We start from the raw sequence: 576,716 nt of genomic DNA on the forward strand, positions 1-576,716 counted from the left end.
TCGGTTTAGCCAGTCTGTCTGCTTCCTGAACTGGGCTCCAGTTAGTCAAATACGAACTCTAAGACTATGTGCCATATTTCTAGAGAGAAGAGCGGCATCACCCCAGGAGGGATGAATACCATCTCTTTTCAACAGGTCAGGTCTGCCACCCAAATTTTTTTCCAATTATCTATAAAGCCTATGTTATTTTGCTGGCACCACTTAGACATCCAGCCATTGAGTGAGCCAATGTCTGCTATGAATCTCATCGCCACGGTAAGCAGGGAGCGGACCAGAGCATATTACAGTGTCTGACATCGTACTCGCAAGTTCACACACCTCTTTAACATTATTTTTAGTGATTTCCGACTGGCGAAGTCGAACATCATTAGTGCCGACGTGGATAACAACGACGGGGGGTATTTGTAGGAGAACAGTAACTTTCTGTGCATGAATTATTTGGACCTGAATAAAATAAACTTCTTGATAAAAACGTTTTTTGTTTCAAACACTTCAGTGTCAGGGACAATTAAGCACTGTTTTTAGAATGATGTGTCATGCGCAAGATGCAGCCAGGGTTGCCAGGTTCACCGTCCAATTGCTACTCAAAATTAGCCCAATGGCATTTCGAGAGGGGTCCCCCCCAGTTAAGATTGTGTTCTGGGGGGTAAAATACACAGTTTTTGGCAAGGTTCCCCTGATAAAATTCGCATTGCAGGGGCTAAATATTACACTATTTGGGTCGCTTCAACCCGCAGACTTGAAAAACTACCTGCAGCAACAGTGTTAATGTAGTCCAAGTATACAGAAAAACCGCAGACTTGGCAACACTGGACACAGCAAAAGACGCAAGGTGGGAGTCAAACATGTCTGTCTCGAAAGTTTACATATAGAAAACAAACAGAAAAGAAGCATGGCTGTCACAAATAAAGTGAAAATTAAATTCAAAGTATTGATTGCGGAATTAAATCCAAGATATGGTGCAAAAAATGAATCTGTATAGGTATTTGTTTTTAAAAATGCTTCAAGAGTGCTGTTTTTTCCTGAATATCAGCAGCACGTTGGCAAATGTAGGGGAGAGTGGGGACAATTAATTCCTAAATCAGGGCCATTCCTTTTGCAAAAAATACTTTTCAAGGTAAAAACGTTATTGTGTAGCTATTTTGTCAATATTTTATAGCAAATTTTTTATCATGGCTGTCAGTGTAGGGACAGCTGCAACATGGTGTCCATTATCGCAATTGATGTAAAAGCTTGCCATAGCCAAAGACTTAAGATATTCAAAGACAGTGCACTCTTAATGAATGAGAGAAAGTGTAACACGCAATATGGCGGAATAGTCCTGACTTCTCAATAAAAGAGCCATTAGCCAATACTTGCAAGTCAGTGCAAAGTGTGTGATATTTGATCTTTGTAACTAACTTTGATCTGTTTGATATATATTTTTACTGTTTGTACATTCAAGCTAACAACCGTGTCTTTAAAACAGTGTTGCACTGTATACATTACCTTTTATGTTTAGCTGTTTATATCAATGGTATTTATTAATTGTAAAAGGTATCAATTTCTTAGTATTCTAAAGTTGTAAATAACTTAATGAGTATGTGCGTGGAACAAGTCCAGGCAGAACACCGCCGTTAAACATAATTTTAGTCAGTTTGTTTTGACATTTATTGTTACCATTTATTCTTATGCTAACCTGCATTTTCTGTGTGTTTTAGTTTTATTTTTTTTATTTTTTTATTTTTTTAAAGAAAAACCACACACATATACACCCACAAATTAGCTTAACACATGTACAGACAACTATTGGTGGTAACTGAGTGTTGTAGTGACATAGACGGGTTACTCCCAAATAGCAAACAAGCCTCTTCCCAGACACCCTGCAGGTGTCGGACCTAACGTGTCAAGAATGTGCTATCAACAGCCAACTCATCTTTTCACACACATAAGCTACATCACATACACATATAGACACAAACACATACAGGTACACAAATTATTACTTACCCTACATTTGATTTTGTCTATTTAAGTATACATTGTATATAATCATATGTAGCCTACACATTACTGCAGTGTGGGTGGGTAGCTAACAGATGTGGCTTTAATGTATCAAAATTTTGGCTTTGCAATACTGATAAACTGAAGAAAATGCAAAAAGTGTTGCAAGCATCTTCACTTTCACCAAATATTGATTTCCTACAACAGTTCAATGAACAAGTTGTTAGGTGACTTACATTTAAGACACAATATTGTCAGTATTGGCTGTTTTTGCTCTATTTTGCCAACAAAAATAGTTCCAATCAGGCATTGCGCGTCTCCAAGCAAGAGTTTCATTACTAAATCAATCCACATTTTAAACTGAATTTAGCATCATTCGCATCATTAGGTGGATTTAGTATCAGTTCATTTTAGCTGAGGACCTGAGTGGCGAAAATTAAAATTTTTGTTTTCGGTCGAGATTGTAACAATAGTTCTGGTTAAAGAAATAAAATGCATTTATAAATAGGCCTAAACTATAAAGAGTAAAATATGATGGGCTATAACATTGTTAAATATAATAGGATAATGAATTAACTGTCGCACTGCATACAATGTGAATAACTGTGAAAATGAAAGCGTTATAATTAGTAACATGTTTTTACTCAATTGTGATCACGTTAAATACAAATTTAATCGTATTAAATATTTTATGACCTACCTAAAAATACGTACCGATTTATGATGTACATAGTTGATAGATTACACTCTCAATAGGCTACTTTTAGCCTTACTCTGGAGCTGATTCACCTTCCGCCTATGGAATGGCTCCTAGCCAAACTGCATAATTGATCAGGAAGATCCCTCTAGAAATGATCATTTTCAGAAAGGATGGTGCATTGTCATGTGCCGTAAAGAAAGCCTATACCAGGCAGCAGGTGAATTAACAGGGTTACCAGAGGGAGGAAGTAACATATAAACCCCTCCTTACTGCTAAACACAGGTTACATAAATGAAACTGGTTACGATACTCAACACACCCCATCAGCAGAGTCTTAACGTGCACATTACTAGGTCTAAAAATCCAAGCTTTGACACCACGCCAGTATGTTGAGGAGGCTGTGAAATACACCTTCAGGGATCCTTCCATAGTAAGTCAGACTACTAAGAAAAAGGTTTTATGAATAAATCATGTCAGTTTCAAATGATGTCACAGGACATGACTTAAATATATGCACGTTTTAAAAGACCTGCAAATCATACTATTTTTAAGTGCTGTAGCCACTTTTTATAGGAATTAAATGTATTATATATTCTACTATATAAAGCTACATAATCCATTCAATATATAAAGTAGTTTGTTTTGTATTATGCATATATGAACAGCATCCATTTACTCTTATTTTGTTGTTTAATTTCTTGATGCAAATTAAATAAAATGTAGAAACTAAAGAATGAGTGTAGTTTCACTTAAAGTGGTTGTCCGACAAAATATGTAAATGCTGTCCTCATTTACTCAGCCTCTTGTTATTCCAAACCTGTGTGACTTTCTTTATTCAGTGGGAAAAAAAAGAAGGTATTCTGAAGAATGCAGGTAACCAAACAGTTTTAGGTTCTGTTGACTTCCGTAGTACTTTCTGTCCCAGGGGCGTTTCCTCTGAGGAGGCAAGGGAGGCAGTGTCTCCTCTCCTCAAAATTGGATGAGAAAATAATCGATATTACAAAAATAAAACAGCGCAAATATGACTAAATATAAATTAAAAGTCTAAAAGTCACTCGTTTTTATAAAATAACACTGTCCAACAGCCAGGGCCGCATTAAGACTGCACTGGGCCCCGGGGCTATGACTTACTGCAGGGCCCCCCATCACAATAATGATATATATATATCTATATATATCTATATAGTTATATATATATGGGATAAAAATCCTATTTAAAGCTTTAACTACAGTATATGTGAATGTGACCCTTAGACCACAAAACCAGTCTTAAGTCGCTTAAGTCGGTATATTTGTAGCAATAGCCAAAAATACATTGTATGGGTCAAAATTATAAAAAAAAAAAAAAACATTTATGCCAAAAATCATTAGGATATTAAGTAAAGATCATGTTCCATGAAGATATTTTGTAAATTTCTTACCGTAAATGTATAAAAACTTCATTTTTGATTAGTAATATGCATTGCTAAGAACTTCATTTGGACAACTTTAAAGGCGATTTTCTCAATATTTTGATTTCTTTTGCACCCTCAGATTCCAGATTTTCAAATAGTTGTATCTCGGCCAAATATTGTTCGATCCTAACAAACCATACATCAATTTCAGATGATGTATAAATCTCAATTTTGAAAAATTGACACTTAAGAGTAGTTTTGTGGTCCAGGGTCACATATATTCTTGATGCACTGAAATTTGATAATTTTTGTTATCAATTTCAATATCACAATTGATAATACTAGTCTAAGTAAACATAAGCTTACTAAAGACAAGTAAACAGTCACAAATTAGGCTACAACAGAACAAAGATCATAAGAAATCGACCTACTTGAAATACTTAAAGCACTGAATAATATTATGATGTATTAAAAAAAATGTACAAATAGACTGAATGGTGTCCACTGTATTCAATATACATTCAATCTTATTTATTTTACAAAAGTGATTCAGTCAAGGACAGTGAGAGATTTTCTTTCTGATGTTTGATTTACATTATTGACACAAATGGCAACAGCAGCTATATTAGGCACACTACACATGCTTTATCTTTAAATGTTAACGTTCATTTAAGACACAAATAACTGTGTTTACGAGGATCCTCGCAAAGACGAGAATTTTTGACACACAGCGGTGTATTTGAACGTTTAAGCACAACAAGGAGCGAAAAGTTTATTCAGTCGCAATACGAGCAGATGCGCGCCGCGCGAAATCAGACCGAAATGTTCATTAACAGTTTAAACCATTTGCTTTAATACCTGCTTAAAACGTGTTTAAATGATAAGTTTAGCCTAAATCTTGACGCGCAAAAAGATTGATTATCTCCCAACCCTTAAATGAATAGCCTATATAGAGTTTGTTCAAACACAAAACCAATATACTGTACATTCAGTTAATAATCAAACTAACCTAAAATCTGTGTGGACGATGACGATGACGCTTATTGTTTTTTTTGTTTTGTTTTTTCTGCTCTGCGCAGAATAAAAAGTGGACAGCTGTGCGCGGTCCACTCGCTGTTCCAACAACTTCCACTCCATCATTAGCTTTAGTAAAATAACCCAATAGCTGGGGATTTTACTGACTAACTTGTGGGTTTTTTTCTGTTCTTCGTATTTGGAGTTTTTCATTTTTTGAGCCCCACTCTCTCAGAATTGCTGACATTTTTACTTATCGAATATTGTCCTTTGCGCGACCATTTCCATATTACTCCAGAACGCAGTGAAGAGTGGCGGTGAATGGAGAAATACTGGGCAGCGACCACCTGATAGATATGTGCACATATCGTTCAAAAAAGTCAAATATAGAATAAATGCATTTGATTGCCCAGCCAACATTTGTGTGTGGGGCCCATGTGGGTTTTACATGGGCTGAAGAAGTGGGCCCAAAATGGGATTGTCCGTGGGTTCCATAATGGCCCAATGCCAATTGCCCACATGGATTTCATGTGGGATTGTACTTGCCAACAGGTGGGCCCCAACTGGGCAACATGCGCAAGACCCATCTTGGCCCCAGCTTTATTTTTTATGTGGGTACTACAAGGTTACTACATGGGCTGAAATATGGGTTGTAAGTGGGTTTGTCCACTGGTTCCATGTTGGCCCCATGCAACTTATCCATGTGGGTTTTATGCAGGATTTCACTGGGTTTTAGGTGGGGCCCAACTAGGGATCATATGCAAAACCTATCTGGGTGTTAGGGTGGGCCCAACAAGACAATATGCTTAAAATTTCAAATTTATTGAAACTACCCATCATATTATGCTATATTCTGATACCTAATTGTTATAATTAATGTAACTGTTAAAGTTAACACACATTTTGAACCTGTATTTGAACCAGTGTTTACTGAAAGCTTTGAACATTTGCAAAAGAAAAAAAAAAAAAAAAAACTGGGGACAGTTAGAAGCAGCAGCAACTATACATTTTTCAGTACTGCTTACACTGCAGACAGACATTTGTGCATTCTAGACACCCTCAGTCCTCCTCTGTCTCTTGTACCAATTTTGAGAGTTCCCCCTCAGCTTCTTGCCGGTTGACCTTTGACATCAGTGCAGTCTTCTAAAGAGCCTCTGCAAAACAAATGTTTATTTTATTTTTTTAGATATACAGCTATACAAGATAACATTAAATTAGCACTTTTGTGCTTAGCTGAATCATGGTTATACTAAAATGATTTAAAAAAAAAAAGAAAGGACATTTGAGGATGCTGCCCTCCCCTACAGTAAGGAAAACAACAGAGTAAAAACCAAAGTGTTTATGCCATTCAACTTTTTTAGGATGTGTTTAGTAAATGTGAAATATTATGCTACTTACCATAAACATAACAAATGGTTAAAATATCATATGAAATAACTTATACAAAGGATAAGAAAAAACTTCAATTGGAATGGTCAATGTATTGGAATATCACTGGAAGGGCAAATTACTAGAGAATTACTGTTTATTTATTCAGACAATTCTGATTTCAATTTGTAATCATAAAATCAGCTTATAATGTATGCATATGCATTTTAGATATTTTTCTGTTAGGTAGTTTCTCATGTTCAGATTCTCTGACATGGACGGAATAGATCAACAAAATAATGCATAATAAAGTTTTTTTTTTTTTTTTTTGTGAGGCACCATTGACCTCCACAGTATGAAAAAAATAATATGAAGTCCATGGTACCCCACAACTGTTTTCAAAATATCTTTTGTGTTGAGCAGAATAATGAAATTCATACAGGTTTGGAGCAACTTGAGGGTGATTAAATGATGACATAAGTTAGAGCTGCATGATTCTGGATGCATAGAGAATTCCAATTTTTTTAGTTTCAGACATCACGATTCTGAACAGACAACTAAAAATAAAATGTAATTTACTAGAAGTTCTGACAAAATGTTAATGGCTGCAGTCTATTTAAAATGTTTAATCTTGAATGAATAATAAAAAAAAAAATTAAAAAAATGGTCTGAATGATTAAATCAGTGTTTCCAAACCTTTTTTCTGCCACAGCAGTTTTGATATGTAAAAAATCAAATATTTCTGGAGAAACCTGAAAATGTGCATCTGCCCCCATCCAACCTGACAGAGCTTGAGAGGTGAGAAGATGAGAAGGATGGCAGATAATTGCCAAATGCTGATGAGCAAAGCTTGTCGCATCAAACAAAAAACACTTGAGACTGTAAAGGTTCTTCAGCTAAATATTTAGTTAATATACTTTAGTCAGTTTTTTATTTTTAATACATTTACGAAGTTGTGACAATTCTGTATTTGCTTTGTCAGTATGGTGTATGGAGTGTAGATTGATGTGGAAAAAAGTAATTTAAAGCAGTTTAACATAAGGCAGCAGCATAACAAAATGTGAATTTCTTTTCCACAAGGCACTGTATATGTGTCCCCATATATTTCTAATATATGATAATATTTGTAGAGAAACATAACACTTTTAATCCAGAATCATAATTATACATTGTATTAAAGGGATATTTCATTCAAAAATGAAAATTCTGTCATCGTTCACTCACCCTTATGTTGTTCCAAACGTTGGTAACTAGACAGTTAATGGGCCCCATTGATTTCCACAGTACATTTTTTTTTCCTACTACTGTATGGAAGTCAATGGCTACTATGGTTATCAACATTCTTCAAAATATCTTTTGTCTTCAACAGAAGAAAGAACTTCATACAGGTTTGAAAAAACATAAGGGTGCTGAAGGGTAAATGATGGTAGAACTTTCATTTTGGGGTGAACTGTCCCTTTAAGGAAACATCTCACATTTCACAAAAGGTCTGTGAATCCATACCAGAAGTGGAAGTGCAGTGTAGCAAATAAAGGACAATCCTCCTCCAAATGGCCAGTAATGAAGCTGTGGTCACAGGGGCTGGCGATGAGGTTGCTAGCGGGCGTTCTCACTACTGGTTGCCTTCACAGCGAATCGGGTTTCTTGCCGCTAAATAAAAACATTTGGGAGGCAAAAGACTAAATATAATATAAATATAAATTAAATCCGTACATACAAACAAATATGAATGAGAAGCAGAGCCTACTTTTTTCCATTGTGTATGTTTATCTATGGCTGAGAGGAGAACGGTCACATGAGCTCTACCGTCTTCTTTCCTATTGGCTATTGCTCCCGAAAGTCGCTCTTCATTTGCATAAAGTTGAATGATTCTGAACTTTGTTGCGTCGCTGGACACACCCCATCCAGTTGCCAACGGCCTCTGTCGCCGGAAATCGCCAGCTCTCCATTGAAATGAATGGGATCGTGTTGCTTTGTCGTTGCGTGTCGCTTGTAGTGTGAACAGGGCTTCAGCTGGATCCTTGGTGAATCTGGAGTAGGATGGGGCTGACTAATCTTTAAAAAGAACGATTTTTTATTTTTATTTTTTTAACCATTCCTTTAAACAATCTTAAAATGTAATTAAATTGTACTGCCATTTGCCATTATGCACCATTTAGACAACATAAATTGTCAGCTTTGAAACTGTTAGTAATGATTGAAAATTTAAAAATAAACCTAATGCATGACAATCTCAGAAAAATGTGAATCCCCAAAAGAAAGACAGAGGATTCACAAAAATGGACCCTTTCCATAGATATCATAGCAAGGTAAACACAACTGTAGCTTAAACAAAAAGCCAATTTGCACACTACAATCAAACCTACCTTCAAATAATTTTCCCTGCAGCTGCATTTATCCTGATAAGACACATCTGAAGGTTGTGATGTTCCCCAGTGAATGAAATAAAGGACTGATGATTGTGACAAGTTCTATTTCTCTTTCTTTGTGCCACCTCAGAGGAAGAAAGACAACAGGAGGAAAAAAAAAGTTACTCACATTTTCTATCAACAGTAGGGAAATGTCTTACAAATGTACTTATAATGATTAGAATCATACTTAATACTACAGATATTAATCCCAATGTGAGGTCTAGAAACGGTTAAAACTGAATAACATCTTACTGTAGTCTCTGTGTTGGGTGCCTGTTTTCCCTGAAAAACGTGTGCTTGATTTAAAATGTAAACCAATATCTTATCATTAGCCGTTATCAGTATTTGAAGAGGTGTAAAGAAAAAAAAATTACTCAGAAACGGTCATCGACACAACATATATAACATTTCTCAACTATCCTATAGATTCCAGTGTTTCTGAGTGTAAATTGTTTTCTCATTCACTTTACTTATTCCGATGTTCCTTTACTTCTCACGAGTTTGAGTTTTAAACTAATTTAGCTGACATTAATACTAGAGGTCGACCGATTCATCGGTTTTGCCGATTAATCGGCACCTATAGTTGATTGCCGCAACTATCGGTTATCGGCAAAAATCCATGCCGATAGTTTTCCGATTGCAACCGTTGCTGGAGTGGCTGAGAAGGGTCCGCTGGCATTATACAGTACGAGAGCGGCCTCTAGAGGCGGAAATCACTGACAGCACATGTTGTTTATTTTGACACGTGACACTGCGCACTGCACAGAGCGGGAAACTCTAGACTCGCATTTAAATACAGCCGACAGAAAATCCTGCCGCGGAACAGAGGAACTATGGAACTATTCACATAGTTTTCTATTAAATTACATTATATTTGTCCCAAATTGTTGTGAATGTACATAATGACTTCACCCTAGGCTATAAATTATGTATTGTGCATTTTTCAGCAAAACGTTTGTCTTTCTGTGGCTCTAATAAAGTCTGAATGCTTCATATAGAGAGCTGTAGTACAGATCGCGCGTTCTCTTTGCTTGCTCTGTTTTTTTAAACACCGAATTTCAAACTCATTTATGCCACATTGTTCATTCTTGAAGCAAACTTATGTCCGTTTGGTGATTTAAATAAATTGTTTTAGACCGCCACTTGATTTGAATGCAAAGCGCCTGGTGTGTGTGTGTGTGTGTGTGTGTGTGTGTGTGTGAGATACCTCTGAGTTCTCCTAGACCAGTGGTTCTCACTTCCAGTCCTGGGGGCCCCCTGCTCTGCACATTTTGCATATCTCCCTCACTTAACACACCTGATTGAGATCATCAGCTCGTTAGGAGAGAGATCCATGAACTGAACTAACGAGCTGATGATCTCGATCAGGTGTGTTAAGTAAGGGAGACATGCAAAATGTGCAGAGCAGGGGGCCCCCAGGACTGGAATTGAGAACCACTGTCCTAGACGCAGTGCTGCGCTTTTGCGCGGTGACTTTTTGGGGGATAATTATCAAGTGTTAAAAATAGAAGCAAGTAAAGTGTGTGAGTACACATACAATAACCATATGTATGTAATTTTAATGCTATGGCCTTGTGTAGATATTTAAAGATGGCCATCTTTAAGCATGACTGTTGAAATTAAATGGTAACACTTAATAATAAGAGTCCATTCGTAGCATTAATGAAAACTGTAGAAGTATTGTTCCTTGTTAGAGTGTGTTCATTTCAACATTCACTATTAGCTACTAATAGGCTACATTTTTAAATTTTAAAGTTTCTTCTTTTAACATTAGCAAACTATGAAATAACTTTAATGATCAATATAGTAAATAATATTAATATTTCTATTCATTTACAAAGTATGGTTCAGTACTGTTACGGTTTTTTTTTTTTTTTAAATAGTAAAGCACTAACTTTCTTTCAGTATCCATTTGGAAAACTATCGGGTGATTAATCGGTATCGGCCAGTGTGGTCCAACCTAGCTATCGGTATTGGTAAAATCCACTATCGGTCGACCTCTAATTAATACAAACACACAGCAAACTCAGACGCTGCATTGAAATACATAACTTACTAGCCAGCGCTAATCGCAGTTATAGACTCACTTTGATTTCTTCTCACTCACATAAATTATGGACACAAAACATAACTTTACTATGGTTTGACTGAAAAATGTTTTGTTACCTGATATCGCCATGTTTGCAGAACCACATCCAATCTGCCCCTTCCTCTCTGTTCACACTCCAGCTTCTGTTCTCCATTGACATGCCACAACTCAAATTAATTTAAAGGTGCAGTATGTAGGATTAACACCGAGTGGTTGAACTAGGTATTGCAGTCCAAATTCAAAATATTGGAGACCGTTTTTTTCACCCGGCCCCTCCTCCTCAGATTTGAGGCACACGCAGGTTGCCAGATTAACGACACCAACAGGAAGGAGCTCACATGACGATGAATAAATTAAATACGCTGTGTTTTCCACCAACTGGCAACCCGCGGTGCCGAAATACAATTGGGTAAACTGGCAGTGGGCGGGTTTCACAAACCATAATAAACACAGAGATTCCAGGCCGGAATGCACATTTTCAAAGGAGAATAACTGACTGTAGCATTGTTTTTCAGATAAACAAGTATGTTAACTTAGCATGTTTCTTATATATCTGCAAACATATTATGGTATTTTTATGTTTTAGTAGAGTCAAAATCCTGCATACAGCACCTTTAAAATAAGACTTTAACAGGCACATAACCGGAACTGACCGAGTAATCTTGCAGTCAAACACATCACCAAATTGACGTATTTTCAAATTTACTAGTAAGGCGGCGTGCATTTGGCCAGTTTCATGGATGACAGTCAGATTAACCAATCATGATGAAAGCAACCAGGTGAAACAGCCAATTGCAATTGTTTCAGAGTGGTAACGAAAGTAAAGAGTTTTTTTTTTTTTTTATTATAATTAAAGAAACATGTGCATTGTTTTATTTTTTAGGCTGTATTATTTGATAAATTGGTCAAATAGTGTTCTGATGACAGTGTATGAATAAAAGTTCAATAATGCATGGTAAACTGTAGGCACACACAAAATTGTAAATCCACACAAAATCTCACTGCTCTTTTGAGATTAAAACTTCATCCATTATAATTATTGTTACTAATGATAATAATTAAATTTGTACATTTACATTTGGATTTTTGAAGAGGTGTTTTGATCAAAATATCATAAAATGCTAATAAATAAAATATTAATGATCATTATAATTCAAGGCAGATATTTCTTGTTAATGACATGACATTGATTCAACAGATATTTTAATTGTCTTTTTTTTTTTGGTAATGATTTGTTTTTGTTAAAATCATTTTTCAATGATTTGGCAATAAACTTTATATCAACATTGTGTCAACGTTAAAACAGCAACTGACATTATTTCAATCATATTTCAACTTTGAAGGTCGGTCATGTGCCGACTAGACTGAAAAGAAAAGTCTGTACTGTTGGTCCAAAAAGAAAACTCAACACAAAACACAATATGCTATCTGAATGAAAGGGCACTTTATTCTGAACTCCTGTATCATGCTGCAAATACAATTTCTGGATTTACATTGGATTTTCCCATCAGAAACATGAATTTCCATTCTATCTTTCTTCGCTTGGGCTATTTCATTATCTGTTACTAACCAACTGACCATAAAATTCTGGAGTACTTCTGTGGAATCAGGCAGCTGTTGCTAGGGGTTTGAGTTCTGCATCTCAAAGCCACTATAATCCCATTATTTTGATAGATAATTAGCCTTCTGTAACCCGTTCATCATATTGCACAATGACCATTTTCTGGATATTTTGAACCATTTAGATTTTGAAATAAATATATGGAGATAAGCATGTGCTTTGCAGGCCATTGCTGATGGCACACTGGGTTTAGTTTAATTTGTATATTCCAGGGCTCTTCAACTCCTGACTCGATCATGAACTCTTCCAACAATCCTAAATGTACTGTTGAGTTTAGTTCTGTCTCTAACCAAACACACCAAACAAGCTAATCACAGTGTTCAAAATTATTTGTGAATTAGAGACAGGTGTGTTCGTTGAAATTAAAGTATGCCCTCCAGGACTGGAGTTGCCTTTTCACCTTATGTAGCCCCGTCCCTTTTTAGTGCTGTGTTTGCCATCTTCTGTGATCAGACAGATTTATAAATGAACCGCTTGTTTTAAAATCTTCCTGGGATTTTGGGGGGGTTGAAGTGGACCCCGGGTCATGCTCCCTCTTAAGGTTTATTTATTTGTTTGTTTGCTTAAATGTTTATTTTTGTAAAATGGTCTTTTGTGCTATCCACCACACATGCAAAGTTGGTTGATCGCGTAACTGCAATAAAGTAATAGGCTAGTTAACAATTACTTGTTTACATAGGATAGGCCTATATAATGTATTTTATATTATTTATTTAGGCACTTTTACATTTAGACACTTAGGCTATAGTTTGACAGAATGTTCTAATTCAGCACGCCATGGGAAGTCAATCTAACTTAACATTTTCTTATATTGATATTGTTTATTTCTTACTCTTTAACAGTTCATCAGGCTCTTAATGATTTAATCTATGCCATCATTGGAATATCTGAAGGCCAGGTTTTTTTTTTCCATCACTCATCATTAGAGCCCATTGGCTCTCGATTCTGACTTGTACTTGCTCTTATGAAAAAGTACCATAGTACTTAACTGTAGCATGGTTATGTCACGAATTTGGTCTGCACTTCCGTTCATTCACCACCAGAGGTCACTCGCTCACCACATGGACTTTCACACCACACATCACAATGGACTCCATTTCCCATCATTCATTGCACTGATTGCACACACAGCTGTAGGCACTGATCACACAGCATCACTAATCACACACACTATTTAAACCCTGGACTTTGTTTCCCTCCTGGCCGAGTATTGTATGTGTTTACCGCTCCCCTAGCCGTAGCAACTCTACAGAGCCCTCGTCAGTATCCTAGTCTTGCATTACCTGTTCTCCTGTGTTTATTTCTACCCGTGTTTCCTGGATTAACCCTTTCTGTGCCATTCTGTGTTTCTGTTCAGTTCCTGTATTGTCCTGCGTTTTTCACTCCCCTAGTGTTAGCTGCGATACGGACCTTTTGTTGTTTTCTAGTCTATGTTCCCAGTATTTACCCCTGTCTCCCTGTTCGGACTCTGCTTATTCCCTTGGATTATAGCTTGTGTACCTGGATTATCTCTCTGCCTTGCCCAGTGGATACTGTTCGCTGATCGTCGACCTTCGCTTGCCCTAGGATTACTCTTTGTCTTGTCCCTGCCATTGCTCGACCCTGCCTGTATTTATGACCACGTCTGTAAATAAAAGCTTGCACTTGGATCCGCACGTCTCACGTCTCGTCAGCCCGTTACAGGATTTAATAAGGCTAGCCTATTAATCATTACCAGGCCAATAATTACATTTTTATTCATCTATATTGCATTTATTATTAGAAACAACAGCCTTTAGAAACAATAGCTGCAACATGCCACAGTTGTAATATAAATCTACAGATTATCTATTATAAATTCTACAAGTTAGACAAAATTTACCACAATAAATAAGCCTACAGTAAAATGTGATAAATTATAGTAAAGGTGGTCATGAGTAGTTTAAAAATAATTTAATATTATGTTAGTGCTGGTGCAAGATTATTTTTTCTCCTCTTTTCATCAGTCTTTTTAGTTTGTGCCTTTTTTTAGATAACGTTTGACTTTCTCCATAGCATTTTAAAGTGGCAGTTTCTCAATAGAATTCAAATAGATCGCATATTTTACCATCAGTTTCACTATAGGAATGGCTCGCGCAAACCTTCTCACACTTCTCGAGCGCACTGGTGAACGCTCACAGAGTATAGGGTGATTCGCCCACAGCTCGTACACAATTAAAAGAACTGCACTTCAGCCATGTTGTGCTGATAAGCGCTCCATTCAGTTCGTACGTGAGGTTAGCGCTTATAAAAACGCAGAAGGCGCGATTCAAATTATTAATAAGTAGCCTGATTCTAGGTTTCCATTAACCGTGGAATAAATATTGGGGGGGAGGGGGGAGGGGGGGGGGTTGTACTTGCTAGTTGTAATTATTGGGGGTTACGTCCCCTCATCCCCCCAACAAACTACGCCCCTGTACTGACACAAAGTTCAAATGATTTGCAACCATCACTTTGTCGCTTTGTCCACAACACTACATTAATGTTGCCTTTGTAGAGGGTTTATAAAGGGGATTGTCAATGATTAATAAATCATTTACAAATGTATTTTAAATTGTTTTTGAGTAGTTATAACAGCATGAATAAGAATGGTGACTTTAACAGAAAATAGGGGCGGGGTGAGCAGCAGCTCATTAGCATTTAAAGTGACATGCACCGAAGCGGGTCACTGTGAACAGATCTGTTTTTGACAAGATAAAAAGGGAGTTGTCTTACCCTACCATTGAGAAAGTTCAACCAAAGTATGTTATAGACTTTTCATGAAGACCCTAAAGAATCATACTGTACCAACTTGTGAAAAATGGGCATCCAATGTCCCCTTTAATATATCACAAACAAGAATGTACATACAGTTATACATCCTGTAACACACACACACACAAAAAATTATATATATATATATATATATATATATTAAAACTATGTATTAATTATATTCATTTTAAAAGTAATTTACTTCCTTAAAATAGGTTTTTAAAAAACTATACATGAATGTGAATAAACATTAATAAAATGTTTAATAAACAATTCAAAACAAACAAAAAACAAGAAGTGAAAACACAAAGCATCAAGAAACTGAACACCAGCTAACAGCTAGGGAATAATAATAATAATAATAAAAATAATAATTAGTTAAATTTATATAGCACTTTTCTGAGTACTCAATGCTTTACATAGAAGTGGGGAATCTCCTCAACCACCACCAGTGTGCAGCATCCACCTGGATGATGCGACGGCAGCCATATTGCGCCAGAACGCCCACCACACACCAGCATATTGGTGGAGAGGAAACAGAGTAATGAAGCCAATCAGTGTATGGGGATGATTAAGAGGCCATGATGGTCAGAGGCCAATGGGCAATAGGATTTTTAATGACCACAGAGTCAGGACCTCGGTTTAACGTCTCATTCAACGTACGGATAAGACATAAGTTGGTTGGTAAGAATAAGACCCAACCAACACCAACAGAAACACAAAGATAATTATTTAAGAGATAATGAGGGAAACAAGGAACACCTGGAGAATATCAAGGAACTAATAAACAATGAAACTACAACTGACTACAAGACTAGAAAACATGAAAGACCAAAACGTCAGCATAAAAGACAGACACAGGGAACGTGGCAATAAAGATCAGCAGTAAAAATCTAGGATGAAATTTCAGTGAAATTGTGTTTATTAAAACTAACAACATTATTTAATCTGAATTTTGATCTGAATTTATTTGTTTGTTTACTCAGAACATACGTACAAGTGCCATCTACAATCAAAGCAAATAAGGACAAGGTGAATAACACAAACCTTCTCATGAAATCAACCAATCAGTCATATAACAGATGTTAATTTGTTTTGATTTGCATGGCTTACTGATATTACCTGATTGAAATCTTGATAGAGTAGACTCAAAACATGATATTATAAATGCATGTTTTATAAATGTCCTGTTGTATTTTTGTCATTGTTTTTAGGTGATGATCCTCCACCCAGAATTCATAAGATACGTCTATGATAATTGGGCAGAAGGGCATGGCAGATATCCATCCACTGGTTTCTTAACACTGATATTTGCTCTTCACATCTGTGATGAGGTAAAACTCCTGTTCTGAGTTGTGGCGTTGCATTGCCGTCATTGTTGAGGGAGTGTCAGGCTTTACAGGGATTCAAAGGAATCAGAATAGAGCCCCAGGATGACAGCAAATATTTGATTGTGGGTTTCAGCATGAATAAGAGTCCATACTGTTTACACAAAAAGAAAAGGCCTTTCAGGAAAGTGTTAGCATATCCTAAATCTTTCAGCAATACCATCCTCAATATTGCTCAATGAAAGAAAAGAATAGATAAATAAATTTAATTTAATATTATTTTTGGAGGAATCATTTTTTCTCACTTTTTTTTTTAAAGAGGGCTTTTATTTTTGCATGTTTTCTCAACTAATAATAGTTTTTTATCTTGAATAAGATTTTCTTCACAATGATAAATAAACTAATAATGCATGGATAACTCTTTCTCTTACAGGTGAATGTATTTGGGTTTGGAGCTACGAGTGATGGAAACTGGCATCATTATTTTGATAAAACATTGACTTCATATGAGATCGGCATTCATGGTGGAAAATTTGAAAATGAAACAATTAATCAATTAATCGGCTCCTGGATTATAGAGGAGGGAGTGTCAGGCTTTACAGGGATTCAAAGGAATCAGAATAGAGCCCCAGGATGACAGGAAATATTTGATTGTGGGTTTCAGCATGAATAAGAGTCCATACTGTTTACACAAAAAGAAAAGGCCTTTCAGGAAAGTGTTAGCATATCCTAAATCTTTCAGCAATACCATCCTCAATATTGCTTAATGAAAGAAAAGAATAAATAAATAAATTCATAGACTGAATTTAATATTATTTTTGGAGGAATCATTTTTTCTCACTTTTTTTTTTTAAAGAGGGCTTTTATTTTTGCATGTTTTCACAACTAATAATAGTTTTTTATCTTGAATAAGATTTTCTTCACAATGATAAATAAATTAATAATGCATGGATAACTCTTTCTCTTACAGGTGAATGCATTTGGGTTTGGAGCTACGAGTGATGGTAACTGGCATCATTATTTTGATAAAACATTGATTTCATATGAGATCGGCATTCATGGTGGAAAATTTGAAAATGAAACAATTAATCAGCTCCAACAGGAAAACAAAATTTTGATTCACAAGGGTTGGAAATGAAACAGAAACACTGCCTAGTACTGCACAGTATTGCATTGCATTGCAATATCAAATTCTGAATTTTGCAGATTTGTGCAGCAAAGACTTTCAGTTGAGATTCCTAAAGAGATCAACTTTAGTGAATTTTCATTTGAGCTCCACTTGCGGCACCAAATGAAATTATGCCATGGATATATATTTTATTTAATTTAAATGTGAAACTAAAAATTAATTGCCACTTCATATGATAATTATATGAACGTACTATATGAATGATAAACAACTATTTTTAATATAAATATAATAAATAAGTAGCCACGAAAGTCAGGCAATTTTGTCTCTAAAATTATTTGACTGTAAACTGCTTTAATTTGGAGCAATAGATACGGGGGAGTGGCTTCATTGCATCAGATATATGTCACTTTGCTCACAGCTGATTGGTTCAGTTTGGGTTTGTGATCTCTAAACCAAATAAAACCTGCTCTGGAGCAGGGTAGCCGTGTAGTATAAGTTACCATGGTGGCGAAACCCGCTCCAGGGCAGAGACAAAAGTGTAATCCACAAAACAGGCAATGGTCAGGGCAGGCAGCATACAATCACAAAAAAAAAAAACAAGGTAACAGTCCAGGGTCAAAAACCTAAGGAAGGAAACTAGGAACATGGAAAGAAACATGGAAACTAGGAATAAAGCTACAAATATTCAATCCTCCTGACAGGAAATGCGAGGAGTCCATGATTGGTTCCTAGGTAGAGGGTTATGAGAAATGGAGTCCGGGGAAAGCAGTAATCCATTTTTAGATTTTCGATACTGTACAAGAGTCACACTTGACAATGGTTAGTGTATGTTTCCACTGTATGGAAAAGAACAGACTGGAGGTCATGTCGTTTTTGAACAGAATGTGAACGATCCCAAAAAGAAGCATTTCAAGTATGCAAAAGTCCAAAAGCAATTCAACGGTAATTCCTTCAACTGTATCACATGCCGGTTACAGTAAGGTTTCTTGCCTCTATCATAGCACATTCACATTCTAAGTAAGTTGCAATGCATTGAAATGAATTTCTTGTTTATGCCAAGCAGAATTTGTTTTGCAACATTTTTATGCAATCATTTTTTAAGTGCTTTATAACTTTACCATTTTACACAGGCTCAGGCAAGACAACATCATGTAGATCATGAGAGACACAAGAGGTAAATCCTGAAGGTTTTTATGCATTCATATACTGACTAGTGCCTACATCCATCATATTGTTTGTTTGGTGGATTTCTTTACTACAATAACTTAGTTTCTTAATCCTTTATTAGGTTGTGTTCCAGTCATTTTGACCAGGAGAGGACTTTCTTTTTCCTGAAAATGCTAGTTAATGTGTAGCACGGCCACATAAGAGGGAGAGATTTATAATGCTGTTGACGATATGTTAATTTGATTATTGATGTGTCACAGCTGTTATCCTGGTCCCTTTGTTTGTATTGCCCGGTCGAGTGTTGTGTCCTCTGTTTTCTTCTCGCGAGAGTTCGCTCGCGACGTGAAAGGGGAATCCCGTGACGTCATCTGATTCCACACTTCCGATAAAAGAAGCCGGTTGAGGGTCGTCCGAGAGTGACGTTCTTCGTGCTCAATTGGAAATACAGCGATCGATCGCCTATTCAACTTCCCGCTGTTTGGGACTGTGACACAGAGTTTTACCTTGTGGAAATAACCGGTTCGGTGGGATTATTTTGCCTTGGACTTCGTCACAGAACAGCGCTGTTCCTTAACGTGCAAAGTATCACGGTGAGACCGAAACATACACACACACACACACCTCCATTGGACTTTTATGGACGTTTACACCCATGCATATTTGTACATATGTATATATTTTGTCTTGCTTCTTCTTGTAAAATACACTCCGGGTTGGCATTTATTCTTTTGTTTGTTGTCTCATCTTACCTACATTCCGTTGACTACAGTAGTTAAAGAGAGAGCCGGATAGTTTTATTTGTGTAGCCTGCCTTATTGCGGCAGAGCGTTACAAATGTTAGTGTGTTGTACTGATTTTGCTCACAACAACATCCCCAAAAATGATTTTTTCCAATGTCCAACTGTCCTGAGTGCATTCACAACAGCCGGCGCGTGATGGTGTAAACAATGAGTGACGTATATGCACGACAGATCGCTTCCGCGCATGCCTCTACTATGCCAGAACAAGTTGAAGCGTCACACACCGGCTGTTGTGAACGCGCTCAGGACAGTTGGACATTGCGTTGGATCAGAGGTAAAAAAATTATATAAATACTGTTCAGTTTCTTGCACAGACCGATCGTTTCATGTCTTAAGACCTCAGTGTCTCTTCATGAGCCTCTGGGTTTAATTTGGTTTTGTCTGTGTATTTTTTTTTTTTAACTCTCAAAGCTGTGGGTTGCATTGACTGCCATTATATGACTGACAGACTGCAACGGTTTGAGTTAAAAATCTTCATTTGTGTTCTACTGAAGAAACAAAGTCACCTATCTTGGATGCCCTGGGGGTAAGCAGATAAACATCAGATTTTCATTTTTGGGTGAACTATCCCTTTAAGTCCAGAGAGTATTTTAGGCAAGTAGCAAATGGGAGTCATATCATAAAATGTTTTTAATGCGATTAAATTTGTATTTAATGTGATGAAAACATCATAATCTCACTCATATCTCCAAAACAGTCCACAGCGATTTGACAATATTCAAGTCGGGTGATTTGTCTGGCCAGGGCAGATGTTGAAATTCATCTTGGAGCTAAAAACTGACTTTTATTTTGCCTGGTTGTTGTGAAGGTCTTACAGTTTTACTTTCAGTTTCAATGTGTATTTGACAGTTTTTTCAAACAGTGAAAAGCTTGTGACTGAGTAGCACTGGAGATGAAGTTCATGAGATTCAGACGCTAAAAACACCACCAGAGGTAGTTTTCATATTTTATCTATTTTCCATTCATGGGTCATTTTTTACCTCAAACAACAGTGTTTCGAAACTTTTTCGAATCATCACTCCTAAAAAAAACTCTGGCCAACCCACTGGCACCCCCTTTCGCCAAGCCCATGTTGACTATTCATGCTTAACATAGAATGATACTTAAGCCAAGCTCTACACATATTATCCAACATGGATATTTTACATCAAAATTCACAAGCAACGAATTTTGATTAAAAGACATGATTCTTGAAGCATGTTCTATATAATCAACTGTGATTTTTAACTGTATTAAGGCCTTCCCTGCACTATATTATGCACTATGTACTCAACCATGTAGTGTATGAATTTTATAAGGTTATTTAGTCAGTTTAGTTAATAATCAGAATCTGATAGCCCCTCCCCCTTCGCAACATAATTAAAGCTGTGACAGTTGAGTGCATGAAGTGTCCCACACACTTATTGCCTCAGATTTTAAATTGTCGATTTTATCATGAAATTTAAACAATAAATCTTGTTTTTCCGCTCTTTAATAATAGGCTATAAGGCATGTGAACTGCTCATCTCTTCTTTTTTACTTGCCTGTTATGTACAACACGAAATAAACATGAATTAACATCGGAAGGTATGTTGAAAGAAACAGTACAGCTTGCTGAAATAAATCATGTCTCATCCATTAATCAGTGTTTCAACCGCGGAAAGACGTCATTAAAACAGCTTGTAAATAATGTAACGAAAAGCTATTCAACGACTGTAAACTCCATAGTCAACTATGAATCATTCTAGAGAGGAAATTTTTTTTTTTTAAATGTGCATGAGATTAGGCCTACATATTCATTATATTTTTACTTGAGTGTATTTACTTACCTCATATATTGAAGACATCATTGCAGGTTATGTCATTAAAAATGTGTTATATTTCACCAAGAAATTAAGTAGAAACAATTTCATTATTTTTGTGATCAACTTGAAAAGTACCTGCTGATGCAGTGTTACAGATATGACAGTTATAGGTTGATTGCAGTTTCATTTTAAACCTCTTGTAAGGAGTTATGTATGCTCAATGGATGACTTTGAAAGGGATAAGACAATGAGCCAAGTTTTTAGAAGTTAAGATTAGATTAGACCACACCCTCTCCCAGTCGACTGATAAATCAAATCTGTTAATTCATGATTCCAGACAGATTTAATAGAAAGAGACTTTGCAGTGTGATCATTAAGTTTACTATATATTAAAGAAACAGATGGCCAACCAAAGGGTGGTGCGATCCAATCCCATATAGGATGAGAGGAAATAGGGGATGCCCAGGGAATTCCACAGGCCTTGAGAGGAGAACGTAACTGAAAAAAGACAAAATATGATGATCCTGGTAAACAAAATTTAAAGAAATTTAAATTTGCAGAATTTAAAACCGCATTAAAATCACCACCCATCACTAAAGGACAATCCATCTGCTCAAGTAATATATTGGAAATATTTGTGAAAAACGCACTGTCTGCCTCATTCGTGCAGTAAATGGAGACCAGTGCTAACCTGTCATTCTACCTTCATCATCATTCCCGGTTAGCCTGGTAATACCAAACTCTGCTACTTCGCTTTGCTTCGTAGACAGAGTCTGGAAGGGCATAATTGACAAGCGTTTACTTTCTCGTGGGCGGGCGCTTGTCTGAAGTTTAAAATCATTGGTGTACCCGTAAGCCAATCACATAACGTTTGGTTATGACGCATGTTATTCGCCAGCTCAGCCACCTTGAACTTCCGCTGTAAACACAGGTATGCGGCGAAAACAAAACCATCGAGCGAAATACCGGAGTGAAGATGGCTGTGAACAACTTTTGCAGATTATGTGAAGTAAATCAACGCATACACAATTATCGCCTTGCCGGACTTTGGCCTCTCCAGTTTTTCGCTGACGATCGGTAACAGTTGATAAATTAACCTTTTCCCAAAACCTGTTGGGAGTAGAGCGACAACATCACCTCCATTCAAAATGTGAACCAAACACTCTTCTTGTTCGGGCTTCAGTTGGCAAATGCCGGGAATATTCTCCAAAACAGAGCGAATAGCATCCCGTGTCTTCATGTCCGCTGTCATTTTAGATTTCCCTCACCTAAACTACAATCTTAAATTCGGTGCTTGGCGTCTACGTCACGGCTTTCAGCCCGCCCTCTGTTCGCTGGTTGGCCCGGCTGCTGCGGAGCCGGAGATAAACTGGGAGATGGTTTGATATATCAGACTGAGTACAGAAGCTAAATAAAATTGAGCGGAAGTACGAAGTCTGACGTAGTCAGGCTAATTCCCGGTATGTTCAATAGTTAAATTAGTTTTATTAGGGGCACAAGAGAAGGTTGCCAGTTTGTAATACTATTTTTGAAAATGTGCCACATCGCATTGTTTTAACTGAGACTCTTGTATCAGGGCACAGGAAATCAATTTATGGTGCAAATATTCTAATATCCGGGTACGCTTAATAGGAAAATTTAGGCCATTCAAATTCAATAAGATATTCAGAAGATGCATTTAGTGCTCAAAATGCCAAGATTCTGTCTAATTGAAGAGAAACAAAAGCAATGCCATACTGCTAGTGACATGTAAACATTAGTATGTATCCTGGATACCAGTCCACCTAGATGGATAGTCCTTTTAAAAGAAAAGCAGAATAAATAAAAGTATTGATGTCTGTTGAAGGGCATAGAAAAAAAGCAAAAACAAGGAACGACAAACAACTGTGTATAAAAACCTAAGCAGACCGCACATTACTGAGAGTGTAGGTCTGCATAAACAACAGAAACAAATTGTCACAAACAGAGACGGAAACCAGAGGTGAGTGAAATGACAAGAAGGTTTATTAACAGGATGGGAGCAGATCGTGGAGAGAGAGTAGTTGGTGAGTATCTTGGTGATAGAAGGTGTTCGGTGAGCCTTAGCTGTCAGCTGATCGGAGTTTCTATTTCAGGGTCGATGTCGAGCAGGAACCAGGTGTCTGGAAATTCTGTCACGGAGATTCGTAGGAGGATTTGGGGAGAAGGGCTGTGGATCAGGTAAGTATAAACACAGGCAAGTACGAGAGGAGTCAGGTTACTGTTCGGGTGGTGAACCGTAGACCGGACGATGAGTGTCAGAGAGAGTGAGTACTTATGGGAGTGCTGATGAGGGATTGCAGGTGCGGGTGATTGCTGCTGACGGCGGTGACTGTGACTCTCTGACACAAATGTTGTTGTGTGACCAGTCCACTTCAACGCAAGACATGTCCCCAAAGGCCCACTGAGCCAACAGCGTAGTGATTGAACCTGCTCTCCATCAGCCCGAAATAAAAATAAATAAAATAAATCATTATTATTTACCAATTAGCGGACGAACGTACAGGGCAGGGGCAAGATTCCAAAAATAAAATAAAAAAGTGTCCATGGCCACCTTGTTATTGTCCACTTCAGGGCAGTTAGGATCACCACAGACCTCATCGTTAATTTTCCCTCGTTGAGCTGAGAGGATGGAGATGGTAGCCGGCGCCTTTCTGCTGCTTTGTAGCGCTGCAGAATACGTCTTCAGTGACAGTTAAGTAACAAAATCCTCCGCCTTTTGAGGAGAGTCGAACATCACCTGCTCACCTTTGTGCCGTAGTTTAATTACGGCCGGATAGGTGAGGAAGGGCTGGAGACCAAGTGCTGTCATCTTCTTCAAGACTGGATTAAAGCTTTTTTCGGTGAGTTGCTCCAGCTGATTTCTTAAGTTTGTGACTGTCCTCCTATCCTCACGTGCAGCTGCTTGAACGGAATCGACACGGTCACGTGTCTGTTTCTCTGCGATGGCTAGCTTTTCAACTTCTGCTTTTAGCTCTTTTACAGAATCTTTGGTCGTTTGTATATCCAAATGTAGATCATGGAGTGCTGGGCTCAGTACAGAGTCTATCGTGTCTCATACAGTCGAAGCCACTGTAGCAAATTAGCTTAAAAGGGAATTGTATATAAATAATTACAATTAATTATATCAGCTGACAGTAATGACTGTAGCAGAATTAAATTGCCATCAACTGATCTGTTCGTCCAGCGACCATTCAGTGTAAGTTCATATCTACTCTAAGAAAGGATATTTTCTTGGCCACAGAAAACACTTTCCTAAGTATTAATACATTAGAGCATGTAGTAAGGATCAAAATCGTAAAGAGACATTAATTTGCACGGCAGAACCAGAAACTCATGTAATTTGTGCACACAACTTTTATTAACTAAACGCTAACACAGATAACTAATCTAAACAAACATACATACACTCACGCGTATATACAAAAGGGGAGCTAAAGTGGATGAATGAAGCCATTAGAGAAGACAGAATGCAGTTATGGAAAGAGTCAGTTAACCACCTGAGTAAAACCATCAGCACCGTTTATAACGGGTTTATAGCTTATACTAAACCTCTGTTTAGTTTAGTTAGATGTACCATACTTGCATTCCTTGGCTGTTGGCGAGTGTCTGGAATGCAGTCTCAGATGAAAGTCTTAATGGTTTCAAGGTTTTGGACTCCCGATCACGTTCTTCCGGCTTGAAGAGTGATGAATTCCAAAGATGTTCTGAGATAGAAATGTTCTTTCCAGGTAGAAAGTTCTAAGAAAGAGATCTGCTGAGGTCCGAGGAGCTTTGGTTGAATGGAAAGTCAAGGCCGCAAGGCCTGGCACAAAACTTGAGGGTCCAGAAAAGTTCTAACTCACATCCTTCTAGGATCTAACAGAACCGCAGACTGAGATATGGTGGAGCCCAGCGGGCACGCCGGTACCGGCTCAGGCTCTCCACACGGGCAGCAATCCAGAGATTTAGCAGAAGACCTTTTGCAGAAGAGAGAGAGCGGAACTGTGCGTGAGCCCTTTAAGGTCTGCGAAGAGTCACCTCTCAGGATGGGCTTGACCAATGAGAAAGGCTGAATTTCCAAGCGGGAGTTTGGAAATACTGGGGGGATTTATGACCCTTTATTAAAGATTCTTAGGACACTAATATGTTGCATAGGTATCAACATGTAATATTCATTCTCAATTAGATCATCCGAAGACGAATTGATAGAGACCAGACATGGTATGAGTTAAAGTGATATTAACAAGTGATCTATCATAAGCATGCATAAAACAGTATACAATAACATAATATAACATAACAGTATACATAGCACAAAAACATAAAACAACAGTAATAATATACACAATGACTTGAATGATATGTGTGGTTTTTCTATGAATTAATTAGAGAAGAGTCCATTTTTATAGCATAATGTCTTTCCTATAGGAAAAAGTTAGTAAGAGTTGCTCTGCTTGCATTCCTTTGATCAATAAAACTAGTGTTATCTGATGGGTTGCCATGGAACCGGGGGCCTGAAGTCATTGACAGACCTACTGGCACCGAGTATGTGTATTGGGTGAGGGGTCGGTGACTATTTGTTAATCTAATAACTAATTGATTTGTTAAATCAAATGCAAAATTGTGTGTCTGATTGGTCCAAATGCTACACCACTACCGAATCGAGAGTATTCTCTCTGGAGATGGTGGAATCGTTGAATTTTTTTTTAATTTATTGGCGATTGTCCATTCTCTCTTTTCCGGCTTTCCTTGACTGCTGGGGCACTCATAGTGATCTAAATAAAGAGTGGTTCAAAATTTACTGACAGAGAGCAGAGCAAAGGACTATGCGTGCATTGACGCCGAAGGGTCACGTCATCTTCCAAAACAATTTCATTATTAAAAGGTTGAAAACTTTTAATAAAGGCAAAAATGCCATTTAATCTGCATATCAACCCGACAAATTATATTAATGGAAGTAGCCTAATTTTTGTGAGTTAGCCTAGATAAAGTAGAAATAGATCATTACAGGTTTGTTTTTTTCTTCTCTGGTGAATGCTTTAGTGCGCCACCCTAGGATTTTTACTGTTCCCCTCTAGCCATCACATTAACAATTTCCTGGAGGCACCTCGGTTTAAAAGTTTAATTTAAACTTGAGGGCCGTGTTTTTAGAATGATGTGTTATGCATGAGACACTGCAAAAATTGCACGTGCAATGGTCAAACACATTCACGTACTTAAGAAAAACTGATTCTGTGTGAACTGGCCCTAACTCAACTGCGTAGCTGATCATGAAGATCCCTCTAGAAATTAACAGGAATTTAGAGAATTATGATGCATTGTCATGTGCCGTAATTAAAACCCCTAAAGCCAGGCAGCAGGTGGATTAACCAGTGTTACCAGAGGGAAGGAGTCACATATAAACCCCTCCTTACTGCTAAACCATAAATAACACATAGTTTGCGTTATTCCCATCCATATAGGCAAGGCAAGTTTATTTATATAGCACATTTCATACACAGTGGTAATTCAAAGTGCTTTACATAAAAGGAAGTGAAATAGTCATTAAAAATAATAATAATCACAACAATAAAAACAAAGTGATTTTAAAAAGAATTTAAAACATTTAAGAATAGAAAATGATTATACAGGTGCTGGTCATATAATTAGAATATCATCAAAAAGTTGATTTATTTCACTAATTCCATTCAAAAAGTGAAACTTGTATATTATATTCATTCATTACACACAGACTGATATATTTCAAATGTTTATTTCTTTTAATTTTGATGATTATAACTGACAACTAAGGAAAATCCCAAATTCAGTATATCAGAAAATTAGAATATTACTTAAGACCAATACAAAGAAAGGATTTTTAGAAATCTTGGCCAACTGAAAAGTATGAACATGAAAAGTATGAGCATGTACAGCACTCAATACTTAGTTGGGGCTCCTTTTGCCTGAATTACTGCAGCAATGCGGCGTGGCATGGAGTCGATCAGTCTGTGGCACTGCTCAGGTGTTATGAGAGCCCAGGTTGCTCTGATAGTGGCCTTCAGCTCTTCTGCATTGTTGGGTCTGGCATATCGCATCTTCCTCTTCACAATACCCCATAGATTTTCTATGGGGTTAAGGTCAGGCGACTTTGCTGGCCAATTAAGAACAGGGATACCATGGTCCTTAAAACAGATACTGGTTGCTTTGGCACTGTGTGCAGGTGCCAAGTCCTGTTGGAAAATGAAATCTGCATTTCCATAAAGTTGGTCAGCAGCAGGAAGCATGAAGTGCTCTAAAACTTCCTGGTATACGGCTGCATTGACCTTGGACCTCAGAAAACACAGTGGACCAACACCAGTAGATGACATGGCACCCCAAACCATCACTGACTGTGGAAACTTTACACTGGACCTCAAGCAACGTGGATTGTGTGCCTCTCCTCTCTTCCTCCAGACTCTGGGACCCTGAATTCCAAAGGAAATGCAAAATTTCCTTTCATCAGAGAACATAACTTTGGACCACTCAGCAGCAGTCCAGTCCTTTTTGTCTTTAGCCCAGGCGAGACGCTTCTGACGCTGTCTGTTGTTCAAGAGTGGCTTGACACAAGGAATGCGACAGCTGAAACCCATGTCTTGCATACGTCTGTGCGTAGTGGTTCTTGAAGCACTGACTCCAGCTGCAGTCCACTCTTTGTGAATCTCCCCCACATTTTTGAATGGCTTTTGTTTCACAATCCTCTCCAGGGAGGAGACACTTTTTTTCTACCACATCTTTTCCTTCCCTTCGCCTCTCTATTAATGTGCTTGGACACAGAGCTCTGCGAACAGCCTCTTTTGCAATGACCTTTTGTGTCTTGCTCTCCTTGTGCAACGTGTCAATGGTCGTCTTTTGGACAACTGTCAAGTCAGCAGTCTTCCCCATGATTGTGTAGCCTACAGAACTAGACTGAGAGACCATTTAAAGGCCTTTGCAGGTGTTTTGAGTTAATTAGCTGATTAGAGTGTGGCACCAGGTGTCCAATATTGAACCTTTTCACAATATTCAAATTTTCTGAAATACTGAATTTGGGATTTTCCTTAGTTGTCAGTTATAATCATCTAAATTAAAAGAAATAAACATTTGAAATATATCAGTCTGTGTGTAATGAATGAATATAATATACAAGTTTCACTTTTTTGAATGGAATTGGTGAAATAAATCAACTTTCTGATGATATTCTAATTATATGACCAGCATAGTTCGGACGTAGCACAGTGCTCATTCAACAAATGCACAGCTAAACAGATGAGTTTTTAGTCTGGATTTAAATGTGGCACATCTGATCTCTTCTGGAAGCTGGTTCCAACTGCGGGCAGCATAATAGCTAAAAGCGGACTCCCCTTGTTTTGTGTGAACCCTTGGTATTTCTAACTGACTCGATCCTAATGATCTGAGTGGTCTGTTAGGTTTATGTTCAGTGAGCATACCTCCAATGTATTTAAGTCCTAGGCCATTGAGAGATTTATAAAAGAGTAAAATAACTTAAATCAATCCTAAATGTGACTGGAAGCCAGTGTAAGGACCTGAGGACTGGTGTGATATGCTCAAATTTTCTGGTTCTAGTCAGAATCCTGGCAGCAGCGTTCTGGATGAGCTGCAGCTGTCTAATGGTCTTCTTTGGAAGGCCGGTGAGGAGACCATTACAATAATCCACCCTGCTGGTGATAAAGGCATGAACAAGTTTCTCCAAGTCTTGACTGGAAACAAAACATCTAATTCTTGCAATGTTTTTGAGATGATAGTATGCTGATTTAGTTACTGCTTTGACATGACTACTAAAACTCTGTCTCCAGAAACACCAAGATTTTTTACTTGGTTTTTAGTTGATTGACCCCTAGAGTCAAGGTATGCATTCACCTTGAGAACTTCATCTTTGTTTCCAAATGCAATGACTTCAGTTTTCTCGTTGTTTAACTGAAGAAAGTTCTGGCACATCCAACAGTTTATTTCATTAATGCATTGGCAGAGGGAGTCAATGGGGCTATAGTCATTTGGAGATAAGGCTAGGTAAATCTGGGTATCATCAGCATAGCTGTGATAGGCAATTTGGTTCTTTCTCATTATTTGACTTAGTGGGAGCATATACAGGCTAAACAAGAGTGGTGCAAGAATTGAGCCTTGTGGGACTCCGCATGTCATGGACTTCCACTTAGACTTATGCTCTCCTATACTCACATAATAACCTCTCCCTTCTAAGTATGACCTGAACCATTTGAGTACCATCCCAGAAAGCCCGACCCAGTTTTCCAGTCTCTCTAGAAGTATGTTATGATCAACAGTGTCAAACGCAGCACTAAGATCTAGTAGTACCAGCACTGATATTTTGCCAGAATCAGAATTGAAGCGAATATCATTTATTATCTTAATAAGCGCGGTCTCTGTGCTATGATGTGCTTGGAAACCAGATTGAAAATTGTCCAGGTATCCATTTGAGTTTAAGCAGTTGTTCAGCTGATTTAAAACTACCTTTTCAATAATCTTACCAATGAAAGGAAGATTTGATATTGGTCTATAGTTGTTCAACATTGTGTTATCAAGATTGCGCTTTTTCAGAAGGGGCTTAACAACTGCAGTTTTCAGGGAGTTTGGAAAAGTCCCAGTAAGAAGTGAGGCGTTCACCACTTTGGGGGTTTGTCAGTCTCTCCACAGTAGCAAAAAGAGTGCGAGAGTTGTTTAAGTTACTGTTTATAAGGTTTGAGAAGAAGGTCTGTCTAGCTGTGGCTAGTTCCACATTGAAAGCATGAAGGCTGTCTTTATAGATGCTATAGTGAATTTCAAGTTTTGTCTTCTGCCACATCCGCTCAGCTTTTCTGCATTGTCTTTTCATACTCTGAAGTTACTGCTGTTGATTTTCTCCATGGTGATTTTTGTCTGCCATTCTGCCATATACACCATCAGCAAAGCCCCATATACATTATTAGATCTTTGACAAGAGACCCACTGCTTTGACACAGCACAAGTATGTTGAGGATTCCATAGTAGGTCAGTTTCTATAGGCTGCTAAGGAAAAGTTTTAGCCTATGAGTAAATTTGTTTGATTATTTACTTGTAATCTCACAATATCTAAATCATTAAGTACTCACATTCTACAACACCCATTTCCTTAAAAAAAAAAAAAAAAGTATCAGTACAATGGTACACTTGTATAGGTGTTTTGATAAATATAGTGCTCGTTTTTTTTAGTGCTGTGGCCATTTTTATTAGATTATTTTAATTTTTTTTTTTTTTAAACAATTAATTTAATATATAAAATACTTTTGAATTGGGGATATATGAACAGCATCTGTTTACCTTTATTGTAATTTCTTGATAAAAAGTGAAGAACGGCCCTGCAATTAGTTTTGCTTAAAGGGAAAATCACCTAATAACGAAACTTGTCAACATTTACTCACCTCATGTCTTTCCAAACCTGTGTGGCTTTCTTTCTTGTGTGGAACACAAAAGATGATATTTTCACAATTGCTGGTAACCAATCAGTGTGACGTAAAACTGTTACCAACATTCTTCAAATTGTCTTCTTTTGTTTTCCACAGAAGAAAGTCTTATACAGTTGAGGTCAAAAGTTTATATACACCTTGCAGAATCTGCAAAATGTTAATTATTTTACCAAAATAAGCGGGATCATACAAAATGCATGTTATTTTTTATTTAGTACTGACCTGAATAAGATATGTCACAAAAAAAAAAAAAACTTATTTACATATAGTCCACAAGAGAAAATAATAGTTGAATTTATAAAAATGTTCAAAGTTATGATGCTGCAGAAGGAAAAACGATGCATTAAGAGCCAGGGGTGTAAACTTTTGAATGGCATGAAGATGTGTGCTCTTTTTTTTTTTTTTTTTTTTTTGCCTAAATATCATTTTTATTTAGCACTGCCCTCCAGAAGCTACAGAATATATATGTTTCCCAGAAGACAAAATAAATTTACCCTGATCTTCTTAATGCATTGTTTTTCCTTCTGGAGCATCAGTGAGTGTTTAAACGTTCTGTAATAGTTGCATATTGAGTCCCTCAGTTGTCCTCAGTGTGAAAAGATTAATCTCAAAATCATACAGTCATTGTTGGAAAGGGTTCAACACAAATATGCTGAAAAACCACAGGATGTGTGGGACCTGAAGGATTTTTCTGAAGAACAGCAGGCAGTTTAACTGCTCAGGACAAACAAGGGATTCATGAACAACTATCACTGAACAAACAAAAACCACTGTGGATCATTCAGGTAAGAACACTATTAAGAATCAAGTACATATAAACTTTTGAGCGGGGTCATTTTTATAAATTCAACTGTTATTTTCTCTTGTGGACTATATGTAAATGTACTTTATGTGAAATATCTTATTCAAGTCAGTACTAAATAAAAAAATAACATGCATTTTGTATGATCCTCTATTTCGGTAAAATAATTAACATTTTGCAGATTCTGCAAGTTGTATGTAAACTTTTGACATCAACTGTAGGTTTGGAACAACATGACGGGAGTAAATGATCAGAAATTGCATTTATGGGTGGACTGTCCCTTTAAGCAATGAGATGCTATTTTGTGAATGTTCACAATGTGTTTATATACAGTATAAGGTCCATATATATTTGGACACTGACACAATTTTCATAATTTTGGCAGAATTAAATATAAAACAATCAAGATGAAATTGAAATGCAGACTTTAAGCTTTAATTCAAGGGGTTAAACAAAAATATAACATGCTCAATCGGGTCGAGATTAGGCGATTGACTCAGCCATTGCAGAATATTCCACTTTTTTACCTTCAAAAACTCCTGGGTTGCTTTTGCTGTATGTTTTGGATCATTTCCACTTGTACTATGAAGCGCCGCCCAATCAACTTTGCTGCATTTGACTGGATCTGGGCAGAGAGTGTATCCCTATACACTTCAGAATTATTCCGGCTGCTTGTGTCTTCTGTCACGTCATCACTAAACACCAGTAATCCAGTGCCACTGGAAGCCATGCATGCTCATGCCAGCATATTGCTCCACCATGAGTACGTTTACATGGACAACGATATTTTGATTTTAACGCGATAAAGACAATACTCTGATTAAGAATCTACCATGTAAACAGATTTTTAATTGCCTTAATCCAGCTAAAGTCATACTCAAAGCACAAGTCGAATAAAGACATGTGGAGTATTTCTATTTTAGTCACATTATTGAAGTGCAGTATAGACATATACACCTTAATCACATTATTACTGTTGTGTAGGACTTTTCGCCGCATTTTGCGATAGGATACACACATGGCAGTGGTCAACCCTTTGATGGCAAACAAAAGAGCATGGCTTCAACAACATCGTTGTCTGTTTGCACGTATAGCATGACAAATAATTAACTGCACTTGAAGCTCTCAGTAAATTAAAAATAAAACACCCAAAACTGTATATGGCATCATAACAAAGATTAACTGTTTATACGTATGTAAACCTAGTTTATCTATACGTTTATGTTTATATAATATTCAACTGACGTCCCCTCCAGAATTTCACGTATAAACATATAGATCTATGTACTATAACATGTAAAACAGGAGCATGAAAGGAGTATTCAAAAAGCAACTTGTGTAAACACCTTAATCATAATATTGTCTGCTGATCTGACAGTTGTCCAGAAGACAATCATTGACACCCTTCACAAGGAGGGTAAGCCACAAACATTCATTGCCAAAGAAGCTGGCTGTTCACAGAGTGCTGTATCCAAGCATGTTAACAGAAAGTTGAGTGGAAGGAAAAAAGTGTGGAAGAAAAGATGCACAACTAACCGAGAGAACCGCAGCCTTATGAGGATTGTCAAGCAAAATCCATTCAAGAATTTGGGTGAACTTCACAAGGAATGGACTGAGGCTGGGGTCACGGCATCAAGAGCCACCACACACAGACGTGTCAAGGAATTTGGCTACAGTTGTCGTATTCCTCTTGTTAAGCCACTCCTGAACCACATACAACATCAGAGGTGTCTTACCTGGGCTAAGGAGAAGAAGAACTGGACTGTTGCCCAGTGGTCCAAAGTCCTCTTTTCAGATGAGGGCAAGTTTTGTATTTCATTTGGAAACCAAGGTCCTAGAGTCTGGAGGAAGGGTGGAGAAGCTCATAGCCCAAGTTGCTTGAAGTCCAGTGTTAAGTTTCCACAGTCTGTGATGATTTGGGGTGCAATGTCATCTGCTGGTGTTGGTCCATTGTGTTTTTTGAAAACCAAAGTCACTGCACCCGTTTACCAAGAAATTTTGGAGCACTTCATGCTTCCTTCTGCTGACCAGCTTTTTAAAGATGCTGATTTCATTTTCCAGCAGGATTTGGCACCTGCCCACACTGCCAAAAGCACCAAAAGTTGGTTAAATGACCATGGTGTTGGTGTGCTTGACTGGCCTGCAAACTCACCAGACCTGAACACCATAGAGAATCTATGGGGGGGGTATTGTCAAGAGGAAAATGAGAAACAAGAGGCCAAAAAATGCAGATGAGCTGAAGGCCACTGTCAAAGAAACCTGGGCTTCCATACCACCTCAGCAGGGCCACAAACTGATCACCTCCATGCCACGCCGAATTGAGGCAGTAATTAAAGCAAAAGGAGCTCCTACCAAGTATTGAGTACATATACAGTAAATGAACATACTTTCCAGAAGGCCAACAATTCACTAAAAAAAAAAAGTTTTATTGGTCTCATGAAGAATTCTAATTTTGTTGAGATAGTGAATTGGTGGGTTTTTGTTAAATGTGAGCCAAAAATCATCACAATTAAAAGAACCAAAGACTTAAACTACTTCAGTCTGTGTGCACTGAATTTATTTAATACACGAGTTTCACAATTTGAGTTGAATTACTGAAATAAATGAACTTTTCCACGACATTCTAATTTATTGAGATGCACCTGTGTGTGTGTGTGTGTGTGTGTGTGTATGTATATGTGTGTATATATATATATATATATATATATATATATATATATATATATATATAAAAATGATATCTCGATATTGTACATTTTTACGATATCTCGATATGTTTGCATTAATAGTTATGCCGGTGAACATCTTAAATTCAGTCATACAGAAAATGAAAGTTAAAAAAAACTGACAGTTTTCTAACGCTGCATTAACAACATTCAATTCTCTCAGAGACGACGAGACAAATCTACTTCAGCATGATTTTTATATAAATATGATAAAAATGTACAGATTTCAGGCATACAATTAAAAGAATTATAATGTTAAACCAGATGTTAAATGCCAATTGAATAATATCACACAGGAGCTACAATCAAACGCCGGTAACTACACAGAGGTGGTGCATCAGCTGTTTCCTCTCTTCCCTGATAAAGAGCACTACTCAGACGCCGGTCCAGATCGCTGCAGAACCTGTGCTGTGGTGGGAAACTCTGGGAACCTGCTGGGATCCAATTATGGGCCTCTCATAGATTTCCATGACTTTGTCATCAGGTAGTAAATGACATTATATAGTCCTGTATTTAGTTGCTTGTAAGGTTGTCTTTCACTTTTTAAATTAACGAGAGTTTAGAGAATAATGAAGCATCAGTATTGATGGAATGGATATGTTGTGCATTTATCGACTGAGGCTGAGGTCAAATGTTGATGTTGATGAGTCATGAGATCACATTAGATCAGCTGATTCCAGATTCGTGATTTCAAAAGATGCCTTAAAGTCTTTTCATTAGAATATCATGCACACCTCTATCTCTTGAGTGTTTTTCTCTTAGAATAAATAAAGGCCCGACAGAAGGTTATGAGAAGGATGTGGGGTCAAAGACGACTCACCGGATTGTGTATCCTGAGAGCACCGTGGACTTGGACTCCATCTGGTGCTTCTTCCCGTTAAGATTCTGGACATTCAGTGGCTCATCAGTGCCTTCATCACTAAAAACATCACACAGTAAGAATTAAACATACATTTGTGAACGATGCACTGTTAAATACGTTTTTGGTCTGCTCTTTTTTTTTTTTTTTTTTTTTTTTTTTTAACATGAAACATTTTAAATTCTTGTTTTGTATAATGGACTCAAGAAAACCTTTTTTTATTATTTTAAATATAACTAAAGAACCTTGGACAGAGTTAATATATTGTTAATGTAATGTAGTTAATGAGTAATGAGTTAATGTATCTGCCAGTTGCAACCTCCATGAAATAACTTTTAGAGCTGCTATGGAAATAACAACAAATCAGCAGATTTATCCATAAATTGTCAAATAAACAAAAGGTTTTAATAAATGAAACTTAGTTTTATGTGGTCATATTTGACTCACATATTGTTAAACAACTATGGTTGTGTTTAAGTAATGGAAAATACATCAAAGTAAGTTAGTGTGTAAATGCTGGGAATTGATATGATGTGCCTCATTTGTTTGTGACGTGCCTCATTTGTAAGTTACTTTGAATAAAATAACAGCTAAATGTAAATGTGTTCTATGTCAGTTATACTAAATAAAGAGTGTTGTGTTTCAAGGTTAAAAAAAAAAACACAGTCGGCAAAAACATTTTGGCTTAGAGCCAATATACACACACTTTGAAGGAAGGATAACATTTTTCTGAAATGATTACGCAACTTTTTGTGTTCACACAGCTTTTGTCTGTTGATATCTTATTCTGTTACAGAACATACACAAAAGTGCCATCTACAATCAAAGCAAATAAGGACAAGGTGAACAACACAAACTTTCACATGAAATTAAGCAATCAATAAGTCAGTCAAACAACAAATGTTAATTTGTTTTGATTTGCATGGTTTACTAATATTACCTGGTTGAAATCTTGATATTGTAGAAACAAGATAAAACATGTCAAAAACATGATATTAGAAATGCATGTTTCATAAATGTCCTGATTTATGTCTGTCATTGTTTTTAGGTGATGGTCCTCCACCCAAAATTCATAAGATATGTCTATGATAACTGGGAAGAAGGGCATGGCAGATATCCATCCACTGGTTTCTTAACCCTTGTGCATTGTTCAAATTCACTACCCTTTCGTTATGTTCGGGATGAAAACATCCACTAAATTAAACTGCTGTAAAATTGTATCAGATAAATATTTTTGTTTAATTTTTTTTGCATAAAACTGTTAATCAACCTTAGTCCTGATTAAAACTACTAAATCTTTTTTTTAAAAATCCAGGATTTTTACTCTTTAATGGCCAAGTTCATAAATGATGTCACTGATTTGGGGGGGGAAAAAACACAAAATGACTTATTTTCAATATAAAAAGTGATTGTGGACTGGGTTTGTTTTAACATTTTATCACAGTCTTGGACATGTGAAAGATTAGTAACAACATTGGCTTTGATGCATTGTTAGTTTTTGTGCAGAATCAGATTTTAATTTTTTCTCCCTCATTTACGGTTCGTTGCCCCATTGACTTCCATTATAACGACATTTTTTGATTGCAAAGCCATGACACCATATAATCATGCATTCTTGATTGTTGGTGGTTTTCCCTGTTGGGAAGTGGTAAAATGTGTCATTTTTACTGTTGATCACCAGGTAGCACCATTAACCCTTTAGATAGGCCTGTGCAAAAAAAAAAAAGCTTAGTTTCTGGCTTGTATATGGAGTATAACAGTCCAAAGATCGGGAGTGGGAGGAACCGCGGGAGTCTCCTTTGTGACACCCAAAATGACAGCAAATATTTGATTTTCAGACTAGTCAAGTTTCCATCCAGTTTTTGCTCTGTTTTGTTATCGACAAAGAGAATGTGTTAAAAAAAAAAAAAGACTTTGCGAAATTTGTTTTTTAGGGATTACGTCATCACGCACACCATTTTATCGGTATGCGTGATGACTTCATCCCTAAAAAACAAATTGTCGCATAAGTTTTGGTGTGTCGCAAAAAAAAATTGCCCTTGAGCTGTTTCCATACATAATTTATCCTATTGCGTAAATTATAGGCTATAGGCTAGTAGCCTGTTCGTCATCCATTTGAAACAAAACAGCCTATTATTAAATTGTTCAGGCCTACATAAAATTATTTTTATTAACAAGTGTCATGAGTTTTCTTTGTACTTTGTTATAGACTATTAGACAGATAGGCTACTTAAGCAATAATCATAAACAGGTGCAGCTGTATTATTATTCTGATTAACGTTTATAGGAAATGGGAATGTTTTTATTTCTCCTAATTTCTCCGGTCGTTAAGCCATACCGTTAACCGACAGGATTATGTTAAATTACAATTAAATTAAATTTGATAGGTGGCTGTGACCCATTAAACAGGGCTCCCACGGGTCCTTGAAATCCTTGAAAGTTTGTGAATCTGATTAAAAATTTTCAAGGCCCTGGAAAGTTTTTGAAAATAAACAAACATGGATACAGGTCCTTGAAAATTCCATATTATTCCCTCCGGTCCGCTAATGCGTTATTTCACCAACACTTTGTGCATACTAGCTTGCTTGATTTACGTTGCACATTTATGCATTACGTTAAGTGTTTCCCACGTGAGGTACTTTGTGTTGTTCATTGCCACACGCACACAAAACTACTAAGATGGTACCTCAACGTTTCACAGACACACCGTGAAACATTGCAAAAATAGGCTGAAGCCGCTGAAATGTGATGACTGGAAAGTGCAAATTTCAAGATATTTGGCTCACCAAAGAAGATTACAAAGAATGGCTTGCCAGAGATCCAAAGGATGTAATGTTGAATTGCTTTGCTTGTTAAGATAATGTAAAGCCATGAGGCAAGAAAAACTTAAAAGCATATTCATACATCTTAAAACTTCTGGTTACATGAGCCTAAGCTCTTTTCAATAAAATCCATGCAAAAGTTAATATCAGATCATTTTAGAATACAGTATAGTATGTACCAAATATTATTCAATTTTATGTAAAACAGAAATACGACAAATATCAGATTTCTGTCATATGGCCAAAAATAAATGCAAAAAAAAAATAATAATTGCCTTTTTGCGTAGTTGTGTTTGACACATGAAAACTGTAACAATGTATCTTACAAGGTGATGCGATGTAACCTTTGCTCTCACTTGAAATGTGTCCCCACATTAAGTCCTTGAATTTGAGGGTATTGGACCTGGAAAGTCCTTGAAAGGTCCTTGAATTTGAAGTTAACCAAGGTGTGGGAACCCTGAATAAAAATACCTAAATTTGTTTTCCAGGGATTCATTTTATACACGCAAAAAGCAGCATAAACAACATGAACATAAAGATTCACATGCACACACCTGCAGCACTTCTGCAAACAGAGAAAAACGTAAGCTATTTTATATAAAAGAAATAGGCCCATATGCAAAATATATTTTTCTAAATAATTAATGAATTAACAAAACGAAAGAAAAAAAACTGTGCAACAATTAGCAGCCTATATGCAGAATTTCGGTTCATTTTTGCGACGCGCTCTTGAGAAAGCGGCATCCTGTTTGTTTCCTTTATTTCACAAAAGCACGTTTAGTTTTTATTGTGAATGTACACAAATAAAATAAATATTTTGAACAGTTTTGAATAATGTCTTACTCTTATGACCACAAATGAAGGAGTAGGCTATTGTAAGTTGTTTCCACTTTTATAAGGAAAAAAAAAAAAAATCAAGTGATCGTCCCGGCGCCTCACGAGCACAGTTAAGTATACTCGACAACGCAGCCTGTTCATTGTCATAATAAAATATCAATAAGCCAAACATATTGAAAAATCATGCTATTTTATTTCCCCTCACTCCACAACAAATCCTTTAAATTTAATGGTAGAAAGAACTCCGAACAAAACAAGAATAAAAATATAAGAAACTAACAAGCCAAAATGAATTAATTTAAACTTTTGTACTTCGCGTTCCAATATCCATGTAAAACAAAATGCATTTGGCATAATATCACGGGGGTATATATGGTGGTCAAGCTGAAAGGCATGGACTACAGGCTATTTAAACTGAACAGTGCACTGTAAAAAAAAAAAAAATAATGTAAACGTACTAAAGGAACATCAAATTAAGATTGAGATGTTTGAGAAGTAACTCGTCTTTTTCTTACCATGTATAAAATTATTTCAGATGCAACTGAATAATATGAATATGGTTTAATGTGCTTTTGAACTGGGAGGTGCTTTAATGTGATGAACACAGACGCTGCCTATAGGCTAATTCTGTCATATGACACCACATTAATTTGCGTTAAAGCCCCTTTTCTAGACAAAAAGAGTTTCCAAAGAAATGTTTGCGACATTTGAAGTATCGATATGGAATTTATGCGCTAAAGTTAAACGGAAAAAGATTGTGTCGACACATGAGAAATTTAATCGATAATTGGCATTTCCATCGGCTATATCGTAAATATTTCAAAGCGCTAAATAGCTTGTCGCAAAAAAAAAATCCCTAGATGGAAACCTGGTTAGTGTTATCATGAATAAGGGTCCAGACAAAAACAAAAAGGAATTTCAGGAAAGTGTTAGCATTAAAACGTCTCGGGTTACTCACGTAACCCTTGTTCTCTGAATAGGGAACGAGACGCTGCGTAGCTAAGATGCTTTGGGAACGCCCTCTGGGTGTGCCGATTGTATGAAGCCCTTATAGAATCAGGCTGATGGCACGGATGCTGTCCTTGACGTTCTTACGTCGCCATCCTTATACTGGCGAACGCGCCATCTGCTCCTCAGATTTCTCTGCCGAAAAGGCCTCTGTCGGCAGCGTGAGGAGCTTGGCAGAAAACGCAGCGTCTCGTTCCCTATTCAGAGAACAAGGGTTAGGTGAGTAACCCGAGACTTTCTCTTTCATAGGTTCACTCAACGCTGTGTAGCTAAGATGCTTTGGGAACGATATACCATTTATTGATATACCAATAAATGCTTCGATGCGACAATGCAGTGACCGTTACGAAGGGAAGAACCTGATAATGGTACGCTTTGCCCTCAAAGCAAACCTCAGGAACTACCTTGTTCGATTACCAGAGCCTGCTCGGGACCCACAGTGTGGGAGAAACCCTGATGAAAGTGTCGACGAAGCGCCAAACTGCTTCTACGGTGCGCAGGACCCATGGAGACACATCTGGTAGTTTCCACGTTGCCAATGGTCTGCTAAGGGAACCAGTCTCCCGAAACTGGTCTCTGGTGTGCTTAGAGCTGCTAGCTCGGTGCCATGGAGCGGAGGACCAGCAGGGGATAGCCGAACCAGCTGCTCTAGAGACTCCCAAAAGAGTGGCGAGCCTCTCAGTTCCGCTACGTTTCCGGGTGGGAGAGACTGAGAGAAGCACTTGCTAGAGGCGAGAGCAATATAAAAGCATGCCAAACGTTGAGTTTAGATGACTGGGATTCGCGGGGTTTGTGGAGCCAATCAATAGAGAGCTTCCCTGAGGTGCGTGCCAGCACATCTATAAGCTCTGAGTAGGCCGTGGAAGCCATCGCTTCCTGCTCGCTAGGCAGGAGAGCGTCGGCTGAAGCAGGCCCGAAATCCTCGGAGTCGGACGCCGTGGTATACAAAGATTTTTCTAGCCCGGAAGAAATCGTTTAGTGTGCCTCCGGGCTAGAGAATAACAATCATATGAGAAGTCAACCCGCGAATCCACGCACGCTGGCTCGGGCGAGAAAGGGCGAGGCCCGTCTGCTCACTCTCCATCGCTCAACTCCATCGCTCAACATCCCAGGCTGCGGATTCACGGAGGGCCTAGGCCGCTTCCGCAGCGCGACGGGGAAAGACGGACAACTTGAACAGAATATACATTTAGAAGCACCGTAAACCGCATCGCACGTGAGAAAAGCCCAAACATAATAGTTAACACGCTTACCGTGGGGGTCGTCGCTCTGAAGCGAGAACACGGCGGCTGGCGGTGACGAGAATCCATTCACTCCACCACGAGGAGAACAATGTCCCACTATTGCAGTCGCCGAAGTGCAAATGAAGAAGCTCAGTGAAACAATCCGAATATCGGGCCAGAAAAACCGCAACAGAAGGGCTGATATGGCCACTTCGTGAAGGCAGAGAAATCTGAGGAGCAGATGGCCAATGAATTGGCGTGATCCTATAAGGGCTTCAGACAATCGGCACACCCAGAGGGCGTTCCCAAAACGTCTTAGCTACGCAGCGTTGAGTGAACCTATGAAAGAGAACTAGAGGAGCTGAACTGTAGCATAGTGTTTGTACTTAACTTACATGTTTGCCGGTGTTTTTAGTTCATCAGCGCTGTTTTCATAACGTAGAGGGAGAGAGAGCGCGCGCGCATGCATATGGTTGCCAGGTTGGGAAGATTACGTAAACATCGGGGAAGAAAATGTATCGATTTCAGAGAAAACCTCTGATTGGCGGATCAAACTTTTGAAATCTGGAAACAGCAACCATGAAAGCTTGTGGAGGCTTGTTCCCAAAGCAAGTTAAAGCAAATGCAAATTAAAACAACAATAAATAATACAAATTATTAAATAACCAGCAGGCAAATAATCGCAGACGATCATGCTTAATAAATCGAGAGTAGAAATTTTGATTACGATTAAAATACGATTTGTCATGCAGCCTTAGTGACAATAAATGATTATGAGAAATACCTTTAAGTTAGTAAACTTTTTATTACAAAAAAAAAAAAAAAAAATTATGTCACAGATATCATTAATGCATTCTTATGTCTGTCTTACAGGTGAATATATTTGGGTTTGGGGCTACAAGTGATGGAATCTGGCATCATTTTGAAAAAATCTTGACTTTATATGAGATCAGTGTTCATGCTGGAAGATTTGAAAATGATACAATCAATCGGCTCCAACAGGAAAACAAGATTCTGATGCACAAGGGTTGGACATGAAGCAGAAATACTACCTTAGAACTGTGCAATATTGCATTGCATTATTGAATACTGAATTTTGCTGCTGATTCGTGCAGCAAAGACTTTCCTCTCAAGACATCAACTTTTCTGTGTTTAATTTGAGCTTCTTTAGCAGCACTAAATGTAACTATGTCATTGGCTGCTTCATCTTTTTTAATGGATTTTTTAAATGGATTTGGTTTGGCCTACATGTTATTGACATAATGGTAGTAAATTATTAATCATTCAATTGCTGTTTATCTTTTAATTTTTTCTTCTAAAAAGCTTACTAATAGTTTGGAAAGTCTTTCAGTTTTGTGAAATTCCAGTCGGGTACAGTACAAACACGGTGCTGGTTTACAGTCATGCTTGCGAATGTTGTGATTATATTTGTACATTTCCTTCAAGGAAAAGTTTACCTAAACGTAAAGATTCTGTGATTATTTAATTGACCCTTCGCAGGGAGTTTGATTGACAGGTGATCTGACCAATCATAACGCCAAATCTGACATTTTTGTACGACAAATGAAACAAGAGAGTAGATTAACGCCGGTAGACTTGAACTTGAAAAATGGTGTGTACTGACCTCTTTCCACATTGAAACAAGATACCATCTAAATGTTCATTCATGTTTATGTCATGCTGTAATTAGTAGAGAGGAAGAGATGATCGGTTTACGTGCTGCTTTAACTGAGGCGCTACAGCGATCTGTCACAACACATTAAAGAGCCACAAAATGCTATTTATTGTTTGAATTCCATAGAAAATGACAAAATTTGAAAGCTGAGTTAGACATAGCAACAGTAACGAAGTGGGGCAGGTTTTTGCGAAGGGTCAGTCGTCTACAGGTTCATCACAACACTGGAGTTGTTTTGACACAATTCGGGCGACACAAGTTCGAATGCCGGCATGTGATCCTTTCCTGATTTTCTCTGTTACACTTTGTTTCTTATCTTCAAATATCCAATAAAGACAAAAACGCCATAAATAATTACATACATACATAAAGCAAGCAGGGGCATTTCATCAGTACTAAGGCACAACCTTACACTGCTTCATCGCCGACAAATGATAGACATTGGGATGTTTTGTTTCCTACAATGGAATGGATTCTATGTAAATATCCATTTCATTAGTGCTTTATTGGTTTTCGGGTCTTATAAAATAACGTTACTATATTATGGTGTGAGAAACTACAGCAAATGAGTGAGTGAACTGTCCAAATAAATGAGGGATTAAATCAAAAGAGTCATTCACGAATCTGGCATCACTAGTTCTTATTCCAAACCACTCATGAAAAACACTCTGAGCATTACTGCTAAAATATAATCAGAGAAAATGGTTCCCAGGTCAGTATACAGTAAAATTCTAAGGTACAAAGAAAAATGGCTGCAGAAGTTTTTCAATATTGAGTCACACTGCTGCTTTTTAATATCTTTTTTTAATTTTTTTTTATTGTGATTTGGACACTCTTTTCACACTTTCCATTGTGTGAAAGGAGCCGATTCTTGATTCTGGACATTCTTGAAAACATGTCCTTTTTGATTCACAGTCACAAGGTCATGTAGATTTTGAACAGAATGTTTGTTTAGGGATGATGAATTATCCCTTTTTATAACAAGCACTCTGGTTGAGAAGACAAATAGAAGCATTTCAATGTAAAAGTCCCAAAAACAATTGAACTGTAAATTCATACTGTATGTAGCGGTTGTTCCTCTGCGTTGTGTTATTTTGATGTTAATAATAAAAGATTTTCCACACAAATCTGGTTGTGCCAAAGGTGATTTAATTGCAGCGCCTTCTCTCTCTCCTCTCTGTATGGTAAAACACACAAACAGACAAGCACTGTTATCTGCCGCTTAACCGCTAACCCATCTCTCACTCGTGACGCACACACCAGGACGCCATTTCACGCAATATACTATTCACCCATTAACAGCACTCAAACAAACTTCATTTAACCGATTGAAAACTCAAAACTAATAGTCAAATATAACATCACATGGAATACTTTTTCGCAGTTGATCATTTAGACATGAAATGAACACCTATAAAACAGTTTAACATCAGATGAATGGAGCTCATGAAATCGTACCTCTCCTCTCTAGTGGCATTGCAGGAACATCTTTTCCTGTTTATGCTGAGCAACATTTTTATTATGCAGAGCAACATTTTTATGAAGCTAGGAATTGAAAAAAAAAAAATAATAGTTTTTTTGTAAGTGCTCTAAAACTTTACCATTTAACACAGGCTCGGGCCAGACAATGTCATCACACAAAAGACGTTTTAAATGAGCATGTAAGAAAACAGTCTACTTATGCTTTTTTCAAAAGCATTGCATGGTTCTCTTGACCTGCTTGTCTCGTGCAGGATCAGACATACAGCATCAAATAAACATCTGAACCCTTGTGTACATTAAACTGTAATATGAGGCATGTGCTTTTGTTATTGGGTGTAAAATTGCTGGAAAGAATAAGTCAATGCTTGTTTTATAAGGTGAACAATGTGCTGTTCAGGCTAACTGGGTTGTGATATTGTCCCATTTACTCTCCCCTCAGCCAACGAAATGCATTGACATGCAGAACATATAAATTGTATGTCAATGTCTTTGGAAAAAGATAGGTTTTTGTTCTTTGCAATCAGAATAAGTGTCAGTACGAGGCTCATATGAATCCAGCTTGACTACATTCTTTTGCCCTTAACAAACTAATTTAACATCACGACCCATTTGATCTTGTAAACATCCGAGGCATTACTGAAAATTCCTGTAAATCTTTGGCAGTCCATAAATTCAACAGGCTGACTATAGGGGTGTGCGATATGCGATATTAACGAAAAACGTTAATACAGTTGATTTAATAGGAATCAATCTATATAGTGTTTTATTTTTATATTTGTTGATTCAATTTCTCGAATGCTTCTGCTAAATACACCTATTGTACCTGAAAATAAAACACTGTTTTATTTGTATAGTACGTGTATTTGTAATGTATATCTTTGTTCTCATTTTTTAATAACAAAGATAAAATAATGACAAAGATTTTTATCTTCGCCCACTTTGGCCTAAATATCCGCTATTCTTTTTTTATATTTTTGTTACCTTGAAAGGTTTTGTCTTTATAATAGGGAAATTAGTTTGGCTGTAATGCTCAGACAACTTGCAAAATAGTAAAACCAACATGACAAAGAATCGTGATAAAATCGTGATTTTTCTTAAAAATATCGTGATATTAAATTTTTGCCATATCGCCCACCCCTAGGCTGACATAATACTGCATTCAAAAGTTTTGTTACATCAGAAAGAAGTCTCTTATGCTCATCAAGGCAGTGTTTATTTAAATGGCTAAAATAACTGTTTTAGTATATTTAAAAAAAAAAGTTCCTGTGACGCAAAGCTGAATTTTCAGCATCAATAATTACTCCAGCCTTCAGTCACATGATCCTTCAGAAATCATTCTTATACGCTGATTTGCTGCCCTTGTATTATTACTTCATTTTTTTCTTACACAAACAGCTTTTGGCTTCACAAGACATTAACTGATGGACTGGAGTGGTGTGAATTACTTGTGGATTATTGTCATGTTTTTATCAGCTGTTTGGACTTCCCACTGATGACTCATCCATTGATGAGCAAGTGATGGATGCTAAATTTCTCCAAATCTGTTTAAGATGAAGAAACAAAAACTAATCTACATTTTGGATGGCTTGAGGGTGAGTACATGTTTAGCAAATGTTTATTTTTGGGTGAACTCCTTTAAAGAGGCTCTTTTGTGAGGAGGACAAGAAATTGCAAGAAATATGCAAGAAAGAAAGTGATTTAGGCCTACTTATAGTGGAAGTGAAGCAGCCAGTCAAGTTTGCATTATTTAGTAAAGTGATTTCCACTTTAATTTAAAAAAAAAAGTATAACAAACTAGATTAATGTAACCATTTTAAAGAAAAAGGGATGTTTTGTTATAGTTTTGGAGCATGGGCGCCGCCATCTTGCAGTACCACCGCGTGAGACGTCACGGGGTTGGTTCGCTCCATTGGCCAGTTAAGTAATATAAGCTTTTCATTATTTTTTTGAACATATAAGGCCGTTTCTTCAACTAGGGGCATTTTTAGCCTTGTGAAGTTGAATTAAAAAAAAACTTGTTCAAAAGTCACGTAACAGACTCATAAGTTTAAATAATTTGTCTAGTTTTAAGGTCTGTAAGAGGACAAACTTAGATTACAAGAGAAATTGTTAATATTTTACATTTTTCCGATCTGCAATGAACAAATGTCATTTCCACCACATCCCAATATACAGTTGTTATTTAAAAAAAGAAAAACTTATGCCACTCAAGAATCGTCTAAGATCATTTTTCTAACTAGTTTTACCAGTTTTTCCACAATGTACAATAATTATACATTTGTCAATGAGATAAATTAACTGCCCTAAGGACCAAATGCTGAAATGTACACCTGTCACACTCTGAAATTTAATATTGGTTTGGGTAAGAGCTTATTAGAAAATAAATAACTTGAATTTTTATATTAAGTAGAGCATGAGCTCATAAACTGTGGATACATTTTTAATGTGTGATGAGAACTTTTTAAATATATTTAAAAAATGTGTGGTGATGGAAATAACAGGGTGGTGGTAGAAATTACAATGAATTAACGTGAATGTAGAGAAACAGCAGAGATATTTATTAGAAAAAGTCTTAAACTCATCACACTCATTAAACTCAATTCACAAAGTCATTAAACATATGAATTGTACTTTGTAACCATAAATGTAATTTCCACCACAGAGGCAGTGTGGTGGAAATGACATTTCTGTAGTTTTTTGTGAAAAAATGGAAGATAGCTTCACTGATTAGCTTTGAATTAATACTTAGCATTTCATGTATGCAAAATACTCTTATTTAACTTAAAATGTTTAGCTTTTTAAAAACACCCTTGAAGGTACAGCATGCTTGAAAATGACGAATAAATATATTAACTGATCAAGCAATACTTACCTTGATTTTTCTTCCATTTGTTGTTGATGAAAATTTTAATTCCCTCCATGTCCAACATGTGCTCTGATGTCACTGAACATTTCCATAGAAACCACCTAAACAATCTTTCACACAAACTTTTTAAAGGGACATTACAGTGTTGTGGTGGAAATGACACCAATACTGTGCGACAGCTATATTTTGTATAAAAAGCAGAGGTGGGTAGTAACGAGTTACATTTACTTCGTTACATTTACTTGAGTACATTTTTTGGGTAACTAATACTTTTAGAGTATATTTAAAAATGGGTACTTTTACTCTTACTCAAGTACATTTTTAGTGAAAAAACGGTACTTTTACTTCGTTACTGTGGGCGACGCTCCTCTCGTTATTTTATCTTAATGCAATACAAGTTAAAAATCCTTCAATTTATTCCAAACGCCCCGTCTACTTTTTTTCTGGGCAATGAGCGATGCCCGTTCGCGAATGATTCATTATTTTGAGTCAATAGAGCTTGGCAACCGACGTCACTGCGCAGTGCATTCTGGGACGTAAACAAGAGGGCGCCGCCATATTGTGAGGCCACATCGGGCGAGACTTAAAACGAAAAACAATGTTGAAAAGTCGATTAAAAGAACGAAATGTACTATACAGAGACAAACTTCTACCGGACGCAAGAAAACGGTACCTGGAAAAGATGGCCAACCACCCGCACCTATATTTTTGCCTGATTTAGATATAACGGCACCCGATCGTCACATTCAGGGTTCATATACGGTCATGAAAAACCTGGAAAAGTCATGGAATTTTAAAACCGCAATTTCCAGGCCTGGAAAGTTTTGGAAAAATAAATAAACCCAGAAAGTTTTGGAAAAGTCATGTTTCACAATTCTATGTACAGTAGAATTATGTTTAATCAGGTCCTCAATTTCGGTCTGGGATTGCGCATATATTCCCGCACCTTTCGACTTTAAAATGAGGGAAATTCCTGCAAAACATTTATTCAGTATAGCGTGTAGGTTAGATGAGTAAATAAATTCACACAAGTCATTTGAAAACAGCGTGAGTGATTCAGCTGAACCTCATCGTCTCTCTTTGACCTTCTCTTCACATCTGCTGCACGCTGCGATACAAGACTTTAGCTCGCCTTTCGGTACAGCTGACAGAATTGTCAGTTGCCTAATCGGTCATTGTTGCATCGTCACAGAAATGTATTATTTGCACGACTTTTTAAGTCTTTCGGTACTCGTGCGCTCCAGAGGCGCTTTTCTGTGCGCTGCAGTCGCATCCAAAGCACGCGCTGAGAACAAACAAACACAGCTTGTTGCGCTTAAGTGGCCAAATACACACCAAATAACGTCAAAATGGTCGTCCTGACGAGTATCCTCATAAGCATTGTCGGGTTTGTCTTAAGTTGCGAACGCATATATGTATAAGTATTGGATCCGTGAAACAGGTCTTGTGACAGCAGCCTAATAAAGCTGTGCCGTCTGTCATTAATGTTAATCAAACAACAAAAGACAGAAGAAATCCCTCACTGCTCTTGACTAAATAATGTTTTGTGGAATAACTTTAATATGTTGATTTACAGTTTATTCAATTTCTGTATCCTATTTAAAACATTCATATTACAACTTCCTCGGCGCGTCGCGCAACAAGTGGCCTCACAAAATGGCGATTTTTCCCATCAGCCACCGCGGCGCTAGAGCAGTGACGTCACGCCCCCATCCCCTATACTGTTCGAAGGCTTGATCAAACCAGTTGGCAAACCAGTGAATCGGTTCGCGAATCAGTTTGAATGATTCGTTCAGTTCCCTGCCGCACGCGCTGAGTCGTCTGAAGCGGTTCTCACTCAGAGTTGTAATATCAAGAGCCTTGAAGACGTGGCTTTGGATCTACAGTCAGTTGAAAGCAAAGGCTATGGTTTGCTAGCTATGAAGACCTTTATTAGACGAACATCGCGTGTGCTGTCGGTTCCACAGGTATAGATTCGATTACAATACACGATACCACTATGACATTACCAGTTCGTTGTACATGTACCTTACACATTAAATACAACATATAATTTATTCATTAAATAAGCTGGCACAGAGTATGAAATAAACACCCGCCAAACCCGTGTTAGTTCCAGGAGGAATGCCTTGCCTAGACACAATTAATATTGATATTTTCACAATATTTACGCTTGCAGAAATAAAGGCTACATTTGTTTACATTTTGCAGAACAGACGGAAGAAGTGCATTTGTTTCGTTATGTTCAGATGTTCTGTAGCAGTCATGTGAGGAGTTTTCACTCTTCTCCGTGTCAGAGGTTATATACATATATACATTTATTATACATAATTAATATACTTTAAAATTATTTAATTTAATTCAGTGATGCAAATCAGAATTGTTATCAGCTGTTACTCCAGTTTTCAGAGTCATATGATCCTTCAGAAATTATTCAAATATATTGATTTATTACCAGTTGTTGAAAAAAACAGCATATGGTGGTTAGGTATGTTTTGAAGCTGGGATGCTGGTTTATGCTGGTCCTTTGCTGGTTTAAGATGGTCCTTTGCTGGTCACGTGCTGGTCTTAAGCTGGTCGGACCAGCACATGACCAGCATAAACCAGCAAAGGACCAGCTCAAACCAGCATCCCATGCTTCAAAACATACCTTACCATATGCTGTTTTTTTCAAAAGAGAACAGTTTTGCTGCTTAATATTTTTTGGAACCTGTGACATTTTGTTCAGGATTCTTTTATGAATAGAAAGCTAAAAAAGAACAGCATTGATAATAAATCAGGCTGATAAAAATTCTGATTTGCATCACTGAGAAAAAAAAAAAAAAAAAGCATTAAAAGTATTTTAAACTGTGTTTTAAGCAGTGTGTGTATGTATATATTTGTGTGTGTATATATATATATGTATGTATATATACATTTTATCTAAATATCTATATATCTAAATAAAAATAGACTATATTCAGTATATGATCCAAAGTAACTAGTAACTAACTACTTGAGTAGTTTTTTTTATCCGATACTTTTTTACTCTTACTCAAGTAACTATTCAGACTATTACTTTTACTTTTACTTGAGTAAATATTTCTTAAAGTACTTTTACTTTTACTTGAGTACAGTTTTTGGGTACTCTACCCACCTCTGATAAAAAGTAATATTGATAGTGGTCTCACATTAAATACTATGATGTATTTTAATTATTTTACTAGTGCTTAATTCAGGTACATTAATAGTTACCAGATAAGTCATATTTTTAAACTGTATTTTCATTGTTGAAGTTTAAAAGTCTGGGTGTGCGACAGGGAGAAAACAGTGATTTTGACACCTATAAGGAGGTTGAAAAGTATGAAAAAAATCATAATAGAAATTTGACAAAGAAAGAGGAATTTGTCAAATGTATTTTAAAAAATATGACCAAAGAACATAAAAGTGCTCATAGTCTAAGAATCACCCATAAATGTTATTTTAACACATCAATATTTTGGTTTTCACCATAATTTGGATGAATAATCTTCAAAAAATATCTATATCAATATCACATATAGGACCTATCACAAGGTTTTGATCATTATATCGCAAACATTGTTTTCATAGCGTGAAGCGCAACGTGATGTAAACAAACAATGCGGCATACTGTATAGTTCACGTGGCAACTACACCGAGTGCGGACCTGCCGCACTTTCAGCCGAGATCGGCCCATAGAGAAAAAGCTGTCTGTCAGCCAGAAGTGTTTTGTGGAGTCGGCGCGGCTCTGGCACATTATCTTCTCACCGATGCTGAGACTCAGCCGACAGTGCTGTATTTTAGCCGGAATCGGCCCAAGTGTGCTTGCTATCTGGGTTTGCTATTTGAGAGATTTAAAGGTAAATAGGCTTATACTGATTCCCACATTACAAACATTAATGATCGATTGCCTCCCTAAAAATGGCATGATGACACTAATCAAAGCGTTCAGCTATGTTTGACTGAGGTAATATTTGATTATTCAAACATCCTTGAGACATCATTCTCAGACAATGTGTCATATCTACACACAATCAAAGAACAAAAAGATGTCTGTTGCATATGTCATAACAATGAACTCTTCCAAGAAACAACAATGCAGGATCCGGGTACAGAATGTTTCATGATGAGGCAACAGCTAAGTCAAGAACAATCCTGTTATTATGTTTATTTAAGAACCTCATTTTCAGAAATACATACTTTCAGGTATATTTTCTCTACACTCACTCTCTCGCACAGTTACACTTAAATGTCATGGATGTTTATTTACTGAGTGATCCACTATTTTGATGAGGGGGGGTCGCAATGACAATTTTCACCTGAGATTTGGAGCCAACTTAGAAGGGTGTAAAATGATGTCAGAAATGGCAGGATCATTATGTTATTTTTACTCAGAGATCGGTAGGTCTGTTAATAAAATCTGTTGATTTTAGGAGTCTTTGTTGCATTATATGCCAATGGTGACCATTCAAAAACAGTAAAAGGCACTTTTCACTTTTTTTTTTTTCTAAAGTTTGTATATCTCTAACTCAAAAAGTATTAAAGATATCTTAATGCCCTTTTAGTGGGTCTTAACAAACTTTCCTTTTGGCATCTTCATTTTTAAGGCCCTATATGGCTGTCAAGTGTCAACTAAGCAAAGGCTGTTAGACTAATAAATCAACTTCAAAACCACCCTGGTGAAGATTTAGCATGAAAATATAACAAACCTGTGATGAAACTTGGACCAGCATAAAAAATGAATACTTCTGTGGACAAGTTGTGTTCGTAAAACAACCTGTTTTACATACTTAAACAGCAGATGATTGACATGATATTATAAACCACTACAGAATGCTCCCTGAATGATTGGGTTTAATCTTTCCATCTTATAAACTGAATTTAATCTGCCAAATTTTGGAAATTTTATCAACCGTAATTGTATCTGCCAAATCACCTTTAAAATCAAATGACTTTGTAAATATTTATTTTAGAGGAACAGGAACTTTCTGAACATCAATTATTTGCACCTGAATAATAAACTTGTTTATGAAAACTGTTAGTTGCCTTTCTTTAGGCAACATTAAGGAAACAAACAATTCTGGGACACAAAAACAAGATTTTCACTCAAGATAGACTGAAACTTGAGATAGTGGATCAACTTCCTTGTTTTATAATTACTGGCTTTTGAAAAGAGTGATATAATTTAATCCTGTTTTTAAAATAAAAACAATGTTGTTGTTGTTTTGAGTTGTCTAATGCTGATGAATGTGGATGTATTGGCGCATTGTCAGTGTTAACCAAATTCATCTTGCTGCTCCAACTGTCCAGATTCATGGCATCATCTTTTTTGCATTTTAACATTGGTGTCTGCGATTAAAGTTTTAGCCATTTCAGCTCTTTAATAGATGTTGGCTTTGTGAGGTTCTTTGAGGTCGGTTTTTGTGGAAACAGACTCCTCAAGGTGAATATTGAGGCCCAGACTCGTCATAAGGACCACCATGAGAATCATTAAGAATCATGCTAAGGTTACTCTAACCGCCACAACACAATGCAGTGCAAATTTCAAGATAGCTGAGGAAATACAGATTCTTTTCCACTATTAATACACTACATTGTGCTCTTATTTTTCCAACACTCTTAAAAATAAAGGTGCTTTAAAAGGTTCTTCACAGCGATGCCATAGAATAATCATTTTTGGTTCCACAAAGAACCATTCAGTCAAAGGTTCTTTAAAGAACCATCTCTTTCTTACCTTTTTATAATCTGAATAACCTGAATACTGCAAACTCTCATTTATTTTGCATTATGGATTATGCATTGTCTTGTGCCCTAATGAAACCATGAGATCCAGGCAGCAGATGAAGTAACTGGAGTTATCAGAGGGAGGGAGTAACATATAAACCCCTCCTTACTGCTTATGCATAAATAACGCTCAGGTTACAGTACTCAGTACACACCTTCAGCAGTCATAAACAATGCCAGGTCTAACAAACAAGCTTCGACACGGTACCAATATGTTGATGAGTCTGTGACATACATCTACAAGGATTCTTCCAAAGTAAGTCAGTATAGGCTACTGAGGAGTTTTATTAGGAAACTGGTTTTATGTGTGGTTTCAAAGAGTCTCATAGGACCTAAATGTATGCACGATCAATGACACTTCATTCCTAAGTATCAATACCATGGTACACTTTTATAGATGGGTGCTTTTATAGATGAGTTGTATCCGCGTTTATTATTTGTATTATTCTATTCTACTATACAGAGCTATATAATCAATTTAATATCTAAAATAGTTTGTTTTGAATTGGGGATATATGAACAGCATCCGTTTAACAACTTCTTTTGTTAAATGTCTTGATACAAACTGAATAAAATGTAGAAAGTTAAGAATGACACTGCAATTGGCCTAGTTTTGCTTAAAAAGGATAGTCCACCCCAAAATTAAGGTTTTGTCATCGTTTACTCACCTCGTGTTTTTATAAACCTGCGTGACTTTTTTTGAAGATTACTGGTAACCAAAGAGTTTCAGGTCACACTCACTTTCATAATATTTTTGTCCATACTATGGAAGTCAGTGGGACCTCAATAAACCAAACAGTTAGCAAATATCACCTTCAAAACTAAACTAACTTTAACTGCTGTGCCATTCTTCAGTTTCTACATTTTATATAGTTTACATAAATGGATGGACTATCCCTTTAAGCAAGGAGATAGGGGGCCTCATTTATAAAATGTTGCGCAGAAACCGTCCTAAATTTGATCTTACGATCGTTTCTCAGAAAATGCGTACGTCCGATTCATAGAATGAACGTACGAACAGAAAACTATGGGATTAGATTTCGGTCACATTTCTGCGCGCACAAGATCACATTGGCGTGCTCCGCCAATAAAAAGTGCGTACGTCTGCTCGACCCTGACGTGACGCTAAGTGATACACATTGACGTGACGTGACGCGCAGTGATACACATTGCATTCATAGCTGTAACTATATGTTTCTTCAGCATCTCCATATAAACCACTCTCTCTCACTCTCTTTCCCTCTATAGATCTAGTATATTTCTGTTTGAAGTGACTAAAATTTCAAACATCACTGATGTAAAGATGGTGGTTTTACTACGGAAACTTCGATGCTACATGACCGCACTCCTGAGCTCCATTATCATCGTGTTACTTCTGTACTTTCAAAACTCGGTGTTGGTTTTCACCGACGATTCTTACGGTTTCATCTCCAAGAAAGTGCAGTGTGCTTGCAGTATCTGTGTGACCGACCGAGGAAATAGTCACTGGTTTAGTGAGCGATACGATAACAAAGTACCACTTCTTCTTAACAGCACCAACAGTGTATTAAGAGCAAATGTCTCCAGGTGGTGGAAGGTAAGAAACATTGCTGCAAAATTAATATACAGCCCTTACTTGGTTTTGTGGCTTTGTTGTGCTCACCAAGGCTGTATTTATTTGATCCAAAATACAGTAAAAACAATATTGGTAAATGCTATTACAATTTTAAGAAGTTGTTTTCGATTGTAATAAATTTTAAAAAATGTATTTATTCCTGTGGTGCAAAGCTTAATTTTCATCATTCTCTGTTGCAAAATTAAAATAAATTGAAAGTGATGTTACTGATTGATCTACGCACCCAAAACTGAAGTTGAACGCAGTGATTTTTATTTTTTTGTAAGCATCATTACTCCTGTCTTCAGTGTCATATGATCCTTCAAAAATCATTCTAATATGCTGATTTGCTGCTCAAGAAACATTTATTATTACTAGTATTATCAGTATTGAAAACAGTTGTGCTGCTTAATTTTTTTGTGGAAACGGTAACACATTTTTTCAGGATTCTTCGATGAATAGAAAGTTCAAAAGACAACATTTAGAAGAGAAATCATTTATAGCATTATAAATGTTTTTCTGTCACTTTTGATCAATTAAATGCATGATTACTTAATTTTCTTTTAAAAAACTAAATCTTACTGACTCTAAATCTTTATTTTTAATATTTGAATGTTTACTAATTGTACTTATTCATGAACATTTGAATATGTTACCATTTCTTATATAAATATGACTGGTATTTATGGGTAGATGATTAACAAAAAAAACTATTCTAATTTGATGTTTAATCCCAACTAGAAAGATGTGGCTGGAGAAAACAAGCATGTGCAATTTGACTTTTCACTAAAAAACCTCATAGTTACGGAGACCTTATGACAACTACCTTAAGACCTTATGACAACTTATAATCATAAGGCACTGTAAACACCTTGAAATAGTACACTTCTATTAGTATTATATTATACTTAATTCTGATGCTAACTAATTGAATAATATCACACAGGAGCTACAATCAAACGCCGGTAACTACACAGAGGTGGTGCATCAGCTGTTTCCTCTCTTCCCTGATAAAGAGCACTACTCAGACGCCGGTCCAGATCGCTGCAGAACCTGTGCTGTGGTGGGAAACTCTGGGAACCTGCTGGGATCCAATTATGGGCCTCTCATAGATTTCCATGACTTTGTCATCAGGTAGTAAATGACATTATATAGTCCTGTATTTAGTTGCTTGTAAGGTTGTCTTTCACTTTTTAAATTAACGAGAGTTTAGAGAATAATGAAGCATCAGTATTGATGGAATGGATATGTTGTGCGTTTATCGACTGAGGCTGAGGTCAAATGTCTTGAGTCATGAGATCACATTAGATCAGCAGATTCCAGATGTGGGAAAGATCTTAAAACTATTTTTCAAAAGATGCCTTAAAAGCTTTTCATTAAAATATAATTTATACCTCAAACTGTTTTTCTCTTAGAATAAATAAAGGCCTGACAGAAGGTTATGAGAAGGACGTGGGGTCAAAGACGACTCACCGGATTGTGTATCCTGAGAGCGCCGTGGACTTGGACAACTCCACCCATCTGGTGCTTCTTCCCATTAAGATTCTGGACATTCAGTGGCTCATCAGTGCCTTCACCACTAAAAACATCACACAGTAAGTATTAAACATACATGACTGTAAACTAGCTGATATAATTATATATTATTAGATTTATATATTATTTATATACATTTCAGAATCCTCAAAATAAGCAAAAAGTATAGGCTACATATTTTATAGATAAATGTGACAGATGCAGGCTAAAATAGTTTAATAAAGAAACCAAAACATACAAAACACTAAGAATTAGGGGTGTAACGGTACACGTACTGAACCGAAATGGTTCACATGGTAAATTCCAAATGGAAGTGATCATCCCTATCCCCTTGGTGTGGGTACTTTGGAGTGAACAGGGCACGTGCATGCCATTATGCAGTCATTTGGAATGCACTTGGCAAAGGGAGAGACTTAATTTCCTCATTATCTTCAGCTGGGAGATAATGGCATAGCATAAATGTCTTTTTACCCTGTGTTCCATTCAGAAAGGCTCATCCCTATGCCCTAATATACCCTTCAAAGGGTTTACCCTCCGGAGTGAGAGCTTTGAAGGGTTGAAGGGCGTAGGGGACCAAACAACTGTTTCTTGAAGTGCCCTTCTGCGTCATCATGGAAAGAATCTGCTCAAAGGATCATGGGAGCCTGAAATGTCCATCAGTTGTACCCTTCGAAATCCTTCATTCCGAAGGGCCCTTTCAAGTGGCTAATTTTGAGCACTTCGGTTTGGAACGGCCATGATTGTTTTCATTCCGAAGTGCCCTTCGGCGGGCGATATATCCCGTTTGGAATGCACCGTTAGTGTTGTTAGCATAACTGTTGCAAATGAACATATATTTTATATTTTTAAACGTTTTTAAAAAATTTTAGCTATATAGTATATAAAATATTAATTATTTTATAATAACTAATATGTATAAAACTTTTTTTTTTTTTTACATTTACAGGGTTTAAACATAGTTGACACATCCGAGCTAATACAAATTGCCCAGGTGGCCATTTGTTTGAATTCTCTACAAAATACACATTAACATACATTATACCAAATACATCATTACAGAGAGAGAGAAAAATATAAATAAATAAATAAAATAAAATTACATCACCGTTGGGTTGTTATTCAGTCCTTCCACGCCAGGTTCCGTATTCCCAACGTTAATAGAAGTCTCTCTCCAGCCCCAAGATAGGTAAAGAAGGGGTCCCATACTTTATAGAATTTAAAAGGTTTGTCTTTTAATACTTGTTTTGAATCAGTGATTTGGGAAGCATATCAAACTGCCAAAGTCATGTGATTTCAGTAAACGAGGCTTTGTTACTTCATAACTGTTTCCAAAATTTCAGTGGTTTGTCACTGGGGCCGATGATCTCTGTAAACCCCATGGACCACTGTCTGTATGGTTTTTTACCTGATCTCAGATAAGTTTTATGAATTTTTAGACATTTTTAATTACAATTACCTATTGGTAAAGCTTGCGGAACTGCCAAAATATCAATACTGAAGCACTTCCTTGACTTCCTTGTTAAAGATGTGTTTGGTTTGCTCTATTTCAGGATGAACCCAGAACATCCTAAGCTCAAACCTTTAATACAGTTACAGTTTACTTCCCTAAATGTAAATGAAGTTGACTTAGAGCCAGTTCAAAGGAACATTATGTGCCTTCACCTTTAAAAACATCACTCAATAATAATTAAAAACACAGCTCTTGTTTGTTGATATCTCTGTTACATATTCTGTTACAGAACTTACAGAAAAGTGCCATCTACAATTAAAGCAAATAAGGACAAGGTGATAAACTTCCTCATGAAATCAGCCAATCAATCAATTAACAAATGTTGATTTGTTTTCATTTGTATGGTTTACTAATATTATCTGATTGAAATCTTGATATTGTAGACTCAAAACATGATATTAGAAATGCATGTTTCATAAATGTCCTGTTTTATTTCTGTCATTGTTTTTAGGTGATGATCCTCCACCCAGAATTCATAAGATACGTCTATGATAATTGGGCAGAAGGGCATGGCAGATATCCATCCACTGGTTTCTTAACACTGATATTTGCTCTTCACATCTGTGATGAGGTAAAACTCCCGTTCCGTGTCTCAAACTGTGTGGCCTGGCATTGCTGTCATTATTGAGTGTGCCTATATATATATATATATATATATATATATATATATATATATATGGGCCTATATTATTATTCTTTCTCTTGCTCTCTCTCTACTATATGTGGTATAATAAGCTTTTCTTTGCAATGTCACAAATTATTAATGCATTGATAACTCTTTCTCTTACAGGTGAATGTATTTGGGTTTGGAGCTACGAGTGGTGGAATCTGGCATCATTATTTTGAAAAAATCTTGACTTCATATGAGACCGGTGTTCATGCTGGAAAATTTGAAAATGAAATAATCAATCGGCTCCAACAGGAAAACAAGATTCTGATGCACAAAGGTTGGACATGAAGTAGAAACACTAGTACTGCACAATATTGCATTGCAATATTGAATATTGAATTTTTCAGATGTACAGCAAAGACTTTTATTTGAGATCATCGAGATATCAACTTTTATTAAGTCTTTCATTTCAACTACTCAAGAGGCACCAAATGAAATAATGCCATAGGCTGCTTAATTTTTTTCTTTTGTTGAGCCTGTCAGGATGTTCAAACACCACAGAGTCACAGTGTTTATACTTTTCTGGCAAATCAATCCATGACAATTTTCACAAGAGTAAATGGCATTGCGTTTATGGATTTGATTACATGTTATTCACTTAAAATAAATTATTTATTGATTCTCCCTAATTCTTTTTTCTCTCTCTTTTTTTTACTTGTCCTAAATGTGAAATGACTACAAAATGTACAAATGTTTCAGAGAAAAAAATGTCTTGGATCATTTACAGGAAAAAATAAACATGGAGTGAAGATATGCTGCACATATGGCAAGTGTATAGACAAACTGCACGTGGCACAAATTAGTCACCATGACTATGCCATACTGTCTTAAAAACACTATCATTGTAAAATAAAAAAAATAAAAAATCATAAAGAAACGGTCAAATGACTGCCAGCTAAAGCTACCAAACAAAAACCCTAAAATTACAATAAAATACCTTAATTGAAATAAAGTGCAAAAACAATTTTACAGAAATTTTCATTAAAGGTTTTACAGGGAAAAAAAACTTTTGACAGATTTTTCCTTGTTTCAATTATGATATTTTACTTTAATTTTACAGTTTTTGTTTGGCAACTGTAGCTGCCAGTCATTCTACCATTTTTTTACAGGACTTTTTTTACAGTGTAAAACCCTTATTTTACAGATTTTTCCTGGATTATTACAATGAAAGCACTAAATGTTCTAGAGAAACACTGTTATTTTACCAATCATTACAATCAAAAACCTTCAATAAAGTGTCAAAGCATGCTCAAGATGGAAAATTCAGTTTTATTTAGAAGACAAAATACAAAGTCTGTACAAATGCCATATGAAATTAAAATTTTACATTTTAGTTTTTTAGTTTTTTTTTTAAGAAATACAGCACAATTACATTTAAAATACAGTACTGGTGAAGAACATAGAACAGTTCCATAAAAATGTTGAATTAAATATATTCAACTTAAAGGACAAGTTCACTTCCAGAATAAATATTCCCTGATAATTTACTCACCCCCATGTAATCCAAGACATTCATGTCTTTCTTTTTTCTGTCAAAAAGAAATTAAGGTTTTTGAGGAAAACATTCCAGTTGACTCCCACTGAAGTCCACTATATGGAGAAAAATCCTGGAATGTTTTCCTCAAAAACCTTAATTTCTTTTCAACAGAAAAATGAAAGACATGAACATCTTGGATGACATGGGGGTGAATAAATTATCAGCAAAAATGCTGTAAACTTCACTGGTTATCCTAAAATGAATTGTATTACAAATTATACTACAACTGGAAAATACTAAATTGATAAACTGTTCGGCGTGATGATGTTGAATGTCTCCGACAGTGCGTGTAGTCCCATTTAGCAACTTGTTAGCAACCGTCTTTTTTAAGAAACGTAACAGCTTAAAAAACACGAGTGGGGTGTAACTGGTGTGTTTTATTTTGTAAAATAAAATGTGAAAGTAAATAGGGAATCTTATTTCACTATTTACAGGGTATCTGCAGAATTTTTAAAAAATAAATTTAAGGCAATTTATGACCCATTTTAAGAGCTGCACAAGTAAAATGAACACAGAATGAGCGGGGTTGGACAATGTCTATGGTAACATACAGTACTGAGCCATAAAATGACATGATTTACAGTTCAGACACAGGTTTTCACAAAAACAAAAATCTCATAAAAGAGCATTTCATGCTATAGACCATTTTTATGAAAAGAGATAAATCAAGCATATAAATTATGTTAATTTAAAACGTATAGACCATTTCAAGGACGTAAACAATAACAAAGGCGTTGGAACTCTCAATGCGCATGTCTGGCCCTGAAGCATTTCCGGTAGCGCCACTTTTAAATCTCAGATCTGTCAAAACAAGCGCGTAATATTTAAGTTATTTAATAAATAATTAAATAAACGGTGATTGGAATACCCTAAATATTTCTGAGGCGCAAACCTACAAAGAGCATTAAAAGTAGTCTTCCGGACAGCTCAAAGCGGCTCTGACTGATGCTGCCTGTGCGTGTATGCGAGAGATGACGGTAAATGTATCGCAGTCTGGATGCTTACAATTAACTGCATAGCGGAAAGTCTGGGATCATTTGTTCGTACAATGGATGACATCAGTCTTATGTTTGGTTAAACTGAATCTAGACAAACAGTGTCACTTACGTACTTATCATTGTTTGTCGCCAAGATGTCCGGGGAGCTGATTAGTTGACATTTCACTTGCATTGCTGGGTCAGTCTGTATATCTATGTAAATATTCTTCTCCATATTTATTTGTATAGCGCTTTTCACAATACATATAGTTTCACTGCAGTTTTACAGAGCATGCATGTATATTACAACGCTATATGAATGCTAATAATAAACTAATCACTACATGCCATTATTACTGATTTTATTTGTTTTAAAGTGTGTGCTTAGTTTGGTTGAGTTTGTTGCTGTGGAACAGTGCGAGAAAGAATTTGAATGCTCTATCAGCCATGTTGTCACAAATAAGATGAATGCAATTTAGTGCTGGCTACCGTGTTTTGCACACACCTTTATTAGTTTTTTTAAAAGATAAAAGTATAGCCTACATGCAGATTAATAAATGCACACACACTAAATACAGTATATATGTGGGTATACATGTTTTTATGCACATTTACTGTAAACACATACACATACAGTAGTACTGGTTAAAAGTGTGGGCACTATTACTATTTTTAATGTTTTTCCGAATCAGAATGAGCTTTTATTGCCAGGTATGTTTACACATACGAGGAATTTGTTTTTTTTTTGTGACAGAAGCTACCACATTGCAACAGAATGACAGCGACAGGAAAAAAAACAATAGAACAAGTAAATAAGGAATTACAATATACAAACTGACAATTGCATGTACAGGTATATAACAATAGACAGTTACATGTATAGGTATATTATGTGCAATTGAAATGTAGACTAAATATGTGTTTTAGATAAATAAGTGTATAAATAATGTGTGTTCCACAATTATTGTCAGGTGTTCATGAGATTGATGGCCTGAGGGAAGAAACTGTTCCTGTGCTGGCTGTTCTGGTGCTCAGAGCTCTGTAGCGTCGACCAGACGAGAAAAACAAAACAGACTTTTTGAAAGAAGTCTCCAATGCTCATCAAGCCTGCATTTAATTGATCAAAAATACAGACAAAAAGAGTCATATTTTGAAATAGTATTACAATTTAAAATAATGGTTTTCTATTTTAATGTGCTTTAAAATATAATTGATTTCTGTGATCAAATCTGAATTTACAGCATAATTACTCCAGTTATCAATGTCACATGATCCTTCAGAAATCATTCTAATATGCTTATTATCGGTGTTGGAAACAATTGTGCTGCTTAATATTTTTTATAACCTGTGATAATTTTAGGATTCTTTGAAGAATAAAAGAACAGCATTTATTTAAAATATAAATATTTTGTAACAACATGCTACTACTGTTCAAAAGTTTGGGGTCAGTATTTTTTTTTTTTTTTTTAAAGAATATTAATACATGTATTCAGCAAGGATTTTAAATTGATTTAAAAAGTGATAGTAAGGACACACTGTTAGGAAAGATTTCTATATTTTGAAAATCCCTGCCAGGATTCAATCAATCAATTCTGTATAAAGCATCACAGGTTCCAGAAAAATATTAAGCAGCACAATTTTTTCCAACACTAACAATAACCAAATATCAAATCTGCACATAAGAATGATCTCTGAAGGATCATGTGACAAGACGAGTAAAGGCTGATGAAAATTCAATATAGGAGACAATATTTCCTTGCCTGAATGGAAATGTTCGCTGTATATCCTGGAGCTGCTAGCTGCTATTCTGCTTCTCGCTTCACTGCTGCAATCCAGGCGCGTTTCTCGGAAATCTAACCCTTTAATTTCTGATTATTTATAAATGAATGTTAGTTCCAGCCCAGAGAGAGCACCCAACCACTGAGCAACAAGGATCTCAATTTTAATTTTGACAATTTAAACAGCAGGATTAAATAAATTATTGCAATCCTAATGTGTATCAAGCGCCTGCCGCCATTGTTTTGAATGCGCTCGAACATTAACCGGAAACGTCCGAGGACCAAAGACGTCACTTCCTCAAACAGCCGAATAGCCGTTGAAATGGTCTATAAATATTACCGTCTTCATTGTTTATATTTTTAGAAGGCACATTAACTTCTTTCTCGTTTACAACTCTGTGTTTGCTGCGTAAAAACATGAGTTGATATTTGCATTGATCTGACCATAAACAGCAAGAAAGGCTATTTGGAAATGCAAATTCATTCTCTGCCACGAGGTGGCGCTTTAGGAGCGCTGAAATATTGCTGTTTCCCCGGAAACGCTGTACACAAAGCAGCTCCGCGCTCATAAACGCTGCTTTATCAGGAATTATAGGTATATTGAGCGACAGCAAATAGCCTTGCAACTATGGGGGAAAAAAATTACCTATTAAGATTACAGTTAACTTAATTAAAATAACTTAATTAAAGATTACAAATATGTCTTTTTGTTTATTTTTATTTGTAGGCTGTTACATTTAATTAATTGATCAAATGGTGATTTCACATTATGCTTACAACCAGGGTTAGATGCATATGTGCTGTTCACTGTTCACCACCTGTCGTTCCCTCTGATTTTAGGGTTTAGTTAGGTTTAGGGCCAGAGGGACTATGTTTTCAGACAGGATCAATAAAATATGCTGATTTAGGAACAGGTCTTACTTGGCGAAATCGTGGCAGTTGTGTGTGTGTGTGTGTGTGTGTGTACTGGTTTTTGTGGTTTACGGGGACAAAATTTGTATAATGACATGGGTATGACAGAGGTATTACAATTTGAAGGTGGTTTATGAGGACACTGCCTATGTCCCCGTAATTCAAAAGGCTTAAAAAAACATACTAAATGGTGTTTTTTTTTTAATCTAAAAATGCACAAAGTTTCCTGTAAGGGGTAGGTTTAGGTGTAGGGTTGGTGTAGGGCAATAGCACATACAGTTTGTACAGTATAAAAACCATTACACCTATGGAGAGTCCCCACAAGGATAGCAAACCAGACGTGTGTGTGTGTGTGTGTGTGTGTGCTTTGGCTACTTTGGCTACTTGTGCGGTTATACATGACCAATAAGAACCCTTTTGTATTTTAACAAATCCATGATCTTTCCTTTAGAAGCACCATTTGTAGCTACTTTACGGTATTTTCTGTATTTCGCCCTTCAGTGTTACACAGCCTGTTATTTAATCCTCTGTCCACCATAACACTTATTTAAAAATACTGCCATAATTGCATGCAAGTCACAGAATTTGTCTACATACTTTTATTTAATAGCATATATATTGCAAGCTATTGACTGCAGTAGGACTTTGTAGCAATTGTGATATGAGACAAGTAAACTGAAAATGAACTTCTCACCATAGAAAGTGACAATCTGTTTTTTAGTTATTCAAAAGTAAAGACAATGTATAGGTTGGCCTAAGAGTGATGTTCCATCATGAACAGTGTGGTCCTTCTAACATAGCAAGCGATCTTGGCCCAAATGTGGCCTCAAGCTGGCACTGCTGGCCTCCTGTTGGCAATGGCATGTACCCTTTCAGCTAGAGCTGGGCCATGTGTGGCAATGATGGAATAACATATTGCAATAAACATATTACAGAAACTTGAATGAAGTGTATCGTTTAAATTTAATCTTTGAAATGGCAAATCAAAACAGAATGAAACATATAATTTCAAAATTAAGCAAAAAATAAATTTAATTATATTATATATATATATTATTCTCAATACAAATATCTAATCTCAGAATCTTTAAATGTAGAGAGAGAGAGAGAGATCATTTAACTCAAGATCATAAAAGTATTTAATTTTTATTCAAATCTTCGGTATCCATGTGATGCTTTGTGTGAGGAACAGATCCAAATTCAAACCGTTCATAAGTGATATGTATCTCCTTCCTCTGTAGCTATAGTAACAGATTCAAAATTTGCTCTCCACCGACTGCGCTGATCAAAAGCATGATGGGAAACGACTGACTGACGACACAGCTTAATGCTCATTGGTTCAGACAACTGTGATGCTGCGTTCTCTTCTCAAATGTTTTATTTTTTAAATCTGATTTCATGCGATTATGTATCTAAATTATGCATGAATATTTCCAAACACCATGACAGTGCGATCTCTGGGTAAGATATGTGATTGTTGCCATATTTGAATAAAAATCTAAAATACATGTTTCTATTGAAGTAGAAATGGATGACAAATACGCATTTCGTATGGAATTAAATGTGCTTGCCGTCTAGTCTTGAATAGGAGCGCTTCACAATGATGAACCGAAACTCAACGAACTGAGTCACAAATATGATAAATATATCTATAGAAAGCTTTAAATTACTACTTTAAAACGAAATAATTCAAATCGAAAACAAAAACTCTTTCATTATGTAATCCGTAAAGATGCATTTCTCTCTAAAGGCACGTACAATGAGGAGATGGCGAGTCATTTTTCATCACCGTCTAAAATATAAAAATAAGGAAAAGCCTACAACAACAACAACAAAATTTACCAAAACAATATTATATATATATATAGTCTACATGGAAAAAAACTGTTAATGTAATTAATTGGTTCTCTAAAAACTACAAAAAATGTATTATTAAAGCCAGTATTTTTTTTAACAATGTTGTTTCCACAAATATCACACACACACACACACACACACACACACGTGCAGTTCCCCCTTCAATACCCCCCAGTTGGAATGACACCATATAAATGTAAAAACTATGAGAATTTATTTGAATTTATTATTGAAAGTTTGACATCAACAAATGCATAAAAAAACACTTTAGAACCTCTAAGAACTCCCAGGACCTCAGGTTTATCCTAAAAGAGGACAGAAAAAAGGAAAGAGAGATAAAGAGGGGACACATATAGACACATAGTTAGTCAGATCTCAGTGAACTCAATGGTAAATGGTTAATTTGGAGCATATACCTTAAGAAGAATTTCTTTGTTGTAGGACCTGCTCTCTTCTTCCATGCCTTCTGTTTATAAACTTCTCAGTTTCTCCATCCAGCACACTGCAGTATTTGCAGAAAAATAAATAAATATATGTTTATAAAAAATATATATCAGAATCAGAAAGAGCTTTTATTGCCAAGTATGCTTGCACATACAAACAATTTGTTTTAGTGTCAAAAGCTTCCAGTTCACAGAGACAACAACGAACACACAGACAATAAAAATAAGATGAGAATAAAAAGGCATTTAACTGTTCTGTAGATTGCCTGGGAAAGAAACTGTTCACACACTGTGTGTGTGTGTGTGTCAGTCTGGTATGTGGCACAAGTTTGCCTATTTAAACATGAAGCTGGTTTTCCTAACTTAGCATAAAGACCAGGTAGGAAGAAAAAGTAATCACAAAAATATTAGAAGAAATATAACAGGAACATTATTACACTATTCACATAATATGTTGTGTAATTAAGTAATTAAAATTCACTAACAAACTACAAAATACATAACTTTTAAAACAGATCAGATAATGCAAGCCTGTTAAATAAATAAATAAATAACTGCTGCATGACATATATTTAATGAACCTAAATAAAAAAAAATTGAGAAAATGTTTGACAGTCAGCTTAAAAAATATATACTTACAAAGCCAAAGACTGTTCTGTGCTGTGCTGAGCTGTGCTGTGGTGTGGAGGCTTTGGGGTGCAGCAGCTACTGACACACAAACAAAGGGGAGAAAAGAAAAAGCCTCACTCAATATCAGATAATGTTTGTACAAACAGAACATGGCAAATCAAAGATGCAGGATGACTGCTTGACTGATGACTTACAACAATCGGATGACAATCTGAAAAAAGAAAGAAATAAAGAATAAATATTTTTATTATTGAAAATAATTATAATTTTACTTGAATATGACTTATTTCTTCCCTGGTGTATACACATGCATAATGTTTTACTTTTATTGTAATTATTTGTTATTAAAAAGCAGAAATGTTATTATTTTTACTATTATTATCTCATAAGGATAGGCTACATTGGCTTGTGTGAGTCTTCTGTCTCTCGCTCGCTCTACCACACACGCTGAGAGAGAGAGAGAGCGCGCGTTCAGTCAAGTCAAGTCACCTTTATTTATATAGCGCTTTTACAATACAGATTGTGTCAAAGCACTTAACAGTATCAAATTAGAGGATAGAGTGTCAGTAATGTATAATGATAAGATTAAACACTCAATTTTCAATTTTCAGTTAAAGGCATTTCATTATTGAATTCAGAGAGGTGTCAAATGTCTAGCTCAGTTTAGTTTAAATAGTATCTGTGCAATCAAATCGGCGATAATCGCTAGAAATTAAGTGTCCCTAACTGAGCAAGCCAGAGGCGAGTCAGTGTCGCGTGCTCTCACTCAGACAAATCTGTGAGACAACACTGCTTAAATGTGAAAATATTAATTGTAAATGGCCTTGACCGACGTCACACAGAACGGCATTAACGGTAATTAACGGAGCTGAAGAGCGGGCCGTAAAAAATAAAGACGGAACGGCTCGTTTGAACAGTGAACAGTAGGCTTATGGTACATTTAAATGACAGGCCGTCGATTTTATACTTATGTACACAAAAAATACTTTACCTGGTGAAAGCTCTCCCGTCAGGCGATGTCCACTCAGAGTCCGGCTGTGCGCGTGATGTGACGACCGCAGCTTATATAACCTCCGGTTCTTTTCGCGGGCTTTTTTTTGTTTTTGTTTTAAATAATCTAAGATGTAGGCTACATTTAAATCATTACCTCATGTTATATTTTTCCTGGCAAAAAAAAATTAAATTAAATAAAATGAAATAAATTACACACACACACACACACACGCATGTTTGTTTTTGTGAAAAGTGGGGACATCCCATAGGCGTAATGGTTTTTATACTGTACAAACTGTATGTGCTATTGTCCTACACCAACCCTACACCTAAACCTACCCCTTACAGGAAACTTTCTGCTATTTCAGATTTTCAATACACTCCATTCTGTGTGTTTTATAAGCGTTTTGAAAAGTGGGGACATGGGGTAATGTCCTGAAAAGTCACCTTCTCCTTGTAATACCTGTCATACCCTTGTCATTATACACATCTATGTCCTGATTTGTCACAAAAATGCAGTAGCCCCTCACTGCAGAACAAAGGTGCATGCATACACACACACACACACACACACACACACACATATATATATATATATATATATTGTTACAGTTATTAATAATACAGTTTCACTCACTGATTTCAGAAGATGGCAGCAGAGAATCACTTATTGGCTCATTCTACCCACTAGCCTAAGTTTTGCTGTGGTACTTTTATTTGGACATAATAAAATCGCTATTATAACATCTGAAATCATATTTTGTAAAAGTTTACCACTTGTTACTGAGGTATCAGTTTTTGCAATCACACACAGTCAGAAAGTGTCAATTTAGATTAAGGGAACATTTTTAAATTATAAGCAAAGTCCATTTGAGGTCAGCCTAAAAATTAATAGAAATATTAATTAAAATAATAATAAAATTGAATAAATAACTTTGACAGGCAAAAGGTTTACAACTCTAAAGTATTTTGTTTAAAAATATATATTTTTGTAATTTTATAATTCAGCCTAATTGATTGATTGTGTGTGTAAAGGTTTAATTTTTTTTAATTTTTAATTGTGGGGACCAAATATTCAGATAAGGAGCAAATAAGGAGTAAAACCTGAATTTTTGACATTTTAGGACTGAGACTTCTGGCCCACAGTCGGGCTGAATGTGGCTAAATGTGCCGTTTCTCAACCAGAATCGGGCCAGATCCACAGATCCAAAACCTAGCCAAATCTGGCAACCATTACTGGGCCAGGCCGTACCTGGCTCAATTCTGGCAAGCCGCTGCCAGCACACAGCCGAGTGAGCCGACACTCAGCCGCATTCGGCCTGATTCCGCTGGCTACCTGGGATGCTGGTGACCAGCATCACCAGCAAGACCAGGCTGGTAGACCAGCATCACCAGCAAGACCAGTAGACCAGCATCACCAGCAAAACGATGCTGGTAGACCAGCATCACCAGCAAGACCAGTAGACCAGCATCACCAGCAAGACCATGCTGGTAGACCAGCATCACCAGCAAGACCATGCTGGTAGACCAGCATCACCAGCAAGACCATGCTGGTAGACCAGCATCACCAGCAAGACCAGTAGACCAGCACCAAACCAGCATATACCAGCATAGACCAGCACCAAACCAGCATAGACCAGCATAAACCAGCATGGGAATTACGCTGGTCTATGCTGGTTTTTCCAGCAGGGTATAGATACTATAATGTACTATAAAAAAACATACCGTGTTCGTACTGTTATTTTGTTGTTGTTCTCAACAGTCTTTCGTGGGCTCATTTTGTTGACTGTCGCTATAGAAACAGATAATCCCCAGTTGGAGGACGTGAACAGCCCCGAGTTGAACGTCACGTGTTATCATCTCGGAATTACGGTAATTACGATATGGCGTGAACGCAGCATAAGTCTATGGCACTCGACGAATCCTCGATATCAAGAACACATCCGGGAACTTTCATGCGTCCTCTGTACTTGCTTTCTTGAGAATTGGAACTGAACTTCGACGGTTGATGTTGACGTAGAACGAGAACACTTTAGCTGCGTCCCAAATGACACACTATACACTTATACACTATGTACTTATGCACTATGCACTCAACCCTGTAGTGTATGAATTATATAAGGTTATTTTGTCATTAATAATCGGAGTCTGATAGCCCCGCCCCCTTCGCGACGTAATTAAAGCTGCGACAGTTCAGTGCATGAAGTGTCCAACATTCCACACTTCATTTTTTCGGGTATTTAAAGTGCACTTTTTCTTTTTGGAATTTTCAGTGTGAACGCACTACTTGCACTATTTATACTACAAAACGTCATAAATAGTGCATAAGTATGCGATTTGGGACGCAGCTAAGGACGCAAGATTGCTGAAGAACGCATATCGAGAAACAGCCTTAAATTAGGCCCTGCTCCTGGCGCTAAACTATTCAGTCAGAGGACCGCGACTGCAACGCATGGTCATTTGGACTACTGTAAATTCTTGTGATTACACGTGTCTGTCTGTTACATTTCTCATATAACGTTAGACTGTACTTTATACACTCACTGATTTTTTTTCTTTATAAAAATAAAACATTTTTAATGCAAAGATTAAATGATTTGTGGATTTTAAGGCTGATTTTCTATTCTATATAAAATTACAGAGTTTGAATGTAAAAATACACCTAAATATAAAACCAATAAGATTTACTTTAAAATTACAAAAAAAGAACATTAAATTGATAGAATGGACATAAACATGTAATATAATGAACTACGTACATTTTTTAATTGCAGATAATTTTTTGTAATTTTACGTAAATTGTACATAATTTAAGAAAACTTAAAAAAAATACTGTATAAATAAAATATTTAAAATGAGAATTACTGTTGTTTATCATTAATGGAATAATACTTAAAATAGCAGTCAAGTTGTTAATTTACAGATATTGTTTGTAATTTTACAGAGTTTTGAACATAATTTAAAATAACACAAAAATACTGTAAAATAATACAGTAATTGTCCTGTAGGCCTATAAAAAGAAAAAAAATACTGTAATTTGTCTTTAATGATATAGTACCTAAAATAACAGTCAAGTTGTTAATTTACAGATATTGTTTGTAATTATACTAAGTTTTGAATGTAATTTGAAATAACAGAAAACTACAGTAAAAAATTTAGTTATTTTCTGTAAAATTATTTATTTATTTTTTTTACAGTGTATGGTATTCCTGCTTGCGAATGTTGTGATTACATCTGTACATTTCCTTCAATGCTAAATTTGAAACAAAGATTCTGTGATTATGTAATCGTCTACAGGTTCACCACAAAACGCTTCGGTTGATTTGAGTTCGAATCCCGACACGTGACCCTCCCGCTTTTCTCTCTTAAATATGAAAAGCAGGGGCGTTTCTAGCCATTCGTTGGTACTGAGGCGCAACTGTACACTGCTGAGCTGCTTTACTGTGACAAATGATAGGCATTGGTTTTGTTTAAGATCCACTTCATTAGTGCTCCATTTGTTTTCGGTCTTATAAGATATCTTGTTACTATTTCGGTGTGAGAAACTACTACAAACGAGTGAGTGAACTGTCCCAATAAATCAAACTGAATCGCGAACACTGTCAGATCTTTGTGCAAATCAGTTTTAAAAAGAGTTACTCATTCACGAATCTGGCATAACTAGTTGTTATTCCAAACTGCCACTGAAAAACACACTGAGCATTACTGCTGAAATATTATCGGAGAAAATGGTTCCCAGGTCAGTATACAGTAACATTCATTACCCGAACAAACCAAAAATGGCTGCAAAAGATTTTCAATATTAGTCTGCTTTTATGTTGCATTTTTGAGGGGAATTTGGACACTCTGCGTTTGCATTCTATGAAAAAGAGCCGATTGGATTCTTAAAACCATTTCCTTTTTTGATTCACAGTCACTAGATCATATAGATTTTGAACAGAATGTTTGTTTAGGGATGATGAATTATCCCTTTTTATAACAAGCGTTAAGAAGACAAATAGAAGCATTTCATGTAAACGTCCCAAAAGCAATTGAACTGTAAATATTTTCACATTTCTTGCCTCCAGCACAACTATAGGCCTATTTCACATGCCAAAGAAGCCCTTTCCCGTCTATGCTGAGCAGCATTTTTTATAAAGCTGGGAATTAAAAAGTGCTTTAGAACTTTACCATTTAACACAGGCTCAGGTCAGACTATGTCATGTTAAACTTCACACAAAATACCTTTTATTTGAGCATGTAACAGAGCATTCAATGTACAGATGTACTTTATTCTTTCTAAGACATTGCACTGCTTGACTCATGCACGTAGCCTACATTGTGTGCACTAAACTGTAATAGGAGATGTGCATTTGTAACTGGGTGTAAAATTGCTAGAAAGAATGGGCCAGTACTTGTTTTATAAGGTAAACAATGTGCTATTCAAGGTTGCTGGGTTGTGATACTATTATCCCATAATATATCCCGCAGCCTTTACAAGTAATTCGCGTGCAATGTATCTGGTTGCCATGGCAGCCTCAGGCGCTTGCTGCTGCTCTAATTATAGTAAAACCGCCTTTAATTGTACACGGATTGTGACTTTGTACGTTACTACAGAAATGCTAAAATGCAGACCAGCATCCCCCTATTGGTACTATTGTACCATTTGTAGCTCAGCCAAGGAAATGCAATGGCATGAAGAACATGTGAATTTTATGTCAGTGTCATTGGAAAAATATGCTTATTTTGTTAATCGTGAACAGAATGAGTGCCAGTAAAGGGCTCATACTTAAGCTTGACTACATTCTTTTGGCCTTAAAAACTATTTGACGTCAATTATTTGATTGCCAAACAGATCCAAAGACATCATGGAAAATTCCTGTAAACCTTTGGCAATCCCTAAACGCAACAGACCGACAAAATACAGCATTTTTGTTTTTTTTATAAATGTGTTAGTGATAAGTCTCTTATGCTCAACAAAATACAATAAACGCAATAATATTGTTAAATATTCCAACAATTTAAAACTACTTTTTTTTTCTATTTGAATATATTTCAAAATGGGATTTAGTCCTGTGATGGCAAGGCTGCATTTTTGTTCTATTCCTGCACTATTATTTCATTTGTTTTCATGTTTATCGGTATGAGGGCATTAAACACTAACAAATATGTTCTCGTATTTTCCTGCATCACACCACATTTTAGTTTCCATCATCGAATGCATCATCTTACTCATGATCTCGGTTTATCATACCAGCACAAAAATAGATTCAGACAATGACAGTGACAGTTCATCTGTTTACTTCTGTGTTCCAGGTCCAACTAGTTCATTATCATAAAAAATTCCCAAGGTGCGGTTCCTTTGCTTAGCCTGACTACGTCATACTTCGTACTTGGTATTACCAGGCTATCCTTTGCTTGCACGAGCCAGCAAATTTTTTATGAGTTGAAAAGAGATTTGGGAATTGACTTCCAAATCTCTCGAGCTTTTACTGCCCTCTTCTGGAGAAGCAAAGCACTAGAGGTAAATCGTGAAGCTTTTCATGCATTCATACACCTCCTACATCCATCACATTGTTTGTAGGGTGGATTTATTTAGTACAATAATTAATATTCTTAACTGAATAATATATTAATTAGTGAGTATGTTCATAAATATTTGCCATTTCAATTACCAACTCTGAAGATCAATTCAAAAACTATTTTATTGTCTCTGAACCTCCACGTCATCCCGGTTAAAAAGGGATGCCCAAACAATAACAGAAAAGTTCACACAGCTCTTAATAATATATAGTTATATATTTATTCATACTGCCATATCCATTTATATTGGTTAATTGTAAAAAAAAAAAAAAAAGTCTTTGTGAAGGTTTCAATCCCCAAGGACCAAAATCAATCAGAGTTCATGTCCACGTAACCCTGATCACTCATTTTACTGTCTCAAACTGTGACCCCCAGATTGTAAATGTGTCAAATTTGTAAAATCAGACTCCACAACTTATACACACTCATTGATAACAAGTGCACAGGTAACTATGTTGATTGAGAGGGTGCCCTCAATGTGTTTGTTTGTGTGTGTGTGTGTCATATATATATATATATATATATATATATATATATATATGAGAATGTGAGAGAGATAGAAAGAAAAACAGACTTAAACAGAAAAACAGAGCTTATTAGGCATCAACGATGAGGTAAAAAATCAAATAAAACAGCCAAAAGCAGGAACAAGGGACAGACATTTTTTTGAACATAACATGAGCAAACTGCATTGATGATTACTATTTAGGGTATTGTTGGCTATAAAGAAATGATGTCAGTGTTTTGAGGCCTTTCCAGTACGTGAGCTAGTTAAGTTAAACAAGTCAACTCGAGATGTCTGTGACACTAATGTTTAAAAATGACAATACTTGTATTATGGAGTTTATACAAGCACATGAGTCATACTGTGTCTTAGTGCAACTGTTTGGGATTCATTCTCTCACTAACTGCAATATTAATAAAGGACAAATGTGAGGAAGGGACACTGGAGAAAATCAGTGTTACACTAGCATTATAGTGACAGGAAGAAAAATAGAGCATCGTGGCACAGTCCTAAACTTTGTTGGGAGTGTGATAAGATCATGTTTTTAGTAACAATTGAACTATTTCTTCAGTTCACAAGCTTCCCAAGAGGAATTCCACAAAGCATGACACCTAGTCATGTGTAAACGGCGTGTACAAGACGTCAGTGATGGATGAAAGTGATAGTCCACCCAAAAATTAAAACTGTGTAATCATTCACTCCTCAAGTTTTTTCAAACCATTTTTTCTTCTCTTAAACTCAAAAGAAGATCCTTTGAAGAATACAGGTAACTGAACAGTTGATAGCCACTGACTACAGTTGTATTTTTGTACAATGGCTACCAGCTCCTTGGTTACCAACATTCTTCAAAATTATCATCTTCTTTTGTGTTCAACAGAAGAAATAAAGAAACTCAGGTGTGAAACAACTTGAGCGTAAGTAAAGGAAGACAATTTTTTGGGTGGACTATCACTTTCACCTTAAAAAAACATTTAAGAAACAACATTTCAAAGTCACATTTCACCCTAAACTCAAAAGCAATTTGTAGTGACGTTTTCATAATGTTTCCTTAATTGTATGGAAAACAATGTCACAATGCAGAAATCTTATTTGTCTTAAAATAAGCTTCATTTCTTTATGGACAACATAAAATCGTACTTTTTGATATTCCGTGACTATTAGACCAGACCAGAATGACCAGAACCGTTGGATTGGAGGAAGTGGCCTTATTTCCCCAGGATGACTCAGGTTTTTAATGTAAATACTTCCTGAACTGGATGACTGAAAGTTTTAGCGTGCCTGAAGAAAGCACAAGAATCTGTTCAACAGCAGTATGTAACAGCTTTTTCGTGCAGTTAGGCTGCAATTTGTCTCTGTATAGATTGTTATTTTATGTAAAGAAGATTGCACCTTTGTGTAGCTCTGAGAGCATTTTGTTGATCAACGATTGTCTTAAACCTGTTAAAGTTGCTTGCAAATGAACTCCACTGAAAGTCGCGTGTGATAACTTACATATGCACACAATATGAAGAATCTCAGGTGCCACAAAAATGATTGAAGGGATAGTTCACCAAAAACTGTACAATCCTGGTAGCCAAATAGTTGACGTTAGCCATTGACTTCCATAGTATGGAGAAAGAAATAAAAAACACTGGAAGTCAATGGCTGCCGTCAACTTGAAGGACATCATTTTCATTTTTGGGTGAACTGTCACTTTAAGTTGCAGTAAATCACAGAATTGTGTCACAAAACACACGGCTGAAAATGATCACGCCAATGTAAAAAAAAAAAAAAACACTGGTCTGGACAAACATATCTCTGATTGCAAACAGAACATCACCAAAAAAAAAAAAAGAAAAAAGACAAAGCACCTGATGACACCTACAAGTCTCATACAATCACAACATACAGAAAACCTGCTTCAAAACACGGCTTTTTATTGCATATATGACTGATCTGCTGAAATACTTTCCTCTAAAGTGTGTGACAGAAACAAAATGTGTTAAACTACAGCTGGCGTTCAGTGCATTAATCCCAGCTGCAGTGCTCTCTGTCTAAAGTGTACGAGTGTGAGTACTTTTTGAAGAAACTGAATGTAAATTAACGTAAAAGTGGCTTAATGTAATTGCAGTTTTCATCAAGTGACATTATCTGAAACATTTAATGCTTTTATGCCACAAAACGGCATACAGGCCACCACGTCACCTCCAGCTCATCCATATACTTCCATAAAGCCCTACTGAAATATTCTACATATATAGCAACTCATTTCAATATGGACGTTTTCTAATGCTTACCTACAGAAACTCATGAAAAGAAAAACAGACACTAACCTTTCCACAAGTGGACTCACAGGGACACCGACTCAAAACAGAGGCTAAACTGAAAAGACCACAGTCATGACGAAAACAAGTACAAACAAACAAAACATTTTAAAACAAACGCCTTTGATTGTTTTCATAACTGGAGTACATCTGCGCACAAATCTGGATGTTTGTGTACTTTACAAGCCAGCGGATGATTCACGAGCGCATTGATTGTAAAGTACATGCTTACGGTTGATTATTTGCTCGCTTTGTTTTTGTGGATGAAGAACAATCAGCAGAGACTTGAAAACAAACAGACCTAAAACCATCAGGCCTCATTCATGAAACACAAGAACAAATTCATTTCTGTGTAAAAAAAAACATTCCTTCAAACATTTCAGTTTACTTAAAACTGTTTTTTTTTTTCCAGCTATGAAGACTTATATTTCATCGGCAAGTTTAAAATGTTCTTTACAACTTTATTATCCTGCATTCACTTTTGTTTCACTTTTAAAATGTCTATATACATTTATAGATATTTCCTTATTTTAATTAATCTAAAATTATGAAAATCCATCATCAAGACATTTTTTAGTTTTAACTACATCGATAGTTTTAATGTAGTTAAAACTAATTATGATATAAACATAAACCACTTCGATGTTTGCCATTTATCTGAGTTGCCTGAGACGACGTATGAGACATAAACAAATAAAAGTCATATTTTATACTAAAGCTAAATGTTTGTGTGAAGATTGTTTTAAGTTCATTTCAGTTGTAAGTTTTTTTCTAAAGCCTAATAAAGTTTAAAAATGATGGCTTTCATTTATGCAGTAATGTTTAATGGCTACAATTATTCAATTCATCCTTAGAAATTGTGAAAAAATAATTTAATACAGCACCAATACAATATTGGTATCACTGATATAGAGTAAAAAGAAGCCATTAAACAAATATTTAAAGTATCTTTATGTTGCATTAATGTGGAGATTCAGTGTAAAAATATGCATTACAATATAAAAATACCAAATTTTAGTGTTTTACTAATATGTGAATTTTTAATGTGGTTATTATATATTACGTGAACATGTATACATATATATATATATATATATATATACACACACACAGAAGTGCTAGTTAAATATCAGTTGAACAGGGTTTTTCTTTTTTTTTGTGGCATCAAGCTGTAATTTTGTCAAATTGTCATTTTTCTGAATCACATCATTTTCACCATATTTCAAAGTATGTTTTTGGTATTCATTATTACATTTTGTATTCAAATTAATTTAAATCAATTTTTGAAAATGTGAAAAAAAGAAGTGTGTTTTAAAGACTACAAGGCCCAAAGTCCCCATTGGTGAACTTATGGATTTATGAGAGAAATTCATTCTGCTTGTTTCATGAATGAAGCCCACTGCCGTTCTCTCCATGATCACGAATGACAGATTTTCACACACACGAGATGCATGAGATGTTGTAATCTCATGCATGACACACACTCATCAGCTCGATACAGTTCCGGTTTTCCCTCTCGCCTTATTTACTTACAGCCTAAATTTTTAACCTCACATCTGCCCCTGCATCTGAAACTCTGGCCCCTTCCGAAGAGATTATCAGGTAAAGACTGATAAAAATTTAAAAAAGAGACTCGGAAGACAATCATGCTTCGAAAACATTCAGTCTCTGCTCTAAGTTTAACAAAGCCACTGAGAGCAACACAGACAGGGAGAAAGAGAGAATCTGTTTGTGTATGAATGAGAGAGATGTGTCTGAATGTGTGTTCAAAGCTGGGTTCCTCAGGGGCTCACAGGTTACTGTGTGTTATAGAGGAGGCATGAATCCATGAGCTGGTTACCGTGTGATCGTCTCCTGTTTACCATGATCTCCAATCAAATTGAGGTGGTCCATCCAAAAACAAGGAACACCACGATGACGTTTTGTCACCACTGTTCTCTTCTCCAAATAGTTTCTGATGAACAAAGTAGCACATTCCCCAATTCGTCCACTTTAATTACCATAAAAGTCTTGTATAAAGCCATTGAATGGACTGTAGTGTTGATTAAAGCTCATGACTGGGTGTCGGGTTCATCTCTCTGCCGCTCCCATCCGATCTGACCAGGGATCCACCAGCATGTGCTCTAGGTAGATCAGAGGGTGAGAGGTCAAGATGCACAGTCCGTTTTACATCATAGAAGGATACAGCAGCGACAGAATCTCTGGCGGCTTCCGCCCACCGATGGAGGCGGAGTCACTGGTGCAAAGTAGGCGTGAACTTTAATGTTGGGCAAGTGAGTCTACAGAGGATGCAAGAAAAAAGGAAAACGATTCAAAAATTGTGGATGTACACCTGGCAGGAAGCTCACCAACATATGACAACTTCCCGCCCTCCAAGACTGCTTATTTATGAAAAATAATGAATGCTAAAATGTTAAAACTCAATGTTACCATAAATAAACGTCAACAGATGCAGCAATTCTGCATGGTGGCAAAAACAACCAAAGTTTAAACTGACATGTTAGATTATATCTATCCATTTTGAGATTGTGAGTGCAGGTTGAGGACTGTGCTGTGTTAGCACCCTCGTGTCAAAATCAGTGCTGCTATTCTTACAAGTATTTTGTTATCCGAAATAAAGCTGAAATCAAATAAAAGTAGAAATATTAGATGAACGACTTAAAAATTTGAAATTAAAATATGCTAAAGTACTAAAATGACTAAAACAGAAAAAAAAGTTCATTTGAAATGTTTTTTTTTTTTTTAATAATAAAAACAGCAAAAGCACATAAATTACTGAAAATAAGACTAAAATTACATTTAAAGAAGACAAAAATGTAAATAAAACGCCTCTAAGACTAGCTTGCTCTATTCTTTTTCTAAAAACAAAAAAACAAAACCTTGCTACGTGTACTGCATTAAGCTAACTGAGACTCGTTATAGCACTTGCATATCATTGCTCTTTTGTTGATTTTGATTGCTTCCATTGTCCTCATTTGTAAGTCGCTTTGGATAAAAGTGTCTGCTAAATGACTAAATGTAAGTGTAGAAAATGTGCAATAGTTCAAATAATCCTACAATTTACTTTACAAAAAAAAAAAAAAAAAATGATTCTAGGTTGACTCAGATTTAAATTTACGTAAATACTAAGGTCAATTATTTGAAAATTCACTCACTTCTCCAGTTACATTTATATTTGCACCATTTATTATGAACTAAACCAAAATCACAGTGAATAGATCCCGATTTGCATGATGCATCACCCACTTTAGTCAAATATTTACACTCGTGAACCCATTTCTTGGGACCATACTGAGCACTGCAGCCAATCTCATGGCAATTTGTAAATTTTCATACATATTTTATGAGTTGCACAATTCGTATGAATTTGTACGAATGACCTACACCTAACCCCACCCCTAAACCTACCCGTCAGTGGGGTGTAGACAAATCGTACGAGTGAGGTCGTACGAATTCGTACAAATTAGCCTCCTCTTAAAATAAGTACGAATTGGTTGTGAGATAGCGTTGGCACTGCAAATCAATCCCAAATGGTTTTATTTTTAGTAAAATCCACAAGGTTAGAAACAATAATACATTGCGGTTCCCCACTGAGCACAAGCAAAAGCAGGGCTTACCCTCAAGCGCTTGATGCCGGCGCGGGTGATCTGTTGACAGTCGTACAGCTCGATGCGGTCCAGGCTGTGACAGGTTTTCAGATGTTCTAAAGACGCGTCTGTAATGAGCGGGCAGTTGTCGAGCTCGATCACCTCCAGTCGGTCGTGAGCGCAGGGTCCGCTGCCCAGCTGCCTGATGCCATCATCAGTGATAAGCTCACAGTGAGACAAACTCTGCAACACGCCAGAGAACCAAACACATAAACTAGTCCATAACACTCAAGAAATGTCACAATCATATATAGGAATATTCGTGGAGAAAAGCCCTGGAGACAGATGAGTGTATCAAAATGTGGTCATTTTCTCTCGTTTTATTTTTTAAATAACTGATCACACTAAATTAAAGCATTAAATTGACAGCACTAATCAAAATCGTGATGAAATAGAAGTAGTGACAGATCTTTTCTTCTGTATTGTGATAATATAAAATGACAAAACATATGCACAAATTAACTAAGATCTATAACACGCATTTAGAAAACAGAATTTTCATGCTGACTTTAAAACATGCAGTGTCACTTTTGTGGTTTAATCCTCACCAGAACCTGGAGTCGAGGGCAGTGTATAGAAAGCTGGATGAGCGTTCCATCTGTAATCTTTAGAGAAAGATGTAAAATTATATTAAAGAGAGTGAGAAAATAAAGCCGTGAGTTTTTAATGTGATAATTACATTGTTGTATGTTTGCATCGATTTCTGTCCAAAATAACAAAATAATTTGAATAATAATATTAACATATATTATATTTTTCAAAATATATAGTTATAAATAAAATACAAAACGGGAAATAATATTAAGAACTTTAAAAGCATATTTTATGATCTAGGTGGTACTCAACATATGAAAGCCTGTTTTTGCCATGGAATAAAAAGAATTTAAAAGAAAAAAAGGTAATTGCGACTTCATCTATAAATTCTGACTTTTTTCTTGCAAAAAGTCAGTGTATGTATCCAAATTCTGATTTATAACTTGCAATTCTATGTTTTTACAGTATCTCTCAATTCTTACTAGTGCTGTCAAACGATCAATCGCATCCAAAATAAACGTTTTTGTTTACATAATATATGTGTGTACTGTGTATATGTATTATGTATATATAAATACACACACACGTATATATTTCAGAATTCAGAAAAAAATTATGTTTATATATGAAATATATTTATTTATAATATAAATTATATGAATATAAATATAGCCATGTAAATATTTTCAATATATACTGTATGTGTGTGTATTTATATCAAGTCAAGTCAAGTCAAGTTGAGCTTTATTGTCATTCCGCTACATGCGGGGGCATACAGTGGAACGAAATGTCGTGCCTCACAGGACCACGGTGCTACATAAATACAGGAATACAGCAGTGAAGTAAAACAATATAAACCTATACACAACTATCCTACTGATAGATTTGACTATAAATATGCTATATATGAAAGAATTTTTTACCTATACATAAACTAAAAAATACAAACAATACAAACTATACGAGTGCTTCAGATAAATACTGTACATGTGCGAAGAGAAACATTGTGAGTCAGCAGCTGGCTGGGGAATAGTGCAGGATGATTTGTAGTGCATGAGCATGTAAACATATGTATATTACTGAGTCTGAGTCTATATACATAATAAATATACACAGAACACACACATATATTATACAAACTTTTATTTTGTATGCGATTAATCGCTTGTCAGCACTAATTCTTACTTTTATCCTCAAGAATTGTGAGACAAAAAGTCACAATTTTCATGTTTTATTCCATGGTGGAAACAAGATTCCACATCTAGTAGTATTAAATAAAAACACAATCATCATAAAAACTAAAATTTTAATTTAAAAGATACATTCAGGCTTACAATTTAAAACCTTTTCAAACATTTATAAGGTCTTTGTTTTTATGATTTGGAAAATATTACTCAAAGAATGAGTTGTTTGTATGAATTAGTTTTTTATTTTATATTTTATTGTATTTAACTAATCAAAGTTAATAAACAAATAATTATTATAAAAATATTAAATTCCTTTTTTTATATAAAAAAATAATCCATACTTTTCAAGTTCCATTAAAATTTCACCCATTTCAAATTTTCCTAGATTTATTTCAGAATTATCAACAGCAAAAGTGACTAATCACTTCAATGGGCAACAAAAATACTTTATAGAGCGTTTTATCAAATTGAATGTTCTTACTGTAGAATTAATAACATTTAATACTGTATGTAACAATATTTTAATATTATTATGCGTTACTCTCTTAATGCCAACCCATTGTGACTCACCTGTACACACTCTTCTAAATCCATCTTTTCTAATTCATGACAATTCTGTAAAAAATGAAAGAGTGAGAGAAAAGAAGAGGAAACAACAAGCTGGATTTGTGTTGTTAGAAGCTCAGCGCAGACAGAGGTTTGAGCTGTGCAGTGTGTTTGTGGGATTGTTTACTCACCCGTGCTAGTGAGGTGAAGCCTACATCTGTAAGCTGAGAGCAGCGAGCCACCTCTAATATTCTACACAGACATGGACAACAATGATGCATCGTTTAAAAGAGGAGAAAAACTGGGTTATGGTGGATTGCAGCTGATGTGTGGGTTACACACCTGAGGCGAGGGCAGTTTTGGCCCAAGGCGTTGAGAATAGCGTCTGTGATGTTTGCACAGCCTGACACACATAAAGACTGCAGCCGATGGCACCCGCGACAGATGGTTATGAGACCTTCATCTGTGATCTGCTGCTTGATTCACACACAGAGACAGAGCTGCATGAGGAACCCATCCGCAGGACATATTCACACCCGACCCCTGTACGACTGAATGTGTGCGACTTACTGAACACGTCTGTAAATTGAGTGTGACCAGCTCTGGACAGTGTGCTCCAATATGCTGAAGTGCTTCATCATCCAACTATGAAGAGAGAAAACATAAGAGAGAGACAGATAATGAATGGATTTAAAGGGACGGTTAACCCCCCCAAAAGATTATTTACCCTCATGTTGTTTTAAGACCATTTATTTTTATGCAGAGTTTTTGCAGAAGCAGTGACAACAATTACCATAAAATTAAACATATTTGAAGTCTTCTGAAACTATATGATAGCATACAGACAATGTTTATGGTGTCTTTTGTTGTCACTATGCAAAATCCCATATAACAACACATGAACCACGTTTTTAGGTTATCTGACAAATAATTTTTTACACTTTGTACTAACTTTGTGATCCATTCATTTCATTTGTGTAATAATGTAAATTAGCTTTTTATATATTTCTGTATGTTTTATTTTAAGTTTTAGAAATTTTGTCATGTGCTTCTGTCATTTTATGACAATATTTCTGTATAAATTTTAAATATATTCAAATATCTTTTTTTTATTTTTTATTTATATATTACAGTTTTTCGCCAGTTTTTGTTTTTCGTAAATTTCTGCTTTATTTTACAGTTTATTTCATTTGTGTTTCAATCAATGCTATACATGTGGGTCAGGAATATAAAATGTATTAATATTCTGACCTAGCTTTTAGTTAGTTTTTATGGTTTCAGTTTTAATTTCGTTTTCTAAATGTCTACTTTTCTAGTTTTTTCAGCAGTATTTCAATTACCTAAAAATTTAATGAATGAATGAAAAATATTTTTATAGTTTTAGTTACAGTTCACAATACCATTGTGAAAAAGTGCCAGTAATTCATTTAAATAATTATTTTTAATTTCAGTTAGTCATTTTATTACTTCTACTTAATTTCAGTTAGATGCCAAGGTAATATTACTAATTTTCATTTACGTTTTTAAAAAGTTTTAATCTAATAATTAAAATTTTCCAGCTCTATTTCAGTCACCAAAAATGATTTTTAATAGTTTAGTTGAACAGCACTGTGGGGGAAGTGCTAGTGGCACATACTGCACATTTAAATATTTTTCAAAAGCAATTAGAAAGCTATAAGTGTGTTAAAATAACATTGAGAAGGTGGAAGAACAGCCAAGAGGGCTGTTGTGAAAGCACAGAATTACCTGTGTGCAGCCCTTGAGAAACAGGCCTTTGAGTCCTGGACAACATCTCACAAGTGCCTGTATGCCGTCTCTGGTCACCTGATCACACCACGAGATGTTCAGCTGCTCTAGCAACGGACAGCCCTCGCTAAAATGACACAGATAGAGTCATTTAGCCCTAGAGAAGCGTTTTGCATAACCAGCAAGTGTGTGCATCTGCGAACGCTGACCTCAGAGCTTTGAGGGACAGGTTTGTGATTGAGGTGCAGGAGGCAAGATCCAAGTGCTTCAGTTTGGGACAAAATTTACTCAAGCTGTTACAGGTACTGCAAAAAGAAAGAAAGTAGTTCAACATAGATCAACAAACATTTCCACACACGTCGCATCTTTTACTCACCTGTCAGTGATCTTGGTGCAGCCATTGAGGCTGAGCAGCTCTATATTTCTGCAGTTCTGGGCAAACGTTCTGCAAGAGACAAAAACTCATTTTATATTGAACATTAAACAAAGCTTGAATTTCCTTTCAGGTCGCAATAATGTCTTGAGTATAAATGTAACGTCTTTCAGATTGGAAAGCAGACAACATTACTAAAGTGAACATTAAAGCTACAGTCTACTTTCTTGTCAGGCCTATTTACAAAGTGACAAAGTAAACTGAAGTGTTTTGCTCTAAAACTATTAACGAAAGGTTTGCATACATGAAAGATGGCAAATCTTAAATGTACTTAAATGCAAAGGTACAATAAGCAAATTCAGCTGTTTTTTATCTTGCTAAACCAGAAGTCAAAATTATTGACAGGCAGAAAGTATTTCTGATTGGTGTTGACAAAATGATTCACCTATTTCAATGATATCTGTCAGGCAGTAAGATATTTATCACTGAAAACATTTTAAATACATAATACAAGCCCAAATATTGAACCGATCAAATGTACCATGTTCAAAAGTTTGGGGTGAGTAAGATTTTTCTTTTCTTTTTTTTTGAAAGAAGTCTCAAAACATTGTGGAAACAATATTGTGATATTGCAAAATATTATTGCTATTTAAAATAATTGTCTTATATTCGACTATATTTTAAAATTTAATTTATTTCTGTCATTGTAAAGCTGAATTTTCAGCATTATTACTCCAGTCTTCAGTCTCACATGAGCCACCAGAAATAATTTTAATATGCTGATGAAAAAAAAAATTATTATCATCAATGTTGAATACAGCTTTTGGGGAAAGCGTGACGCATTTTTCACAATGCTTTGATGATTAGAAAGTCCAAAAAGCATTTATTTCAAATAGAATCATTATAACTGTCTTCACTGTCATTTTTTAAAACAATTTAATGCAACATTTGCTCTTAATCTGGAGTCTGGACCGTCCACATTTTGTGGACTGCACTTGGGGGGCAGTCGTGGCCTAATGGTTAGAGAGTCGGACTTTGGTAACCCGAAGGTTGCGTGCTCGAGTGTCAGGTCCGGCAGGGATTGTAGGTGGGGGGAGTGAATGTGTGAATACCACGACTGAGGTGAGACCCTTGAGCAAGGCACCAAACCCCCAACTGCTCCAGGTGTGGTTACGGTGTGAGTGTGTGTGTGTGTGTGTGTGTGTGTGTGTGTGTTTGTTCATTACTCACTGCTGTGTGTGTGCACTTGGATGGGTTAAATGCAGAGCAGAAATTCCAAGTATGGGACACCATATTTGGCCACACGTCACGTCCTTTCCATTTTTGAATAAAAGTATTACTTTCTTTAAAAAAAAAAGTACTGACCCCAAACCTTTGAACAGCAGTGTAAATTGCTTTGGATAAACCTTCTGTCAAATGCATACATGTAAATGTAAAAAAAGTCTTAATTTTTTGTGCCCCCATCTGCAAATGGTTCTTCAAGAATGAATACTTTCATCTTTATGCAGTCATAGAGAGGCATTGATCCGCTCTCTCTTTCCCACCTGAGAGCGCTGTCTCCAACTCCCAGACATCCTCTAAGACTTAACTTCCTTAGGAAGCCTCCACACCGTTTTGAGATGTTCTCCACCACACGGCCCTGTAAATAAAGAGATTTTTTATGATTTTTAGCCACTTTTGTATTAAATAATGCCTGAAATTCCTTGTATTTTAATAGTTAGAACTAAATGTAGACTGTCCAGGCTCCAGATTAAGAGCAACTTCTGTCCACTTACCTCAATGTCTCTCTGGAAGTCAAAGAGGTCAATGCGCTGCCAGTTACTGCCATCCAGAGCTAACACGTTCCATGACTGAGAAAATCATGGCAAGAGATGAAATGAGAAACAGAAACTCAATAATCCACTACAGATACATATACACTAAAGATATTATTCTAGAAGAGCTCCTTTAATTTCTCTCCATAGATAGCCATTCAAAGATGGCAGTATATCTAGACAAAGTATCATTGCAAGCAACATGTAATCCAATAAAAATGTTACTATGTTATAGTAGATGTTTTGACAGTGCCCATTTAAGAGGCTCTTAAAAGCGTGAAATGAGCAAATGTCAAAAAGACACTTAATGTGCCACAAAACACCAGTTTAAACTATAAAGTCTCTAGAAAAAACACACACTTACTCGTGAGACTTGTGCACAGCGGCAAAGTGTGACTACATCCAAAAATGAGAAAATTCTGCAGAAAAACATCAGAGCTATTAGCAAACATCATTAACAAAAAGCTGTGATAGGAGAGTCATTAAAGTCTTCATTATTTCTGTTTGTTCGAAAACAAGTCTATGCTCTAAAAACAGCAAAGACAAGGAGAGATGATTGAGATTATTAACAAGACAACATTATTAAAATAAGGAAATGAAGCAGGAAGAGAGAGAAGTGTTGAATGGGTTTCACACCAACCGTAACAACAGTTCCTTCGGCAGCTTCTTGTTGATAACAGCCTCGTCATTACTGGAGAACATCTGAGGAGACAGAAAGACATGCATTTATAAAACTGTGTGACTCGTGAGTTCAAAGGTCAACAACAGGGTTATACAGTTTACACACTTTCAACAATACAACAAGAAGCCAATACTTCTGTGTGACCACAATGTTGAAGTGTCTTTTATATTCTCGGGTGTGAAGTCATTTTATAACAAGGCTCTTTAAAGCATTATGTAGACATCAAATTAAGTTAGGTTTGTTTTATGCATCAAAGAATAAAATAATGAAAAGAGTGCATCAAATCTATTTTACTGAAATAACTTTCAAGTTACACAAATGTCAGTTACTGCTTCCTAAAATGTGCAGCAATGGATTAATGTCGTCTAATTAGCTTTCATTTTTATATTTTCGGTTCATAATCAAATCATCACCTGCTCAGCAGTGGATCCTCTGCAGTGAATGGGTGCTGTCAGAATGAGAGTCCAAAAAGCTGACACAAACAACACAATTCATATGACTCCAGTTCATTAATTAACATCTTGTGACACAAAAAGCTGCATGTTTGTAAGAAAAATATTCATAATTTTTATCAGCTGTTTGGACTGGCATTCTGACGGCACCCATTCACTGCAGAGGATCCACTGGAGAGTAAGTGATGCAATGCTAAATTTCTCCAAATCTGTTCTGATGAAGAACAACTCATCTCTTCATCTTGGATAGCCTTAAAGGGGCAAGTAATTTTTTTTTTTTTTTAATTTTGGAGTAACTACTCCTTTAAACTAGACATAGTATTTCAAGGTAAGGATCCTTTTTTTTTTTTTTTTTTTTTTTTTTAAAGGGGAGAAAAGAAATTCAATCCCAAGTTCCGTTTTTTGCAAATGGAATTTTGCCCTACAGGTTTGACTTTGTGCCAAATATACTACATGAAAATAACACCAGAGGCCTTATCTTGCTCCCATCAAACCACAAAACCTTTTTTCCAAGTGGTAACAAGAGATACAGATTGTCCTGCTGAATAATTCAGACCGGACCGGATGTTCCCTTTTTTAAGAAGTGACTACCTCACATCCAAGAATAGTGGAGCGCACATAAATTGTTTCTGTGTGCACTGGCCAGTCTATTGTTACAATACAAAAACACTGATTTCTTTTTATAAGCCCATCTTGATCTGAACAAGAATTGGATCCCAGCAGTCTGTTGAGGCCTCTTTGTCAAAATTCACTAATTAACAGGAAATTTATTACAGATAATGACAAGACTGAACAAGATCGTTGGAATCACTTTCAGAATGAAGAACGAATAAAACATTGACAGCTAATCAGAATCCATCTGACACATCTGATCAAGCATTTAAAGCAGCAACAGGAGACATAACTGCAGTTTGTGCTTATAATAAACAGAACATTACCGTACATTGGTGTAGACACTAATATAGTTACTGTCATCTTTACGGTTCGTTTTGGTGTGAACGGGTCTTTAGTCATATTTTTACAGCTTCACAACTACAGAGACTTTTCACTTTCATTGTAATGGGAAAAACTGCTTAGACAAAATCTCCTCTAGTGTTCCACAGATGAAAAAAAAGTCATTACAGGTTTGGAATGACGTGAGGGGGAGTAAATGATGACTGAACTTTCATTTTTGGGTGAACAGGCCCTTTAAAGCATTGGCTCAGCTGAGAATAACAAACAAACAATATGTGAGATAGCTTACATCTATTCTTTATTATGAACTTGCACATTTGTGTTGTTCCTCTTTCTTTTCACCCAGCCATGCTGAATGGGGCGACTTTCCATCTGTTTGTTTGTTTAAGAATGAGCCATGTGACATCTGACTGCAAACTGTTACAAACCAGGAATGATTGATCACTTGTTTCCAGCTCATCTGAACCACTGTATAACGCCAGATGACTTTTCTCATGACCAGATCCTTTTATATCTAAATGTCTCCTGTAATTGTTTTTACATGGATGAATCACACAAAGACGAGTAAAGTTCATACTTTACAATCCAAAAATTTAATATTTTTGTTACCGTTTTAGTAATTTTGAGCATCATTTTTAGTAGTTTTTGGGGTTTTTACTTATTTTAGTACATTAAGTTAAACTATTTTTTTTATTATTTTTTCTTTTTTAAGTATATTCTCAGCAAGCATTATGTAACTTAAACCTGTTTGAATGTTTTCTGATTATCTTTGCCTTTGCACTCATTTCACTATACAGTTAACTGCTACTGACTACAGTTTTACTGAATTACATTTCTTGTTATCTCATCTGTTATATTAGCTAACTTCATGACAAAAAGTGACTCACTTCCTTTTACATGTAATGCAACAGTTTCTAGCTCTGATTGGCCTGGATATCTTAGTCAGCTATACCTTCTGTTGACCCATAAACAACCCCATTTCCTGCGTGGCACCGTAATAAAATTGCTGTGTGATATATCCCTATTTTCAGGCAAAATTGTAACAATCAAGCAACTGAGCATAAGATGACCTGTCAGTCATTTGTATATATAACTCTCACGCTGCTGTCACCAAAACAATGTCCAGATAATCACTCAGATCCTAAAAAAAGAAACGGGCCTAAGCCGGTAACAATGCAGTGCTTCTTAAATACTGATTACATTCATGCCTTTGCAATAGAAATACTGCAACTAGGCCTTGTATCTTAACAAAAACGAACCTAGTAATCATAAAATGTCCTGGTTATTATTGTAAAGTCATAATGAACTATTATGATTATGGGAGGTCCTTCAAATGTTAATGAGAATGTTTCAGAATACCCATGTTGTTTTTAATGGCATCTGTGTCTAGTATAAGTTATCAATAATGCATGAACTTTATCACAAATAAATGTATTATAATTACGGAATGTTTATTTAATAATTCCCATTCTTTTATACTTGCTGCAATGTCACTTTCACATCAGCCATGCTGAAATTGTTATCAGAAATAAACATTAAAATGGCATACAAAGAGGACAGTTAGTCGAGGTAAAAATATTGGTGATTTGTTAGTAATGTCACACCCTGAAAGGTTAAAATGGCTTTTAAAGTTGTGTCTACAGTGTATAGAGAGTTAAATACGTGTGGTAATGTGGTGGACACTGGACACCATGGTAAATTTTGGTTAGGATAGGATTATATTCAAATATATTACAGGGTAGATCAACACTGGGGCATTACATAACAAAATAATCTTTAGTAACTGCCTACAGTGTATTCACTTTGACACTGCATGTCTACATCTGATCTTTAAGAGCAACTACAGACATAAACCCCCGATAATAAAGCATAGCATCAATGCCATGTACCTCAACATTACGGCTGTGTGTCAAACCTAGTAAGCCGCCTACCTAGACAGCATCACAGGCGGCCAAAACTACAGCACGCTGCTGATATGCCTCGAAAACGCAGTCTAAGTAGTCAGCTCACTAAGTTTTGAGACACACCCGATATAAACACAGTTATAACTTGTTTAAACACGGCTGATCGTGCGTCTTCGAGGGAAACAACAAACTAAATGTTTGCGTAAACAGGCCCAACTGTCCTATGTAGTAAAGAGTTGTGATGCGCTTGTGTTTTTACTAGTAAAGGCCCGTGTATATATCCAGCTTTTGTTTTGGCCGGCTGTTTTTCCCCACTTCAGCCTGTGGGCCTACCACCATTATCCGTCTCCTATAATCTCAGCTAACCAGTTTAATTTACAAAAGCCATCGAAGCGTAGATCGCAACCTACTGTTGCTTCATGTAAACAACAGAGAAATATTAAAGCACCTTTTGTGGCTCGTTAAGCTTGGAACAATGGTTGTGTTTATACAATCCGACACAAAGTAGACTTGACAAGAAACAAAATATATCGACTTAAAAGAGACATAACACTGTATTTGATGTTGCCTTTGGTCAACATACATTACTGAATGTGTTGTACAGACTGACAAGTGATCAGAAGAGCAGAACTCATATGTATGATTGCGGAAGCTCGGCCTCTTCTACTGCAACAACACTTATAATCCTCCATTATTTAAGCCGTTTAGGAGTAAAAACGCAAGATTGTTTACATCGACATGTCAATCTGCAAATAAACAGTGGCTACTCGCCTCAAAGCGACTCCGAGAGACGCCGTTCACCTCCTTACCCATCCCGAACACTATAAAGTCGGTAAACCGGAGAGGAAAAGCGCGTCCGGTTATTAAAAGGTGGCAGATGTGTCGGTGCCGCTGGTTTCCGTCGAGATCATGCCGTGTTTTCGCTTAATTTCATCGCGTTTGTTTATAGCGAAGATGCAGAAGAGCCCCAGTGGTTGAAGTATGAACAAATCAAGCTTATCTCCTGTTGTGTTGCGGCTCACCCCCTCCCCTTTACCGTGACTAGATCTCAGACAGTTTCCCATCTGAAAACTACACCTTACAGTCAATATTGTTCATAAATATTGTTTTATCTGTCCATACGCATTTGTCAGACTGAATTCATTTGCAATACTTTAATTAAAGCTATGCGTGATGTGGTAGTAAGCGCAGTAAAAGTATAAAGTTATTGTCTGTGGATAACGTTCAACGTCTTAAAGGTCGAATTTAAGTCATTTATGATCAAAGATTACCAATTTTGTAGTTGTCATATTACCAAGCTCGAAATATTATCCATTTTATAAAAAATAAAAAAATGTGAGCATCATTTCAGAATTCATTGTATTATTTATAGTTTGACACTGAAAGTTTGTTTGTTTGGCGTGCTGAGGATCTTAAAACATTTCTATGGGTCAATGTGTGCAGAGTACTTGTGAAAAGTGCAATATTTTGTCCTATTGTAGTATGGAAAGTGTAAAGACTGCAGTTCATTTGTTTTCGTGTTATTGTTATGCTCGTTTCCGGGTTTGATTTGTTAGCCCCGCCTCTGGCGGTCGTAGCCAATAAAAACGCAAAGATGGTCTTCGTCATTTGACGTAATCGTGGTGGAAACACGAGGCAGCGTTTTCCCAAACAAACGACACAGTATGGTTCAGCAAACGGTTACAAACATCAAATTAATGTCATGATATCAGAGACACTAAGTTAAGAAAATCCAAAATATTTTTATTACTATTATATTCGCACTAATACATTTCCGCTCTTTACAATGTATTTATGTGCAGAACTGTATATTAGTCAAATGGAATGCTTTAGTAAACTGAAATCTTGCACATCTTCTTGATTTCAGACACGAATGTTAGAGAACCACCTCCTAAATGTATACAACTAAATATTAAAACCACTAAGGCACCAATCTAAAATATGTCTGAACTTCTAATAATCGTAAAATACTGCCAATATAGACTATATATATAGGTGATATAAATAATAATGAAAGCACCTTTTGATTATCCCTAGAACCGAAGTGCAGTAATATATATATATATATATATATATATATATATATATATGAAGAGTTCAGATGCAAAAGCCTCCAAGTGCCATCTGAAATCTTCTTCTAAAATTAGCATTTTTATCAGGCTCCTATATTTATGTTCAGTTATTTTATTTTAATTGCATAGAAAAGGACCTATACATTGCCATTAGAGTAAAATTACTGAACCTATGCATAGGAGCCTGAAAAAAATGCTAATTTTAGATGAAAATTTCAGATGGCACTTAGAGGCTTTTGCATCTGAACTCTTAATATATATATATATATATATAATCTATATGTGTGTGTGTGTGTGTGTGTGTGTGTGTGTAGAGAGAGAGAAAGAGATTATAAAAAATCCTCTTATCAATACAGAATGAATATTAAAACTTGAAGTCTGAAATCTTTTGTGTAAAAAAAAAAAAGCTATAATCAAAATATACCAAATATACAAATGATTACCATATGTGATGTAATAGAAAACTATTCAGTTCATGGTGGCCTTTATGGCGTTTTAATTTACAAAATAAACATGGAACATATAAACTGAACAGAATACGGGGTGAAAAAAAAGCATGATGCACATACAAATCAATACAAAAATAATTACTTTCTCTGTTTCAGTACTTTGTTTCTGTAATGTTGTAACAAAGGATTTCGCTTTATAAATGCAACAGCTGTTAAAAGACTTTTCAGGCTACTGTAAATACTAAATCTCACTATAACATCAGCTGTGAAAACCCTGGCTGCGCTAGAGACTGGGAACACGTTCTGACGTCATCTACGCGCGACGTCAACATATGAAAATACCGAGCTCTTCGGAAAATACACGGATATATCTACATCAAATTAATCAACTATAAAACCGCAACTGCAAATCCGGCATACATTCACCGCTGACGAATGCTTACGAAGGTGAAATTATACTGTATTAAATTTTGTTATTGCACAAGGCTAAGACAACTATAGTTTTTGCATAATCATTTATTAAACAACAGATGATGTAAATAATGTATAGTTTTTCGGTCCATTGTTATACTATTCATGGAAATTCATTATGTTGTTGTTATAATTTAAAGGACGCATTAAATATCGACGAGTGTAAAACTGAAATAAACATTTAAAGGCTTCTTGCTTGTAGGTTGATATCACAGGTTTGCTTAGAAATGATGTAACTAACGTTTAACACGCTAAAGAAGAGTCTGTAACTTTACATCTGCTAGGCTACAATAAAATAATAAAATCGCTAATTAATTCGTGTTTTGTCTTATATATTATTAAAATTATTAATGAATCGAAAATTGTATAATGAACATTTAAACCAAAGGAATTAACATGCAAGTTAAGTTCAGCTCAAGTGAAGCGCGACTGAAGGCGGAATACAGTTGCTTGCTTTTGATTGGCTGTCGCCTAGTTACCATGGAGATTGACAGCGATCTTGTTCTACAGAAGCAACGTAAACAAGCGATTTAATAATTTTTTATGTTTCCAGTTTGGTTTTCACTACTTTCATACAAAATATTAAAGTGTTTCTGTGAAAATCCGTTATCCAAGAGGAAACCGAGCGAAAAGGTGCAGGCTGTGGCATTTCCTTTTCCGTGGGACGGGCTAAAACCGCGCGTGCGCAGAGGAGGCTGCGCATAATTTTGGCTGTAATGGATGAAGTGAATTCTCTCTGAATTCAGGGCCGTGGAGGGTTTTATATCCACGAACATCGCCCAATTTCTGGGTCTGGTTTCTTCCCAGAGCCGCTTAAGTAAACTGGAATCAATTTTAACACATAAATATGTGATCATTTCCGATGAATATGAAACTACAGAGAGTTTACACTGAACATTAAAGCGAATATGTGAACAAGAAGCAAGCGGGTCAAGTTTTATTTTCAGTTATGTGGGACAATATCCCTACACAGCGAGCTTTACTGCTTCAAAGCTCAGAAACCGTGTGCAAGGAGAGCTAAACGTCTGTTTAGGCTTTGATATCGAACAAGGATAAACAATCTAAAACAAGGACAGCCTGTATTTTTCTTCTTTCTTTTTGTCTTTTCGAGGGACGCTAGCTTAGCTAAAGCTAGCCGAGAGGCGCGAGCGCAATGCGCTGCTTAAAGCACCCTGGAAACGACCAGTGATGCCATCGTGAAGGACAATATCGTTAAAAAAAAATCTTTATTTTTGTTTTTGGCTTTATACTCTTGGATATATTTCGACGCGATTCGGAGAAGACACGGGACCGGGGATGACTTGTGGATAACCTCTGCGCGTCAAATAGCGTGCGCATCTTTGTTTTGCTTCACTCCGACTCTTCCGTCTGGCAAGATTTCACACTTTTACCCAACACTGAGCGATTTGTGCTGTTCATGTGCTGTCTTGACCACTTAGGTCCGCGTCTTCGGAGGACAGAGGTATGCCTGGATCAGACCGCCTGCATGGGACCAAGAGGAAGGCTGAACCGCTCTACCATCAGCAGCAGCAGGCGGCCGGCGGGGAAGGCCAGCCTTTGCACGCGGGCTCCGTTAGGCATCCCACCAAGACGGCGAGCTCGTCCACTTCTTCCAAGCACAAGCGAAACAAGTCCAAACACGAGGCCGAAACCGGCGCCGCGTGCGCTGCCGCCGCGCCTCCAGCAGTGGGCGCCATCAAGCCTCTGGTGGAGTACGACGACATCAGCTCTGACTCGGACACGTTCCTGGACTCCCCCGCAACCGGAAAACCGGCTGAGAGCAGGGACGCAGAACGCTTAGACCGCTCGGACTACGGTGAAGCGGGGGAGGGGGTTGCGAAAGAGAACAGGACTCATAAACACAAGCGCTCCCGGAAGAAGTCCAAAGACCCGCATCGGGTCAGGGAGTCTGCGGAGCAGGCAGAGGAGGAGGGCGGCGGCGGCGGCAAGAAGAACAGTAAAGACCGGGACAGAGCGTGCAAAGAGAGCCGCAAGAAAGCTAAGGAGAAGTCTAGCTCAGCTGCGTGCCTTGCATCCACATCCAGACGCTCAGGTGAGTCAGGTAGCAAAAGGCCCGGCGACTCACTCTCATCAGGTGCAGTGCAGTCCGCTGTCAGTCTGGGTAGCAGCGCCTCCTCCGCCTCCTCCTCCATCAGTAAGGAAAGTGGCCGCTCATCAAAATCTCGCAAAGACAAGCGGAGGAGCGAGGAGTATGAGGAGGACCGGAGCCATCGGAAAACCGCCAAGAGCCACAAGTCGAGCCCTAAAGGGAAGGGTCAGTCCAGGAGAACCGGAGCGGACAGTCCTTCCGCTGCGGAACTCGAGAACAGCTACTCCTCCAAGCGCAGGGCTGCGAGCCCCAGTCCGTACAGGGAGCCTCCCAGGCGGAGCAGACAGAGGTCCGAGAGCCCTTATCGGAGGAGGAGGTCTTCAAGCCCCGAGAAGGATGGAAGTCCGTATGTGAGCAGAAAACACTCACCTGGCAGTCCTTACGGCAACCGACGCTCATCCAGCACCAGTCCGGTGTCCAGGTGAGAAAGCACACAAACACCCAGATCAGACAGTCCATGTGCATCATATAGTCAATCCAGAGGTTTTTGGACACGTAGGAAGGTTATTGCATTGGAAATGTCAAACCCAGTGACAGTGTAATCGGTAACGGATTACAAGTTACCCTATCTAAAATGTAACCATTTCAATTACTTGATTAATGTAACTGATTGCATTTGATTAACCTTACAGTATTACTGTCACTTTCGCAATCCTTCATCACTTGAATTAAGGTTACAATAATTTAATTTTAAAGCACAGCCGCCACAAAAATAGACTTTAGCACCTCTTTTTACTTTGAGATCATTCTGAGGTTGAATACAGATTTTAAACCATAACAAGAAACTGTTTAATAGCTATGATACTGTTTTTGAAATCAAATCTTTGCGTATCTATGACAGGAAACACTGGCATCTAGCAACGCTCTGAAAAAAAAAAACAGTTAATCCTAAAAAAATAAAGCATATACATGAACCCAAATAGGAAATAAATCGAATAAGCATGTGTCTTATTCCATGTCCTAAACTCCTGAAACATTGGTGTCTTATATTTTAGAGCAGTCAATGCAATTTATTGATTTAGTGATGCTTATTTCATAAGAGAGGATGAATTTGCAGGCTAGATTTCATGCATCACCTAAATTTAATTTTTAAAATAAGGTCTAGCATTTGTTTGCCATAACTGCAAAAGCAATGAAATTAATCCGCTTTAAATGGGACCTCAGTGTCCAGATTATAAAAGTGTTTAGTAACATTATGCACATCATATTGTTTCAAGTAATAGGCTGACAGGTAAGTTGGTTAAGTCATTATAGACTGTTTACATTGTGCTAAATGATTTTCATTTCATAATTTTTTTTTTTCCTTTAAAGTTATATTTAATTTTTAATTTATTTATTTTATTTATTTATTTATTTATTTTTATTTATTTTTTTAACCGAACAGTGTTTTAATATACCAGTGTTGTATTTGGGTTAGTTTTAACTTAATATGATTTATCTATGTTAGGTGGAAATCATACTATCCATCAGTGTTTATTATACAAATTATCATTTTAAGCATTGCACAAATTTCTATTCTTTATTGAAATGACTTGTTTTTTGTTACAATATTACAATTAAATATTTATCGTAGAAGATTGACGCATTTTACCTGTTTAAAAAAAAAGTTTGGACCTGCTTATTATCAGCATACTAATAATTCATAGATAATGCTTTAAATTGCTGATAAGTAAGAGGGGTTTAATATTTAAGTTGAGCCAACTTAAAATTTTAAGGCAACCAACTTCAGCAGATTTTTGAGTTTGCTCAAATTTTTTTTGTGGGAGATTCTCAAATTTTTGTTGTATAAACTTAAAACGACAAGTTGAGAAAACTCAAAAATCTGCTGAAGCTGGTTGCCTTAATTTTAAATTGGCTCAACTTTTCTTCTTTTTTTTTTTTTTTACAGTGTAGCATGATACTCAGTCCTAATTGATTTTATTTGAACAAAAGTCTGTTTGAAAAGTGCATTAGACAGTCACATGTCTTTAAAAAAATTATAAAAATGTTACTGAGCAAATGACGAGTAACAGTGTTTTAGTGCACATGTTTCTCACACTTTGGACTTTGAACCCTGCCACCGCGAGCTCGTGCAGCGCAGTTTGAGTACATGCAATTCGTGCGTGTATTAGTAAACATAACCTTCTGCAGTTTATTTACTAATCGTTTGAGGCCATTTCGCGATTTCAATCATCATAGTAACCATCAACAACCACACCTTCCTCTTCTCATTGGAGAAATGAGATGCAGCGCTAAACAGTCTCTCGCTGTCGGTGCTTCGTCCTTGTAATGATTTTTGCGTCTTTCTCTAACAGGTTTAAATACATTCACACTGCAGACACATTTGCTGCATTAGTGCACGCCTCTATTTGATCGCGTCATGTCATTGTTCGGTACAATTTATTTGGTCTTTTCGCTTATACAATTTCGGTTGCTGAACATTCGGTGCATCCCTAGAATATATATAGTTTTTCTTTTTAAGGATTGAAAGAAAATAGTTTTTTGATGTTAAGGCATTTGACTGCGCACATATGAACAACCCTAGCTTGTTTAGATACTCAAACATTTTATCTGTTCTTATTGGTTTTTCTGTCAAAGAATTACATTGTTTGCAAAATTACTTCGGACACTGCAGTGGTCGTGTAGGCATGGGCCGGTATGAGATTCTGACGGTATGATAACCTTAGATTAAAAAATTTCACGGTATCACGGTATTGCAATTACAGCTCTAAAATGTTATTTTTAAATGTCTGGGTAAAAAACAACAATGTTTTTTTTTCCACTGAACACAATATATTTTATTTTTAAGAAACGCATACAACATTTTGGAACAGTAAACATGTCAGGCTAAATAATTAAAATAAATAATTAAATACTTGTTAATTAAATTAAGTGCAGTCATTTAAGTGAGCCTAAACCTGCAGCTCAACAATAATCAGAACATAAATAAATTATTTTCTGTAAAATAAAAATCCTTCTAACTGGAAAGGGAAAAAAATAAAAATGCAGTCACTTAACCTAAACCTACAGCTCAATAATCTAAAACAAATCAAAACATAATTTCTATTTAAAAAATGCAGTCATTAAACCTGCAGCTCAACAAGGTTTTTGGAGATATGCTCACTTTCTACACATTCATTTTTCAGTCCAAGTTATGAGCGGTGAGGTACAAAGATACACATAAGGAGAGCGCGCGAGTGTGTGTCTCACACACTCACACTCACTCACACACACACACACACGGTCTCTCTCCGTATAACACTCAAACAGTGGCAAAGACACCTGAGAGCCAGCAGTTTGTTTGTTTTTTAAATGACGTGATTTTGAACAGATGTAAACAATGGCGGGAGGCTTAAAATTGTAGACGTGATACCAGCTAAATTTAATTGTACTAAATCGCAGAAACGTAGTACTTTAGTCTGCTATTCCCCGCTCTGTGAAGTAACTTGAGGGAAGAAACTAGTTGACGTTAGCTAGTTAATTAGCCATGTTGTCTGCCTCGGTAGCAAGACAAATAGTATTTATTTCAACACTGAAACAACCGGCGAATGGATCTCTGTCTTGATCGAGGGTGAAAGAGGGAGAAATGAAGACGAGACAGATATATCGTTTATGTACGACCTGGAAGTATTTATTTAGCGATCGGCGGCAAAACGTCATCTGTATGGAACATCGTTGTGTACGGAACATTAGTCTACGTTACCCGAAAAATTCCCATACGGCAGACTTCGTCTTTTTCGACGGGAGAAAAAGTTCCAGGGATTCACCTCCTTCGGCCATCATCCTACACACAGGTTACTCTCACTGACCGCTATCCAGAGGAGGAGGGGTCGTGTGACTCATTACGCTCTTCACTGCTCACAACTGAGGGAGTCTTGCACTTTCCGTCTTTGACGACACGTAAAAAATTGCGCATACCGCAGGAACGGTATAACGGAAATTTTTAGTGGTTTTGATTTTCCAAACCACGGTATACCTTGAAACCGGTTATCGTCCCATGCCTAGTTGTGATATGATCTCACACTCTGGAGAATCTTTTTAAAAACATAAACAAAAGATAATGTATCCAAATGTAGAAACATACAATCTACTCCAACACTGCAGTCTTAAATTTATGTTCTTTTAATTCAGGTACAAGGTCACGCTGTGATGTATCAATCTTCTATTTGTCACACGGCTTCACATAATACAAATTCACAGGTTAGAGTTCACCAAACTTGACCTTCGGAACATAGCGAAATGTGAAACTTCTTCACATGAGCTTATGTTTTGCTCTCCCGTAATAGAACGAAAAGTTTGACATGAACGGCACTTAAAACCCCGCTTTTGCAAGGTCACGTTCATCTGCCCCCATTTTTCAGTGCAACACCAGCATCTCAAAATCTGATCAACAGCCAATGCATAAAACTGTCTCGCTCTACATTTTTTATTTTGTGTGTTGCAATGCACGTCACAATATGCAAGAAAAGATCTGATGCTACTTAAGTTTCATTGTGACTTTAAGGATACCCTTTGTGATTCGATTGATGTTTTAAACAGGATGTTTACATTTATTTAGTTAAGTTGAGCAGGTTCACATGACTGATTTTAAAACATTTCTATTTTTTGTTTCTCCTCCCCAGGCCTTCTCTGCGTTCCCGGAGCCGCTCTCCTCACTACTCCTCCTCTCGCCGCTCCTCTTCCCATTCTCGCACTAAGAAACATTCTTTATATTCCGGAGGAGCCAGTGGAGGCTCCTCCCACAGCAGTCGACCAGGCAGCCGCTCCCCTTCATCTTCACGCTTGCCGATCACCTCCAGCCTGGGGGCGGAGCTGACGCGAAGAAAGAAGGAACGTCAGGCGGCGGCCGCCGCCAAAAACTCCCCCTCCCTCCGCCCCAACACGTCCAACGTCACAAATGCACCGGCAAAAAACGCTGAGACGCCGCCACTAGACACAGCCCCACCCCCTGAGCCTCAGAGACCACCCTCGCCACCTCCGAACACTGATCCGGCAGAGGAGCCCGCTGCGGTTCCTCCACCACCTCTCCCACTATCCAGTCCACCTCCGCTGCCTTTCACATCTCCTCCGCCTCTCCCTGCGAACTCTCCTCCCCCTCCTCTTCCTCTCTCATCCCCTCCACCTCTTCCTCTAAACAGCCCTCCGCCTGCTCCTCTACCCTCAGCACCTGCTACACCTGTTTCTTCTCGCACAAAAAGCCCCAAACAGAAATCTACACAAAGTCCCGCACACACGATTAAGACTTCCACACTTCCGCCACTTCCCCTTCCGCCGGTTCTTCTGGGAGACTGCAGAGACAGGTGAGTCTTGATCAGAGACATCTTGAAATCTTGAAGCATTCTTTACAGAAGTATGTGAACACAGACTCAAATATTTGGCCGATGTACAGGTGCATCTCAATAAATTAGAATGTTGTGGAAAAGTTCATTTATTTCAGTAATTCAACTCAAATTGTGAAACTCGTGTATTAAATAAATTCAGTGCACACAGACTGAAGTAGTTTAAGTCTTTGGTTCTTTTAATTGTGATGATTTTGGCTCACATTTAACAAAAACCCACCAATTCACTATCTCAACAAATTAGAATACTTCATAAGACCAATAAAAAAAAAACATTTTTAGTGAATTGTTGGCCTTCTGGAAAGTATGTTCATTTACTGTATATGCACTCAATACTTGGTAGGAGCTCCTTTTGCTTTAATTACTGCCTCAATTCGGCGTGGCATGGAGGTGATCAGTTTGTGGCACTGCTGAGGTGGTATGGAAGCCCAGGTTTCTTTGACAGTGATCTTCAGCTCATCTGCATTTTTTGGTCTCTTGTTTCTCATTTTCCTCTTGACAATACCCCATAGATTCTCTATGGGGTTCAGGTCTGGTGAGTTTGCTGGCCAGTCAAGCACACCAACACCATGGTCATTTAACCAACTTTTGGTGCTTTTGGCAGTGTGGGCAGGTGCCAAATCCTGCTGGAAAATGAAATCAGCATCTTTAAAAAGCTGGTCAGCAGAAGGAAGCATGAAGTGCTCCAAAATTTCTTGGTAAACGGGTGCAGTGACTTTGGTTTTCAAAAAACAAAATGGACCAACACCAGAAGATGACATTGCACCCCAAATCATCACAGACTGTGGAAACTTAACACTGGACTTCAAGCAACTTGGGCTATGAGCTTCTCCACCCTTCCTCCAGACTCTAGGACCTTGGTTTCCAAATGAAATACAAAACTTGCTCTCATCTGAAAAGAGGACTTTGGACCACTGGGCAACAGTCCAGTTCTTCTTCTCCTGAGCCCAGGTAAGACACCTCTGATGTTGTCTGTGGTTCAGGAGTGGCTTAACAAGAAGAATACAACAACTGTAGCCAAATTCCTTGACACGTCTGTGTGTGGTGGCTCTTGATGCCGTGACCCCAGCCTCAGTCCAATCTTTGTGAAGTTCACCCAAATTCTTGAATCGATTTTGCTTGACAATCCTAATAAGGCTGCGGTTCTCTCAGTTGTGCAACTTTTTCCCTCCACTCAACTTTCTTTTAGCATGCTTGGATACAGCACTCTGTGAACAGCCAGCTTCTTTGGCAATGAATGTTTGTGGCTTACCCTCCTTGTGAAGGGTGTCAATGATTGTCTTCTGGACAACTGTCAGATCAGCAGTCTTCCCCATGATTATGTAGCCTAGTGAACCAAACTGAGAGACCATTTTGAAGGCTCAGGAAACCTTTGCAGGTGATTTGAGTTGATTAGCTGATTGGCATGTCACCATATTCTAATTTGTTGAGATAGTGAATTGGTGGGTTTTTGTTAAATGTGAGCCAAAATCATCACAATTGAAGGAACCAAAGACTTAAACTACTTCAGTCTGTGTGCATTGAATTTATTTAATACGAGTTTCACAATTTGAGTTGAATTACTGAAATAAATGAACTTTTCCACAACATTCTAATTTATTGAGCTGCACCTGTATTGCAAATATACAGTCTGCTCTTGCATTGCTCTGGTGATAGATTTGATAACGTTTGTCATTAAACTGGATGCCATTGTTTGGATAGGTAGCTGTAAACATGCTTTTTAATGTTGGCATTAAATGAAAAGTCACCCTACCTTTTTACTAAATGCATTTTATAGATCTTATTGTGATTTAATTTATTATGTGTTTCATTTTAATACAAAGTTAAAAGAGATCTGCACTCGTCCAGATTCAGCCATAAAGGATGAATTATTTCATTTATTGCTCAGAGGTCGCAAAAATTGTGCAAAATGTGATTTTACCTCTGAGCAATAAATGAAATAAGACTTTTTGGCTGAATCTGGACGAGTGCGGATCTTTCATCTTTGTATTATTGTATATTTTTTGGATCTACGCACCATATGTTATTTGCTTACTGGATTTTTGGACGAGTGTTTGGCGCTACAACCTTTTCTATTAGTGGATTGTGTTTCATTTTTAAAAATTTGTTTTGACTTTGTAATGCTTCAGCTCAATCTTCTGGTGAAATAATAGACTTCTCCTAGGTTATGTATGCCAGGCTTCTCCAGTCATTTAGTGCACTTAAACTCTTATTTAACTCTTATTTAGGGTTATTTTTATTAACTAATGCTGATACTTTTAAAAACACATTTTTAATATTTTAAATAATGCTGCAATAAAGAAAACGTGAAAGTTAGTTAGAAATGCATTGGCAACTAATTGAAATAAAGCATTAAAACATTCAAATTAGCTGGCAGTAAAAACTAAAACTGAAATAAAAAATAAATTGTACCTAAATAGTAGTTATAAATAAATATTTTTTAATAAAAATAATAAACATTTCATTAAAAGGAAAAATGCACAAAACAATTATTAAAAATAACTAGAAGTCTGAATTTAAAAGATAAATAAAAGCTTAAATTCAAAAAAAGCTAAATTCAAAATATTAAAGTTATAATAGTATATAAATAATACTGAAATAACTCGACTTTAACCAACTTGCTCATTCTCTTCAAACTGACCTAGCTTGACCTAAAAGAAATGAGTTTATGCTGAAGTCCCTTGTGGAAGCACTGATTATGCAACTGTACTTGTGTTGCACTTTGTTGTCTGATATTTCGAAATGCAATGATGCAGAAAATCAAGCTTGGCTCAGCTTGATGCGTTTGCATTCACATTCTTGCATTCAGTAAGTTTTGGGCCTGAGACTTTGATCACACATCCGGTGCTATTTTGCCATGCTTTTCAGGTTTAATGTAACACGGAATACTAAGTGTCATAATTATTTTTCAATGGGGTAAATGTATTTTATCATTATTATTATTAGACTTTTTTCCTGTGTTTTACTTAGTGAATTTGAGTTACCTTAATTAATGACACTTGCTTCTGATATCTGTTATCTAATGCAGAAACATTCATGTTTTTTTAAATACTGTACAGTGGCTCAAGTACACTTAAGATATAGTATACTTGTTCATTTTCTCCAGTTGTACATGTTGGCTCTTGGTCACATGATCAAATTGTATATGCTTGACCATTTACATATTTATCCTAGATGCATGTGGGCATGTTTGGGCTGTAGAGAGTGTAAACTGAGAATAAGCTGTTATTTCCTGGCGGTGTCTGTTTGCACTAAATGCAAATAGCTTTGTTGACAAAAGCTGTTGTCAGTAACTACACCCAGCATTACACGGACTATTCACTGTTAGTGTGCATGGCTTATTTCTTCTGTTTACATTTTGTGTGAATTCCATGTAACAGCATTTGCATTTTGTTTTTTTAACCACAAGCTATTTATTGCTGTTTATGAGTGTGCAAACTGTATGCAACTTTATTTATACTTAGTGTAAATAGCAACTACTTGGTGTTACTTTCTTTACTTTAAATATTCACTGCTGTAATTTCCCTGCCAAAAACCTTACATGGTGGAACGTGCAACTGAGTAGCCAGAAAATGTGAGTAGTGCTTATCCATGCAGAATGCACCACCATGAATTTGGCTTTTCCACAATTTCCCTTGTCTCTATATATTAGTGTCTAGATTTGTTCAAATTCTTAATGCTTGTATGAGTTGTAAGTACATTTTTACATCATATGCATGTCCGTTACATGATGCGTTGCAGTCTAAGAGACCCGATTTTGGTCACATCATGTTGAGGCAAAATTTGTAGTTATAATAAAGAAACGTCCAGCTCACTAGATGAAAAAATTCTGACGTTTACTGCTTAGTGTTATTCCACATTTTGTTCCACATTCATATCTTATGTTGTTTGTTTTTTTTCCCCTTTCAGTCCAAAGAAGAGCAGTCTTTCCCAGAAGTCGTCACGGAAGGACAGGGAGAAGGAGAAAGAAAAGGAAAAAGAAATCAGGACACGCCTGCTCAGTGAGTTGCCCCTCCCTCCAGTACTTCCTGGAGGAGACTCCTCCCCTCCACAGTCCCCCGCTCGAGAATCCCCACTGCTTCTGCAACCAACCTTCAAGAAGAGACCAAAGTAAGTGCCACTGTTCCGCATTCAGGGCATTTCTCAAGATGATTGAGTGAAATTAACATTCAGCTACACTAATGGTCAACCGTTTGGGTTTGGGAGGATTACATGTCTCATATGTGACCCTGGACCACAAATCAGTCTTAAGTCGCTGGGCTATATTTGTAGCAATAGCCAAAAATACATTGTATGGGTCAAAAGGAATGATTTTTCATTTATGCCAAAAATCATTAGGACATTAGGTTAAGATCATGTTCAATGAAGATATTTTGTAAATTTTCTACTGTAAATATATCAACTTAATTTTTATTAGTAATATGCATTGCTAAGAACTTCATTTGGACAACTTTAAAGGCCAATTTCTCAATACTTTGATTTTTTTGCACCCTCAGATTCCAGATTTTCAAATAGTTTGAAACATTTCAAGTGATGTATAAATCTCAATTTCGAAAAATTGACCCTTATGACTGGTTTTGTGGTCCAGGGTCACATATATGCTTACCAAGGTTGCATTTATTTGATCAAAAAACAGTAAAAAAAATTCTAATATTGTGAAATATTATTGCATTTCAAAATATCCTCTTTCGAAAATGTTTTAAAACGTACAGGGTAGGGCTGCAAAATAAATCGAAATGAAATCGAAATCGCGGTTAGACAGAAACTGCGATTTGTCTTGAGTATCTTTCAGTGAAGCACGGTTCTATGATCAGTAGTAAATCTCCATCCGAATGGCCAGAGGGTGCTCTCGCGCGGAAACTCCAAATACGCCCCGCAGAGGAAACCCAGGACATGCCTATCGCTGCAGCTGAATAGACAGAAGATTTAAAGGGGTCGTATGATGCGATTTTCAAGTTTTCCTTTCTCTTTGGAGTGTTACAAGCTGTTTGTGCATAGATGAGATCCCTGAAGTTGCAAAGACTAAAGTCTCAAAACCAAAGAGATATTCTTTATAAAAGTTAAGACTCTGCCACGCCCCCCTAAAACGGCTCATTCAAACACGCCCCCACATGTCTACGTCAAGATGTGGAAATATTTGCATAATGCAGCCCAAATGTTCACACAAAGAAAGAAGGCGTGGTTTCAGTAACCGCAGTAGTGTTGATGCAGCTGTGTCAGGGACACGCTGTGTGCTTCTGTGCGAAAGCAAAAGCACTTTATTTGGTCTTCCGAAAGTAGATGCATTTAGGAATCATTAAGATTACTTACAACAGAACAGCAACGCATTTTATGGATGACCGTTTCGTGAACCTAGGAGAGGAGGTCATTCTGACTTTGCTATAACAATCTGGCACTTCTGAATCAGCGAATGCAAGTATGTTTTGTTATTAGTTTAAGTATTTGCTATTGACTTTATAAATGCAGAATTTTGCGCGTTGTGTGTGTGTGACAGAGAGAGAGTCGCAGCGTCGTGTGTGTGTGTGCTCGCGTGTGTGAGAGAAGGAGACATGGTCACACAACCGTGGCTTGTGTGCAAACACATACGAGCTTCATCACTGTGTCTGTCACGCGACTCTGTTCCCCTCTCGGGCTTGAACTGATGATAAAACTAAGGACATTATTAACTGCCTTTACTATAATTTTGAAAGCTAAAGCTCGCGATTATGGAAAGGGGCGTTACATTTCCAACGCGGCTTGTAGTGTTCGGCCAATCACAATGCACTGTGCCAGTTGGCCAATCAGAGCAGACTGTGCTTGTCAGAAGGAGGGACTATGTAGAAAACGAAGCATTTAAGAGAGGCTGTGCATAGAGGACCTACAATAGTATACACTTATTTGAAAAATAATGTGTTTTTTGAACAATGAAACATGTCAACATATTCTGTTACACCAAACACACAAAATAATGATCTTTAAAAAAGCATCATATGACCCCTTTAACTGCTTTCATTGATTCAACGTGACTAATAAACACATGACTATGGCAATATATGATTTATCTGAGTTATTATAATTTTCATTATAATAAAGTATATCTATAATGCAATGCTAATCGACACAGCCTTTATCACTGCTTAGAATACTATGAAATGTGTTGTGTGCCTTATTCTGTGTACAAAGCCACATCATCTCACAGAAGGATTTATTACTCGGCTGACGTTTGGAGTAAAAACGTTATTAAATGTGGTATTTTCATGTGCTTTCAGATGGAGCAGCATTTACTACACAGAGCCGTAGTTAAGCTACGCAAACAGCTGTCATTATCGCGAACGATTTCTTCGATTTCATAATCATATGATCATATCGTCTGCGATTGTTTTGTTTTTTTTGCATAGCTTGTCAGTGAACTACGACTCTGTGTAGTAAATGCTGCTCCATCTGAAAGCAGGTGATGGAGATTTACTACTAATCACAGAACCGGTTTTACTGACGAGATGCACGTGACTATCGCATTCGATTAATCGTGCAGCCCTAGTACAGGGTTTTAATTAGACGTTCTGTAAATTGAGGCGAGGACTGGGTTTTGGAACCGCTGTGTTAAATTCATGAAGTAATGGCATTACATGTTGCATGCATTGCTAAAAATTAATATGGTCCTCAGTATTTTTGTTTTTCCAATTCAAGTATCTAAACATTTTTAAATCAAGATACATTGACTTATGAAGGAAAATGAAGATAAGGAGTCATGTTTTCTGAGAAGCTGAGCAAAATTGAGTTTATGATTAAAACAAGAACAGATCTGTCAGTTGAATTTAGTCGATTTTCTTGACTCCATTCATTGGCAGATATTTGTTCTCTTTTTAATCCTAAACTCCCTTCATTTTGATCAATTTGTCAAAACGGGACATTTTGCGTTTCCAGTAAATTTGACATTTGCGCTGAAAAACAAGACACAAACACTGAGGAAGTGCATTATTTTTTGGCTGTGTGATCAGAAGGGTACAGTGACAGTTATTTCCATATTTTAGTAGTTGTGAGCAGAGCTATTCAAGCCTTAAGCTTTTGTTTTGTGAGATGAATTAAAGCAATTGCATTTTAAAACAGAGGGGGAAAAAGAGATTGTATGTATTTTAAAACATTGAAGTGTTACTAATACAACACATTGTGCTCTTAGACATATTTATATTTAGAGAACATACTTTTGATCAAATTAATGTGTCCTTGCAGAATAAGAGTATTAAGGTCTCTTTTGAACCCAATATTTGAATGGCATTGTATGTTTTTTTATTGTTGAGAGAAATCCTTATCACTGAAATGCTTCATTAGGTTCTGGAAAATGGCAGAATGAGAGAAAGTGACTTGAAAAATGGCAAAGGTTTTTCTCAAGTGTCTGTCAAATGTGTGCAGGATTTGCTGTCCTCGATATGGAGAGAGGAAACAGACTCAAACTGACTGGGGCAAGCGCTGTGTGGACAAGTTTGACATCATCGGCATCATTGGAGAAGGAACCTACGGTCAGGTGTACAAGGCAAAGGACAAAGACACAGGTGTGTTGTTTAAAGGGGATGAAGACTAGTGTGTGGAAATGTTATAATGTGTTCCAAAATGTTTATGTGTTCCCCAGGGCTCTAGACTGCGACCATTTTTTGAGAATGTGCGAGTAAAAATTTGACATGGTCGCACGTGTGTGAGTGCATGGTCTGCACAGCTCCAAAGCGTCTGCTTCATACAGCGCGCGCTGCAGAGCTGGGGCACATTGTAGCAGGAGTCAGATTTCACTGATTACGAGAAGAGAGGCGCTTTCAGCACGAGCACTTCAGGTGTAGAGCCTGGTTTATACTCGCCGCGTCAGCACGAGCACGAAGGTGCACGCCACGGATGGAGCGCAACGGAGGGTTTGGTTTTCAAGCTAAAGTAAAAGGCCAATTCTTAAACCAGAGATGGAGAACATGTTGGTATTCTTGTAGAAAAAAAAAACATGCAAGTCCTGTCAGCGACAGACAGTTTAGTTTTACTTTTCTTTTTGTTTTCGTTTTGAAAAGCTTATCTTTGCTGTTTACCTCAAGCTACTCTATGGAGGCTTTCCTTAATTTTTTAAATATTATTATTTATTTGATTCCTCAGTGTTTGCTAAACATTCTGTAATTTATTAGTCTGTATATAATACAGCATGTGATGTATCCTATGCCATGCCTCGTCTTATTCGTTTTTGTTAATAAATGTTATGCAGGCTAGTTTGATTGCCGACTGTTTTATTGTTGTTGTGCTTTTTCATCTTAGTGAAAGGTGTACAGATGTAAGCAAAACAGACAATTATCTTTTCTTGTAAAACGTGACACCAAAAATTTGAAAGTGAAAGCGCATGAAAAAAGGAATTCCTGTTCACAAAATTTAAATCACAAATAATACTGATGAAAAAGAATGGGTTGAATGTTGAACACTTTCGTTACCATATAACTATAAAGTATGATAAAAGTTCATCAGCATGCATTGATTAATCAAATGTTGAAAAAAAAAAAAATTGTGCTCGTGCGACCAACTGAGAAAGTTAGTCGCAAAAGTGCGACCAGTGGGAAGAATGAGTCTAGAGCCCTGTTCCCTAAAATAGAAATCAAATTTTAACATTATTAATGCCTTTACTTGTACTTTTGGTCAATTAAACGCTTCCTTGCTGAATAAAAGGATTAATTCCTTTTAAAAAAAAAATAAAAAATCTTACCCCAAACATTTGAAAGGTAGGTTGTTTGCTTTGCTTTAAATGCAGAATTGTTTGCTCTTAATTAGAAAAGCTGTGCTTAGCTGATAATTTTCAGTAATTGCACCGCTATTTTTGCCATTGCAAAATCCATGTTTTTGAGAAGAGAAGACATGTTGACAGCCTTCTGTTATGTTTTGGTGTCTAAAGGAGAGCTGGTGGCATTGAAGAAGGTGAGATTGGATAACGAAAAGGAGGGTTTCCCCATCACTGCCATCAGAGAGATCAAGATCCTCAGACAACTCAACCATCGCAGCGTCGTCAACATGAAAGAAATCGTCACTGATAAACAAGACGCACTTGACTTCAAAAAGGATAAAGGTTTGTTTAAATGCATTTGCATGTGTATATTTCTTTTTGTATTTAACGTGCAGTTTTTCAGTGGTGAACACATTCTCCTCTTAGAGATTAGTTTTAGATTTTCCTGAAACGCTTCATTTTCTGCCTGCACACGCTCATTTTCTAGGCCTACCTCTGTGTATTAACCTGTATGTGTTTTTGTGCATTAGGTGCATTTTACCTGGTGTTTGAGTACATGGACCATGACCTGATGGGGCTGCTGGAATCAGGACTGGTGTCTTTCTCCCATGAGCATGTGCAGAGCTTCATGCGTCAGCTGATGGAGGGATTAGATTATTGCCACAAGAAGAACTTTCTTCACCGAGACATCAAATGCTCCAATATCCTGCTAAATAACAGGTACCAGTTTGTGTTTTGAAATATTGCATGAAGTTGGTCTCTTATTAGTGTCATACAAATTTACATGTTGTGTTCAGCTACACTGACGTTAAATTTTATTTAAGAAATTAATCATTTTATTTGGCAAGGATGCATAAAATTGATCAAAATTTAAAGTAGACATTTATAATGTTACGGAAAATATTTCAAATAAATGCTGCTCTTTTGAACTTTCTGTTCATCAAAGTATCCTGGAAAAAAATGATCATGGTTTCCACAAAAATATTAATCAGTAACCCTTTTTAACAGTGATAAGAAATGTTTCAAGCAGCAAATCAGCATACTAGAATGATTTCTGAAGGATCATGTGACACTGAAGTAATGATGCTGAAAATTCATCTTTGCATCACAGGAATAAATTACATTTTAAAATATATTAAAATAGAAAACCAGTATTTTAAATTCTAATAATATTTCACAATATTGCTGTTTTCTGTATTATTCAAATAAATGCAGTCTTAGTGAGGATAAGATACTTCTTTCAAAAACAGTAAAAAATCTAAGCAGCTGTAGATTTTGAATAGTAGCATGCATATGATTTTTGCATTAATTTTACATTCTTAACTAACATTGTGCAAATAAATGCTGGGGCAGAGTATCAATACATTTTTCATACTACTTTTTTTTGTTGTTGTTGTTTTTTACAGTGACGTTATGTACTGGCATTTAACCAATACTTGCAAATACCTGCATCTTGCTTTAAAATGATCAAATGTGGCCCTGTTTACAAAATAGTATTATGCAAGATTTAGGGCTTTTGCAAATTGTTCCATTCGCCTTATTGCTTTTTTTTGTTTGTTTTTTTTACAGTGGTCAGATCAAACTTGCCGATTTCGGTTTGGCTCGTCTTTATAACTCTGAGGAAAGGTAAGTAAATGTTAGGCTTTCTCGATCTTTCTGTAGTTTGTGCCAAACAAGAATTTAGTTCGAACTATGGGGCGCAAAAATTGACACCCTTCAGCATTAAAGTTTCTATAGATTTACATGTAATTTCAGAAACAGTAAACATGATTGGTATTGAGCTGTGGTGTGTAACACTAACTTGATGGTCATACCCAGTCGGCCGTACACTAATAAGGTGATCACGCTGTGGTACCGCCCACCTGAGCTGCTACTGGGAGAGGAGAGATACTCACCTGCTATTGATGTCTGGAGTTGTGGGTAAGACATCCTGACTGTTTCCCATCTACATTTACACCTCAGCTGCTGTTCATGTAATAATGTCGTTTGTGTTTCTTTTTGCTGTTGTGTAAAGGTGTATTTTGGGAGAACTCTTCACTAAGAAACCAATTTTCCAGGCCAACCAAGAGCTTCTACAGCTTGAGCTGATCAGGTACGTTGCTCACAGTCTCTGAATGCACATGTGTTGCTGCTCTAATGCTGAAGGAGGGGAAAGGACTTTATGAAACGGTGTTACACTCCAACTGTTTTGTATTTTGTTTTGGTCAGTCGTTTGTGCGGTAGTCCGTGTCCTGCTGCTTGGCCAGATGTAATTAAGCTGCCGTACTTTAATACCATGAGACCCAAGAAACAGTACAGACGACGCTTGCGGGAGGAATTCTCTTTGTAAGTTCAACCTGATTTTTCATCCATCATTCTCTGATAGAATTTAATCTTTGTTGAAAGAAGTCTCTCACTCTGAGACTGCATTTATTTAATCACAAATACAGTAATAATAGTAATATTGTGAAATTTAAAATGACTCTTTTCTATTTGAATATATTTGAAAATGTATTTCATTCCTGTGATGCAAAGCTGAATTTTCAGCATCATTACTCCAGTCTTCAGTGTCACATGATCCTTCAGAAATCATTCTAATATGCTGATTTGCTGCTCAAGAAACATTTCTTATCGGTATTGAAATAGTTGTGCTGATTAATATTTTTATGGAAACATGATCAGGATGGTTTGATGAATAGAAAGTATGAAAGAACAGCATTTATTTAAATTTTAAATCTTTTGTAACATTTATGAATGTCTTTTCTGTCACTTTTGATATTTAATGCATCTTTCCTGAGCAAACTTATTAAATATATATATTTTTAAATTACCCCTAACTTTTGCACTGTAAAATAAAAAATACAAATAAAAAAGATTGTTTTGCCATAGTTATGCTCCTGAATGTTAATGATGCAGTGCAAGTCACTTTGGATAAAGGCATCTGCCAAATGCATAAATGTATTTTATCTTTTTAGTCACAATATTTTTACACAGTACTTCCTTTATAATCACAATGTCTGTCAATAGTCTGCCCACCTCTGCTCTTGACCTGCTGGACCACATGTTGACGCTGGACCCCTCGAAACGCTGCACGGCTGAACAGGCCCTCGCGAGCCAGTTTCTGTGTGATGTGGAGCCCAACAAGATGCCGCCACCTGAGTCAGTGCACACACAAACACATTTTATGTGATTTAAATCGTATTTTATGGTGTTAATTAGGGGTGGGAATCACCAGAGGCCCCACGATACGATATTATCATGATACTTATGTCACAATACAATATTATTGCGATTTTAAATATATTGTGATATTCTGCGATATATATTGCTATTTATTACCTTTTTCCAACTTCAAATTATGTCCCCAAAAGAAAACTTTAGTAACATCTAGCTGTTTGTTGCGGCATTTGAAAGTAAATTACTGTTAAATTTAAAATAAAACAGTCTTACATCCGATTTAAATGAAGAAGGGCCTTCCTGATAACTTTTCACAATGCCACCATCTTTATTTTACTAACTTACTGCATGCTGAATGTGAGCCAGCTGACCTCGTCAGAAAAAAAACTCAACACCACCATCTAGTGGACTGTAAAGAAATAGATTTTATTATTCTACCAAATAGTATAATAAAACATCGATACTTGGCGTCTGTGTATCAATACAGTATTGCTGTGGAAAATATCGCGATACTATGCTGTATCGTTTTTTTATTTATTTTTATTTTTTCCCACCCCTAGTGTTAATGAAACTACGTTTGTGGAATGAGTGGTAAAGTCACACCACAATTTGTAATTTAGTTTTAAATGCAGCTGCAATTAAATGTTGTTAGGCTATTTAATGAAATTTAACTCCGTATGAATGACTAGCTGATTATACGGCAGTTTATAGTTTTAAATACACATTCGTATTATTTTTTTGTAATTATGTGGCCTTTCTTTTTAGTTTGCCTCATTGGCAAGACTGTCATGAGCTCTGGAGCAAGAAGCGGCGGCGGCAGAGGCAAAGCGGAGTGCCTGAGGATTTCCCTGTAGCCAAAGTTCCCCGAAAGGAACCCGCAGGACCTTCAGGAGGGGAGAACAGCCGCCCGCCGCCGAGTCCCCCACCCCCACCACCCTCATCTGCCCATCCCGCACCGGCAAACATCACAGCCAGTGAGCTGGAAGGTGGGCCATGACTTGACAGGAACGCTTGGGTTCAAAATCATAGGCGGGTAGTTAGAGGAACTAAACTATTCAGGTAGCCAGATCTTCAGAAGCGGGGCAGGGTGAGCGTTGATTTAAACTGGTCATACAAAAAAAATTAAGTGTTTTCTAAAACGGATTGGACCTTTGGACCTAATAGAGGAGCTCGCCCTTATCTGTGCCTTTTAAACTGGCTGGATGTATAATGAAGTACTGTTGAATGTAACTTTTCCGCTTACGGAGTTAGAAATCCATCTTATAGCAATGCTGCATAAATTTAAATAAGTCCTGCCACCTTATCTCTGTAAAAGTAAGTAATTTTAACATTGTATTTATTTAAATTTTATTCCATATTTTATACTTTTCATGAATTTTTTAATGTCTTTTTTTAACATTTACATAATGTTCACTGATCTATCAATATTTCTTGAACCAGAATAGTCGATGGATTTTACATGATAAATTTCCACCCATTTTGGTACTTTACTTTTGGAGTTTATACAGATGACCTGTTACGATTGGCTAAATCCCTCGCCTCTGAAAGAAGTGATAATGATTGCATTTTTACTGTGGCCGTCAGTATTTCTTTTTCAAAACTGAGATTACACATTTCCGGAGTCATTAGCATGGTAAATCTAATAAAGTTTTTGTTTGAATTATTATTATTATTATTTTTTTAATTAGCATGTATTTATAACACCAACTACCTTGGCATTAAATTACAGAAAACTGGTGACTAGCAATCTCTCTCTTCCTCTTTTGGAAGCCCCTATTGTGGATTTTTTTTTCTTGTACTACTTGGGCAAATGAGAACCGAAAGTATATTTGTTGTAGTTTCAGTCAACAATATAGAAGTTTACCCAACTGTGACGACTTCCGCTTCTGAAAAGCCTGTAGATGTGAAAAGGGTCCATTGTTACAGGTTCAGTACCCTCTTCTGGTGTTTTGGAATGATGCTATCCCTCCAGCTTCCTCATTGTTTTAAATCTGTGTAGGCCGAGTGTTTGAATGCTGCATTATGTAAACTGAAAATGGCAATCAAATGTAACCGTTTCTATGCACAGGTTTGGGAGCCGCGACGGAACAGTTGAACCAGACCGAGCTGGCGGTGCTGCTGAACCTGCTGCAGGGCCAGACAGACAATCTAACCATCCCGCGGATGGCGGAGTATCTCCGCAGCTCGTCCTCTGAAGCCTCCACGTCCGTGCTCTCCAGAACGCCCGCCGCCCCCTCCACCCCTGAACCGGATGCCGCGCAGCAGCTTGAACTGCTTAGTCAGCTCTCCACCTTAATCCAGTCCTCTAGCGTCCCGCAGCCGGCAGAGATCCCGCAGGAAGACCAGACCGGCCTTCTCGCGCTCCTGCTGGAGCAGCTGATAAAGGCCCCGGCGCCGGGGGCAGAGCGGGCAGACGAGAGCAACGGACTCCGGCCAGACGAGGGCGCTGCACGAGGCGGCTCCGCTTCTGTCATGGGCGGCGATCGCGAGGGCAAGTGTTAGTTACGTCTATGGGGGGCGGGGCCTGAGTTGTCGAATGCTGTGATTGGCCACAGCTAAACAGGTTACACCGCAGGCTCGTAATGTGGGACCCACCCGCATCAGAGAAACCATACGCTTTTCTTGCAGAGATGTCACTCTTTTTTTGTTGTTGTTGTTGTTTTCTTCCTAAAACCTTAAAGAGGGGGAAACGTTTAATTAGTTGAAAGACTGCAGGCTAACAAATAGAGAAATAAATTGTCATGTTTATTTGAAAATCCAGATGTTTATTTTCTGCTTTTCGTGAACTTCCTTTGAGTTTTACAGTCTTGCAGTATTTAGTTTTTATTTTCATAGGAACAAAATCCACAGAGCCCCGTCTGCTCGCACACTGCGTCGGTGCCCAGCGGACTTTTTGTGTGCAGAAATCTGCTCACAGACAGGACGAGGGAGCTCTTCATCTATTGGCACGCACTGCAAGTCCTTGAAAGATGGTTACAGTGTTTGCGTTAAATTGTCACTCTTTTAAATCCAGATTAAACAGTCCTAATAAAGAGCCATTTTGGACACATCTTTATTTATGTGTCTCTCTTCTAGTACACTCAGAAAACAACACTTGACTGGAGTAAGCTAGGTAACATTTCCAACCGCTGTCTTGGATGCATAATTTAGTTCTTTCTTACTGAATTGGTTTAGCATAGTTGGGTGACTCTTAAAATCCTGTCAAGAATATGCAGAGATCATATTTCGCTCTGACATTGAACATTTTTTATTTTGCATTTGTAGTAGTACTATTAGTACCATGAATTTTTGGTGCCCTTATCTTCATGAAAATTAAGGGCATTCACTTCATTTTCATTATTGTAATGAGAAAATTAGTACTTGTTACTGAAATGCTATATATATATATATATATATATATATATATATATATATATATATATATATATATATATATATATATATATATATATTAGCATTACTACTAAAATTGTGTATATTAGTCATAATTAAAAAATATGTAATTTTTCATTATTGTAATGCATAATATATATATTTTATATCTGCATTACAGTAGTAAAATTAATATAATTCATATATATTTCATTATTGTAATGTAAAATATTAAAATGATATAGCATTACAGTATCAAGAATTAATTTATAAAAAATGTAATTAAAATTATAATGTATTTTTATACAGCATGGTAGCCTAAAGTTTGTTCATTTAAAAAAATAAAAATACAGAATTTAAGACAGAATGTGCATCATTGGGAAAAATCTAAGGAAATTCCAAAAAAAAAATAATAATACAAAAATAACATCTACACTCTTTATGGATATGAGAGGTGGAAAATGTGCTTAATTTAATTTATTTAGATCTAAATTCAATTTATTTGAATTTATTATGTGGATGTCAAATAAAATAAATCTCGAAAAAATAGTCTTCATGCAAATTAATGCATTTCTTTCTGTTGATTTTTGGAGTGAAATATGACGAGCATTTTCTTGACATTTTATAAGATGCATCCATTCATTTGTAAATGGTACTGGTTCTCATCCAAGAGATGCTCTATAGCTTTAGCTGGTGTAATCCAGCTTAATGAAGTCTAATTAAGATCAGCTGACCTTGTCCTGCCGACTGATACCCTCCAGCTCATTTTTGTTCCAGCTCACACGCTTTTGTTTTCACTCTCAGTTCCTCAGTGGTCTATTTCATTTCTCTCTCTGCTCTCTTTTCACATGGTCTTTGGGGTTTAATCTGTGAATACAGGAATACACACTGTAATAAAGCCTTATTGTGAGACGAGTGTCAAATAAATTATAGCTATACTGTATATTTTGTCCTCACACCTATCAATATTTTCTTTGATGGAAAAGGGCTATTGTTTGTTTTTTGACTTTTGTTTTGTGTTCAATCTCACCATCAATTTGTTGCGTTGATGAAAGTCTCCAAACTAGAACACATCTAATCTGGTATAGTTTATTGTATAGTAATAATAGTCAGACTAATATTAAACCAACTACGGATACAACATAAACTGCACACACAAAAGCTAAAGTTTAAATAAAATACATTTCAGTAGTTTCTGTAAAAACAATTTTGCATGAGCTAATTCACTCCCACAAACCCTAAAAAAATGTTTTTACATATGCATCTAGAAAATCTAATGTCATGCATCTACAGTTTTAAATTTGGTTAAGTCAATGTCGTATTGGAGCACAGAGGTCCAAAGTCTAGAGTAAACTTTTTAGTTTATGAATGAGTTTGCTGAGATTAGCTGTACACAATCAGATTTAAAGTGAACTATAATTTAATTCTATGTATTTTTCCCCAGTATTTAAATCTGGATGTGCCACGGCCATTGCTCAATTGTTTGACATAAATACTTTTTTTTTTTTTTTTTTTTACCCATCGAATAGCCTTTTCTTAAAATCATAAATATATATCGTTGACCCATTTATTTTTAAAATTAACAACTTGGATGTTTAAAAACAAAAAAAGCTTCACCTTCAGCTATATATTTTATTCCTAAATGACAGAAGCTAAGGCTAAAATTGAAACAAAATCAAAAGCTTTTGCTTTGTTTGATCAGCATCTTATTTAACATTTTAAATGTGTGCAAATCTGGTAAGACATCACAAAAATGGTTTCATAAAATATTAATGAATTTTAAAAATTCATACAAAATGTACATTTAAAAATGTAGATGTTCATGAGGAAAAACATGCAATCTGTACACTCAAATTGAGGATGAAATACAGCACTGCAAATGATGTTGCACTGTTCCTGAATGCTTCTATTATTGCAAATGTTTTTATTATTATTATTACTGATGCTGCTGCTACTATTATTATAATTATCGCCATATAGCGATCTTTAAATACGCAAGTTAAAAATATTTATATATTATTATTATCATCATTATTTGGAAAAATTATCTAGCATTTGTACATTTGATAAAATAAAAATAAAAAAACATAAGTGACTCCAGCCAATCCCTGTAGGTCAGTGTAAGTTTTTTTTTTAATTTATTTAAAGTAGTGTAGGCGTTTTATCCCACACTTCCTGCAGAACTGTCTAAATGATGAATAATTTGGTCAAGTGGTCATGGATTCAGTTTTTTTTATTTTATTTATTTATTTTTTTTGTTAAAGTCTTTTAGCCATGCAGACGTGGGTGCTTGATTTTGGCGCATCATGTTTTAACTAAGCATGTATCTTAACTGTGATTCAGCTAGAGGTCATTGAAAGATGACTATTTTCTGATCCAGATCAAAACTTGATTTTGAATAAATCATAAAAGACTTACTAATAGAGAAAATTACATCAATTTATTAACTTGTTTATAAACACACACTTGAGACCGACGTCACGCTCCCTATATATATATGTATTAGGCTTGGCAATAAATAAAAACAACTGAAGCATTAGAATTATCATCCGGTGAAGAGTCACGTTACATAAATCTTGCATAGAAATTAAGTCATATAAATCTAGACTCTGTCTTTTTTCCTGCCAGTTGCTGCGTTAGCAAAACTCCCAAACTATTGGAGTGTCATTTGACCACTCTAACAAATTACTGTTGTTTTTATTATTTACCTTTAATATTACTCTTACTCATTATATACCTTTTTAACTAATTATGAAAATTATCATTTTATGGAAAGAGTTAAGTGTAAACTCCATAAATTAGAACATAAATACTTTTAAAATATTTTCAAAGATATATTTAAATGTTAATGTTATACATTTAACAGAATTATTTAAAATGTGCTAAGAGCAAATAAAGCTGATATTTGCTTGTAAGTGAAGAATAATCACTTCAAAGCAGATTCATCATTTGTGCATTAACAATACGCCAGAATTTTAATTCAATTTAGATTTAATTGTAATTTTTATTCTAGTTACGCCAAAATCATTATTTGTTCATCATTCCAAAAAAAAAAAAAAAGAACAATTAACAGCATAATAGTAGTAATAAGCTTTAGTTATTTATTGCTTAATAATCCATTTGTGTGACTTGGCTTATTCATTATTTCAAGTTAAATGCATTTAACATTGTTTTTGTAGTACGAAACCAAAATCTGAAGTTTTACCTACTTATTCTTGGTTTATGAAAAATAAATATAAATTTGAGTTTTTATGACTTATTAGGGTTTACAGTAGTAATATTATGCATTGTTTAATTGTTGTTATATTTATTTGTTGCTATAGCTCATATATGGAATTCTTGGATCATAATATTTGATGTCTAAAGTTTTTTTTTTTTTTTTTCCTGGCAGATTCTGCATTAGTAAATCCAGAGGCAACAGGGTCAAAGTCTGCAAAACACGCTCAAGACATTACATCAGATGTAGCGACAACCCTACTCCAGCTCATCTCCCAGCAAGCCTCCGAGAGCAGACGTCCCGCTGCAGACCTGTGCCCCGGCCGGGGACCCTCCTCTCCCCCGAGCACCACCCCACCGCCCACAAACGCTGCTCCGGAAACTCAGTTCACCCAGGACCAAGACCTGCGGTACACCCTGGGAGGAGCCGCCGGCCCTTCCTGAACGGTTCTCTGAACTTGATCTTTTCGTTTGTTGTCATTTTCTACTTAATGTGCTTTAGCCGTTAAACTTACGTTTACTATATATTAATATATTTCTTTCTTCCGTTAAAGGAAAAAGTGAATGTTAAAGGAACTGTTCTTGAATGCGAATGGATGATGTTCATCCCTCCCAGCGATGTACAGCGTTATTTGGAGAGCATCTTTTCCCGCGTCTCCAACTGCAATGGTCTGTGAGTTTTAGCCATGTGCGATTTCTTTGAGGGCTGCATAAATGTCTAAATCAAGCTACTTTCTGTAGTGCTGTTATGTGTAAAGCAAGAGACTCGATCCGGCTTGTGCTACTTCATCCTTTCTGATTCCGTACAAAGGCATGAGGAAATCTTGAAGTCATTTGCAGTACTTGAGTGAGGCCTTTGTTTTCACAGATTCATATTAGCTTGTGCGTAAGATGTGTTCTTATTTTGATTTTTGGTGGGGGGGGGATGTATGTCCTCATCCAAATGTTGATTTCAGGACCACAAGGTTTAGCAAAGTTCATTTAAATGGAAAGCATCTTCAGAAAGACACTAAACTGACTTGAATTTTAGCGCCAGATTTGCCAGTTTTGATTTGACTCCGCCAAGTGTACATGTTGTAAACTGATAATAAATGAAAAATGTGGCTGAGTAAAATGTGTCTGCTACGTTTTATGCAAACACATGCATGTCCATTTTATCATACACACTTATATGCATACTTGGAACATTTTATAGTGCTGCATTACATAGGATTTCTGAAGTGCATGCAAAATATGCTGCCAGGGTTTTGTAGATGATTGCCATGACATTGCTATGCAGCTGTTTTGAGTATGTTGCTATGTGGTTAATAGGGGGTTGAGTGGTTGTTCAGCGCCAAGTGCAAAAAAAAAAAAAAAAAAGCCAAATCCCTTGAAAATGTAGTAACACACCTCTACAAGATGCATGGTTTGAAGCAGCGTGAAAGAAGAGAAGAAAAGTTTAAGGCAGGTGAGATTTGCTTTTATTTAGCCATTTTTAAATACTTTTAATGGTTATAAAAGTAACTAAAATCTACTTAACTAAAGTTAAATGACTCAAAGTAATATAAGTAAATCTACCCTGATTACTGTTGAGTATTATAACAAAGTAATAATAATAGTGCTGCCAAGCGATTAATCGCGATCCAAAATAAGTTTTTGTTTACATAATGTGTGTACGGTGTATATTTATTATGTAAATCTAAATACACACACGTGCATGTATTTAAGAAAAATATGTTGCGTTTATATATTAAATATATTTATATAAAATTATATGAATATACATGTAAATATTTTCAAAACTTACTGTTTGTATGTGTATTTATATATACATAAATATACACTGTACACATGTATTACGTAAACAAAAACTTTTATTTTGGATGCGATTAAATCATTTGACAGCACTAAAAAATAATAATAACAATACAACATTCATGCCTTGAAGTTTAATATGTAGGAGTTTTTTTTTTTTCCTGTTCTTTCCGGCAGTTTCTCATAGATGCCAAATGGAGATTTAGGACACTGGCATTGAGTGCTGCTAACAGCACGGCTCAAATCGGGGGATTTGGGAAGGTCGAGACGTGCACTTGTCAGATTTCATCTGTGAGCAAATGCTGCATTAATATGTGAATGAGAAACTTTGTGTGTTCAACCATCTGCAGAATGCGGTATTAAAAAAACAAGCTAGCCGGCCTGAGTGGTTCACAGCTGCTGACATGGTCATTAGATATTAAATTCTTTGGTTTGTTTCCAGTGGAATTCATGACTTGGAAAAATGTGAGTAGAAGAGCAAGGACCATTTGTTGCACTTTTTTGATATTTACTTCAGTTACATGAAAATGCTTTGAAATGTATTTAGTCAATTAAATTTGTACCTTAATTGAGCCAGGTATAGTAACACTGCTGTTCAAAATTAGGACTGTTTTAATATTTTTGAAAGAGATTATTTATACTCACCAAGGCAGCATTTATTTGATCCAAATTCAGTAAAAACAGAAATGATTGAAGTTTAAAATAACAGTTTTCTATTTTAACTTATTTTAAAATGCTATTTATTCCTGTGATGCAAAGCTGAATTTTCAGCATCATTACTCCAGTCTTCAGTGTCACATGATCCTTCAGAAATCGCTCTGTGCTGATTTCCTGCTCAAGAAACCTTTTTTTCCCCCCCAAAAGAACAGCAGTTACTAGAAATTGTAATCTTTTGTAAAAATGTATTTTACCCTCTTTTGACCAATTTATTGTGCCCTTTAACCACTAAATATTTACATAGTTTCACAATTCTAGTATATGCGGTATAGGATATGCTTTTTATTTTAGTGAGAATGTAAAAGCTGCTATTAATGTTTAACTGTTTGTTTAATGCATAGACACAGTTCATATCCAGTCCCTGAGATACTGTGATAAAATCCTGGCTGAACTGTAGCAGTGACCCAAGTTTCACTCGTTTCCTTTAGTCTCAAATAAGAGATCAGAAGCAGGTCTGAAGTTACTGACGACAGTTTGATTAAAGCCATTTTTAGCCACTGTTTTTGGTGTTCAGCTAAATTTCAGCTCTCACGTGAAAACTCGTGCTGAAATAGACCATACGGGCAAAGTGGAAACCTTCTGATTTATTTGATGTTTGAGAGCTTAAATAATGTTTATTAGTTTATCTCAAACTAAATATTAGGAGTAAACGTGACCTGGATGTTTTTTCAGTGCAATTTACCCACTCAACCTCTTTTTACAGGTCACATTTGATTTGCTTTCTAAAATGTTTTGGTGTTTTCATTATTTCCTGTTAACCTCATGTTTTATCCACTAGGTGTCACTAGTAAGTCATTGTGTTGAGAAAGGAACTTATCATTAAAAGGGTTATTTATTTTATTATTATTTTTGAAAGAAAGACTTCAGAGATGTCTGCAGTCTCACAATTTTGTTTAAGACCGTTCACAACTTTTTAAACCAGTTACATAAAAACATAGCCTAGATTGGTCTAAACTGATACTGAACAGTCTGATTACCGTTTGGTTAACTGCTAGTTAGTTCTTAAGGCTCAGTCTCAACATAATGGCTATATTTATGCAGCTGCCCCAGGTGTGCATTTGCATCACAAAATCAATCAAGTGTTGCTTAATGACCACTGTTGTTTTAGTATTTAATTTATAATGGTATTTATTAAATTTTTAACCAGCTTTTAATTTTATATTTTCAGGTTTCATTTTTAATGTACGTTTTAGCAATTGTATGCTCTTTTGTCATTTTGTCATTAGCTTTTTTCAAAATTTCTTGATATTTATCTTTTAGAAATGTTACAATTTCTATTTTACTACTCAACCTTATTTCAGTAAGATGCCTAAGCAACATTTCTGATTTTCTAAGACTTTTATTTAATATTTAGAATTTTAAATGCTTTATTTCAATTAACAACAACAACAACAAAAACTATTTTTATTAGTTTGTTTACAATAACAACATTAAATATTTCCTGATTTTTGTCTGCTAAATGTTTTAAACTTGTTTGAAAACCATCATTCATACTCACAACGTGCCAAACATTATTTAAAATGTGTTTTGGATGCATTTTATACATATGGTTGTCAAAAAGGTATGTAGAAACTTAAGTCACTTTTAAAATATCTATTAGAAAATATCTGATTGATATTGTGTTAAACATAATCCAAGTTATCATCTTTTGTGTTACACAGAATACAGAGAAAGCAAGTCATACAATGTTAGGGTGACATGAGGGTGAGAAAATAAAGGATTTAAATTTTTGGTGAACTATCCCTTTAAGTCAGAGCCACTGTATTTGGACAAGTTATTGATGCTGTACTAAGTATCAAATCAGTGTCACTCCTGATTATTTTCAACATCAATAGTCATTTAGAATGTGTAAAACTGAAGTATGCATTGAAATTGGTTGCTGACATGAATTATTGCCCTCTCTTTATATTTCTCTCGCTCTCTATTAATCTCCTATTCACAAATAGAGGCCAAAAGAGGCTCAGCCAGCTGGATGAGATTATCTTTTTTTTCTGATTAGAAATCAACGTCAGCACACCCCCCTAAAACACGCCAGTGTACCATCCTCTCTCTGAGCTCCACCCCTCTCCGTCCTCCCGGCTAATATAAGGACGCCCATACCGACTCCAAACACTGTGAGAGGGAGAAAACCAGAGGTCACACTGATAAGAGAAAGGAAAAAAGAAGCCACCGGCGAATCTGAGAGGCTCAACAAAGAGACAAATCAGAGAAGAGTCAAGGAGAGAAGGAGACTGAAGAAAGCTGCCTGGAGGACGCCACGTGTGTGTGTGTGTGAGTGTGAGTGTGTGTATGTGTGTGTGTGTGTGTGCACGCATATGTATGTTGAGACAGGCATAGGTAGATTCCAGAGATATTTGTGAGACTGACAGAGGACGAAAGCACATCATGGATCCCTCGAGTCCCTCAGAGGGCCCTGTGGAACCCAAAGAAAGGAGGAAAATCCAGTTCGCCGTCCCGCCAACAGAACCGACTCAGCTGGACCCTCGGCAGGTTGAGATGGTAGGACTTTCGTGCACACACACACACACACACACACACATGCTGACTGGTGGCAATGACCCTTTTGAGCCCTGAGCTACTTTATCCAGGTGAAGCAGTTTAAAGTCACTTTGGAGGGTTAGTGTGCATGATGGAGACTTGAAAATCTCTTGAACTTGTCAAGAACATGTCTGGGTCATATTTCAAGCCAAAATCAGATTTGCTTAAAACAGATGAGGCTTATTTTTAGTTCTTTTAAAAAAATTCCATTGTGACATTATTTTCATTAATTTCATGACTTTAATGCAAAATAAAAATTGAATTTTAATTACTCCAGTGTAAAAGAAATTGATATATTTTCATTTCTATTGTACTTTAGGCTATTTTATTTTTTTAAGTAAAAAAAAAGTAAACTTTTTAAAAATGTCATTTTTAAAAAGAAATGTAAATAAAAGATTTTTAAAAATCTGTTACATGAATGTATAACTTATGTATGCTATTCTATGTATGATGTTTTATTTAAAATTTATAAATTAACCTCCGGTTTCACAAACCAGGCTTAAGCCTAGTCCCAGACTAAAATGTAAATCTGAGCTGTTTCATCTGAAAGAAACTTCCACTGATTGTTCTTAAAATATATCAATGCCTTAATTTTGTCTCAAGATGGACACCAGTAATGTTTTTTTTTTTTTTCTAAGGCACGTCTAAAAAAAAAATTACTTAAATGTCCTGATTGAACTGTGGCCTAATCCTGGCTTAGTCTAAACTCTGTCTATGAAACCAGGCCCAAATTTTTAAAAAGAAAATTAAAAATAAGTTCTGTTACAATAAAAATGGAATCAAATGAAAGTAATGGAAAATACAAAAAATTATATAACTTTCTATTTATGCTATTTTAATAAAAAATGTATTAAAAATGTAAAAAAAAAAAAAAAAGTTACAAAAAAAAAAGTACCATAAAATTAAAAAAAATGCATTAAAAAATAAAATTAAATGTATTTTACAGAAATGAGAATCTAATGACAATAAAAGGACATTCTGGGAGAAATATGCTTATTTATCATTAAAGTAATGCCCAAATGCAAAACAATCTTAATGGTCCGAAAAATAGGCTTCATATTCTTTATGTAAACTATAATTTTTCTTTTAATTTTGGAGTCAAATGTGACCTGGAGTTATGTTTACCCTACACACTCACTGAGCACGCTCATAAAATGCGAAGTTTTAAGGCTATAAATCTGTCCTGGAAATGGTAAACGGTGTGTGACCTGGACTGGGGTGAGTTGATGTTCTGGATACCAGGTCGTGATTTTATTGCCTCTGCATGCTGTGGCTAAATTGCACCATGTTCATGTGCAGGTTTCTAAGTCTGCTATTGATTTTGGCCTTCACTTGCGTTGCACATACATTTTTGAGATAAAGAGGTGTACGGATGACTGTGAATTTCTTTTTTTTTCTGGATCTCTGAGAGTGCAGATGCAAGACTCTATGTGTGTGTGTGTCATCCTGGACCAGTTCCCTGTCCTGTTGGTGTTGTAATTTTAGTCTTAACAAAGTGGGTCGGGGAGCTGTTCTGTACTGCTCTGTTGCAGAGATAGGCCAGCGAATCATCCTCGCGAGACATAAGTTAAAAGAGGTGCGAGGAAGAGGAGGCCTGATGCGTCTGCGCCTATAGCAGTTCACATAAACATCTGTAAACACATTTATTTGGTAAAGGTATTATTCATACAAAAATGAATAAATGCTGCGTGCATTAGTTACTCACCAAATTGACTTTTTAATGGAACACCAAAAGAGAAGATTCGAAAAATGTCTCCACTCCAAACAGTCTGTATGTTCTGTATGGGGAAGTATGTGTGTTGATCGTGCCCTTTAAGCCTCTTCTTGAGATGAAGCATGTGTTGTGCTTGTTAGTGCCAGATTTCATGAATGGATGGGTTGCGCTGGGTTCTAGTGCTGGCAGAGCAGAGGGTGTGACATGAACGAAACCTGATGATCATCTTCTCTAGCCTGATTTAAAATGATCCAAAGCGCATCTTCAGCTTCAATGAAAGGAAGTACATCTGATCATTTTGTCTTAAATTTAAATCTAAGGTTGTTTCCAACATCATTTGATGATGTGAACATCAGCTTCTCCTTCCTTAATCGTGTTTTGCGGCACATGGAAACAGTCCAGCAGCGTCTGTGGAACAGCTTGAGCTGAATGAGTTTTTTCTGGCTCTCTGGTTTCTAACCGAATTTTCTGGCCACGTTTCAAAATTACACTGGCAGCTAAGTAGTTAATCAGATATATCCATATATCATCAAGGAAGCATTGCATTCATCAAAATTGACAGTAAAGAAATTTATACTGTTACAACAGATTTCTATTTCAAATAAATGCTGTTTTCTATTCACTGTATTCTGAAGAGTTTATCACGCTTTCTACAAAAATATAGTTTTAAACATTGATAATGATAAAATGAAATGTTTCTTGAGCAGCAAATCAGCATATTAAAATGATTTCTGAAGGATCATGTGACTCTGAAGACTGGAGTAATGATGCTGAAAATTCAGCTTTGCATCACAGGAATAAGTTACATTTTAAAATATATTCCAATAAAAAAAAAAACAATTTTATATTGTAATAATATTCCACAATAGTATTGTTTTTACTGTATTTGTGATCTATTAGACTCGTGATTAATGCTTAAAACAAGAAATTTAAATTCTATAAATTCAAGACATTCTTTGACAAGTTTTCAAGTGATTTTATCTAAAGATTGGGTAACACTTTACAACAAGGTTCCATTTGTTAATATTAGCAACTACATTAATTAACATTAACTACAGTATCAATGAAAAATACATTTAAAGCACCTTAATGTTGATTCCAACGAACGTTAACAAAGATTAATAAATACTGTAACACATGTATAGCTCATTATTAGTTAATGCATTAAATATTAACAAATGGAACTTTATTATAAAGTGTTACCAAAGACTGTAATAAGGATTTTAACTAGAAAATGCAAAGAAAATGACTTTTTGCAGTGCAGATGAAACCTGAGTGTCATGCGTCAGTATGTGGACACCACAAAGGACTTGGACAGGGTTGCGTGCCACTTCTTAACTTCATATATTAACAGAAATCAGGGTTGCTACTTCACCGTCCTACTTTTTATAATTGCCTTCAAACCTTCAGCTACTTTTGTAACAAGGACCTCTAAAGAACAGAGATCACTGAACACATTAGGATGTGAACTAGTAACCCGCTTCATTTCTTTATAAACACCCATCATTACATTCACCTTTATCTTATTTAGGATACACACTAGATGAAGTACAGCTGACGCTGAACCAAACTATGGATTCTATATATACGGCAGCACAGTTTAACTTTAGCTGTCCCAAAGGGGATAAAACACCCAGGGAACTTCATCAGCCTAGATCTGAATTTCATTATGAGGCTGAAATGAATGTGTTACACAAATTTATGAAAAAAAAATGTTTGGATAAATGGAAAAATGAACACCTAGTTTAGAGTAACATTAGTATAAAAATGGATATTGTGCCCTAGTCTACTTCTAATTGAACGATGCCATAAGGACCACTACTGTTTTTACTGTTGTTGTTTGTTTTTTTTGTTTGTTTTTTTTGCTGTAGTCAAGACTTTAAGGTTTGTCTACTTTAAGTGAATGAAGTAAAAAGTGTGAAAACTAGACCTGGTCTCCCCCATCATAAGCAATATGAAATACAGTACAACATTTGAAATACAAGAACGCATTTTGGTTTTAGGAAAACTTTGAAAGGTTTTGATCCAATTCAAAGGTTAACTATGACTGTTCAAAAATGAGTTTGTGTCTCAAGTTATAGTCATCTGGGCCAAAATACACTTGATAACATTTTATGTGCATCACACAGTGAAAAAAAGCAAGACAATGCACTTCATTATAGCAACTATGAGTTTAAGTAAACAGGAAAAAACAATGGTGTACAGGACAAAACATGAAGAGTGATGCTCATGAGTGGTTTATATAAGAGAGTGATTTAGTGTAGATACACAATCTGCATGACAAACACTACTCTAGGAAACATCTAATACAAATACAAACAAATATAAATGTAAACCGGTATTTTACTGAACTCCTTTAAACTACAGTATACTACCATACATCAAGGTTTTGTAAGAAACCTTCTTACGCATTCCAAGGCTGCATTTATTTATAGTAAAAACGGTAATATTGCGAAATATTATTGCAATTTTAAATAACTGTTTTACAATGTAATTTATTCCTGTGATGCAAAGCTGAATTTTCAGCATCATTACTCCAGTTTTCAGTGTTGCATGATCCTTCAGAAATCATTCTAATATGCTGATTTGCTGCTATATATAAGCCAGTGATTCTAAAAAAGAATGACCACAAGATTATGGTTTCTCATGTGATTAATCTCTCCAAAGGTAAATGTCACTATATTATTGTGCTCTCTAATCCTGGGGGACTATAGATTGTTATCAGAGCTGTCAGACATTCATCTGATTGTGAGAGTATTTATACTGGCCTAACCTAAAGGACACTTAGGGGTTTACTGATTACTGTCTCTTTACCTATGACCTAAAAATGCACAGGGTCATCACAAAAGCCACTAGACTAAACAGCTCCTGCGCTTATAGAATAGAAGGACAGCGAAGTATTGATCAACTTGAGGAATGTTCTGGGTTCAATACAACTGAAGCTCTATTGAGTTACACACCGCCACTTATTTCATTTTTAGACAGTTTGAAGCACTGATGCATTTCTTTGGCCACGTATACACACTGTAAGTTTCAGGAGTGAGTCCCGTAAATTATCGTTTCATGTATGTACAGAACAGCAGTCACTCCCGCATCTGTAACTATAGCAACATTTTGCCATTTTTCGGGAGTGAAGAAGAATTTAGCCGTTTGGTATCTGCCATTTTTTGGCTAAACGTGCTGTGTTTTGTTTTGTTCGGGAGGCTGCTTTAGAGAGTGCTGTCTTGCAGTGTTGCCATGTCCTCATATTCACAAGTGCTTTTAGGCATGTTGTTTGGTCTTAGCTCTTTATGGCGTTGTCACTCCCGTATTTTAGTGAATTGTTGTGTGTACTGAACAAGATTGAGTAAAAGGTGAACTGACAACCGAATTTAGCTGCAGTGACCTTTTATTTGTTGGTTTTGGGTTAGTCTGTGAGATCTGTCTGTCATGGTGTAGTGTGGTGGTTGCCATGAGTTTGTTGGTTTGGTTTGCTTTCTATCAGCAGTGAACTTTCAGCCCTTGACCTCAGGTCACTCAAGGGGGATTGTCCATATAAAAGTGGCATGCAAGTTGCCTTGGATAAAAGCACCTGCAAATTGAGCAAACATTTTATTTTATTTTTTATTTTATTTTATAATAGATCAGATGTAGATTTTTTGTTTTGTTGTATAATAGACTGCAGTTTTTTAATCAGTCAGTATTATAATAAACTGGATGAAGGTTATATTTAATTTTATAATAGATTAGATGTAGATTATTTTAATTTATAGTAGACAGGATGTAGACTAAATGTAGATTTTATTTTATTTTTTGAATAATAATAATCATAATTTACAATAGAACAGATGCAGATTTTTTATTTTATAATAGACAATGTAGATTTTTTTGTTTTATATTCCATAATAGATTGGACATAGATTTGATTTGATATTAATATGAATATAGATTTAATTTGTTTTTATAACAGACTGGATGTAGATTTTTATTTTAAACAAGGTTTTTAATTATACATTATAATATAAGCATAACAATTTCAGTGAAAATTTTACATGCATTTGAATTTTAAAAATATGAATTCGTCTTAGTATTTGGTGTTTCATTTTGCATTATTGAGAGCAGCACATGAACAAAACTTAATGCTCGTGTTCTCCAGCTTTGAGAATGATTCAAGGAGCATATAAGTGACTTAAAAATAGTGCCGAAATATAAATATTTTTTATCCATTGTATAACTCTTCAGTTACTTTCAGATTTTAACTATATTTTAAATGTCAGATTTCCAATGTGGCCTCAGACTCTAAATATAGCTTGAAACTAAAAGCAAAGGGGCACATAATATATTACATAAGGCGACGGTGCCTGCTTGTATTATAAAGAGGTGATGACAGTGCCAGAGATTGAGATTATATAATTTGAGCAGTGTGAAACTGTCATTGAACTCTCACAATGGTCAAGCTACGCTCTACAGCCAGTGACTGGAAATCTGCTGAAGCGTTGCAGAGAAATACGGCCTTCTGGGACACGAGTGAAAAACACTGCGTAAAAAGTTGCTAGACTCTGGATTTTAGAGTTAATCCACTATCTACACACACACAGACTCATTGACGTCACAAGGTGACCTTTGGTGCCGTTTGTGTTTGTGGGTAAACACAAATGAGCAAAGACTCTGATTTTATTCTCTAAGTCTATCCACAGGGACAGACACCATCAGATTCACTGCTCAATTCATGCTGAAGTGTGTATGTGTTGAGGATGTGTATGTCCAGCTTCATTTAGCTGAGCCCTACAAAAACATATCCTACTCTGGTGATACCGTGGTACTTTGCTATATAAACTGCATTCCATAGTATTAAATGATTACTATATTCATATACAATGTTATATGATACTCCAGGGTAAAGAATAAGCAATAGTATCATGCCATCTGCATGTCTAAAAAGTACCAAGATAACATTTTAGCATGTTTTTTGTTTTGTTATTGAAGAACAAGGAAAAGTTGGACTTGAGAGTAATTTAACTAAAAATATTTGCTTGGTGATATAAATAATAATTATATACAGGGCTCGAAGTGAGGCGACTGGCCAATCAGAACTTGGTACTGTAACAAGCTGTGCACAAGCGGAAGCAATTTCGTAATTTTTGCGCAAAATGGTTCAAGTGCAACTTTTGAAGTTCTTTTAAAAGAAGAATACAGTTAGAATGCCTTTATAATTTCAGCAATGAAACACAAAATACCCATGAATGAGTTTTTACATTTTTATATTCATTACATAAGCAATGCACTTTTTTGTATATCAGCACGTGCGCGAGGCCGCAAGCACAAATGTGCTATTAGTTTTATACAACAGTGCATAGCAACAAGGTGTTTCATTCCATGATTGAATCAGTTTTTGAACGAATCGAGTGAGCCAGTGATTCAACGGTTCATTCAGATGGTCTTACTACTTTGGTTTCTATTGAATCAGCTGTTTTGAACGAATCATTTGACATGAATGATTCAGTAAGTCATTAAAACAGGGACTTGCTGCCACCTACTGGCGGTTTTATTGTCCTATTTATAAATATGACGACAAAACCGCCAGTAGGTGGCAATCCATGACAGACCTAAACCAGCCAAAGTGCCGGTACAAAAACACATTCAGCAAAATATTAATTATCAATATTGACCGAAATTCCTCTATTTCAGGCCCCAGATGGAAAAAAACAACAACGTATAAATAATAGTTAATTTAATAAGGTTTCATTAAATAGAAACCTTTTTAAAAATGAGACCAATTTTGTAATCATTGTGTAAAATTAGCCACAAGAAACCCCACCACATCATCCCCCCCTGAATTTTTTTTTACAATTCGACCACTGATTATATACATTACAGTAAATTGAGCCACATATTACTGTATGTATTGAATAAAGTGTATAGGGTATATATAAAAGTCAACATTGTCTATATATAATTTATATTTATTAAAATGTATTTTATTATATATTATTCAAATAAATGTCACTCAGTTTACTGTAATTATAATGTACATCTCTGAGCAGCTAGGTTGTTACTTGCAATTTGTTTCTTAAAATGTCTCTAAACCATGAGCGTTTCTAGACTGCAATGCGAAAAATGTTGTAACTGTTTGTGTAAAAGTAAAACACAAATATTTAACAGAACCTGAGGGAAAGAAGGACTCAAAATATCATAATGGCAAATCCATCTGGAACACAGGACTTTCTGCTTGCGTAGAAAACGCTGTTAACCTGTCATCATCACAACTGTTTTGTTAATGAATTTAACATGTCTGCACCATGTGTAAAGAGAGTTACCAAAAACAGGAAAGATTTTGAGTGCTCTAGTTATTTTATGTGTACAAAGATGTGGCCGATATTTGTCTTTTCCTCTGTATAATTATGTCATTTGTGTACATAACGTGAGGTGTGACTTGAGTCAGAGCATAAGAACTTTATTGTTTTTTAGGATAAAATGACTTTCTCAACCACAAAAAGCAGTTTGGTCTGCCAGACAAAACATCAAGTGTTTAAAGAACTATATAAACTGGATGTTTGTACTTTCCTTAAGTAAATGTAAGTGGTGTTTCTGCCATGATGCTAGGGTGCTATGGATAATTGCAAAGATGTTACTGTGTAGTTGCAAAGGTTTTTTTGTTTTTTTTTAATTTTGCTGTATGTTTGCTAGGATGTTCTTCTGAGTGTGTTTTAATGTGTTAATTTATTGCTAGGGTATTCTAAGTGGTTTGAATGTGTTATGCAGTTACTGGGGTGTTCTAAGTAGTTTTAATGTGTTAAGTGATTGCTAGGGTGTTCCGAGTGATTCTAATGAGTGGTTATGTGGTTGCTAGGTGTTGTAAGTGGTTTTAGTGAAAATGAAAGTGAAGTGGCCAAGTATGGTAACCCATACTCGGAATTAGTGCTCTGCATTTATCCCATCCAAAGTGCACACACACAGCAGTGAACAAACACACACTGTGAACACACACCCGGAGCAGTGGGAAGCCATTTTTGCTGCGGCGCCCGGGGAGCAGCTAGGGGTTTGGTGCCTTGCTCAAGGGCACCTCAGTCGTGGTATTGAGAGTGGAGAGAGCGCTGGTTATTCACCCCCACAATCCCTGCCGGACCTGAGACTCGAACGTGTTACGAGTCCGACTCTCTAACCATTAAGCCACGACTTTCCTTAATGTGTTGTTATGGGGTTACTAAGGTTTTCCAAGTGGCTTCTATATGTTATGCAGTTTCTAGGGTGTTCTAAATGCTTTTAATGTGTTATGCGGTCGCTAGGGTGTTCTAAGTGGTTTTAATGTGTGACGTGGTTGCTAGGGTGTTCTGAGTGATTCTAATGTGTGGTTATGTGGTTTCTAGGGTGTTTTAAGTGGTTTTAATGTGTTGATATGTGGTTGCTAAGGTGTTCTAAGTGGTTTTAATATTTTATGCAGTTGCTAGGGCGTTCTAAGTGGTTTTAATGTGTTGTGTGGTTGCTGGGGTGTTCTGAGTGGTTCTAATGTGTTCTTATGTGGTTGCTAGGGTGTTCTGATTGGGTTCTAATGTGTTGTTATGCTAAGTGGTTTCAATCTATTGCTGTGTGGTTTCTAGGGTGCTCAGAGTGGTTCTAGCATGTTGCTCAACTTTGTGCCAGTTTGATTTTTAGTGTCACTGTGGTTTCTAAGGGTTTTCTAAGTGGTTTCAGCATGTTGCTTTGTGATTGTTAGTGCACCGCTTACTGTGACCTTATTCTATGCATCACACTGACACATTAAACTTCTGATCATTACAGGTCATTGTAGAGAACAAAATCATGAATATGTAGTTTACTTGCATCGCATCGGATAAAACTTTGGCAAAACCAGTGATCATTTCCTCCTCCAAAGTGCTGGTTTTATCAACCCCAAGACCTTATAAATATGACCTTGTCTCCAGGCAAACTGATACTCTTGGAATTTGTGTAAAGTCAGTCGGCCTGACTAGAGTTTAGTTTGTAATATGCATCAGACGGTCAGTGAACAGACAGACTGTGTTGTCTGAGACGGCAGGAAATATTGAATAGTGCAGGAACACATGCATGCCAGTTTTGATTTGAGAGCATAATACTCACACAGCCAATTAGGTCAAATGCTAATGCACATCCAAGAGTGAAAAAGGCTGGAGATGGAAAAGTTTGCGAATTTCACAACCTTTTTTTCAGTGTGAGTTGGGAAGACAATGTATTATGTCAGTTGGCAATTATGTGTATACATGGCATATGAAATAGAAAATCGGGAAAAGAGTGTTCTTTTCTTTAGGCTGCATGGAGTTCTGAGAAGAAACTATCTGGATTTCTGCATGATTGGCTTCAAAAAATGTGCTCTGAAACTCATCAAAGTTAGTTGTAACAAACGACACACAAGCCATTTGACTATGTTTCTATTTCACCCCTACAATGTGGCACCGTCACTGAACAAATGTTCATTTTGAGAATCTCCACATTGTGGAGGAGGATTTGCCACAGAACACTTTGTTTCCTCCAGAGCACTGTGAACTCTGCTCCAGTGCTGCTGAAGAACATCCAGGTGGCCTTGTGGGACATTTAAAAGGGTGACAATTATTTCTTGTCCTTTATTTGGAGAGCTTGATGGTTGGTAACATTCAGAAGTTTACTCTTATTGACTGTTTTTCATTATGTAGACCCAATAACATGCATAAAGCACAAAAAAGCCAGTACAACTTGTTTGAGATCGCATTCATGTGTTTTAGAGGAGGCGTGGCTTTGGAGAGTGATTTGCAGGGAGGGTGGGATCTTATGCTTTTAAAGCTAGCTTACTTATGTTATATGTTTGGTCCATGGAATTCCGTATTTGGCACACGTAAATATTATCCCATTCTTTACTTGCATAATAATAATAAAAATGTATGTTTCTCTGTAATAAAACAATCTTTAAAATAACATGAAGAACCTTGGAATCTTTCCATTCCGCATTCCGGTTCTATATAGTGTAAAAAGATTCTTTAGATTGTTAAAATGTTTTTTACACTAAAAAAAAAAAATCTTTTAAGAACTGTTCACTGAAAGGTTCTTTGGGGAACCCAAAATAGTTCTTCTATGGCATCACACTTTTAGGAACCTAATGTTTAAGAGTGTTAATGTCAAGAACTACTTTTGATCTCTATATTCTTGATAGAGCCTTGCATGTTAAAAATAACCAATTAATAACTTTTATTTTTTAGGGTAAAGTTTGTAGACACTGATGTAACAAAAACAGACAAGTTTTTCCTTTGTGCTTTTGAAAAGTTTTGTGTACAAACACGGATCCATGAAAACGACTAAAAAAGCTGTATTATGCATGCCAGGCCAGTAGTTGGCAATGTCACTTTGTAAACAAACACTACATGCCTGTGCACATGCACACATATGCCTATAAACCAGGGGTAGGCAACGTCGCTCCTGGGCTGCATCCGAAAACTTAGGCAGCTGCTTCGCTGCCTTATGAGGCAATGACATTGCAGGCAGCGTTTATGCATGAAGGCACCTCACGAAACTGATTTCAGACAGGCTTCTGAGGCAGCGTAACGGTTTAACAATCTACAACAAAATAGAACAAGTTTTGGTGATAACTAAACGAATATTTAATTACTATAATACTCATTTCTCGCTAGAAATAACATCAAAAGTGCAAAAAGTTAATCAGAAATATACATTTACACACAAACTAACCACCAAACACAACTTCCAGCCGCCATCTTTATTTTTTAGCTCAACCATCTCGGAATGGAACGCACAGGATTGTGGGATATCAAAGGCAGCGAAGGATACATCCATCTATGCTGCCTTCAAAAATCAAGTCTGAGATGAAGGTATCTCAGGAGACAGGAAGTGAAGCTAACTTTGGATTCAGACGTGCCTTGATGCCTTCCTACATTGGAATGCGTCCTCCGAAGGCAGCATTTTTCAGTTTTCGGATGCAGCCATGGAGTGCCGATGTCCTGGAAAAAAAAAACCCTGAGAAAAACCTCACCTGCCTGTAGCCCTAGTAATTATGAAGACCTTGATTAGCTTGTTCAGGTGTGTTTGATTAGGGTTGGAGCTAAACTACAGGACAGCGGCACTCCCAGTTAGCTGGATTTGATGGTTGGTGTTTTCACTTGATCTTTAATTGTTTGGTTCTTCGAAGCTCATCCCGGACTTGCTGTCATAGCAACAGGTCCGTAAGCTTAAACCTGCTTGGGAGCAGGTTTATTTCATTTAAACAAGATTAGATCGCAGATATTATGGGAGTGGCTTGATGGAGCGCAGGAGATGCAGATAACTTGATCTTGAGCCTTAAGAAACTTTAATTAATGCCGTCACGTAACATTAAAATTAAATGAATTGCTAATTGCAACATTTCTTTGGCTGCGTCCGATGCATCCGACACATTTTCTCACTGACACGCCCCCAATACAGAAACTCGGGGCTTAAAGAAAATTTTGAGTTTCCCACTTGTAATAACGACTTTGTGGTGGCGTTCATGTGCGTTCAACTTGTAAATATGATCTATCCGATATAACTTGAAGGCAGCATTAGGCCCACCCCAAATGCTCTCATTGGTTGAGACCAAGCGGCAACCTCCCGCTCCCTCTCTTGAAACCAACATGGAAGTGACTAAAACTGCAATTCATCGTCTGGCCGCTGGAGGCTGGCTCCAAAAGGGAGTCAGTCCCATAGACTCAATGTTAAAATACCCAACTTTACAGCAGAAAAAAAACATGTTTGCAGCCTGGTACAAAAAATTATTTTAGTCAATATAGGTAATTTTGCCCTTCATGACAACTGTGAGGGGGTGAATTTTTTTAGAACTCATCCGTTTAAATTATATCAAGCCTTAAAGTTCTGCATAATTAAGGGCGTGGCCACTTGAGTGACAGGTGGATTGCCGTTGCTGTCACCACTGTCGCGCTTGGCGGGCGTGGTTTCAGTAACCGGCTCCACCCACATCCCGCCTTTTTGCCCATTTTCGATTATGTGTGAGTGACGCGCTGCCAAGATGGCGACGGCCATCTCCGCCCACTTTGAGCTTCAAAAATGCTCTTTAGAAACCTACGGGTGACGTCACGGACACTACGTCCATTTTTTTACAGTCTGTAGCCCTATTCGGACGGGACTAGTTTTCTAAACTACGTTTGAGTTTCGATTCTTATCACTTGACGTCTGCGATTTTCATGTACCAATTCGGACGGGACTAACATCTCTGTGTTTATTACAGAGGTGGGAGGGGCTGTTTTGTACATCTGGGCGTTTCAGAGGTCACGCGCTCTGTATGCGTGCATTGCGTGTCATTCGGATTGATTACCATTAGTATAACAGTTTTACTACAAATACCATGGTGAAGTATAGCAAAACCATGTTAATGTGTGGTTGCTTTAGTTTTACTTTAGTTATTTAATTGTAGTAAACCCGCGTTTAATTTTCATAAAGGTGCATATGTAATTAAAACATTATGTAATTGAGTGCAGAAATGAACGCAAGTAATTTTACCTGACGCAGATATTACAATAGCCAGTCTGAATGGTTTATGTGATCTGACTCTTGATTTTATTATTGTTTTTAATTTATTTACTTATTTTTTTCCTTGCTGGGAGGCAAATATATCAAACATGAGCGCGGTAAGAGCGTCTACGGTAATTAACGTTGGCCAAAACACACAAGGAAACGCGTTATGAAAAAAAAACTCACCGGCAATCACAGACATCGCATTCGGACGGGATTAGTTTTCTCAGAGGATCACTGAGTTTGCTGAAAAACAGTAGGTAATTTGCTCTGGAATTATTACAGAGGTTCTGTGAGAAAAACACAGACATGGCAGATTCGGACGGGATTAAAATCACCAAGTACGTCTGTGAAACAGAAATTTCTCTAACGACCCCCTGTAAAACTAGTCCCGTCCGAATAGGGCTTATGGTTGAGACGCGTGATGCCGCCAATGCCAAGCCAGGACTGATCAACATCCCACCCCTCCTGTGACCCATGGTTTGTCTGTATGTGAATTCAGAGCCAGTGAGTTGGATTTTCATAATAAAAAAAAAAAAAGTGTTAATTTGCGATAAAATAATTGTCGGCATTAATCAATTAATATATAAACGCGTTAACTTGCCCAGCCCTAATAAAAATGTTTTCAGTTTTTAGTTGAAAATGGTGTTGTGTAAAACCCCCCACAGAGTTTAGCTCTAACCTTGATCAAACTTACCCTGTAACATTCTAATAATCCAGAAGGCCTTGATTAGCTTGTTCAGGTGTGATTGATTAGGGTTGGAGCTAAGCTCTGCATGGCTGGAGTTGAGAACTGCTGTGTTAAAGGAAGCCTTGTGTAATCCTTCAAGGCTTTTATTGTTCTACTTCAAGGATCCTCTGAAATCTAATCAGGTGCTCTTTTGCGAAAGACATTCTCTTTTGATCAGTGCTCTTCACTTGGGTTTAGTTTGGGATCGAACTTATTGACTGGTAACCTCATTTTCAAATAAGTTTGACAATTGATTTGTGAAATTGCATTTATCTGTAATTATCAATTGTAATTAAAACTGAAAAAATACTTTATTGTCCCTGGAGGGAAATTTGTCTTGGACCCCACTGTGAAGGTCTCACAAACTATTCTCCTATTCTCTTTTAGTGAACTTTCAGTTAAGAATTGAGCAGTTTCAGTCAGGATTTTGCCATGATGTGGGTTTGTTTACATGGCAGAGTTCCTAGAAGACTAGGAGATTAGTTGAGGAAGAGCTATTTTCTTGAGATCATTAGTCAGTCAGTTCTCTGTGTACTTTTGAGCTTCGTTGTGCTCTAAAGTCACGTTTTCCATTTGTGTCCTTGTGCATTTGGTATTTGGCAGATTTGTATGAATGTTTTGTTTTTTGTTTTTTGTTCAGGTACTGTTGGGTAGAGGAAATCGAAAGGGTTTGAGTGGAGGGAGGCTTCAGATACAGTTCTCTCATTCACATTTTTTGGCCAAGCTGTCACACGTGCAATGACATATATTCAAAATGTCCTCATTAAAGTCAACATCTAGAACAGGGTTTTCCAAATGGGGATGTTGCAGGGGGTTTGTGATAGACTGTGGGAGAAATTAATTGCAATTAAATACAAATGTAACAAATGTAAAGTAAACAAATACAGAATGGTTGATTTAAATGTAATAAGACAAATAACAAACCTATATCACAAGCTAATATGCAAAGATGTTGTGAAATGTATTATGATGTTGCAGGAGGACTGACCCTGTAATAATTTTACTGTTAATCACTGTGAGTAAAAATGTCCTGGCTCCCTCATTCATACTTGTGCAAAATGTGATGATTTTCTTTAATTTTTTTTCCCATTAACAATTCTCAACTGCTTGTCTTACAGATTCGACGACGAAGACCCACACCTGCCACTTTGTTCAAAGTAGCAGACCAAACATCTCCTGAGGATGACATCTCCACCCATCAGGTACCACAGTGTGACCTTAGTTCTGGAGGTTAAACTGCATTCATAATACATTCGCATGGAAAAGATGAATGAATGAACAATGTTGAATTTATGTATAGCTTTATGTTGTGTATATCCCTAACAATAAACATACTGTGGCCTAGTGATTATACAGTGATGATGATAATATGTGACCCTGGACCACAAAACCAGTCTTAAGTGTAAATTTTTTCGAAATTGAGATTCATGCATCACCTGAAAGCTGAATAAATAAGCTTTGCATTGACGTATGTGTTGTTAGGATCGGACCATATTTGGCCGAGATACAACTATTTGAAAATCTGGAATCTGAGGGTGCAAAAAAATCAAAATATTGAGAAAATCGACTTTTAAAGTTGTCCAAATGAATTCTTAGCGATGCATATTACTAATCAAAAACGACGTTTTGATATATTTACAGTAGTAAATGTACAAAATATCTTCATGGAATATGATCTTTACTTAATATACTAATGATTTTTGGCATAAAAGAAAAATCAATAATTTTGACCCATACAGTGTATTTTTGGCTATTGCTACAAATATACCCCAGCGACTTAAGACTGGTTTTGTGGTCCAGGGTCACATATAGATTATATACATATACTGTTGTATCTCTGTGATACATGATAAATAATACCATTGCATTAATATATGAAAAAAAGCATTTTTTCATAATAATTTCAAGATTTGTTTTTGCTGTTGTTTATCCATTTTTTTCATCTATTTACCAGAAAATTTTAAATATTCCTTACTTGAAGTAATATAAACATTAAATAAAATAAATATAAAATTTAAAAAAAAAATTTTTTTCATTTATTTTGTTCAATTACTAAATTACCAAAAAAAACTAAATAAACTACAAACTTAAATAAAAACTATATAGACATAAAAATCACAAAAACACACAACAAAATTACTAAAACTCTAAAATAAAATGAAAATGAAAACAGAAAAAAGGAATAAAATAGTACATCAATGGTACTAAAACTATTATAAAATTAAAAATTATTATAATTAAGCTGAACATTAAGGAATTAAGGAATATGAATTCATTGTACAAGTATTATATGTAATCATTATTTTAATTTATATAATAATAATTTATGATTTTGCATAATATTTTACCTATATACTTTATTAGTACATTATGATATTTGATATTATACGTCTGATTTTAAGGATTTTTTTACCTCTGTATAATAAAAATAATTGTGTAGGGTTGACATTTGATGTCCGATGTAAAATCAATTGAGGTGTGTGTAATATCATACGTCCATTTAACGTATATGCTATCTTCAGTGGGTTGTAGGAGAAAATGGTGTCCTCAAACCAAAACGAATCAACCCAAATATCTACCAGCCACCATCATTAAAAGGTAAAAGCCTGTAGTTTTGCCTGCAATGTGTGATCTGTACCCACTGTATTGTGTATATTCCTTTGGTATACATATTGTTTCTGAAGACTTTCCTGCACTGTGCCGGCCCTGGGCTTAAAAGCTCTCCCAAGCTGCAAGTCTGTTTTTCCCATTTTACCATGCGTGTGTGTAAGATTAGAGATGGTGACAGCTGTGATGGGTGTGAGTCTGTGCTGCTCTGGATCATCCTGGATTACAGCAGATAGCATACAGCTGCAAACACACACAGTTTTAGAGGACAGACGTCCATCAGAAACATTCACCATCAGACCAATGCACTACAAAGACTGTGGCCCACTGAGGACAATCTAGATTACTAGATTATGTCAACATAATGGTGCTGTTGGTTTCATCTTTGGCTCCGTTCAGATCTATTTTCATTGATGGAGCAAAAATAAACAATAACTGGCCGTATTTTGTCTAAATTGTAACTTAACTTATTGTTTATAAAAATTCCATTTGATATCAAGGTGATATTGAGTTTGACAGCACCTACTGCTTTTCTAATATTGCTTAATTGTCTCAATTAGAGGTCGACCGATTCAGCAGTTTTGCCGATTAATCGGCACCTATAGTTGATTGCCACAACTATCGGTTATCGGCAAAAATCCATGCCGATAGTTTTCCGGTTTGCAACCGTTGCTGGAGTGGCTGAGAAGGGTCCGCTGGCATTATACAGTGCGAGAGCGGCCTCTAGAGGCGGAAATCACTGACAGCACGTGTTGTTTATTTTGACACGTGACACTGCGCACTGCACAGAGCGGGAAACTCTAGACTCTCATTTAAATACAGCCGACAGAAAAGCCTGCCGCGGAACAGAGCGCCATTCACATAGTAATGATATAACAAATTATATTTGTCCCAAATCGTTGTGAATGTACATAATGACTTCACCCTAGGTTATAAATTATGTATTGTGCATTTTTCAGCAAAATGTTTGTCTTTCTGTGGCTCTAATAAAGTCTGTATGCTTCATGTAGAGAGCTGTAATACAGATTGCGCGTTCTCTTTCCGCTTGCTCTGTTTTTTTTTTTTAAACACCGAACTTCAAACTCATTCATGCCACAATGTTCGTTCTTGAAGCAAACTTATGTCCGTTTGGTGATTTAAATAAGTTATTTAATCACGTTATAGCGTCTGGTGTGTGTGTGTGTGTAATACCTCTGAGTTCTCCTAGACACAGCGCTGCGCTTTTGCCCGGTGTGTGACTAACTTTTTTTTTTTTTTTTGATTAGATAATTATCAAGTGTTAAAAAATAGAAGCAAATAAAGTGTGTGAGTACACATACAATATCCATATGTATGTAATTTTAATGCTATGGCCTTGTGTAGATATTTAAACATGGCCATCTTTAAGCATGACTGTTGAAATTAAATGGTAACACTTAACAATAAGAGTCAATTCATAGCATTAATGAAAACTGTAGAAGTATTGTTCCTTGTTAGAGTGTGTTCATTTCAACATTCACTATTAGCTACTAATAGGCTAAATTTTACATTTTTAAAGTTTCTTCTTTTAACATTAGCAAACTATGAAATAACTTTAATGATCAATATAGTAAATAATATTAATATATTTATTCATTTACAAAGTATGGTTCAGTACACTTTTTTTTAAATAGTAAAGCACTAGCTCTCTTTCAGTATCCATTTTGAAAACTATCAGTTGATTAATCGGTATCGGCCAGTGTGGTCCAACCTAGCTATCGGTAAAATCCACTATCGGTCGACCTCTAGTCTCAATTGATCCATTATTCTCTATGAGAAACTGTAGAAGCTTGTTTTCACCACAGGATAAAAATAAAAGGTAATTGTTAATTATTTCATATTAACTCACAATTCTGAGGGGGGAAAAAATCAGAATTGAGATATGTGTCACAATTTCATGAAAAAAACAGAATTGTGAGAGAAAAATAGCAATTACATTTTCATTTTTTATTCCATCATGAGAAAAAAGAATTGTAAGATGTAAACTCTTGAGAAAGAATTGCGAGAAAGTAATCCAGAATTCTGACTTTATATCTTGCAGTTCTGAGTTTCTATACTGGAATTCTGCATTGTGGGACAAAAAGTCAAAATTACCTTTATTATTATTATTTTTTATTCTATGGCAGAAACCAAAGGGGGAAAAAAAAAATGGACAATGACAAATTTGTTTTATTAGTAATGCGTGAAATTAAAAGAAGGGAAAATAGCTATGCATTACTGTGATATTGTCTCTGAATGTGTGTTTTGTCTGTTTTGTGAACTGCCTATTTGTGAAAAGACAGGTGGTTTTCCCTGTCCATACATGTCCCGTCATTGTAGTGGAAATAAACCCCATTCTGGTTGGCACAGCGCAGAAGTCTTGCTAAAACGTAAACAGACCCATCCCTCTTTACCTGTGTTTGTGTATGTTCCTGTGTTGTCCCTTGTGGTTTGATGATCCCTGATTTGTGAATCCCCCTGAGTGTGTGTTTGTGGTCGTGTGTTTATAGCCGTGCAGCAGATGGCTGAAGCTCACATGCAGAAAATAGGTGTGTATCCTCATGTAGAGGAGGAAGGGGAGGAGCCTATTCACAGAGGGGGGGAGGAGATTTCCTCATCCTGCACACCTGGTAATCTTAATGTCACATCACAGATGAACCCTCCACATATACATGTTACGTTGTCAGTATTATATTTTGTTTTTTTATCATTTAATTTGAAATGGTTACTGCTGAATGTTCACATCAGCCTTGCAAAAACAATAGTAAGAGAAACTTATGTCAGATTAATATTACTAAATACTTTCTACTATTATAACTATTAGTGTTAAAGGGGTAAATGTAAAGAAAAGTCAAAAGTTAAGTTGTAATGTTTATTTCAATATTTCTATTGCATTATGCAAATATAATAAATATATTTAATTTCAGAAGTTAATGGCGATTAATAAAATAAATTAATAATTGTTTTATTTTTTATTACATTTCTATTGAATGATGCTTTAAACGGCAACAAAACAACAATGCCAAATAATGTGAACTGTTACTGTTACAGTATTCTGTTAATTATATCAGTAAGTGATAAAGACGCAGATAACAGTTTTCAGTAACACTTTATTTTAAGGGGTCCTTTTTACATGTTACATGTACTTACTATTATAATAACAATGAATTATGCATAATTACATGCAAGTAACCTTAAACCAAACCCTAACCCTAACCATATAGTAAGTGCATAGTTAATGTTACTCAGTATTTAAATGTATAATTGCACTGTAACAAGAACACCTAAAATTAAAGTGTTACCTAGTTTTGTAGGTAATATTGTAGGCACACATTTAGACTCAATTATCACTGTTTTTATGCAGTTTGAGGTGGACTTTGGGTTATTGGGTTTTTAAAGACTTGTTTTTAGTGGGAAATCTTAAGTTACTTATTTTTTAACATTTCACAAATGTGATCTTGGGTTCAGAGTACAGTCTTTTATTGTGTATCTCTGGGGTTTTTTCCACTAAATTTTAGTGCAAATTTCTGCTTTTTAATAAAATTTAATAAATAAAAAAAAAAGTATTTTATTTAACATTGTTTTCTTATGTTGTGCTACTCTCTCTACATATTGTATTTGCATGTAGCATTCAACCAAAAACAGTTAAATATGAGATTATCTGTTGATTCCATATTTTATTTAATAAATACTCATTTTAAAGATTCACAGGAGCAAAGGGGCATGGCAGAGCACCAGCCCGGCATGAGAAAGGCAGGAGCCACAGCACCAACCGATGAAGAGGAGGAGGAGGAGGGGGAGGAGGAAGTAGAAGCAGACAATATGGCAGATGATGAGTGCAGGAATGTGGACTGATAAAGTTTGAGGAACTTTAGAGATTTTTTCATAATGCAGAACCTTGTTTGGAGATAAGAATTATTGTTTATTGATTACTGGCTGTCAATAATTCTATCACTTGATAAAAACGGCTGTCTATTTGTATTCAGAGACAAAAAGAGACTTAGAAAACTCTGAAAGACTGAAATTTTGGAGTGGTCAAACAATCTCAAACAATTCATTCACCCCTACATTGCCATGAAATAGAAATGCATAAGGTTAGTAGTTATCTAATATCATCCCTGCGTTTCATACATTCGAACAAAAAGGTAAAGTACAAATGTTTAGTTCTATGAGCAGCGCAGTATGAATGTGAAGTGTTGAGAAATGTGTTAGTGTTCATATCATGTCATGTTTTGTGTGTGTGTGTGTGTGTGTGTGTGTGTGTGTGTGTTTGAGTAACAGTATGTTTTGTGATCGGTGCGTTTCTTTGGGCCTACACTGCCATCTGGAGTACAGAGAATTGTTATACTGAATCCCATGAAATCATTTGCCAAAAACAATAATCCCAGAGCACATGGAAAGGCTCAATATCTAAGTATTTAGCAGCATTATTATTTGTTAAACCATTGCCAACATCCTGGCAGTTGGATCACACTTCAAACTACAGTTAATTTAGCAGAAACAAAAAAAGAATGTTTATAATTACAAATATAATTATATTTGCATATTTATAAATATAAAAATAAATGACTAATTTCTAAAAATGATCTAAAATAAATTCTAAATTCACCATTGGTAAATGTGGCAAAAACGTTTCAAATACAAAGATTTGAAGAGTACTTTAAAAAAACAAACAAAAAAAAACAGCTGATAAAGACTGCAGTTATATAAGTATTCCAATAAAGGCTGTTTTGTTTTTACATGGAGTGGACCATATTAAGATCACAAATACTATTTTGCTTTATCGCACTGTTTTGGAAGACTTTTGCCTCATGCAACTAATCGTGGCTGACTGTGAATAACACATTCCTACAATGTTGTCTTTGTGATTCATTTGTGGTTTGTCAATAACATCGTGATCAAAGCTGCTATAAAAATCATATTTGCATAAAGAATAGAATTCACATCTCTTCATATGACTGTATTTGGTTACAGATAACAAAAAACTCCAAATTCAGTGCCTCGGGGTGAACGTTCAGTGCACATGTAAATCAGGAACACGTAAATAATTTCAGTCGATTACTGTAGTTAACAACTTGCATTAATATTAGCTGGGTAACTTATTACTTATCTTAGTTTTTAAGTTTCTTCCTTAGCAAAATCTTTTAAGGGAAAAATGTTGAACTATTTTTAAAAATGATCGATAATGATTTAAAATGAGAAGCCAACAGCCAAGTGTTGCTTTTTTAAGAAATTGTATTGCTTTATATTGAAAATAATCATATTTGTATGCATATATTCCTCCAAAGCTCATGCAGGTACATGTTGTTGATTTTGGTTAACGTACAATAGAAAATCTGAGAAAATGTACCCAATTAGTATCGCTATCCAAAGGAACTATGGAAATGTTTTAGGTTAAAGTCTCTGTATCAATAAATATATTTGCACTGAATTAAAGTGTTAAAGAATATCTTCTTTTTCATGTTTTTGCATCATAATAAGGCAAACTCCATTACATAGTCTTCAAATATCACTGCCATTTGAACAAAATTGGACATGTTTGACCTCGGTTTGAAGTGCTATTGCTTTACATTTGGAAAAAGTATGATTTTTATACTCTGACCAATAAAAATGTTCATCAACAAGGCATATTTTCAGTTTAATGCCGCCAAGATGAGCATGTGTGGGCAGTTTTGGCAAAAACATCCAGTTTCTGTTATAAACAGATGGCGGCACAGTGGTTCTCTATCCCATATCTTGAACGTCTCTGCCTTTGATGCTTCAAAATCTGGGCTGAAACTGATCTGGCTTGGATTCCCATAAGACGTGGTCCAAATTTTAGTCAAAAATTTAATTTCTCAGATTCTCTGCCGACAGCTTCTGCTTTAACTATCACACCATTAGGAGGTTCCAGGATTAGGAAACTTCCCTTGCATCAGATCCCTGTGTTTGGCATTGTGGCTAACAGATACGTGGGGCGGCACAAGCGAGATGTGAGGCTGTGACCTACTTCACACAATATAGTGATCAGTGTTTTATGGTGAGTTATGGGAACGTGGCAGATGGAGGAAATGAAACCCAGGATTTATGCCCTGATGTTGCAGTTGCTGTAGTATCACTGATAGTGGGAAATTCTAAAACTAGATTAGACTATTAACATAGGCCCTATCTAAGAAGAACTACAGAGTTTATGGTGGACAATGACATGATGTTAGTTATGGTGGGAAAGGCCATCCATTCGCTATAAATCAATCAGAATTGAGAGACTTAAAGTACAAATGTCATCCACTTTTTGGACTTACCCAATAAAATTTCTCATTTTTTATATACGATTTATTAATAATGTGTTTATTCAGTCATTCTTGAGACATGGGACAAAACATATCCAGCAATTGTAACTGCTATTAGGTTTAAAAATAAAAATATTTTCAATTGTAAATGTTATGGGGATTAATAATAGAATGTATTTAACACAATTGTCCCCTTCAATTTAATTTTATAATTATTATGTGAAATCTATGACGCTTATTGTCTTCTCACTACATCTAAAACAGTGTGTCCACAGAGAAGGGTTCAATAATTCATATGCTATAAAAATGTTTTTTTAATTATGAAAAAGACCTTGTTTTATGATAAGCAACACTTAATAATATCTTATATCAAAGCAAGGTTGTTTTTCAGTGACACATGCATGTTTCATAAGGTTTCAAAGTTGTGTACTTAAATACTTAAATGTGACTCTTGAATAAAAGCTTTATGAACAATAACATACTGTTCGTTGTGTTTGTATTAAAACAGTAATTGATTGATTTAGTGTATTTGATAGTTAAAAAGACTACAAATTCAGGTTTTCATCACCACCATCAGATGTGTCAACTCCATCAGATCTGTCACCTCCGTCAGATGAATATTTTGATAATATTTCATTATGATATTTTATATTTGCTGTGGAATTGTTGGTCACATGTGAAATTGTAATCTATCTGCTAACATGAGAATGTGTTTTGAAATGTTAAAAGCATCTTGAATGCAGTTAAATATAGTTGAAATTATATTACACAGTCAAGGTAAAAAGCACATTTTGTTAAAAAAAGAGAAACGTTGGGAGGTTGTATCAAAGCATAGCTCAGTAGCTTAGTACATACAGTATCTCACAGAAGTGAGTACACCCCTCACATTTTTGTAAATATTTTATATCTTTTCATGTGACAACACTGAAGAAATGACACTTTGCTACAATGTAAAGTAGTGAGTGTACAGCTTGTATAACAGTGTAAATTTGCTGCCCCCTCAAAATAACTCAACACACAGCCATTAATGTCTAAACCGCTGGCCACAAAAGTGAGTACACCCCTAAGTGAAAATGTCCAAATTGGGCCCAAAGTGTCAATATTTTATGTGGCCACCATTATTTTCCAGCACTGCCTTAACCCTCTTGGGCATGGAGTTCACCAGAGCTTCACAGGTTGTTCCACTCCTCCATGACGACATCACGGAGCTGGTGGATGTTAGAGACCTTGCGCTCCTCCACCTTCCTTTTGAGGATGCCCCACAGATGCTCAATAGGGTTTAGGTCTGGAGACATGCTTGGCCAGTCCATCACCTTTACCCTCAGCTTCTTTAGCAAGGCAGTGGTCGTCTTGGAGGTGTGTTTGGGATCATGTTGGAATACTGCCCTGCGGCCCAGTTTCCGAAGGGAGGGGATCATGCTCTGCTTCAGTATGTCACAGTACATGTTGGCATTCATGGTTCCCTCAATGAACTGTAGCTCCCCAGTGCCGGCAGCACTCATGCAGCCCCAGACCATGACACTCCCACCACCATGCTTGACTGTAGGCAAGACACACTTGTCTTTGTACTCCTCACCTGATTGCTGCCACACACGCTTGACACCATCTGAACCAAATAAGTTTATCTTGGTCTCATCAGACCACAGGACATGGTTCCAGTAATCCATGTCCTTAATCTGCTTGTCTTCAGCAAACTGTTTACAGGCTTTCTTGTGCATCATCTTTAGAAGAGGCTTCCTTCTGGGACGACATCCATGCAGACCAATTTGATGCAGTGTGCGGCGTATGGTCTGAGCACTGACAGGCTGACCCCCCACCCCTTCAACCTCTGCAGCAATGCTGGCAGCACTCATACGTCTATTTCCCAAACACAACCTCTGGATATGACGCTGAGCACGTGCACTCAATTTCTTTGGTCGACCATGGCAAGGCCTGTTCTGAGTGGAACCTGTCCTGTTAAACCGCTGTATGGTCTTGGCCACCGTGCTGCAGCTCTGGTTCAGGGTCTTGGCAATCTTCTTATAGCCTACGCCATCTTTATGTAGAGCAACAATTCTTTTTTTCAGATCCTCAGAGAGTTCTTTGCCATGAGGTGCCATGTTGAACTTCCAGTGACCAGTATGAGAGAGTGAGAGAGATAACACCAAATTTAACACACCTGCTCCCCATTCACACCTGAGACCTTGTAACACTAACGAGTCACATGACACTGGGGAGAGAAAATGGCTAATTGGGCCCAATTTGGACATTTTCACTTAGGGGTATACTCAGGGTTTAAATTGGGCTGGGGCCATCCGGGGCTGAGCCCCAGCACATAGACTCCAGGGCTCGACATTAACGCTTCATTAACGCCAAACAATTAACATGATTAAAACATCACTAACCAAAAATACCTATGTAAACACCAAAACGCAAGTATTATTCTGATTTTATTACATTTAGAGTAAGTGGCAAATAGTGGATATATTTACTGTATATAATGCATCTATTGACAGTATAAGGTTGCGAGGTTCACGCAGCCTCTCGAGGAGAAATCAAAACACTAAGAAACTCCGCACACTGATGTAGAAATTCAAAATAAAAAGTTTTTATATTTAAAATTAGTTAGTTAGGCAACATCACTCAACGTTTTCACCATTACGACTGTTTAATAGTTCTATAAACAGTTCAATGAGCAAATACAATAATATTAGGTCACTTACATTTTTGGCGGAACCACAGTGCATCTCAAAGCAACCATCCGATTCATTGCTGAATGATTCAGTGTTTTGAACGGATCGATTGAGTCAAAGTTTCATTAGCCCATGCATAAACATCTGATGAATCTTTCGTTTGAACGAATCTTTTGAATGAACGACTCAATGACTCACTCATTAAACGCTCACTACTGGCGTTTTAATTTCGTTGAAAAGTATAATTTCCACCATTTCTTGTTTGTATATTAATTTTTTTTTTTTAAAGAATCTCATAGTTTAATGTAGTTGTATTTTTCAGTGTAAATTATTTAATTTAATAACGTATAGATAATAACAATCACATTATTATAATTGAATTTATAGATCAAATGAATTTGAAATGAAAGTTAATGAGATTAGTGGGAATATGCCCTCTATAAAGGTAATAAAAAAAATTTAAATGTCCTTAGATAAAATATAAAAAATATAAATGGCCTATGTCACAGCTGATAGAAAACCGATGAGAATATTGCATTACAAATCATATTTGCAAAAAAACAAAAACACACACACACACATAATACATATATATTTCCATATATATATGTGTGTGTGTGTGTGTGTGTGTGTGTGCTCCATAACATAGAAGGCCCACCCCCCGCCTCCCCCCATAACAAATCCCAATTTAACCCCTGGGTGTACTCACTTTTGTGGCCAGCGGTTTAGACATTAATGGCTGTGTTGAGTTATTTTGAGAGGGCAGCAAATTTACACTGTTATACAAGCTGTACACTCACTACTTTACATTGTAGCAAAGTGTCATTTCTTCAGTGTTGTCACATGAAAAGATATAATAACATATTTACAAAAATGTGAGGGGTGTACTCACTTCTGTGAGATACTGTATAAGATACATAAATGTAGTTTCATTTGTCTGAGTACAAAGTTTTATTTTTTCAATTTTGCACCCTGCTTTGTCCCACTTGAAAGAATGACTTGTTACATTCTTTACAAACATCAACCAAAATACCAGTGTTATTATCTAGAGCCTAACTAAACGTAGAACTATGGTCATTCGATATTAGTCAGTCCTAAGGATTTTCACACTGGTTTAAGGTGTTATATTAAGCTATTCAGATTTCTGATATATACTGTATTGCGTGATGCATTTTAGGGTCATTTCGGCGTTTCACACTTCAGCCACGCGCGCTTAGAGCGTCGATCAGCTGGCGGATGTGACGTTTTCCCGCATCCGCTTGTTATCACGGAAGAGCAGCAGGCTGCTAGTGAGAATGATGCGCTGATTCTGGTGAGTTTCGGCTTCGCTTTGACTCTCTCGGCTGATTTTTGATTAACAGCGGGTTATGTGCTTTTAAATGACTTGTAAACGTCTTTTACCAGCTGTCAACTAACCGAGAGTGCGTGTTTAAGTTTAGAGCTACAAGCTTGTTTATGCTCCGATTTACGTGCTAACTAGACAAATAAGTGTGAATGTACTCATGAATATTCATTAGGTCTCTTCTAAATATACACATAAGTATGTGTTTATGAAGGGTTGTCTATTAGGGACTGAGGCCGTTTTTAGCGTCAAATATATATTTAAAGCTTGTTTGTCACAGGTAGAGGAACTGCATTCATGTTGACAGTGCAGAATTGATTATAAGATGCCTTTGCTTCCCCAGCATTTATTCTCTGGTCTATTTATGTCACATGATTATATTCATTAATTATTTGGACAAATAGATAAGAGAGGGTTAACAAACCTGAAAGCCTAGTATTAAAGTTTAAAAGGTCTCTGTGTCTAATCACCTTATCTCCTGTCCTAATGGCAATTTCTTCATAAGAATGACAGAGAGATTAAGCTAGATTTAATGCACTTAAATGATTTTTAGAGTTGTCATGTCAGCATATTCACTTGCTGAAACTATGACAGTTCATAAACACAAATTAGATGGAAAATGTAGTGATTCATTGTCACAGCATTCTACCGCCCCCCCCAAGATTATCACAAATTCAACCTAGTTAATGCAAACGTGGTGACACTGACTACATAAATCAACAATTTTAGTGCATCGCAGAAAATGTAATGTTTACATTCACAACACGTTTATGATCATCAAATGCAGATTACATATTATATGTACATATACAGTATACGTATACAATCAGATATGCAACATAGGGAATGTTTTTGTTAAGACACGACTTTAGACCGGTTTTAAAAGCGGTCAAAGGCTGCTTGATTAGATCTTGTTCACTGTGCTTTCAGTCTTTGTGTAATTGCAGTATCTCATTGCATAAGAGCCAGATAAAGCATGTATGTTTGTTTGACTGTTTAATTGTCTTTCCGTCTCTGGTTTAGGGGATGTGCTCCAGCTGCATTAGTTATGCCGAGCGGCGTGGACTACAGCGAATTGGGGGGAAGTCTTCCAGCCATTGCTTCTTTGAATGCCTCGTATTCCCAGGCGTCTCTCTCCCTTCCCTCCACTTACTACGCCCCGCTGCCCCCGGGAGAGAGGAAAGCCTTCTCAGACGTACGCCGAACGTTCTGCCTCTTCGTTACGTTTGACCTCCTCTTCATCACTCTGCTCTGGATCATTGAATTAAATGTGAGTTTTTATTTTGTCTCCTTGCCCAATGCTAATCATTTTTCTCTGTTGTTCAGTTTGTACTTCCTTTTTAACTTCGCCCGTAGTCGCGTGGGGTGAATTTTACAGTTGATTGTACGTGCCTGTTTCACTTCCTCTGATGAAAATAGAGGCGTGCGAAATTTGCATATTAAATATATTTTGAACTTTTATAATTTTAGCATTTTTAATAATAAAATAATAAACAATAAAAAAGATAATGCAGATGTTCAGATAAATATGTAAATAAATATTTCTGTATATTTAACTGCACATACACGTGTAACAAACATATGGTTAAAAACATTTAATACCCAAAATATTTATATAGTTTAATACAAATTAAAGACTCTTTATAGAATTTTGTAGCCTATTTATGGAAAATAGTAATACAAATTTGTGTACATAATAAAATTATATATTATACTGCATCAAAAAGAAAATGTGAATATTCATATAAATGTGCAAATATATATATTTTAATACATTTTATATAAGTAAATGCACGCATACACATATTTTTATTTACAAATATAAATGGTTAAAATATATTTATGCAGTTTTGTAGCCTATTTATGGAATTAATAATAATATAAATATGTACATAAACCTCTTTTTGTAATTTAATATGCGTCTTTAGCATGTGACATTTATAACGGTACATTTATGTGCATTTTAAGGTTTTTTAATGAAATATTGTAGGAAAGGATGCTTGGTTTGACTTTCTCTCTGTCTCTCTCAGATCAGTAAGAGTATATGGACCAGTCTTGAGAATGAGGTTGTTCACTACAACTTCAAGTCATCTTTCTTTGATATCTTTGTAAGTATCATAAAGCGAAAGCCTTGTTACTTATTGATAATAAAAGATGGTACATTTTTATAAGTGACTTCACGACTCTATTGTTTTGATAAGTCTCTTATGCTATTCAGTCATGAACACGCAAACACGCGCTTAACTGTATAAAATATTAACCATTAAACCATTCCAGTTTTGGGATTTTATTTTTTGTTTGATAAAGCATTAGTCTGTTTATTTAAAGCTTATAGAGCATGAGGTGTGAGAAATTGCGATTCACACAGTTTCTGTCTCACTACTGTCACCCACTTTAGCATGTGACATCAATAGATGTAGTCGTCCCCTACAGCATTTCTTGTACAAGCAAGTTTTGGGTGGATTTGGGGTATTAAAAAGGCCTCGTTATTTATTGAAGCTGCTGTCATACCTGCAAAAACAGTGATGCCATGATCCTAGAAACATGTCGAAACTCTTATATTTACTAAGAATCAGCACTGAACAGTCATTGTTAAATCTTCAGTTATTACTTTATAAGCAATAATCTCTCTCTTTTTCTCCTTTGCTTGTTCCCGCTCAGCTTTTAGCTGTGTTCAGGTTTCTGTGTTTGCAGCTTGGTTATGCTGCGTTTCGACTGAGGCATTGGTGGGTCATTGCGGTAAGAAAGACCTCACCCTATATAAATCTCAATATTTGCATTTTCTGTAAACATTATAGAAAATAATAATATTACTGTATATATTTTTCTTTTAATATCGGTGGTGAAATATGACTTTTAAAGGCTTGGATATAATCATTGGCTTTTATTTTCTCCATTCTCAGATCACTACTCTGGTGACCAGCGCCTTCCTCATCGCCAAAGTTATCTGGTCAGATGTAAGATAGTTCATGTTTTGTCTTTAAATTAATTTAAGTGAAGTCACATAGTGTTTGTCTCATCTGTTTTATTATATTGTTGTGATAACAGAAATGGGTGTAGGACGTCATAGTTCCCTCTTGTTTTTCTCAGTTGTTTAGTCAGAATGCTTTTGGTTACGTTCTTCCCATCACCTCGTTTGTGGTGGCATGGTTAGAAACCTGGTTCCTGGATTTCAAAGTTCTCACACAGGAAGCAGAAGATGAGAGAGGTGAGAGAGCTTTTTACAAGAAGAAAATTCAGGGCTGTATTGAACTGACACAAATCAGTAATAACAGCATTTGTTCATAGGGCATGTTTTGTAGATGATTGTAGCTCAAAGTGCTTCATAAACAAATTAGTCATAAAACCATCCTCTAAAGCTAAAATATTACATTATTTGTCAGTAACATACTTCTCAAAATAAATGTTCAGACATGCAGTTTGTTAATGTTTATGGGATTTATAACTTGAAAATAGCAGAAGCTTGATGGTAGGTTATATATTTTCTGTTTAGTTTTTTGTTGTTGTTTTTTCCCCCTGAAGGTGACTTATAATATTAATCTTTTTTTGTTGTTTTTTGTTTTTACCAAAAACTGTCTGAAATGTTTTTTTTTGTAGTTGTTTTTTTCATGACATTTTCCCAGTCTCTCAAAGGCTGTTAGGATTACGCAGTTTGAAGTAGAAGTTTTTTGCATCTGTATCTTCAAGAAATGTAAATTAAGAAATTATGATTGAAATTATGGTTAAAAATTTATGATTGGCTGACCTTTTTTTTTCATGTGAGATTAGTAAAAACATCCGAGATGTATGATAATACTAAACTTTATTGTTCTATGCAAATGTAGATCATATGTTAATAAGTTTATGGTTGTGAGCGAGTCTGTTTGGCTTTTTAGTTTCAAACAATGTTTTGGGTGGACTGGGAAACTTTGCATTGTGAACATCTGAGTATGTCTGCAATAGTACAAGCTCAAAAAGAGGAAGAAAAATCCCTTTTTGTCATTTTAATATTGTTGTGGTCATGTGAAGTCACATTACTTAAAGCTGTGGGAAGGGAAACATGCTCTGCTTTTTTCTAGAGATGCTCACTCAGACTGTTACTGACATTTGGGAAAGTCCTCGCACTACAATGATGATCTGTCACTTTCTCATCTCCTGCAGTGTATCTGGCAGCAGTTAATGCTGCATGTGAGCCGGCCCCTCTGATCTGTCCTAGACCCGTGTCTGACGGACAGTTTTACTCCCCGCCGGAGTCCCTGGCAGGTAACACCATTCACTTTCTTTCCAATGCAACTCATTGTATGTTTTTGCTTTATTTCCCGCCTAATGTTTGTGTTTGTCCTGTAGGTTCGGATGAAGACCTTGATGAAGAGGGTCTAGGCAGGAAAGAACTCACAGAACAAGTAATCATATGCTTATTTTCTTTCTTTTCATTATGTTTGGATGGAAGAAATGTTTGAAAATGACAATTTCTGTGTGTCCAAAAGTAATAAGAACCATTTATTTCATAAAAAGCACAGCAGATCATTTTGTCCAATCACTTGTTTTTAAGGACAAGCAGTTTATACGACAGGGACGGGAGGCCATGGCTGTGGTGGAACAGATACTGACACAAGAGGAAAACTGGAAGTTTGAGAAGACTAATGTGTGTAGACCTCCATGCTTGCAGTCTTTATTTGTTTCTGGTTGTGTTATTGGTTTAATATGATGCGTTTCAATTCTTAGGAGATGGGCGATGCAGTATATACTCTTGAAATCCCGTTCCATGGAAAAACGTTTATTTTAAAGGTATGTTCCCTCTGTATAATGAGTCTTTTTGTGTCTTTATGTTTGTATATATACAGAATCAGTCACTGACCTGTGTTTTGGGTGTTTTAGGCACTCTTGCAGTGCACCGCAGAGCTGGTGTATCAGGAGGTCATTTTGCAGCCGGAGAAGATGGTGCAGTGGAACAGAACAGTGTCTGTTTGTCAGGTACACATATACTCACAGACACCTCCTCCAGTAATGACAGCTGAAACACATGTGGGAGTGAGTCATGTGTTAATAGTTAAGACACGTGCACTTCAAAATGTACAAAAAATAATAATATCATCCCTTCATCTTTACTACTAGTTTTAACATGAAATAAACATGAATTAACATCTCGTGTAATCGCTCAATCAGTGTTTCGAGCGTCATTAAACAGCTTGTAAACAAAATGTACCGTAGCATTTAATTTACCTCAGGCAAGTCATCAGTGCCCACAGCGCGTTATTTGCTAGGGAAATGAAGTCTAGAGAAGATCATTTCACTAAATATTAGACTAATATGCTTATTGTAATGTTATTAGACTAACATTATATTTTACTTTAGCTGTTAGTGATGTCTCAATTATTTAATGTATGTTTAAACAAGTTATGACCGCCACTGTGTAAATTTATATTTCAACAACAAATAGAAATTGTATAATATAGAAGTTAATTTAAAAACTGCATTATGTGCAGTTTATTAATATTTGAATACGAATGTTTAATTTGAGTGTTGACTATTATAGTTAAAAATAAATGGCAATTGAATTTAAGTTTGGGCTCTGTTGTTAATTGTAACCTTATAATAATGTAATAGGTCTCTCTATAGTTTAGAGCAGAAGCTGAGGTAGATTTATATACCTAAGAAATTTTTAATTGTATTTGAATTTATGCTGTACCGTAACCATAACGAACCGTGGCGTAAAAACCGAGGTACATACCGTTACACCCCAGTCCTAAGTGTCACATAATCCTTCAGAAATCATTATAATATGCTGATTTGCTGGTCAATGTTGAAAAACATTTTGCTACTTAATATTTTTGTGGAAACAGTCACAGTTTTGTCAGGATTCTTAAGTTAAAAAGAACAGCATTTATTTAACAAAATATTGTTTTATAACAATATAAATGTCTATTACTGTCACTTTTGATCATCCTTCCTAAAAAAAAAAAGTATTCATTTCTTTCAAAACAAAATTTTCACTCCAAATGGTTGTGTATATTTATATTTACTTCGATTTACCTTTTATGATGGATGCTTATGTTTTTCCAATCAAATAATCATTTGTTAGTCACTGGATGTTATTGCATAATGGAGAACTAAATGTATATGTTAAATAGGTCACCTTTTGTTTTGACCTGGCACACAACAGGTGTGCTTTGACAGGGTGATATTTATGCCGATGGCCCAAATTTGAATCCATTCCTATTGTTGGCAAAAATAAAACACTACGAAGCTGCAAAAATAAAATGGGTGTTTTTGTGGGATGGTTTTGAGCCTTTAATCATTAAAAAAGCCTTGAAGAAGCTGTTTCTAAGTGTCCTGCATACACTGTCATTACAGTTAATGTTCTCTCTGTGTTTTTTTTATTTTTATTTTTTTTATCTGTCTACAGATTTTACAGAGAGTGGATGACAACACAATGGTGTCATATGATGTTTCTGCAGGAGCCGCTGGAGGTGTCGTGTCTCCCAGGTGAGAGAGTGCTTACGAGTTCTTGCTTAAGTCTGTTTAACATGTTAAAACAGAGCGTATTTGTTAATTTTTAGCTGTTTTGTTTGGCTGTACTAATTATTGAGAAGTCAAAGAGTTCAAACTGTTTTTTTATGTTCTTGATCTTCAGGGACTTTGTGAACGTTCGTCGGGTGGAGCGTAGGCGAGACTGCTACATCTCTGCAGGAATGGCCACCAATCACAGCAGTAAACCCCCTCACAGTCGCTACGTCAGGTCTGCTTGAATGCAAAGCATTTTGCTTCGTCAGCCAATAAAAATTGAGAACTTAAAGCTGTAATCTGAACTCTCTCTCTCTCTCTCTCTCTCTCAGAGGGGAAAATGGTCCTGGTGGATTTGTGGTTTTGAAATCTAGCAGTAATCCTTCAGTTTGCACCTTCATCTGGGTCCTCAATACAGACCTTAAGGTAAGAGCTGCAGTTACTGCCAGTTTGTACATTTCAGCCATTTAAACACATTCAAATAATTAGTGTTTTTAATTAGGTGTTTTTAAATGGAAGTATTTTTGGAATATTTGGAATTAGAGATTTGAAAAACCTTAACGTTATATCATTAAGTAACTTCATTGTAAAGTCATCCTGCACCATTTGTGTTACAGACATGAATGATACCTCACATTATGCAGTTCTTTGAGATGTGTGCTATAACATTTTGAAGCTTTCAGATTTATGATTTTTGTCTGACGGATGTTAAAATTGGCAATGATTAAAATTACGTTGAACCATATCTAGAAATTTGGGGCTTGGCTCTATTGATTTGGACCAGTTAATAAAAAAAAAAGAATAAACAAAAAAACAAAGATAATTGTGACTTTTTCTCTCAGAAGTCTTTTTTTGCTCTGGATTGCAAGATATAAACACAATTGCAAGTTAAAAAGTCTGAATTGTAAAAAAAAATTTTTCACTTTCTTCTTGCAATTTCGAGTTTCTCTCAATTCTGACTTTTTCTTGCAATTGAGTTTTATCCAGCATTTCTGACTTGTGAAATATAAACTTGCAATTTGTGAGATACAATGTCTAAATTCTGCTATTTTCTTACAGTTGTAAATTTATATCATGCAATTCCAACTTTGTAACTCAGAATTATGAGATGTAAACTCGCAATTGCATGGAAAATAATTTAGAATTGTAAGATACCTTTTTTTATTCAGTGGCAGAAACAAGCTTCCATAGAAAACAGAGAATGGGGTTGTGGCAAAAAACGTAGCATGAAGTAACTTCATTGTGGCAAAACTTCAATACCCATAATTGTACTGGGCTCGATCAGACTATCTGTGAGTGGGAATACAAAAATGCAGAAATACGACCTGTAGTTTTCACAAAAGCCTTGGAGCTGTCAAGTGTATGCCAGATGACGCGTTTTACATCGTTAATAATAGATGGTATTTTGGAGCAGGTAACGCAGAAAAATTCACATTGTTCTTTTACTACTGATATTAACAAAACAAATCTGCTTGAAAATCTGCAAATTTACCAAAACACCCTAGCAACATTCTAAAAAACGGACTACCTTTGCAACCATAGAGCAGTAATTTGTGTGCAGACTGCTCATTTTCAAAATATGTAATGAAATGATAATTACATTTTTTAATATAAATATTAGGGCTGTCAATTGATTTAAAATTTTTAATCTAATTAATCGCAAATTATATTTGGCTGTGAAAATACCCCCAAAAGATTATTTAAAGCTATTTTTGTGTTAAATGAGAAAGTATTAAGTAGACATTACAAATAGTAGTTTTAGAAAGAAATGTTTTATTTGATTCAACATAAAATTTATTCACAAACTTTTAGGCAACAACGGCCTAACATAAATGGAACATAAAAGAAGATCATTTGAGAAACACAGGGGGGGTTTTTTCGTTCATGCAATGAAAGTCACTAGTAACCAAAACAGCTTTGTTACCAACCATCTTCAGAGAACCTTTTTTTATGTTCCAAAGAAAGTAAGTCATTCAGGTTTGAGTAAATGATATACATTTTGTTTGTTCATATATATATATATATATATATATATATATATATATATATATAAAATAAATTATATACAACATAATTTTAAAAAATTTGTGTGAACTATCCCTTTAAAGTTTTTTCCTTTTATTAAAGTAAAACTGCCAGCAGGTGGCGGTAATTCGTTCGATCTGTTCAAAAGGCTGATTCATTCAGGAATAAAGTAAATAGCTCTCTTTATGAATGGGCCTTTGAATAATTGATTCACACAATTCGTTCAAAACATGGATTTATTCAGAAACTAAACACCACTGTTTCGCTTGGAGATGCACAACAATTCTGCTGTGGCTTTAAATTATAGGTAATATTTTTGTTGGCAAAACTGAGCAAAAACAGGCAATATTGTGTTTAAAATATAACACAGTATTAATTTTTTATTTACTGAACTGTTGTATAAAATCATATTTGCACTCGTGCTATTCGGGACAAACAGCACTCGTGTGATAGGTATTGCTCTCGCTGCTCGTGTTATATCGCTTATCGTGAGACAAAAACTCATTCAGAAGCTTCTTTTTTTTTTTTTGCCCAAATAGCTTGAATAACTGCATTAACTGCATACCTGCTTTTATGGAGTTGCCCTGCATCATATTTGTCAACAGTCAACTGTATATGAAATGTAAGATGACATACCGGTCTGGGGGCGGGGCCAGTGCGTTAACTGCATTAAAATATTTTAATCGCGTTATTTTTTTCATAACTAATTAAGTTAACGTGTTAAACGGACAACCCTAATAAATATATTTTGTATAATATATAAATATATTTCATTTATTTATTTCTTAATTTTCTTCATACAGGGGCGCCTCCCACGTTACCTCATCCACCAATCACTGGCCGCCACCATGTTCGAGTTCATGTCTCATCTCAGGCAGCGTATAAACGAAGTTCACGTCTCCTACCGGTGATCTCTGGCTTTGACTCTTTATCCAGCCACAGTTTACATCATGGTAACTTCAAATTACACTGTGCCATATTCAAACCACAGCTGCCATGAGGAGATACAGCATTCTGTTCGACTGGCGGGAGGTTGTTACGGCTGTCTGCATCTACGAAACTTTGACTGAACGTTTGGCTGCACTTTACACTGAAGTTAAAGTTTATATATGTACTACTGCAGCACATGGACATGAGATCATAACTCATACTGTCAAACCACACAAGAGCTGGAAACATGAACAGGAAGTTATCAGAGAGCAGCTTGTGGTGTGTAGGAAATCAGGGGATATGGATTAGGCCTAAAACCACTGTTGCCCCCCTAGTGAATAGGACTGAAGTCTAGGACGGTTTCTATATTCTGAGCCAAATACGATGTGGTTTCTCATTCTGCTTTTACTTATGCCTTAAACGAACATGCACACACATTCATACTAATTATAATTATTGTTTTAGTTCTTATTATGGTTTGCAATTGACTCTTGTGGCCATTCATCTGCAGCATAGATCAGCGTCCTGCCATGTGTATGATCATTTGTCTAATAATGTAAACGGTTAAGAATTTGATTGCATAGTTACTTCTTAAATCAGCATAACCGGTTAACTAGGACCCAGACTATCTGTATAAAAGATGATGCAACAAAAAAGCAAACATTTGCGCTTGGTTTTATTCTGTAAAAACTGGTTCAAAGCAGCTCAAAATCCATCTGAACTGAACCTTGTGTTGAAATGCGTGCATTTTTTTTCTCTTCTTTCTGTATTGCATGTCAGTTTGTTTTCTCACAGAGCATTACTGTCAAAAGTTTTTTGTTATACACTCATGTTTACCACATTCATACAGGGCATAGCAATTTATAAACGGGAAACTAAGGCATAGTCACCGGTTGTTTGATTAGTATTCTCTCTAATAGAAATGTGAATGTGTCTTACATTAGTTGCCTTGAAGCAAGCAAAATACTTATTGGTTTTAACAGAGAGGAAAGACACTTTTACAGGGTATTTGACTTCCTTTTAAGGGACGACACGTTGAAGTTAGTTTATCAGTGGTATCGTGAATGATGTTGAGATTTTTTTTTTTTTAAACAGTCTTGTTCTGTACTTTGTTTTGCAGCCTTCTTGGCTTGTACTTGTGTGCCTTTGTTACAGTTTCCCTCACTGAAATCACTAGTTGTTGTCTAATTATTTAGATTTATTTTGTATCTGAACACTTTTTTGGCCTCTATGGACTGTAACCACATTTGTTTGTGCAGAGCCTTTTGCAGTTCACGTCACTCATGATTCAGGTTCTGTGTGAATGATATTTTTATACTGATTTACAGTAATATGAGGCTATAAAGAATTTTGTCATGTTACTCAAAAAATCATGATTTGTTTTTAAATGAACATTTAATAAAACTAACAAACAGTTTATACTGGATGTGTGTTTCCTGTTTCAGATTTATAGTTAATTAAACAACGACACCCAAAAGTGAATAAACACTTTTGAAAGTCTGAAATGTCAATAAAATATATTACATGAATATTTTGTATTTGGCAAAAAAACAAAACAAAGTCAAGCATTTTTAATAGAATCAGATAAATCAGAAAATATATTTATATTGCTGTAAGTGTCAGGGGGAAAACACACACACACATACATTTTTATATATATATATATATATATATATTAGGGCTGTCAATCGATTACATTTTTTAATCGCATGATTGTCATGAGTTAACCCGTGATTAATCGCAACTTAATTGCACATTTTTATTTGTTCTAAATGTACCTTAAATGAATACTTTTCAAGTTTTTAATACTCTAATCAACATGGGCATGGACCAATATGGATGCTTTATGCAAATGTATGTTTATTATTATTGAAACCATAGTCAGCATAGAGCATGAAGACTAGACATGTTTCATAGGTCATAGAAGTTTTTCAAAGAACTTGTTAATGTCTATTAGACACATGAAAAAAGCAATTCCAGGTTCCCATTACTTCTCTTTCTTTCAAAATGTACATTTATTATTAGATTTGTTTGCCTCTCTGTGCCCACATACTTTATTTTGATGCAGCTAAATTCTCAATAAAACTGTTTTCATTGGTGTATTTTACTGTTTCTGTTGTCAGACAACAGAATGGATATGAAATAGTGACCATTCTGGCTACATAACCAGCTCTCCTTTCCAAGATGTTAATCTGCACAAAAATCCTGATAATCGAGCCGTCGTCTGATGAAATCAAATACACATAAGATAATGATAATAGCTGTGCTGTGATTTCGGCTATAATTGCATGCAAAATTAGAGAAGCAACATAATATCTGTGTTTAACTGAAAGCGCTGCTCCTCTCGACTCCGCCGCTCGCTGAACAGAGCAGACGCACAGAGAGAGAGAGGTGTGTGCGCGCGCTGAGACGGCAAGACCTCGCGCTCGCGCAGCAGTACCGGCGATTCTCAGAAACAAAATAAGGTTTGGGCAAATCCTAAAGATTTGTCGCTAGGCCTTTTTTTGAAGGGGTGGGGGACGCTAAAGGGGTCTGCAAAGTCGCATGGCAACACTGTGCATCTCTATTTCTCCAACTACGGGCTAGGCCACGGGTCATACAGAAAATGCGCGCTGCATTAATCGCGCGTTAAAAAAATTAGTGCCGTTCAAATTAATTTGCGTTAATGCGTTAACTTTGACAGCACTAATATATATATATATATATATATATATATATATATATATACACACACACACACACACACACACACACATAATTTAACTTTAACCCATGGTATGAACTGAAATGACAACTAGAAAGAACTGGTTTTTTATAGTGAAACATATCTGGTTTTATATAAAACCTAAAAATACAAATTTAAATATTTTGCTTAAACATTATCTTTAGTTGATATAAATTAGTTTGGAATTTTATCTAATGCAATGACATTCAGACATTAAAAAGTGTAGCTTTGTGTCTAAATACCGTTTTGTTATAGATATCTATAATAATGTAGTAAACGTATTTGCTCTTTTCCCCCTTCTCTTTCTTTAAAAACATCCTGACATAATCACAAGGATTATTTGTATTATGTTTCTTAAGTGAAAAGCCTCTGGCAGAGTACATTTTGCCCAGCCCGCCATGTGATGGGACACAGCCTATGAGACTCTCACATGAGTATCACACATCAAACACTTCTCTAGTCCCCTCTTTCTTTCTCATATAAATTCAGATGCTTGGAATTTTGTTGGTTCATATATTAATGTTCGGTTACATTATCAGTGATCTTTGAACACATTTGCAGGTTTTCTTTCAAACAAACTGATCAAACCAAAATTTGGTTTGTTACTCCTTAAGGAGTGTAAAATTAAATTACACTTATGCAAAGCAAAATGCATAAGTGTCTGTTTAGTTGTTCAGACAGAAATTCCTAGTCTTTTTATGATACTTGACAGCTGTCAAAAAAGAGGTAATGGAAAAAAAGCGAAAAAAATCTGTGCATTTAGTATTTGTCTTGTATTTCAGGAGACATCATTCTGACAAATATTTACACTACCTCTGGATTTCACTTAAATTATATATAAAAATCTAAAATATTAATATTAGATGGAAAAACCTAAATGAAAAAAATTACAAATGTAATAATGATTACAAATGAAATTATTAACTGGAAATATTTAAAAGCTAAAATTAAAAAGAAAGAAATTAAAGCAAAACATTAATAAACATAACTAATACAAAATGCACACATAAATGTATATAAGTAATATTGTATATAATAATAATACTGAAAATATACAAATAAATGCTAAATCAAAATATGAAAAATAGCTGCAGCAATTTTAATAAATAATATTAAAATAACACTGACCTGCTGTTTTATGCTTCTCAAATCTGGTATTTATTGGTTTGATTATTTTGCCAGTGAGCAAATGAGGTTTTCCATGAAATGAGAGCAGGAGGTTTAGGATTATTGGTTTTCATAATAATATGAAGCAACAGTGTTATGTAACCACTCTTTTTACTTCAAACCTGCTTCATTTTCACTATGTAAAATCGCATGAAGTTCTGGATACGCAATACGAAACCGAACTGTTGAACACATTCAGAGGTAAAAGCACATTTGTGTTTTGGGGCTGTAGGATGAGTGGCTTTATTTAGAGGTCTGTGATGGCCTCAGGTTACGCGGCTCAGACTCATGACTAAACTGTGATGTTATTCATTCCAGAGAGAGGCTGAAATGTGTTAGTCGCTCTCTGGGACCCAAAAGATGCTTCACTTCTGAATACGAAAAACTGCGTTTAGACCTGAATTGATGGATTCAGCATTTCACCAGAAGTTTCTGGGGTAAGTTACAACAAAGCAATACATTACACGATTTTCTTCTGAAAGTAGTACCTGGAGAACCACATATGACTGTGACAGCTTGAACAAAGGCGAAAAGAAGAGTTTTTGATTGTTTTATATTCATCTTCTTCAGAAATCTCACCTTTAGTCTCTTGGAGAGGCAGATGTGCTTTTTAAAAGTCGTCTTGTGAACTTTTTTTCTCCATCTTCTAGTCTTGTATTTTGAGGATGGGTGCCACCTTCAAGAAGTTCTGTATACGATTCTGCTGTTGCTGCTGCTGTCAGGATGAGGAGGAGGAGGATGAAAAGAGACCTTTACTTAGGTATTACTTAGTCTTTTAAATCATGTCTGACTGTTGATGGTTTGTGTTTCTGCTTTCTTACATTTTTTTTTTTTTTTTTACTGGAAATCTTAGCAGATTACTTTGGTTCAAACTGAGCTACAAGCATAAACTTACATAGGCTACTACAAATTTCAACAGCTAACTCTTCAACTCTGTTAGCATTAACATGTGGAAATATAGTAGGCCTACTTCATAAATATTTAATTAAGTACTCACAGTCCAACGTACTTCCGCTTTACCAATATTTTCGCTGCCTGACAGAAAAAAACATAGGCTAACGTTAAGTCATTTCTTTTAAAAAACAAAAAACAAAAAAAGAAACGGTCTCCCCGCAAATTACAGGGTAATACCAAACACACTAATTCAGATATTTACACTGTTTTCGTGGCTGTTTCAAGGCTCGACGTCCTCATAAGGTGACAGTATTTTTACATTTTGTTTGTGTTTGTGTCAGTCACGACACGTTGGAATATTTCGACCGCGAGGCGAAAAAAAGGCGGGACCAAGAGACCAACCTGTGGAGTGAACCTGGAGACCCCTCCCACTCCGAGAGGGACGACGACCGCACGCTCTACAACCTGCTGCAGTGCAGAGCCCAAACCCAGCGAGGCTCTCAGGTGTGACCTGCACACAACATTTGCCTTTAAACACAGATGCGATGCTCTAATGTCGTATGTTTGTTTGTTTATTTATTTGTTTATTTCACTTTTATTATGTTTTTCTCCAAATGGGTTCATATGTACACCGAAAACAAAAAAACAATTAAGGTAAGTGGTCGCAAACAATTTATTTTAGCTACATTTAATAAAAAAATAATAATAATAATGTATTTTAATTGCTAAAATAAATTGATTGCAACCACTTACCTTAAAAAAATTGAGTAAATTCAATGAATCGTTTTTTTTTCAGTGTAGATAGATAGATAGATAGATAGATAGATAGCAATCTATGAAATATAAACCTTAATCCTGTTATTTGTCACATTTGTCTTATTACAGAAACAATAAGTGACGCAAAAATGACAAAAGCCCACAATTATTGATTATACAATTAATTAATTAATTAATTAATTATTATTAAAAATAATAATAATTATTATTATTATTATTATTACTATTATTATCTTCATTTTTAATTAATTACAGTTGGGTTCAAATGCAACTAAACAAGGAAAGATTAAGCGCAAAAAAAAAAGCTTGCATATATTTCAGAATTTTTTTTTATATATATATTAAATATATTTATTTATAATATAAATTATATAAATATAGACATGTAAATATTTTTTAAATTCATACTGTGTGTGTTTGTGTGTGTATTTATGATTTATGTACACATGTATGTATGTATAAACAGAAAAAAATATAGAAATAAACATAAGAAAGGTTGCATTAAAAAACTTGAATCCTCATATTTTTGTCATTTTCCGATATTAAAACCTATCCCAGTTGAGTAGAACTAAAGTAAGGTATTTGTAGGTATGAGCGCATTAGTTTTGATGGCTCAGTTGAGTCCTGTCGTGTCTTCTGTCCTGCAGGGCTACCGGCGTTTGAGCATCGACATCGAGGCCATGAGAGACATGAGGAGAGAGGTGCGAGATAAATGGAAGATGATCCTGGAGAATCTGGGTGAGAGATTATGTGTCAGAGATGATGTTCCAGTGATCCAGGGACAGTCTGTCATTGAGATGCTGGGTTTCTTCTCTCAGGATTCATGGCTGAAGCCGAATCTCTGCTGACTGTGTCTGCCACCGCATCATATGACCGCATGAGAAACACAGCGGTCGCCCGCAGCCTGCTACAGACCCTCCACACCGAGACGTCCCTATTCAACAGCAAAGAGCCTCCACCCGAGAGATACCTCTTCATCCTGGTGAGCGTCTCGAACTACAAGTATGAACAATCCATAACTGTCTAGAGCAGAAGTAAATGTGAAACTACAAATGTGTACTGCTCCATCAGTGCAGTTCATTGCTATTTAAAGTGAGGTGGTTTGGGCATAGTTTTGATATTGTATTATTTAATTTCATTTAATATAAAAAAAGAATTTTAATATTCTTATTAGATAAATATAATTTATTTATTATTAATATTAAATATAAATATATTTATAAATATAAATCAAATATCATATTAAATGTAAATGTTTAATATTTAAAATAAACTACCAATGCACAACTTTCAGAAAACACAAAAAAATATATTTTTAAAAAACTAATAATTTTTTATTTTATATATATATATGTGTGTGTGTGTGTATGTATATGTATATATATATATAAATTCAAATGTGTTCTTGAAATAAATGTTAACTGAAATATAATCAAATTTAAAAACTAAAAATAATTTCAGTTAGTTGCCAAGGCAACTTTTTTTTATTTTTCAGTTTAACTTGAATTAATATAACTAAAACTAACATCGAAATGCAAATAAAAACTATTTAGACATTAAAAAAACAATAAAAATGACAAAACATGACACAATTAGAAAAATTTTAACTACAGTTAAACTCAAAGTGGTAAATATAAAAAATAAAACCGATTTAAAATGTTGAAAACTGATAATGTCTCAGTGATTCTAAAATAACACTGGTGTGCACATTTAATATAATGATGAATTAAACATTTAAACAATTAGGTCGGCAGTGAGAAGATTTAATAAAAGATGTGTATATATTTTTATACAAAATGTATATATAATATCTCATCTAAAAGATTATGCTCAAGATAGACTTCTCCTTCCTCGATTTGACCTCTAATATTTATGTCTGGCTCAGGACCGGCTGATTTATCTGGACGCTGCAGAGGATTTTGTTGCCAAAGCTCGTCGCTTCTACCCTCCTAAAGATTATGATGATGATGATGAAGAGGAAAACACCTGTCTAATAAATCTTCCTCTGCTGCTGTCCCGCATGAATCAGAACATCTCTGGAGGAGAGGATGAGGATGAGGATGATGAGGGCGAGACCACTGGTCCAGAGTGACTCGGAGATGTTTTCAGAATCAGTTTGAGGGGTTTTGGAGGTACATGGATTTGGACTGATGTTATCTTCGGTCAAGGTGGATAGGGATGGTGAAGATTAAATGGAACAGATTTAAACCATTTATTAGTCAAATGCTTTTTTGAAGAAGAGGAGACTATCATTAAAATAGCTGCAGATCTCACGTTACTATGAATTATAAGATCAGGAGGAGATTCAGGATTACGGAGACATGCTGATATTGAAAGTGTAAGATGGTGAAGTGAATTTGAATAAATAGAAATGAAACTTTCTTTTGAAGTTTGTGTCAGTGTGCTCTTTACTTAATGCGGATGCATCAAACTGCTGAAACTAGTAATTTAACAAAATCCTTTGTTATCAGCTCTCCTATGCAGTTTGTGGTTTCTTCATCAGAACAGATTGAGAGAAATTTAGCATTACACTCCCTAATGGATCCTCAGCAGTGAATGGGTGCCGTCAGGATGAGAGTCCAAACAGCTGATAAAACATCACAGTAATCCACACGACTCCAGTCCATCAATTAACAGCTGGTGAAGTGAAAAGCTGTGTGTTTGTAAGAAACAAATCAACATTAAGTTATTTTAACTTTAAATTGTCACTTTCAGCTAAAATATGACTCCTCTATCCAAAATATTGAATCAGGAGAGAAACATGCACAGATCAAACACTGTTGTTTGGACTCTCATTCTGACGGCACCCATTCACTGCTGAGGATCCATTGGTGAGCAAGTGATGTAACGCTACATTACACAAATCTGTTCTGATGAAGAAACAAACCCATCTACAATAATACTACAACATGAATAAAAGGAACAGAAACCTTTTTATTGAACAGTTTTATTGAGGTCCCAAAAACCATCATCAACAATATTATGTAAACAATATTAATTAGGAAAATAAAAAACAACAGCTCAAATATCCACAGCCCCCAGGTTTGAGCGGACAGTACGAGGGGTGTGTATTCAAGCTAAGACGAGATATCATGTGCAATCAGGAATGTAGACATGGTGTGCGGCGCTCTGTGGACTGGCGTCTGCTGCAGGCTACTGCTGGACCTGGCAACGTGAACACAGACAAAACCAGTTATTAACAGAGCAATGATATGCGACAACTCGAAGGAAAAACTGCAGCATGAGGCTTTATTCAATATTCAGTCTTTTCATGACTGAAATACAGCAAGTGCCTAAAACACTGACAATGTCAAAGTCTTTTTTACCATTTTATTTCTGTACTTGTTACCGTCTATAATTTATGTATGGATAGATGTGACATTGAGCTCAATTTAGATGTCACATAACTTTTTTGTTACATGGGGGAAAGACTACATCCTGTGGTTTCGGTCAATAAAATGCATGGCCTCAGGTTTTACTTCGAAAACACACCCTAATTCAGAGCATGTCAAGTTAGAAATTGAATGATTTCTCTGAAAACATTACTGGTGACTCTTTTACAGACTTAATATGTAACGGATCTACAACTAACTGAACTTAAAAATAAAAATGTTAATGTTTTTTTTTTCCATTACTGCTGTGGCTTTTTATTTTCACTTAGTCTTTCCTCATTTAGTTGTGTTTATGCCATTTGCCATCTTTAAAAATAAAATTCTATAAATATAAATATTACATGTAAACAAATTATACATGAAATATTACTTCTATATTTGTTTAACTTCAATATATTTATAAAACACCTTTTGGAAAAAAAAAACATTTCCTCATTTAGTTGGATTTAAAAATTCCACTTGTCGGGATGAATAATTGAAAATAAATATTTATATATTCATATACTAAAATTATACAAATATATACATTTAATAAAATACTATACGTTTTACTCTAATACTTTCTAAAACTGTTATAAAACACTTTTGCTTGTGTATACAATTCAAAACTTACATTAATTTTTTAAATAGAATATACAGTGAGGAAAATAAGTATTTGAACACCCTGCTATTTTGCAAGTTCTCCCACTTAGAAATCATGGAGGGGTCTGAAATTGTCATCGAGGTGCATGTCCACTGTGAGAGACATAATCTAAAAAAAATCCAGAAATCACAATGTATGATTTTTAACTATTTATTTGTATGATACAGCTGCAAATAAGTATTTGAACACCTGAGAAAATCAATGTTAATATTTGGTACAGTAGCCTTTGTTTGCAATTACAGAGGTCAAACGTTTCCTGTAGTTTTTCACCAGGTTTGCACACACTGCAGGAGGGATTTTGGCCCACTCCTCCACACAGATCTTCTCTAGATCAGTCAGGTTTCTGGCCTGTCGCTGAGAAACACGGAGTTTGAGCTCCTCCAAAGATTCTCTATTGGGTTTAGGTCTGGAGACTGGCTAGGCCACGCCAGAACCTTGATATGCTTCTTACAGAGCCACTCCTTGGTTATCCTGGCTGTGTGCTTCGGGTCATTGTCATGTTGGAAGACCCAGCCTCGACCCATCTTCAATGCTCTAACTGAGGGAAGGAGGTTGTTCCCCAAAATCTCGCAATACATGGCCCCGGTCATCCTCTCCTTAATACAGTGCAGTCGCCCTGTCCCATGTGCAGAAAAACACCCCAAAGCATGATGCTACCACCCCATGCTTCACAGTAGGGATGGTGTTCTTGGGATGGTACTCATCATTCTTCTTCCTCCAAACACGTTTAGTGGAATTATGACCAAAAGTTCTATTTTGGTCTGATCTGACCACATGACTTTCTCCCATGACTCCTCTGGATCATCCAAATGGTCATTGGCAAACTTAAGTCGGGCCTGGACATGTGCTGGTTTAAGCAGGGGAACCTTCCGTGCCATGCATGATTTCAAACCATGACGTCTTAGTGTATTACCAACAGTAACCTTGGAAACGGTGGTCCCAGCTCTTTTCAGGTCATTGACCAGCTCCTCCCGTGTAGTTCTGGGCTGATTTCTCACCTTTCTTAGGATCATTGAGACCCCACGAGGTGAGATCTTGCATGGAGCCCCAGTCCGAGGGAGATTGACAGTCATGTTTAGCTTCTTCCATTTTCTAATGATTGCTCCAACAGTGGACCTTTTTTCACCAAGCTGCTTGGCAATTTCCCCGTAGCCCTTTCCAGCCTTGTGGAGGTGTACAATTTTGTCTCTAGTGTCTTTGGACAGCTCTTTGGTCTTGGCCATGTTAGTAGTTGGATTCTTACTGATTGTATGGGGTGGACAGGTGTCTTTATGCAGCTAACGACCTCAAACAGGTGCATCTAATTTAGGATAATAAATGTAGTGGAGGTGGACATTTTAAAGGCAGACTAACAGGTCTTTGAGGGTCAGAATTCTAGCTGATAGACAGGTGTTCAAATACTTATTTGAAGCTGTATCATACAAATAAATAGTTAAAAAATCATACATTGTGATTTCTGGATTTTTTTTTTTAGATTATGTCTCTCACAGTGGACATGCACCTACGATGACAATTTCAGACCCCTCCATGATTTCTAAGTGGGAGAACTTGCAAAATAGCAGGGTGTTCAAATACTTATTTTCCTCACTGTATTTTAGTAAAAATCCTAATTGCTGTCTGCTATCTTAAAAGAAATATGAATATTAAAAACACAAATAAATAAATAAAAAATTCCAAAAGTGTGTTAATTTTATATTAAATTAAAAAGGTAAACTTTTTTTTTTTTTTACTTTAATATATTTTTATATATTCACCTTAAAGATGACATCTGTACCCATCTCCATCCATCCAACTCTACACACACACACACACACCCCTTAAAGATAACATATAAATCTAATGCATAATTCAGCTTGCAAACAGGCACAATTTTCAAAATACAACTATAGACTTTGAAAATCTGATAGAGTCCAAGCTAAATTCCCAGCAGTACAGGTAGGTGATTGTGTACCTGCTGAGACTGTATGTCTGGTCCTCTGCTGGCCAAACGGCTGAGAATGTTTCTTTCAGACATCTGCAGCCTCACGGCGACAGGAGGTATCCTGGCGATGGTGGCCGGGAGTCGAGTGACATCTGCTTTCATGTCACTGAGCAACTCTTCTAGCTGTTTCAGTACTGTCAGAAACACACACAAGAAATCAGTAAGCGTCAGCTTCTTGATGAGTCAGAAGTTGAAAATTAAAACGAGGTCAGATGACGCACCTTTATGTAGGACGGCGTTGGCAGGTTTGTTTCCGGACATGGATTCCTTGCTCAAGTGCTGGTGGGACTCGGCCAGACACTCCACTTCACTGAAGCGTGTGTTGAGAGCCATGGAGGGGTGAGAAGGGTCTTCAGTCATGTTCAGATACGCAGCTCTGCGCAGCTGTTCTTCAATCACCAGAGCCTGCTCAAGCAGCTACAGGAGACAAACAAAAACGGTCTTACTAACTCCAATGTCTTCACTTACGTAGAAGAAAAATTCAATTCTTTTCATTATACCTTGAATCTCCTGGCCAGAAACTTGTTCTTGATCTCCAGGAAATTTCCTCTGTTGATCTCTCCCTTGAAGGGCTCGTTAAGAATGGCGAATCTGATGTCATTCTGAATATCTTGCCAACGAGCGTAACCGTGTCTGAGACAGTGAGTTGAGGAAGATCTCGTGCTCCGCTCGTCATTGAACGCATCTGAAAGACACTCACATCTGTACTTGCACGCTGAAAGCTGGCTTTTTTAAGGATACTGTATGATGCCAGCAAGTAGCCAGTAGTCGTGGCGACGATGCCAGATCTCATTGGTCTTCTTGGTGACTGTAGCGGCTCGTTCCTCATTCTGCCACAGGGAGTGTAATTCTGTGAAAAAATACAAATAAGATGTAGTACAAATGCTCAAACTTATGGCATGTTGGCAAGTAATTATGTTAAGACTGATATAATTTTGCCTTTTTAGCATTTAATAATAATATTTAAAAGTAAAATACAAATTTTTGTTGTTCAGTGAATCATAAATGAAGAGTTAAAATAAATAGTTAAAATAATAAAATAGTTACAATATTTAAAATAGTTACAATAAATACATAAAATCAAATTAATAATATAAATACATTATAGTTAATTAATAGGTAATTTACTAATTAATGGCCAATACAACACTAATAGCTAATGTGAATAGTTAAAATAGATTTAAAAAAATTAAATAAAAGTTAAAGTAGTTCAAATAATACAATTAAAATAAAAGTTAAAATAGTTTAAAAATAGTTTAAAAAACAAACAGATTAAATGAAATTAAAATAGTTCAAATAAATGTATATAACTTTTAAACAAAATGCAGTTCAAAGTGCTTTTCACAGTAGAAACATCTAGAAAACATTAGGAAGGTAAAAGCATAATTATTTTAAAAACAGAGAAAATGAATGGGGAAAAGAAAACAATGACTTACAATATATTAAATCAAAAGCTGCATCTTTAAAAACTAGTCAGCTAATCAAGGTTCCAAGTTTTTGGGTCATAATGTCTAAAACATCTTTACCTAATTTTAAATCTAGTACAAAACCTGAGAAGAATTTCTAAAATAGACCGTCTGAACAGGAGATCTTACCAGTAAATCCTCCATCTGCGATGTTGAACATGAACCGTGTTTTGGCTTTCTTCCTCTCTTCGGTTGCTGCTCCTGCTGCGCTTTCTTTGGCACTCTCTCCGTTCTGCAGTTTCCCCGCTTCCTCCGTCTTACCAGATTCCTTCTCTTCCTTCTGACCTGGAGCGAAATGAACAACAAAGTTAGTAAAGTGTGTAGGTGAGATCCACAAATTACATTATCATTCCAGATCCAGTCAGGTGGTACAAACCTTTCTTCTCATCTGTAACAGGGGTAGTGTCCATCTTTTCAGGTTCATCGTCCTTCTTTTCTCCTGAAAAAAAAAAAAAAGCATATGAACAAATTAGCAACTGTATGTTCAGACAAAGTACATTTTTGATCCCATTCAACCCTGAAAACCCATATTATCAAGGTCAAATGGGTTGGAAATGCCATTTTTGTTCACCTTTGGTGTCTGAAGTTTCCTTCTCAGCCTCAGATCCTTTGGGCTTGCTGTCGATGGTCTTCTCATCAGCGTCTCCAGACTTCACTTTCTCTTCCTCTTTCTCATCTTGCTTCCCATCAGCTTTGTCTCCCTCTGAAGAGGATTCAGGCGTTTTGTCCTTCTCCTTCTCCTCTTTGTCTTTGCTTTTGTCTTCAGAAGCAGAAGAAGCTTCGTCATCTTCATCAGGAATGGCAATGACCTTTTGATAAGAAGAAACAGAATTAGCTTATTAACAATCAAACATAACAGTCTTTCTGTGTCATGGAAATCTCTATTTCAATTCTTCTGTTCAATCCGTCGAGGTCAGACGTGAGTAAAAACATGAACACACAGGAGAGGCTGCTTTTTAGTATAAATCGAAATCAAAGTTGTAATTCCAATTGAAACAGACGGTTTTTTAATATCTAATACTGCTTGTTTTAAAGCAATCGATTTGACTGGAGTGCTGAAATTGCGAGCTGCTGCAATCACCTTCATCGCTATGATCAGATGCTTTCTTATCTGCTGTTTTCTCACCACTGTCATATTTGTTGAGTGTTTATTTCATTGGTGAAATTAAAGCGTGCAGCACGTTTATATTCATCGAACCATCACTCAGCAGTGTAAGCGGAGTCAGGTTGTTACACTAACAGTAATCGCTGCTTTATATATTAATCCCCAAGCAAAGAACAAAATAACTTAACCATGAGTGTGTCAGGCTTTAAACAGATCCAGACAGTTTGTTTGTACTCACTTCATTGTCTTTATTCTCACTTGCGTCCTTCTCACCGTCTCCATTTTTCACCTTTTCTTTATCGCCATCTTTTCCACTATCTTTTCCACTATCTTCTGCTTTGGAAACACCATCTGTTGAACAAATAATCAAAGGATTAATATTAACAGCAAGCTTATATTAACAGCAATCTGAGAGGTTGTGGCATATGCGGTACCTGGAGCAGGTGTGTTGGGCTGAGTGTCCGCTGGAGTGCCAGTAGAGGGCGTTTTGCTGGGGGAATCAGGCTGACTGCCGATGGTGGATGCTGTTTTATTTTCGTTCAGCTCCATCATCCAGGGCATTGACCACTGACCGTTCACATGCTCGAACTCTTGTACCTGAAAAAGGAAGACAATTAGACATCTACACAAAATGGATTTTGCTATTTGTGCATCTTGCAAATTTCATATGATCTGTTTGTAAACTCCTTGGCTTTTGTACTGCATGTTAACTACAATACATCACTCATTTACCTTCTTTCTGATCAACGACATCACACCAATACGAGTAAGGACGTGTTGCCGTGACAGTCCCTCCCGGGGAACGCCATCGGCAAAGCTTTCAGCACCATCTGCACCAGGCTCACACAAGTGCCGCATAAAGAGTGAGACGTAAGCCCTGAGACAAAGCAGACATTGACAATACCATTAGAACCAGTTCACAGATCTAAGACACCCAGAGTATGAATATTTAGCTAGGATTTTATGTATTTATTTTTCTAGGAGCCTTTTGCTTATAGATAAATGTCTCCAAACAACAAAAAATGGAGTTAATGTGATTAACCTGACCGCAACATAAAAAATACATATATTCCACTAAATGGAAATATATAGTCATATACACTACTGTTTAAAGATTTTGTTAATGTTTTTGAAAGAAGTCTCATGCTTTATGCCATTTTATGCCATTACTCCAGACTTCGGTTTGATTAATTTAATGCATCTTTGCTGAAAAGCATTAATTTATTTTTCCAAAAAAAAAAAAAAAAAAACACTTTTGAACCGTAGTGCAAATTTGTATGTTAAACATTTTAATTACGAAGAAAACACAAGAGTTTAAACCTGTAACTATGACTTCTTGCAATCTTTTAAATAAACTCATGCTCACAGTTTTCCGTTTCCTGTGAAATATTTTTAATCTGGTCACAACCTTAAAATACTTACAAAACACCCTCAAAAATAAAGTTAGGCCAAGAACCGATGACATCTTGCACAGTTTGTAACTAACACAAATCATATATTTTTTCCCCATTTATATAATATTCGTAACCTAGTTGTAAACTTAAACAAAAAACACTAAATGAGCTCAAACTTACTTGAACTCCTTCTCTGATTTGCCACGCAAGTCTCTGACCAGCCACTGGGTTGTGAAGGCGTCCTGAGGCGGCATTCCATAACGCATCACTGCATTCAGGAAGGCCTTCCTCTGACGAGCATTGAAACCCAACACCTGCCAAATCCAAAGAGTTTTAGCATGTTAAACTCAAAACACATGAGTTAAAAAAAAAAAACAAATCCCAGGTATCCTTCACTCACCTCAATGTTGCCGCTCACTCTGGCCAGCAGGGGGGGCAGGGGTTTGTCTTTGTCGTTTCGGAGGCCTTTCCTGTTGGGTCGCCGTGAATTGGCTGCAAGTAAACAGTGGAAAAATTGGGCTCAGAAAAGGGGTTTAAACGTTTAAAAAAAAAAAAAAAATCCTGTATTTGATCATTGTCATGCTGGTCTCACCTTCTGTTCGTTCGTCAAAGTCCTCGTCTCCTTCCTCTGAAGCAACAGAGTAATCTGATTGGCCATCAGACTGATCATCCTGCCAGTCTGTAATGAAACAAGAAACATGATTAACATTTAAACTTAAAAGCACTTTCAACGGCTGTTTATATCAACCTGGACAAAACGCTTCAAGTGTGGTTTATTAGCTCATCTCTCACCTCTGTCCTCCTGAGAGCCGTCGTTGTAGTTGACCTGTTTGCGGATTCGCTTGCCCTTGCCCAGATTACGAGCCAAATCCTCCTGCTGCTGCTCGTAATGGTGTCGGAGCAGTTTCTCCCAGTAATCTGGATCTACACTTTCCTCCTGCTTGATGATCTCCCTCTGAACTTCCTCTTCCTGAGGGAGGAGACAGGAAACAGTGAAAAAGAGCAAGAGATGGTAAAAATTACATTAAACCATCAAGCTTTTATTTTGGAAGAAAACAGCAGGAGACCTTAAAGTTTCTCTTGTGTTGTAAACACAAGGTTTATGTGAGACCCTGGACGACAAAACCAGTCTCAAGTGTCAATTCTCCTGGGATTTGTATGTCATCTGAAAGCTGAATAAATAAGCTTTCCATTGATGTATGGTTTGTTAGGATCAGACAATATTTGGTCGAGATACAACTATTTGAAAATCTGGAATCTGAGGGTGCAAAAAAATCTAAATATTGAGAAAATCGCTTTTAAAGTTGTCCAAATGAAGTCCTTAGCAATGCATATTACTAATCAAAAATTAAGTTAAGTTTTGATACATTTACGGTAAGAAATTTACAAAATGTCTTCATGGAACATGATCTTTACTTAATATCCTAATGATTTTTGGCATAAAAGAAAAATGGATAATTTTGACCCATAAAATGTATTTTTGGCTATTGCTACAAATATACCCCAGCGACTTAAGACTGGTTTTGTGGTCCAGGGTCACATATGTGCTTCTCATTACACATTTCTGAAGATGGTTGGAAGATATTGCATTCCCAAAAAGCACGTTATAAGCAACACTAAGCCATATCACGATTTTGCTTTAATTGCTGATTAATCGTGCAATCCTCGTGCCAGCTGTTATCCAACATGTCCAGCAGCCCCCAGTGCTCTGACACTCACCGCTTCCTCCTCATCCTTGACCACATACTGAGCCACTTTGAAGGAGCTGAGATACTCGTTCATGCTCTGGAGCTCGGTGTCATCTGTGGCGTCCTGGTTACGATCCAGCAGCCGGTCGATGGCTTTGTCATCATAGTGAATCACGCTGCTGTCCTCTTCTTTATTCTCTCCTTAACAGACAAACACAACCAGTTTCAACATCAGTTCTTTAGGTGAGAAACTGTATTGGTATAAAGTAAAGAAGTTTGTAACTCCAGCCACACCTTCTCCATCGTCTTTGAAGAGCTCCTCTGTCCCAAATTTGAGAATGTCATCAAGCTCCTGTTTGGACATCGAACCGGTCTTTGAGCCCAATCCAGGACGCACAACCAAGTGAGTCAACATCATCTTCTTCTTGGCCACCTTGAGATTAAATATAAACCAGTCAGTTTAGATTCAAAAGACAGTGTTGGCAAAAAATATTTAAATAAATATTGTAGTGTACCTGAGTAATTCTCTCTTCTACAGAGGCTTTGGTTACAAAGCGGTAGATCATAACTTTCTTGTTTTGACCAATCCTGTGAGCTCTGCTAAAGGCCTACAAGAGAAAACACCAACCACTAGTGTGGATGAATTTACCAAGTCAGATCTTATTATACGATTTTTTGCTGATGCCTGATCTCACCTGAATGTCATTGTGAGGGTTCCAGTCAGAGTCGTAGATGACGACGGTGTCTGCGGTTGCCAGATTGATACCCAGACCACCGGCTCTGGTCGACAGCAGGAAAACAAACTGGGGAGCACCAGGGGCTGTAGCAGGAAAAATCCAATTCATTATGACACTTAGAAATGGAGTTTATACAAAGCAAGAGAGAACAAATGTACAAGCCACATCAGTTACATAGCATAGCTCTGGTCTCACCATTAAAGCGGTCAATGGCTTCCTGTCTCATGCCTCCCGTGATGCCTCCATCAATGCGCTCATATTTGTAGCCCTCGTTCTCCAGAAAGTCTTCCAGCAGGTCCAACATTTTGGTCATCTAGAGAAGAGGCACAAAACCTGTCAAACTCCTGCTGTGCATTAGAAATAGCCATTTTTGAAAAACAAAAAATACAGTAAAAACAATAATGTGAAATATTATTACAATTACAATTATTTTCTATTGAAATATATTTCAGAATGTAATTTATTCTTGTGATGCAAAGCTGAATTTTCAGCATCATTAATCCAGTCTTCAGTGTCACGTGGTCCTTCAGAAATCATTCTAATATGCTGATTTATTATCAGCGTTGAAACTGTTGTGCTACTTGTGTTACTTTTTTCTTTGATTAATAAAAAGTTCAAAAGAACAGCATTTATTCAAAATAGAAATCTAACAATATAAGTCTTTACTATCAATTGTATCCATTTAACACATCCTTGCTGAATAAAGTTTCTTTAACTTTCTTTATTCTTTAAAAAAGAAAGAAAAAAAAATTCTGACCCCAAACTTTTGAATAGTGTTTATTCAAAATAGAGATTGTGTTATAATATACACTGTTCTTTTTAACTTTTTATTTATCAAAAATATCACAGGTCCCAAAAAATAAAATAAATCAGCATATTAGAATGATTTCTGAAGGATCATGTGACACTGAAGACTGGAGTAATGATGCTGAAAATTCAGCTTTGCTTCACAGGAATTAATTCTATTTTAAAGTATATTAAAATAGAAAACATTTATTTTAAATTGCAATAATATTCCACAATATTTTGTGAAATAATATTTAGTATTTTTTTTATACAGCCTTGATGAGCATAAGAAACTTCATTTAAAAAAAAAAAAAAAAACACTTTACTGATCCCAAACTTTTGAATGGTAATGTAAAAAATGTTTTCTCAGGTAACCTAAAATCTACATCATTTAGTTACATCAAGGGTCAAATCAAATATAGCACATTAAAGTTAAGTTACACACTTGTTTGTGTGTGTGCTGTACAGGGTATATTCAGGTGCCGAAATATCCACTCAATAGAGAAAAGTTTCGCTCAGCAAGAAAAAAAAATTAGAGGGAACACTGCTGATATGGTGTTCAAAAAACATTTCTTATCACTGTTGACAGGATTGATATTTATTTTTTGGGGGAAAAAAAGGCTTTGCCTCAGAGATAAGAGGTCAAGCAAGCAAGTAAATATATAAATGCTCGTTTACCTGAGAGAAAATGAGCACTCTGTGTCCGCCCTCCTTGAGTTTCCGCAGCATCTTCTGCAGTAGCAGCAGTTTGCCAGAAGATTTAGTCAAGTTGCTGCCTTCGTACATCCCAGTGGGCATCTTGGCAGCTTCCTGTTTCACACAGCCAATCAAACGACATCTCGATCTTTTCAATTTCATCAATATGCAATTTACTCAAACATCACATAATATGACACGTTGTTGGTCTGATATTAACTCTTTCCCTGCCATTGACGAGATATCTCGTTCTAGGTGTATTATGGTAAGGAAAGCCCTAGTGCACGTCCTGAATGAGTTACGAGACTTCTGGGTCTTTAGGGTGCAAATAGAAGACGATCGGCATAAATGGAAGGATCAGAGAAAATGTAGATCATATATAGATCATATAGCCTATGTAGATCATGTTTTGACCATTTTGAATCTGATCGGGACGAAGTAGTCAGTGAGAGATGCATTTACAGACACAGAAACATCAGTCGTTGCAACCGATTTGTCGATATGAAGAGGGGTGTGTGTGTGTGTGTGTGTGTGTGTGGGCGCGATCTATCTATCTGTATGCAAGTAAATATGTATGCATGTGCGTGCGTGCACAGTATATGTATGCATATGTATGTATGTAGCCTGTGTGTGTGTATAATCATATGTATGTATATGTTTGTGTGTGTGTCTGTTTGTTCTGTTTATTGAATGCAATTTAAATTATTCATATAATTATTTACAGGTGAAAGAATATGACATCTGAATGCATTTTGCTTGAAAATGCACTACTTTGATAAAAATGCATTTTTCTCAGTTTTTTGTCCAAAATGTTGTATTTTTGATGGAACCCATCTGCATTCAAATGGTGATAAAACATGAACACATGAAGATAGAATAAAAAAAGTTTCTTTTTGTTTAAAAGCAGAGGCTTGGTTCTTTATTTTGTTATATAATATGTTCTTATATTCATAGCAGAAAATATTCTGAGGGCCGTCAAATTTAGGTGAAAATCATCAAAAATGCTGGTGGTGGCTGGCAACTTTTTTTAAAAACGCTGGCAGGGAAAGAGTTAAAGGCACAGAAAAAGAGGACCGTACCATAGCAGCAACGGGGAAGAGATATGGATGATTACAGCACTTCTTGAGGTCCATAACGACGTTCAGCAGAGAAACCTGGTTTCCTCCACCCCGAGTGTTCAGAGCCTCAAAATTGCGGGTCAGGATGAATTTGTAATATTTCCTGGATTCACAGATGAAAGATTTAGAAACTCTGGCTCCTGTAACGTACTTCTCAGTCCATTCCTCATCACATACTCACTTCTGCATGGGGCTGAGCTCAACTCGGACGATGAGCTCTGTTTTGGAAGGCATGTGCTTGAACACGTCAGCTTTGAGTCTCCTGAGCATGTGTGGTCCCAGCATGTCATGAAGCTTTTTGATCTGGTCCTCCTTGGCAATGTCAGCAAACTCCTCCAAGAAACCCTCAAGATTACTGCAGAATGAGAGAGAAAGACGGTCTCATTTATGTCTGCAGATACCCAGGGGGCCACCAGATGGTGCTAAAGGGATCCATTTGAAATGTTTTTCAGGAACAGGATTTTTTTTCTTCCATAAAACTATATGCAGATTTTCAAGTATTCATTTATGCTTCCTTACAACTTACAAATATTCATAAATAGTTGCATGCTTCTATGAATGGAGTTTTCTATTGCCACGGTTGTTTTTCCTCACTGGTTGTTTGACAATTTATGTAAAGCTTTCCTGTAGCTCAAATAGTAGAGCATGGCGCTAGCAACGCCAAGATCATGGGTTCGATTCCCAGGGAAAGCAAGAGCTGATAAAATGTAAAAACTGTAACTTGAATGCAATGTAAGTCGCTTTGGATAAAAGCGTCTGCCAAATGCATAAATGTAAATGTAAATGTAAAGCAGGTTTGTAACATTTGTGAAGCTCTATACAAACAAATTCACATCGAAAAGATTTCTATTACATTATTTGCAAAAATTATTTGTAAAAAAAATACAAATTAATACTACTACTACTACTAATAAATATTTATAAACAAATTTCATCCAGATTAAAATTTTTTAAAACAAATTTGTATTTGTTGTTTAAAATAAGTGCACTGTGAGATTCATTTAACTCATTTTAATTTAGTAATTTTATATAGGTCTTTCGAAGACATGAAAAATAATAATAATAAAAAATAATAATTAAGGGGTGTAACAGTACACGTATTTCGGTTCGCACGCATGTGTATGAATACAATTATATATATACACAAATATATATTTTATATATATATATATATATATATATATATATATATATATATATTTTTTTTTTCCCAGGAAATTCAAACAATAAATGGCGTTTTGACAGTCTTTGTGGCATGACAGATCGCTGTATAAACGCCTTTGAGAGCCTTTTCTGAAACGTGCTGGTATAAACCCAACACAAGCATTGACTCAAGCGGCAGCGATCAGCTCCGGTTCCCGGTCTGAGCCAGGAATAAACATGACTTAACATCTCATGCCTCATGTAATTGCTCAATCAGTGTTTCAAGCGTGGAAAGACATCAACAAAACAGCGTGGTAATAAAATGTCACGTAGCATTTAATAGAGGTCGACCGATTCATCGGTTTTGCCGATTAATCGGCACCTATAGTTGATTGCCACAACTATCGGTTATCGGCAAAAATCCATGCCGATAGTTTTCCGGTTTGCAACCGTTGCTGGAGTGGCTGAGAAGGGTCCGCTGGCATTATACAGTGCGAGAGTGGCCTCTAGAGGCGGAAATCACTGACAGCACGTGTTATTTATTTTGACGCGCTGCACAGAGCGGGAAACTCCAGATGCGCATTTAAATACAGCCGACAGAAAAGCCTGCCGCGGAACAGAGCGCCATTCACATAGTTTTCTATTAAATTACATTATATTTGTCCCAAATCGTTGTGAATGTATATAATAACTTCACCCTAGGCTATAAATTATGTATTGTGCATTTTTCAGCAAAACGTTTGTCTTTCTGTGGCTCTAATAAAGTCGGTATGCTTCATATAGAGAGCTGTAATAGATTGCGCGTTCTCTTTCCACTTGCTCTGTTTTTTTAAACACCGAACTTCAAACTCATTTATGCCACATTGTTCATTCTTGAAGCAAACTTATGTCCGTTTGGTGATTTAAATAAATTGTTTTAGACCGCCACTTGATCTGAACGCAAAGCGTCTGGTGTGTGTGTGTGTGTGTGATACCTCTGAGTTCTCCTAGACGCAGCGCTGCGCGACTAACTTTTTTTTTTTTTGATTAGATAATTATCAAGTGTTAAAAAATAGAAGCAAATAAAGTGTGTGAGTACACATACAATATCCATATGCATGTAATTTTAATGCTATGGCCTTGTGTAGATATTTAAACATGGCCATCTTTAAGCATGACTGTTGAAATTAAATGGTAACACTTAACAAAAAAAGTCCATTCGTAGCATTAATGAAAACTGTAGAAGTATTGTTCCTTGTTAGTGTTTTCATTTCAACATTCACTATTAGCTACTAATAGGCTATATTTTTACATTTTAAAGTTTCTTCTTTTAACATTAGCAAATTATGAAATAACTTAAATGATCAATATAGTAAATAATATTAATATTTTTATTCATTTACAAAGTATGGTTCAGTACTGTTGCTGCTTTTTTTTTTTTTTTAAATAGTAAAGCACTAGCTCTCTTTCAGTATCCATTTTGAAAACTATCGGTTGATTAATCGGTATCGGCCAGTGTGGTCCAACCTAGCTATCGGTATCGGTAAAATCCACTATCGGTCGACCTCTAGCATTTAATTTATCTCAGCAAGTCATCAGTGTCCACAGCTCCTTAGTTCATCATCGAAATTAAGTCTAGAGAGGAGCATTTTGCGAAAAATTACACCATATACTCATTATATTTCACGAAACCTGTTAGTCTTAATTATTTAATGTATGTTTAAATTAATCTGTTATGAAACATGCTATGACAGCCAATGTGTAATTGAATATATTTTAACAAATAACCTAGAAATTTTATTATTTATAAGTTAATTTAAAAACTGCATTTTGTGCAATTTACATGTTTGCATACAATTTTTTTTTTTTTTTTAAGTTGAGTGTTGATCATCTATTTAAAAATAAATAGTAATTAAATTTAAGTTTGGGTTAAGTTGTTAGGCCTAGTTGTAACCTTATAATGTAAAAGGGCTCCCTATAGTTAAGCATAAGCTGAGGTAGATTTATCACTAAGAAAATTTAAACTATAACTGAATATATTTAAAGAAAGAGCAACTTGATCAGTAAAACACTGTTTATTTATATAAAAAAAAAAAAAAAAAAAAAAAAAAAAGTCTAGTTTTCCCCCCTGCTGTACCGAAATCATACCGAACCATGACATTAAATCCGAGGTATGTACCGAACCGTCATATTTGTGCACCGTTACACCCCTAATATATATCTAAAATAAATATGAAAATTACAATAAATGATTATAACATGATTATAATAAATGAATTATACGTGTTATAATATGATTGTTATTTATATATTTAATTTCTTTATTTATGCAATACCATCACATAATATTAAACAGTATTTCAAGACAGCATGATCTTTAGATTTGAAATGAATCAGAAACGCACCTGAATCTCTCTGGTGTGAGGAAGTTGAGCAGATGGAAAAGCTCTTCTAAGTTGTTCTGTAGAGGAGTTCCAGTCAACAATAACTTATGCTGCAGCGGGTAGTTGTTCAGCACCCTGAAAAACTAAAAACACCACAGCAAAGCATTACAACCTCAAACCACCACAAAAATGTACCAATCAGTAATTTTAACTACATCATTATTGCATAATCTATGCTGATCTCACCTTTGACTGATTATTCTTCAGTCTGTGGGCCTCGTCAACTACCAAACAAGCCCAGTCGATGGAGCCCAGAACAGCCGTGTCAATAGTAATCAACTCATAGGAGGTCAACAGCACATGGAACTTCACGGAGGCTTCTTTCTGCACGACCATGAGGAAACGATCACTCATATATACATACATATGACTCAAGAGACTTAAAATTCTTCAAATGGAAAGAGTAGTTTTCCAACTCACTTACCTTCATCTTTGAGGGTTTCTTGCCACCGCGGATGGCGTTGTTCTCAAAGGAGAACTCGTTTTCTCTGATGACAGCCCTGCTGTCTTTGTCTCCGACGTATGTGACGACGTACATATCCGGGGCCCACATTTCAAACTCTCGCTCCCAGTTAATGATGGTGGACAGGGGGGCACTCACCAGGAATGGACCCTTCGAATGACCCTGGAGAACGAAGACACCAGCATTTTAAAACTGAAAAGAGACAATATTCTTTACAAAAGTAGTAACATAACATTCAATGGTTTGGCAACATTAAATTTTAACATGACATTTCTACACTTACAATACGTAACATACATAACATACAGCATTGTCTAAAAACAATCTTACCATTCCCAAAGTTTTAAATGGTAGTTTTTTTTAAAGCAAGCAAGGATGCATTAAACTGACCAAAATGGTCAGTAATGTTACAATAAGTGCTGTTCTTTTGAACTTTCTAATCATCAAAAGAAACCTGAACAAAGTAGAGGTGTCCCCGACTAAGGATTTTCATAGTTGAATCGCAATTTTCGAATCATGCGATAGTCGACTGATAGTCAAATCATATATTTGGGGGCGGGGCAAAATACATTACCAAGAGTCAAGTCAGACGTTCGACAGTCATAAATACACAGGGAAAATGTGTAACAGACGCCTCGCAGATACAAACGGGGTAAATAATGTTTTATGTTTTGATTAAAAGATAGTTAACATTAAACGTCAGCGAAACCCTTAAGAATTCACAAAATTTTTTTTTTTACAATAGTGCTCTCATTATAACGTTATGTATATGACCGTAGTTATAAAGTTCTGCATTTCTGTTTTGAGTTGCGCGCGCTGAAGATGACCAGTAGAATTAAGCATATGATAGCAGGTTTTAAATCAATGGGATTTAACTCATTTATCTCACATAGAATATGCTTCGTTATTTATATAACATAACGTTAATATTACAACTTATAGGCTATCTGCACAAAATGCCCCGAATGCACATGAACGCTTCTGCGCGGCTCTGAATGAACTCCTTTTGTGGACGCGTTCTTCACGCAATAACATGCAGAAACACAACTAAACACTAAAATAAAAAAATTAATTAAAAAAAATTACAGCGTTTTATTATAATAGTGTTCTCATTATAATTCTATGTATATGACAGTGCCAGTCATAGTTATTAATATTCTGCATTGTTGTTCTGCTGGCACCGTGCGCTGAAGAGATAATCACCGTATGTATAGTAGGCTACTACAATGAAGCGCTTTACTGCAGCGTAACAACCAAATGCATCTTATACGAGATAAATAATATATACACGACATAAATAAACCGACTGAAACATTTTGAAATCACTTGTACCCTTCAGAGGTAAATCTTCTCTGCCTGTGTCAATCTGAGTCTTGTTAAAGATTTAAATCCCTGCCGCCATGCTCCTCTGTTGGTGACGGATTAGAAAGCGAAACTTTAATCTATAGGGGAAGTTGGATTTATTCACACACGTTAAAATATTTATTTAAAGCTTCTTTCTTTTAACATTCTTATTTACAGCATTATCATAATAGGCTGTATATTAACTTATTGGGAGAAAACCGGTAGTTCGATGTGAAATCAGACACTGAGCACCCCAAAATGGCATGATCGTAACACCCTGCGAATATTCAACTGTGAGATTGGGAGTCGAATCACGAAGTTATCATGGTTTTTCACAAAAATATTAAACTGTTTTCAACACTGAGCATAAGAAATTTTTTTTGGAGCACCAAATATTAGAGTGATTTCTGAAGGATCATGTGACTGAAATAAGTTTGCCATCACAGGAATTTCTTTTTTTTTTTTTTTTTAATAATATTGTCACAATACTACTCTTTTTACAGAATTTTAGAAAATAAATGAAGCCTTTGTAAGCATTAGACTTTTTTCTTTATCTTGTTGATCCCTAAAGCCCCATTCACACTACAAGCAACACACATCGACAAAGCGACACGATCCCATTCATTTCTCATCCATTCAAAAGTCGCTGCTAGTGTGAATGGGGCTTAAGTTTTGAGCAGTAGTATAGTTATCCTTGGATTACAAGGATTAATAAAGCATAACCTATTTTAATTATTTGTTCTATTCATCACATAAAAAGCCAATAATGTCTTCTCATAACATTCTCATTCCAATAATGTCTTCTCTAGATTCTCATACCAAATAAAAGCACAAACCTCTTTATACAGTGAATAAAGGAAAACAGCAGTCTGCACGGTCTTTCCCAGACCCATCTCGTCTGCCAGGATGGTGTCGGTTCCCTGAGCCCAAGAGAAGCGGAGCCAGTTGAGCCCCTCCAGCTGGTACGGATGCAGCGTCCCACCCGTAGCATCCAGATACTCTGGTTGACGGTCAAATTTAATAGTGGGCTACAGGAGGATAAGAAATGGGTTTTAGCCATCGATGAGCAAGTGAATGGGGCAGCAGGGTCAAAAAGGTGCTGCAAGTAGTGTAGGATCAAAATAATAAAGCTCACTTACATCCACCACAGGGTTCTCAGGAGGTCGGTCCAGTTTCCGCATCTTTCCTTTGAGCTTCATCTTCTTTCCTGGTTTACCTTCATCACCCATCATCAACTCCCTTTAAGAGGGGGAAAAAAGATGAATCTGATGAGCATGTGTTTTCTTGCATACCAAACTGTGTTATTTAAATTTTTTGCATTCGAAAGCTAAAATAAAAAACTAGTATTAGACAAAAACACTTCCTAATTTATCAAGTTTAAGCTGAAGCATTAAAACTACTAACTGGAAATATTTTTAAATCTTAATTTTTTTTAAATTGAACTAAAACTAAAATAAAACAAAACAAATAGTAATACTTTAATTACATAATACATAAAATATTATGGAAACTGTAATAAACTAAAAATTAAAAGAAAAATTATAAATACATTTATTTAAAAATATTGATATAAACTTTAATAGCATAAAAAAAAAATTTTAACCAAAATAGTATCAAAGAGAAAAATTCAAAAAATGAAAACTGAAAATAGATTTTTAAAAATCCAATGCAAAATATTAATATAAATTATAATACTACATCAATAATAAATAAACTAAAACAAAAATAAATTAAACCTAAATAGCAATATTTTAAAAATGAAGTTACAAAAGCACATAAAATTACTAGAATTAAAAGGAAAACTAAAAATATGAATAAAGAAAAATCCACGTTTAAAAGTATAATATTATATAAATAATACTAAAATAACATTGTCAGGAATGACATAAAACATTTAAATAAAAAGCTTATATTAAAGAGTTCCATTATGTTACTTCACACTATTTTGGAAGTTAAATACTCTGCAAATGCTATTTTGCGTCTTTAACAGTAGTGTCCGTGCTCATGTATACCTGTGGTTCCAGTACTGCAGTTTGTAGGCGTCAAACTCTGGTATATCCATATCCTCTGCCTCCCAGGTGGCCTGATCGTAAGTTAAATCCCTCCACTTGATGAGGTAGTGACAGTTATTCTTCTTATCAACACTGAAAAGAAAAAAAACACAAGAGGTACGACGTGAGCAAAGCCATGAAACTGATCCAAAGTGATTCAATCCAAAGTTCTGGAAGCTCATCTCACCTATGGTTCAGGACACGGTGAATTATCATCCACTCCATCTTGATGCCGAAGCGGTAGTACTTCTCCTCCATCTTAGCATAGGTGGGATCTTTTTTCTTCCTCTTGTCGCTCTTCTCCTCCTCTCCATCGCCACCGAAGTCTATGGGTGGGGGTTCGTCCATGTCATTCTTGCGCTGATAGTTTCTGAACATCACCTGACAGTGCATCTCCAGCTAGAGAGAGCGAGAGAAGGTGCGGGCCAAGATTAGGACCAAGCAAACTAACTGAGTGTGAATTCAGCCTGAATATGGATTCAAAATGGCATTTTAAGACCAAAATAAGAACCAGAACAGGTACCTGCAGCTCAGAAACCCAGGAGCAGTGCCAGTAGGACATATTCTGCCATTTAACGAAGAACTCCCTCTCAGGGCGACCAGCCAATGGTTTGGGGTCAGGAGCATTAGCTGGGAGGCCACTGGGCCGCGGCACAGGGGTCGGGGGAGGAGGTTCACTCCAGCGCCAGGTCAGAATCTTCTGCACCTTACCTTTCATAGTAGGACACTGGAGGGAAAAAATGAGGTGTAAATTATTTCACGATACGCAAAGAGAAGTTTCAATGTGGAAACACTCAAACCTGTATTTCTTGTATACGGCTAATTAAATATATAGGCTACCTACCCAATTAAGTCTAAATATATTAAAAAGTGGACTGAAAAGAATAATACCCATACATTACTAATATCAATACGCATATTTCTTAAGCATGTTTATTTAAATGATCAATCAAAGCTAGGTTATTTGTACATTTGAATCCCAATTATTAATAAACAACATTTATATGAATTCTAAATTATATTATCAATGTCTAAATAATTAAAAAGTAGTTTCTTGCATATTAGAGTAGGGTTGGGTATCGTTTGTTTTTTTGTGCCAAATCGATACTTTTAAAACTGTACCGGTGCCTAAACGGTGCCTGAACCGATACTTAAAAATAAGAAAAAATTAAGAAAAATTACCAATTAATAATTGGATTGGCCATTAGCACTAAACACATGATGTCTTTTTTATTCATACTGGATGCCAGAGGGCGCCCTCGCACAAAAAATCCACATATCCAGTCACAGAAGTAGCGGAACTCATGAAGCTCCAGGAAATCCCCAATATGGACAAATGTGGATGTAACTGAGTAAACAAGATATAAACGTTTTGAATGATAAAACAAATACAATAAACACTCGACTACGACAATATATAGTTTATCTGTGTTATTCAAGCCATCTCTGGTATTTTCATAATAATTAAGTATATTTATAATCCATTGCCAATCGATGTATTAGTAGCCTATGGAACATATTTTCTGCCTCATTCTGTGACAAGAAGCTAAAGGAAGCAGATCACAAAAGGAAGCATTTAACTTTTATTGTGGACTAAAAAGGTTATAACGTTCTCTTTTGTTGGACAACAGGTTTAAAAATGTGAATACAAGAGAATTTTAGCTTTAGGCGTTTTAATTTAAGAATGTTTAGCTTAGCTAATTGGGCTACCTGCTGCCGTCAGAGCGAGTGTAATTTCTGCATTCACGCGCTCCTCGGATGCTCTCATTTCCAGAGTTGTGCTTTTAAGTCGGAATGTGAAAACAACACGCTCGCGTTACTACAAAGATTTGTTGGACTTGTATTAGAGCTTTCCAACTTCAGTTCACGTGCATTTTCTCAGTCGGGAAATTATTTTTCACATGAGGTGCCGGTGATGATGCTTCTTACGTTCGTTTTGGAGAAACAAAGGACAAATATTTCAATCGCTCACTCAGGCATGGCACTGAAATTCTGATTCGGTTCTAGTACATACCGGTTACATAGGTACAACGGCCATATTGGTACCAGGTTTCGGTACCCAACCCTATATTAGAGTCCCAATTACATTTACTTTTACTACTTATATTTGAATATTATTTATTATGATAGATTTGCATTTACAGTATCTTTGCCAAGTAGGCTATTTGTACATGCCATTTAAGTCTCAAATACATTTTTTTTTTAATTTATATAGTAATTATATTTACTATGCAGGTATATCATTTAAAATACATAAAAAGTATTAATTATGTTTATATATTGATGTTATTTACGTTTAAGTTAAGTTATAGGCTTTGTACACTATCCCAATTACATTTACACTTAAATATTATATTTATTTATTATGCATGTATATTATATAAAATATACAAATATTATATTTAGGAGATTTATATATTAAGTCACATTACGTTTATATGAATTATACTACAATTCAAAAGTACACTATTTGTACTGAATAAAACTATTTTGTAAATAAAACTTGGATTTATAATTATATTTTGTTTTGGTAGTACATTTATATTAATTTACAGTTATCTAAAAATATTATAGTACTACGCATATTATATAAAATATATTAATGGTATTACACTTATATATTACACAAAAGCAGGCAATTTGTATGCTATTTGAGTCTCCGACATGCGTTTTGCTGTAGTAACATTAATGATAAATCAATTAATAGATCAGTCGATTATGAAATTTCTGGAAAATTGAGATAGGCACATGTGACCCTTGACCTTTAAACATATTTACAATTTGTAACCCGGCTGACTCACAGTGCAGCGAGGGCAGATCCACTCTCCGTTGGGAATCTCGGGCAGCGGTGGGTTAAGGCAGTGGATGTGGTACGACGAGGGGCAGGAGTCACAGCACAGCAGCTCTCCGCCGTCCTTGCACACCCTGCAGAACTCCATGTGATGGTCGTCCTCCTCCGCCTCTCCTACCACCTCGTTATCCTCCTCGCCGTCTGACACCTCCTCACGAGCCTCCCACTGGATGCCCATCTTCTCCTGAAAGAGGAAGAGATGATGCTGAGCAAAGTGGCACATCAGGGCTTGACATACAGCTCTTTGGACAAAACTAAACATTTTATGGAAGCAGCTGCCACAGTTTTAGACTGAACTCATGTGGAGATTCAGAGTTGGTTCACTCACACAGTGTGGGCAGCTCCAGGTGCCCTCCGGTGCTTTCTCCATATCAGGGTCCAAGCAGACCATGTGATAAGCTCGCGGACAGGTGTCACAGAGAATGATCTCTCCTCCCTGCTGACAGACCTCACAGTAATCCTGATGATCCGTCTCATATCCATCACCATCATCATCACCTAGTAGAGAAAGAGAGAGAGATTACATCAACGACTGATAGTAAGACCCTGTGCTTTCTGTGATGTTTCTTTGGACGGAAATGCGGAATCCAGTTATAAAAATTGAATTAACAGTATAACACGTCATACCACTTCCAAGACATTGTAACAGAAATAAATATTACTACTGTACAGTTCTTTCTTAAAGTAATAATAAAATTAAAACTTTAAGGAATAACACCTTTTTTCTTCCATGTTTTAGTTTTAACAGTAAACATCTGGCATTCAGCATTGTTTGGCAAAAAATGTTACATTTTCATTTATGCAAAAAAAAAAAAAAAAAACATTGAATTGTTAATGTTTTAAGCCTTTATTTGATTCCTACTGTTTATCATAATAAATTTATATTAAATCATAAATAAAGAAAACAGGCACAACACAATTTCAAAAAAAAAAAAATTAAAAATTCATAAATGATTAAACTGTTAAAATTGCATGAATTCAATAGATCATATATATTTTTGATTAGTAAAAAAAATATTTAGATGGAAAAAAAGGATTTCATAGGGCTCTATATCAGTAATGTTGCCTCAAATGCATTTTTATTTTTAGGGCAGGATCTCTAATTTCACAAACACTTCACTGTAGGCTTTCCAAATCAGTTCTCTCATGAATGCAACAAAAAACAGAAAATCTTTGGTCTCTTCAGTTGCTCTCTGAAGGGGTTATGATGCAGACAAGGCCTTTCCTTGGCCTGATTAAGCCTATTAGTTATTCACAAGCATGGATAGAGAGAGAACACAAGATCCTCGCCTTTTTTAGTCTTCTTTTTGGCCTTCTTTTTAGTGCTGCTGCGACTACTGCGGCTATTTGATCCATTTGAAACGGACACACTGTTCATACTGCCATCATCAAAGTCACTGTCCACGTCAACATCGTCCTCTTCACTCTGAAAAAAAGAATTTGAAATAAAAAGGAGATCGAAGCTGAGAGAAATACACTGTGAGCCAGAAAACGACCAGAAAATTACTCGGATGTCATTAGCAAGACGCTATGTTTAAAATTAGAGCAGAGCAAAGAAAAAAAACAAAACAACATCGCTCATGGAAAAAGGTTAAAGGATAAGTGCAAAGGCAAGCTGGAGAAAAGAAAAAATATATATATAAATAAATAAATAATAATAAAAAAAAAAAAAGTAGAACTGAGGTTCTTACAGATGAGCGTTTCCTCTTGCTGTTGAAGCCTCCGAGTTTGATCTTCAGAGGAGCAACCTTTTTGGTCTTCACCTTCTTCTCTTGAGGTTTGGGAGCAGGTTTGGACTTCTTGCGTGCATTGGGACCTGAAATGCACAGGAATTAGCATTTCTTTCAACGCAGAACGCAAACAATGAGTGGCTAAGAACTCCTACATCACAAACCCTGTTAGCATGTAAAATCACCTATAAAGTATCTTGTTTATTGGATTTCTGAAGGATCATGTGACACTGAAGACTGGAGTAATGATGCTGAAAATTTAAAAAATTTAAAAATTACAGGGGGAAAAAATGTTTATAAAATCACATTTTAAAACATTCAAATAGAATACAGCCATTTAAATTTTAATAATATTCCAAATGATTACTGTATTTTTGATCAAATAAAATACAGCATTGGTGAGCAATAACATTTCTTCCAAAAACATAAAACCTCAAATGAGTGCATAAGATTTTGATTTTGTATTGTACTACCTCTGTGTTTAATGCATTTATCCACTTAATACGAGTACCTAATTTTTTTCTTTTTCTTTTTAGTAGCCTAGGATAAATATGCTTATTTTACCAAAATGTTGGGATCTGTAAGTTTTTTTTTTCCCTCAATTTACACATGTCTTAAATTTGCATTCACATACTTTGAAAACCTCAATTTCATACATTTTTATATGAGGTTCAGGTTTTCTGCACCAAAACTAATCAGCAGTCCATGTTTGCTTCCCTTTTTTGCACATGAAATGAGCAACAGCGGTTTGCTGTTGGGTCGAATAAGTGCCCCATTTTTAAATAATAGCTTAACCATTATAATGTGACAAGATCACAATTTAAAAACAATCTGCGGTGAAATGAGCTTCACAGCACAATGAAGTTGATGCAAAAGATCAAGGAAACCATGATTCCTCAACACAGCGAAAAACAACTGCTGGATGTCCAAAATAATACTGTTCAAACAAACGTCAAAACTGGGGAAAACAGCTGCTACAGCAGACAATCGCGCACTCACACGGAGAAAAAACAATCAGAAAAACACAAACTAAAAGAATTGAAACAAGTTTGCACCCACCCTTGCCCTCTTTCGTCTTGGCCTTGCGTACGGGAGCTGCTGGTGTGGGCTCGGCACTGATTTGGGCTCCGGTTGCAGCGGCTGGGGTTTCTGCCACCGTTTCAACAGTTACAGTGGCACTAGCGGCCGCCAGGGCTGTAGTGGCAGCAGCCGAGCCCCGCAGAGGGTTGTTAGTGCTGAACTCCCTCCACTTTGCTCCCAGAACCATCATCATTTTGGAAACAGCGATTTTGGGGTTTTTGGCAGCGATCAGAGGCCTGTGAGATTGAGGAAGGACATAATGGTTACAATTTAGGGGGAGATCCATTTAAATTGATGATTTTATTGCCATCATTCTTATGTTGGTTTAAAGCCAACAACATATTCCAGACCTGCATGTATTAACATCATGCAGCACTCCAAACAAGTCGCCTTTACTTATATAGTGCTTTATTCAATACAGATCGTTTCTTCATAGCACACTTCTGCAAACGTCTTAAAATATGAGTCAAAGCAGCTCTAAAAAAAGACAATAGTGTCTTTATTCAGCTCAAGGTTATTGCTGATTCAGTTCAGTAACTGTGTAAAAGTTCATAACTTATGAAACATTCAGCTTAAAAAGCAGCTCTACATAACATAATTGTGTGATTTTTCAGCTCAAGCTCAAGTTTTGTTCTCATCTGATAGTGTCAGTACAGTCAAATCAGTAATATAGTTCACCCAAATGGTAGCCGTTGACTTCCATAGTATTTTTACATAGTCAATGGCTACCGTCAACTGTTTGGTTACCAGCATTCTTTAAAAGATCTTCTTTTGTTCTCAACAGAAAAAAAGACACTCGTACAGGTTTGGAACAACTTGAGGGCGAGTGCATAATGACAATTTTTATTTTTCAGTGAACTATACCTTTAAGTGTCTTTTAAAACTCCAGCTAAGCAAGCCAAAGGTGACAGGGGAGAGGAGCCCAAACTTCAGTAACAGCATTGGAGAAAAACTACTACAGCAACAGTTAGACACGCATCTAACATACTTTTGTCAGAGTAGACACCAAGTTATCTATGATTATGCTGAGCAAATATTGCAAGTTACGAGATACCACTTCTAATATGTCCACAAATGGAAAAAGCAGCAGTTAAAATCAGCATGAAACATTGAAATCATGCTTTGTGATGCATATCCGATTGAAACAGCTTCTCGAACGAGAAAAAAAAAAAGTCAGAACTTAATTTTGGTTCATTGGGATCGTTTTTGTTTGCTATTGCTGCGATTTCACGTGAGTGACAGCTTACTGTCCCACCATCACACACGTCATTAGAAAAGACGTCTAATTTGTTTAAAGATTATGAGGGCACATGGACTTTAATAAAAGTCAACTCATTTATAATAAACACATTCCATAAAAAATAAGTAATTTAATGGTGACTTTACTACAAAAACGTTCAATGATTGTTCTCATATTGGTAATGTGGGTAATGCGCTCATACCTGACGAACTGGCTGAAGGCTTTGTAGTTGGTCAGAGTCCTATAGTCTTCCTCAGTGAAGACATGATCGATGTCCTCCATACCCCAGGTATCCAAAAGCTGAGAGGAACTTTTTGGCTCCTTGAAATCAGTTCAGAAAAACACGTCTTATAGAACTGAGCGATTCGATTTATATTTACTTTGTCATGCAGTTAATTTAGCTTCCATATGAACTCACAGCATCGTCATCATCCTCGTCTTCCTCTTCCTCAGGTTCTCTCCGTTTTGAAGCGGCTGAGTTTCTGTCGGGACCAGAGCTGCTTCTTTTCTTGTCCTTTGTGGTGCCGGCTCTTTTCTTCTTTTTCCTGCCAGGTGTGTAGTCACTACCCTCGCTTTCTGAACGGTCTTCTTCACCATCGTCCAGATCAGGGCCTTCCACTGGCTCTGGAGAACTGATGCCGATATCCTGGAGAACACACAGGACGTATGTTTGATCAGTCTTGGATGCCGGTAAAATCACTAGTCCACTGTCCAAAACAAGATCTTAGGATAAGGTTTATATTAATGTACTATACTATTCACAGGTCTAACTTAGTAAGATTATTAAAGCATTTAATTAATCAAAAGTGACATTAAAGACATTTATAATATTACAAAGCTTTTTTTATTTTACATAAATGCTATTCATTTGAATTTTTTTTTTTTCATATCTACAAAAATATCAAAGCAACACAACTGTTTTCAGCATTGATCATGATAAGAAGCATCAAATCCGCATATTAGAGTGATTTCTAAAGGATCGTATGACACTGAAAATTGGAATAATTTAGCTTTGCCATCACAGGAATAAATTACATTTTAAAATATAAAGCTGTTTTTAGTAAATTGTAATAATGTTTAAAATATAAATTATTATTTTTTTTTTATTAAATTTTCTTCTGGAAACAGTAGTAAAAAACAAAGCAACTGTGCAAATTTACAACCCACCCCCTGGTAGACTTTAAAAATAATAATAATTTTTACAAAAATTTTAGAAAAGATGACAACATTAAAGGCAAAATATAAATGTCTTTACTGTGTTTCATATCATATAAATGTAGCCATGGTGAGCATAAAAGACTTACTAACTCCTAGTGTATCACCATTTGTTAACACTTTTTGCCTTCTTTTAAAACAATTCTGAAGGGTGACAAGTTCATTTTTAAATATACAAATATCTAATGTAAATAAACATTAACATATAGCCATAAAATCAGCACGCTTATCTATAAAATCATTTGCAAAATGTTTAATTAAACTAGTTTTAAACGTATTCCTGCAGGAAATATCAACAACCCAAAAAACCCAAAACATAATATAAAAATAGAGGAAATAAATCAGTCTGTTATTAGATGATTTATTGCATATTTTTATTTGAAGAATATATTCAAAATGCAGCGTAGTAATCATTTTAGGCTTCCTGCATTACTCTGCATTAACTATTATTGTCCATTATGACAATAGTATCACTGTCTCTGTTCTCAAGCAAGCAGAAGTCCCTTTTAAGTCCTTTTAACAACCACTTATGACGATACAAAAACCAGTTTGCAATCTTTACATTAAATGACTCAGCTTGTATTATAAGATTAAAACCTGACTATTTTATATTGTGTTCAATATTTTTTTTAAATAAAGGGATCACTTGACCAGTTAGTCAAGAATCAGATTTTGCAGCACAAATAAAATGTTGAAATTTGGATAGTAGCCTACATGGCTGTGTTACGACAAAAGCACTTTGTCTTTTGAACACAACAACTGCAGATATTATTAATGAAGCAGTCGGATCTGTATTCAGTGGCTAAAAAAATAATGAAATTATGTACCTTTGATATTAACAGTCATTAGGACATGTTATCTCATTTGCGGTGCCAGCTAAATTGCTCTGTTTCTCATTAACACTGTGGGGGAGGTTTCTAATCCATAACATAAGGACAGTGAATACTGCATTCTCCAAGGATATCACACAAACAATATCCACACACACTCACAGAAAAGGCCATTACCTCTCTCCGGGAGCGATTCCTCTTGCTGCCTTTGCTCTCGCGGCTTTTTTTGGCTTTCTTCTTCTTTTTCACCTTCGGGGCATCATTTTCTGACAACTCCTCATCCAGGTCATCCTCGTCTGCGGAAAACAAACAGACAAATCATTTAATAAATTTTAATTTATTCATATTTAATTTTAATTATTTAAAGTGTAATTATTTTTTCCCTTGATTAATTATACTTTCCCAGTCATTCGGATAAGAATTATTCTATAAAAATAACGTTTACACACATTGCACTGAGAAATACCCACTTCAAGTTTGATTTAAACTCAAACTTTAAATCTGCATATTTATTTGAAGATTTAGTCCAAATTCAATATGAAATTTCCACTGATTTTCCTCATTTTCATATCTGGAAATGACTATTTTTAAAAGTAAAATAGGAGTTAAAAATAAAACAAGTCACGAGAATGTGAACCCTGCAATTAGAAAAAGAGCTGCTCAGAATAATCCAATCAATTCATCAATGCAGTGCTTTGACATTTACATTTAATCTAATAACAAGACAGCAATAGATCAGTCATCTACAAATCTATTTTAGTCATTTGATCTGGGCTGGTTAAAAATCATCCTGTGCACTATACAGTGAGAAGAGATGTCAATTACTATCTCACTGTGATACAGGAAGTATTAAATGACCGAAGGAAAAAAAAAAAAGTATTATAGTATTATAATCAGAAACAATATTTAGTTTTGGTAACAGAATTGCCAACATTGAATTTAAGGACATGTAATTTTGTGTCACTTCTAACAGTTGCTTGTGGCACTGATTTTACTATGTCTGTCTGGGGAAGTGACACTGCACTGTTGTTGTTGTTGTTGTTATTATTATTCTTCTGTCAGTCCTTGACTAAATTTTCCCATGGATGACAGTAATCTGATAAGATCTTAATGGACTTGCCTCAGATTTCATTATGAAAAACAATATACTGGCTTTTCTCCAGGTACCACAGTAAATTAATATAGAAGCCTCTTTGAGTTGACTAACTGCTCCATAGATACTAAATTAAGCACATATGAAAAAATAATTTCCTTCCTAAAGTGGTTAAAATTAATCTTACTAATCATGTAAGACAGAAAGTAAGGTACAAATAAGAAAATACACCGAGTATTTTGCTCCATTCAACTCTGAATGCCCGGGCAAAGCCCCCCTTTAACCATTTCCCTAAAAAAACTGGCGTCACATCCGATTCCTGCACATGCTGAAGTGCAAAATCAAAATATTAAACGTAAAAACCAACGTTTATAGTTATTTCACACGCAAAATAGCATTTTTTTAGCTTGGACGCTACAGGCCGACAGCGCGCGAACAGCCAGAGCGCGAGGACACAGAAAACCTCACGCGTCAAACTCGCACGCGACTGTTACCGGTAGGCCGCTAAGCACCGATGCCGGTACAACAACAACATTACACATCTAATGTTACTATAAAACCATCAGCAATGTTCAATAAGCTCCCAAATTAGCTTACATTTACGTTTTGTGCCATGTTTGGCTAATATAAAGACATATTATTTGAGTATGACGGTAAATAATAGTAGGTAGGTCGACGGTTAGCCGCGTAAAAAACCGGCAAAACAAAGCGCTGACTGAAAACCTGTCAAGGGGGTGATAAAATGCAAAGGTATCCAAATATGTAAGGTGAATTACTCATTAAAACGACAATTTTGGTTTACTATGCTTCATAAGAAATGTAACATCTAGAATTTACCGCGCTTGTTGTTTCGTTAGCCGACTAGCCAATGCTTTGTCGAATAAATGAAGTTTCGCACCAATAAAGTCCAACTGAGAACATAAAATACGTCGTAAATAATCCGTTCGAACTTTTCGTGTATCTGCATTTCATCCACAAACACAGTAAACAACATCAAAACCGACTAATCCAGTGGAGTTGACCCGCATCAGTAAACGTAAATATTTTACCTTGCATCATAGACCGATGTTCAAATTCGTCTCTGTCGTCCTCACTGCCGGACATATTGTTGATTCCACCAGCTAGAGAGGATTGTGAATACTTGTATGCCGATTTTCGCCTCCTCTGGTGCCTTCCTGAAGCCGGGGGAGACAGAAAATAAAAGAACAATACAAACGGAAGTTAATAGTCACGGTAGCATGCTGATCATAGTGGTCACTCCATGGCAAGAAAAAAATCAGAAAAGCGTGCAAATATATCTAATAATGGTGAACAAATATCATTTGGTTTAATGCAACTGAAAACAAAGCATGCTTAAACTTTTAAAATACGCGGTTGAAACAAGTTATGGAGATTTAATAGGCAAATGGGGCATGATATGAGTGAGGCATTAGCTAAGCAGGCTAGGGATGCTAACCTGCAAAGTCTTCATAACTTTTAAGATTCCTTTCATTTTACATGCATTAAAAGATGTCATAAATAATATGATTTTATAAAAACATAAGTACAATAAATGTAATACAATCTTAGAAAGTGTACTCACACAACTTGACCTGTTCCCTTTTTTCAAACAAACAGCTAATTCAATCTAAGATGTCCCCACGTTGTATTGGCTCCTTTTCATCAACACTTAAAAACAATTTGTAATATCCCTGTTTATAATGAATATGTAGTGAAAGTGTATCCAGGTTATGTTTTTCTCAGCTGTAGGATGCACACAACGTCGCAGTTTCTCCTTCTGCCACTTACACCCTTTGCATAGACACAAAGAGATCAGGGGCCAGACATCCCATAATAATCTCCCTCCCCATATTCACACATACACATACATACAGACATTCACCCTTCCCCCCACCGCATAGTTACCTTGCAACATACAGACCATAATAAGCCCCCCCCAACAACCAAAGACAGACCCTCTCTTCCCCATTCCACCGTGCCCTTAGCAACAGTTGCCATAGAGACAGCCACCCCCTCCCACCCCAGTTAACATCCCATAATAATAAACATAGTCACTGACATCCCACAATAACCATAACTCCGAAAAAAGAATGAACGGGAACTGAGCCGGAAGAGAGAGAGAGAGGGGAAAAAAGTCGATTAGCAACTCCTCGCCAGCCTGCTTCCTTATTACAGTTCTGTATTTACAGTAGACATTTGTGAGTGTATAAAACGCCATATATGATCCAAACTTAAAGTTAGTGCTCCTCAGGCCAATGGCATTTTAGCTTGCAACTGTTCTGTCCGCATGCAACCAACTTTGGTTTGGGGTCCAAAAATGAGCCCAAATGGCATATAATACACTTAAAAATAAAGGTTCTTCATTGGCACTGATGGTTCAATGAAGAATCTTTAGCATCCATGGAAACTTTCCATTAAATAAAAGGTTCTTTATAGTGGAAAAAGGTTCTTTAGATTTTTAAAATGTTCTTTACACCAAGAAAGAAAAAAAAAGTGGTTCTTTTAAGAACTCTTCACTGAAACGTTCTTTAGGCAACCAAAAATGGTTCTTCTATGGCATCACTGCTAAAACCCAGTTTTGGAACCTTTATTTTTCAGAGTGCAGATCTGGTTTTGAATTTTTAGTTTCAAGGCCACGTTCAAAGACGGTCTACCTCTCAAGTTCAAATCTCACATTGATAGTGCTGCTATATAAGTGTTTAAAATTGAATTGGCACCATTAGATTGAGGCCTTCAGAAGTTATAGATGGGACTTTGGGGCCCCGTTTGTCCTCTTCATATTGTCACCATAGCTAACATTTTGCCATTTTCACCCCATAATCATCCACCTAGATTTCTTTGCATGCAGAGAAGTAAAATGACAAACACTGACGGCTCTTGATGCACATCCATCACAATGCAGCACATATGTATGCACACATGTACATATATAGAAACAAATGTAATTTGTTGGGTGGGGGGATGGGGAGAGGTAGGCACCATATAGCATAATTACATATCAAAGAAATATAGAGGTGGTCGTCATGACAACCCACTCAGGCGCACCCCTCCTCCACACTCCAAAGCACCAAATATCCAGTAATAATGTCTCAGCCAAAAGAAAACACAGACCATAATATTCTTCCTGTGCTGGCAGTTGTCATGGCAATATGCAAGAAAGAGGTGTTTCTGTGTTTGTGTGTGTGTGTGTGTGTGTGTGTGTGTGTGTCTGTCTTTTGGGGTGGTGGGGGGTGTAAGGGAGGGGTTTCAGATTACCATGCATGCTAAAATGAATACCATAATACTCCTTTTACGCTCTCTCTGCTAGTTCCCTCCTCCCCCCACACCCGCACCGAACCAAACGTGACTCCATAACTGGGTGAAAGAGCCACATATGGACACCATCAGAGATGGCTGCTGATAAACTCTTAAGGGACATTGGATTGGACCAAAAAACGAAAGCAATTAGGCCGTGATTTCAATGACTTTGCTTGTGCAAATATAGTAGGCTTAGTACATTAAAAGCATTTAGTACATTAAAAGCATTTGTTTTAAGGGTTCTTACTCAATTCAGAAAAAGAATGTTGCAGTCTTTCTGTTTCATGAGGTAGAAATGCAAATATCATTCTCTCACATGTGAATCTTCTACCACAAAGCCAGATAAAAAATTAAAAAACACCTAAATGTAAAGAGACAAAAATGAACAGTCCCGAATGTGATATTCCCTCTTTCCTCCCCTTCAATCCAGCCTCCACCCTCCCTCCCTAATGGCCCAGACATCCCATAATATGCCTGACAACTAGCACCCCCCCACCTCCTTTAATCTCAGCCTGAACCCAATACTAAATCATGCAAAACTGCATAAACTGGTTTCTGCACCCTTGCATTAGCAACTGCAGCTTCATATTTGCGAAACTGCCTAGACGTTATCCTTCAGTAGGCTGGTTAATTGTTTTTGCACACCGTACAGATATTTACACACAATGTTCATTGTAAACATGAGGAAAAGGGAAGTAATTGGTCAAGGCTTCCATTATGAACATTATGAGTATGACACATTCGATATACATTACCATATAATGGCTGTGTCATTTCCATATCCTCATATTTCCCACCCCCATCATATTCCAAAGCATTGCAATTGATTAATTTTATCACATGGACCTATTGTACTTCTGTAAGTAAACAATGGATGTTAATTATAATGCATTAGCTTCAGGGCCCACGCTGCAACACACTATGAAATACAACACACTGTAAGTAGTTTAGACATGTAAAAAAAAAAATCAAATTAAAAAATAAATAAATAATGATGCATGAGATGCATGGGGCACTACAAGAGATAATGAGTAATTTTCCCAACCTGCAACCGTTACCAATGGAAACATTTGAAATCAGGTCAAATGCATGCTCTTTATTAATTCATAATGCTTTAGGCGCACTGGGTTTGTCTTATTTATTTGTAGATCATATGGAAATATATATAGGCTATATTCTCATATGGAATGAATTCAGATCACAAACTGAATAGTTAAATAGAAGATCAAAAATTGTTTTTCCAGTACGTGTCATGCTATTTTGTACTTGGGATCAGAAACTTGCACACTGTAAAAATATGATCAATGAGTCGAGTCAGCATATGTTTTTCTATTAGTTCAGATTAATTTAACCAATTTCAACTTCATTTTTAAAGTTATACAAGATTTAACTTGATTTTTGTAAGGTCAGTTTAATACAAGTCAGCAGCTGAACTCAAGTTTTTAAGTTGAAGTATAGGTGGAAATTTTTAGACCTTCCACATACACTGTAGTCACTATATTTTTGCTACATGTACTATAGTTTGTAGACCTTTCTGTTCTCAAAGCTTTCTGATCTAGTGTCTGGAGTGGTAGTGTAGACAGAGTCTGTACTATAAAAACATAATGTCTCTTCAGTAACTGACTCGTGGCATCTCCTCTCTTCCAGATGTGCTTGTGAGATATGTGCTATTTTTAACCAACCAACATAACGCAATGGTAAGGTTATGATTGCAATCTCTAGCACAGCAGTCTAAGAATGGTCCATGCAGGGTGTTTATTCACATCCATAATCCAACTACAGTAAAACTGCCTGGAGAAAAAAACCCATCATAAATCCTGTATGTAAACCCAAAAATTAATAACACAAGAATTTTTATGGGAAGACTAAGAAACACTAAAACATTTAAACAATTACTAAAGAGACTGTCTGAAACATTAAGTGTGTATTTACTAGTTGTGTGTTTGACTATACTAATTTAGGGTAAAAGTAATCATGACAATCAGGAATGTGTTGATGGTGACCTCTAGTGGTTGACTGTGCAAATCTGGCACAGAGATATTGCTCCTCCTAGTGACCAGGAATGATATACACAACCTGCAGACCCAGAGTCATGTCCAAATACTTGATTATTGTATTTTTAATACACAAACATCTCGAATATTTGTATTGTTTTAATGGCTGGTTTAATTTCAGTAAGACTTGAAATACATTCAGTTTCAGCATGTTACAAGGTAATAGTGATTTGAGCTATTTGAATCCATTAAAACTACCTTATATTGTTTAATATATGTTTACACTACTGTTAAAAAATGTTTTAAGTTAAATTAAATTAATACTTTTATACAGAAAAGAGCATTAAAGTGAGCAAAAGTGGCAGTAAACACATGTATACTATTACAAAAGATTTCTTATTCAAATAAATGCTGTTCTTTTGAATTTTCTGTTAATCAAAGCATCCTAAAAGAAAATATATATTACAGTTTACAAACATATTAAGCAGCACAACTGTTTTCAAGATTGACAATAATAAGAAATGTTTCTTGAGCATTGAATCGGCATATTAAATGATTTCTGAAGGATCACGTGACACTGAAGACTTTGACACTGAAGTGTTTCTATGTGTGCTTTAGGTAGAACTTGTATTATTGATTTAAATGTGATTCCACAGAATGTTATATTGATAGAATAGCAGTAATGTTGAGACGTCAACAGTGGCAAGATTTCTTATTCCGAGATGCATACTGCTGTATTTTTTTTGAAGTACAAATAGACAACTCTGTGAAAGAAATGCAAAATAATTTATGACAGTCCTGTGACTCTACAGTGACCTGTCTGCTGAAGTGAATTTGACACATGCTGGAAAGCCATGACTCAACAGAATATGTACCACAGATTTGTTTATTCAGCCAGGTTCTGATGTCAACACAATGAAAAGATCTTTCTTTTAAGAGTGGCATTTATTGGGACAAAGGCTGCGTTTACACTGCAAGTCTTAATGCACAGTTCCGATCTTTTGACCATATCCGATTTTTTGGCCCGTCTGTTTACATTCACTTAAAAGACTGGTATCCGATATGTGTTTACATTAATTCCCGCTCAAAAGTATTGTCTGCAGTGATGGCTTTACTATACACATGGTAGACCCTCGGGTTTTAAATGGCCGTGCTCTTAAAATTATTAATATAATTCACGTCGAATGGCCATTATAATTTGGACAACGGCTGTCATGGATGTTTTGCAGCACAAAATCTGACTGAACGGATGAAGACCGGAAAATAACGGTCATTTTAATTTGTTAGACTCGTTAACGGTAGAATTCTTTAGTGAAATAAAGATTATATTTATTGAAATGAATTCGAATGAATTAACGAGGGATAGAACGAGAACGAACGCATGCACCCATGTTGATTGTGAAGCATTGCAAACAAGCTTGTCGGTTTAATTACAAAAACCGCAAAGTTATCACCTCATTGCTCAGAAATATAATGTAGCTTTTAGCTGTTGTATTTTGTATTTTAGCTGTTGTACGGGGCAGGGGTTGAAAACCAGCTCCTGAATGTGCAATTTCTAAAGTTTCCATCTCAATAAAATGCGAGCGCATACCTACAGCAAGCCTGCATTACAACGCCATTAAAAATATTTATGAGCAAACGTGTCGCCCTCGCATTGGGAGTTCTGTGGAGAATCGGATATGTGTGTTTAGACGTAGGTCGGATGTGTATCCGATTAAAATCCACATTTGGAAGTGGCTGAAACCGGGTGCGAAAAAATCGGATCTCGCGCGGGTTTTTGTGTTTACACGTGTGCAACAAATTCCGATCTGTGTCAGATGTGAGCGAAAGATCGGATTTTTTTGCGCCAGTGTAAACGCAGCCAAAGAGACACTGGTGTTCTTATTTATCCTTGAATGCTTGGGCAGGGTAAACTGTGTGCTTGATTCAACATGCTAAAGATCACATTTCAGGTCAGGGATTTCTGACTTTGTTCAAGCCTTAAACTCTACTGCCATAACAATTTTTTTTCACTCTTTTACACTCTCAGACAAAAAAGGCACAAAAGCTGTCGCTGAGGTGGTACCTTTTTAAAACATTTGTACACATTTGTATTTTATTTAACCATAAAGGGTGCATGTTGGTACCTTAAAGGTACATTTTAGTGCCTGAAGTGTACAAATACTTAAATGGTACATATTAGTACCTTTTGCAAGGGTACCAGTGTCAGCCTTTGTACCTTTTTTTCTGAGAGTGAATCCACTTCAAAGAGAAATTTAGCATCTCATCACTTGTTCACCAATCAATGGATCCTCAATGGGTGCCGACAGAATGAGAGTCCAAACAGCTGATACAAGCATCACAATAATTTGCAAGTAATCCACACCACTCCAGTCCAGTCCATCAATTAACATCTTTGAAACTGTGTATTTGTAAACAAATCCATACAATGTCTTTAACTAAAGATCACTGCGTCTTGCTAAATATCCCCATTGTCCCCACTGCTTTCTTCAAACATCTTAGTCTGAGTGTAAATATATATTTAACAAATTTAGATTTTAGGGTAAACTTTTCACTTTATTTGTTATTGGAATTTATGGTCTGTAATGTATTTAAATGATCTTCAATTGAACTTCATTGATAGATTGTAGGAGAAATAAAAAGGTTTACTTAAGGAAGCTGCTCAAATGTAAACCTCCTAATTGTACTTGCAGTGATTATTTAAACATGAACATTTACTGTTGGTCTGTAAATTTTTAAATCCAAATTTTAATGTCCTGATGGTGTTTCTACTTTTTTCTCTTGAGAATTTAGCAACTAACAGATAAATAAGCAGTTGTAGCCAAATCTGGCCCAGACACATTTACACAGATAAGTTACATTAAAAAAAATTAAATCTTTTATTTATTTATTTTTTAAATTTATTTCTTGTTAGTGAAACCATCTCGGCTAAGGACTTTGTCGATCAAGGAAGAAACATTACTGCTATTCTCTAATAACATTAACCAGATTTTAAAAAGCATGAAAAACATTAATCGCATTCATAACACTGAAGCACCACAATGTAATGTAATTGCGACGGCATGGCCAAGAGGTTTGTGCAGCCTGTTATTTTCAAAATAATACCCTCTTCATCTCAGTATGAATGTTTGTATAGTGTCAAGATCTGTGTGACCCAATTCCCTGAAAAATAATCTTATTAAAATAAACAGTGTAATCACAGATTATCTTTCACTCACCTTTATGTGTCAGTCTAATAAACAGTCTAAATGTTCACACTCACACACATACACAAAACACTACATAGCTACATCAATATAATCTATTTTCTGTAGACCCTTGACTATGTTCTTATTCTGTTCATAAATATACAATGAATTTGTTAAAGTAAAACGTATCGTCATTTAGACAGTTTTAAACACAATAAACATAAGAAGCGTATATTAAGAAAGTGAATAAATTGATATAAAAATCATTGTAATTTTGTACTAAATAAAAATAAAATAATTTTGCTGTCAGGCTGACTTTATAACGTTATTGTTTTGCAATTTAAAAAAAAACTTTTGTATGCAAGTGAAAATATTTATATTTTTCATTCTTTTGCAATCGAATGTAACATTTTTCATTACAAATTATATTTTTGGCATGACAATTAACAAATTTAAATCAACATAAATTTGAGAATACTTTAAATAGGCTATTATAGGCTATTAATTTGACATCATAACTTGTCTTGATTTTATATTTTTCTTAAATTCCTTACTTTATTTGTTGCAGGTTCGATTTGTAATCACTTTTCCCTATTTTAATATTTATCATAAGCTTTGCATTCCCTAGTAACATTGGAGGGTTTTATTCTTGCTTCTTTCTACCCAGTTCCTCCATCTATTTTTACCAGCAGTCACGGAGGAACATTGCAGCACCCTGTGTTTGTTGTCTCCCCTCCTCTTCCTGGGTCTCTTGTTCCCGCTTATTAATCAGTCGCCTTGACCTACTCATCCTCCTCTTTCTCTCCTCCTCTCCTCTCTAATTCTCAGCATCTTCCTCTGACTCATCTTTTCATCCCCTCCCCCTTCTGTTTCTCCTCTCATCTCGCTCTCATTCTGGTTTCCACCCACCCTTGCTCTGTTTTGCCTCTCTCTTCCGCAGCTCGACACTTCCAGGCTTGCCTAACGCAAGGCTACACGCACTGACGGCAGGTAATCATCGCACGAAAGCCTTTATTCTTCCTTTTGCACCTTTGCATCATTAATGCATCTGATGGGTTGGATATAGGTTAACATATGTTATTCTGTTTGGACATGATTTTGTGAATGTTGCATTAATTTATGAGCAATTATTTATTATTATGTCAGGACATAGCTGTTTTTAGAGCACGTCTCTGCGGACAGACAGTTGCATGTGGAGTCACTCCTTATATTGGGATGCTGGATGTGAATTTGGGTGGCAGTGTTTTCTGGTGCTCGCTGGTGAAGGGTCGGGCAGATGGATCCCGCACTATGTGTCTGCTTTACTGTTTCTATATAGGCTAGGTGTGTTATCAGTATGTGTCCAATCTGTTCTCATTGGAAGATCGTTTATTTTACTGAATTGAATCTTATTTTGTGCAAGTCCTTTCGTTAATTTGAACGGAGCTCAGTTAAAATGTTAGATTTAAAAAACAAGCTTTTTAAAATTATTACAGTGAAGTCATTGATGCAGTAAATTATGAGAGACGCTAGCGATTAGTTCACCTCGAGAGTTCCGAGTCGTATATTTGTCACGTGACAAACGCAAAAAGAACGAATCGCTAGTGAACGAGCCATCGCTGACGTTAGTTCTCATTACAATCCGTGCGACCATTCGCTTCGATGCTCTAGAAAGCTCTTCTTTTCGCCAAAGGGATGTTAAATTATTTATCTTTTTCTTGCCCCATCACGCCACTTTTCTGCGCTATCCACCCCACCCCACCCCTCCGCAGATCGCCCCCTCCCCTCTGTATATCTGCTGACAGCACGGTTGCTGCAGTATCACACTGGCACGGCGCAAATTAGCAGCGACCGGATTCAGATGCACGATCAGGAGCTGCTCGGACCGTGGCACCTGCGGGCATACATGCAGTGTTGTAGTTACAAATAAAGCCCCTCCTCCTCCCCCGGTTTAAACGCTGGTGGTCGGTGCTACGAGACGCGCATTCCATTAGCAAGGTGACACGTGCGCCCATGTCGGCCGTGGCATATTTAGAATGCAATTTGCATGTTGTGGGTTTTCATTGGCTGCCAGCGTGGCATCTCGCTGTCGATGCTTGAACTGTATCTCGCATTGGAACTAAATGTTCCAGAAAAACGGTTCCATTTTCCAAGCCATCGGATTGATTGGCATTCATGATGTGTTTGGAAAGACATTGAGGGTTAAGTCAAAATGGATGCTCTTTAGGCTACTTAATGTACGTTCCTGGAATTATTCTGAATGATTTATCAGTGCATGTTATTCTAAATGTTAATTTTTAAACAAGATTGAATAATAGCCTAAATATATAACCAAATAGCTATTTGTATTGTTTTAACAAAATCGCATTCTTGTACAGAACATACACACTATTCATGATCCCATCCATTCCTTTTTCAATATTTTCATTTTGGCGTTTTTTATTTTATTTTAATTCTTTTACTTTATTAGCATAGGACAGTGTAGAAGTCACAGGAAGTGAAATGAGAGACAGAGGGGGTGGGATTGGGAAAGGTCCCCGAGCTGGGATTTTAACTTGGACGCCTGTAGCACAACTGCGCTTATATGTCGGTGCTCTGCCCATAAGGCTACCGACTAAAAAAACATAAAGATTTGGACCTCTCGGAGGTCCAAATGCATGTTTGTCAACTCTTTGCGGCACCAAGTGCAACCTGACTAATTGTGTGGACTAAATGACACAAAACACGGTATTTCATGCTAAAATGCAGTTACGCTAATGCATTTTGTACACAGAAAGCCAAACCCTGCTGGATTTCGACAACAGAAATGTAGTCAGCACTTTATTTTATGCACCAAACACTAAACTCAAAACTGATTTTGTGCACAAAAATTCACAAAAGCTTCATTTTGTGTACTCGTGGATAACAAAAAACACCACTGGTGAACAAATTGCACTCAGCATGTGCCCAAAATACTAATTCTGTGAGTGGTTTTCTGGATCACAGAATACATATTGTCTATTAAAAACCCTAGTTCTTCACTTAAATTTATGCATTTTGCATTTGAGCAGCATTTCGAATGTAACAAGAGATTTATTGCAGGTGAAGGTAGAACAAAACCGTGTTTGTTCTGACATGCTGGAGGACTCGCTCACTTTTAGATGTTTGTTTTACTCATGCAAGGTCAATTAAAGGATGCTATGGACACACAGTTTCGAAACGTCCTGTCCAGTTAGAGTCAGCAGAGGTTTAGCTCATCCCCTCTCTCTTGTTTTCTCTCTGTGTTTAAGGATGTCCATTGTGAGCATCGTTGCCAGGGAAATCCTGGACTCTCGGGGAAACCCTACAGTGGAGGTGGACCTGAGGACTGATAAAGGTGAATCAGTAGAGTCTCTCTACAACAAGGGATGTGCAGAAAATTCCTGAATTTTAAAACCAAAAAAATATGTGTTATCTACAAATTAAATTAAATATTTCATATTTCCTCAGAACATTATTAAAAGCATCTATAAATGCAAAATACAGTCAATAATAGATCTAATAAAACTAACAATATCAAAATATATCCAAATACAAGTTACTTGTAAAAGACAAATGTAAAAGTTAAATTGTAAATTCAGATCTATCAGTATTATATGGATGCATTATGTATTATTCACTGCTGTAAATAAATGACAGATTTGAAGTGTCAGTGTTTTTTTAGGTCTGTTCAGGGCTGCTGTGCCCAGCGGAGCATCGACAGGCATCTATGAGGCTCTGGAACTCAGAGATGGAGACAAGAGCCGTTACAAGGGCAAAGGTGAGCGATCACAGATGCTCCATCATTCATAACATTAGCAGCATTAACAATCACTACAACATTAGATCAATTAAAACTAAATAGATCATCTTTTTGAAGCCTTCTGCAATAATTTTGTTTATTTTATCTTCAATTTTACCTGCCGTGACCTGTTTTCTTGCTTTTCTTGTGTTTTAAGGTGTACTGAAGGCTGTTGGTCACATTAATGACACTCTTGGACCAGCCCTCATCGCATCTGTAAGTGCAAAGAGAATGGTGTTTAATGAACCTTTGTTTTTATAACAAATAACCAAAGAATCCGTTTTCAACCAGCACAAGAAGGGGTATAAACTACTGCAATCTGTGCATATTTGCTTATTTCTGGAAAAGGTCTGAATTGTGGAGACATTAAAGCATTAATTGCAGTATATGCGATTCAAAGGGAAAAAAAACCAAAAACATTTTTTTAAATCATCTAATAATTTGCATCTCATATTCAAAATATACTTGTTTTAATGGGAGCACAGCTAATTTAGTTATTTAATGCATTTTCACTATGAGTTACATTATTTTACAAGCTCCTATGCTTTTTTTTTCATTCCATGCAGTTCTTTTCTCCAGATATTTGTCACCACTTTCCCAATAGTTTTAAATCTGTTTTTTTTTTTTTTTTTTACAGTTTAATTCTAAGCAATTGTTAATTTAATTATTTGTTATTTGTTTGTTTGTTTGTTTTACAGATCAGATTCCGATCAGATGGGATCAGAATCAGATCCCACCCCTGCACTTTCCTTAGTCATTCTTCTTTTCATTTTTTTATACTCGTTTACTTATAACAGGAGATTTTAAAACAGGTCCCACTGCTACCAATCTACCAAAGGCAGAGACACAATTATCTCCTATTATCCAGGTCTTGATTTTCATTCTGATCTACACATTCCATTCTTTCGTTTTCATGTATTTTTTTAAGTTACAGATACTCCCATGTCTACAGTGCAAAAGCTAAAAACTCAAATATTGCAATTTGTTTATTTGATGATGATTTGATGTTAACAAGGTTAATTTCACAGCAGCAGGGCTAATGATTAAACAACATTTTCATTAAGCATCAATCACTGTATTTTATTAACCTTGAGAGATTTATCTTCATGATGTGAACTTTAGGAGATCAGTGTGGTGGAACAGGAGAAACTGGACAACATGATGATCGAAATGGACGGCACAGAGAACAAATGTAAGTATGATGTTCTTTATTATGTGGAACACAAAAGGAGATGTTCAGCCGCATGTTCAGCACTGAAAATGCGTATACAATGACTTAGAAGGACAAAAAAGCAGCACACAGTTTGTCCATACACCTTATTTGCTATATTCCAAGTCTTCTGATGCCATAACCAAATTGTAACTTACTTATTGGAAATCATACCCTCCACTGTAGCTTATATTAAAACATGCTGTGTACAAGTGTGTTGTGCCAGATTTGTTGTCAGTGATGCCAAACGCTTTGTAGGAACTGTGACCTGCCAAGTAAATGATGAGTCTTATATTATAAATTATAATAAAAAAGTTACATTAAAAGAACTGTTTTCTATTAGAATATATTTTAAAATGTAATTTATTCCTGTAATGTCTCACCTGATGCTTAAGAAACGCTCAAGAAACGTTTGTTATTATTATCTTGAAAACAGCTTAATATGTTTGTGGAAATTGTGATGCTTTTTTTTCAGTATTCTTTTAAGAAAAGTTTAAAAGAACAGTTTTTGTTTGAAATAGAAATCTTTTGTTATATTATAAATTACTTAACTGTCACCTTTAATCAATTTAATGCATCCTTGTTGAATACAAGTATTAATTAATTATTATTATTTATTTTTTTTAAGTTTACTGATCTCAGATATTTGAATGGTAGTTTAGTTTAAAATACTAGACTATACTAAAATTAGTGCTGGGCAACGATTAATCGCAATTAATCGCATCCAAAATAAAAGTTTTTGTGTGCATAATATACAGTATGTGTGTGTACTGTGTATATTTATTATGTACAACCCAAATTCTGGAAATGTTGGGACGTTTTTTAAATTTGAATAAAATGAAAACTAAAAGAATATTATAATATTACAATATTTTATTCACAATAAAACATAGATAACATAACAAATGTTTAAACTGAGAAATTTTTACAATTTTATGCACAAAATGAGCTCATTTCAAATTTGATGCCTGCTACAGCTCTCAAAATAGTTGGGACGGGGGCATGTTTACTATGGTGTAGCATCTCCTCTTCTTTTCAAAACAGTCCCATTCTTGCCTGATACAGGTTTCCAGCTGCTGAAGAGTTCGTGGTCGTCTTTGACGTATTTTTGTTTAATGTTTAATGATGCGCCAAATGTTCTCTATAGGTGAAAGATCTGGACTGCAGGCTGGCCAATTCAGCACCCGACTCTTCTACTACGAAGCCATGCTGTTGTAATAGCTGCAGTATGTGGTTTTGCATTGTCCTGCTGAAATGCACAAGGCCTTCCCTGAAATAGATGTCATCTGGAGGGGAACATATGTTGCTCTAAAACCTTTTATATTCCTTTCAACATTCATAGTGCCTTCCAAAACATGCAAGCTGCCCATACCGTATGCACCCCCATACCATCAGGGATGCTGGCTTTTGAACTGAATGCTGATGACACGCTGGAAGATCTCCCTCCTCTTTAGCCCGGAGGACATGGCGTCCGTGATTTCCAACAAGAATGTCATTTTAATTTGTCATATCGTTCACAAATGGCTTCCTTTTTGCATGATAGAGCTTTAGTTGGCATCTGCAGATGACACGGCAGATTGTGTTTGCAGACAGTGGTTTCTGGAAGTATTCCTGGGCCCATTTAGTAATGTCAATGACAGAATCATGCCGATGAGTGATGCAGTGTCGTCTGAGGGCCCGAAGACCATGGGCATCCAACAAAGGTCTTTGGCCTTGTCCCTTACACACAGAGATTTCTCCAGTTTCTCTGAATCTTTTGATGATGTTATGCACTGTAGATGATGAGATTTGCAAAGCCTTTGCAATTTGACGTTGAGGAACATTGTTTTTAAAGTATTCCACACTTTTTACGCACTCTTTCACAGATTGGAGAGCCTCTGCCCATCTTTACTTCTGAGAGACTCTGCCTCTCTAAGACATCCCTTTTATAGCTGATCATGTTACAGACCTGATGTCAATTAACTTAATTAGTTGCTAGAAGTTCTCCCAGCTGAATCTTTTCAAAATTTCTTGCTTTTTCAGCCCTTTGTTGCCCCCGTGCCAACTTTTTTGAGACCTGTAGCAGGCATCAAATTTGAAATGAGCTCATTTAGTGGATAAAAGTGTAAAATTTCACATTTGTTATGTTCTCTATGTTCTATTGTGGATAAAATATTGGCTCATGTGATTTGAAAGTCTTTTAGTTATCATTTTATTCAAGTTTAAAAAAGCGTCCAACATTTCAGGAATTCGGGTTGTATATATAAATACACACACATGCATGTATATATTTAAGAAAAATATGTTGTTTATATATTAAATATATTTATATATAATACAAATTATATGAATATAAATATTTTCAAAATATATACTATATATGTGTTTCTTTACATATACATAATAAATATACACAGCACACACATATATTATATAAACAAAAACGTTTATTTTGGATGCGATTAATCGTGATTAACCGTTGCCCAGCACTAACTAAAATACCTTTTTTAAAAACAAAAAACGATTAATCACGAAATCATTAATCATTTCAGTACTTGTTCCAAAACTGTTACAAAATGTACATTGTTTATGGAAAAATATATTTCTTATACAATGAAACTAGCATATAAATCACATAAAAATGAGATAATTATTAAATACAATCTTCATTTTAAATCTGTTCATCATGTCTACAGCTCAGTTTGGAGCTAATGCCATCTTGGGAGTGTCTCTGGCCATCTGCAAGGCCGGTGCGGCAGAAAAAGGCGTCCCTCTGTATCGTCATATTGCTGATCTGGCAGGAAACACAGAACTAGTGCTGCCAGTTCCTGTAAGAAAACTCATTACTCAACTGCTTGACTTCAGTTCGCAACATCATAATTCACATCTGTAGCTATTTTCTCTTGATTATCTATGGAAATAGACTGACTAAGCACATCTTCTCTATCCATTCGTCAGGCCTTTAATGTCATCAACGGAGGCTCCCACGCTGGAAACAAGCTGGCCATGCAGGAATTCATGGTGCTTCCTGTGGGGGCGGAGTCATTCCGTGATGCCCTGCGTGTCGGAGCCGAGCTCTACCAGACGCTCAAGGGTGTCATCAAGGAGAAGTACGGCCAAGACGCCACCAACGTCGGTGACGAGGGAGGATTCGCTCCAAACATCCTGGAGAACAGTGAAGGTGAATCAGTGAATCGCCTTGTCTGAGCATGTGATCCAATTTCATCATAATGAATTTATCCATTACTGGCTTCTCTATCACGCCTCCACAGCACTTGAGTTGATAAAGACGGCCATAGACAAGGCCGGGTTCACAGATAAAGTCGTGATTGGGATGGATGTAGCCGCCTCTGAGTTCTACCGTGACGGCAAGTACGACCTCGACTTCAAGTCTCCTCCAAACCCAGACAGACACATCACCAGCGATGAGCTGTTAGAGATCTACCAGACGTTTGTCAACGATTATCCAGGTAAACTGGAAATGAAATAAGACATAAAGGAATTTTAAAGTTTAAATGTTAATATAGTAAGGTTTTGAGGCTTTGAGCTTTATTTTAAGGAATTTACATTGTAAATTCAATACTAAATAATGTTTTTTTTTTTCATTTACTTTGCTTGTTTTTAGAGTAATGCACCTACATTGAAAGTCTAGGGACAATTGTCATTATTGAAATTAATTTAATTATTATTATTAAAATACAATTAATTATCACACCCTTCACTAACACTTCAAAATGAAACTAGTTAACATGAGAATAGGAATATAACTATTTATCAACCTTATCTTTGCAAAGTTACATCCAACCTTTCATGATCGTGTCAAACTAGTAAATATGATAACTTTCACTTGATATACATTACTGTTCTAAAGTTTTTATTTCAGGGTTTTTAAAAGAAAAAAGTCTCTTCTGCTAACCAAAGCTGCATTTAACTGATCAAAAACACAGTAAAAATAGTAATATTGTGAAATATGATTACAATTTAAAATATCTGTTTTCTATTTTAATATATTTTAAAATGTAATTTATTTCTGTGACTCAAAGCTGAATTTTCAGCATCATTACTCCAGTCTTCAGTGTCACATGATCCTTCAGAAATCATTCTAATATGCTGATTTGCTGTATAAGAAACCATGCATTTTTGCATGCAACTATTTTGTAACATTATAATTATTTTTGCTGTCACCTTTGATCAGTATAATGCCTCCGTTGCTTCTCTATCTTAAATCGCTAGTGGTGTCTATTGAGGACCCGTTTGATCAGGATGACTGGGCCGCTTGGACTAACATGACGGGCTCCATGGGGATCCAGATTGTGGGCGACGACCTGACTGTGACGAACCCAAAGAGGATAGAGAAGGCTGCGGAAGACCGCGCATGCAACTGTCTGCTCCTGAAGGTCAACCAGATCGGCACGGTCACAGAGGCCATCCAGGCGTGAGTCAATCTGTAGATCATGCCCCATAAACCTTAGTTTAGTGCCAGCGTTTCCAGCTCCCAATCTTCTCATTTTGAACTGTGTATCCCTCAGATGTAAGCTCGCTCAGGCCAACGGATGGGGCGTGATGGTCAGCCATCGCTCAGGAGAGACAGAAGACACTTTCATCGCTGATCTAGTGGTGGGACTCTGCACTGGACAGGTACACACACACAGTGTTAATTGTTAATGTTAATATTAATGTTAATCAAATCAAACTGTAACTCTTTCTCTCTCTTGTCTTTCAGATAAAGACAGGAGCTCCATGTAGATCTGAGCGTCTCGCAAAATACAACCAACTTATGAGGCAAGAGAGCATTCAGTCTTACTATTTTTGAGTAATCCAGTAAAAAATGATTTCATACCCCAAAACAATGTCCAAATAATTATCACATACTTTTTGCCTTTTTTTAAATAGGCTGTTACTAAAATTTTAAAAGTGTTAGTTTTTGCTTTCAACTCAGATTTGTAAAGCACAGTGTTATTTTAGTATCATAGAGATATTATTATAGATTTTATTAATGGTTTTATTTTTAAATGATATATTTTTAATTAATTTTTGTTAAAGTTTCAATCTTTTTTTTTTTAGTTAATTTTTTTAGCTTTTAATTTATTACATTTAATTTAATTTAATTGAACAGTAATTAAATGTTATTATACAAAGTACAGTTTTTAACGGTTTTAGTTTTAGATAACTATAATAAACCTGTAAAGCCACAACTGTTGACTTTTTTTTTTTTTTTTTAAAGTTACTGCTAGAGTACTGTTCATACTTATTTTTAGGTATCTAACAGTAAGTATTGAACCCCTTGCTCAACTTGTTTGCTTTTTCATCCTCTATACAATTGGATGATAAAGAAGGCTAAATAAATCCCATAGACTTCCATTGAATGAAGGCAATTTTCTTTAGAAAATATAAAAATGTTTGATTGTGCATCAGCAAGTACAAATGAATATGACTCAACTGACTGAAAAAGTCCCAGTCTCAAAAATAGCGTTGGCCACGTAAGAAACCAATAATTACTCTGATTAACATTGTTGATTACAGTCTTCTAGCTGTTTCTCTGTCACCTCCTGTTCCCATATAATTAATCCATGTCCATCTCTGCCAATCTGTCTGTTTTTTTCCTGCCTCACAGGATTGAAGAAGAACTGGGCGATCAGGCTCGATTCGCCGGGCACAATTTCAGAAACCCTAGCGCTCTGTGATACTGACATCACCACACCGAAATCACACAAAAAAACAACTGACAAACAGAGTATGTACTGCACTGAACCGACTGACTGCCCTTGACCTCCCCTCAAATCATTCAAAATGCATTAAAACAGCACTATTTGCACTGATATACAAAAGATGACTTACTCAGACACTCAAAGTATATATTTAAACTGGACTGTGGACAGGCTTTGATAGACCAAATATTATGCACAGTGGCTCCTGGACCGACCAACATTATGCACAAGTGATACTGAATTACTTGACGGGCAAAACATGTGCACAGGGTGGACATGCATGCATGCGTATGATATAGAAAATGGACCTTGAGTTTAACAAGGCAAAGACTCTTAAAAAGAAGGATTTAACTCAGATGGAATAAAAGTAGAGATTTATTTTAATCAGGTGTAATCTTTAAAATTAAGCTTCAGTTTAGATGTCAAATGTATGTACATAAAAAATAAAAAAAAACACTGTCCATGCTAAAGAAACCAAAAGTAATTTTTATGGTTCATTGCATGAGAACTAGGCAAAAATACATAGATTTTGGAAAAAGGAGAGTAGAAAAATCAAATAGTTACCTGACTATTTATGCAGCAGTGGGATTTTCAATAGGAAAATCACGCTGAAATGAGTGACATTGACAGTCTAAAAGACAGTTTACGAAGTCATTTGCCCAGGGCATTAGATGCTTTTTATCAAACAATACTCTCTTTCTCAGATGCTGTTTTTTGTGTCCATCTCTGACCCAAAAGCATGCTGAGGAAAAAGAGCCTTTTAAAACAAACTGTTATTCATTCAAATCAACAAATAAAATAAAATAGGGTGAAAAAACATAAAAAGAAAAAGAAAAGTGTGTTTTACTCATTTTAGCATATGAAGCATTTAAAATAATGTGTAGAATATATTTATTTCCACAAAGTTCATAAGTTTCTGTATATCTTTGTCATTGATTTGGAAGGTCTAAAATATGTCCTGAGTATGTTATGATATTGTTGTCTTATGGCTCCCTACATAAATCAACACAGCAAAAAATGAATAAATAAAGAGAATGAAATCTAAAGGATCGAACATAAAGTTCACATATCACTTCTAATAATAATAATTATATTCAAGAACCCCATAATCTTCATAAATCTACCGGATTTTCTCATGCAATGACTCTTAAAATGTACTTTCACATTTTCTTTTACCCTGGATCTCCATCCTAAAGGGGAAGTGGAAGTTTTTTTGCATTGAATAAAACAATCTGTAAGTGAGCCATCTGTTGGCACATTTCTGGCTCAACCAATGGCGTGTGTTTGGGGCGGGGCTACCATTGTCCAAATATATATAAGAGACTGACAGCTGTAGGAATGAGACACTTCACTTCTGCTTTAAGATGAATGATTAAATCCAGTAGTGAAAGAAAGAGAGACATAATCACAATGACAGATCTGATTCAAGAACTGGACCGACAGACACGCTTACATGAATAGAGACCAAACACATTCACTCACTCTCTCACTCACATTTGTGTAGCAAAGTCTCACCCTCAACGCACATGATTCCTTATTCTCCCCCTCTATGGACTTGCAGTCTGTGTTTCTTCCTTTCTCGTCGTTTTATCTGTCTCCTCTCCCCCTTCCCCTTCTTGTGGTTATGACTTGGCTTGTTCCCCCATACCTGAAATCTTTTTCCTCCCTGATGACTTATCTTTTCATCATTTTGTGAGATTATTGTGGTGAAAGAAGGAAAAGAAAGCAAGATGGAGAGAAGAAGAAAAAAAAAAAAAAAGACTGACAAGCCTGTCAGTGAATAATGTTATGGAATATTAAAGCTGTCATTACTTTCGTCAACCTCGAGTCCCTAAGTGTGTTTTCTTCTCATCATTAAAAGCAGAGGAGGACGTTTAAATGGCTTTTCACCATTTAGACTCTCAATTATAGAACAGGATAGTGTTTTAATGGGTTTTTAAAATTGTATTTCTTGTCATCTACATTAGAAAACTCAGTCAATGAATTCAGCTCAATTAAAAAAAAAAAGGAGTTTTTAAAAGAAATGACGACTTTTATTCAGCAAGGATGCATTAAATGTATTAAAAGTGTCAGTTAAGACATGTTCAAAAGATTTTTATTTTTAATTTTTGAACTTTCTATTCATGCACAGCAAAATGATTTTCAACTTTGATAAGAAATGTTTCTTGAACAGCAAATCAGCATCATAGAAAGATTTCTGAAGGATCATGTGACACTGAAGACTGGAGTGATGCTGAAAATCAGCTTTGATCACAGAAATTACATTTTAAAATATATTCAAACAGAAAGGTTATTTGAAATTGTACTATTTCACAATTACTGTTTTTGCTTTAATCAGATACGTAAATGCATCTTAATGATATTTCAAATTAACTGTAAAAACATGAAAATTATGCAAAAAATATTGAAAAATATTTTACACCATTTAACCTTTAGTTTCTGTATGCACAGCATTTAACGTCACTGATTAAATAAGAAGAAAAAATAAAAAAAAGGCCAAGAGAAAACACTACAAGAAGACAGGACAAATAACGCTTTTAATTTTCTACCGAGGTAGTCATTTCTACAGAGGATAAAGTGCTCATTAAGTCACTACAGACTCAGTTAAGCATTCAACGCTGGTCTTGTAAGTTAATCGATGTGGAGAATACAGTATGTTAGATTTCAAGTAGTGTGCTCTAGAAGTGCATAGACAACACAGCAGTTAACTCGAGTGCAGCAGCAATAACAAACTAACATGCCCAAGCTCTCTTCTATTACTTTAAGTTGATGTTAATATTCCAGTCCAATAACCCACTCCGACTGTTTAACAAGAAGGTGAGCAAAAGCAACACAACCACAAATGCACTTTCAGACCTGCTGGAATGACAACAAGAAGCTGGTCTACACTGATTGGGCAGTGCGGCAGTTTTGGACCATCAAAATGGCCGGGCATCTCTATGAGCGGGCATTTATGATGTCAACAAACTCTGGCTTCAGGGAAGCACCTCCAACCAGGAAGCCATCAACGTCAAGCTGGGCTGCCAGCTCTTTGCAGTTTCCTCCAGTAACAGAGCCTGTGAAATGAGGAGAGGAGAGAAGAACATAACTGCCGAGTTACCAAGAGAGCAAACTAAGAGTAATTGTATTTGTTAAATTGTTATCAAGTAAAAAGGCATCAGCATTGAGTCAATAAAGATACGTGTCCATTAAATTACATGTTACAAAGCAAGATTATGGATAGAGGACTAGTATTTTAGCTAGAAGCAATGGTTTATTACAAACACACAGCTTTTCGCTTCACAAGACATTAACTGATGGACTGGATTCATGTGGATTACTGTGATGTTTTTATCAGCTGTTTGGACTCTCATTGGCACCCATTCACTGCAGAGGATCCATTGGTGAGCAAGTGACAAAGTATAGTTCTTGTCAAAGTATAGAGCACATCTTCTATTTGCATATATTTCTTAACGACTTAAAAGTAAATGCTGTGTAAAATAAGAGTTTAAATAGCAACTCCAGTCATTTAAACAGTAGAGCATGGTGCTAGCAACGAAAAGGTCATGGTTCGATTCCCAGTTAATGCATGAAATGATAAAATGTATGCTCTGAATGCAGTTTAAGTTGCTTTGGATACAATTTTTGGAATCTTGTTTGCTTTCATTAAATTGCATCATGCATGGACATTCTACCAAATTTCTTTTGTGTTCCACAGACAAAGGAAGGTCAATGGGATGTGGCGTGACATGAACTGAGCAAATGACAGAATATTCATTTTTGGGTGAACTATATCTTTAAGGCCACTCAGAATTGAACACACAGGATGCTCTGAACACTGCAGACTCACCTCCGTAGATGATACGCACAGAGTCGGCTACTGCATCCGACAAATTCGCTCTCAGCCATCCTCTCAGCTTCTCATGCACCTCCTGAGCCTGCAGCACACAAATAACAGGACGACTTCATTTAAAATAGTTTGGTGTTTGTGCACCACTTTACTCTTAAAAGCAAAAATAAACATTTCAAAAGGAGGTTTTTCCAAAGCAAAGATTCATTTAAGGTTCCCCAAAGAACCATTCAAGTGACAGTTCTTTAAAAAAAAAAAAAATTTTTTTTTTATTTATATATTCCTAGTGTAAAACATTATAATGATCTGAAAAATCGCTTTCCACTACAAAAAGAACTTCTGTGAGGTCAATGCCAATTGGGACCATCAATGCCAATAAAGACCCTTTATTTTTAAGAGCAACACCATATAAAGTACATGATCATAAAATGACTTAATATACAAAATGATTAATAAATATGAAATGAGAGCAATCAAAGATGATAATGGAGATGAAACGTGAGATGATAGTATGAATACAGATTTACCTGATCAGGAGTGGCGGTTTTACCAGTGCCAATGGCCCAGACTGGTTCATACGCTAAAACCACACGAGTCCAGTCCTTCACATTGTCTATAAAATACAGAAATTGATCAAGGCTTTAAGTGTTTCACATGCATGAACAGGGTCCTAGAACAAAAAAAAAATTAACTGTTTGAAAAACATTTCATATAAACCATCAAAATAAATCTGCCAAACCGTAGCATATTTGTGACCCTAAACCAGTCATAAGGGTCAATATTTTGAAATTGAGATTTATACATCACCTGAAAGCTGAATTAATAAGTTTTCCATTGATGTATGGTTTACATACATCACAATATTTGGCTGAGATACAATTATTTGAAAATCTGGAATCTGAGGGTGCAAAAAAAATCTAAATATTGAGAAAATCGCCTTTAAAGTTATCCAAATTAAGTTCTTAGCTATGCATATTACTAACCAAAAATTCAGTTTTAATATATTCACGGCTGGAAATTTACAAAATATCTTAATGGAACATGATCTTTACTTAATATACTAATGATTTTTGTCATAAAACAAAAAAATTATCATTTTGACCCATACACTGTATTTTTGGCTATTGCTAGAAATATACCCATGCGACTTATGACTGGTTTTGTGCTCCAGGGTCACATTTGTTGACAATCCACAATGTTAAAATCACATATTTGATATCAGATTTGTGTTTTCAAATTACCTGCAATGACTTTAGTCTGTTCAAACACCACGTCATCAGTGGTTCCAGCTTCTCTCTCCTCTAGTTTCTCCCCAATGCAGGCGATCACACCCAAATCGCTCTCTAGGCAATGGGCCACCTTCTGGCCAATCAGCTGCAAAGGACATCACAGTCAATCAGAGTGAAACAGAGCTGAATGCAGAATAGCACAGATAGGCATCAATACGAGGCCTGAATTTCATTATACAGAAAAGCAAAGACATAAAAGGGTTTGGATTCCTATTAAAATACCTCATCGCTCTCGCCAAACACGTGACGCCTCTCAGAATGGCCCAGAATCACCCAGTCGATGCCGCAGTCTTTAATCATCGCTGGGCTAAAGCGGAGTAGAAAAGCAGAGAACGTGAAATATGGTTTTGGAGTTTGACAGTGATAAATGGTTGTTCATAAAAACTATAAAAGATACCAATGAGCACACATACCTGATCTCCCCGGTGAAGGCTCCTTTGGGTACCTTATAGCAGTTCTGGGCGGCCACACCGATCCTCTGGTCCAGCTTAGACCTCACGTAATCGAGATAGATGGACGGTGCTCCACACACCACCTCTAAACAATGAAGACAAAACCACTGTTATGATGATATATAATTATGAAAGCCAGCATGACCACTTTTGAATGAATCCATCAGTCATCATTTACTCACCCTCATGCCATAGTTTTTGTGTGAAATATGTCTTTTTTATTATTATTATTGTTGTTATTTTTTACTACCTCTGAATTTGTTAGATATTTTTCTCAAGGTAGAATGGAAATAAATCACGAAAGCCTGTTTCTGCCACGGAATAAAATAAATCAACTTGCAATTCTGTGTTTATATCTTGCAATTCCAACTTTTGTTTTTTTCCATTGAACTTAGCAACTTCCTATCTTGCACTTTTTAATCTCAACTTTTTCTTCTCGCCATTGTGAATTTATAGCAAAGTCTAAAAGAAACTGGAAATCAGATATAAACTGAATTGTCAACTGCAAGAAAACTGTCAGAATTGTGAGAAAAGAAAAAAAAGCAGCCATTACCTTTTTTTTGGGGCTTCCATAGCAAATTATTTGGCAAACATTTTTTATGCATATGGGACAAATGTACTGTAGGACCAAAAATTTTAAATAATTTGTGTGTGTGTGTTAAATGTTATTATTATTGATGATCTCTGAATCGATTAGATATTTTCCCAAGTTAGAATGGGAGCAAATAATTTGGCTAACAAATATTTTATGCATATGGGCCAAAAATTGGGATTGGGCAAATATCATTTAGCTAACAATTATTTAGCTAAAAACTAGTTATATTTTTTATGCTTATGGGACAAATATCGGATGTATGGAACAAGACAAATACAGAGTCTATAGGACCACAAATTTAAATTAATTATAAAGCTTTCTACAGCAGGCCTACACAGAAATATCAGTATTTCTCATGAAAAATAATATCAAATATCACTTGGCTACTTATTTAGCTAGTAAGTTTTGTAATTGTTTTAGGCATGTGTGACATATATGGGACAGGACAAATATAGCATTTTTAGGACCAAAAATGATAAATTAATAATGAAGCTTTCTACATAGCAGGCCTATGAAAAATGTCTGTGACATGCAATAATATAAGAAAATCAACTGTATAACAAAATAAACTAGTTTTATATTTAAGATTTTAAGTTATTTTTATGCAAAAGCAGTTCAAACATGCAAGTCATGTATGTCCACACGAGCCTCCATATCAATTAAAAGTGTCACGTGACATAATATAGTGTTTCTAAACAACTCTGTCGATTAGCTATATATACAAAATACATCGAACTAATCTGTGAAATTGAAAAATGAAATACTTTCTACTTAATATTCTTTCAGGTAAACGACGTAACATCAAATGAACGCCATGGACCTGTTTCATCGTGGAGACTGGCCGTGTTCAAGGTCATTATGAGCTCGCCCAAACTCTCTTTATCGCCGTTCATTTTCCAGTTTCCTCCGACGAAGAAATTTCTTGAGGACATTTTTGCGAGACAAACCGATCGAACCAAACACAACGACTGCAGTATAAATTAATCGCCCCGTTAGACAACTTACGAATACTACTATGGAGAAGGCTTGGTTGTTAATATTCAGGAGCGCTTTGGCGTTGGAAGCACAGTTGCCAACTCTCGCGAGACAAATAAGCAGCCACAGCTTCAAAAGCAGGCCCAATATGTTTTTTTTAATGATTTATTATCATCAATATTATTTATTATCAATTATTTATTACCAATAAATGAGCCTGCAACATATTAAACTGAAACCACTCTTTTATCTGAAAAGCAAAAACAGAAGCTATTTTACAAAAATTTGCAAACTGCAACAAAAGTGGGAACAAAACTCGTCTCCAATCAACTGTGAGCAGAATAGGATTGGAGAGATGGAAAAGGAGAAAAGCACAAGAGCTTCAAAGGGGAGCTGTAATATTTATAGCCTAAAATATATAGGGGTCATTCTTTGGAAATGTCCATTTTTCTGTTCCTAGCCTTTACAGAAATATTACACCTGAAAAAACACACTTTTTTTAAAAAAATGTATTTTAAAATGAAACAATGTGTTATTTGAACAATTACACCTTCTTGAGCCATCAATGTGGCAAAATTTGTTTTTAATTAATTATAAAGAATTCCGAGCACCACAAAACTGCTCGTCCCCACAGCCATGTACAGCGGGAAAGTGCTTTATTTTGATTTAAAATAAAATAATGTATACATAACTATCAAATAAATGACATAAAAAAACAAAATGCCAAATAAATATTATAGAAAAAATATATAAAAATATTATATTAAATTATAATATATATTATATTAAAAATGAAATATTATATTATAGAATATTATTATTTTTTAAATAAAAAAAATAATTTAAAAAATCATTAAGCTCTCATTTATTTGTATTCATGAAGTCAAAAGGTAATCTAATAATGTGGTCTAAGTTTAAATGTTAAAAAAAAGAAATACATTTTAAGACATCTTGCCATACCAGGCTATTCGAACCACATGTATTTACTCTTAGTATTAGGATATGACTACTTGTTTTTTATTACAGCCCGTGATAATTAATGCATCTCAAAAACATTGTAAAAATTAGGCTAAAAGAAAGTCATCCCACTCCTCTCGCTTGGTTTACAGCGTCACGCGCCTTCTTTTTGAATGTCATATTTCTCCAATGAGGGGGCGGGACATTTCGCAAATTACGCTACAGCACTTATATTATTGCACTGGTTAACTCTTAACTGCGAGCAGAGAGTGTCAATCAATGTATTGGAGAATATAAAAACATAAAACGAAGCTGCAGATTTCCCTAACAAACAACCATATTTTTTTTAAATAAACCCAAAAAACCGCAACCCGCGACCAGGGATTTTTTCACGCAACTTTACAAAAAAAAGAAGCTCAAAGTCGCGTATAATAAGAGGACTTGGCAACTGTGCTTGTTTGTTAATATTCAGGAGGAAGCGCTTTGGCATTGGAAGATTGCAAGGAACGTCAGGATGTTCTAATTAATATTCATGAGGTAAGGCCTCTTCATAAAAGCAACGTCAAGCACTCAGCTTTCGCTAGGAAATAAACTCCATTGAACGTAAGCTTATTTCATAACAAGAATTAATTTTCATGAGCTAAACGTTAGGAATACTGAGCAGTCAAATTTCCTGAAATCTGTAGCTGCATAGAAAGACTCAATTTACAATGAGGCCCAAAAGTGTGAGAAATGGAATGAAATTGCTTCTATTTGGCATTTACAAAACAAATTACATTATTTATGTTATCCAGCATGATTTGAGAATGTTCCACAGAACATTTTGTACTTCAACTGTAGCAAGTAATCTGACCTTTTATACAAAGGAGTTAACATGGTCAGAGGCATTTGCAGAATGTCCTTTATTTATTTATTTGTTTACATTTTTAATGACAATTTAAAGTGAACAGCTTTCCCTAGATATGAAGTCAAGTCCATATAATTATTTTTAATATTAAATAATTAATTATTTACCATGTAAGGAGGTTTCTAGGCGTTGTGAATGCTGTTGTGCTCCACGAGTGCCTATATTATGATGATTATATTATAAGCTGTTGTTCAGTGCAGTTCATTTTGTAATGCACTTTTTACAAAGCATATTGTTGTGAAACCTTTTTTTTTTTTTTTTTGTCATATATTAAGTCCACTTTCTCATTTCACAGCCAAAGCAGAGCCATCAGAACCACAGACTTCATCAAGAATAGGAACTTTAGTCAATTACTTGTCTGCTGACGTTTCTCTGGGAAAAGCTCTATTGAAAGTGGATTAGAGTGAGTCTCACGTCCTCCTTCTTTCTCAAGGTGACTGAGACTGGAAGAGGTGATAATATACTTAAAGGAATTAGGTTTACAATGTGACTTCACAACAGAACTAAAAGCCTCTGATTTAAGAGACTTGTTTAGTAAATTACCATGAACATAAATTCTGACCTGGATGACTAAACAGTCATAGACACTTCGCCTGGGCTGACATTTTATAGCAATATAGCTTCAAGCTTCTTGGTTTCTTCCTATTATAAATGTATTCCTCTGTAAAAATGTCGAAAAGCACAGTTTTGTGACCTAATTTGCATTTCAGACAATAGATTTCTTTTCCAATAATATTTCTTTCTCTCGTAAATTCATTGTTAAAAAAAGTAATAGTTCGAAGATCAACATCGTTTCAAATTATATTATTTCAAATGCCCTACAATTATAAAGCACACAACTTAACAGACACACACAGCACACATTACAATATAGTTTAATGCAGAACACTATGTTTATTAGAAAGGTATTCAAATAACCACTGCAATATTTAAGAGGAACTGTCTTGTATGTAAAAGTCCTACAAAAAGAAGTAAATACAGACATTTAATCTTTAAGCATAACATGTCATTTTGAGGGCTTTAGGAAGTTTGATAGAAATCAATTAAAATACATCTGCATGCCAGCATCATCAAAAAGCCATAATATCAGATCTCAGACAGTCAGTGTGGTTGCTGAGAAAAGTCACTGTACAATTTCTTCTGCATTCTATCGTCATTTCTAATAAATAAAAATATTAATCCAAACTTTCGTCTAATGATAAGCATTTTTAATGGACAAAAATATGTAATACTGTATTTTAAATTCTTAAATGATTATTCATTTTCCTCATTTATGCTGTCAAAATCACTATAATTTCAAGTCAAAGTATCGTTGTCATGAGATTGTCATGTTATGATAACATTAATGCAATCCTTTGTTAGTTGCAACTTACATTTTTACAATTAAATATTGCATATTATATATTCTAATGAAATCCAGTCTTCCAGAAATCCCACACATACAGGTGGACCTTGTGTGTTTGTTTATGTGTGTGTGAGATTCTTTGTTGCTCAGAAATCGATAATTTCTCATCCTCTCTCTCAACCTTTCTTTCTCATACTCCTCCTTCTCAATCTTATTCTCATCTCATCTTCTTTCAGGGGCCAACTCAGTTCCAAATCTTCAAGAAGCTGTCCCATGAGCCAGTGCAAACACACATGCCATCTGGTGGTACTCCAGTGCAGCTCACCCTGTTGTCATGGCCAGACAACACACCTACAGGAGAGGAAGGAAGGAAGTGAGTGAGTGAGAATATGAATTTAACAGGACTTTGCTCTTCATGCACATTTATTTAATTTGTAATGAAATAGAAGCACAGGCTGATCTTTTGTATTGTGACGAACAGCTGAGTGTAGTGGCATATCGAAAAAGAAAAAAGGATTCAATGCATGCATTGTTGATTAGATGTTGATGAATGGAAGCTCACAGAGTTTAAACAAACCAAAATGATCCAGTGATTAATTTTTATTTATCCTCTGCAGTGAATGGGTGCCGTCAGAATGAGAGTCCAAACAGTTCATAAAAACCTCATCAAAAGTAATCCACATGACTCCAGTCCATCAGTTAACATTTTGTGAAGTGATTGTAAGAAACATTTACATTTTAGTCATTTAGCAGACGCTTTTATCCAAAGCGACTTACAAATGAGGACAATGGAAGCAATCAAAATCAACAAAAGAGCAATGATATGCAAGCGCTACAACGAGTCTCAGTTAGCTTAATCAAACAAAGAGAAACGAGAAACGAGTTTGTTTGCCATCATTAAGGCATTTTAACTTCAAATGTTGCTTCTGACCAAAATAATCCATAATAACACTTCCACCGGTGAAAAAGTTCATCTCCTGTTGTCCTCTCACATCAAAATCCACACACACATTTTGGCCTATTCAAACTATTTTGGACTGGTTTTTCTTTGTAAATGGTGCTTGATCTGTGCATATTTCTCTCCTGATTCAGACGAGAAGACGTTTTCACTGGAGAAAGCAATATTATGGCAAGAGGACTCGTATTTTAGCAAATGTTAGAAGTTAAAATTACCTTATGATGGCTTTTTTTTATTATAAATGCATAGATTTTCACTTCACAAGATGTTAATTGATTGAGTGGAGTGGTGTGGATTATTGTGATGTTTTTATCAGCTGTTTGGACTCTCATTCTGATGGCACTCATTCACTGCAGAGGATCCATTGGTGAGCAAGTGATGTAATGCTACATTTCTCCAAATCCGTTTTGATAAAAATATATATCTTGGATGGCCTGAGGTTGAGTACATTTTCAGCAAATTTTCATTTTTGAATACTGTTCCTGTAAGTAAAAGACTTAAGGTCATTGCACACTGAGTCCCAAATTTTCGCACGTTAAAAAATAAATACGACCTCACGTTGTGTCAATCACGTTTACACACTGCCTCCGAAACTTTCGTCCATCATAAAAAAATTCGGATCAGGTTCGATTTTCTGCGTTTTCGCATCCGTAGCATGCATTTTGATAGGACAGGATGAGGAATACAAAAAAAACGGAAAAACGCATGCAAAAATTTCGGATTCAGTGTGCAATGGCCTTTACTCGACTAACACCAACGCAGTATCACATCCCTGCTAGAAATGTGTTTTAATACTCAGAAATTGGCTACATAGTAAATAGCTGCGAAGACGGCTGTTGAGTGATGGACTTTGTTCCTTCCTCCTTAATCAGCGTTAATAAATTACTCCTTTCTTTCAACTCACCCACTTTCTCGCCCTTTAGCGAGTCCCAAATATTGCAGTTGAAGTCATCGTAGCCAGCAAAGATGAGGCGGCCAGACAAGGATAGAGCCAGTGATGTTACACCGCTGTTCAGGGCGGCATCCTGGTAACAGATCACTTCTTGATCTGCACGAAGATCATACATTTTGCATGCGCAGTCATCAGAGCCGGTGATAATTGCATTGCCACTAGGGAAGAACTGAAGAAAGAGGAAGTTTGGTGAATCCGTTTCCATTTATGTGCTTTGCTCCTAAATTAAATTGGAAAGACTCAAGTCTTTGAAATTGTTAGAAGGTTGGCTTCATTAATGAGGAAGCCAAAATATTTTCTGAACTCTTCTGAATTGTCCCGGTACTGCATCAAACATTTCATGCTTAACTCACTGAAATGGCGTTGATGTCACTCGTGTGACCCTGGAAGGTTTGCTTGCACTGGCCATCCCTGATGTCCCACAGCTTGGCCAGAGAGTCGCAAGCACCAGAAACAAAGGAGTTCATGTCCGGGGACAGAGACAGACACATGCAGTCGCCAACATGGTTCAGGAAAACCGTCTTCTGCTTTCCAGTCTCCAAATCCCACAATGCACTGGAAGAAAAATGGGAGAGAGATGAACAAAACTCTAACAAGTATGTGAGTGGTGCTTTCTGATTGGTTTCTATAGGTGGGTGCATGTCCCTAGATGTTGCTGGGGGCCCTTAATGTATGTTTATGGGATTTTTTTTATTTTTGGTTTTATCCTGTACCAGGCTGCAAGTAACTTACTATAGAGTCAAATCAAAACTCTCCTCAACAAGCTGCATAGCATTGTGAAAAAACTTTAACCTTACCTATGAGCAAAAGTGGTGGTGCTTGATAAATCTATAGCCTAACTAGACTCTCTATGAGAATGGCACCATTTAACTAGCATTTTGAAGATATGTTTATCAATCGGCTGGCTAAATGAAAGTTGCAGTGCATTGCACTGCCTACTGCTTTTTAAAAATAGAAAGTGAAATAGTAGGCATTATTATATGCATGTTTTGGCAAATATAGCATGCAAACTATATACTTGATGAATAGTATGGTGTATTGATTTTAGCTTTCAATTTCTAGCTGCTACAATTTCGTGATTCAGTTCTGATAGAAGGGATAGTTCAAAATTTTGTACAATGTAATTGCAGTTACAATGAAGACAAAAAAAAAAACAAATGTCAAATTTCAAGAAATGTCAAGTCTTGAAAATGACCATAAAAGTGCTATATTCCTAGTGTTTTGTGATTGCACAATAGGTGCTGTGACTGTGCTGAACAATGAGTTGAACTGAAGAACTGAATCAGTCTGATCAGTCAGCTAAATCATACATAACTAACATACATTCTGTCATGAATGTGCCAAGAAGAGTTGAGACGACAGCCAACTTGAGTCCTCACGTTATGCTACTGTGTGACGTCAGAAGGCTTGGAATAACATTACATAGCGTCATATGGATGACTTTTATTTTACTTTCATGGTGCTTTTTTGTTGCCGTAATTGTATTATATATAATATATATATATGTAAATTGTGTTCAATAACACCCATTAATGAAATGTTATATTTAGGTGAACTATCCCTTTAAATGTAAAAGCTACATGCACAAACCATGTGGTATCACCAGAGGCAGTTAGAATCTCCGTGTCACTGAGGAAGCGTGTACAGGACAAGTAACCTTTGAAAAATAGATAACATAACCGACACTTACTTACAAGTAACATACAAGAAAGTAAAGATTCTTGACTGACTTATGTACTTATATACCTGTGTGAGCATCCAATTCTTTCACTGTCTTGATTACGGGTGTCTTTAAGTTGTAGACAGTACACATGTTGTCGAGACCACCGCTGGCCACAAGGTTTCCAGAAGGAGCATATGCACAGGTCATCACCCATGAGGACTTGAGGGGAACAGCATTGACCTAAAGAAAGAGGAAAATGTTATAATTTTTCCTTGATGATATTCTGATTTAAAGTTAAAGGTAGTGTCATTTTTGCATTATAAATGTAATCAATTCAAAGATGTTTCAGATATATTCAAATATAGGATATTTAAAAATGGCAACATTTATTTTTTAAGATGAGAACAGAAGAGTAGGCAACAGCTGTATAGTGCAAAATATTAATAGATACCCAACTGACTTATAATATAACTTAAACATAGTCCCAATATTTATATACAATTCCCATATTATTCGAGTCAGTCACACTTACCTTATTTCCAGAGTGAGAATCCCAGATGAGAAGTTTGCCATCCTGTGATGCACTGACCATTAGCCTAAAGACACCAATGAAAGAAAGAGCAAAGAAAGGCTGGTAAGACAACAGGATGTACCATTTCAAATATGTCACCCCTTATTGAATTTTTTAAGTTTTGAAATCTCTCAAACATACTGATTTCATGTACACAGAACTTTAGAGACAACTGCCGTGAGTGCATTTATTGCATATTTTGTTGTTTGGTTTGTAAAAGTTGGGATAGCAGCCTTGAAAACATGTGTAAGCTTTTTCTTTTTAGACTGTAACAAAACTTTAACTAATGAATTTTTATAAACGCTTTTAATTTCTAATGGATTCCAAAAATATATAAATGCTATTCGTTTTTGCTGTCAATGCAGTTTCTTGAATACGGTGAGGCTTAAGTCTGTTCCAGGTCACTGACCCTGATAATTGATCTAACTAAGAATTAGCTAATTCAAGGTGACCACAAGGTGCAGTTGACTTCCATGTGAGAGCTATTAACCTGCTTGAGCAGATCAAGTGTCATCAAAGGGCAACAGAAAAACCATTATAATTCCCTTTCTATAATTTTTTATTTCTTTAAATTACTTTTGGTTGCCAAATATTTCAGTCCAGTATAATCCAGCATACCTAATGATTTGATTTGATTTGACCCATACTGGTGTTCTCACCTGTTGTCTGTACTCCAGTGCATGGCATAGATTTTGGCCAAATGGCCTTTGAGGGTCTTCCTGGTCTTGAGTTGGACCCGAGGGGCCGGAGCAACCCCAGAAGCGGCAGAGGCCATGTCTGTGTCATTTGCTGCTTTACGAGCCGCCTAGTGGGGGAACAAATATGCTATATTAGCATTTTGTTAATGGCTGTGAACAGCTGGAGATTAATTTGCATTTGATGTTCTTCATCAAGAACTTTACAGCGTTCTCACCTCGATCTGTGTCTTCAGGGTTTCAGCCTCCTTTTTCATCTGCTCCATTTCACCCATGGCTGCTGTTGATTGGGGTTCTTACCAACACAAGCTGAAATCAATCAGAAATTAAAAATAAAAATGAAATCAAAATAAAATATTCTGCTTGAAAATGAACTTATATGTAATCAATAAATATAAATAAAATGACTAAGATTGAACTAAGCCTTGGTTGTGACTATTACAGCCAGTGTTGCCAAGTCCATGGTTTTCCTGCAAAAATTGTGCTACTTTTACACTGTTGCTGCAGGTTGTTTTTATTTTTTTTCAGTCCCCAACCCCCCAGAGATGTGGAATACCCTTGAATTTCGAAATAAAAGAAAAAAAAGAAAAGAAAAAAAAAGTACAATTGGACTGTTTTTGGGTAGCAATTGAAGTGGTTTTGTTTCAGAGACCTGGCAACCCTGGCAACCCCAGCATCAGAAATGTGGAAGCGATTTAATAATATTGAAGACTTATGATTTGATGTAGTATTGGCAAATATTGAAACTTGACTTTGATTTGACGCAAAACCTCTTACTGGACAACAGTTACATCTAAACTTTGCATGTAATATTTCAAAAAGCAAGTTCTTCATACCTGCTAGGTAGACAGTAACACTGAATACAGAATTGCATGCAAAAAATCAACTGTCAACAACAACATTGTCTGTCATTTGGGTTCAGCATGAGCTCAGTAATGCCAGCTAGCAAATGCTAATAATACTGTGAATCCGTTATTTAAAATTCAAACTCTACATTTCAAATCATTCAAAAACAGCACCAAACTACTAAATCAATCCTTCAGTCCTATTCCAGCTGTTCCTTTATATTAGAAAGTAAAATATATGTACAATTTATGAAACAAGGCAAACTGTAAAATAAGACATGTGGAACTGAAATCAATCTAACTTTCCCCCTAAACATGGTAAAGACTTGGTAATCTGTAATTGAATATTTAATCAAATGCCTGAGATCTGTAATCTACTTAAAGTAAAATATTTCAAATATTTTGCAACTTGCTATAAAAATATTTGTTGCTAGTCTACTGCCATATGAATTTGCCTCTCTGTGGGAGGCCAGAGGAGATGATGAGGAATTATCAGCCTTGTCATGTGACAGAGATCCTAACGAACTTAACTGAGGGTTCTGAGATCTGAGATCTGCAAAAATTTGCTTTGTGCTGTTGATGGTCAAATTCTATGTTATAATAATAGTTAGAAAATTACTCTGTGTGTTCAGCTGTTGTTTTATTGATGTCGAGGAGGGCTAGAAGAAAGTTCTAAGCCCCTGCAGGAGCTGTCGGAGGGGGCTTATCAAATCTCCTGTCATCCGATTACCGACTGCTCTTTACTACGGGATCAGGTGGGACCTGGGGTGAGGAGATCAAAGACAAAACATAAGGAAAATTGGAAGAAAAGATTTATGTCTTGGGGATGCCAGCTGTGATCTTCCATATGTATGTGATGGATTGTAGCCGGTACAAGATGAAATGAGACCTGATGAATCTCAAAACTTCTCAATTCTGTTTGATTACGTGCTTAAGAGTAGCTTTAGGTTAATCCTGCAAAGAGCCAAACGTGCAAACTTTGCAAGTTGCAACATTATGATCTGTTCAGAAACAATAAACAACACTGAAATTATTGGAGTACAAGAAAATATTTCTGTCTTTCTACCAGTGTTATTTCAGTATCATTTAGATACTATTATAGTTTTTGTTAATATTTTAAATTAGATTTTTTTTTTAAATATATTTTCTACTTTCAATTAATTTTTATTTCAATTTTAGTTATTTTTGCATATCAAGTTAAATGAAATAAAAATGAGAAATGTTGCCTTGTTTACTAGCTGAAATAATATAAAATACTTGTTTGGTTTTTTTTGTTGTTATTTCAGGTAACGAAAATGTTTTTTTATGGTTTTAGTTAAATATTATAACCCTGTTTCCTATTTCAAAATTTCACGTTAAATTTTATTTAATGCATTACTTGCAGTTTCTTTGAAATTATTTGTAAAATTTACTATCAATTTGAGAAAGAATTGTTTCTACACAGTTTTCCAGTGTACAGGAATGCATTACTATTACAGCTAAAAAATGTTACTACAACCACAAATTCCTCTTGATATTGCTTGATGCATTTTTTGATGGTCGAAATACCAAAATTAACATCCCAGTGTCATTTTAAGCATTATTAAAGTTGCAGATTAACCATTTGTGATACTGTGTTCCAGGAACTATTTCCAGGAAAGTGCATAATACATTTTAAAAAGCTATGTTTTAAGGATATAACGTATCGTAATGCACAAGGTTTGCATTGGTTCGCTGTTTGCAGTGCATTGCATCACTGCACAATTTTTCTAATGTAAACTAATCAATGACCAAACTAACAACAAACTCACCTTTCTACCCAAAAAATGCTTATTTTCGTCTCTATTACTCCAAAGTCTCTTTCTCTGAACCAGTCTCTATTTTGCTTAGTCCACAAGACAGCTCGTCAATCGTCTCTCTCTCTGTGCCTCCCACAGGTTCCCCCAACAGACTGGATGCAACTTACCTGTGGAAAAACTCTCTCTTTCTCTTCCCCGTCTGCGAGAGAGGAACAGATGAGGATTGGAGGGGATGAAGGAGATCAGGGATGAAAGGATAAGCCCAAAGATGGGCACAGAAAGGGTGAGGCAGAGAGAAAGAGAGAGGGAAAGGGGAGGGCGGGGAACAGGTAAACCGATTGGAATGGAAAATCAGGTTGGGGTTGAAAGACATGGCAAGAGTAAGCGCAGAAAGCAGAGGACAGGGGAAGTGATGGACAGGGTGTGGTGTGAACAAAAACATGGTCGATTCCTGAAGAACATCGTATCTTGAAGTTTTAAGCATTGGTACTAACAACCATTTTGGAGTACTATGGGTATTTAAAGCATTTCACGCTTGTTTTATCACATTTGAGTGATGTTAACACTTGACGTGTCGTCATTGGTCATTGTTTGTTTTGGTGAATGCTTGATAGGTGGGGGCCAGTTCTTTAGCTTTGGGGTTGAGGGGTTTGAATTGGTTTGTCAGAGCTAATGAGTTGAGCTTGTCTAATCAGGTCCTAAGTAGATATCCGGGGAATCGGCAATCCCTTTAAGGAATTAGAGCAGGTGAATCCGTGGAGCAGACGTCACGGGTGACACAAAGAGCAACGGTGGAATGAAAGTGAGGAAATTGATGAAAGTTATGACGATAAGGCAGAGATAATCAAATATAATTTTAGTTATGGAAACTGTGCCAAATGAACCTTGTATAAGTATAGCACTGACGACTTCTGTGAGATTTAAACCTATAGTATACTGAATTACAGTTTGCAACAACAAATATTGACAATCAAACCCTATCCTGGACCATTTTCTAAAGAGCTAATGGATCTAATTTACAAGTTAAACATGCCAAGAAAGGTTTATCTTCTCAATCTGTGTTGTAGGTAACTCCCAGTCTATGGCACCGGGGCCATTTACCCTTAAAATCCTTCTAACAGGTTGATGCGAGTTCATTTGAGGCAATGTTAAATCATACCATATATATGACAAAGAAAAAAAAAACTGTGTTTGATAGTGTGGGAATAACTAGTAGGATTTGCACTCAGGGTTTGAGATTACAACAATTAAATCATGGCACATAAGTCATCCTGCAACGTTTGGTGCAGGCAGTAAAATAAACCTCAAATTATGCAGTCCCTTTTATGTCTGAGGGATGGATTTTTATTAAAACAGATTTAAATGTTATTTTGTCATATGAAGGTTACATTAAAACTCTCTTGGAAATGTTTGACCACATTTTCATTTATTTATTTTCAAATTACTTTAATGTATAGGTTTTATTATTAAACCTTGTCCCAAATTTTCAATCTTTGGTATGAAAATCCATTTTTAAAATATGAATAATTATTTTTTTTAAGTCTAAGTATATTTTATGCGTAGTTTTATGGTTATGATTATAACGTTATGAGTAAAAATGTGTGAAAATATTATTTAATTCTGTGTATTTAGCATGCTAAATGCTAGCTAAAATTAGCTTCAGTAAGCAAGCTATTTTACTCCAAAAATATTTAAAATGTCATTTCCACCACTGGATTTTATCAAGCACAATATGTGGAAATTATATTTATTCATAAATAGATGTATACAATAAACAGTGAGGGTGTGAAAAGTGTCTTTAGGTAAAGACACACCCATAAATAAAATGATGTAAACTGAATGGCCTCGTAACCGTAACTGCAGCTTGATTGAGGCCACTTGAGAAAGATTTACCAGCTTTAATTAGTGACCTTCCTGTGCTAATTAGCCGACAGGTATGACCTCATGACGCTCCTGGAAACTGTGTCAGGGATTGCTGGTGAATAAAACAAATGCACCTCAGGGAGCTGCTTTATCTCTTCAGAATAGCGCTGGTTAGTAATGCAGTGCACTTTTTTTGATTTACAGTACATTTATTATAGTTCACGCAGAGGAACCTGACATTATAATGAATCATTTTCGTGAAACACCCCCTCTGGGATTTAAGCTGCCAACCTTTAAATTACTGGATCTTTAACCGCTAGGTCACACCACCCACAAAAGGTCTCCTGTGACTGTTTCATTGTAGGCTGCATCAATAATAAAGATGAGTCAGAAAACAGGAAGTAGGTGGAGAACATAGAGAACAATCTTCAACTTAATAACACTGCAGTACTTCTTGTCAATGAAATGTGCTGTGAATTTACCATTGCTGCTTAATTTATCTGCATAATTACCATCACTCTAGGAAATTTATGATACAGCAACATGCACAGAAAAAAACTAAAGAAATTTAATATTGTTATACCTATACAATTGCATTACATGCTATGTACCAGAAGGTAACTCATAGCTTTTGTGATCGGCCAGATAATAAAGTATATGTTTTTTTATTCCCTGCTCGAGGGACTGGTGTTCACAAGCTGTTAGCATGGATGTAATGGGCAGAGAGACCTCTGCTGGAGAACGGAGGAACCTTCAGACATTGACATGACAGCATTTGTTTTCATTCAGACATTTTGTTCACTTTGGCATTAATATGCATTCGGTACAGCATTTTGTCCTGAACTTCTATAGATAGAGTGGATTGAGTGTTTTCTGTGGCTGTGGAGGAATCTTTGTCTCAAGAAAATGTTTTTTGAATGATTTTGATCCCAGCAGGACTCTCTTATGGTCGACCTCACGACTATCATATTACCTTGCAATGTTTTATATAAATATATAAATTATAACTTGTAATACATTCTGTATCATTTTAATCATAATAATTAAAATTGTGGTGAAACAGTTGCATCAATAATAAAGATGAGTCAGAAAACAGGAAGTAGGTGGAGAACATAGAGAACAATCTTCAACTTAATAACACTGCAGTATGCCATTCTCACGAATCCAGTTCATGGTCTTCCGTCCACTTACCATCCGAGGTCGCTCTTCCATCCTATTAACTTGCGCACCACACAGACTGTTGCACGTCACACTGGACTACAGTTCCCATCATCCATTGCATTGACATAGCTGAATCATATACTGTAAAAAAGATGGACGACGCGTCTCCGCTTCCTTCCACTATAGAAAAGTGAAGCGAATGCATCTCAGTATGGCCGCTGCCATCTTGAGTAATGACGTCATTTGGAGCCCGAGTCTGCGCAGTAGAGTCGTGAGGTGGAGCCGCGGAATCAAACTCCCGCCCAAACTCCCGCAGACCCAATCAACCATAATGACACGCCCCGTTTTTATAGCATCAAATTACTAGCTAAAATGAAACGTATAACAAAAACGAACAATTGAACATATATCAGTGTGATAACAACTACCTTAAATGACCAAAACCATATTTCGGAAAATTGAATTGGAAGTGTAATTTATTTTTTTATTTTGACTGAAGTCCCATTCGTTTACATGGAGAGAGCGGGGTTTATTACCTGTACTGCAGCCAGCCACCAGGGGGCGATCAAAGAGCCTGCAGCTTCACTTTTAAGGACGAATGAGACACACCCGAGCTGAATGCACTGATCACACAGCTGTCACTAATCACACGCTCACCTGAGAGCTATTACACACTCTATATAACACCTACTCAGTTCCTGTTCAGATCGCCCAGTATTGTCTAGCGTTTAGCACTTCCTAGTGTTAGCTACTTTACCAAGCCATCCCGTGTTTATTTTCTGTTTAGTCTCTAGTATTGTTATGCGTTTATCACTCTCCAAGTGATAGCTGCTTTACGGAGCCATTCCCCTGTCTTAGTTTCTAGGTCTAGTCTTTGTCTAGTCTCGTTGTGTTTCCTGATTTCCTAGGTCCTGATTCTTGCCCACGTATTTTGGATTAACCCTTTGCTTGCTGTTTCGGACTGTGTTTGCTCCTCGCCTGGACTTTTGCTCACGTTTACGGATTCCCCCTCTTGTCTAGCCCTCTGGATTACATTTGCTGTCGTTCAACCCTGCCTGTGTTTTGACCATGTTTCATAATAAAAGCTTGCACATGGATCCGCACGTCTCGCGTCTTGTCTACTCTGTTACAGAATACTCGGCCACACGAGGATCCAGCAGCTTTTCTAAAGGACCCTGGCCATGTATGGACCCATTCGATCAGCTGCTTGACCTGCGATAAGGGAGTTTGTCCATTGAGGAGTATGTCACTCAATTTTGTGAGTTATCTGTTAAGGTACCTTTTTGATGAGGTCATATTAAATTTCATTTTTACATTTTCCGTTTCGGACTGAGTGAGCCCATAAAGTCATGGTTACCTGAGGGGAAGTTTAATTGTAGTTTAAAGGACTTTGTGGACTATGCTTTGCTGTGTGCTGGCTCTTTGTTTACAGCGGGAGTCGTGGACGAGGGATGCAACACCGCGTCTGTGACTAAAATGGCTGACGCACCAGAGTGCACTCACAAAATGGCAGGCACAACAACGCACCGTCATTTCTCAGCTGATCTTCATGAATCAAGTCAAGTCACAGCTGCAATTTCTGAGTCAAGTCAAGTCACTGTTGATCGTCATTTACATTTACATTTATGCATTTAGCAGACGCTTTGACTTACAGTGCATTCAGGCTATACATTTTTTTGTATCAGTATGTGTGTTCCCTGGGAATTGAACCCACGACCTTTTGCGCTGCTAACGCAATGCTCTACCACTGAGCCACAGAAACACTGTATCAAGTCTGAATCATGAATCAAGTCAAGTCACAGTTGATCTTCAAGAGTCTTGTCACGTCACCGCTGATCATCCGGAGTCTCGTCACCCTGTCTGTTGCACCCCGGATATTCAAGGTCAGTCCTTCGATATTCCAGTCTGGTTTCCAGTGTGAAGGATGCACCACTGGTGTCTGCACGTGCAGCTGGTATCCCCAAACCCACTCACTCTAGCCCTTCTGTTCCTGAACTAATTCTCCTGTCTGAAGCCCTTCCCATGATGGGGATCGCTTTGTGTTGTATTTGGGCTGCATACACCACCACAGAACTTCCCGAGGTGGCGACGTCCACTGTGATGTCTCCAGAGGTGGCGGCTGATGCTGCAGAACCTCTTGGGGTAGTGACGCTCGCTGCTGTGTTCTCCGAAGTTATGGCACTTGCTGCAGCTTCTCCAGAGGTGGTGGTACTTGCTGCAGAACCTCCCAAAGTGGCGGTGCTCGCTTCAGTTCCTTGTATGGTGGTGGTGCCCAGCAATGTACTCTCAGCCTGTCATGTTGCGGTCAAAGAGACTGTTACTGCTGTAGAACCTCCAGAGGTGGCGGCAAACGCTGCAGAACCTCCGGAGGTGTCAGTGGTATCCACTCACGAACCCTCGTCCTGTCACGGCTATGGAGGCCGTCTGTGAACCCTCGTCCTGTCCTGTCACGGCTGTGGAGGCCACCTATGAACCCTCGTTTTGTCCTGTCATGACTATGAGGGCCACCTGTGAACTCTCTGTCTGTCCTGTCACAGCTATGGAGGCCGTCAGTGAACTCTTGCCTTGCTCTGAACCAGCCAATGAGGCCATCTCCGAACTCTCGTCTTGCTCTGAATCAGGCTTGGAAGCTGATTGTGATCTGTCTGTCTGTCTAGATGCTGATTTTGAACTCTCTGTCTTACCCCTTTCTGTCAATCTATCTGATCAGGAACTGTCAGTCTGTCCAGGATCAACCTATGAATCAGTTTTTGAATTGTCTGTCTGTCCCATTTTCCCCAATGAGTCTAATTTTGAACTGTCTGTTTGTCCAGTTACTGTCAGAGGACCCGATTCTAAACAGTCTGTCTATCCAGCTTCAATCCCTGAACTGGCTGCCAATCCAGTACCTGTCAATGCATCCAATTGTGAACTGTCTGTTGGTTTGAATTCCGCAGTCAAATCTGCTTATGAACTGTTTTCCTGTCCAGTTTCAGTCAGTGAGTCAAATTTTGAACTGCTTGTCTGTCCAGTTTTGATCAGGGACTTCCTCCCAAAGCGGCGGTGCTCACTTCAGTTCCTTGTATGGTGGTGGCGCCCAGCAATGTACTCTCAGCCTGTCGTGTTGCGGTCAAAGAGACTGTTACTGCTGCAGAACCTCCAGAGGTGTCAGTGGTATCCACTCACGAACCCTCGTCCTGTCACTGCTATGGAGGCCGTCTGTGAACTCTTTGCCTGTCCTGTCACGGCTATGGAGGCCGCCTATGAACCCTCCCCCCTGTTCCGTCTCCGCTCCACCACCCTCCTGTATTGTACTATCTGGGGAGCGTCTGGGGGTTCCCTCTGTCACAAATCCGGTTCATGGTCTTCCGTCCACTCGCCATCGGAGGTCGCCCTTCCATCATATTGACTCTCGCACCACACAGACTGTTGCACGTCACACTGGACTACAGTTCCCATCATCCATTGCACTGACACAGCTGAATGCACTGATCACACAGCTGTCACTAATCACACGCTCACCTGAGAGCTATTACACACACTATATAACACCTACTCAGTTCCTGTTCAGATCGCCCAGTATTGTCTAGCATTTAGCGTTAGCTACTTTACCAAGCCATCCCATGTTTATTTTCTGTTTAGTCTCTAGTATTGTTAGGTGTTTATCGCTCTCCAAGTGATTAGCTGCTTTACGGAGCCATTTCCCTGTCTTAGTTTCTAGTTCTAGTCTTTGTCTAGTCTCGTTGTGTTTCCTGATTTCCTAGTTCCTGATTCTTGCCCACGTATTTTGGATTAACCCTTTGCTTGCTGTTTTGGACTGTGTTTGCTCTTCGCCTGGACTTTTGCTCACGTTTACGGATTCCCCCTCTTGTCTAGCCCTCTGGATTACATTTGCTGTCGTTCGACCCTGCCTGTGTTTTGACCATGTTTCATAATAAAAGCTTGCACATAGATGTGCACGTCTCACGTCTCTTCTGCCCTGTTACAGCCATATTTTAGAGCAACAGTAAATGTGAATTGAAATATCAGTTTTAAATCATACACTGACTTGTAATAAGGCTAAATTCTATTCTGGTTGAATGTAAAGGTATTATAGAATGTGCAAAAGTGCAATAAACGGTTTTTCACTTCAAACCAGTGTGACATAATTACAATAATACATTAAACAATATGGTAAGACACACCAGTTTGCAATATCAAGCAGCAGGCCCAATCACAAACAAAACAGTCACGATACCACACCATGTTTTTAGCATCAAATAATTAGTTAAAATCAGAAAAAGGAACACTTGAACCTATATAAGCATAAGAAGAACTACCTAAAATGATGGAAACTATCTTCATGAGGAAGAAATAAAAATTTAAATGTAACTAGATTTTTTTTTTTTGGCTCATGTTCCATTTGTTTAGATGGAGAGGTTGCGTTTTATGACCTATACTGCAACCATCCCCTAGGGGGCGATTTAAATGTTTTGGATTCACTTTTCAGGATGGAACGGAACATTTACAGGACAATGATGTATTAAAAACAGAAAATCTTTTTCCTTTGCATTTTTGAAAAGTTTAACATACAGATGACAACGTTGTCAAAACTATCCCCATTCACACGGCTCAGCGAATATGGCTAAAACGCTATATGCATGCCAGGCCAGTAGGTGGCAATGTCACTTTGTAAAGAAATACTACGCACTTGTGCACATATCTATAGACTGAACATGTAATATGTATGCGCATGACGTCACAAAAACTTAATGCACTGCATACAGAAGATATTTTGAAGAATGTTGGTAACCAAACAGTTGGTGGCAGGCATTGACTTCCATAGTATTTCTTCCATACTAGGGAAGTCAATGGCTGTTGTCAACTGTTTGGTTACCAACATTCTTCAAAATATCTTCTTTTGTTCAACAGAAGAAAGAAACACACAGGTTTGGCTCAACTCAAGATGATGACAGAAAATCCATTTTTGGGTGAACTATCCCTTTGCAATAATTACTCAAAATGTGTTTATACTTATAAATTTAACAGATATATATATTCCTGCAAATATGAAGTTATTATATGTAGGACTCACAATATAAATTGATATAACACTGCTGGTATATGGTACAAATAAATAATTCTGACAATGTTTGAAAGTTTCAAAATTTGAACACATTTTAGCATAGATATTCCAAATCAATAATGGAAAACTGATAAAAAGTGCTTCAACTAGCAAAATACTAGGCACAACATGGACCAGTCATTATCAAGCAAGTAGCGACAAGTAAAGGCATTATCCTCCAGAAATAAAAGACAGAAGAGGGCAGCTGATCATACATTATACTGATAAAACAGTATATCACTAAACAATTCAGTCTGCGCATTGTGAAAGGTGCAGAATCCCTCTTATCTGCATGTCTTCAACTCAAAACCATTTCAGTGTGGACTGAATTTCAACTGCAGCCATAAATAAAAGTACTGCCTCTAGTCCCTGTACAACACAGGCAAAACCAAACAAACAGAAAATCACTTTTCCAAATGCACCTTTATTTAAAACCAAGACATGTCAGCACTTCGATAGCCCCCGTGTTGTGTTCCAGTCATTTTGATGCAGATAAGATCCCCCCCCCCCGGAATAAAAAAAATGGTAGTTAATGGTTAGTGTTGTACTAAAATGTTATAAAAGTTTTTGTACTTTTTAAATAATTCTTGTACAACCCCAATCATGGCCGGTCATTTTTGACAGGGAACAGGAACAATTAAGATTTTCAGCACAGTACAAGGGCTAGATGTATGTTCAAATATAATGTCAAATATAATGGTTTATTTTGGTTCATATTTAAGGTATTGTTATAACAGTGTTACTCACAAATGCTAAAATGTTTGTTTTCCTAAATTGGAATGGGTCTAATCTTGTGAAAATATTATGACTTGCCACAGATGGAGCTCATAATTAATTATATCCAGAAAAGGCTGTGGGATACATGCAACTGCAGAACTTTGATTATGTGCCATGTAATGGTTTCTGGTTATGTAATCATTGTACATTTGGTCTGCTGTAAAACTAAACAAGCTGCAGATATGCACATTTGTTATGATATGTCATACCAAATGCTAGTGTGTATTATTACTATTTTTTTAATTCAGTGGTGCAGTGGTGCATAATGAAACACTGATGGTATCAGATGCCAGTTGATATATGAGAATATTTTGATCTAAAGTGCTCCTGCTTTATGTAAATTCAATGTAACAAATCAAATGGTTTTGGCCACTAAATACTGTAATTAAAAATATATCAATCAATAACCTTTAAAACGTGACAATTGAAACTGTATGTAAGCTGGTGTGGTTTTATTGCAAAACAGCAGCTATAGCAAAAATATTGTTCAGGACAAAATTCACAGAGGTACTTTAAAGGGTTACTCCACCCCAAAATGAAAATTTTGTCATTAAACATTTACCCCCATGTCGTTCTAAACCCGTAAAAGCCGCAAGGCTTGTGACTGTCCCGTTGACTGCCAAACAATTAACACTGTCAAGGCCCAGAAAAGTATGAAAGACATTGTCAAAATAGTCCATCTGTCATCAGTGGTTCAACTGTAATTTTATGAAGCTACGAGAATACGTTTTGTACGCAAAGAAAACAAAAATAACGACTTTATTCAATAATTTGTCTCCTCCGTGTCAGCGTAGCTCCATTTTGGAGAATATCCGCTGGACGCAAACTGTGTACACTGTTCTGTGTCAGCTGCGCCACACAGATACGCTGTTTTCATTCAAATCAAAGCGTAAATAAATGTAGAAAATTTGTGTATGCTGTTTGCTTCCAGCGGATATTCTCCAATATGGCACTACGGTGACGCGGAGGAGTCGCAGAGGAGACGAATTGTTGGACAATTTTGACGATGTCTTTCATACTTTTCTGGGCCTTGGCAGTGTTAATTGTTTGGCAGTCAATGGGACAGTCACAAGCCTCCCGGCTTTCATCCAAAATATCTTAAATTGTGTTCCGAAGACGAACAAAGCTTTTACGGGTTTGGAACGACATGGGGGTTTAATGATAAAATTTTAATTCTGGGGTGGAGTAACCCTTCAAGAGGTTTTAATTATGTGTGTACAATACCCCTAAATGAGAAGAAACAAGTATTTATGTAATTAAAGGGATAGTTCACCCAAAAATGTACATTCTGTCATGATTTACTCACCCTCATATAGTTGCAAAGATGTTTTATTTTCTTTCTTCTGAGGATAAAAAAAAAGATATTTCGAAGAATGTTAGTAACCAAACAGTTGACGGTACCCATTGACTTCCATATGGAAAAAAAAAAAAAATAGAATAAAAGTCAGCAGCTACCATCAACTGTTGCATTACTGCCATTCTTCAAAATATCTTCTTTTATTTTCTTTAATTCATATAGGTTTCAAACAACTTGAGAGTAAACGATGACAAAATTTTCATTGTTGGGTGAACTATCCCTTTAACTTTTAGCTGAAACCTTTTAATTACTGAAATAATACATTTATCCATACGGTATTCCAATGTAATACCATAGAAAAACATGGTAGTACCATGGTACGTTTTGGTTGGTGGCATTTCCAGTGAATGGACAAAAAGTTGCAGACACTGTCTATTGTCTACCCAAATACTGGAAACACTTAACGCAAACATCTGCTTTGTGATTTTAGTGAAAAATTAGGTCCACGGTGCAACGGACAAGGTTTACTTCCAACGCAAACACACGGAGAATGAGCGCAGAGTGACGCGGTGAAGCACGTCCACAGCTCTCCATCCCCATTCAGCCCGCAGCAGGAAGTGTGCTGAATACACCGAGAAAAAGACGGTGGAGCCGCCCGCTGAAGAAAAAAAAAAAGAGTTAAAAAATAATAATGGCGAGCGACTGAACATGCCATTTATCCTCTGCGCAATCAAAAAGAGCATAAACCCCCATCTTTGATCATTGTGCACGTCTGTAAGTCGGGTAAGTGGTTGCAGCTTGAAGGTGTTTGTTTAATTGCACACAATGGCCACATTCATTGAATCAGAGCTCGCGAGCCTCCGGATCTTTGTGTCGCTAGGCAGCTAGCCGACTAGCACTGACCTTACTGCTAAGCAGAAACCATTTCACACTATATGCCGGGCGTGTATCGATTCAGACAAATTTATTTTGGTATTATTTATCCCTACGACTATTTTACGAGATAAAAATGGCTTATTTTGTTTGCTAGACTGTTTTGTTTTGCTCTCGTTTTCTGCGCTAGTATCGTGAGGGGAGGCTAGCGCGTTAGCTGCGGGGGGGTTTGTTCTGTCAGACAGACCGACACATTAAAATAATCGATGCGATCGCATACGAGACCTGGATTTTTTTCGCGCATTGGAACTCTCACACGGGGTAGACAAAAAATGAGCGCGAATATTCCGTCCAAAGCATTTGCCGCTTCGAAAATTATAGTTTTTTCTCCCCTCACACTCGATCTGGCTGCTATAGCCCACCAGCTAATATTTGCACACAGCGACTCGCATCCTGTGAAAAACATACGGGTCGGGATGTAAATTTTGGTATCCCTCACAACGACGTACACAAGTATTTGACTTGAGAAATGATCATATATCAAGCCCAACTGGATGCACGATATTTTTTTGTTTTGGTTCAGGACATTCTGCGTCTAATTTGGTGAGTCTGGGGTGGGAAAATGACACGGAATGTCGGGTATCTGCATCTGCTTTTGTCCGGATAAAAAGCGGGTGTGGGAGCGTCAGGCCAAGGTCATAGGGAGGTGTTAATCGCTTACATTTGATATAAAAACAGGTTTTGTTCCAATTGACGAAAATGATTGTTATTATTAGAGGTCCACAGACGTGTTGGGCCCACCCGTTTGTTTCTTTGTGAGCTGCGCATTGGGAAATAACAAAATATAATGCATAACAGCATATTTCAACTGTAACAATGTTTTGGGGGGGGTCAGTTTGTATATTTAGATTTAGGGGGAAAAAAAATAGCCAAGTTGCTAGAAATTATTATTTGTGTTTTTGTGAGCCCATGTGTTTTATCACCATTTACTAGTTTTTAAGAGATCTAAATGTCTATAGGCTTCCTAAGGTTATCAGGGACTTTAAAATTGTGTCTGGAAAAAAAATAAAATCTTAAATATCAAGGAAATTGCTATAGTGAATATATATATATGTTTTCTGGTTGGAATATAATACAATGTAGCCTAATAATACGATCAAAATGTTTCAGCTTCATAACATGATGTAATAATGTTTTGGGCGCTCATTTTACAGATTTAGATTAAAGGGAAAATAAAAGCCAAGTTACAAGTGTTTTTATATGCTTAGGTGTTTTACCTTTCACGCAGCGTCTATGTTTTAGTCTTTACCTTTGGTTTTCAAAATAGAGCGTACTTTCTACAGATTGCATGGCCATTAGTGAATAGCACTTTCCAGGTCCAAAAAAAAACCATGGAAATTTCTATAGTAAATTAATTTTCAAGTTACGTTCTGCTCATTTGGGTATTTCTTTTGTGTCGAGTAAAATTTCTTGCATGTCATTGTGATGTTTGATTTACAAAGCTTTTCTTTTGAACCTTTTTGACACAAAATTGTCTGAATGATTCATTTTTTATTTTTTTTTAATAATCCTTATCGCAGATGACTGGAAATGTTATAGAAAAGTCTTGGTCAAAATTACTGGAGTTTATGAAGTTTATCCGTGGTCATGCATTGTAAAGCATGACTTAGATTTAAACACAATACATTTATTTCACTAACAAAAAACAATATACATTACCATGTTTTCTGATATGTTATGTGATCCAAGTACGTATATCAGACATGTCTTAAATCATTAATTACCATGATATGACCATCTGATACCATAACTATACCATGATTTTTTAATATTCTTTCACTGCAACATTTTCTAGTTCTGCTTGTGAGCAAACATTCTGGACGTAGTCTATTTGTATATTATTGCATTCATTTACTTCTGTAAATCTGGACCCATCTGGCATTTTGCAGTATGGATCTTGACAGCGTTGATGAGCTAAAGCATCCAGATGGTCTTGAGTCAGAGACCACTGGTCAGGTTATATACCCTAAGGGTATGCGATCTTAACTCAGATCACAGATGCTGTGAGACTAGATTCATTCCACATACAGCAGACTGTGCTATGCATGAGTGATGATCACATCATAAACACTTCACATAATCTGTATTGCAACTTGTAGCCCGGAATGTACTTGCAAATATAAGAAACAGTGAAACTACATTATCTTTGTAAATTTGTAAACTAGGCTAAATGGAACTTACATAAGCCTTTAAGCATTATTTTTCATAGTATGTTTCATTGTTCACTTGATATTTTAAATAAATAATTACAGTAATATATGCTTTGGTACCAGACTTACATGATTATCATGAATATATTTAATTACTGTTATAATTAGTAGCTTGAATGTGATTATATGAAATATTAATTTCAAATGACATGAGATACCCATGTAAGATGCATACAGCACATTTTGTGAAGCAACTTGGTGACCTACAAATACAGGCTGATTCAGAGCTACGATGAAATTATGTTTATATGACCCATGCAGAGTAATTTGATGCATTATAAACTAAATTTTTCTTCAAACCTTGTTGCAGCTCTAAACAAGACTGTTCTTGCCTTACTGGCCTCTCTTTTACTGCCAAATCACTTCACATTGAAAGGTTTTGATATCAGTCACATTGTCTGAACATTGGGTTATTGTTGAGGTGGCTCTATTGAAGTTATTGTACTGACAGCGAAATAATGCCATACAACAGGCTTGAGAGAGGCAGGAAAATAATCCAGCTGAGCTTTCTAGTGTTTCAGTTTTCTGATGGCTATTGTGTGGTAAAAGAGCACTGTTTATTTCATTCCAGTTGTGTGGTAAGATGAATTGTTCCCCAGTGGGGACTAATCAAAGTGAATTTGTGGTCATGCATTTTATTTAGTTCTCTTAAAGTAAGCTCCTCTTGAATAATGCTGTACTTTACATATTATCATGTGTAGAAAATTTGTGTCACTTATTTAGTACTGTCGCCAGACACACTGAACCTTTTTATTGAGCTCCCAGCTGCAAAGATTTGGATCAGGCTGGTTCTGTATTTATATTGGAGCACAAGTTGCCAAAGTAACCAAGTTTCACTTGCTTTAGTGATGCCCATGGCAGTGAGTTAATTTGAGGAAGTGATTTTATATGCAGTACTGGCACTTAGTGACCCCTGAAAGCAACAGAAAATCAGAATCATGCACGTGTTTTGAAGAGCACATCTGATTGATTTAACAATGGTTGAAAATGAAGACTAGTAACTGTCAGTATTAAAATTGGGTTCATCGGTTCAGAAAAATATTAAATGTGGAAATGAAATAAAATCTTGGTCAGTCTTAATTTTGGATCTGGTGTGCTGCCAAAACCTCATCACATATTGTGGCTTTAAATTAAAAAGATTCCCTCATAGATCAACTGCCATGCCATATAATTCATCAAAGAGTACATTGTCTGTAGTTATGAATCTGAGCATGAATTTGGTATTGGAGTTTCTTATTTTGGCAGACTAGCTAAAGAAGTGCCGGGGGATGACAAGGTAATGTAACCTCGGTTGATTGTAGGAGTTTGTATACCTTACCGCTGTATTTAGTTGTATCAGGGTGCAGATAGCAACCTACACCGTTTGCATTCTCATTCGTAGTCATTGTGTTGCATCGCTGCAAATTTGCGTTAAGTTAATTCTGCTAAGTTTTGTTGCATTGCACAAGTAGTCTTATATCGACAGCTCGTATTGACAGTGCATGACTTCTGGTTGCTTGTTGTTGCAAATTGCTCACTTAAGCTGTCAAAATAGCTCCAAAGATATTCAATCTACATTGAAATTCTTTGTCAAATGTGGAACAGCTCAATGGTTAGACAGCCATTAGTGAGTATCTGTTAATCAATTTTGCCTATAGATATTTTGACCTAAACTTTGCTCATTGATGTTTTTAGTCTTGCATAAAATACTTGAATGATCAACATTTCTACTGGGTTGAAGAAGGAAGAGATGAACATTCCAAAATGTGGAAAAATTTATTCTGCTTCAGTTCAGTTCCTCCAGAAAGGATTTTCTAGTGTTATTTGGATGACTATGTTTTTAGTGACTGCATTTCTCGAAGGTCCCAAGGCTGCAATAGCTCCAAATCACCATGCAGTTGCTTGATATATTTAGAGTACATTCTGCAAAAAGTTGTCTTGATCATCTAGGTGGTCACTACATATTCTTTTATCATTTTAGGCCTTGTCCATATGTATTGCAGATAATCTCTAATTTACTTACCCTTGGTAAAGCGTTGCTTATGCTGTTTTTTTTGTGCCTGTGTAAACAAAGACAGCAGAGTTATCAGCCGTGCTGTGTACAGTTGACGTCAACATGCAGTTACACAAAGCTTTCTCATTTTTAGCTGCTTTGAACCTGTGCATCAGTCATATGACTAAGCTAACATCACATAATGTGGCCACATGTATATCACAGTGAATGGTTTTTGTCAAAGGTTCTTGATTACTCTTTTTTTATTTTTTTTTGAAGGGGGGGGGGGGGGGGGTCTTGATTACTTTTAATGAACAGCTTTAAGAACCTGTTTTGCTTGCTACACATGTGAGGAAGTTTCAAACTAGCATTTAGATTTATAACTGTTTCTGTCATATTAATATGGTGAATATAGATACATTAAGTTAAATTAATTTTGTTTCTTTTTGTATTTTCTCAGCTTTCCTCTGATGCCCCACAACTGTCCAGACCCTCTCTGAACTGCTGTGATCGAGTGGAATTGAAAGGCTGATTGGAGAGAATATCTGTCACCCAGGTAAAATGGCTGATACTACAGAAGCAGAGAGCTGAACATCACACATTGCCCCCTTTTCTTCTTTGTTCGAGGATCATTTTATGTGGACATTTCCCCCTTCCATTTCAATTTTCTCATCATGGCTATGCATGATATGAATCGTGCCAAGGGTTTCCCTTGCAAAGAATGCGACATCATTTGCCCAAGTACACCTAGCCTACTGGAGCACATGAAAGCACACTATCATCAAGAAGAGAATGGCAGATTTGAATGTGAGCAGTGTGGACGCATTTTTAAGCATGCCAGTAGCTTGGCTTCTCACAAAAAAACTCATGAGATGGGCTCCTTCCAGTGCCCGGTCTGCACCAGAACGTTGCCCAATGCAGTGGCGCTCAAAAACCACCTCCGCATCCACACCCTGTCTCCAAGTGCCCAAGCTGAAGAGGAGAACGATGACAATGTTGATGAAGAAAGGGATTATAATCTAGCACAAGATCTGTCTGATGCAGCTTTCAGGAGTCACATTAACAACAGTGGAATGATGCCTGGCCATGACCACGACAAACAAAAATCTCCAGGATCTGAAGATGCCTGGGACAGACCATTCAAATGTGACCAATGTGACAGGACATATCGTCATCATGGCAGCTTGGTAAACCATAAGAAGTCTCATCAAGAGGGCACGTATAAGTGCAATGTCTGTTACAAACAGTTCAATAATCTTGCAGCTCTCAGTGCTCACGAACGCACTCATTCAAAATTTAAGCCCCTTGGAATGTCCATGGGAGCCCTTGTGCCTGAAGCACCATCTGACCCTCGTTCCCTTGGCCCCCAGAATGATGACATGGCACCCAGCTTTTGTCATCTTTGTCAAGTTGCTTTGCCTAATAAGAATGACTTTCAAGAGCACCTTTTGTTACATAATGCTGCATCATCTTCGTTGGGGCTAACACGTAGTTTCCCAGGGATAGTGCCTCATAATCTTAGTTCTGTTCGCTCCCCAGCAGTGAATCCTTATACACCTGCTCTAGGTGACCCTCTTCCACTGCCTCCATTACCCGACAAGCGTTATGACCCCATGCTAGGCCCTCCTGTTAATAATCCCATATATACCTGTGCATATTGTGGAGCGGGACATCCTGACTTGGAGAGTCTCAAAATTCATTATCTTACCCATGACCCTCACACCACAACACATGCCCAAGATGGCCCTGCTATTTTAAATTCTGATGGACTGGCTTCAAACTCTCAACCATCAATATCATCATCCAATGGTGAGACAAGGTCACAGGTGCAGTCTGCAGCCATTGATGATGCCGAACGCCGATTTAAGTGCCAAGAGTGCGGGAAAAGCTATCGACATGCTGGGAGTCTAGTTAATCATAAACGCTCCCATCAAACTGGTCATTATCAGTGCACTGTTTGCTGTAAGCAGTATCCACACTTAGCAGCACTTCATAGCCACCTCCGTAGTCACAAAACCCGGACCAATTCACAATCGATGGGTACAGAGGGAGATTGGCTTTCCTCTGAGCCACTGACAGGGCTAGACTCTCAACAAGGCTTTGTACATTCTCAGGATCAGGAGAGTGGTGCAACAACGCCAATTTCACTGCCCGGTAATCTTAGTGATGCAGCACACTTTGTCCCAGACAGTTCCCATAACAGTGGCCTGGATTCACTGGAATTCCATGACCGATTCGACGGCTCTCTTGCCCAAAGCAATTCTGGTCACTCACCTCTTCCACAAAACCATCGTCAAGCAGAAAGTGTCAACCAAGGCGGTATGACCAATGGTTACATGGGTAACATAAGCTTCCATAGTCCTGGTGGTGCCTCCCTGCCAGCAGGCAGTGCCAACCTCAAAGAAAGTGCTCGCCAGAGACGTAGTCATGACCCGATGCAGTTTGGAGGTACTCAAGACAACTCCCAGGGCAACAGTAAAAGAATGGATAACAAAGACGATGATGACGATGGAGAGGTTTATCAGTGCACAATCTGTGGAAACCATTACGCCAGCCTGAGGGCACTTCGTAGCCACTTACGAAGCCATGGGGTTAACCATGGGGCAGGACCCTCCTCTGCCCTCTCTCCAATAGGTGAGCAAGAGTGGAGGAGGCGACACGAGGGTAGTACAAGCAGTCTTTTGATCTGTAGCACATGTGGCCAGAGCTTCAGCAGAAAGCAGGACTTGCTTAACCACGAGCTAGTCCACGGACATCCCCGGCCAGATGGATCTACACAGGGCTTGGGTGGCACTAGCTCTAATTCTAATGGCAAAATGGATGGAAGGAACCACATTTGCGTTGACTGTGGCATGTTCTTTGCAGATCGCCATCAGCTGATCACTCACCTGTGTCCAGGCAAGGCGAGAGCGGGGGCATTGAACAAGGGTATGAATGGAGCTAAAGGGATGACGGGTGGTGCTGGTACCAGTGGCAGCGGGGGCCCTGTAGACCCTCGGCAGTTGCCAGACTCTGATGATCGGCCCCACAGGTGCGACCAGTGTGGAAGGAGTTACAGACACCCCTGCTCCCTGCTCAACCATAAGAAATCTCACAAGACTGGGGTCTTCCGCTGCCTTGTCTGCCAAAAACGATACTACAACCTACTGGCTCTCAAGAACCACCAGAGGACTCATTTTGACTTAAAGAGGTTAGCCAGCATTGCATGTGCCCTATTATACTCTAACTGTTTAGTTCTCTTTGCATACTTTGAATGCTTATGTATTATCATGAGTTCCCCACTCATGTGATTACCCAGGTCATCACTGAATAAATAGATTTTAATGAAATTTTGAGTGTCAAGGCAGTGTGCACTGGTGATGTTTTTCCCATTAGAGAAGGCGAGGGCAACAAACATAACTCATACTGATATACACACATACACGCAGTTGAGTCTGAATTTCATAACGTCTGTACCCCATTTGAGCATTGTGTAGTCATCTTTGTATTTGTAAGGGGACCTTCCCTTTTTTCTGTTTTTTTTCTTTTTTAGAAGAGCATTTTAACACTGCTTTCTTATCTGTTTGTTTTTGTGTGTTTTGTCTCTTCGCAGGCACAAGTGTGAGGAGTGTGGGAAAGCCTTCAAGATTCAGAAGCAGTTGATAAATCATCTACGGCTACACGAAGAGCACAGAGCAAAGACTGGAGATCGAGATCAACGGGTTCAAAGCATGTCTCATCCCAATGGTGCCCGCTATGAGGGAGGCCCATCACAGCTCCAAGCTATGAGGATGGGTGACCCCAAAATTCAGAATCCTCCTGTGAACACCAATTATGGTCAACCTCAAGGTTTCAAGAAACCGTATGCGGGGGCTAGGGCCCAGCAAGTTGATGACGGCAGCGGTCGCCGCCCCTTTGCTTGCGATCAGTGTGGACGTACTTATCGTCATGCTGGCAGTCTGGCCAATCATAAGAACCTACACAAGATTGGTGAATACCACTGCAACGTGTGCAACTCCACTTATCCAAATCGACTGGCAATGAAGAACCACCTCCGAATGCATTTCGCTCTTAAGAAATATTCCTGCACCGAATGCGGTAGGGGCTTCAGGAACCAGAGGCAGCTTGAAACACATACCAGCAACCAGCTCTGCAAAGATCTTCCTGGTCCCCTTCCTGGTCCCAGCATGCAGGCGGCTCCTCCTCCAACTGAATATGAATGCGATGGGTGCTCTCAAGTCTTTACTACAACCACAGATCTGGCCTCGCATAACTGCAGTGCCCAGCTTCCTTCTTCCTCTGCCTCCCTCAACAGCTCTAATATGAGCATGGAGACAGGTGACCTGGGGTCTCCAGAGCGTGAAGAACGCCCTTTTACCTGTGATCTTTGTGGCTGCTCTTACAAGCATGCTAGCAGTCTGCTGAACCACAAAAATACACACAAAATTGGCAACTTCAACTGCTCATATTGTGACAAGCCGTACACCAACTATATGGCCCTGCGCAATCACATGCGTATCCACACGCAGAAGAAGCGACATATCTGCTCAACCTGTGGCAAGGCTTTCCGACTGGCCCGCTTCCTTCGGAATCACCAGAGAGTCCATGAGGAGGGCCACACCCGTTTCGGCTGCCCCACCTGCGGGAAGAGCTTCCAGGGTCGTTCTGGGCTGGCCAGGCACCGCTGCGGGGACAACCAGGTAGGCAAGGAGGGCGTGAGGAAGGCCACTTCAAGCACAAGAGAGGGAGAGGAATACCGGTTCACGTGAGTTTACGTCTGTTGTTCGTGATTTTTGAAGTGAACTAGTAAAGATCACAGGTTTCTACATGTCTATTACAGGTATATGATCTCCAATCCGGCTTCCTTGGGACCATACGCGTGCCGGAATTCGGATTTTTCTGAAGTTTGGACAGTATGATTAGTGGAGACCAGATAAGTTACCCCCCTTTGCTTTCAGTTAGCAATATGCACTAGATTGTAAGGATGTCTTGATATAATGGCTAAATTTTGATGTACTTACTAGGTAGATGTGTGTGTATTGTACCAAATCATTGATTCCCTCCTTATTTATTGATCTGATTGATAATATTCTACAATGTATGGTGTAGTTTACTGTTGTTACCATTCGAACATTCAGTTGCCATAAGTACTCATACTGACCATCTTAGATCAGCTGTTGTGGTTCCAGTCATAAATACTGATCTGGGCCCAACAGTATTTAGCATGGGACTTAGACCCATTTATTAAATGCATGTTTGCTAAATAATATAAATATAGCTTTTGTTGCTTTTAAGGTGAATCTTAAAACTCTGCTCCATTTTCTGTCAAGACAATATAAATGTCAAGCCGAAAACCGTTTTAGAAATTTGCCAACATACTAACTCTAACACACTACTTCCATATTAACATATTACATGATGAGAACAAACATTCATAAATTCACAGAAAGAAAAAACAAAACACGCTGCTTCACTACATGTGCTTAGTGCTTGGAAAACAAGTTCACACTTGTTTTCCATGTTTTATTCTGACCAGAATTTAGGTGAAATCCCAAAACCTTATTTGCTGTACAATTATGTTATTTTAAAATAGACTTCCTGTGTGTACTCTTTCTATACATGGTAACATTTTCCATTTTTACCTGTTGAATCTTTTAGTATAAGTACTATGAAACAAACAGCGATTTGCAGTACATTTTTCTCATGACTTGGTTTGTCCTGTAGACTGTGACAAAATTGTACATCTACAGTTCATATATTACCACCATAAATTATATGGAATATTATACCACTACCTTTATTTTAACACCAAACACAATTGGTGGATACTTTCAGTTAAAATTCATATTCAGTTTATTCACTGCCTTAATAGGCAATGTTATTCAAGTTATCCTCTCCAAGCTGGGCCAGTTTTTTTGAGTTTTGGCAGCTGGATTCAAGATCATATACCTGTATTTGTGTATCCGTCAATGCAGTTATCATAGAAGTCAGATACATGTTGTCAGGCTACTTTCAGACTAATCTAGGTTACTAACTATTGAGGGGTTAAAAGGACAATGAGCAGGGGAGATTTACTTTTCCTCTCCTCTGTCTTCACAGATGTGACCAGTGTGGCCGTTCTTACCGGCATGCCAGCTCACTCCTTAATCACAAAAACACCCACACTGTCGGCATCTACCATTGCGCTGTGTGCCTCAAGACCTATTCCAACCTACTCGCACTCAAGAACCATCGTCGCATCCATTCTGAAACTCGACGGCACCGCTGTCCAGAATGCGGCAAGGCTTTCCGTGTCTCCTCCCAACTACAAAACCACCGCCGTGTGCACCAAAAAGAGCGGGAGTTTGCCTGCACTCTGTGCCAGCGGAGCTTCCCTACCCAGATTAGCTTCCGGCTCCACTTGGAAATGCAACATGGCCGCGCCCCAAAAACATCGCAACAGCCTGGGGTTTCGTCCAGTGGCTCAGCTGTGGGTTGGGGCTCTGGGCTTGACCTTACGCTGATGCAGGCCCAGGGACTGGATCCTAATGGGCTCCCAAAGCTTAACCCATCACACCATGGCCCCAGTGGCAGCAGCTCATCTGGGCATCAACAACAACAGCAACAACAGCAGCAGAGTCGCAGTGAGGCGGGGTGTAAGTCGCATGTCTGTGATCAGTGCGGCCGCGGTTACCGTCACGCCAGCTCACTTCTGAATCACAAGAACAGCCACAAGATGGGCACCTATTTCTGTAACTCCTGTCAGAAGGAGTTCTCCAACCTGATGGCACTCAAAAACCACAGACGCATCCACACAGAACCCAAGCGTTACCAGTGCCCGGACTGCGGTAAGGCCTTCCGGGTCTCCACCCAGCTCATCTGCCACCGCCGCATCCACACCAAGGAGAAACCTTTCTCATGTCAGCAGTGTGATAAGCGCTTCTCCAGCAAATCCAACTTAAGACATCATCAGAAGGTCCACTGGAACAGCTCGGCACCTTCTTCGAGTCTGAACATGGGCAGCAACTTCTTGGGTATGCCGTCTGGGCCCTTTTTATAGTGGTGAGAACTGGGGAAGCAGGACTTGGGGTTTGTTTCGGAGATTCATGCCAAGGCTTTTGGAGGTGCCAAAACCCCCATTCCTTTTATTCTCACTCATCTCTAGCGCTTGAGGTGTGGCTGTGAGGCTTTTGTTGAACGGGTTGTTGTTTAGGTTAAGAGAACTGTCCCTGCATGTACCCTGAAACATTGGATTAAACAATAGATTTGTTACATCGCGTAATGACTGTTAGTTTTAGGTCATAGTGACATTTTCCCCACCCTTTCTCTCATCCTAAACACCACAGGTGACCTTACTTGCATTTTCATAGTTCCCTTTGGGGGTGGGGGACATTGAGGGCCACTGCCTTCATTTCTGATACCAGCCTTTCGAAGAAGTGCAAACTAGCTGGCGTCTTGTTTTAATTCTTGAAAACGGATTGCTTTCGGATGAGACATTTCCCATATATATTGTGTATTAAATAGCACATTTCCCACCTTGGTACTGTTAGATCAGTATTGTTTTTGTGATGTCACAATGGGCAGGTTAAATTATAGTGACTTTAGGTCCAAAATGGACACGTATCCCCATGGTCAGGGTAACTGCCACAAGAAACACGCATTGGAAAACCATACATTTCATGCCATGCCCAGCTTTGATTGAGAGTCTCGAAAGGATTCTCAATTTTCAATCCTAGACAATACAAAGAAAACGCGTTGTCTGTCCGATGAATTCCGAGACGTGTCGAGCAACTTGTATGTTTAACAAGTAGAAGTAACTATGTTTAACAGTGTATAGAGCGTATTTGAAACGTCTTCAGTTATTGGAGGCAACACACTTGTGTTGTGTAGGACTGTCAAAAGTTTTTTTTTTTTTTTGTATTCCTCCCCCTTTCTGTTGATGTTCTAACTTTTCTAACTTGTGTGATCCTTGCAGCACGAAGATGAGCTTCAAACCTGGTTATTCAGCAGATGACAGCATTGCGCTTATTGGGTTCATTTCTTAGTGGCATCATTCATTCGTTCCCCTTTAATTTTATGATGTTGCTCAGAACCCATATTTTAAAACTGCAACTAACTTGCTAGTGTATAGAAACGATAGGTTGTGCTATGAAAAAAAAAATGGGAGAAAAGCAAAAGGGGGAAAATGTATATTGATAGGCTTGTAATGGCATTTGGTTTTACCTTGTATTGTATTGTACCTCTGACTGTATTATTTACAGGAAAACTTTTATAAAAGATCACTGTAGTATGCATTTTATTTATATTAACACTTGTAACTGAAAACGCTAGTTTTAGAGCTCCCAGTTTTAGGATTTCTTGTTTCGACCCCTCCATTCTCCAGAGGCTATCGGACACGGAGTCAGGAATGGCAGGACTCCTAAAGAACACTTGTTATAGTGACTGTAATCTCCTCTTTCGTTGCCATTCTTTGTTATGCTTTTAAACGAACATTTCTGTCCCTTGTGCAATAAACAGGGAACTGTAATAATGCGTGTTTTGATTGCAGTACAATGAGTGTAAACATATCACTGTATTATTATATTGCCTTTCTCACGTGATGTCGTGACTGTCTCTCCCACGCTCATGTCAAGTTTGGATGTGCCTGTTTCACTCTTTAAGCTCACACGTTAAGGAATGATTTTGTGATCATTACAATCAGCAAGGCAATCTTATTTTAACTCCTCAGTTACACCATGTTAACCCATGTATTTATTTGTTTTGGCTGTCTTTTTTTTTCTTTTTCTTTTTTATTTAATTGCATTTTACTATTGAGCTTGTTTGCAACCTATATTACCTGGGAGCACTGGTGCTAAGTCAATGTATTTTGAGTGAAAATGAAGTTGTATGTGCTATGATCAAAGCACGGGAAGATTATATATTTATGTACCTATACCCTTGCAAATTTTACACGATTGGATAGTTAAAAAATAGTTCTTCCCAGGTGCACAGTTGCTACTTTGACAAGGATTGATTCCAAATATAAGTGATAAAAGTTTTAATTTTTTTTCTTCCTTGTTTATATATAAATAAGCTATATATATATATATATATAAACATACATATATATTGTTTATATATATATGCACACACACATACATATATATGTGACTGTATACTTTTTTTAAACTACATTTTGATAATTCATTTCCTAACAGAACATGTTTGAATTATAACCTCAATGCTCTCAAATAATAAAAATAAATAGCTGGAAAATTAATGTAACATTCACTCTAAATTTATGTGTGAAAGTTTGCCACTCATGGTTGGTGTTCTGAAAGAGTCACCATTCACCATCTGGTTTCAATGTCATGGTGTCCTTGGTAAAGTCTGTTTATTATGAATGTTTCCATTCATGGATTTTAGGATGTTTAGTGCAGCTGACAGCTGGGGTAAGCAGTTTGTTTACTGTGGTCAGTAAGATCTTAACTGAGTAATCAAATAAGAACACAATGAATTCCTTACCGTAACTTGTCTTGTACAGTTAAAGTCACATTCTTTACCTTACCCTGTTCCTTGTTCAGACTGATCACTAAGATGATCTCTCATATAGTCTAGGTATTGTTCTTGAAACTTTTGATAAATACATTATTATATAATAAGTAATTTATATGCACGATAATATTTATGCAATACTTATTTTACTGATAAACTAAATTCTTAGTGGCTAAATTTTTTCAACAAGTTATAGTCTTTTTTTTACATTTAGCAGATTTATTTTTGTTTTTATTGGGCCTTTTCCCCTATTTTTAGGATAGTGGAGATTAGACACGAAAGTAGGGATGAGGGGGAATGTAATTGGGACACGTCCTATGTCCTTGTGAGCAGACAGCTCTTGCTTGTCCTTGAACGTGTGCACAGCAGTTGTTTTATATAAATAGTACAATAGAGTATGGCTCTATTTTTAGCTGTGAATCAGTCCAAAATCAGAACCAGAGCAGATCAAATCAAAGGTAACACAAAGACTTTAATTAAATAACAAAATAGGGCGGATAAACGTATCACAGACCATTTAGTAAGTAACTCGATAAATGGAACAATCAGCAGGTGTGGCTATAGTTTATGAGCAATGAGGCGACAGCGACCACTACAGGCGCGCTAAGGTATTGCCGCGCGTGACAGCGAGAAGAAAAGCGCGCCATTCTACCTCATCAGTTATCGAGCAGCAGATCACAAAACTCGCATATCGCAAAGGTAACTATTATAAAACTGTATGTTATGTGTTTATACAAAAATACCGTGGTCGTATTAGGCAATTTGCCATTTGAGAAATGTAAGCATAATATTCATCCTAAAAGGAATAACGTTAGTTCACTCCAGATTTAAATTTATGTCGTTATTTACTCACCCTCATGTCGTTTCAAACCTGTGAGCCGTTTTTTGAGGAATCTTCACTCATTTCTTCCCATATAAGGACAGCTCATTGTGACAACGACGGTCAAACTCCTGAATGACCAAGAGCACCATAAAAGTTTAATAAAAGTACTCAATATGATTCAAATACTGTATCCCAAAAATATTAAGTGTAAGGAACCGACTAAAATGAAACTGATATACTTATTTTCCTTCAAATCGAAAGCGCGCGTTGACGTAATTGACGCCAAAACGACATTGGGTGAGGTGAATGTTACCGTTGAATATCTGATGTCTTTTCTCCACACCTTATCAAATGGCTTCAGAAGACGTGAAATATAACATATGAGTCACACTTACCTTGATAAAGCTTGATGATGACAACTCATGATTGTGGAATACTAAGAATTGTAAAATGCAATGTGTGTGTATATGTGTGTAAATTCATCTGATTTTCAGGGGCTGCTGGACGAAGAATTGTGTTTGAATGACTTAAAGGTTGATTGGAGGTCCCGGAGTGTCCACTAGATGGTGAAAGATCCTTTAGGTAAGTTTTCGCCTTCAGACAGTCTTGTCTGTTTGGACAATACCCTGAAACCAGTCAAGCTATTTAGCAGCCTAGACATGTTTCATTCATTTAATTTCAAAGCAGCGCTTCAGTGGCTTGATAGCAAGAGAATGCAATATTTGCAGCTTCTTAATTCAATTTCAGATGAGGCATTTCTACGCGAGTTTCATTCGGGTCCAGTGCATGCAATTTTATTGACAACTTACACCTGTTTTGAGGCTGTGAAGTCCATGTTTTAGGTTCAAAATACATGCTTGAAAAGTGTTTCTAAAGGGTGTGGCGTGAAAATGGCATGCATCATCCGGGATTTTAAAACATTTTTTTTTTTTTTTTTTTACACCTATAGAAATTACATGCATAATTAATGTCTTGTCTGAATTGAGAGTAGTATATCTAAACCTTGGCATAAAAGATTAACATGCGAAGCTTGTAGCTCAAACAGCATGCAGTGGCTGAATTATTTTTAAATTAAAATTTACAGCCTGTTGCTTAGCAACTGGAAAACCAGCCCTTCATACCTGCCAAGTTTGGCAAGTTTTCACTGCAATGACTAAATTAATTAATTTAGAGTAATGATAAGCACTTGTTGGTCTTTCGCAGCTCCCAGGGCATCTTCTGCTGCAATCAATAACAACGTAATTGAGCAAAACCCCATTATCTTTCTAAATAACTTTATCTACTTTGCACACAGGGGTCTGGGGTGAATGTGGCTGGCTTAATAGTTAATTGAAAGTGTGTTCAACGCTTTACAGTGGATGAAACATCTTTAGCACCGTTCGTTTGGAATTAGTGTGCTAAATGACATTGAGTGAGAATTTCCAGGAGCACATCTTATTTCATGAACTGATTCAGATGGGACTTCTGTCATTTTTGTTGTTATAAATCGACATTCACACGATTCACAAATTACAATATATTATGCATATAATTAAGGGAAGAAATTAAGGTGAGGATCAAACCTGATGCTGCTACCGCAGTGGCCGTCCAGGATCAAACCTTTTTATTGATTTAATTTAGTTTTTATGTCAGATGGAAAGCCAGCAGGCAGTACTTGAAACTCCAACTGTTTATATTTCACCTAGAAAGTTGGCAAAAACATCTAAATCCATAATGACGGTGCACCAGGCAGTGCAGTGTGAAAATTAGCTTGAAAAACACTGTCAGTATATATGCTTGATGAATATACTGTACAAGCCTTCTTTTCACGTTATTGGCGTCCTCCACACCACCCATGATTTGAGAAAAGAGTAAAAGTAGGGAAGACAACAACAGCGGTTGTACACTGGACAATCTTTTTTCTTTATTTTTTGTTTCAGTTCATAATATCTGTTTGTTGGGGTTTTTCTTTTTTCATTTTTCATTTCAACTTAAAATTTTGACACACTTATAAAAGACAGCATCTGCATAGAGTTCTCATCTTAAAGATCCATGGAGAAAAGAGGGAGAGAGAGAGAGAGAGAGAGAGAGTTTGTGAGAGAAGGGAGGAAGATAGCAAGGGTTTTAGGGGAGGAGAGGGATACTGGTACGCCACACTAACCAAACAGAACAGCAAACAGTATTACAAGAGAGAGGGAGGAGAGAGGGACAGTTATGTTGTTTGTTTGTATCTTTTTCTTTTTTTTTTTTTTTTTACAATACAGTACACACATACACACACAGAAAATAAAAGACAGAAGTTGCAATTCCAGTCAAAGTTGCAGGAATCGATTTAATTTCTTCCTTCCCATCCTTGGTGCCCATCTCATTGTGGTTTCTGCCCTGAAAGGACTTTCAACTTAGATCCTAGTAGGGCGAGAAGACCTTTGGCAACACGTAAAACGACGGCTGGAACCACGGTTAGTGGCTGTTGTTTCCCTCAACTCCCAAAATAATATTGAAGTCAGCATTCTTCAGTGCTTTCAAATGCATGTGTGAGAAAGCCCTTTTCTTTGTATTGCACAGATGAGTGTTTTTCTGTTTGCTTTGAGCATTATTGTTTTCCTACTGTACTTTTAAAGAAAACTTCTAAATCCCAAGAGCTGCGCTCTTCGTATAAGAGCAGAGCTCATCCCGCGTTACCTTTAACTAGAGCATTTGAGTTTCAGCCATGCTGTAGGTTTTCTAACCGACACTGATTATGAAAGTGTTCAAACACGTACCACGAAACGCACAAAAATGCCACTAATTGTTCTAAATTTGCCATTGCCAATGTGGTGGACCTCTGCAAAGAAACGCATTCAAGGTGCCTGGAAGCTACAGATGGTGTGCATTTGACCTGTAGACCTATCGATGGTGTACATGGAGGGAAGCACTTTTTTCCCTCAGAGTTGAACCAGTAATGGCTCTCTGAGGAAACACAACGTATTGTATTGAATCTGATGGTAAAGCATTGTTCCTTTTCTTCGTTATAGAGCACCCTTGACATCACTGAAAGCATCGGATGCTGCTTTAAGACAAGCGAGCAAGCGGTCGGCAGCAAATCGCTGCGACCAGGGCGAAGAACAAGAAAATCAATCAACCTCACAACTTTGACAGGAACTATTTTAGTAGTTTTATACATGGACATGCAAGTCATTTTTTCTCTCTTTGAAATATTTACAATAATTACAAGACAAAGATTCAGTTCAGATTGACAAAATCGCGAGCATTCAATAGTACTACTAATATAACACAACTTCTCGGGATTCTTTAAATCATCGTAGTTATATAATTCATCACATTTGATAATGGTATAATTCAATTATGTCATCCTTATCTAGTCATCTTCCCGTTCTAATTAGAATAGTGTTTTCATCACATCATTACAGGCCATTCTCTGTAATTGATGATCATTTTGCTGAAATCACAGTTTGAGCACCATCTCCACAAACCGTTTCCTCGTTCTAAATCTAACACTGAAACAAGAATACTGGTATAAAGTTTAATGGGAATATACATCAAAGGAATGACACAAAAGGGGATGAAATTAAGGAGGATCATGGCTGGGGCTGTTGAGAAAAATCACGATCGCAGGTCTTGGGCGCTCGTTAGCCTTGGACCGAGAAGTCATATCAGTTAACGTAAAAGTCTTTGAGAGCTGCTAAAGCACATGTGGAAACTAAGTGAGCGTTATAATCTACAAAGCAGTCTACATAGCAGCAGACGGCTTCGTCGATCACGGCGGAAGTGTTCAAGCTTTGTTGTGTCGCCTTTCCCTCGCCATGCGGATTGGGCTTAAGGGTTTTTTATTCACCTGCAGTGATGAGGCACTCAACAACCCCAACCAAAAAGACTATTATGCAGTTAAGCTCTAAAAGGTACATTGTTTTTGTTTTTTTTATATATAGTAGTTTGTAATTTTCACTCATTTACAAAATGCCTTCTCAATGTGCTGTGTTATGCCAGTGCTGTCTGGTCATATCAGTGTCTGTGTGACAAACATCCAAAAACAGTGTTGAAAAATGAAAATAAGACAACTGAGAAAACTTTCATCCAGATCTGTGCCCATGTCAGTATACAGTTGTTTTTTTTTTATTTTATTTTTTTTTATTTCATTTTCTTTTAACCAGAGCTGATCTAATGTCTACGTCTAATGTATTGCCAGCACAGAGGAAGCAATGCAAGTGAGTTGAACAAGGGGAAAATGGTAACATAAACAGCATCATTGAGGGGAGCAAGAAAAAAACAACATACAGTACACAAAACATTTGAACATCATTGGGGGATATTTGTTTTGTACGTAGCTGTTTTTGGAGAAAGTGCTTTAAAACGAACAAGCTTGTGTAGTATACATTATACATATTGTTCAGAATGAATAGAAACAAATAAATAAACCTTTATATCCAGAACCTTGTCGCTGAAAGCGGTGGAATTGAAAACAGTCAATGTATACACAAGATAGTTCACAAGATTTACGGGCAGGGTGGACTACACAATACAGTCGACTGTAACATTGTGCTCTGTACTCGCATAATGCTTTGGCTTTTTAGTCTTATTACTTTTCTTAACATTTGAATGAAGTCGGCACAGAACTGGAGCGCTAGAGCTGCATACCATAGACCTGCAGACCAAAGAAGCCCCTTGCGCCCGAGGCCGGTGCGACCGAGGAGGGCTCCAACAGCAGACGAGCACACACGCACACGCACAACCACACACACACACAAATGCTCATGCTCACATATACAGCAACGTGTACGTAAAAAAGGAAAAAATGCCGAAGGGACAGGGCACGCATACATGGCCTTTTGAGTTGCACAATTCGACACCGCAGCACACGACTCACAATAAAGAATAGTCTTACGAAAGAATTCACATATCATCACCAGTTAAGCACAACAATCAAGTTCGGGAAAACATCAGGGGGAAGGGAAAATGAACAAGGTGCGCAAAAATGATTCGTACCCAGAGTGTTTCCAGAGGGCGAGGAGGGGGGGAAATACGTCGTTTTAAACTACGGACGTGGTTTAGGAACAAAATACCCGACAACAAACAAATTTTTGTATTCATGTGCACATCCACAGGGAACACATTCATGGGGACCACTGTAAAACTCCAGCATCGTCAGGGTCATGATGAAATAGGCAGCAGAACTATTAAATGAAGTCAATCCCCCCATCCAACCCTTAGAGAGTCATAATAAATAATCATAAATTAAAAAACAAACAACAAAACAGAAAACGGTACAACCCAAAAAATGTGGCGGCATAAGACATTGTTTTCTTTGATTGTAAAGTGCACACATGATCGAGAGCCATGCAAACTAACAAAGCGAAAGTTGCATGCGTTAACAAATAAGGGCCTTCCAGCTATATCGTCTACTAAAAAACAACACCGACATACATATTTACCTCATTTTACCATACATGTAAGTGATTCGACACTAAATACACAGAAGTTTCAAAGAAAACATGCTGGACGGTACTGGAATGATTAAAGCAAAATAGTCCCGGCCCTCTGCCTCAGGCTTTGTAAAAAGTGTACAGTATTTATCCCCAAAATCATTCCTGTTCCCTACTACTTTGCTTTGGGTAGGTAAAGGGGTGGCGGAACGGGGTGGGGGGGCTCCTGTTATATATTCTATGATAATCAGTACATGGAAAATGAAGTCCATATCGAGAAAAGGAGAGCACTTTCAGAGTTGGTACATGTCATGAACGTCATGAACACGAGGGTAAGGGCGTTCTAAGAGTGCAACGAGTCTGAATCAAGCCAAGAGGGATTCTTCATCAAAAAAAAAAAAAAAAACAGAGCTAAAGTTTGGTTTTAAATTTTAGCCCTTGAATTTAAAACAAGCAGTACATAATTAACCAATCTGGCACTTTCTGTCCGCAAAGAAATGGATGCAACGAATTCATGATGCAGCTGTTTGATTTGGGTTTCTGAGAAAAAAAAAATCTTTGGACAAAATCGAAGCGTCCTATTCTAAGCTAGAGTTATCATAACAAGATGCCATCTCTCTGGGCGCTCAGAGCTAAATTTAAGTTATTTCATATAAAGTCTGTGTAAATGTCTTTCTATTTAGTCGCTGCATAATAAGAGTCCTGACAAGCCGTACAAGTTTCTTCAATTGAACTGAAGAATGCATCTACAGGTAAATATTTCATCAGATAGCTCATCTTCACTGCACCAACTCCCATTGTTTCAGATATGTAGAATTTAACAATAAGGATCTAAGAGTGTCTATCACGTCCCCGTAGTTAATTTTATTACTCTCTCTTCATAAACTAGCACCAAGGTGAAACGTCAAGCAAACTCCCAAAACGATCCTTCAAAACCAAAACGGTCCTGTTCAAGCCCATCCTTTGTATTATAATGTAAAATATATGTTTATATTTATGAAACAAGGCAAATAAAAAAGCGCAAAACTAACGTAAAATAAGGAAAATTCATTTCAGCAGACCTAACTACCCTCCAAAAGATAACATTTAGGCTAGGCGTTGCTTCAAGTATTAACATTTCTCAAAATGTTCCTTAGAAGAAACCTTCTTTCAGAATCTTTTCATGAATTAATTCAAAAAGCAGGGGCAAATCACTATCAAAACTGCATAGTTCAACAGTTTGCGCAATGCCACCCTATCGATCCCAGTGTAGCTTTCGAAACGTGTTAAAATGAAATGTCCATTCCTCCGCTGCCTACAGCAAATGAAGTAAAAACGAAATCGTCTTCATGTACAAGCTTGGTGATATCACTTCCTCTCACAATTCGAAATGTGTGCTTCTTAGTTCTTTTATTCTTTGTTTGTTTACGGTTGCCCACAGTAAATGTATTAAGACAGAAATTCGACTATGAGGTTGACGGTGCTTTTAAACTAGAGCACTCCATCGGTAATGAGCTAATAATGTAACGATGAGAGATTTCATCGGAATGCAAGCAACCACTCGGAACGTTAGGCCATTGAAATCGGACTACAACTACTATCTATAACATCTATGCAGTCAGTTGGTTAGTATTTGTAATGCTAGTATGGTTTGCCAAACACCATGTTCTGCCGGAACGGAAAACAATTTAGCAGTTGCTGGCACTGTCCTGGAGGCCCCCCCAAAAATGAAAGCAACGCTAAAAAAATAAAATAAAAACAAAAAATTGATGTTTATTCCTTTACAGGTAGTAACCCATGTGCTGCTTTATGTTCAATACATTTACATGTACAGTTTGTAAATATTATGTTGTATTTGAACCCACTTTTGTATATATTTAAATCAGCTAGTACGTAACATCTCCTTTATTTATTTATTTTTTTGATTGTTTGATTTTTGAATATTTGATTTTTACCCTACCCAACCCCCGTTTTATGACAGTTTCCTTATCTCGTGTTTAAGTGGATAAAACACTCAGCTTTCCAAGTGTTTGTCTCTCTTCATGTCGTTTAGAAGCCCAGGGTTCCTCCGATACTGGACGCCAAAACCACTCCCAAAATTACACAGCAGATGATGATCATGATCTTCTTCTGCAGATGGCGAAAAAGGGGAAGAAAGAAAGATGTGTAAACAAATGAAACCACAATTCATTTGGCTCATCTAGCTACTCTGTTGTGATAGTCAGCTAATCTAAGTAGCACCACCTCATCTTAACCACACTTTAAATCATTAAATGAAGCCATTAACAATTAAACCATTACCAAAGTAAATCATTAAATTAATTAAAAGTTAATTAAATTATTGATGAAAGGACCCGCTCTGAGCTGTAGCCCCTTTGAATACTAAATGTGTTCAAACATTAACTACATTTGAGAAGGTGGTGATTAGATATTGCGTAACTGTAAAGGCTAAATACAGTACTAACATCATACTGAACTCTGGAATCTCCAAAAGAAACTGAGCATGTACTGAAGGTCATGGAGGGAAGCTGCAAATATTATATTGTGCCAAGAGACTTGTGCCAAACTAAATTAACTCAATGGAAATGCTTGGTTGGGCATGCAGACAGAAAACCACATTAGTTTGAAGCAAGGAAACATCTACTTAAGTTTTTTCTGGTGACCATCTGACTGACATGTAAAGGGATCAAGCAATGTTTTTGTTTTGTTTTTATTTGGGGCAAATTACAGGTCATACCAACACAGTTATTGTTGAAAAAAAAAGTAGTAACTACTCACAAAATAGTCATCGTTTTCAAACTTGGAACATGGACTTTACAATACATATAGAGTAGACCATTAACACTACTCCTAACATATGCTTTTAACTTTGCTGACAAATTAAATACCATAATGGTACTCCTGGATGCAGCCATAGCTTGACAAAAATATTCATTTTCAATCATTATTGACATTTATTGGCAATCAATTATTATTTTTTTAATCCTCACAGTTCAGAATTGTGAGACATAAACTCTGAATTGTATTTCTGGAAAGAATTCTGAGAAAAAAAGTTAGAATTGCAAGAGATTAATTTATAATTCTGAGGGGGAAAAAAAACAGAATTACAAGATTTGAACTCAGAATTGTGAGGAAAAAAGTTAGAATTCTTAGAAACAACTTCTTAGATATAAACTCAACTACAAAGAAAAGTACCAATTTTGAAAGAAAAGGTCACAATTGCCTGTTTTAGTTTTTACTCCATGGCGTGAAGGGGCTTCCATAATTAACAATTCCAATCTATTAACACTTGACAATAAGACTTCATTTGTTAAAATTTGTTATTAACACTAGATAAAATGATTTAGCCTACCTATTAAGTTTCACCAGCAGTTCACTATTAGCAAATATCTATGGGGCCGGTAAGAATCTAACCACCCCATTTCTGCAGTTTGACTCATCAGAAAGCTCAGAAGTAGTGGCATAACACCAAGAGTCTGCAGTCTTTAGACCACCACTGCAATGGCCGTTAGCCAGCAAAACTGCAGCAAAAAATCTAGGAGCAGACGGCATCTGTTGAAGAACCAATGAGTGCCAAAGGAGCAATATAGTGTTTCTGTGGATGGTTTAAATGGTTTAGGAATAATTTTAAAATGCTCTTCTATTACTAGTTTTTGTGCATGACAGCTTATGTGACTGCATTCTCTAGAAAGGCACTGAGAGCATGAGTCATTGTACACAAAGGGCATAATACTTAAAGACATCAGGTGTAACAGCTGACGGTGTTTTACCTTGCGTGCCTGACTCTGGTATTTGACAGCCTTCTTGGTGTCAGAAACTGCTCTCTCTACATAGTCCACAGAGTGTTCCACGTTATACTCAATTCTGTCAATCATCTCTCCCTGTGAATGACAAAAAAAGGCACTTCAAACAAACGATCACTGTATGCAATGCACAAATCACATAAAGACTGTTTCCTGTTAGACATACTTCTGCGTGTCTTGAGTAAGTGTTGCAAGTTAAGATCGCTTAAATTCTTTGTGCTTCATGCAGCCTGATTTCAAAACCCACAAGCAGTGATGCTCGAGTGTCCTTAACCCCAGATTGATCCACAGGGACTGTGTTGTGTAAATAATTTCACCTGTCCTTGGTCGTGGAGGAAGAAATAAATTGCTATGTGTGAATTACATTTGAAAGTCAGCATCACTTTGCAGCGCAGTGCACTTCAAGGACGCGTCTAGGTTTTGTCTAGCCAGTGTTCACATTCAGAATTTAAAAAATGGAATGTACTTTTTTTTTTGAGCCTGACAGATAAGGCCTTTATGAATAGTATGGAAATGAACTGCATGAATTTTCAAATGCAACATGCAGGCAGTTCAGTTCTATTTTTAACTAGAACTAAAACGTTTTTATTAAAATTAGTTTTTAGTAATTGAAATAAAACTTTTAAATAAAAAAAAAACTAATAAAATGACAGAAAAGGCAAAAAAATCTACTTTCCACTTTTTTTTTTATATTCCACTGAAAAAAAATGTTTTCAGTAACTGAAGTAAAGAAAAAAATAAATAGAAAAATTTGATAAAACTCATTGCCAACATTTGAAATAAGTTTGTGTGGATAATCTGAAGTACTAAAACTGAAATAAAGATGGAAGATAAGGAAAAATAAATAAAAAAAACTGATAAAAATGAGAAAAGCACAAAATTACTAAAGTTAAAAAAATGAAAAAATATTTTTTAGGAAAATATTAAATTAAAAATATTAATAAATACTATAGTGATATAAACAATACTAAAAACACTGCACACAGTCACATATGGGTCAGTAAATAATGACAATTTTTATTTTGGGTGGAGTATTTTAATTTTTCTGGTATTGGCCATGATAATGTGAATATAAAAAGAAAATCTCAAATCAACCCTCATTTGTATGCCTCTTTAACAGCCTTGTGGAAGGGACTTTTGTGAAGTGATAACATTGCTGTGGTGAAAGGTGTAATTTTCTGTGTAGTACCTGACTCTCCACCAGCATGGCCATGTCCACAAACATGTCGTGCAGCTCACGGATGCTGTTCTCCAACTTAATGATCTCAGTGTGTCGAGTCTCAATCTCATTTAGTGCCTGCTTGGTCATCTGGGAGTCCATTTTGATCTGTTACATGGAAAATACAAGAAACCATGGCAGGAGGTCAAGAGCAAGTTACTATTATTAAACATACATTTGTTCAGAATTCCTAAAATGGCAAATTTACACTGCAAAGTTGGCACAGAAGTGCTTATGCAGTGGCATTTAGGTGTCTATACACAGACTGTATTATAGAGGTTTTCACGGGTCCACTTGGATCCGAAAACCCGAGACCCGAGCGGGTTCGGGTCCAAAGCTTCTACGAGCGCCTTGGATACAGGTCGGGTTCGGTATTAGCAGCCTCGGGTCTCGGGTAATTAAAATAAATGTGCTTTTCCCAAATGGACCTGAATTCTTTTAAACTTTCCCAGATGCGTAGCCTACTTGTGCGTTCATGTTAAGTTAATTTTTAAGAAAAGCATGTAAAAAAGGAACATACAGTACGTTTGCAACCTCAGAAATCCATCTTATAGATATGAGATCCATCAGGAAATCCACTCACTTCATTACGTTGCGTGGTAATGCAAGCCTTTTCTTTTTTGTGTGCAGAAGCCCTTCACCGGAGATGAGGTAAATAACATTGCAGACAAAACTAGCAAATCCATGATTTTTAAATTTTTTATAAAACTATCACGTTTATATTTCAAATCCACTGGTTACAATTGAAAGCCAAACGCAGAAATAACATGCATCCATCAGGCAGGCAAAAATATAAATCAATAGGATAATAAGTAAATAAACTGAATGAAAGTAATGGAGCAGCGGCCAAATCAGTCAGCAGGACCGCAGGCAGTCAATGACGTTTACGTTCAGGTCCAGTTGGTTTAGACTCGGGTCTAATTTTCTTTTTTTTTTTAAATATTTATGCACGTTGGGTTCGGGTAAGAAGTGATTCAGGTCGATTTGGGTGGGGTACGGATTTTAGGACCCGAGAAGACCTCAGAGGTGCCACAAATGCATTTACACAGCAATTCCAACAGTATGCCTGATACTAGGGGCTGAGGTGGGTCTGAGCAGGCTAGCTTTGATGCAGCATTGCGTCTTTACACTGAATTTTGAGCAATCGAGGTGTAAAGATGCCTGAAGACTCGAGGCTAGGTTGTAAGGAAATATTTGAATATGCTTCACATGGAAACCTAATGGCACTTTTGATGCGGACATCTGCACTCTTAAAAATAAAGGTACGTAAAGTGGGTTTTTGCAGAGATTGCATATAGGAGAACAATTTTTATTTCCCCAAAGAACCTTTCAGTCAACAGTTTTAAAAAGAACCATTTGTTCTTGGTGTGAAGAACAATTTAATGATCTAAAGAACCTTTTGTGGAATGGAAAGGTTCTGTGTATATTAAAAGGCGCTTTCGGACCAGAGGAAGCTTTCCATAGTTCCTAGAAATATTGGCGGAAGTTTCCACTTTTTGGCGTGTTCCCACTGCAGGAACTAGGAATGTATTTAGTACTAGGAACTCCATTTTGGGGAACTACTTCAGAGTAGGGTCTAAAACAGTTCTATAGGAACTATCAGTGATGCAGTGTACGCTGATTGGCCAAATGCATACAAAACACCTTCTACCTGGCATTCTTAAAAAGCTATGTAAACATATTTACTCCACGAGCATGGAAAACAGCGATAACGGCATTTACCTGTTGTCTGCAGCGTTGCGTTCTTTTCTCAGCCTCGATGATAACACTACAAGTTGTCATAGGAGATTTAGTCAGATTATTGTGCTCTTTCAGTCGCGTAAATTGCGCGTTTACATTGCATCTCCATTATCACGAAACCCACAACAAACATCAAAAACCGCCCCGAATGCGGCGTCCTCCATTCACTGGTTGTTGACGTTTGTAAATGCTGCCAATAAAGACGTCACTATCCGCTGCTTCAGAGTTCCTGCTGCTGTTGCAAATGCAACCAGGAAAATGGCCCGATGGAGAAATCGGTTCTTGGAACCACCCTGCTGGCTAGTTCCTCTAAAAAATGCCGGGTTAAATACAACCCAGCACTGGGTAAAATATGGACAAACCCTGCTATTGGGTTGTTTTGACCCAGTGGTTGGGTTACTACCCAGACAGTTGAGGTAAACATTTAACCCAACTGCTGGGTCAAAACAACCCAATAGCAGGGTTTGTCCATATTTTACGCAGCGCTGGGTTGTTTTTAACCCAGCATTTTTTAAGTTCCTAGAACTACGTGGTGCGAAAGCGTCTAATGTTCTAAAATGCAACCATGAAGAACTGATAAAGAACCGTTTATTTTTTAATAGTGTGCGAAGTCCACAAGGCAGTAGTGGCTGTAGAAATCACACATTGTAAAGGATCAGTGACTGTTAAACTTACATCATCAGTGAAGATAGCAAGCTTCCCGCTCTCCAACATGTCTTCCAGCTCCTCATTGGTAGTTGTTCTGCCAGCTGATTAACGATATTTGAAGAACATGATATCAGTATGTGGTGTACCAGGTCATTTTGATGAGCATTGGAACTGGTAATATGTTTACTGATAAAATGTATATCTTGAATGCACTATAACTTAACTTGTGTTTAAAAAGTAAATACATGTTCCAGTAATGTGGAGGCTGTTTCTCAGCTTGTGTTTGTGCGCGTGGGTTGCATGCGTGTCAGAACTCACTAATTTCCAGTTGTCTCTGAATGCGGTCCTTGCAGCGGTCCCTGTATTTGGACTGCGTGGTGTTGTACTCCGTCATCACCTCCACAAACTTGCGTGACAGCGTGGAATGCTGTGGGATGGAGGTAGACAAGTGGAGGCGTCAGGGATGTGGAAATGTAACTGCACATCGCGACGTGAATGCGCTCGCTGACAGTAGGATAATGTATCGAGGGCCAAGTGTGATCCTCGGAAAATCGGGCCTTGCTTTTGCTGCAGTTTGAGAGATTACCGAGCTTGTTTTGTTTCTGGACAGCAGGTGGCGCTGAGGAGGGTGTTTGACAGAGCTGCTCAGTGGGAGGGCAGAGGTCACAGGAAGTGTGCCTGGCTCTGAACACCCTGAAGGTCAGATCTGCTGCTATTTTGCTGAATTTGGCTTGCTGATATAACTAGTTTACATAACATAAAAACTTTTACAGTTTTGAATATTTCTTGAGCACTTCCTATTCCCATATTAAAGACACATTGACACAACGCATGTTTTGAATTTCATTTAAAAATTTTTTTTAATTTTTATTAATTAATTAATTAAATATTTCTTTCATTCTTATTACTTTATCATATTATTTTGATTGCTTAATATTAAACATTCTATTTATATATAATATTGCTTTTTTATATTTAATCTTTTTCTTTTTATTTTGCAATTTATTATTAATATGTATATATGCTAGAATAAATCGCATCGGAATTTTAAAATATGTAATAAATCAATATAATTTATAAATGGTAATGTGTATACACACACACATTTAATAATTATATATAAATATAATATATAATATTATGTAAATAATACAAATGTAAAGGTTAGGGTTATATATTTGTATGTTTTAATATTTAAAATTTATTATGGTGGTAATGTACATTTTTGAATTGTGAAATTAATTAAATTCTTTACTAATGGAAGATGCTTTAACTTGATTAATTTTTTTTCTGTATAATTTTAACTTGATGGACACAATACACAAATTACGTTATTATCATCATATTATAACCTATGAATGATGAATTTAGTCTCACAAAAAAGATGTTAAAGTAGGACTAATATTATAAAACTGATCATTAATTGAATATTGAATTTAATCATGCAAAAGTTGTAATGTTGCTTGACAAAGAAAAACTAAACTGACAAATAAATCAGTTCATCCTTGTCAAGTTCCTTAACTTGTTAGGGATATGTTGTAGTCTGTATTTTTCACGTGACTTTAATTTGACTGAATAGACTATTGATTATTGTTAGAAGAATAACAATACACAGGTGTTTTTAATTACTTTCATACCTGTGTCTTGCGGATCCGCAAATCTGCAGATGATCTGTTCAACCCCTCCTCTTGCTCGATGCTTTGTTCGATTGCTGCAGAATAGAGAAATAAACTGAATGTAATGAATTGTTCTAGTAAAATGCGCTAAAGCCATAGCTTCCTATAGATTGACATTTCAAATAGCAGCTGTCTCGCTATGGTTACCTGGCTACAACAGTTACTGAGGTGGCACAGCAACTACAACACAATCAAATCCACCCATGACACTAAAGTAATTGGCGGACCGAGCTGTTACAATGGAAGTGCATACACACTAGGTGTCAGACAAAGTGGTCCCAGAGTAATAACAGGTCCCTTAATCTCAGAAGAACAATAGATCTCAATGTCCACTTCAGAAGACAATGGAATTCACACTCCATTCAGTTCTAATAGAGCCCGGCACACCATGTGTCACTGGCTACATCAGCGAGAATGTGGATGAAGGTGCTATCATAAGGACCATCACTGTTGGTTACTTGCATGTAGAAATGGAAAAAAAGCAAAACAAATCCCATTTATTTATTAATTTGTTTGTTTATTGCATATTAGATGTATATTAATAATTATTATTACATACATAACAAATATAAATATAATAACAATCATTCATAAAGTAATAGTAATAAAACTGTATAAAAATAATTTCTTACAAAAACTGTATAACCCTAACCCCTCACCCTATATATATATATATATATATAATATATATATATATATATATATATATATATATATATATATATATATATATATATATATATATATATATATATATATATATATATATATATATATATATTATTATTTATGTAACAAAAGTATTTATGTAATAAGTGTATAAAATGCATTTATTATAAAAATAAAAATATACAACCCTAACCCCTTACCCTATATGTAATAAATGTCAAATATATAAATATAATATATAATATTATATCTAAATTTAATTTTATGGAAATAATAACAAATAAAATTAAACAATTAATAAAAAATATTTATAAAATAATACATTTATAGAGACGTATAAAATAATGTATTATAAAAACAAATGTATAACCCTAACCCCTTACCCTATATTTAATACATTTATTATAATTAATATAAATATATTATATTATTATATTATAACAAATCAAATTAACCAAGTACACAATGAATAACAAACAAATAACAAAGTATATAATAAAATAAAACATATTTATAAAAATAACATTTATTAAAAGTGAGTAAAATTGATTTATTATAAAAAATATAAATAAATATATAACCCTAATCCCTCACTCTATATATTATTTATATATGTATTTGTAAAAAAAAAAAGAAAATACATGTATAGAATAGTCAATAATAAAGGGTTTGTGTTGCTATCAGCCAATCAGCGTTGTCATAATATAATTTTCCTGCGGTTTCTGAAGAGATTAGTGACATGGCATTTACAGCTCAGGTGACTGGCTCTAAAAAAAGCTAGCAGAGTATAAGTCATACTTCTGATTGATCAACTGTCAGTGAGATGAATGAGAATGCTGACTGATAGCGCTCTCAAGTTATTAGGCACTGGAGTAATAAAAACTATTTTTTAATAGGACACTCATATTATCATTGTATTAATTACTGAAAAATGTTATCTTGTGCTTTGGGTGGAGTGCAACTTTTTGTCTTTTCCTGAGCAACTTCAGAAGGAAAGTACTTCAAAAGAGATTAATCAAAACCCCTACTTGTTAAGAATTTTCTGAACGCCCTTGGCCTCAGGTGGCTGCCTTCAGAATCAAAGATCGGGTCTAAATTAGCCTTGCCTACGTGATGATGAAGGTTTTGGTAACTTTAGAAGACTAAGCTTAATGCGTCCTTGCAAATAGACCTGAACTTTTCTAATTTTCTCACGCTAAATTCAGAGAGTCGAAGAACACTGTAAGAATTTTCACCATCTCAAACTGATCTCAGATCTGTTTCATTGTCTATATATATATAGAGAGAGAGAGCAGGCAATTAGTCCTTAATGTACGTGTGACTGTCAAAATAAACATAAACATCCACTACTTTGACTACTTCTGTTCAAAACAATTATACAAGACTTTAAAAGTTGTAATAAAGTTAACATTTCTGGTTTTATACCTTTTAATTTAGAGCGCACTTTATTGGCTGTCTTCTTAATGTCAGCTGTGAGGTCCTCCAACTCCTGCTTGGTCTCTGCAGAACAAAAACAAAAGGAAATACAAAAGAGAAGGTGTTTAAATGCATATCATTTTGAGTTTTCAAAGTTAAAAAGCACTGCTTGCATTATATATAAGGTACAACGTCATGTGACGAGATTGATAGATAGATAGATTGATTAGATAGAAATCCACATTTTTACACTAGAGAACATGACAAAAATGCAGATGCACTACATTTGAGCTTTTAGGACTTTAGCCTCTGAGCAGATCTCAGGTCACATGTGACCCTGGACCACAGAACCAGTCTTAAGTCGCTGGGGTATATTTGTAGCAATAGCCAAAAATACACTGTATGGGTCAAAATTATACATTTTTCTTTTATGCCAAAAATCATTAGGATATTAAGTAAAGATCATGTTCCATGAAGATATTTTGTAAATTTCTTAACAGAAATATATCAAAACTTCATTTTTGATTAGTAATATGCATTGCTAAGAACTTCATTTGGACAACTTTAAAGGCGATTTTCTCCATTTTTGTTTTTGCACCCTCAGATTCCAGATTTTCAAATAGTTGTATCTCGGCCAAATATTGTACTATCATAACAAACCATACATCAATCAAAAGCTTATTTATTCACAATTGACTGGTTTTGTGGTCCAGGGTCACACATAATGTTGTTGCTCTTTTAAAGAGGAAAGCGAGGCGTCTGTGGTAAAGTGCTGGATGTGTGTACAGACTGCAGGCTGCAGTCATATGTTGATTGATAGTTACTGCAGTGCCATTCACTCCCTGGACACCACCTCAGCCTTTTCAACTCCCACCTACACACTCTCCTCTCCTCTGACTAATCCAATCCCTCGCTGCTTTCTCTCATGACAGTCTGATGACCATGACATTTCTTCCACTTCGAGTGTTAATGCCAGTATCACTTCATCTCCAGGGAGTATTTGTGCATTTATTATGCACTTACAAATTCATGCTGAAATATTTGCTGTATTATATGTGCACATTGACTGTCAGAGATTTTAGTTTCAAATTTAGTTTTTAAATATGTACTGCATTTCATCCATTGAACTATGTGTTATGCATTACATATATACATATACACAACATATCTTCACAAAATAGGCTTTAGTAAGCCAGGTTGAGGGATTTAGACAAGCCCCATGCTTCAAATCTCTCGGCGCCTCCTTCTGGCCATCAATATTGTGACTCCTGCTGATCACTTTCAGAGGGATGGACGGTGGGTGGCGGGTGGGAGAAGAGTGATAAATTATACGTCTATACATTGTGAACAGTAATTAATCACTTTGATTGTCATTTCATAGTATATACGGTCAATTCCTCAATTAGGGGAACATTTCTGTCCCCATGGATGATTGCTTTTTTTAGCTTTTAAAGGATACATCGTAATAAGCTTTAAACTTATTAATTGTGTGTCCTTAATTACTTTTTCCTCATGTTTAGGACTGCCGAAAGGTTACATTTGCCAGAATTTCTCTATTTTCCTCTTTCATTATCTGATCATTAGCTTTTGGCTACTGGGATTTATTTTGAACCAAAGGAACATGTTAAATGGACCAAATTGATAAATGTATATATTTGTGTATGAAAAATGTATGTGTTTGTATAAATGTATGTATTTATATATAACAAAATGATTTTGAAACTCTGCATAGAAAGCATTTTTTTTTATTTTAGAGAATTATGAACTTTCAAACTAAAAATAAAATTAATTTAAAGTAAATAATAAATCATTTTAAAAGCGATTGATAGATATTTATCAAATTAAATGAGAAATATTGGTAAATGTGTGTATGTGTGTGTGTGTATATATACACATATACATATATATATATATATATGTATGTGTGTATGTATATGTATGTATGTATATATTTGTATATGAGGCCTTTTCAAGTTTTTAATCTGCATGGAAATAATATTTCTTATTTCAGAGAAATACAAACTTTCAAAGTAAAGAAATTATTATAATTAATTAAAATTCTTTAAGTACGTGACTAACAAAATGGTATCGAAAAGCACTTAAAAAGCAATGCTGTCGTGTAAAACAAATGATCTGTTTAGTCACTGGTGTCTGTTAAAGTGCTGTAGTCAGGGTGTGGCCGGTTCTCCTGTCCATCGATTCAACAAAAGTGTAATGTATCTCCTGTCACTGAGTTTGCATCATAATATTTGCACACCGCTACACTATTGTTGTGCTTACAGACAGCTAAATGCGGTCCTGCTCTTTCCTGCTCTATGAAAACAAGCCATCATCTCAGCTTTTTCTTTTTTCCCTTTTGCTCATGTGGTCGAGAGATCGATTTGACAGACGAGGATGTTTCTTGTCACACCCACTGTTTAACATGACATCTAACCAGCACTTTAATAGCTCTTGAATGTGATTTTATTTGTATCGGTTTAGCAGTTGCCACACATTTGCTGAAGCAGACCTGTTGCAGAAACATATGCGGTTTAGTATTTCTACAAAATTAAAGAAAATCTACAAAATCTACCTGGATATAAAAGATTTTTCACAGAATTCCGCTTTTTTATTTCTCAAAATTACCTTAGAAAATATTAAAAGATTCTGTCTAGACCTACTACTGACTATAAATTTATAATATTTTATCAGCTAATGTTTATTTAATGTGAATGTACTAGAGATTTATTATAGATAAAAGAACTGCATGAACCTGAAATTCTGTGCAGCATATGGTGTTTGTTGATGTCTACTAAAGATTATGTAATTTCTGCAGGGTTATTTGTTATTTTTGGCTTCCACCTACTGCAAAATACATTCAGCACAACATTCTAACAAATAAATACTTTTATGTTTGCTTCAGAAAATCAAACAGACCGCAAAAACTTCTCAATCCCCAGGATTGGAAGTATAGAAATGCTAACCGTCAAATGTATCCCCCCTCAGCTAAGTGAACTACGCACAGCTCGTTTTTACCTGCTAACATCACTCACCTGCAGGGCAACGTGGTAAGGGCGCTGTGCTATAATTCTGATGGCTAATTTAGTCATTTAAGCTGATTGGGTGAAATGCATTAATGAACTAGGACAAAGAGGTAACCATTAGTCACCCGTGGAGCCAACAGAGGTTACGATTTCTGCTCAAGGTCACATCTGCAACTGAAAAAAAAGGGATTTTGATTCTTTTAGCAACCTGGCTTTTTCACAAACGATGCACAGTGTTAAGCTTTGTACAGTAGCACTTAGACAAGAACGTAAAAAAAGACTAGGGTGACCTCAGTAAAGGGATAATATTAAATGCTTTAGTTGTGCGCCAGTGGTATCTTAATGGAGAACTTGGGCTGCTAACATAGATGTTGTGGATTAGCTCCGAGAAGTGCTGACCCAGAAATGTTACTGAGATCACAATAACACTGGATCACTTGAGGGCGAGGGGGATGGTATTGCAGTCTTGGTTAAGGATCTAAGCAGCAAACACAAAAGTTAGCTTGATCCCAAGTAGGGGTGACCCATGAACTTGCCAGCAACTGAGATTATATTCCTGTCACTGTATTCAAAGTAAGACATTTCGGATAAAAGGCATCAGCTAAACGAAAAATGACAGTGCCATGTCTGTCTTTGCCTTTTTGTATGTATTCCTGTGACTGAATTCAAAGCTTTCTGCAGTAAAAAAGAGAAAATCGTCCCTGGCAATAAACCTTGAATGCTTCAATACATGTTATGCAGTATGTACTGTACTGTATGTATAACATTACAAGCACAATAAATAACAAAAAATACACACAACACTACATACACTGGAACTGAAGGAGAATACAAGGAGAACAATGTTAGACATTTAAAGCCATAAATGACAATTTCATCTTATATATTTACTCCCATGTCGTTTAGCCGTGTGTAATTTTTTTGATAAAATGCTGCTGAAATGAGTTATATCAACTTAAAATTTGTTGAGACAACTTAAATATCTAACTTAAGTTCATTTTAGTTTAAGTCAAGCAAGGCTTACTTTAAGTTGAAACAACACATTATTACTTATTTTAATAATTTGAAGTTGTGAAACTAATCCCAGCATTTTTTCTTGGACGACATGAGGGTGAGTAAATAATAAGGACATTTTCATTTTGGGTGCACTGTTACTTTACGAATGACTTTATTTAATATGTTCTCCATCTCTCCTCGGGTTTGTGGTTCACGCTGACACAGATATCGAGACTGACACTCAACTTCCACAGGTTCCCTTCATCCTTCATGCAGCATGGTGAAAACAGACAGGGAGGAAAGCAAAAGAAAGAGAACAGAAAAAAAACAACAGAAAATAATGTTCTTATGCATGCATGCAACAACTTAACAGAAACAAGGAAAGCATGCAAAGTGAATCACATGCAGTCAAATGTATGAAACTGAATCAAAACGGTCAGACACAACGAGACGTGATTTATTAAAGATTCATCTATAGCAGCTGAGTCATTCGTAGGCTGTGGATTTCTTGAACTAAGCCAGGCAGCTCAGAGGGCACACTTGGTTCAATAAGTCGTATGAACAGCGTTTATGGCAAAATGTCCTTTATGACACAAAAAGGAATTGCAAAAATAATGACTTTGCATTTAGTTTAGCCACAGATGCGTTTCAGCAAAAACAGCCATGAATAACCTTAACATTTGTCAATTTGTCAATTCTAAACATTTGTCAATTTAGAAGCAATATTTGAGTACCTATACAAGTAACAGATTGAACGGGTGCATTTCTTCATTAAATACCATTGTAACTTGACTGATTTGACAGTCGACTTGCTGCACATGCACACTCACTAAAGAGCTGCTCTGTCAGAATGACCTCACACATTAGTCACAGACAATACTGGAATGACTCGGACACTCATAGACATTTGCCGTAACTGAAGACTGTTGCTGGGGAAAGATGAGGTGAGCAGGATTTTTTAGAAGAAACAGCCTCTATAGATGCAGTGTGGGCTGGTGCACTATGAGGTGTGTGGGCTGGGTCTAACAAACACTTAAAGCGATGTGGTGGCAGTGCCTCTTTTGTAGAGTGGGTGGCGCAAATGTAAGGTATTGGAGAAAGGCTTCAATAGGCTCACCAATGAGCTCATATATCTTGCCACACAACTGCAGTGAAGTCACGGAGCTGGTGCTTTCCAAATGCGATAAATACTTTATAGATTTTGCAATCCTCGCAATTTTCCTGCATCGTGACAGTATGCATGTATAACTTGCTCATTCTTTAGGGGTTGTACATGTTTTAATGTAAATAGTTGACCCAAAAAATGAAACCTCAACCTCAGGTTATCCAAGATGAAGATGCGTTTGTTTATTCATCAAAACAGATTTGGAGAGATTTAGCATTGCATCACTTGTTCACCAATGGATCCTCTGCAGTGAATGGGTGCCGTCAGAATGAGAGTCCAAACAGCTGATAAAAACATCACAATAATCCACACCACTCCAGTCCATCAGTTAATGTCTTGTGAAGTAAAAAGCTGTGTGTTTGTAAAAAAACAAATCCAAAAGTATGAGTCCTCTATCCATGATAACATTTTCTCCAGTAAAAACGTTGTCTCGTCTGAATCAGGGGAGAAATATGCATAGATCAAGCACCGTCTAAAAGCAAAAACAGTTCTAAACACTTTTTTGGTGGATTTTTTAAAGTTAAAATGCATTGATGGATTCGTTTCTTACAAACACAGTTTTTTGCTTTCACAAGACATTAACTGATGGACTATGGCGTTATTTTACTGCCAAATGTCGAGAGAGCATTATTGTAGCAGCGAAAGCACATAAATATAATGCGCAAATCTCTCTGCTCGCACGCGGATTTCCTTTGCTCTTGCACAAAACCAAACGCGTGCACTCGGTACGCTGCTCTCGCCCAGAGACGGTGCGTGCACTTAAAACATGTCTCTCCTCTCACTCACACTGTGCCCTGTGCACTCGCAAATCTCTCTGTGCTCATGAGCTAGATATTCATTCTTTTCGTACCTGAATTAAACGTTGTCAAAAGTTATCAACCAATCAGATTTCAAATTTGTAATCTGTAATTTCTTTACAATTTAATACTACTTGGTCATAATAATCAAATATTAGAAGTCAATCGGGTGCATGGATGATTTGAAATTAATCTAGTTTAACAGTTTGGTCAAACCTCTCTGAACGATTTATCTAAACTCAAACAAAAAAAGCATATGATTCTTAAAGTTCTTGTGGTCATATATGTATTGTGTACTTGGATATATATATATATATATATATATATATATGGATATATATATATATATATCCTGATTTAAGACAGAACTTAGACAAGGGTCAGATGCAGTATTCCCTAAACCGATACTTATTTGGAGACCAAATATAAAGACTAAAGACTTCATATAAAAGAAGAGTGTCATGACATATGTCAGATACCTCAACTGAATTTAAAATCATTGCAACAAATTCTCAGTTGGTATGATGCCAATAATAACAATTAATAAGTAACAATTCCAATCAAATCAACATCAACTGCAAAACAGATGTAAATGATGCAAGATATGTTCACAATAAATGTTCTGATAGCATCGCTGTTTGGACATTTATTGGGAGTTTTTATTTTTTTATTTGATTTTTTTTATTATCTAGTGTTTGTTTTCAGTTCTGATTTTAGTTAGATTTTTTTTTTTTTCATGAAAACCCACTTCATATTAGCTACACATTCAATGACACTCTCCTCTAAAACAGTGAATATACAGTTATATGACATTTACATGGAATTACATTGTCTGTAAATGCATTAAACGCATAGAATATAATATAGTGTATGACAAATATGAGAAATTCATTATAGTGTTAAATTTGGTCTCCAAATCTTAAGTATTGGTTTAGGGAATAGTGCATCTAACCCTTATCTAAATAGTTATATATATATATATATATATATATATATATATATATATATATCAATCCAAGTACACAATACATATATGACCACAAGAACTTTAAGAATCATATGCTTTTTTGTTTGATTTTAGATAAATCGTTCAGAGAGGTTTGACCAAACTGTTAATTTCAAATAATCCAAGCACCCGATTGATTTCTAATATTTGATTATTATGACTAAGTAGTATTAGATTTAAATCTTTGAAATCTGATTGGTTGATAACTTTTGACAACGTTTAATTCAGGTGCGAAAATAATTAATATCTAGCGCATGAGCATAGAGAAATTTGCGAGTGCACACGCCACTGTTTGAGCGCGCACACGCACACAATGAGTGAGAGGAGAGACATGTTTTAAATGCGCGCACTGTCTCTGAGCGAGAGCAACGTGTATCTGAGCGAGCGGAGAGATTCGCGCTCGCGCATTATATTTATGTGCTTTCGCGCTACAATAATGCGCTCTTGACATTTGGCAGTAAAATAACGCCATAATGGACTGGAGTGATGTGGATTACGCATGGATTATTGTGATGTTTTATCAGCTGTTTGGTGTCTCATTCTGACGGCACCCATTCACTGCAAAGGATCCATTGTTGAGCAAGTGATGTAATGATAAATTTCTCCAAATCTGTTTTAAGAAACAAGCTCATCTACATCTTTGATGGTCTGAGCGTGAGTGTATTTTCAGCAAATGTTCATTTTTGGGTGAACTATTTCTTTAAAAGCATAGTTTACTGAAAAATAAAAATTGTTCATTTACTCACCTTCTGCACATAAAATAGTCCATATGACTTTGAATTTATTCATTTATTCAACTTAGGTTTTCCCCATGGAAAGATTTTAAATACAGCACACAAGTTTTTATGTTTGTTTGTTTTTTAAATACAGCTCACAAGTATTTTTATGTTACGTTTATGTAAAGAAGGTGAGTAAATTATTCATCTTTGAGTGAACTATCCCTTTAAGGGCGAGCAGTACAGTAGACAAGGCAAATATATCCAGTGCATCACTGTTAATGTTGGAAGACGTGGGTGGAGGTGATTGCTAATGTAAAAATTTGTCATCTTTCCCTGAGATAAAGATATGCATTCACAAACATGTGTCCACGTGGTGTATTTCTGTGTGCGAATGGATGGATATGGGGGAGGTAAAACATGTCTAATTTGCACTTTTTTTTTTTTTTAATTGCATGCCTGACCGTCTCACTGATGAGGAGTCACATACAGTACATCAGTGTCCTTAAAAGGAACTACCTTCTAGGCAGAATGTTCATTTTTAATAGATGCAGTGTATACACTGAGATGGTATTTTCGATAGAACTGTGTGCTGATGGGTGGAACTCACTTTCATCAGGGTTGGGTGCTGCTAGGATGGCACTGTGCTGCTTCTTGACCTGTTCTACATCCTCTGACAGCTTTTCAATACAGCCACGGATCTCCTCCACCTGTCAGGAGAACATGCGTTAAATAATGCGTCAATACAGGGACATTTGCAAATCTAAATGACTTATCTAATTGCATATTTTCATGCTCCGTGATAAGACAATAATTTAAGCAGCTTAAATAATGTAGAACGATTTAATATATTAGTATTTATTTATTAAAATTCAACTATATAAATTCATAAACTATAAAATATTTTATCATTTTAATAATACTTCTGTATCCTATATTACAGATCCCATATTATATCTTGTTGCATGAAATGTTAGCTGTAGTAACTAATTTGATTTTAATGTTAATTTTTAGTAAGCATGCAGAAACTAAACTGCATTACAGTATGAACTGCATAAAAATCAGCAAGTATCATGCTGGTATGGAAACCATGCACTGATTATTTTTAAGAAGAGCTTTCTTATATTTTATTTCTTAGCTTTAAATATTTAGAATCTACTTGGATTTACTTCAACTGTTTTCATTACAAATTATATTACAGTTTGAGTATGTAAAGCCTGGAATACACATCTTTTGTACAGGTTTTTGCCAGAATTTGCAGTCTAGATGAGCCAACGCTAGTTGCTAAAAAGTCAGAGCCAGTCTGCATTCAGAGTTAACAGATTTCACAGAAAATCACACAGCGTTTGATGGGCACAGACTTTGATTTTTAGCTTCAGACTATGAGTACATCCAGTCAGAGTATATCAAACATTTAATATTTTGAGAACACATGTTTTCAAAGCTTATGTTTCTGTGTGAATTTGTTGTGTTCGGTTCGACTTGAAAGTCTGGTATTGTGTGATCTCAGTCGTTTAGTATATGATGCCCAGTTTTTTTCTCTTACAAAGTTGACAAGTATATGATGCCTAGTGTTTTAAAATCTGTTCAAATTTCAAAAGTCATTTAGTGTGTTCCATACTTAAGTTGAATTGGAAAATTGACAGCAGCACTCAAGTTAGGGGTGTGCGATATTGGAAAAAAAAGAATGATATCTCGATATTTTTTGGGATTTTTTTCGATAACGTTAATTAGACGATATTTTGCTGAGTGTGTTATTGTGCTGATATCTGACTACCGTGGACAGCTGCAGTTTTTGATATTCTTCATAGTCCGTGTGGTCAGTTCACATCAGTGATAGAAATTAATCTTTTCATATAAGTTTAAATTCATTTGTACCTTTATGGGCAATTTTACCTTTAATAAAGCCATTTTTTCTAAAAGTGTGCATCTTTTGAATAAAATTGTTACATTTAATCAGTCAATTAGAATAATAAGACATTTAGGCTGTTACCAAACAAATGAAACCAGTATCAACAAAATTAATCTTTGCAGAAGTTGCATCTGAAGTGGCATTTAGATGTATTTACACACTGTTTAATGCAGCTCAGAGGGACATGGAGTGCTTTAACCTGCAGTTACAAATGCATAAAGTTTTGATATTTTAAACATAAAACATTGAATATTGATATTTGACATTATTTTAAAATGAAAAGATACTTTAAATGTGAAATTAAAACCACCAGCAGGTGGCAGCAAGTCACTGTTAACAAGTGAGTCATTGCAACTGAACCAAATCATTTAAGCGGTTGATTCATTCAGGAACGAAACAACATGGTCATGTTGCTCAGAGATGGAAAAACAGTGCTGTAGCTGTTTGGAATTATTTTTTGTTGGCGAAATGAAGCTAAAACAGGCAATATGGTGTCAAAAACATAAGTCTCTTAATATTAACTTATTGTTTATTGAACTGTTGTATAAAATCAATATCACATTTGTAATCATGCTTATTTTTGAAGAAGAAAACGGCACTCTTCATGTGATTTTAACCATGTGAAATTATATATATACGCTTTTTCTGCCCCATATCTTGAATTTTGTGATCATTCTTAATGCATTTTATTAGACTGAATCATGCAGTGAAAGAACACACTAAATGCGCACGCGCCCTAGTCTAGACTTCATCACGTAATGTAAGCATGTACTCCGTAGGTGTTCTATTTGGTTTTTGCAAAATACTTGATAATGTCAAATTGCACATCGTTAAAACAACAATTACGATATTATCGCTGACGATATATATCGCACACCCCTAACTCAAGTTGATATGAACAAAACCTGATGAGCAAATCAAATCAACTACATCTGCATAAATAGTAACTGAATATGATGATATTTTCCTCAAGATAAAGTTTACCTGTTCAAAAAATTCATCCATAAAGTGGTCTCGGTCGACATGAACGACTTCCTCATCATCGTCACTGTCCTTAGCCTGTGACAAAAACAAACACACCACTTAAATGTCTTGATAAGCTCAATGCAAGAAAAAAAAATCCTTCAAGTAGATGGGAAATTTGTTTTTTATAATGTTGGATGAGCACAGAGAGAGATAATAAAATCACAAATCTTCCACACCATACCTATACAGTAAAAAGGAAAATATTATGCGAATGCATATATTATCATAAAATAATTTACATTTACATGAATTTGTTTAGCTGATGCTTTTATCCAAATGCGACTTATGAGGAATACAACAACATAAATGATTCATCTTAAATAGACAGTAATATGAGACATACAAAATTGCTCAAAAAACATCAGTATCAATCATTCTTTGTTGCTGTTTTTGGTGGCATTACTCAATATATATCACCCAAGAACACGGTAATAATTGCCCAAAAACACTTGATATCAATACGCCATGCTGCTCCTCAGCAATTGGGCTTTAAAAGAGCAACCGTATTCAATGCATCCAGACAGCTTCTCCATTTCTCATATAGAATGAAGTAGGGCAGCCTAATAAACTAATGCAAATCACATGTTTTCAGATGAGCACACGGTGTCACATTTAAAAGATGGTTTGATTGTGTTCACATATTGGTATGAGAATTGGGGATTGCTGGAGGGCCATCTCAGATTAGTTGTATGGCCAATCCACGCTGAGCAGAATAGGATGTTCTCCTGTGTGTGTAGTCATAAAAACCATCCCGCCTCCCAACCTCTGTACCCTTTCTGGGAACTAATAGCTCTTCATTTCAAGCAAACTGCTTCCCATCCAATGAAATGGCTATTTCCAGAGAGAAAACATATATTATAGAGACAGTCAGGAGACTGAGATTGAATCTTGCTTACTGGAAGACTGATTAATATTCAGCAGTAATGTTGTAGTACTCAAGGCCGGTCTTGATCTTGAGGAGACTCGAGGAGATTTTTTGAAGGTCTTGTTCTTGTCTCGGTCTCCACTGCATTTGTCTTGTCTCAGTCTCCGACTAAGAGGACTAGGGATTTTATTGGTCAAGACCACAACTGCGGTTCCTAAATTGGTGGCGCCTTGTCTGATTTATTTGTTGATTTATCAATTTGAATGAATGTAAAACATCCTGCTTCAATGCAATCAATAACTTGTTTCTAACATAATTTCTTTTGATACTGTTGTGCTGGGTCAGAAATGAGTGGGGAATTCAGTGGGGGATAAATATATCAAATAAATAAATACAAATCCCACGGTACTCTGAAGCACCTTTTCGGTACTCTGAAGAACATTTTCAATTTTTTTTTCAGTAATTAAACTGCCTTTTTATCAGACACTTGCACTTAACATTATATGAAAATCAAGCTCAAATGGAATTAACAAGGTTTTTAACCAGCGAATGAAGGAGATCTGTGTTTTGTCTGTCTTTAGAACGGCTGTATCTGAGTGCATCGCATTACGCTTTCATCAACTTAACGTTACAGGTCATAACATTTATTGTAGCTATATGGGCGCTTAGTTTTTCCTTGTTGTTTAATACACTTGGCCAAAATCTCATGATATGAAGCGCTATATGCACAGGATATTTAAAACGTACAAATGTATATTGGCTACAACTACACGGCAAATGTAACTCTTCTCACTCTTCAAACACACAAAAACTTTGTCTTTAATTAGCCAGACATAACTTATTTATTTACCCTTGTATTCTGAATGGAGGCGGGGTGAAGTTACGAGGTTACCCTGATAGCTTGAGGATCCAATGAAGTTACGAAATTTTACTGACAAGCTCTTTTGATTGCTTTTCATTGGTTAAATATTTGTGAAACCCTCAAACAGACATAAGGAAGACCAATAGCACTGATTTAAAATGATAATAACTAAATATTATAGAGATATGAAGTTTGGATAATTTTAGGGTATAGTGACTGCCATACGGAAACGCCGCCCCTGGGGGAATTGTCAAAAATTTCATGAAAATTATTACAAATACTAAAAAAATACAAAGGACGAAAAAAGTGCTTATATGAGACTTTTTATATGACATTTATATTTATTTATATTTATATAAGGGAAGTACATTTGAGAAGTTTTTGCTATTTCAGCAATGGCCCGACCGGATGTGATGTATTCCAATCAAAACTTTAAGTGCAAAGTAAAAACAGTGATGATATTTGTCTAAAGTCATTCACATGCAAAATCACCTGCTTTGTCTGTAAAATGGACAACTATGAATAAACCAGAGAGCACATGAAAAACACAAGGCATCTAAAATATAATGCAGTTGAGTGTGATTAAGTAATTGGAGTTATTGAAAGACATCAATAATGACTGTTTTGAAACAGGTTTCCCAAATGCTTGCTTTTCATAGAACAAATGTTTATGACAAACACAAGACAGTTTTACGAGAGTTGTGGGAGTTCTCTGCCAATGCGACATTTTCAGATCCGATTTGTTTCGATTTGTCACACATTCCAATAAAAACTACAAGTGCAACATAAAAACGCCAATGATATTTGTCTAACGTCATCTTTAGCACCTGCTATTTCTGTAAAGTGGACAAATATAAATAAAGAAGTCAAAAATAATTATTTATTCTGTTTAACACTGTAGCCTTAGACATTATATGTTCCTTCCAAAAGTAATGTACGTAATAGAAGACGTACTGAGTATGTACTACATTTGAATTTGAACTTAGTTTGCAACCATTAAGAGTACGCTTTATATAGTGTGCAAATGGGTAGTATGCATGAAATTCAGCTATACTACATCTGCCAAGTTATTACTGTCACGCGACCTACCATCGCTTCACTGCCATTCATAAATCCTCTCCTGTGGCCTCATGGGATTGTAAAGTGTCCACTGAATCCACACTTAAGAATCCTGAAGAAAGTACTAGGTCACTCAAGAACTTTTCGACTACTGTTTTTTTTTTTTTTAATACTACGAATTAGGACATAATAAGCTTTTGGCGTATTGTTTTTTGCATACTATATAATAGGGAAGTAATTGATTTCGGATGCAGCGACTATGTTCAATAGTGGGTAAATGCTTGTGTTGAGACACAAACGTAAACACAACATTTTCACGAACAAGTTCCTTATGACTGCCAACTGGGGGCATATTGTGACAGTCATATTTAAAAAGACGTCTTAAAGGTGGCTTAAATTTAATTAGCTTTAAATATGCGATGTGGTTTGCATGATATGTAAATGCTAGAAAAAGCATAAAAAGCTCTTTAGGGTTACTTTTGTTTTAAACTAAAACTACAGTAGAAGTAGAAACTAAAATATTATTGCTATAGCGTCAACATAAACTGGTTTCCAAAAAAATCGGGGGGGAAAAATGGTATAATAATCTAAAATATTTAAATGTTTTATTTTATATGAACTGGGAGAAAAAAAATAAAATGAGGTGGGTGGGTGGGCAAGATGGTTATTTCGTACTCTGCCATTGACTCGGTTGACATCAATTTACAAGAATATATGTAGGTGATTGATAACTGTTTATTTCTTGAGCTGAATGTTTTTAATATTAGATATTTCTACAGCAGTGCTGTGCTAGACATAACTGTCTGCCAGCCGAGTGATGGATGCTTCAGCCTGCCTATCTGCAACTAACGTCATTTAATTCATGCAGAGGCTATTTTCACTCTCCCGTCATCAGATAATGGCAATAAAGTCCCTTCCCCCATGAGCAAAGGTGAAATGTCCCATGCTTTTAGCTTACTGACAATTGCTTATTGATTCAACATTTTAGCTACCCGTTTCTGTTTTAGCCCCCCGATTCTATGCATTTCCCCATGACAAGAGGATTGCATGTCAAAGCACAATGAAATAGTAGCAGAAAGCAGACGGTGTGTTGTCTCATCAGCCGTGCTAATGTTTACTCTCCTGCTTCTCTCCTTATCTGGCCGCTCCTTTCCCGGGCCCTGCCCTCCCTGCCCCCTCAGCATCTGGTTTCACGGGGAGTGGCTTTGCCGCTGGTCCCCTGCGCTCTATGTCTACGGTTCCGCAGTATCAGTCGCTAATGACCTTCACAAAAAAAATTTCTATAGCAACAGATTTCAGGAAGGAGCAGAGGCCTGGTGGATTTCTGAGTTTAAGTGCCGAATTGTAGCACTGAAGCCTCCTACCAGTGTGGTTAGTGTGTGGGTGATGATGGAGGATTCTGCAAATGTTGGTGCCTTTTTTTTTTTTTTGTGTCTACAAAGCTGGAGAGCACAGATAAAGTCTGGGGGAAGAGTTTGGAGACAATAAATCTCCTACGATGTTAGACAAGGGTCACAGTGGGACAGCAATAAACAATTCATATCTGCTTTCATCTCTTTTGCTGTTGAGTGACAAGAAGGGATTCTCTGCTCGAACAAGGGGAGACATTTTAGAGAATTGTTTTTTAAATATATTTGGTGCTTCCTTAAAATATGTCAGCCTGGAAATGACTACAAAAGAATGGAGATTTATATTGGCTTTTAATTAAATAGCTCAGGATTCATTTGCTATGAAGATTATGGATGCCATTGTTAGTCATCGAACAACTGACTACTCAGTTTTTTGAGGTTTTTCCAGATTTTATATATAACACGCACACGCACACACACACACTCTCCATGTACAAACTGTATTTTCGATCACCCTACACCAACCTACCCCTTCCAGAAGACCTTGTACACTTTTATATTTTCAAAAAACTTCATTCTGTATGATTTATATGCTTGTTTTCTCATGGGGATATTGCCACACACATATATAAATATATCAGTAAGATTTTTCAAAAAATGTTAAAAAGAAATCTCACTAAGGCTAATCTCACTATGCTCACTAAGGCTGAATTTATAAAAAATATTAAAGTAAAAAAATGCATTCCTAAAAAAATACACTAAAAACAATAAAAATAGGAAATATTGTTACAATTTAAAATACTGTTTCCTATTTTAATGTATTTTAATTACATTTTTATTTGTAATTTAATTTATTCAGTGATACAAAACTGAATTTTTAGCATCATTACTCCAGTCTTCAGTGTCACGTGATCCTTCAGAAATCATTCCAACATGCTGATTTACTGCATATTTATTATTATTACTAATGCTGAAAACAGTTATGCTGCTTAATATTTTGTGGAAACTGTGATGCATTTTTCAGGATTCTTTTATGAATAGGAAGTTCAAAAGAACAACATCTACTTGAAATCTTTTGTAACATTATGGGCGAATTCCAAACAGCTTTTTTGCGCCCTTGAAGGGCACTTCGGGAAGGGGACGCCATTTGTAGGGACGTTCCAAACGAAAGTGAGCAACTGATTCCCTTCACGAAGGGCCCTTCCAGAAGTCCGTTAGCGAAGGGAACATGACATGGTGACTTCACGGAAGTGATTTCCGTTTGTGATCATGTGATCTTCACTTAGGAGATCTTGCGATGCATTTTGAAGTTGGGGTTTATTTTGACTTTACATACAAACGTAAGTAGAATAAGCTAATTAAATTTTTCTTTATTTTTATGTAATACAAAATATTTTCGTCAGTGATAAAAATATGATTTATGACTGTATTGTTAGCAAGTTTAATTCAAAAAAGTTTAATAGTAAATAAGACACAGACAATATTTGAATAAAATAATAACAATAAGAAGAAATATTTATTTGCAACAATTGTTGGAGTGCTGAATGCTGCACGCACGCGCAGCGTTGTAAAGGTAACATTTTGTCCGTCGTGCCCTTCACCAAAGGAGTTCCAAACGCTTATACGAGACAGTAATGCCCTACACCCTTTAAAGAAAACACTTTAAGGGTTCTGCCCTTCGAAGGGAGTAGGGCATAGGGATGCTCACTTCTGTTTGGAATTCGTCCTATATCTTTACTGTCACTTTTTATCAATTTAATGCCTCCTTACTAGGGCTGTCGCGATAACTGCAATATCGCAATACCGTGCTATTGACGAGCATAACCGAAGAGGAATGCAACAACCGCAGCAACCGTGATATTTGCATGTTTTCTTTTTTCGTAAGGTTATGCCCTTCTCGTTTTACACTTCGTGCATGTGTACTGAATATTAAATAAGTTAGTAATGATAACATAATGTGTACCATGCTGATTTGTACAAAGGCTCAGTAGATTTGCACTTAATAAGCCTAAACAGACTGCGAATGAGAGAGAGGTCGATTGATCGCGTGCGATTACCTGCATCTGTCCTTCAGGCTGAGTCATGTATATTTGTGAATACAGGTTGTCATGTCCAAGGAAAGCGAAATCTCTGTTTGAGCATCGACGCTCTGCTGGTCAGCTGAGCCTTTAAAAGTGGCACTCAAACAGCGTGTTTCATTACATCTCTCTTTGAATGAATCAGCGTTTTTTAATGTGTAGTTGAATGAACGGTTTAAAGACTCACACAAAGACAGTCCCTTGACGCCACCTTGTGGCATAACAATGAAACTGCACTGACTGACAGCCCCTTTAGAACACGCAAGTGAAATATCAACCGAAAAAGTCTCGTCAGTCAGATTCGAGGATCAGCACTAACTGTTATATAACAATAGCCTAACGATTTTATTGTCAGGTTTATGTTCTTTTATGTGGACCGTTAATTTTGTCGTTCTCTTCTGTTTACTTCACTTCCTGTTTCAATGCGATTTAGTTTTGGTTTCTGAATTCCTTACATCGTAACACATACACAGATATTATATATGGCGATAATACCGCATACCGCACTTTTGAGCCACTCAAAATTACCGCAAGGGAAATCCCTTCACCTCACCAGACCTACTCCTTACTGAACATAATTTCTTTTAAAAAATCTTACTAATCCCAAACTTTTACTGTGCGTCCACACCAGACGCGACTTGCGCGAATAAATCGTGCTATTTGCGCGTAGTTGGACGCTTGAACATTTTGATTTTACTCGCTTCATTCGCGCGTGAAATTCACTTCACAACAGACGCGAATTCGCGTCAAGGAGGGGCTTCTGCCAGGCGGCTCCAGTCTCATTACACAACACTGGTCCAATCACAAATAACAATTTTTTACTATACTATTGTGAATGTATTTGCAATAGGATACAATTAGAATGAATGTACAAATGTTTGCCGTAAGTAGTCTATTCTAGTCTTAACATAGAAATAATATTTTTATGTAACAAATAGGCTATAAATTATGATTTACTATGTTGTGCACAAAGTAACACACCAAGCAAGATCCTTTTTATTCCTGTTTCTATAAAAGTACGAAGATGTATCGTACAGCTCCGGGTATCCACATACAGTGACGATGATTTTGTCATCCACTGTTGTTTCGGATTTCTGCCTCCCTCGCTAAGTACGTCGTAATCACGTCACTACTAGAGCAAGCTCCTGATTGGTTAACGCGGCGCGAATTTTCGCCAAAGTTCAGATTTTTCAACTCTCGCAAATCAAACGCTCAATTCGCGTGAAACGCATCATTCGTGCCGCTGGATATCTATTCGCGTCTTTGCATTGACTTAACATGTAAATCACTCGCGCTTAACGCTTCATTCGCGTCTGGGGTGAACACACCTTTAGAGGTCTGCAAGCCGGTCGGAGTCCATTCGGGCCAGGCTCAGGCCATTTAAAAAAAAAAAAAATGTTTTATACAGATCGGGCTCGGGTCGGACTCGGCTCATTTAGCTTCTCTCCTTTTATTGTCCCCATATACGCGCAGAGCACACATGGCTACTGTATGAAATACTGACTATATTATAAATATTATACAACCCCCACACAATACGCAATGCATATACGCACGCATTAGCATTCAGGTGACCATGCAGAGCATCAGGTTGGAGCGTGGGGAGTTACTAAAAGTTCCCAATGCTTTGCGAAAAGCTGCATTTTGGATCATACATGCATTTGATGATGATCCTGACTCGCCATCTCCTCATTGGATGCGCCTTTAGAGAGAAATGCATCTTTATGGATTTTATAATGAAAGTTTTTGTTCGATTCAAATTATTTTGTTTTAAAGTAGTAATTCAAAGCTTTCTATAGATACTATATTTATCAAGTCAGTGAGGCAAGTATTCGCTGTGTTTCGGTTTTTCTGCTCAAAACCTGCTTTTTTCCCCCTTTATTTTATAAAAGCACATTTTGTTGATATTGTGAGTGCACACAAATAAAAGTAGACCCTTTACAGTTCCGAACAATGTAGCCTATAACTCTTACTTTTATGAACAAAAATGATAAATTTTGAAATGTTTCCAATGCAAGTGATCGCTCTGGCACGTCCTGTAAAGCGCGCTTCAGCTTCCACTCTCCGCACAAATGACGGGTTAAGCGTTAAAACTAACATTGTGGAGCTGTTTTATAACTATAGATTTAATTTTAGACAAGTTGAGAAGGCTAAATTGATCAAACAGGCTATGATCAACTCACTGTCTGCAGCTGGCCGCTTGGTCTTTAAAAAAAAAAATTTTTTACATTTAACAAATAAAAAATGCTCCCAATGTTTTTCTAAACTAACTTAATAAAATAACGAAACAAAATACAATCACTTTGCCATTTCATACAAAACTGAACTATTTTAATAGCTGAAACAGTAGTATAAGCTGTTTTGGGAGAAGGGAAAAAAAAAAGACTGGCTCGGGTCTGACTCGGGCCGAGAATTCTTCTAAGCTGTGGGACACGGGCCAGGCCGGGCTAGTTCCTAGATTTTAGGCCCGTGCAGGGCTCTACAAACTTTTGAATTAATGTAAGTTTATATTCTGATATTTTCAGCAGTATTGCTATAGTTAGCGTGCTGACAGCATGCTGTTGCATTTGGCCATTGTGTTGCATCTCATGCTGTTTTTTGGGCGTTTCACAAGCTGGTGTGTCACCCTAAAATAGTTCAGTTTTTAAAAACACATCTTTCTATGAAATGCATTCTGCTAGCTATTTTTGCACACGAGGAAGAGATTAATATCAAGGACATGTGAACCCATTACCAGCTTTTCATGGCTGAATATTTTGAAATTTATCCTGTTTATCTGTAGCAACCTAAACGGCATTCAAATTATTCACTTTATCAGTTGCTTTGCAGGAATGCTAGATGGGAACCGTGAAAATGAAGGGCAGATCAAGTCAATCCATGCAGGGAGACACTTTCCTCAAAATCCACAAAACAAATGTCCTTTATGGTTCAAGTCAAGGTAGGTGTAGGACGTATTTCCTTCTCTGCAATCCAAATATAGATTTGTACTATTATATATAGTTATGCAAAAAAGCTTGATAGTCATCTTTTTCATATTATACATTGGCTTCTTGTCTTTTTAAAAAAGAGCACCACTGTATGCTCGGGGATATGTCACATCTACTCACTGCCAGCCTTATGACAGATTCTCTGCAAAACTACAGCATAAGCAACCCAAGGTCATTATAGTCTATTTGGGTGCATGGCAAACATCTGAGATTGGTTTTAAGTAAGGGATATTATACAATAAGAGGGTCATTATCGCAAAATAAACCCCGACGGGGTGATCAGGATCTGGGCTTGTACCACCCTGAGAGAGTTTGTTTTGCGATAATGACCGTCTGAATGTACATTACCCCGCTTGTTACACGGCTACTTAACAAAGAAATAAATACATGGACTTGAAATGTTTATTTGAGGTTAAATTATTTTAATTAGTCCTATACTTGCACAGGCCACAGAGAGAGAAAACACAAGCACAGCTGTGAGGAGAAACTACATACTTGCAATACATGACGGTTTTATTTTGGTATTTTCAAAGACCTTGTAACTGTAACAAACACAATAAATCAAGATTGTGAGTGACCTGAAACACTTATTCATAATGTCTAATACTACTAGTATGTAGATTACCATGAACTGTGTAGGCTCACCAATATGCAAAATTATTTACGTAGCAAAGACTGAATAAAAAAGTAGCAAGTCTGTAAATGCATAACCTACAGCAAGGCATCTTAAATGCAATTTGACCTGTCCTCCTGTCTAAATTGACTAGATTCTACCAATTAAAAGAGGTATTTGTGCTCTAAATCCCATATTTTTGCAATTTCCATAGCATGGACAAGAAAAGATATTGGAAGCTTCTTCTCCTTTTAAAAGTTAATAAACCTATTTTTATCCTAACTATGCATAATTATATAGTTTAGCATGTTTTTCCCTCTGCTGTCACCAATCCTGTCAGACAGCCCACCAGTTAAGAACCTCTTCACAAAATATTACAGCAAAAGATACTAAGGAACACCTCAACTATCAGCATACATTTTAATATGCATATGTTGAAAATAGGAACCTGCACTGGTTTGGGATGCAAACTAAGAATGAGCGCATTGTATGATGATCAGCATGTGCACCAGCCAACATATAAAAACATGCTCCAACATCATCTATCTATCACTAGAGAGAAGTGGCTAATTACGTGCTGATGTTTCAGCATATGGAGACATAGTATGCAGAGATAATGCTGTACATGAGTCATTTTGAATAGTACAGCCATGTCTAAAGACATTTGTTGAGTCAAGCCCAAACTGCTAACCAGTTGATTTGACCTAATTGGAAATGAAACCATTGTGCTAATGTTTTGACCGCTTTCTCGACCTGTGTTTTAACACTTATATTTATGCATTTGCAGATGCTTTTAACTAAAGGAAGTCACATTTCAGGCAAGGTACATTTTATCACTTCATGCATTCACTGAGAATTGAATCCTTGAGCTCAGGGCTACTAGTCCCATGCGCTACTGTTTGAGCTACTTGTTAAATAAATATATCTTCTTAAAGCAAATTTTGAACTACACTAGAATATAGATGACTTTAAAGCCAACAGACATTTACTTCATGAGCCAAAAATGACATTTCTTTCATCAGTTACTCACCCTCATTTTGTTCCAAACCTTCAGCTGAACACAAAAGAAGATATTTTGAAGAGTTTCTGGTAGCCATTGTCTTCTATAGCAGGAAAAATTACTATGGAAGTCAATGGCTACCGATAAGTGTTTGGTTGCCCACATTCTTTAAAATATCTTCTTTTGTGTTCAACAGAAGTAAGAAACTTACACAGGTTTGGAACGACATGAGGGTGAGTTTTCGGAATTTTCGGATGTACTGCCCCTTTAAAGCAGAGCTTTTATTTTGATTTCATAGGGCTTATAAGATGGAGAGAGAAAAAACACGCAAGGGAACATGGAGAAACATCGGAGTTGATTATCAATGAACACAAACTGATAAAGTTATGAAGTTTAGATTCTTACAGGTTAACCAGCATAGCTATGTCGTTTTGCTTTAATAATACATTAAAAAATATTATTTAATTTTAATTATACTGGTCTTCCCACCAAGCTTCTTAACTTTTACCAACAAGGATCTCATTGTCAAGTTACAAACAAGACAAGCATGCAGTGGGAAAAAGCATCCAAAACGCAACATAAGCTGGTAGAAATACATTTTCACTAACTGTGTCTGTGCATTTTGTAGGACTTTTATTACTATGATTTCTGAATCAGATTGTGAGAAATCCCAGCGGCACCCTGTTGCCCTATTTCACCAGGAACCTCAGGAGGTAGTTAGATCAGGTAATTGACTCACCTATATAGAAAGTCTGAGATGAACAACTTACATTTATGCATTTGGCAGATGCTTTTATTCAAAGTGACTTACATTACATTCAGGGTTCATTCCCTTCTCGGGAAACAAACCCATGATTTGACCGTTTGAGCTACAGTCGCAAAGAGTATATGAATCCAGATCCTACCCTGATATTTACCTTTAAATTATTCAGAGCCTCCCTTTTATGCTGTCAAGATAAAATGAAATTTGTTGACTTTGTTGTCACTGCTGGTTACCATCTAACTGAGCTGATTCTGCAAGACTGGGTGTATCACATGAGATTTAGCCACCCTGAATTTATATCCCACCGGGTGTAAAATTACCAAAAATGAAATCAATATAGAGAAATATTCATGTTTTCCGACTTGCTGGTGTTAATGGTATATTTTGCCAACCAGCTGTACCATAACTAGACAGGAAGCCATTTTGTTTTAGCCGTTTTATTGGCGGTGTTAAGGACTGGTGGGTGGTGTGCAGCAGAGAGGACGTGACATTGTCCCTGCAATAAAACTGTCCTCACAATACACTCCAGGCGCAGTCGTACCCACGCAGTGATTGGAATACAAACACACATACAAACATGATTTAGCCATTTATGTATTTAGCTGTACATGCATGCACTGCTTTAATACGTCACCAAGTATCTTAAAATTACTCTACTGCTGATATTGCTGTTTAATAAATAATATAAAAGCTTCAGCAATGACACAAAACCTTCAAACTCCTAAAAACGCGAGGTTGTGAGGTTCTTCTTAAATATGTGGTATCTGCTATAGTTAATTGAAACAAAAAAGTACTTTTTAGATGTGCATGAAATATGCCTCTTGCAATTATTTTTATTTTAAGTAATAATAAATAAGCAGCAAATCAGCATATTAGAATGATTTCCGAAGGATCATGTGACACTGAAGGCTGGAGTAATGATGCTGAAAATAAATTATATTTTAAAATGTATTATTTTATTTTTTATTTAATTGTAAAAATTCCGACAGATAAATTTCCCACATTCATAATTTTCAAGAACTCACTGAATTGCTCAAGTGGACATATATTATAAAGAGATGACAAGATTCAATTAGCATGATTGTTGCTGCTGAATCATGTGCCATGAAAGCAATACTATTCCTAGCAAAGTGATCATTTATGCAAAACATGGTTTGTTTTATATTTGATATAGCTAATGATATTATCACATTAAATTGATCATTTTATGAAATTCTAGCTTAAATATGGCTAAAAATAATTACCAGATTACATTTTGCATCATGTCATGTTCTTAAATATGTATGTAATGTAAAATAATAATAATAATAAAATATTACTTTTTAAAATGTGCAAGAAATGTGCCTCGTGATTTATTTTTATTTTATTTAAAAACATTCTGACAGATAAATTTCCCACATTCATAAGATGCATGCATTTAGCATCATGTCATGTTCTTAAAAATGTGGTATCAAATGTGGCTATAGGTCATTGATAATAACAATAATTGTAATAAACGTCAGGCTGGAAATACTTTTTAAAATGTGCATGAATGTGCATCTTGTAATTGTTTTTGTATTTATTTTTAAAAGATTCTGACAGATAAATTTCCCACATTCATACGTTTCAAGAACGCACTGAATTGCTCAAGTGGTGCTTTCCTTGGAATGAATGTGTGTCAGTTTCAGTTTTTTCATACTTTGATTTATTTACCCACACTGCAATTGGAAAAAAAGCCCTTGGCAGGGATGGAGCAATAGTGAGTATGCTTAGGATGCGAAAGCGAGCGTGTACGAGTGTGCATCAGGGAGAATCAAGAGGAATAAGTGTGCAGCTGTAGGGGGAGGGTCAGGAAAGTGCAATCAGAGGGGGATGGGGAGAGAGACAGACCTCCACAGGGAAAGAGGGAGCGCTGGGGGAGGGGAGGCCGGAATGATGCCGAATAAGTTGTCACCGGTAAAGGACGTTTAAAAAAAGTATCCCCTTCCAAGCAGGTGACGGGGACCTTCGCCAGTAGATACGAGCGGCTCTCGGAAATGCGCATCCGAATCTGTGTCAGGTTTTCTCGGGATAATGCGGTGTAAAATCAGGTGCGGGGGTAATGCAGAAATGTCATAATCTTGCTTCCCTGCCGTTGGCCCATCTGCGCTGAGGATGGCCACTGGCCACAGGCATCAGAAGTCCTTACAGCATTAGACAGTAACCTCCTTTAGCCTCATAATACTGCATTAGTTTCTGTTGACAAACATGAGGAGAAGTGGTGGAAAATCTGATTATATTTCCAAAGTGGAAGTAAATCGCATTCCCGCTCTAACCCGTGGATTCTTTCGATATACAATGCCATATTCTGGGATAGAAAATATATGAGGCACTGTATTCAGTCTTGCATCATGTCTAGCAGCACCAAATGATGTGCGATCCATCATGAAACTGAGAGAGAAATGTAGGAAGTCCAAAAAAAGGGAAAGATATTATAAAGAGGTGACAAGATTGAGTTTTGCTTTTGAGTTAGTTCTTGCAAAACATAGTTTGTTTAATATTTAATCACATTAAATTGAATTAAATTCAATTAGAATTTTATTAAATTCTACCTTAATTATGGCTAAAAATAAACATTGCATTAAATTTTGCATCATGTCTAGCAACACCAATTGATGTGCATTTCTCCAGAGGCCATTTAATGAAACAATTGTGGCTGCAAACCCCCCCCAAAAAACAGGCAATAACTGTGTATAACGGATGAGGAAGATGCAGTATAGTGTGTGTGTGTGTTTTGTGTTGTCTTTTAGTGGTGCATGACATTCTCTCCTTTCCACCCAAGGGACGGGGTTATCCCCAGTTCAATTGTGCTATAAACCGAGGCTAATAACAAGAAACTAAATAGACAGATGATGAGTCCTTTGTCAAAGAACTGAAAGCATATACATGTTCATTCAAAGGACCTCTATGCCTTACAAATCAATTGAGGCAGAAGCCAAATAAAAGGCTATAAATCTAAAAATTGATCAAGGGCTATTAATAGTGCCATGCACGTCTTCATTAAAAAACACAAATAACCTAAAGTGTAAAAATATTTCTACAGTTTAAATGAATAAAATATTAGACTTTACCTAAAAGAATGCAATAAGAATTGCAAATTTAAACATTTGAATGCAAAAATGATGACATTAGAATTGGAACCAATCAGAAGATGTTTGATGTTGTTTGTGTTTTAAAGAACACAAGACATGAGACTTAAGATCCAGATTGTAAGGAATATTAAGACATGACAATATTACGATTACCATAATTGTTGCAGTTGAATCTTGTGTCATGCAACAAATATTATTTTTAGCGAAGTAATGGTTCTTCCAAAAATATGGCTTGTTTTTTTGTTCACTTACATTAAATTGATAGTTTTATCAAATGCCATGCTTAATTGTGGCAATGCAATATCTAATACATTTTATATACTCACACATATTTGAACACTTAACTGAAAAATAAAAGCTTGCATGCCACAAAAGCTGTGTCCAAAGGCAGTAAAACATGTCAACACAGGTAAACTATTAATCATTTCCTTGCCCATTTAGGGCTTTAATAAGGAAACAAATCATGAAAAAATATTTTTGATATTGACACTCATGTCAATAAAATCAGTAATGTTAATAGGATCGTGAATTCTGCCCGCAGCTCTGAAGAAGCTCAGGCACTTCTGAGAAACATACAAAAACACGTCATGTTTGCAGGGCGATTGGGGCTGACACCTCGACCCCTTACTAGCGCTGATAAAACCGCTTCCTGCATCCCATTGGAATAGCTACTGTCTTTTCACATTAGTCAATAATGACTCAGGTATGAAAAAACCTATCTGGTTCAAATGACAGCAAGCCACTGGAGAATGAACAACAAACTTGCTGACTCATTCACAGCCCGCAGTCAATTTAAAGCATAAATCCACCCTGTAACTCTTAAATCATGGCAATTCTTGCCGATCTATTGAAATTACCCATCAGGGCGGTATTTTGTGGGCATGACTAAAAGGTATTAAATCAACGCTGGTCAGAAAGGGAAAAGTGTGATTCAGTCTTAATGAAATCTAAAACCAAGCTGACCTCAGTCTCACTTGCTTGATGTTGATGCTTGACTTTGCTTGCCAAAATGATCCTGTTATGTTATGAAATTTCCATTACGTGGTGTGAATATTGTACCACAGATGGTACATATATTATCATGTATGATGCGCAGCAGATGTCATTGCACATTTATCATGGGGCAATCAGTACTTTAACAATGTCTAAGCAAAATGTGAGTGAAAATACAGTTCAGCAGAATTGGTCATATGAACACAAGTGAATTGCTAGTGAAGGTCTTTGTGTATGTTAATGATGTTGGAGTAAATATTTCAAAATGCCTTTTTACATTTGTGTGTCGTTCTTTAAAGCCAAAAAAGTGAAGGAAAGTGGATCAATACTAATGATGTTATTGACAGGACCTCCCCCTTCAAATTCTTTAGTGATTACCAAGACTGTTAATGGAGGAGCGACCAAATGCACCAACAAAAAACATCCAATTACTCCAGTGGTCACCCAACCATATGTTAAGACAGATTAAAGGAATAGTCCATCCAGAAATTAAACGTCAAAATCATTGTCTCATTGTAATGTCGTTTCTGTCCTATATGACTGACTTTCTTCCACAGAACACAATATAAATTGTGAAGAATGTGTTCGTCTCTCTGAATCCATATAGTCGCTTTGTGTGAGGAACAGACTGAAATTTAGGTCAAGATTTGGAGAAATGGTTTTTATTATACATTTATGATGCTTTTGTGTGCTTTTTAAGTTTAAAAGCATTAGTCCACATTAATTATAACAGCATGGCGTGATTAGTACAAATTTATTTTTTATAAAGAAGTCATACTGGTTTGGAAAGATTAACGGTGAGTAAATTATGACAGGTCAGATTTTTCATTTTTGGATAAACAATTTCTTGGATGCACGTATGTGTCCAACACTTATTCTGAGTAGATAAAGAGGAGAGCGACTCCTATACATCTCAAATTTTAATACTGAAGTATCCTGACTGTGTTTCCTGCACTGCATGGCAAAAAGTAATTGTTTTAGCTGGATTGTATTTTTTTCAATCTGAGTTTTATGGAAGCCGTTTCCACCACTGAATAAAAACAAAAAAAAAAGGTTATTGCACAGAATTGTGAGATATAAACTCGCAATTGCGAGTTATAAAGTCAGAATTGCGAGATATAATCTCCCAATTCTGACTTTTTTTCCCTCAGAATTGCATGATATAAACTCATAATTGTGAGTTATAAAGTCAGAATTACGATTTATAAAGTCGCAATTGCGAGTTAAAGTCCAAATTTGAGGGGGGAGAAAAAGACTGATATGTTCTCAGAATTGCGAGTTTATATCTCACAGTTCAGACTTTATTTCTCAGAATTGCAACTTTGTCTCACAATTATGAGAAAAAAAGTCAGAATTGTGAGATAAAAAGTCGCAATATCCTTTTTTATTTTTTATTCAGTGGTGGAAATGGGCTTCCATACAATTTAATGTGATAAGAGAGAGAAAGAGATGTGAGCGCGATAGATGGACAATCAGCTTTCTATTGCATTGTCCTCGAAAATATACAGTGCACTGTTGCCCTCTTCGCAAACAAATTACTCTTTTGAGTCATTGAGTTTGGTCTGAATTGGTCAACAAAAATACAAAATCTGAAACTCAGCCTAATGAGTCTCCTAACGAATCAGCGGAACTACTTATAGTTAAAAATACACAATCAAAAACAGATTACTCCAATTTCAAAAAATCATATATTAAAATATTGTTTTTTAATGTTTAAATTTAGTATAGCTAGGTTTAAATTATGAATCAATTACTAATAGAATTGTTCATGAAATTATTAAAGAAAAAGAACAGTTACATGAAAGCTGATTCAGTATGGTTCTTACAATTCCCATCAACAATGGTCTGCATGCAATGACCTACAGGGGTCGCTGTGTAATTCACAAATCCCCTTCTGAGCATGTTTTATATATTTTTGAAGACAACTGGACATAAAAACTTTTTTAAATGCTTAAATGTAAAAATATCAGTAGTCCGTGACAAAGGTAAATCTGCTAACATTAAAATGTTACAATTGTCACACTTGTCTACATTATTATCTAGGTGCGTGGTTAATAAATTAATGCACTCTAAAGTAATGCTAAACTTATGAGTATACTTGAATTAAAATTTAAAACATTTAAATCAAGGTGTGCCTCGATCCAATTTATATACACTATGTATTTTTTAATACAGTTTTAGAGTTACTGGGGATGTATTGGCCAGATAGCTTACACAGTAGTACTACAAGCAAACATGCTAGCAGATATCGTCATATCTTGTGGAAGACTGACTTGTTCAAGCCTAGTTTCGGATTGTTCATGCAGGAATAAAGTGCCACTAAAAAACTATGAGGAAACTGCTTTATATGTGTATGCTAAAAGAAGTATTAACAGCAGATTAGAAACTGATTCACATCATTATGAATAGCTCCTATAGCTACAGTACACATCCATTGATACATTTCTGCTAAATCTAGTTTTAGTTTGTGAAGAATCCTCTGACAGAGTCCTTCTAGATATTTAACCATTCCAACTGACACAGTCACTTTTTGCCAGAAACATTCATCCTCCGTTTCCACACTGTTACAATTCACTAACAAATTCATAAAAACTGTGCATCTAAAGCTGAAACATTCTGCCTTCAGTTTAACCTTTGAAAATCCTTACTACACTACCTTCTGCTGAGCTTTGTAAAAGCAAAAAGAGCCAACCAACTCAGTTTAGGCTCCCAGCCCAAGTGTCAGTGCTCAAAATTCGTTTTATACTATTAGAAAGCAGTTTTACCCAATTCCTGCGGGTCAGCAAATCTTCCAGGCGTTCATTTAGTGCAATAACCCCACAACTGAATCATTAAGCCTTCATTTATCTTCTAACAAAATATCTTTATGATGCATCTCATTTATCCTCCATCTGCTACAGTACCTGTGGCCACCACTGCTTATTCCTTTCTCTACTCTTTATGTTCTCTTCCAGTTCCCCCTATCAGAGATTTGGGAAAATTCCACTTCCCTCTGTAACCCTACTGCAGTTTCATTGGCCGCCACTGTACCTGCAGCGCTTCATTCTTCCAGTTTGGACACAGCCACCGCCTCCCTTCCATCCGTGACCTATCGTGACCTATCTGTTGCATCTGTTGTTGGGCAGCGGCCAACTTCACATATGTAGCCGTATATTCCCCTCTCCCTCTCTCTGCCAATTATTATCTACCTGTTCCGGCCCCGTCGGCTGACAAGACACCTACTGTGTTCACTTTCCCCATGAGCTCAGCTCTTGCTGCAGTCAGCTGTAGCGTTGCTTGCTGCTTATCATTCTGATACTTTTCTCTGTGTGTCGCGTCGGCTACCGGGGTTCCCTGCTTCTATCCCATCTGTCCAGAGAATTAATCCCCCACACGCTCAAAAAAAAACCCCATTTTGAGTATCTAACAGGTTTGCAACTGATCAACTGGAAGAAGTCACAAATCAGCCGTTTTGATACATTATATTAGGCCGAAGTGATTTTTGGCAATCACATGTGTTTCTTATGCTCTGTCTAATACAGTGCTCACTCGAAAACCTTTTAAGTTCATTATATTATTATGCATCCTCTTGTCTATGGCGAAATCTGGTAAGTAACATATTCACTTGTCCATTCTAATGAAATCACTATATAATCATTTGCAACCAAATATGCTCTTTTTTATACAAATCTACTGATATGCATTAGTTATTTTTGCTTGGTCATATAAACAAATGCTAACATCAAAAGGAAGTGATTTTGTTCAGTTTAAGGAGCAAATATATCTTCTCTAAGAATTGTGAATGACGTTACAGATCAAAATGTGTGGTTTAGAGTTCCTAACTTGTCTATGGTCATACTTGCAGCTGAATTGTATTCTGTGGGCTCTATTAGCACTCGTTTAGTATTAATTAGCACAATGTGTCTGACCTCTCTTTTGTGGACAAAACTGGGCAAGATTCAGTATGTGATGCTACATAATCTGTGCCTTCCTGGCGCTTCTGAGTAAATTAGGTTGCCAACTTTCAGTAAGACCACACCTGTGGTTTATTACTATCACAAATTATTATCTGGACATCATGTTAGATGCAAAACATATTAAAATAAAGAAACTCATTCTTTATGCCATCTCCTCTAGAAATACTGTGAAATTCAACACTCGACAACAGTCAGTGGTTCCAACACATATTAACTGGGGTCCTAATTTATTGGTACTTACTCATTTGCATACATTTTTCATGTTGTTTTGCTTGCTTGTTTGTTTGTTTATTCATTTTGATGCACTCAACATCAAACAAACGTGCTGTTTTTTTTTCTCACTCATTCATTAGCCAGCTAACTGAAGTATACATATCATGTGGAAAACCATGTCCTACATTCAAATGATTTGAGAAAAGTTCATCAGTACAGTCATACTGCTGAGTATATTCAGTATTCTCAAACATTTCAATATTTCAACATGGAGCTTAAACTAACAAGCTACAACATCTTGGCATTTCTTATAATTATGAGTCTGCGAACATGATGACTTATTTTTAAAGGGATAGCTCACTCAAAAATGAGAATTCTGTCATTTTTTTCTGTGGAACATTAAAGATATTGTGAGAAATTTCTTAACCATACAATAGAAGTCAATGGTCGCCAAAACTGTTTGGCCAGTTCTTCAAAATATCATCTTTTGTGTTCAACAGAAGAAAGAAAGTCACATATAGGTTTGGAATGAGTAAATGGTGATCCCTTTAACATACCTAATTCTGAAGGCAAAACAACTCCATAATGCACAATTCACTGTCTATATCATTTACATTAGGAGTCTTAAATATGACTTTCCTGCTGAAGCCTGTTAGCTGAGAGGCAGAGAAAGAAAGAGAGAAAGGCCGAGAGACACAGACATTCAACCTTGCCTCTCTCAAGGACATCACAGGGCACAGTGAAGCACAGCAATATATTGTGCATGTTTAATATCAGGATTTGGAATCATTTTGTTACACTGTACAACACTATAATAATATATATTACATGCATGCTTGCTCTGTCACACTAACGCTGACATGAAGCATATCTGCTTTTCAAAAGACACAGTCATCACATCACTCATGAAATGACTTCTTTCTTGTAGACCATAAGATATAGATTTAGTCACACTATTATTTTATCTCAAACATATATATGGTGAGACCGACGCTTGTCGTCACCTGTTTTACTCTGGTGAATATTTCTTAGGGTAGATTTATTTTCTCAAGTCAATTTCAGTATAGGCTGCTGATGCTTTAAAGTCTTGGCTTCAAAAAATCTATCGAACATTTCCTCTACCAAGAAAAAGGTTCAATGAAGACACATTGACATTTTGTGAGAGAGCAGGCGTCTATATAACCTAACATTATAGCCTATTATAGTTTTTGGCTATACTTAAAGAGTATAAGAATTACAAAATGCAAACCAATGAATGAAACATCATAAATGTAAAAGGTGTAACATTTCAAACAATTATTTTGACCAACAAATAGCCTATTGTGTAAAATAAATTCTATATATATATTTTTTTTTTAAATGTGCAAAATTTGTACTTTTGACACCAAAGTACAAATATGTTTAATTGAACTATGGACTTAAAACTTTCTAGGTATTGAGATAAAGCTCTTCTTCTAGCCCCGTCTCCACAGGCCTATTATCCGAATGATCTGCCATTGATATTCTGGTCCATTTCCTGCAGGTTCTTTCTGACCATTGCCAGTGCAATTGTAAGAAATGAAGTGTGCTAATTATCAGAACGAGGCTGCTATGTGGACTTCTTCATCAGAGTCAGTCTTTATAATGTGAAATATTGGAAATGTTGCCACTGTTGGAACATAATGCATCCCCACCCGGCTTTCATGAGAAATAGGCTACTTCAGTCTGCAATTATCCCATTCAATCACACTCATTCATTTAATGTCAGATCTCTCCCCTATACAAATGAAACCTAATATTGAAAGGGGCAAGGTCAATGAATTCCGTCTGATCTATCCTTGCTCGTCTCCGCTATGCATAGACACGCTCGCCCTGCGCACGCCCACAGTCCATGTAACCCGTACACTTCCCTCACCGCGCGACCAATACGTCACAGTGATGTTGACGATTACATAAAATGTGATTATTGCCCAATCATGTCGCATCAGATTCGCGTTGAGCCATTAACACCTTTAGAAGCAAGACTAATGATATATATGTTTAAAAGCACTGTGGCAGCAGCGTACAGCGAATGCGCGCATCACGTATAATTGCGAATTCTCTAAATCCAGTTATCTGTAGATTACATTTCTACGTTGCGCCTGATAAGCAAAGGCTGATATCAGATGCTCCGGGTCTCCGGGGGAATAAAGGAAGTCTTGGGCTGATTCCGGTCCGAATGACTTTTAGGATGAAGCGGATGAAGAAGACGCGTGTCTTTGGGTTGGGTTGTGAAGTTGCTGATATATATAGGCCTATATATATTTTTTTATAAACATGTTAATGTACATATCTCTCTTACATCCCCCACCTCCCTCCAAACACCCCCCCCCTAGCAAGCGCACCACACGCGCATACACTGATGAGTGCAGTGCACTGGGTTCAGGCGTTTCCTTTACGATATTTCATTGATCCCCGGTGACGGAAAATTCGTGGAGGCTGGACGACGCATTAAAACCTCAAGGCCCACCTTCGATATTATTGGAAAAAAATAAATAAATAAGCAATTAAGTCGCTATACCGTCGCGACTACAAATAGGAATACTTTGGCGGCCATGTTGTATTCGTTTAGCTGAATCGGGCGATGCATGCAACAATATTACACCCTTTCATATTTAACATCGCGGCTAAGAACGGAACAAAGCGTGCTGCAATAATCGCTCATCCCACCCAACGATCCAAACGCGTCCGATGAAGATGTACATGCATCCAGAATGGAGCTTTAGTGGAGATGCTCAAAATCACCCGGTGCAAAATCTAATAGAGTTAATACAAGGCACGGGTGAATGTTATTTTCGTTTAACAAAAAATCGGTGTTAATAATTAATGATGCAGTGATCATAGAATTAGATATAGGGATGGTGCGTATCAGTGTAAGGATGCTGGCTAACTATCCGCAGCCGTCTATACCCTGGATCACACTCCTGGGCGACATGTATCAAAGGTAGTCTGTTTGCATGCATGCTAATGTAGGTGGGCTCATTTCGCGAATTACGCCATATAACCCGATTTGATCGATAAATCGATCCATCGCACATGGAACGGCGCGCGCGTGTGAGCCGCTATTAAAAACGGTAATATAAACGCGATGTGGCAGACGGTTACATTTGTGATTGCGTGAGGAAAAAAAACATCGGAAAATGTATGAAAACCGTACTATGTCCATAAATGCTCAGCCGTGAGCGAGCAGCAGTGAGATGTCAGCTGCTGACGCCCGGTTGCGGTGAGGAGACGGAGGATATGGGAGGAGATGAAGGATAAAGCATCAGAAATACAGACTTACACTTCGTAGTTCCTGCGTGCGATCCTTCATTTTTCCCCGCCGTGCTGGCCAAAAATATCTCTTGAGATGTCCGCTGCGTTCGTGGATTTATTATTAGCGAATGTCTGGCTCCTGTTTAATTTCCCACAGATTTAGGTGATTTCAGGGGAAAAAAAAGGGCGCCCTGTTCTTCCCCCTCTGCACTATTTCACGCCTTTTTGCCTTTTCCCTGTTCCTGCTTCTGTGATGGTGTGTCCTCCGTGGCGGTGCAGTGATGCCCCGCAGCGCGCTCTGACTCCAGCACACGAATGCGATTCCGAACGCGGTACTGATGCTGCAAAAAAAAAAAAAAAAAAAAAAAAGAGGTGGGGGGAGGGGAGCGATGCAGAGGGCTGGAGCGCTTCTGCGCATGCGCCGCCGTCTCACTTTACCTGCCGCCCCTCCCCCATTCCGCTCGCTTGCTGTACTGCGCGTCTCCGCAGCGTTCTCCATGATAACTAGGGAACTGTAGTTTGTTTTAGAGCACGAGCCTCTTTTAGGCCCGACGAAATGATCGATGCAGATCTATTTAATTGTAATAGAAGGAAATAAGGGGTAGGTCACAATTGAAAAACATACAGTCTAAAGCCATTATAAACCTTTAAAATCTTTTCTTTTTTTTTCTTTTTTTTCATTTATTTGCCATTAGAGGTGTGAGGTACCTGAATTGACCTCAGATCCCAAATGTCACAGTTATGATGTGTACAAAAGAGACATGTACACTAACTTAGTCAATATATTAGTCTACAATATAAGTGTCCAGGACTCCAGGTGTTTAAAGGCAATATGAATTGCAACCTGTTTTACTATAACAATGTTTTTACAAAATAAACTTAATGTTTAATGAGACAAAAATGTAAAGTGGGACTTAAATGTGTCTATTGGGAATTAGGGAGGAGCAATATTTTATTTTTGATCAAGTGCAAGGTAAATATTGTTGATATCAATATCAATACCAATACATTTATTAAGTGAATGTATTTTGTGATTTCTGAAGATGGTTAAAAAATGGTTTATTTTAGCCATTTAATATTATGTTTGAGCAAGATGTTTTATTTTTTAGTTTATTGATTGATTGATGTTAAATATAGCCCGGAATTATCAGCTCTCTGGAATATCAATTAGGCTACATAACATTATCTAGGTTTTAGCAAATTTTGTCTGGGACTTCTTGTGCCTTTCAGCGTTTTTTTTTTTTTTTTTTACTTCGAAGATTATATGCATCTTCATGCTAAATGAATAAAATCAATTAAAATGAAAAACTTGATATTTACAATTTTCTTATGTCATTTCTTATGTAAAGATTAATTCTCTTTAGACAGCATCAGTACTAATATTACTATAAATATTTTTAATGATGTTAAATAAAAAAAAAAATATATATGAAGACCACAAGATCAAGACAAGGAATATGCATTATAAAAGTAAATATGGTCAATTTTGATTTCATGCTGACTTTAAAGCATGGATAAAATGTGTATAAATGTTCAAAGCTTACAGATACACTATAATTTAACTGTTGAGGTTCTGGTTGAGCAGGAACATAGCATTGGCAGTGTGGTTATCTGTTGGTCTTGGTTTGAACTACTTGAAACATCTCCCAGAGGGAAGCTTCTGGAGCAAATAATCTGGGTGGGAGGGATCTTCAATGCATCTTTGTGCCCCAGTTCCCTGTCCTGACCCCGCAGAGCTCAGAAATGTAAACAGCGGGAACTGGTTTAAAGGATATAAGGTCAAGAATAAAACTAATCACATTTTCAAATGACTCCAAATCTGACAAAGACATCCCAATCAAAGAGGAAGATATACACAAAACAGTTTTGTCCATGTACAATAAATTACATTTTACATGTTTTGATCTTTCATATATTTTCAAATGCTTTTGTAAAAAGAGATTCATGCAGCATCCATAAAATATGGTTAAATGCCATTGCACAGTGGCAGTTTTAATGGCTTTAAATGTTCATCAGTCATCTGTGCTCATTCAGTTGGTGGTTCAACAATAGTACATTATTGACCACAAGGCTTTGAATTTATAAATCCCACTAAACACCAATACACATCTGCATTATCAATTCAGATAATCTTTTTTTTCTTTTTCTTTTTTTTTTTTCAATAAGGTCTTTAACAGCAGTAATTATCACAAACCAGCTTTTGGGAGGTTTGGGCCTAAATTATGAATTGAACAGCGGAAGGTCTTTAGGAGATACTGCCTGTGTAAAGCATGTGCTTTCCTACAGGGGGCGCTGTTTGGCTCAGAAAAGCTGCCATCACTAGACATTTTTGTCTTGACAGAAATGTTTCCATAGTTTATCTTGGATCGTTTACTAACTGCTTGTTTTCTTAAAAAAAAAAAACACTTTAACACTAGCTTCTCTAATCTTTTTGTATTCTATCTATTTGTTTTCTTTTTATTTATTATACAATTAACAAAAGCAAAAAAAGCCTCTAAAATTAGCTTGCTATATTCTTTTTCTATTCTATCTGTTAGAATGTTATAATTTAATAAAAAAAACCTTGCTATGTGTACTGCGTTAAGCTAACCGAGATATATATACTATAATGTGTGAAATTAGCTGTTGCCAACCTAAAGTTTGACTTGAAGTGAGCGCTGGAGACAACAATATAAATCTCTTTTTTTTTTTTAAAGAAAGTTTTTATTGCATCTGAAAGCATTCTTTTTTTTGTTTGTTTGTTTACTACAATATTAATACCATATTAATATGTCAGGCATTGTATACATATGAAATTATAAAATAAATGTATATATGAGAATCAGATCAAATTAATTCAAAAAATTACCAAAAAAAAAATCAATTCATCTATTCAAATAAGTTTTGTAAATTTGTCTAGAAATAAGTCAATGTTATTTGATTTATAGTAATTGTTTTCAATGTGTATCTTTGCAAAAATATCAAATAGCTTATATTAGTAGGCCCTTCATCAGAATTTTACATTATCTTTACATTCTGCAGTTGTTGTATTATTACAGAAAAGACTCGTTTCCTCCAAAATCCTTGGATTTTTTAAATGAAATGGGCTGTTCTCCGCCAAAGGGTTGGTAATATTTTAGAGTACCGTCACCACCCGGTGTAGGAGCGTATTTCTCACAGAAAGACCCTGTAAGACTTGGGCCACACTTTGCAGTGTAGGAGATCAAAAAAGAGCCATGCTTTAAAGTGAATGACTGCTGCTTATTGGTTGCTTGGTTTGGAACAAGAGAATTCTTTCCCAATAGATCATCATCAAACCGGTTGTCACGGTCCCACACCTCAAATCGCAAGGGTCTGTAAGATAAGCATAGACATGATATGAAGCATAACAGGTATTTCTACAAGTGTTATCACCCATTTTGGAAGCATTTAATGACTGAAACTGAAACGAAGATTAAGGGTGTGTTCACACTTGTCATGTTTGGTTCAATTAAAACGTGCGGTTCGTTTGAGTAAGTGTGAACGCTGCCGTCCGAACCCTGGTGCGCACCAAACAAGCGGACCGAGACGGCTAAAAAGATGGGTATCGGTCCGCTTCCAAACTAACTCTGGTGTGGTTCGAATGAAATATGAACTCAACACGGACCAAATACTTCTAAACTCGGAAAATGAGCATATTTTCCAAAATAGTAGAGTGTTCCTTTAAAGCGACTTAAAACTTTGATGTCATTCACCTGCAGTGACGCTTTAAGTCAAACGCACCTTTTCCTTTTGTTTGGGGTGTTCGTCAAGTTCCGTCACGAAATATACGTCATTCAACCCGACCAATCAGGTTGTGAACGTATCACTATACCTTTAGGTTCGGTATCTTTAGGTTCGCTGTCAAAAATGCCGGTGTGATACAATGCCATTTTCCTTTTTGGTCAAGACCAGATGAACCAAATGAACCGAACTACAAGTGTGAACACACCCTAAGTTTTGTGAACATAACCACGTACGTTTTTTGAGTCAGATCCACAGTTTCAAAATTCACTTTGTAGTTCCACTTAGGAAAATTGTTGTTCAAAATCACAGGGGTCTCATATGCACGGTTTCCGTAGAACACTTTCACATAACCATCAGTTTTAGAGAAATAGTCTCCCCATAATCCTGCAGCGCTCAACACTGTCACGGTTAACGTGGCCACTCCTGGCTTACTCGGGCAGCAGTTGCTATCAACACTTTGATGACCGTTGCATTTGCATGCGCAGTTATTGCTACGATGGCCCACTTTGCAGCTAGAGGGGCAAGCAGTAGATAAGGCACTTTTTGTGATGTACTTGCTGATGGCCGCTTGTAGACTGGCTCGTCTAGCGGAGTCGTTTTTCACCAGCATATGCAATGAGCTCAAAGTGTAGGAAACCACTCCAGGGACTTTCTTCAATGACTTGAGCCACACGCCATAACCACTAACGTTGCTTGGATTGAAGAGGATGTCTTGCTGCTCACCGTTGCCGCCCAGTATTTCAGTGACTCGGTCGGAGAAGAAGCCACTGAAGCTGTTGCCCCTCTCCAGTTGATTTTGTTTGCTTTTGCAGTAGCTTGCTTGCCCACTCACCTTCACGCCCTTAATGATGCCGGACGCCTCCGCCGATAAGCAGTTGCTCACGTCATGTACCGACAGACCCTTCATGGAAACCTGGCAGGTCTTCACAGCGGTGGTTGAATGTACCTTGCCGCCCAGGTCGACTCTCCGCAAGAAGTGTGTCCCGTAGATTGAGATGAAATGGTTGTATGCGTTCTCTGACTGGCTGTTGTATTTAACAGGAAGTGAAGTGATGGAGTCCAAAAATTCTTTGGTCAGCGGAGGACGAGTATGAAGACGAAACCTGTGAAAGAAGAGAAGAAAGACTTTATTGGGTTTTCATGCTTCAGTGTCAGTTCAAACCCCAGACTAATGTAATGCTGGGTTATCTTGTGATAAAAATTACTAACATGTAATTGTGACTTTATAGACATTTATAGTCAGATTGGATGACATACTGCTTTCATGGCAGATTATAACAAAGCTGTGAGGGATAGACTTACAGTTTTTACAGAGGCACGCACTGTATAAAGCTCCACTCTCTCTCAGAAAAAAAAAAGGTACAGAAGCTGTCACTGGGATGGTACCTTTTCAAAAGATGCACCTTTGTGCCTAAATGGTCCATATTGGTACCTTAAAGGTACACATTAGTGCCTTTATTAGTAACAGATTTTGTACCTTTTTTCTGAGCGTAGATCACATAATTTTTTTACAAGTCACAACTTTCAAAACTGTTTGATGGAGTTTTTGTCTAAACTGATTTTTTTCACCAGCAGTACAGTCCATTATACACACTGTCCTTCTATCACAGCCTCATTTTCATTCCTTAAAAAAATTCAATATTGTGCTACCCTGACCAAGATCTCGAAATATGTAGCTTTATCTCTAACAATTGTGAATTTACAACTCATACAGTAATTGTGACTTAATATATCTGACATTTGCAGATTTTTATCTCAATGTAACTATTTCCTATTAGAAACTTTCCCACAATTACATATTTTTATGTTTGTATAATGACAGAAAAAAAGGTTTCAAAAGTTTGTATTTGATCTTACAATTTACAATTAATCCTGGTTAGTCAAGTACATTTGTAAACCCTAATGTTCTGATTTCCATATTCACAGACGCTGAAGCTGAACATCACATGTCCATGACTGTACCGAGCTCATTGTTTAGCAACAGACAATCAATCATAGAATAGCCAGTTACATTTTTTTAAACCGTTCTCTCAATAAACAACATCAATACACTCTTAAAATAAAGATTCCAAAAGGGTTTTCTTTTCATAATAAATGTGCATTTTTGGCTCCCCAAAAAACCTGTCAGTGAACAGTTCTTAAAAGAACCAATTTTTTTAGTTTTTAAGGACATTTAAATAATCTAAAGAACATTTTTTCACTATACATTCTTAAAATTAAAGGTTCTTTATTGGCACTGATGGTTCCATGAAGAAAATTTACCATCTATAAAGCTTTTCCATTGCACTTTGGAATATTAAAATGTTCTTCACGCTAAGAAAAAAAAAATCATTCAACTATTAACTAAAAAGTCTTTCTATGTTATTGCTGTGAAAACCCCATTTTGGATGCTTTATTTTAGAAAACGTAAAGAACCTTTTGTGGATTGGAAAACTTCCATAGATGTTAAATGTTCCTCATGAAACCATAAAGAACCAAAAAGAACATTTATTTTTAAGGATGAATAAACAATTGCAAGTGGCCAAAAAAAAGAGAAAAAATCACGCATACACGCACATATATACCAGGACTTACGAGTAGTAGCGACAGGAGAAGGAATGGCTCGTGAAGGAGTACTTGTCTTGAGCTGCGTGGCTTTTGGCAAACCTGGCCGAACGTGAATGTGTCCCACCAACAGCCACACTTGCCACCATGGGCACACTCAGCCCGACCTTCCAGCTGGCACTGGCTGAACTGGTGGTGTCCTTAAGAACCGAACTGGCCGATTCATACACCTTGGCGCTGAGGCTGCGGCGGCACTGCACCTTGATCCGCCAATCGACCACCGAAGCTGGCAACTTCTGCTTCTCGTTGAGCAGTTTGTTCTCACACAGAGTGCAGTTGCCATGCTCTCCTCCACTCATGTAGGTCCGCACATCCACCACAAAAGCTCCGGTGGTCTTCATTCGCACAACGTCAAAGCCTTCTCCCACCAAATTATACCCAGGTACGAAGGGAAGCTTTTCGCACTCGGTGCTGGTGGCCGTTTCGCAACAGAGAGCAATGGGAAGACAAAGGAGAAACAGCAGGGGAGCCATTTGCACTGAACAAGAGAGAGTAAACGAGTAGAATAAAGAGGAATTTTTATTATAAGGCTCTGATTTAATAAACAATCCAAAGCACCAAGAACTATATGGACACTTCAATGTAAACTGTCCGAATGTCTTAGCATTATATACAAAATATCCAATCAAATGGCAAAAAAAGAAAGAAAAAGCAAGCATAATTCTCAGGTATTTCACCATATGTATAGAAAGATAGCTGAGAAGAACTTCTGTTTCTCTCTAAAATTACTTTATTAGATATTCAACCCTCCTTTATGAATATGTTAAATAGTTTAAATTAAGTTATATGAATTTTAGCTGACTTAAGTGCTGACTTAAGTGTTTTATCTACACATGCATTTGAGTATGAAGCACATATAGGGTACTAATGTTTTGCCGGTTGATGGATCACTGCAATTTTTTCAGGTACAAACTGATGCCACATTAAAGCCACTAGATATTTGGAGTGCAGCAAATATATTACTTCTACATTATTGCAGTTTCCATCACTGAACTACACGAAAAACAGTCTGCTTTTCACGGGCTTCACGGATAATTAAAAAATAAATATGTCAAATACCAACCCTGGTGTTCTGCTTGCATAGACATTTACAAAATTTTAAAATTCTCAGTTTTTACATGACATCCAAAGGAGTAAAAAACATGAAATCAACTCCAGAAGGATGCAGGCTACAAATATTATTTTTAGATTTAGATTCAGAGTTATACTACAAGACAAATTTCAAACAAATAAGTAGGAAGCTGGAGATAAAAAGGGTTGAAAAATCATCATAAACATATATTTAGTTAAAGTGTCTCCAAACCATGATGCCAGTAAAAAATGTGTGGTGATCTGTCATAAAATAAAATGCCTAAATAAATTCGCTCTTTAGCCACCCAAAAACGCATTCACTTTCCTATGTTTTCAATTAAATTAAATTACTTTCAGTTAAAGACTAAAGATAGGGATAATACAATTAAACCGCTTAACGCTAAGACAAGTAACAGAGAGAGGTGAAACCTTCACATCAAATAAATGAATAAGATGCAGCTACTCAAAGTATCTGAAAAACTAAAACACCATTTAAAAAGATGAGGATCAACATTCATTCATTCTACACTGTATCGCACACATTTATATATATTTTCAGTCAAATGAATTGTGAACAATTCACAAAAGGACTAATGAACCAAATAATAAACAAAGCATGCTGATATTTACCTAGTTGAGATGTTTTTCTTAACAGCCCTGGTAGGGAAGGGTGGACGACTGTTAAATAACACCAACGTTAAAAAAGAAAAGAAAAGGGGAACAAAAAGAGCTGATTCAGAAACACCAGTTATATGTTACCTTGACACTCTCCTCTCACAACATCAAGACTCACACACTTATTTTTTAATTTTTTTTAGGCAGCCAGCATGGCCTTTGAGGAATAGACTTATTTACACTCCTCTCAGGCCATTTATTAACATGCGGTCAATAAAATCAATAATACTTTTGTAGTTTCACTTCACTAATACCACTGTGTTTTTTTTCCTGAAGGATGTTAAAAAGGTGCTGTATCATCAAAAAAATTTCGTAAAAATAAATAAATGAGGTGCAATAATAAAACATAACTGTCTGCATCCAAGCTGTAACAGTAAGCTGGAGAGAATGCTCTGGTTACTAACATAACCTCGGTTCCCTGAGATAAGGGAACAAACGTTGTGTCGCTGACGCTTATGGGGAAAACTGCTGTTTTACTCTGATACTGAAGCCTGATTTGATAACATTTGTGTACAGGGCCTAAAACAAAATTTTTGCTACACCTGCCAATGGCCGGTGACGTGATAAAATTTACCAGCTAAAAGATTTTTTTACTGGCCACGAAACTCTTCTTGCAAAAACAGGCAGTCATTACTACTACAATGACTAAACATATTTACAGTGTTTTCAATTTGTCCTTTACTTTACTTAGCCTACAAGAAAAAAAAAAAACATATTTATTGATTTATCTTTTTTTTTGTCCCTCAAAAACGTTGAGATTCAGGCCATCGTGTTATGCCTGTTTCACACATACTCAGTTTGCAGTGCGAATGTGGTGCGTATTTTTTCCACACCCATGTTAACGGATTAGAGCAGGGGTATTCAATTAGCTTCATTTAAGGGTCATATTGAACTGAAAATTTAAAGGGGGCCAAGGGGGTAGGGGCTGTCCCGATCTCTTTCTGGGGGGACCTATAAAATTTGAAATTAAATTGAAATCTAAAATCTATAAAAGGTTAACATTAGTGCTTTGTCAATCAATGAAAAAAAAAAATCACACATTTAATATTGTCATAATTTCTGTCATAAAAACTTTAGTAACCAGAGCGTTCCCTATCGAACGGTCTCTCCCTTTGCATCATTGATGCATAAGTCGAAGCAGAACTAAGCCTGCTCCCAAGCCCAAGTCCAAGTACACAGAGAGGGATAGCAAGCTTGAGCAACGAAGAGACCCTAGTTATCCATTCTGAGGTCTACTTGACATAATCCCATTCACCGCAGGGAAAAAAAGGGAATTACACTGATAAAATACAAGCCTGCATAGCAGGGACGTCTAGATTGTAAAATCTAACGAAGTTAGATGGCGATGACCAGCCGGCGGCTGCACAAATCTCCCCAATAGAAATCCCACTGGACCACGCCCAGGAGGAGACCATCCCTCTCTGGTGTAATGGGCCCTCACACCAATAGGACACTGACTGCCAGCCGCTTCATAAGCGAGAGCTATAGCATCCACTATCCAGCGGGACAATCTCTGCTTTGCTTTGTAACAGGCAGCCCCTTTAAGTGACCTCCAAAGCATACAAAGAGCTACTCAGATTGTCTGAACAATCTAGAATGCTCAACATATACCCTGAGTGCCCTAACAGGACACAAGGAATTAGGACCCTGTTCACCATCATTTTATAACAATAAAGGATGTTTATGACAATAAGCAGTGTGGCGTTATTAAACATACAAAGAGTGCTTGTCTGCTTATTATAGAATCAAAATCTAGACTCCCGTCGAGGGGCCAAGCATGAAGGTTCCACAGCTGTTGCTGGGGGTACCAGATCACATCCCTTGCTTGCGAGAGAAGGTCTCTCCTCAGTGGTATTGGCCATGGGGATGCAGACAGCGACTGAATCAGCTCCGGAAAACATGTCTGGTTTCTCAAAAGCGGGGCTACCAAGATGAGAGAACATGTCGTTTCCCTGACCTGCCTGATAACCTGAGGAATCAGGGCGATCGGAGGGAAGAAGTAAAGACGGGTGTTGGGCCAATCGTTGGCCAGAGCATTCCGCTGTCTCGAAAAATAAATTGGGCAGTGATAGTCGTCTTCTGAGGCGAAGAGGTCCACCTTTGCCTTGCCGAAGACCGACCAAATCATTTGAACTGACTGAGGGTGTAACCTCCACTCCCCTGGAGCTACATTGTCTCTGGACAACATATCCGCTCCCTGATTCAATTTGCCTGGCACATGACCCACTCGTAATGAGAGGAGTTTGTTTTATTCCCAAAACAGAAGACGTTGAGTCATCCTGTACAGGGGACGTGACCTGACATCTCCTTGGTGATTGATATAAGCTACCACTGTCGTATTGTCCGAGCGGACCAGGACGTGGTGCCCCCTCAAGGCCAGCAGGAAAGTTTTCAAGGCCAGACAAACCGCCATCATTTCGAGGCAGTTGATATGTAGGCGTTGGTCGTGGATTGACCAGGAGCCGAACGCCAGATTGCCCTCATACAGAGTGCCCCAGAGTGGAGGCATCTGTTGTGACCACTTTCCGTCTGGAGGTCAAACCCAGCTCAACACCTAATAGGAACAGGTGAGAGGTTGTCCAGGGGGCCACAGCTCTGAGACAGTGATGGGTTACCCTGATATAACACCAACCCAGGTGCGAAGCGTGGGATGGAATGCAAGCTTTGAGCCAAAACTGAAGGGGCTGCATTTGAAGCAGGCCCAATGGAATCACAGAGGACTTTCCAAGCCATCAGCCTTGTGGGAAGTGGTTCTATTTTAACTAGTGACAGAACGGGGAACTGACACTTGAGATAATAGGGAGAGGAAATTAGCTCTTTTAAGTATTTGGGTCTGCTATCACAGCGGTAGCTTGTTGGGACACACGCTGAACATGCAAGACGTGTACCGTTGACAAAACTCCATCGCTCAGAGGGATTCGAAGGGATGGCGAACGATCGCAAGCTTTCTTCAAGGGAGTTCCAGCCAAGACAAGAACGAGCCCTTTCCACTTCCTCTCTGCTCTCTGATCAGGACGGCTTCTGAGGCCTCCGGTTCCAGCACTACATGAGGGCAGGGGCCTTGACACTTTGGGAAGGGGTACTTCCTGGCCTCAGTAAAATGCTCCGTGAACCCGTCCATGGCAGGACCGAACAGTTCCTTGGGCGAGACTGGGGAATCGAGAAAGGCCATTTTCTCTGCATCTCTGACCTCCATTAAATTGAGCCACAGGTGGCGCTCCAACACCACCAGGTTGGCCATGGCCTTGCTGATTGCTTGAGTGGTTACCTTGGTAGTGCGCAGGGCCAAGTCAGTCGCTGTGTGCAGCTCGGTGAAGGCGTTAGGATCCCGGCCAGACTCGTCCATATCCCGGAGAAGTTTGGCCTGAAACACTTGAAGCACCGACATCGTATGCAGGGCTGAGCCGGCCTGGTCAGGTGCTGCATAAGCCCTGTTGGTGAAGGAGGACGTCAGCCTGCAGGGCTTAGATGGGTGCACCGCCACCTTGAGACCTCGCGAAGATGGAGGGCAGAGATGAGCAGCCACCGCTTCTTCTGAAGGAGCCACCTTCTTCTTCTCTTCAGTGCATGGTGAGAGCAGCAGCAGTGGATGGGTTAACACGTGCCGAGTAGGGGGCCTGCCATGGCTTGGTGAGCTCTTCGTGGACTGGAGGCATAAACGGAGCTGGCCGCTGATGAGAGGATGGCTGACAATGTTGTTGTCGAGGAGGTCATGGGCAGGCTCTTCTGGGGCTGTCTATTCAAGGCCAAGCTCTTCAACAGCCCTCGTCAGAACCCGGATCAACTCAGAGTCCACACTCGGCCATGCAGACTGGGACAGAGAGGGCGCTTCAGGCTTCTCGCCAGAACATGGCCACTCATCAGCATCGGACGCCATCAAGGACATAGAGTCATTGACGACAACCTCTTCCTGGGACGCACCGAAAGAAACCAAGCCACTCTCAGCCGACAGGGGGCGTTGTTCTTCCGTGTGAAGCACACCAGCGAGACAAGGCATCGTGGGGAGGCCGAGGCATGCGGGCGCTGGGCCGACGTGAGATCGCTCGAGCCCAGAGGATGGGACCCGCTGCTCCGCTGTTTCTTTCTCTTGGGATCTGTGGATGGAGACAGGCGAGACTCATGCCCTTTCAATGAAGACACGAGCCATCAGTGAGTGCAGCTTCTGCGTGGGTGCTGCCCAGACAAGCAACTAGATGTCTGGATGCTTCAGCTGCCGGGGCTCTTCAACAGCGATGAGCAGGTGAGCGTCTTCCTTTTCTTCTTCTTCTTAGGCGTCGTCACAGGGTCAGCGAAGAGATGGTCTCGTCACTGAAGGAGAAGATTCTGATGATAAGGTGCTCTGAGCCGGCTTATATAGCCATATGCTCCTCCCATTCTGGCATGCTAGAGCGCCCTTGGTTTGTGCAGCTACACAAACGTTATCAAATCAGGCTTCAGTATCAGAGTAAAACAGGAGTTTTCCCCATAAGTGCAAGCGACGCAACGGGAGAGACCGTTCGATAGGGAACCCTCTTTTAAAGGTGGGGTATGAATTTTTTAAAAATGCTTTAGAAAACTGAGTCGGGCCCAGTACCAAGACAAACTTGTAGCCAATCAGCAGTAAGAGGCGTGTCTACTCATGATGCAAAGGAGAGAGCGCTCATCAGTGCACATGAAGGACATTAGGAAGGAGCCGAGCGATGACAGAAAGATAGAGATGGCGGGAAAAAAAAAAAAAAAAAGAGGAAAACGTCTGCGGAACAAAAGAAGGCTTACACCGTGTCTACATCACTGGTTATAATGAGTTCTATAGTATATTTTGTCGCAGCGCAACTGCTCGCGTCCGGTGTAGACACCGGTGTAGACAACTTGCCTAGTTACAATAAGGCAAGAAGTATAGGACCCATGTAAATATCGGATCAGCTTTCCAGCGCTGGAGAGCACTCAAGGAGCAGGAAGGCCTGCGATTGGATGCCGAGGTTGCTTTGTTTCTTCTCGATAGGTGAGTAACATTGGTTTTGCTTTGTTTCACAATTCTAATCATTGCCTTACGTATGTGTGGGGCGGAGTTATCAAAATAGTGGCGAGAACCTTTTGGGGTAGGGTCGTGTTTGTTTTGGTGATTTCAAATGTCAACAGTGGCTACCAGAAATCACTTACCCCACCTTTAAAGCTAGGGTTTGTATTATAGCCTGTATTTCTCAATGGCAATGAGGTGCACTAACTGCAAATGAATAATGACATTTAGTCTTCTACTAGTGAAGCTTACACTGCAGGGTCATACCAATCAAGATTTGATATCAGTCTTGATTCAGTCTTCAGTCTTCTGTCTGCTGTGTTTAATGCATTAAATTGCAGACTGTTGACCTCTGCACTGGCTGTGATTGGCATCTCTGTATCTGTGCTTGATTGGTTCTTATCTTACTTGGATGAAAATTCCTACCGAGTCAATTGGAAAGGGTCAGTCTCAGTACTCTGTGCTCTCAGGGATTTTAGAGGAATGAACCAACCACTTATACTGTATTCATTTATACTGTTTACCTCATAATAAGTGTGCAAGTTTATTAGTAAACATTATTGAATCTTTGTGAATGGAATCAATATGATTATTATTGTTGACATTATTGTGGCTTTGTTCTGCATTTATCTCACGTTTAAAGAAACAGGTCACCCTTACTAACACTCAGACCATTCAGGATGTAGATGAGTTTGTTTCTTCAGATTTGGAAAAATTTTGCATTATGTTACTTGCTCACCAATGGATCCTCTGTAGTGAATGGGTGCCCTCAGAATGAGAGTCCAAATAGCTGATAAAAACATCACAATAATCCACAAGTTTCCACCAATAATCCACCAAACTGTGCTTGATTTTTGCATATTTCTCTCCTGATTCAGATGAGATGACTTTTTCCACTGGAGAAAACAATATAATGGAGACTCATATTGTAGGCAGAAGCAAGAGTTTAAAGTTAAAACATACAGCTTTTCACTTCACAAGATGTAAATTGATGAACTGGAGTGGTGTGGATTACTTGTGGATTATTGTGATGTTTTTATCAGCTGTTTGGATTCTTCATTCTGACGGCACCCATTCACTGCAGAGGATCCTATAATGAGCAAGTGATGTAATGCTAAATTACTCCAAATCTGTTCTGATAAAGGAACAAACTCAATCCACATCTTGGATAACCGGAGGGTGAATAAGTGTTCATTTTTGGGTCAACTATTCCTTTAAGGATGTTATTATACATTTGTGTATTCTTAAACAACTTCAGTTGATACAAGTATTTCACATATCAGCATTCACAAACGCAAATATCTGACTAAACAGTTTTAGAGAGAAACAGAAGTTTTTCACACCTCTTGTCTGCAGTGTCTGCAGGATTGGTGTGTAAACCGCTGGTTCTCTAATCATATCATAAAAGCATTTGAGAATGATTAGGTTTTGACTCTTCAGTTTCAACCATTTCACATTTATTGAACCACATTTATTCAATTACAGTGTTCCTACATCTTATCAGTACTACATCTACAGTCAAGTCAAGTCAAGTCACCTTTATTTATATAGCGCTTTTAACAATACAGATTGTGTCAAAGCAGCTTTACAGTATCAAATAGGAAAATAGTGTGTCAATAATGCAAAAGGACAATACACTCAATTTTCAGTTAAAGGCATCATTGAATTCAGTGATGTCATCATTCAGCTCAGTTCAGTTTAAAGGGGTCTTCGGATGCCCATTTTAACATACTTTGGTTAAAATTTCTCAATGGTATGTAAAACAACACCCTTTTTAGCTTGTCAAAATCAGCTAACTAGCACGTTATCAGGAAAGGCGATTGCAAAGATTCATAAAAACCCCTTATACTCACTTAGACACATTTAGGTAGATCGGGGGACGCATTCCCCTCAAAAACAAACGTACTCCACTGCGTCTTCAGCGGGTCAGATGTCGGGAGTAAATGACGACTACTAAATTCATTATTACATCCAACAACAAAACACCTCAATCGCTGAGGAGCCATTCTTCAAAACCAGCTCAAATTTATTTCAAAGTTCCCAGGGTGCACTCAAAACTTGGTCAAACAATTCTTGAGCTAAGACCTGAGAAGCCAAACAATAGCTTGCTTGAGTTTTTCAAAATAAAACTGAGGATTAAATAAGATTATGATTTTAAATAATTGAAAATGAAAGTGAAGTAAAGTGTGGTGACCCATACTTGGAATTTGTGCTCTGAATTTATCCAAATGATGAGCAGTTGGGTTTGGTGCCTTGCTCAAGGGACTCACCTCAGTTGTGGTATTGAAGGTGGAAGAGAGCGCTGTACAATCACTCCCCCCACCTACAATCCCTTCCGGACCTGAGACTCGAACCCGTGACCTTTGGGTTACGAGTCCGACTCTCTTAACCATTAGAGACTGCCCCATTTAATAGTAAGAAAGAAAGCTCTGACAAACCTTCAGCAAGATTGTGTTACAGACAGGCATCCCCGAATCCTCGAGAGCAATGAGGTTTGGCTACTGGTTTCATCCAGCCATTGATCATACCAGTGAAAACTCTTTATATGATTAGATTCATTTATCTTGAAGCTCACTTTCGGTTTACCAAGGGCCACTTTCTATTTAGCGTCTAGTGTTTTTTGTTATTTTTTTGTTGTGTTCATCCAAGCAGCTATCAAAAAAGCCACAGTACCATGGCACACCAGAAATCCACTTTGAATTAGTACTCAGTTGTATTTGACCCATTTATAATGACCAAACTTTCTTAATGGCATTAATAGCAAATTGTGTTCAAAATATGACTTAACCTTGGCTACTAGTGCCACACAGCATCAGATCTTGGTTTAGTCCCGACTGTGATCTAGGCCATGAAAACTTGCTGTGGAATATGGGTTAACCCATTTACACCAACAGCGTAGCTGAGTCCGACCCAGATGTTACATCAGTTGTAAAGTCGTTCGTTCTGACAGGCCTGTGGTCTGAAAACAAACTTTACCATGAGCAATACAAGATGTGGTAACAGTTCACACAAAAATGAAAAAACGAAAAAAATATTTTATCCTTGTGTCAGTTCAAACCTGTATCATCTGCTCATCACAAAGAAAATGAGAATGAAAGGAAATGAAAATTAAAAAAGTAATATGGATAACTTTATGATACTTTTATGCTGCGTCTTTGTCAAGTTGGTATGTTGGTTTGTGTTCCACAAGAAGGAATTAAATCATATGGTATGACATGAGGGTGAGCAAATGATGACAGATATTTCATTTTTGGCTGAACTATTTCTTTAACATGCCACTGGATTGATTGCTAGGCTGTGTTTAGCGCACTGCTGCAGGAGGGCTTGTTATTTTGCATTCTGTGCTGCAATTTATGACCCACGTACAGGTCACTGAGTGCAGCGGCAGCGAAGGGAGAAACTTGCAGTCTATATTAAATGCCTGCCAAGCTGCATCTCAATGCTACAGCAGTCTCTGTACCGGCAAGAGGCGACACAGGACCCCAGGGGGTAAAACCAGTGGCGTACCGTGGGGTTTCAGTCAGGGCCTTCAGTAAGCAACTGTAAACTACATGTACACATCTTACACATCTCTGTTACAGCTAACGCAGCCATATGCATATAATGCACATATTATGCCGCACACAGGCTCTCAACAACAATGACAGCAGATCAACAATTTCAACAGTAGGCTAGATTAGGGTGGGTTACATGCAGAGTAAATTTCCCTACATGGATCAGTAAAAGTAATCCGCCATGCACATTCACGTCACTCTAATGATGACGCGCCCAAAGCAGCAAAACTGTACAAACGCTGGACATCCACACACACACCGCACCACGTACACCTCCACAACAATGTGCATGATACAATACTCATCAAATAATAAAGCACTCACCTGTCACTTGTAAATAAAGTCCATGGGTCTGTCATTCCCTCATTGTGACATCTCACAATTTAGGTTTTATTTTTTATTTTTTTATGGAATAAAAATAATAATTTGCAAATTCTCACGCTTTTGACTTTTTTCTTGAAATTTCAAGTTTATATCTCACAATTCTGACATTTCTTCTCAGAATTCCAAGTTTATGTCTTACAACTCTGAGTTTATATCTCGTACTTCTGACTTTTTTCTCAGAATTCTGAATTTACATCTTGCCATTCTGAATTTATATCATGCAATTCTGAGTTCATATCTCGCAATTCTGATTTTTTTTTTTCAGAATTCTTAGTTTATATCTTGCAATTCTGTATTTACATCACAATTCTGAATTCATATCTTGCAATTCTGAACAAAGTCTGAATTGTGAGGTGTACACTTAGAAATGCGAGATAAAAAGACGCAATTACCACAATTACCTATTGATAGTAGTGTAGTGATGAATGAAAAACAGCTCACACACAAGCCACTTTCAAACCAAGCAGCTGAGCTTTGGTCAACACTGAATTCACTGACCAACTTGAACATGAAATTTTGCCAGAACAATGCTAAGTGTTTTATTTATTTATTTTAATCTTAGAAATTGAAATACATAGAACAATGGTAGAAAATGGGTTTATAATATTAATCTCTGCCATATGGCGTAAACTTTATGATGTTATGGGTTGTAACAAATCACAATCTTAGGGTTGTTAATGCATAAACTAACATAAGCTAATAACAACACTGGTCTATCACGATAATATGATGTGACATGGTCCCTCAGCCTCATATAGTGGAATAGCGCTGGTATCCTGAGGCTCATGAATATTAATAACGAAACGAGACGTTCAAACAGTAGCACTAAACGATTGGCTGAGAAGGTGCTATATGGCTGATGAATTTACGAATTCTACTACGGGGAAGGACTGAGCTTATGCTTATTAAATAGGTGGTGTTAATATTCATGCGCTGCACTTTCATCATAATACGACTGGTAACATTGCACGCAGATGAAGGGCAGGTGTTTATTGCGTCATTAATTCACCTCTGCAATGGGATCCCCGAGTGCATGAATAAGGAGTGCTCGATATCTTGTCGCCTCTCAGACGATAGCCACAGAAAATCTTCTGCTTTATGACAAATTAACAATAATGGACGTGTCTAAATGAACAGTCTAATGAACCTTCTCTTTTTCCTCACTTCCGGTACAGCGGCCCACGCCCCATGTTTGTTTGCAGTCCTTCGATTTATTTGTATTTCTGTCTTAAATTCTTTTTTGGTTGTCACCTTCCACAGCTAATATTAACATTGTCACAAGTTTTACTAACAGGAGACTACAATTATTAATTTTTGTAAGACATTCTGTCAAGTCTAGCTGTCTTGTTTGCAGTTCTGGGAGGCGCCACACAAGTAGGCTATAGTATGTATGTTTAAATGGTTTCATTTTAAGGAACTGCCTGATAAATTAAAACTTAAAAAGCAAGGTATCAGCACTAGTGAAAAAGTTTGTGACATATTCTGCATGTTTAATTCATGATGAGTGGTCTGAATTATTTTTTCTGTGATGTTCTTGTCATTTCAGTGCATGGCTGTAAAAACTGAATAATACTGCCCTATTTGGAGCATCAAGGTAAAATGGATACATCAACTTGATTTATCTTCAAACTGGTCTTTTCTGGTGTTAGAACAATGGGCCAAACCAAACAATAAAACAAACCAACATAAAAAATGCACTGCATTGCCTTGAAATAATTTATACAATTTTAATCTTTACAATTAATCCAGAACACAGCAGCAAGATAAATTTTTAATGAGCTGAAAAGAACGCACGTCACACTTTGTTTATCAATTTGCACTGACAAGGCATTAATGTTTGCCTACAAAACCACCACTGGCTCTGCACCCCTTTACCTAAATTCATTACTTCAGACTTACAGCATGTGCCTCTAGAAGCTTGCGTTCTGCATATGAACGTCGCTTTATTGTTCATCCCAAACAGGCACAAAATCACTTTCACGGACATTTAAATGAAATGTTCCCTCCTGGTGGAATGACCTGCCCAACTCACTCTGAGCAGCTGAGTCCTTAGCCGTCTTCAAGAATGGCCTAAAAACACATCTCTTCCATCTTTATTTGAGCCTATAACTCTAGCACGCTCTATTCTATTTCTATTCTTAAAAAAAAATAATAATACTCGTCCCTTTTAGACTTGCACTCTATTCATTTACTAACTGCTTGTTCTCTTAAAAAAAAAAAAACTAGCACTAGCTTCTCTAATCTTTTTGTATTCTATTTGTTTTCTTTTTATTTATTATACAATTAACAAAAGCAAAAAGGCCTCTAACATTAGCTTGCTATGTTTGTTTTCTATTCTATCTGTTTTATTTTTATTATAGAATTTAATAAAAAAACCTTGCTACGTGTACTGCGTTAAGCTAAATGAGACTCGTTATAGCGCTTGCATATCATTGCTCTTTTGTTGATTTTGATTGCTTCCATTGTCCTCATTTGTAAGTCGCTTTGGATAAAAGCGTCTGCTAAATGCCTAAAATGTAAATAATGAAATAAATGATGATTTAAAGATCCTGGCAGACCAGAAGACCTGCTGAACTTGTAATTGTCACAAAGTCTTAACCTAAAACTCAGTAGCTGTTTTTATGCATTTTAATTACTTCAATATAAACATAATTGTTTATATGATTCCTAATTAAGTTTTTTTTAAAAAAAATTTTAATTAATCAGTGTATTGTTTTATTCTATTGTTCTCCACTGAAAAGTTGAATGCAATTAGTTTAGCCATTATGCCAAAAAGGATGACGCTGTTTTATTTGATACAGTTATCATACTGCACCCCCTGGTGTTTGAAAACTGTGCTGTGATTAGAGCATTGTAATTAGTTGAATACCTTACAAGATACATAATTAAGGCAGACTTTGAAACAGCATGTGTTGTTTAAATAGTGATATATATTATTATCACGGTGAAATAAATTGCTCTGCTTACTTGTCTGCTTATCTCTCTGCTTATCCATGAACACTTCACATAGTACAATATACGAGCCATATATTATTTCACTCACAAGCTTAGTGTCTACATGTACAAGACAATGACAACTTCAGAAAACATGCACAAAAAATAATTATTTTATAAATTAATAGCTATAGTTCTATCCTTAATTTGTTAATTTTTAAATGATTTATATTGAAATATTCTCTTGAATATTCTGAATCATTTAATTCAATTAAATTAGTTGTTAACTGCTGCAACTGTTAGGCACCACAGAAGCTTTCCTAACCTAAAATGACAAAACCAAACTTTTATTTAAAATGTATTTTCAAGCATAGTTTGACATGTAAACTGCATTATTTTGGTAACACTTTTGAATAGGGAACACTTATTCACTATTAACTACGGCTTTTCCCTCAATAAATTCCTAATTTGCTGCTTATTAATAGTTAGTAAGGTAGTTGTTAAGTTTAGGTATCGGGTAGGATTAGGGATGTACAATAAGGTTATGTAGAATAAGGCATTAATATGTGCTTAATCACTACTAATACATGGCTAATATTCTAGTAATGTGCATGCTAATAATAAGCAACTAGTTAAGAGACCCTAAAATAAAGTGTTATCATTATTTCTAATTGAATACAGCTGGCAATTCCTATTCAAATTTGAATCTGTTCGCATCTACACTGAACAAAAATATAAACTCAACACTTTTGTTTTTGCCCCCATTTTTCATGAACTGAACTCAAAGATCTAAGACTTTTTCTATGTACACAAAAGGCCTATTTCTCTCAAATATTGTTCACAAATCTGTCTAAATCTGTGTTAGTGAGCACTTCTCCTTTGCCGAGATACTCCATCCACCTCACAGGTGTGGCATATCAAGATGCTGATTAGACAGCATGATTATTACACAGGTGTGCCTTAGGCTGGCCACAATAAAAGGCCACTCTAAACTCTTACTTTATCGGGGGGGTCCGAAAACCAGTCAGTATCTGGTGTGACCACTATTTTCCTCACACAGTGCAACACATCTCCTTCGCATAGAGTTGATCAGGTTGTTGATTGTGGCCTGTGGGATGTTGGTGCACTCTTCTTCAATGGCTGTGTGAAGTTGCTGGATATTGGCAGGAACTGGAACACGCTGTCGTATACGTCGATCCAGAGCATCCAAACATGCTCAATGGGTGACATGTCCGGTGAGTATGCTGGCTATGCAAGAACTGGGATGTTTTCAGCTTCCAGGAATTGTGTACAGATCCTTGCAACATGGGGCCGTGCATTATCATGCTGCAACATGAGGTGATGGTCGTGGATGAATGGCACAACAATGGGCCTCAGGATCTCGTCACGGTATATCTGTGCATTCAAAATGCCATCAATAAAATCAAAAACCGGGATTCATCCGTGAAGAGAACACCTCTCCAAAGTGCCAGATGCCATTGAATGTGAGAATTTGCCCACTCAAGTCGATTACGACGACGAACTGCAGTCAGGTCGAGACCCCGATGAGGACGACGAACATGCAGATGAGCTTCCCTGAGATGGTTTCTGACAGTCTGTGCAGAAATTCTTTGGTTATGCGGGCAACAGCTCTGGTGGACATTCCTGCAGTCAGCATGCCAATTGCACGCTCCCTCAAAACTTAAAACATCTGTGGCATTGTGCTGTGTGATAAAACTGCACATTTTAGAGTGGCCTTTTATTGTGGCCAGCCTAAGGCACACCTGTGTAATAATCATGCTGTCTAATCAGCATCTTGATATGCCACACCTGTGAGGTGGATGGATTATCGCAGTGCTCACTAACACAGATTTAGACAGATTTGTGAACAATATTTGAGAGAAATATGCCTTTTGTGTACATAGAAAAAGTCTTAGATCTTTGAGTTCAGTTCATGAAAAATGGGGGCAAAAACAAAAGTGTTGCGTTTATAATTTTGTTCAGTGTATATAAATAACTGTATGATATTGATTTGTGCTGTCATTTGCACTTCTGAACACTCGCTTCACAAGTTGCAATAAACTTTAATCCTTGAATAAAAGTAAGATTAATAGTTGAATATTGACTGAATGGGACCTAACAAAAAAGGAATGTGAAAACTAAATTCTTCCAACAGTAAAGAAATATTTTTTTTTTTTAGTATTATACAAAACTCTCTTTGATAGAGGATCAGTTTTCTCAAAAACTCACTATAAGATAAAATAATATGTTCAAAAAGAATGAATAATTGAAAAATGAATAAGTAATTATGATCTTTTACATTAAAACAATCAACTATGGCCTTGTGTAATTTTTATCTACAGAAAATACCTAAAATGGCTTGTGTGTACACTACCAGTTCAATAACACTGTGTTAGTGTGAGTGCCACAGTCTTCTTCCTCTGCTGATATAGGAACAGGAACCAGGGCTGTGGTATATTCGTGGCCACAGATCACACACGACGGAGAAGTTCTTTTCCTGCTGTTTTACAACTTCAAAAACTTAACAGATATCATCATTAAAAAAAAAAAAAAAGTTTTACACATAATGAAATGAACTAGATTTAAATCTAATAAGTTGTTGTTGTTGTTTGGTTTGGTTTAAAGAGAAAGTTAAACCAAAAATGCAATCATGTACTTACCCTCCACTTGTTCCAAACCTTCTGCTGTTCTTTTTTCAGAATGTTTGTAACCAAACTGTTGAGAGAGCCATTGACTTGTATAGTTTTTTTTTTTTTTCATAGGCTTACTATGGACATCAGTGGCTACTGTCAACTGTTTAGTTATACCAACATTTTTCAAAATATGTCCTTTTGTGTTCAACAGAAGAAAGAAACTCATACAGATTGGAAATAACTTGCAGGCAAATTAAAATTTTTGGGTGAACTAACCCTTTAACATGAAGCAGGTCGCCTCATGGGGGCAGACATCTTTCACTTGAGAAATTAATGAATGAGTGTTTTATATATATATATAAATAATGGCACCAGTAACTGAAAACGTGTTTATATGCTTTTTGTGGGTGTGGTATATATAATGAATAATAATTACTTTTATGTTTCACATGCACTGAACTCCAAATGTATGTAAAAAAATAAAATAATAATAATAATAAAAAAAAAAAAAAAAGATCTGCTGAATTTCACCGCGCCACACAACATGCCTTTACATTTGTAATCTAGCGTTAGTCTCGCCCCTCCTTCCTCTTAGATAATGCAGCGGCGCATTTACCGTAATTAAATTAGAGGAGTGCATACTAAACGTTTTGTTACAAGTAGTAGTCATTATGCAATAAACTCGAAATAATATGCTAGAACAAAGTAGTGCGTAACTGGCAATAACTGAGTGGGTAATCTACTAAAGAGTTTAAATGAATCGGCTCACGTGTGCGCGCTACTCGCCCGCGACGTCGGACACAAAACCCCGCAAACGGCTCGGTTAAATTAACTGTATTGAACGCTAAAGCCGCGTTTTACTCTGACGTCTTTCCTACCGCTCGTTTCTGGGTTATGTGCGTAAGACGTTTTCATATTTAGGGCAAAATGGCGTAGTGGTCGTCTGAGGGAAGATCCTTAATGTGCTCGTGGACTACTTGGATTCCCAATGCGACTTGACGAAGTGGAGTACGGTATTGCATATTGAGGGGTGTATACGTCCACGATGCGTTTCTCGAGAAAGGGGTAACTGTTCGTTACTAGGCAGTTGTTCTGGGGGACCTCTGTATATTTAACACTATTTTGGGAGGCGGGAAGAGGAAGAATGAAAGAGGTCTTCCAACGGAGCGGTTATAAACATGAACGGTGCCCTGTACATTTCGTTTTTCCAAGGTCAGCTGGAGTCCGCACTGGAGCAGGTAGTGCAGCTCGCCGTTCAGGAAATCACCAAGACTGTTGGGGCCACTTTGAATTCAATGCTATTGGAAACGGCCACCAAAGAGCAAGAAAATCAGCGTTTAAGGGCGACCCTTCAGTCTCGTGGAGGGAACAGGAAAAGCGATGCGTCTAAGGGAAAAACAGACACGAACGATGAAACAAAGCAACACACCCCCAGTCAAAGCCCTGAATGTGGCGTTCAATCTGAAACGCTCAGGCGTGAACAGAAAGCGCGAGCAGTTGGTAAGGCTATTTGAGTGCAAACCGTGTTTTTATTGAATGGAAATGAAGAAAACGTGTTGGGTATCTTGTTCAATAATCCGTGTTATTAAAACGCTCGTGTTTACAATGTAAATGTGACTCGATGGCTTGGTGCGCAGTGGCGAGGTTTATAAAAACAAGGGTATACACCATTTTGAACGGAAGGAGGAAGTCGTAATAAACTTGGTCTGCTTTTGCACCCATGGATTTTAATTCCCTAATTGTGGTTAAACGCCCCTGTATTTTACAACGTGGCAGGAACGACCCTGTAGTTAAACCCTAACCATGCCTAGAAGGAGAATCCAGCTTTAGATGGTAACTCAGTTTTAGAACGTGGTAGATGGTTTCTAGGTGGTCTAAGTTGGTCATTGGCTGGTTGACTAGTGCCTAAAACCATCTTGACCAACTTTTTTTTCTTGCTGGTCCTAGATGGTCTTCCAGTTAGCACCAAGCTATGTCTGTCTTAAGCCGAACTAGAAACCATCTACCATGCAAAACACAACTATTCTGAATTTTAGTCTTGTTTGATTTATAAGTCTAACTTGTTTATTTTCTTCAGTTCAGACAGTGATTAAGAAACCGGTCTTCAAAACTCAATACTTTTTATTTAAACCAATCATTTACTCTGTTGGATGAAGTGTGCAAGTCTGCATAATTGTGCATGGGAGACTGTAGAGAAACAACGCATTGTTTTAGACTGAATGTTTTGTCTTTGTTGAGTGGAATTGTGTGATTTGAAGGAGGTTTTTGATGTCTGGTCTTTGAAATGAATCTTAGTCAGCAGTCTTCAGGCCTGTGTAGACATGTATACATAGACCTTTTAATGTTTGGAGAATGGCTGACTTGTTGTGACTGCTGCCAATGGCTGGTTTGGGTGATGACGCTTCTGTCGTTGAGCTGCTCCTTAGCGCTGCTTTTCATACTGCGGTGACGGTAGCCATGGGGAGGGTGCCTTTACCTTGCATTTTGGCCAATGGAGGTGGTTAGAAGAGGCCACACCTCCCAGACCCCATGGAGGGTATCCATGGTTGGGGTTTCAGGGGGGAGTATCATGAGAGTCTTCATCCTAAGCAGAGACTGCACTGCAGCCAAATCACACGGGAGACCAATGATCCACTTTGATGTCATAGCTTGGTGTGTCAACATGCACACAAAGAATGCACCATTTAATTTGTTTGCAATAGATGCACCACTAGAATTTAATGTGAATATCCGATCTTGATTCATTTAAGTCATCATGGCAGTTAAATGTTTCAGAATTGTATTTGAATTGGTAAATCTTTATTATTTTCAATTGCAGCTTTCTTAAAGTCAGCACTAAGGCTCAACAGTAAGGATAGCCCTTTGGGGCCATTGTGAGAGGCTTTCAGCAGAATATAAAAACATTGCCAAAAAACAAAAAAAAAATTATATTTGCTAGAAATAATACTGTGTAAGAGTAACTCATAACTATCTTTTGTCATATTTTTGTAGTTAGGACAATGTTGGTGAAAATCTTATTGTTGAGCCCTGCGAAAGAAATCAAAATGGATTTTAATGTATTTATTAATGCTTGTGAATGATGCAATGATGAATGAAGCTTCTGAAATGACCTTTTTGATCAATGTCACAGAGCCCTGTTATTTTCCAGCCTCTCCTTGTTATATAGATCCAATCTATTGCGAAAGGATAAAGTCATCACGCCCTAAATGTATTTTTCTTGAATATTCTGTTTCATACTGCAGTGCATCATATTACAGAAGTAAAATGGGTAGTGAATGGCATTTCATATTGCCTAGAAAGTGCTGCACAGTTTCATCGTTAGTGTGAGCCAGGTCGCAAGTTACATAGTTTAAGATTGAAGAACGGATATTTACAATATCATTTTCCAACATGGCTTGGTTTGTTCATATTTCATGCTTTGACAGTAAGGCTTTTAGGGAATTTTAGATGTGCTATTTCAGTTGTCTGATCAAAATGGGCTCCGTACAGTCAGGGAGGAATGCAGAGGACTGCATGCTGTGCATCTTAAAGGCTATATTTCCGCAGGGAGGTGCATTTCATACAAGTTACAAGATAAGCGTCCAAATCAAAATTCAGACCTGCAGCACTTCCTTCTGATTTGAATACAAGCCAATGATACCCTGTCACTATAAATGCTGAGGTAATTGTGTCGAGATTTCTAACGATTCCTCCTCTGTCCTAAAATACAGATTTTTGGAGATGCCTAAACCTTTTAATACCTCAAACTGAAATGTTCAGTATCACTTTGAAAGCCATACTTTGACAGTCTGTTGATAATTTGACAGTTTTGTGTAACGTTAGGCTAAAATTGAAAAAAGGATGCTCAGTTTGTGAACATGGTAAAGAGCATTATTATATCTGTCCATTAATTAGTTTTTTAATAAATGCATAAGTTTTGCAGGATTTTTAGTAAAAATCAATTTACTTGGTTTTGCAGTGTAAGCTTCCTAATGTGACCGTCATACGTGTATACATACAATATGGTAGTATGCAAATATTACTATAGGTCAAGCTTAAAATACAGCATTCAATTTATACAGTCCATCAGTTCCATTTCTGCATCAACGGATACACATTCGTAGTGGCATTTTTCTTAGATTGCCTTCAGATCTTGACATGGTGTAATTGAGACTTTAAATCTGAACTTTTCTAGCAGAAAGTGTGGAGCGAAGCAAATTGGTGTGATTCTCATAAATGTCAGCCAGCGGCTTTATTTTGTGCCTTTCTCTGCAGTGTGTGGATGGCGCAGAGAGAGATTAGAGAAACTTCAGGCAATAACTACCTGTTTGTGTCACAAGAACTTTACAGATGGATTTTTCTGAGGAAATATATCATAATGTCCCACATTTTGTCTCCATTTTCAGGTCAGTTAAAATCTGTTATGGAACATGTGCTGGAATTTGCAGTTTGTGAGCTGACTAAAATCGTGGAAGACAGCTTTGACGACCTGCTCTCGGAGTTCACCAAGAAGGAGCGGGAAAACCAGATATTAAAAGAGCAGTTACAGGACAAGAACATAGCGGAGGACAGTGATGTAGAAACGGAGGACCGCAAAAATGACTCTGCCTCTCCTAGCAGTTCCAAAGCAGAAAAGCAAGAGTCGAAAGGCCTGCAGGACCAATCACGCAAAAAAGAGTGGGAAAAGGAAAAAAACGAAACCACAAATGGTACAAACTGTTTTGTTGTCTAGTAGTTGATAATTAGAATGTATGTACACTACCGTTCAAAAGTTTGGGGTCTGTAAGATGCTTTTGAAGAATGCTCACCCGGGCTACATTTATTTGATCAAAAATACAGTAGCCTATAAACAGTAATATTGCAAGATATTATTAAATGTAAACAATTACGATTTCTTTTTCTTTTTAGATAGATATTTTTGCATTTATTGCCTTTTATTAGGACAGGGCAGTAATTTGTAATATATTCCTGTGACGCAAAGCTGAATTTTCAGCATTATTATTATTCCAGGCATCTGTGTTTATTATTTTATATATAAATATTATTGTCAATGCTGAAAACAGTTGTGCTGCTTAATTGCTGTGTAAAACTTTACATTTTCTTTATTTAAAGTAGTTTTTATGTAACATTATAAAATCTTTAGTGTCACCTTTAATCAGTTGAATGCATCCCTCCTGAATAAAAGTATTAATTTCTTAAAAAAAAAAAAATAAAAATAAATAAAACTTACTGACCCTGGTAGTGTAAAGCTGGATAGAATCACTTCTTTTTGTGGAAAGAATTTACTCCAAATGAATTGTGCTCACTGATAACATTGTTTATTTGTATGTGCTGTCTGTGTTGTTTTAGCGATCGGTTCGCTAAACGAATTATGAAAATCAGGTAACTGTAAAAATCCTATTTGTTTGATGCAGTTCCTTAACTTTCAGGTGGAGGATTCAGACTACCATGATATGGCTTATTTTACTGTAACTCTACATCATTCCTCTACCTGGCACCTGAAATATGTTCCTATATTTGTTATTGGTTATCAGGCTGGACATGCAACTGTTGTCCATTGTTTGATTGGCTCCTACGATCAATAAAAAATGTACACAAACATTACTTTTAAATAAAGTTCTGTTTGGTGCCCACTTTTCATGGGCAGAAATCAATTGCAGCAGGCTTTTGAGAATAAGATGCAATCTAATTTTTCATAGAAGGCATGTCTATGTTAAAAAAAAAATGACAGTGAGTTCATTTAAATATGGCTGGTGTGGAGCTAATGTTAAAAAACTGATGTAAAATGCAGAGTATTCAAAATAATATACCCAATGTTCAATAATACAGAAAAAAATGTATTTCCCCTTATATTAACGCATTATATTGGCACGCCTTAGTGTATTGTTCAACTGCAGACAGACCAGAAACAAAAGTACTTTATTGTTTCGCCATCTGTTCTTTGGGTTTCATTCAGAATTCTATTTTTAAGCCGTTATGTAAAAACAAAGCACACCAGGCCAACGATTTGGCTCACAGTAAATGTCTTGTTTTCAGACTGATAGTGCCTGCATTGCAGGTAATTATTGAATAAGACCCAAGTGTTTGTACTGAAACTGATTATAACAATTTAATTTCATTCTAACTAGTTATTATTGCTTTCAAATGCAAAAATCACCTTTAAAAGCGAATTCTATGTTGTTTACAAGTGAATTGCAACAAAACTTCTCTGGATCTTTGAATGCGAAATCAGCAAATAAAGGTCATTTGGTTTCCAATTTCCTTAAGTGTGTAACCCTACTTATTTAAATGAATGTAGTCAATTAAACCTGAAAAATAAGTCATTGTTTTTTATTTCCATCTCTATAATGTTTTTTTTTTTCCCTCAACAGAACCAGACAAGCAGACTGTCATTACAGTGGCTCAGGACTGGGTGCCCATCCTGGACAAAGTCTTTGGGCAGAAGTGGTGCAGTGACCTCTGGCAGATCAAAGAGGTCACCACCAGTAAAGAGGAGCGCACTGGGCTGAGTTCGGGCTCGGTGACTGACATGGACAGCTTAATTCGGGAGACGCTCATGCCGTCTTGCCTGGCCACTCAGAGGAAGCTGGACCTTGAGGTGGGCCAGCCACCCTGGTTGCCACTTGATGATATGGAGGTCGTTTCTCTGACCTCTGAGGCTCAAGGCGTTCCTGTCATCAGCTCCACAGGTAGGCGGAGCTGTGCTGATGATGATGTTTAAACATACCTGGCAATAAATCTTATTCTCATCACTTTTTTATTGATTACATGTGAACACAGTGGCAGTAAAGTTTTCATAATTTATTGATTCTCCCTAGTTCTTTTTTCTCTTAAGTTTTCTTTTCTAAAAGTCCTACCTTGTGTCATACCATTTAGCTTTGATTTATATTCAGTCTACAATCAAACCATGTTCAAAACAAATAATTATGCAAGTTACTAAACACTAGTGACGTATAGCTGTGAAAAACAATGTCGTCATATTCAGTGACCTTCAGTAACTGTTGAAGTCTGGACAAAAATATTTCAAACCTGAAAAAAATGTAATTTGTTGTTTTCATGTTTATTAATGTTTGTTCTTGTAATGCAGAGATTCCCAAATGTTTTTAACAGCCAAACTCCTTACAATAAAATAGTTTAGTTAATGTTTAAATAATTTAACAACACACGATTCACATGTTAAAGGCCCTGATATACTTCAAACAAAGTTTGAAAAGGTTGAGCGACGTTATACTGTTTTCGAACATTCGAACACCCCCGCGCTGCTGGAGGCGGTTGTAGATTAATGTAATCGTGTCGTGACGCACGCGCGTATGCCCTAAACACAACCACGATGCAATGACGGTGTATCTAGGTGTGAGACAGGTACCGATGGTCAGAATATTAGACAAAAGAGTAATGATTAGCAGCAGTTCAGAGTTTGCAATATAAAAGAACCACTGCATTTCCATAATCAGTCTTTAAGTGTGAATGGCTCATAGTCTGAAAACTTTAGCATGATGTGGAAAAAAAATATTGGAGTCATCTCAATAACACAAACCTGTTTGTTACTTTATTTTATTAGTGTTCATTTATTTTATTAAACTAGATAAATTATTACACCTTTCTGTATTTTATGTGGTGTCATGATTTGATAAAAAAAACAAAGGTTTATTATTGTATGTTCTTTTGGTATTTCATTTATTGTATACCTTTTAAATTCGCTTATTGAAAGAAAAACAAGCTGCAGCAGTATGGTGTAACATTTATTTGAAACACATGTATTTGGTACTTGCTACCTTATATCTTTACTCTTTCCTTTCATTCGTTTCGTGGCTTTGAAAACCTTGCATCTGATATTTGTCTACGTCACTTTTTGCATAACTCCGGGTCGTCAGCACCAAGCTTCGTAGCAATTAAATGCTAAGGAATTAAATGCTTTCTCTGAATCTTTAAAATCTCCGCGAGCGATCATACAGGTGCGGATATATTTGTGGCAGCTCTGCTATTTAACACTGTATTTATGTTGCTAGTGACTTGGAGATGTTGTTCACCTGCTTGACCTCCGTTTAATGAGAAACGAACCGGGGGGGAAAAAATCTTGCACATCAAAGGTGGAGTTCCAGAACACACCCACCGATTGCGTAATCGCCACAGACCAATGGTAGCTCAAAGGTGTTTAGGAGCTAAAACGAACTCCACCAGAAAGTTCGCTTTGGTGAGCTGTTTCGAACTGCCGAAACTAACTCAAAACGAACTTAGTTTCGGCCTGATTTTGTTAGAAATTACTTCATATCAGTTCGTTCTTCGATTTCGTTTGAAGTATATCGGGGCTTTTATAGTACTCTGATATCAGTTAATGGTCACATTGACATGCTGGTAACCAAATAAAATGTTTTTGGTATTTTTAGTGTTCAAGTGTTTAAATTACTTTTTTTTTTTTTTTATCTTTTTTTTTTATTATTATTTTTTATAATTAAATACATTTTTCATTAAATCTCAAAACCAATGCAGTTCTTACATTAAGCCCATTTTGGGAAAGCCTGGTGTAATGTTTAATGCATTTTATGATGATCTCTATATATATTATTTCTCTTATGTTAATATGATATGTTTAATGGTAAGTGTAAAACAAATTAGATAAAAAAAAGTAGTCAGAATACATTACCTAAAATGAGTAACCTAGATTGTTACTAACAGCAGTTTTCATTATGTAATTAGTAACAAACTACAATTTGTAAGCAATCTACCCAGCACTGAGTAGGGTTGTATTTTGAAATCATACCAACTTTTCAAGTCGCTGTCTTTGTATATACAGGTGACGACTCTCAAATCAGATCCCCGTCAATGTTGCAAAGACTCCTGACGCTTCCTTCCCAGCTTCTTGAGGATGACGATGAGTCCATGGATGCCGTTCCCAGTCTGGAAGTGTCCACAGATCCGGCTGATTCACAAGTCAGTAAGGGCTCAAAGAGTGACCAGATGAATAAGAAAAAGGAAGGCGAGGATGAAGAAGAGGAGGGCGACGAAGATGACGGCGAGCCGGCGGACAGGACTGAGTCCTTGAAATACAAAGGTAGGAGAAAATCCCATGCTTGCAAAGAGTGTGGCAGGAAGTTCAGCCGGGCGCATCTTCTCAGAGCCCACCGACAAACGCACGAGGAGATGCCCAACCGATGCCCACAATGTGGAAAGAGTTTCTCCCAGTCTTCAAGGCTCCAGGCTCACTTACGGACGCACACGGACAAAACGATATGAGAGTGTGTAGATGAAAGAAATACTGGAGAATAGGAGGGGAGGTTTTCCAGTGATAGTTGCTTCTCGAAGTGAGTACTGGTAAAGGAAATGCAAGAAACGTGTAGCCTTTTTTGTTGGTTTGAAGGTACACTGAGGTAAACGGTAAATTAGTCATCCGACACAATTTAAGATGTTTTTACCTCCATTACATTACTCTAATTTTAGGGATTATTGGAAGAAACAAATACCAGTAACAACAAGCTGTGTACGCAGTGTAAATATCAAAGTAGGGCTGTATAGACCATCACACTAAGGGTTGAAGAATTTCCTTTTTCCATTGGGTGTTTTTTCATAAAACAAGTTTTAAAAGATCCTAAAACTTTGTAAATATTTTAAACATGTTACATGAAGATGTCATGAAAAAGGAGGTCGCTAGTTAATAGGTCCCTTGCAGCATGCTGGTCTTGTTTCTTTTTACAACCTTTTGAATGTGATCAAACGAACCAGAGATAGCGTAACACGTCTCCTGCGATCAAATCAACCAGTTTTTCATATGTCTTTGCTGACTTAGTACTCAACATGAAATACCTCTTATGTTCAGATGTCATACTGGATTTTTATATAATTAAAGTCTCGACTTACACGTCAGATTCTAGATGTTTTCTTCAACCTTTTGCCATGGATCGAGGATGGCTTACAGTTTTTGACTTGAACAATTGTCATCTACTGCATGACGTGCACAACCAAGGATATCTTCAAGAGGCGGGGAGTCTGAAAACGAGATGACACGAAAATTGCATTGAAATGGTTATTTGGAAATAAACTTGAAGCTCCTAATCATATTCTCATTTCAGTGACTTTAAAAGAGGATCTGACTTTCCTAGTGTCCTCAACTAGAGTAGCGTCTTCCTGTACTGTTCGCGTGAAGTGTTCGCATGGCTCAACATCTTGAACTTGGAGAAATGCTCAGTTGCCGGTTGTGAGATTTGGTTTTCCCAGCATCGGTGGCATGCATCTGAATACGGAGTCTTCCTTAGGGAAGCCGTTATCTACTATTTCCAGAGAGGCAGACGAATTCTGCACTTAAAATTTTCGCCCTGTATCGAAGGGATATAGGTCCCACCTGTTACGCACATTCCCACTCTCGACCCTGAAGTTTTACAATCTCTCTCTGTCAGTAATAAGCATGATGGGGGAAAAAAGTACAAGGTGTTACTGTTACTTCTCGGATCAATACCTCATCGATGGGACCATATCTTTCGGGACTTCTGCAATATCAGGAGTTTAGGTCCTGCTCAAAAAAAAAAAAAAACGTTTACAAAAGGAACGGGACCGGCCAGTTGGCCTGCTTATTATTTGATTGTGCATTTAAAAATGTGGCTTATTTTGTTTAACGCTATCTAATATGTCCCTGTTGGAAGGTACCAAGAACCTGCGACCCAAAGATTACAATGAAGGGAAAACTTTTTTGACCGTACATACTCCTTTGGATTGTATTGCTTTTTTTTTTTTAACATTATGGGCCATTACATTTTACATTATGAACCCTAAGCTTCTTACAGATGTACTGAGTATCGTAACTTCATTTGTAGACTATAATGAAGTACTTTATCTGTTTAGTGCCTAGATTTAACCATTCAATAAGCTGATCTTGTAGGTGTTGGTGATGATTGAGAGGTTAATTCATTGTTTAGCACCCTGCCTTTGTTTAAAAAAAAAAAAAATTACCAGAACTCCTTCTTTCTTGTGCTTTGCGCTTTCTCCTGAATAGTCAGCTCTAGATATTGTACTAGTTCTCTTTAATTATTACTGCTAGTCTGATCTGACTTCAGTGTCAAAATAACTCTGTATGTTTCATCAATTAAGATTGCCGGGAAGAGTTAGTTCACCCAAAAATGAAAACCCTGAGACATTTCTCAAACTATCTTACAGGTTTAATCATGCAGGTTTGAGGGTGAGTAAATAAAGGCAGAGTTTTCATTTTTTACTGAACAATCCCTTTAAAGGACTAGCTCGCCCAAAAATAAACTTGTCATCGTTTGCTCACCCTCAAGTTGTTCCAAACTTGTTGAACTGAAAAGAAGATATTTTGATAATTGTTGGTAACCAAACAGTTGCTGGTAGCCATTGACCTCCACAGTATGGAGAGAAAAATAGATACCGGCAGTTACCGACATTTTTCAAAATATCATCTTTTGTGTTCAACAGAAGAAAGAAAATCATACAGGTTTGGAACAACATGAGGCTGAATAAATGATGACAGGATTTTCATTTTTGGGTGAACGGTCTCTTTAAGCTAATTACAGCTCATGGATCCAAAAGACTAAAGAGGAACTGGTGATATTAGTAAGAGTGACAATATTATGGTGTATTTCAATTTTTCTGGGTTACAATAAGCAATTTAAATCAATATTGAAGGACTTGAATTTTGCATTTGACTTAATTCCATGAAATGGCCCCATGTAAACCCATCTATTTATGACCATGAATTAAAAAATCTTAGCATGTAAAATTGCTTCGGGCCGCAGATATTTATTCAGTTAGTACTGGCGAATATGTGATGCAGTCTCTTGTAAAAACAACATTGCGGGGTATGTTTGTTTGTGTGCGCGCGCGTCTGCAGTCACTGACTTTCCTTGAAGTGCATCATGGTAACTCAATTGACCTGCATTAATACCCTACATCTGTTATTTTATTTATTTTTATTTTTTGTAACCTTTTTTATGAAGCATAATGAACAGCATCTTTCTGCCAAACAGTCTGAAACATGAGCTTTGTGATGCAGTCCAACATTCGCCCAAAGAACTGCATTGTTCTAATGAACTACTTGAGCATTTTGGTGTTTTGTTTTGTTATGCATGATGACTCCTTTTAGCGGTTTTGTTACTTTTTAAGAATCTGTCTTGTCATGTATTGAAAAGAACACTTGTTACAGACCAATTGGATCAAGTCTTTTCCATGGATCATGGTTAGTAGTTTTCTTTTTTGTTATGGCATAGTAGCTCTAAATGGATTATAGAGTTCAGCATTTGACCAATAAATGCTAAGTATTACTTTTGTACCATTTCCTTTTTTTCTTAGTCAAATATATATTTTGCACTGTTTTCCTGTTACTCCTCGCATCCATACCTCAGTTTTGTCGATAGTCTGAAAGCATTGCTCAGTTCATTACCTCAGGACTCATTCACATAGTTTTATTTATGGCAAAAGTAGACAAATACAAGAGCTCTGTTAAATTTGGGTTTACATTAAGTAATATTTTTTTTTTGTTGAAATCATCTCTAAATTGGGAGAAAAAAATAAGTGTTAGAGTGATTAATGAAAACTTTGTTTAATCAATATAGTTATTTTACAGTAAAAGCACATTATGATCCAGGTAATTATGAACCACGTATACAGAAAATCAATACTAAATCTTTTCCTTTCGATGTTGCACAAAATTTGGTCAACTCTCGAAAGTCATTATTGGGAAGTTGTGTATGTTTGTTTTTTCATCTCTTAGGAATGCTTGTTGTAACCAGCATTTAATTTCTACATCTTTTCCAAAAAAACAAACAAACAAACAAACAAAAAAAAAAAAGATTTTGCCTATCACTGAAATGTCTTTTAATGTGACTGGAAGTAGTTGTACATTTGAATTATGGCAATACATTAAAAGGTGGAATATTGCATCAATTACATGCTTTGTCATTTTTCATTCCAAGTCTTGAATTGTATCATCCATAAAATCTGCTTCCTTCATTTCTACCAGTGCAACAGTAGAGTGGGGTGTTTCTCTCTCAGCTGAGTTTCTGAACTCTACGTAGCTGGGATCTCTAGAAATGAATGTTTTTCACAGATGTGCAAAAGGAAACCAATCAAATGGCCCTAGGTTTTTTTGTTTTGTTTTTGGCTTTCTAATAAATTCTATAGTAAAGTCCTCCAGCTAGATGCAACTTGAAAAAGCCTTCCTGTTTTTGATGCTATTGTGATGTTCTAAACAGTAACAGCTGTGTGACGCTTGCAGTTTGATTTGTATCAGTTGTGGAAATTGCTGCATACTACCATCTGTGAGATGCACCTTCACAGCAAATGAAATAACATACAGGATGAATATACAGTGTATGTACTCCTATTTTGCTTTTAAAGTTAAGTTTTAAAGTTTTGGTTAGTTAACCCAAAAATGAAAATTCTAAACCTCAGGCCATCCAAGATGCAGATGAGTTTCTTCATCAGAAAAGATTTGGAGAAATTCAGCATCCATCACTTGTTCACCAGTGGACCCTCTGCAGTGAATGGGTGCCGTCAGAATGAGAGTCCAAACAGCTGACAAAAACATCACAATTATCTACACCGCTCCAGTCCATCAGTTAACATCTTGTGAAACAAAAAGCTCCTTGTCTGTAAGTAACAAATCCATCATTAAGTCATTTTAACTTTAAACTGCTGCTTTTGGGCAGAATACAAGTCCATAATAACACTGTTATGTCTGGTGAAAAAGTCTATCCCCTGTTGTCCTCCGTTTTGGCAAGAAGCGACAGTTTGAAGTTAAATATTTCTTGAATGATTTGTTTCTTACAAACGCACAGCTTTTTACTTCAAAAGAGGTTAATTGATGGACTGAAAATTTTCAATTTTTGGGTGAACTTTTCCTTATAGTTTTAACTTTGTCAAAAGTCAATTTAAATCCTCTCTGGCTCAATGTTGTAAATAATAAAACATTAAAATGACCGAATGGTGAACAATTTTACGGGCACTGTAAAATAAGCTACTGAAATCTCTTCCCATTTAATGGTGATTGATTATATCTCTCATCTCGGGTCTTACAGCCTCTTAAACTTTTCAATTGGTTTCCTTGTGGCCCTGTTGGCACATTGCCCACAGTTGTGTCATCTGTAAGGTGCGTCTAAAAGTGTAATGGAGACAAACACATTATTGGAGGGAATCCTGTTGGGAAAGAAGATTAAAAATTTCTAACTACAACTCGTGTATATATGCATCCTCTGCCTCCAGAGAGAGGATCAATTTTAGTCTTGTCCTCTGGGGTTTGATTATGGAGGAGCAGAACATCAGATGTTTATATATATATATATGCAATACAATTAAACATACAAATAATTCATATTTCATTCACTGTATATCATTACATCAGATGACTATGCATTTTAATGAAATGTCTTGTGTACAAGTGCACCTTCTTCATAAAAGGATTCATATTCTAGGAATTTTATACATAAAGGTGATGTATGTTTGTTTACAGACTCAAATAATATTTTCCATTTATTATTAACATTAGCTTTAAACTTCATAACGCCATTCTAGACCTCCACTTTTGAAAACAATCACATCTGGTTCCAATAGGCTAAATAAATAACAAATAACATAAAAATACAATAAAGTGAAATAATTAGTTTTATTTTACATTCATTACATTATGCATTTCGTTTCACATTTTTCTCTTATCAATGGTTATATGTCGCATACGGACTATTGTGCATAAAAATAATTGACACTCATTTGATTTTTTTTTATTACAACCCCTTTGTCCCGTGCAATGGAATGCAGGTCTCATCATTTACGTATAATCGATTAATAACAATCATGCACTATTCATCCACTCCAAAACAACAGTGGAGTGCCAGAGCATGTGATTCTCCTCTCTAGTCCTGAGCAACTGCTGATGTGTCTCTTCCTTCAGATGATGTATGATGATGGCATTAAATTAGCCAGAGAAGGAACGACACATCTGGTTGCACAAAACACATGTTCTAAGTCCGTGCAGATGTTTGTTGTATTCACCTCAGCCTCGTCCTCGAATAACACGCACGAAAACGAGCGTTTGTAGGAAGTAAACAAAGTAGCAGTTCAGCGAACGGTACCGCTGCGCGCGCATTTACATTTTTACGACGGAAGTGCAACGGCTGAAACCCGGAGGAAAGCGACAACGGGAGTGAAAACGAAGCGGAATTAGTCAATGAGAGGGAGGAGAGAGCGAGAGAGAAGGAGTGTGAGCGACAGGGAGGTTGCTGGACGCTGGGGCCGAGGTGGACGTGGCGGGTCCGGCAGGGGTTTGATGTGGGTTCCGCTTACCGCTGACGGCCGCAAAAAAAGCAATGAACAGGTAAAAAAAAAATCGCCGAGCGTTTTCCCGAGCGGTTTTATTCGCGTTCTGCTATTTTCATCCTTTTTTTCCTCCTCCTGTCTCTCCTGATAGGTGGTGATGAGAGCGTGCATGAACCGCGCAAGTCATGCAACTCACCACGTACGCTCTTCTATCGCAGCGAGCGTTTTGCATTGTTGTGCAAAGGTGAACGAGTCGATGTTTGCGTTCAAAAGTTGCAGCTGGCTCAACTTTCCCTCAGCGGATCGTTCAGTTGGCTGATGCAGCGACGTTCAGCTACAAACAAGATGGCCACTGGCTCGCGCACGCTGAAGCTGTGGCATTTTTACCCTCCTGCCTTTGTATGTTCTTCATCACCACCGCTGGAAACACCGAAACGCGCCCTGCATGCCGACATACCCGCTATTCGCAACCCGTTCTGTGTTTGTATCGCACGTTCTCCGTTCCCGGGCGTCGTGGATTAAAATGTTCACTCGTAAGGGAAAAAAAAAAATGCTAAAGATTTATTGTGTGCAAAAACGCCGCCAGATTCAAGAAAGGCAGCAGAAAAGTGCATGATGCGTGGCGAACTAGCGGAGCTACCGTGACTAGTTGCTTTAGTGATCTCCAGTAAAATCGAAGAGCTTTTTACAACGCACATTTACGTCAAGTTTCTTTATCTTTTTATTTTTGTTGTCTTTCTGTTTTTCGCCGGCCTTAAATGTGTACTTTCAATCTGTCGGCACAGGCAATTACACAAATGCCACGACGTTGTAATTATACACTTATAAGCTTGAATCCCGCGCTTTTGTTTTATTCCCTCACAAATTTGCATCGTATTTTTATTTTGTGCGACTCTTTAATAATAAATTATGATGGGAACATCTGGTTGTAATGCTTCTGCAATGTGTCAGACTGACTTTGACATCTTAATGGGTAGACGCTTATGTCAGGTTATTGTTCTCGTTCGTATGATACATGCTGTAAGCATTTATTAGTGTTCTGCAGAGCAAAATTATACAAAGAGTTTGTGTAATTTCGTGTTTTGCATAAACATGTCTGTCACATGCATTCAAGCTATGCAAACAACAGCCATTTTGAAATGACTTTTGAAGTACATGCAAAATAACAAATTATGTGAATCAGTGTTTAATTGAGCATTACTTGAAATGCTAACTTTTTCCTTTAATGTAGATTACATTTTGACAGCTTAAGTCCTGCACAAGCTCCATTCAAGTCATATTGGAATAACTGCATTGGTGAGATCAGTGCATATGAATGTCATCATAGAGTCATAATTATCAGTGGGAAAACTCTGAAGCTATTCAATTAAACTATAATCATGAAAACAAATTGCTTCATAAGCTGTGATTGCGAATGTTAATGGTACAGTCTAGTTTGCATGCATTTGTTTATGGTTTATGAAAAATAGCAATAAAGTTAGCCAGAAAATATTATTTAGCTGGTTTGTGATAAAACAGACATGTGACCAAACTATATATCCCAGCATATGATAAAAGCATCAATTACACACCCAATGTTGCATTGGTGCTAAAAAAAAAACGTTTGTTTGGAAATGAATGAGAGAGAAATATGAAATTGTCCACAAAGTCTCAATTCAACCCAATCTGTATTTATAAAGCACATTAAAAACTACGAAGGTAGACCAAAGCGTTGTACAGAAAGAAAAAAAACACATAAAACATTACATAGAAAAGACCATACTAAAAGCAAATTATATAATACCCAAAATTACAAACTTGTTCAAATGCCAATTAAAATAAATGTTAAGTCTGCTTTTAAAAAACATAGTTGTGATTGGATTTAATTTTCACCCTCCACAGAAAAAGCAATAGGTCTGGTTTTTTTTTTTTGTTTGTTTGTTTGTTTTTTTTTAACCAAAATTACTTGACAGTGTAATAACTGTGGTGTGTGTTGGTTCTCTTCCATCTATAATGCTTTTTGCACTAGTGCAACCTGTTAATTCTAGTTCAAATAGTCATTACAAGTAATAATTAAAGAAAAACAAACATAATTCTATACCCAAATGAGCAATAATGCAACAATCTTAGCACAAAATTATGGTGACATTAGCTTAGTTGCACTTCAACAGGAAATCAAAATTTGGTTCCATTGTTTAAAATCTTTTGCAAAGTTTTTATGATTTTGTATGTAAATAAAGCAACATTCATTGGATGTTTAAATGGTATGTATTGAATTGTTTTTGTCTTTTATTTCCTCATCCAGGAGCCAGGCGAATCACCGTTGTTCCTAACCCAGGCCAGAGGGTGTCGCGGCAGCAGTGACAATCCCCACTCAGGAACCCCGCTTCTATCTGTGTGAAAGTAAGGTATAATACTCATAACAGACGCTTCTGTCAGGTGGTGGAGTAGTTTCCACCAGGATGGCAGAGTTGGAGACGGAATGCATCACTTTAGGACTAAACAATTTGGTGTCGGAGTGCGGCACGCCGCCGCCGCTTGACGCTTTACAAGCAGAGTGCACCACGCCAACCCTGACCATGCTGTCATCAGAATGTAGCACGCCGACGCTCAGCTCGCTGGCCTCCGAGATCGTGGAGCCAATGGCTATGCTGCCATGCATCAAAAGCGAGCCTGACCTCGACCCCATCCGCACGGTGGACTTGTCCGTGATCCAGCCCCTGAGCACGGCCGAGCTGGGCTCCGAACAGATCAAGATGGAGATCAGCGGCCTGGACTACATCAAATCGGAGCACCACAGCGACCTCCATTCCTTCCACAGCACGGAGCTGGACTCCTACAAGTCACACTACGAACCCAGTCTGGTGTTCGACTACATCACTCACGTCTCGGACAGCTTGGAGTACATCAAGTCGGAGCAACATTCAGACCTCCACAGCTACTACGCCAGCGAGCTCGGTGCCATCAAAACCGAGTACGAACCCAACCTTATGTCCAGCCATATCAAGACTGAGATGAACGGCTTGGAGTCCATTCACATGGCGGAGCTGCGCACCGAACTCAACAAGCTCCGGCCCGAAACCGTCATCGACAGCATGGGGAAAATGGACTCGGATTTCCAGTCAGGAAACCTTTATGAACTGACGTCTGTCCAGGCGAGCAAAGCGACTGCCGCGCACAACCAAACCAGCACAAAAGGCCATGCGCCGACTCCACGCAAACCTCGCAACCTCACAGGAGAGAAGCCGTTCTCTTGCACTCAGTGCGGGAAGAACTTCAGCACCCTGGGTAACCTGAAGACCCACCAACGCATCCATACCGGCGAGAGGCCTTACACATGCTCCCAGTGCGGGAAGAGCTTCGGGCAGGCCGGTAACTTGAAAAGGCACCAGCTCATCCACACGGGGCAAAAACCTTACACTTGCGCGCACTGCCCGAAGGGTTTCACCAAAGCGGACGACCTCCGCTCGCACCAGCGGCTGCACACAGGCGAGAAGCCGTTCAGTTGCGCCGAGTGCGGTAAGAGCTTCGGCCAAACGAAGGAACTCAAAGCCCACCAGTTGAGCCACACGGGAGAGCGGCCCTTCTGCTGTTCGCTGTGCGGCAAGAGCTTCACTAAAGAGACGAGTTACCGCAATCACCAGCAAATCCACATGGGCGAGAAGCCCTACAGCTGCTCCCAGTGTGGCAAATCTTTCAGCAATTCAGGGGTCCTCAAAACGCACGAGAAGATTCACTCCGGGGAAAAACCGTTCGGCTGCACCCAGTGCGGCAAAAGTTTCGGTCGCTTGGGACATCTTAAAGCACACCAGCAAATTCACACGGGCGAACGGCCGTACACTTGCCAGCAGTGCGGGAAGAATTTCAGCCAATCAGGTCATCTCAAAGCACACGAGCAGATTCACAAAAGAGAACGGCCCGATCTTAGCAGTGGCAGCAGTCGCAGTAACGATAGTAGCTAAAAGAAACCTCATTACGTCTCAAAAGTATTACTCTTTTTCTTTTTTTCTTTTTTCTTTTTTTTTTCTCTTTTTTTTTTTTTTTTTTTTTATAAAAGCTACAATATATATATAAATATATTATAAAATATATATGTTTCATTATGTTTTCATACCTTACGTCTCCTCTTCTTTTCTTAATATCTTCTTTTGGGTACAGTTGTGACTGATTTTCTCTTCTGAAAGTGTCTATGTTTGGGATCAGTGAGCTTACAGAGAGTCTTTGTATCTTGTCTGATCTGTGTCGTAGTGAGTGCCATTCTAGTTTCTTTCCTCCAGTAAAATACTCAGTGTACACGTTTATTGATAATATGTAATTCTTAAACCATGTACTGGAATGAATTATTAAAGAAACTAATGTAAAAAAAAAAAAAAAATACAACAACAAAAAATCTGCTGTTATTTTTATTTTTTGCTTTTTAATTTAGAATTTATTGAGTTCCTGTATTTCCATTGTGCATTTGAAGACGTTTCTCACCCATGCCTTTATTTACAGCAGTGGCTGACAAATACAAATGCAAAATACAGTTTTGATTTAACTTGTGCATCTGTTAACAAAATAGATGGAATACTTATTATAAAAGGGATAGTTAACCCCAAAATGAAAATTATTTTATAATTTACCCACCTTCAAGTTGTTCCAAACCTGTATACATTTCTTTCTTCTGTTAAACACAAAAAGATATTTTGAAGAATATTGGTAAACAAACAGTTGACGGTAGCCATATGATGGAAAAAAAGTGCTATGGAAGTCACTGGCTACCATCAACGTTTTGGTTACCAACATTCTTCAAAGCATCTTTTGTGTTAAACAGAAAAAAGAAACTCATACAGGTTTGGAACAGCTGGAGGGTGAGCAAATGACAGAGTTTTCATTTTTAGGTGAACTAACCTCTTTAAGGCTGGTGTGTGTTGCCAGCTTAGTCATAAATAACTTTATGATTGTTTAAGTGTGGCTATTTTGGGATTTATTGAGTATCTCATCTTTGACTTTTGCGGCCGATTGTTTAAACGGCATCAATTAAACTGTAAATTAAACAACTTCTGCACCTGTAGGTTTTGGTCTACCTCCAATCCAGTAAAAACTGGGTTACATGGATGTAGATGAATGTAAGTGGTAGAAGAACGTAGGTTCTTTCTCACTTCTTATTAGGTCTCAGTTGCTGTTCAAACGTTTTGTGATTTTTATATTCACATGTCATTCTTATGAGTCATAAAATGTTTAGAACAGTTTGTTGACTGTAGCTCAATCATCTCTGTGGAATTTCTTAAACAGAGGTGTTTGTTACAGAGAAACGGGAATGCACATGTGTTTTCAATCAAATTGGGTTTTAAAAGTATTAATCAGCAACACAAAGTAAAGTTTAATAGCTGTAAAAAAGTTCTCAACTGTGGAGTTATTTGGAGTTAAGAAATTGGCGAATTGGATGGTCGAGTATGAATAAAAGCAAAATGAATTCATCCAAGAATTTAACAGATAAAATTGTAATCTCTCTCTCTTCCCATAGATATTAATTTGTGGTACTGATCTGTTTATTTTAATGTAATTCTATGGGTCTGCACATGTTTTATCTCCAGCACTGATGATATTTGCAGGTCCTGTGAGAATCACTGAACTTGTTTTGTTTGACTCCAAATAGTTATTATGGATGGTTATCACCTAATTGGTGTCCCAGTAGTCTACTCTTTCACAAGGGAGCCAGTCTAAAGTAGGCTAAAGTAAACTTAGCACAAACTGAAAAGATCTGGATCCTTTTTTCCCTAGCTGTGCCTGGGTTAAAATGACAGATTGCGGCAACAAGGATGTTGACATCTTTAAGTCAAGTAAAAATCAACACATGGTTATTTTTTATTTTACAGGCAGTTTTTATTGTCCGTGCATGGCTTGTGTAAGTAAGCTTCATTAATGCTAAATGATTTAGACGTGTAAGGAACAGTGAAATGACTTGCCAGTAGTTTTATGTTTAAGGATGTGGATTGATAATACAAATTTGTACTGAACTCCCAGATGTTACAGGGTAATTATCCATGCAGTTAGTAAACTAAATGCATCTTTGAGGAGTTGTTGCGTACAAAACGGAACGACTTCAAGCTGTGTTTTGCCTATTATGGTTTTCTGAGTCAGATCTGTATTCACTGCTGGCTGATATTTATGGTATTTTGCATCAGTGAATGCCACGAGGATATATAGCTTACTGACGTGAACTATAAGGTGTTTTTAATCTAAAAGCTGACATTTAAATGTTTAATATTGACCTAAAAGTGATGTTTGATTTCCTAAAGAGGTGAAAAAACAGTTAATAACTTTTGTAGGATGCCACCGTCTTCAGTATCATTTTCATATCCGGGATTTTTAGGTCAGCCACCAGAGGTCGCTGTCACCTCATCATTAGAGGTTTGTCATCAACACATCTGCTCATAAGATATTAGGAACTGTAAGTACGTTTTTACTTTGCAATATATTGTCTAATAAGTCGAAGTTAGCATCTGTATCTTTCCCAAACCTACTTTCTGGCTTTGAAGAGCGGGTACGAAATTCCGCGAAAAGGGCGGTTTGATTTACGGCAGCAACAAATGCACGTGTACCGCTATCCAGGGTAATTACGCCTGTTATATTTACGACAGTTAATTCTACTCATTTAACTGTAAGGGGCTACAAGGTCGCAAAAGCAGAGGTTAACCATGGTTTGTACTTTGTGGTAAAACTGTTTATACAAATGGTAATCAATACGCCAAAAAAAAAACATGGTTGCTACAATTATTCTGCAATAAAACCATGGTTAATTTTCGTATAATCACATTCCACTTTGTATGAATTTGAGACTCAGCAGACTGTAGAAATGTTTTGAAACTGTTCATGAAGCCAGGTTTGCTGGTGAACTTCGAGGATAAAACTGGGGGGGAAAAAAGAAAGCCAAACCTTATTCGACATTCAGGAGCGCCATCTGCTGTTTGTGCACTGTAAGTCTTCATTATTTCATGAAAAATATAAATATTGAAAATGAGCCTAGTCTAGTGGATTGTTGGACGTAATGAAGATGTGACAAAAGTGTAAGAATCATGAACCAGTAACCATTACCATTTCCCCATTTTCTTTTTAATTTCAGGTTTTTTAAAATATATATTTTTTTATCCTACGTCTAAATAAACGATAATAGATGAGGGTTTAAAAATGTGAAATTAAAAGTAAGATGTGTAATTATACTGGCTTCCCTAGATGTAGATAGAATTGTAGGCCTATAATTTCTGCAAAAAGGTAATTTAATAATTAAATAAACTAATTAAAGGTAATCGTTTTCAGCAGAATAAAATTTCATTTTTAATAAAACAGTTGTATTCAATGTATTAATATTTTTAAATGACTTTATTATTATTATTCAAAATGTAATCACACTTTTAAGATTAAGTAGTTGAACTCAATATGCATAATTAAAGGAATAAAACTCTTTTATTTTATTTGGTTTCCAGTTTTGTGCATTCTGCAAACACAAACAGGCATTACAGCCAATCAAAGTCTGCGAATGTCAGACATGGATGAGGATGTGGAGCTGGAGACCACTTTTCCATCTACAACCTCTTCCACAACTGTGATGACTTTTGTCCTCGAGGTGGAACTGGAGGTTTTTTTGACTCTGTAGAGAAAAAAAACAACAGTTGTGAGGCTTTCATTGTAATAATAGTAGTGTGTTGGTAGGACGTTTGTCAAACTGCTTTTTGAATTATCTGGATCTGAATGACAGGGAACAGATCAACTCACGTGGCTTCTCCATCCAGCAGTCTCTTGTACTCGGCGATCTCCATCTCCAGTCTGGTCTTGATGTCCAGGAGTATCTGGTACTCCTGACGCTGGCGCTCCAGATCGGCACGGAGTTGGACTATCTGCTCTTCCAGGATGGTGACCTGGGAGCACAAAAAACAAGTTGTTTTGTTTCTTTAAAACTTACATTTTTAAGATGCACTGAATAATATCTACTTGTGTTCCGCAGAGAAAAAAAAGTCATACAGGTTTGGAATGACATGAGGGTGAGTAAATGATTTATCAGTTTTGTTACTCGCCTGATGTTGGTAGCCAGACAGCTTCATGGAATAACGATTCTTGGTGTCATTCAATGTGGCCTCCAAAGATGCTTTCTACAGTAATAACAACATGCAAATTCAGAATAAAGTCATATACTAAAACACGAATCTAATGAGTCACCACCACAGAAACGGCCAATTCCGTATCACTGACCACAGCTAAGAGGGACTGGAGTTCGATCTCCAAAGACTGTAGTGTGGATTTGACCGTATTGATTTCAGTGCGAGATGTTTTCAGGTCTGTGGTGCTGGTGACAACCTCTTGTTTCAGAGTTTCCATCTGAAATAAAAAGTAGAGATTCTATGTTGAAACAAGCTGTCTCACATCATTCGGTCATGAAAAGCATCTGGTCATTAAAAGGCTTCTGTCCCTGTATGTTTTGATAAATCTCACCTTTGTCTTGAACCAGTACTCCAGGTCTCTTTGGTTTTTCGCTGTGACTGTTTCGTAGTGCTCACGGATTTCTGCCAGGATCTTGGTGAGATCTTGCTGTGGAGCTGCATCGACCTCGACATGAACCTGTCCGCTCATTTGTGTGCGTGCGCCCAACATATCCTAAGAATATGTTCATATTCATGTCAAGTCTCAAGTAACCTCATGGGTAAACATTGTCATATTTAACAGCATTAAAAATACTTCAATTGTAACAAATCATACAAAATGTTTAGTCTCTTTTTTCCCCAGTAAAAATGGATGTAAATATGTCTCAATTTGTGCTGTCAAACGATTAATTGCATCCAAAATAAAAGTTTTAGTTTACATAATATATGTGTGTATATTTATTATGTGTATATATAAATATAAGCGCATGCATGTATATATTTAAGAAAAATGTTATGTTTATATATTAAATATTTATATATAATATAAATGTATATACATGTAAATATTTTCAAAATATATGCTGTATGCGTGTGTATTTATATATCCCGAATTTCACTTGAGCAGAGCAAAATATAATTTTAATTAAATTGGCAAATGCTGCTATTATGCAATTTTTAATAATAGTTTTAGTTAATTAAAAAAAAATTTTTTTAAAGATTTTTAATTTAATATTTATTAATTTAATATTCTTTTGAATTACAAATTATATTATTTGCTTACTTGATAGTGACCCATTTATAGTACAAAATCTCTTATTTTAAGGTTGTGTGTGTATATATAATATGTTATTCTACTACTAATGAGTACCTCCTCATGATTCTTCTTCAGATAGACCAGCTCCTCCTTCAGCCCTTCGATCTGCATGGTGAGGTCTTTTCTGGTGATGTTGAGCTCATCAAGCACCCTCTTCAGGCCAGCAATGTCTGCTTCCACTGACTGACGCATGGCCAGCTCGGTTTCATATCTGTCAGAAACATGCTCTTTAAAAACACTAACACTGGACACACGACAGTTTACCGCAAAACGCCTGCCTCCAAACTCAGGTAAAAAACTGATTCAATGCAACACTCATGCTATTGTATACATTCTCTAGTGTAGAATTGTTATACGAAACATGCAATCATTTTTTATAAATAATTTCTGCAGAAAACAATTAACAGTTAAAACAATGTTGTGAATGTCAAAATTTCATGATATAATATGAAACCTTTGGGATTTAAATATGAGACCACCAGTCTTATTTTAGTATCACTGAGGTAATATTATAGCTATTATTAATATTTTGAATTGGTTAGTTTTTTAAGTTTTTATTTTAATGTTTTAGTAATTTTGTTGCTTTTATCATTTTTATTAGTTTTAGTTTTTTGTTTTTTTAAATGTCTGTATAGTTTTTTATAAATTTTTTATTAAAGTTTTGCTTTGTTATTTTAGTACATCAAGCTAAACTAAATAAAAATGAGAAATGTTGCCTTGACTTCAGTTAAAATTTATTTTATTTTAAGTAACTGTTTTATTATTTTATTTTACTTTACTTTACTTTAATAACTCTGGAGACCACAAGGAAAAATGCTGCTGTTTTGCATTGTTCTATTACAAATTATATTGTTTTAATCTTTGGAGAATGTGAAACATTTATTCTATATTCTATACATGTTTAATGTACGTACTGCATTATGTTGCTATCAGTCGATTTTCTGCTATGCCTTGTGTTGAAAACCTGCAATAAGCATTGAATCTGCTGGAAAGACTCACTTCATTTTGAAATCATTCATCGCCAGGCTGGTGTTGTCAATGCTGAGATGGATTCCACCCTTCAGGTGAATGGCTGCCATGATCTGGACATATACACCAACACAATTGTTATTTATATATATATATATATATATATATATATATATATGTGTGTGTGTGTGTGTGTGACCCTGGACCACAAAACCAGTCTTAAGTCGCTGGGGTATATTTGTAGCAATAGCCAAAAATACATTGTATGGGTCAAAATTATTGATTTTTCTTTTATGCCAAAAATCATAAAGATCATGTTCCATGAAGATATTTTGTAAATATTATGATATTTCCTATCATAACAAACCATAAATCAATGGAAAGCTTATTTATTCAAAAAATTGACCCTTTTGACTGGTTTAGTGGTCCAGGGTCACATATGTAATTTTTAGCTCTATATTTAGGATCTTTCAAAAAACATAAAATGCCTTACCTTAGCCTGAAGATCCTGTATGGTGACAAAGTAGGCACTGTAGTCACGAGCAACAGGGGAGGTTTTGCCATCTAGAAACTGGCGGATCTTCAGCTCCAGATCAGTGTTGGCCTTCTCCAGTGAACGCACTTTGACCAGGTAAGCAGCCAGACGGTCATTGAGGGTCTGCATGGTGAGTTTCCCGTTGGCAGTGATGCTATTGTCTGCAAATCCTGACGCGCTGAAACCTCCAACAGAGTAAGTGGCCTTGGAGATGCGGACCCCTGAACCTCCTGCACCACCGTACACGCTGCCGGCCCTCACAGTGCTCACGCTCCTGCTTCCTACGCTTGACGTGGATATACGCGTCGAGCCGCTGGAGGACATGTAGCTGCTGCGGGTGGAGTAGGTGGAAGCCATGTTGACCAAGACTTTCTGTCTGTGTCTGCTGTGTCAGGTGAGTAAATGAAGGAAGGAGAATGCCAGCTTCTTTTATAGAGTGAATTTGAAAATAAAACACACAGCCTGGAATTCCATGTATGTCATCTCACTGCATTCACTGGAATGATTCCAGCAACCATAAAGGTCACACCTGTTGAAATGTAGGATAAATGACACTTAGCAAATCTTCCAGCTTCTGTTTGACTTTCGTGTGCATTAATGGTTGCACAAACACTCTGAAAAAATAAAAAGTTCACTGATATAAGATCTTATCAATTATAGCTTATTTTATAAAGGTAATAAGCACAAATCAGCATATTAGAATGATTTCTGAAGGATCATGTGACACTGAAGACTGGAGTAAAGATGCATAAAATTCAGCTTTGCATCACAGAAATTAATTGCATTTTAAAATATAAAAATAAATAGCTGTTATTTTAAATTGTTATAATATATCATAATATTGCTGTTTTTACTGTATTTTGTTCATCAAAAAATGATGATTTTTGATGAAAAAATGATTTTTTTCTCAAAAGTAAATACATTTTGTTTTTAAGATGTTAAATAAATTTACTGGAAAACAGCATTTATTTATTTTTATTTTATTATAGTGCTGTCAAACAATTAATCATGATTAATCACATCCAAAATAAAAGTTTTTATTAATTTCATAATATATGTGTGTATTCTTTGTATATTTATTATGATAGAAATACAAACACATGCATGTATTTAAGAAAAATATGTTGTTTATATATTAAATATATTTGTATATAATATAAGAATATAAATGTATATACATGTAAATATTTTCAAAATATATACAGTTTGTGTGTGTATTTATATATACATAATAAATATACACAGTACACAAACATATATTATGTAAACAAAAACTTTTATTTTGGATACGATTAATCATTTGACAGCATTATTTTATTATTATCGTTGTTATTTTTTTGCATTGAAAGAAGATAAATAGGAACACAGGATGGTTTTGCAATACAAATTGCATAGACACTTTCTCCCCTTTTATTATGGCATTATGGTGTTTCCTTTACTTTTTCTTAGTTATTTTGTCATTTAAAGATGCAAAAGTTGTTGAAATTCAGGCTAAATTTTTTTAGAAACAAATCCTGTGCAGAGAACCCTGCAGCACAGCAGTTTTCCTAGAAACATGAGTTTAAAGACTTGTTTCCATTAGCAACAGTTATTTTCAAATAGGACCTTTCATTGCCGCCTCCACAGGCATGTTACCACAAAAATGAATTCTGCTTACTGACCAAACCACGTTTCTTTTATGGGCTTGGCTGGGCTGGGCTGAAAACACATCAGCTGTTGATGCGTTTGACATTTGCGGTTTCCATATGTACAGCAGCATTATGATGGAAAGGTGAGGTTTATGTTCATCGGAACAATAACTAGATTTGTGTGTTTGCCTTTTGTTATTTTAGTAGTAAGTGAAATATCTTTCATTCCAGTTTGACCTTTTAGGTACCTTTTCAACATATTTATCAAGATTGTGCAATGCTAACTGCTTTTTCATTGTATGCTGACCCTATAATGACCCGATGCTACATTATCCAATATCATATCTTATCTTATCTTATCTTATCTTGTCTTGTCTTGTCTTTGGACAACTGAATTGGACTCATTGCAGGCAGTTTGACTAATATTGTTACTTTAGTATAATCCGTTTGATCTTTTTATTCAATACTATGACTTAACGTGAGTAATTGTGATGGGTGTGACTTAATGCCAATACTTCAGTAGAATCAGTTATTAATATTATTGCTTCATAGAGTCAGTGTGAGCACTGTGGTTAGCACTAAATGGCAAAAATGGCATATTAAAATATCTGAAAAAACAAGATAAGTACACTAGATGAGCAAAACTATGTAAGATAAGATATTAAGACTTGTTTTCATAGATCGTATCTTGAATGTGTTTTACGTTTTGATAATTCTTATTTTTAAATGTTATTTTAATCTTAATTTTATGTTTGTATATTTAAAAAATGCACGTAATACACTTGCAAAATATCTACTCAAAAAGTGTAGCTTGTATTAGGAGTTTTTATGTTATTTAACTGGAAAACATTTAAAATTTAAAAACAAATTTAAAACCAATAAGTCATTTTAAATGACATTAAATGAAATTATATGATGAAAGGCAAGTTCCAAAAATGTTCCCTATAAGCATGTAATGGACTTATTTCTGCAACTGCCAGTGAGATGAATAGAATTGAGAATGCTGATGGATAGATTTCTCCAGGTTTTGTACAGACCTCCTTGGGTGGATCGTCAAAACACATAAATGTGAGATTTGTAATTCCTGCGTGAAATGAATGTTTACTTTCACTACCATTGTTTTTTGTTCATTAACATTCATATTCATTCATTCAGCAGATTCTGTCATCTGTGCAAGTTTGTTGCTAAACTTGTTTACATAGTTCACGTTCTGATACATATCTGTGGCTAAACTAACATAGTTCATAATGTTGTTTGTCTGCTGTGTGTGGTTTAGAACTTTTTGACAATGTAAAGACAGTCATCTTTATTTAAGAAGTAGTCATTTGAAAACATTATACACCTAATGTATAATGTAAATGTTTCTCACCTGGATTTAATTGAGGATGTTTCTCAATTAAATCCTTTTTTTTGTTTCTTCTTTGGAATAGATCTTGAGAAATTTAGCAGTGCATCACTTGCTCACTAATGAATCCTCTGCAGTGAATGGGTGCCGTCAGAATGAGAGTCCAAACAGCTAATAAAAACATCACAATAATCCACAAGTAATCCACACCACTCCAGTCCATCAATTAACAGCTTGTGAAGTGAAAAACTACATGTTTGTAAGAAACAAATCCATCTTTAGGGAATTTTTAACTTTAAACTGTCACTTCTGGCCCAAATACGAGTCCATAATCCATAACAAGTCACCCTCCAGTGAAAAAGTCCTGCCTGTGCTCTCACATCAAAATCCACTGATAAAACTGTTTTGGATTGTTTTTCGCTTGTAAATGGTGCTTGATCTGCGTATTCCCTCCTGAATCAGACGAGAAAACTAAAGCAATAAAATGGATAAAGAACTTGTATTTTAGCTGGAAGCAACAGTTTAAAGTTAAAACTTATTAATAACAGATTTGTTTTTTACAAACATGCAGCTGTTCGCTTCACAAAATGTTAATTGATGGACTGGAGTCGTATGAATTATTTGTGGATTATTGTGTGGATTACTCTCATTCTAACGGCACCCATTCACTGCAGAGGATCCATTGGTGAACAAGGGAGAGAATGCCAAATTTCTCAAAATCTGTTTCAATGAAGAAACAAACTCATATACATCTTAGATGGGCTGAGGTTGAGTACATTTTTTAGTAAATTTTTGTTTTTGGGTGAGCTATTCTTTTATTACGCCAATGTTAATATACCCTTTTTGGATCTCTGGTCACTTTAAATGAAACATCTCTAAATTGCATCCATGTACAATAGATGACATTAACCACTCACATTTTGTCTTTGACATTAGTTTTATTGTTGTAAATGCTCAAAGGCAACCACCATATTAGAGCTAAAGGTCTGTTCTCCAACCAACATGAGTCTGGTGGGCTTCACTTAACAAGGGATGTTGAAGAGGAAGAAACCACCATCCCACCATCAACCACCTCTTCCACTACAGTGATCACTGCTGTTTTGGTGGTAGTGATCGAGCTGGAGGAGGAGCTGGAGCCAGAGCCAGAGATTGTGAGGCTGTTTGGAAACAAAAACACTCAACCAGTTAATCCTGTACAGCTCAATTTGTACTATAAATGTGGTCTTTCAAGTTTTAAACCACAAACTTCCACAGAACCCCAAACTATCATTTAAAATAAAGGTTCCCAAGGGCGTTTTCACAGCAATGCCAATAAAAAAAGAAAAAAAAAGTGTGAAGAACATTTTAGTAACCATTATAAATAACCTTTTGTGGAATGGAAAGGTTTCATAGATGTCAGAGGTTCAATACTAACTGTCAACACTACTGTCCAGATGTTTGGTGCAGTAAGTTTTTTTTTTTTTTAAAGAAATTAACAATTCTATTCCGCAAGGATGCATTAAATTGATCAAAAGTAACAGTAAAGAGATAACAAAAATTTCTATTTCAAATAAATGCTGTTCATTTGAACTCTAAAATCCTCAAAAAATCTATGAATAGTGCTATAAATATCTATATAGGTATACGGCCTTCTTATATTTATTGCACGTGTTGTTTACAATTATTAGAATAAGAATAATTATTTATGATACAAAAACAAATTTATTTAATATTTAAAAAAAATAAAAATTCAAGAAAAGAACGTTTCTCAGTCTGCATGTTTGCAAGAATATTCTAGTTTATGGAGAGGAGCGTGTAAACTGCACAGACGTAGTCTGTGATTTACCTGCCACTGGCTTCTGCATCCAGCAGTCTCCTGTACTCTGCGATCTCCATCTCCAGTCTGGTCTTGATGTCCAGAAGCATCTGGTACTCCTGACTCTGGCGCTCCAGATCGGCACGAAGCTGCACCAGTTGACCCTCCATTCCACTCACCTACAAGCCCGAGGGGAGAAGACAGAACTTTTAACCCCGGCACAGTTCATTTTAAAGTCTTGTTAGTGGTTGGCTGCATTAAGAGATCTGTCTGTGAGATTTATGAGATTCTTATCCTTATGCTCAGAACTCTCACCTGTGCCTGGTAGCCAGACAGTTGCAGGGTGGAGCGATTCTGAGTCCCGCTCAGTGTGCCTTCCATGGATGATTTCTGTGAAGTAGGGATAATGAGAGAAAGATGTGTTGGCAACGACCAAAACTTAAAAAAAAAAAAAGTCCAAATACTTTTTCTCTTACTTTTGAATGGGTTTATCATTTAAATGTAACAAATGACTGAATTATTTGTCTGAAAAATTGAGTTTTTAAAGTGAATGCCAGTTTGTTTGATTGTTGTTTTTTCTAATGCACACCAGACCATGATTTGTGTCACTTATGTGTCCAAATAGATTTTGGGCAGTATATTTCTTCTACACATACTCACCATGGCAAGGAGAGATTGAAGCTCAATCTCCAGTGACTGTACTGTGCTCTTCACTGTGTTGACCTCAGTTTTCGAAGTCTGCAAGGTCTCTGTGCTTGTTGTAACCTCTTGTTTCAAGGTCTCAGACTGCAAAAGAAGTGTTTAATTAAATACATGTATATGCCCAATGTAGGCTTAGCTGTGCCAATGTTCCTCTTCAAAACACAAATCATCTTTTCAAGGTCTGATAAATTATTTTCTAACTTGTTTTAATTCAGTAGGTGTTTTGCCTTTCTTTCATGAACTATTGTTATTTTATTTCCAACATTTTTGCAGTGGGCTCCTAGACTGCATATGACTTTATGAATGTTTGTTATCAAAGAATCGAGTTATGAACTAAACCAACCTTCTGCTGGAACCAGCCTTCAAGGTCTCTCCGGCTCTTGGCTGTGACGGTCTCATAGTGCTCACGCATCTCAGCTAGAATTTTAGTTAGGTCTTCCTGTGGTGCCGCATCAACCTCCACGTTGACCTGTCCGCTCATTTGTTCGCGTGAGCTCAAGAGGTCCTGAAGATACATCATATATGATTTTCAAATGTTCATCACTTGTTTCATTCTTGGCTTCACATGTCGTGGTAAGGAAATATGTTACAAAACAGTGACATCTAGAGCTTGAAGCTATAAAACACCTGTGTGATCTGACCTACTGTCTAAATTTTTTTTAGCTGGAACAATTCTTGGCCTAAATCTTATGCTTTACACTTTCTTAAAGGTTTTGCAATGATTTACTACCTCCTCATGATTCTTCTTCATGTAGACTAGCTCCTCAGTGAGCCCTTCAATCTGCAGGTTGAGGTCTTTAAGAGTCATGTTGACCTCACTAAGCAAAGCTCGTTCTCATATCTGTCCAATAGAAAGGAACATTATACAGAAGAACTGTCTTTTATCAACATCAAGAATTTTGTTGCTGTGGCTGGCTATTTTTCCCCCCATTAGAAGTTCATAACTAGTTAAAGAAGATATTTTGAAGAATGTTGATGACCAAACAGTTGACAGTAACCACTGACTTCCATAGTATGTAAAAAACAAACAAACAAAAAAACACTATGAAAGTCTATGGCTACCATCAACTTTTTGGTAACCAACATTCTTCAAAATATGTTCTATTGTGTTCAGTAGAATAAAGAAACTCATGTGTATAACATATCACATTAAGCTACCCAAAAGCTGATTTACAAATTAGTTAAGCAGTTATTTGTTGTTGTTTTTCTATAATTTCTGTACATTTCCACAGCATGTATTATATACAAATTTAATGAAAAATGAAACAAATATTACTTCATTCTGAAGTCGTCTGCAGCCAACCTGGTATTGTCAATGCTGAGGTGGACTGTGTTCTTTTCCTGCATGGCACTCAGGATCTGCAAAAAAATGCAAAAAAATCTGCATTTTTGATGTTATTTACTTGTTTTATGGTAATGAAGATTATTAGGTTATGCAATTTTAGCTAGACCTACTTTAGCCTGGAGGTCACCAATAGTAGCTTCGAAGGCAGAGTAGTTACGAGCAGTGCCAGTTGGAGAGATTCTGTTTTCAAGGAATTGGCGTATCTTCAGCTCGAGGTCTGCATTGGACTTTTCAAGGGAGCGGACCTTCTCCAGGTAAGCAGCCAGACGGTCGTTGAGATTCTGCATGGTGAACTTCTCGTTGCCAATGATGCTGTCATCTGCTCCTCCACCGATGCCGAATCCTCCTCCAGCTGCAGCACCACCGAATCCACCACCAGCACCGAATCCTCCACCAGCACCTCCTGCAGCACCAAATCCACCTCCAAAGCCAAAGCCGCTTCCCGAGCCTGCTGAGGCCATGGAGCGAGAGGCACTGGAGATATGGACCCCTGAACCTCCTGCGCCTCCATACACGCTGCCAGCCCTCATGGCACTGATGCGGCCACCTCCTCCACCTGAAGAAGAGAAGCGCGAGGAGCCCATTGAGGACCTGCTGGAAATGAAGCTGCCGCTGGAGAAGGTGGTAGCCATGTGGACGGTGGTTGGTGGTCTTACTCTGCTCTGGCTGGAGAGTGAGTACAGTAGAGCAGTTCAGAGTCCTTATATATGCTGGTAATGGGATTGACACTGACAAAGGAGGATGTGTTGACCTTATTTTCATCAAAAACTTGCTGACAGCAAGGAATTCTGTCAGCTTAAATCACCTAAAGTGAAAGGTGATGCTAAGAAGAAAAATTGACTGATTGATTGTACCCTCGAGTGAGTAAGATAGATTCTTGCATTCCCCCCATAAAGCTTTCCTCAGATAAAAGGAGCTCTGTACATGTTCAAACTTTTATGGATGTTGCTAGTTTTTCACTACTGATTTTAATGTAGTAAAGCCCCTCACACTCTTAAAACCTTGAATATTCAAGATCACCCTTATAGGCCGATAACTGACTCAAATGATGCACTCATTTCAATGTTACTTTAAAATCAGAGGTACAAAATTTCAATGCCGAATTTGAACACCAGTTGCATTATATAAGTGAGGTGTGTTGGAAGAAGCAAGTTTGTCTACAAGAAAAATGTGCAAAAAATACGTAACTGAACAAGATATGAAACTACATGGAGGTATGCTGATCTCACTGTTAACTTAAGATTTGCCTAAAGCAACTTATTATATAACAATTTTAACTATAAAGAGTGGATGCGTGTTTGAAACATCTCAAGTTTGTGCATGTACTGTACCAGTGTTCACTACACAGAGCAGCAGGATGTTTCCCACCAAGTTCAGCTTAACATTAAATTCCTCCCTTGGGCTGTTGAGCTGAAGAACAGATCTCTGTATTATCAAGAGGTTCATGATACATTTTATTAGTTCTCATGCTGTTTGTGTCTGTGTTTTAAAATTTGGCGAATAATTATATTTAATAATTATAATAACTATGTAATATAAATGAGTGTGTGTCCTGTGATGGATTGGACATCCATCTCGGTTGTTTGCTCCATCTGCAGCCCAATATGCTGAAAGAGACTACAGAATCTCTGCAGAGAACAGGCAGTGTGGAGAATGGATATTTAATATAAAAATAATTGAATGGAATTTGATTAATTAGACAGTGTACCCAAGTTTTAAAACTCAAATTCAGATTATTCAGTACATATAATAGTTAAAAGAAACTAATACAGCATTCTTAATATTCATACACAATTCCATATTCACTAATTAGCATAGACAGCAACACCTAGTTTCAAAATGTAGAAATGAGTTCAGCCCACTTGAGCTGCAGGAATTTACAGTGTCTGACTGCTCCCTATTTTTCAAATGTTCAACAAGTCATAAACTCTGTTCAGAAGGTCCATGTTCCATGCACTATACACTAGTGTTGTCTGAATTCTGAGTGAATAAATTAATTCCCCAAATACGGTTCACTGTTGTATAGCCATAATACACTCTTTATTATTTCCTCAACCAATGTACACTAGGAATGCCATAGCCTACAACCAATCATCAAAAAGTTTACAATTTTAAAGTAATTCAAGGTTTAAACAATGGTACTAGTCTAATCACGTTTTTCATAAGTCACCAACGGTTAGAGAACATTAAAATGTTGTAAAAAAAATTACAAATAATGCAATTTATTTATTACTCACTAACCTTAAAGCAACATGATTTTGGCTAATGCTAGTTGCTTAAAAAAAGTGGAGGGGGTGCATGTATACATTCTACAAGATGGCTTAATCACAGCAGTACAAAAATGCAAGGATCCTGTTTGTGGACTTCACCAACGCTTTCAACACCATCATCCCGGATATCCTTCTGAATAAACTGACACAGCTCTCTGTACCCACCTCCATCTGTCAGTGGATCACCAGCTTCCTGACAGACAGGCAGCAGCTAGTGAGGCTGGGAAAACTCACATCCAACACCTGCACCATCAGCACTGGAGCTCCTCAGGGCTGTGTTCTCTCTCCACTGCTCTTCTCCCTTTACACAAATGACTGAACCTCTTCTGACCCCTCTGTCAAACTCCTGAAGTTTGCAGATGACACTACTGACATCGTCGGTCCCTGCTGAAAAAAAACAAAACAATATAACCCTGCCCAAAACACAATAGAAAATGTAATGGTTTTAATGATTATAATGGGAATTGTATTGGTTTTAATGGAAACTATAATGGTGTCTACTGTTATGTGTTGGATTCTATTGGTGGGATGATAAATCCTATTGGAAAAATGCCCAAAACACACTACAAAAAGGAATTTTGAAATGGTTTTAATGGAAAAAGCTAATGGTTTATAATGGTATTTTAATGGAAACCATTGGAATTTCTGTGATGGTTTCTATTGGGCTTCTATTGTTTTTTTTTAGCAGGGGTCTCATCCAGGATGGCAACAAGTCTGCTTACAGACAAGAGGTTAAAGAGCTGGCTGTCACAACAACCTGGAGCTGAACACGCTTAAAACTGTAGAGATGATAGTTGACTTCAGAAGAAACCCCCCAGCACTCCCCCACGTCACCATCGTGACTGGCTGCAGAGTCATTCAGGTTCATGGGCACTACCATCTCTCAGGACCTAAAGTGGGACATTCGACTCCATCGTGAAAAAAGGCACAGCAGAGGTTGTACTTCCTTCGTCAACTGAAAAAGTTCAAAATCAGATACAAGACTGCAACGGACTGTTAGGACAGCAGAAGGATAATTGGTGTGCACCTGCCCAACTTTTAGGACTTGTACAAATCCGGAGTGAAGAAACGGGCAGCCAGGTAACATCATCACAGACCCCTCTCACCCTGGACACAACCTGTTTGCACTTCTCCCTTCAAGCAGACGGTACAGATCTCTCTGCACTAGAACATCTATCCATAAAAACAGTTTTTTTCCACCATGCCATCTCCAGCTTGAACAGTTTACACAGGAATCACTACCTGTGTTCTGAAACTCATGTCTGCAATTCATTCTCCATCTCTGATTATTGCCTCTCTCTCAAGTACTATATAAATACATAGGCTATGCTTAATTTTTTTAAACAGCTCTATAGAGTAAATAATGCACAAATCTGCACATAAATTCTGTTGCAGATTCATACACATAATTATTATTTATTGCTAAGTCTTTCTTATTTAAATGTTTCTGTTCTCATGTCAGATATGTATGTAGGCCTATGCATGTATGTATGTATGCATGTATGTACCAAGAGCTCCTTAAAAAAACACAACAAATTCCTCGTGTGTTAGCGCACACTTATTACGTTATCAGAATCAGTATTAGCTTTATTCGCCAAAAGTATGTTTGTTAACAGAGCTCTGCAAATGTCGCCCAAAATTAAAATTCGCTTATCTAAATCCCTTAATTATACGTTTAGGGGAAACGAAATGTAGGTCATATCTTTGTAAAAATGCTGGTTAATGGTCTGGAAGCGTCGATTGCGTGCTCAACCACAAGAGTGCGCGCGCCTGACAGGAATGGCGCGTATTTCTGAGGGAAAGTTTTTAGCGAGGTAAGAGACTCGACAAGTAAATGTTATTTGTTTCACCACAAATTATATCACGTAATTTAAAAAAAATTTTTTTTAATAACGTTAAAATGCCTGGAGTACTAGAAATGTTTCATGGGATTAACTTGATTCACTGAAGCTGAGGAATGGTTCCTACATTTGAGTTTGACTACTAATGCAAAAACAAAATGTTATATAGTCCAAGTGTGTTAAAATGATAGTCTCTTTCACCCAGATGTACTACATTAGTCATGACAATTCTATTAAAGTTATATATTTCTAAAACATTTACTTTAATCGAATTTGTGTATTGACTAATTGTACATTGTGACATTCACAATAGGCCTACTTGCTAGAATATTTAATACTTAAGTACTGATTGGTGTCATGCCTGTATTTTATATGTATTTGTTATTACTTTTTAATTAATTAATTAATTTATTTATTTAGAGTCCTGGTCCTAGCACTCTTGGTGCCAGGGTGAGAAAACACTGTCCCTAACTTACTGTAACGTTAGTTCTTCACATTTTCTTAACGCTTTAACAACTATAGAACTTGTTAGTCCAGTAGATTAGTTTTATTTGATGTGCAATGGGTCTCAAATCCCAACATATCATCTTCTTTCAGTTGATTTTGATATCACCAACTGTCAACTGGATTACCCCCTACCCTTTAAAGTCATCTTGAAAATAACTCAAGGAAGCATCAATAAGGCAGGTCAAGAATTGAATGCCTGGGCTGTTTTTTTGTTTGTTTTTTTGGAAGAGATTTGTCATCTTGTGAAAAGTGAACAGTAAGGTTGTGTAATTTATGTTTGCTTTGGTTTTATAAGCTTTGCCAGTGTTAGCACAAAGAATAAATGACCTCAAAGCATTGTCATTTTCAGATTTTCCCATCCTGTTCCTGTACTCAGTAATGCATAAATGCCTACAAAGATGTGTGTACATGCCAGTGATAGATTTAATCTTACATTAAAATGGCCGGTTCGTTTTATTTATGTTTACAAAGACATTTCCTTTGTAACTTTGTAACTGAACTTAATTTAATGTATTTAATGATTTATTTTACCTTTATTTTTTTTAAAATTTATTTTATAATGTATTCTACCTGATTTAATGTATGCCATTTAATGCATCAGCAACTTTTTCTAATTGAAATTTTTGTGCTGATAATTTAGCTGTCATTCCTTTTCTCTCTCTCTCTCTCTCTCTCTCTCTATATATATATGTTTTTTTTTTTTACGTCAACTAGGCTAATACTAGCAGATCTATTTTTTTTCCCATTTAAAATCTTTTTACATAAATTTTTACATTGTAAAATATGACAACAAAACAGAAGAAAATAAGACACTAGAAATGCATAGTTTGTGCACAGTTAGTGCAGTTTATTGTTTTTTCATCACTCTGAGTTAGGATGGTTTTGACAGTGTCTGGCTTGTAGACTGGGAGGATGAGCTGACCACTTTGCCATCCACCACCTCTTCCACAATGGTTACCACTTTGCGTGTAGTCGAGGATGTGCTTGAGCTTGAGGTTGAGACACTGCAGAGGTACAAACAAATAATATTACACTACAGAAATGCCAGACAGGTATCCACATCTCGCTTTAATTTAGTTTATTATAATAAACCACCACTGCTCACTGAAAAACTGTGACACTACTTTCTAAATGTTGTTATTAAGAGATTTTATATTGTAGTTGTGTCTCACCTTGTAGCCTCTCCATCCAGAAGTCTCCTGTACTCTGCAATTTCCATCTCCAGTCTGGTTTTGATGTCCAGAAGTATCCTGTACTCTTGCCCTTGGCGCTCCAGATCGGCACGAAGCTGCGTCAGCTGCTGCTCCTGGCTGGTCACCTGGAACTGGTAGCCGGACAGCATGGCAGAGTAGCGGGCCTGTGTGTCTGCCAGCGTGCTTTCCAGCGATGCTTTCTGTTGGGGGAAACATGGTTATTCTGTGTTCTGTGCAGTGTGATGACCAGACTTTACAAGATTTATCTCTACTTGCTTACCATACTGAGCTGAGACTGTAGCTCGATTTCAAGACTCTGGAGTGTGCGTTTAACCTCTGTGATTTCAGATCGGGATGTTTGAAGGGTTTCTGTGCTCACGGCAACTTCTTTGTTGAGGGCTTCACTCTATGAGAGACATAGCAAAGCAGTCAGACCTTTTGTTGGTTTTCATTAAAACATTGCCCTTTCTTTAAAGACATCTGATGTTACCTTAGTCTGGAACCAGGCCTCAAGATCTTTGCGGTTCTTGGCAGCAACTGCCTCGTAGTGCTCACGAATTTCAGCCATGATCTTTGTCAGGTCTTCCTGTGGTGCTGCGTCTACCTCTACGTTGACTTGTCCGCTCATCTGGGCGCGTGCCGCCAAGAGTTCCTAATGTTGCAATAAAAAACCACTGAGCATATGCCTCACATACATTTCAAGAGGATCTACTGAGTGTGAACCAACCACCAACTTACCTCCTCGTGGTTTTTCTTGAGGAAGATCAGCTCTTCTCTTAGACCCTCAATCTGCATCTCCAGGTCAGATCTGGCCATTGTCAGCTCATCCAGCACCCTCCTCAGGCCAGCAATGTCTGCCTCTACAGACTGCCTCATGCTCAGCTCATTCTCATATCTGCACAAAAAAGAAACTCATTTAAATGCTTTACACCTTTTGCAGATGTCAAAAATGCCGTTTGAGTTGCTAGTCACTTACTTGACCCTGAAGTCATCTGCAGCCAGCTTGGCGTTGTCAATGCTCAAGTAGATGCCTCCGTTTACACCAGTGGCATGCTGGATCTTCAGGGGCACAGATTGGAAAAGTCAAATTGCATTCCTGAGAAATTCAGTATTTTTCATATTCTCTGCTAATTAGGAACCATTGGATATTGAGGGATATTGGCACATAATGAATACATGAAAAAGGGTCAAATTTAGATCACTCTTGCAGTAATTGAGAAATTCAATGTTCATCAAAGGCTTTGAATATATGGTCTGCAAATGAGGAAACATGGGATATATAGAATTGGTTAATTTTTGTCTAAAGCAGTTTAATGATTGACTTTACTATCATGTTTTATAGGTAAGTCATGTACCTTGGCCTGGAGGTCACTGATGGTAGCGTAATAGGCGCTGTAGTCACGAGCAGAGGGGGCCGTCTTACTATCAAGGAACTGGCGAATCTTCAGCTCAAGATCAGCGTTGGCCTTCTCGAGGGAGCGTACCTTCTCCAGGTAGGTGGCCAGACGGTCATTGAGGTTTTGCATGGTGGCTTTCTCGTTTGCAGACACATCAACGGCATCAGACAGGTTGAAGCCAGCACCACCTCCGAAACCAGCACCACCACCAGCAGAGAAGGAACGAGAAACAGAGGCACTGGAGATACGTGTCCCAGTTCCTCCTGCTCCCCCGTACACACTACCGGCACGCATGGCTGTGACACGACCAGCTCCTCCACCAAAGTGGGAAGAACTTCCTGAAGACATGTAGGTGCGGGCGGAAGAAGACATCATCATTTTGAAGAAGGCTTGCTGTCGTCCTCAACTCTGGCTGGAGAATGAGAGAGCGGATGAGTGAGGAGAAGTCGACCCCTGTTCCTTTTATGTGGACAAATGGGGGAGGGACCAGATGAATTGCCTAAGGGGGTGGACCATGAAACTCTTGCCCCATTCCCTAAGGCAGCAGGTGTGGCTGAAGGTCTGCATGGTATGTTAGCGTTTTAGAGATTAACTTAAATTCCTCAATAATTCCTTAAATTTTGCCCTAAGCATGAAGCCATGGATTGACAGAGACATTTTTTTTTAAGCTAACAGTTTTGTTTAATTAACTAATTTCTTTCTACTTCTAATTGTTGAGTTAGGAATGCATAGTATATTGGCCATCATATCCTTTCAGTCTAAGTAAAAATTAAATAGTATATTTAATTAAATATATTCAGTAAACCATTGCTAAATGGGACCCTACAATATATGTAGTTGGCTTATCTATTGTTAAACACAAGTAAAATTAAATGCTTTATGCTTTAAATGATTTATTTTTATTTTTATTTTTGTGCTGCACACATTCATTATTCTTTATGTTCTTTGCTCTACATAGGTGTCTATCATTTCTTTATTCCAGTGGTTAATAATAGGCCAATTTTTTAGTGATTGTGGGGTGTAAAATAATTTTTTTTTTTTACTTTTTTCTACATCGAAAAGCAGTTTTCCACTACACCATGTTAGCTGGCGACACATAAAGCATGTACAAATGTGGACTTCCAAAGTGAGTATTTTTTGTTTGTATAAAAATATAAATGATCAGTTCTAGGAATTGATTAAAAATCCATTACCTAGTTTGCATATGTTTTATATGAATTATTTTTTTTTACAGATTGTACATTTAAACAATGCAGTTGTTGCCTAATGTCCTTACTGTTGCACCAAAATGAGCTATATTAAAACACCAAGCGACCAAAAGCAGGTTTAACATGTTTGAAGTGGGTTTCGGATGACCTGCTAAAGATAATCCGACTTGTTGTGACAGGTTGGAATGTTTATATTTCAAAAGGCAAATAGAAAGTTTTATTTTTGTGTGCAGCAAAGTTGTGTTGTGCAACCTTTGAATATTTCGAGCGTGGAGTGAATGTAATACTGTAGAGCTAAGCACAGTGAAAATTTATATCTAATGTTGTTTCATTCTAAAAAATTAAATAATTTATTAAATAAATTCCTAACATTTGTAGTTAGAGCTAATTCTTAAGTGATGATTTTTAGATTTTGCTTTCAGTTTTAATTAATTCTGACCCATATTATGTTGAAGGTACTGAATGAACCCTGCTTAACACCTTTTGACCAACAGGAGGCAATGTCCAGAAACTTTGTTGAGTTCTTGCCGGTATGTAAGTATGTGGTCATGCAACAAAATGTATTTTATTGCACTACACTTGCTGCAGGGACAGGGTTTACTAGAGCAGTGTTTCTCAAACCTGTTTACACTTCATGCAAATATAAATATTCTTTCTTTTTTTTTCCATCCTGACCTTGGTCTGTTGATTACCTGATTTAATTTGGTGAGGATCAGAGAAGTTTAGAAGTAAGAACTGTGCAGTAGTAACTGATTACATGTAATCTGGATTACACAATCAAATTCCAAAAACTGAGTGCTCGTAGCTGGATTATATTACAATTTAAAATGTTCGTAATGAGATTACAATTACTTATGGTGTTGTAGCCATTTAAGAAAGTGTATTTTTATTTTATATTATTTATGTTGAAATATTATTTGTTTGTGTTTTGTTTAGTTCAGTTTGTTAATTAAGAACGAAAATTGTAAACGTCACAAGGGCGCGGTAAATTGGACGGCAGTACGCCGGAAGGAAGGGAGTGGGTCAGACATCATTTTTGACCACTTCATATGTTTTTGTTTGTAGAATCCCTTTTTTGGAACGAGTTTTGTTTGGTATAATTTGTATTTTAATTTTAATATTTTTTTTGTTGTTGTTGTTGGTCAATTATCTAGCTAAATAAACAAGAAGGAATAAACATTTCATGGAATGAAGTGCATTCAAGACAAAGCCCGCTACCATGCTTCCGCGGCCAAAACATATGGATTACATGATTACATGCTATTCATAAGATGGCAGTGAATTATTCATAATGTATTGATAATCCTTAATACTACTTAATAGGCTTCTTTTTTTTCTCTTTTAAAGTTTCCTTTACAAAAATTTTACTGTGTGTCAGACCATTTAGCTTCGAATATATTTACTTGAAATATCCCTGAGGAAGTTAATATTTAAATTTAACAAGACTCTGGTGTCAGTTAATGGTCACATTGACATGCAGGTAAAAAAAAAAAAAAAAAAAAGTGTTTTTTAGTGTTCAGGTCTTTTATTTTGATTGATTTGTTTTATTTAAAAAAATATATATTTATGACTGAATTTATTATTAGCTTTTTTTTTTTTTAACTCACAAACCACTGCCATTCCTACATTAGCCCTAGTTAGGGAAACCTGGTGTAATGTAATGCTTGCATAACTTCATGATGTTGATATCAAATATTGGAATATATTTATTTTTCCCTTGTCTTTTTTTTTATATCAGTATGATACATTTATTGGTAAGTTTAGAACAAGTTAAAAAAGTAATCTAAAAAGTAGTCACAATACATTACCTAAAATGAGAAAAATAAGATTAAGTTACTAACTACAATTTGAGATAAGTTTCACTTCCTTTGAGACATTTGTCTTCAAATTAATTCAACTATTTGGTAAGTTTTGTGACACTGTTTTAAGATCAGCTAAGTTTATATTAAGTTTATATTACACGTTTATAACAGTCAAATTTTTATTCATGTTATTATAAGATAAACATCAGTCTGAACTGAATAAAATAATCTGTTGATTGAGGCTTGTTGAAGCATATTAGAAATGCAAAGTCGGCAACACCAAAGCTCCTAGTATGCTTCTACTTGTTTTTTTGTCGAGCACCCATTTGAGATTGATGTGCGTGCTGTTGCTTGCTCTGATTGAGGCTTGTTCAAATTACTTAATAAAATATTCTAATAAACAGTAATCCAGTAAGTCAATGGCTTTCAGAACTACAGAAAACATTCATTAATTTTGAAAAACCAAAAACCATTAAAATACATGCAGTGTAACTGTGTATTTGAGTAATTGGTCATCCTAGTTTTCTTATTTAAATGGTTTATACCAATACTTGCAATACTTGAGTAAGTTATGTTACCCTGTTTATGAACAAAAATAGTAGTTTTATTATGCTAGCTAATTATTGGTTTTATATATAAGACTTTGATATTTGCCAAAATAGGAGATGATTTTATGCAAGGTGCAAATGACATGCACAAGACATGCACAAAAATGCACAGGTAGACCACTTTATTGGCTTTTCATCACTAGATTTTGCCCAAGGGTGGTTTTAAGACGTAGTCTGGCTTGTAGACTGGGAGGATGAGCTGACCACTTTGCCGTCCACCACCTCTTCCACAATGGTTACCACTTTGCGTGTAGTTGAGGTTTTGCTTGTGGTTGAAACACTGCAGAGGTAGAATACAAAGATTATTAAATAATGGTCATTTAAAAATTTGAAAGTTAATATTTAATTTACGTGCTGTTCTTAAAAGATTTTGTATTGTAGTTGTGTCTCACCTTGTAGCCTCTCCATCCAGAAGTCTCCTGTACTCTGCAATCTCCATCTCCAGTCTGGTTTTGATGTCCAGAAGCATCTGATACTCTTGCCCTTGGCGCTCCAGATCGGCACGAAGCTGCGTCAGCTGCTGCTCCTGGCTGGTCACCTGGAACTGGTAGCCGGACAGCATGGCAGAGTAGCGGGCCTGTGTGTCTGCCAGCGTGCTTTCCAGCGATGCTTTCTGTTGGGAAAAGCTTAGTTATTCTGTGTTCTGTGCAGTGTGATGACCAGACTTTACAAGATTAATCTCTACTTGCTTACCATACTGAGCTGAGACTGTAGCTCGATTTCAAGACTCTGGAGTGTGCGTTTAACCTCTGTGATTTCAGATCGGGATGTTTGAAGGGTTTCTGTGCTCACGGCAACTTCTTTATTGAGACTTTCGCTCTATGAGAGACAATTCACAGTCAGATAAGTCAACTGGTTTTGGTTTCTTATGACAAACTGAGATTAAAGTGATGTTACCTTTGCCTGGAACCAGGCCTCAAGTTCCTTGCGGTTCTTGGCAGCAACTGCCTCGTAGTGCTCACGAATTTCAGCCATGATCTTTGTCAGGTCTTCCTGTGGTGCTGCGTCTACCTCTACGTTGACTTGTCCGCTCATCTGGGAACGTGCCGCCAAGAGTTCCTAATGTTGCAATATAAAAAACCCACTGAGCATATGCCTCACATACATTTCAAGAGGATCTACTGAGTGTGAACCAACCACCAACTTACCTCCTCATGGTTTTTCTTGAGGAAGATCAGCTCTTCTTTTAGACCCTCAATCTGCATCTCCAGATCAGATCTGGACATTGTCAGCTCATCCAGCACCCTCCTCAGGCCAGCAATGTCTGCCTCTACAGACTGCCTTATGCTCAGCTCATTCTCATATCTGCACAGAAATTAATCAATTGTAAATATTTTGGATCCTTTATAGAATTAAATTTTTCCCCCCCATAGTGTAAGCCTTTAAGTAGCAGACTCACTTGACCCTGAAGTCATCTGCAGCCAGCTTGGCGTTGTCAATGCTCAAGTAGATGCCTCCATTTACACCAGTGGCATGCTGGATCTTCAGGGGCATCAAAGTTATATTTTAGATCTCTCTTTCATGAGTATTTGAGAAATGCAGTTTATTTTACACTATTTGAATATGTCATGCATAAGAAGAATGATGATATATTCTCAATTGATTATCTTTTGTCTAAAGGTAGTTTAATGATTGACATGACTAAAATGTTCAATAGATTATTCACATACCTTGGCCTGGAGGTCACTGATAGTAGCGTAATAGGCGCTGTAGTCACGAGCAGAGGGGGCCGTCTTACTATCAAGGAACTGGCGAATCTTCAGCTCAAGATCAGCGTTGGCCTTCTCGAGGGAGCGTACCTTCTCCAGGTAGGTGGCCAGACGGTCATTGAGGTTTTGCATGGTGGCTTTCTCGTTTGCAGACACATCAACGGCATCAGACAGGTTGAAGCCAGCACCACCTCCGAAACCAGCACCACCACCAGCAGAGAAGGAACGAGAAACAGAGGCACTGGAGATTTGTGTCCCAGTTCCTCCTGCTCCCCCGTACACACTACCGGCACGCATGGCTGTGACACGACCAGCTCCTCCACCAGAGACAGAGAAGCGAGAAGATCCTCCTGAGGACATGTAGCTGCGGATGGAAGAAGAAGACATCTTTTTGATGGAAAGCTTGCTGTCGTTGTCTGCTCTGGCTGGAGAAGGAGAGAGCGGATGAGTGAGGAGAAGACGACCCCTGGTCCTTTTATGTGGACAAATGGGGGAGGGACTGTAAAGAATGCCTTAGGTGATGGAGAGTGAAACCATTCCCCCATTCCCCAAGGCAGCAGGCGTGGCTGAAGACAGATTTGAATGGTATGTTATCATTTAGAGTTTCACAAGAAATATATCAGGGGTTTATGTGAGTGTCAGCTGTTGGTTTTTGTCAGTCTTTTCGAATCTTATATTCTTTGTATTCCTTTTAAAAAATTTTTATTAACAACAATATATTAACCGGAATAACAACATATCACATATCAGTTCAACTTACCACTTTTATTTAAAATTACATTTAAATTAGAACCTTAGAAAATGAACAACTGCACATACATAGATCCAGCGTTTGTCACACGTAAAACTAAAACTTCCTTGTCTAACTCTTGAAATGAAACCATTTCAACCCTTTGAAGTAAACTTTTATCAGATCATACAGAACCTGCCCCAGGCATGATAAACCTGTTTCATCTACTGAATGTGTCAGGTTTTACATCAAACTGGCAGGTTTTCAAATTTAATTATGCGAAGACCTATCGGAGATTTTCATTTGATTATGAAATCAACAGATCTCAGGGTTGTCCTCTCCAGAGCAGATCATTCATAAAGGTGGTATCTGCACATGTGGTAGGATGACAGCACAACAAACACTTTTCATGCAAAGTTCATCAGATTCATTACAATGTGGGCCTCTAGTTTTTATCTCTGTTCATTCACTTATATAATGCATTGATTAGACTAACTTAGATTTAATCTGTTTTTACCCAATGAGAAAAGTAACATTAAACTGCTTATGCCTTAGTCTGTAAACCCCTAGGCAAATAACTCTGACCAACTTAATGACAGAAACAAACAAGGAAGTTTTAGAGTTGGTCCTCATTCAAAGTGAACAGCAAAGTAACACCCACGGCATTTAAATTATGCAGAAATCCACTTGTGATTGTATAAGAAACATCAAAGGTAATCAGTGAATCATAAATCATCATTACCTTAATTAAGATAGGCAACCCATATATTTTATACTTTACCTGTTTTATTTTGAACAAACTTGTTTTTCGCTGTAGATCTAAATGAAATGTTTAGCCTCTAAGCTTTATCAATGCTCTGAATTTTCTGTTTATGATTTCCTTGGTCTGAAATGATATTAAGAATAAATGCATGTTAAACTTTATTTATAATGCTATATAAAACATATAAATATCTCTTAATTTCAATGGAAAATGGATAAAAACACTGTAAGTAGAGATGTCAGTGTAGAGTAGCAGAGGTTTAAGAACAGTTAGAAAAAATGCTTGTGGTATCAGATTACAGCTGCCAAACCTGACAAATACCATGCAGCTGCACAGATTTTCAAAAGCAGATAAGGTGTGATGTTCACAAATGGTATGAAGGACTCTACAAACCATATGGGATTGTACAATATTGTTCCTCCCAGGTGAAAAATAAATATACTAAAATGTATTTGAAATACATTCATTTCATGCTATGTACAAATATATTTACACATTTATGTACTTAATAAAATACCTTGCAACTGTACTTTTAGTATACTAATCTGGTATAATTAAAGTCTGCTAAATTGGAAGAACCAATTTTGTGCTTAATGCACTTTAATTGTGCGGAAGTAGTGCTGAAGTCCAACTAAAGATATACTGAAGCAGGCACGTGCAAAAGGGGGGCTTTGGGGGCTCAAGCCCCTGCCCTTTTTCAAAATTATTCAAAAGTGCCCCTCTCGGACAAATAGCAATGATATTGTAGTCAATAAAACAAAATGCATTTGAATTATAATTAACATGACAATGTGCACAAAACGGCAACTAATCGCTCAAAAGTCTGAAAATTCCTGTTTATTTTTACATATCTGTCAATCTGAGGCGTCGCTATGGGTTGTGTGCGTTTTGCTAGACTGACTGATATTCCACAGTCTGTTCAGAAACCGAGGCTCTCAAGCCTTATATGGTTCTTTCAGTGAATAGATCTGGAATATACGGAGCCCTTTAAAGGACATTGTGGTGGGAAAAATTCAGAGTGGGAGGAAAAAATATTTTTCAAATGTTTTGCGTTCTCTCGCAAAGATATTTGCGTTACCTCTCAAAACTTTTGCGTTCTCTCGCAAAACCATTTGAGTTTGAACAAATTCTTCCTGTTTACTTTACAGCTTGCAGTGGTTACAGCTGGTATGTTCACAATGGAGCAGTTCATAGTGTTTTATTTTGAACTTGGACTCAAATAAATTAAATAAGTGCTTAGATCAAGGAACGGTTTTGGGACATAATAAAACGCTTAATGTGGCTTAATGTTTTAAAACAGTGACTTAGAGCAGAGGTCCCCAACCACCGGGTCGCGACCCACTACCGGGCCGTGGAAGAATTCCTACCGGGTCGCGAGAAAGTTCTGGGGAAAATGTGTATAGATATGACGCTCTGTTATTTATTGTGCGTAAATGATTTTTCTAATTACTCTTTATTTTCGTTGTATGCGATTGATATCGAGTAGCAATTTGGCGATGGTTAAATTAGTAAATAAAAGATTGCTCTGATCTGTCATAGGGCTTAAACGGATCGCAGTTGATCCGTGATATACGGACCAGGTCCAGACCCCACCGTTCGGCATGTGATTCGCAGATTCATTTGCCAATTTACACGTTCAATCTATTTAAAACCACAAGAAGAAACGAAACAGAACTCAATTCGTTACTTGCGCGCTGTACTCGCACACACCCAAAGCGCGCACAAGCATAGAGACGTGTTTCAGACAGTGCGGCATACCGAATTGATTCCTCTTTCATGTATTCATGTAGTTTTAAACCATGAAGGTGAGCCAATGGATATCACACAAGCAACGTGCAAACTTTGCGCAATAGTTATGCCGGTGAACGTCTTAACTTCAGTCATACAGAAAGTGAAAGTAAAAAAACTGACGGAGTTTTCTAACGCTGCATTAACAGCGCATATTATCTCAGAGACAAGAGACGAATCTACTTCAACATGTGCTGATAACAGTATAAATGAATAGAGCTGTTTTAAAGACCCTATCCACAACAACAACATCAACCCCCCCCCCCCCCCCCACCCAAGATTTTTTTCAAACTGTAACCGGTCCGCGGTGTAAAAAAGGTTGGGGACCCCTGACTTAGAGGACCAAATTCGATAATAATAAAAGCTGATAAAATTATTAGGCTAATATTAATAACCTTATTAATAATATTACTCAGCAGAATAGCCCAGAATATGAACGCAACGCCCTGCACGTAAGTTTTCTCCCCCATAAAACGCTTAAGGTAGGCTAATGACTGAAAACGGTGATTTAAAAATAGCAAATCCGTTGCATTCATATTCTGGGCTATTCTGCTTTATTAATAGTAATATGATTAATAAGGTTATTAATGTAAGCCTAACAATTTTATTAGTATTTATTATTATCCAATGTGGTCCTAATGTCACTGTTAAGCCACAGAATGCCACAGAACGTTTTAGAATGTCCCAAAACCGTGCCTTGAACTAACCAGTTGACCAAAAGTTGACTTAACTTAAGAAAATGGAGGAAACCTGTTGCCTTAAAATTTTTAAGTAAATGATACTTTAAAAAATAAGTTAAGTGAATTGTCAAGTTCACTTAATTAAAAAAATATATATATATTATATACTTAATAATTTTAAGGCAACGGGTTTCCTCAATTTTTTTTAAGTTAAGTCAACTTATCACTTTTTACAGTGCACTGTCTGACTGTATCTCTTTATACTTGAGCCAAAGTTCAAAATAAAAACTTTATGAACCGCTCCATTGTGAACATATGAGCTGCATGAACCTTTCATTATAGTCTAACTTAAGGGTTTTCTATGGGGAAGAAAAGGCTTAACGTGCAGGGCGTTGCGTTCATATTCTGCTTTATTAATAGTAATATTATTAATAAGGTTATTAATGTTAGCCTAATAATTTTTATCAGAATTTATTATTATTGAATTTAGTCCTCGAATGTCACTGTTTTAAAACATTAAGCCACATTAAGCGTTTTAGAATGTCCCAAAACCGTGCTTCGAAATAAGCACCGACTGTATTACTTTGAGTGCAAGTTCAAAATAAAACTCTATGAACTGCTCCATTGTGAACATACGAGCTGTAACCACTGCAAGCTGTAAAGTAAACAGGAAGAATTTGTCCAAACTCAAATATCTTTGCGAGAGAATGCAAAACATTTGAAAAATATTTTTTCCTCCCACCCTGAATTTTTTCCACCACAATGTCCTTTAAAGGGCTCCGTAAGAATAGATCAATGGAAGGAAAATAAATAAATAAACCAAACAATATTTTAAACTTTTTTTCATCAATAATCAAAGTTAGTGTGTCGATTTATCCAAAAATCCATATATTATATATGTAAGGAATAATTGACGATTGTCAATTGATAATTGTCATACACTCATTAAGTTACAGTTTTCATCTGCTCAAGCAGAAGGTTAATGTTATCTTGTGCTTTAGCAAGGTATCTCTGGCTAAAACTATCTAACGTTAAAGTTAGTGAGTCCATGCTAACGTACAACCTAAATAGTGGACTGTTCTCGCGTCTTGTACAGTGTAGGTCAAAAGCACATAAACGAAGGTCGACATTTCAGTGCCCCTCCATATTAAACTGGTTAAATGTACATTAATTTAATCGTACCCTGCGATACATGAACAGTGTTGATCCGCGATCGTGATGACCGACCGTAATATGAGACTTCTCCCGCTTGCATTGTGATCTGTAAACCCTCCTTTGAGTTACCCACCGTATTTATTTTTTAAATATTTTATAAATCCCTCCATGGAACATTTAATTCCCATTTGGTGGCCTTCTGTGTCCAAAATTGTGCAAAAAACATCGTGGGACAAGGTTTTCACACTGCAGCTGTCGTTGAAAGACAGTGAGCAACTCCGTTTGTTTGTCCGAGGGAGCAACAGTAACTAAGGGGGGCGGGGCTTACTGATAGTCAATTGCACACCTTAGAATGTTCGTCAGCCAATCAGATTCAAGCATTCAACGTATGATGCACCTTTTACTATTTGATGAAACTATCAGTTAATGAAGCCCAAGTGCCACCTACAGGCCTATTATGTGAAGTGTAGGCTGACGAAATGGTGACATGAAAGGATTTTATTATATTACCACTTTTGATAATTATGCAGCATTACGCTCATCAAACCTGCATTTATTTGATCGAAAATACAGAAAAAAACTAATATTGTGAAATATTATTACAATTTATAAGAGTGTTTATCTATTTTAATATACTTTAAAATATCATTTATTTCTGTGATTACTCCAGTCTTCAGTGTCACATGATCCTTCAGAAATAATTATAATATGCTGATTTATTATCAATATTGGACAGTTGTGCTGCTTTTTTTTTTTTTTTTTTTGGAACCTGTGATACTTTTTTGGGGTTCATTGATAAATAAAAAATAAAAAGAACAGCATTTATTCAAACTAGAGATGTTTTCTAACAATATCAATCTTTACGACCACTGTTTCTATCAATTTAGCAAATCTTTGCTGAATGAAAACTAATTTCTTTAAAAAAAATATATATATATATACTGACCTCAAGCTTTTCAACATATATTGTAACAAAAGTTATATTTTAAATAAATGCTGTGCTTTTTAAACTTTTTATTAATCAAAGAATCCTGAAAAAAGTATCACAGGTTTCCAATATTGATAATAAATCAGAATTGCATAAAATGTATTTTAAAGTATATTAAAAATTTGATCAAATATATGCAGGCTTGATGACCATAAATGACTTCTTGCAAAGATATAAAATAGTAATGTATCCAAACTTTTGACCTATATACATAATTATAATTTTTATATCAGTAAGTTTCAAGCGATATGTCAGTAAATATGTTAAAAAATTTGAACTATACTTAGTATGAAATGAATTAATTTAAATATAGTACTTTTTTTCTAAGGCTGTTGTATCTCTGACATGTTGTGTTGTCTTACAGGCAGGATCAACTAGGAGAGAACAGTGTGCAGTCATTAATTATGAGGCATTCTCTTCAAGAAACTATTTGCCATTGTTTCTGTGGTGGTAAGTACACTGAGAAAGCAAGCTTGCACTGCTCTGCCGCCAGGAGTCATCTATTACTGAACTTGTTAATGAAACTGAAACACATTTTCATGCCATTATTTCCACTGTGTGTTTAAATTGTTGGATTAAGCAAAGGTCTAAATACCCAAAGAAAGCTGTCTGTTAGCTTCCCATTCACTGCAATGGCAGTGCTTGCAGCCCCGGAAGTACACTGCCGTCATTTCAAGGTCACTCACAGAGACATTTTTGGGCCTTCTTTTTCAACTTATATTGATTTCACCTAATTAAGGTAAATGGCCTTCAATGAAGAAACCTTTTTTTTTTTTTGCCTACATAGTGGTTGTCATTTATGGAACAAGAAATCCAGAAGAAAATGTGGATCTGCATGCAAAGTCATTTATTACTAGTCCAAAGGAAACAACAAGGAACACAGAGAACAAGAAGAATAGGGACAGGAAACTAACACTAAACAATGACTGACCTAAGTTATGTAGACTGTGAAAACTCAGGCTGCTGACTTTTTGCTTTGCTGCCTTATCAGGCAGTGACTTTGCAGGCAGTGTCTATGCATGAAGGCACCTCACAAAGCTCATGTCAGACAGGCTTTTTAGGCACAGTAATGGTTTAATGATCTATAGCAAAACAGAGCAAGCTTTGGTAAGCAAATATTACAATAATAGTAATTTCTCACTAGAAATAAGATCAGAAATGGAAAAAAAGTTCAAAGAACAAAAACAAACATACAAACTGACCATGCAACTTTCAGACGCTGTCTTTATTTTTTAGCTCAACTGTCGTGGAATGGCATGCACAGAATTGTGGGATACCAAAGGCAGTGAAGGATTACATCTGCGTTGCCTTAAAGAATCAATTAGATGAAGGCATTTTAAGAGACAGGAAGTAAAGCTAACTTTGGATTTGGACGTGTCTTGATGCCTTCCTACCATGGAATGCATCCTTCAAAGCAGTATTTTTCACCTTTTGGATGCAGCTATATACACACAAGAGGTAACAAGCTTAACAAGACACACCTTGGGAGACTAATCAAGGAGTAAAACTACAAACTGACTACAAACATGGCACAAGAAACATTTCAACATAAAAGTCCAGAGACAAACACAGGGAACCTGTGGTGCAGTAGCATATAAATAAAGTAAAGTATATAATCAGATAATTTAGATACTGTTGTAAAGCAGCTCTAAAGGACACTAGTGTCACTATTGGGCTCCAGTCCAATGTGTTGGTTCAGATCAGATAAATAACAGTATAAAGTTAATCAGTTTCAAACGAGTTCTATTCAGATATAAATAGTCCTAAGCCAGCAATGGTGTTATTCAGCTTGAGTTTAATGTTGATTCAATTCAGTTGGATAACACTGTCAATGCTGCAAGATCTGATTCAGCTCTAAAGCAGATCTACAGAAGACAATAGTGCTATCATCCAGCTTAGTTCAGTTCAAGTTTTGTTCTCATCTAATAGTGTCAGTGCAGTCATATCAATCAGTTTGCTGAGTATTAAGTGTCCTTAAGGCCCCAACTAAGCAAGCTAAAAGGGACAGTGGCAAGGAACCTCGTCTTGTGGCAGTCTTTGTTGAGGATCTGTGCTGAGGCCTTGTTTGGTTGTTGTGGTCTTTGCTGACATTTATGGGCTGTGTTGTGGTCATTTAAAAGCTTAATTTAATTACAATTATGTACAATGTAACTTCTCACGTGTAATGCATCAGTAGGCTAAGCTATGTAAGGCTAACTCTGAAAAATGACAAAGAACTAAAAATATCAAAGTACCTCTTTTTTCTTCTTTGGTAGCTCTTACGAAAACACATCACATCCAGTCCAGATTACACTGAGAGGATACTCATACAGGGAGCTGAGTCATATGGCATTGATGGTCATATCTACAGATAAGGTAGATTTGTAGGTTAGTAACTCATTGCATGAAATAAAAATGTCTGTATTAAGTGAAGTGACGTGATATGTGGCCAAGTATGGTTACCCATACTCAGAATTTAACCCATCCTAAGTGCACACACACAGCAGTGAACACACATACACCGTGAACACACAGTGTATATTTCTTACTTTATACCCACTCTTTAGGGGTGGATAAGGTATTAAGTTTGAGTCTACTGTTCCTATGACAAGCCGTAGTAGCCCTAAAGTTAAAGTTGTTTTGTTTTTGTTTTTTTGCAAAACATTTTGTACATTGATACGAGTGGACTTTCTGTTAACACACATTTAATGTTTTAAAAAAAACAAAAACAATTATTAATAGGCAGTGCATTAATGAAAAACGTGTAAAAATCTGAATATGCACACTTTCTCACACCTTATTGTTTGTTTTTGTTTTTTTTATTTGTAACTGATAAGCACACTACTGTTAGTGATCTGTAAGTTTTTTAGTTTTTTTATTTATTTTGAGAAAGAAGACTTTAAAATATAAATATTATGAAATATTATTACAATATACAATAACTGTTTTCCAAGTTAGTCATTACTCAAGTCTTCAGTGTTACATGATCCTTTAGAAATCATTCTGATATGCTGATTTGGCGCTCAAGAAAATATCTTATTATCAATGTTGAAAACATTGCTTAATATTTTTCTGGAAACCGTGATCTTTTTTTTCAGGAATCTTTGATGAATAGAAAGTATTATATCTGTGTATTTTGTGTTTTTACTTAGCTTAATTTAGCTTTTTTTTTTGCTTAACATAAAAAAAGCCAGTGTTGCCAAACATTGTATGGAGCAGATAACGTTTCACATCAAATAATTAATTTGATTCATATTAAAACATCTGAGAGCAAAATAAGACTCAAACACAAAAGCACATTTAAACCAGTTTATTGATTTTTCATCACTCTGAGTTGGGTTGTTTCATCTCAAGAGTTCTTGAGCTGGTTATTCTTGTTTGAGATTTCACTTGGTCTCGGTTACAGCCTGGGTGGAGGAGATCACTTTGCCATCCTTCACCTCCTCTACAATGGTTACCACTTTGCGTGTAGTTGAGGTTGAGGATGAGGATGAGGATGAGGATTTTGTGGTTTGAACACTTCTGAGGATGGGGGAAAAACAAAGTTATTGACTACTCTGATTCTTAAACTCACAAATCAGGAGGTAAATGTCTGAATGTTAATGTCTCACCCAGAAGCCTCTCCATCCAGAAGTCTTCTGTACTCTGCAATCTCCATCTCCAGTCTGGTCTTGATGTCAAGAAGCATACTGTACTCTTGCCCTTGACGCTCCAGATCGCCACGAAGTTGCGTCAGCTGCTGCTCCAGGCTGGTCACCTGCATTTGGTGTCCATTTAACATGGAGGAGTAGCGGGACTGTGTATCTTGCAAAGTGCCTTCCAGTGACGCTTTCTGTTGAGGAGAAAGTCATTCTAAAGGCTGTGTGATGCATCAAATTAGCAGATTCTAAGATTGACCTGGTCACCTGCTTACCATACTGAGTTGTGATTGTAGCTCGATTTCAAGACCCTGGAGTGTGCGTTTAAGCTCTGTGATTTCAGATCGGGATGTTTGAAGGGTTTCTGTGCTTGCCACGACTTCTTTATTGAGACTTTCGCTCTATGAGAGACAATTCACAGTCAGATAAGTCAACTGGTTTTGGTTTCTTATGACAAACTGAGATTAAAGTGATGTTACCTTTGCCTGGAACCAGGCCTCAAGTTCCTTGCGGTTCTTGGCAGCAACTGCCTCGTATTGGTCACGGATTTCAGCCATGATCTTTGTCAGGTCTTCCTGTGGTGCTGCGTCTACCTCTACGTTGACTTGTCCGCTCATCTGGGAACGTGCTGCCAAGAGTTCCTAATGTTGCAATAAAAAACCACTGAGCATTTGCCTCATCAGGAAGAATAACGGGTTTATTGAAGACTGTCAATCAAGCACCAACTTACCTCCTCGTGGTTCTTCTTGAGGAAGATCAGCTCTTCTTTTAGACCCTCAATCTGCATCTCCAGGTCAGATCTGGACATTGTCAGCTCATCCAGCACCCTCCTCAGGCCAGCAATGTCTGCCTCTACAGACTGCCTCATGCTCAGCTCATTCTCATATCTGCACAGAAATCAAACCCTTAAGTAACACTTAGGACCATTTGAAATGTTTATAGTCAGCTTTTCTCTTGGTTATGTGAACTTACTTGACCCTGAAGTCATCTGCAGCCAGCTTGGCGTTGTCAATGCTGAGGTAGATGCCTCCATTAATACGAGTGGCATCCTGGATCTTCAGGAGACAAGAATATAGACAAATTCAGACATCTCTTGGGAATTATTTGAGTTTAGTGGTAAAATATATCTCTTTTGTCCTATGGTTATCTTGTACAAAAAAACAAAAAACAAAACACTTCTATGTTTATTCTACTAAACTGCATAGCATCTGATGCTTTATTTTTAGCACAATATTCATATATAGATAAGTTAAAAAGATATATTAGTAGGTACTAATGCTGTTTGAATTTTTCTTATAAAAATAGTACCACATACTTTGTTCTGGAGGTCACTGATGGTAGCGTAATAGGCGCTGTAGTCACGAGCAGAGGGGGATGTCTTGCTCTCCAGGAACTGCCGGATCTTCAGCTCAAGATCAGCGTTGGCCTTCTCGAGGGAGCGTACCTTCTCCAGGTAGGTGGCCAGACGGTCATTGAGGTTTTGCATGGTGGCTTTCTCATTCGCAGATGCATCAATGCCATCAGACTGGCTGAAGCCAGCGCCACCACCAAAACCGGCGCCGCCACCGAAACCAGCACCGCCACCAAAACCAGAACCACCTCCGAAGCCGCCACCACCTCCAGCAGAGAAGGAGCGAGAAGCAGAGGCGCTTGAGATACGTGTCCCATATCCTCCTGCTCCCCCGTGCATGCTGCCTGCATACGCGCCAGACACACGACCACTTCCACCACCACCACCACCGGACATGGACATGCGGGATCCTCCCATGGATCCTCCCATGGATCCTCCGGAAGACCTGAAACTACGGGCGTATGAAACAGACATGATTGTAGAGGAGGCTTGCTGTTATGTTCTCTGACTGGAGAGATTGAGAAGTGAGGAACAGATGACCCGTGTTCCTTTTATTTGGATAAAGAGGGAGGGAACGATGGCTGGGTGTAGTGGGTTATTCAAGGAGGTGGAGTGAGAAACCTCTGCCTTACTCTCCAAAGGCAAACACACACGGTCACACACACGCACACAGCATTCAGCCAACTGTATGGTTTGAATATGTCTAAGATTAAGATCAAGATCAGATTTTATAAGAAGGCATTTTGCCATAGTAAAGTCAGTGACAAAATAGTATGCATAAGTTTTTGATTTGCACAGCACTGTTCTTGGTCTAATAGCTTATTTGAGAGACCTTTTGTGCACTCAACCTCTACCTTTTTTGGTGTGCATCCACAAACTGCATTTATCCACCATCAACATTATCTGTTGAAACACATTTGATTTTAGTATTCTTATATAGTACATCATACATTTTTATTCAACCTTTTTTTTTTTTTTTTTTTTTTTGGAAAATCACAAAATTCAAGATTAACAATTGGAACCCGAAGGGAAAACAGTGCTGCAAATACAATAACTACAAAGTGAGAGTTTCTGACCTCAGGGTGCCAATACTGAGACACACCCAGAAAACAAGCTGCTGCAAAGCCACGATTACTGTCAGTTATATACATACAAGAATACAGAATAGAACATTTCATATCTTTTTATTAGAAAATGCTTTATCATACGTACTTATTAGAATAGAAGTTTAATGTCTTTATTGTTTAAAAAAAATACAATTTAACAGGTATTTATATAACTCTTAAACCCAAGCATTCGAAATTCTAGTTGTTTATTCATCTCAAGTGATGCATTTTGTTTGGATTAAATCATTTCTTTACACTGTGCTTGTATATACTATAAAGACTTGTTGCCATGGCGACAAGAACAAAGTACAACAACAAACAAGTAGCAACCAGAGCAAAAGGGAACAACTTTTAGTGCAGACGTTAAGACAGTAAATTTTGATTGTCTGATATGAGAACAAGAAAGCTCTTTAATAATTAAGCTTCAGCTGATAGCAGGGAGTGTTTTATAGTGAAGACATAAAAATTGGATATGAAACGCGTTGTACCATAAAAACTGAGCAGGAGGAGGGACTGTGAGTGAGCATAATCAGAAGCATTTTTAACTCTTTATTATCTGATATGTTGCTTGATGCATAAATAATTATGCTATATATTCTTAAATAAAATTCTGAATTGCTTTATTTAAAACGCAAGCTATTGGATCTTTTCTAATTCAGTAGTTTTACAAATAAGTTTTGAAATGAGTGTGAGAGGTCTTGAAGTGCATTGCCTAAGTTGGTCTGCATGGCTTTCCGCTCCCGAACTTCTGCTCCACCCATTCTGCCTCACATTAATTCAGCTTATATGTCAGAAACCACAATTTCACGCTTTGCTGCAGGAGTATTTATATTTTACAAAGACACGCTTACTTTAAACAAACACAGTGTTTATGACCAAGGTTGTGTCCCTATGGAGGTGTAACATCACTCGGATAGTAAGAATTCATATGTATGGCTACGACTAAGTGTGAAATGTTTATGAACTTATATCGGACTCGATAGTAGGTGACCAACAATTTTTAAGTTGTCAAAAAGGGTGGTCCTTTTTCACAAGTTTAGTGTAAATAAAGTACAGAGAAGTGTCAGAGAAAAAGTCAAACATTTGATGATATATCTTTTTATGGTAGCCTAGCACAATTTACACAACTCTAACATGACAAATAGAGGAGTGTGACATAAAGTCTAACGCCTGAACTGAGACAATTAAACTCTGAAGTCTAATGCCTGCTTACTGTTATGCATAAAATACACTTCAGTAATTTGTCGTTCCTCTCTGAATTATTCAAAGCCAGTTATGTGCAGCTGGTAAATAGGGCTTGTCTCTTTGTAGCTGTTCTGTACAATTAAATATTTATGTAAACATAAGTTAATTGAAAATAGTTCTATTCATTCAGTGTTGTGTTTGCAAATTGTTGAGATGATTGTAATATATTACACTTTGTGAGTCATATATTTGGATTTAGTTAATGCAGTAAAAATATTAAGAATCTTCTCGTACTGTATTAATTAAATAATTCAAATATGACTCACATAGTCAACAAAGAAATAAGTTTATAATTTTGTATTTCTCTGTGCAGCATTTGTTTTTCTTTTTTTCCTCTGAACAAAAGCATGCATTTTGAATGCATTTCAATCAATGTGTCTTTCTTTGCCTTCTGTTTAGAATTTCATTGCAGCGCTATTGTGCTGAGCCTTTCAGTTCAATGTGACCCTTTGTGAGCCTGAACCAGGTAAGTATTTGAGGACAAAGGGTGTGTCAGATCAATACAAAGCGCAGGTTAGGTAACATCTAGAGACTAACAAGGGGGCAGATGTCTTCATTTTTCTCTCGGGGTTTGACAAGTATACGCAAGTATGAAGGAGGCTGTGCTAGCAGTGCCCTCCGCCCTTCTGTCATTCACTCCTGGTTCTTTTCAAAACTTCATAAGTGATCTTGAGCAATTCTTTTATTCTTCTTATGATTGCAATTGCATGATAATTTAGGTATAGTTTTGTAAGAGCACATGTGTTCCAAGTATTTGTTCAGTTAATATATTGGTTGTTTTTTATATGGACATAGATAGAGATCTACAAAAAAGTTCTTTAATTGGAATGGTGTGCTTTTCTAAAGATATTGTATATACTGTAAAAAAGTGATAAGTTGACTTAACTTAAAAATTTTAAGGCAACACGTTTCCTAAATTTTTTTAAGTAAATGATAATTAAAAAAATAAGTTAAGTGAATTGTCAAGTTCACTTAACTTTTTTTTTTTTTTTTTTTTTTAATGATTATTTACTTGGTAACACTTTACAATAAGGTTCATTAGTTAAACATTAGTTAATGTATTAACTAACATGAACTAACCATGAGCAATACATTTGTTACTGTATTTACTAATCTTCGCTAACGTTAGTTAATAAAAATACAGATGTTCATTGTTAGTTCATGTTAGTTCACAGTGCATTACCTAATGTTAACAAGATTTTAATAATGTATTAGTAAATGTTGAAATTAACATTAACAAAGATTAATAAACACTGTATAATTGCAGATTATTATTATTTCATGTTAACTAATGTAGTTAACTAATGAACCTTATTGTAAAGTGTTACCATTTACTTAATTTTTTTAAGTTAAGTCAACTTATCACTTTTTACATTGTACATGCAGATTTAATGACCTCACATAAATCCAGAGAATAAATGGAATATAGACTGTAAAATATAATTTTTGGAGTACGTTTTACAAGGAAATGCCATTTCATTCTTTCTACTTCAAAATTCAACGTTTATTTCAATACGTGTTACTTGCTGTATCTTTGTTTGCCAAATTTATTACTAATTTCTAAGTGAATTTTATTTCTGCTCCATTTTTGTGTACTTAGGAATATCAAAGGCCAAAAGAAAAAGAAAAAAACTGAATTTGAATTTGTGATAAGCCACCTTCACTAAATTATACATATTCCTTTCAAATTCTGTCTTAAAATCCTTGTTGAAACATTTGTTTCAGTGATATTTGTCTAGCATGTCAGTGTGTCTTAACTATGAGGCACCGAAGACAAATTTCAGGAATGTGCAAACAAAGGCTTGTACAGACCCGTCACGTAGTAATCTGCTTGTTCTCAACCAAAGAGGATCTTCATGTTTCACCTGATCTTTCTGACCGCACTGGGAGTTTCAGAGAGTTTTTATATGGTTTTCAGAGATTTATGGCATTGCTGAATAGGAAAAGATATATGCTTGTCAAGAGGTTCATTAACACTCTGCGTGCAAGAAACCACCATATCATTAAGCAAAGAAGAGGTTTGGGTGTGTTGCACTGACAAAAATGCCTTCAAATAACAGTAATCTTATATATAAATCTTGCTCACGTAAAGTTTGCAAGACTGTGGCAACAAGTATTTAGAAGGGAAAAAACACTGAATTGCTTAATTTTTACTCTTGAGTTTTAAGAGATTTTCATCTGTAACCTATTACATAAGTCTTAAAACATTGAGAGTACGGGGCGTTTTGAACAGAGGTTTCAGTTTGCTTCAGTTTTATTGGACCACCCAATCCCCACCCCACTCCACCCATTAAAGCTCACATTACTGCAGCGTGCAAGTCTAAATCTGCAGTTTAACCCTCACTGGTTGTTTCCTCAAGAGTATTGATATTTTACACTTGTTTACTATAGACAAGCAAACTGATAATATCCAAGGTTGTGACCCTGTGCTGGTGTGCACAAATTACCAAATTACCTAGCTTAGTATGGTATTAAACAGGATATTAAAAGATTAGTTTACCAGTTATCGGGTTTGAAAATAACCTCACTTGTTTTCTAGACCGATTTTGGGTTTGTTTTAGAGGATACCGGTAATTTAAAAAATTGGTATCTTGGGTATTACATTACAGCAACATAACTGTAATACTATTGATAATAATAGGACACCTACACAATATTCAAAGAGTACAATTGCGGTAAATACAATTCAGAATGAGTCAGAATTACTTCTACAACTGAAAAGAAGATTAAAAAAAAAAAACACCCGTGAGAACCTGTCCATGGCATTCGTTCATAAAGAGAATCTTTTATTCTGCAGAACATTGTGAGTCATAACTGAGTCATTTGTTTACTGTAATGGGATTACATTGAAACAAAGTGTCTGCTCGTACGAACGATAACCTTTGTGAATCTCTGCACATCCCAGCTGTTTTGTCAAACCATGCAGTAGACAAATGAAAATAGGTTCTTATATTTAATGCTTTTCATTTGTGGAATGCTTAAATTGTCCCTCAGTTTCTTGCTGTGAATGTGGTCCGTTAACCTCAGGTGATCGTTTTAGGACTGGGTGTGTCGGATTGATTCAAAGCGCAGGTTGGGTAACATCCAGAGACCAGGGGACAGATTCTTTCATTGCTTCTCCCTCAGGGTTTGGCAAGTGTAAACAGGCATGACAGCAGAAAAACTGCTATCGGTGACCTCCGCCCTCCCATCAATCACTCGCGCCAGGTCCATTCACACACTCTGCTGTCAGAAATTCTTGCGAAATGTGTTTTTGCGGTTGAATTAAAGCTTTTCAGGATTGTTTGGTTTCGTATGACTCTGCTTTCCAGATGTGGTGAATGAAGCTGCAGGCTGATTTCTGCAATTACCATTTTTGCCATTTCTGTCTTGTGCTTGTGTCACGTATAGCCTACTAAATAAAGGTTCCTTACTGACATCGATGGTTCCGTGAAGTACATTTAACATCCATGGAACCTTTTCACTGCAGAAAAGGTTCGGGTTCTTTAGATTATTAAAATGTTCTTCACACTAAGAAAAATGTTTCTTTTAAGAACTGTTCACTGGAAGGCACTTCAATTACATTTGCAGCATAAAGCCTCTTTTGAAACCTTTGTTGTTAAGAGTGCATAAATGTGTGCACTCAGTGTTTTTCTATGCTGACATCTTTAATCTAGACTACGTTTCGATACAAGACTAAAATCATCCAAAAGTGGTGCACGTTCATGACTTGCTCCCCGGATTAGTCTGATATCCTAAAATATACTTAAGTAATATTTTTAGAGCTTGTCTCATCTTGTCTGCAGGAGTTAGTTGCCCTTTTAAGGTCCGTTGTTGGAACCGCTCTGCAAGTGCAGTCCAACAGAGAACGCAAGCCAATATCTCACACATGTGTCCAATATTTTTCACCATAAACCATCCAGCTGCATACTGCTGTTGGGCTTCCAGTTAATTAGAATGAACTGTGGAATATAAGACGTGACTTTTCCACTGCTGTTGCCAGGGAGGGAAAGGAACTGTTGCTTATACTTTCCGAGCATTAACTGATTTTTATTGTGTAACTGTGAATTTTGTGAATAATGTGTGACCTTGCAGACCAACAAGCTTACAGAGCTTGTTGTGATTGTCTGTTGGCAATAAAAAATGACATATGTACATACAATGACCCCAGTAAATATTTGAACATTTGAAAATATGAGTGTCATTGCATTACACAACAAAATATCAATATACACTAACGCTACCAATCAAAAGTTTGGGGTCAGCAAGACTTTGTAATGTTTTTTAAAGAAGTCTTTTATGCTCACCAATGCTTCATTCATTCACAATCAAAAATACAGCAAAACAGTAATATTGCAAAATATTTAGTGCTGTCAAACGATTAATCGCGATTAATCACATCCAAAATAAACGTTTTTGTTTACATTATATATGTACGTGTACTGTGTATATTTATTATGTATATGTAAATACACACACATACAGTACATATTTTGAAAATATTTACGTTTATACATTTATATATTCATATTCTTATTATATATGAATATATTTAATATATAAACATAACATATATACATGCATGTGTTTGTATTTATATATACATAATAAATATATGCAGTGCACGCACATATATTATGTAAACAAAAACCTTTATTTTGGATGCGATTAATCGTTTGACAGCACTAGAAATATTATTTCAATTTAAAATAACTGTTTTCTGTTGTATTTTATATTATAAAATGTAATTTATTTCTGCGATGCAATCATGCTCATTTGCTGCTCAAGAGACATTTTTTTATTATCATCAATGTAGAGAACTGCGGCATATTTTTGTAGAAACCATCAAAGAATCCTGAAAAAATATATAGAAATAGAAATCTTCAGAAAAGGTATACATGTCTTTACTGCATTACTTTTGATCAATTTAATGCATCCGTGCTGATTAAAAGTATTAATTTTGTTTAAAAATTCTTACTAACCCCAAACATTTTGTGAAGACTATGCACATACATTTCGTGTCCCCTGTAACATTTGTGGTTTTGACTCCCATCAGTGGTGGTTTAAGGGAAAGCTCATGACTATTGCCCTATAAGGTGCTGTAGTAATCTCAGAGTAGCAGGAACCTGCCCTTATCACAGTACAGTTAATGTGAAGTGCCAAAGGCAGACAACGCTGTGAACCATAGGAATGGGCAAACAAAGGCTTAGTGAAGTAGAAATAAAACCAAAAATGAATGTTTAACCCTCTATTGCATGCATATAATTGAAATAATGGGTTTGATTCGGTGTTCATGTACAATGTGCAGTTTGAAAAAATATATATAAATCAAATACTTTACTGATGTAAGAATTCTTAAAACATAAAGCATAAAGACAGAATATAAGAGAACTGGCTTCTAGATTTATATTCAAAATTTTCTTGAAGTTGCATAAATACTCAAAAGGCCCCCTTGGTTTGTTACCCTGAAGCAACATCACGAATTGAAGGTTACGTGTGAGTAAATGCTGCATTGTGGTGATTTGAATATAAGGTAATGTATGCAACACTTGTTCAGACAGAACTCTGTCTGCAAAACCACATTCTCTTCTAACTAAACGAGACTCCACAAGCTCTAATACAAACGATGGAGCTTATGTGAGGAATCAATTTAGTCTTTGGTGCATATCTTGAAATAATTCCCTCATCGTTGACTCGAAATATGTTGCAGAAGCTTTATTGCACAATTTTGCCAATGAAATCTGTGCTCCAGCTGGCTTGCATTTGATATGCTGTAACCACAGCCTGAGCGTCAGCCGAGCGTGTGCTTTCTTACAGGAGATTACATTGACACGTTCCTGCTGAATCATACTTGAATGGATTTAGAACCATTACCACAAGAACAAGCGTACTCTACTGTCATGTACGCTAAAAAAGACCACACAATTGATGTCAATTAAAAATGTTATTTCTTATCAATGTTTTGAGCTTTTTAGAGTGTCGATTTTATTTTCTTCATCCGTACACTTAAAAATAAAGGTTCTTTATTGGCATTGATGGTTCCATGAAGAACTTTTCACATCAATGGAAACTTAAAAGTAATTCAGGTTTCAATTTGAATGGCTTGTTTTCACATACAAACTCAACGTGTCTCCAGAATTTGAGCACATTAAGTCTTTTTCCTAGAATTTTTCTTTCCACTCACTAATTATCTTCAAGTACTCTGAGCTCTATCCCCCTTCAGTTGACTGTTTGTGACCGTATTAACACATGCAGTTTCTTTAGCAAACGATGTGTTGTTTCTCTCAGATAATCCTAAAAATAACTAGCATCTCAGTTGTAAAACAAATGCTGGTGCAACTGGGAGTGTTGCCACTGGCTCACCCACCCAGAAACATGTGCAACAGCATTTCTAGCAACACCATACACGAAAACTTCAAACTGTGGTGTCAGAGATTATCTTGTTTATTAAAAAATTACCACCTGAGCATTTTTGTCTGAATTTGAGATGTTCTTGCATTTCAGGTTTGATTGTCTCTCTTGAGTTGAAGGAATAGATTGCTTCAAAATGAAAATTTGCTCACCCTGAGGCCATCCAAAATCTAGATGAGTTTGTTTCTTCATCAGAACAGATTTGAGAAATTTAGCATTACATCACTTGCTCACCAGTGGATCCTCTGCAGTGAATGGGTGCCGTTAGAATGAGAGTCCAAACAGCTGATAAAAACATCACAATAATCCACAAGTAATCCGCACCGCTCCAGTTTATCAATTAATATCTTGTGAAGTAATATAAGCTGTGGTTTGTAAGAAATAAATCCATCATTAAAGCATTTTAACTTTAAACTGTTGCTTCTGGACAAAATACAACTATACTAATAACACTTCCTTCAGTAAAAAAGTCACATCAAAATCCACCAACACATTTGTTATGTACTGGTTTTGCTTGTAAACTGTGCTTGATCTGTGCATATTTCTCCCCTGATTCAGATGGAAGTATCGTTTTGAAGTTAAAAACGTCTTTTGTGATGTATAGCACACAGCGTTTTAATTCACAAGACACTGATGGACTTGAGTCATATGAATTACTTGTGGATTATTGTGATGTTTTTATCAGCTGTTTGGACTCTCATTCTGACGGCACCCATTCACTGCAGAGGATCCATTGGTGAGCAAGTGATGTAATGCTAAATTGCTCAAATCTGTTCAGATGAATAAACAAATTCATCTACATCCTGGATGGCCTGAGTGTGAGTAAAGTTTCAGCAATTTTTCACTTTTCGGTGAACTATTCTTTTAATTCAGATCCTCCTGACTCAAACACAATAGTCTTCAGTGTTTCTGAAATGATCACATTATCATGCCTTGCCTGATGAGTGTAGATATCCGAGTGATCCTGTGATCTTTCTTATCTTTGTTAAACAACTGCTATTGATTTGTTAATGTAGCAGAAACTCCTGTTGTGACCTTTACATGCCAAATTCATAACACGGTATGTTTTCTATCTGCTTAACACAACTAAGCCCCATTGATTCAGATGCAATCCCAAATCTGAGTCTCCAGCCTTTTGAAGAGCAGATCACAAAAGATAATCAGCACTCTTAAGCCGATGACAGTTTAGTACTTTATATTCATGCCAAATTCCAATTCGTAGACGCAATTAATCTGTTAACATCCACCTGGAATAAACGGCAACACCAGGGCATACGTGAAAGAAAGTGGTGATTTGAGTAGACCTTAACACACATTCATTCAAAGATCTCCACGATAGCAGGCTGTCAACATGCAGATGTTGTCTTGCTGTGTAAATAACCACACTCTCATTGAAACTCGTAAGCAAACACACTTGCATCTGCTCCGACCAGTTCTACCTGTTACATGCTGTCCATTCATATAGTACCATGTCAAAGGTGGTACTATAATCACAAATCATACCAAACTTTTGTCACTCATTAAAAAAGAAAAGAAAGAATATGAATACCCGATCCTCTAACTTCACCTGTAATAATAATGTTGTCATGGAAAAGAAAAAAGAAACACTTTTTTTTTTTTTTTTTTTGCAGGCGTCATCTCAGCCCACCATGACACTGTGCGCTTTGTTTTCACAAGGTCACATTTCCTCATTGCAATGCTTTGACCAAACACTGTATGCTTTTAAAGGGATAAAACTTTTCAAAACTTAAAATTATATAATTTATTCACTCATGTTGTTCCAAACTCATGTTGCTTTTGCAGAGCTCAAAAGAAGATATTTTGAAAATGTTTCAACTCTTTGTCCAGACTATGAAAGTTAGTAGGTTCAAAAATAACACTGACTTTCTCTGTATGTGCATATCCTCAAAATATCTAACCCTTTAGCTACTCACACAAAGAAAGTGCTTATACAGCTGAGAAGAGTCCTGCTGGAAAGTTGCTTGTGTGAGCTGTGTTACGTTATATGCATTACTCATAAGCTCTTGTAAAGATTGTGACAAGGCAGTTTTCAAAGCCGTTGTACTGGATGCATGAAGCACTACAGAGCTGTACGATGACAGCATCATAGAGAGCACAGTATGCTTATACAATATGCATTGAATATCATCTCAGCTAATGCATACAGCGGTTTAAGACCAAGCCCTGTTAGTGTAAACATTGTCCAACATATAAGTGCATGATGAATTAATTCATCAAGTCAAGGCAGGTCATTTTATTTGTATAGCGCTTTTCAAAGCATCTTTAACAAGCCCTAATGTCTTTAAAACCTCAGTAAACAAGCCAAAAGTGACTGTGACAGGAAAAACACTCCTGGCAAAAAAAACTAAACTAAACCATTATACTCGCATACATTTATTACATTTGGCAATCTGAGTGATTTTAGAAAAGCGACTTAGCTTTGCCAAAGCAGTTAAACTACTAGTTTCTACTCTAAACCATGTAGGTTTTTTTTACAAATGGCATTTTTTTTATTTATCTGCTAAGAACCAAACTGTAACTGTTTATATTAAATAGAGAAAGACTTCTGGATCAGGGCTTTCACATGGCCATTGTGGGACATTAACCTTTTGGTCTGGAGCCATTCCAAAGAAAATCTGGTCTTGTTTTTTTTTTAAATCATTTTCCTAATGGGTGTATTTTTTTAACAGACAAAAACTTGAGCAACATTTTCCAGCATCCGCTCTTATTTTTACAAGATTTCCTGTCCCTTTCTGTTGAAAACAGCTCCATAGCAGAAATGCTTTTTTCCTCGTCTTACAGAATTGAATGCTGTAAAAGATTTTGTCCAAATCCAGACATAGGCTACTTTAATGTAATCTTTGTGTATGTGTGTGTGTAACTGAGCTATATTCACACTTTCTCTCCCTAACTCCTGCAAATGCTTGGCCTCTTTAACAAGTGCCCTTGTTCACAGAGAGAGACAGGCGTTTCAAGGGAGTGTCTGATTTGACACAGCTGATTGCTGATTATTGTCCCAGTGGGTGCTGTTGTTTGAGCTACACCAGCATTTCTCAATCCTGCTTCTTTTTTTGATACCTCTCTTATCTAAGTCCTGATTTGCCTCATTAGTTCATCATTAGTAATGTGCTGCTCTGTGAACTGAACTGGGTGTGTCACCTCAAACAAGCAGCATTGAGAAGCACTGATCAAATGATTTGAACGGTGTTACACACCTTTAATTAATTTAATAATTAATTAATGTTTCAAATAATTTCTATTCGCACTGTAAGAAAAAAATGGGAAAAGTCCTGGTAATTATCTGACATTATCTGTGAGTTTACAGACATTTATTTAACCCGATAACACAATTAATGCAATACATAATTCAAAATACGGGTAAAACACCTATAAAAAACCATGGGTAACACTTTACAATAAGGTTCATTAGTTAACATTAGTTAACAACATTAGTAAACATGAACTAAGAATGAACAATACTTCTGCAGCATTTATTAATCTTAGTTAATGTTACTTTCAGCATTTACTAATGCATTATTAAAATCATAAGTTGTGTTTGTTAACATTAGTTAATGCACTGTGAACTAACATGAATAATCAATGAACAACTGTATTTTCATTAACTAACATTAACAAAGATTAATAAATAGTGTAATACATGCATTGTTCATTGTTTGTTCATGTTAGTTAATACATCAACTAATGTTAACAAATGACACCTTATTGTAAAGTGTTACCAAACCATGTAAAGATTTTTTTAATTTATTTACTGTTTTATTGACATTTTTGTTTCACGATTTCAGCTGAAAGATCCTGGTTACCATAAATAGTTCTTCTAATGGAAATACAATAAAAGCAATAAAAATATCACTGTGAAGCAAAAATTAATGCAGTTAAAAGTTGAAAAATAGCCTGAAACAACAATCTTGTGACTTTCTCTTGTATTGTGTCCCATGAGCAAAGTGACTAGTGACTATAAGGCAAAGAAGAAAAAAAAGCTATTTACCCCTGGACCACATACATGCCATTTTTCTTTTGACTCTATTTTTTCACATAAAGTGGAATTACATTAAACCAATTGTTGTAATTCAGTTTGGAATATTTTATAGGCTTTAAAAAGAGAGTTTGAATGCCTGCTTATCACTGTGAACTCACGTAGGCTAGTTTGACAACACAAGATCGACTTCATATGAACAAAGTTTAAGTATCTGTACTTTGGCTTTTCCAAACACACTGATAACTTTGTGTTGTCCCCCGATACCCTATCCCGAGAGATACGAACAGTTATTGCAGGCTGCCATCTACCGTCTGAAAGTGCGAAACAAGAACATTTGAATCGGTGTATTTGCTCCCCCTGCTGATTTCATACTAGGCTATGCATTTTTTCTCTCTATAATGAACTGGTTGCATCAAGCATTACTCCTTTAGCACCTACTGGTAGATACTGTTACTACTGTTTCTAAAAAGCATATGCCTTAGCTGTGCATTCTGATGAAATTGTTCTCTGCCATCTTATAAACATGAAATGGATATAATAAATATAAATGATAATGGTTATATATAGGCCTAAATACACTGTAAAAAATAAATCCGTAAAATAACAGAAAAAGTACTGGCAGCTCATTACACACAACATTATCCATTCATCTTATGGACATTTCTGTTAACTCTAAAGCACAATGCAATTAAGTATACAATTCAAAATACTGGTAAAATACCTGTAAAAAATAAATACGGAAAAATTCAAATGATACAGTAGACCTATATTGTGCCTTATTTTTACAGATTTTAGAGTGTATACACACACACACACACACACACACAAAATATCGGCACCCTTGGTAAATATGATCAAAGAAGGCTGTGAAAATTAATCTGCATTGTTAATCGTTTTGATCTTTTATTTTAAAAAATCACAAAAATCTAACATTTCATTGGATTATAAGAATTTAAAATGGGGGGAAATATCATTATGACATAAATGTTTTTCTCTAATACACATTGGCCACAATTAACGGCACCCTTTTATTCAATTCTTTTTGAAACCTCCATTTGCCAGTTTAACAGCTCTAAATGTTCTCCTATAATGCCTGATGAGGTTAGAGACACCTGACAAGAGATCAGAGACCATTCCTTCATCCAGAATCACTCCAGACCCTTTAGATTCACAGCTCCATGTTGGTGCTTCTTCTCTTCAGTTCACTCATTTTCTACAGGGTTCAGGTCAGAGGACTGGAATGACCAGCAGAAGCTTGGTTTTGTGCTCAGTGACCCATTTTTGTGTTGTTTTTGAGGTTTGTGTTTGGATTATTGTACGGTTGGAAGATCCAAACATGGCCCATTATAAGATTTCTAACAGAGTCAGTCACTTATTGATTTTTTATCTGTTGGTATTTGATAGAATCCATGATGCCATGTGTCTAAACAAGATGTCCAGGACCTCCAGCAGAAATATAGGCCCACGACATCAAAAATACAGCAGTATATTTCATTGTATGGCGTACTTTTTATCCCATCTTGAGTGTTTGCTGCTAAAAAGCTCATTTTAGTTTCATCTGACCATATAAGCCAGTCCCATTTGAAGTCCAGTCGTGTCTGATAACTGAATATGCTGGAGTTTGTTTATGGATGAGCGAGGAGAATTATTCTTGAAACCCTCCCAAACAACATGTGGTGATGTAGGTGCTGTTTGACCTTTTTTTTTTTTTAAGGTTTTCTGACCCCGAGACTCAACTATTTTCTGCAATTCTCCAGCTGTGGTCCTTGAAGAGTCTTTAGCCACTCAAACTCTCCTTCTCACTGTGCATTAGGACGACATAGACACACGTCCTCTTCCAGGCAGTTTCATAACATTTTATGTTGATTGGAAATTCTTAATTATTATCCTGATGGTGGAAATGGGAATTTTCACTGCTCTAGCTCTTTTCTTAAAGCCACTTCACTAATTTGTGAAGCTCAATTATCTTTTGCTGCACATCAGAAATATATTCTTTGGTTTTTCTCATTGTGATGGATGATTAAGGGAATTTGGGCTTTGTTTTCCCTCCTATTTATATTTATGTGAAACAGGAAGCCATGGCTGGATAATTTCATGTTCATAATCACTGCTCAAAATTTTGAATATGAATGGGAATATACTTCAGAGATATTTTACTCATAAGAATTTCTAGGGCTGCCAATAATTGTGTCCAACGTGTATTTGAGAAAAACATTTCATAATGATATTTCCCCCCATTTTAAATTCTTATTATCCAATGAAAGGTTAGATTTTTGTGAATTTTTTAATAAAAGATCAAAAGGATTAACAATGCAGATTAATTTTCACAGCCTTCTTTGATCATATTTACCAAGAGTGCCAATATTTTTGGCCATGACTGTATACCCTCCTGACTACTAGGAAAAAAACAGCTTTGTGAATTTAGTATTTTGTCATGTCATTAAATTTTTAAAGCATAAGAAAAAATGTGAAAAATAAAAATGACATTTTATTCATATGTTATGCCATGTCATCTGCAGAGAACATCGTTTTCATGAATCATGTTTTTTTTTAATTAAAAGACATGAAAAGGCAAAAACAGTGGGATTTTTGTTTTAACCACAAATCGATTTTCTTTTTTTTTTTTTAATACCAAACTTTATATAAAGATGATTCTCAACTATGTTATAAAAGATTAAAAAAAAAAAAAAAAAACCATTTTTCTTTATGCAAAATGGCCATAAACAAGTTTTTCCATTATGTACAATGTATATATAAACTATCTAATTTGCATATTCATGTGTTTTTGGGGCAACGTAATGAACAAATAAGTGCAATAATGGGAGTAATAATTAGCCAGATTTTCATAATAATATCTCATATTTAATAGGAACATTGATATATAATTTTTTCCCTATTCATTTGTTGTCTCCCAAAATGTGTCATAAACATGCTTTAAAGTGGATATGTATGAAATCCATGTCCTGTTTCATAACAGAAGGTCATATATATATATAAAACTTTTTTTATTTATTTCCACACACAACATCATAACATAACATTCATTCAAAACAAACAAAACAGACATATAATCAATACTAAAGTCTGGTAAAAAAGGTGAGAGAGAGGGAGGGAGAAAAAAAAAAAAAAAAAAAAAAAACACAACAACAAGTCATTCCTTTATATAATCGAGTATGTTAAAGGAAAAACCCTGCCAAGCATCAATAGTAGAAGGCTTGGCCCCATTGATTCGCGCTGTTGTACATTCACAAGTCACTATTTTCAGGAGGCTATGAATCCAACATGTTTTTCCGCACATGTGCGGTGTAAACCAGTTCTGTATTATTGTCTTCTTCGCAGCCGTAAAACCAGCAAACAACATTCTCTTTTGTATTAAGCTTATACAGAGACCAGAATCATCATTAGGTCATATTTTGATTTGAAACCCCATAACAGTTTCCTGAGATGTTGATTTATGACAAACAATTTGAAAATCAGTCCGGATTTAAATGATAATTACACTTGTTCACTAAACTAATGTCAGCCATTTGTAAAGACTAAGGAGAGGTGGTGAAACATCCAATCATTTGGTATCTCTGAAAAGCCCTGAATGTGCTCTGTACAGGACATCCAGACTTAAAACTGTGACATGTAACGTCTCAGAGAAATTAATAAAACATAATATCCTCTACAGAGGACAAAACTCCATAGCTGGTAGTTAGGAGGATATATATATATATATAGTGACGGGAGGAGCCAACGACAGACACAGTGGGTGCGGCTTTCATCCTGACTCTGGATCCTGCGGCTCACCTCTCTGGCGGCGCGACGTCCCTCAACGCACCCTTCCTGGACCCACGAGGACACCAGCGTGCATGCACGGGGGAAGAGACCGGTCTCTCGAGGAGAGGCGCGCTTGGCATTTAACAGCGACGGTGATGAGGCTTCATTCAGTCCAGCTGTGCCTCATCACACGCCGCCAGCCCGCGTTGATCCCACGCCCCTCCTCTTACACACCCACTCCCGTCGGGAGCCTGGTGAAGGGCGGTGAATAAGGGACGGGGTGGTGATGAAGAAAAGGGGGAGGGCAACCGACTCGTCACAATATACAGGTGCTGGTCATATAATTAGAATATCATCAAAAAGTTGATTTATTTCACTAATTCCATTCAAAAAGTGAAACTTGTATATTATATTCATTCATTACACACAGACCGATATATTTCAAATGTTTATTTCTTTTAATTTTGATGATTAGAGCTTACAGCTCATGAAAGTCAAAAATCAGTATCTCAAAATATTATAATATTTACATTTGAGTTTGAATAAATGGCCATCCCTACAGTATAAATTCTGGGTATCTCTTGTTCTTTGAAACCACAATAATGGGGAAGACTGCTGACTTGGCAATGATCCAGAAGACGAACATTGACGCCCTCCACAAAGAGGGTAAGTCACAGAAGGTCATTACTGAAAGGTGTGGCTGTTTACAGAGTGCTGTATCAAAGCATATTAAATGCAAAGTTGACTGGAAGAATTTGGGTAGGAAACAAATTTGAGTAGGTGCGCAAGCAACAGGGATGACCGCAAGCTTGAGAATACAGTCAAGCAAAGCCGATTCAAACACTTGGGAGAGCTTCACAAGGAGAGAACTGAAGCTGGAGTCAGTGCAGCAAGAGTCACCACACTCAGACGTCTTCAGGAAAAGGGCTACCAAGCCACTTCTGAACCAGAGACAACGTCAGAAGCGTCTTACCTGGGCTGTGGAGAAAAAGAACTGGACTGTTGCTCAGTGGTCCAAAGTCCTCTTTTCAGATGAAAGTAAATTTCACATTTCATTTGGAAATCAAGGTCCCAGAGTCTGAAGGAAGAGTGGAGAGGCACAGAATCCATGTTGCTTGAAGTCCAGTGTGAAGTTTCCATAGTCAGTGATGATTTGGGCTGCCATGTCATCTGCTGGTGTTGGTCCACTGTGTTTTCTGATGTCCACAGTCAACGCAGCCATCTACCTGGAAATTTTAGAGCACTTCATGCTTCCTTCTGTTGACAAGCTTTATGGAGATGCTGATTTCATTTTCCAGCAGGACTTGGCACCTGCCCACACTGCCAAAGGTACCAAAAGCTGGTTCAATGACCATGGTGTTACTGTGCTTGACTGGCCAGCAAACTCGCCTGACCTGAACCCCATAGAGAATCTATGGGGTATTGTCAAGAGGAAGATGAGAGACACCAGACCCAACAATGCAGATGAGCTGATGGCCACTATCAGAGCAACCTGGGCTCTCATAACACCTGAGCAGTGCCACAGACTGATCGACTCCATGCCACGCCGCATTGCTGCAGTAATTCCGGCAAAAGGAGCCCCAACTAAGTATTGAGTGCTGTACATGCTCATACTTTTCATTTTCATACTTTTCAGTTGGCCAAGATTTCTAAAAATCATTTCTTTGTATTGATCTTAAGTAATATTCTAATATTTTGAGATACTGATTTTTGACTTTCATGAGCTGTAAGCTCTAATCATCAAAATTAAAAGAAATAAACATTTGAAATATATCAGTCTGTGTGTAATGAATGAATATAATATACAAGTTTCACTTTTTGAATGGAATTTGTGAAATAAATCAACTTTTTGATGATATTCTAATTATATGACCAGCACCTGTATATCCATATATATATATATATATATATATATATATATATATATCCATATACATACAGTGGGTACGGAAAGTATTCAGACCCCTTACATTTTTACTCTTTGTTATATTGCAGCCATTTGCTAAAATCATTTAAGTTCATTTTTTTCCTCATTAATGTACACACAGCACCCCATATTGACAAAAAAACCCCACAGAATTGTTGACATTTTTGCAGATTTATTAAAAAAGAAAAACTGAAATATCACATGGTGTTCAGACCCTTTGCTGTGACACTCATATATTTAACTCAGGTGCTGTCCATTTCTTCTGATCATCCTTGAGATGGTTCTACACCTTCATTTGAGTCCAGTTGTGTTTGATTATACTGATTGGACTTGATTAGGAAAGCCACACACCTGTCTATATAAGACCTTACAGCTCACAGTGCATGTCAGAGCAAATGAGAATCATGAGGTCAAAGGAACTGCCTGAAGAGCTCAGAGACAGAATTGTGGCAAGGCACAGATCTGGCCAAGGTTACAAAAACATTTCTGCTGCACTTAAGGTTCCTAAGAGCACAGTGGCCTCCATAATCCTTAAATGGAAGACGTTTGGGACGACCAGAACCCTTCCTAGAGCTGGCCGTCCGGCCAAACTGAGCTATCGGGGGAGAAGAGCCTTGGTGAGAGAGGTAAAGAAGAACCCAAAGATCACTGTGGCTGAGCTCCAGAGATGCAGTCGGGAGATGGGAGAAAGTTGTAGAAAGTCAACCATCACTGCAGCCCTCCACCAGTCGGGGCTTTATGGCAGAGTGGCCCGACGGAAGCCTCTCCTCAGTGCAAGACACATGAAAGCCCGCATGGAGTTTGCTAAAAAACACCTGAAGGACTCCAAGATGGTGAGAAATAAGATTCTCTGGTCTGATGAGACCAAGATAGAAGTTTGTGGCCTTAATTCTAAGCGGTATGTGTGGAGAAAACCAGGCACTGCTCATCACCTGTCCAATACAGTCCCAACAGTGAAGCATGGTGGTGGCAGCATCATGCTGTGGGGGTGTTTTTCAGCTGCAGGGACAGGACGACTGGTTGCAATCGAGGGAAAGATGAATGCGGCCAAGTACAGGGATATCCTGGACGAAAACCTTCTCCAGAGTGCTCAGGACCTCAGACTGGGCCGAAGGTTTACCTTCCAACAAGACCAATACAGTAAAACTGCACATTTTAGAGTGGCCTTTTATTGTGGCCAGCCTAAGGCACACCTGTGTAATAATCATGCTGTCTAATCAGCATCTTGATATGCCACACCTGTAAGGTGGATGGATTATCTCAGTGCTCACTAACACAGATTTAGACAGATTTGTGAACAATATTTGTGAGAAATAGGCCTTTTGTGTACATAGAAAAAGTGTCTTAGATCTTTGAGTTCAGCTCATAAAAAATGGGGGCAAAAACAAAAGTGTTGCATTTATAATTTTGTTCAGTGTGTGTGTGTATATATATATATATGTGTGACCCTGGACCACAAAACCAGTCTTAAGTCGCTGGGGTATATTTGCAGCAATAGCCAAAAATACATTGTATGGGTCAAAATTATAAAATTATTATAGTATATACATATATATATATATATATATATACAAAAAAGTATTTAGTCAGCCACCAATTGTGCTAGTTCTCCCACTTAAAAAGATGAGAGAGGCCTGTAATTTTCATCATAGATATACCTCAACTATGAGAGACAAAATGAGAAAAAAAAAATCCAGAAAATCACATTGTAGGATTTTTAAAGAATTAATTGGTAAATTCCTCGGTAAAATAAGTAGTTGGTCACCTACAAACAAGCAAGATTTCTGGCTCTCGCAGACCTCTAACTTCTTCTTTAAGAGGCTCCTCTGTCCTCCACTCGTTACCTGTATTAATGGCTGTTACCTGTTTGAACTCGTTATCAGTATAAAAGACACCTGTCCACAACCTCAAACAGTCCAACTCCAAACTCCACCATGGCCAAGACCAAAGAGCTGTCAAAGGACACCAGAAACAAAATTGTAGACCTGCACCAGGCTGTGAAGACTGAATCTGCAATAGGTAAGCAGCTTGGTGTGAAGAAATCAACTGTGGGAGCAATTATTAGAAAATGGAAGACATACAAGACCACTGATAATCTCCCTCGATCTGGGGCTCCACGCAAGATCTCACACCGTGGGGTCAAAATGATCACAAGAACTGTGAGCAAAAATCCCAGAACCATACGGGGGGACCTAGTGAATGACCTGCAGAGAGCTGGGACCAAAGTAACAAAGGCTACCATCAGTAACACACTGCGCCGCCAGGGACTCAAATCCTGCAGTGCCAGACGTGTCCCCCTGCTTAAGCCAGTACATGTCCGGCCCGTCTGAAGTTTGCTAGAGAGCATTTGGATGATCCAGAAGAGGATTGGGAGAATCAGATGAAACCAAAATAGAACTTTTTGGTAAAAACTCAACTTGTCGTGTTTGGAGGAGAAATAATGCTCAGTTGCATCCAAAGAACACCTGTGAAGCATGGGGGTGGAAACATCATGCTTTGGGGCTGTTTTTCTGCAAAGGGACCAGGACGACTGATCCGTGTAAACGAAAGAATGAATGGGGCCATGTATCGTGAGATTTTGAGTGAAAACCTCCTTTCATCAGCAAGGGCATTGAAGATGAAACGTGGCTGGGTCTTTCAGCATGACAATGATCCCACACACACCGCCTGGCAACGAAGGAGTGGCTTCAGAAGAAGCATTTCAAGGTCCTGGAGTGGCCTAGCCAGTCTCAGATCTCAACCCCATCGAAAATCTTTGGAGTCCGTGTTGCCCAGCGACAGCCCCAAAACATTACTGCTCTAGAGGAGATCTGCATGGAGGAATGGGCCAAAATACCAGCAACAGTGTGTGAAGACTTACAGAAAACGTTTGACCTCTGTCATTGCCAACAAAGGGTATATAACAAAGTATTGAGATGAAATTTTGTTATTGACCAAATACTTATTTTCCATCATAATTTGCAAATAAATTCTTTAAAAATCCTACAATGTGATTTTCTGGATTTTTTTTTTCTCATTTTGTCTCTCATAGTTGAGGTATACCTATGATGAAAATTACAGGCCTCTCTCATCTTTTTAAGTGGGAGAACTTGCACAATTGGTGGCTGACTAAATACTTTTTTTCCCCACTGTAAATAGCATTATCTTGTAACATAATGATGTAAAAAATGCAAAGAGTAAGAAAACTTGTCCATTCATTGTAATTTACAACATGATGTGCATTAAACATTATATTACATCAAGGTTTCCCCAATTAGTATTCGTAAAGGAACTGCAGAGGGGTTGTGAGTTTTAATGAAAATCTCAAATCCTGAAATCTCAAAAACTGCTCGCTGAACTCACAATTAAATTACATTATGTCAAATCAGCAACAAAAATCTGAAATTAGTTGCCCCATGAATGTTGTTTCTTATGCTCTTTCATTTAGAAGGTGGGACTATTCCTCCATATTGCGCGTTGCAGTTTCTCCCATTCATAAGTATAGGAGAGAACCATCTCTGCATTTCTATAGTCTTTGTTTTAAATAAAACACTTACTAAAACAAGGTGAACTATTTTTATTTACCTGCATGCAGTGTGATCATTAATCAACATCAAAGAAACTGTGAACATGCAAATGTGTTACTTAATTATTTAAATATTTATTTTAAAATCTCAGGGTACTTAAAGCAAATATATTTGGTGAATAAGGTTTAGATGACAAAATGATTACGTAATACAGTTTCCAAAAATTAAGTACTTGTTATCAGAGTAAGTTACATTTTAAAATACTCGTAATCAGACTACAGTTACTTTTTTATGGATTACATGATTACTTATTATTCACACAATAGCAATAAATTATTCATAAATCATTGATTCTCCCTAATTTCTCTTTTTCATCTTTTAAATTTTTCTTTCTAAAATAGCCTACCGATTATATACATATTATATATTAGTAAGGTGGCGACAGCATTTGAACACTGGATTTACAAAAATCATTTCAGGTTTAAGAAGGGTTTCAACACTGCATCAACTAGGCTACTGATGAACACATTAATTTTTATTTTAATTATTACTCTGTAGGTTTTTTAACCATTTATTATTAATTATAACTAATTAAAATGCACATATTCACATTATTTCTTAGTTACATGTAATGCAGCCATTCCAAAACTTTTTGTCATCTAAACCTTATTCACCAAATATATTTGCTTTAAGTACCCCTTAGATTTTAAAATAAATATTTCAATAATTAAGTAACACATTTGCATGTTCACGGTTTCTTTGATGTTGATTAATGATCACACTGCATGCAAGTAAATAAAAATAGTTCACCTTGTTTTAGTAAGTGTTTTATTTAAAACAAAGACTTTGGATGTGCGATTAATCACATCCAAAATAAAAGTTTTTGTTTACATACTATATGTGTGTGTACTGTGTATATTTATTATGTAGGCCTCTATATAAATACACACACATGCATGTATATTTAAGAACAAATATTTTATGTTTTTATATTAAATATATTTATATATAATATAAATTATATGAATATAAATATATACATATAAATACAAGTAAATATTTTCCAAATATATACTGTACGTGTGTGTATTTATATATACGTAATAAATATACACAGCACACACATATATTATGTAAACAAAAACTTTTATTTTGGATACAATTCATCGTTTGACAGCACTAATATATATATATATATATATATATATATATATATATATATATATAATTATAACTATATATATAATGAGAAAACTAGTGTGTGTGTGTGAGAGAGAGAGAAATCAGCTACTATTCAGTTAACATAACATTAAAACCCCTTTAAAGAAGAAAAGAAAGAAGAAAATATGTTGTTAAAATAAGATTTATAATAAAATGTAGCCTACTGTAGCATATTTTAAAGTTTTTTTGAATGGGAGCCCCTTTGGAAAGGAAGGAGTAGGTTACACTACTTAATGTACTGTACATCTATCACTTACTGTTTTCATTTTCAAAAAGTTTATGTCTACCCTGAATAAGGTTTGTAAACTATTTGAGTTTCTTCCTTTTTTTTATGTTGTCAAAGGCATAAATTAGTGAACCCCAATCCTGACACATAATGTAAGTAGCCTATCACAAGCACCATTTTTATGTTAAGTGATTACTGTAAACAATTCAGCCCTCCATTTCACCAGGAAATCATATTTTAATATAAATGTAATCCATATTTGACCTAAAAATGCCGAAATATTTCCCGTTAGACAGCAGGAGAAGTCTTGCGTTTGGGTGACGTCGTGCTCTCAGTTGGAGGCGGGGCTAAACAGAGCTGTTTTCCAGTGCTCCGAACCCGCTGTCGCCATTTTGTAAACCTCGGCAAACACTAACGAAGCACCGAGTGAGAAGAAATCCCCTCAATAATCAGACCAGATACCCAAGAAACCAAAACCGCGAGACCACCCGTTGTCGTCCGAAAGGAAAGGGAATCTTATCGTATGTCCGCTATCCAGAACCTCCAAACTTTTGGTAAGACTCAAGATCTCTGAAAACGTAACGTTAGTATTTTATTGTGTGGGGGGAAGGGCGACGGAAAACGATAGTGATGTTTAGCGAATAAATATTAGGATGACTTCTTAAAAATACTATTTATCTATCACATATCCGTTTACGGATTATTTAAAAGTAGTGTCGTATTTGAATTAACGTTTTTGTCGTCGAAAATCGCAGTCAGAAACAGTAACTAGGCCTCAGTTTTTATTCTCCTTTGGTTAGCTTCTAATATCGATAATTTGCCTAATTAAAACACCATATCCGTTTTAAATCCAAGTTCTAAGTACTTTATTAAATGGTTAACGTCGAGTTTATGATTTAATCTCGTATTAAATCAAGGTTGTGATCTATCTCGACGACCAACATAACCATTTTGATCGCCAGCTTGTTTTTCTGGACGAGATACAAAATGGAAGACGCCAGTCGATGACGGCTTATTTTTAGATTTAGTGCAATCTCCGAGAAACATCTCGAGCCTTCTGCGTTTGGATTGAGGCCAAGATTAACGACAGCTAACACATAAAACAACGGTTTGTGTTTTACATGGAAATAGATCTAGCCTTTTGAGAAATTGAACGGATCCGGTACTCGAACGGTTAAAGAAAAGCCAGATCAGACCTGAACTCTACCCTGTTGTTAACGGAGATGGTTTGCTTTGTTCCAACATGTTCTCGTGAGGCGCCTACAGAAGCAGATCTTACATGCAGAAATATTTGAGGTGATAGAATTAATTAGGTTAGTTGTCCTCAATTCATGAAGTACATTAGGTGACCTAGTTAAAAGATTAACTTTGACCTGTTTCAAGCAAAACAGGAAATCTGATGCCACAAACATTGCTAATGCTGCTTATTTATCTTTCCAAAGACCCCTTTGCTGATGCAACTAAGGGTGATGATCGGCTCCCAGCTGGGACTGAGGACTACATCCACATAAGAATTCAACAGCGGAACGGGCGGAAGACTCTGACCACGGTTCAGGGCATAGCCGATGACTATGATAAAAAGAAGCTAGTCAAGGCCTTCAAGAAGGTTGTCATTTAAGTCACTCTAAAATAATTCATATTTAATTGGTTTACGGTTACGTGGGTGGAGCGTTTTTTAACACTCGCTTGTTTGCATCTTCAGAAATTTGCCTGCAATGGCACTGTGATTGAGCACCCTGAGTATGGTGAAGTAATTCAGCTGCAAGGTGATCAGCGCAAGAACATTTGCCAGTTTCTCACTGATGTAAGTATGAACTCGATGGCTTTTTGCATGTAGCCGGTTGGCCTTTTAAATGGTAGTTGATTTAATCGACCCGTTTCCTTCATTTCACAGATTGAACTGGCCAAAGAGGAGCAGCTCAAAGTCCACGGGTTCTAGAAGCTGATGTGAACTGACCCCTTCCCTCCCCCGACTCTTAACCCGACCTACCCTGTTGTTGTGCTGCTGTTTCCCCCAGCAGCCCCCCTCAAGGAAAAAAGCTGAAAATGATTACCTCTGATTTGAGACTTTTTAGTATGGCACCCTTATCAAAACGACCAGTCCTGTTCAAGCATGGACAGATGACGAGGCAAATTATGCGGGATAAATGATTTTTGTTCCTTGTCCCCTCCTTTAGTCCTTTATTTTTTAGTTCATCTTGTGCTGCTCTCGAGCACAATTTCCATGTAACTTTTTCTCTTTGTTTTGTACAAGGTGTTTCAATAAAACCTTCAGATGCCACGTTTTGCACAATCCTTAAGTTGATGGGTGGGGTGTGGATGGGGCAGTTTATGTATTAATTTCTTGGTTCATATTTAAATACCACCATAACAAATCTACATTTTTATTTCTGATGAGGGCCAGCCTGCTTCAGGGTTACATTGGTGTGCCGTTTGTGCACAAAGCACGGCAACCCCATCTTGTCTCGTTATGCATCTCTTAACTGCCTTTTTTACCCTTGTTTTTCACAATATGCATAATTTCAATTTTCTAAACTTGTAATACCATATTTTGTTTTTGGTCTGGAATAAACAAAATCCCATACTTTCGATGTTCGAATTTCTTAAATAATGGAAAATATCTTGAACGCAGTGATTGCTTTGGATGTAAAGACAGTCGATCACAGGAAACGGTTGTGAATTTTAATTAATGTGGTTGAACTTGTGAAAACGTTCTGTTTTTGCTTGTGGATAGCTGGTTGGACCAAGTAATTTTATCTGTGCTTTTCATTGATTTGAATATTTTATTTAATTTCAGTTTAAATGTGATGGTTACATATCGCAAAGAAAACTTGTAGGCAAGTTGTGTACCTTTTTGTATATAGAACAAGCTCAGAAGTGCATAAGCCAGAAGACAAGTCATAACATGAAGAAAAAGCGAGACAACATGATCCAAGTTGTGGGTAAGCCTGCTGAAAGATTAATTTTAGGGGAGTATAAGAATGAATCGCTTTTTTAATATGAAGAGAAGATTTGCTTAAACTAGAAGCTATATAAATTTGCATTGCACCATTTTTGAGATTTGTTGTCCTGCCCATTGTTTACATTTAAGCTACAGAAGATACTCTTGAGCGACCTAGAAAAATGTAATAAAGTGAAAATGTATATTATAAAGACATGAGAAATTTTATTCTTATTCCAGTTCAAACAAAGTCTGAGGTAGTTTTTTCATTGTGACTGAGAGAAATGTTCTGGTTTTATTTCAATAGTGAATTCTCTTGCACTACTCCTTTCTAAGTTTAGATCACTTCAGTTTAGACCAATGTAAAAGGCTTATGTTAGTGGATAATCATCTTATCCACTCCCTCTACTAACAAATATAATAACACCATTTGTAAGCTATTTAAAAGTGTGGCTGTTCTCTCTTTTGCACAGCAGAGGGCATAACAGTAGTAAATATTACTCTGATGACATTCAATTATTTTGAATTCACTTATCTTAAATTGTATAACAGGGTGATACATTTCAAATATATACATTTTTAATTAATTTATATAAATATTACAGTCCAGCAAGGCTTTAAAGATTTAAAACAATAGGCTACACTTAAGCAAATGTTTGTGGCTGGTTGTGTGTTCATCTATGACAGCAAGTACAAAAACAAGTCTAGCAAGTCTAAAAATGAGTAAAACTAATAGTAATGTTCTGTTTCTATTAGTAGATGACTAATAAACCAATCCTAAGGGAATCTCTGTCACGCAAAGATCTCTCATCCATGCTGTCTTGATTGTGGTTAAATACCACTTCTTTCTTGGCAGATTCAACTGGAGCACTCAGACTAATGACTAAGAGTTAACCGCATGTTACAACTGGAACACCAAACTAAATCACACTTAGTATTCATCCATTTTCCAAACCGCTTGTCCTACATAGAGCCGCTGGGATGCTGGAGCCTATCCCAGTCTCTCAGGCCAAAGGCAGGGAAACACCCTGGATGGGGCAGCCAGTCCATCACAGGTGCCCATAGAATCAAGTAATAAATACAGGTTCTGAATTAAAATGAACTGAGTATTGTGGAGATGTGGAGCTCCAATAAATAGTGCAATGCCAATGCAGTTTGTTATGAGTAGTCAAGATATTAGGGTTAGTAAGAGTATATTTATTTAACAGTTAATTTAAGGTCTTGACAGGCATCGTACGGTGATGGTACAAGTCTTTATTTGCATGGTTAGTATTTATTAGTATTAGTATTTACAGGGTTCTCCTTACTTCAAGAAACATTGTGGTACACTATGGATCTTTCTGCAATTTTTATTAACCTATGAGCTATAAGATGTCCTTATTTCAAGTCAAGAGTCTAATAAATAATAATAATAATAAAAAAGATTTATTTCACTAACAAAATATTTTAATGTGTTGTGCACAAAAAGGTTTAGTAATCAAGGTTATTGATGGAAAATCAATTAGGATATTGACCTGGCGGCTAAATGCAATCAGCTAGTCCAGTCAGTTGTTTGGGTTTGCTATAAAAACTCACTGTGAATAGCCAATTGAAATCATTATAACCATTTTATTTAATTAAACAGCAAATTTGATTATAATTAATTCTGTGTGTCTGGATTTAATCAAAAACATTTATGCATTGTGTTAAAAAATGTGCTAGCCTGAGGAGTTGGACTTCCTCAGCGGAGTCTTGTTCCCAAGGTTTGTCATCAACGTAAACATCAGGGAGTTTTTTCTTGCCATTGTCGCCTTCGGCTTGATCAGTGGGAGTATAAGGGACTATTTGTATTGTAAAGCTGCTTTGGATATGCATTGTGAAAACAATGAACTGGATTACTTGTTATTCACAACAATATAGGCTATCCCAGTTCAAGTGCAATTTTGCAAAGCAGAATAGATTTTAGTGGACATTAAAAAGAAAATGTTTAACTCGTAAGAATGGAAACTGGATAAAAAGGAATTCTAAACCATCTGGCCTCCACTGATCCACTGCAGGTAACTATAAATCATGAGGATGTCCTATAAGCACAATTATGGAAACCTATAACTTCTTACATGAGAGAATCTAAGTATCAGCTTATCACATATCTTGAAATATTTTTCAATGTCATTGTCTGACCTTTAACGAGACTGATCGCTCATCCATGAAACCGATCGACAATTCACGAAAAACTAACGAAAACGCAAGTTGACTTGTGCGATCTAACGTAAACTGCGTTAATGGCGTCGGAAGAATTCAGTAGCTATTCATGGTGAACTTGAAAGCTAAAGAGTCTCCAATTAAAACTCAAAGGAACAGAAAAGTGGGGTGAGAAAAAAACGTATAACTTGGATTGCAGGTCTACATTCACATTATAGTGTATTATCCCTGCTATAAAAAAAAACAATAGAAGCCCAATAGAAACCATCACAGAAATTCCAATGGTTTCCATTAAAATACCATTATAAACCATTAGCTTTTTCCAGTAAAACCATTTCAAAATTCCTTTTTGTAGTGTGTTTTGGGCATTTTTCCAATAGGATTTAACATCCCACCAATAGAATCCATCACATAGCAGTAGACACCATTATAGTTTCCATTAAAACCAATACAATTCCCATTATAACCATTAAAACCATTACATTTTCTATTGTGTTTTGGGCAGGATTTTTTTTTTTTTTTTTCCAGCAGGGATTACAGTGCTGGTCTTGTCACAGTGCTGATTGTGTTTTACTTTACTTGTTTTTTGTTTTGTTTTTAGCCAAAGGTAAACTGAATTTAGCTACCTCATAACTGCAGGACAGAGTGGATCCTATTAGACTGAAGAGATTTATTTATCATTTTTGACCGATAGACAGTAGGCTAAATCTGTTTTAGTGCATTTGTTTGAAATGGGTTGCCTTAAAATGAAGGTAAAATTACAACACCATTCAAAGGTTGGAGTCATTTATTATTATTTATTATCCTCAGGAAGGCCACATAAAACAAAACAAACCAAAAATAAAAACAGTAGACCTATAGGTAAACAGTGAATATTGTTACAGTGTAAAATAATATAATATTAAAATATTTTCTACATTAATTTTTGCTGAAATATTTATTTTAATGATGGCAATGCTGAATTTTCAGCTGCCATTATTCCAGTTTTCTACGTGATTCTTCATAAATACAGTAGTCAACATTTGAAGTGAATCAAAACCTTTCATCAAAGTTGTCCTAAAACCTAAAACCAAGATGTCTTCTTGTCTTAGGACAACTTTGATTAACTTTTTTGATCCACTTCAAATGTAATTCTCATTTGCTGATTTAGTGCTTAAGAACAATTCCATATTATTAGCAGTGTTGAAAACTTCATATTTTTAACCATTATTTTTATTGATTTATTTTCAGGATTTTTTTGATGAGTAGAAAGTTCAAGAAAACATAAGTATGTGAATTAGTTTTTTTTAGTAACAATGTAAAAGACTTTACTGTCACATTTGATCAAATGCACCTTTGCTGAAGAAAATTTACTTAAAAAAAGTTACAATTAAAGCAATCAATCAATATTACGGTAGATTTAAAAAGTTTTACAGGCTCAATTGCAAAGATTTTAGAGACTAAACCTTACAAATATGTTACATATTTTAAACAGGAAAACAAAAATACTGATTATGTATAATTATTTCTTTTGCGGTGAAGTGACAGTTCGTCAATTCAGTACAGTGATGCTCTTTCATTTGAAAACCGCAAAATTATATCTGTTTGAAAAAAATTGTTTACCCCTCAGAGAATTGCCATAATCTGTAAATTGATGAATACTGTGTATGGAAAATTACGGTTACATAGAGAGCTGCCTCTTGCAAGTGTGTGAATTGCTATGCTGGTGTACTCTTTTCAGGGATCATGATTACAGTATAATGACTGCTATCAACATGGTGCAATTAAACATTTTCAAATTCTGGGATCAAAGAGAGAAGCTTCTCTTGTCTATCTGATTCCTTTCCGTTATACATGAAGAGATGAGACGGGCCTTTCATGTTCATATTGCCTAGTCTCTCAAAATTAAACTGATGTCACTGAAACTAAATGACTCAAGTGTGGGAAACATCTTGAGTTAAATGTTTGTTGCTTTCAAGAAATGCCCTGTTTAGGGCAACATCCAGGAAGCTTCTGTATAATTTTGTCATTGTTCTGAAACTCCCTCCCAGCCAGAGAGCTGGTGCTCGGCCCAGATGTCGGATCCATTTTAAATGTTAAAACCAGCAGAGGAAAGCCTCTTAGTACCATGGTGACAAAACGTTGTTGATCTTGAGTTGGTTTCGAGAAGCAGTGGGCTTTGTTACCGCGTAGAATCATTTTTTTCTGCTGCATTGCATGTTAGTTTTTGAGCTCTCGTGCCAAAAGTTTGCTCAAATATCGGTGTGACCTTTAGAAATAAATGTAGCTTGAAATGAAAAGGTTGTGAATTCAGCATTCAGTTGCAAATAGGTTTGCAGATGAATTTACTCAAATATAGATAGATATGTAGCTCAATAGATTCTTTTTACATGTGGCTGTTGATTATGTACGCAAATGATGCACAGGATTGTATTCTTTCAGATGCCTCTACAGCCATATCTTATTTGACATCTTTATAAAGGAGTGACTTATTCCAGCATATATATTCCAGTAGTTTTGGATGGAGTTTCTTACAGTCTAATTTATTCCCTTGGGTAGTTATTAAAATATCTGTCTCCCAACCTTGAAAACACAAACAAGCACAGTAAGAGAACAATAACTGACAGGTGGGGGCCTCCAAAAGACAGTTCGACAATTAAGTACATTTCACAATAGCATTTTGATTTAAGCTATACGTTCTAGTCCTGAATATGAAAACATATCATGTAGAAGCAATAAACCTTAGATAACAGCAACTCTTGCTGAAGTATGTCTTGAATTGAGACCATTTTATGGACAGGGTTAGCTGTCACTGCATCTTGCAGTTGGTAGAAGTAGTATAAAAGTGGCTTTGAAAAGTTTTGACATTGTCAATGTGTGAAGGCGTTTTTATGTGGAAAGAGTGAATTTGAAACAGGGAAACTCGTGGGCTATAGTTGTCACATTAAATGACTTTATTTCAGTAACTACAATTTTGTCTGTGCGTGTGTATATACACACACACACACACAGTGCTGGGTAGATTACTTGTTGTCTGTTAGTGATTACAAATTACATGTTGAAAATTGTAGCTATATTACATTTTTGCTGTATCATGAATTGCTTATTATATTATTTCATAATGTCCTGTATAAATTCTGTGGAAAAGCCCATACTAGGTTGTTTAATGGCAGGTCATTGTGACAACTTACTCCATATATACTGGAGCATGTTCTCAAAACATGCTAAATGAACTGTATTTTTACTGGTACCATTACGGAAATGTTCAGTAGGTTTTTGGGGGGGGTTGGGGTTTCACGCCAAGACTCTGAAAAATATTCTGTGGAGTGAAAAGTGTGACAACTCTGCTATATCTATAGTGTGCGCCATACATTAATGAACACATTTATTGTATTGAACGTTAATGCTAGGAGCTGATGCATAGTTTCCATGCTGTGTACGTATGTGTTAGAGAGTGAAGGCGAGAAATCCATATAAAATGACATTTTATTTTCTCCCAAAGCAAGAGAGCCAAAGTACTTGTTTTCTGACAGCATCATTTGTCATAAACCTTCCCTCCTGCAGGGTTAGAAGAAGATCTCAAACATTTTGTAAAATGGCCCTTCATGCGCACTCATTGCAGTCACACGAAAACCTATCCAGAACAGCACTTTAAATGAACAAACAGCATTCATGTGCCTCCATAATATTCACATCACAGCATGACACACTGTGACTGCATTGTAAGTGTAGGTGAAATCTCCCCAGCTTCAAAGAGTTTATAATTGCAGTGTCAGCCAATCACAAATAAGCACCGTTAACAGAGCCAATTATAGTGAACAGAGTTTGAGTGTTCACCACAATTAATAGAGTGGCATGGTGCCGTTAAGGGCTGAGACCTTTGGTACTTTGATCTGTGTCCTTTACTGTGTCCATTCAGATAATTGCATGACAGATATTAAAGTGGCTAAGAAGGAGCAGATTTGACGTAAATGGTTAGTATGAAAAGTTAAGTTTTCTGTTGAAGAATTAAAAAATAATATAGACTTGCAACCTGGAAGTGCTATTATTTTACAGTACATTGTGAAGTGCATACCCTGTTGGAAAATCCATCTTTAGTGACTAGTTGTGAAGTAACTTGGAACATGGTGACTAGTTTCTAACTTGCTTTTGTTGGTCAAAGCTGGTTAATTGCTAGTCATTAGCTGGTACAAGTTAGTCATTAGTTGGTCAAAGCTGGTTAATAGCTGGTACAAAGTGGCCATTAACTGGTCAGAGCTGGTCATTATTAGACTTACTGACCAGTCCAAAAACCATTTTAAATGACTTAAAATGGTATTACTAAGTGGTAGCTGGTTTGTTGCTGCTCCAAAGTGGTCTACTAGCTTGCACTAGCTCAGCCCAGCTTGAAACCAGCTAAATTTTTATAAGGGATTGTCAATGGTTGGCCAACAGGTAGTGTCACATCAACCTCACATATGTTTTAAATGTGGATAGTATCAAGTACATTGTTAACAGACAAAGTGGATAGGGTTAAAAAAAAAAAAACTATATTTTTTTTTTGTTACTTTTTGTACACTTTAGGTGAATAATGAATTGGCAAATATATAATTGTTTTCCTATTGTCATTGGATTGCAAACTCTTATCTGAACTAGTGTAATGCACAAACTTCATGAAGCAAACGTTCAGGTGAAAGTCTTAACCTGGCATATACATTTCTGTCAGCAGCTCTATCTTCACCAGAAAAGTGCCCGAGGCTCAGTGAGTGCAGCACTTCACCTGTCCTTATATCCATATCTGCACTGCACAATGGCAACTGAATAATTAAGGGTCTGGGGTGCTAATACTCAGCCTGAAGGTTTGATCATATTTAGAGGTGAGCTGATGTCATCAAACTGTCTGCTTTACCTTCCCATGCAGTTTTTGCAATATTGCTATATGCTTTTACGGAAGTCTTAAGAGGCCATGGGTTATTATATACAGTAACAATAGATGCTTTCTTGTTATCACAGTTTAATTTACTTGTGATCTCAACATAACAAAAGTTTTCTGTGATCACAACTTAATTTTCTCATGATTTTCTAGTTAGTTTTAATAAGTATTAGACCGAACGCTATTGCGGAAGTGAATGTCATGAATGAGTCATGCATGTAAGAACGTAACAATAGATATACTTTCAAGCAAAGTAATCATATTGATTTAAGCATTTTATAATTATAAGTTAACTAGTTGCCAGTAACGAACAAAATACTGCACAAATGTTAGCGATCGTGAAGAAGTAAGGTCTTTACTGTCCCAAACATGTGCAATCTGGGCCAATATGAACTAACACAGTAAGGAGGATATATACCCCATCAGTTTGTATTTAGTTCTATACTGTTGTGTAACTTGGAGAACAACTATGTCGAGATCACAAGAAAATATTAAGAAAACAACTAGTGTCGACATCACGAGAAAATTAAATCGTGATAAGGTAAAAGGATAAAGTTGTTTTCTCATTGTCATGACTTAAGTTTTCATGATCTCGACATAAATTTTTGTTGTGTCAAGATCACGAAAAAACAACTTGTGTCGAGATCACGAGAAAACGTTTATGTCAGGATCACAAGAAAATTAAGTTGTTTTGTTGAGATCTTAAAAAAAAAATGAATAAAAATAATATATATATATATACATAATCTATAGCCTCTTTGGACTTCCGCTTCTAATTTTGACAAATTTTCAAGACTTGATTATTTGGTCGGTTTTCCAACAAATTTCAGACACTCCCCTCATCTTCAGGTATGGTACATATAAGCCAGCAAGCATTTTCAAACATTTCTTATCATAATCTTTTGCCAAACAAACAATAGTAATATCTACAGTAGTGTTGCTTATGCTGCTTAATATTTTTGTGTGAAACTGTGATGCCTTGAAAGGTCACATTTATTTAGCAAACTATCGATCACAAATACTATCTGCAAACAGACTGATGATCCCAGAATCTAATCGCAAAGCACAGAGGTTCACATGGGGCTTTTTCTTTAGAACAGTTTGTTGTACTCTTTGCGTTTAGTCTCAGATCTCTGTCTATGGACTGAATTTTTCATCAAAACTGTGAAAAATAAATTTGCTCTGCCAAGGTTACTGTCTTAAGCCAACTTTTATAATGTTTTTCTGTGGAAAAAACAGCTTAATATAAGTTATGTAAACATTACAGGCTCCAAAGTTTGTAGACAGTTTGAATATGATCCATAAAGTACAAAGTGCAGTGTCCTTATGAGAGACATTTGCTTTTGTTTGTCATTTTAGTAGGTCTACATTAAGGGTTTCAAAATGTGAGATTCACCCAAACACACACTATTCTTTGAGCCAGTGTTGTTTTTTTCAACCCTCAAACAAACAGACAATTATGCGCAGAATTTACACAGGCTGTTTTGTAGCGTTGCTGAAGAGTTTAGCTTGTTGTGAAAAGACAAACCACCAAGGATAAAGCAGATTATCGTTACGCTTTGGTGATCACAATTATTTGTTTCTATAAGCTGTAACTGTGAGTCGAGGTAATTCAACAATGCTTTGTCAGAGCAGAATTGTAGTTTATCTGTTGAGAATGCTATTCAGACCAGCAGATTGTCCTCATAAGTCTCTCCTCTGTCCAGAACAGGATCATACAAGCAACATTTCCCAGTCCAATCGTTTCATGCCCAACTACCTTAACAGTTGGTTAATTACCTTCTTTAGAGATCAATATTTAATTAGGAAATGTTTTTGCCCATGGGGCAGTTTTAGACAGTCACCAGTCTGTGAGGCCACTCTCTTCGCATTTAATAGAATCTAAATTCATTCATTAGCTGCGTTCGGCTCCTAATAAATTATGCTTTGATCGACAGAAAGGCCTTCCTTTTCTTGTTAGTTGGGTTTTATGTCCTTTAGGCCAGAAATAATGTTTGTATATACATATTTCATGCTGGCATTATTGTTTCTGGTCTATATGAGTCTCTTGAGGATTTGTTTTACAGTAATCAGTGGGGTCTTTAGTGTGATGTTTTCTTCAGGTTCTCTCATCTTTTCTGACTTTAGCAGCAGCTGTGTTCCCTGTCCACATAGTTTTGTGTGTCATATTTTATTTGCTGTAATGTTTGTGTTTGTCATATTACCCAACACAATGGTGTGTTTCTTCAACTAGGAACACTTTAGGCCCTGTGGACTTAGAAATGAAAGGATAGTTCACCAAAAAATGAAATTTGTTACACTTATGTCATTTTGAAGCCGCGTGACACCATTCCTTCTCCTGCAGGTATTTCTATACTTGAATCGCACATTTTGCTTCAAATAAAAGCCAATGAGATCCAAAAGACATCGGACCATTTTTCAGAATATTTTCATTTCTGCAGAAGAAAGAACATCTTACAGGAACGAATGATAATATAATTTTCATTATTGTGTGAATCGTTGCTTCAAACCCCATCAGTTTTTACATTTAATTCATTTGCTAACTAGACATGGTTGTAAATAAGGTTTATAAACAATAAAAATACGTTTTTTTTGTTGTTGTTATAAATAAAACACATATTACTGGAGTATGCTTTAGAAGCAACACTGTTTCCGTTTTTCTGCTTTAAAATGTCACATTTAAATGCCTTTTCTTTGTAAATGTTTGTGAAATTTATTAGCAATATCTGAGGGTTCCACACCCCTTTCCCTCAGTGCATGATAAATATTAAATTGGTTTATGCTTATCTCACTCCTAGTTTATCAGAGGTTTAAAATGCAATAATGAATATTTTCACGATGGATTTTCATATTTCGCGAATGAACGTCTGGTGCTGAAATCTGTTAGTTTTAATAAAAAAACAAACCCTGGGACACGAAAGCGCCTGTAGCTGGAGCTAAAACACTCAATGACAGATTTGTCTAGTCTGTTTTTCCCTGTGAAATGTGACAGAACATGGCCATGAGTTTGAATCCTAGGGAAGAGACATGATAAATGATACCCCGAATCAAACACAAATCTCATCAAAGCAAACCGAGAGCCTCAGACAAAACTTGTGGTCATATAAATTTAAATGCTTCTATGAGGGCACGCTGATATAGTGGCGTAGTGACAAATCATTTCTCCTGACATTCATTAAAGACTTCAAAGGAAGCTTTTCATCCCCTAAATGCTTCACATGTTCCAACTGGGAGACAAGGCTTCAGCTAAATCTGTGAAATTGCCTGCTATCTCGGTTTCTGACAGCATGCTAATGTTCAATAATAGATGTGTGAGAACAAGACCCAAACTACATTTGAATGAATTATTCAGCTGCCCCCATTCGCCCCTCGTCTGCTGCTTTTCCCAGCCCCTCCTACCGCTTCCATTATGTCTCATTTTTTTTGTCAATTACGCAATAGTGACGTAGGCACCATCTTGCAGAAACCATCCAAATATAAGCTCTCTTATCCAGCTCCGCAGGGAGCTGTCATTATTTTTCCCTTGCCATCTCCCGCTTTTGCCTCCTGCACTTATCTGCGTCCCCACACACGTCTAGTTGAAGCCCCCGACAGACTTCAGAAACTTTTCTTATTTCTATGTTCCCTGTGTTATTTCTCTCTCCCACTTTTTCTGTCCTTTGTGACACGTGTTTTTCATCTGTTCTCTTTCGCTGGCAGAACGTACAACTCACCTACTCATGCGCTTACTCATGATTGTCCCGTTTTACACGTCGCTATTCTTCAGAAGGTGAGGCAACAATCGAGAAAAGAAGGCATATTTAGTGTATGTAGGTCAGTGGATTGTTTTCAAAAAGGTCATATAAAGTAGCATCTGTTGGGTAAAAACTTGTTAGAATTCCTTTTTATGAACACAAAAGAAGATATTTTAAATAGCGTTGTCAGTAACCAAACAGCAGATGGTAGCCATTGACTTCCATAGTATGGAAAAAAATACTATGGAAGTCAGTGGCTACCAGAAACTCTTTAAAATATCATCTTTTATGTTTAATGGAAGATAGAAACTCATACAAGTTTGGAACAACTTGAGGGTGAGTAAATGATGACAGAATTTAAATTTTTGGCTGAAATGTAATCTTAAAGAGTAAATATCAATTTTAATAATATTGTGATATCTAAATTCACTTGTAGCATTTAAAACGAATAATTTGTAGTTATAACTGGTTTATTTGAAAATGTATTTATTTATTTGGACAAAATAGTATTGAATTTTAAAATTGTCCATTAATTGGTTAACAGTCATAACGTGAAAATGATTATCGGATATTGGTATAAATGTAATGTGTTAATAAACAGTGAATTTTCACAGTTTTATTGCTAATTTGCAATGTGCAGTGTTATTTTAGTATTATTATAGTTTTATAGCTTCTATTTAAAATTTTCCTTTTCATTTAAATTTCGCTTTAAAGTTTAGTAACTTTTTTCATTTTTAAAAAACTATTTTTTTCATTGGATTTAAAAAAATATATTTCTATAAATATTTATTTTACTTTCAGTTTTAGTCATTTTAGTTTTTAGTTTTCAGTTAGTAAAAAGTACTAGTTAGCTGCCATTTTTTAAGTTTAAGGTTTTGATTTAATGTTTATGTTTTATTTCAGCTTTATTTCGATTAACAAAAATGTTAGCTTTACTTAACAATAACAACACTGGCAACACGTTTTTGCTATTCTACTTATTCTACAGAACCATTCACACTTTTACAGCTTTACGGTTTAAATTTACAGCTGCTGTTGTCCACTAGATGTTCTAATCTAGACTATTATCTGACAATTTAAGAAGTTAATGCAAGTGTTTGCAAAATTGACATTGGCATATAACCAAACACTTGTACATTTTTGATTACTTCAGACACACTTTTACGTAGGCTTTTGTTGACCAATGATAATTTCTGGCTGGTGCGACCAGTTATGCTTTTGGAAATTGAGTTTGATGTATTCCAGCTTCATTTCAGACAGACCTGGGTCTTTCCTCACCCTCAAATCGCATCTTATGTATATACGTCGAGCCCTCCATCAGAGCTTTATAAGTACTGTATATCTGTACCACACATACAAAGGCATGCATTCAGAGCTTTACAAGTGGATTATGATCCATGATTGAGGCCTTATCTGTGGCTCAATTCATGTTTTTTTACCTTTCTTTGCTCCATGGCCCATTGTTCATCATTGGTAGTACGGTTCTCTAAAAAGAGCAATCGGTATTGGTGGCAGTGATTTCTCCGAGCTCCTCTACCAAGGAAGCATGACATGCAGAGTGACATGTGAAAGACAGCCTCAGCAGGCATAATATCAGCTTAGTCTGCCCATGTCATCCAAATCCAGACTCCGTTTATCTGCACGGTTTTTCCACTGAGAGCCAGAGTTCGGATGAATGTGGGTTTCAGCCATTTGGAAGATCAAAGTAATCTCTAAATATGAGTCTACGTAAATCACTTTAGTTTTTTATGGGCTTTTGGAAACTCATCTGCCCATTTGTCCTTGCCGGCACGAGAACGGTTATATATTTAGGTGTTGCACCGAGGCTGAAAAAGACTATTGGGAGAGAGAGAAAATGAGAGCTACTGTGTTAAAGTGTAATATCATTTAATTAAAAATCCAGCTAAGCTTCTTCCCCATTAGGCTTGAAGTAAGCTTAGCGTGTAGCAAAGAAACGCACCTCGAGCTGATACGGGTTTTAGTACATACCGCAGTCTTAAAGCCACAATTATACTTTTGAATATTTCATTTTTTAAGCTATGGTAGATGCTTTGGGGTAAAAATGAACGAAATTTAGTTATTGATTCACTAGGGTAAGCCAACAATAGTGATTTATATTTTAAACATCACTCATCCATGCTTTAACTGATGTTAAAGATCAACGAACTAAACAACTTGCTATTTTTTGTTTCAGCCACAGATGGCGATAGCGAGGGAGATTTTCAACTGTAAATGTTTCAGGAATGATTTGTTTCCTGGGAGACAGATTTTTTGCATTGTTTAATTCAAAGATGTGGGATAATCCTACTTGATATCATAAAGTCTCATTGTAGCTGAATTGTGGATTATTCTATGCAAGCATTTGTTTTGCAGGTGTATGATTTTCATTGTCTGTGTAAACATTTGCTGACATTTTGGAATTTTTAAAGGGATAGTTCACCCAAAAATAAAAAAAATAGTGTCAATTATTTACTCACCCTCACATTGTTCCAAACCCGTAAGACCTTCATTCATCTTCGGAACACAAATTAAGATACTTTTTGTGCGCAAAGAAAACAAAAATAATTAATTAAAAAAATAATTCTTTATTCAACGATTTCTTCTCTTCCGAGTTCTTTCTTTGAACGCAAAAAGTATTCTTGTAGCTTCATAAAATTACAGTTGAACCACTGATGTCACATGGACTATTTTAATGATGTCCTTACTATCTTTCTGGGCCTTGAACGTGGTAGTACCCTTGCTGTCTATGGAGGGTCAGAAAGCTTTCGGATTTCATAAAAAATATCAAAGATAGGGTTTGGAACGACATGAGTGTGAGTAATTAATGACAGCATTTTAATTTTTGGGTGAATTTTCCCTTTAAATGCACATATGATACCATAGTACTGTAATTTTACTAAAACCTAAAGATCTATCTATCCATCTGTCCATCCATCTATTTGTCCATCCATCTATGTCTGTCTGTTGTTTTCAATGAGTTAAGTACCAGATACTGTTTATTGTGCAACCAAAATACCAACAATAGCCATAAAAAAACAAAAAACAAACAATGTATGTACAATGAGGGACTTTTAATTATGGCTTATAAACAAACCTGAAACACAGCGGGACTCTTATTTTGAAATGTCTATGCTTTTCTGCTTCAGCTGCTCATTCAAGAAAAAGAAAAAAAAGAGAAATAGCCCATGGGAACTAAAATACAAACAAACAAAACCTTCATAATGAGTATCTATCTGTCTGTCTGTCTATCCATCCATCAAACTGTCTTTTGTCTGTCGGCTCATCCATCCAACTATCATAATTATGGCTTTCTATAGTATAATAGTATTATCCAAAGGTATTAACCATGAAGGAACTGTTACAGATTTACCCCTTTAAAGTTGTGGCCTCTCTCTATATTCATAAAATTTGGACAGTTTCTCATATTTGAGAAGTTAAGCAGCTGTTAAGGAGGATAATGTATTACCGCTAAGAGAGCCATGAGTACTTTCATTATGTCTGAGGTCATTATCATTCTCTTTACCTTTCCTGTCAATCCGTCAACACTGAAAACGCCATTAGAGACTCTTGAAATGTTTGCTGTTCTGTAAATGTTCTTCTCTCCCAGAGGATATGAGCATCTCTGCTGTGTGTGCTTGAAGCAAAGAAACTCTCTAAGCCGTCAGCACTGCCGCGGAAAAGAGCAAAATATGTTTTTCTTTATCATCTGTTGCCTTCCTCTCCTGTGAATCCCTGCAGGTTTACTAATGGTGCTATGTTTAGCAAATGCAAATGTTAACTTCTGCATTATCGAAATGGTTTATGAGTTATCGTTTGCTTTGATGCCATTCTAAATGGAGTTTATAAGTATCAGTACACTTATTAAAACACCCAGAGGACCTTAGCAACCTTACAGTAATGCTTGACAACCACCCACTAGGGCTGGGCGATAAATAATATCCTATTGAGATCGCATTAAAATTTATGTTGATAACCATGATAAACTCTGGACATTTTTACTCTGTATTGATTAATTAACAACAGAAATAAACGTGACAACAGTCAGTCATTACTTGTTGTGAATAAGTCTCTGTTCTGTGTGTCTCTGTGTGAATGAATGGTGCAGTTTCATCTGATGCGCAAACTCAAACACACTCAAAAACTGGCGCTGGCAGTGCTTTCAGCATCTGCATCTCAATATATGAGGACATGAACTTCATCTCCAGAGCTTCTCTGAGAGTCACTTCACAAGCTTTTTGCCATTTCATTTGAAAAAACTAAAACTACTGTCAAATACACACTGAAATTGAAAGTAATGAAAACCCGTCAAAATAAAAGTGTGGTTTCACTTGAAGAAATGATGACAGAAATATATTACGCTTGTATACTAAAATGTAATTCTCAAGTAGTAGTAGTAGTAGTAGTAGTAGTAATTATAATTATAATTATAATAATGCAGTATATGGAATAGGATACAATCATTGATTTATACAGTTATACAGTGCTGCTGTGCAACATCTTATTTGACAAAAAAATAAGAATGCAGTTCTTTGTTGTAAATAATGTTTTAATTTCATTACATTTTAAAAGATTGATTAAATGGTTAAAGTTTTGGTAATTTAATTTAATTAGCTTTTTTTTTTAAATGATAAATGTGTATGAAATCATAAAACAAAATAAATAAATAAATAAAATGTCAAAAAGAATTTAGGGACAAATAAAACTGATTTCATGGGGCCCTAAATTAAAAGGTAGCTCTGTAGAGTTTAATTGTGAACAAACTCATTTTTTACATTCATTCTCAAGATCTAACAAACATGTGGAAAGCATTTCCTTCCCCATTAATGGTAAATCAATATCGTGATTTGTGACAGATATTGAGATCGTATGATATGGAAAGAAATATCATGATAGTGTTTTTGGCCATATACAACACCCTAACATCATGAGTTTTGATTTGAGTTTTGCACAATTGTACACAATTCACATATTCTTCAGAAAATGTTAGCGTCTTTATTCTGTTATCTTTGAGGATTGTTATTAGAAACAATGCTTGCTTTAAAAGGCCAGAATGTTCACGACTCTGCATTCATGCAAATTACAATACAAACAAAAGCAAAATCCCTGTAGTTCCCACCCTTTATCTGCAGCTACTCTGAATGGGTCTCAAATGATAGTGCCATATTTATTTTTGTTTCTCTGGCTCTCGATTTTCTCTAAATGCACCATCCATTATTGGCACAATTTGCAGAGAGTGAGCAGCACAGGCAACAATGACAGAATGCTTTCGAACAATAGCAGCACGCTTGCAACTTCAATAATGGCTACATGTTTTCAACTACAGAGGCAATTCACTGTGCTGTGTGTGAATTCAATCTTTTGTGATATGTCACATTGCATTAGAGCCACAAACATACAGTAAGTAATTTGACTCACATTGGACATGTTCTGTATTATCAGGCTCATTGATAGTTTTGAAATTTAATGTTTATAAAATCTTTTTAAATTGTTCCAAATCCCACTGAAGAAAATATGATTGGTGTTTGCAGTGCAAAGCTTAACAACCATGATGTTACAGTCTTGTTGTGTTTGTCAGGTTGCTGCTATGTGGTTGCTAAGGTATTTTGAATGGTTGCTAGGTGGTTGCCTACTGGTCTGTTCACATTTTCTGAAGAAAATACAAGTGACATTTGCCAATGGAAAATTCCATTGCCAAAATATTTGATGTTATGGGGCTGTTGCCAGGGTGTTGCTATGTGGTTGCTAAGGTATTTTGGGTGGTTGCTAGATGGTTGCCTGCTGGTCAAATTTTGTTTACATTCTCTGAAGAAAGTGTAATTTGTGTTTGCAATGCAAAACTTGACTAACATGAAATTAGTCTTGTTGCTGTTGCCAGGGTGTTGCTATATGGTTGCTAAGGTATTTTTGGTGGTTGCCTACTGACCCTAGTCTGTTTAAAATATCTTAAGAAAATGTGAGTGGTGTTTGCCATTGCAAAACTTGACTCCTACAATGTTAGGTATTTTGGGCCAGGTTGCTGTGGGGTTGCTAAGGTATTTTGGGATGTTGCCAGGTGGCTGCTTGCTTGTTTTTCACAATTTCTTAAAAAAAAAAAAAAATGAGTCTCATTCATCAATGCAAAACATGACTGCCGAGATATTAGATGTTGTGGGCTGTTGCCAGGGTGTTGCTATGGTATTTTGATGGTGGTTGCTAGTTGCTTGCTTGCTTGCCCAAGTTTGTTTACATTTTCTGACAAAAATGTGATGTGTTGTGGGTTGTTGCTAGGGTGTTGCTATATGGTAGCTAAGGTGTTTTGGATGGTTGCTAAGTGGTTACCAACAGGCCCAAGTCTGTTTACATTTTTTGAGGGAATTATGAGTTATGTTTGCCGATGGAAAACTTGACTGCCTAGATGTTAGGCATTTTGGACTGTTCCTAGGTTGTTGCTATGTGGCTGCTAAGGTATTTTGGGTGGTTGCTTGTTCACCCAAGTTTGTTTATATTTTCTAAAGAAAATGTGAGTGGTTCCCATCATTGCAATACCTGACTGCCCTTATGCTAGGTGTTTTGAACTGTTGCCAGGGTGTTGCTATGGGGTCAATAAACTAATTACTTAGAGTTGTTATTCACAGGCTTAGGTCAAAAGAGCCCACCTTTATGATATTCTGTTCTCTAGATATGGCTCAGGTCCATTCTTCAATATAAGTCTATGGGATGTTTTTTTCACCTGTTTAATGTCTGTTGCATAAATTAAGCTTAATATTTAAAGTTAGGGATTTGAACAACCCTTAAGCATGTGCAACAGTAGTAGTAATGCTTGACCTGGCAAACACCAGTAATTAGTGAAAATCTTTTGTGTCTTAAATATAATCATAATACCTCCACTGATGATTTATTCATATTGCCAGTCCTCTGTGAGCTTGGCGTCTTTTATGTTGTAAAGATTAGCTGTTTATTGCAAAAAGCATAGCTGAATTGAATTGAATCTGAATAGAAGTGAACCTGATTCTGAAAACAGCGCAGATCTGCATTTACAATTGCATTAGGTAAGCCATAGAGCAAACCAGGCCAATCCTGCTGTGCTCTCTCTATTTACCCAGAAGCCCCGAGGCTGTAACAGGCCTGCATACTCCATAGCCAGTGCTGCTCTATGGCTACAGCAATCTCTCTCGCCACACCATCCTTTGTGCTTTTTTTTTTTACCTCTCTCGGTCTCGTTCTCCCTCCCCACCCCCTCACTGTCATTCTCTCTCTCACTCCTAACTGATTTCATACAACATGCATTTTCCCCCTTTTTGTACATGCACACACATTCGCACTTGTATGCGTGCCATACTTTGCTGCTATACTGCCCAAGTTTATTTAATCTTTTTCATGCCCGTTCATTTCCGCTTTTCTCTCAGCTGTCTTTGTTTCGTTATCCCTGCTGGGCAGATGAGCCCAGCTGCCACTCTGCAAAGTGTGTGTGTTTGTGTTTACGGACATCCAGCTACCTTCCCTCAGCCATTGTCAGCGATGGCTTTTGAGCTAGAGCAGGCACAATGTACAGACGCATTTATCCCATAATGCCGTGTTCTCCTCTGTGAAGAGCACTCTCACTTTCAACCTCATCAAAGCTCAGCGACACTCCGCTCGGCTATATTTAAATGCTTTAAACGTACCAGCGAGGAAAAAAATAGCACGGAGAGTCAAATCAGGAGCATAATGGAAAAGTCAGAAAGTCCAAGTCCAAAGTCCAATTTTTAAAAGCTGCTTAAAAAGCCGTTTAAAGTTTTCCTTACAATTACAACACAATTGCTTAATTGTATATACATTTGCAGTTATGCAAGTATGATTGTAGTCATGTTAATGTCATAAATTGGCTGTCAGTCTCTCTCTCTCTCTCTCTAATTTTAATTATTTTTTTATTTTTATTTTTTGGAAATGTTACATTTTATTTAACATTTTATATTAATATAAATTATATTAAATTATTTCATATGAAATATGTGTTATTTTAATTTTGTAACACATTTATACATAGTTATTTTGTCTTTGGTGTCAATAGATTTTTAATTATAAATTTTAAGTTATAAAATGTTTTAATAAACATTTAATGAAAAATATTATATTTTTAAACATTATTTTATATTGTATCTTAAATATTACACTTTATTCATCATTTTATATTAAATAATAAAAAACAATAGAAAATAATAATTAAAATATTATTGAATACATATTAAATAATATATAATTTTAATTTTTAATAAATTAAATAATAAATATTTTTATTTGTGTTATTTTATAAGTTTTTAAATATTTTTGTCTTATTTTAGATGTTACATTTTCTGTAGGATTTTATATTAAATAATATAAATTATTAAATATATTATTATTCAATTATATATCATATTACAACAAATATAATATAATATAATTCTTTATTTTTTTTATTTTATCTTTGGTGTGAAAACATTTTTAATTAAATAAAAATAAACATTGAAAAATAAAAATCTTTTTTGAATTTTGAGTTATAAATATAATAATGTTTAATTTAATAATGAAAAATGTAACAAAACAAAAAAGTATCTCATTTGACTTGTTTTGAAATGGCACAGGATTCAGGTTTTATTAAATACATATGTCAGGTTCATTGCATTTTGTTCGTACTGAGCGACGGCTGTTACATCAAGAACTACATTTTAAGCTTGTATTGATTTATAGTTCCAGTAAGTTAAAAGAACAATGCTCTGTTTTATGTAACACATATAATTGACTTCTCTGTCTGTCTCCCCATTTAACACTGTGCTCTCTGTGTCCGTGCGGATAAGTGTTGGGCTGTGGGACATATTCTAGCAGCACTGGAGTCTGTTTTAAAGGGGGAAACTCTGTGAGGAACATTGTTTGACTCATCCGGTTTTACCCACAATCCATCCTAAACTGTCGCTGTCCTTTTGATGGGGGAGGGGGGCAAACAAGGTCTGTCCTATCCGGAGTTGTGCTGGGAATTTTGTCTCTAATGTTACTGTCATGTTTCTGTCTCCTAAGGATGAATCACTTACTGCATTTCTCATTTGTGAGTCGCTTTGGATAAAAGCAGCTGCTAATGTAAATGAAGTGTCAGATAGTGCATTAAAGCTTTGAGAAGAAGCCTTTTTTTAGTTTATTCACAGCAGCTGAGCATGAAAATATTTTGATAACAGAGAATTACATGGCTTTTCTGTTAAAATGATATAGTGTACAGTGCCATCCAAAACTTTGAAACCATTTCAAAATCATTACTATTTCTTTGTGTAAATGTGTTGAAGACCAGCAATAATTGTTTTTTTTTTGATTACATAATGTCATACACATCAGTGAGGCATACAATGGAAGTGAATGGAGCCAAATTGTAAGCAGTAAACTACTAGTGTTTCAGTAGTATTGCTACAAGATGGAAACAATATTGTGTTAACATGCTTTTAGTGTGAAGAATTGCTAACTTACTTTTTCTGTGAAAAGTTATATCCAATTTTACAATACGTTGACATGACAACCGGATACTACAAGCCCCAAAACCATAAAACAATGGTAGAAGTGATGATTTAAACAGCTTTGCAGCTCAAATGATACAGGAAAATCCTTTTATAAAATTCTAAGTGTGATTTTAAATCTTTCAGAAAATTGGTCCTGTTTCCTTCTGTTATAAATTTTCAAATTTTCTTTTGGGGTGGTTTAAAAAAAAGGGCTTTGGTATTGAATTAAATATGTTTTCCCAGTTATCAATGCAAAGTCATCACAAAAAATAAGGATTTATGCTGATATTGTCCGTAAGTCCACTTTTCCCTGAATTTCTCTGAATTAATTACAGATTTCTGTAATAGTAGCCTACTGATACACTGATACATATTGAAAAATATTTTAAATAGACATTTACCAGGTTCATGTATTTATCACTAATAAATCTGGTTTGTTTCAGTCTCATATATTTTAACTAAGTGAATATTGCTTGTTCCACAGCTAGCCATATTTTAACCATGTTTATGCTTTTTAACTGAACACATTTAATTGTTTTCACAGTGAACAGTGGTTCTAAGCGATTTTAATAAATGCATTTTGAAAATAGGATTATTTAGATAAAATCAAATAGATGCAAATAGGAATAGATTGCCCCAAAATTAAACCTCTATCATCATTTACTCATCCTCAAGTTGTTTCAAACCTGTATGAGTTTCTTTCAGCTGTTGAACACAAAAGAAGATATTTTGAAGAATGCTGGTAACCAAATAGTTGACGGTACGCATTGACTTCCATAGTGTAGAAAATATAAAATAAAATGTCAATGGCTACCATCAATTGTTCAGTTACCAGCATTCTTCAAAATATCTTCCTTTGTGTTCAACAGCTGAAAGTAACTCATACAGGTTTGGAACAAGTGGATGGTGAATAAATGATGACAAAACTTTCATTTTTAGGTGAACTATCATATTAAATGGATAGTTCACCTGAAAATGAAAATTTTGTCATTAATTACCAACCTATCCTCCAACCAATACGCCTGTATAGGTCGTTTGTCCAAATCCCTGAAATACGACCCATCAGAGCGTATACTACAATTGTGCCCCTATCGGCAACAAGACATTTTCATATTAATGTTTTGTACTCTTTTATCTGTATTATAATTCGGGTGTCCTGTAGCTCAGTTGGTAGAGCATTGCGTTGCACGATGATATGTAATCGTGTGAACATGCGATCATGGGTTTGATCCCAGAGAAAGCACGCGCTCAAAAAAATATACACTAAAAGTCATGATTTCGCATGATTTCTGTAAGGGGTGCGGTCATTCGTATGAATTAGCCACCTAGTAAAATATGTACAAATTACCGTGAGATCAATGTAAAAAAAAATTGCATTTAAATAAACACGCATTTTGATTGGTAATAACAGTCATACTTCATTTCATGACGACAGACGCAACACGACATTTTCATTATTTTTACGCGGGCTAGAGGGCGCTTAACTTTAAAACATAAATATAGGTCGTAATAAGGCGCTTGCACAAACGACCTACAGGGTCGTTTTTTACTCACCCATGTCCTTCCAAGTGCAACTGACAGCAGTGCAACTACCACATTCAAGGCCCAAAAAGGTAGTAAGGACATCATTAAAATAGTCCATGTGACATCAGTGTTTCAATCTTAATTTTATGAAGCTACAAAAATACTTTTTGTGTGCAAAGAAAACAATTTCTTCTCTTCTGTGTCAGTCTTTGATGTGCATGTAATTTTATGTGCAGTTACATTTACGTAAATCGTGAATTTAGACCTTTTTTTTGAGTTTACTAAGGCTGCACTACTGAGGACGTCCCATTCTGTAGACCACAAAGAAGCTCCTCGTACCTCAGATACCCGAGCAATGTGCACTATATTACCCATCTGTCTGATGGCAGTGGATTGAGCACTCTATAACAGAGGCTGAATGCCAGTGTAATGATGAACAGGGTACTTGCTGAACGCTCGGGCTCTGAGGTGCGAGTGCACATTTGTTATTTTGCCTGAGTGATGTTTTGGCAACATTTTCTACAAATTGTTTGTAGTATAAATCAAACGCCAGTCTCTGTGGGTCACACAGTAGAGCGGATGGTCGAAAAGTGACTGAGCGGGTCACGTTATGTAAATATCCACAAATTATTGAATAAATTAGCGGGGGATGTAATAAATCTACTGCTTTGTCTCCTCTGGAAATGTAGAGATAAACAAATAAAGCACATATATGGAGCACAGGCTTTTATGCTCAAATAGAGAGATAGCTGAATGCATGTGCTTTATTTATCCCTGAGGGGCAATATTCACGTCCACAGCCAGTCAGACGCATTTCCATTTCAACATATCGCTCTCTTTCATCTACAATCAAACGTTCTCACATTCCCCTGGAAGCTAATTTCCTGAAACAAGGCTTCGCAATTTTCTTTCAAGCTGACATAACACGAGATGAAATGTCACTGCCTCACCTTGTGTTTGCCGCTAATGATCTTTTGCACTAAACACATCGTTTAGTAATTATAAAAGAGCATTACATGCTCGCAAGCTGAAAGAGATGTGAACAGACAGCCAAAACAAAGTTTGTTTTTCTCCCATTGGAGGGCTGCTACATGATTTTGCGGATGAGGGAAGGTTCTCTGATATTTTCACTCTTGTTGTTTTTGTTACTCACTCGGTCACTGCAAAACTAGGAAAAAAGTACCCTGCCCAGTGTATATTTGTTAACTAAGATAAATATTCTGGTTAATTTGATATGTTTTGAGTTACTAATAAGCATGTAGTACTTTAAGCTCTATTAAACACATTTTACCATGTTGAAATAGTATAGTTAGTATAATTGAGTTATTATTATAGTTATTATTAATATTTTAAATCAATTTTTACTTTATATTTTCAGTTATCATTTTAATTTTAGTTACCATTGTGCCTAAATATGGGTAATTTCTATTATATATATATAAAAAACATTTCAACATTTTTTAACATTGTTTTTTGATTTTTAGTTTTTAAATTATTTTTCTAATTTTTAATTTTAATTTTTTACATTAGCCTAATTATAATAACCCTGCTTAAGAAAAGAGCGTTAAATTGATCAAGTGACAATAAAACTTTTTTATTGTTGATTGTTTTTGTTTTTTTAAATTTCAACTTTCAAAGAATCCAAAAAATATTAGCCAGCACAACTTTTTAACAACAACAACAACAATAATAATAATAATAACAACAACAACAACAACAATTACATTATTTTTGAAGGATCGTGTGACACTGAAGACTGGAGTAATAATGCTGAAAATTCAGCTTTACATCACATGAATAAATTAAATTTTAAAATATATTAAAATAGAAAACAGTTATATTTCACAATATTATGTGTTTTTTGACCAAATAATTCAGCCTTGGCCATCATAGTCTTATGATGAAAAAAAATATAAATCTTACCAGCCACAAAACTTTGAACAGGAGTGTAAATGCTGTTTTTTTCCTTTTCTTTCAGATTGTACATAATTTACCACCTATAAACACCACCTTGCACTCTCAGAAATAAAGGTACAAAAGCTGTCACTGGGGCGGTACCTTTTCAAAAGGTACACTTTTGTACCTATTAGGTTCAAATATGTACACTTTAAGTACTAATATGCACCTTTAAGGTACCAAAATGGACCCTTTAGGTACAAACATGTGCCATTTGAAAAGGTACCGCCCCAGTGACAGCTTTTGTACCTTTATTTCTGAGAGTGTACCAACTGCCTAGCAACACCCTGACAACCATTTTCTTTATATAAAAGTCTCTACTGTATCCTTAATAGATCTTCTGACAACATGAAACAAATGAAGAGGTATAATGTATATAAAACTGTCCATGTAATGGTACAGTGCAGATTATCTCTGCGAGCCTGCTGAGTTGAATCGGTTATGAAAGCAGTGAATTGTGATGACAATTGTCTCAATAAGGGCAACTGGTAATTGGAGAAATGTATTAATCATGGAAAGCACCAGGGACGTTTGCAGCGCGTGCAGCATGTGGAGGAAGCTTCTCCTTGGCAACACTAGGCTATGTTTAGGCAGTGTGTGCCAACAATTGTTCTGGTGATGGTCGATTGATTTGGGTCTCACTGGAAGCAGGCAAGACAACAGTTTTTGTCCAGAATATTGTTTATGATGGATCATTAAGTGCTTGTTTTGGTGTCTTTAGAGGATATACTGTATAGATTTCAAGACCACATAATGAAATTCTTTCTCAGAACTCTTTTGGAAATTCTTACACTCTTAAAGGGATAGTTACCCGTCAATTTACTCCATCCAAGATGCAGGTAATGTTTTTTCATCAGTAGAACAGTAAAGAAGATTTTCAGATGAAACTGTGATTTTTTTGTGATTCATAAAATGCAAGTCTGCCCATCTTTGAGAATAAAAAAAGCATTTTGGCCCATGGCTCCTGATGATATATTAATGAACTGAAACTGAACATTGTTTACAACATTATATTACCTCTAATAGTAATGTTATGTTCTTTACTGTTCTTTACGTCTTGGATGGCCTGAGGATAAGAAAATTAACAGCAAATTTTCATTTTTGGGTGAGCTATCCCTTTAAAACTAAAGGTTCTTTACATTCCACAGAAGGTTTATATATATATATATATATATATATATATATATATATATATATATATATATATATATATATATATATATATATAAGGTTCTTTAGATTAGAAAAAAAATCAAAACTGCTTTTTTTCTATGGTGTTTCTATACAAAAACCCACTTTTGGATCTTTATTTTTAATAGTTTAATCGATCTGCTGTCTGCATTTAGGTAAAAAAATAAATAAATTGATAGAAGCAGTACTAATGCAAAGAATTCTGTGGCAGAAACATACATCCACTTGTGCAAGGGAGAAAATTGAGTTGCAAAAAGTGCAATTACTGTAAGAATTCCAGCTGATTGGCTTCGGACAGACATTTTGCAACTTTCAAGTGCAGGAAAGGGTTTTTAAAGCCTCCGATATCAAAAGTGGCAGGAATTATGGGTTTCACCATGGCAACAAAAGTGGAGAGCTTTCATTATGCCCCAGACAGCTGAGGGAGTTACTTAAATAAGAGAAAATGTGCATTTGTCTCTCAGTAATCATGGAGAAAACGAAGCACCTCAAAACTGTGGCTGTGGGTTTCAAGCAGTGGTGATTAGAATAACCTTTAACAGGCTCTCCGACAGAAACTCTTGATATAATGAGCTTTATTACTGTAATGTCCTGGTGTTCTGAAGACTGGATCTCAGATTCTCTTCGTTCGAGCGGCTGAAATCTTGACGCTCAATATGCTTTTAATAACCTTTTTGTTTTTTTTTATGTTGAAGTGATGATAACCACTGCTGCACAGAGTGTTCAAAACAAGACAAAAAGAAAAATTTTCCTCAGCAACAACTTGAAGCCACAAAGCTGCTGGATTTTTGCTTCTTCCAAAATGTGGCATGCTGCACAATCTTGTAATTGCATTGGCTTCATCTAGAGAGTGAAGCAGAGTGAAGAGACAACGTCTGTCTGATTTGGTAAACATGGGGTCTTGAGATGGGATGCGCTGAATCTGCTCATCCATCCATCCATTTGCCCCCCAGTTCAGAGGAAGAGGTAAAAATAAATCGGGCTTTGATTTATTGGACGTCATTTATTCTGCTAAATGATTTCTTTCGTACTATTTTAATTATGTGGCAAAGGCGAGATATATCAGATGTCTTCCTTTGAGAATGGATCAGACACGTTTAACAAAATTAGATATTAGATAAGAGTATTCATAAGGTCATCTTTCAATACTTCAGTGACGTTTGTGCAGAATTTAGACATTTAGACATCTTTAGAATTAACCTAATTAAAAGTAATATTTACCTAATGATAATAAGTATGTGTTATTTTTAAATGCAGCCAAGCATTTTTTCATGTCCCTTCTGGATGTTAGTGAATATGAAACTAATAAAAATGTGCACACAATCAGTTTTGTCCCTCAGTCTATTGAACCCCGTCATCTTTGGCCATAAAAATTTGGGGTCCACCCTTATGAGACATCATTAACCAGAAGTGACATCATTCTGCTGTTTAAACAATGAGGTGCAGAACCAGGCAAATGATATCATTATTTTATATTTTGCAATGTTTATTGAAACAGATGACTTTTGAGTTTAACAGCTGAACAACAAATACACATTAAAGTCCCTCTGCAGTGACTAATTTTACTCCTAAAGGCTCATCTATAATAATAAAAATGACATTTTTAAACTTTTTAACTATAATAAACACTGTGTTTGAACAAGAAACCGAAGAAGAAGAGGAAGAACAGGGTCGTCTACATGGTAATACATTTTATGTAGGCTATCACTCCCTACAATGTCGAACACATAACGGTAATTGATATCATTAGCCTTTGGCTTGACTATATTATCACACAGTTAATAATGTGTTGCTACAAACCATGTTCTTGTTATATGCTACTGATATGAAAAGCCCCAACCCGAAAGTTGACAAGATTGGTTACATGTTTGTGACAATAGGAAACAGGAAAAGTTTTAAACCATAGGCTATATAATTATATATAAACCATTATATAGACTATATCATTTTTTATTTTTTTTTGGCAGTCATTGCAAAAGCTCTCCTGATGGTGGCAGGCTGGTGGCAAAGAGCCATGAAAAAAATTCAAACATCGGTGAAACAAATACATTAGTAAAGCTGTTCTTTTGTCAGTTTGCAAATATCTGAATTAAGTTCAAAATAAATGACAGTGACTTTTATGTATTTTTGTTACGTTTGCAAATTATGCAATGCGGATACTCAATAGAGATAGCTGTAGATTTGTAACGTGTTCGTTTATATCTGTTAATAAGATTAGGTTTCAATATAAATAAGCAAAACAAAATGAAGCTATCATTATAGACTTTTAATGCATTAAGTGGGGGAAAAAAATAACGTGTCTCAAAAAATCGTAGGCAACAAGACAGCCTAGTAACAGCAGGGCGAGACATGGCGGCAGGAATATCTTAAAATCTCGATTCTCCTGATGTCTATCTATACACGAGCATTAATGGCCATCAGTCGCAATAGATGCACCAGAATCCTCAAATAATTACCGCTGGTGTAGAAACTGAACCGCTAGAGGTCCCGCCCACTCGCTCGCTCGTGCAACCGGAGACTTCACTGAGGGTTCCGCTGCTGTCAGACTCTATTGCTCAACGTTTGCCAGACTTGGATAAGAGTGGACGGAGGGACTTGGGGCCGGAGAAGGGATTCACGAGCTGATTTTTTGGAGACACTAGTGAGTGGATTGTGATCATTCTGTAAGGTAAATAAGTGTGCTGATGCATGCTCGCTCATTTAAATGATGCCTTTGCCCCGGCGACCGTGGAAGCCACCCTTCTCCCGTTAGATGAACCTTAATGTGCAGAACGCCGTTTGCACATGAAGCATCATTGGAGTTTGGTGTTGTCATATAGGTTATCTTGATGTGCAAGTGTGCATTGCTTTATTTCTTCTTTTTGTGCTCGTGCTCTATAACGGAGCACTTCTGTATCAAACATGACACGGGGAAGCTGGTTTAAAGCCCACCGGAGTTCGTCACACTCGATAGATGCGAAACATCAGGCGATGCTTTATAATTTCATCCCCCAAATTATTGCTTTCATTTACAATGTAGTATTACATTATATTGATAGGCAACACTGTTATCGATTTTTGCATCTTCAGCCTCTGACCGAGGAATCTAAACTTTGAGCTCACATTAGTTGAGTGCGGATACACATGTCGAGCATAATGCAAGATCATTCCGTTTGTATGACCAAATTCTAAGTTTATCCAATATGAATCGTGTCTGGTGAAACCGGTTTCATGCGCGCATCATCGTCAACTCTGTTAGATGCCCGTAGAAATATTGCGTAAAATCGTAATCGCGTTTGAAATGTGTGAGCTCTTCAGGGTCTTTGATTAACTAACAAAACTGACTTGACATCCGAATTAGATTCCTACGATTAATATGCGAATATATTTCGAATTTTAAGAAATATCAGGCTAATAATTGTAAAATTGCAAGTTGGGTTGGTGTAGGCTATATTTTACTGTTTGATTCTATTTGAGTTAGTAAATTTGCTTTATTAACGTAACCCAAAAGCAGCGTTTAAATCGATTTCTATGGGAGCGAAGATGAAAATCCGCGATACGCCTCCTGATTTTACGAGTTTACGAAAATCGCTAATAAAAATAGGTTAATTTCTGTTTTTTATTATAATTAAACTAAACCAAATGCCTCCTCATACAATGTTTTAAATAGGCTACATACTGTATTTTCATGACTGCGAATAATTATCAATAATTTTGAGCTACCGCACCTAACAAAGACTTAATTGCGAACGTAGATGTTGTGAGCGAGATACTGTTTGTGTTGTATGTTGAAATTAAAGTTGTTTAAATTATGTCCAACTGAATTCAAGTTTCTTGTCTGCCACTGTATCCAACCGAGGTTGTTTTTATGAATAAGTAATTACTTAATTGCGACTGTTTAAAAACTGCATTCTGTATAGTGAGAATGTGTCTAGTTTGAGTAATTCGGATGTACTACATTCGCCATGTTATTGTCATGTGACTACTCTTGCCATTCATATCTTTCCTGTGGATGGTAAAGTGTCCATTGGATGCACACTTTGTAAACGAAGGTCATCCGCTACTATTTTGCCTACTGTTTTATGAATACTTTGAATTCGGACAAAGCCTACAACTCTTTCACATACCGTTTTTCCATCTGCTATATAGTAGGGAAGTACACATACTCGGATGCGGACAATGAATTCCAAACATTTTGCCACTTTGTTGCCCTGTAACTGTAATGAGCATCGGTACTCTTTAGATGTTGTTACTTGTCAGATTGCATTGAGTTCAGGTCACTGTGTTGCTGCAAGTCATTGATGGTGTGAACAAGGTTTAGAGGTCTGGTTTGTATCAAGACTATAACATTTCAGTGCATGCTTTGGTAATGGGCAGTTATTTATTATCAGCATTATCAACACGCATTAACAACTTCTTTACAGCGCAGTTTCGAGTCAAGTTCACATAATTGATGGGTGGATTTTATGGCATTTTTATTGACACAAAGCTTAATGGTATCTACTTGCTGCAAGTGCACAGACATCCCAGATGCCAGTATTGCTTTCCAAGCTTGGTTTTCTTTTTAGGGGGAACATTTGCCATAGATGCCCTTAAAAATTCTGACAGGTCAATTGATACTTCTGGCCAAGCTTGAGGTTAGATCCAACTTACTAGATGGCTTCTTCTATAAAATGGTATCAGCTTAATGTGTAAAAAACCCTTTTGTTGTTCTAGGTTTCCAACGGAGTGAATGCAAGAAATAAAGAAATGACCAACAATTACAAATCACAATTTGGTTAATATCCAAAACAGCCAGTCAAGTTGCTGATTAAATTTAAACATTGATGCAGTGGGCTGTATTTCTGATTACACGATGATCTACAATTATAGGGGTGAATGCAAATTTACAAAAAATTATAATTTAATCAGTGCTGTTTTATTAAATAGTTATGAGCCCGGATGACAAATGAATTTATGGATGGAACAAAAATGGAGACTTTGCATACAATCATGGTCATGCAGCATTAACTAGAAAACAACAGGACACTCTATAATGTCAGTGATTCCAGTGCTATGGGCCACGTAGGCAACCCATCATTGATTTCTCGCAGCAGTTGTTTATGAGGCCCACTTTATTGCTCTTTCCATTGCTTGCAGACCGATGTTAAGGATTTCTGCATATTGAGATTGATGAACAGTTTCTTAAAGGAATAGTTCACCTAAATTGAAAATTTGCTGAAAATTTACTCACCCTCAGGCTGTCCGAGATGTAGATGAGTTTGTTTGTTCATTAGAGCAGATTTGGAGAAATTTAGCATCACATCACTTGCTCACCAATGGATCCTCTGCAGTGAATGGGTGCCATCAGAATGAGAGTCTAAACAGCGGACAAAAACATCACAGTAATCCACACGACTCGAGTCCATCAATTAACATCTGAAGTGAAAAGCTGTCTGTTCATAAGAAACATATATATCATTTAGACATTTTTAACTTCACACCATTGCTTCCGACTAAAATACGAGTTCCCTCCTCATAATATTGATTTAGGAAGCATTATTATGGATTATGGACTTATATCTTGCAAGAAGTGATGGTTTAAAGTTAAACACCTTACTGATGGATTTGTTTCTTGCATGCAGCTTTTCACTTCACAAGACGTTAATTGATGGACTGGAGTCGTGTGGATTATTGTGTTGTTTTTATCAGCTGTTTGGACTTTCATTCTGACAGTACCCATTCACTGCAGAGGATCCACTGGTGAGCAAGTGATGTAATGCTAAAATTCCTCCAAATCTGAATGTTTATCTACATCCAAGATATAAATTCTCAGCACATATTTATTTTTAGGTGAACTATTCCTTTAATAGTAATATATATAGTATTTTACCTCTGCATTATGACTATGCAAATCTCTCTAATCCGACAGGAAAACTAATGTACACTGCATCTGCAATTAGTTGGTTTATCATAGACATTTAAACCATTACAAATCCATTCTCAGAATCGTGTTGAACTGATCCTTATTAATGATGAAAGGGTTATGTTGTGCTCTAATGAATGCATGCACAGAGAGCAGCAGACACTGAGCTATATTATCACGTTGTTCGCCCTCTGAATTCACCTTTATACCCTCCGTCATAGCTCACATCTGGCGTGATGGAAATATAGCGATGCCCCTTCAGCCCTCCACTGAGACACCTGCTGCTCTTTACAGCCGGAGCTTGACAGAGTCTTGTGCCGTGGCATCCCTTTGGCACTGGTGTCAGTGGAAACCTGCCCTGCTGCTCTGGTTCTGTGTGCATTCATTTTCTTTCAGACTCAGATGGCAGAAAATAGCAATTAGAATCATTCTCTGACAGAAAATAAACCTCTGAACTGTCCCTTTTTCTGTCAAAGAATGCACTGTTTTCTCTTTTAAAAGAAACATAGCCTTTGTTTCGCTTGTCTGTTGTTCTAGACAGCTAGAAATGGTAGTGAACGTCGCAACTTTGCAGTTGCATAATCAAAAACAGAGTATTCAGTGGGAAGTAATGTAGAGTGGGACTTATTCCAACCCTCTTCTTTGTGAGTAAATGTCTCTTTCTTTCTTTCTATCAAATGCACATGATGAAATAGAAAGTGAGTTATTTATTTCTGTCAAAATGATGGAATTCTTATAGTTAACTAAAACTACAACCATAAAAATGTTATATAAAATAACATAAATGTTAACTGAAATAAAACAGAACATTTTAAAAATGTAATCTTATATTTTTGATGTACACACACCAGATAGTTAGCTGTGATATTAGGGAAATTTATTATGAAAATGAGTATAGCTCATTTTGAACAAAACTGTAAGTCAACAGGACAGTGCACAATGGTGACGTTCTGCTATAGAATAATTTGGATTACACTTTTAAATTTATGCTTCCTCTGAGAAAGTGTCATTGAGAGTTGTAGTTTATTGTGGTTGAGCTGATAGGAGTGGAGGGAAAGAGAAGGTTGGCACGCTACATTAGACATAATGTCACTGCTCAGAGATTGCTGCCTCTTTATTTAGTGCCCTTAGCTCCTCTTCTTATTCCATTGACCTCTTGTATTTATTGCATGAGTGCATGTGTTGTGTATACAGCAGTTATAAGCATTGCACATTCATAGCTAATTCTATACGTGTTCATCACACAACCTCTCCAGTTTGAGTCTAGGCTAAGACATTTACTGATACCATTTTCCCTTCTTTTCCATTTAATTTTTTATCCTCCTGTGCTTTACTATCAGGTGGAAATGTTTTCAGTATTTAGCACAATACACTGAGTGTACATTTGTTGCCTGTAAATGCTGTTATTTATTTGCTATAATTTGTGGTTAGTTTGTATTATGGACAACTGGCTGTTACTGTCCATCATCATCCAAACACTGACATACTGATGACTTTTTTTTGCTCTAGTTTTCTGGCAGGCATCCAGCACCAGCAGAGCATCAGTCTGGCCCATAGAATCCACTCATTTCTGACATGACTGTTCATATTCACATACTACCATACTGCTCAGATCGTTTTGTAGTGTGCAGTATACAACCAGAGCATATTGCATATATGTTTATATATATATATAATGAATATAAATAAATAAATCCTGCCTCTCCTTTTTATGCATGCAAATGGGTTTGAATGAATACATAATGGTGTTAATGGGAAGACTAATTAAAAAGAAAGTAAACAACTCGCCCACATAGATATCATGCTTTTTTATGTCAAAATCAAACCTGAAATGTCTTGAAAACACAATCACTGAGAGATGTTTTTGTGAGCAATTGCATGGCCTGGTTAAATTTAAGGTTCATCTCTGTGTCCTCAACCATCGTGACATGCAGTGTTTACTGAGCTTTGATGACTATTAAAAGTTGACTATTATAAAAAAAAAAAACAGCTAAACATCAGTTCACAAAATAAATATAGATTTAGAGTGAAATATACTTGGTTTTATGAAATAGTACATTAATTACGTTGTTAATGTAAAAATACTAAATAAAATAATCGTCTTTTTTATTTTTTGTTAGTACTGTTTAACCTGGAAAATGTCAACATTAAGTGTAAACATGAATTTACAATGTTTTTTGTTTTTTTAAAAGAATGAGTACTTTGCCTCTTATTTTATCAACTCTATGATAATTTTGTAATGTATACACACACAATTTAATAAAATATAATATACAATACAGATAAAAATTAAAAGTAAATATGTTTATATACATACACGTTTTATTGTATGATTTAATAAATAAAAATACATATATGAATATTGAAAGTATTTAAAAGATAAATTTGATAGAAAAATAATATATATACATACACACACACACACACACACACACATACACTTAAAAACGTTTTATAAAAACAATTTTTTTATTTTTATTTTTTTTACGTTTTATTTTTAGAATTTAAGAAATGCAAAATATATTTACATATATTAATATATACAAAACATAAAAAATGTAAAGGCTATATAGAAAAGTGTAAACACTGCTTTATTTTTTAAGCATCCTGACTAGCCCAGTCAACCAATGACGTAAGTTTTGAGCAGAGCCAATTATTTTTCCAACCAATGGAAACCTGCTAATATTGAGATTCTTCAGCAGACTGTAATTCATCATGTGTTCATCCAACTATATTCTCATTTCTGTTTTTGCTGTTTGTTTTCCTTCTCCCAGTCTTGTGTTCCTACTTTGAAAACTCTCTATTTTTATCAGTTTAATGTCTTTCCTGTTTCTTTGCTCAGAATGCATTACTGTTGTGCTTGAAAACAGAGCGTCTGTTGTTCAGAATATGTTTGTGAGGGGATTTGAGCAAAGCGGAAGGACAGATCTAGAGAACACAGAGGATAAAGGATAAAGTATTTGTGACAGAAAGAGAGAGAGGAGCACAGACAGGGATCGTATGGCTGATGATCATCTGACCATATGTATGAGTTGCATTTTGTAAGTGCCACAGAAACCAAGCTATTTATACTATGCTGGTGGTCTCAACCAGACAGCGCCATTTACATAATGTAAAAATCTGTTCAGCTTTGGTTCGTGTCCTCCTTGATGGCTGACCCAGTTTTATGTTTGATGGTGTGGCAAAACATGTCATTATGTGCGAATGAATTGCATTCTGACCACGTTATATATTCTTGTAGAGAGACCCCAGCTAATTTCATGTGTGGATGGTGCAGTTTAACGGCTTACACACGTACGCAGACTGACACACACACACTTACACAAGCGTACATGCACGATTCCTGTTATCTCAGGCAATAATTCGGGCCCATTTCTTTTACCATCTCGATCGTCAGGAGCGGAAAGGCCGCCCCAGAGAAGCAATGGATGGGAAAAAATGGAGAAAGATAACCACAATGGATGGAAAAAGGAGTAAGAAGGTGACGATTATTGAGAATGCCAGGCAAGGCAGAGAGAAAGAAAGAGAGAGAGGTAGATAGCAGCGCATATGAGAGAACAGAAGTACTGAATAAATCACTCAGGAACAGGAACCAGAGATTCACAGCAGCTGCTGTTCGTATTGGCAGGAAATATATGTAGGCTTGTGTGTTTATGTGTGATTGACAGCTACGACAATTGTGATCCAACAATAAACATATTCATAAATATCGCAATTTTAACTTTCTTAGAAATCGACTTAATATCTCACAGTTGCAACTTTAGTTCTTGTAATTAGAAAAAAAATAATCATCTCAAACGCAAATTGTAACCATTTCTTGAAATTGTGTTTTGCATTTATTTTTTATTTATTTCTCGTAATTGTAACTATTCTCATAATTTTACATTAAATTGCGTTTCTTGTGTATTTTTTGTTTATGTCACTATTGTAACTACTTCTCAAAGTTTAACTTAATATCTCACATTTGCCACTTTATTTCTCAGAATTATTAGGCAAAAAAAGAAAAAAGAAATAAAAGATTTTGTGAAACTGCAACTCACTTGAGATATTGTTTTATATCTCACTAACGTAACTTTGTTTCTTACATTTTGACTTAATTTCTCAGTTGTAACTAATAGAATCAAAAATAGCAACTGTTTCTTGAAAGTGCATTGTGTATGTGTGTTTGTATCTCACAACTGTAATAATTTCTCACAATTTGACATACAGTTGCAACTTTATTTCTTGTAATTAATTAGGTAATCAAATAAACATTTTTTTGTGAAAATCACAACTATTTATTCAAATTTTTTGTTTTATATCTCACAACTGTTGGTAACACTTTATTTTAAGGTGTCCTTGTTACACGTTACCTGTACTTACTATTATAATAACAATACATTATGCATAATTACATGCAAGTAACCCTAAGCCAAACCCTAATCTTAACCCTAACCATATAGTTAGAACATGTTGTTAATTAGTATTACTCAGTACTTAAATGTATTATTACACTGTAACAAGGACACCCAATTGTATCTTTATTTCTTACAATTTGACTTAATATCTCACAGCTGCAACTTTATTTCTCATAATCAAGTAAAATCTAAATGTATTTGTTGTAATTAGTTATCTAATTAAATCCTAGATCACTGCACAAACTATTATTCAGTGCACAAAACCGACTATAATTAAATAAAGTCCAATGAATGTGAGTTAGTGCTATGAGACTCATCATTTGAGGTTTTCATGTTGTAAAGTCTTCTCTGATGTGCCTTGAGTAAAATATAAAAAAAAAACCCAGAGTGTGGCAGCGTGTTCGGCGATGATTAGCTTTAACTAGAGGGCGTCTGTTTGCTATAATCTCTTAATGGCCAGTGCATTGGCGTATGGAATAATTCCATATGCAAAATACTTGAGAATCATTGAACGTGCACTCAATGTGTTTTTGCATGTACATTTGCATGTTTCCAGGAGAGTGATCTGCATAGAAATGTAGTAGTAGTTACTGTGTTCAGATTCGTGTCTTTGAGGAAGATACCCAAATTGCTGTCTGTTCAAATGATCATCTCTGTCAGTTCCTGACACTGTCTCTTATCTTCTCTTTTAAATCTAAACATGCATTTATGCATTTCTTCCTCGTTGCATTCTAATGTATTATCTTGTGAAACAAGGGGTGAATGTATAGGCTATGTCTGTTACACTTAAATGGTTGTGCATTCTGTGCTATTTTTCGGACGCTGGTTTATATACACGTGCAGACGGCATGTTAAGTTAAAAACAGTTCCACTTTCGACTAGTCCATTTTGAAAATGTGTAGTTTTGCACATCCCTAGTGGAAACTCTCTTCCTCTCCTATGACATGTTTTTTTTTTCTTTTAGCGTCTCTCCATTCCAAAACTCACTCCAGCGTTGTTGCATGCACTCCCCCTTCCTCTACTTTTCTGTCTCAGTGCATCAAAGAGCCAATTTGAAGTGCCTTTTTCGGTATGGCAGCCGCTGCCTCGGTGTCTGTGAAGCTGGCAAGACCAACGCAGTCAGACAACATGGCTGGCACCGTATGCCAACAGACGAGAGCAGCATGCTCTGCAGAAGGACAGATAATGAATGTTATTGTCCAGCATGGTTTGTTGTGTCCTTACTAACTTTCATTTAAGCAAATAAAATACATCATCCATCCGGTGATTAAAGCGATGCCAAAAAATAGCAGCTTAATTGTCCTCATCATGGGGAACGCATAATGATAATTGTACCATTGACCTTTTTTATGTTAACAACAAGCTTCAGAATTTAAAGACGTGGTTAAGGACATCCAATATAAGTTAAACTGTATTGAATATAATGTTGGTTACCAAAGAAAGAGATTTTAGTTTCATGCTTCAGTAGGTTTGTTTACATGCACTAATTTTCTGAAATCCAATTGAATCCAAATTCTGGATTCTGAAAGTTTTGTTTATATGAACCCTAAACTTCTTTTTTTTAACCCAAATGTTTGTTGGGCCATTTTATTGGGTTATTTTTATTATTTTTACCCAGGTGCTAGGTCATTTTAACGCTGGGTTATTTTTTTCTGCCTAACCTCTGGGTTGACCTTGTCTCCGATGAAACTTCTCAACAGTGCAGCTGCTGAGAGCGCAGGTTTTTTAAGTCCACAGGAGAGAGCAGTTCTCAGCGCCACTGCCGCCGATTTGGTGCACTCTTTCTGGGAAATAAAGGTTTGTATACATTTTATTTAATTTCTAAAGTCTTTAATGTGGTGTAAATTATATTATTTTACGCAACATAAGGACAAGATGTCAGTCAGAAACTGGAAATTCAGTTGTTTTTAACCCAGCATTTTTTGGAGTGTTGCCATTGACTTCCATGGTATGGAAAAAAATACTATAGAAGTCAATGGCAACTGTCAACTGTTTAGGATATAACTGTATACACTCTAAAAAATTTAAATACAACCCAGCGCTGGGTAAAATATGGACGAACCCAGCAGTTGGGCTACTGCCCAGAAGGTTTGGTTAAACATTTAACCCAACTTTTGGTTGAAAACAACCCAGCATGTGTTCTGTCCAATATTTACCCAGCACTGGGTTGTATTTAACCCAGCATTTTTTAGAGTGTAGGAAACTTAAAGCTGCAGTCTGTAAGTTTTGCCTCTTTGTCGCCATCTCTGTTTGAAAACCTGGAATTGCAGCTCTGTGCGGAATTATCTTCCGTGCATGGGGTTGTGCATTGGCACGGCTCCAGTGCGGATGAATCTAATGTTTTGAGGAGTCTGTGTGTCAGTCTGTCAGTCACCGCACCGGTGTGGATACTGTACTCAGGAATCACAGATTCTAGCCTACGTCTTTGAATATATGACCCAAATAAGAATTTTCACCGGAGATTGTCATCTGAACAATTAAGTAACAAGTCTGCCATGTTTGTTCTGACCAACTGAGGGAAAAAAGCATTACAATAAATCACGCTACCAATGGTGATTTAATCTAACGATCGGTTAGCTCATATCACATTAAACCATGCAAATTATTATTATTGTTATACTTTATTCTCAAATTATTAATGTTAACAACATCAACATTGCGTGACAATGAGTATAGTGTGTATTAGTGTGTAAATTTCAATTTCTGTACAGTCTAATATCTAATTGTCATACCATTCGAATTTCATATTAAGAAATACTTTTAAAGGGATAGTTCACCCAAAAATGAAAATTTGATGTTTATCTGCTTACCCCCAGGGCATCCAAGATGTAGGTGACTTTGTTTCTTCAGTAGAACACAAACGAAGATTGTTAACTCAAACCTTTACAGTCTGTCAGTCCTATAATGCCAGTCAATGGGCACAGAGTCTTTGAGAGAAAAAAAACCATGCACACACAAATCCAAATTAAAGCTGTTGTGACAGTCGGACATTGAGGTTTATCAGAGGTAAAAAATTATATAAATACTCTTCAGTTTCTCGCACAAACCGATCGTTTCGTGTCTTAGGACATCAATGTATCGTCATGAGCCGCAGGGTTTAATTTGGATTTGTGTGTGCATGGTTTTTTTTTTCTCTCAAAGATTCTGTGTCCATTGACTGGCATTATATGACTGACAGACTGCAACGGTTTGAGTTAAAAACCTTTGTTTGTGTTCTACTGAAGAAACAAAGTCACCTACATCTTGGAAGCCCTGGGGGTAAGCAGATAAACATCACATTTTCATTTTTGGAAATCACATTTAATTATTACAGCTGCTGTGAGAAAAGGCTATAAACGATCCGTCACCTGCAGGACCCTCACATAAGATAGCATACTAGCGGGACAACTTCTTCATGTTTACAGACGTGACGTAATGACGCAGTGCCATGCTCGAATTTCCTGCGAAAACCTACCCGTACCACTCAAATTAGAAAACATTATTATAAGCTAACCGTTGTGAATCGGGCTAAATTAAGGCAATAGTTTTGAACACTGGCTGGTTATGTATTTGCTCAAATATTGATTTTGGTTAATTTTTAACCCAAAAAAGTTACCGACTGCAGCTTTAAATAGGTTTGGAACAAGCGAATGGTGCATAAATTACGAATCATTTTTGAGTGAACTATCCCTTTAAGTGCATCCATACACTAAAAAAAAGGCAATCAGATTTACTTTTAAACATTTTCAAGCAGAATGTAAGAAACAGCAAGTAACACATTGAAATTTTGAAGCAGAAACACTGAAATAGTATTTTTTTTGTTTTTTTTTTGTTGGTAAACTACACTCCAATAATCTTTTTTATTTACAACTTTGAAAAATGGACAAGGAAATTGGGAGTAATTACATATACAGATAAGTCCTACTGTAAAAATCACTGTTCATTTCAAATAATTGCATTCATGATAAATTTTTATTTAACTGCAGAGAACATGTGATGTGTGTCTGAAAACATTACAATTACTTCACACTTAAGTATAGTAAGGGTGGACGTTTTAGTGTTTATTGACTGCCACTTCACCTTTGTTGTAAGTGCCTTACTATAACTGCGATTGTTGCTTTTTCTAAACAATTGAGAGACAAGTCGCAATAATTTTTCTCGTCACAGATTCTGGCAATGTAGCTTAACTGCTGGTGAACCCGTAACGTTCCTTTTAATAGGTTAACAGAGGCATTTTATGGTGATCACGACACCATCATCTCCCCAGGCGGTGTTGTCTCAGATGAGCAATGAGTAAATATTGCTTTGAATGAAATCTGTCATGTTACTTAGAGCTGCTCATTTAGGAACAAACCCTGGAACAAACACGATTTTGAAATATTTTGGGGGTTTTCTTTCACTTTAATAACTCTTTGTCAACTGTTTTCTTTCTGGATAATGGAAATACTTAATGAAATAATGTGTTCAGAATTGAATATTAGCTTGCTGCTTATTAAAGTGAAATACACTAGGGAAAAAAATTATATAGAAACAGTTTGCTAGTAAGTAAATTTCATAAATAATAACTAAGAAACAGCATGTAGCACATTGAATGAAATGTAAAAAATTTTTTTTTCAACTTTGGAGTTGAAAAGGGTTGTTTTGCATTTTGATAACATTCTGATAACATTTTGTGTAAAAATGTCTTCATGTTTCGCAGCCTGATCAAATACTGAGTCAAGAAAAAGCTGTTAAAGAGATATTGCTTTCATTTGTCACAATGGTAACGGGAAGGTCAAGTTAAGAGCGTTGCATTGTGGGATACAGTATTATGCTACTGCATATTGGGATTTGAGGTATATAGTTTACATAATGCAGATGTAGTATGGTAGTGTGCAATTGCAAACAGCACAAACTGCACAGACTTTCCAACTGAGCTCCTAGGTAACTGATGGATCCGCTGGTTTCATGTTTCTGTTTCTTAATAAATAGCCTCATTCTCTTTTGAGTACGTCTCTGTTGTTCACGGCTCAATAACTCTTGCCTGCTTCCTCTGTACCTTCCTCTCTTTGTCATTTTCTTTCATTATATGTGAACATTTCTATCTCCTCTTCTCCCTCCGTCCTAAATCTTTTTAATTCCAAACCTTGCCAAGAAACCCGCAGCCAAATTTCATTAGCGGCAGCATTTGCATTTTCCGTCAGCGCGTTACCATAATGCTGATTTTTAGCTGAGTTAGTGTCGGCCGCTTTGCGAGGGTTCATTTGTAAACTCTCTCCCTTGACAACGACTACTACTTTTTTTTTTGAAGTGTTATCTGTCAAACGTTTTTGCCGGGCTCAATTTGGAGATTGTCCTTGCGGCATTAGCACGGTAGCACGCTAATGTAGTGGAGTGAGGGAAGATAGTGCTAGCGAGAGAGAAAAAGTAACCTCTACATCAGCAGAGATCCTCGGCGAGAGATACCGTAAAATTGCCCTTGGCCTTGTAGCTCCAGCAGAAGACCGTGGTGTTTTATAGAAAGCCTTTGAAGGTGATAAGAAGACTGGCACCTGGAAGACGATATGTATCTGTTAGTGAACTCTTCAAGTGCAGAATTTAAGTGAGAGATTACACTTCACCTGACTGGGCAGAATTAAATCTGAAATTGATGCCCAGTGCATTTTAAGTGTTTGCTCCGTTTTCACTGCCTTAATATATAGGTTTAAGTCAGTGCAGTAATGTGTTCTTGAATTAAGGAAATGTGCAAAAAGGCATTTTCAAAATAGACTAGCTCAGGAGGTGAGATGCTGAAAAAAGCAGTGAAACGTGATTCATAGATTCAATAATATTGTGAATTTTTTTCTATTTGAATATATTTTTTAATTTATGATGCACGGCTGATTGTGTGTGTGCATACATACATTCATACACACACACATATTTATATATAGGGTTATTTTAGTTGAATGTAACGCAAATTAAAGTAAAATGTATTAATCGTGATTAATCACATTCAAAATAATATTAAATAATATGATACTACAATAACACTGGTGTATCAACATCATCCAGTAAATTTTTAGATGACCCATCACTAATTTTATATCCCCTTCTTATCGGTACATTGAAATGCATTTGATATTTTATCCACATAAGCATGCAAATATAAGCAGGACTATTGATTTATGAACTTAAATCCATAATTTTGTTTTTTATTTTATACACTGAATTTTAGAGCACAAGTAGCTTCGTTACTTCAAGACCTTGGTGTACTGCAGTGCAGTAAAAACAGCGAGAGATGACATTGCTTGGGATTTAACTACCGATAAATAATTCCTTTCTTATAATCATTCGGCCTTGTGTGCTTTTTGACATTCCTTTTTTAATTAGTATTTGTTTATTCATTTATATTCGTCTCCGAGTGGTGCATTAGCTCAGTTTTCTGGTAATTGCAGGTCAGCGTGTGTTGTGTAGTGAAATATGTGATTTCTTCAAAGCGCATTGCATTGCACAAATCCCTCAAAGTGGCGAAGAGAGCAGTTGCCAGAGCCGTAGCGCGAGATCAAGACATACTAACGGATATTTTCCACTGTTTACAGTAGCCTGGCTTGTCCAATATTATCTGCTTCACAGTCCACAGTCTAAGCTCATTTTCTGGTCAATAGAAGCAAGGTCACTGAAGTTTGTTCCGTCTGTGTCCTCATGCTACAGCAGTCATATGCACATCCGCTGCTCGCGTTATCAGCCTGTGGTTTCTTCACTATCTGCTCCTGTCCTGCATGATATCTACAGCTGCTCCCGGCCGGGAACCTGCCTGCTCCTGCTGCATATGCTGGAGCTACGAGTGACTGATGGGGGAATATAGCCATGACATTTCCATGACTGATGTGTATGTGTTTGACAAAAAAGAATTCTGTTTTAAATTTCTAAAAGGATGTACATTTCAAAGAACTTCATGTAACTGTAATTGCCTATAGGCTGCATATATTTGTTCAAAAATACAATAAAAACTGAAAAATTGTGAAATATTATTATAATTTAAAATAACTCTTTTCTATTTGAATATATTTTAAAATGTATTTTATTCCTGTGATGAAATGCTGAATTTTCAGCATCATTACTCCAGTCTTCAGTGTCACATGATTCTTCAGAAATCAAGAAACAATTTATATGATTATCAATGTTGAAAACTACTTAATATTCTTGCCGAAACGGTGATACATTTTTTTCAGGATTCTTTGATGAATTGAAAGTTCAAATGAACAGCATTTGTTTAAAATAGAAATATTTTGTGACATTATAAATGTCTCTTTTGATTAAGTTAATCCATACTTGCTGAAATATTACCAAATCCCCAAAAAAGATGGTAGTGTAGATAGAGTAAATTCCACTTCCTGTCATTCCTGTTAAATTACAGTTTAACTTCCTGTGTGGTGTGGTCAGTTCAATTCAGATAGCACTCATGAATTGAAAGTGAGTCAGTTCTTCAATTCTAAAAAGAATGTATAGATAGAATGTTCTAGTAAGTTATAGGTTTCAGTGGTTTTAGTTTGTGAATCAAGCAGTGTTTTCTGTTAAATGTCCTTGTTTGGTGTAATGAGTTAAGCGTGATGACATTTTGCTTATTAGGGTGTTTCATTAAGATGAATGAGAGCGCTAATGGTTAGCTTTCTCAATGTATTACAGACCTCCTTGGTCGAGCTGCTCAAACAAACATAGTGTTGTGAGCACAACAAAGCCACAGTGTTAGTGCTTTTCTGAGACACACTTTAAATCAGTTCTGACAGTAAACTGCATCCCAAAATTAGCTGAAAATAACACTTTAAGCAGTTTTTTGTATTCTTTTTGGTGTGCAAAAGTGGTAAAAAATAGGGAATGACACACCAACTCATTTTTAGCATGAATTAGACCATTACACAGTAATAAAATGAGTTTTAAGTTGAAGATACTATACTGTAAAAAACTCCTAACATCTAATTTCCAACTTAAATCATATTAAACTGAATTAAAAATCAAGTTGAATTTCATATAACTTTTTCATAACTTTTAGGTAATTTAAAAAAAATATATATATATATATATATATATATATATATTTTTTTTTTTTTTTTTTTACAGTGTATTTAATTTTTCTACTTCCAAATTTCATGTTTAAATCTCCTCCTCTCTGAGAGATTTGAGCTGTTCTGCATGTCTTTCAATGTTAGTCCTGTGTTTGAGCAAACAATTCCTTCAATCACCAGACTTTGTCAGATTGCCCAATTAGTCCTTAAAAATTAACAAAGGAAAAACCTGCTCAGATGTTGTTTACCACCCTTGTTGGAAATTTTATTATGGCTCTACGCCCAGGTTTTCCTTTTCCACGTCTCCGGAGCAGCAGGAGGAATCCCTTTTAAATCCTCATTAAGCTGTTTTCCCCATAACTATGGCACAGCTGATTGAGAATTAATTTGCCTCATCTTCAATTTACTTGATCGCGGTTGGCTGCTCACCTGGCTCGATTTTCCTCGCTGATCTTCGTGGTAAGAGGCTGGAAGGACGTGCGGTGTAGGGTAATTACCTTATAGGTTAAGAGCAAGGAGACTCCTTTATTTTTAAAGGTTGTTTTCATGAGAAACTTTGTGGACTGGCCCAGTACGTAGGCCTATATTAATATCTATTGTTTTCCATAATTATTATTGTTATCTGTTTTCACTGGTGACTGATGTTCATTAAAACCACTCTGGCATCACAGATTCATTTGTTTGGTCAACAATCCCGGCATCTTCACAGGTAAAAGGTGCAGGTAATTTCACCGTCTGCAAAGCTCCCTCTGAAATTTAGCTGTTACCGACAGAATGACAAAAACACTCTCTGGAAACCTAGGCAACATGCTTTCATAGCCCTGTCAAACCAATCAAATGCCTCGCGCAGCGCTGTAGAAAATGGCAAGAGAAGTGCTGATGATTTGAGAGCTCCCGGTGTGATCTTTCAGCGTAGACCTGGTTTCGACAGATTCACAATGATGGCGTACTGTGTGCTTTCCAAACCGGTCTTATCTGGGCTAAAAGAAGCTAGAGGCGAGATTGATCAGGAATCAATACGAGACCAGTTACCCTCTTATTCTGATTTTGTAGCGTTAGGCTCGTCATTTGGTTTCAGTTGTACATTCGGTTCACTCTGGATGATCCTGTTAATAGATAACATCTTATGCAACAAGCTGAACAGCATGTTTTTACTGCAAAAGATGTGGTTTTGAACTATTTAATTTGTCTAGTGTGAGTGTTTTTGAACTTTTTTGATAAGGATGATAAGTATTATATATATATTTATACTGTATTAGAAAAGAACCCAGTGTGATATTAAAAAGACTAAATGCTGTTTCCAAACATAAATAGTTGACTTTTATATTTGAAGTTGTACTAAAACCAAAACAACAGTATATGGAAGGCATTTATTATTTTAAGTTGACAACATATTCTCTACTTGCTTTTAGAGTAATGAGCTGCATAATCCTGAATACTAATATTTCCAGTTTAGATCAGCTTTATTGTTATAGTACATTTCACAAAATAAAACAAAAAAAGAATGCCTAGGACCAAGAGAAAGGCAAGGTTTTCCACCAGTTTTTTTTAGAAAGCAGAATGGAACCATAATAATATAACATAATATAACAAAATATATTTTAAAATTCTGTTTTACCATTTAAAAGTGTTGGGTCAATAAAAATATTAGTATTATTATTTTAAAATAATTAACTCTTTTATTTAGCAAGGAGCCATTAAGTTTATCAAAAATGCAAGTAAAAGCATTTACTGTGTAATGTCACAAAAGATTTCCATTTCAAATAAATTTTTTATTTTGAACTTTTCTATTGATCAAAGAATCCTGAACTGTTTCCACAAAAATATTAAGCAGCACAACATTTTTTATTTATTTTTTGATAATAAGAAGAAATGTTTCTTTAGCAGCAAATCAGCATATTAGAACGTTTTCTGAAGGATCATGTGACACTGAAGACTAGAGTAATGATACTGAAAATTCAGCTTTGCCTCACAAAAATAAATTACATTTCATAATACATTCAAATAGATAATAGTCCTTTTAAATTGTAATAATATTTAGCAATTTTACTGTATTATCTGTTTAAATAAATGCAGCCTAGCTGAGCATAAGAGACTTTGACTATGCTCAAAAACATCATCCAAACTTTTGAATGGTAATGAATATTTAATTAACATGTTAATGTAAGCTTTGACAGCCGTTAAAAATATAATTAGCTTCAGTCGGAAACTAAGTGACCAGGCTGTGAAGACAACCTCACCTTTGCGCAATTTAAAACTGACCTCAGTTGTTTTTATTGGCACAGTAGGGTTCATCCTTAACAGCCGTCCTGTCTTGGCGCTCGACTGTGTCATATCATTTCACCCTTGCCAGGGTTGAAAAAGCACCAAGCGAGAGCTTAGCGCCGCATGATTACGAGGGACTTATGGCAGTCTTTTACGCGTGCACGTCGAAGCTGCCTCAAGAGAGGCCCGCTCTTGCGTTTGCTGGTTATATTCCCATCTAATGTTTGTTTGTTTCTTTAACACGTCGTCAGAGGCAGACCGGGGGAGCGGGCGATAAGCAAGAATGGCAAATCTCACCAGGCTCATGCAAGGTTTGCTTTAATTAGCGTGTGTCTCTGGCTGTATGCAGACACCGAGGTTCCCTGGTGTGTGTGTGCGACGATGACGGAGAAGGGAGGGATTGTTTTTTGTACATCCACGGTTCAGTGTTTCACTAGCAGCAGCGACGCATCTCCTTCATCCGCATGTCCGCCCTCTGCTTTCGCTCATGCTGCTAATGAGAGCGGATTATGGGGATGTGAGATGAAAGGCCTGTCATTTCTCTTCTGACGAGAGAACTTGTGTGTGTGTGTGTTTTGAAGGTTTAATAGGTGATCCCGATGCACCCAAACCATTTTATGTTTACAGGAGCAAAGGGAAAGCCGATAGCTTCAACCTATTTGCAGGTAACACTATTAAACCTGCCCTCACCCCCTGATTTGGGCTTGACTTTGTATGGATGTGATGCAAAGGGTTTTTCATGGGATCTTCAGGACGGTAAATCATCCCTGTGGCTTTTTCCGCGGTTGAGAAATCTTTTTTCTTTGAAGTGAAGAAGCAAGGCAACACTGTCGGCAGATGCACGTCTGTCTGAGCGCCAGCCTCCAGCTCTATGGGATTTTTATTTTGTGTTTTTAATAGTCTTTAAATAGCATTCGGAATAATTTTTCACAGTTTCGCTTAAGCAGCCCAGAAGAAGATGAACCCTGTTTTGTGGTGAAAGTGAAGAAAGAGACTTTTAGATCCTCATTAAAGACTTGTTACAAACTTCTTTTGGAGAGAAAGTAGAATGGAAAATCATTTTTTGTCCATGTGTTTTTGTCATGTTTTCCAAGAACAAGATCTAAACAGCCTTAAAACAAGATAATTTGAGAAGTAAAATTGAATAGTACATTAAAACTATATTTTAAATAGTTGTTTTTCATACCCCTTTGGCAAATTGTGTTTCTCTTGTTTTAAGCATCTACTGAACCAAACTTGTGAAGGTTTATGAAGAAGAAAACATTTTGCCACTGGTATGAGAAAAATAAACTTAATTCAAGATGCATTCTGTGAAAACATCCTCATAACTTATGCAGTTTCCCTTACCAACTAATTTGATCTTGCTTAAAGGTAGTTGTTGTTACTGGAAAACACAACAGCAATCAAAAAAAAAAAAGTGTGTGTCTCACTAAAACCTTTAAAAATTCTGTTTTGTGGATGTATTTCTTCTTGTTACTTGAAATAAAATGTAATTCATTTTATTTCCGTCGGCCTGGCTGGTTCAACAAAGAAAAAGTGTCAAATTAAGTGACATTGACGGCCGACAAAAGCGAGCGCTAATGCAATCTATTTTTGTTTATAAGAAACCGAAACTAACACGAAGTGGGCTCGTGATGGCAAGCAAATACATGAAGATAAAGGCGGTTGGAAGAAGCAAAAAAAAAAAAAGGCGAACAGTTAGGTTACCTTTGCCCTCCTCTTTCATGTAGCATGTAGCCTATGAGCACTATAGTAAAATCCTAGGACACCCCTAGTCCGAACTTTCACTGTTATTTATCACTCCGCATTGTCTGGCAATTCATTCATAAAGAGACAGCAGCGATTCTAGGTTTATGTTAATCATTGTCATATTATACATTTTGCGTTATGCTTTTTTTATGTAGATTTCAAGAATTTTAATTCATACGATAGCCTAATACATAATCCCCTGCTGAAAATAAATAAATAATAAAACCATCATATAATTTGTAATGGTTTTACTGATTATAATGAAAATTGTATTGGTTTTAATGGAAACTGTAATGGTGCCTGTTGATCTCTACTGGTAATTGGTCGCCTTCTTTTGGTGGCTTAAAAAACCCCCCCCACTAAATCCTAATGTAATACATCCCAAAACACACTAGGAACCATTACTTAATGGTTTTAATGGTTAAAAGTTGATGGTTTGTAATGTTTGTAATGGTATTTGTAGTGGAAATCATTAGAATCATTCTGTGATGGTTTGTATTGTTTTTGTCAGCAGGGTCACCATGGGTTTTGTGATGTTATTTGCCATAAATATGACAGGATTGCTGTAATACTGTGAGATAGTAGTGGCTGTTTGTAGTTGTGGTGGGCATATTTGGGAGAAAATCCTGGGCCGTTTTTTACTCCCAGTCCGTCCCTGGTCACAGGAGGGGTGGGATGTTGATCAGTACTGACTTGGGATGGGCGTCATCTCGTGTCTCAACCAATGAGAGTGTTTGGGGTGGGCCTAAGACTGCAGCAGCGCTCCCGATAAAATTATTTAGGCTAAGCATCAACATTCACAAACCACTGTTCACTGTTATTTTTAACAGAAAAGCAAGCATAGGCTGGTTTGGCATGGTTTGGCATGCTTGGTTTGGCATGGGTGAATACGACCAGCGCTCCCTTTATTATCTCTAAAAAGTATACTATATTTATAACACAATAACACAATGAATCTTCCATAATGTCTACACTTCGTGTTTTATAGTGAGTGGATTCATGAGCATGCAATTCTAACTTAAACACCTTTGATTGGCCATAGTGTTCCTGAAATCAACAGATATGTCTTAGATTGGCTACATTGCTCAAACACGTGTTATAAATAGAAATCATTTTTATGTTATATTAGTTGTTCTTGTTGCTTTTGTGCAATAGATGAATAACAATTTATATATTTTTAGATATTTTATGTTTATATTTTATGTGCGGGAGTCCTGCGACTTGCACATTTGCAGAAAAATCATGCAATTAACTATGCGCAAGTGTACCGAGGACAAAAGCTGCTTTATAGGCAAAGGATGCTCACACCATTTTAATTTAGTTAATAAAGTTAATAAAACTTTATTAGTTTAGTTCATTGATAAAGAAAATCTATTTGTGACATTATTTTTGAAAGCATCCACATTTTTCAGCATGTCTCCACAAGTGCCTAAAACTCTTAACAGCACTGTAGCTTTGCAGGTAGGTTTCTTGAAGCATCTTGGAGACGTTGCCACAGTTCTTCTGGATTTAGTCTCAGTTTGTTCTGTTTCTTCATGTCATTCCAGACAGACTGAATGATGATCAGATCAGATCTCTGTGTGGAGCACCGGCTGTTGTCAGAAAAAAAAAAAAGTATATAATTGATATTAAAATAATAAAATTGGACATATTAAAAACACAAAACAAAATTGCAAAAACTTAAATTGAAGTCAAAATGAAAACAAAAAATCTATATAAATAAAAATATTAACAAAGACTATTATGATATTAAAACAATAAATAAAACATACCAATTAATAGAAACTATATATAGACATAAAAATAAAATGACTAAAACTTAAACTAAAATCAAAATGAAAACAAACAAATATAATAACAAAACTATCATAGTATATCACTGATATAAAAATGCATAATATAGACAATAAAAAATATTGAAAACTATGTAGACATATTTAAAAACACACAAAACTAAATTACTAAAACTGTAAATCAAATCAAAGTAAAAACAAAAATATAAGAATCAAAATCAAACTATTAAGAAACATTACAACAGTAAATCAGTGATCTTAAAACAGCCCGTCTTCTGAGCTGTTGGCTCTTTATGTGGGTCTTTAACCTTGAGCTGTCCTCAGGAGAGCTTCACTTCCTGTGCTATTTGCACAAATCTCATTGAGGCCAGACTCTGAGATGGCATCTGAGTCCGGGCTCGAGGGTCACACCCGTGATTCCTTCCTGTGAAGTTTATTGCCATGCTTAGATTTCCAGATCTCCACCTTCTGCCTTCGGAACAGGAAGCTGCGAGCTCTAGTTCCCCTGATGATGTGAGTTATACTCAGATGTTTGATAAAGACCCCAGAGCCAGATGAATTTCACAAATATCTGTCAACATGATTGACACCATAGCACCGCAAAATATTATATTCTTAAAATGTGCCAGCGCTACAAGTCCAAATGCAATTTCGTGACATATTTTCCTGAAAACAAGCATAGCAAGTTGTTTCTTATTGGTTTTAATAATTTTTAAAGCATATTTAGAAATAGAAAAGAAGGCAAAATACTTATTTTTGTTTTTTCTGATTTTGTAATACAGGTAGTTTACAATTATAGAATTGCATCAGCTTAATTCATACCTTATATAATATGCAATTTCTGAATTAGCATTCAAAGTAAAAGAATTATATGACTGTTTTAATAACTGAAACTTTTGCATACCTTTTTTTTTTTTTGTAATATAATCCACTGTATAACCCATAAGTATCTGTGTACATGAGAATGAAGAGAAATTAGTGTTAAAGTCCCTAGTGCTTAAATTTAGCGTTCGTCAGAGTTGCAAGTAGACCCGGATAGACCCCGACCCTCAAATCCATTTTAATTAACACGCAATATGTTTACAGCTTCCTTTAGAGATATTAACACTAACACGAAGTGGGCTCGTGATGGCAAGCAAATACATGAAGATAAAGGCGGTTGGAAGAAGCAAAAAAAAAAAAAGGCGAACAGTTAGGTTACCTTTGCCCTCCTCTTTCATGTAGCATGTAGCCTATGAGCACTATAGTAAAATCCTAGGACACCCCTAGTCCGAACTTTCACTGTTATTTATCACTCCGCATTGTCTGGCAATTCATTCATAAAGAGACAGCAGCGATTCTAGGTTTATGTTAATCATTGTCATATTATACATTTTGCGTTATGCTTTTTTTATGTAGATTTCAAGAATTTTAATTCATACGATAGCCTAATACATAATCCCCTGCTGAAAATAAATAAATAATAAAAACCATCATATAATTTGTAATGGTTTTACTGATTATAATGAAAATTGTATTGGTTTTAATGGAAACTGTAATGGTGCCTGTTGATCTCTACTGGTAATTGGTCGCCTTCTTTTGGTGGCTTAAAAAACCCCCCCCACTAAATCCTAATGTAATACATCCCAAAACACACTAGGAACCATTACTTAATGGTTTTAATGGTTAAAAGTTGATGGTTTGTAATGTTTGTAATGGTATTTGTAGTGGAAATCATTAGAATCATTCTGTGATGGTTTGTATTGTTTTTGTCAGCAGGGTCACCATGGGTTTTGTGATGTTATTTGCCATAAATATGACAGGATTGCTGTAATACTGTGAGATAGTAGTGGCTGTTTGTAGTTGTGGTGGGCATATTTGGGAGAAAATCCTGGGCCGTTTTTTACTCCCAGTCCGTCCCTGGTCACAGGAGGGGTGGGATGTTGATCAGTACTGACTTGGGATGGGCGTCATCTCGTGTCTCAACCAATGAGAGTGTTTGGGGTGGGCCTAAGACTGCAGCAGCGCTCCCGATAAAATTATTTAGGCTAAGCATCAACATTCACAAACCACTGTTCACTGTTATTTTTAACAGAAAAGCAAGCATAGGCTGGTTTGGCATGGTTTGGCATGCTTGGTTTGGCATGGGTGAATACGACCAGCGCCCCTTTATTATCTCTAAAAGTATACTATATTTATAACACAATAACACAATGAATCTTCCATAATGTCTACACTTCGTGTTTTATAGTGAGTGGATTCATGAGCATGCAATTCTAACTTAAACACCTTTGATTGGCCATAGTGTTCCTGAAATCAACAGATATGTCTTAGATTGGCTACATTGCTCAAACACGTGTTATAAATAGAAATCATTTTTATGTTATATTAGTTGTTCTTGTTGCTTTTGTGCAATAGATGAATAACAATTTATATATTTTTAGATATTTTATGTTTATATTTTATGTGCGGGAGTCCTGCGACTTGCACATTTGCAGAAAAATCATGCAATTAACTATGCGCAAGTGTACCGAGGACAAAAGCTGCTTTATAGGCAAAGGATGCTCACACCATTTTAATTTAGTTAATAAAGTTAATAAAACTTTATTAGTTTAGTTCATTGATAAAGAAAATCTATTTGTGACATTATTTTTGAAAGCATCCACATTTTTCAGCATGTCTCCACAAGTGCCTAAAACTCTTAACAGCACTGTAGCTTTGCAGGTAGGTTTCTTGAAGCATCTTGGAGACGTTGCCACAGTTCTTCTGGATTTAGTCTCAGTTTGTTCTGTTTCTTCATGTCATTCCAGACAGACTGAATGATGATCAGATCAGATCTCTGTGTGGAGCACCGGCTGTTGTCAGAAAAAAAAAAAAAAGTATATAATTGATATTAAAATAATAAAATTGGACATATTAAAAACACAAAACAAAATTGCAAAAACTTAAATTGAAGTCAAAATGAAAACAAAAAAATCTATATAAATAAAAAATATTAACAAAGACTATTATGATATTAAAACAATAAATAAAACATACCAATTAATAGAAACTATATATAGACATAAAAAATAAAAATGACTAAAACTTAAACTAAAATCAAAATGAAAACAAACAAATATAATAACAAAACTATCATAGTATATCACTGATATAAAAAATGCATAATATAGACAATAAAAAAATATTGAAAACTATGTAGACATATTTAAAAAACACACACAAAACTAAATTACTAAAACTGTAAATCAAATCAAAGTAAAAACAAAAAATATAAGAATCAAAATCAAACTATTAAGAAACATTACAACAGTAAATCAGTGATCTTAAAACAGCCCGTCTTCTGAGCTGTTGGCTCTTTATGTGGGTCTTTAACCTTGAGCTGTCCTCAGGAGAGCTTCACTTCCTGTGCTATTTGCACAAATCTCATTGAGGCCAGACTCTGAGATGGCATCTGAGTCCGGGCTCGAGGGTCACACCCCGTGATTCCTTCCCTGTGAAGTTTATTGCCATGCTTAGATTTCCAGATCTCCACCTTCTGCCTTCGGAACAGGAAGCTGCGAGCTCTAGTTCCCCTGATGATGTGAGTTATACTCAGATGTTTGATAAAGACCCCAGAGCCAGATGAATTTCACAAATATCTGTCAACATGATTGACACCATAGCACCGCAAAATATTATATTCTTAAAATGTGCCAGCGCTACAAGTCCAAATGCAATTTCGTGACATATTTTCCTGAAAACAAGCATAGCAAGTTGTTTCTTATTGGTTTTAATAATTTTTAAAGCATATTTAGAAATAGAAAAGAAGGCAAAATACTTATTTTTGTTTTTTCTGATTTTGTAATACAGGTAGTTTACAATTATAGAATTGCATCAGCTTAATTCATACCTTATATAATATGCAATTTCTGAATTAGCATTCAAAGTAAAAGAATTATATGACTGTTTTAATAACTGAAACTTTTTGCATACCTTTTTTTTTTTTGTAATATAATCCACTGTATAACCCATAAGTATCTGTGTACATGAGAATGAAGAGAAATTAGTGTTAAAGTCCCTAGTGCTTAAATTTAGCGTTCGTCAGAGTTGCAAGTAGACCCGGATAGACCCCGACCCTCAAATCCATTTTAATTAACACGCAATATGTTTACAGCTTCCTTTAGAGATATTAAGCTTTTTATAAACCAGGCTCTTCTGAATTATGCAAATGAGCCTTCCATGGAATCATCTCCAATTAGAGGAAGCTACTTTACATGCTTTTAAAGAAATATTTGTACATCATTTGACACTCAGCAATTATAGGCCAATCTTACATCGTTTTTAAGAAAAATTACTGAGAAAATAGAAGGGTGTTTTTCCTTTTTTTTTTTTTTTGCCTGTGCACCTTTAGAAAGTAAACTCTCCCGAAGTACTCTATTCACACTCTGATTTATTTATTTAATGAGATGAGAAGAGAAATGACATTTGTTGGGTCAGAAAGAAAAAAAACCCAGAATTTTCGTAAAATGCATGTATACTGTATGTCAGGGATTCTGAGAGAGAGGACTCAAATGCAGAATGAGTGATCACAGTTTATTAACAAAACTAGCGACGGGACAAGAGAAGGTGAGGAGGGGAGTATGGAAACCCGTTTCCGCTACTGAATAAAAAATTAAAAAGGTAATTGCGACTTTTTTTCTCATAATTGTGTGATACAAACTCGCATTTCTGACTTTTTTTCTCATAATTTTTCTCAAAAGTTATGAGATATAAACTCACAATTCTGAGAAATAAAGTCAGAATTGTGTGATATTAACTCGCAATTCTGACTTTTTTTCACAGAATTGTGAGATACTCGCAATTGCGAGTTATAAAGTCAAAATTGCAAGTTATAAAGTCAGAATTACGATTTATAAAGTCACAATTGCAAGATAACTCGCAATTCTGACTTTTTTCCTCGCAATTGTGACTTTTCTCTGAATTGGGAGATAACTCGCAATGCTGAGAACATGTGTCAGTCTCTCCCCCCCCCAAATTGGACTTTAACTCGCAGTTGTGAGTTTATAAATTGGAATTCTGACTTTATAGCTCACAATTATGTGAAAGAAAGTTAGAATTGTGAGATAAAGAGTTGCAATAACCTTTTTTTTTTTTTTTTTGTCACGGAAACGAGCTTCCATAGGAGAGAGAACACAGTCCAAACAATGGGCAGGGAAAGACTTGTAGACAGGCAGCCTGAAGAGAGAACCATAGATATGTATAGATGCCTCATTAGCGACTGTTTCTGTGGGCCGCTATACGGAAGCCGTCCACCATATTGTAATGGTCAACTTGACGTCATTCACCATAGTAGCCAATGAATATTCAAAGATGCCACAATCCTCCACAGCCGATGGTCTGCAAACCCATAGTATAGTGAATGACGTCAAATTGAATGTTCCAAAATGGCAGACGCATCTACATGCTTGGAGGGGGTCGATTGGGGCATCTATACAAATCTATGGAGAGAACAGCCACAGAGTCCAATCCAGGATGGCAGTCGGCCAGTGAAGCAGTGAAGGCAGCGCAGCTGGAGGCCGGAGGTTAGCAGCGGTGGCCTGACAGAAACACGAGGCTCAGCCACACCACACTCGTGGTCTCACAGGCACTGCACAGGTCTAGCTGCGTGGCAGATAAAGCGAGCAGACCGGGAGCTCAGCCTGCATGACGAGACTAGACTAAAGACAGACAAGAGAATACTCTACAAACAATTTGGCAGGGAATACGCAGGATCACAAAGAATAGTTAGACGAACTAGCAAACACAGAGAAGTTAGAATAACAATCTAGCAAAATAAGAGGGAAAGGGAGAACAATATAAAGGAGCGGAGAATATGAGGAACAGGTGAAAAGACTCAGACAAACAAGGACTAAACAAGGGGGTGTGGTAATGGGCAACAAGGAGGCAGGACGAGAGGAGCACATGGCAAACACAAACAAAGACAAAGCCATGTGCTCAAACACAACACAAACAAGGAAACATTGAACAAAGACAGGATAGACAAGACTTTCAGGGGAGATCCCTGACAGTATATCCACTAATAATAATGTTCAAGATATGCATCTACTGTGAAATTACTATAAAAAATTATTTTGGGAAACAAATGTCATTTTTGTCTCATCTTAAATGATGCATTGTTTTAAATAGCATTTTAAACATTTCTGAAATAAAATGGCTTCTTTGTCTTGATGAGGATAATTTTATAGCTAGCATTTTGGTGTATACAATACAGAAAAATAAACAATATTATTTGTTGCTTTATTAGAAACAATGCATATATTTGCATTATATTTATCTTAATTTTTTTTTCTCACATCACGTCACATCTTCTCGTGCCATACTTACATTTATAAAACGTAAGTATAATTCTTTGTTGTAGTAGGAATGATGGCGCAACTATTGTACAAGTTAGATTTTACAGATGTGAAAATGACATTTTTTTTGTTATGATTTTGTGGTTATTTATTTTAAGTTATAAATAATGAAAGCATGATAAGCAAGGTTTCCAAGGCAGGTTTAATGTGCCTTTCATATTTAAAAAAAAAACATTGAAATCTGTTATACTGTATAAACATTACTTAGCTGTAAGTAAGTAAGTCACTTTTACTCTCTATTTAAAATAAATAAGTCAAGTAAATGTAAATGTGGTCTCTGTTGAAGATCTGAGATGATCAACATCACAGCGCTGAACGTCACAGCACTGAAACGGCCCTAATTAAAGCTGTTAATGATCTCAGATCTACTGAAGTGGACTGGCCTCTGAGGCACACAGTTTTTAATTGGTTTAGATCCTATCAGTCCAGCAGAAAGTTCTTTGTTACCTCATAAGAGCACTGACTAATTAAAACTGATATAGCATGTGAAGTCCCTCAAGCAATGTTTAGCATTTTTACAACATTTAACGAAAACAAAGAGACATAAAAGCCATCAAGATAAACCTTTAAAGTTTGAATGTTATGCTGCGTTATGTAATGTCAGAATCTCTTGCGTTACCTATAGCCCGTTTGATTATTCAAGGAATATAAAACATAATATGTTCAAATGAATAGTTCACCTATAAATCTAAATTTGCTGAAACCCTCAGGCCGTCCAAGATGTAGATGAGTTTGTTTCTTCATCAGAACAGATTTGGAGAAATTTAGCATTACATTCCTCTGCAGTGAATGGGTGCCGTCAGAGTGAGAGTCCAAACAGCTGATAAAAACATCACAAAAATCCACATCCAGTATGTCAGTTACATCTTATGAAGTGAAAAGGAAGAAACAAATCCATCATTAAGGCATTTTAATTTTAAACCATCACATCTGGCCAAAATACCAGTCCGTAATGCATAATAACACTTCCTCTAGTCTAGTGAAAAAGTCCATCCCCTGTTGTCTTCTCACATCAAAATCCACCAACATATTTGTTTATAACTGTTTTGGACTGTTTTCACTTGTAAACGGTGCTTGATCTGTGCATATTTTTCTCCTGATTCAGACAAGATTACTTTTTCACTGGAGAAAGCAATATTCTGGATATAGGAGTCATATTTTTAGCTGCAAGCAACAGTTTGGAGTTAATTATACATCTTAATGTTCGATTTGTTTCTTACAAACATGCATCTTTTCACTTGCCAAGATGTTAACTGGAGGACTGGAGTCGTGTGGATTATTGTGATGTTTTTATCAGCTGTTTGGACTCTCATTCTGACGGCACCCATTCACTGCACATTGGTGAGCAGGTGATGCAATGCTACATTTCTCCAAATCTTTTCGGAAGAAGAAACAAACTCATCTGCATCTTGAATGGCCTGAGGATGAGTACATTTTCAGCAAATGACTCATATAGATAACTACTCATATAGAAGTATAGAAATAATATGTGACGTGGAAGTACTGATCATTTGTACTCACAGACAGTCGGATCAGTAGGTTCCTTAGTCTGAGAAAATGTTTATAATGTGCATAAATAATATAGTCTGTTCCAGTTAATGTTTCACTATATTTTCTTGTACCTCGACCATGGCAAATCAAATGCCATCCTGCAGAGCATATTGCTCAACTAAATTGGATTCATATCCAGAACCCAATATCCCATTTTAATGTTTTAGTTCAGCAAAGTACATTTCTGCAGTTAATATCAGAGAAACCCTGAACATGAGAGAGTTGAAAATGACTAGATATTGAAGCAGCAAGAAAAGAGAATGAACTCTAACAGGGAACACTGAACTGTGATTAATGCCGTTCAAAGGCTTCGAGTTCTTCCTGTGAAATTCAGTAGGTAATCATTGAGATGATCCAGCATGTCTTGTATTTAAGAACAAGGAACATCCCTTTACGTTTTTTAGTGTCTCTTTCATGTTATTGAATTACAGTGATGTTGTATTTCCCCCCTGCTGGAAATGTAATGCTCCCGCTGCGGGTCAGTCGCTGCTCACTAAGGTTTTAAGGTCCTGTTACATCCATGTGGTGGAAACGTGAGTGATAATCTTTATGCGACACTTTGTACTGACTTCTCTGCTGGAAGCCATAGGGGTTATATTATGCACTTTTGTATCATTTCATTTCATGTAATTGGTCTTGTAATGGATCTCATTCACTAAAATTGCACGTGGGATTCAAATGTGCTCATATTCTTGTTCAGTCTAAGAAAAGTCTGTCAAAATAGGACCCTATGAATTCTATATTCATTGGTGTTTTGAGCTTTAATCTCCTCTTTTTTGAAAGAAATTCATATTTTATTCAAGCAGTATCAAAAGTGACAGTAAAGACATTTATAATATTACAAAAAATGTATTTTTAAAATAAATGTTGTACTTTGAACTGTCTAACCATCAAAGAATTTTGAAAAAAAAAAAAAAAATCATGGTTTTCACAAAAATATGAAGCAGAACAACTGTTTTCAACATTATTAATAATCATAAATGTTTCTTGAGCAGCAAATCAGCATATTAGAATGATTTTTGAAGGATCGTGTGACACTGAAGACTGGAGTAATGATGTTGAAAATATATCTTTTCTTATTGCAATTCTCTATTGCATCAGTATTGTAAATGTAGGTGGGAATATGTTAATGAGCTTATTACATGTGACATGGACATGTTGCGAATAGAATACTAGTAATTCCAATACATTTGAGTCTAAAATCATATAATGAGTTAAAGTTGGTATTCCCTCCAGTTCGTTCACCACTGGAAATGGAAGGGCAGTTTGAGCACATTGCATTGTGGGATACAGGAATTCACACATTTATACATATTTTGGCAAATGCACTCTTAAATAGTAAGTTTCCAAAAGTGGATTTCCCTAGTGATGCCATAGAAGAACCATTTTTGGTTCCCCCAAAAACCTTTCAGTGAACAGTTTTTAAATTAGCCATTTTTTTGTTGTTGTTGTTATTGTGAAGAGCATTTTAATAATCTAAAGAACCTTTTGTATAATGAAAAGGTTCTATGGATGTTAAAGCTTCTTCATGGAACCATCGATGCCAACAAAGAATCGTTATTTTAATGAGTTTAGTAAGACATCCAGGTTTTCTTACTGTGCATAAATACTATAGTACGCACTGTAATTTTTTTAAGTTGTAAACAGAACAACAAATATTGTAGTACCTTTTACAAGAAAATCCAATTTCAGTCTTCCTACCTGAAAATTTCACCTTTAGTTCAGTGTGTTACTTGCAGTTTATTTTTAATGATCAGTTTCTGAGTAATAAAATGAATCACGCAACACAATTTATTAACGCTTGCGCTTGTCTATCTAAACATAGATAAATAGATAGATCGGCTCTGCTTATTTGCGACTATGCTCATTTGCACTGTGCTTGGTAGCCTATATGTGACCCTGGACCACAAAACCAGTCTTAAGTCGCTGGGGTATATTTGTAGCAATAGCCAAAAATACATTGTATGGGTCAAAATTATAGGTTTTTCTTTTATGCCAAAAATCATTAGGATATTAAGTGAAGATCATGTTCCATGAAGATATTTTGTAAATTTCTTACTGTAAATATATCAAAACTTCATTTTTGATTAGTAATATGCATTGCTAAGAACTTCATTTGGGCAACTTTAAAAGCGATTTTCTCCATATTTTGATTTTTTTGCACCCTCAGATTCCAGATTTTCAAATAGTTGTATCTCGACCAAATATTGTCCAATCCTAACAAATCAAACATCAATGGAAGGCTTATTTATCCAGCTTTCAGATTATGTAAATGAGATGTTGCATCTGTGTTCTTTTTTTTTTTTTTTGCGTTGTCATTAAATCACCGGCAGAAATTTTCATGCCCATCGGTGCTGTTCGGTATTGCGCTCTCACGCTAATTTGCCCTGTTTAGTAAATCTGACCCATAGTTTGATATTAAAGCCCCATGACTGTTGTTGAATGACCTGATAATGTAGATTTATTTCAGTAAATGTTCTGTATGAACTGGGAAGCCTGTGTTCCGCTGTGCATGCTAAAATATGTCTCCATATTGAGCTATTTTAGCACAAAAGAGCAAAGAGAATTGAGTTTTTCTATCATATGTCCCCTTTAAATTGGTTTAGAAGCTAATATGAGCAAATCATCTTTACCACGATTATATAATGCTTTCTAATGGCTGGTATAACTGCATTAGTGTGTGGATGTTTTCTTAGGTGTCCTATAACTCTATCAGAATGTTTTCTACTGTAACGTTAAACCGAAACCTCATTGCATTTACGCAGAGTTTTTATCCCAACAGATGTTAGAACACACCGCCAGGCAACTCAGCTCTTGGAATAAATTTACACGTAACCGTAGATCCGTCACTGCATCCTTTGTCGTAACAGTCAGTCGTGGTTGGCGTTTCTCTCGACTTCCTGTCTAAGTGTTGGAGCGCGGAGTGCAGGTGACTTTGTAATTCGAGTCCTGGCGTGAGGTGACTCACGGTATCATCAGCTGCGCTCCAGGAGTCTGGCAAAACCTCGCTGGCTCCTGCAGATCCTCCTGCCAAGCTCCTGTCGTGAATTCGATTTTCTCAGCCCTGCTGAGAAGCTGAAAATATGTGAACGTGTACAGATGTTTCTATCAGCACGACTCTGTCAAACTGAGAGGCTTTTGAACACAAACCTGCATTTAATTGCCATTTAACATGGGCTTTTCTTCTAAAGCAACTTGCTATGCACTAATTGAAAGGACAGTTTGTTTAGCCTCAGTCTTTGCAATCAGCATGAAAACAAAAATGACCTTATTTGCTTTCTTAATACATCTTGTCGTGAATGATTCATTGGTGCAAGATATACCAAAGTAAACAGTGTTGGTCTTTGCAGTCGTTAATCAAAATGCATTAATGACATCATGAACGCATGTTATTTTTCAGAAACCTCTTTTCATGATCCAATCAATTCATGATGGATAATATCAAGCCCCATCTCACATTTTTTTGCTCATTCATGCATTGACGCAAGTGGGTTGTGAGCACCATTTCTGCTGATTTTAATAGTGACGTATGGCTTGTTTACAAGGTTGAAATAATTTCTTCTGTACAGCTCAGTGTCTTGTTAATTATATACTATTAGAGTATTTATTCATATTTTAAATTAGCTTTATTTTTATATTTTCAGTTTTTATTTTAATGCTAGTTTTAGTTATTTTGTTACACGCTTTTGTAATTTTTTTGAAAATAAATCTATTTAGCTTTATTTTTATTACATTTTTATTTTTATTTATTTATTTATTTATTTTTTGCCTATTTTCTTTTGGATTAAATATTTAAAAACAAATAAATCATAAATAAAATAGAATAAAATAAACTACCACAAACGTACAAACAAAGAACAGATACTGTCAACACTGCTTATGAATATTGCAAGTATCAATATGACACACTAACACCATATAAAATCACTGAGACAATATTTATTTATCAGAAAAGCAGTATAAGTGGTAATATTGTGAAATATTACTACAATTTAAAATAACTGTTTTCTATTGTAATACATTTTTAACTGCGACTGACTAGTTGGAGTTTTAGTTTTAGTAATTTTATGTGCTTTTGTCATTTTTATTAGATATATATTTTTATTAAGCTTCAATGTATTTTTTTCACTTTTAGTAATTTTAGTACTTTTCAAGTTTATGATTTTTTTTTTTTTTTCATTATAGTATTTATATTTAATTTTAATTCAGCTTCATTTAAATTGCTGAAAATTATATAACAACACTGATTCGTTTGTTTAAGCAGTCCCAGATGTCAACTTCTGGTCAACTATTCATCTATCAACTGACAAGCCAATTAGATTATTTATGTTTTTCTTTATTCTTAGGAGTAGTCCAGTTGCTCAGTGAACCGAATGATTAGTTGATTTTGAAAATGTGTAGTTTTGCGCATCATAAGAACATGCATTATAGTTTGACATTTGCTGCTACATGTAATGAATTTTATCTTATGCTTAAATCCTCACACACGCACATTCACATGACATACACTTGCTGGCGGACTCTCAAATGCAAATTCGCCTTGACACTCGCATAGTAAACACGAAGTACAGCAGCGTGTCGCCGGAAGTCAGACAGCAGCTGACAGGTCTGCGCCAAGTGTCCTAAATACAGCAAAGACCCTTAGGTTCATCTGCTCTGTGTGTGTGTGTGTGTGTGTGTGTGTGTGTGTCCGGATCACAGGTAGCTATTGTAACACCAGAACAATGGCGACAGTGTAAACAGGTAGTGTCTGATGAACAAAACAGACTGAGATCTTCTGGAAGCATTAATCATCATCAGAGATGTTGTCTTCTGCAGGAAGTGAGTCGTGGAGAAAGAGATATATTACATTGACTCGGACAGACCTTGGCCTTCTTCAGGACAATGGTCAAAAAATAGAGACTTCCTGTCTTTTCCTCACAGCTCTTTATTTTAGACCTTTCCGCTGCAGTTTGTCCCTCAAAATAAGAGAAAACATTGTCTCACAATCTCTTTAAAGCCTACCTTCTACATTTAAAATAATTGTAATAATTTTATTAAAAATACTAAATATGCAGAGACAATCCATTTATATTTAGTAATCAGGCATGTGATCTGCCAAATACAAAAAGAAGGAAAAATCTATTAATATTACAATTTTTATTATCAACAACAACGACAACAGTAATATTAATGATTCTTTTAATTTTAAAGTATTAATATACTATTATTGAAACAGCAGTTTATTTCTTTATTAGTTTAGTTTTTAAAATTTAAAGATTATTTTAAAATTATTATTATTGTTATTATTAGTGTTATTTCAAATTATAAAAATGAAATCAATAAAAAGAATAATTTTCCTGAGTAATTCATCATGTGTAATAATCATTTTTAGTTTAGTTTTTTGTTTTGTTTTGAGCATCCTGACTATCAATGGCTTGAGTTTGGGGGACTGTCTGTTTGTTCAGCCGATAGCAGGTGTGATTGAGAAACCTGTTTGAAATCATTTTCATAACATTTTAAATATTTTTTTTCTTCCTATTTCCAAAGATATTACACACTTCACCTTTAAACTGGTTAGTTTTCTTCAAGATTTGATGTCAGGAATTTGTCCAGTCCATGTCATTTTTAACGAAATCAGCACTCATGCAAATTACTCTGAAATTACTCAGCTGTCACTAATAAATTACTCTACAGCAGCGCTTCTGAATGATTTTCATTAGATATGCTGCGAATTTACTCTTGACAAAGACATGCCTATAAAGTCACTCTATATGCATATTCACAAAATATGTGTCACTCAACTCTAAATTAAAAGTTTGAGCCTGGCCGAGAGCCTTTAGAAACGAAATGTCAGTATGTTCTGATTACTATGGTTTTGAAGAGTCGGAGAGCATTTTTGCTCATATCCCTGAATTTTAAACCTTAGTTGGGACCCTGTATGAAACATCTCATTTTTGAGATGAAAGCACTCAAGTGTAATTTTCTTCTTCGGCGCTGCCATCCTGATCACATGTGCTAGTCGCTATAAATACTCAAAGCTCACGGTATTCTGTGTCTGCATTCGTCAACACAATATTATAGGAATAGTTTTGTCAATTTTGTCATAATTGACTCACCCTCATGATGTGCCAAACAGTGTGACCTTCTTTTTATTTTGTGGAACACTAAAAGAGAACGTACATGCAGCTTTATTATATAGGAGTAGTTCACCCCAAAATGAAAACTTGCTGAAGATTTACTCACCCTTGGACCATCCAAGATGTAGATGAGTTTGTTTCTTCATCTGAAAAGATTTGGAGTGATTTAGCATTACATCACTTGCTCACCAGTGGATCCTCTGCAGTGAATGGGTGCCGTCAGGATTAGAGTCCAAACATGATAAAAACTTTACAGTGATCCACACCACTCCAGTCCTTCAGTGAATGTCTTGTAAAGCAAAAAGCCATGTGTTTGTAAGAAATAAATCCATCATTACTGTTTTTAACATTAAATGAGTTGCCTATATGTAAATACACACGTTGTCTGAATCAGGGAAGAAATATGCACAGATCAAGCACCTTTTACAAGCTCTAAACAAATATGTTGGATTTTTATGTGAAAGGACAACAGGGGATTTTCACTAGAGGTAGGGTTATTATGCATTATAGACTCATTATACCCAGAGGCGTAGAAATAGGGCAGGCAAGGCAGGCAATTGCCTGGGGCCCCGCATTTTGAGGGGGCCCCCGACAGCTAACCATTTGAACAATCGGAAATGTCATTATTAATAATATACACGTAACATGGAGCAATATATCTGCATCCCCCATAGGGGGCTCCCTCTCGCGTTACGCTGGATATGCTAAACTATTTATGTTATATTATGTGTTTTGACTACTTTTTGTATGTTGTATAAATATATATCTAGGTAACAAAGGTATATTAACAAAATAATCTTTTAGAAGGGCCTCATCTATTAATTTTGCCTGGGGCCCCCACTTCATCTTGGTTCGCCTCTGATTGTACCCAGAACCTAGAAGTTATAATGCCTTATAGATGGATTTATTTCTTACAAACACAGCTTTTTACTTGGGTTACTTGTGGATTATTGCGATTTTTTTATCAGCTATTTGGACTCTCATTCTGACGGCACCCATTCACTGCTGAGGATCAAGTGAGCAAGTGATGTAATGCTGCATTTCTCCAAATCTGTTGTGATGAAGAAACAAACTGATCTACTTCTTGGATGGCCTAAGGGTGAGTTCATTTTCATTTTTGGGTGAACTTTTCCTTTAAAGTCGTCTGAAACTTTTTTTGTTAGGAATTGAAGTCATTGTACAGTAACTTTCGTATCTAATTGGCACAAGTTGCCATCAACGATGTACAACCTTCACATCAACCTTTTAATTTTTGGATGAACGGTGCCTATTAAGCATGGTAATTTGATGTAAAATTCAGTGGAATAAGGAAGACACAATACACACGTCGTCTTGAGCCTTGTTAACCCAGAAAACTTTTTTTAATTAATCAGTGCATGCATAATTAATGGGTATTTAATGCCTACTAGGCTAAATGTTTTTCCAGTGTCGTGCACAGCTCATTATTTTAGGACGTCTTCCTCTTTTCTTCAGTTTTAAGGTGTTTTCTGACTGCTGGAGTGTTGTATCTGACTACAGTTGACCAGGCGGACTCAATGTGTGTGTTGATGTCTAGCTGTACTGTATGTTGATGTGATTAATGAGTGTGGAAAATACAGGGCACGTGGTGTCATAACAGCAGTTAGCAAATCCCCATATGCCGTATGGAACTGAGGGACAGCAGCAAACTGTACTCATACTTGAATGTTTTATAAAGAGAAGTTGAAGACAAGAAAAGGGCAGGAGCGAGATATAGGAGAGAATATTAAACAGAGGCTCCTTTTAAAGCTGAATTTCATTTAAATCTAAATAGAAGGAAACAAAAAAAAGGAAAAATAAGATCTTGTAAGATGTGGAACCGTAAGGAAGTAGTTCAAAGAGGTAAAATGGATTAGTCACTGCTTTTGAAAGAAATTGTGCCTTTTCTTGTTTTACTTTTTGATGATACGCTCTTGCAAGTGTTTTTATATTCTTATTAAAATTCAGCTCCTTGTCTTCTTTTCTGCATCACTAATACGAGAGACAGAGAGAGTGTCTGATTTTACTTTGAGTTATTTTTGTGCATTAGGATATAAAGATATTGACAGTCGGAAATCAAAATGTTCTTTCTATCACTTTGTTTCATAAAGGCCAAGAAGTCATCATAAAAGTCAATGAACTGTAACTACTGGAAAAAGTATATAATGCCTTCTATAATGCATTATTTTTAGTGGTATTTTATGTGGGGATTTAAAGAAAACTGCTATGAATGATAGGTAATTTTGTGCATTTCTAATTGTTATCAGTTTTTAATTATATTGTCACTGTTAATTTTAGTGTTATTAATGTAGAAGCTGTATGATTTAATAGTAAATATTATAATTAAACAATACATTTCATTTTAATATTTTTATTTTAATAAAATTAATTTATTAATAATCATTATACACTGAACAAAATTATAAACGCAACACTTTTGTTTCCCCCCCATTTTTCATGAGCTGAACTCAAAGATCTAAGACTTTTTCTATGTACACAAAAGGCATATTTCTCTCAAATATTGTTCACAAATCTGTCTAAATCTGTGTTAGTGAGCACTTCTCCTTTGCCGAGATACTCCATCCACCTCACAGGTGTGGCTTATCAAGATGCTGATTAGACAGCATGATTATTGCACAGGTGTCCCTTAGGCTGGCCACAATAAAAGGCCACTCTAAAATGTGCAGTTTTATCACACAGCACAATGCCACAGATGTTTTAAGTTTTGAGGGAGCGTGCAATTGGCATGCTGACTGCAGGAATGTCCACCAGAGCTGTTGCCCATGAATTGAATGTTAATTTCTCTACCATAAGCCGTCTCCAAAGGCGTTTCAGAGAATTTGGCAGTACATCCAACCGGCCTCACAACTGCAGACCACGTGCAACCACACCAGCCCAGGACCTCCACATCCAGCATCTTCACCTCCAAGATCATCTGAGACCAGCCACCCGGACAGCTGCTGCAACAATCGGTTTGCATAACCAAAGAATTTCTGCACAAACGGTCAGAAACCGTCTCAGGGAAGCTCATCTGCATGCTTGTAGTCCTCATCGGGGTCTCGACCTGACTGCAGTTCGTCGTTGTAACCGACTTGAGTGGGCAAATGCACACAATGGATGGCGTCTGGCACTTTGGAGAGGTGTTCTCTTCACGGATGAATCCTGGTTTTCACTGTAAAGGGCAGATGGCAGACAGCGTGTATGGAGTCGTGTGGGTAAGCGGTTTGCTGATGTCAACGTTGTGGATCGAGTGGCCCATGGTGGCGGTGGGGTTATGGTATGGGCAGGTGTATGCTATGGACAACGAACACAGGTGCATTTTATTGATGGCATTTTGAATGTACAGAGATACCGTGACGAGATCCTGAGGCCCATTGTTGTGCCATTCATCCACGACCATCACCTCATGTTGCAGCATGATAATGCATGGCCCCATGTTGCAAGGATCTGTACACAATTCCTGGAAGCTGAAAACATCCCAGTTCTTGCATAGCCAGCATACTCACCGGACATGTCACCCATTGAGCATGTTTGGGATGCTCTGGATCAGCGTATACGACAGCGTGTTCCAGTTCCTGCCAATATCCAGCAACTTCACACAGCCATTGAAGAAGAGTGGACCAACATCCCACAGGCCACAATCAACAACCTGATCAACTCTATGCGAAGGAGATGTGTTGCACTGCGTGAGGCAAATGGTGGTCACACCAGATACTGACTGGTTTTCGGACCCCCCAATACAGTAAAACTGCACATTTTAGAGTGGCCTTTTATTGTGGCTAGCCTAAGTCACACCTGTGTAATAATCATGCTGTCTAATCAGCATCTTGATATGCTACACCTGTGAGGTGGATGGGGTATCTCGGCAAAGGAGAAGTGCTCACTAACACAGATTTAGACAGATTTGTGAACAATATTTGAGAGAAATAGGCCTTTTGTGTACATAGAAAAAGTCTTAGATCTTTGAGTTCAGCTCATGAAAAATGGGGGAAAAAACAAAAGTGATGCGTTTATAATTTTGCAAAGTGTGTATATATATATCACTTATCACGGTTGTTTTCAGTGCTATTCATGTAAAACTATATGCTTTAATAAATATTACAATTAAATAGTAAATGTAATATTTAAATTTTTACTACATCATATTATTGAAATATTTTTATTTAGCAAATAAAATACATTTATTAGGAATTGCTATATATTTTTAATTGTTATATATCATTAATTCATTCATTCATATTCAGTGTTATTAATGGAAAAGCTATATGCTGTAATAGTAAATATCATGATCAAATAATACATTTATTTTAATATACAAATGCTATGCTTTAATAGTAAATATTATATTTAAATAATACATTTATTTTAATAAATTGAATACTTTTTAAATTATATGCTTTAATAAATATTAGTTTTAATATATATTTATTTAAATTAAACTCATAATTGATTAATAATCACTATTATCGTGTTATTGCATTAATGTAAAAAAATGGCATCCTTTAAATAAATCTTAAAGACAAATAATAATTAAAATACCGTATTTTATTTTCATAAATAAAATAAATATTCAATTTATTTAATTCAACAGCACATTCTTGGAGAGGGATTCCAGCTTTAAATGGGGGCTCAAACCCTCCTGGTTTTAATAGTTAAGGTTCAGATTTGTTAAGAAATATAATATTGTAAATGCATGAATACAGAACTTCTCCTCACTATTTGTTTGCAAGGCTGGTGACATTCTTGTGAACATGTCATGCATGATTTTTCCATATCGATTTTTCTTTCTGAAATGAAGGTTGAGTGTTAAGTTCACGCCTCAGAGGCGTTTTTGCTCCTGAAGTGGGGTCAGATGAAGGTGTCGTCTTTATCCATCACGCCCCTTGATCGGCCCTCACCTCCAGTCATATCTCTGCCTGTAGTCTGTGCTATTTCTAGTCATGAACGATGCAGACATTAAAAACGTAAACCTGCATTGAAAAGACTCTTGAGACTCTCAGTCCTTGAGAATATAAACTGTAAACTGTAGGTCCCATCAACCTGCTCTGCTCAGACTGTGAACTACAAATGAAGCATTGAAATTCCACTTTGGGGAAGCTACTATGATTTGTGCGATCGTTCTATGCAGTAGTTTTATAAATAGCATTGCCTGCTCACTATTTTTAAGTCCCAGTGGTGCTTTTCTCTCTAAACTGGTGCATGCTGTCACTTCACATTGCAGATCACTGCATTCATACTGCATCCCTCCTGTTCTCTATGCAGTCTAAGACTTTTCTCTGTGTTTTATCACAGGTTGAATTAAGGCTGGACAGTGGTGATGTCACTGCAAAGTAAGTTTAATCTTTTAAGAATTGCTAAGTTTCATGTTTTCACATTTTCTTTTCATATTAATATATTTTCTTGAACTGACCTTTTTGGTTATACCTGACATGCTACGCAGATGTAAAGTGGCATGTAGATACAATAGAATCCAAACGTCTGAGACCACCTGTAAAAATGCTCTGTTTTGCAATTTAATGTGAATTCATATTAATACAAATTAATAAATGATATTAACAGCATAAAAAATTAAGTGAATAAAATTTGCATAAATCTCAATGTCACAGTATTTGATTCTTTCATCCTTTATTTTAATAAGAGCAACACATGAGCTGCATGTACAAACACTGATTTCACAAGGTCAGTGCCACTAATTTGCTTAGTAGTGACTCAAAAATAGTAAATAATTTAAGTATTTACTTAATAATATAATATAAACATCAATGCTTTATAGTTTGTTTAATGTTGTAATTTAATTTAATGTGAGTGTATGTATACACACATTAAATAAAATTAAAACAATTTGATTAAACAAATAATAAGTGAGTGTATAATAATAATAATGTTATTATTGTTATTACTATTATTATTTTAACAGTTTATGTAGCCTTTAATTGTATAATATTTTGATAATGTATTTGATAATTCCATAAACATGTCTAGTATTTATATCATAATTATACAGTATATTGATAATATATTTCATAATTATATCAAAATTACAAGCATTATATATAATTTATTATATACATTTTACCAGTTAATGTAATGTAATCTTTAACCTCTTAACTGTCACCCGTTCCCTCAGAGGGATACCTAAGTTCACTTCACTATATAACAAATAAATCCTAATCTAATCACAACAAACTATATATCGTTGGAAAGGTCTAAGACACCTAAATAGATATTTTACCACTGTTTTTTGTTACAAATTATGCAGGAAAAGTAATAGATTAATTTATGACAAGAGTGCATCTCAAAAATCTACATCTGACCTTTATCACAAAAAGTCTTTTTTCGTTGCCTTATTCCTTATCACGTTTTAGAAATCATCATAAATTATTTTCCAAATGAAAGCTTAAACCCTCATAATTCATCCTGTGAAAACCATTTTAAAATCAGACATTGATTAACCAGGAAATGGTACTTCAAAATCGTATTACAAAATGTATTTGTTCGTGAATTATAATAATTTAAGGTTGGATAGTGCACTTTCACGTCTATGTTCAAAAATGGGGGTGACAGTTAAAGGGTTAATTGAATAATATATTGCTGAAAAAAGTCAGAATTAGTGGTGTTATACATAATATATATTATAACTATATTAACAATATAATGCATATTAATATTATGTATAATATATATATATATATATATATATGAAAAATAAGATATATAATTAAATTGAATATATATATATATATATATATATATATATAATTTTAATTAGCAAATGATTTTCTAGGAAAACACATCTGATGACTCTATTTGAAATGAAGCTCTAAGCCTTTGTCAAATATTTACTAATATTCATTCTCATCTCCCGCAGTGAGTGAGGCAGAGGGGGCCGTGAAGGTGGAGGAGTGGCAGCAGACGTTTTATGCCTTAGACTCAGGCATTCAGTCAGGAGCCACCACCATTCGAGATGAGGATGAGTCTGAGTGCAGTAAGAAGTACAGCGGCAGTGCCAGCGCTGGCGAGAGCGCCACAGGTAATGTTCTCTCCAAAGGTCTCCATTCGCCTCTCCGGAACATTTTGATGAATTATACGACCTGAGGGCCTCCGAAATTTCACATTAGAGTCAGTGGCATTGAACCCTTCCGCGAGGGCTGTGGCGTTTCACTGTACTTGTGCAACATTAGGAATGTGTTCTTTTGTTTATTTTGGGATTCTGCTTTCTTAGACATAAAACGTGCACAGTCAATGTGAGGATATGCATTAAAGGGATAGTTCACCCAAAAATTAAAATTTGCTGTTAATTTGCTCTCCCTCAGGCCATCCAAGATGTAGGTGACTTTCTGCCTGCTGTAGAACAGTATAGATTTTTAGTTGAAAATGTGGTCCTTGGCGATTCATAAAATTCAAGTTAGCAGCTATTGGCACTTTAAGAGTCAAAAAAGCAAATGCAGGCAACACAAAATTAATACCTGTGGCTCCAGATGATACTGAAAAATGTTTTTTTTTCAAAAAGTGAAACTTTCATATATTCTAGATTCATTACATATAAAGTAAAACATTTCAAAAGTATTTTGTTTTGATGATTAGAGCTTACAGCTTATGAAAGTCAAAAATCCAGTATCTCAAAAAATTTGAATATTTACATTTGAGTTTCATTAAATGACCATCCCTAGAGTATAAATTCCAGGTATCTCTTGTTCTTTGAAACCACAATAATGGGGAAGACTGCTGACTTGGCAATTGTCCAGAAGACGAACATTGACACCCTCCACAAAGAGGGAAAGTCACAGAAGGTCATTACTGAAAGGAGTGGCTGTTCACAGAGTGCTGTATCAAAGCATATTAAATGCAAAGTTGACTGGGAGGAAGAAATTGGGTTGGAAAAGGTGCACAAGCAACAGGGATGACCACAAGCTTGAGAAGCCAATTAAAACACTTGGGAGAGCTTCACAAGGAGTGGACTGAAGCTGGAGTCGGTGCATCAAGTCACCACGCTTCAGGAAAAGGGCTACCAAGCCACTTCTGAAACAGAAACAATGTCAGAAGCATCTTACCGGGGATAAGGAGAAAGAGAACTGGACTGTTGCTCAGTGGTCTAACGTCCTCTTTTCAGATAAAAGTAAATTTTGCATTTCATTTGAAAATCAAGGCTTTGAGTCTGGAAGAAGACTGGAGAGGCACAGAATCCAAGCTGCTTGAAGTCCAGTGTGAAGTTTCCGAAGTCAGTGATGATTTGGGGTGCCGTGATGTCTGCTGGTGTTGGTCCATTGTGTTTTATCAAGTCCAAGGTCAATGCAGCCGTCTACCAGGAGATTTTGGAGCTCTTTATGCCTCCATCTGCTGACAAGCTTTATGGAGATGCTGATTTCCTTTTCCAGCAGGACTTTAGCACCTGCCCACAGTGCCAAAACTACTTCCAAGTGGTTTACTGACCATGATATTACTGTGCTTGATTGGCCATCCAACATGCCTGACCTGAACCCCACGTGGAATCTATGGGATATTTTCAAGAGAAAGATGAGAAACAGTCGATCCAACAATACAGAGGAGCTGAAGGCTCAGTCCATGCCACTCCTCACTGATGCTGGAGTTTGTGCTAAAGGAGCCCCGACCAAGTATTGAGTGCATAAATTAACATACTTTAAAGAATTTGAACTTTTCTGTTTTGCAAATCCTTTTTTATTATTATTGATCTTAGGAAATATTCTAATATTTTGAGATACTGGATTTTTGACTTTCATGAGCTGTAAGCTCTAATCATCAAAATTAAAACAAAAAAACCTTTGAAATGTTTTACTTTACATGTAATGAATCTAGAATATATGAAAGTTTCACTTTTTGAAATGTTACAAAAAATGTTTTACCTTTTCATGATATTCAAATTTTTTGAGATGCACCTGTATATTGAGGTCTTATGAAGCGAAATGATCAGTCTGTGGAGAAACTGAACATTATTTACAACATTATTACCTGTTATGTTCTCTTCATCAACTAAATTCACGGTGAGTGTATTATACACCTCCAACGCCTCTTCTCCAATGGTATGTAGCAGAATGGCTATTTTGACTGGCTCTTGCCCCTGTTGCAGTCATATACAGATGAAAACGTTGCTCCCATCTGCGCCAATTTTCTGCTAAATTGCCCGTTAGCACTAGTGACGAGGGTGGCTTGAACTGTTCCATGTTCGTCTGCCGACAACATGCCAATTTTCTGGCGTGCTAATCAGTTCGTATCAACAAAACTGTTCGTGGGACTCACTCTACTGTCACTTCTGACACCATGTTATGTGCAAAAAAAAACAAAAGTGAGAGAAAATGTGAAAGCAGAATATTAGTCTGTAACAAAAGGATCAAAGGATTCTCAAAGCAATTTGAATGGACTATTAAATGTTCATAGTCACTACTGTTGAGTAAATATATGGTATGGTGTAGTGAGTTAAATGCTAAGTTAGTTACTGTAGAGAGAATTCGAAATGAGCCAAAATACCAGTGTACATGATCCTATGATGCTGGTTTTTGCGCTCCAGTTCCTCCAACAGTCACTGAACTGAGGAAACAGTTCCGGTTTGTTCACTTTATGTGATTTAGACATGTAAAACATCCACATTTCACATCATTATTGGTTGCTTTAATAATATAATTGAGTAAATGTGATGTCATTGCGTGACTGCATAAACAAACTAGTGAACTGAACAAGTTCATAGATGTAAACTATCCGAAAGAACCAGTTTGCAAAAAATTATTTCCCCATTTGCTCTGGATTACAGGTAATAATGTTGTGAAATGTGAATAATGTTCAGTTTCTTGCACAGACTGATCGTTTCGCTTCATAAGACCTCAATATATCGTCAGGAGCCACTGGTATTAATTTTGGGTTCCCTGATATACTTTTTTTTAATTCTTAAAAACCAATAGCCGCTGATTTACATTATATGAATCATCAAGGACCACAGTTACAGCTAAAAGTCTTCTTTACTGTTCAACTCCAGAAAAGAGTCACCTACGCCACGGCTCAGAGAATCTTATTGCTTTACCTCTATAAGATGCATATTAAATGTACCTGTGGTTTTCTCATTATTCTTTGTTGTCATTGTGCATGTCGTCACTTGTAAGTATCTGGGAATTTTAAAATAGATTCTTCACCATGGCAGCATATGTGCTTGCATAGTTTGGAAGAAAGCTGCAAATTTATTGTCCGCCCAGAGCCAGTGACATTTAGAAACTCATCCAAACACTCAGTTCAGTAGGTTCACTTTTTATGGTTTGAACATTATTGCTATCACAACAGAACCTCCGAAGACCCCTTTCTGGCGCTTGCGATGCTTCCAGCATGGATTGCACTTTATTCGGAGAGTCACAGGCACGCTCCTATTATTCCCACCTCTGGTTCTCTGGTGTCAATCTATTCTGTTATTAAATGTGTCCTGTACTGCATCACTCTGCAAAATATAGTGTGATACAGCGTCAGTTATAAAATGATTGCATCCGAAATCTGATTGGAAAAGCCACGTTTGAGCTCCTATAGATGGTAAAATAACCTATAAGTGCACACCTGTGACTGCCCATTGATTCAATATTCATTCACCAAGTCTACATATCTGCAATATTAGGTACAGTCGGTTATAGTTAGAAGAAGTAATTAATATAATAATAAAAATAAATAATAATAATAATAATAATAATATATTCATTGGTTGAAGAAGTGATAAATGTAATATTTTTCATAAAAAAATAATAGCATTATTATTATTATTATTATTATTACTATTACGTGAAGCTAAAGCGTGATACAGAAAGTCCCAAAAGTGTAGCACTGGCTCAGAAACATCACTTTAATAATAATAATAATAATAATAATTAATTATTTGTAGGGAGAAGGGATTAATTTAATATTTTTAATACAATTATAACTATTATTATTATTATGTGAAGCTGGAGCATATTTCTGAGCCACGCTGTTACACTTTTTGGAACCTTTTTGTCATAAAAAATAGCACACTTCACATTTAATATACTTTACAGATATTTTTAATGTTTGTTTGTAAAGTTAAGTAATTATTACAAATTTTGTCTGCAGTTTTATGCTACCTTTTCATATAATCAGTCTGATACTTACAGTGATTTTTTTTATTTATTATAAAAACACCTCATAACAGTCATGTTGCCATTATTTATATAGCACTTTATACAGTAGAGATTGCTTCAAAGCAGCTTTACAGTGCTAAATAGGAAAGTAAAAAAATCAGTGATGCAGACTTCATTATAAAGATTTGTTTCATTGAACAGTTTGAGTTTGCCTCAGCTATAAAGCAGATCTGCGGTACTTGTGCCATTCACTTCAGTTCAGTTCAGGTTGTTTCTCAATAGTATCAGTGCTGTCGAGTCAATGATAATACAGAGTAATAAGTGTTAAAATGATTGTAATGCATCACCTTGAGGAGCTTGTTGGTTTAATTAGCCTCTTTCTTCATCTGTGCTCAGATATCGAGGCTCAGTACAATCTAACTCGAGCTCAGCGAGTACGTGCGGCCATGTTCCCCGAGACGCTGGTGGAGGGAGAGACGGTGCTCACTGCGCAGAGCAATCCAGACCAGCCCACCAATGTGCAGAGACTGGCCGAGCCCTCGCAGCTCCTCAAAACAGCCATCGTCCACCTCATCAACTATCAGGATGATGCTGAGCTGGCCACTCGCGCCGTACCAGAGCTCACCAAACTGCTGGCCGATGAGGACCAGGTACGATGACAGATGGGGAAATGAAAATATATGTACAATTATCACATTAAGCCTTTTCATTAAAAACAAAGACCTAAGACCAGGAACTGTGATAAAAGAGCTGAGCTGATATCTTAAATGATCTGGAGTAAAAGTACAAGTTTTGACTTGCTAGCTGTCATTCTCAAAGAATAAGATGGGGGAGTGCATGTGATAATATGAATCTTTCCATTACCCTTTTCGTTTTGCAAGATGGGAAATAATCTCACAGGATGAACTAGAAATGTAGAAGGAGAAAGAGGGAATAAAGTGAAACAAAGGACTGAAATGTGCTATGATATGATGTGAAAAACAACTTTAGGATATGATCTATTTTCCAAGTTAAATTACTGGCTGCTGAGAGCATGCAACCACTGAAAGTCTAAAAACATTTAGAAACCATATTTTTCCATTTTTCTATTCATGCCGTGTGAATAATTTAGCATATTTTTGCATGTTTTTGCATATTAACACTTTACAGTTTCTTATTTCAAGAACACATTTTCCCATTTTATATACATTGAGCAATTTTAATACTGTGATGAGTCACCAGTTGTGAAATATGGTTCCTTAAAGGAATAGCTCACCTAAAAATGATTATTTACTAAACATTTACTCACCCTCAGGCCATCCAAGATGTTGATGGGTTTGTTTCAGGGAGAGATTTGGAGAAATGTAGCATTACTCACTTACTCACTTACCATTGGATCCTCTGCAGTGAATGGGTGCCGTCAGAATGAAAGTCCAAACAGCTGATAAACACATCACAATAATCCACACCGCTCCAGTCCATTAATTAATGAAGCAAATGTAAGAAACAAATCCATCATTGTGACATTTTTTAACTTCCAACTGTTGCTTCCAGCTAAAGCACGAGTCGTCTATCCATAATATTGCTTTCTCGACTCTCATTCCGACGGCACCCATTCACTGCAGATGATCCATTGCTGAGCAAGTGATGTATTGCTAAATTTCTCCAAATCTGTTCCCAAAAAGAAACAAACATAATAGATGGCCTGAAGGTAAGTACATATTTAGAAAACGTATTCTAATAAATTCTATTGAAATCTATTCCTTTAAAGGGGTCATATGATGTTGCTAAAAAGAACATTATTTTGTGTATTTGGTGTAATGCAATGTGTTTATGCGGTTTAAGGTTCAAAAACACATTATTTTCCACATACTGTACATTATGGTTGCTCCTCTATGCCCCGCCTTTCTGAAAAACATCGATTTTTACAAAGCTCATCGTTCTGAGAAGCAAGGCGTGCTCTGATTGGCCAGCTATCTCGTGCGTTGTGATTGGCCGAATACCTCAAGCGTGTGACAGAAATGTTACACCCCTTACTGTATTGTGATGCCGTGTCCAGGCGCAACGACACAAAAACAATAAAACCCATTATAAATGAGGCATTTGTTGCATCCAGTGGGGACATAATTACTGATTATAATGACTTATACTCTCTTTTACCATTACCATGTCTGCATTTGTGATCGGAGAAACGACAAACAACAAGCACTACTCTACAGAGCTCAAAACTCACGTTTGAATAGTCAGTGGCAAATTCTTTAAATAAGAAAACGTACTTACAGGCTGTGAGTCAGAAGTGCCAGACTGTCCTTGCAAAGTTGGAATTGTCCCACTTTATTGAAACAGTTCTCCATAAAATGCGCTGACATAGACATGTGGGGGCGTGTTTGAATGAGACGTTTTAGGAGGGCGTGGTCGTGTCTTAACTTTTATAAAGAATATCTCTTTGGTTTTGAGACTTTAGTCTTTGCAACTTCAGGGATCTTATCTATGCACAAACAGCTTGTAACACTCCAAAGAGAGAGGAAAACTTGAGATCGCATCATACGACCCCTTTAACATAAACTGCATATGATTAGACGGATACATCCAAATATCAGACTTGCTGCACATCAAAGTTTTTTTGACGTGCAAGCTTTTCTTTTCCCATTGCAGGTGGTGGTAAACAAGGCAGCACTGATTGTGAACCAGCTTACGCGGAAGGAGGCGTCTCGCCGTGTGCTCATGCAGTCTCCTCAGATGGTGTCGGCTGTGGTGAGGGCCATGCAGAACACCGGAGACCTGGAGACGGCCCGCTGCGCTGCCAGCATCCTGCACAGCCTCTCCCACCAGCGCGAGGGCCTGCTAGCCATCTTCAAATCGGGCGGCATCCCCGCACTAGTGCGCATGCTCAGGTCAGTGTATGCCTGAGGAGTTTGCGCATAGTGTTTTACTTCTGTAATGTGACATGTTTCTATGCCAGCCAGAATATAAGAAAAAAATGTGTGGACTCGATCGGCATGTGGGTGTTAGATACCAAAATGTCTCTCATAAGCTGTCATGGTTATTATCATTAACTAAAACTAAAACTATGAAATAAAACTTTACTTAATAAAATGTTACTTTAAAAAAAAAATTAATAAAATATATAATAAAAAAAAAAATTGTTAACTGAAATATAACAAAAATCTTAAACTTATTTTATTTCAGCCAGTTGGGAAGGCATCATATTAAAAAAAATTACTGAAACTGTAACTAAATTTAAAAGAAAAAATGAAAAAGAAAAGACAAACACATAGTAGCAAATACCAAATGTGTTTTTTATTTCTCTTGGTAAATATTTATATGTACTTGTTTCATGTGTATTATTTTAGGTTTTATTGACTGTATAATTTATAATGTAATGATTATATATTATTACATTATATATTATACAGTCATGTATATAATATATATGTAATAATATAATTGATTTTATTGTATATATATATAATCAATATTAAATGTATAATAAATGTAATTAATATAAAATATATTAAATCAATTATATTTATTTATTTAAAAGTTAAATTAATTTGACTAAAATTAATCAAATTAAATACATAAAATATATTTTTATAGAAATAAATTAGAAATGTTACAAAAATAAAAAAGATATATATGCAATGCAATTATACTAGATACACAAATATATATACAGTATATACATATACAGTATATATATTTATGCCATGGTCTGTCTGAATACTCTATTCTGATTGGCTGGCAGGTGTTGATTAAATTCGTTGAACTGCACAGGTAGTTCCAGGTCAGTTTAATCACGTTCTAAATTAATGCACTTCCTATAAACATTGGTAACCATAGTAACATACAGTTACAGTTAAATAGTAATACAGAAGAAAATAACCGTCATTTTTATCGTTCCGGTCAAATATTGCAGCGCAAATATTATTAACATCTTTAATATGTGAATGCTGGGAAATGACCATGGCATAAACGGGATAATCAACGCCTCCGCTGCGCGTCGGGCAGTTCTTTGCCTCCACGTCATGCATTCAAATCGTTTAATGCACAGCTAGCCGTTGATTATCCCTTACATATATATATATATATATATATATATATATATATATATTATATATATTGTTCCATATTGATAAATGATTGAATAATTAAATATTCTTATAAGTAAATAGTAATCGTAAAACATGACTATTTCAGCTAGATTTTTGCATTAAATATCTAACTCAAGTTCAAACTTCAAAACGTTTGCTCCAAATTATGTTTTGATGTAAAATGATAAATATTAAAGCCATCTCAGAGAATTTAATATCAATGGCTAATAAATATCACATTTTTATCTCTGAAAATGCAGATATCCAGTGTTGACTTGTGTATGTGTGATATTAGATAAATGATGAATGACAGATGCTTTGCCGGTCTAATGCTTTCATGTTTTAATTAGTCCCTTGACTGTACATGGACAGACAAATGGTTTCGGTTGAATAGTGGCAAACATTTGATGGACACTTGCAGTTCCTATGAGAGCCCATGCTAGATCATCACCAAACCAGCACTAACCAGCCTGGACCGGCACTGAAATTCACACTGGTTTTAAGATGGTCAGCAGGGAAGCTGTAATCCTTCCGCTTCTGGTCTGGTCAACCTGCCGTTTTCTTTCCCCGTTGTATTAAGCTTGGTGAGCGTGTTTAGCTCTTCTCTGGTTGTGGTGCACATTAATTTGCACTGACTTCATCTCCTAACCTCTGGTGCATTTTGATGAATGCTGTGACTAAGCAATGCTAAAGCAGGACAGTGTGTCCATTTTCTGCATATGAAAGCCTCCACTGCACTGCAATGAGGGCTATAGCGGAGCTGTATTTTAGAGATATATTTGGACTCTGATGGGAAATTTGCTCTGTCAGAAAGCCCATTTGCAGCAGATGTTGAGATAATAGAGTAGAGCAGGATCTTTATGACCATGCATCCAGGGCCGCTGCAACTTTGACACGGTATCACCATATTAAGTTACAGGGACAGTCTGCTCACTGCAGTCTGTAGTTAAATGTCTTGCTCAAGGATGATATCTTAAAGATTGCTGCATGCAACCGCTTTGATAGCAGTCTAGATGTGATTTTCTGTTGTGAAAACACTCTTTTATGTTCTAGTTTAATATGCACAGAGGACTGGAAGCAAGCCATTTGTAGGCTGGTTTTTCTGTAGCTCAGTGAAAACATTGCTGTTTGTTTGTGCATCCTGATTACTGATGGCAGGACTGTGTGTTTTTCTGCTAGTTCTCTAATCGAGAACGGTCTAATTTGCACTGTAACTGTAAAAGTAAATGTAAACAATAAATAATATAGTATTTTTCACATTGTTTATTCAGTTTTCAAACTGAGGTCTGGGATACTGGGAAAAATTCTGTGCAAAGAATTTTAACAAATGCATTGTAACGGTATGAAATCAAAAGCAAAAATGAAATTGTTATTGAAAATGATTACATTCTAATATCTATAATAAGAATATATAATTGTATATAACAATATAATCGTTATTTATCTGAATAATAAATAGTATTTTATTTTATATAAAATTTAATCATTAATAATAATGTTCATCTCATGAAAATTGTTATTTTGTATTTTATTATATAATCTATAATAATATCTTTAATAATGTTTAATTTGATATTTTATTTTAAATAATAAACCATTTTTATTTATTTTTAATAGTTAAATAAATAATAATAATAATCAGCATAATTGTATTAATAATAATGTTCATCTCTCCTTCCCCGCAATGCGAAAACTGAGAAATTTCTATTCTATTCTATTCTCTGTAATATAATAATTTTGATGTTCTATTTATTTTAATAAAAAATATTTATTCAAAATGAAAAAATAAGTATACATGTATTATGTATTATTAATTATGTGTAGGCTATTATTAATCATTTTCATCTTTTGTTCCTTCCATGTTTTCAAGAATTGTATTTGTGTTGTATCTTTCAACTGTTTTTCACCTTTCACCTTTTTAGCAAACAATACATAATTAACGTTTTTAACCTTTTTTAGCAAATGATACATAATTAACTTAGTAGACAGTAAATATTTTTCAGATAATATTTTAATAACTTGTTTTTCAGCAACATATATGAAACAGATATGAAAGCTAATGAAAGCTTATATTTTGGGAATTGTGTCTCTCACACAGGGATCATCATATATGGTGATTCTGTGTTAAAATCTGTATGATTTAGAAAATGTTATAAATGCTCTATTGTTTCTTCAGTTCCCCTATGGAGTCAGTGCTGTTCTATGCCATTACCACGTTACACAACCTGTTACTGCACCAGGAGGGAGCCAAGATGGCGGTGCGTCTGGCTGATGGACTGCAACGGATGGTCCCTCTTCTGAAAAAGACCAACCCCAAGTTCCTGGCCATCACCACAGACTGCCTGCAGCTGCTGTCTTACGGCAATCAGGAGAGCAAGGTGTCATAGCATCACTAGCCTTGGAGACTTACAGAGTGCTTGCATAGAGTATATTTTAGCCTTAATCTGTGTGGCTTTTCTCTTTTCACAGTTGATCATCCTGGCAAATGGTGGGCCAGAATGTTTGGTGTTCATTATGAGAAACTACAATTATGAGAAGCTCCTGTGGACCACCAGCAGAGTCCTGAAGGTGCTTTCTGTCTGTCCAAGCAACAAGCCGGCTATTGTTGACGCTGGTGAGTGGATGTGTGCGTTACGTTCTTCTTTTAACTCTTTTTTTCCCCCTTTGTTTCCCGTTTATGAATTTTGTTTATTCTTAGACCCTAGAGGAATATTCTTATCTCTTTTCTTTCATTCCCAAGTACTGTTCTCTTGGGCGTTTTTGTATAATTTCTATTTAATATCACAATCTCTGGGTTCCTTGTCTGAGGGTGTTGGGGGCTTTTTGCATATTTTTCCCCACTTTTGGTGAATGAATTTGCGCGACTTTTAGTCATTCATGATTATTACGTTATTAAGTATTTCTGAGATTGCTACGGACGAGTTCCATTTGTTTGTCATGTAACAATTCTAGTAAAAAAAAACATTATACACTTTGGGGTTGGTAAGATGCTTTTGAAAGAAGTATCTTAAGCTCACCAAGGCTGTATTTATTTTGAGCAAAAAAAATACATTAAGAACAGTATTATTTTGAAATATTCTTACAATTTAAACTGTTTTGAATATATTTTTTAAAGTTGAATTTTCACTCCAGTCTTCAGTGTCACATGATCCTATTCAGAAATCATTCTAATATGATCTTTTGTAACATTATAAATGTCTTTAACGAATTATTTGGAAAAAAAATAGATAAATAAAAATAAAAACTAACCTCATAGTTTTGAAAAAACCTTGAGATTTGAATGCAAATCAATGGATGATTCAGCTTTCTGAGCTTCTTTGCACAGCATGGCCAGAAATCACTAGAAAATCGCTGTAACTTTTCTTTTTATTACTGTTCCATGACTAATGTTTTCAGGTTTTTATGACCGTGAAAGACAGTGGAGACGAGTGCCAAATTTTAAATCTGCATCATGAACACCATGACTGGACATATCAGCAGCATGTGTGTTTAACCACTATATTAGAGTCCCAAGAATGCATGATTTAGCCATTGAACTCAACTCAAGTAGATTTTCCATTAAAACTAATACAGGTGCAGTTTATGTAAAAACCCACCTTTATCAAACCTGCCTGTCAGGACCGCTTCACGGCAGTCATGCCGTCGCTGTATGATGTTACTTTATTAACGCTGACCTTTCAGCGAATTAATACTTCGATATACAACGACAAAGGTTGCGAGACTAAAATATCTCGCTCTATCGTGCCTGCCAGAGCTGATCTCATAAAAGTCTTCACAGTTATGGCGTCTTCCCAGATGAGGCTTCGACGCTCGTCTTGAGAAAGCGCTGAGGATCAGGTAGTTACAACACTGGATGAGAAGCAGTTTTCAAGGATGTCTCCTAATCTCCTTCCCTCTTTTTATCTTCCTAAGCCATGTGGCTTTTAGTTTATCTGCACAGACTCCAAAAGACATTTCTCTCCCTTTGGCAGACAATAGCTAATCCATGGAGAAATACAGCCTTCTTCTTTTTAGAGCAGGTTGTGTAGCTGGATAGTTTTGTCCTTTCTTCTTTTTTTTTTGTGGCTAAGTCCGATAAATATGGACTCTAAGCCTTTTTCTCTCCATTTGGCAGGAGGTATGCAGGCTCTCGGCCAACATCTCACAGGTTCGAGTCAGCGTCTGACACAGAACTGCTTGTGGACCCTGAGGAATCTCTCTGACGCTGCAACCAAGCAGGTAAAACGAGCCGTTTCAGTCTGTAGACCGTATGTTTGTTACAATGCTGTACTGTACTTAAAGGGACGGTTCACCCAAAAAATAAAATGTACTGTTTGTTTATTCACCCTCAGGTCATCCAAGATGTAGGTGACTTTTTTCCTTCAAGTCAAGTCAAGTCACCTTTATTTATATAGCGCTTTTACAATACAGATTGTGTCAAAGCACTTAACAGTATCAAATTAGAGGATAGAGTGTCAGTAATGTATAATGATAAGATTAAACACTCAATTTTCAATTTTCAGTTAAAGGCATTTCATTATTGAATTCAGAGATATCATTGTCTAGCTCAGTTTAGTTTAAATAGTATCTGTGCAATCAAATCGGCGATAATCGCTAGAAATTAAGTGTCCCCAACTGAGCAAGCCAGAGGCGACCTTCAGTAGAACAGTAAAGCAGATCTGGTTACACTTTATTTTAAGGTGTCCTTGTTGCAGTTTAATTATACATTTAAGTACTGAGTAATATTAATTAGCCACATGTACTTACTATATGGTTAGGGTTAGGATAAGGGTTTGGTTTAGGGTTACTTGCATGTAATTATGCATAATTTATTGTTGTTACATGTAACGTGTAACAAGGACACCTTAAAATAAAGTGTTACCGCATATTTTTTAGCTGAAACCGTGGTCCCTCGTGATTCATAAAATGCAAATGGTTGCTTTTTGAAAATAAAAAAAAGCATGTCAAGGAATACAAAATTAATACCCGTTGCTCCTGATGATATATTGGGGTCTTATGAAGCGAAATGATCGGTCTGTGCAAGAAACTAAACATTATTTACAACATAATAACCTGTAATCCAGAGCCTCAGGCAAACAGTCCAGAGTGATGTTAGGTCTGCGAAAGAATCATTCTATTGAACAGGTTCTTTTTAATGAACCGGTTGAACCAGTTCACCAAATCAGACTGAACCATCTTAAACAGTTCGGGGCTTGAGCAGCACCGATCTACAAGTTACTCAATCAAAACTCACTTTCGGACACCTTACAGTCAGTCCAACTCGAAATGAGCCAAAATACAGACAGTGAACTGAGGAAACAGATCAGACTCGGACCGAAGACCAATGAGCCGCTGATATGTGCATGTGTGAATCCAGCACTTGAAAAAAGGGCCATAATTAAAGTTTTTATGGTTTCTCTTTGTTTGTGGAAAACGTTGAGCTGTTGAAGACTAGTTTATTCACTTTATGTGCTTTAGACATGAAAAACATCCTTGTTTCATATCATTATTGGGTGCTTTAATAATATAATTCTGTATTCATTACATCATTGTATGATTACAAAAACGAACTGGAGAATCAGTTATTTGAACCAGAAACTGTCTGAAAGAACCAGTTTGTGGAAAAGAATCAAATTTCCCTATTTGCCTGAGGCTCTGGATTACAGGCTGTAATGTTGTAAATAATGTTCAGCTTCTTCACAGACTGATCGTTTCGCTTCATAAGACCTCAGTATGTCGCCAATAGCCTTGGGTATTACTTTTGTATTCCTTGATATGCTTTTATTTATTCTTAAAAACCAGCAGCCGCTGACTTGCATTTTATGAATCACCAAGCACCACGGTTTCAGCTAACAATGCTATTCTCTTCTATTCTTCTGAAGAAAAAAAGTCACCTACAACTTGGATGGCCTGAGGAATAGTTCACCAAAAAATTAAAATTCTGTCATTAACAACATCCCTCATGTTGTTCCAAACCCGTAAGACCTTCATTAATTTTTACAACACAAATTAAGATATCTGATGAAATCCAAGAGCTTGCTGACCCTGCATAGACAGCAACGCAACTGACACGTTCAAGACCCAAAAAGTTAGTAAGGACTTAGTTAAAATAGCCAATGTGACATCAGTGGTTCAACCTTAATTTTATGAATATACGAAAATACAAAATTTTGTGCACAATGAAAATAAAAATAACTCTATTCAACAATTATTCTCTTCCGTGTCATTCTTTGACGTGCGTTCACAAGAGTACCACAATGCATGTGTGTGATTCTGCTCACGCAGAAGTCGGTGCTCTGACTCTTGTGAACACGCGACGAAGATGAACGAAGGTCTTACGGGTTTGGAACGAGACGAGGGTGAATAATTAATGACAGAATTTTCATTTTTGGGTGGACTAACCTAGCATCCACACAGAAAAGCCTAGCAAACACCCAGAAAACACCCAGAACATTCCATTAACTGCCTAGTAACTGCCCAGTGCATCCTAGCAACCACCTAAAAGTTGTTGTTGAAAGAAAAGCTGTTTTTGTGTTTTACCTTGTTAGTGTTTTGTAAGCAAAATTACCCAAGTTATCCTCAAGAGAAAATTAGTCAGTCATGATTCGATACTGAATGTGAATATGAAATGGCTTTATAAAGCAGATAATTAGAATATTTGCTTACAAATGAAATAACAATAGCATTTTCAATATTTCATTCAGTTATTAAATGTGCAGAGTGCAGTCAGAGCTTGAAAGCCACCGAACAGCTTTCATGTTAGACTGACAGTTTTTCCTCTGTACTTTCTAATGCTTTTATAGTTCAGGCGACTTGTGGTTTTCATAATTGTTCCTCACCTCCACACAGTTTGTCCCTCATCACTGCTTCTCAGAATTCAGTGGCCCAGAAAATGCACAATTAATGATAAACAGGTTATCATTTTCGCCCTTATTATTAAATTCAAGGAACAAAAACAACTATTAGCGGCCGTGTCTCCTTCTGCTCCCACCGAAAGTGTGTAGAATTTAAATGTGTGTTGAGCGCCTGTCTGTCTCTAATCCTTCACAAACTCACGTTCTATCTTATCTCGTTCCTTCACTGCCTTTCCTCTTTCATTTGTTTCTTATCTCAGTCTCCTCCTCTTCTATCATCTCTTTCATTTGTGATAATTAGAGGTTATGACTGTCTGATTCTTGAAATATCATGTTTTTATGTAAATCTTTTGCACTGTCACTGATCATTTACAGTATGATGTATTAAAAAGGTGAATGATAAAAGAATATTCTGGGTTCAGTACAAGTTTAACTCAGTTGACAATTTTTGTGGCTTGATGTTGATAACCTCAAAAATGATTCCACTTGTCTCTCTTTTTCTTTAAAAAAGGCAAAAATCTGGATCATGGTGAGGCTCTTGCAATGGATGTGAATGAAGCTAGTTTGTAAACATTGAAACATTCAGTATTTTAATAGTATAGCCACAAGATGTACTGTAAACAAAATGCATGTTAACAGAGAAAGAAATTAATACTTTTATTCAGCAATCAAAAGTAAAAGTAAAGATATGTATAATGTTACAAAATATTTATATTTCTAAATAAATGCTGTTCTTTTGAATTTTCTGTTCATCACAGAATCCTCAAGAAAATTACCATGCTTTTCACAAAAATATCAAATCAGCATATTGAATGATTTCTGGAGGATCATGTGACACTGAAGTCTGGAGTAATGATGCTGAAAATTCAGCTTTGATCACAGGAATAAATTACATCTTAAGTTATGTTCAAATATAAAACAGTTATTTTAAATTATAATAATATTTTGCAGTATAAATAGAAAACATGTTACTTAATAAATATTAACTGAAATAAAATAAAATATAAGAAACTCAAACTTTGTTTTCAGCTAGTTGCCAAAGCAGCATTTGTCATTTTCATTTAGTTTATCTTGATATGCTAAAATAACTAAAACCAAAACTGAAATAAAAAATAATAAAAACTATGAGGAAAATAAATAAATAAATAAAAATTAATAAACTGATGAAAAACTAATAACTAATAAAAAAAATGACAAAAACATGAAAAACACTACCATGAAAATGGAAAATACAAAAAAAATACAAATATATATATTAGGGGTGTCAACGTTAACGTGTTAACGCATGCGATTAATCAAAAAATTTTAACGCGTTAATATTTTTTTAATGCAAATTAATCGCTTGATAAGGTTTGACCCCAACTTCTTCCCGTCATCGCAGCGTGGAAGGTTATCTATAGACCATTTCAAGGACGTAAACAATAACAAAGGCGTTGGAACTCTACTGTGCATGTCTGGCCCTGAAGCATTTCCGGTAGCGCCATTTTTAAATCTCAGATCTGTCAAAACAAGCGCGTACTATTTAAGTCTAGTGAAAATGTAATATTTAAGTTATTTAATAAATAAATAAATAAACGGTGATTGGAATACCCTAAATATGTCTGAGGCGCAAAGGATCTCAATTTTAATTTAGGGTACAGCCTGGGTACAGCGAACCAGTGTTGCCAGGGTAACGGCACAAGTGGGCTATTTTGAAAATATAGTCGCGGGAAAAATTACAGAGCTGTTTTGGGCTACTTTTTTAATGTACCGCGGCCGCCCCAAAGTGTATATAGACAAATAAAAATTTAAAAGATCCTTTTACTAATGTGTCTTATACTTGGAATGTATCCCTGGCAACTTAAGAACGGAAAGGCGGTAACATCACAAACAACGTGAGTTTCAGCAGAGCACGTGTTAAGGCTTTTACACAGCAGAAATAAACTTGACAACAGCCACTATAGATTATATAAGATAATAAACACACGATTACGATAGGATATGGTCTGTATGTGATTTTGTTTTAGATTGTGTACATCTGAAATGCTAATTTGTGCAGCGATATAAAAGGCTATAAACAGCATATTTTAACAACAGTAAACGACCAAATTCCACATGTGATCGCAAAAGGAAGTTATTACAAACACTTGATGGTGGTTTGAAGTGAGTTCTGAGTAAAAGTGTACTATTAATCTCATAAATTGTCTTATGAAGCATGATGCTAATGTTAGCTCTAATGCAGCTGCAGAACAGGTCCAATTCTTCTTCATAACGCATTTTGTCATAATACTTCACGTAAGGTCGCAAGAAATGTTTTGTTGTATTTATTTAGAAACACTTTTGATAACAGTTGAGTAAATGTATACTGGGATTGAAGCGATGTGACTTGGTAAACGTTTTATTGCCAGTTTAAAGGCTGATAATGGCGGAATAAAAACAAAATAATAATAAGGATTATGTCTCATACCTGGCGGAAGTGTGAAAGGTTCTGTTTCCTTAAACTAGTTTCATGCATTTCTTTATTTCAACACATTTACAGGTAAATCCTAGTATTTGAAATTTGCGATTAATCATGATTAATCACAGTCCACGACTGTGATTAACGCGATAAAAAATTGTAATCGATTGACAGCACTAATATATATATATATATATATATATATATATATATATATATATATATAGTATATAGTGTATAATACAATAATATATACTATAATACAATAATATACAAAAATATAAAAATACAATAATAAAAACTAACTTAAACAATAATATATAACTAATAAAAAATGTCAAAAACAAAATATTACAAAAATGAAAATGGAAAATACAAAAAAAAAAAAAAACAGACCCAGTCTTGTTTGATCTCCATACAGGAAGGTCTGGACGGTCTCCTGCAGATCTTAGTGAGTCAGCTGGGATCAGATGACGTGAACATGCTGACCTGCGCTACTGGCATCCTGTCAAACCTCACCTGCAACAACGCGCGCAACAAAGCCCTGGTCACCCAGAGCGGTGGGGTGGAGGCGCTCATTCATGCCGTGTTGCGAGCCGGAGAAAAGGAGGATGTGGCCGAGCCGGCCGTCTGCGCCCTGCGTCATCTCACGAGCCGCCACCCCGATGCAGAGCTGGCCCAGAATGCAGTGCGTCTGCACTACGGCATCCCCGCCATCACCAAGCTCTTGGGCCAGCCGCACTATTGGCCTGTAGTAAAGGTCTGTATGTGTTATTTTCTGTGTGTGTGTCTGAAGAGCTGCCAATTTTAAAGTCCTCTCCGCCGTTTAAATTTAAAGGTCAGATTTGAATCGTCTGGGGGCAGTTCTTGCACGCCTTTGATGTGGAAGAACGCTGAGACTTGCCTCTCGCGTTAAGCTGATTTGCTGCCGGATCTTAGTCATTGAGCAGCACTCCTACGCTCCTCTGGGGCTTCGGTGTAATTTTGAGGACACTAGCTGGAACAATAAAAGAGCCCTCCAGCATCATATGCGAGGAGCTGCTGCCATACACAGACTGAGAGCTGTAAATCCCTGCATCAGGGTGCCTGAAATAAGTTTGTGTTATAGAATTAAAATGATGGCATGAAGGTGAGCAAGTGAGGACAAAGAAAGACAGGACAGTCACACTGGTAGTTTTTGGTAGTAAAAAAGTCATCAGGAGTCAATGATTTTCAAGGAGAGTTGAGCAACAGAGACCATTGGTTATGCAATAAAGTTTAGTAGAACTTAACTTCATGCAAATATTATGCAATGGTGTGCTTTTGGGGAGGGACTCTCTTTATCATGGCCAATGGTGATGGCGAAGTGTTCAGGCAGTTTAAAAATATGTGTGTGTGAGAAATGTTTCTTTAGCAGCAAATCAGCATATAGAATGATTTCTAAAGGATCACGTCACGTGACACTGAAGACTGAAGTAATGATGCTGAAAATTCAGCTTTGCATCACAGGAATAAATTACATTTGAAAATATATTCAAATAGAAAACAGTTATTTTAATTTGTAATAATATTTCACAATATTACTGTTTATACTGTAGTTTTGATCAAATAAATGCAGGCTTGGTGAGCATAAGAGACTTCTTTAAAAAAACATTTAAAAATCTTACCAACCCCAAACTTTTGAACAGTAGTGTATTACGTTCCAAGCATTTGCCCTTAATATTTGTATAAAAAACATTTGAATATAAAAATTAAGCATTGCAGATGGTCAGTTTTCCTTTGCACTTCTAAAATAACTATCACATGCCGTAACCAACCAATTTTAATTTTTTATCTTGTTGATGCCTCCATGCTAGTCAAAGCCCTTGAAGCTTGGGGAAATCAGGAAGGTCGTGGTGGATGTAATTGGCTGTCCTCGGCTCTCTGATTTGTGGTGGGCTGGACTCTGATTGTCTCTCTCTGGGCACGGGCTCCCGGCACGCATGATCTCCCGCTTAATCGTATCAGACCGCTGGAGCAGAAACCTGTGTGTGTGTGTGTGTGCTGTGATCTGTTCGGCACGTGTGTATCGATCCAGAAGAACGAGAATGCCAGGCTTTTATTTTCACTCACGGTCTGCATGCGGTGATTCCTAACAAAATCTGCCTGGAAAATATAAGCGTTTGCATTGATTATGTACTCAGGTGTTTTGTGTGTTGCTCGCCACTGTGATGCACTCAGTGATTTGTTTGTATAGATGTTGTGCTGAGCAATATAGTAGTGCTTTTAGACTTTTATTGATGGCATCAAACCGCCATGTCTTTATATTTTATCTGTCATTGTCGTTGTTGAAATGCAGTCAGGCATTAATGTATTGCTTAAATGAAAGTTTCCATTAAAAGGTATATTAACAAGATGATGTGAGAACTTAGAAATGTTAAGCGGCTAATGTGATCTCAATAGGTCTGTCTAAAAATCAAATTGCTGATATAACTTCATCTTATATGCATGTACATAATTTGACACATTTTTCAAAAGCACTATTAAACTTTTTTTTTAGCTGTAAAACATTCTAAATGTGGAAAACATCAGATAACGAAGATATTTAAATGAAACAGAGTATTTTTTTTATATTCAGAGTATAATCCGTTTGTGAGCATAATAAAGCAATAGCAATACATAAAAAATACACTAACAAATAGGTTCATGACTATTTTATGAACAGTAGTTATTTATATGCATTTTTTGCACTTTGTATACATGGCTTCTCATATTTTTTCTCAACAATATGCTCAGATTTTCTGAAAATCCAAAGACTGCGATTAAAAGTCAAGTATCTTGATATGAACTTTCTGTTGAAATTCTTCTAAAACCAAATTAATGAATATTTTTCCCAGTAATATAGTTGTAGCTTAAGTACTGTAGTAGTGTGGCCCAATGTTATGCATTTTATAACTGATTTGGTTCATTTAGAACCAGAACTATTTATTTTATAATGTCTTTTATGTAGAAACCAGAAAACAGTTCAACAGTTTTACAAATGGAGTTTGGTTGATGGCTTTACTTGCACCCAGGCGGGGTGGAGAGAACAGAGCACTAATGCAACACACATGAGAGCCCAATGTGTGGAATGCATTGCATCATGATTATTTGGAGGCGTTTTCAGCACTTGACATGGCTTGTCGTCCCACCCTGCGGAGATCTGCTCTATCAGCTGGCGTTCTCTAATCAGCAGAGGAACATTGTTGACTAATGATGCGTTATGAAGGAGGCCGTATGAAATTAAGCGTTTACACAGCGCTCCTGGTGCACAGATGGTTAGGCAGAAGTAAAATGGCAAACAGTTTGCATCAATGCTTGACATTTCTCTGAACTATATTATGGAGTGACATACAGGTGATTTCACCGACAAAGATTCGTGTGTGCATCGATGCATCCATAAACGTTTGAGGCTGCATTCAGTCTCACATCAAGCCTCAACCTAAACTTTGTATTCAGCTCAAATTTTTAATTAAAAAAGCATTATTGCTGCAAGTAACATCGCTCGGTTGCCATCATGTTGATGTCGGCGCCTGGGTTTGAGTCGACAGTCAGCACTTTGGGATTTACAAGAGTGAGTCACTTGTTAAAGATGATGAAAGCTTTGAAGAATGGACTTACAATGAGCTGCACAATGATGAATTCACAACAATTGAGTTTAGGTTCAGATTATGTCTTTTTGAAAAGGTATGGCGCCACAAAAGTGGGGCACGGTTCATTGTGTTTAAGAGATTTTAGCTAAACCCATCACAAAGAAAAATCACAAAAGAGATCTTTTTCAAATTATTTTTTCATAGGCCACAATAAGATTCATAGGACAGCAAGTGTTTGAATTTAGAGAGACATGCTTTTCATACCTTGCTTCTCAGATTTTTCTCAAGAACTGTGATCAGCTTTGCCAAGATGCAAAGACAATCAAAAGCATGCATCTCAATATAAACGCAGTATAAATTTCTCAATAAATTCTTCAAAATTATCTGAACGATTTCAATGTATTTGCTTACTTACTCTTTTTTTAGGCATTTTTAGAAAAATCATTAGCTAAATTTTTTTAATTAAAATTTTGATTTAATTTCTTTATTTTCTCTGTGTTAAGCATTTAAAAACATCAGCTAAAGGTGATATTTAAATTATATGTATTTCAATATAATCTCATCAAATTTCACATCAAATTCTTCAAAAACCAAAATATCTTTATTTATTTAAATTATATTCAGTTGAAACAGTGCAGAAATGTCAAGTTTTTTTTAGAGCAATTTTTATTTACTATGGAAACCACTGCATTAATCCATTTGTGAGCATAAGAAAGCATTAAGAAAATACAAACAAATAGATGAAAAACAGTAAACAGTAGTTAATTATATGCTTTTTTCGCACTGTAGGCCACAGTGGGTTTAATTCGTAACTTGGCCCTGTGTCCGGCCAATCAGGCGCCTCTGAGAGAATCTGGGACAATCCCTCGACTGGTCAACCTGCTATTGAAAGCTCATCAGGAAACTCAAAGACACGGCTCCGGGGCCCAGCAGACCTATCAGGTGCGTTTGGAGCTTTTTATACCTGTGCATGGATTCTTCATATATCCTCTTTATTCACCCTCACATATAGCCCGAATCCCTCAAAGGTAGGTCAAAATACAATCCAATTATCATCAAGGTCCCAGTCTTTGGCATAGACCAGGTCCCTTTAGTATTCGAGTTAATGTTTTCTTCACACTTTCACCTTTTTTTCACAGGATGGCGTGCGAATGGAGGAGATCGTGGAAGGCTGTACAGGAGCTTTGCATATACTGGCCAGAGATCCCATCAACCGAGGGGAGATCGCCAGCATGCAGACCATTCCTCTGTTTGTGCAAGTACTGAACCAACTTATGGCAATCCTGGCAGTGAAAGCGCTTCATCTGTGTGTGTTGTGATGTGTGGGTGTTGCGGGCGATGACTGCGGGGCATTTGGCCGCTGTTGCATGTGTGTGTTTGTCTGTGTTTATATATTACGCCACCAGTGTCAGCGAAGCTGCATTCAATTTTTTTTTAAGTACAATCAAGCTACTCATTTGATAAAGTAGTTAGCTATGCTACAAGCAAAAAAAGTAAAAAATAAAAACCTTAAGGGTGTGATATATTTTCTAAATACATAACTATCAGATCATAACTTTTGTGTTTAGAGACACATTTTTCTGGCACAACAAGCAATTTGAGAGTGGTCACAGTGTTAAATTTGAAGAGATACATACTAATTAATAAAGTCAAATTTATATAATTTATATAGAATGAAACATAATGATAAAAAATTGCATTTAATAAAATATTTCACAAAAAAAAGATTAAACTGAAAGCTAAAAAGACTTTTAGCTAAAAAGACTTTTATGTCCAGAGTTATAGCGTTTATTTATTTTGAATATTACATAATTGTTTGGTTTATATACTATATTTACTGTTGACTTTTTATTTACTACAGTGTTTATTATGATAGTATACTATTTATACTATATACTATAGTACACTTTATTATTATAGTATACTATATACTGTACCTTGTTTTTTTTAATCACATTTCTGATGTAACGTTTATATTATTTTGTATTATATTATATTTTGTTTTATTTCAGCTTTATTTAATGAATGAAAAAGAATATTAATTGTTTTAGCTTTAACAACACTGATTATGTGGAGGGACTCATTGTTCTGATTTTATTCATAAATGGGAACCTGCTGGATGAACCAATTCACTAAAATAATTTTTCCCAAAACTGACAAAAAGAGTGTGTGTTAAAAATTGTGTTGGTCAGTATTTGTGCTCAATAAAATGTAACAAAATAGTGATGTAGTACCATTTTGTTGCTATTTTTTGGGAAAATTAGCTTGATACTGAAAAAGCGACAGTTTTAAATGTCACAATACTGAAAAATACTGTGAGTATTGTCACGAATTTTAGTCGCTTCCCAAAACACTGTGCATTATGTTACATACTTACTTTAGTACATGCTTTTGTCCAAAGTAACTTAAAAAATAGGAAAGAGTTACATAAGTAGTGCAAGACTGTTTAGAAAAGTACAACCTTGTAATGAGATGTAGGTGTTGATAAAGCAGTAAGGAAACAACAGAGAGGAGTTTTTTGTGTATAACCCCTCTCGTTCTTTGACTTCCTCTTTCCTGTTAGCTTCTGTACTCCTACGTGGAGAACATAAAGCGTGTGTCTGCTGGTGTTTTGTGTGAACTGGCTCTGGATAAACAGTCTGCCGAGATGATCGACGCAGAAGGAGCATCTGCACCTCTAATGGAGCTCCTGCACTCTCCCAATGAGGGGATTGGTGAGTGATGCACATCAAGACCCACCCTGCGTCCCAATGTTCATACTATCCATCCTAAATAGTATGTGAGATTACAATAAGTGTGTCCCAAAGCATAGTATTTTGAAAAGAGTATGCCAAAAGACCCCGGATGGTCTACTTCAGGTCGATTTTTGAAGTGTGGATCTGTGCACACTCTAATGGCTAAAATTGCCCACAATCCATTGCGCTTTGTCGAAGGATTCGGTCCAGAACTACAAACACAAATAAAATGCGTTAGAAAAACTACAAATGTGGCGGATGTGCGCGATTGACCGTTAGGTAGAGAGGTTTACAAAAAGGGGTTTGAGTTACTAATAATCAACATTTAACCTGGTAAAAATATTTATTTATTGTTATCAGTGTTATATTTCATCTTCAACAGCCATGAACTTTTATAAACATCCATTTGGTCGTTAACTTTTAAATGCATCATTATGCAGAAAATATGAGTAGAGTTCTCACCATGAAAGAAAACAGATTGGCAGATCAACAAGCTACTTTTTACTCTCCAATACGGTATGAAATGAAATGTGGAGGATGTTAACAGTGCCAAGATGATTGACAGGCCAGTTTACAGTGACAGGGTGCATGTAACAGATGCGACAGAGCGGTCCGTTAAAGACGCAGTTGTTTGGCGTGATAGTATGTCCCAAAGCTTGTCTACTCTTCTACTACACACTCAAAAGTGTGTACTTTTTGTATGTACAAAAGTACATACTTTAAGGGCGTAGTATAAGTAGGCACATTGGGACGCAGCAATAGTTTAAAGGTCCCATGACATGCTGCTTTTTGGATGCTTTTATATAGGCCTAAGTGGTCCCTAATACTGAATCTGAGGTCTGTTTGCCGAAATTCAGCCTTGGTGCAGAATTTCAGCCACTATGAGCCAGTCCCACAATGAGCTTTCCTTAGGACGTGCCATTCTGTGTCTGTAGCTTTAAGGATGAGAGAGGCGGGGCAAGGTGGAGGGTGGGGGTGTGGCCTTAACCAGCTTGCGCTACCATGCGCTAATGTTGACAGTGGATGTATCGCAATGGCTCATAGACACGCAGTCATTCAAGCTTTTCAGTTTGACCCAGAATCTGATCAGCGGCTACAGCAGGACGTCTCAATGGTTAGTTTAAAATATTGTGTCTGGATACGGTACTTTAGTTGGTTTGTTTATGTATGCTGTTTCAGTTATTATCATGTAGCTAATGCTAGCCATAGGCTCGGATGAAGGAACTAAAAAAATACTTCGGTGTTCATTTGTACATCCAAACACTGAGCAACTATCATGCTTCGCTCGTTTGCAAGCCATGATGTCTCTCGAGGAAAAAAAATATTGCGCTCGCATCGCACGGTAGTAGCTCATTTTCTCATGCAAAGCAGAGAAAGGGGAGGTAACCTTTCCCCGTATGACGACATAAAGGGAAGATTCCAGATTGGGCCATCTGAGCTTTCATTTTCTCAAAGGCAAAGCAGGATACCCAGGGTTCGGTTTACACCTATCGCCATTTCTAGCCACTGGAGGACCGTAGTCAGGCTAGGAGAACTCATATTAATGTTAAAAAACCTCATAAAGTGAAATTTTCATGCCATGGGACCTTTAATGCCACGCCTAAATATGGCAAGCTGTTTTAACATTTAATGTATAAAATGTACTAGAAAATCACATTGTTTTGTTGTTATTATGACTACACAACAGTTTTGCAGTTTAGTTCTTTTCGTGGTCATCAAGAAGAAACGTGACAGCACCGGTGCGGTCTTCAACCCCAGAGGGTTAAATAGATACTAGTAGTTATTTTCTTTAGATACTAGTTCTTATTATTAGATCAATCAATCAATCAATCAACATTTATTTATATAGCACATTTAAAACAACTCCAGTTGAACAATATCCATCACTGAACAATGTCCCAACAGCTAGGGGCAGCTATATGGCACAGAGTAAAGGTGTGTTTTCAACATTGATTTAAAGCAGTCTAATGAGTGACAAGATCTAATGACCAATCGAAGGCTATTCCACAGAAGTGGAGCTGCCACAGAAAAGGCTCGATCACCTTTGGTTTTCAACCGTGGTCTTGGAACATGTAAAAGCAAACTCTGAGATGATCTTAAAGGTCTGGTAACATAGTGATGCTGCAACAAGCATGAAATGTATTCTGGAGCAAGGCCATGCAATCCTTTAAAAACCATTATCAAAACTTTATAATGGATTCTAAAATCAACAGGAAGCCAATGCAGTGCAGCCAGCACTGGAGAAATGCTGGACCACTTCCTTGTGCCAGTCAACAGTCTAGCTGTAGCATTTTGTACTAGCAAATTGCAATAATCCAACCTGGATGAAAAAAAGCATGAATCACGGTTTGCATATCATCAAAAGACAGTATTCTCTTCAATTTGGCAATCATACGCAATTGATAGAGGCTTCCTTTAACAACAGCACTGACTTGTCTGTCAAACTTCAACTCTGAGTCAAAGGTTACACCAAGATTTCTTACTTGTGTGTTGATATTATTGGCTAAGGGGCCAAGATGTACAGAAAGCTGTTTGGCTAACTTTGGGGGGCCAAAAATCACCACTTCCGATTTGGACTCATTGAGCTGCAGGAAACTAGAAGCCATCCAAGCCCTTATTTCATCCAAACACTCCAACAAAATTTATATATTGGGGTCATTGTTACATCTTAGGGGCATATACAGTTGGATGTCATCAGCATAACAATGATAAGCCACATTAAATTAGATACTAGTACCTATTAAATTGGTACTTTTTTGATTAGTTTCTAGTTCTTCAATAGATAATAGGACACATTTATTAGATACTAGTACTTACTCCAAACGTTTCTAGTATGTTTTTTATTTTACTAGTAAAGCTTTTAATTGAACACTTTTGTGGCCATTCTGACTAGTCGTAAGACAAGTTAAAAAGCAGATGTGACTAGTATAATAAGATTTTTTACTAGTAACAATTACAAAAGGTGCTACTACCTGATGAATAACTACTAGTATCTGTTAAATAGGAGCTAGTATCTAATGAAAAGTGATAGTATTTAATAAATAAGTACTAGAATATAATGAATACTTACTAGTAATATTGAAATAGATACTAGTCACTATTGTTGTTACGGGGCTGACGAGACGAGAGACATGCAGATCCATATGCAAGCTTTTATTGATCAGAGACGTGGTCTTAACAGGCAGGGTCGAACAATGGCAGACAAGTATATCATAGGCAATGCAAAGAGTTATCTAAAACGGGCCTGGGTCAGACGACAGCGAACAGTATCAAAAGGGGCTTGACAAGAGAGGTAATCCAAAACGTAAGCAAGAGTCCAGGCAGGGGAAAACACAATCCGAAACAGGCAAGACTAGGGAAACTAACAGGGCTCTGTAGGGCAGCGATAAATGCATACAATACTCGGCGATGACAGAGAGGAAGTCCAAGGCTTATAAAGCGTGTCTGATGGGATCAGCTGTGTAATCAGTGCAATGAGTGATTGGTGACAGTTGTGATCAGTACAATGGACGATGGGAATTGTAGTCTGATGAAATGCAACAGTAGTGTAGTGCAGTGCAAGAGTCCATGTGATGAGCGGGTGACCTCTGGTGGTGAGTGAACAGAAGTGCATGGACAGGATTCGTGACAATTGTAATACATATTAGTGAGAACTGAGTAGTTAATAAATGAAAGACAGATCCCCATAGAAGTCAATGGTAGAAATTTGAAATGTGTTACTAGTAACAGTAGTATAGTTACTAATCTCTATTTGTCACGCTCCTGAACTGTGTTTGTTGTGTTTTCCCTCCCCATGTGTTCCATGACCCAATTTCTTCTCTGTATAATTAGTAATTCCCTGCACCTGTGTTTTTCAGTTATCCTGTGTTTATAAGCCCCAGTCTGTTGAGTTAGTGTTTGTCGGGTTTACTGTTGATGTACTTGTGTCTTCCTCCTGTTCCCTGCGTTGGATGTACCCTCTGTGTTGAATATGACTAGTATATATACTAGTGACCGTACACAAACATGACGGTTCGGTACGTACCTCTGTTTTGACGTAACAGTTCAGTATGGTTTTGGTACAGCAGGAGGAAAAAAACTAAACATTTTTTTAAATTAAACAATGGTTTACTGAACAAATTGCTTTTTCTTTAAATAAATTCAGTTACATTTTTCCTATAGGGATAAAAATCTACCTCAGCTCCTACTCTAAACTATACATTTACATTACTATAAGGTTACAACTAACAACAGAGCCCAAACTCAAATTCAGTTACTATTTATTTTTAACTATAACACTCAAATTAAACATTTGTATGCAAGCATGTAAACTGCACATAATGCAGTTTTTTTTAATTAACTTCTAAATTATACAAGTTCTATTTGTTATTGAAATATAATCATTTGCACAGTGGCTGTCATAACTTGTTTCATAAAAGATTTATCTAAACGTACATTAAATAAAGACATCACTAACTGTTAAAGTAAAATATATATAGTCTTAATATTTCTCAAAATGCTCTTCTCTAGACTTCATTTCTCTAGCAAATAATGAGCTGGGAAGACTGAGTTGCCTGACATTTTGTTTACAAGCTGTTTTGTTGACGTCTTTCTGCGAATGAAACACTGATTGAGCGATTATGTGAGATGTTCATTAATGTTTATTTCAATAGAGCAGGGTTTCCGCGGGTCCTTAAAGTCTTAAATTTACTTTATCAAATTTAAGGTCATAAAAAGTATTAAATTGTACAAGAAAGTCTTAATTATGATTTCAAGAGGTCTTAAATTTGGGTACAGACCACTGTCATTATATATAGATCAGTGGTACAGACCAGAATCATGATGCAGCTTAATGTGACGATTAAAATTCAAAAAGCTATAAATAAATATGAGCAAAGCACGTTTCAAAGTCAGGTGCTGCTTTGTTCTTCTGTTACCGCGGAAACCGTTCGAAAGCGCCTCCTGCTGGCAGAGAATGAATGTGCATGTTCAATAAGGCTGTTGTTGTTAGTGTATTCATGCAATACCGGAGGCTGTAGTTTCAGAACCGGATTTCTAGGACCCTATAGTTTTTTTAATTTATTTATTTTATTATTTTATTTATTTTTAGTATGTATGTATTATGTCAGGTCTTCCAGCCAGTTCTATCAAACCTTTACAATTAATCCAGAACGTGCAGCAAGATTAATTTTTAATGAGCCAAAAATAATGTAAGAAAGAATGAAGAACATCACACCTCTGTTTATCAATTTGCACTGGCTACCAATAGCTACGACCACTGGCTCGGCTCCCTTACCTAAATTAATTACTTCAGACTTATGTGCCTCTAGAAGCTTACGTTCTGCAAGTGAACGTCGCTTTATTGTACCATCCCAAAGAGGCACAAAATCACTTTCACAGACTTTTACATTAACTGTTCCCTCCTGGTGGAATGACCTGCCCAACTCAATCCCAGCAGCTGAGTCCTTAGCCATCTTCAAGAATCGGCCAAAAACACATCTCTTCCATCTTTATTTGACCCTCTAACTCTAGCACTCTCTATTCTAATTCTATTCTTTAAAAAACAAACAAACAAAGAAAAACCTTGCTACGTGTACTGCATTAAGCTAACTGAGACTCGTTATAGCACTTGCATATCATTGCTCTTTTGTTGATTTTGATTGCTTCCATTGTCCTCATTTGTAAGTCGCTTTGGATAAAAGCATCTGCTAAATGACCAAATATTAGTGGCTCATACTATTTTATAGCACTTGCTATTCAATTCTGTATATTATTATTTTTTAAGGAATTATGTAGTTGTTTAATTGTATACACTTAATTATTGTCCTAACCAACTCCTAACCCTAAACATACCCGTTGATAACCCTCTTGAAATATTTAACCTAATTTATTTCAATATATTCTATATATTCTGTTTTCTTGGAAGGAAAGACTTGTGTCTGTGAGAGACTTCAGTTCATTAGCCGCAGCGCTTCACGTCTGATGTGTGACAAACTTAAAGTGCAGTAAATGGTAAAACACTTGCAGTACAAATTGGTGTGATTATTAGTAGTATAAATGTAAACTAATTTGAATACAAATACTAATTTACAACATCCAGCATCACAATTAACTGTTTTGCACAGCTAAAAAGGCTAAATGGTGATTGCTGACTCCCCCTCAAACAGTTCACGCTAGCTCTTACATTAAAAATAAGATGGAAAGAAAAAAAAAAGAATAGTTTCCATGGATCTAGTCTTTGCATCTGTTTGTTTAATGTTTGAATGAGCTCTCCTCTGTTGGAGTAGATAGCGCTGTCCCAAAAAATAGGGTCCTAGAACTGCAGCCTCCGGTATTGCAGGAACATTAGGTTTTTTTGTTCAGACCAATGTGAAAATCGACCCATGTTTTTACCTTGCAAACACGCAGAGCTGTAAATGTGAACTGGTGGGTCAATAAGAAGATAATTCATTATAAAAATCTAAACAGTAAAATGTTTGTTATTTAATTAACATAATAATTTATTGATAATTGTTTAAATTAATATAATAATTAATATCATCCATTTTCTTAAAAAATGGTTTAAAGGCTGAAATGTGAAGTGTATCATTTTATAAAACTTTTTGTTTTCCTGAAAACTTGTATCTGAACTGTAAATCATGCTTTTTACAGTCATTTTACAGTTTAATAGTTTACCATAGACATTGTTCTACCCTGCTCATATGGTATTAATTTTATTTGTGCAGGTCTTAAAAAAGGTCTTAAAAAGTCTTAAATTTGAGCTTAAAAATCCTGCAGAAACCCTGAAAGAGGAAAGAGATTATCTTGCCAATGCGCTCACTTGCACTCCGCTCTGACAAGGCTTCTATACAGTGATTTGAATTTCCTGAAAAAATGTTATGATTTGTTTGGTACACATGCGTACAAAACAGAAAGACCCATACCGAATACGTGTACCGTTACACCCCTAATCTTTAAAAAGTCAATAGCATCTAAAGATTAAGCACTAGTGGCTAAAGAATACGTACTAGTAACAATTGAATGAGTACAAGTACTTAACGGAATAGATACTAGTAGCTAAAAAATAAGTACTAGTACCATTAAAATAGATACTAGTATGTTTTAAAGATTAAATGTTAAAACAGCTTGCCATGCCTCATGACTAATTAAGTAAGTGTCATTCTATGTTGTTAAAACACAGAAAAGAGCCATATGCCATTGGACAGATCATAGTTTGTACAACCATTTGAAACTGTGCAAAGCTTCCCTCTGATTTTGCATCACATTCCCAGTGGAAGTAAGCTGATACAGAAAACTGGCATCTCTGAGTTCTTCTGTTTATAGTATCACACCAACAGCTTTCATAAACCACCAACACTGACAATGACAGTCTGTGGTAGACAAACACTGTCAGTGATGTCGCAGCATGTCGTTATGCTGACTTTGGTGCCACACTTCAATATAGAAAAGGAGCCGAACACACAAAAGACCACAAGTTTGCAAGTGAATCCTCAGCTCGACATTTGGTTTCTCACGTAATGTGTTAAATGGCTTTTAGTCTCACAAGCTGAAATTTTCACTTTCAGGAATACATCTGGGTAACAGTATAGCCTAATCTGAGCAAGAACAGTCTTTTTATATATAAGAAGGCCATCTGACTGGCATGTGACACAACACATCACTTGATTACACTTCACTTGATTTGATCTGATATTTAAGGACTGATATTTTATGCATTACATAATAATAATAATAATAATATTAGTCCGTAATAATTTGTAAATAATTATGATGTCTCGTATATCAAAGTATCTGGTTGTAATCATTCTCTCTTCCTCAGCCACCTATGCTGCAGCCGTTCTCTTCCGCATCTCTGAGGACAAGAGTTCAGACTACAGGAAGCGTGTGTCAGTGGAGCTCACTCATTCCCTCTTCAAACATGACCCTGCAGCCTGGGAAATGGTGAATATATTTATTCAGGAGTCACACAGCACTCTAGCACACTCTCAGATTAGTGCACATTATTATTAATGAGATCATTTCGAATTATGTATGCCATGTCAATTTTTAGCAATCGTAATGAAATAATTATATTGATGCGGCATAACTAACGACAGACCTTTCAATTACTGAAAGTTAATGCAAACCAAGTTGGTAATTCAACCCTGATGTGAAACAGAGTGCACATTTGTTTTCAATAATTCAATGTTTCGGTGTCAATTTAGTTTCTTATACTGCTTGTATGATTGTCAAATACGCATTGATATTTTTAGCCATTTTTTAGTGTGTAGATCAGCAAAAATGGCTCAGAAAAGTGATGTTAGTTATCAGAGAAGTGTCAATTTTGCAGATACAATTTGGTTTGATTTTTTTTTAATTCAATGACATTTAAATGTCCTTTTGTGTGACTTGTGTCCAAAAGGTTTGAAGTACTTTTTGGGTCCATTGTGTAATACTATAAATAGTTGTAAATGTAAATGAGATGGATACGTATATAAGGAGGCATATGTCCAAATGAAAGTGAATGGTGACCACAGCAGTCAGGCAAGATTGTCTGTGAAAAACCTCTTAAATTTCAGTCTGATTCTCACACAAAACTTCAGAAGGCTTGAAATATAGTGCATGAATCGTATGAACCACCTTTATGATGCTTTTATGCTTCTTTTTTGGCTTACTTGGAGCTTGATAGGCCCAGTCCTCAATCACTTTCTTATATGGACCAGAGCAGCTCAGACATTCTGTTAAATTTCTTCTTGGTGTTCAAAAGAAAAAAGAAAGTCATACAGGTTTGAAGCATAGATTAAAGAGTTAATCTACTGTAAACCAATTTGCTTTTTAACGACACAAGATTTTTGCTCATCAAGGCTGCATTTATTTGATCAAAAATGCATTAAAATCAGTAATATTGTGAAATATTATTACTATTTAAAATAGCTGTTTTCTATTTGAATATGTTTTAAAATATAATTAATTCCTGTGATCAAAGCTAAATTTTCAGCATCGTTACTCGTCTCCAGTGTTACATGATCCTTCAGAAATCATTCTAGTATGCTGATTTGATGCTCAAGTTACATATATTTTGTTATTTTCTGGTATTTGAAAAGTGTCTATCATATCCTTGTTCTACATGAAAAAAAACTTTTAATGATTATGTTTGCATTCATATTCTTTCAGGCACACGCCGCCATGCCACTCGACCCTGGATATATACCAGATGGTGAGTTGAGAGCCCAGCACATTCACTCACTATCCTTCTGCTTTAGTACGCAACACCACCACAAATTGCCTATTTATCCGGCACATCTCGCTGCATTAGAGCGAAGAGCATTAAAATAAAATGCCACATGACAAATGAGTTATGGCGTGCGTATGCGTGTGAGAGAGGGGTCAAAGACAAAAAGATAAAGAGAGACAGTCATTGAATTCGCATTTATCAAGCGCAAGGGCGGTTTGATTGTGTTGTTGTCAGTTTGTCCCATGAACTGACAGAATGCCGTGTTCCTCAGAGAGGGAACATTAAGTATGCGATGTGCTGTTCACTCGTTCGTCAAAATTGGAAATAAAAAACAACCTACTGAAACCAGATCACCCTGTCTGATCCTCTTATGCAGATATTTTAAACACTGACACTGTTCAGCCATAAAATATCTGAAGAACACCCCACAGTTTGTAAAAAAAATAAGCAAAACAAAGCTCTAACAATGAAAGTCTACAATAAATACATCTGTATGGAAAACTTAGTAGCAAGAGACTATAAACTAATTCAGAATGAGAATGTAAGAATGATTCTGTTCAATTAATTATTGTTTTATGATGAATAATCATGAAACAGGCTGTTTCATGGAATGATTAAAAAATAAATTATAGTACACATTACATTAATTAATAAAAAACAGCAACAGTTCGTTACCCTAAAGGTGGGGTAAGTGATTTCTGGTAGCCAATGTTGACATTTGAAATCTTGCCCCTATTTTGATAGCTCCACCCCACACATACGTACGGCAACGATTAGTTCTGTGAAACAAAGCAAAACCAATGTTACTCACCTATCGAGAAGAAACAAAGCAACCTCGGAATCCGATCGCAGGCCTCCCCGCTCATTCTGTTCTCTCCAGTGCTGGAAAGCTGATCCGATATTTACACAGGTCCTACTTCTTGCCTTATCGTAACACCGTGTCTAGCATTACACCGGACATGAGCGGTGCGGCGCGACAAAGTACTATAGAGCTCATTATAATTAGTGATGCTGTCTACACTGGATGCTGCACTGCGATACAAATCCCCGACAGTAAACTGCTGCTGCGTTCTATTTATGACGTACTGACACAAATTTCAAATGATTTTCAATTGTCGCTTTGTTGCTTTGTCGCGTCTGGTGTAGACACAGTATAAGCTTTCTTTTGTTTTTTATCAGCAAATCTATCTTTGTCGTCGCTTGACTTGGCTAGGCTAGGCTAATGTCTGTCCTGTGCACTGAGCGCTCTCTTCTGCATCATGAGCAGACACGCCCCTTACTGCTGATTGGTTACAAGTTAGTTTTGGTACTGGGCCCGACACATTTTTCACTTCACAATTGTTCCCTGCAGATCTTGGACTGTTTACAAAAATCTACTGAAAATAATACAGCTGTAATATTTTGTCTTGCACAAAACAAGCATTACTTTCCGTGTACTATCACAAATATGATGTGTGAAGTTTGAGGATGAGCGTGTTTTTCTACCTGATTCTTCAGGCATTTCTGCTCTGGTCTCAGGGGTGTATGTGTTTCTGTCTGAATGTTGGTGTATTAACAAGTTGGATTCATTGAATTTGTTCATCTGAAATCTCCCTCGGTCACTTACATTTCATTAACCAGCCCTCCATCAATGTCAAGGGTCCTCCATTATGTGAAATTGCTGGAAGTATTTTGCATGTTTTTATTCTTTTTTTCCCCTGCTCAAAGTTGTATCCATCAGCAAAGTGATTAATTAAGGCAATGATGCTGTGCACACGGTGTACACTGATTTTACCATGGTTAGAGGAGTTTCAGACACTCTGCTTTACTTCTGCACATCTCATTACTGAACATGACCTTGAGCAGCTTAGTGCTTTTATAAAAAGGCAACAAATGACATTCAATGAATAATCAAATCTAATAATAATATTAAATTACCTTGTAATGATTTAATTAATAGGACTGTCAATTTAACGTTCATTTAAATATTATAATTTAAAAACAACACATTGAAAAATGTCCACATTTATTCATGCTATGTTCTGACCAAACCTATGTAACAAATGTACATAATTACACTATAAAATTACATGTTCTGTAATATTTCATTATAAATCTTTGTATATATTATATGGTGAGATTAACTAATCGTATAGTTAATGCATTTACTATTATAATTTACATTTTTTATATAAGCAAAATATTAATTAAATATTACATTCTATATAATATTTTAGTGTAATTTATAATATTCATATATAATTATATGGAATATATAATTATTAGAAACTATCTGTAAATTTTATAATAAATTACAGAATAATTATATATATATAATCAGTAATTTATTAAAATATTTATAGATCATTTATACTATATATTAATGCTGTCAAGCGATTAATCGTGATTAATCTCATCGAAAGAAAGGTTTTGTTTACATAATATATGTGTGTGTACTGTGTATATTTATTATGTACCTGTATATATAAATACACACACAGTTTATATTTTGAAAATATTTACATGTATGTACATATATACATTTATATTCATATAACTTATATTATATATAAATTGATTTAATATATAAACGTAACATATTTTTCTTAAATATATACATGTATGTGTGTGTATTTATATATACATAATAAATATACACAGTACACACACATATTGTAAACAAACTTTTCTTTTGGATGCGATTAATCACGATTAATCGATTGACAGCACAAATATATAAATATACAGTATAAAATGTAATATTTCATTATCGAATTTTTTATACATTTCGTTTTTTTATATGCTGTATTTGTAACAATGCCACAAATAACTATTATTAAATCATTTTTAGAAATTAAAAAAACAAAGACAAAAACAATTGAAATATTTTGTTTGCACATCATTACTGTAACTTTAAATTCTCTCTTTCTCTCTCTCTCTCTCTCTCTCTCTCTCTATGTAAGATCTGGATGCGGTTTACCCTCCATATGGTTACTCTGATTTACCCATGGATGGCCTCCCGCTGGACGCTGAGCTACATGAGCAATACATGCCAGAAATGACCTATGACCCTCGACAGGTGTACCCAAATCCTCTTTAACAACACTGCCAGCAGGTTAGCTTGCACACGCTTCCCCGGCGTCCAATTCAGAGTCTCTAGTGGTGGATTAACTCAACATTATCTCATTCTTGCGATTGTTTATCTATTCCTGAATAAAAAAATCCCAACAAAGATGTTCCTCTCAGTCTTCAGGTCAAATGAAGAGGATGATGAAGATGAAGACTACAAACCAGTTTGTTCCCTGCGAAAAAAAACACGGAGCAGGGCCTGAACTGTGCAGTGCTCGAACGAGAGAAGAACAAAACACACGACTTGCTTTAGTTCACCACCGGTCTGTTTGTGACGTGAACTCTAAGCACTGCCTAACTCATCTTGTTATCTTGTGCTACTAACAGAGTGACAAAGCCTAAAAGTGTGGTGACGCGATAAGCATGTGATCATAACATGTACATTTTGTACTTTATATTGTTTGTCCAAAGATGTCCAAACAACTCCGTCCTAGAAATGTAGCATAGCTAGCTAGCGGCTCAGCCACACGAGGGTTCCTTTTCCTTTGCGTTCTGTGTATTTGTGGCTCTGAGGCATTGCTACCGAGTAGAAAATAAACAAAAGCAACAACAAAACCTACATCTAAAAACAAAAACTTGTTTGTATTTTCATAATCTCACTATTATAAGATGACATTTGTTGACATTGATATGTTGTCCTGCCTTTTTTCTGGTCAAGGGCAGGATTTCTTCTGTTTTATTTGTTTTATTGTGTTTAAGAGACAAACTGATATTCAGTTGGAAGAGAAGGTTTGTGGAGTATGATTTCATGATTTCATAAGACATTTTAGCAGGCATTGATGGATGATAGATCTTTAAACATTATTCACAGCTATAATATACAAACGTATCTCTGGACACAAATTCCTAATAAAATAACGCCAATGGTTTTGAAATTAAATTCTCAACAAGCACATACAAGTGTCCAAATACAGTTGGATATAGGTCCATTTATTTTCTATTATATATTAGCTGTATTTTTTAATGACACCGCTATCATGCAACAACATAATAAATCCAAAATGAATTGTATGATTCATACATTTGCACGTATGTCAACATTGCTGAATTAAATAAGTACAATGTATGGCCACTTGTGTAGTATATTTTAGAGAAATCTAATATACAGTGATTCTATAAAATAACCATTTGTTTTTCATTCAGTGCTATTACTGTAATAGGGAACATTTCACAAGGAGCATGATGTCATTATCATGAATGAGATGTTTTTATTATTTTATTTTGCATAATCAGTTAGTTTTGTTATTTTGATTATGCTCTAGTCTAGAATTATGGTATATTGTTGTTCATTAAGACTGAACACAGTGTACTGTTTTACAAAGGAATGATTAGCATTATAATGATTGCTTTTCCTACCTTGCAGTTTTAAGTCGCCCCTAAATAGTTTCCAGCTAGACTTTCAATACAAAATAACCCCATTATTATTACACAGCTCTCTGGAACACGTTATTCTGATTGGTCAAATTATTGTACGATTATGACTGGCCGACTACATTATCCTTTACTTGTTTACCCCAGAGTATTCACTCTCTTATGCCCTCTTTATATAACATCCCTTAGACTTTAAATATTTTTTATACAAAAACTATATTGTTTTACATCATTGTATATAGACAAATATAATTGTGCTAATCTTGTTTTGAATGACATGCTGAATTTTGTGGTCATATGACTGATTATGATGCAAGGGATCTTACACATGCATTTGAAAGGCATTGCAGTCGGTGTGAAGTGTGATTGCTGATTGATGAAATTGCAGTAATTGTCATGCATCGTTCATTAACTGTAACTATTAGTGGAGAATTTAACTTCATGATTACAAATCTGCCTGCCATCTGTTGGTATATAAGGAACATGTATGTGCCAAAAGTAATAGTAGTTAGATTCATGAAGACTATTCTGGTACGGTTGCCCCTGTTATGCTCAAATCTTTTACAGCAGTGGTGTTCGTATCAATCGTGTTAAAGGAATAGTTCACACAAAAATAAAAATTTGCTCAATATGTATTCGCACTCAGGCCAAGATGTAGATTAGTTTGTTTCTTCATTTGAACAGATTTTGAGAAATGTAGCAGTGAATGGGTGCCGTCAGAATGAGAGTCCAAAACATCACAATAATACACTAGTAATCCACACCACTCCAGTCCAGCAATTAATGTGGGAAGCGAAAACCTGCAAGTTAGTAAGAAACAAATCCATCAAGACATTAACTTAAGTCCATTGCGTCCATCTAAAATATAAGTCCATAATCAATAATATTGCTTTCTCCAGTGAAAAAGTCATCTCGTCTGAATCAGGAGAGAAATATGCACAGATCAAGCACTGGTTACAAGCAAAAACAGTTCTAAACAAATGTTTTGGTGGATTTTGATGCGAGAAGTCACTGGAGGAAGTATTATTAAGGATTATGGACTTATATTTTGGCCAGAAGCGATGGTTTAAAGTTAAAAATGCCTTATTGACGGATTTGTTTCTTACAAACAGATTTTTGCTTAAGATATGACATGGACTGGATTTATGTGGATTACTTGTGGATTATTGTGATGTTTGGACTCTCATTCTGACGGCACCCATTCACTCGTTGGTGATATAATGCTGAATTTCTCCAAATCTGTTCTGATGAAGAAACAAGCTCATCTTGGATGGCCTAAGGGTGTGTAAATTTGTCAGCAAATATTTATTTTTGGGTCAACTATTCCTTTAACTTTTAAGCAAATATGTGGAACAGGATCTGAGAAACAGGATAATTTGGTTAGTTACGTGGGCTCTTTCATGTCATGGAGAGATTTGTGATTTTTCTGCATATTCAGTGATAATTGCACTCCTGATGATGCTGTCATCATAGAGTAAATCATTTCAACATGCCCACCTGCAACAAAAAAAGAAAAAAAACTAAAAAAACATGCACGGAATGTCAACGGGGAATCACAGTGAATATGCATTTTTACTGAACATTTTAGTTTGACAGTGGTTTTTTTTGTTTGTTTTCAAATAAATAAACTGAATTATATTAACTGTCTCAGCTCCTTGAGTTTTATTCAAAGTGTAGCACCTACAATGATACATTTACTAGCACTGTACATATAAAAAGGTTCTTGTGTCATAATTTAAATGACTCCTTGACTGATCATTTGTTAAGCACATTTGGCCAGAGGCCGAACATAAATGTTATTGAGGTTGAAACGCTGAGAGACATTTATAGATACGGTCTTCATCCAATAAATGATACACTTATCCAGGCTTGCATTTACTGTTTTGTTAAAGCAATTGTAATATTTATAGTCAGTTCAAAAAGAAAATTATTTGCAAAGAATACCAAATAATCTACTGGCACTCCAACCTAAGGCCTATCTGGCGCATTTTACTTGATGACCCCCTTTATCACCCACATGAAAAAAATACTATAGTAATTTATAGTAAATACTATAGTGTTTTTGAACCATAAAGTACTTGAATTAATTTGTTGTGGTAATTCTATAGTTGCTCTGGTAATATAACAACTATAGTAATATAAACAAATTACCCAATACTGTACTAAGTGTTCTACAACTATAGGGTATTACAATACACTACAGTTTAATGTAGTAAAAACTAAAGTAGGCCTATACTACGGTATTTATTACAGTTTATCAGTTCACTATAGTTAATACTACAGTATGCTGTAGCTTTCATTAACAAAAAAATGTTGTAAATGCTAAAATATCCCTGCTGAAAAAAACAATAGCACCTGCCCAAAACACAATAGAAAATGTAATGGTTTTAATGGTTATAATGGGAATTGTATTGGTTTTAATGGAAACTATAATGGTGTCTACTGGTATGTGATGGATTCTATTGGTGGGATGTTAAATCCTATTGGAAAAATGCCCAAAACACACTACAAAAAGGAATTTTGTAATGGTTTTACTGGAAAAAGCTAATGGTTTATAATGGTATTTTAATGGAAACCATTAGAATTTCTGTGATGGTTTCTATTGGGCTTCTATTGTTTTGTTTTGTTTTTAGCAGGGATATACAGTATAATACACTTTACTATAGTATGGTTCAAAAATACTATAGTATATTATAAATTACTATAGTATATTATAAATTACTATAGTATATTTTTTCAAATGTATTATTCAAAGAAAGTGTGATGTTGTGAAAGTTGTTTTTCAGAGTCGAGCCTAAATGCCAAGAAAGCATTTGTGATGCATAGTTAAGTTGAACATATTTTGTCTTGTTCTGACAGTAGACCCGTGTAACCTCCGATAATGCGGTGTTGTGTTTCCTGTGCAGTTAATGCACATATGACCGTAATAACTCATATAACTCAAAATAGTACATCTTATAGCACCACCACGTGTCAGCATTTGGCATCTCTGGTATTTAGGACACTTCCGGAGTTTGTGCTGTTTTCTTCCTCGGTATCGTAAAATAGCATTGCATAGCATTGAATGAAATATGCACGAGACTCTGCATTTGAGAATCGGTTTTATTGGGGATATTTTGGTAATATTTTAATAGGCGAAGCAAAACTGCACCTGAACTTGACAGCTAGTGATCATGCACGAATTGTGTATGTAGTGTGATGTTGGAAAGATGATAATATGGCTACATTTAATGATATGTGTGCTTGATTTTGAAGCATCTGAAACAAAACATTCTCACAAAATCATTAATAAAGGAGGGTTTACATTTTTTTCGCATTGTGTGTAAATGGGATTTAACCCCAAAAATTACCATGTTCACAAGGTCAGAAAACTGGGAGTTCATATATAATCTTGTATAATATAAACATATATGTAATTATGAAAAGGGATATAATATAGGCTAAACCTACGATCAATTCGAACGAAAAAGAATATAATAAAAACAATACGATTTTAACAACAGGGTTATAATAGAAACCCTAACAGAGTAATCCCAAGCACTCAGTTTTTTTTTTTTTTGCTGCTTTGCGTGCAATTGTTTAATATAGCTAGCTGTTTTAAAATCTTTTATTATTATTATTATTATTAAAGAATGATTGAACGTTACAAAAATATTAACAAATAAACCCAGATACACAAAATATAAGAGCAATCTTAAAGTGTAGAAAAGTGTTTAAGAGGAGAAAAAATAAAAAATAAAACAAACAAATAACCATAACGTTAGGGGAAGAAAAAAAAAACATAAAATAAAAAACATAGAAACAACTAAACAATTGTTCAAGTTTTCTTCCTTGTTCCTTAGGACATATTCAAAGATTGCAGCGAGGGAGCTATACCAAAAAAAAAAAAAAAACAATTTAATTTTTCCATGAAATCTAAAGCTGTTTTTAAAATCAATAATAAACATTTTCTCGTCAAGACGTACAGTGACGTAATTTCCGGTTTGAACGGGGGAGCAGCAAATCAGGGCGATTGACGCGCGAGATCATGTATGAGGGGAACCCGGTTTGCGAAAACATCGGACATTGCGGAAAAAAGTAGGCACAAACATTGTTTTACTACATTACATGAACACGTTATGCCAGGTTTGACCGACGGAACATTTTCTTCACGCACCGTCGGCCAGTACGGCAGGAAACGTCTTGACGTGATGGACGCACCTGCCAAGCGCGAGGCCAAGCTAAGCTAAGCCTAAAGTCGAGCTAATTCACAATCAAATAAATATGCAAATAAAACACGAGACATGCATTTCAATGTCATTTGATTAGCGATATTTAATGTTTTTTTAGTCAACGAAATGAGCTGAAAAGAGTAACGTTATACGGGTTAAATGACCGTAGCCTGCAGGCCGTGTTTGTTTACATACTATATAATCTAGTTTCATCAGAATTACCATAGTTCCTACACTAATTTGTAGTACAATAAACTGCTAACTGTATTCTAGCCATCATGGGCATCAGAAATGCGGACGTCCCATATACATTTATATGTTTTACAGTAATAATAATTGTACTTAATATGGTTTCCATTCTGTTTTTCTAAAACAACAAAATGGTATCGAAAGAAATACCGATAACACTCCGTTAAGATAAAGTCATGAGCTGCCAGATGTTATCTGATTTCTGTTGTGTGGTTGTCAGCTTGTTAACTTATTAAATAAGAGGTTTATGATTAAATGCTGAAGAATATGGATCAGTGTATGATTGTTTGTAATGATACACATCTGGGTTGTCTATTTGGACCATAAACTTGGATAATATATGTGCACCACTTTCCAGCAGTTATGAATCGTGAAGTATTTACGAATCGCTGATTTCTGAATGTCAGATTTAGGAAATTGGAGATTTATTCTGTATATATACCACAGTTTTATAAGGTTTTTTTGTGGAAATTAGTACTTTTAGTAAGCAAGGATGCATTAAATGTATCAAAAGTGACAGCAAAGGCATTTATACCCCTGGTTTGACAGACAAGGCTTAAGGTAGTCCCAGACTAAAATGCATGTTTGAGCTGTCTCAACTGGAAATATCTTGCTCTGACATATCTTAATATATGTCAGTGTAATTGTTCTGTGTCAAGATGCACACCTTAATGTGTTCTTCTAAGGCATTTTTGTAAAAGTTGCTTTGAAAATTGGCCTATATATGCGCACATTTTATATATATTGTGTGTGCTAAAGGTGTAATCGGTTTGATTGACAATTATTTTCTGTTTCTATAGGTAACTGTCTTCATGAAGTTTTAATTGTCGCATACTCTCAGCTGTAAACACCGGACAGAGATCCAAGATGCCCATTCCTCCCCCTCCACCCCCAGGTGGACCCCCTCCTCCCCCCACCCTTAGTCAGGTAAGTACTCACTAGTTAGCTGGTAACTTTATTGGGAAATGCAAAACCTTACCTCAAAAATATTCACAGTATGCTCTATGCAAACTTCAGCTCCTTCTGTGAAAACATGACTTGAAAAAAAGAAATGCTCGGTTTTTCCACAGGCAAACACAACTCCTCCCAAGCTGAGCCGAGATGAAGCAAAGGGCAGAGGGGCTTTGCTCACTGATATCTGCAAAGGGACCAAGCTGAAGAAAGTTGGCGTTGTCAATGACAGGAGTGCACCTATAATTGAGAGTAAGTGGAAGACACCTGAGAATAGCATGAATTAGATAGCAAACGTGGTACATCACTGAATTCTATTCTGGTTTTTCAGAGCCGAAAGGAAGTGGCGGAGGTGTGTCCAGCAGTGGAGTGTCTTCTGCACCGGTCCAGCCAGTGGGAGGGTTGTTTCAGGGTGGCGTCCCAAAATTACGACCTGTAGGAGGTGTGATGATTATTAAAAATGTTTGTTTTTGGTCTATTTAAAGGAAAAGTTCATCCAAAAATTGAATTGTTTTAACACCCTCTATTGTGCTCTATATGCTGTTGGTGCTCAAATGAGAATTTGAAAAATATTCACATGATTTACAGCTTACACCATTGATAAGACAAGCTACACTCTTGAAAATAAGGTTCCCAAAGTGTTTTTGCAGCAGTGCCATAGAACAACTATTTTTGGTTCCCTAAATAATCTTTCTGTGAACAGTTCTTAGAAGAACCATTTTTTTTCTTGGTGAGGAACATTTTAAAAATCGAAAGATCCTTTTTCCACTATAGACACTTTCATTGGACAGAAACGCCTGGCCCGTAGCTAACTTCCAGTCTGTGTTTGTTTATCAGTCTGGCTAGTAGCGCCGATTACAAATGCAGTTAAAGTTAGGGTAAAGAGTAGACTGAAGTTGGGCTCAGGTTGTTGTGCTGTGGGATGTGTTTCCCATACATTGATTTATTTGTGGCGGCCTGCCACGATATCAAAACTGACCGCAACAAATAGATTTTCCAAAAGGCTTTGACTTCGTTGAATAAATATGAGCACTGAACGTTTCAAAATCAAAATGCGGCGCATGTGTTTTTATATCACTGTATCTGAAGGAAACCAACTGTCTTCAGTAAATTTTCGATGTCATTTTCATTTCATCTTGCATGTAATGCCTGATAAAGCAACATTTGTGAGCTCAGCACTGCTTTTTGTACAGCCATTACCATGCGCAGTAATGTTTATGTTGTTGCTGTTGAAACAGTCTATAAAGAACCTTTTGTGGAATGGAAAGATACCATGGATGTTAAAGGTTCTTCATGGAACCATAGATGCCAAAAAAGAACCTTTACTTTTAAGAATGTGTAGATTTCCTACTTTGTGTTTTTTTGGGGGGGTTTTTTCCCAAAAATTCTTCAGTGATCATTGCCTAAAAATATGACTGATAATTGATTATTGTGCCAGTGTTTCTCAGATATGCAAAGGGGGTTTCCTCAAACTAAACTCACACCTTTTAATTATGGTTGATTCTTCCGCTGAACCGGTTGTGTTGCAGATGGTTCTGCGGGCAGGTCTGCGTTGCACCCTCCTGGCACTCGTTCTGCTGCACCTCGCCCACCCAGCAGCCATGATGACCCCGACAGTCCCTCTCAGCAGGCCTCTCCTCCAGAGTCTGGCCGTTCCCAGAGACCGTCCCTGCCTGATCTTTCCCGTTCCCCCGGTGGAGGCAGCAGCCCGTCTACAGGCATGAAGCACAGCTCTTCTGCCCCACCTCCGCCACCCCCCATGTCTCGGCGTGGAAACGCTCCTCCTGCCCCGCCGCAAAAAGCCACGGCACCCTTGTACAATCGCGAAAAGCCACTTCCGCCGACTCCGGGGCAGCGAGGACCCTCTCCAGCGCCTGTACGTGAAAACGCACCACCTCCACCAGTGAAACCTCCTCCGTCACCTGCAAGCAGCCGCTCGTCTTCATCCTCCTCTTCCTCTCTGGCCCCGCCGCCGCCCCCTTACCGTCAGCAGTCTGGGGTTTCCAATGGCCCCTCCAGTCCTGTGAATGAGGCAGCCCCCGAACTGCCCCAGAGACACAACTCACTCAGCAAGAAGCCTTCAGCAGGTGGACACACACCGACACGCGGACATGCTCCACCTCCACCACCGTCACCCACCCCACAGGCTGCCAGACCCCCTCCTCCAGTGCGAGAGCCCCCGGGACGAGGAGCAGGTGAGCTCTATTGTCTGTGACATTTATCTAATTTTAATTAATTAAATTTTTTTAAACTACACTACTGTTTAAAATATGGATGTGTAAGATTTTTGTTTTTTTTTAAAGTCTCTTCCACTCACCAAGGCTGCATTTATCTGATCAAAAATACAGTGAAATATTACTGTATTGTGAAATATTATTACAATTTTAAATGAACTGTTTCCTACTATAATAACAAAATATTATTTATTATAACAAAATATTATTTATTCCTGTGATGCATTGCCAAATTTTCAGCATCATTACTCCAGTCTTCAGTGTCACATGATCCTTCAGAAATCATTCTAATATACTGATTTGATGCTGTAAGTATCAATGTTGAAAATCATTTTTCTGCTTAAAAAATAGTTTGTGAAAACCTTGATACAATTATTTTTCAGGATTCTTTGATAAACAGAATGCTCAAAAGACTTTATAAATGCTTTTACTGTCACTTTTGATCAATTTAATGGATCTTTGCTGAGTAAAAGTATTAATTTTGTTCAAAAAACAAAAGACATCTTACTGACCCCAAACTTTTAAACCATAGTTTGTTTCTAGGTTAATTTTTTTAAAGAATAGTTCACACAAAAACTTTGTGTCATTATTTACTATTTAATTTCTGTTTAACACAAGGAAAGCTGCACTTTTTCATTCATCTGTCATTGTAACCACATCTCTCAATTTCCTTAAAGAACACCACAAAAGCACTATAAATGTAGTCTGTTTGATTCAGCTGCTTTATTCTGAATCATGATCATTTTTGTGTGAGGAACAGATTGAAATTTAAGCCTTTATTCACATAACTTCATCATAACATCAAAAAAGTTGGATGGACTACAAAAACAGCTTGTCAACCCCAGATTAAACCTCACACAAAACTGTCATATGGCTGCCATATGGAGTTGAATTATGGTGCATGAGAAATATAATTTTTAATGATTTGACTATTGATGTTTATCTTTTAGTTATTTGCTTGATTTTTCTACAAGACCTATTTCTTTTTCTAGCTCCTCCAGTTCCTGGGCAGCCGTCACGAAATGGCCGGGATGCTCCTCCGCCACCTCCACCTCCTTACCGGACTCATGGCACTACCTCGGATGTCCCGAGCCGAGGCAAGCCCCTCCTCCCCCCTCCCGCACACCAGCTGGACCCCCGCCCCCTCCCCCGCCCATCCGCAATGGACACACTTCCATTTCCCGTTCCTTTGTAGGTGAGTCCTTCAAGCTCACTCTCACCCTGTGCCTGCCCTCACATCCTCATTTCATCATCATCCGTTCATATAGAGAGGATGATATTTTCTCCAAATTTAAACTTTGGCGCTGCACTCATCTCATAGGACAAGAGATGCTTCTATCATGTGAATGACAGAAACACTCTCACAATGGCCCGTCTTTATTCTTGGGCCCTGGTATTGTGCAAAATAAGTCGGCATCTGTTAAACCTGTTATAGATCTAAAAATATTCAGTTTCATATAAAAGCAAGTTACTCATTTAATGAGTTCATGGGCATCCGCAGTTGCAGCTGTTACAGAGTCGTCGCATATTCATTGTATGACGATGCTAACAAGATAATAGCATCAAATAATTAGACTTAATGGCTTTTTAGACAATCCAGTGGCATTATTAGGCATGTTCTCACTCCAAGATCATCGATAATGTAATTGTTGTTTGTCAAGCTCCTTTGAAACTTTAATACAATCTCTGTATTAAAAAAAGAAAGAAAATGGATGTCATTTAAATTTGTTCATTAATGGAGATGGTTTTGTCCAGAGTTACATAAAAATGAGGAAAGACGAGGCAGTTGGTTATAAATGATCAAACCATAGTATTAGTGTTAAAGGTTTTTATCAGAGAAGTTGCTGTGAAAAGGCTGTTGCATAATTAAAACTGCACAATTAGCCTAAATCTTGTAGCTTTGTGAAATACAAGAGAAGTTACACATTTTTGTGAGATGAAATTTCACAAAAATAAATGTGAGAAGACCTACATTACTGTTCAAAAGTTTGGGTTCAATAAGATTTTGAAAATTCTTTCTTAGGCTGCATACATTTGATCAAAAATACAGTAAAGTATTATTTTAATTTAAACCTTCAGTGTCACATGATCCTTCAGAAATCATTCTAACATGCTGATTTGCTGCTCAAGAAACATTTATTATCAATGCTGAAAACAGGCATTCTGTTTAATATTTTTTGTGGAAACTATGATAGATTTTGTTCAGGATTCAGTTCAAACATCATGATAAACGCCTTTGCTGTCACTTTTGATCAATTTAACGTGTCCTTGCTGAATAAAAGTATTTCTTAAAAAAAAAAAAAATTACTGACCTCAAACTTTACATTATATACATTAGTAGTATACGTTATTTTCTGTAAAAAATAAAAATGTATACAAATTATACAAATACAAATTTCTTATTTTTATTTGTCACTTCCAACAGATGATTTTGAGTCCAAGTATTCTTTTCATCCTCTGGATGACTTCCCTCCTCCAGAAGAGTATAGACACTTCACTAAGATATACCCAAGCAAAGCTAACAGAGGTAAGTCTCAAGAAATGAACAGTTCAAGCTTCAACAAATACATGGAATGCATCTCACAGTGAGCACAAAGCCTCTTTTGATCACTCGTATGCTTTCATGTGCTTGTGTAAAGACAAAGCTGCTACTTGCTTTTCATAGCGACTCTGCTGTATGCTTTTGTCTGATGATTTGGTACTGGTACGATGTCAACAGTGATTTTTGAACTCAAACTCATACGTGTCTCTGTTTGTTTGGCAGTAATGAGAGGAGCCCCTCCTTTGCCGCCTGTTGGGAGGTAAACACTGTGACCGGTCGCTCGGGCTGCATCGGCGACGAGGGTTCTTCACACAGACCCATACGCTCATAAACAGACAATCTCACATGCACATCTAAAGACACAAAGCCTGCACCTTATTAACAGCCATTCCCCCATCGGATAACATTCCTCTACATTCAAGCAAGCTCCATCGTATCACTTTTGTCCATTGTGGAAGGTCAGCTTCGCTCAGAAAAGAGTGAGATGAAGGAAAGTATTGCATTCCATCATCAATAAAGGCCAACTTTATTTTATTATTTTCCCTTGTACCTAGGTAGCAGTGCACATTTGGTTTGATGTGCACTGAGAGTTAGAAGTGGCCGTCAGAGCCTGTATGATGGTAAAGCGTAGCACTTGAGACGGGAAGCGGAAAGCATGTCCCTGGAAAATGTCTCAACTACTACGTCAGGCAACATGTTCAATGTCTTGTTGTTGGTTTTTCCTCTCAGTCGCTACCCCATGTTATGCACTGTGAATAATCACTCGGAGCAGAAGGCGTCCGAGTGTGAGCTGAACTGTAAAAACTCTTAGCTTTAGATGTTTTTGTCCTGGTCGTGCCCCTTTCAGGGAACAGCCATTATCTTTAAGTTTTCTCAGGGGGTTTGTTGGACTTCATTACCCTCCGGTAAGTTTGTGAACGAAAGGTCCAAAAGTGCCAACAGATGCTCTGCCATTAATAAATCAGCATGGCTCCTTCAGTCGTAACACATCCTCCTTTGGGAAACCAGTAGGTCGATTGCCTTTTATCGTTTGTTCTAAAGATGGACCATGGAATTTTTTTCAAGTTTGGAGTTGTCGTCCTGCAATACTCCTCGCACTTTGTGCTGCATTGTGAACCCTGGCTTTTCTGTCATTTTCCCGTTACAGGACGGCACGGCTATGCTGCTTGCTTTATGTTTGTGATCTGGTTGAAAGCAGGCCTTGTCCACATGCTGCCTACGGACTGGTTTTGTAGGGCAGCATTGTGTCAAAGAAAGTCTTTGATGGTGCATTTTAACAGTGTATGAACTTGATCTAGGATTTTCATCACTTTGCAAAAATCAAGTTCAGTGCATGCTGCTTTTTTGGGACAGACCTCTTATATAAACGTTGGGTAAATTTGCATGTAAAGCCGCAAAATTGCTTTCTGTATTGCTTCATTTTCTTCTGTTTTTTAACAATGCATCTGCTCTTTGGATGACAGGAACGTCACCAAGGGTTCTGGGATGGTTGTCTTACACTATATAGTATTGCTGCAGAAATGTGGTACCTAGTCATTTCATTACCAGTCATGTTCATCTAAGTGATGACATGCAGGCTGGCACTGATAACCACATCCCAGTTTATCCACAGCTTGTTCAGTGTCATATTCTTAGGTCTTCCTGTTTGTACGTTCATGTTTATTCTCCAGAGAGTAGACTGCATTTCAAATCTGCAGAAGAGTTAACTTTTTCATAAATGGAGTGTAGATTAGATGAACAGTTGTGAACTTTTTTTCCCCTCTTTGTTGTTCTGCCTTACATTTACTGATTAACGTGTCGGTACGGGATTTGTAAAAAAAGAAGAAAAGAAACAGTGTATTTACAAGTACATAGAGAGATATGGTAGTGATAGTTATTAATCTATTTTTAAGTTGTAAAAAGCTTGTAATATAGTGAATAATTTCAGGCAAACATAGGATTCAAATGAAGTCTCGGACTAATCGTTACTTGATGGAATGTCCTCGCACATGAATACGGCTGAGGACGTTTTCTTAGACTAATACTTGTCTTTAATCGCCTACTGTCTGCCAGCAGGTGTCAGTGAACATGTCTTTAGAAGAGCATAACTTACTCACATTGAGAGAGAGGACTGTCATTGTCACCATTCCATGCTTAACTAAAGCCTGTCCACACCTGTTGAAATAAAGCTGAGGAAAAAATATGGCTTGGGAATGCATGTGTCATTTGTCAGGAGCAGACTTTGACATAATAGAAGTTTTACCAGTCTTACTGAATAATAATAATTAAAAAAAATAATAAAATAAACAATTTGTTAACTATGTAAATAATCCAGGTAATCTCAACTCTGGTTGCACCTCCAACAGATTCATCATCTGCTGTCAACCTGTATGTTTGGGTGAGAGAAATATAAAGTTTGGTAAATTACTGAACATCCCTGCTGGAAAAAAAGTGATGGTTTTAATGGTTATAATGGGAATTGTATTGGTTTAATGGTCTCTGTTGGTGTTACTGAGTCCTAATGGAATATGCCCCAAAACATATTAGCTACTGGTAATAATTTTAATAGTTAACAGTTGATCGTTTGTAATGGTATTTATTTATTTACAGCAGGAACTTGTTGGTTCAATACATGTAGTTTCAGTGAATAGTGTAGAAAAAAAAAACCCTACTATTAATAATAAGTGCCCACCTTATTTTCCGTGAATGCGCGAGACTACCGATTCATCAGCCGCTATGTAAATATCTAAGAATAACGGTGCAGTCCAAATCAGTGTATTTATGATTGATAATACATTAAAATGATTTGATATCAAATACTAGTTTGCAGTATTAAGCGGCATAACGAAATGTTTTGTATAGCTAAAATAACCGAAGTGGACGACACCTGACATAGTTACAATTGACTGCTCCCGCCATTTGTAACAAAGGTAGGCTACCTTTGTTACAAATACACATACACACAGCGCAGACGCTTACAGAGAGAAGCTCTGATTAGATTTGTTACAAAGGAAATATTCCAAAAATGCGGTGTTAACAATGGGTGGTGAGCGCTTAATTGTTTCAAGAGAGCAAACGCTTACAAACGGCTCGCTTACATAATGTTTCACTTTAAAATGGAAGATTACACATATGGTAGGGTATCATCTGTTAAATAGATTATTTTAACTGAGAATCTGCCCACAGCTGCTTATGTTACTGCTGGAGAAATACTCGGAATATACAGTGTTTTAATTTTATTTTTAATTAATTAATTTTGATTAATTACTGCGCAATGTACTAGCTGTTATCATAATAAACACTTGTTGAACGCAGATTTTATTGCTCTTTAATGTGATATGTTTGTATGGTATTCTTGCTTTTTTTAAAGTAAAAAGCTGGTCTGTCTCTGATGTATTGTGCATATGCCTATGCGCTCACATTTAAATCATGAAATATGCGTCGGAATATCATGAGAACATTTTTCCTCGTTTAGTCATATCCGATTAATGATTGAAAACTGTGGTTAATATGTTTTAATGAAACATAAGTTAATACCAGTTACTCAGAAGTACTCAGGCTTAGGGTTTGGTTTAGGATTAGTTATGCATAACTTAGTTATTATATAGTAATAACAATAAACAATAAATAAACAAGGACATGTTTTTGATGACGTGTTTTACAATCTAGATGTGCTACAACGCAACCAAAAACTAGTTCAGCAAATCCACTGCTGCTCACGTCCAGATAAATAACATCAGCGCAGAAACTTGCCTCAGTGTTCTTAAGATGCAGAACTACAAGTGCACTGCGAACATCACCTTGGACAAACATCTGATAGGAACATCTAAAGAGAAAGAACCAGAGACCATTCTGTTGATCTGGATGTGGCCTTTTGGCAACATATTTGGATTTGAGAGGGCCAGTGAGGACTACACCAGCAGCCATCTATCTGCAGCAACAGGTGAAAGTCAGAACATGAACAATTTTTACAAAATGTTCACAAGACAGACACACACACACACACACACACAGAGACAGACACTTGTTTGGACAATAAAATAAGTTGAGAACAAGTCTGTTCAGTTGTTTTTATTTATAAAAAGCGAGATGAGTGGTCCAAGCACTTATACAGTGCCATTTTGATGTTGGGGCACATGACTTTTCCCATTCTTGGTTCTTGGTCCCCCCTGTGCCACCCAATTAAAAAAATAGAATCGCCCGTTAAGTAATCCATACTGTTTGGTCCCATTTGTGAGGTTGCTTGTTTACCGGGAATTGTTAATTCTATGCAGTTAAAGTAATAGTAAAATTTTAAATAAATTAATTAATAACTTCTATGTTTGTATTACACTTCCTTTGATCATTATTAGTGCTTTGTTATATATTGTATTATGTTGTTCCATTCAACTGTCTTTATAATTAGCTTTGCTTGAAAGGTTTGTACATGCTTGATCAGGTCATATAATTACACATATTCTAACATACACCAACTAAGCATAGTAGTATCGAGTTATAAGTCTACTGGGAAGTTATGCAAACAAACAGATGGATTTTCTTTAAAGAAAAAAAGTAGAAGGGAAGTGAAGATTTGGAGGGACAGATTAAAATGACTAAAAACCTGACTGTCAGGTCTGTAACTATTTTTAAATGAATGCGCAAGGTCACAGCTTCCTTGTGAAACTGCTTCATATATTAAGAACTGTTTTTGTTTCTAAAAATTATTTCATTCTTTGCTGAAGCTATCATAACACGTGAGAAAACAAGCCATTTTAGACATGGAGATTACTGTCTTGGTGAAATACTATGGAGCTGTTTCATGCTTCTGGAGAGTCACTTACCTGCAGAGTTTAGTTCCAACACACCTGGCTGTCATTTTCAAGTAAATCCAAATACATTAATTAGTTGATTCAATTAAATCGTGTTGAAACTAAATTCTGCAGGAGAGTGGCTCTTGACACAGAAACTTGATAGTCAGAGACTCTATTCCATCTTTGTGTTTAACAGGTTACGTTATTAGGACAGTGTTTGTGTCTGTGCTGAACTGCACAACTGAAGCATTTGTCCATTCATTGCCCAGCAGATCAACGCTGTCATTTTCCTATCAAAAAAAAACCAACAAAAATCATAAAAATAAAATCTACAAAGTTTATTGTTGTGTTGTTTCTGTTTCTGCTGTCTAAATAATAATAATTAAAAAAAATTCTCAAAACATTATTTTGCATTTTGTTAGATAATATTTCTGAAAAATTTACTTACATGGAGGTCTGTTGTTATTTCTGTTGCTTCCTCTCTTGTGATTGCCTTCTCTGAAATGGTCAGAAAAAAGTGTATATATTTTCATTATTTATTTTTAAAATATAGACAAGAGAAAAAAAAATTATAGTAAATACTGACAAGTGAATGCTTATTGACCAATTAAAGTGTATAATAACCAGCCTCATACAATAAAAATATAATAATAATAATAATAATAGAGGTCTTACTATGCCATGACCACAATTTCCAGGAAATCACAGTTAACATTAATATCAGTGCACCACAAACTAGTGCAATCACCCAAATAAGGTCTCTGAAACAAATAAGGAAATTGTTAGACTTGTGAAGCTGAGATATTTTATCTGTTAGTAGCTCCAAACAGATGTTGAATAGTATTTGTTTTACAGAAGTATATTTTGAACGTACCTGCTTTCATAAGTGGTTTTGGGTTCAAATGTCAGATCTTTAGATGACAGAGTAACTGTAGAGTTACTACCAACATGTGGAGTTGTTGATCTGCTGGTTAGTGTTGTCCTAACAGTACTACTGCTGTGAGATGGGTCATTTTTTGAGTTCTCCGTTGTGGTTGGATAGGATGAGGACTGTGTCGTTGAATGAAACTGCTTTGGTGATGCTGTAGATGTCTGGTCAGTTTCTTCTGTCTGAACTGAAGTACTTTCAGGTAATTTTGATGTTGTGGGTAAAAGTGTTGCTACTGAATTATGGTTGTGTACATCAAAAGAGTTAGATGAAGTGAAAGATTGTGCTGTTGTAACCGTGAAAGGTCCTGTAAATAATAATAATAAAAAAATAAAAAAACAGTCAGATATGATATATTGGACACATTGCTGCTTGTTTTACTGAACTACATTTTATATAAGAGCAGGAATGTTGTTTTGCTTTACCCAGAAACTCATTGTGAAATTCATTATTTCATTGGCATGTAATACTATTATCTTTAAAGGGGAAGTGTGTAATTTCTTGAATGCTATAATATTAAGCACTCAGGATATAAGAGCCGGCCCCAAAGAATTAAAATGATGAAAATATTTCTCCTTATCTAGCTTGCTGTGCTGAGAGAAGACATTTGATGATTCCCACCAAAAGTCTAAACTTTTCTTTCAAAGCATTGCTTTGTTTGGTTACCGCTGCACAGCAATACTGGCTCAACCAATGGCATGAGTTTGGAGCGGGGCTATCTGTTTAGCTGACCAATGACTGACGAGGGAGTTTTCGAGAAATCTGTTTGAAATGTGATTTAGATATTTTTTGCAATTCTGTTGAAGTGCAGTCGCATAAATGACACATCAGTGAAATTCTGTGGGTCAAAAGGTCCACTGTCCATTGTCAATAGTGTATACTCGCAACAAATCGAGTAATCAAATTAATGATTGATAAACCAGTTTTACATTACCCTGTTTCAAATGCATATAGGCCTACTCAGTGACCGTTAAAATCTTTGTCATGGAATATGCATTTTGTTTACTTAGGCCACGCAGGCTACACACTGCAAATAAATTCGGTTGTCACTTCACCTTTTACTCCTTAATCGCGTTCTGTACACATAGCTAATTCACTAAAATACACAACAATAGCAGAATTTTCTTTAGAAAAAGGCGTGTAAATAGTAGTTAGGAGGCAGATATTTATACTTCAGTACTGTAGTACATTATAAAACAGTGTGCAATAACATATTGAGTGTAAATTATAAATTCTATTTGATGAACGCCACTTTATTGGGACAAAAACCTACTACTAATTTCCACTTTTCAAATATTTACTTAATTTTTTTATTGACAATAAATGCCTTTCTGATCTGGTATGTAATGGGAAAAGGAGTTGCACGAGTTTAACAATTGGCGGAATCGAACTCGCATCGCCGGCATCAACAGCACATATCTCGCGTTTTTTACTTATTGCGCCACTGATTCTATAGAAACGCACGTCTTTTGCAGTGCTGTTTATCACAGCCAGGCATTGGTGGGCGGAGTTAATGTAAATAGCCTCTGCTAACAAAGTGGTCTATTTGTCCTTAGATACACTCCGTTTCTTTTTAGAGCTGCTTGACAGCGGAATTTAATTCTGTTTGCATAACTGAAATATTATTTTTATTTATATATTTTGTTTATTATATTACTGCAATATTAATATTATTATTTTTAATATCTTGGAAACAATGTATAAAGCGCTATAGAGAAGGTGATGTAATTTGACTTATCAGAAAAGTGCCATAGAGATTAAAGTACAATTTATGTCCTACTGCGTTACTGTAATTGAGTAGCTTTTTTGTGTACTTCTATATTTTAAAGTAATTTTTAAAATCTGTCATTTTAATTTTACTTAAGTATAATTAGTTTGCAGTATTGTACTTCGCTACATTTTAAAACACATTAATTACTGAGTAAAAAGAAATCGCTCCCTGTAAACTTTTGACAAATTAGACAAAAAGACAGTGGTGCAGGGTGTGCGATATATATCGTCTGCGATAATATCGTAATTGTTGTTTTAACGATGTGCGATTTGACATTACCAGTATTTTGCAAAAAACCAAACAAAACTGTGAAGTGTTGTGCTGTGAAGTCTAGTAGATTAGAATAGTGCGCGCGCACTATTCTGCTGTTAAAAAAATGCATTTAGAACGATCACAAAATTGAAGATATAGGGGCAGAAAATGTATATATTTATATCATTTCATATAGTAAATCAATATCACACAAAGAGTGTCGTTTTTTTTTTTCTCCAAAAATCAGCATGATTACATATAGATTTTGTTTTACAACAGTTCAATTAACAAGAAGTTAGTATAACACCATTTTGCCTGTTTTTGCTCTATTTCGACAACAAAAATAATTCCAAACACAGCCACCATAGCATTTTGTTTATGAATGAATCAACCATTTAAATGATTCGGTTCAATCGCAATGACTCACTTATTAATAGTGACTTGGTGACACCTACTGGCGGTTTTAATTTCACATTTAAAGTATCTTTTGATGTTTTTTTTTATTTATTTAATAATCTCAAATGAGTATTCAACATTTTATGTCTTATATATCAAAACATTATTTCTGCATTTGTAACTGCAGGTTAAATGCATTCATGTTCTGCATTAAACAGTGTGTAAATACATCTAAATGCCACTTCAGATGAAGTGTCTGTGTTTCTTTTGCCTTGTAAAGATGAATTTTGTTGATACTGATTTAATTTGCCTGGTAACAGCCCAAATGTCTTATTAAGTAACTGATTCCTTTAATTAAAAACAACTAGTTTGAGATTTTTAGGCCTATCCCAGGGGTGTCAAACTCAGTTCCTGGAGGGCCGCAGCCCTGCAGAGTTTAGTTCCAACCCTGCTCCATCACACATACCATGTAGTTTTCAAATCAGCCTAAATGATTTATTTAATTAGGGTTATATCTAAACTGTGTAGGGCTGTGGCCCGCAGGAACAGAGTTTGATACCCTTGGCCTATTCCATTTTTGCCTCCCTCCCACTGTTAAAAAGTAACGAGTAAAAAGTAATTTTTACTCTGAGCAAATTTTAAATGAGCTACTTTTTATTTTTACTTGAGTAGATTTTTAGACTGGTACTTTTACTTGTACTTAAGTAAAATTTAATTAATGTAATGGTACTTTTACTTGAGTAGAATATTTTCATACTCATTCCACCTCTGTGTCCTACTAATGATATTGTTTTTAGATGCACAGTGATAGTTTGTAGTTTACATGTATATACGTACATACAAGTCTTACATTTATAATTATTATTCCCCGCCTCCGCGTTCTGGGAAAAAGTATCCCATGCAGCGTCTTCAGATGCATACATCAAATTTCAGCAAATGTAGCAGGTAATCCGGGCATTCCATGCATACAGAAAATTCACATACTATTCACAGTATTCACACAGCATACTGCAATATAGTAGGAGTTGTATGATAGTATGCCATTCGGAACACAGCTTCTGTACTGATTTCAGTGTACTTGAGTTATATTTAGCAGATTCTGGCAAATACAGTAGGTCATCCGGGTATTCTATGCATACAGAAAATGTGCATAATATGCACAGCATACATACTGGATGCTGCAGAAATAGTAAGAGTAGTATGATAGTATGGCATTTCGAACACAGCCCATGTCTATCAGTGGTAGTTACGTTAAAATCGACGGACAAATAGAGTCTTTAGTCAAAAAATGGCACATAACAAACGACTAAACTTTTATTCACTCCCGCAAGACGACAGAATGTTGCTATAGTTACAAATGTGGGAGTGAGTGCTGTTCCGTACACACATGGAACATAATTTACAGGACTCACTCCTGCATTTAAATGTGGTTGTCACTCCTGAAACTTGTAGCGTGTATGTGGCCTAAATTACCCACTGTAAATTTCATTATGGCTATTACAGTTTGGAAGCCCGTTTCCACCACTAAAAAAAAAAAAAAAAGACTGACTTTTTTTTTTTTTTACATCTCACAAATTCTCGCAATTGAGAGTTATAAAGTGAGAATTGCATGGTATAAAGGCGCATTTGCGTGTTGTATAGTCAGAATTGCGAGTTATAAATCACGAGACTTAACTCGCAATTGCAAATTTATATCACACAATTCTGAGAAAAGGGATCAAAATTGTGAGATATAACCTTGCAATCATGAGAAAAAGTACGAATTGCGAGAGATAAACTCATAATTGAAAGAAAAATTGTGAGGTATAAATTCCCAAATGTTTTATAATTTATTTTTTATTATAATTGCGCAGTGTCGTGTTACATCCCTAGGATGTATTTGTATTTGAAATGCATTGTTGGTGTGTTTTCCCGCCCTTTGGGTGTGGTTATGTTTCGCCTGTGTGTGTGCTGTCTCTCTCCCTCTATCTCTCTCACTCTCTGCTTGCTTGGCAGTTGCAAATTTCCCACAGGTGGTGCTCATCAGAGAGTGTGCTGCAGACGGTGTTGCTACAAAAGAGCAGAATGAACACTGCTTGGAGAGGCTCACTTCTCCCCTGCTCCAGACTTGTGTTGGGGGTTTCTTCTTTAAGAGATCTGTTGCTTGTGGGTGAATTTTAATAATTAACTATTGAGTGAAGGCTTCTGAGAGTAGGTTGTATTCCTGTTGAACAGCAGTGTGTGCTGTAACTACAAGTAGTGCATGTAAACTTTCTTTAACTTACTTCCTTGTTAAGGTATCCAAAGGTATTGTAACTTATTTTGTTTATTTGATTTATGGTTAGATTGGAAGCTGTAGGGGGAGGGTGCCAGTTTATTTTGTACTCCTGTTTATCCCTGTTTTTGGTTAGTGAGGGAGTTGAGGAAAACTTTTGTTGATTTTTTTTTTTTTTTTTTTTTTACCTGAATAGGTTATTTAGTACTCCTCCTGTTAGTTAGCTGCTGTTTTGTTTGTTATTTTGGCCAGGCCCTCTCCTGAAGACATTTATTGCTTCCATGATTCTTGCTTTCCTAAATAAACCATTTCAATTCACCAAACTAAGTGGTTGTTGCATTTCTGGGGCAGAGGATTGGAGTGATTCCTCCACATTTTATTGATTTCTTCTTTATAGTCTTAGTTAACCTGTTACTCCCACTCCCAACCCTAGACTGGGGGAACGGGAACGTAACAGTCGCGTCTGGCAAGGATGTGGTGTTAATCCAATGTATATGTTAATGATATGTGAGATGTGATCACTTACTTGTGTTGGAATCTGTAATGAGTTGTCTCGATTCAACATTGATATGAACGGGAACCTGCACTTGCCCAGCCATACACCAGTACCAGCCTGCGTCTGTCGTCTTTAGTCCTGTCAGTGTCACTGTATAAACCCCATCATTTGTATCATTTATCTGTAGAGCTGCACCAAGGGATGGCTCTATATCCTGAGCCGTTTGACAGGAGTGCAGATCTCCACTTCTGCACCATTTTCTCTCAATATCTTTAAAATTGTCACTGTAGAGACACTGTACAGTAACATTGCCGCCCTCTTCACCTGACACCTTGTTGCTGGCCGCTGACAGATCTGGAGTACCTGAGAATAACAACAAAATCCATAAGTGAGTTAACTGATAAACTATCTTATGTCTTGTAGTGGCACTAAAGTAGCTATATCAAAATCATTTACCCTTAGTGACGGTAAGTTCTAGAGCTGTTCTGACAAAGGAACCTCGTATTTTGACTGCACACCAGTAGCGGTTCGAATCGCTGCTGCGCAGGTTTGTCATCGTCATGGTTGTTACCAGTTCATCTGGGCTGTTGTAAAAGCTGATGCCTGTTCGATTCACTTGGTTGGTGGGTTGCAGTTTCACACAGGTAAGCCAGTTCTTGCCTTTGTACCAGAACTTTGGCAAGTCATTGTGCAGCCGATGGTAGTGACAGGGAATGGTGACAGATTCTCCACTTTGAACTGTTATCTTGCTTACTGTCCATACAGAGATGGTTCCTGTGAGTCACAAAATTAAAATATTCTCTAGAAAGATTTTCTTTGGAAATCTCACCCAGAATTTTTTACAGAAAAAAATATCAGCAATATGAAATGATTTAAGGGTGAGTAAATAATGATTTTTGGGTGAACTGTTTAAGGACATTATATAGCCTACAGCGAGGTCACCAAATCTGACAAGGCAGTATTGGAGGTTACCAAACTCACTTGCCCTCTCTACTTCACACACAATGACTTTTAATGTTACCCAAATTCACTCTGGTGATATCTAAACTTATTTTATATCCCAAAAAGCATTTCAGTCTGATACAACTGCACACATACAGCGGGGTCACCAAATCTGGCAAGGCCACAAAAGACACTGTCGAAATCTGCTACTGTGTTCTTTTTCACAATTTAATATGACCTAAATTCACTCTGGTGATACCTAAACTTATTTTTTTTTATACCCTAGAAAGTATATTTCTCTGATGAGAACAGCTGCAGATACACAATAGGATCACCAAATCCTACAAGAAAGCATTATTTTACTGTTCGTTACAACCATTTCTTTCACACACACATTCTACAGCGACCTCTAGATCACTGATTTCGACACAACACATGTATTTTTATGACTTGCTCTTTAAAAGTACCTATCCGGCCAGTAGGTGGGACTGTCGGTCGACTGATTTCGACAAACTTTCATTGATTCAAAGCGCTGATGAGGTAATAAACTGTTCAGCGAAATCGAGAACGTATGTCGAATCGTTCAAGTCATGTCGGATACATCGTATTTACGAGTTGAACGCACATGAACGCTACCACAAAGTCGTTATTACGAGTGGGAAACTCGGAATTTTCTTTAAGCCCGGAGTTTCCGAGTTGGGGGCGTGTCCGTGAAAAAACATGTCGGATGTAATGGACGCAGCCAAAGACTAAAGATATGCAGTTGTTGAAATGAATAAAATTATTATTTTTTGTAATGTACAATAAAACTATATAAGTTGCATATACAAAATATTATATTAATGTATAATTATAATAGAATATATAATTATTCAGTTTACATCACCTTCATTAATTAAATAAAAACGGAAAAAAGAAAAAACACAATGCACATTCTTCTTTCAATATTTTGTAGATGTAGAGTTAAAAAAAATAGTTGAATTGTGTAGAAAAGTTAAATCGCCATATTTTTCCGACCAAAGTGACTTGAACGCAACCGACGTCGTAATAACGACTTGTCAACTCGTAAGTACGAACGTCCCAGGAGCACTTGAACAAGTGCTATACGGATAAATGTAAACAACCCAGCGACCTATGCTTTTTTTTTCTTCTGCGTATATTAATGAGAAGAATCCTGCTTTGTATTCGATATGCGCAGTGTTTTTATTCGTCTGCTTTCAAAAGAACAATTGCAGATAGGCCTATAAGAAATTACACAAATATATGCCATGGACTATTACATACAGGATAATTCACTAGTCAGTGTTTCATAATGTCTGAGTACACACAGAAAAAAAAGAGGATGTTTGGTGAGGTCACGTTTAAAATTCTGCTCTGTTGTAATGTCAGAAGTGCATAATTACGTAAAAATCACATTGGCGTCAGTGAATTGATGAATGTTGAAACGTATTTAAAAAAAAATATCTAGGCTACTACCAAATCCTTTTGTTAAAGATGTTTTCTTTGCGTATATTTTACATTGTGATTTATGATGTTATTCTAACTATTCATCCATGCAGCCTTTATACAGCCTATTCTTTTAAAATGTTTATTAAAAGCGAATGTTCACCATGATATAATTTACTCTAGACAATTTAGGCTATATAGTGATAAAAAAAATAATAATTAAATACATTGACGATGCTCATATACCTTCAGTTAGCCTATTGTAATGTTATTATAGCCTATTAAATGTATTTTCAAAAACATATGTTTTACAAAGCAGTAGCCTATAATATGAAGAACCCTTCCTTAGAATAGTGCAATGAACCAACACGGGTTTAGTACAGAAATTCAATTATTTTCTCTAAAAGGACTTACCTAGGACTTCTAAAAGCAGCACCACGGTTCTTAGCAGAAAAGCCATGCGTCTAATCAAATGTATTAAGTGATTATTACTGAGGATCAAAAATGCTAAACCTTCTTCACATGTAACTACGACTTCAAATAAATTGTATCCCAAACCAGGCTTCCTTTTATTTACCACTGTGGATTTCAACATTTCCTGCACAGTCTTCTATCCTTCTTTCCTGTCATCCTTCCCCTTTAGAACTTAGAAGTTTGGCCTCAGATTGTTCTGAACATTTACCTCAATAATAAGCTTTGTTTTTTTTTTAATGTCATTTAATCATAAAAATAATTGTTTTAACGTTAAATTATGTGATGTTTGGTATAAAATAAATATGCTTCCTTTCTAAAACTCAGCAATATTTCACGAATAAACGAAATGTATATTATGCATGTAACAAACTGTAAATGTAGATTTGTATTAGTTTTATAAGTTAGAACTCAAGCCTTTATTTGCTGTCGAGTAGCAATATTTGTTCAACAATGTCAACGTCCGTTCCTGAAATCCGTGACTAGATGGCGCTGTTGACAAGGTTTGTGCCTAAACTATGCCATTCATAAATTTCTACGGGGCCTGAATGGTTTTACACACGCTCCATTTGAAAATGCAAATAAATAAATAAAAGAATATTGTACTTGGTTAAAACACCTCCTTGGTTTCAATATGGCGTCTAACCTGATTAAGTGTATAGGCCTGCTGAAAAAGTCCACACATAACAACTCTCTTACATTTCATTTTGCTGAGAGAGGTTGATCCTTTTAAATGTCTCTGTTTAGGTTGGGGGTTTGAATAGGCCTAATTTATTTTTTCTTACATTCGCAGAAGCCATCGGATTAAGATATGCAGACGCAGTTTAACTAAAATTAGCCTACTTTTCAGGGCTTGAAAGAAAAAACCTATATTTATGTGAACTAGAGTTGAAATTTGACTCCTCTTCAAAGGGTGATATAAGACGATTGAATAAACAGTCCAGTTTTCCAGTTCATACTGACTCATATGGCCAGTTTAAACAGCCCGCGGTCTCATGAAAATACGTAGGCTATAAATATTACGCCAAACCCCCCGTTATATGCGTGCATATGATACGAAATTTGTTGGCGTGCATATGATACGCATCTACACCACAACAAAGTCCATTTTTGCGTATCAATACCACGAGTTTTCGTTTTTATTTGGCGTACTATTTATACGCACTTTCATGAGATCTGGTTGGTTTAAACTGGTACTTCCTTTGGGACGTGGTCGCTGGTCTCTTGTTTGTGCAAACTGGTAGCGTACAAACAGACAGACTGACTGACAAAAGGATTGACACAGTTCCAACCGCCAATTCAAGCTTTTTCAACAGGACACCTTTCCTCAGCTCAGAGCCAAAGTTTTTTTCTGTCTGAATTGTTTTTATCACTTCTTTTTAATTTGTTTGTTTCTCCTCCAGGGAGCAGTCATGAGACGTTTCGTTTGTATTATGCAATCTCAGTTTTCTCAGTAGTCTTGTTTACTGTACTCTTTAACGTCTCAAATATGACTTCAGTCTATACAGTGATTGACTTCTATGAATTAAAGTGTTTTTCCTTTCTCCAATAACTAATAGGCCTGCCTAGACCTGTTTTTATATAGCCTATCATTTTTCTTTAAAGCGCTTTGATTTACCCCTGTAATCTTTGTGATTAATGATTAAATATTTATTCCTTATTATAAGTGAATAAAAGCTGACCAAGCTGACCTATAACTGCTATAATATGTATATATAAAAATGTGGCCCTAAAAATTATTTGGACAATTAAGTCACACTTATTTTAAATGAGATGCATGATAGAATTGAACAAAAATCTAACCAAGTAACATTTATTTAGAAGAAAGTTAGCAAAAAACATACATTTGTAAGTAAAACATTTCGTAATAATACGTTTTTTAGAATCAAAATTATTATAAAAAATACTGTTGTGAATCGTGATAACATGTAAATAAGCGTCCAAAAGTGTTTAAATGCTATATTGGGCCCTATTGTATGTAATAAACATGTTTATGCATTTGTAATAATAATAATAATAATAATAATAAAAATATATATATGCATCAGTTTCACTGATCCTTTTAAATTATATGTATTTCTATTATTTATAACTACTCTAAAAGAAGGACACTGCTCTCCTTTACCTTTGACATTCATTTGATTCCTTTTTCATTCACATGCATCTGAAGTCACCTCATCATGGGATGTCAAATTCTTAAGCTCTGCAACACCGACCCACTCTAATAATATGACCTATTACCTACTCACCATATTATTGAATATTGCACATTGCTAAGAAGCATCACTGCATTTTATAATTTTGAAATAGTGAATTTGCCATGCTTTTTTGCCAGCAATTTATTTATTTTTTACGTGTTTTATGCATTGCCACTTCTCCATGACACATTCCTGTACTCGGGTCCAACTGGGTGATGGGTAACGCTTGACCTCATAATGTCCAGCTGTATCATCTTTCTATGGGGCATTTTGTTGTGATGCTATCGCGTGATTTTCCATGTTGTAGTACAAACATCACGTAGATGCAAGCTTGTTGATCGCGATCCTGAGAGTTGACGTATACCTGAGAGGGACAAGTGTCCCTGTTTCCTCTCTCCGATTGGTCACCATCAATATCGACGTAATGCCGTGGGCGTGTCATTATGCAAGAACGCAAACTTTAAAGAGTTGTCAACAACAGGGGTCTCAAGACAAGACAGCCCCAGACTGAATAAAGAACTGCACGGGAGGATATACTGAAAACCTCTAAACTGAAAAGCTACGGCTACGGCTCTGACAATATACGACGTTTTTGTTTTGAGTTCGGATATTTTGATCTTCCAAGATGAAGTTTGTAAGGTATATAATGAGGAATGCTGCTATGCTAAATGCACCAAAGCATATTGACTACTACGCGAAATTTTCTCCATCGCCTTTGTCAATGAAGCAGTTTCTGGATTTCGGTAAGTTAAATTAAAAAAAAAATTATGCAAAATATTTTTGCATGCAATATTGTCATTCCAAGGATGATGGTGCACACTGAGCGTGTGTATTGCACCATAACATGCTATATTCTTGTTTGTTATGAAATAATTTAGATTGGTTTATTCATGAAGATATTTAAAAACTATAAATGCGAAAGTTCGCTCAAACACAATGTGCTTGACGCTCGAAAACAGTCGAGTTCCCTGGATGGGGTGGCCATAGTAACATTTCGCTGCTCGAGCGCTTTTTGTAAGGACTGTGATTATTTGTAACTTTAGCCTGCTATATTTACACACCATTTATGCACAAAAAGTGTACTGTTTTATTTTATTTATTTATTTTTAAAGTCTTTAAGGTTAGCTCATATTAGTGCACGAAACGAACCTCAGTCAAGTCCTGTCTTTGCTTTTCTTAATATCTGAGTTTTAGTTCAACTGTATTGCAGCAAAGTGGGCATTGAGCTGAGATTTCAGACTGTCACTTTGTCTTTTCAGGATCCACAAATGCGTGCGAGAAAACATCTTTCGCTTTCATCAAACAAGAGCTCCCGGTCAGACTGAGCAACAGTCTGAAAGAGATCAATCTTTTACCAGACCAACTGATAATGACTCAATCCGTTCAGCTAGTTCACAGCTGGTAAGTTCATGGGTTTTCATGATCAATCATGTATGTGTATTATTTTATCTAATGCACTGCTGAACATACTCATCATTAAAATGGTTTATTTTACGCGCGTGCATTATGTAATGTGTTGCACGCCTCCTAACTGAACGATGAACTTTGCCCCAGTTTCTCAGCCTGATGTTTTCCAAGAAGAAGCCACTACTACTGTACATTACACACTCAGCAGTTTAAAGTTAAGAATCAAGCTCCATCCGGTTTCTATTAGGCTACAACTTGCATTTTAGGATTCAAGTTGTAGCCTAATCTTAGGAATCATCAAGCATTTCTTATCGTTATTATTTTTCTTCTACGGTAGGCTAGTTTATATTTTGGGGTTCTAGACCATGTGATATGAAGTTGTGGTGTAAATTGCTTAAAACATTTTCTTCAAAAACGTGCTTGTGCATGCTTGCTTATGAGCATATGGTGTTGAAATGCCGTTGCAGACCCTCACTTGTTTACTAGACTGAGGGAACGCTTATGTAACGGATTCTGCGGTTCACTTCAGCAAGTGAAATATGAGAAGGTGCGGCGTAGCGGTGGCGCGCAGACTTGTTTTCGAGAACTGACTTGGAACAATAAGTTCTAGTGAGCTCGAGCAGAACAGCAAGGAGGGAAACTCTGCGAAATAAGACATTTTTTAACATTTAAAAAATAAATGAGGAAATTATTAATAGCTAATATATTTTAAAAGTTTTAAATATAGTTTTAGTAATTTTAGTATTTAAATGTATTTAAGTTCTTTTTTTAATTTTCTTAATTTTTAATTATTGCATTTTTAAATTTAACCAAAAAAACAACACTGATAAATGCTTAAAAATTGCAAATCTTTCCTGCAAGTGTGAAAACAATATAGGTTGAGGGTGTTATTGGAGATGAAAAAGTGTAATTGTAACTGTGCAGTGGCATTAATAAAAAAAAACAAAAAAAAAACATGAATGTATAGTAGTGTACAATCTTTCATTCCCTTTGTCTTCTCTCTTTACTTTCTAAGGTTTGTCCAAAGCCTGATGGACATCCTAGAATTCCAAGACAAGAGTCCCAATGACCCTAAAGTTCTTGCTGAGTAGGTTCTTCAATCTACATACATCATCTATCTCAGAATTTGAAAGAAATATTATTAAAAAGTACAAAACAGCAGGATTCATGGTGTTGTTTTGCTGTTTGTCTCCAAAGATTTGTGGACACTCTGGTGACCATCAGGAACAGGCACAATGATGTGGTACCCACCATGGCCCAGGGTGTCATCGAGTATAGAGATGCGTTTGAGGCAGATCCTGTAACATGTCAGAATATTCAGTACTTTCTGGACCGCTTTTACATGAACCGCATCTCCATTCGCATGCTCATCAACCAGCACAGTAAGTTAATCTTGTCCTGAATCTTTGAGCTAGTCCTGATACCTGGACTTGGCATCAATAGTCGCTTTCTCAGCACTTACAGGTCATTAGATCTTGAATAATCCGGCCTGCTCTAGTTTGAGTTAATTATTCATTGGATATGAGAGAATGATTAGCTTGCAGTACACCTCTAACCCTCTGTTCCCTTTTATTTCCTGCTCTATCTTTAGCTCTGATCTTTGATGGCTCCACAAATCCAGGACATCCCAGCAGCATCGGGTGCATTGACTCCTGCTGTGACGTCACAAATGTAATCAGAGGTGGGTGCTCTAGTGTGCTGTTATCGACTCGGAAAGCAAATATTACCTTAGCGTCAAGTGCAAATTCATTACTAACATCCTGTGTTCTGCTTCAGATGCATATGAGTGTGCTAAAATGCTCTGTGAGCAGTATTACCTCGGATCCCCTGAGCTGGAGCTTAGAGAGATAAACGGTGAGGAATCAAATACATTCTCCAGATGTTTTGGGACTGCATTAAAACATTTAAATTTTGTCAGCAAACTGCATTATATTTTATGGTATTTGTTCTCTGTTGCAGCAAAGAACAAGTCACAGCCAATCGAGATATCCTATGTTCCTTCTCACCTCTACCACATGGTTTTTGAGCTCTTCAAGGTAGGCATGGTGCTTTATTTCTGCATAATACAGACGCATATGGAATAATTAAATTTAGATTATAAATAAGTCATTCTTACATCTCTTCCACTCTAGAACGCAATGCGGGCGACTCTTGAGAATCATGAAACAAGCAGCACGTTGCCACCAATTAAAGTCATGATTGCTCTAGGTGGAGAGGACCTGTCAATCAAGGTAAATGAGAATTCCAATATGATGATGTTAGAGAACTTTGGCAGCGATAATATCTTTAACCTATAAAACTCTTCATTTGAAAATGAGGTCACGCCACCAATTCATTCTTCTCAATCATGGGTTCCTTCCTCACACTGTTACATTGCCCTAGATTCAGCGATAACTGATAACGTTATATAAACTGTCCTAAAGATTAATATTCTAACCACCCTTGATTGAGATCATTTGTTGCCATAAGCGGAAACCACCTAGTATTAACGATACTGTTAACCTTTGCCCTGCTGGTGGCTAAAGCATGAAACAAAGCAGACATTGAACCGCAATGCTATATCCATGCAGTAACAGTGTTTGTAGGATTATATTTATCTTCTTACAAATACACAGCAGTCAATCCCTCAGTCTTAGTCATGTAACCCACACATATTTATCATCTGATGTAACGCAGCTCACAAAACACGTCATTGTTCTCTAAACATTCATGTTTCATGTTCCAGATCTGTGACAGGGGCGGTGGCGTTCCTTTCAGGAAGATTGATAGACTTTTTAGCTACATGTATTCAACAGCACCCAGACCTACTATTGGTGACCATCAGCGGACCCCAATGGTAAGAGCGTAGGACACTTCATAATAGCATGTGCGCATGTTTTTTCATTTAAAACTTAAAGTCAAACCTGCCTGTTGTTCCCTCAGGCTGGCTTTGGTTACGGCCTTCCCATCTCCCGCCTGTACGCACGCTACTTCCAAGGTGATCTCCAGCTTTATCCAATGGAGGGCTATGGTACAGATGCTGTAATTCAGCTGAAGGTAAAGAGATCTTCAAAAGGGTTAGCTTGCATAAAAACTAGATCTCATGTTGTTCCAAACCTATATGAGATTTTTGCTCAGTTATAATTAAATTGGCTGCGTCAACATTATGCTAAACTTCTCCTTTTTTGTTCCTCAAAAGAAAGTAAGTCATATGGGTTTGGAACAATGAGTAAACCACGACTTTGCACTTTTAGGTGAAATTTTAAACAAACAGCAAGATGGCAAATCATAATGAGAGTTTTGCTTACACTAATCTTATCTGTTGACATCCTGTCAACTTTGAACATTACATCTGTCAGTCTTCAAATCATTAATCCGCAGTCTTCTTCCCACAGGCCCTGTCTACAGATTCAGTAGAGAAGCTTCCAGTGTTCAATCAAACCGCCTTGCGCCATTACAAATTCAACCAGGAAGCTGATGACTGGTGCGTCCCGAGCAAAGAGCCGCTGAACTTAGCGGCGTACAAGGCTGCAAAGTGAAACACCAGAGCTGGTTGCCTTAAGGTTATGACAAAGGCCTTTAAGAGATTGCCAAGATAGGCTGCCATTGTGAATGCTCGCATTCGGGGACCAGTGACAGCATCTCCCAATGCTCTTTGAGTACTGTTGTCTGGGAACACTTAACTGCATGTGGCCAGAATTTAAGATGCCAAACAGTAGATTTCCTTAGTACAAAACAAGTTATTACTGTGGTACTGCTGAAGTTCAGCAAAAGCTCAGGGATGAAGAGTCCCGCGCGAGTGTTAAGGCCTGGAGGTGCGAGAGGTGATTAGATGCACGTGAACCTGATTGAAGCAGAGTGTTAAGTCTAAAAACAGGTGGAGAGAAGTGTATGTATTGCAAAGAAATAAATACTGAAGGCAGAAGAAATGTAGCTGGGATGAGAAATGAGACGCAAGGCATATTAGAGGTCAGAAAAAATGTATGAAACTTGAGAAGTGTCAAAATAAGGAAGATGTGGCCAAAGATGTATTTTTCCTCTCTAAAAGAGGCTGGACAGTTTGAAATCATACTTGATGTGTGATCAATACTTACTATTTAAGAAAATAAATAGTAAATAGAACAAAATAATTTATGTAAGCATTTATTAATGGCACTGTACGGTTGTGTTTCATTGCATAATGAATGTGTGTACTCAATGTTGTGTTCACAGTATTTATCACTGTTAAAAGGACCTTTGTTGTTTGAGTTTTTCATATGACTGAAATAAATCTGATATTTTCTCATCAATACGCATAAGCTGTTGTTATTGTAAACAGTGTTCCAGTGAAATACTGTACATAATTATGTAATTGAGAACATGATACCTGTGAATGTGCACCCAGTAAGAAAACCATATGAAACAAGCTAATGCACCAGTGCAACATTAGTGTTTCCCAGCCCTGTTCTGGAAGGAACCGACTGTACATGTTCTCAAATTCTTCAAATCAACTGCACCTTTAAGCTCGTTAGCTGAGAAATCAATGAGTCAGAAAAGCTCTAGTCCAGAGCAAATTCAGTCCTGGAGTGCCGCTGTCCCGTAGAGTTTAGGGTTGGAGCTAAACTCTGCAGGACATCGGCACTCCAGGACCGACGTTGCCTACCCCTGCTCTAGTCCAAAATAAGCACTGTTTATGGAACAAAGTGGGGAAACCCTGTTTTCTATAGTCAGCATTCCCTTGTTTTAATGTATGAGCACAACTTCCGGTGTACAAAAACAGTTGATGTTGCAATTTTATTACTGTCATAATAAACACACTTCTTTGTAGCGCAAACAGTTTTGGGTCATTCCGTGTCAACTCAACCAGAGGTCCCTGGCTCAAATTTTTGATTTTGCTAATATTTTTTTCTGAATAAAGACAGACATGTATAGGGATGAAAGCCAAAATATTAAATGTCATGGATGAATATTTACTGAGTAACCCACTATTTTGTAGAGGGGTGTCAAAATGGCAATTTTCACCTGAGATTCAGAGCCAAATTACAAGGGGGTAAAAATGGCTTCAGAAAGATGGCAGCATTATAATGTTATTTTTACACAGAGATTGGTAGGCCTGTTAGTAAAATCTGTTCACTTTAGCAATCTTCGTTTGCATTATGTGCCAATGGTAACCATTCAAATATGGCGAAACGGCACTTTTCAAGTTTTTTCTCCAAAGTTTGCATGCCTGTAACTCAAGAAGTATAAAAGATATCTTGATGTCCTTTTAGATTTTGGGTCTTAACAAACTTTCCTGTTGGTATCTTCATTTTTAAGGCCCTATATAGTTCGGTTCCAGCGATATTGTAATTTTAATATGGCTTCAGGTGTAAATTGTTAAAATCTACATATTTTCAGCTGTCAAAAACCAAATGTGGGTCAATTTGCAAAAATATGATACTTTTTTCTTTTAAAGAGGAATGTCTGAAGAACAAATAATGTTGAAACTAGAGATGCATCTTGTTTAGTTCTTTCAAAACAACTGCATTGAACATACCTGTCTGAGTGCCATAAATATTATTTTTCTTCATTTTTAAGGCCCTGTATGGTTTAATCCTACATCTTGGTGCAGCTCCATGTATATATTGTTGTATCCTACCAATTTTCACACCAAATTTTGTGTTTATCTAGTCATCAAATAATAACAAATAATAGCAAATAATAACAGTAACCCAGGGTTTAGGAATGTACAGTGTGACACATTAGATTATGAATGATTAATTGTTAACTCTAGGTAAAGTATGAAGTTATGAACAGTGTGAAATGTAAAATAAGATTACCCAGGATCCCATTTACCTGGGGTTTAGAATTACCCAGTGATAATTAGGCTATTTTAAGTGTGAGAGACCTTAAATGTTTGAGGTATTATCAGTGATTATGCCAAATATGCCCTTTAGCACTGACCAATCTCATATTATATAACAACAAAAAAGACATTCTAATTATTAATCCAGGTTTGGCAAATCTTGGTTTATTGATGTGAATGCAATGTGTGGTAAAAGCGACCACTTTTCCCTATGAAGCGTGGGATTTGATCAGTGGTGTAGTGGTGCCTGGAGAAGTGGGTATACTCTTAATTTATGCCCCCATTTTTTTTTTAAACGGCCCGGCAAAGGACGAACGACCTGTGTCATAAACAGTGACATGTAAAACTAGTCTTGCATATTTAGTTCACTCCAAAATGGGCCAGTAATATTTGCACACTGTCACTTAACTTCTGCTGCTTGAGTAAGGATCATTATGAAAATAATATTATCCACAGAAGAGGTGCAGATTTTGCAATAAATAATTAAAATAAATACATAAATAGACTGCAGCAACAACTTTTGTCAGAACCTCTAGTAAAATACATGCTATTTTGTTTAGTTGTCTGTTCAGAATTGTGGGAGAATTGTGATTCAATGTCAAATGTCAAATATAATAGCTTTTTTGTCTAAATGATAGGTTTTGTTACGATTATTTATTAATTATTACCTCTTGCCTTTAATCAGCTGAGAAATCAAATAGCCTACACTGCTGGACAATATTCATTTATAATATTTTTCCTGTATTTTCCAAATGACAATTTTATGATTTATTTAGCCTATATACTACATTCTTTCCCAATTTTGTATCACAGAATAAGGCAGAAGATATATTTTATAGCCTAGTAGCCTATCTATTGCCAAGTGTAATAAATGTTATCAATTAGCACTGCATTATTCAGAATCAGATGTTTTTTTATTACCTGGAGATGACTTGAAACCCACACATAAACCATATTGTCGCAATCATGTGTTTACTGTCTTCACGTTTCTTTTTATTCAGCTTAGCTACAGTAGAGATAGCTTTGGCTACAGCGACAGCTGGATTCATGCACTTCGTGACTCTAAGTTAGTAGCTACTTCTATGAGGCCGCTTCGGACTTCCTGCGCGAGAGCGCCATCCGGCTTCGAGTAGCCTATATAAACATTCACTGCGTGAGCGTGTTTACGTCTCGTTCCTGACCGCGTCACTGTCTTTACTGGAAGCTTTTAGGGAATATTTGCAATTACTCACATGAAATTGGATTAGTTATTCATATGCTGGACTGTCATGATTTGGCTATGATGCTCATCAGAGGGGATTTAGAAGTGGGTAGGCTATACGGAATGCCGACTGATAAAGAAGTGGGTATACCCTCCATACACCACTTAATATTGTGTTTAAACTCTTTGTAGCTTCAGAAGCTGTTAAAATGAACAAAATCCCTTCTTCCAAATATCCCTGAAACTGATTCCAATATAGAATCTTATGAATAGACTACTGAGAGAAAGATAATAGGCATTTTTAGCTCTCCGACAGATGTTCTGTGGATATTGTTTTGATAGCGGGAAAGATGCATTCCTAGTTTCAACACTTATTCTTCAGACATTCTGCTTTAAATACAATACGTATCAACTGTATACTGTTACTGATTCCAAAAGAAAAGTTTATTAAGAACTAGAATCTAAAATCATATTGCGATAGCTTGGTAACACTTTACAATAAGGTTCATTAGTTAATGTATTAACTAACATGAACTAACCATGAGCAATACATTTGTTACTGTATTTACTAATCTAACGTTAGTTAATAAAAATACAGATGTTCATTGTTAGTTCATGTTAGTTCACAGTGCATTACCTAATGTTAACAAGATTTTAATAATGTATTATTAAATGTTGAAATTAACATTAACAAAGATTAATAAACGCTGTATAAGTGCAGTTCATTATTAGTTCATGTTAACTAATGTAGTTAAATAATGAACCTTATTGTAAAGTGTTACCGATAGCTTTAATACTTCTTGAGTTGTAGGCATGCAAACTTTGGAAAAATAATATTTATGGCACTCAGACAGGTATGTTCAATGCAGTTGTTATGACAGAACTAAACGAGATACATCTCTAGTTTCAACATTATTTGTTCTTCAGGCATTCCTTTTTAAAAGAAAATAAGTATCATATTTTTGCAAAAAAAAAAAAAAAAAAAATCCTATTAGAAAAATGCCCAAAACACACTACAAAAAGGAATTTTGTAATGGTTTTACTGGAAGAAGCTAATGGTTTATAATGGTATTTTAATGGAAACCATTGGAATTTCTGTGATTGTTTCTGTTGGGCTTCTATTGTTTTTTTTTAGCAGGGGAATATAGGGCCTTAAAAATGAAGATGCCAAATGGAAAGTTAAGACCCAATATCTAAAAGGGCATTAAGATATCTTTAATACTTTTTGAGTTACAGGCATGCAAACTTTGGAGAAAAAACTTGAAAAGTGCTGTTTCCCCATTTTTGAATGGTCATCATTGGCACATAATGCAATGGAGATTGCTAAAGTCAACATATTTTACTAACAGACCTACCAATCTCTGTGTAAAAATAACATCGTGATGCTGCCATCTTTCTGAAGCCATTTTTAACCTCCTGTAATTTGGCTCTGAATCTCAGGTGAAAATTGCCATTTTGACTCCCCCTCTACAAAATAGTGGATTACTTAGTAAATAGCCCAGTCAACACGTGAGATCACGCGATGATCACAGTGACATCACACCATTCTCATACGGTGATCCTCACAGTGTGAGTAATATATGAGCTCATTGTGAACTCAAAATGTTGAGCAGGTTGAGACGAGGCAGCTCAAATATCAGTCGCTGGGGGACATTCTACTTCCTGTTTCTCAACACTATCACAGAGATATCACAGTGCTCTCACATGATGAGCTCATGAGTGCACGCCCAGCTAACAGATTTCTGTTATAAGAACCTTCTCCAAACATACAACTGACTTCCAGCCACAGCCTTAGATGAAATCAACTGAAATAAACAAATCACCAGCTTCACTCATTATTAACCAGACTGACTTAATTTCTGTCAGACATCTTCAAAAGCGCTTATTGGGAATTAACAGAGATGTAGATGATGATGTTTTATTGTTTTGTTTGATGTTACCATCATAGTGATTAGTGTTTGCTTTAGTTGGGCTCTTGACCCTTAACTTTATAACATTATATTTTTTTGGGCTGCTATAACTGTGTTTGTAAAGCACATATGTTATGGCAAGGAAACCCAAAACAGACTGCAACCAGGTGGTTTGTTATTGATGACAACAACACAGTCATCACCTAGATTCAATTTGCAGTCTTGGTCTTGGGAAGTTGTGGCCTAATGGTTAGAGAGTCGGACTCGTACTGTAATCCAAAGGTTGCGAGTTTGAGTCTTGGGCCGGCAGGGATTGTACTACGAATGAGGTGCCCTTGAGCAAGGCACCAAACCCCAACTGCTTCCCAGGCACTGCAGCATAAATGGCTGCTCACTGCTCTGGGTGGGTGTACACCTTGGATGTGTTAATTGCAGAGCACAAATTCCGAGTATGGGTCACTTTCATAATCATTCATGAAGAGCTACAACAGCATAAGACACAAACATTATTAACTACTCTGATTCTTGATGTTTCTCTTTGTGTTTAAATGACAGTGTATGAATCTCAACAATGGTGACAATCAAAAGCTTCATGCTGCAATGCATGCTGGGTACCTAGTCTCTGTGCAGTGAGTGCACTTTGACCTCACATTACTATGAGCTCACAGTGAGGGCGCTGTGAGGTTACACTTTTAGCTCACTGTTACTTCACATTGTGACCTCATCACAAGTATCCTGTGAGCTCATGGTGAGATCACTGTGAGATCAAATTGTTGACTGGGAGGCTATATATCCATGACATTTAATATTTGGGCTATCATTACTGTACATGTTTATCTTTCTTCAGAAAATATATTAGCAAAATCAAAAATTTGAGCTGGGGAAATTTCTGAAATTTGGTTGATTTCACATGGAATGACCCTTTTACCTTTACTGTTCTTGTAGGTAGTCATTTAAGTACCTATAGCGGCTAATGCACCGGAAGTCCCGCACATTCACAGGAAATAAGGCTGACTGCAAAAAACATATCTGCCAATTTTTGGCGTTAATTGTATAATCTTAATCTAAATACTATTATTCATACTGTGAAGACCTGACAGACATTTAAAGCTGTAGCCCAGCTTGTTCTGGTGCAAAAGGGATAAGTGCAATTCATTTTATAGGAGAATTTAAAAGCCATGGCTATGATGGCGTTAAAGTGACTTTAACAAAGCCATTTGTGCTCCACAAGCCTGATCAGAGCTGATAATGGTGTTTTGCCGTAACAGATCTTAACGAGCTCAAAACACAATGCAGCCTACGTGCTGTTTTCCTTCAGTCTACACGACCTGTTTATGGACCGTGATTAAGATTAAGCTAATGTACGTAAAATATAGTTCTTTGATTAGGCAGGTGGCCTCACTATGAGTAACTGTGCCAATCAGTCACGGCACTGTCATAAAAAACACTCGGCTGGGACGTGAAAGGACGCGATCCAGAATGCATTCATGCGTGCACCTGACGCAAACGCTTAAATCCAGCCTAGATCTTCACAGGGCAAGGGCCTGTTTTGTATGCCAAACAGAGATAAAGAAGATAAAGAAGATAAAAAAGATTGTCTGTATAGCTTTCCAAAAACTTTGACTAGAGTTTGGCTGGTCACATTTCTGAACTAGTGTGGTTGAAATGTGGTCTAAATGAATTAATCTTGTTTGGATATGCTCTTCCCTGCTAAAAAACAAAACAATAGAAGCCCAATAGAAACCATCACAGAAATTCCAATGGTTTCCATTAAAATATCATTATAAACCATTAGCTTTTTCCAGTAAAACCATCACAAAATTCCTTTTTGTAGTGTGTTTTGGGCATTTTTCCAATAGGATTTAACATCCCACCAATAGAATCCATCACATACCAGTAGACACCATTATAGTTTCCATTAAAACCAATACAATTCCCATTATAACCATTAAATTTTCTATTGTGTTTTGGGCAGGCTGCTATTGTTTTTTTCAGCAGGGTTAAAATGAAGCTTAACTAAAGTAATGCACATTGTCTAGAAAAACAACAACAAAGACACGGCTTTTAGGGATTATTGTGATTATTTTTAACATTCGGGTGATAGAGATAAGTTTGTCAATATTAATGCAGGAAAACTTACAAATTAAATGGGACAAGAGGAAGAAAACATTAGACTGATCTATTTGCGCATCATATCGTTACGGTCAAAACCTTGACTCAATGCTGCGCCCTACTGAGTGCAAGTGGAACTGCCAGCCAAAGTTATAAGAAAACAGGTCATTTTATAAAATGACTTATATTTTTAGCCCACAATATATTATAAAAACAATTACAATTATTTAGTTGTTTAGGAAAAGACAGAGACAATATTTTTTACATACATTTTTTTTAATGATAAATCAGCCTCAATTGATTTTTCTATAAAATTCAAGCAGTTAAATGACATCACTAAAACGTCCAGTGTTAAAAAGCATAGCTAAATGTAGATTAATGCATATATGGTGTTAGAGTAAAATAAACAGTTATTTGCTTTTTTTTGACCCATGATTGCAGTTAGTCATTTTAACATTTTAAACACTGACTGAAAACCCTGAGACCAGACTTTCTCAATGCAATGGAAATTGCATGATAGCTTGTATTACTAACAATCAATGAATGTCTGTCGATGATGGTGGTGAAGAGGATGACGATGGTAGGAGCGAAGATCAGGAGGACACCAGTTTCTCACAGATCCAGGGCAAGGACATGTAACAGGGTGCGTCATACCAGCTCTTTGTAGCCACACGGCTTAACACATTTGTTTTAATCATGTAGCCACAATCTTCATTAATATGGTTGTTGGGCTCACCATCTTCCCAGAAGCTATGGAGGAAAAGAAGGGAGTTTCTATGGGGTTAAATAGTCCCAGTCAGACAGCCTGGTTTCCTTAAGAAACATGCTTTTAACCAATGGAAGTAGCATCATTTTTAAAACGACAATGGCAAAATAAAGTAAAATACGTACAGTTAATGAAATTTCTCTTATTTTATGTTATTGTTTATCTTAAGTTTTTAAAAGGGACATTGCATTTGAGAATTTGTTATTCCCTGTATAAGTCCGCTTATAATGTTAGTTAATGTATCTTGTACTCAAAACATTTGTAATTATATTTTTATATAACCATTTTCTACCCTGATTAATTTTATAATATATTAATCAGGCTGTGATAAGACCTTTATGACCACATAACTGCTTTTCATAAAATAAAATAAGCACAAAATAAAAGAAAAATAATGTTTTCTGTAATACTTTCCCTATAATAATTAGATATGTAAAGGGTAAAATATAAATTTCTGATTCCCAAGTAGTCACTAAAATGAATGAATCTCAAATGACCATTAAACACTGAGTATATTTTGAGGATATATAGATGATAATAACATTATTTTATGCAAGGTCCCTTTTTTCTGTTTTTCTTTTCTATTATTATTTTTTAACAAAGAGGAAGAACAGACAGGAAGGATGAGATGATTCAGTGCATCACCACAAAACCTCTAACCAAAAGAGAAATGAAAAAATATGATTCAGTAGTTTTAACTCCATGTGAAATGTGTCATAACACTAAAGTGTTTCCAAGAATCCATACGGATCTAACTTCCAGTACAAGAGTTTTCAACCTGTAAAGATATTACATTTGATATTCTTACCCTCCAACTAGTTTAGTCCCGTCCACCCAGTACCAGTCTTCTTCTATTTTTTCATCACTTATGCCAAACCAGTAAGCGTTCCAGTATCCACGGGGCAGCAGGTTCCATATGAACGTCTTCATCAGGTCAAATATCATTCAAATCAGTAAAAAAAAACAAAAAAACTTTAAGAATCCATTGGCTCATGTGCGTCAACTAAGATCCCTTCCTCTTTTGTATATTCTTGGCCAATAGTTGCTGTTCTTTTTACACAGATATTGATGTCTAAGGTAAGTGTTACTTGAGGCCATTAGATGTGCATCAAACATATCTGCATACACACACACTTTCTATGACATAAATGCAAATGAAAGAGCAGTCATTACCTGTTCCTCAGCTGTGAGGATGATGGCCAGATGTCCTCCTTGTCGCTTGCAGTACGCCTGACTGTCCGACCAGCTCCTTCGGTATTCTGAGACGTAGTAACAGCTGCCATTAAAGTGCTTCCAGTCTTCAAGACAGGGATTTTTGTTGGCAATGGAGTGGTTTGTGTTACAGGGGTTGCCTCTAAAAAGACCCAACATTTTAACGTTATGAAATGCAACAGATATTGTTTGTTGATAGCACAAATGCATGCACTTGCACCTCACTAACCAAGCTCAGTGATTCTGTTTTTCAACTGCGTCCGTTCTTTCTCCAGTTCACTCTTTTCTTTCTTCACTGCCTGCAGTTCTTCGGTCAGAGACGATACGTTAGCGCAGTTCTTCTGCATGTGCGATTCAGCAGCGCTAGATTGGGAATCCTGATCAGATGAACGTGTCTTACCTAAAACACAAGAAAAGAAATAAAAGCAGAAGCCTGTAAAATAAACGGGATTTTCAAGAGATAAAAATAGAAAGATCCAGATTATAACATAAGTTTAAAACTGACGTTAAAACTAATTTTCTAAGAATTTTACATATTCACTGAAAAGACAATGGTGTAGAAACAATTTTCAAATCCTGGTAAATTTCACAAATAATTAGAAAGAACCTGAAAGTACTGCATCGAATTAAACATTACATTTTAAAAGTTAAAAGACTAAATAGTATTTAATAATTAAAGTTTCTCTTAGTTTACTGTAATAATTTACAGTTTTTTTAAACAAGAAATGCATGACTGAACCATGTAATTTTCACATTTTTAAATGAACATTTCCATAATGCATCAAGTTAGATGTTTCCTTGTATAATTTTCAGAAATAGCTGATGAAAGAGATTTTGTTTCATATATAAGCAAAATGAGTCATGTAAGTGAGAAATGAGAAGTACCGCTGTGAACACTTGTGACCACCAGGATCATGAGTAAGACGAGGCAGAAGGCAGTCAGGCATGCCGTTGCCACCTTGAAGGGATCTTGGCAAAATAGCTTTCTGCTTTTATCTGGGTTCTGAAATACTAGAAAGAAACAAATAAAACAACTGGATTTACAATATAACAATTGTATAAAAACTTGCAAGACTAAATTTTAAACAATGGTAAATGAATGAGTCATGTTCATATAACATTTTTTGACAAGAAATATAAACTTTTGAATGCTTTCTGGAATACATGTGGTCCATTTTAGTGAATCATTTACAGTTTTTTTTTTTTTTGCCAGGCTAACTCAAACACTGAGAGTATTGATCAGTAGGCTACGTTATCAAATAATGGTGGATGGTTGTCAATCTGGAGTTTCTAGCGTAAAACCTCTTATACATTTACACAACTGCAACATCTAAGATTAAACAATTGTCCAAAAATGGAACGAACATTCATGTTCAGCAATGTAATTATTTAAGAATCAACCATTGAAAAACAGTCAGATATTGAATATCATGGAGCACACTTTTCATTTAATGTCTGTGAGTGTGATTTAATTTTTTTTTTTTTTTTTACAAACATCTGTTGGTGTATTGAATTAGAAAATTGAATCAGCAATAGTTTTTTTTCCAAAGCATTTGCCAACACATCTATCTCATGTATACTTTTTTCAAATGTGTATGTGTGTGTGTATATATAGGGCTGGGAAGCTTACTTTAAAAATGTATTTCTCTACAGATTACAAAATACATGCTTTAAAAAGTAATCAGTAATAATTTTCGTTACTCAGGTTTAGTAACTTAATCTAAATACTTTAGAATACTTTGAATTACGTAAGCTATGTAACACAAAGGAACATAACTTGATGTCTTGTTTTTATGTTTTCCAACTCTAAATAAAAGTGACATCTTCCAGTCATAAGATTTGTGTTTTATTTGCATTTTTTAACATCAGTTTTCCACAGCATTTCTATGAACAACAAAACAATGTTATGTCATTTAAATCTACCAATCAATATAAATTCAATTTGAATACAATGAAAGGGATTCCGTGCTGTTTCATGCTGCATTCCAAGCTTCAAAATGAATCAAAACACACCAAACATATCATAACAGTAGCCAACTGGCTAACAACTGGCACAGTTCTCCAAGGTATACAACAGATTTGTTTAACTTTAAGTGATTACTTGATAATCCTCTCTATGGAGAAGCGATCGTCACAAAAGAATCGCTGAGTCAAAATTGACAAGGCTCGTTTCCCAAAACAACTACGGTCGCAAGTAATGTCGTTATAATTACGCAATTTAACAACCACAGTTCGCTAACGATGCTTTTGAGAAACATACCCCAGATCTATCCAGTTTAATGTGAACCATTCACACTGGTTTCGTTAAACAAAAGAAATTATCAGGGGTGTGGACTCGAGTCACATGACTCCAGACTTGACTCGGACTCGAGTCCCAAATTTGATGACTTGCGACTCGACTCGACATAATTAAAGAAGACTTGAGACTCGACTTAGACTTTGACAGCAATGACTCGAGACTTGACTTGGACTTGAGCCCTGTGACTCGGAAAGACTTGATCAGATCAGCGTCTTTATCACTCTAGACGGGTGCAGCGTGCTTGGGCTTGACTGGCAATAAGCCAGAGACTGCGTTCAGGGAGGCTTGATATACAGTATAAATTAATGGAGTAATAGCATAACTTTCGACAAAAGAACCGAGATAAGAAAAAAAAAAAAAAATTACATGATTCGTCTAGTGGCTATCTCCGCTCGTGAAAAGCGCCGCCCAGCAGACACACGGAGCGGGCATGAGAAACAAGAGGCGCTGCAGCGATCACTGGTGCTCGCCTTACCATCACCGACCGCTGCTGTTAAATGGTAAACATATTCCTCATTTCTTTTGTTTGTCCGACACCGAGGTGCACCATCCCGCCACGATACTCGCACTCTGTCAACTCGATGTACTTTAATTTGTAAACACCTCTCCGAGACCTTTTTTTTTTTGATCAGATCCACACTTTTTGTTCAATCAGTTGCATATTTTAATTGCATGTGCATTTTATTTTATTTAAACCTCCATTAAGTTTAAAGTTAATCCATAATCAAGATTTAAATCAGTTTAAAGTTATGGTGCAACAGGATTAAAGTTAATCTTAAATATTACTTAAATCCAGGATCAAAATGATGGGTTAAAATGTAAACCTGCTTATTTTTAAAGGTTTAAAGTGCAAAATAATTATTAGATAAACCTTGATTTAAGCTAGATTTAAAATTAATCATTGCAAACAATTTAGCTATAATTTGATAGAAAAAAAGCGGCACTTGGCCTAATGATCATTTAAAATATAATTTGAAGAAGTGTTTCTTTCACAAAATGATTTGTGAATTTTAGCCTATATATAACTATAAAATATACTAAATTTTTCTCCCTCTTCACCAGGCACTCATTTCACTTCTATTTCTTTCGGGGTAAATAATTGAATTCATGTGTTGTAAATCAGTCTGTATAGTGCTCATAGACCCTAAATTTAGCGATCAACTATGCATATTATAAACGTAACATTTAAAGTACAACATTTTGTCTTTGTTACTATTAGTTATAAAGGATGGTAGCACATTATTTTTGAATGACTGTCTTCATGAGTTTTTCTGCATCCATATTGCATGTTTCCTCTCACTTGTAAAGTATGGTAGCAGTTTTTCTTATAGTTCTTTCGAAACAGTTCTTTCTGCGTTTCTGCTCACATGCTTTTAAATCTGTTTCATTGAGGTTCCAAATAATGGCTCATTGGTTTAGATATAACACCTAGAAGCATGTATTCTTCTTATGCACACATGCAAAGTACTGCAGCTGTTATGAAATTCTGTTGTCTTTGCTATTCTGTTACTAATAAAATAGTTTTTTTTGTCCTTGTCCCTTGGCACAATCCCTAAATTGAACTTGAGTAGTTTTACTAAGGGCACCCATCTCACATGAAATTAAACTATGTAAAAACATATTCTACCTGACTTCCTGATATAAATTACGATAAATTTGATGTGGTAATTAATATTGAGACACTAATTTGGGCAAAGAGCACTAATGACTTGTTTAAGACTTGAAGCTAAAAGTTGAGGACTTGCAACTCGACTTGGACTTGCCTATTTTGACTCGGGACTTGACTTGGGACTTGTCTGTCTTGACTCGAGACTTGACTCGAGACTTGAATGCAAAGACTCGAGACTTACTTGTGACTTGCTAAACAATGACTTGGTCCCATCTCTGGAAATTATTCATTTAAAAGATTGATTCAAAAGAATCATCTGTTCACGAATCGAATCATCGCATTACCGCGCCAAAGATGATCTATTCTTGAACATTTCGAATGAATAAGGACTTCAAGTTCATCTGTAAAGCACACGAAGCTATCGTTTGACTTTCTAAACTTTTCTTTCATGCATGATTCCTATGGATCTGTTAACTGAATGCATATTAAATATTAAACGTAATGATAACAATTCAACACTCAAAATATGAGAAAATAGAAAAACAAATTACTGGAAAAATTTTCAAAGATCAAGAACAACTTTCCTCAAGATGCTTTTTCAGATTAGACGTTGTATCCTTCGATGCTGATAGAAGTTTTGTTGCAGGTAGGCATTGCACTGCACTGAGATGTTACGTTACCTTTTTCAGATTTATAAAATAGTCTTTGTATTTCCACGAGAGAAATGCATTACGCGAATGACTCTGTTGTGTCGTGGTGATGAGGAATGCACTCTATAAGAGTTGCTAAATGAACTGCTGCACGCGTTTTTTTTTTTCCAACGGAGAATCGGTTGCCTTATTGGTTAAAATCCCATACTTAAATATTAAATTATATTTATATAAAAGTAATCACTTTGGTAATCTAAAATACTTTTCGGATGTAACTGTAATTTGATTACCACCTATTTGAAATGTAATTATAACGAAAAGGAAACCCGTTGCCTTAAAATAATTAAGTAGGCTAATATTATTAATAATAAAAAAGTTAAGTGAACTTGAAAATTGACAACTTATTTTTATTAATTATTATTTACTTAATAATTTTAAGGCAACAGGTTTCCTCAATTTTTTTTAAGTTAAGTCAACTTATCACTTTTTACAGTGAAGATAGATAGATATACTCATTATTATTTACTGCCTTACAAGGATCGATACATGGGTCTCATTACACACAATGTATCTGTAAACATTAAGATAGCAAATTCTGTGATGGTCATACCTGAATATCGCACCTCTGGACTGCTGCAGTCATCTTCAGGTCCGTCGATCAGATTGGTGTGCATTCCCTCTCTGTTTGCAGTCATTGCTCAGGTTTGCACACTTTCACAAAAACATGAAACGCTCTGAGTCTGTCTGTCCGCTGCAGTGCTTGCTCAACAGCAGGGGCGGTTTAAAACAAGATTGTGCTCGTGTGCTGAACGATGTGGATTGGTTAGTTGTAGTTCTTTGTATCTCATAACAGAGATCCAGATGTTTGCTAAATCAGAGAACGGCACGAGCAATTCCTCAGAAGTGCATTGAGTTTTTCTGTAAAACCTTATGACTCGCTGCCTGTGCTCATTGCACAATTGCATTTGTTTTAATAACTGATTTGTCATCCAACTTTTGGTGAGAGTTTTTTTTTAAGATTCTGAAAGTTCTGTTTATATGTGGGGCAAGATGAGGGATGATGCCCCCTTAAAGAGATAGTTCACCCTATCACACATGTTGGTAACCAGTGTTGGGCTAGTTACTCAAAGAATGTAATATATTACTCATTACTAGTTACTCCTTTCAAAAGTAATGTTGTTATTTTACTTATTACTTTCTGGCAACAGTAATTAGTTACACTACTAGTTACATTACTTTTTCTTCACGCCCCACAGAAGTTGTAACTGTGTATCTTCCAGATAAAATTATTCTAGAAATGTTACTAACAACATATTTCTGCCTCTTCATTTGACCAAAATCCACACTGGATCGCAGTCAGAAGTTATTACAAACACTCGATAGTGATTGATAATGCCATTCAAGTAGAAGTGTGGTATTAATAATATCATTAATTGATCTATCTGTAAGCCCCGCCCCCCTTAGTTACTGTTGCTCCCTTGGACAAACAGAGTTGCTCACTGTCTTTCAATGACAGCTGCAGTGTGAAAACCATGTCCCACGATGTTTTTGCACAATTTTGGACACAGAAGGCCACCAAATGGGAATTAAATATTCCATGGAGGGATTTATAAAATATTTTAAAATAAATAACGTTACGGTGGTAACTCGAAGCAAGGGTTTATAGATCACAATGCAAGCGAGAGAAGTCTCATATTACGGTCGGTCATCACGATCGGATGACAACATGCAGGATCAGCAGTTCATGTATCGCAGGGTACGATTAAATTAATGTACATTTAACCAGTTTAATATGGAGAGGCACTGAAATGTAGACCTTCGTTTATGTGCTTTTGACCTACACTGTACAAGACGCGAGAACAGTCCGCTATTTAGGTTTGTACATTAGCATGGACTCACTAACTTTAACGTTAGCTAGTTTTAGCCAGAGATACCTTGCTAAAGCACAAGATAACGTTAACGTTCTGATGAAAATTGTAGCTTAATGAGTGTATGACAACCAGAAAATGAACGTTTTTGTCTTCATTTGTATTGGGGTGAATACTTAGGGACATTTTGCTCTGTTTTGTTTGGATTCAGGAAATGTAATAAAATAAATTATATCGCCCATCCTCTCAGGATACATGGAATCAGTGAATCAAGTACCCCAGGCACATCGTTTTTCCATTTTTGAAGCATAAACCCCATAAAACCGATGCAAGCTTCGGATCTTCCAATGTTTCTCTATGGCGCTGAAACCTAAAGATGTCCGAGTTTCGCTCCCCGAGCAACTGATACTCGACTGCCATTGGCTAGTCTGCGTTCGAGGGGAGGGGCTTACCGATAGGTCAATTGTCATGTGTAGCTTGAAGTAATTTTTCCGTTACCCATATGTGATTAAATTTTGTTATGTATTTTAGCAAATCACATGAGTTTGTAAGAAAAACTTTAATTTTCCAAAAATATTTTTAATTATATTAATATCATGTACCACATGCTGATCAGAGGGATGTAATGCCTGAGAAAAGTAAAGCCACAATTTACACAAGAGATCTTTTTTCCTGACAAAATCAATATACAGTAATGCAATATTTCTATCTGCTGAATGTAAGCTTTTCCGTATTCCAAGTTTGCCTGCTGCACTGGGGACATCACATGCGTGTGCGAGTCATGAGAATTATGAAAATAAATCTAGGAATTATTTGATTGTTAGATTTTACATCAGCGGGGTTTAGGCATCAAAAGTAACTAAGCTGTTTTATGGAAAGTAACTGTATTACTGAAATCTTATTAGTAATTAGCAGAGGTGGAAAGAGTACGAAAATATTTTACTCAAGTAAAAGTACCATTACATTAATTAAATTTTACTTAAGTACAAGTAAAAGTACCAGTTTAAAAATCTACTCAAGTAAAAATAAAAAGTAGCTCATTTAAAATTAAAAATTACTTGTTAACAGTGGATGTCAAACTCAGTTCCTGGAGGGCCACAGCCCTACACAGTTTAGATATAACCCTAATTAAATAAATCATTTAGGCTTATTTGAAAACTACATGGTATGTGTGATGGAGCAGGGTTGGAACTAAACTCTGCAGGGCTGCGGCCCTCCAGGAACTGAGTTTGACACCCCTGGGATAGGCCTATAAATCTCAAACTAGTTGTTTTTAATTAAAGGAATCAGTTATTTAGAATAATAAGACATTTGGGATGTTACCAGGCAAATTAAATCAATATCAGCAAAATTCATCTTTGCAATGCAGAGGAAACACAGAAGCTTCATCTTAAGTGGCATTTAGATGTATTTACACAGTTTAATGCAGGACATGAATGCATTTAACCTGCAGTTACAAATGCAGAAATAATGTTTTGATATATAACACATAAAATGTTGAATACTCATTTGAAATTATATTTTTTTAAAAAGTAACTGTTAATAAGTGAGTCATTGAGACTGAACAGAATCATTTAAACAGTTGATTAATTCAGGAACGAAACACCCTCATGTTGCTCAGAGACGCAAAATAGTGCTGTGGCTGTGTTTGGGGTTATTTTTGTTATCGAAATAGAGCTAAAACAGGCAATATGGTGTCTAAAACGCAAGTCTCTTAATTAACTTCTTGTTTATTGAACTGTTGTAATGAAGAAGAAAAATCTATATGTAATCATGCTGATTTTTGGAGAAAAACGGCACTCTTCGTGTGATATTGATATTCCGTGATCATTTTAAATGCATTTAAACACACTGAATCACGCAGTGAAAGAACGCACTCTAAATGCGCGCGCACACTGGTCTAATAGACTTCAAGGCACTCTGTAGGAGTGTTTTGTTTGGTTTTTGGCTAAATACTGATAATGTCAAATTGCACATCGTTAGAACAACAATTACGATATTATCGCAGACGATATATCGCATACCCTTGCACCACTGTCTTTTGGCTAATTTGTGCAAAACCTTTGCTAAACTGCCAAAGCTTCATTTTAACCACCAATGCAATGATGCAAGTATTTATACTTACCTCTACATGCTTGCGAAGGGTTGATGTCGATATTTATAAGCTGCTAGTTTGGTTTCCCTAGGCAAACAGCTTACACTGCATAATAGTGCATAAACATGGCCAGGGGTTCACTTCGTTTCCTTCGAGTTCAACTTCAGCAGAATACGACGGGGTTTGGTTTTCAGCTGGGTTTGCACCATTAACGCCTGTCTTGTCCGTCTTTGTCTTTTTCTGATTTTAGCGCCAGTTTGTTCTTCTGCCCTTTATTTACTGCAGTAGTTTCCAGGGAGCGATTTTTTATTTATTTTTATTTTTTTACTCAGTAATTAATGTGTTTTAAAATGTAGCGAAGTACAATACTTCAAACAAAATACAGGTGCTGGTCATATAATTAGAATATCATCAAAAAGTTGATTTATTTCACTAATTCCATTTAAAAAGTGAAACTTGTATATTATATTCATTCATTACACACAGACTGATATATTTCAAATGTTTATTTCTTTTAATTTTGATGATTATAACTGACAACTAAGGAAAATCCCAAATTCAGTATCTCAGAAAATTAGAATATTACTTAAGACCAATACAAAGAAAGGATTTTTAGAAATCTTGGCCAACTGAAAAGTATGAACATGAAAAGTATGAGCATGTACAGCACTCAATACTTAGTTGGGGCTCCTTTTGCCTGAATTACTGCAGCAATGCGGCGTGGCATGGAGTCGATCAGTCTGTGGCACTGCTCAGGTGTTATGAGAGCCCAGGTTGCTCTGATAGTGGCCTTCAGCTCTTCTGCATTGTTGGGTCTGGCATATCGCATCTTCCTCTTCACAATACCCCATAGATTTTCTATGGGGTTAAGGTCAGGCGAGTTTGCTGGCCAATTAAGAACAGGGATACCATGGTCCTTAAACCAGATACTGGTTGCTTTGGCACTGTGTGCAGGTGCCAAGTCCTGCTGGAAAATGAAATCAGCATCTCCATAAAGCTTGTCAGCAGAAGGAAGCATGAAGTGCTCTAAAATGTCCTGGTAGATGGCTGCGTTGACTGTGGACTTCAGAAAACACAGTGGACCAACACCAGCAGATGACATGGCAGCCCAAATCATCACAGACTGTGGAAACTTAACACTGGACTTCAAGCAACTTGGATTCTGTGCCTCTCCACTCTTCCTCCAGACTCTAGGACCTTGATTTCCAAATGAAATGCAAAATTTACTTTCATCTGAAAAGAGGACTTTGGACCACTGAGCAACAGTCCAGTTCTTTTTCTCCACAGCCCAGGTAAGACGCTTCTGACGTTGTCTCTGCTTCAGAAGTGGCTTGGTAGCCCTTTTCCTGAAGACGTCTGAGCGTGGTAACTCTTGATGCACTGACTCCAGCTTCAGTTCACTCCTTGTGAAGCTCTCACAAGTGTTTGAATCAGCTTTGCTTGACAGTATTCTCAAGCTTGCAGTCATCCCTGTTGCTTGTGCACCTTTTCCTACCCAAATTATTCCTTCCAGTCAACTTTGCATTTAATATGCTTTGATACAGCACTCTGTAAACAGCCACACCTTTCAGTAATGACCCTCTGTGACCTACCCTCTTTGTGGAGGGCGTCAATGTTCGTCTTCTGGACCATTGTCAAGTCAGCAGTCTTCTCCATTATTATGGTTTCAAAGAACAAAAGATACCCGGAATTTGTACTGTAGGGATGGTCATTTATTGAAACTCAAATGTAAATATTCTAATATTTTGAGATACTGATTTTTGACTTTCGTGAGCCGTAAGCTCTAATCATCAAAATGAAAAGAAATAAACATTTGAAATATATCAGTCTGTGTGTAATGAATGAATATAATATACAAGTTTCACTTTTTGAATGGAATTAGTGAAATAAATCAACCTTTTGATGATATTCTAATTATATGACCAGCACCTGTATACTTAAGTAAAAGTAAAATTACAGATTTTAAAAATTACTTTAAAAAGTAGAAGTACACAAAAAAGCTACTCAATTACAGTAACGCGAGTAAATGTAATTGGTTACTTTCCACCTCTGGTAATTAGTTACACTACTAGTTACTGCAAAAAGTAATATTATTACAGTAACTAAATTACTAGTAACTAGTTACTGCCCAACACTGATGGTAACCAGTGGCACCTGCAGGTGTATGGCTGTACGCACTGTGCGTACCATGAGCGCTCAGACTGACCTGAGATTTGCCCCGCAAACATTTCAGCAGTAAATTAGGTCCGTGTGTCCCGTATTTCTGTCGACTGATCCAGCCATGCCATTAATAATGAATGTATCAGTCTTTTGCATGCCGAAGTCAATTTCTGCGTATAAACATTACGTCAAATAGAAAGAAAAAATCGTGCTACAACAATTACTATTAATTTAGCCTATTTTACAAATGGGAATAATGAATTCATGACAATGTTTTACATTCAAGCTATCTGTAAAATTTATAGTGAAAAGTTCTTTAAAAAGTAATTTTTAAAGCTGTTTTTAAACAGGAGCCTGTCCTCCAACAAAAACGACCCTATAGGTCGCTTGTGCAAGCCCTTATTACGACCTATATTTACGTTTTAAAGTTAAGCGCCCTCTAGCGCGCGTAAAAACAATGACAGTCTCGTGTTGCGTCTGTCGTCATGAAATGACGTATGACTGTCATTACCAATCAAAATGCGTGTTTATTTAAATGCAATGTGTGGACTTTTTACACCGATCTCACAGTATTCGTACATATTTTACTAGGTGGCTAATTCGTACGAATGACCACACCTAACCCTACCCCTAAACCTACCCCTTACAGGAATCATGCAAAATCATGATTTTCAGTGCACATTTTATGAGTGCGTGCGTTCACTGGGATCGAACGACCACGTAATTACATATCATCTTATAACGCAATGCTCTACCAACCGAGCTACACGAAACCCAAACTATAATGCAGATAAAAGAGTACAAAACATTAATACGAAGATGTCCTTTTGCCGATAGGGGCGCAATTGTAGTATACGCTCTGATGGGTCGTATTTCAGGGATTTGGACAAACGACCGATACGAGCGTATTGGTTGGAGGACAGGTTGGAGCTTAAAGCATTTGCTGCATGGATTAAAAAATAGGCTAATAAATAATTCACATATCAGACAAAATTGCTTTGCAGAAAATCCTTAAAATTTTAAGGAATTCAGAGCAGAGCAACATAAAAATCAGAAAAAATATAATCGGGCCTGTTTTAGGCTTTTCCTTATTTTTATATTTTAGACTGTGATGAAAAATGACTTGCCATCTCCTCATTGGACGTGCCTTTAGAGAGAAATGCATCTTTACGGATTACATAATGAAAGAGTTTTTGTTTTCGATTTGAATTATTTAGTTTTAAAGTAGTAATTTAAAGCTTTCTATAGATATATTTATCATATTTGTGACTCAATTCGTTGAGTTTCGGTTCATCATTGTGAAGCGCTCCTATTCAAGATGAGACGGCAAGCACATCCTCTGTTTTCCTATTTATTTTATAAAAGCACAACGTTTTGTTGATATTGTGAATGCACACAAATAAAAGTAGACCCTTTACAGTTCCGAATGATGTATTACTCTTACCTTTATGAGCAAAATTTACAGCGTATTTTAAGTTGTTTCCACTATCAAGAAAAAATGCAAGTGACCGCTCTGGCGCCTCCATGTCCTGCAAAGTGCGCTTCAGCTTCCACTCTTCACACAAATGATTAGATATGCACCTAGCGCACATTTATATAGTTTAAACATTTAAACTAACATTGTGATATACTTGAACTGTTTATATCTATAGATTTTATTTTAGGCAAGTCATGATGATTTGAGAAGGCTAAATTGATCAAACATAGGCTATGATCAGCTCACTGTCTGCCGCTGGCCGCTTGGTCGTTACTTGAAAAACAAACAAATAAACAAAAAAACTTACATTTAACGAACAAAAAGTGCTCCAAACGTTTTTATAAATTAACTCTATAACGGTTACCATTTGGGGCCCATTAACTTCAGTACGGACAATAGGACCCGAAATGA

General features: G+C 36.4%; 28 protein-coding genes, 3 long non-coding RNA genes and 1 pseudogene across 62 annotated transcripts; 17 read left to right on the top strand and 15 right to left on the bottom strand.

The window, feature by feature from the left end:
* Positions 1-16,175: 16,175 nt before the first annotated feature.
* Positions 16,176-17,787, top strand: LOC131525165 (CMP-N-acetylneuraminate-beta-galactosamide-alpha-2,3-sialyltransferase 1-like). Its single transcript, XM_058752536.1, has 4 exons — positions 16,176-16,237; positions 16,339-16,384; positions 16,567-16,686; positions 17,114-17,787. The coding sequence occupies exons 1-4, from the start codon at positions 16,176-16,178 to the stop codon at positions 17,315-17,317; spliced, it is 432 nt and encodes a 143-aa protein (XP_058608519.1). The 3' UTR covers positions 17,318-17,787.
* Positions 17,788-25,462: 7,675 nt separating this feature from the next.
* LOC131525166 (CMP-N-acetylneuraminate-beta-galactosamide-alpha-2,3-sialyltransferase 1-like) lies at positions 25,463-37,205 on the top strand (annotated as a pseudogene).
* Positions 37,206-53,107: 15,902 nt separating this feature from the next.
* On the top strand, positions 53,108-59,926 carry LOC131525208 (CMP-N-acetylneuraminate-beta-galactosamide-alpha-2,3-sialyltransferase 1-like). The gene is made up of 7 exons (XM_058752579.1): positions 53,108-53,358; positions 54,351-54,678; positions 55,643-55,830; positions 56,112-56,291; positions 57,972-58,017; positions 58,194-58,313; positions 58,533-59,926. Exons 2-7 carry the CDS (start codon positions 54,406-54,408, stop codon positions 58,698-58,700), a joined length of 975 nt encoding a protein of 324 aa, XP_058608562.1. The 5' UTR covers positions 53,108-53,358; positions 54,351-54,405; the 3' UTR covers positions 58,701-59,926.
* Positions 59,927-64,732: 4,806 nt separating this feature from the next.
* LOC131526005 (uncharacterized) lies at positions 64,733-68,506 on the bottom strand. Of its 2 annotated transcripts, XR_009267348.1 has the most exons (5): positions 67,538-68,506; positions 66,741-66,757; positions 66,556-66,621; positions 65,890-65,975; positions 64,733-65,778 (listed from the first exon to the last, which is right to left on the bottom strand). It is a non-coding gene; the product is annotated as an uncharacterized LOC131526005 (long non-coding RNA). The 2 variants fall into 2 exon arrangements; XR_009267347.1 differs by having other exon boundaries at positions 64,733-65,975.
* Positions 68,507-77,528: 9,022 nt separating this feature from the next.
* Positions 77,529-90,837, bottom strand: fbxl20 (F-box and leucine-rich repeat protein 20). Of its 3 annotated transcripts, XM_058753997.1 has the most exons (16): positions 90,520-90,837; positions 86,397-86,458; positions 86,121-86,175; positions 85,718-85,792; positions 85,487-85,581; positions 83,946-84,014; positions 83,779-83,874; positions 83,570-83,696; positions 82,394-82,468; positions 82,166-82,296; positions 82,015-82,075; positions 81,848-81,892; positions 80,105-80,161; positions 79,527-79,739; positions 78,340-78,369; positions 78,056-78,188 (listed from the first exon to the last, which is right to left on the bottom strand). In XM_058753997.1, exons 1-15 carry the CDS (start codon positions 90,559-90,561, stop codon positions 78,352-78,354), a joined length of 1,221 nt encoding a protein of 406 aa, XP_058609980.1. In that variant the 5' UTR covers positions 90,562-90,837; the 3' UTR covers positions 78,056-78,188; positions 78,340-78,351. The 3 variants fall into 3 exon arrangements, with proteins under 3 accessions (XP_058609979.1, XP_058609978.1, XP_058609980.1); XM_058753996.1 differs by lacking the exon at positions 78,340-78,369 and having other exon boundaries at positions 77,529-78,188; positions 90,558-90,828; XM_058753995.1 differs by lacking the exon at positions 78,340-78,369 and having other exon boundaries at positions 77,529-78,188; positions 90,520-90,828.
* Positions 90,838-92,576: 1,739 nt separating this feature from the next.
* Positions 92,577-119,762, top strand: cdk12 (cyclin dependent kinase 12). Of its 2 annotated transcripts, none has more exons than XM_058752931.1 (16): positions 92,577-92,716; positions 94,180-95,271; positions 99,452-100,129; positions 104,078-104,278; positions 107,558-107,697; positions 109,056-109,226; positions 109,415-109,604; positions 110,454-110,510; positions 110,703-110,804; positions 110,899-110,976; positions 111,093-111,209; positions 111,891-112,022; positions 112,806-113,026; positions 114,109-114,531; positions 118,804-119,075; positions 119,183-119,762. In XM_058752931.1, the coding sequence occupies exons 2-15, from the start codon at positions 94,205-94,207 to the stop codon at positions 119,070-119,072; spliced, it is 3,846 nt and encodes a 1,281-aa protein (XP_058608914.1). In that variant the 5' UTR covers positions 92,577-92,716; positions 94,180-94,204; the 3' UTR covers positions 119,073-119,075; positions 119,183-119,762. The 2 variants fall into 2 exon arrangements, with proteins under 2 accessions (XP_058608914.1, XP_058608915.1); XM_058752932.1 differs by lacking the exon at positions 92,577-92,716 and adding an exon at positions 93,262-94,070.
* LOC131525393 (uncharacterized) lies at positions 115,537-165,089 on the bottom strand. The gene is made up of 5 exons (XR_009267203.1): positions 164,979-165,089; positions 164,820-164,857; positions 164,402-164,537; positions 155,330-155,485; positions 115,537-116,279 (listed from the first exon to the last, which is right to left on the bottom strand). It is a non-coding gene; the product is annotated as an uncharacterized LOC131525393 (long non-coding RNA).
* Positions 122,667-145,658, top strand: ppp1r1b (protein phosphatase 1, regulatory (inhibitor) subunit 1B). The gene is made up of 5 exons (XM_058752942.1): positions 122,667-123,638; positions 138,724-138,807; positions 140,128-140,203; positions 142,720-142,839; positions 143,913-145,658. Exons 1-5 carry the CDS (start codon positions 123,525-123,527, stop codon positions 144,062-144,064), a joined length of 546 nt encoding a protein of 181 aa, XP_058608925.1. The 5' UTR covers positions 122,667-123,524; the 3' UTR covers positions 144,065-145,658.
* On the top strand, positions 150,321-161,347 carry stard3 (StAR-related lipid transfer (START) domain containing 3). The gene is made up of 15 exons (XM_058752933.1): positions 150,321-150,462; positions 151,516-151,762; positions 152,523-152,600; positions 153,154-153,231; positions 153,396-153,449; positions 153,583-153,700; positions 154,633-154,734; positions 154,819-154,874; positions 155,024-155,116; positions 155,197-155,259; positions 155,350-155,445; positions 156,878-156,957; positions 157,106-157,210; positions 157,308-157,401; positions 159,804-161,347. The coding sequence occupies exons 2-15, from the start codon at positions 151,541-151,543 to the stop codon at positions 159,909-159,911; spliced, it is 1,347 nt and encodes a 448-aa protein (XP_058608916.1). The 5' UTR covers positions 150,321-150,462; positions 151,516-151,540; the 3' UTR covers positions 159,912-161,347.
* mreg (melanoregulin) lies at positions 164,473-167,882 on the top strand. The gene is made up of 5 exons (XM_058752941.1): positions 164,473-164,582; positions 165,058-165,220; positions 166,141-166,231; positions 166,312-166,475; positions 167,379-167,882. Exons 1-5 carry the CDS (start codon positions 164,488-164,490, stop codon positions 167,583-167,585), a joined length of 720 nt encoding a protein of 239 aa, XP_058608924.1. The 5' UTR covers positions 164,473-164,487; the 3' UTR covers positions 167,586-167,882.
* A 542-nt stretch (positions 167,883-168,424) lies between these two features.
* Positions 168,425-199,765, bottom strand: chd4a (chromodomain helicase DNA binding protein 4a). Its single transcript, XM_058752930.1, has 41 exons — positions 199,545-199,765; positions 199,012-199,137; positions 197,047-197,165; positions 195,243-195,470; positions 195,027-195,145; positions 193,564-193,820; positions 192,466-192,590; positions 192,065-192,200; positions 191,103-191,272; positions 190,725-190,958; positions 188,447-188,650; positions 188,111-188,322; positions 187,885-188,016; positions 187,012-187,111; positions 186,709-186,900; positions 184,490-184,690; positions 184,252-184,389; positions 184,027-184,148; positions 180,681-180,854; positions 180,461-180,602; positions 179,364-179,495; positions 178,095-178,212; positions 177,858-177,982; positions 177,678-177,770; positions 177,457-177,595; positions 177,194-177,363; positions 176,267-176,444; positions 176,067-176,153; positions 175,875-175,966; positions 175,655-175,788; positions 174,813-174,957; positions 174,515-174,677; positions 174,319-174,431; positions 173,547-173,784; positions 173,352-173,414; positions 173,105-173,260; positions 172,251-172,359; positions 172,010-172,142; positions 171,731-171,926; positions 171,480-171,643; positions 168,425-168,658 (listed from the first exon to the last, which is right to left on the bottom strand). Exons 2-41 carry the CDS (start codon positions 199,064-199,066, stop codon positions 168,647-168,649), a joined length of 5,820 nt encoding a protein of 1,939 aa, XP_058608913.1. The 5' UTR covers positions 199,067-199,137; positions 199,545-199,765; the 3' UTR covers positions 168,425-168,646.
* eno2 (enolase 2) lies at positions 198,440-218,937 on the top strand. 4 transcript variants are annotated; one of them, XM_058752937.1, is made up of 12 exons: positions 198,440-198,458; positions 209,690-209,775; positions 210,103-210,198; positions 210,377-210,435; positions 211,342-211,411; positions 214,105-214,238; positions 214,367-214,589; positions 214,681-214,878; positions 215,642-215,843; positions 215,938-216,046; positions 216,132-216,190; positions 217,023-218,937. In XM_058752937.1, the coding sequence occupies exons 2-12, from the start codon at positions 209,691-209,693 to the stop codon at positions 217,090-217,092; spliced, it is 1,305 nt and encodes a 434-aa protein (XP_058608920.1). In that variant the 5' UTR covers positions 198,440-198,458; position 209,690; the 3' UTR covers positions 217,093-218,937. The 4 variants fall into 4 exon arrangements, with proteins under 4 accessions (XP_058608920.1, XP_058608917.1, XP_058608918.1 ...); XM_058752934.1 differs by lacking the exon at positions 198,440-198,458 and adding an exon at positions 207,293-207,431; XM_058752935.1 differs by lacking the exon at positions 198,440-198,458 and adding an exon at positions 208,275-208,418.
* On the bottom strand, positions 217,541-224,377 carry tpi1a (triosephosphate isomerase 1a). 2 transcript variants are annotated; one of them, XM_058752940.1, is made up of 7 exons: positions 224,287-224,377; positions 222,648-222,771; positions 222,457-222,541; positions 222,187-222,319; positions 221,473-221,558; positions 220,946-221,033; positions 217,541-220,172 (listed from the first exon to the last, which is right to left on the bottom strand). In XM_058752940.1, exons 3-7 carry the CDS (start codon positions 222,532-222,534, stop codon positions 220,054-220,056), a joined length of 504 nt encoding a protein of 167 aa, XP_058608923.1. In that variant the 5' UTR covers positions 222,535-222,541; positions 222,648-222,771; positions 224,287-224,377; the 3' UTR covers positions 217,541-220,053. The 2 variants fall into 2 exon arrangements, with proteins under 2 accessions (XP_058608923.1, XP_058608922.1); XM_058752939.1 differs by having other exon boundaries at positions 224,102-224,367.
* A 1,250-nt stretch (positions 224,378-225,627) lies between these two features.
* Positions 225,628-241,901, top strand: LOC131525502 (uncharacterized). Of its 6 annotated transcripts, none has more exons than XM_058753204.1 (5): positions 225,628-225,750; positions 226,416-226,553; positions 227,702-227,842; positions 235,066-235,210; positions 239,084-241,901. In XM_058753204.1, exon 5 carries the CDS (start codon positions 240,365-240,367, stop codon positions 241,337-241,339), a length of 975 nt encoding a protein of 324 aa, XP_058609187.1. In that variant the 5' UTR covers positions 225,628-225,750; positions 226,416-226,553; positions 227,702-227,842; positions 235,066-235,210; positions 239,084-240,364; the 3' UTR covers positions 241,340-241,901. The 6 variants fall into 6 exon arrangements, 5 of the variants coding, with proteins under 5 accessions (XP_058609187.1, XP_058609184.1, XP_058609185.1 ...); XM_058753201.1 differs by having other exon boundaries at positions 226,416-226,523; XM_058753202.1 differs by having other exon boundaries at positions 226,416-226,523; positions 227,702-227,838.
* Positions 227,067-261,051, bottom strand: gnb3b (guanine nucleotide binding protein (G protein), beta polypeptide 3b). 7 transcript variants are annotated; one of them, XM_058753193.1, is made up of 12 exons: positions 260,934-261,051; positions 250,254-250,290; positions 234,940-235,126; positions 233,769-233,911; positions 232,523-232,613; positions 232,269-232,414; positions 231,571-231,634; positions 231,122-231,278; positions 230,966-231,032; positions 229,729-229,930; positions 229,328-229,544; positions 227,067-227,816 (listed from the first exon to the last, which is right to left on the bottom strand). In XM_058753193.1, exons 5-12 carry the CDS (start codon positions 232,577-232,579, stop codon positions 227,710-227,712), a joined length of 1,017 nt encoding a protein of 338 aa, XP_058609176.1. In that variant the 5' UTR covers positions 232,580-232,613; positions 233,769-233,911; positions 234,940-235,126; positions 250,254-250,290; positions 260,934-261,051; the 3' UTR covers positions 227,067-227,709. The 7 variants fall into 7 exon arrangements, with proteins under 7 accessions (XP_058609176.1, XP_058609181.1, XP_058609178.1 ...); XM_058753198.1 differs by lacking the exon at positions 233,769-233,911 and having other exon boundaries at positions 235,095-235,126; XM_058753195.1 differs by lacking the exon at positions 250,254-250,290 and having other exon boundaries at positions 260,934-261,000.
* On the top strand, positions 245,539-258,711 carry si:dkey-89b17.4 (zinc finger protein 646). 3 transcript variants are annotated; one of them, XM_058753181.1, is made up of 5 exons: positions 245,539-245,891; positions 250,684-253,413; positions 253,816-254,967; positions 255,043-255,135; positions 256,300-256,440. In XM_058753181.1, the coding sequence occupies exons 2-4, from the start codon at positions 250,898-250,900 to the stop codon at positions 255,119-255,121; spliced, it is 3,747 nt and encodes a 1,248-aa protein (XP_058609164.1). In that variant the 5' UTR covers positions 245,539-245,891; positions 250,684-250,897; the 3' UTR covers positions 255,122-255,135; positions 256,300-256,440. The 3 variants fall into 3 exon arrangements, with proteins under 3 accessions (XP_058609164.1, XP_058609162.1, XP_058609163.1); XM_058753179.1 differs by lacking the exon at positions 255,043-255,135 and having other exon boundaries at positions 245,556-245,891; positions 256,302-258,711; XM_058753180.1 differs by lacking the exons at positions 245,539-245,891; positions 255,043-255,135 and adding an exon at positions 245,943-246,584 and having other exon boundaries at positions 256,302-258,711.
* si:dkeyp-113d7.10 (myoneurin) lies at positions 260,266-346,311 on the top strand. 5 transcript variants are annotated; one of them, XM_058753190.1, is made up of 6 exons: positions 260,379-260,414; positions 261,033-261,120; positions 296,771-296,879; positions 337,830-338,132; positions 339,795-340,112; positions 342,218-346,311. In XM_058753190.1, exons 3-6 carry the CDS (start codon positions 296,780-296,782, stop codon positions 342,655-342,657), a joined length of 1,161 nt encoding a protein of 386 aa, XP_058609173.1. In that variant the 5' UTR covers positions 260,379-260,414; positions 261,033-261,120; positions 296,771-296,779; the 3' UTR covers positions 342,658-346,311. The 5 variants fall into 5 exon arrangements, with proteins under 5 accessions (XP_058609175.1, XP_058609173.1, XP_058609174.1 ...); XM_058753192.1 differs by lacking the exon at positions 296,771-296,879 and having other exon boundaries at positions 260,266-260,414; XM_058753191.1 differs by lacking the exon at positions 260,379-260,414 and having other exon boundaries at positions 261,062-261,120; positions 296,760-296,879.
* On the bottom strand, positions 262,417-311,180 carry stx1b (syntaxin 1B). Its single transcript, XM_058753207.1, has 10 exons — positions 310,878-311,180; positions 287,687-287,761; positions 285,401-285,500; positions 277,097-277,171; positions 274,964-275,037; positions 273,645-273,753; positions 273,354-273,427; positions 270,909-271,046; positions 269,687-269,797; positions 262,417-268,046 (listed from the first exon to the last, which is right to left on the bottom strand). Exons 1-10 carry the CDS (start codon positions 310,905-310,907, stop codon positions 267,966-267,968), a joined length of 867 nt encoding a protein of 288 aa, XP_058609190.1. The 5' UTR covers positions 310,908-311,180; the 3' UTR covers positions 262,417-267,965.
* prf1.3 (perforin 1.3) lies at positions 312,315-333,586 on the bottom strand. Its single transcript, XM_058753183.1, has 5 exons — positions 333,472-333,586; positions 318,899-318,946; positions 317,168-317,675; positions 314,827-315,696; positions 312,315-314,182 (listed from the first exon to the last, which is right to left on the bottom strand). The coding sequence occupies exons 1-5, from the start codon at positions 333,569-333,571 to the stop codon at positions 313,882-313,884; spliced, it is 1,827 nt and encodes a 608-aa protein (XP_058609166.1). The 5' UTR covers positions 333,572-333,586; the 3' UTR covers positions 312,315-313,881.
* Positions 346,312-348,095: 1,784 nt separating the features above from the next.
* Positions 348,096-352,714, top strand: si:dkeyp-113d7.1 (uncharacterized protein LOC407709 homolog). 4 transcript variants are annotated; one of them, XM_058753185.1, is made up of 3 exons: positions 348,096-348,736; positions 348,830-348,922; positions 350,963-352,714. In XM_058753185.1, the coding sequence occupies exon 3, from the start codon at positions 351,120-351,122 to the stop codon at positions 352,617-352,619; it is 1,500 nt and encodes a 499-aa protein (XP_058609168.1). In that variant the 5' UTR covers positions 348,096-348,736; positions 348,830-348,922; positions 350,963-351,119; the 3' UTR covers positions 352,620-352,714. The 4 variants fall into 4 exon arrangements, with proteins under 4 accessions (XP_058609168.1, XP_058609167.1, XP_058609169.1 ...); XM_058753184.1 differs by lacking the exon at positions 348,830-348,922; XM_058753186.1 differs by lacking the exons at positions 348,096-348,736; positions 348,830-348,922 and adding an exon at positions 348,929-349,077.
* Positions 352,715-355,730: 3,016 nt separating this feature from the next.
* On the bottom strand, positions 355,731-359,795 carry krt1-19d (keratin, type 1, gene 19d). The gene is made up of 8 exons (XM_058753970.1): positions 359,333-359,795; positions 358,870-358,952; positions 357,925-358,081; positions 357,127-357,288; positions 356,887-357,012; positions 356,712-356,786; positions 356,413-356,555; positions 355,731-356,287 (listed from the first exon to the last, which is right to left on the bottom strand). The coding sequence occupies exons 1-8, from the start codon at positions 359,729-359,731 to the stop codon at positions 356,164-356,166; spliced, it is 1,269 nt and encodes a 422-aa protein (XP_058609953.1). The 5' UTR covers positions 359,732-359,795; the 3' UTR covers positions 355,731-356,163.
* Positions 359,796-363,084: 3,289 nt separating this feature from the next.
* On the bottom strand, positions 363,085-366,836 carry krtt1c19e (keratin type 1 c19e). The gene is given in 9 exon segments (XM_058753971.1): positions 363,085-363,504; positions 364,173-364,321; positions 364,458-364,532; positions 364,803-364,928; positions 365,188-365,349; positions 365,575-365,669; positions 365,672-365,685; positions 366,121-366,203; positions 366,300-366,836. Coding segments are annotated over 9 exon segments (1,365 nt in total). The 5' UTR covers positions 366,822-366,836; the 3' UTR covers positions 363,085-363,365.
* Positions 366,837-371,626: 4,790 nt separating this feature from the next.
* LOC131525334 (keratin, type I cytoskeletal 13-like) lies at positions 371,627-373,912 on the bottom strand. The gene is made up of 7 exons (XM_058752797.1): positions 373,356-373,912; positions 372,977-373,059; positions 372,739-372,895; positions 372,491-372,652; positions 372,281-372,406; positions 371,980-372,200; positions 371,627-371,811 (listed from the first exon to the last, which is right to left on the bottom strand). Exons 1-7 carry the CDS (start codon positions 373,773-373,775, stop codon positions 371,679-371,681), a joined length of 1,302 nt encoding a protein of 433 aa, XP_058608780.1. The 5' UTR covers positions 373,776-373,912; the 3' UTR covers positions 371,627-371,678.
* Positions 373,913-377,122: 3,210 nt separating this feature from the next.
* On the bottom strand, positions 377,123-379,207 carry LOC131525336 (keratin, type I cytoskeletal 13-like). The gene is made up of 7 exons (XM_058752798.1): positions 378,686-379,207; positions 378,415-378,497; positions 378,164-378,320; positions 377,913-378,074; positions 377,709-377,834; positions 377,408-377,628; positions 377,123-377,295 (listed from the first exon to the last, which is right to left on the bottom strand). The coding sequence occupies exons 1-7, from the start codon at positions 379,109-379,111 to the stop codon at positions 377,178-377,180; spliced, it is 1,293 nt and encodes a 430-aa protein (XP_058608781.1). The 5' UTR covers positions 379,112-379,207; the 3' UTR covers positions 377,123-377,177.
* Positions 379,175-387,872, top strand: LOC131525337 (uncharacterized). 2 transcript variants are annotated; one of them, XR_009267191.1, is made up of 4 exons: positions 379,175-379,309; positions 385,193-385,278; positions 386,065-386,286; positions 387,084-387,872. It is a non-coding gene; the product is annotated as an uncharacterized LOC131525337 (long non-coding RNA). The 2 variants fall into 2 exon arrangements; XR_009267190.1 differs by having other exon boundaries at positions 386,065-387,872.
* A 230-nt stretch (positions 387,873-388,102) lies between these two features.
* LOC131525333 (keratin, type I cytoskeletal 13-like) lies at positions 388,103-390,328 on the bottom strand. Its single transcript, XM_058752796.1, has 7 exons — positions 389,761-390,328; positions 389,418-389,500; positions 389,176-389,332; positions 388,925-389,086; positions 388,721-388,846; positions 388,419-388,639; positions 388,103-388,329 (listed from the first exon to the last, which is right to left on the bottom strand). Exons 1-7 carry the CDS (start codon positions 390,268-390,270, stop codon positions 388,194-388,196), a joined length of 1,395 nt encoding a protein of 464 aa, XP_058608779.1. The 5' UTR covers positions 390,271-390,328; the 3' UTR covers positions 388,103-388,193.
* Positions 390,329-413,558: 23,230 nt separating this feature from the next.
* On the top strand, positions 413,559-415,765 carry eif1 (eukaryotic translation initiation factor 1). The gene is made up of 4 exons (XM_058752459.1): positions 413,559-413,730; positions 414,619-414,782; positions 414,879-414,980; positions 415,071-415,765. The coding sequence occupies exons 1-4, from the start codon at positions 413,700-413,702 to the stop codon at positions 415,113-415,115; spliced, it is 342 nt and encodes a 113-aa protein (XP_058608442.1). The 5' UTR covers positions 413,559-413,699; the 3' UTR covers positions 415,116-415,765.
* Positions 415,766-443,593: 27,828 nt separating this feature from the next.
* Positions 443,594-525,269, top strand: jupb (junction plakoglobin b). 3 transcript variants are annotated; one of them, XM_058753359.1, is made up of 17 exons: positions 443,594-443,714; positions 484,498-484,535; positions 486,074-486,235; positions 490,683-490,936; positions 492,921-493,159; positions 496,536-496,737; positions 496,829-496,973; positions 498,474-498,577; positions 501,704-501,721; positions 504,051-504,389; positions 508,009-508,161; positions 508,359-508,478; positions 509,783-509,933; positions 517,753-517,874; positions 519,087-519,129; positions 522,090-522,241; positions 522,373-525,269. In XM_058753359.1, exons 2-16 carry the CDS (start codon positions 484,523-484,525, stop codon positions 522,224-522,226), a joined length of 2,202 nt encoding a protein of 733 aa, XP_058609342.1. In that variant the 5' UTR covers positions 443,594-443,714; positions 484,498-484,522; the 3' UTR covers positions 522,227-522,241; positions 522,373-525,269. The 3 variants fall into 3 exon arrangements, with proteins under 3 accessions (XP_058609342.1, XP_058609341.1, XP_058609344.1); XM_058753358.1 differs by having other exon boundaries at positions 443,595-443,741; XM_058753361.1 differs by lacking the exon at positions 501,704-501,721 and having other exon boundaries at positions 443,595-443,741.
* Positions 525,270-527,590: 2,321 nt separating this feature from the next.
* Positions 527,591-535,995, top strand: wipf2b (WAS/WASL interacting protein family, member 2b). Its single transcript, XM_058753581.1, is given in 9 exon segments — positions 527,591-527,703; positions 528,887-529,013; positions 529,157-529,289; positions 529,369-529,479; positions 530,567-531,232; positions 532,264-532,371; positions 532,374-532,466; positions 533,697-533,798; positions 534,036-535,995. Coding segments are annotated over 8 exon segments (1,314 nt in total). The 5' UTR covers positions 527,591-527,703; positions 528,887-528,953; the 3' UTR covers positions 534,077-535,995.
* Positions 535,996-537,256: 1,261 nt separating this feature from the next.
* On the bottom strand, positions 537,257-548,090 carry si:ch211-264f5.2 (uncharacterized protein LOC570749 homolog). Its single transcript, XM_058753580.1, has 7 exons — positions 547,482-548,090; positions 545,136-545,453; positions 544,710-545,042; positions 539,457-539,817; positions 539,258-539,343; positions 539,031-539,080; positions 537,257-538,872 (listed from the first exon to the last, which is right to left on the bottom strand). The coding sequence occupies exons 1-7, from the start codon at positions 547,660-547,662 to the stop codon at positions 538,780-538,782; spliced, it is 1,422 nt and encodes a 473-aa protein (XP_058609563.1). The 5' UTR covers positions 547,663-548,090; the 3' UTR covers positions 537,257-538,779.
* A 2,110-nt stretch (positions 548,091-550,200) lies between these two features.
* pdk2b (pyruvate dehydrogenase kinase 2b) lies at positions 550,201-555,411 on the top strand. The gene is made up of 11 exons (XM_058754412.1): positions 550,201-550,479; positions 550,996-551,137; positions 552,159-552,230; positions 552,341-552,525; positions 552,735-552,824; positions 552,920-552,997; positions 553,103-553,179; positions 553,276-553,374; positions 553,869-553,979; positions 554,066-554,179; positions 554,518-555,411. Exons 1-11 carry the CDS (start codon positions 550,362-550,364, stop codon positions 554,659-554,661), a joined length of 1,230 nt encoding a protein of 409 aa, XP_058610395.1. The 5' UTR covers positions 550,201-550,361; the 3' UTR covers positions 554,662-555,411.
* Positions 555,412-562,438: 7,027 nt separating this feature from the next.
* Positions 562,439-569,479, bottom strand: zgc:174904 (uncharacterized protein LOC564690 homolog). Its single transcript, XM_058753810.1, is given in 6 exon segments — positions 562,439-562,919; positions 563,744-563,859; positions 564,109-564,251; positions 564,254-564,547; positions 565,033-565,158; positions 569,316-569,479. Coding segments are annotated over 6 exon segments (921 nt in total). The 5' UTR covers positions 569,401-569,479; the 3' UTR covers positions 562,439-562,762.
* Positions 569,480-576,716: the final 7,237 nt, after the last annotated feature.

This window comes from Onychostoma macrolepis, chromosome 19 (genome assembly GCF_012432095.1).
Source record: "Onychostoma macrolepis isolate SWU-2019 chromosome 19, ASM1243209v1, whole genome shotgun sequence".
Classification (NCBI taxonomy): Eukaryota; Metazoa; Chordata; class Actinopteri; order Cypriniformes; family Cyprinidae; genus Onychostoma; species Onychostoma macrolepis.

What these genes read in the sequence shown, in the direction of transcription:
- eno2 (XM_058752937.1), top strand. Translation starts at nt 209,691, where the DNA reads ATGTCCATTGTGAGCATCGTTGCCAGGGAAATCCTGGACTCTCGGGGA. An exon ending in GGACCTGAGGACTGATAAAG is followed by an intron (nt 209,776 to 210,102) that starts GTGAATCAGTAG and finishes GTGTTTTTTTAG; the next exon opens with GTCTGTTCAGGGCTGCTGTG. An exon ending in TGGGACTCTGCACTGGACAG is followed by an intron (nt 216,047 to 216,131) that starts GTACACACACAC and finishes CTTGTCTTTCAG; the next exon opens with ATAAAGACAGGAGCTCCATG.
- stx1b (XM_058753207.1), bottom strand. Translation starts at nt 310,907, where the DNA reads ATGAAGGATCGCACGCAGGAACTACGAAGT. An exon ending in GCACGCAGGAACTACGAAGT is followed by an intron (nt 287,762 to 310,877) that starts GTAAGTCTGTAT and finishes TTTTTGTCACAG; the next exon opens with GCTAAGGACAGTGACGATGA. An exon ending in TCAGAGACAACTGGAAATTA is followed by an intron (nt 273,428 to 273,644) that starts GTGAGTTCTGAC and finishes ATCGTTAATCAG; the next exon opens with CTGGCAGAACAACTACCAAT.
- gnb3b (XM_058753200.1), bottom strand. Translation starts at nt 232,579, where the DNA reads ATGGGTGAAATGGAGCAGATGAAAAAGGAGGCTGAAACCCTGAAGACA. An exon ending in AGAATTGGATGCTCACACAG is followed by an intron (nt 231,033 to 231,121) that starts GTATATAAGTAC and finishes TATTTTTCAAAG; the next exon opens with GTTACTTGTCCTGTACACGC. An exon ending in GCCTCTGGTGATACCACATG is followed by an intron (nt 229,931 to 230,965) that starts GTTTGTGCATGT and finishes TTTTTCTTCCAG; the next exon opens with TGCATTGTGGGATTTGGAGA.
- eif1 (XM_058752459.1), top strand. Translation starts at nt 413,700, where the DNA reads ATGTCCGCTATCCAGAACCTCCAAACTTTTG. An exon ending in TAGTCAAGGCCTTCAAGAAG is followed by an intron (nt 414,783 to 414,878) that starts GTTGTCATTTAA and finishes TTGCATCTTCAG; the next exon opens with AAATTTGCCTGCAATGGCAC. An exon ending in TTTGCCAGTTTCTCACTGAT is followed by an intron (nt 414,981 to 415,070) that starts GTAAGTATGAAC and finishes TTCATTTCACAG; the next exon opens with ATTGAACTGGCCAAAGAGGA.
- LOC131525333 (XM_058752796.1), bottom strand. Translation starts at nt 390,270, where the DNA reads ATGTCTGTTTCATACGCCCGTAGTTTCAGGTCTTCCGGAGGATCCATG. An exon ending in TCAGTGACCTCCAGAACAAA is followed by an intron (nt 389,501 to 389,760) that starts GTATGTGGTACT and finishes TGTCTCCTGAAG; the next exon opens with ATCCAGGATGCCACTCGTAT. An exon ending in CTGGATGGAGAGGCTTCTGG is followed by an intron (nt 388,330 to 388,418) that starts GTGAGACATTAA and finishes CCCCATCCTCAG; the next exon opens with AAGTGTTCAAACCACAAAAT.
- LOC131525334 (XM_058752797.1), bottom strand. Translation starts at nt 373,775, where the DNA reads ATGATGATGTCTTCTTCCGCCCGCACCTACATGTCTTCAGGAAGTTCT. An exon ending in TCAGTGACCTCCAGGCCAAG is followed by an intron (nt 373,060 to 373,355) that starts GTACATGACTTA and finishes GTGCCCCTGAAG; the next exon opens with ATCCAGCATGCCACTGGTGT. An exon ending in CTGGATGGAGAGGCTACAAG is followed by an intron (nt 371,812 to 371,979) that starts GTGAGACACAAC and finishes GTACCTCTGCAG; the next exon opens with TGTCTCAACCTCAAGCTCAA.
- cdk12 (XM_058752931.1), top strand. Translation starts at nt 94,205, where the DNA reads ATGCCTGGATCAGACCGCCTGCATGGGACCAAGAGGAAGGCTGAACCG. An exon ending in AGCACCAGTCCGGTGTCCAG is followed by an intron (nt 95,272 to 99,451) that starts GTGAGAAAGCAC and finishes TCTCCTCCCCAG; the next exon opens with GCCTTCTCTGCGTTCCCGGA. An exon ending in TTGCGGGAGGAATTCTCTTT is followed by an intron (nt 111,210 to 111,890) that starts GTAAGTTCAACC and finishes GTCTGTCAATAG; the next exon opens with TCTGCCCACCTCTGCTCTTG.
- si:ch211-264f5.2 (XM_058753580.1), bottom strand. Translation starts at nt 547,662, where the DNA reads ATGTTGAAATCCACAGTGGTAAATAAAAGGAAGCCTGGTTTGGGATAC. An exon ending in AAAACCACTTATGAAAGCAG is followed by an intron (nt 539,344 to 539,456) that starts GTACGTTCAAAA and finishes TATTTGTTTCAG; the next exon opens with AGACCTTATTTGGGTGATTG. An exon ending in AAATAACAACAGACCTCCAT is followed by an intron (nt 538,873 to 539,030) that starts GTAAGTAAATTT and finishes TTTTTTTGATAG; the next exon opens with GAAAATGACAGCGTTGATCT.
- pdk2b (XM_058754412.1), top strand. Translation starts at nt 550,362, where the DNA reads ATGAAGTTTGTAAGGTATATAATGAGGAATGCTGCTATGCTAAATGCA. An exon ending in CGTCACAAATGTAATCAGAG is followed by an intron (nt 552,825 to 552,919) that starts GTGGGTGCTCTA and finishes GTTCTGCTTCAG; the next exon opens with ATGCATATGAGTGTGCTAAA. An exon ending in TGGTTTTTGAGCTCTTCAAG is followed by an intron (nt 553,180 to 553,275) that starts GTAGGCATGGTG and finishes CTTCCACTCTAG; the next exon opens with AACGCAATGCGGGCGACTCT.
- LOC131525165 (XM_058752536.1), top strand. Translation starts at nt 16,176, where the DNA reads ATGAAAGACCAAAACGTCAGCATAAAAGACAGACACAGGGAACGTGGC. An exon ending in TCAAAGCAAATAAGGACAAG is followed by an intron (nt 16,385 to 16,566) that starts GTGAATAACACA and finishes CATTGTTTTTAG; the next exon opens with GTGATGATCCTCCACCCAGA. An exon ending in CTCTTCACATCTGTGATGAG is followed by an intron (nt 16,687 to 17,113) that starts GTAAAACTCCTG and finishes TTTCTCTTACAG; the next exon opens with GTGAATGTATTTGGGTTTGG.
- tpi1a (XM_058752939.1), bottom strand. Translation starts at nt 224,213, where the DNA reads ATGTCCTCAAGAAATTTCTTCGTCGGAGGAAACTGGAAAATGAACGGC. An exon ending in GCCTTCACCGGGGAGATCAG is followed by an intron (nt 222,542 to 222,647) that starts GTATGTGTGCTC and finishes ACTCCGCTTTAG; the next exon opens with CCCAGCGATGATTAAAGACT. An exon ending in TGTGCGTATCATCTACGGAG is followed by an intron (nt 220,173 to 220,945) that starts GTGAGTCTGCAG and finishes CTCATTTCACAG; the next exon opens with GCTCTGTTACTGGAGGAAAC.
- stard3 (XM_058752933.1), top strand. Translation starts at nt 151,541, where the DNA reads ATGCCGAGCGGCGTGGACTACAGCGAATTGGGGGGAAGTCTTCCAGCC. An exon ending in GGAAGCAGAAGATGAGAGAG is followed by an intron (nt 153,701 to 154,632) that starts GTGAGAGAGCTT and finishes CATCTCCTGCAG; the next exon opens with TGTATCTGGCAGCAGTTAAT. An exon ending in GAAAAACGTTTATTTTAAAG is followed by an intron (nt 155,260 to 155,349) that starts GTATGTTCCCTC and finishes TGGGTGTTTTAG; the next exon opens with GCACTCTTGCAGTGCACCGC.
- si:dkeyp-113d7.10 (XM_058753188.1), top strand. Translation starts at nt 334,623, where the DNA reads ATGAACGGTGCCCTGTACATTTCGTTTTTCCAAGGTCAGCTGGAGTCC. An exon ending in ACAGAAAGCGCGAGCAGTTG is followed by an intron (nt 334,945 to 337,829) that starts GTAAGGCTATTT and finishes CTCCATTTTCAG; the next exon opens with GTCAGTTAAAATCTGTTATG. An exon ending in AAAAAACGAAACCACAAATG is followed by an intron (nt 338,133 to 339,794) that starts GTACAAACTGTT and finishes TTCCCTCAACAG; the next exon opens with AACCAGACAAGCAGACTGTC.
- LOC131525336 (XM_058752798.1), bottom strand. Translation starts at nt 379,111, where the DNA reads ATGTCTTCTTCTTCCATCCGCAGCTACATGTCCTCAGGAGGATCTTCT. An exon ending in TCAGTGACCTCCAGGCCAAG is followed by an intron (nt 378,498 to 378,685) that starts GTATGTGAATAA and finishes ATGCCCCTGAAG; the next exon opens with ATCCAGCATGCCACTGGTGT. An exon ending in GCAGATGACTTCAGGGTCAA is followed by an intron (nt 378,321 to 378,414) that starts GTGAGTCTGCTA and finishes ATTTCTGTGCAG; the next exon opens with ATATGAGAATGAGCTGAGCA.
- ppp1r1b (XM_058752942.1), top strand. Translation starts at nt 123,525, where the DNA reads ATGGATCCCTCGAGTCCCTCAGAGGGCCCTGTGGAACCCAAAGAAAGG. An exon ending in ATGACATCTCCACCCATCAG is followed by an intron (nt 138,808 to 140,127) that starts GTACCACAGTGT and finishes TGCTATCTTCAG; the next exon opens with TGGGTTGTAGGAGAAAATGG. An exon ending in CCAGCCACCATCATTAAAAG is followed by an intron (nt 140,204 to 142,719) that starts GTAAAAGCCTGT and finishes GTGTGTTTATAG; the next exon opens with CCGTGCAGCAGATGGCTGAA.
- si:dkey-89b17.4 (XM_058753179.1), top strand. Translation starts at nt 250,898, where the DNA reads ATGGCTATGCATGATATGAATCGTGCCAAGGGTTTCCCTTGCAAAGAA. An exon ending in ACTCATTTTGACTTAAAGAG is followed by an intron (nt 253,414 to 253,815) that starts GTTAGCCAGCAT and finishes GTCTCTTCGCAG; the next exon opens with GCACAAGTGTGAGGAGTGTG. An exon ending in GGAGAGGAATACCGGTTCAC is followed by an intron (nt 254,968 to 256,301) that starts GTGAGTTTACGT and finishes CTGTCTTCACAG; the next exon opens with ATGTGACCAGTGTGGCCGTT.
- LOC131525502 (XM_058753204.1), top strand. Translation starts at nt 240,365, where the DNA reads ATGGAGGCCGTCTGTGAACCCTCGTCCTGTCCTGTCACGGCTGTGGAG.
- krt1-19d (XM_058753970.1), bottom strand. Translation starts at nt 359,731, where the DNA reads ATGGCTTCCACCTACTCCACCCGCAGCAGCTACATGTCCTCCAGCGGC. An exon ending in TCCAGTCCCTCTTAGCTGTG is followed by an intron (nt 356,787 to 356,886) that starts GTCAGTGATACG and finishes TTATTACTGTAG; the next exon opens with AAAGCATCTTTGGAGGCCAC. An exon ending in TGTCTGGCTACCAACATCAG is followed by an intron (nt 356,556 to 356,711) that starts GCGAGTAACAAA and finishes TTGTGCTCCCAG; the next exon opens with GTCACCATCCTGGAAGAGCA.
- fbxl20 (XM_058753995.1), bottom strand. Translation starts at nt 90,561, where the DNA reads ATGGGTAAGGAGGTGAACGGCGTCTCTCGGAGTCGCTTTGAG. An exon ending in GCTGTGCACAAGTCTCACGA is followed by an intron (nt 85,793 to 86,120) that starts GTAAGTGTGTGT and finishes TGATTTTCTCAG; the next exon opens with TCATGGAACGTGTTAGCTCT. An exon ending in GTTGGAGACAGCGCTCTCAG is followed by an intron (nt 84,015 to 85,486) that starts GTGGGAAAGAGA and finishes TGTCTCTTGCAG; the next exon opens with AACGTTTGCCCAGAACTGCA.
- chd4a (XM_058752930.1), bottom strand. Translation starts at nt 199,066, where the DNA reads ATGTCCGGCAGTGAGGACGACAGAGACGAATTTGAACATCGGTCTATG. An exon ending in AGCCATTGACCGCTTTAATG is followed by an intron (nt 177,983 to 178,094) that starts GTGAGACCAGAG and finishes TTCCTGCTACAG; the next exon opens with CCCCTGGTGCTCCCCAGTTT. An exon ending in TTCTGGCCAGGAGATTCAAG is followed by an intron (nt 171,927 to 172,009) that starts GTATAATGAAAA and finishes TGTCTCCTGTAG; the next exon opens with CTGCTTGAGCAGGCTCTGGT.
- jupb (XM_058753359.1), top strand. An exon ending in GGGCCCAGCAGACCTATCAG is followed by an intron (nt 508,162 to 508,358) that starts GTGCGTTTGGAG and finishes TTTTTTTCACAG; the next exon opens with GATGGCGTGCGAATGGAGGA. An exon ending in CCATTCCTCTGTTTGTGCAA is followed by an intron (nt 508,479 to 509,782) that starts GTACTGAACCAA and finishes CTTTCCTGTTAG; the next exon opens with CTTCTGTACTCCTACGTGGA.
- si:dkeyp-113d7.1 (XM_058753185.1), top strand. Translation starts at nt 351,120, where the DNA reads ATGGCAGAGTTGGAGACGGAATGCATCACTTTAGGACTAAACAATTTG.
- prf1.3 (XM_058753183.1), bottom strand. Translation starts at nt 333,571, where the DNA reads ATGAAAAAAAAAAAAAACTATACAAGTCAATGGCTCTCTCAACAGTTT. An exon ending in AGGTTTGGAACAAGTGGAGG is followed by an intron (nt 318,947 to 333,471) that starts GTAAGTACATGA and finishes GTTATTTAACAG; the next exon opens with TCGTCCACCCTTCCCTACCA. An exon ending in TTCTCCTGTCGCTACTACTC is followed by an intron (nt 315,697 to 317,167) that starts GTAAGTCCTGGT and finishes CTTCTTTCACAG; the next exon opens with GTTTCGTCTTCATACTCGTC.
- LOC131525208 (XM_058752579.1), top strand. Translation starts at nt 54,406, where the DNA reads ATGGTGGTTTTACTACGGAAACTTCGATGCTACATGACCGCACTCCTG. An exon ending in TTAAAGCAAATAAGGACAAG is followed by an intron (nt 58,018 to 58,193) that starts GTGATAAACTTC and finishes CATTGTTTTTAG; the next exon opens with GTGATGATCCTCCACCCAGA. An exon ending in CTCTTCACATCTGTGATGAG is followed by an intron (nt 58,314 to 58,532) that starts GTAAAACTCCCG and finishes TTTCTCTTACAG; the next exon opens with GTGAATGTATTTGGGTTTGG.
- mreg (XM_058752941.1), top strand. Translation starts at nt 164,488, where the DNA reads ATGGGTGCCACCTTCAAGAAGTTCTGTATACGATTCTGCTGTTGCTGC. An exon ending in GAAAAGAGACCTTTACTTAG is followed by an intron (nt 164,583 to 165,057) that starts GTATTACTTAGT and finishes TGTTTGTGTCAG; the next exon opens with TCACGACACGTTGGAATATT. An exon ending in GATGATCCTGGAGAATCTGG is followed by an intron (nt 166,232 to 166,311) that starts GTGAGAGATTAT and finishes TTCTTCTCTCAG; the next exon opens with GATTCATGGCTGAAGCCGAA.